Source organism: Homo sapiens, chromosome 13, assembly GCF_000001405.40.
Source record: "Homo sapiens chromosome 13, GRCh38.p14 Primary Assembly".
NCBI classification, from domain to species: domain Eukaryota; kingdom Metazoa; phylum Chordata; class Mammalia; order Primates; family Hominidae; genus Homo; species Homo sapiens.
Genome location: NC_000013.11, coordinates 24,571,527 through 25,088,255, shown reverse-complemented (window position 1 = coordinate 25,088,255; position 516,729 = coordinate 24,571,527). Strand labels below are relative to the sequence as shown.

At 42.4% G+C, this 516,729-nt stretch overlaps 3 protein-coding genes, 3 long non-coding RNA genes and 11 pseudogenes across 38 annotated transcripts, besides 28 other annotated features; 8 read left to right on the top strand and 9 right to left on the bottom strand.

Annotated features, from left to right (window-relative positions):
- Positions 19,984–20,880: an enhancer, noted in NCBI's record as "NANOG-H3K27ac hESC enhancer chr13:25641514-25642410 (GRCh37/hg19 assembly coordinates)". NCBI's record gives its function as "activates a minimal SCP1, AML or CMV promoter by ChIP-STARR-seq in primed H9 embryonic stem cells {active_cell/tissue: H9 hESC(primed)}" and the evidence as "EXISTENCE:reporter gene assay evidence [ECO:0000049][PMID:30033119]".
- LOC105370119 (uncharacterized) lies at positions 40,718–53,754 on the top strand. Of its 2 annotated transcripts, none has more exons than XR_941760.4 (3): positions 40,718–42,570; positions 44,496–44,713; positions 47,783–53,754. It is a non-coding gene; the product is annotated as an uncharacterized LOC105370119 (long non-coding RNA). The 2 variants fall into 2 exon arrangements; XR_001749796.2 differs by having other exon boundaries at positions 40,783–42,570; positions 50,593–53,754.
- Positions 69,673–69,732: a silencer, noted in NCBI's record as "silent region_5182". NCBI's record gives its function as "represses an Ori minimal core promoter by ATAC-STARR-seq in GM12878 lymphoblastoid cells {active_cell/tissue: GM12878}" and the evidence as "EXISTENCE:reporter gene assay evidence [ECO:0000049][PMID:35858748]".
- Positions 69,673–70,203: a biological region, named in NCBI's record as "H3K27ac-H3K4me1 hESC enhancer GRCh37_chr13:25592191-25592702".
- Positions 69,692–70,203: an enhancer, noted in NCBI's record as "H3K27ac-H3K4me1 hESC enhancer chr13:25592191-25592702 (GRCh37/hg19 assembly coordinates)". NCBI's record gives its function as "activates a minimal SCP1, AML or CMV promoter by ChIP-STARR-seq in naive H9 embryonic stem cells {active_cell/tissue: H9 hESC(naive)}" and the evidence as "EXISTENCE:reporter gene assay evidence [ECO:0000049][PMID:30033119]".
- LOC100133284 (striatin, calmodulin binding protein pseudogene) lies at positions 70,482–70,725 on the bottom strand (annotated as a pseudogene).
- Positions 70,718–70,854, bottom strand: LSP1P1 (LSP1 pseudogene 1; annotated as a pseudogene).
- Positions 82,851–83,145: a silencer, noted in NCBI's record as "tiled region #15462; K562 Repressive DNase unmatched - State 13:Ctcf". NCBI's record gives its function as "represses a minimal TATA promoter and a strong SV40 promoter by Sharpr-MPRA in K562 cells {active_cell/tissue: K562}" and the evidence as "EXISTENCE:reporter gene assay evidence [ECO:0000049][PMID:27701403]".
- Positions 99,300–99,723, top strand: RPL34P27 (ribosomal protein L34 pseudogene 27; annotated as a pseudogene).
- Positions 117,754–118,661: an enhancer, noted in NCBI's record as "NANOG-H3K27ac-H3K4me1 hESC enhancer chr13:25543733-25544640 (GRCh37/hg19 assembly coordinates)". NCBI's record gives its function as "activates a minimal SCP1, AML or CMV promoter by ChIP-STARR-seq in naive H9 embryonic stem cells {active_cell/tissue: H9 hESC(naive)}" and the evidence as "EXISTENCE:reporter gene assay evidence [ECO:0000049][PMID:30033119]".
- On the top strand, positions 119,772–159,501 carry TPTE2P1 (TPTE2 pseudogene 1; annotated as a pseudogene). Of its 2 annotated transcripts, NR_178209.1 has the most exons (7): positions 119,772–120,050; positions 136,768–136,859; positions 145,235–145,324; positions 146,148–146,269; positions 147,471–147,779; positions 150,486–150,679; positions 153,593–159,501. The product of NR_178209.1 is annotated as a TPTE2 pseudogene 1, transcript variant 1 (transcript). The 2 variants fall into 2 exon arrangements; NR_026730.2 differs by lacking the exons at positions 147,471–147,779; positions 150,486–150,679.
- Positions 130,620–131,199: an enhancer, noted in NCBI's record as "OCT4-NANOG-H3K27ac-H3K4me1 hESC enhancer chr13:25531195-25531774 (GRCh37/hg19 assembly coordinates)". NCBI's record gives its function as "activates a minimal SCP1, AML or CMV promoter by ChIP-STARR-seq in primed H9 embryonic stem cells {active_cell/tissue: H9 hESC(primed)}" and the evidence as "EXISTENCE:reporter gene assay evidence [ECO:0000049][PMID:30033119]".
- Positions 143,559–144,680, bottom strand: SLC25A15P3 (solute carrier family 25 member 15 pseudogene 3; annotated as a pseudogene).
- CPAP (centrosome assembly and centriole elongation protein) lies at positions 154,256–205,977 on the top strand. 11 transcript variants are annotated; one of them, XM_047430483.1, is made up of 19 exons: positions 154,256–154,761; positions 162,362–162,408; positions 163,381–163,432; positions 175,165–175,674; positions 176,187–176,310; positions 178,170–178,466; positions 180,130–180,238; positions 181,063–181,165; positions 181,296–182,910; positions 184,198–184,330; positions 188,672–188,837; positions 195,389–195,613; positions 198,856–198,940; positions 202,586–202,650; positions 202,870–202,980; positions 203,793–203,933; positions 204,011–204,095; positions 204,173–204,293; positions 204,887–205,977. In XM_047430483.1, the coding sequence occupies exons 4-19, from the start codon at positions 175,231–175,233 to the stop codon at positions 205,077–205,079; spliced, it is 4,017 nt and encodes a 1,338-aa protein (XP_047286439.1). In that variant the 5' UTR covers positions 154,256–154,761; positions 162,362–162,408; positions 163,381–163,432; positions 175,165–175,230; the 3' UTR covers positions 205,080–205,977. The 11 variants fall into 11 exon arrangements, 7 of the variants coding, with proteins under 7 accessions (XP_047286439.1, NP_060921.3, XP_011533451.1 ...); NR_047594.2 differs by lacking the exons at positions 154,256–154,761; positions 162,362–162,408; positions 163,381–163,432 and adding exons at positions 165,395–165,495; positions 201,871–201,987; NM_018451.5 differs by lacking the exons at positions 154,256–154,761; positions 162,362–162,408; positions 163,381–163,432 and adding an exon at positions 165,395–165,495.
- Positions 164,448–165,349: an enhancer, noted in NCBI's record as "NANOG-H3K27ac-H3K4me1 hESC enhancer chr13:25497045-25497946 (GRCh37/hg19 assembly coordinates)". NCBI's record gives its function as "activates a minimal SCP1, AML or CMV promoter by ChIP-STARR-seq in primed H9 embryonic stem cells {active_cell/tissue: H9 hESC(primed)}" and the evidence as "EXISTENCE:reporter gene assay evidence [ECO:0000049][PMID:30033119]".
- Positions 165,350–166,251: an enhancer, noted in NCBI's record as "NANOG-H3K27ac-H3K4me1 hESC enhancer chr13:25496143-25497044 (GRCh37/hg19 assembly coordinates)". NCBI's record gives its function as "activates a minimal SCP1, AML or CMV promoter by ChIP-STARR-seq in naive H9 embryonic stem cells {active_cell/tissue: H9 hESC(naive)}" and the evidence as "EXISTENCE:reporter gene assay evidence [ECO:0000049][PMID:30033119]".
- Positions 176,311–177,510: an enhancer, noted in NCBI's record as "MED14-independent group 3 enhancer chr13:25484884-25486083 (GRCh37/hg19 assembly coordinates)". NCBI's record gives its function as "activates an origin of replication core promoter dependent on BRD2, BRD4, P300/CBP and CDK7 cofactors, and independent of MED14, by STARR-seq in HCT116 cells {active_cell/tissue: HCT116}" and the evidence as "EXISTENCE:reporter gene assay evidence [ECO:0000049][PMID:35650434]".
- Positions 187,666–187,745: an enhancer, noted in NCBI's record as "active region_7480". NCBI's record gives its function as "activates an Ori minimal core promoter by ATAC-STARR-seq in GM12878 lymphoblastoid cells {active_cell/tissue: GM12878}" and the evidence as "EXISTENCE:reporter gene assay evidence [ECO:0000049][PMID:35858748]".
- Positions 193,580–194,498: an enhancer, noted in NCBI's record as "H3K4me1 hESC enhancer chr13:25467896-25468814 (GRCh37/hg19 assembly coordinates)". NCBI's record gives its function as "activates a minimal SCP1, AML or CMV promoter by ChIP-STARR-seq in primed H9 embryonic stem cells {active_cell/tissue: H9 hESC(primed)}" and the evidence as "EXISTENCE:reporter gene assay evidence [ECO:0000049][PMID:30033119]".
- RNF17 (ring finger protein 17) lies at positions 199,675–340,489 on the bottom strand. 17 transcript variants are annotated; one of them, XM_011535156.3, is made up of 41 exons: positions 340,322–340,489; positions 337,042–337,084; positions 335,430–336,693; positions 331,113–331,417; positions 323,952–324,135; positions 320,890–320,984; positions 313,352–313,443; positions 309,850–309,961; positions 308,509–308,589; positions 306,312–306,412; positions 300,097–300,268; positions 298,832–298,908; positions 298,484–298,558; positions 294,910–295,214; positions 291,961–292,119; positions 288,672–288,861; positions 287,722–287,890; positions 285,685–285,875; positions 283,827–283,968; positions 262,484–262,637; positions 262,145–262,291; positions 257,657–257,772; positions 256,278–256,398; positions 246,095–246,215; positions 244,285–244,512; positions 243,454–243,604; positions 243,177–243,295; positions 237,813–237,915; positions 236,685–236,800; positions 234,112–234,401; positions 229,092–229,255; positions 226,869–226,988; positions 225,463–225,543; positions 223,258–223,383; positions 222,053–222,112; positions 219,540–219,656; positions 217,517–217,685; positions 214,007–214,142; positions 211,070–211,259; positions 208,961–209,069; positions 199,675–200,142 (listed from the first exon to the last, which is right to left on the bottom strand). In XM_011535156.3, the coding sequence occupies exons 4-40, from the start codon at positions 331,137–331,139 to the stop codon at positions 208,971–208,973; spliced, it is 5,100 nt and encodes a 1,699-aa protein (XP_011533458.1). In that variant the 5' UTR covers positions 331,140–331,417; positions 335,430–336,693; positions 337,042–337,084; positions 340,322–340,489; the 3' UTR covers positions 199,675–200,142; positions 208,961–208,970. The 17 variants fall into 17 exon arrangements, with proteins under 17 accessions (XP_011533458.1, XP_011533454.1, XP_011533459.1 ...); XM_011535152.3 differs by lacking the exon at positions 199,675–200,142 and adding an exon at positions 208,335–208,519; XM_011535157.3 differs by lacking the exon at positions 199,675–200,142 and adding an exon at positions 208,335–208,519 and having other exon boundaries at positions 237,825–237,915.
- Positions 237,126–237,175: a silencer, noted in NCBI's record as "silent region_5181". NCBI's record gives its function as "represses an Ori minimal core promoter by ATAC-STARR-seq in GM12878 lymphoblastoid cells {active_cell/tissue: GM12878}" and the evidence as "EXISTENCE:reporter gene assay evidence [ECO:0000049][PMID:35858748]".
- Positions 264,651–264,945: an enhancer, noted in NCBI's record as "tiled region #11275; HepG2 Activating DNase matched - State 9:DNaseU". NCBI's record gives its function as "activates a minimal TATA promoter and a strong SV40 promoter by Sharpr-MPRA in HepG2 cells {active_cell/tissue: HepG2}" and the evidence as "EXISTENCE:reporter gene assay evidence [ECO:0000049][PMID:27701403]".
- Positions 264,651–264,945: a silencer, noted in NCBI's record as "tiled region #11275; K562 Repressive non-DNase unmatched - State 24:Quies". NCBI's record gives its function as "represses a minimal TATA promoter and a strong SV40 promoter by Sharpr-MPRA in K562 cells {active_cell/tissue: K562}" and the evidence as "EXISTENCE:reporter gene assay evidence [ECO:0000049][PMID:27701403]".
- ANKRD20A10P (ankyrin repeat domain 20 family member A10, pseudogene) lies at positions 335,923–336,490 on the top strand (annotated as a pseudogene).
- Positions 340,399–340,448: an enhancer, noted in NCBI's record as "active region_7479". NCBI's record gives its function as "activates an Ori minimal core promoter by ATAC-STARR-seq in GM12878 lymphoblastoid cells {active_cell/tissue: GM12878}" and the evidence as "EXISTENCE:reporter gene assay evidence [ECO:0000049][PMID:35858748]".
- Positions 342,137–342,990, bottom strand: IRX1P1 (iroquois homeobox 1 pseudogene 1; annotated as a pseudogene).
- CLUHP9 (clustered mitochondria homolog pseudogene 9) lies at positions 345,030–345,586 on the bottom strand (annotated as a pseudogene).
- Positions 345,990–346,811: an enhancer, noted in NCBI's record as "H3K4me1 hESC enhancer chr13:25315583-25316404 (GRCh37/hg19 assembly coordinates)". NCBI's record gives its function as "activates a minimal SCP1, AML or CMV promoter by ChIP-STARR-seq in naive H9 embryonic stem cells {active_cell/tissue: H9 hESC(naive)}" and the evidence as "EXISTENCE:reporter gene assay evidence [ECO:0000049][PMID:30033119]".
- Positions 349,608–365,140, top strand: LOC105370118 (uncharacterized). The gene is made up of 4 exons (XR_941759.1): positions 349,608–349,799; positions 350,852–351,470; positions 351,754–352,032; positions 364,760–365,140. It is a non-coding gene; the product is annotated as an uncharacterized LOC105370118 (long non-coding RNA).
- Positions 371,710–372,354: an enhancer, noted in NCBI's record as "OCT4-NANOG-H3K4me1 hESC enhancer chr13:25290040-25290684 (GRCh37/hg19 assembly coordinates)". NCBI's record gives its function as "activates a minimal SCP1, AML or CMV promoter by ChIP-STARR-seq in naive H9 embryonic stem cells {active_cell/tissue: H9 hESC(naive)}" and the evidence as "EXISTENCE:reporter gene assay evidence [ECO:0000049][PMID:30033119]".
- On the bottom strand, positions 375,784–407,848 carry ATP12A (ATPase H+/K+ transporting non-gastric alpha2 subunit). Of its 2 annotated transcripts, none has more exons than NM_001185085.2 (23): positions 407,504–407,848; positions 406,536–406,694; positions 402,883–402,942; positions 399,734–399,937; positions 398,881–398,994; positions 397,784–397,918; positions 397,535–397,652; positions 397,006–397,292; positions 395,629–395,827; positions 395,360–395,469; positions 393,678–393,812; positions 389,406–389,598; positions 387,334–387,509; positions 386,185–386,321; positions 381,793–381,943; positions 381,065–381,233; positions 380,823–380,977; positions 378,769–378,892; positions 378,428–378,573; positions 377,663–377,796; positions 377,363–377,464; positions 376,847–376,938; positions 375,784–376,762 (listed from the first exon to the last, which is right to left on the bottom strand). In NM_001185085.2, exons 1-23 carry the CDS (start codon positions 407,510–407,512, stop codon positions 376,734–376,736), a joined length of 3,138 nt encoding a protein of 1,045 aa, NP_001172014.1. In that variant the 5' UTR covers positions 407,513–407,848; the 3' UTR covers positions 375,784–376,733. The 2 variants fall into 2 exon arrangements, with proteins under 2 accessions (NP_001172014.1, NP_001667.4); NM_001676.7 differs by having other exon boundaries at positions 397,006–397,274.
- Positions 376,938–378,137: an enhancer, noted in NCBI's record as "CDK7 strongly-dependent group 2 enhancer chr13:25284257-25285456 (GRCh37/hg19 assembly coordinates)". NCBI's record gives its function as "activates an origin of replication core promoter dependent on BRD2, BRD4, P300/CBP, MED14 and CDK7 cofactors, with strong dependence on CDK7, by STARR-seq in HCT116 cells {active_cell/tissue: HCT116}" and the evidence as "EXISTENCE:reporter gene assay evidence [ECO:0000049][PMID:35650434]".
- Positions 383,468–383,918, top strand: RPL26P34 (ribosomal protein L26 pseudogene 34; annotated as a pseudogene).
- Positions 384,591–384,700, top strand: RNY1P7 (RNY1 pseudogene 7; annotated as a pseudogene).
- Positions 393,264–394,463: an enhancer, noted in NCBI's record as "CDK7 strongly-dependent group 2 enhancer chr13:25267931-25269130 (GRCh37/hg19 assembly coordinates)". NCBI's record gives its function as "activates an origin of replication core promoter dependent on BRD2, BRD4, P300/CBP, MED14 and CDK7 cofactors, with strong dependence on CDK7, by STARR-seq in HCT116 cells {active_cell/tissue: HCT116}" and the evidence as "EXISTENCE:reporter gene assay evidence [ECO:0000049][PMID:35650434]".
- Positions 404,111–404,200: a silencer, noted in NCBI's record as "silent region_5180". NCBI's record gives its function as "represses an Ori minimal core promoter by ATAC-STARR-seq in GM12878 lymphoblastoid cells {active_cell/tissue: GM12878}" and the evidence as "EXISTENCE:reporter gene assay evidence [ECO:0000049][PMID:35858748]".
- Positions 404,616–405,115: an enhancer, noted in NCBI's record as "H3K4me1 hESC enhancer chr13:25257279-25257778 (GRCh37/hg19 assembly coordinates)". NCBI's record gives its function as "activates a minimal SCP1, AML or CMV promoter by ChIP-STARR-seq in primed H9 embryonic stem cells {active_cell/tissue: H9 hESC(primed)}" and the evidence as "EXISTENCE:reporter gene assay evidence [ECO:0000049][PMID:30033119]".
- Positions 405,116–405,617: an enhancer, noted in NCBI's record as "H3K4me1 hESC enhancer chr13:25256777-25257278 (GRCh37/hg19 assembly coordinates)". NCBI's record gives its function as "activates a minimal SCP1, AML or CMV promoter by ChIP-STARR-seq in primed H9 embryonic stem cells {active_cell/tissue: H9 hESC(primed)}" and the evidence as "EXISTENCE:reporter gene assay evidence [ECO:0000049][PMID:30033119]".
- Positions 405,717–406,297: an enhancer, noted in NCBI's record as "H3K27ac-H3K4me1 hESC enhancer chr13:25256097-25256677 (GRCh37/hg19 assembly coordinates)". NCBI's record gives its function as "activates a minimal SCP1, AML or CMV promoter by ChIP-STARR-seq in naive H9 embryonic stem cells {active_cell/tissue: H9 hESC(naive)}" and the evidence as "EXISTENCE:reporter gene assay evidence [ECO:0000049][PMID:30033119]".
- Positions 407,491–407,800: a silencer, noted in NCBI's record as "silent region_5179". NCBI's record gives its function as "represses an Ori minimal core promoter by ATAC-STARR-seq in GM12878 lymphoblastoid cells {active_cell/tissue: GM12878}" and the evidence as "EXISTENCE:reporter gene assay evidence [ECO:0000049][PMID:35858748]".
- Positions 456,706–457,285: an enhancer, noted in NCBI's record as "H3K27ac-H3K4me1 hESC enhancer chr13:25205109-25205688 (GRCh37/hg19 assembly coordinates)". NCBI's record gives its function as "activates a minimal SCP1, AML or CMV promoter by ChIP-STARR-seq in naive H9 embryonic stem cells {active_cell/tissue: H9 hESC(naive)}" and the evidence as "EXISTENCE:reporter gene assay evidence [ECO:0000049][PMID:30033119]".
- Positions 459,796–460,634: an enhancer, noted in NCBI's record as "H3K27ac-H3K4me1 hESC enhancer chr13:25201760-25202598 (GRCh37/hg19 assembly coordinates)". NCBI's record gives its function as "activates a minimal SCP1, AML or CMV promoter by ChIP-STARR-seq in primed H9 embryonic stem cells {active_cell/tissue: H9 hESC(primed)}" and the evidence as "EXISTENCE:reporter gene assay evidence [ECO:0000049][PMID:30033119]".
- Positions 473,811–474,311: an enhancer, noted in NCBI's record as "H3K4me1 hESC enhancer chr13:25188083-25188583 (GRCh37/hg19 assembly coordinates)". NCBI's record gives its function as "activates a minimal SCP1, AML or CMV promoter by ChIP-STARR-seq in primed H9 embryonic stem cells {active_cell/tissue: H9 hESC(primed)}" and the evidence as "EXISTENCE:reporter gene assay evidence [ECO:0000049][PMID:30033119]".
- LOC107984610 (uncharacterized) lies at positions 474,378–478,368 on the bottom strand. Of its 2 annotated transcripts, XR_001749794.1 has the most exons (3): positions 477,264–478,368; positions 476,159–476,293; positions 474,378–474,453 (listed from the first exon to the last, which is right to left on the bottom strand). It is a non-coding gene; the product is annotated as an uncharacterized LOC107984610 (long non-coding RNA). The 2 variants fall into 2 exon arrangements; XR_007063724.1 differs by lacking the exons at positions 474,378–474,453; positions 476,159–476,293 and adding an exon at positions 476,315–476,676.
- Positions 478,369–490,579: 12,211 nt separating this feature from the next.
- On the bottom strand, positions 490,580–508,048 carry TPTE2P6 (TPTE2 pseudogene 6; annotated as a pseudogene). The gene is made up of 9 exons (NR_002815.2): positions 506,534–508,048; positions 504,674–504,754; positions 501,462–501,794; positions 500,930–501,030; positions 498,945–499,000; positions 493,893–493,985; positions 492,397–492,467; positions 490,979–491,154; positions 490,580–490,869 (listed from the first exon to the last, which is right to left on the bottom strand). The product of NR_002815.2 is annotated as a TPTE2 pseudogene 6 (transcript).
- Positions 508,049–516,729: the final 8,681 nt, after the last annotated feature.

Genomic DNA, 516,729 nt, shown 5'->3' with positions numbered 1-516,729 from the left:
GAGGTGGACAGGGGCAGAATGAACAAGCACAATGGGATGGGTGTCCTGGAGAGGGATGGGTGTCCTGGAGAGGGATGGGTGTCCTGGAGAGGGCCAAGGCAGAATGGAATGGGCTGCTAAACAAAGCAGGTAAAGCCTCCTGGGAAAGCCCCACCGTTTGTCTTCCTATTACTCCCAGGCAGGAGCTGACTGAGGCTGGTGGGGTGAAGGACTGATAGTGTTAGTCCTGTATCTCATTCCCACCTTGAAGGATCATTTCATGCAGATGAAGAAGTAAGAACTGCAAAAAGTCCCTATGAGTTCTTGAAGCCCCTTCATTGAGAGCGGTCTCTAAGTGTAGGTGGTGGAGGAGGAGGAGTTGAGAAAGAGATTCCATTTTTCTTTTGCACCCATCTCTTTTCCAGTGGCCTGGCTTCTTACAGAAATGGCCCAGCTCAGGGGGTCTCCACCTAGTGTTACGTCTGGGAGCCTCTACCTGTTGTAATTGGAGGTTAGGAATTTTAGTCATTTTGATCATTAAAGAAATGCAAATCAAAACCACAGTGAGATATCTCACACCAGTCAGAATGGCTATTACTAAAAAGTCAAAAAATAGCAGGTGCTGGCAAGGTTGTGGAGAAAAGGGAATGCTTAGACACTGTTGGTGGGAGTGTAAATTAGTCCAACCATTGTGGAAAGCAGTGTGAAGATTCCTCAAAGAGCTAAAAATAGAACTACCATTCAACCCAGCCATCCCATTACTGGGTATATACCCAAAGGAATATAAGTCGTTCTACCATAAAGACATATGTATGCATATGTTCACTGTAGCACTATTCACAATAGCAAAGACATGGAATCAAGCTAAATGTCCATCAATGGCAGACTGGATAAAGAAACTGCAGCACACATACACCACGAAATATCATGTAACCATAAAAAAGAACAAGATCATATCTTTTGCAGGAACATGGATGGAGCTGGATGCCATCATCCTTAGCAAACTAAAGCAGGAACAGAAAACCAAATACCACATGTTCTCACTTGTAAGTGGGAGATAAATGATAAGAACACATGGACACAAGAGGGGAGCGACAGATACTGGATCCTTCTTGAGGCGGGAGGGTGGCAGAGGGAGAGGATCAGAAAAAATAACTATTGGGTACTAGGCTTAGTACCTGGTGACAAAATAATCTGTACAACCAACCCCTGTGACGTGAGTTTACTATATAACAAACCTGCACATGTACCCTGAACCTAAAATAAAAGTTTTAAAACAAAAGAACTTTAGTGGTTTTATTTTTATTAACGTCCTGAAGTGTGTGGGCAAGCTGATTTGTCAAATTAGCTCTACCAGAAGTGAGCATAGTTTTCTATTTTATGTGGGCTCTTTCCCCTTTTTTTGTGTGTGTGACAGGGTCTCACTCTGTTGCTCAGGCTGGATTACAGTGGCCTGATCACAGCTTACTGGAGCCTCCAACTCCCAGGCTCCAGTGACCCTCCAACTTCAGCCTCCCGAGTAGCTGGGACTACAGGTGTGCACCACCATATCCAGCTAATTTTGAAATTTTTTTTGTAGAGATGGGGTCTCACTATGTTGCCCAGGCTGGTTTCAAATCCTGGTCTTAAGCAATCCTCTCATCTTAGCCTCTCAAAGTGCTGGAATTACAGGCATGAGCCACTGTGCCCAGTCCTACATGGGCTTTTTCAACAAGCTGGGGAAATTCTTGAGAAAAGGCTTTCACAACATAAAATGAAAGACTACTTGAGTAGAATCTACATCTACAGGTAATTCAGAATTTTTAAAAAATGCAACCTGAGGCTGACTATAGTAATTATAAACTGGCTCATTATGATCTTGGGTACAGGCCTGATTTTATTTCAGCCTAAGGTTTTAGGAAAAGCCTCCAGAATAGCCTTGTGAAGGTTCTTTTTTTGCCATGCTTTGGGTTTTTTCACAGTCTTCGGATGTATATTTATCTAAATCCTTCTCAGGGCCATGTCAACGAGCCTAGGCCATCCAGCATTGGGCCTGACCTTCACCAACAGGCATGTGAACCTCTGGCCTAGATGAGAATTCCTGGTTAATCCACTTGAATTACCACGTTGAATTCATCAGCAAGCTGGTCAGGGTCCTCAGAGACTTTGGGAATTCTTTGCAGCGACTTGTAGTTCAGCCTTGCACCAAGGAACATGAGAAACGTGGGGGTTAGAGGAATCATTAGTGAGCTTAACTTTAGAAGGACAGGTTTTAACAGGATCAGGTTCAGGGTAGTAGGAGCTGAGGAATCTAGAGGGAAAGGCATTTCAGCCAAAGGAGGATGGAGACAGGGGACAGAGGAGAGAGAAGGGAGGTCCCCTTCAGGGAGGAAAAAGTCTGGGCCTCCAAGGCTTTGTCATCTTTCCCTAACTGTTTTTCTCAGTTAATTTGGGGACAGTGTCTTGCAGGGAGGCAATGTTAGAATCCTGAATGTGCTTAGAACCTTTTAGGTGCCAGTTGAAGTAGGCCTCCCATTTGGATTGTTTAATTTTAGGACCAGAGTCTTCTAATTTTGTCCTAAGAAAGACAAGTTTGGAGGAACTCAAAAGACCCTTATGATGGTTACTGAAGCTCCAAATTAGTTTTGGTGTACTCTTTCCATTGGGAGGATAATTTTTTGACATATGGCCTGCAGCGTTCTCAGAAGGGGAACCGTTATTGTCTCCTTTGGAATTTTGGGATCCCATTCTGCTTCTTATTAATCTCTTGAGAACAAAAGAAAAATCTGTAAGCCCTGTCAGGGAATTTTAGGGGTTTGTTTTAGTGTGCCTGGCCCAGGGTTTTGTTTGACATGGCTGGAGCCTGTACACTAATCGCCCCACCTGTGACCAAGTTTTCTCTAGATGCATACATCTTTTCTTGAAACTGGCAGGCCCCCTAGTGGTAATCTTCTCTGTCTGTGTCCCGGTTTATCCTGACGCGAGAGACTTCTCTTTGGAGACTGATATCCCTGGCAGAATGGTGGCAAATGCCCTAATGGCTTTTAAAGGGTCAACTGTGCCCACCTTTTTAGAAAGTAAATTTTGTTCTCAAAAGATGTTTGGAAACAGAAGGAAAAAATCAAGCAGCAAACAAAACTGTAAATGTATGCAAATACTCAGAAACCAAAAGTGCATTACCAGAACCAGAAAGACAAACTGTCTTTGTACCAGAAAAGATTTGGCAGAAAAGACAAAAAGTCTTTAATATTCCCAGAAGCAAGAGCCTTTACTAAGGTCCCTTAACCCAGCCAGATCCTGAATAAGGTCAACAGACAACTGCTACCAAGGAAGGGAGCTTGACCTGAGAGAAGTTGTATCTGGATAGGAAAAATAAAAAGGCAATCTGTGGAGGTGGAGTGCACAAAAGGCCCAATTGTGTGTACCTCGCCTTGTCCCAAAGGTCGCTGATCCCTTCCAAAGGTAATTGTTTCATCCCACTTCTGACACCAGATTACGTCAACCCAAAGAAAAGACATTAGAGAAAACTATCCCGAAATATATTGAATTTATTCTGGAATGGAAAAAGGGAATTATAATCTGGGATTCATGGAATGGCAAACCACAAGTGAGAGAAGGGTAAAGGAAAGCTTTTACTGGCAAAAAGAGAGGTTCAACATAAGCTATTTAGAAGCAGAATTCATTGGTTCCAGTGGCTCAAAGTCAGAACTGTCATCAGTTTATTGATGGAGATGCTGTTACTGGGCAAGTGTTCTTTTCAGAGCATCTTATATGGATTGTTGCAGTCCTAAAGAATATCTGGTGATGCATCTTGTCATAGAAATACATGTATACGGGTGAAATGTGCAAGCTTTGCAAGGCAGAAGATGTGCAAAGGATGTGAAAGGATTTCTTGTCAGATTTTTAGAAAGTCCTTTGAAACAGTTCTTATCTCAGACATGCTAGCATGAACCCCCTCCTTTCTGCATTCCCAGCCCTAGTTTGTCAGGGTCTGACAAGAGTGATTTCATCCTGGTATCTGCAATTCTCACAGCTTGTATAGATGTAGTTTTGCAACTGTGCAAATATTTCTGCAGAGTAAATATCTAGGAATAGAAAGCTAGATCAAAAAGTAAACACATTTGAAATTCTAATAAATGTTGTCAACAGCCCTCCTTAGAGCTGGTACTAATTTACACTTCTAAGAGCTGTGTATGATAGAACCTATTTTCCCACAGCCTCGCCAGAAATACTTTATCATATTTTTCAGTTTTCCTACCTGAGAAGTGAGTAGTAATTTCTCAGTGTTGTTTTAATTTGCTTTTCTCTTATTATGAGAAAAGTTGAGCATCTTTTCTTATGCTTAAAGTCTTTTGTATTTCTTTTTCTGCTAATTGTCTGTTCTGGTCATGTTTCTATTGGATTGTTGGTTTTTTTCTTATGGATTTCTGGGAGCACATTATTTTATTCACAGTTCATCTTTTGACGTTATTTATAATGTTATTTTTGTCATATAGGTTTTAAATTTTTTTGTAATAACTTCTGGATTTTGTGTTATGCAGTTGGCTGTCAGTATCTGTGAGTTCTGCACCCAAACCATGGATTGAAAATGTTAAGAAAAAAAGAATAAAAAATAACAATACAATAATAAATATAATACAAATTTTTAAAAATAGGACCACTATTTACATAGTATTTACATTGTATTAGGTGTTATAAGTAATCCTTATAAGCAGAAGGATGATTTAAAGTATACAGGAGAATGTGCATAGGTTATATGCAAATAATACACCATTTTATATAACAGACTTGAGCATTCATGGGCTTTGATATCTGAGGGAGGTCTTGGAATAAATCCCCCAAGTATACAGAAGAACAACTGTAATTAGAAAGGCTTTTACTGCTTGCTATAGTTTGAATGTATCCCTCCAAGTTTATGTGTTGGAAACTTAATCCCCAATGCAATGGTGTTGAGAGGTGGGACCTTTAAGATGTGATTAGGCCATGATGACTCTGCCCTCATGAATGAATTAATGCTGTTTTGGGGATTGAATTCTTGATAAATAGATGAGTTCAGCCTCCTTCTCCTCTTGCTGTCTCATGTGTGCTCTTGGGCCCTTCTGTCCTTCCACCATGGGATGACACAGTAAGAAAGCCCTAGCCAGATGCAGCTCCCTGATCCCAGACTTCTCAGCTTTCAGAAGCATAAGCCAAATACATTTCTGTCTATTATAAATTACTCAGTCTCAGGCATTCTGTTATAACAGCACAAAACAAAGACACCACTCTAAAATTACAAAAAATTATCTGGTGTTTACTTCTAATACTTTTGATTCCATTTTTGACATTTAAATCTTTGATTTGTTTTGACATTTTCCTGTTGAATAAGATACAAATTCAATTGTATTTTTATTTCTAGAATGCTACCTGTTTTCCCTAAACCATTTATTAGTCTATCTTTCCCCCCACTGATTTCAGATGTAATTTTTGTTGAAAATTTTGTGAGTATTTGGATATATTTCCAGGCTTTTTGTTTGATAACATGTCTTTCCTTCAATTCATAATTATTGCAATTTTTTTTAACATTTACTCTTCTTTTTCAGAGTTTTTCTAACTATTCTTGTTTGTTTCATTTTCAACGTGAATGTTAAAACTGGTTTGTTTAATAATGCAAGAACAACAGCAGCAACAAAACAATAAAATATCTGTTGGTATTTGATTTGTGAATGAGCTAAGGAAGAATTGCCATCTTTGGGATGTTGAAACTTCCTGTACAAGTATATGAATGTCTTTGCATTTGTTTATGTCTTTTTATGTTGATTTTGATGTTCTTTATATAGCTCCTGTGATTTCTCACTTATTAATTCCAATGAATTTTTTTGTTGCTGCTATTGTGGTAAGTGGGCTCTGTATCAGTAGGAGTTCCCATAGGAAATAAATGACTCTATTTAAATTGGTTAACTAGAGGAGATACAGGGGATATTAGCATTGTGAACCAAGTACAGAAAAACCAAAGGGACAGAGTGGTACCTTTGGGCTAGTAATAGAGGTCCTAGGTCCCTCATTTTCACACATAGGCATGAAGGGTTTGAAGGAGTAGTTGCTGAAATCCAGAGACAGCACTCTTATTGGAGAGGCCATCTCATGGGAGCTATAACCTTGTCCTAGCTCACTGTAATCCCTCCAGACAGAATAGGAGTAAAAGAGGAAATAAGTATGCTCCCCAACTCTCCTCCATTCCTTAGATATCCTACTAGAAATTCCCAGTGGCCAAAGGCAACCAGAGGCAAGAGGGCAAGAGAGTCCGTTGATAAAACCAACACTGTCAAGCCTTGCTGGGGGGAGAGCAGGAGGGAGTACGGTGAGAGTGAATCTGGAGGCAAACAGAGGACACCGAATGCTGTGTCCTTTCTCCCACTGAAACTTCTACTGGCTGTTATTTTTTATATTTGTAAGGTACTGATTTTTACTTTTTTTTTTTTTTTTTTTGCATTTTTGAGGCACAACTTTCATTCAGTTAAATTCACAGATTTTAAGAGTATAGTACAATTGGCCTGGCACGGTGGCTCACGCTTGTAATCCCAGCACTTTGAAAGCCCGAGGCGGGCAGATCACAAGGTCAGGAGCTCGAGACCATCCTGGCTAACACGGTGAAACCCCGTCTCTACTAAAAATACAAAAAATTAGCCGGGCGTGGTGGCGGGCGCCTGTAGTCCCAGCTACTCGGGTGGCTGAGGCAGGAGAATGGCGTGAACCCGGGAAGCGGAGCTTGCAGTGAGCCGAGACTGCGTCACTGCACTCCAGCCTGGGGGACAGAGCGAGACTCCGTCTCAAAAAAAAAAAAAAAAAAAAAAAGGAAAAGAAAAAGAGTATAGTACAATAAGTTTGGCAAATACATACAAATATGCAAGGTCCTACCAACATCAAAATTCCTCTGTGCTCCCCTATAGCCAATCTTTTCTCTCCAACTCAGGCCTAAGACAACTGATCTTTTTTTCACGATAATTTGCCTTTTCCAGAATTTTGTGTAAATGGAATAATATGTTGTCTTCCGTGTCTGGCTTCTTTCACTTTGTGTGATATTTTAGTTTCATCCATGTTGCAGGTATCAACAGTTCATTCCGTCTTTTTGCTGAGCAGTATTCCGTTGTCCGGATACACAACAACTGGTTCATCTTTTCACTAGTTTATAAATATTTGGGTTATTTCCAGCTTGGAGCCATGAAGAATAATGTTGCTATGAACTTTGGCCCCCAATGTCTTTGCGTGGAAATAGATATATATGTATGTATGTATTCTTGGTTATATAACTAGGAGTGGAATTGCTGAGTCACATGTGGTGTGTGTTTCATGTGATAAGAAACTTGCAACTTCTTTTTCAAAATGGATATGGAAAACAGTGTAACTAACCACTGGCAATTATGAGTGTTCCAATTATTCTACCTTCATGTAGATAACAATCAATGCTTGGTGTTGTCAGGCTTTTCAAATTTCTGCCATCCCAGTGTCTCTCCTTGTATACTGGTCTCTCCTTGTTGTTTTAATTTGCATTTCTTTGGTTTGTTTGACAGTGATGTTGAGCATCTTTTAAATGACTTATTGGCTATTTACATATATTCTTTTGTGAAGTGTCTGTTTAAATCTTTTGTCCATTTTTTGATTGAATTGTTTGTCTTCTTATTAGTAAGTTTTTTTTATATGCAGGACACAAGGCCTTTGTTGGATACGTGTTTTACAAATTTTTTTTTTCCAATTTTGTTTTCTGAAGAGGGTCCTTTGAAGAACAAATATTTTTCATTTTAATGAAATTTAATTTGCTAATATTTTTCTTTTGTCTAACCTAATATCACAAGTCAATCCTTCTATTTTTCTCCTGCTTGAAGTTTTAAGATTTTAGCTCTTAAATGTAGGTCTATGATCCATTTTGAGTTAATTTTGGTATACAATAAAAGAAAAGGGTCCGGACCCTTTCCCCCAACAATATGGAAACTATTCTAGTGCTGTTTATTGAAAACATCATCCTTTCATCACTTAATTAGTTTGGCACTTTGATAAAGATCAGTTGACTATACATATGTCAGTCTACTTCTGGACTGGACTCTGTCCCACCGGTTGGTGTGCCTTTCCTTATCCCCATACCACACTCTCTTGGTTACTGCAGTGTTATAGTCAGTCTTCATATCAGGTAGTTTAAGTCCTTTGACTTTTCTCTTCTTTTATTTATTTATTTATTTATTTTTATTTTTTTTTTTTTTGAGACGGAGTCTCGCTGTGTCACCCAGGTTGGAGTGCAGTGGTGCGAACTCAGCTCACTGCAATCTCCACCTTCCTGGTTCAAGCGATTCTCCCACCTCAGCCTCCCAAGTAGCTGGGACTACAGGTGTGCGCTACTACACCCAGCTATTTTTTTTGTATTATTAGTAGAGACGGGGGTTCACCATATTGGCCAGGCTGGTCTCGAACTCCTGACCTCATGATCCGCCCGCTTCAGCCTCCCAAAGTGCTGGGATTATAGGAGTGAGCCACTGTGCCTGGCCGACTTTTCTCTTCTTTTTAAAATTGTTCAGCTACTTTAGATCCATCTCATCTTTATATCAATTTTATAATACACTTGTCAATTTCTAAAAGAAAATGCTTGCTGTAATTCCGATTAAAATTACATTGAATCTATTGATACAGTAACAATATTGAGTCTTCCAATTCATGAACATTACCTATCTGTCCATTTATTTAGGCTTTTTAAAATTTATTTTAACAGCATTATTTATCAGGGTATAGATCTTCCACACCTTTTGCTAAATTTATTCATAATTTTTTATGTTATTGTGAACATATTTGTATTTTAAATGTCCTTTTTAATTGCTTGCTGTTTATATATAGAAATAAAAGTGATGATTGCATATTGATCTTTTATCCTGTGATCTTGCTTTGATCACTTATTAGTTTCAGTAGACTTTGTATATTCCCTTAGGATTGTTTTATATATGTACTTATATTGACTGCAAATAAAGACAGTTTTATTTCTTCTTTTACAAACTCTATGCCTTTTTTTTTGTCTTATTGAACTATCTTTATAAGAGTGAATATCTTTGTCTTGTTTCTGTTCTAAGGTTGAAAGCACTTGGTTTTTCACAATTTAGTACGATGTTAGCTCTGAGTTTTTTATAGATGTCTTTTTTCAGGTTGCAGAAATTTCATTCTATTCTGAACTTGCTCAAAGTTTTATCATGAATAGGTGTTGAAGTTTGTCACATAGTTTATTCTGCATCTGTCGAGACGATCACGTTTTTTCTCCTCTATTCTATTCATATGGTGAATTACGTTAATTGGTTTTCATACATTAAAGCAATATTGCATTTCTTACATACACACCATTTGATCATGATACATGATTCTTTTATTATATTACTAGATTTCCTAATATTTTCTTAAACATTTTTGCATGTATGTCCATGAGGTATATCGGTCTATGGTTTTCTTGTTATGTCTTTGTCAGGTATTAAATGAGGGTAATGCAGGCCTAATAATATGAATAGAGCAGTATTCCAACTCCTTTTTCCTGACATAGTTTGGGAGAGATTTTAACTTAATGTTAAAACTTAAATGTTTGGGCCAGGCGTGGTGGCTTACGCCTGTAATCCCGGCACTTTGGGAGGCTGAGGCGGGCGGATCACGAGGTCAGGAGTTTGAGACCAGTCTGGCCAATATAGTGAAACCCCGTCTCTACTAAAAGTACAAAAAAAAATTAGCCGGGCATGGTGGTGTGCGCCTGTAATCCCAGCTACTTGGGAGGCTGAGGCAGGAGAATTCCGTGAACCTGGGGGGCGGAGGTTGCAGTGAGCTGAGATCGCGCCACTGCACTCCAGCCTGGGTTGTCACCCAGATGGAATGAGACTCCATCTTAAATTTAAAAAAGAAAAAAAAAACAAAACTTAAATGTTTGATAGAATTCACCATGAAGTCATCTGGGACTGGTGTTATCTCTGTAGGAAGGTTTTTAATTAAAAAATAATTTTTATATGTTATAGGACATTTTAGGTCTTCTGTTTTTCTTGAGTCTGTTTTTGACATCTATTTCATCTAAATCCTCAAATTTTTTGTCATAATGTTGTTCACAATTTTTTTATTATTCTTTTAATGACTACAAGAACCATATTGATAATTCTCTTCCATTTCTGATATTGATAATTTGTGCATTTTTAATTGACCAGTTCAGCTACAGATTTATCAAATTAGTTGATATTTTCAGAGGGCAAGTTTTTTATTTCACTGATTTTCTCTTTAGTTTGTCCATTTTCTAGTTCATTGATTTCCACTGATATCCTTATTATTTCTTTCCTTGTAGTTACTTTCGGTTTGTATTATTATGAAGTTTCCATTTATCTCTAGCACTACTTCTTTCATAAAATCTTTGTGTCTGTGATCATGTAGCTACTCCAGCTTTCTCATGCTTTCTTATGTGTCCATGGTATGTCTTTCTCCATTCTTTTACTTTCAACTCATTTGCATCTTTGCATTTAAACAGCATCTTTTGTAGACAACACATAGGTGGGTCTTGCTCTTGTGTTTCAGCTGCCAATCTCTGTCTTTTGGTTGAAGCGTTTAGTCCATTTATATTAAATTATTGATATGATTTCTGTTAAGTCAGACTTTTTACTCTTCGTTCATTATTTGTCATATCTTAAAAAAAAATCACTCTAGCCAGGTGCAATGGCTCACGCCTGTAATCCCAACACTTTGGGAGGCCGAGGCAGGTGGATCACTTGAGGTCAGGAGTTCGAGACCAGCCTGACCAACATGGTAAAACCCCGTCTCTACTAAAAATACAAAAATTAGCTGGGTGTGGTGGTGCACACCTGCAGTCCCAGCTACTCAGGAGGCTGAAGCAGGAGAATTGCTTGAATCTGGGAGACAGAGGTTGCAGTGAGCCGAGATCACACCACTGCCCTCCAGCCTGGGCAACAGAGCGAGATTCTGTCTCCAAAAAAAAACAAAACACTTTAGTTCTTTTTTCCTGCCTTTCATGTGTTAAACAGATATATTTTAGTGTACTATTTAATTAACGTATTGGCTTTTTAGTTAATTTATTTTCATTAGTTTTTTGGCAGTTGTCCTAGGATTACAATATGCATTTTTAACTGATCAGACTTTACTTAAAGTGAATGTGGAATTACTTCTGTTAATACACAGGAATCTTGCAACAGTGTAGTTCTATTTACTACCATGCCTTTGTGCTACTGTTGTCATACATATTACTCCTGTACAGTTTATTAACCTGACAACACAGTGTTCTAATTTACGTTTTATCTAGTTGCGTGTATGTGTGTAAAGTCTTACCTACACACATTTACCTACATTTTTGGTGCTCTTCATTTCTTCCTATATATCTGAGTTACCACCTGGTATCATTCTCCTTTAGCCTGAGGACTTCCTTTGGAATTTGTAATAGTACAGTTGATCCTTGAACAACACAGCCTTGAACTGTGGAGACCCACTTATATGTAGATTTTCTTCCACCTCTCCGACTCCTGAGACAGCAAGACCAGCCCCTCCTTCTCCTCCTCAGACTATTCGAGGTGAAGACAATGAAGATGGAGACCTTTATGATGATCCATGTCTACTCAGTGAATAGTAAATACATTTTCTCTTCTTTAGGATTTTCTTAATAACATTTTCCCTAGCTTACTTTATTGTAAGAGTACAGTATATAACACATACAATGTATAAAATATGTGTTCATCAATCGTTTATGTTATCAGTAAGGTTTCCAGTCAAAAGTAAGCTATTAGGAGTTAAGTTTCTAGGGAGTCAAAAGTTATACACTTATTTTCAACTGCTGTGGGGCAGGGGTTGGTGTCCCTAACCCCTGTGTTGTTCAATTATCAATTGTACAAGTCTCTTATACCACATTTTCTGTTTTATTTTATCTGAAAATGTCCTTAATTTACCTATATACTTGAAGTATAGTCTTCTAGGATTTAAAATTCTTTTGAGACAGGGTCTCACTCTGTTGCCCAGGCTTGAATGCAGTGGTGTGACCATGGCTCACTACAGCCTCAACCTCCTGGGTTCAAGCAATCCTCTCACCTCAGTCTCTGAAGTAGCTGGGACTGCAGGTGTGCACCACCACACCTGGCTATTTTTTGTATTTTTTGTAGAGACAGGGTTTCACCATGTTGCCTATCCAGGTCTCAAACTCCTGAGCTCCAGTGATCCTTCCACCTTGGCCTCTCAAAATGCTAGGGTTACAGGTGTGAACCACTGTGCCTGGCCTAAAATTCTTTTTTGACATGTTTTTTCTTTCAGCAGTTTGAATATAAACACCGGTGTCTTCTGGCATCCATTGTCTGATGGGAAGTCAGTCGTCATTTCCTTTCTCCATTCCATGTAATTTTTATTTTGTTGCTTTCAACATTTTTTCTTTATTTCTGACTTTTTGTAGCTTAGATATGATGTATCCAAATGTGTTTTTATTGAGTTTTGTTGATTTTTATGAATCAAATTTGAGATCTCTTTTTATTATTATTTCTTCAAATATTCTCTCTCTCTTTCTCTTTCCTCTCTGTGATTCCAGTTTACGGGTATGTTAGACTGCTTGATATTGCTCCTCGGGTCTCTTGGCATTGCTCATTTTTTTCAATATTTTATTCTTTATTTTTCAGTTGAATAATTTCTATAGCTCTATCTTCAAGTTCACTGGCTGATTTTTCTGTCACCTACATTCTGCCATTGAGCTCACATGGTGGTCTTTTATTTCAGTTATTGTAAACCCTTCTCAAGCTTTTGTCTATCTTTGGTCATTTTTCAGGGCTTGCAAATTGTTGCCTTTTAATAACTTTGCTCTGTTTTCGTCATTGTCTGTGGAAAGAATTGTCATCCTCTTCATACCTGCATCACCAAAAATGTCTCCCTGCTTTTTTTTTTTTTTTTTGACAGAGTCTCGCTGTGATGACTAGGCTGGAGTGCAATGGCGCAATCTTGGCTCACTGCAACCTCTGCTTCCCAGGTTCAAGCTATTCTCCTGCCTCAGTCTCCCAAGTAGCTGTGACTACAGGCACCTGCCACCACACCCGGCTAATTTTTGTATTTTTAGTAGAGACAGGGTTTCACCATATTGGCCAGGCTGGTCTCAAACTCCCAATCTTAAGTGATCTGCCTGCTCAGCGTCCCAAAGTGCTGGGATTACAGATGTGAGCCACCGTGCCCAGCCTCCCTCTTTGTATAGTAATTGTTTACATTGTTATTTCCTGAATTTCCTTGTTTCTAATAGCTTAAAAATTGATTCTCTTGGGATATAATTATATCATCTTCCAACTGTGATATTTTTACCATCTGCTATAGTTTGAATGTGTCCCCCACAGTTCATGCGTTGGAAACTTGATCCCTAATGTGGCAGTGTTGGGCAGTGAGGCCTAATGGGAGGTGTTTGGGTCATGGAGCACTGCCCTTATGAATGAATTAATGATGTTGTCACAGGAGTGGGTTCATTACTATAGGTTGGGTTCCTTATAAAAGGATGAGTTCAACCTTTTCTTGCCCTCTCTTTTGCCCTCCTTTGTCCTTTTACCTTTTGCTATGGGATGACACAGCAAGAAGGCCCCCACCAATGCAGGTCTCTTGATCTTGGACTTTCCAGCCTCAAGAACCGTGAAAAATAATTTTTTATTGTTTATACGCTATCTAATCTGTGGTATTCTGTTCTAACAGTACAAAAGGGACTAATACATCATCTTTACAATGTATATATATCTGATTTCTTTCTCTTGTCTAAATGCACTAAGATTTCCAGTAATAACAGTGGTAAGTATGGGCATCCATGATTTATTCTGAAATTGGTTAGGATATCACTAGTGTGTCTCCGGAAATCCTGGTGCTATTGTTTAAGCTAAGATAGAAATATCCTTTATCATATTAAGAAAATATCTATGGCCAGGCGCGGTGGCTCACACCTGTAATCCCAGCACTTTGGGAGGCTGAGGCAGGTGGATCATGAGGTCAGGAGATCGAGACCATCCTGGCTAACATGATGAAACCTCGTCTCTACTAAAAATACAAAAAATTAGCCAGGCGCGGTGGCAGGCGCCTGTAGTCCCAGCGACTTGGGAGGCTGAGGCAGGAGAATGGCGTGAACCCGGGAGGCAGAGCTTGCAGTGAGCACTGCACTCCAGCCTGGGTGACAGAGCAAGACTCCGACTCAAAAAAAAGAAATATCTATTTATGTTTTATTATTTTTAAAATAAGAAATAGTGGTTATTTCAAAATCATTTTCAGAATTCATTAAGGTAAATATATGATAAATTAGTGTATTACATTAAAATATTTCTAACATTCAACCTTCAATGCTGAAATAAAGCCCAACCAGTTGTGTTATGTTACTCTTTTAATGTGGTGCTAGATTTTTCTAGTAGGTTCTTATTTTCAAAATTTAAAGTCAGTATTTATAAGTGAGAAGTGTGTCTGACTTTTCTCTTTTGTGCATTATTTTCAGGTTTTGACATCATGTTTTCTGATTTGTTTATTATTTTCCCCTTTCTTCTTTTATTCCTTCCTCTTTTTGAGGGGGGGTTAGTTAATGGTTTGTCTATTTTGTTGGTTTATTTAAAAGTATCAACTTCTGGCTTTATGTATTATTAGTTTTAGAGTTTTTCTACTTTGAAATTCATTTACTTCTTTATTACTGCCCTAGTCAAAAAAAACACTTTAGTTTCTATTTTTAATCCTTAGGGCTTGTCGCGTTCTGTTTTTTTTCTTTTTTTGGTTGTTGTTATTGTTTTGTTTTGTTTTTTTGTTTGTTTTTGCTTTCCTTTTCTCGCTCTCTCTTAAACATTTGAGTACTTTCTTTCTTTCCCTTGTTTAGATTTATATTATTATTAAAGTTAGAATTTTATTCTGGATTCTGCTTCAGTTCAATCCTGTAGACTCCAATATGTAGCATTCTCATTTTGTTGGTTTCTCAGAATTCTGCAATTATGGATTCTATTTCTTTTTTAATGGAGAATGATTTAAGAGAGTTTTAAAAATGTCTAGTTAAAAGAGTATTTTTAAATGTCTGGTTTTCCTACTCATTACTAGTTTATTGATATTGTGATCAGAAAATCATATTTGTCTTTTTTCCTACATTTTGGGACTTACTGGATTTTTTTGTGGTCTAATAAGTGGTTATTTTTATTGCCATTTCATGAACATTTGAAGAAAGACTTATGTCTTCAGATTACAGAGTTTACAGAAATATTCTGTATACTTACATTTATTTTTTTCTACATGATCTGCCATGGGCTGAAAGAAGTGAATTGAAGTCTGCTATGAGTGGTGTTATTTCTTCCTTACCTTCTTGTAATGCCTGTAATTTCAGCTTTATGAATATTATTGGTACTTAAGTATTCATAACTGTTATATCTAAATTGTGAATTACACTCCTTGGAGTATCATAAATTGCTTTTTTTTGGTTCCTATGTAATACATTTCATTTGAATTTCATCACATCTCATATCGAGTTTGTGACCTTGATTTTTGTTTGTATTTTCCTGGAATATCTATGCTAATTCTCTTATTTTTCAAACTTTCTGAATCACACATTTTAGGTACGTCTTTTATAGATAGCATGGAATTGAGATATGCTTTTTCATCTAATTTAACACTCTTTTAAAAAGTGAGTCAGCCCATTTGCATTGACTGATGTGCCCAATATGTTGCTTCTTAGGCTGATTGTATCATTTTGATTTATTTTCTATTTTTACAGTTTTTTAAAATCTTTCACTAAGTCATTTGTTTTTCTTATTTTGTACTTTCTGTGATGTTCTTATAAAATTCAGAAAGGTTTATATTTCTGGTCTAGAAAATATCTTCATAATTATCACTTTATATAATACCCTATTCCCTGTATTTCTTCATATGGTATATACTAGTTCCCTGCTATGAGAAATTTTTCATTAATAATATTATCTGATCAGGCATAGTAGCTCATGCCTGTAATCCCAGCACTTTGGGAGGTCAAGGTGGGAGGATCACTCGAGGTCAGGAGTTTGAGACCAGCCTGGGCAACATAGCAAGAACCTGTTACTATCAAAAAAAAAAAAAATTTTTTTTGCTGGGTGTGGTGGCATGCACCTGTAGTCCCAGCTACAGCTACAGTGAGCTGTGATTATGCCACTCTACTCCAGCCTGGGCAACACAGCAAGACTCGGTTTCAAAAATAATATTAATGTTATTATTATTATCCACCAATCAAATTTTTAGTTAGTAATATTCTCTCCCTTACTGTTTACTTTTATACTGTTAATTATCTGCTGGAAATGAGACCTGTTTATATGACTTTGCCAACTGTGATTTTTCCAAATGTGTCAATTGCTTCTATAAATTTTCTGAATTTATGGTGTTTAGTCACATTTTTTGTTTGCTCCCTGCAATATTTTATTTTATTTATTTTGAGATGAAGTTTCACTCTTGCTGCCCAGGCTGGAGTGCAATGGCACAATTTTGGCTCACTGCAATCTCTGTCTCCTGGGTTCAAGCGATTCTCCTGGCTCAGCCTCCTGAGTAGTCGGGATTACAGGCATGCAGCACCGTGCCCAGCTAATTTTTGTATTTTCAGTAGAGACGGGTTTCACCATGTTGGTAAGGCTGGTCTCAAACTCCTGACCTCAGGTGATCCACCTGCCATGGCCTCCCAAAATGCTGGGATTACAGGCGTGAACAACCGCACCCAGCCCCTCCATACATTATTTTAATTTAATGGTAAATAATTCACATTTTTCATTTGTTGGTAAGTTCTGGTGCTCTGTTTCACATGATTTAAATAGCTTCTTTGTGTTGAAACTGCGTGTCTTTTCCTTTTTGTTTTCTTAAACCTCACTCATAATTGAATACACTGCATTGTCCTTGGCTAGGCACTTGAAGGACTGGACATATACTAAGTTGTACAGAAATGTTCATATCAGACGCCCAAGATTTTTTTTTTTTTTTTTTTTTTTTTTTGAGACAGAGTCTCGCTCTGTCGCCCAGGCTGGAGTGCAGTGGCGGGATCTCGGCTCACTGCAAGCTCCGCCTCCCGGGTTCACGCCATTCTCCTGCCTCAGCCTCCCAAGTAGCTGGGACTACAGGCGCCCGCCACTACGCCCGGCTAATTTTTTGTATTTTTAGTAGAGACGGGGTTTCACCGTTGTAGCCGGGATGGTCTCGATCTCCTGACCTCGTGATCCGCCCGCCTCGGCCTCCCAAAGTGCTGGGATTACAGGCGTGAGCCACCGCGCCCGGCCGACGCCCAAGATTTTGTAAAGCATCCTGTGAAGGAAACATGCCCACTACAATCCTAGTTACTTGCACTCTCAGTAGCTACACATTTTCAACAAACTCAGTGATTTTTCTCATAATTTCCTCTGAACAATCTTTCTTTTTTGTGAAGGCAACAGAGCACAGAGAGGGTGGCAATATTCGCTTCTACCTACAACTATAAAATGGAGCTAAAACTATGATTTCCACCTCCCTTTGTCATCTCTGGTGACATCCTGGAGCTTCTATGCCCTCCTCCTGGCCACCCAGTCTCCTTAGATTTTACCTTTACTTGGCACTCGCTAGTTGGTGCTGTGGTGGAGCTATCATGTTCCGGGTCACAATGTTCAAATAGCTACACTATTTCCGGAAGACACATTCCTTTCTCTTTTTTTAGGGTAAAATGTTTCAGTTTTTCTCAGGGTGCAGCTGCCTTCATTTGCAATTCATCCACAGAAACACTTCCTTACTTCCACAGTCTGTCAACATCAGCTAAACTTATAGAAGCTTTACCTTGTAATTGGGATTTTGTTTCCCTCTACAATGACAATTTGAAGCAGATGGCCTTAGTTATCAACAATGGGGCGCTGAGCCCATCAATTAGTGTTTAGCGATTCTAGCCTAGAATATTGTCAGTCTATTGATATGTTACTGGAAGAAGATCGTTTATATCTTAATTCTACAGAAGAAATAAGATCACGGTAAACGTGAGAAATGTAAATTTTAAAATATGAATATTCTTTCAATGGAGAAAATATTAATGAATAATGATATGGCAAAGCCTGCTGAAATACATCAATCATCCATTTAAAGATGATTACTACTAGGCAGTGAAATGGAGCAAACTTCCAGTACACTCATAGCATGGATGAATCTCAAAGCATCACACTCAGCGGAAGCCAGACACCAGGGAGTCCCTCCGCAGGGTTCCCTGTGTGTAAAGCGCTGCGGCCACAGCGCTCACCTATGAAACAGGAACCAAAGCCCCCGGTTGCCGGGTGAGGAGGAAGGACTGGAAAGGGGTGGGGGAGAAAACTTTCTGAGCTGAAGGGAATGTTCTCTATGAAGGTAGTTAATTAGCCGGGTCTATACCTTTTTTAAAGCTTATGAAACTATACTTTTAAGATTTGCATGTTTTACTGTATACAATTATATCACAATTTTTTTTTGAAAGAAGATGATTTATTCATTACTTCAGTTCCCTTAAGGCTTTATCAGGGAGTTTCAAGTTAACTAGGAAGTGCTTTGGTAAGAGCACAATTATCCTCTGAGAGACGCTTTTTATCTAATGTGTCTTATCAGTACTAATCCGTGGAGAGGTCACGGAAAATGTTTAAGTGTGGAGGTGCACCAGCCGGTTTCAGCGAGGTGTGTGCACCTGGCCGGCGTCAGTGAACCTCCAGAGCCGTGGTTTTTGCGTACTTGAGCCAAGGAACCCACAAGTCCGGCCGGGCTGCGGTGAGCCCGGAGCTGCTGTTTTGAGCCCTGGGAGTGTGTTAGTTCATCTGGTCCTTAGAACCTGTGATATGGGTGCTGCTATTATTCCCACCTTCCTGATGGGGAATGAGATGCACAAGGCTTGGTAGATTGCTCAAGGCCACAGTGGCGGGCAGGTGGCAGAGGCCACGAGCGCTGCCTAACCACGCCTGCCCACGCAGGTGGCTAGCCCGGGCCGCGGCGGGCACAGCACTGTGCGTTTCTTCACCTCCGGAGGGTGGGCCCTGGGCTGAAGAACCCCGGCCTGCATCCGAATGGACTCTCATGCAGACACGGATGTTCTGTCCGCTCCTGGAGTTGTCTTCGCAGGAAGTAGTGGCCCCTCTTTGTGTGGGGCTCCGCAGAGGGCGAGGAGTGAAGTTTCCTTCTGGAAAGTTTGCAAAACCCCTCGGGGGTCTCCTCACAACCTCCCTGCCCCTGTTTCCACGGCTGCCGGACGGTTCCCTTCAAAGTACAAACGTGTGCCGCTGCCCCCACCCCGAATGCGTCCCCTTCAAAGAGTTCCTGAGCTGAGAGGCGGAACTGGAGCACGCGGACTTCGGGGCCGTGCCTCCGCAGCTCACCCCGCGCGCAACTGCGGGAGCCATGCTTTCAATTCCTGGAAACTGGTGCTTCGACATCTACAAACCGGCCAGTCGCTGTTCCTGGTAAACCGTGGCCCACCCAAAACCATCCGCAGACTTTTTTTTTTTTTTTTTCAGTAGTCAGGGAATCGCTGTTTCGCCCAGTCTGGAGTGTAGTGGCACAATCACAGCTCACTGCAGCCTTGAACTCCTGCTTGTGTGCCTGTGTGTGCGCGTGTCTGTGTGCGTGTGACGTGTGTGTGCGCGTGTGCATGTGTGTGTCCGTGTGCGTGTGTGCCCGTGTGTCCACGTGCATGCATGCATGTCCGTGTGTGTGCGTTCGTGCGTGTGTGCCTGTGTGTGTGTGTCTTCTCACTGCTTATCTAATTAATCCATACTCTGCCATTTTTTTCAATTTGGAGTGAAATTGAGAGGAATCTTATCTAGTGTTAAAATCCGGATCATTTTAGATCCCCAAATAAAAAGATTCAGTGACCTCTTTCCGAGGGTGCACTGACAACAAAATAGTGAGTCAAACTGAAAATTTGGAATGCTCTATTTGAAAGTGGTACTGTCAGGTAAATCTAGAATAGGGGCTACCAAACAAAAGGGCATCTAATGCAGACCATTTTCCATTTTTCCGTCTAAGAATGTCTGCTACTTTTGTTATTTGTACTTATAATGATAACAGTGTTGATAGCAACTGATATGCCTATGGATGGTTATACATGTCAAGCCCTGTTCTGAGCCCTGAGAGTGTGTTAGTTCATCTGGTCCTTAGAACCTGTGAAATGGGTACTGTTATTATTCCCACCTTCTTAATGAGGAATGAGATGCACAGGGCTTGGTAGATTGCTCAAGGCCACAGTGGCGGGCAGGTGGCAGAGGCCACCAGCGCTGCCTACCCATCCGTCCCTCCTGCACTTCCTGCACCTTGGAGGGTCCTCCCTCTGCCCAGCTTCTACCTGCTAAATCCAATCTCGCCTTTCATGGAGTTATTCAAATATTTCTTCCCCAAGGAATTTAGTGGAAATAAATGCTTCATTCTCTGCATTTTCTTAACATTTACCTGTACCTACCTCTTTCTCTTTTCACAGATTCATTCAATACACATCTATTAAGTGCCTCATGTATTCCAGACCTGTGACCCCCGGGTAGTTCCTGCCTTCAAGTAGCTCACAGTCTAGGGAGGTGACAGCTGAGCCAACAGGACATTCTCCATTGGAATTTGTGTGGCGCTGGAGCTCTGCACAAGATGCTGTGGATGCGCAGGAGGTCCCAGGCTGTGGGTGTCTAGAGGTTTCCTGGAGGTGGTGTTGCTTTAGCTGAGTTCCAAGCTTAGCCAAGCCAACCAGTTGGGAGCAAAAGGGTTTTCTTGGCAGAAGGTTTGCAACCCCCAAACAGGGAACTTTGGGAAACTGCAGTGAGTTCAGCCTAGTGAGGTTCAGGGTGAGATTCTAAGCTGGTAATCATTGCACATTCTGGCACCTGTGGCTGGTACTGGGACTGGCTGCCACTTGGCTTCACTGACCTCATGGAGCTTTACTCAGGACAAAAGTCTCCAGAAAGCAGGAAGCCAAGCCACCTGGTCCTCTTCTTGGCTGAGAACCAGACAGGGAGGAGCCTGGGGACAATTTAGGGAAACAGGCTGACCGGATATTTCTGGTCCAGGTGGTGAGGAGGGCCTGTCTGGGTGTCTTTTGTTACTCAGTTCCCTCTGGAGTCTGTGCACTGTAATGTTAATCCATCCCCTCCTACTCTCTGGACTCAGAGTGCCTGAGGCTGACTACATCAAGGAATGCCGTGTTTGCAAAAACCAGCGGCTTAATCTCAGCTTCCCTCTCCACCAGCACCTTTGGTTCCCTCCCAGGTGCAGCTTCTCCCATCTTAGCCAGGGTAGGGTGGGGGGCACCATGAGAGCAATAGCCACTCTGCTTATTCTCCTCCAACACCTGAGCATCAGGGGGCTTCAGAACTGCAGGGCTCAGCGGGGAAATGGCAGCAACGGTGGAGGTGGTGGCAGCAGGGGCCACAGCAACATTCACTCTTGTTTCAGAGCGCTAGGTCAAATCTGAGGGGATTTGATCTGGAAATCCAAATCACAACATTTAAGAGTGTTGACATTTTCTCCAGCTAACATCCTCCCGCTCTCTACAACATTATTGCATTCTGACCATTTTCTCTAAAGATAGGTCACATGTGATGACTTAATAGTGGAATTGGATCTGGCATTAAGCTACACTGATTTTCAACCTGGTTCTGGGACACAGAGCAGTCTCAGCGTGCTTTATGTTCTGAGAACTTTGCGTGTATATTTTAGTTTCTTATTTTTATTTAAACGAGTAACAATAGATAGAAAACAGAAGCGCACATCTCTCACTTGCTCAACCTCTTACTCTGAACACCTTCTAAAATCATGGGGAAACTCACAGACAGATAGTAACTTCCTCATTTCAGATTGATGAATATTAAAAAGCAAGTCCTATATTTTGAATGGCATAATTCATTCAGTAAATATTGTTTGAGCATCTATCAAGTGTTGTAGGAGCTGGGAATATAACAGGGAATAAAATAGACAAAGACCTTGTCTTTGTGGTGCTTACATTCTAGTGGGAGGGAAAAGGCAATGAACAAACAAGTAAATAGACAGTAAGTCAAACGGTGATACATGGGATGGAAAATATAAATATCAACATATAGTGGTGTGTGTGTGTGTGTGTGTGTGTGTGTGTGTTGAGCCTGTGTTGCTATTTTACATTGGTTAATCAGAGTTCCCCCCTACTTGAGTGACAATGGGGAAGTGGCCTGAAGGAAGCAAGAGATGAGCCAGGCAGCTGTGCGGAGAGAGTTCCAGCAGGAGAACCCACAAGTGCACAGGCTGTGAGGCCAGAGATGAGCCGTTGAATGGATTAAAAGCATCAAGATTTCTAGTTAAATAGTATAAATCAATGTATTTGCTATGGACTAAATGTTTGCTTCCTCCCTCAATGTATATGTCGAAACCTAACCCCCAATGTGACAGTATCAGGAGGGAGGGGGTCTTTGGGAGATGATGAGATCATGAAAGTGGAGACCTCATGAATGGGATTAGCGGCCTTATAAGTAGCTAACTAGAGAGGAATTTTTTCTCTTCCACTGTATTAGTCCGTTCTCACACTGCTATAAAGAACTGCCCCAGACTGGGTAATTTATAAAGGAAGGAGCTTTAATTGACTTGCAGTTCCACAGGGCTGAGGAAGCCTCAGGAAACTTACAATCATGGCAGAAGGAGAAGCAAACATGTCCTTCTTCACATCGTGGTCGGAAGGAGAAGTGCCAAGCAAAAGGAGGAAAAACCCTTATAAAACCATCAGATCTCGTGAGAACTCACTATCACGAGAACAGCATGAGGGTAACCACCCCCATGATTAAATTACCTCCCATTGGGTCCCTCCCACAACACGTGGGGATTGTGGGAACTACAATTCAAGATGAGATTTGGATGGAGACGGAGCCAGACCATATCATCCACCATGTGAAGACACAGCTAGAAGGTGCCGTCTTTGAATCAGGAAGTCAGCCCTCACCAGACACCAAATCTGCTGGCACCTTAATCTTGGACTTCCCAGCTTCCAGAACTATGAGAAATAAATTTCTGTTGTTTATAAGCCATTTAGTCTAAGGTATTTTGTTAAAGTAGTGTGAACAAACTAAGATACTACTTAATTTTATTTTTCTATTGCTTTGTGTTTCTTCAGGCCATAAGTGCCTTTTAACTAGTTATGTACCTGTCAAGATGTGAGGGTGAACTTCTCACGTTTGATTTGCCAACTTCCAGAGGGAATCTCATGACACACCCACAGGGAACAGCAGGAAAGCCTCTTCCGTTTTCATGCTTTCTGAGTGAGGGTCTCAGGTGATTGTGAAAGTACTCCAAGGAAAGCTTTTGAGAGCTTCCTCTTGTCACGCTGGCCAAGGAACGTTCAGCATCCATGAACTGGAATTGCAGAGTTTAAAGTGGGTGTTCATTTTTCAAAAGTTGAAGTCAACTAGTTGCTGACACTGGACTGCATGTTTACGGGTGAACCTGGGATTTTTCTCACTGGTGCTGTAGCTGGCATTCTTTATATCCACTCAAATCTCTTATCTGAAAATACTCGTATCCTTTCAGCTGTGTGTAATGTAAAACTACATCCTTGCATTACACATTCTGGACAGGCAGTTTAGTATTTATGGAAGAATTTAAGCAACTTCAGCATCAGCAAATAAAAGAGAAAAACAGACAGACATATGCAGACTCACATACATGATCAGTCCATGAGGAGAACAGGCCTCTTCCAGAGGGGGAGGTTCCCAATGCTTATAGTTAAAGTGAATTTCAAAAGAAACAATGACCAGACCTAGAGTGCATGCTGCTAAATTGTTTACACAATTGACATCTAACAGCAAGGTAGCCTGAGGGCACAATCTTTTTACAATGTTGTGTCCACAATTGAAAGACTATTTTAAGGGCAGGTCAAATGCTAAGAAAGATAGAACAAATCTTAAATTTGAAAAGTCAAGAGTCAAAGGAGGCTTCCATAAAGGACTGGCTAAAAAGGTGATGTTTAATTTCAAAAGGTGATGCTAAAAGGGAGGATTCTGAAGTTCTACAAAATCTATAAAATTCTATAAATTGGAAGTGACAAGCACAATCCTGAAGCATTTCACATTCTTGAGTTGGCTTTTCTCTTTGGTGTTTCTATGGCATCTCCCTTGCTCAGAGACTTTTCCTTGCATTCTAGCTGTAAGATACTTTTCTCAGTCTGTCTCTACCATTACACCATTAATTCCTCCAGCACAGAAAGCACATTGTTTTGTTTCTTCTGTGCCTGAAACAGAGCCTAGCGTATGGTTTAAGCTAAATCAGTGCTTATGGAGCAAATGAATGAACAAAGGGCCATGAGCAAAAGCATGGAATGAGGTTCCGCCCTGTGACGCTAAGGAGAGAGGCCATTTCTCTTACTGTCTCCTGTCTCCAAAGAAAAGGAGGAAGTAAAAACTGAAGAATAACACACTGATCAGTGCCACTGGTCAGGCCTGTAGGGTAAAGATTAACCCCCACCCTAATCGCTTGTGCTATCTATAGATCACAGACAATGATATGGAGAAATACTTGCCTTGCTTACCCCCACCTAGTCATGTACCCCATGCCTGCTCAATCTATCACCACCCTGTCATGTAGACCCCTTAGAGTTGTGAACCCTTAAAAGGGCCAGGAACTCTTTCTTCAGGGAGCTCGGTTCTTGAGACGCAAGTCTGCCAACTCTCCCAGCCAAATAAAGCCATTTCCTTCTTTAACCTGGTGTCTGAGGAGTTTTGTCCATGGCTCGTCCTGCTACAACACCTTAGTATCCTTGCAAGGCAAGCAAAAACCAAAGTACTGTTTATGCAATGATTTTAAATTAGATGCCTCTGATTGTTCATGAGAACGTGCACAGGTTGAAAACAGAAGATGTTCAAAAAGATTGAAATAAGCTGACGGATAATGGTTCCAAATGGATTATTTGAAGGAATCTAGGAATTGAAAAGGTCAGTGATGTCACTGAGATAATGTATATCTAGAAAACTGAACCAAGGTGATGGTGTCAGGCATGTGGACAGTCTTCAACAACAATCTTTCCTCCTTCTTTTGTTATTAAAGAGCAGATAGTTCTGGGTGAATTGGGCTGTTCTTAGCAGTGCAAAGATCTGCTATTTTACACCAGAGAAGGAGCTGCTTTCTCAGAGGCTGCCTCTTTGGAGTGTTTGGCAGCCGGCTGCTGCCTTCATAACACCAGGAGAACTAACTGAGTCAGGTAGATAACAGGGTTGCATGAAGAGCCACACAGAGAAAACTGAGGTGGGCTCAGGGGGCCTCCATGTTCCTCCACATCAATCTCCTGAGGTCACTTGTTTTTTTCTCCTCAAGATTCTTTGAATCTGCCTGAAAACGCTTCCTCTGCTTGACCTCAGCCACTGAGGGGGTTAAAAAAAAAAAGGGCATTAAGGTCCCAATTCCTGGATTACTCACAGTTTTGCTTGTTTTACCACTTTCAGCCACACAGCAGCCAAGATGATAGTCCTCACATGAGCACAGTTTTCACCATGTCACCAGCTTCTTGAGGATGACAGTGGGCGGTAAGCCATCTCATCTTCTCTGCCTTAATTTAGAGACATCCCCTAAACAGGTACTATTACCTCTTCCCACTCTTCTGGGGGTCCCCATTCTCCTTCTTCCCCTCATGCACTCTCTCCTGTTTTCTTGTCCAAGTCTCTCCCCATCTTCAATGCCCTTCTCACCACGTACGCCCTCTAGTGAATTGCAGAAAGAAATCTACCATTCTTCAGCGACCTCTCAACCTTAGAAGCCGTTTTCTTTATATCAAAATTCCAATTTACAAAGTAAGTAAAGGCTGCCTTTTTAAAAAAAAAAAAATTACAATTGGGTTCCTTGCTTTTTAAAAGAATTTGCCACAGTATTCTTAAAGTTGTGTCTTTTGAAACCACAGTTGAACCAAAATTTAATTTCCGGGAATTCGATTAACACATACTTTATCTTTCCCCTATATGTTGATGCCCTCATCGGCAATTCTTTTTTTTTTTTGAGACGGAGTTTCACTCTTGTTACCCAGGCCGGAGTGCAATGGTGCGATCTTGGCTCACTGCAACCTCTGCCTCCAGGGTCCAAGCAATTCTCCTGCCTCAGCCTCCGAGTAGCTGGGATTACAGGCATGTGCCACCATGCCCAGCTAATTTTTGTATTTTTAGTAGAGACGGGGTTTCACCATGTTGGCCAGGATAGTCTCAATCTCTTGACCTCAGGTGATCCACCTGCCTTGGCCTCCCAAAGTGCTGGGATTACAGGCGTGAGTCACTGTGCCTGGACAGCAATTCTTTTTTTTAAATTCCCCAGGAGCCTAGCATCTTGCCTTATACATAGTTACTAGATAAATAGTTGCTGAATGAATGAATGAACAAGAGTCAAAATGAGGAATAACAATTTGTTACCATTTCTTCAATAACAACAGAGCTATATGCACAATTGGCCACAATGAATGCTTTAGGGAAAAATCTAACACTTAAGGGCCTACTAAGGAGTGAATTTACTGGGACACCTCACTTTCAACATCATTTCTCCACTCTCCGCATCTACCTGGTGGATTGAGGATGGGCTTTGTGTGCACCAGCACATCATGATGGGATTCTGTGTTAGGATGACCAGGTTTGGCATTGATGGTTACTAACTGCCAGATATTGTCAGTTTTGTTTACACATCTGTTTCTCTGGGGCCCACAATGAAAATGAGAGGAAGTAACTTTAATTAGGGTCCCAAGGTGAAATGCTTGTTTTTGTGTGTGTGTGTGTGTGTGTGTGTGTGTGTGTTTTTTTTTTTGAGATAGTGTCTCGCTCTGTCGCCCAAGCTGGAGTGCAGTGGCGCGATCTCAGCTCACTGCAACCTCTGCTTTCCGGGTTCACGCCATTCTCCTGCCTCAGCCTCCCGAGTAGCTGGGACTATAGGCGCCTGCCACCATTCCCGGCTGATTTTTTATATTTTTAGTAGAGACGAGGTTTTACCATGTTAGCCAGGATGGTCTCGATCTCCTGACCTCGTGATCCACCCGCCTCAGCCTCCCAAAGTGCTGGGATTACAGGCATGAGAAACGCTTGTTTGATGCTTAGAAGGATTTAGTGCAGTAGATGGGAGTGAATCCTTACTACCCCTCAATTTCCTTTCATTTAATTCAAGGAGGAATAAGGCACTAGAGCAATTCATGGAAACAATATTATATTAGAAAACTTGGAGAGATTTTGAAGTATGTATTTTTGTCTGTACAGCTTAGAATTAAGAATTTCGCACATAATTAGCCTAATATTTTTGGAGTGTATTAGCTTGGGACTCAGGATGGGAACACAATGCATTTCTGTGTATTTCAAAGGCAGAAGAAATTGTTAACCAAATTAGTTGACCATAAATGAACACAGAAGCTGAGAAATGAGTTGGCTAGGGTGATGTTGAGTTAAATCTGATGGATAGCAATATCTAATCAAGTGGAGCATCCACGAGATTCTTGAATATCCAGACCAGTGAACACAGATTTTACTACATGTGCTGCGTGTTGGTACAAGGCACCATCTGTGTTCCGCCAGCCTGTGTGAGCTATTTACTTGAGAAGTAGCTGACACCTTTGCGTGTGACTGAATGCTCAGTCGCCTTTTCTGGAGACCCAGGCACTCCTGATTCGTGGGGCCGCCAGTCTTCCCCACCCTCACCTCTTCTTCCATGTCAGCCTCTTCCTAACTCTGTGTGTGAAGGTCCAGGTCAAATTGAGAAGTGCTACCAAAATGCCATCTCAGGCAAATTTATGGCTAATATCGGAAATGTTTCTCAGTGCACACCCAAAGTGAGTCCTGAGCAGAGATGGGAGAAACAAGGACCCAGGAAACACACAAGAAAGTCACACACAGGAATGGACAGAGGATGCAGAGAGGCTGGCCAACAAGTTGGCCACCAAGCATAGATTGCACTGACAGAGGGTGGAGTGCTGAATGACATGCAACCAGAGGGAATGTAGACACTTGTTTAATTCTACCTCTCAAATAACTTTACTAACTCTTCAGACATGATTAGAGCACTAAGGTTACTGTACCCTGGACCTCAAGGTCTTTGGCTTTTTGCATAAGTAGAGATTACCACCAGGCAAAATGGGAATTTTTCTCAGGCAAGGGTTAGGCTTGTGGCTCAAGCACAGGGGAGTCGTGTACAGGAAACGGACCCTGGTGCTATCTCGCCAAGGGGCTTGGCGCTTGTCATTTTAAGGAAGTTGAGGTGGGCAAAGGGAGTGGTACCCACGCATGTTTAGGCGGGGTTTCCTCTGCAGCTGCATAGTGGGGCGTCATGCCCTAACCTGTGTTCCATGTAGAGAAAATGGCAGATAAGCCTTTCTTTGGGTGGAGATTTTAGTATTACCATGAAATTATAATGAGGCAAAAGTCAGTGAAAGGTCAGCACTGGAGTCCACCTTGTGGCCAGCTGGATCTTGCCAGGTTCTTATTAGGAAGGTCAGAGTCTTGCTTCCACAACCTTGGCAGATATTCCTCAGGGACATAAATGGCAAAGTTCTTCCTTTTACGCTTAGGAATTCAGCCCGATCAGCTGAGTTTCTGCTCTGTGATTTGGGTCAGCTTATTAAAGGAGGCAAGAAGGTACAGGAAGAAAGATACCTGGATGTGTGAGGCCTAGTGGGAGCCTAATCACCGTGTCTCTTGTCTGCCAGGACTGAGTCTCTTCCCTATACTGTCTCACTAAGGGAAAACAGAACCATACACCACCAATATGGGGTTAAAATTTTTTTAACTGGGAGGCCATTAGGCTGGAGCAGCTCTAGCCCTTTAAATTCCTATGGAAGCAACCCCCAGCATAAATGGTACCAACATAAACAGTAAAATGAATGTAGAGGCTTAGCCAATCAGAAGCCACCAACTAACCTCGCATTTCCATTCTAACCAATCAAATACATTTTCTTTGTCTTCTATCTGCATGAGCTACAAAAGTTCACTGCATGTGCTGCTGCAGTGGAGCTGTTAGAACCTCCTCTGGTCTGGAGTGCTGCCTGATTCATGCATCAGGCTTTACTCCAAGTCTGTTAAATTTATTTTCCTTAAAGTTTTTAACAATAGATTGCTTTTTTCTTCAATCATAGTAAACTAAGCATGATAAATGTCTAAAAAGTACACAAACAAATATATACACTATAAAAAATAATTATAATTGTTTGCAGCCCCAGAAACTTCAAGGCCTCCCTGCCTCATCACAACACCATCCTTCTCCCTTAAACACAGTATACTTTTTTTACAAACTATACTATGTCTTTTCATTTTAAATGTGCTAAATATTAATTTTTGCATGATTTGTGTATGTCACTTTCAGAGTTAGTACTAAAAGTTTCTTGATATAAACTGATACATATGAATTTACATAGATGTAAATATAGGAATGCCTGCCAATCTTTTCTATTTTCATTTCCCCTCTGTCTTATTTTCTTCATCTGCCTATTTTCAATTCTCTTCTTTTGCTATTGGATTTTATGTATTTATATATGCCATCTAAAATTCTTTCTGGACCAAACTATGATATAAATAAAACAATAAGCATAAAGATATGCTGACAACTAGCATTAGCATTTCCAAAAATTTCAAGTAAAAATGGATTCCAATATGTGTAGCAGAAGATAACACACTTTAAGCAACATCTCCCCATAAAGAAGGTATGGATCCTTAGAGAAGTGAACCGCAGGTGTGGCATCCAACCTAGAAAAGAAGGCAGCAAGTTAAATTCTTCCCCAATCTAAGGGGAACTTTAAAAAGGCTTGTTTTTAGGTCTGCAGATATTATTTAAGTACATTTTTCACTCTGGGCACTTTCTTCCTCCAAACTCTTCTTTTTCCCTTCTTTTCATTGCCCTACCATTGCATTTTTCCTATTCCCCTATGCATCTTATGTCCAGCTGTTGTTATGCATTTTATAGAGTTTTTTGATATTGAGGGATTGCTCTAATAACTGCCTTTGAAACCTTGTAATATTTTGATGATTGCTTCTTCTAGATTCTTACTCAGAAAGACCTATTTCTAGGCATTGGAACCTGACAATGTCTGGTATAAAGACATCTGCTTGTCTTCCATGTTCTTGCATTTGGAAAGTGGGCAACAGGGTGAGTTACTACGAGGGATGCGGTCTTCAAGGGGTGTCCTGCTGAGAGACTGGCCAGGGCCCTCCAGGAAGCAGTTTGCCAGGGAGGACCTGGGGTAGTCTCTATGCCCTGCTGGCCAGTGGGCAGCCCTGGCTGGGATCCCCAGCCCAGCATAATCAGGAGGCTCCCAGTGGGGAGGAAAGTGGCTCTGTGCAGCTCTTCTCTTCTCTGTCACTCATTGCTGTGGCTCCGGAGTGATTTCGAGACACATTCTTGGAGCTAGAAGACATACATACCTCCCTCTTATTTTTGTATAAGACAAAAATAATGTGCTTACTATTCTGTTATTAAAGAATCAGCGAACAATGAGAATTCATAATGGTTTGTTGCTGTTAAAAATAGCAGATGCCCTGAAGGAGGCCAGGGCTATAAGAAATACCACCGTGTCGCAAAAGAGGCATTTAAATCCTAGTCCCTGTAACACAGTGGTTTATGCCTACAGTCCCAAAACTTTGGGAGGCCAATGTGAGAGGATTGATTGAAGCCAGGAGTTCAAGACCAGCTTGGGCTGCATAGTGAGATTCCATCTCTACAAAAAAATGTTTTTAATTAGCCATGTGCAGTGGTGCATGCCTGTAGTCCCAGCTACCCAAGAGGCTGAGGCTGTAGTGAACCATGATCACGCCACTGCATTTCAGCCTGGATGACAGAATGAAATCTTGTCTCTAAAAAGTCAATAGTAAATAATAATTAAAAAAAAAACAAAACCGTAGTCCCATTGTGCAACATGCTGTATGTTGGTGGCAAGGAAAGAGACCTCCCGGGATCCTCTTTGGATCTGCAGATGCTCTAGTGGTAGGTACGACAGTGAGCTGATGTACATAGAGGGCCAGCAGATGCCTCTGCAGACCTTAGCCTTCCCTTGCACCCTACCTCCCTTTGCAGGGAAAGAATTATGAGCAGGCAGTAAGCGTTAGAAAGCAAAGTTAGTGCTCATAGGCCCAGTGTGGTGGCTCATGCCTATAATCCCAGTAATTTTGGAGGCCGAGGCGGGAGCATTGCTTGAGCTCAGGAGTTTCAGGCTAGCCTGGCCAACATGGTGAAACTCCATCTCTACTAAAATACAAAAAATTAGCTGGGATTGGTGGCGTGTGCCTGTAATCCCTGCTACTCAGGAGGCTGAGGCATGAGAATCACTTGAACCTGGGAGCAGACTCTCTCTCTCAAAAATAAATAAATAGGCCGGGCATGGTGGCTCATGCCTGTAATCCCAGCACTTTGGGAGGCCGAGGTGGGTGGATCACAAGGTCAAGAGATTGAGACCATCCTGGCCAACACAGTGAAACACCGTCTCTACTAACAATACAACAAATTAGCTGGGTGTGGTGGTGTGCGCCTATAGTCCCAGCTACTCCGGAGGTTGAGGCGGGAGAATCGCTTGAACCCAGGAGGCAGAGGATGCAGAGAGCTGAGATCACGCCACTGCACTCCAGCCTGGCGACAAAAGGAGACTCTGTCTCAATAAATAAATAAATAAATAAATAAATAAATAAATAAATAAGAAAGCAAAGTTAGTGCTCATAATCCAGCAACTAACACTTCCAAAGGACACTGCCACAGGGCAGGTCTGCTCTCCAGAATGCCCCAGGACTTGGGTGGGAAATTATTGTAACCGCTAGCCCTGTGCTTTTGAAGTTCTCTCATTTAGCATTCCCAGCAACCTCGGAGGTGGGGATGATCACCCATGCTACAGCTGGGGAGCCCAGAGGCAGAGAAGAAGCACCTTGCCCAGCGAATGCATCTGGAGCCCAGGCTGACATCAGCATCCACACACTGACCATTCGGCCACTGTGTGGGGCCCTCTGAGCCTCCTGTGCACACAACGCATGCTGCAACTTTCCCTGCCTACTCTAAAAACTGCTAAAACCCCACATAACCCAGTTGCTTTGTTTGATGAGGACACTGAAACCTAGAAAAGCACCCATATAGCTAAGGTCACACAGCTGGACTTAAATCCAGTCAGAAAACCTGGACTTAGTCTCAGTTGCTTCCTCAGGGAGGTCAGGGTATCTCTACACCTTCTGGGCTTCAAGAACCTGACTTTCTAAATGGCTGTATTTTTCTTTATAGGGATGATGACTACCTGAATCCTCATTTGTCTGTGCTCTGTCCCACGCTACAAGGCAAGCTCCCCGAGGGCAGGGACCTGGGCTGTTTAGTTGTTGGTTGTCTCCCTGGAACCTGGAAGACAGGGACCAGCAAGGATTTGTGGAATGAGTGGATTTCTAAAGTCTGTGTCTAACTACCTGTAAGTAGTGAGTGGTAATGAGTACAGAGCACGTCTTTTAGGTAACAAGTGTATGTCTTGACAGAGACTTTGAAGAGCAAATCCCACAGGGAAAGCATCGTGGCAGGTTGTTTGCAGAGTACGGGGTAGAAGAATCTTTGCACCACTTCAAATCACCCTTCTCAGATCACCACCTGTGAACTGTTAAGTAGAAGACTGGATCTGAATTCATAATGTAATTTAGGATGATTCTACTGCTGGGAACTTCAGAAAGGAAACAGAAACTTCTGGAGGACCACTTGTTATGACCCAGGAAAACAGCTCAGTGCCAGTGGCGCATGCCTGTAGTCCCAGATACTCAAGAGGCCGAGGGTACAGTGAGCCATGATCACACCAACCGTCCTCCCCGGCAGACTACTCTTGTCCCCTGTGTGGACTTCCTTAGGCCTGTCATTTTTTTTCTTTTTCTTTTTCTTTTTCTTTTTTGTTTTTCCGTAAGTTATTGGGGTACAGGTGGTATTTGGTTACACCAGTAAGCTGTTTAGTGGTGATTTGTGAGATTTTGATGCACCCATCACCCGAGCAGTATATACTGCACCATATTTATAGTCTTTTATCCCTCGTTCTCCTCCCACTCTTCCCCACAAATCCCCAAAGTCCATTGTGTCATTCTTATGCCTTTGCGTCCTCATAGCTTACCTCCCACATATCAGTGAGAATACACGATGTTTGGTTTTCCATTCCTGAGTTACTTCACTTAGAACAATAGTCTGCAATCTCATTCAGGTCACTGAAAATGCGTTAATTCATTCCTTTTTATGCCTGTGTAGTGTAGTATTCCATCGTGTATATATATATACGCCACAGTTTCTTTATCCACTCGTTGATTGGTGGGCATTTGGGTTGGTTCCATGATTTTGCAATTGTGAATTTTGTTGCTATAAACATGCGTGAGTAAGTATCTTTTTCGAATAATGACTTCTTTTCCTCTGGGTAGATACCCAGTAGTGGGATTGCTGGATCAAGTGATAGCCTTACTTTTAGGAATCTCCACACTCTTTTCCATAGCAGCTGTACTAGTTTACTTTCCCACCAACAGTGTAAAAGTGTTCCCTGATCACCGCATCCATGCCAATATCTACTGTTTTTTTATTTTCTGATTATGGCCATTCTTGCAGGAGTGAGGTAGTATCGCATTGTGGTTTTGATTTGCATTTCCCTGATCATTAGTAAGGTTGAGCATTTTTTACATATGTTTGTTGGCCATTTGTATATCTTCTTTTAAGAATTGTCTATTCGTGTCCTTAGCCCACTTTTTGATGAGATTGTTTTGTTTTTTTTTTTTTCTTAATCATCTGTTTGAGTTTGTTGTAGATTCTGGATATTAGTCCTTTGTCAGATGTATAGATTGTGAAGATTTTCTCCCACTCGGTAGGTTGTCTGTTTACTCTGCTGACTATTCCTCTTGCCATGCAAAAGCTCTTTAGTTTAATTAGGTCCCAGCCATTTATCTTTGTTTTTATTGCATTTGCTTTTGGGTTCTTGGTCATGAAATCCTTGCCTATGTCAATGTCTAAAAGGGTTTTTTCAATGGCATCTTCTAGAATTTTTATAATTTCTATAATTTCAGGTCTTAGGTTTAAGTCCTTAATCCATCTTGTGTTGATTATTGTATAAAGTGAAAGATGAGGATCCAGTTTCATTCTCCTACATGTGGCTTGCCAATTATCCCAGCACCATTTGTTGAAAAGGGTGTCCTTTCCCCATTTTGTTTTGTTTGCTTTGCCAAAGATCAGTTGGCTATAAGTATTTGGGCTTATTTCTGGGTTCTCTATTCTGTTCCATTGGTCTACATGCCTATTTTTGTACCAGTATCATGTTGTTTTGCTGACTATGGCCTTACAATATAGTTTGAAATCAGGTAGTGTGATGCCTCAAGGTTTGTTCTTTTTGCTTAGTCTTGCTTTAGCTATGTGGGTTCTTTTTTGGTTCCATATGAATTTTAGAATTTTGTTTTCTAATTCTATGAAGAATGATGGTGGTATTTTGATGGGGATTGCATTGAATTTGTACATTGCTATTGGCAGTATGGTCATTTTCAACAGTATTGATTCTACCCATCCATGAGCATGGGATGTGTTTCCATTTGTTCGTGTCCTCTATGATTTCTTTCAGCAGCGTTTTGTAGTTTTCTTTGCAGAGTTCTTTCAACTTTTTTGTTAGGTATATTCCTAAGTTTTTTGTTTTGTTTTGTTTTGTTTTCAGCTATTGCAAAAGGGGTTGAGTTCTTGATTTGATTCACCACTTGGTCGCTGTTGGTGTATAAAAGAGCTACTTACTTGTGTACATTAATCTTATATCCAGAAACTTTGCTGAATTCTTTTATCAGTTCTAGGGGCTTTCTGGAGGAGTCTTTGGGGTTTTCAAGGTAAACGATCCTATTGCCTGCAAACAGGGACAGTTTGACTTCCTCTTTACAGATTTGGATGTCCTTTATTTCTTTCTCTTGTCTGATTGATCTGGCTAGGACTTCCAGTACTATGTTGAAGAGGAGTGGTAAGAGTGGGCATCCTTGTTTTGTTTCATTTCTCAGAGAGAATGCTTTCAACTTTTCCCCATTCAGTATTATGTTGGCTGTGGGTTTGTCATAGACGGCTTTTATTGCATTAAGGTATGTCCCTTGTATGACGATTTTGCTGAGAGTTTTAAGCATAAAGGGATGCTGCATTTTGTTGAATGCTTTTTCTACATCTATTAAGATGATCATGTATTTTTGGTTTTAATTCTGTTTATGTGATGTATCACATTTATTGACTTGCATATGTTAAACCATCCCTGCATCCCTGGTATGAAACCCACTTGATCATGGTGGATTATCTTTTTGATTGTTGTTGGATTCAGTTAGCTAGTATTTTGTTAAGGATTTTACCATCTATGTTCATCAAGGATATTCATCTGTAGTTTTCTTTTTTGTTTATGTCCTTCCCTGGTTTTGATATTAGGGTAACAGTGGCTTCATAGAATGAATTAGGGAGGGTTCCTTTTTTCTCTGTTTTATGGAATAGTGTCAAAAGAATTGTACCAATTCTTTGAATGGCTGGTAGAATTCTGCTGTGAATCCATCTGGCCCTGGACATTTTTTTTATTGGTAATGTTTAAATTACCATTTAAATCTTGCTGCTTGTTATTGTTTTGTGCAGTGTATCTAATTCTTCCTGATTTAAGGTAGGAGGGTTGTATTTTTCCAGGAATTTATCCATCTCTTCTAGGTTTCTAGTTTATGTGTGTAAAGGTAATCATAGTAGCCTTGAATGATCTTTTGTATCTCAGTGGTGTGAGCTGTAATATCTCCTGTTTTGCTTCTGAGTGAGGTTATTTGGATTTTCTCTCTTCTTTTCTTGGTTGATCTTGCTAATGGTCTATCAATTTTATTTATCTTTTCAAAGAACCAGCTTTTGTTTAATTTATCTTTCATATTTTTTTATTTCAGTTTCCTTTAATTCTGCTCTGATCTTGGTTATCTCCTTTCTTCTACTGGGTTTGGTTTTGGTTTGTTCTTGTTTCTCTAGTTCCTTGAGGTGCGACCTTAAAACGTCAGTTTGTGCTCTTTCAGTCTTTTTGATATAGGTGTTTAGGGCTATGAACTTTCTTCTTAGCACCGCCTTTGCTGTATCCCAGAGGCTTTAGCAGGTTTTGTCATTACTGTCATTCAGTTTGAGGAACTTTTTTTTTTTTTTTTTTTTGATGGAGTCTCGCTCTGTCGCCAGGCTGGTGTGCAGTGGCGCGATCTCGGCTCATTGCAACCTCTGTCTCCTGGGTTCAAGCATTCAAGTGATTCTCCTGCCTCGGCCTTCCGAGTAGCTGGGATTACAGGCATGTGCCACCACACCCAGCTAATTTTTGTATTTTTAGTAGAGATGGGGTTTCACCATGTTGGCCAGGATGATCTCGATCTCTTGACCTCATGATCCACCCGCCTCAGCCTCCCAAAGTGCTGGGATTACAGGAATGAGCCACCATGCCTGGCCAATAATTTTTTAATTTCTATGTTGATTTCATTTTTGACCCAATGTTCATTCAGGAGCAAGTTATTTAATTTCCTTGTATTTGCATGGTTTTGAAGGTTCCTTTTGGAGTTGATTTCCAATTTTATTCTACTGTTGTCTGAGAGAGTGCTTGATATAATTTCAATTTTCTTAAATTTATTGAGGCTTGTTTTATGGCCTATCACATGATCTGTCTTGGAGAAAGTTCCATGCACTATTGAACAGAATGCGTATTCTGTGGTTGTTGGATGAAATGTTCTGTATATAACTGCTAAGTCCATTTGTTCCAAGATATAGTTTAAATCCATTGTTTCCTTGTTGACTTTCTGTCTTGATGATCTGTGTAGTGCTGTCAGTAGTGTCCCCCACTATTATTATGTTGCTGTCTATCTCATTTCTTAGGTCTATTAGTAACTGCTTTATAAATTTGGGAGCTCCAGTGTTAGGTGCATATATGTTTAGGATTGTGATATTTTCCTGTTGGACAAGGCCTTTTAGCCTTATACAATGTCTTTTTTTGTCTCATTTAACTGCTATTGCTTTAAAGTTTGTTTTCTGATATAAGAATAACTACCCCTGCTCACTTTTGGTGTTCATTTGCGTGAAATGCCTTTTCCCACCCCTTTAGTTCAAGTGTATGTGAGTCCTTATGTGTTAGTTTTGTTTGTTGAAGGCAGCAGGTAGTTGGTTGGTGAGTTTGTATCCATTCTAAAGTTCTATATCTTTTAAGTGGAATATTTAGGCCATTTACATTTAATGTTAGTATTGAAATGTGAGGTATTGTTGCATTCATCATGTTCTTTGTTTACTGTGTACTTTGGTTTTCTTGTTTTTGCTTTTTAACTTGTATTTTTGTTTTATAGGTCTGGAGTGATTTATGCTTTAAAGAGGTTCTGTTTGGATGTGTTTCCAGGATTTGTTTCAAGATTTAGAGCTTTGAAATTTTAGTAGTTCTTGTAGTGGTGGCTTGGTAATGGCAAATTCTCTCAGCCTTTGTTTGTCTGAAAAAGACTGTATCTTTCCTTCATAAATGATGTTTATTTTCGCTGGTTAGAAAATTCTTGGCTGATAAATTGTTTTGATTAAGGAAGCTGAAGATAGGGTCCCATTCCCTTCTAGCTTGTAAGGTTTCTGCTGAGAAATTTGCTATTAATCTGATGATAGGTTTTCTTTTATAGATTACCTGGTGCTTTGTCTCACAGCTCTTAAGATTCTGTCCTTTGCCTTAACTTTGGATAACCTGATGACAATGTGCCTAGGTGATGATATTTTGTGATGAATTTCCCTGGTGTTCTTTGGCTTCTTGTGTTTGGATGTCTAGAAGTCTAGCAAGGCTGTGGAAATTTTCCTCGGTTATTCCCCCAAATATGCTTTCGAAGCTTTCAGAATTTTCTTCTTCTTCAGAAACACTGATTATTCTTAGGTTTGCTTGTTTAACATAATCCCAGACTTCTTGGAGGCTTTGTTTATATTTTCTTGTTCTTTTTTTTTTTTTTTTTTTGGTCTTTGTTTGATTGGGTAAATTTGAAGACCTTGTCTTCAAGCTCTGAATTTCTTTCTTCTACTTGTTCAATTCTATTGCTGAGACCTTCCAGAGCATTTCTCATTTCTAAAAGTGTGTCCAAAGTTTCCAGAATTTTTTATTGTTTTTTCTTTAAGGTATCTATTTCCTTGAATATTTCTCCCTTCACTTCTTATATTGTTTTTTAAAATTTCTTTCCATTGGGCTTCACCTTTCTCTGGTAACTCCCTGATTAGCTTAATAACTAACCTCTTGAATTCTTTTTCAGGTAAATCAGGGATTTCTTCTTGGTTTCAATCCATTGCTGGTGAACTAGTGTGATTTCTGACTGCTGTTAAAGAGACTTGTTTTGTCATATTACTAGGGTTGGGTTTCTGGTTCTTTCTCATTTGGATAGGGTCAGAGGGAAGGTCTAGGGCTGAAGGCTGTTTTTCAGATTACTGTCACACAGGGTGTTCTCTTGATGTAGTACTCTCCCCCTTTTCCTGTGGATGTGGCTTTCCGTGAGCTGAACTGCTGTGATTGTTGTCCCTCTTCTGGGTCCAGCAACCCAGCAAGTCTACCAGGCTCCAAGCTGGTACTGGGGGTTGTCTGCACAGAGTCCTGTGATGTGAGCCGTCTATGGGTCTCTCAGCCATGGATACGAGCACCTATTCTGGTGGAGGTGGTGGGGTGGGGGAGGGGGTAGCTGCAGTGGACTCCATGAGGATCCTTAGCTTTGGTGATTTAATGTTCTATTTTTGTGCTGGTTTTGCTGGTTGGCCTCCTGCCAGGAGGTGGCACTTTCCAGAGAGCATCAGTGGTGGTAGTATGGAGCAGAACTGGTGGTGGGCAGAGTCCTAGAACTCCCAAGATTATATGCCCTTTGTCTTCAGCTACCAGGGTGGGTAGGGAAGAACCATCAGATGGGGGCAGAGCTAGGTGTGTCTGAGCTCAGACTCTCCTTGGGTGGGTCTTGCTGTGGCTGTTGTGGGGGATGGATGGGATTCTCAGGTCACTGGAGTTGTGTGCCTAGGAGGATTATGGCTGCCTTTGCTGAATCATGCAGATTGTCAGGGAAGTGGGAGAAAGCCAGCAGACACAGTCCTCACCCAGCTCCCATGCGAACTGAAGGGCTGGTCTCACTTCTACCGTGCACCCCCTTTAACAGCCCCCAGTCTGTTTCCAGGCTGTGTGCAAGAGGGGCTTGAAAACTCGCCCCAGGCTACCTGCCTCCCAGCTGCGAAAGAAAAGGGCTTGGTTCTTCCCCTGCCTGTGGAGTCTGCACACCAGATTTGTGCCCTCCCTGAGTTCTGGCCAGGAGGCTTCTCGCTCCGCTCAAATTGTTGTAAAGTTCAGCTAGAGATTTCCGTCTCCCTGTGGCTTCTTACCCCCTGCTCTTCTGACCGCCCTTCCTATGAATTCCTGTGGTGCCAGGCAGGAATGGGTTGCTTGGGGACCCAGCGAGCCCCCAGGGCCTTTCTGCTGCTTCCTCTACCCCTGTATTTCACCCTGCTCTCTAAATTGACTAAGCTACAGGTAAGGTCGGAAACTTCTGCAAACGGACCTTCAGTTTCTCCAGTGGGGGTGTGTGTTTGGGTGAGGAGGGTCTCCCTTTCCCACTTCTGCTGTTGGGGCACTCACAGTATTTGGTGTGTCTCCCAGGTCCTGCAGTAGCAGTCTGCTTCCTTCAGAGGGTCTTGGGTCCTCTCAGGATTGCTGGTTTGTTCTTGCAGTTGATCTGGAGCTTAAATTCACAATGCGAATATCTGCATGCTTCTCTGTCTGGAGCTATCGGCCTGTCATTTTTCTTACACTGTTTCCTTTTATTTTCTGCAAATGGGGTTCCAGTAGCAACTTGACTATTTATACATCAGAAAGACTGGGTTATTTGGGTTATGATATAATGAAGGGCTGCACTACATTAAAAAGCAAAGGACTAATCAATTATGATAAAATTCAATAAATTAATGCAAAAATCAGTGCAGCTAGCAAAGACTGCATATATATATTTTTAACTGCTTTCTTTATGGATGAGGAGCACATAGTTCAAATCATGGTTAAAAATCCTTGGTTAAAAAAAAATGTCCCCATCTAAGTCTAATACTATAATTAGGACAAAGGGGCTTAGTCAGGACTTCCTCAAAATTTCTTGTGCTCAATTCAGGCATTAAGAAATGGTGTGTGTCGTATGTTCACTGCAGCACTATTCACAATAACAAAAACATAGAACCAACCTAAATGCCCATCGATGGTAGACTGGAGAAAGAAAATGTGGTACATATGCACCTTGGAATACTACGCAGCCATAACAAGGAAGGAGATGATGTCCTTTGCAGGCACATACAGCTGGAGGCCATTATCCTTAGCAAACTAACCGCAGGAAGAGAAAACCAGATACTGCATATTCTCGCTTATAAGTGGGAACTAAATGATGAGAACACATGGACACATAGAGGGGAACAAGACACACTGGGACCTACTGGAGGGTGGAGGGTGGGAGGAGGGAGAGCATCAGGAAAAATAACTCGAGGACTAGGTTTAGTACCTGGGTGATGATATAACGTGTACAACAAACTCCTTAACACGAGTTTACGTATATAACAAACCTGCACATGTACCCCTGAATCTAAAATAAAAGTTAAAGAAAAAATAAATGTGTGTGTGTGTGCGTGTCCTCACGCGCGCTTGCTGCCTGAGAGTTGAGGAAGAAATTGTGAACAGGAACCCTATGTTTGCTTATTTGTCTATATCACCGCTCTTTCTCCCACCCTATTCTCCTCCTAGTGATCCCTCCCAAACCCTGTCTGCCCCAGATCTTTTCCTCTCACCCACAAGCCTGGAAGATTCAAAGGCGATGGGAAGCGACCCCGCCTTCTTATGAATATGCGACAGCAAGGGACTGGGAGAAGCAGGAGAGAAAATCCCTGCAAGGAATCCACCCCAGGTCTGCCTGCCCCGGCTCAGCCCCGGCCCTCCCACCCTCCCACCCTCCCACCCTCCCCACGTCCTTTCAAGAACAGCAAACAATAGACCAGCCCAGCCCTGGAAGCCGCGCTGGCCACGGAGGGTGACGCAGAACTGCTCATCTCCAGGGAAAGGCGACATCCCGAGAGCCCTCCAGAGCAGATCTGAGCTCTGCTGGGCGGGGAAGCGGAGACTGATTCGCCGCGGTCGCGGGCCCAGCGGCTGGGAGGTCCCGCGCTGGCCGAGCAAATGAGGAGGGCGCAGGGCACGGGGGCGGTGCGCGCCCAGGACAGTTTCCCGTCGGCTTCTCCCGGACTGTCCTACCACTTCCATCTCGGAGCGGGATGCTCGGATCCCCGCAAGGCCTCCTGCGGACGTGGGAGAGTTGCTGAGACAGGCAAGCGGGGTTTCGCTACTGGTTGCCACCCCTCCCGCCCTTTTGGGGAAGGTAGAGCTAAGCAGCATTTGGCCGAAATCCTGTGTCCGTGGAACATTTATTATTATTATTATTTTTCCTGAAACGCAGGTGAGAGTTGATGAGGCTCAGCGTCTCCAGATAAAAGAAGGGACAGAGCTGTCGGTGCGGTGAGGTTTGAAAAGTTGCGGCGGCCCCGGCAGCTGCAGGGGGCGAGCGCGGAGCAAAGCCCGGGCCGCACCAGACGGGCCCTGAGTCTCCAGGGCTCCTCGTCCCCATGCGCCAGCGTGTCTGATGCTTCACTGGACCCGGGTCTCTTTCTCAATGTCATCTCACAGCCTCTGTCCCTTGGGTAGGGAATCAGGCTTCTGAGCTATCATCTGCTTAGTACCGTCGTCCTCTGCTTTGGAAAATATTTGAATTGTGGTCTGATAGAAGACATGAAAAAGTTAGAATACTACTAGATTCCAAAGGGAAAAAAAAAGTTTCTTCGTTTACAAGTAGCATCTACTGATGGGAATTTCTTAATTGTTATCATTTAAGAAAATACAGAACCAGGTTTGGATCCATGAAAACGAATTGGTCTTCAGCCTTTCAAACACTGGCCAAAAAAATTTGCAAAAGAAAAACACAGGCATCAGGTAGCAGGCACAGTATTAAAAATTCAGACAGTTTTACTGTCGGATCTTAAAATATATTAGAAGTGTGTGACTTTCATAAAGGACGAGAGAGAATCAACTTCATGCTATTTCGATAGGTATTTTCTAGATATGCCAGATAATTTTGTCTTATTATCTCACAGATTACTTGTTTCAGCCATACACCATGGGGAAAAAAATGGCAAGGGGTTTGAATGATCGTTTCCAGAGCAGTTTTTCGTAGCTACAGTAGTACTTCCATTTTACAAATTCTCTGTGTTAGTCATTCACTCATATATTTCATTCACCAAACATTTATTAAGGCTCTTCTATGTGCTGTGTACAGTGCTAGACTTGGGAGAAGAGGGATAAGTGGTGAGAGGGACATACAAAATTGAATTAGAAAAATTCACAGTTTAGGCAACTGGAAATGCTAGGAAGCAGTTGTAAACCACTATGATACATTCTTGTCGTGAGACGCCACCAGGGCAGCCCCTGCTAATGGCCGGGAGAGGTACACTGACCACAGCTGAGTTTCGGGGTTCATCTGCGTGGTGGCCTTTGCTCTTTCAAGGCAGCCACTATTGGTTCCATTTACAACAGGAGGAGACCAACACTAAAAGTGCAGTGATGAGCCTCATGTCTCACAGTTAGTCAGGCTCCTAATCCAAAAGCCACTGCTATGACCTGCGCTTCCGGACATTCTGCCATTTGATCCCTACAACCTCACTACCTGAAGGACTATATTTTGATCATTCTTAATGGTGAGTGCAAATTTCTAAATAATAATAAGGCAATTTTATTTTTGGTTGAGATGTTTCTAAAGTCACATATTTCTAAAGTTAGATATCAATTGCATTTCTGAAGAATATGTGTTTTTCCTACTGGAATGTTGCTGTTGTCCATAACCTTTTTTTCCCCAGGGTTTCTGAGAAGTTGTTGAGAAAATTAAAATTTTGTTATTTATGATTTTAAGACATTTAGAGGCACTTGTATTTTAAAGTATGCTATAAGTATGCTATAAGTTGCTATATAGTATTAGATTTGTTTGAAGCAAACCCACCAGTTATTATTGAAACTTTTATTAACTTTTTAAATGTTGGTCAGATTTGTTAGTTTCCACTTGTAGTTACATTAGAGAGGTGATAGGAGAAATCTCCATCTAGAAAGTTGTCCTAGAAAGTTCAGGTATGGACCTGGCTGGTCCTGCATGGAGATTTAGGTATGTGTGCCCCAATGCTGAAAACCTCTTCGAACTGATTTTATTAGTGATTTCACTGTTAAAATTTAATTTTTTCAAATAGATTACAGAATCCCTGAAGGCAAGAACCAGGTCTTTTGTGTCTTTAGAATCCTCTTCCTAATACAAAATACAACACTTTTCATAAATGTTAACTGGCAGAAAAAACAAAAATAAGCTTTACCAGGCTGATGAAAACCACAGTAGAAATAATCCTTTAATATATACTATTCGGAGTCACAGAAGTTTTATTTATTGGCTGATTTTTTTTTTCATGACTGCTATACTGTAAAATGCTAGGGAGTATCTATTTTACAGGTAGAAAAACTGAGCTATGGTGATTTATATACAAAGCATTTTCCACTGCATTATCTTAATTGAACCTCACAACAACCATTCAAGAATTCAAATGCAATTTTCTCTTTCTTTTTTTTTTTTGGAGATGGAGTCTCGCTCTTGTTGCCCAGGCTGGAGTGCAGTGGCGCGATCTCGGCTCACTGCAAGCTCCGCCTCCCGGGTTCACGCCATTCTCCTGCCTCAGCCTCCCAAGTAGCTGGGACTACAGGCGCCTGCCACCGCGCCTGGCTAATTTTTTATATTTTTAGTAGAGATGGGGTTTCACCGTGTTAGCCATGATGGTCTCGATCTCCTGACCTTGTGATCCGCCCGCGTGGCCTCCCAAGAGAAACTCTTTTAAAAGACAAAGAAAGAGGCAGAGCAGGTGAAAGGAGGAGCTGGAGAGGGGCTCCACGAAGCAAAAGAAAGTGAGGGTAAGAAAAAAGAGTCAAGTGAAGTGGATCGAAAACCAGTCAGTGTTAAAAAATGGGATTCAGGGGACGAGAGAGAATGTCTCTGCTAGGGCTGCCATCACAAAATACCACAGCCCGGGGGCTTAAGCAACAGACACTGATTGTCTCCTGGTGCTGGGGGCTGGGAGCATGAGACCAGTGAGTCTGCAGGGATGGTTCCTTCTGAGGCCTGGCTCTTTGGCTTGCAGACAGCCACCTGCTCAGTGAGTCCTCACATGGTCGTCCCTCTGTCTGTATTGTCTGTGACCTAATCTCCCCTTATAAGGACACCGGTCATATTGGATTAGTGCTCACCTATATAACCTCATCATACCTTAATTACCTCTATCATGACCCTATCTCCAAATATAGTCTGATTCTGAGGCCCTGGGGTTAGGACTTCACCATGTGAATTTTGAGCCCATAACAGAATAAAAAAGGTGACACTGGTCTATGACTTTGAAGACAAGACCTGTTGACCTGTTTCAATTGCTTCGTTATTCCCATTAGTACTCTCTCCTAGCACAAATAAATGGTTGAGTGAGTTGTGGCCATTTATTTTTACATTAGTATATTCTGTTGGTTGTTTAAAAAAAAAAATCCAGAACTGAATTCTATATTTATCTTGCTTTGTACTTTATTTTCACTCTCACCTCTGCAGGGCCAGCTTCAAACCCCGTCAAGTTTTGAAGAGGGCAGATGAAGCTGATGACAGCTCCAGTTCCAGCTATGGGTGACCTGTCTGTCTGCCTTTTTTGAGCTGTGGAGTGATCAGAGTCATATTCGCTGCCTGTGCAGTACCACAGGCCTGATGAAAATGAAATGGCAACACCACACAGATGGCGAAGCGTAGGTCTCACAAGCGTCCTGGCCACGAAGGTAAGTCAGGGCAACCTTCTACCTGCATGGCATTATACATGCTTATTTCCAACAAGATACCTGTGAGTATCTCAGGCTGTTTGTAAAGGGCAGACAGTAGAATTTGAAGGTTTTCTCTGAGGCATTGAGCAACTAACAAGGTTATAATTGGAATGTGTGGAAAAGACTCAAATTATTAAAATATGTGGTCATAAAATAACAGGGTCCGGAGCGAAGCCTGCAGGTCTTGTAGTCAGTGCCTTGACCTTGGCTGGACTACACAGCACTACTTTGCAATAGGAATCAATACTGTTTCAAGTCGGCCAGAGAAGAAAGTTCTAGTGTCTTCTGCCACAGATGTTTTGGTATTCTTCAATCATCAGAGTTTCAAAGTACTTGGGTTTGTGTCCTTAACTTCCTTCATTACTTCATATTCTGCCTTCAAAGGGAGGGAGAGTAGTTGTCTACTTTATTCATTTAATGTCTTCTCATTTGCTGAAAGAGGCTTATTTGTTCGTTTGTTTGAGAGAGACGGAGTCTCACTCTATTGCCCAGGCTGGTGTGCATGGTGGAGTCTCAGCTCACTATAACCTCTGCCTTCCAGGTTCAAATGATTCTCCTGCCTCAGCCTACTGAGTTGCTGGGATTATATGTGCCTGCTACCACACCTGGCTAATTTTTTGTATTTTTAGTGCAGACGGGATTTCACCATGTTGACCAGGCTGGTCTCAAACTCCTGGCCTCAAGTGATCTGCCTGCCTCAGCCTCCCAAAGTGCTGGGATTACAAGCATGAGCCACCACACCCAGCCTGCTGAAAGAGTTTTAAGAGGTCTCTTCTTGGCCTTTATCTGTAAGTTGAATAGAAACAGTGTGCATTGTTCTAGAAGCCTGTTTCTATCACAGCCCTGCAGCACCTGCCCTTCCCATGGTGAGGGGTGGAGTTGCGGTCTGTGTCCTCCTCTCATTTCTCCCAGTCATTCCCCCTTGAGGACCAACCTCTTTACTTCTAAGTGTGAGGCCCTGGACTAAATTCTGCAGTATCCCTGCTGAAGAGCAGGGCTCCAATACTCCCGGCCGGTGGCGCTTTCCCAAGGAACAGAGAAAGCGTTCAGAATGCACTGCTTGAACAAGATCCAGTAGCTTTCCTTGATAGGTGCTTTCAGAAACAGGTTCTTGTGTGGAACAGCTACTGGTATCCCAGCCAAAAAACGCTGCCTATTTCTCAGAGCTGTGCATACAGGGATCGGTGCCAGCACTTGGAGTTTGAAAAGTCAGCTTTGAAAGTGAGTGCAAGTCCCTGCAAGGTATACCGAATGGTCTGTTTCTCCTTATTTGAGCCAGACATCTGTGTAACTGGCCGGCTGTGCACATCACATGGCACAGAGTCGGGAGGTGAGCTGGTCTCTTCAGTTGGTGCTTTTGCTCACCACAGACACACTCCCCTGAAATTAAGGAACAGAACAAGCAAACACAAATGTATAAAGATGAGGAAAAATGATTGTTCTGGCTGTTGATGACTTCCTCAGGTGTGGCATAGTGAAATGCCCTTTCTTCCCCTCTGCTACTGAAGATGGTAATGACATTGAGTGGCTTGGAAGTTCAAGCCACTCAACAAATATTGATCAGTCACTCCCTGTATACTCAGTGCTGATGGGGGCACAAGATGTGTCACGACCTTTCTTCCTGAGTAGTTTATAATCCGGCTGAGGGTGAGCGGCCATGCACCAGGGAATCACTGGAAAGGTTGTGTTGTGGCACAGCCACCTAGGAATGCCTGTTGCTGGGGCTCAGTGGCCAGAGACCCAGATCCTCCCCTGCTGTGGCTTCTTTCCGTATGCCTGTCTTCTGCACATTCTCATCACCCCAACCCCAATCCAGGCTCTGTCCCACTTTTCAGCCGAGGGTCTTCCTCCAGTCCAATGAGTATGGCTCAAGAAATCCTAGCTCTGGTTGTGTCTACCCCAGTGTGAGTCTGGCTGTGGGGTTTCAAGCCTTATCTTCCTGGAGGAATTTCATCAGGGTCTGAAGGAAATAAAAGGGACTGGGCTGCAGGAGAGGAAGAGAAGGCTGTCTTTCTTCATTATTGATAGTAGTCGTAAATCATTGGAAAGTCCTAAAAGACTGCCTGAGTGTTCATTTCCAGGACAGAAGGATACACAGGCAACATAAGAATATAAGACTGTGTTGAGGGCAACATCAGGGCAGAGGAGAAAAACACTGGTCACAACCCTAGACAGTGACTAAAGAGAGGAAAACAGCCAGCGGTCCATATGCTGAGACGGATGGAAGAAGAGACACCCAGGGACGAGGAAGCCAGCCTGGGGACCAAGTGTCCCTGGATTACCTTCAAGTGCCCTGCTCCTCACCCATGGAGCTCAGCTCCCCTCTTCATGATATCAGCAGTGATATGGAGCTGGAGGGGTCCCCAGAAAGAAGTGCAGCTGTCGCTCATTCCATCCTTCCTGGCATTTCAAGTTGGAATGACAAATTCAGTTCCAGGGTGTCAGGTTTGCAGGTGTTTTTAGCATACCAAGGTCTCACATGTACACATTAGGTGTTTGGGCTGGTTTGGGGACCTAGTCATCATATACCCTGTTTCTAAGGAAAATACATGCCAAATTCCAAACAAGTGAAATATATTTTTGTTGCACAAAGCCTTTGTAACACGAAGATTAGAGCATCTGAGAATTTTATTTGGATGGCGAGGCACAGAATAAAATGGGCCAGAGGAGCATCAGGGGACCTGGGTGCAAGTCTTGCACAAATGCACAAATGCTTATCAAGCCAAATTCCCAAATATTTAGATGTGTTGTCTGCAGGAAGAGGGTTTTGATCAGTTTCTAAGGCCCTCTCTGTTCTTTCTAAAAACCAGCCTAAAATGGAACATGTCTTCTCTAAGAATCCCAAATGCCTCTCAAGTATCAACCCCTTTTATCCATGCATCCTCTCTGTTACTATGAGGCTGCGAGAATAATGGTATTTTCTCCTTTTTATACAAGAGGTAGGGAAGGTCTCACTGAGAAAACTTTTAGAGGGGAGGATTTCTCCACTCTAATTTATTCTCTTTGGTTTGTTCCTTTGTGAAACAGCGTTGTCTTCAGCTTCGATGTCTTAGCCTTGAGAGAGCAGCAGGGCCATTCAGCAGTCATTTAGCCACAGGAATGTCCGTCACTGAAGGCTGTTTCTGCTGTTGTATTCTGTCTCAGACCTAGATGCCTGCAGTTTCCTCGGATTGAAAACATGGAGGGATCTCCTGGTGCAGTGAGTCCAGCATATCCAGAGTGAAGCACAGTCACTGGTCATTTTACACTACATGGAAAATCTCAACAAGTTTCAAATTTTGATATTTTGGGTTTGTATTTTAAATGAAGTAGGGGATTGAAAACTCTGCTGAGCCTCTTAGTAAAATGAAAAACTAATTAATTAATTAATTTTTGAGACAGTCTCACCCTGTTGCCCAGGCTGGAGTACGGTGGCGCGATCTCGGCTCACTGCAACCTCCACCTCCTGGGTTCAAGCAATTCCTTTGCCTCCCCGACCCGAGTAGCTGGGATTACAGGCGCCCACCACCACGCCTGGCTATTTTTTGTATTTTTAGTAGAGACAGGGTTTTGCCATGTTAGCCAAGCTGGTCTCAAACTCCTGACCTAAGGTGATCCGCCCGCCTTGGCCTCCCAAAATGCTGGGATTACAGGCATGAGCCACCGCGCCTGGCCTAATTTATGATGAAAGTAGGTCTGTTAGTTTATAAAATGATAGTCATCTTGGGGTCTTAATTAGCAGACTTCCTTTCAGTGGTTGTGTCTCTAGATAGCAAATGTGGCATTTTAGAAAATACTTCCGTGTCTAGCTATTAGAATATGTCTATTATCAGGAAATGAGTAGCCACACTACTTGCAAAATGTTCATATTTAGAGGGATAAAAGATAGCTTGAATAATATGAAAATCAACACTTCCCCTGATGGTGGAAATATGTTCTTTGGAGAAAAGTTCAAGCATTTTTAAAGTTAAGTATTATGTTTATTACTGTTAGCTCTGGGACTCTGCCCAAACAAATCATTTTTCCAACCATGTTAATTCCACTGAATTAAACTTTATTTTTTTTCTTCTCTAAAAGACCTGATTTGCCCGTAAGAATTTGGTTATGCAATTATATGTTGACCAATTAGAAGGTAAAGCCCTGGATTCTAAAAGTTTTGTGTTTTATTTGCCCGTTTTTTTTTTTTTGAGACAGATTCTCACTCTGTCACCCAAGCTGGAGTGCAGTGGCACGATCTTGGCTCACTGCAGCCTCTGCCTCCCAGATTCAAGCGATTCTCCTGCCTCAACCTCTTTAGTAGCTGGGACTACAGGCGTGCACCACCACGTATGGCTTTTTTTTTTTTTTTTTTTAGTAGAGATGGGGTTTCAGCATGGTGGCCCGGCTGGTCTCGAACTCCTGACCTCAGGTGATCCTCTCGCCTCAGCCTCCCAAAGTGTTGGGATTACAGGTGTGAGCCACTGTGCCTGGCCTTATTTACCATTTTTAAGTGTACACTTCAGTGGCATTCAGCACATTCACATTGTTTTGCAACCTTCACCACCATCTATCTGCAGAACTCTTTTCATCTTGCAAAACTGGAATTTTGTATCCATTAAACAATAACTCCCCACTCGCCCTCCCAGGCTCCTGGCAACTGCCGTTCTACTTCCTGTCTCTGAATTTGCCTACTCTAGGTACCTCTTATATGTGGATTCTACAGTATTGTCCTTTTGTGTCTGGCTTATTTCACATAACTTATTGTCCTTAAGTTCCATCTATGTTGTGGCATATGTCAGAATTTTGTTCCTTTTTAAGGCTGAGTAATATTCCATAATGTGTATGTATTATATTTTGTTTATTCATTCACCTGTTGATGGAAATTTGGGTTGTTGCCACCGTTTTCATTCTTTTCAATGGCTGCATGGTATTCTGTTCTATGGTGATAACATATGACATAAACCAGTTCTCTGTAGATAGGCTTTCAGTTTTTTCCATGCTTCTGTGAATAACTGTAAACTTAAACCATTTCACACATATACAAGCATGTTTGTCAATCAAATGTATTGATATTGATTTGTTGAAAAGGAATGTTTTGGGCATATTAAATATTGGGATGTTGATGAATTGCCTTCTGTGGAGATTATACCAATTTATGTCTCCTGTAGACGGAACCTGTCTCCCAAGCCTTCACCAACACAGCGTGTGAACAAATTCCTTCATCTTTGCTCATCTCATGATGGAAAATGGTGTCTCAGTGTGGTTTTAGTTTACATTTCTCCTATTTTAAGTGATCTCTGAATGTTTCAGGGCCATTGTATTTCTTTTACTGCAACTATCTGTTCATTTCCTTTGTTCACTTTTCAGTTAGGCTCTTGGTTTTTTCCCCTCCTTCTTCTTTATATTGGCTGTTGTTACAAAATGTGCTTTTATTTGTTTGTGCAGCCTGTGGGAGTCTTTGGGGTTCTGCTGTGAAACAGGAGATTGTCTGAGAATTAGTAAAACCTACTTTTCAAAACCGTTGATCGAGTACTGGCTTGGTGACAGTAGGTTTTATTCAGGGGAGAGTCCAGTGCGGTAGGAGGCCTTACTGAAGTGGTTCATATTCAGAAGGAATAATATCCTTGTGAGAATTTTATAACAATCTGTATTCTCATAATTGTTTTAACGTTAAGATTTACTTATCTTTTAAAAGTTGAATATGTAAACTCCAGATAACAAATAACTTAGTAATAGCATATTGTTAAATTTCATTTTGCTAAGCCCATACAGCTAACTGCATACTGGAAAACTCAAACTCAACATGTCCCACTCTGAATTCGTTCCTTTGACCCACAGAGTAACTTCCCAGTCCCTTAATTTTCTGTCTTGCTTTTCAGGTATCTCTCCACTCTCCTCCGCATCCAGTACATCACCGCCATGGGCTGAATGTTTGTGTCCCGGCAAATTTCTGTGTTGAAATCTAAGCCCCAAGATGATGGTATCAGAGATGAGGGCTTTGGCAGGTGGTTAAGCCGTGAAGACAGAGGCCTGATGAAAGGGGTTGGTGCCTTTAGAAAAGAGGCCTCAGATAGCTGTCCCGTCCCTTCTACCATGTGGGAATGAAGAGAGACAGTATCACCTGTGAACCAGAAGGTGGCGCTCACCAGACATTGAATCTGCTGATGCAGTGTTCTCGGATGTGAACCAGAAAATCTGAGACGGGTCTTAGTTAATTTGGAAAGTTTATTTTGCCAAGGTTGAGGACGTGCTTGTGACACAGCCTCAGGAAATCCTGATGACATGTGCCCAAGGTGGTCAGGGCACAGCTTGGTTTTATACATTTAGGGAGACATGAGGCATCAATTAATATATGTAAGAAACACTGGTTCGGTCTGGAAAGGCGGGAAAACTTGAAGCAAAGGCAGGAAGGCTGGAAGCAGGGAGGGAGCTTCCAGGCCACAGATAGGTGATACACAAATGGTTACATCCTTTTGAATTTCTCATTAGCCTTTCCAAAGGTGGCAAATCAGATATGCATCTATCTCAGTGAGTAGAGGAATGGCTTTGAATAGAATGGGAGGCAGGTTTGCCCTAAGCAGTTCCCGGCTTGAGTTTTCCTTAGTGATTTTGGAGTCCCAAGATATTTTCCTTTCACATGGACTTCCCAGCCTTTAGAACTGTCAGAGATAAATGTCTGTTGTTTATAAGCCACCCAGTTTATGGCATTTTGTTATAGCAGCCCAAACCAAATAAGAAGACCGCCAGCCAGTTCTACCTAAACAGTCCCTCCATGTGTCCACCATCCTGAGTCCCCATTACCACGCCTTGTCCAGACCCCAGCATTTCTGTGACTTGATGCAATATAAGTTTACTGCCTAAATAACAGGTACAGGACTTTGTGTGGACAAATGTGCTCTTTTCTCCTGGGGTAATATCTACGTACAAATGACTGGGTCACGTGGTAGGTATTTTTAACTTTTTAAAAAACTACCAAACTGTTTTCCATAGTCTTTGCACCATTTCACTTTCCCACCAGCAATGAATGAGTGTTCCAGTAACTCTGCATTCTCAACAGCACTTGTTATCATCAGCACTTGTTATCATCACCTTAAAGAGTTTCAGCCATTCTAAAGGTGTGTAGTGGTTTTCTCCCCACCTTTTAATTTTCTTAATAGTGCCCTTCAAAAAACAGAAGTTTTTAATTTTGATGAAATCTAGTTTACCAATTGTTTTCTTTTATGGATTGTGCTTTTTGTTGTTACATGTATGAAATCTTTGCCTAACCCGAGAGTGCAATATTTTTTTTCCATGTGTTCTTACAGAAGTCTTATATATCTATGTTTTACATTTAGGTCTACGATCAATTTCAGTTAATTTTCATATAGGGCCTAAGATATGGATTCAGGTTCATTTTCTGGCACATGAACATCCATCTGTTCCAGCACCATTTGGTGAAAAAATGATACTTTTCCATTGAATTACTTTTGCATTTTTATTGAAAATAAGACAAAATTCCAAATACCATAATCCTGAATGCTAAAATCCCAAAAGATCAAAGATCCTAAAGTATAAATCCCTAAAGTCTAAAATTCTGAAAATCACAATCACAGGATAGGGTTTTTTTTCCTTTTCTTCTATTTTTTTCACTATTTTAAATAGCAAAACAATTCACTATGCTATATATTTCATCGTTGCATCATTTCCAAAACTTGACGTATAGGTTGTGCAGAGACGTTTAGAGAGTCCTAATTTGTTTCATGCATTTTTTTGCAAATGTGACTCCATGAAAGTTCATTATCTCAATGTTGATTTTGTGTATAAACATTGTGTATGTACATGAAAACATTGAAACCTCCTCAGTGATGTCCTTTTTGTACACCTGCATTTGTAAAAGACAACATTTTTTGAGATCTCAGCTCTTTGGGTGACTGCATATGTAGTGGTAATCCATTGTGGTTTTTGATCAATCTTGTCAAAAGACTTCGGTTTTTTATCACAGTATTTCAGATGAGCACATATACAAAGCTGGTTGCACACAATTACCAATCATAGTGATATGTGTTTACACATTTTCCTTTTGACCTACTTCTTTAGGAATACAGTTTATCTGCTCATAAATGCTATATCTGTGCCAGGTATAGTCGTATACCTGAGTATTTATTCTTGCAAAAACATGTACGCTAGTATTGCTTCTTTTATTGTGTAAAGCGGCCTATGAAGTGTTCTGTTGTGTTTTTATATGTTTCTCAAATAAATCCCCCCCTCCCTTTTTTTTTGAGATGCAGTCTCATGTTGTTGCCAAGGCTGGAATGTAGTGGTGTGATTTGGGCTCACTGCAAACTCCGCCTCCCGGATTCAAGCGATTATCCTGCCTCAGCCTCCCGAATAGCTGGGATTACAGGCATGCACCACCAGGCCGGGCTAATTTTTGTATTTTTAGTAAAGATGGAGTTTCACCATGTTGGCCAGGCTGGTCTTGAACTCCTGACCTCAGGTGATCCACCTGCCTCAGCCTCCCAAAGTGCTGGGATTACAGGAGTGAGCCACTGTGCCCACACCCACTCCCCTTAAAATGTAAGTAAATATCTTCAGGAATTTTTAAAATTATTTTTTCCAGAATTATATTTTCAGGATTTTGGATTTTAGGGATTTTTGATCTTTCAGAATTTTAAGAGCTGGGATTGTGTCTTTCAAGACTGCTTCTTCAGGGACTATGACGGGCTTCCCTCTAGACAGCATGGGCTAGGAAGCATGTTCTGGAATGTGACATTTAAGCTGAGAACTGAATTGTACAAAAAACCTAGCCACGCCAATTACCCTAAGTGAATTAATGCAAAAATAGAAATCCAAATACCACATGTTTTCACTTATAAGTGGGAGGCAAGCATTGGGTGCACAGGGACATAAAGATGGGAAAATAGACACTGGGGATTCCAAAAGGCAGGAGGAAGGGAGAGGGTTGAAAACTTACCTATTGGGCACTGTGTTCACTATCTGGGTGATGGGATCAGTTGAAGCCCAAACCTCACTGTCATGCAATAAATCCTTGTAACAAACCACTCACGTAGCTCCTGAATCCAAAAGAAAAAAAAAACCAAAAAACAATATTAACTTTTACCCGAAAACCACCTAGCCACAGAAACCAGGGGGCAGTGGTGGAGAGGAGGCCCCAGGAGGATTCTAGGTGAGGTGGCTGGACATGCAGAAGCCCTGCTGGGGAAGGAAGAGGTTTTGTGTTTAGGAAGTGAAAGCCCAGGTAGCTGAGCTGTGGCGAGCCGGGAAGAATGAAGGGATGAGACAGCAGAGACACAGGCTTCGGTTCTGGGGGTCCTGCTGCTGCCCCACCTCCTCAATGGTCCTCCTGGCCCCTCTCTGCTAAGCAGGAAGCAATGGCATCTTTTTTTTTTTTTCTTTTTTTGAGACGGAGTCTGGCTCTGTCGCCCAGGCTGGAATGCAGTGGCGCAATCTCGGCTCACTGCAAGCTCCGCCTCCTGGGTTCACACCATTCTCCTGCCTCAGCCTCCCGAGTAGCTGGGACTACAGGCGCCCGCCACCACGCCCGGCTAATTTTTTGTATTTTTAGTAGAGACGGGGTTTCACCGTGTTGGCCAGGATGGTCTCGATCTCCTGACCTCGTGATCCGCCTGCCTTGGCTTCCCAAAGTGCTGCGATTACAGGCATGAGCCACCGCGCCCGGCCACAATGGCATCTTTTACCCATGAAGTTGTCGGCACAGTTGGGAAATAGCAGGCAGTTCCAGCGGAGTTTCTCAAGGCTTGGATTTGGCTAGGAAGTTAGGCGGTAGTGGGGACAGACTCAGAGGTTTTAGGAATGACCACCCTGTTTCCAGTATGTAGGAAAATGACTTCTTGAGACAGAAAACTCTGAAATTCTTTTTTTTTTTTTTTTTTCAGATGGAGTTTCGCTCTTGTCACCCAGGCTGGAGTGCAATGGTGTGATCTCGGCTCACTGCATCCTCCGTCTGCTGGGTTCAAGCGATTCTCCTGCCTCAGCCTCTCAAGTAGCTGGAATTACAGGTGCCCGCCACCATGCCCAGCTAATTTTTGTATTTTTAGTAGAGACGGGGTTTCGCCACGTTGGCCAGGCTAGTCTCGAACTCCTGGCCTCAGGTGATCCACCCACCTCAGCCTCCCAAAGTGCTGGGATTACAGGCATGAGCCACCACACCCGGCTGAAATTCTTTTTGTTTTATTTTTGTCAAACTTGGTGGCAGAGTGTGCAAAAGAACAGAATGAGGTTTTGGAAATGTTGGATTTGTAGTATTTTTGTGATGTCCGGTTGAAGATGTGAGGCAGCCAGTTACAATTGTGGATCTGCAGCCTGTGGGAGAGCCCTGGGTTATTGGTGTGAATTCAGGACTTGGTGGTGGGTTCCTTTCCTGTGGTTGCTGTAACAAAGGACCACAGCACAGCGGCTTGAGCAACAGATGCCTTCTCCTTCATGGCTCCGGAGGCAGAAAGCCTGCGGGCGAGGTGTCATCAGGCTTCTCCTAGGGCTGTGAGGGGCCTGCTCCAGGCCTCCATCCTCACTTCCGGCAGCCTTGGGCACTCCTGGGCTTCTAGGTGGCCACCTTCTCCCTGGGTCATTATGTCGTCTTCCTCTGTGTGGTTCTGCCTCTGCATCCAAATTTCCCTGCTCTGTAAGGACCCTGGATTATGCCCCACCCCAATCACCTAAAGCTTACCTGCATCCTCTGCAGATACCTTTTTTCTAAATGGGCCACATGGATAGGTACTGCGGGCTAGGACTTCAATGTCTTTTGGGGGACACAATTCTACCTCTAGCAGATGGTGATGCAGCTGTAAGCCTGGGTGACATCACCTGGAGAGAGTTAGGGGTAAGAGCAGAAGAGGCCACGTGCCCAGCCTGGAAGAACTGTGTGAGTTCATAATAACAGTGGCCAAGGAGGGGAGAGAGGAGAGAGGCGAGGGGAGCAGGCAACAGGGAAACACAGAGGCGGCAGCCCAGAGCTCGGAGGAGGAGAGGCTGTGAAGGAGGGTGAGGTATAGTCTCAAATGCTGCTGAAAGGTTAAGTATGTTGCAGTAATTTGAAGGCTAAAACATGCCATTGGATTTCATAGTCAGGCATCACCTGTGCCCTGTGCCTGAACTGCTGTGGTGTAGATGAGCCTGGCTGAGGAAGCAGCCAGCCAGAGGGGAAGGAGTGGAGCCAGGCTCCGGGCCTGCTTAAGGGTTGGAAGAGGGTAGACCAGCTGCCAGAAGGCGCATGGGCTCGGGCAGGGAGAGGCTTTTAAAAACGGGAGGGATCTTAGAAGAAAGAGGATCCAGTGGGTTGGAGAAAGTAAAGGGGTCAGCACGGCAGGTCCGGGAGTTGAAGGAGCAGCGGTGAGGGCTGACTGAGCAAGCGATCTGCGATCTGCTGGGAGAGGCTCCGGCGCTGATCCCATAGATTCGCAGCGATTTCGGAAGATGAGTCCGGGGTGTGGCTGTGGGAAGGATGGTCAGACATATTTTTCCTCTATTGTATTAATGTCTTATGTGAAGATGGAGTAACCTCTTGGCTACCTAATATATATATACATATATATATATATATATATCTATCACATCTTCTCACACATTTAATTGTAAAAATGCTCCTACTTAATCCTAATCCAGCCACCTTCTGTGCAATTCCAAATGTGCTCACCTTCTCCCCAGTGGGTAACAATCCAAAATCACATACAGGTTCTGTACTGTGAAGTGACACAATTTAGCCCCTCTGAGTTCAGGTTTTCTAGGTAGTGTCAATTCCTCCATTAGCTTGGATTTGATCAGGTTTGTGACTTCTCACCATTCTGCAGATTATGGCATAAATGATAAAAGTAGCTTCTCCTGCCTACCCGATACAGTGAAATGGAATAAAAATCAAACCAAAAACGGGGAAAGAAGTGCCTACATTGATAACTGGTACAGATTATATAATAGCATATCTCGCTGAGCAAGCTTAGCAGGATGAATGATAGAAACAATGGGTCTCATGAGCATTCTCTTTGTTGCCTCACTTCTCTGGATGTAGAATAAATTGTTGGAACCACCTTCAGAAAAGGCACCAAGGGAGGATTTCCTACTGGTGCTTGTGGTGGTGATGGCAGGCAGGTGTTTGAGGAGATGCTAGTGAATGGCTTTGATCCTGGCACTTGTGGTGGTGATGGCAGGCAGGTGTTTGAGGAGATGCTAGTGAATGGCTTTGATCCTGGCACTTCAATGTTGGGGCTTGGTTTAGGGTCTACCATAATGCTGGACGGTCACAGGTCTCTGTACAACAGGCTAGGGACTTTTTTTGACAGTACAACTTCCCTAAAACTGTAACTAATTTCTTCACAGTTGTATTTAGGATCTTGTATCCAATGCCAGAAATCTTGTCTTGTTCTCAATTTGCTAAAGGAATAGACATGGTCCACACAACCTTTAGGCCTTTTGTTTGTTTGTTCTTTTTTCGCATTTTGTCAAGAGGATCTTTCTATGACTCTAACTCAGCCACATAGAGTTTGCCTCTGGAATAGTTAGGAGTCTTTCTTTAATCTTCCCTTGAGTGTCACCCTTGTCCTTTCATTGCATTTCAGACCAGCGCATTTAGCAATAGAAAAAGGCACCTTCATTTTTGTTTGTAAGATCCAGCATGGTGGCGTGGACCTGTAGTCCCAGCTACTCGGGAGACTGAGGTGGAGAGGATTGCTTGACCCCAAAGGGTAAAGGCTGTAGTAAGCCATGATCATGCCACTGCACTCCAGAATGGGCAACAGAGCTAGACCCTGTCTCAAAAAAAAAATTATTGCCATAATATTTGTAACATTCTTTCATTACATTTTTAATCTCTACTGTAACTGTTGTTGTGCCCATCTAATTTTGAACCATATTTGTATCTTTCTATTATTTTCTTTAAAAATATTGTTGGATGTTTTTCAAAAAAATGATTCATCTTTGTTGATCTACTTTAGGGTATCTTTGTTTTCCGCTTTATTGCTTTCTGCTCTTATTCATATTAATTCTTAATTAAACTTTCTACATATTTATCCTGTTATTCTTTTCTTAACTTCTTACATTTAATTAAAATGGATTCTCAGCTTATTGATCTTCAGCTCCTTATCTTTTATAATCTAATCATTTGAAGCTATAAAATTTTTCCTAAGTACAGATTGGGTTATATTTCATGTCTTAATATAGATCCTTTTCATAATTATGCACATCTAATTGCTTTCTAATATCCTTACTCATTTATTCTCTGATCCATGAGCTATTAAAAGGTGTATTTTTTCAAAAGTCCAAATGTATGGAGTGATTTTAATTATCTTTTTATTACTAATTTCTAGTGTAGTTGTGTTGTGGTAAGAGAACACATTCTGTGAGGAACTATTTTTTGAAATGTGTCATGACTTACTTCATGGTCTAGGATGTAATCAACATTCACAAATGTTTCATTTGCTTTTGAAAAGAACATGGATTCTCTAGTTGTTATAATATGTGGCCAAATGTGTTGCTCAAATCTTTATTCTGACTGATTTTCTGCCTGCTTGATGTATCAGTTACCAAAAAATATCTAGGAAACAGTCCTTCCCCCCTTGCTGTGGATGCGTCCACCTCCCCTTGTGGTTCTCAGCCCATTCTTGGACCGCGGAATGGAAAGCTGTCGGCCTCCAGGGATCAGTAGCTACATCTGATGGTTTCTGGCCTCCTTTCCTTGAGAGGCTTCCCTACCTGTTACACATAGAAAATGAAAACATACCACCAAAAACAAAATAAACAAAAACCAGAAAGCAACTCTTTAGAAAGACTCCAGTGGCCCTAATGTTGCCGCTACCCGACAGTCAGCACGGATTAGCCGGCCTCATGAGAGATGATAAGGAATGGAGATTTTCTGAGTAAAAGCCTCAGAATTCAGATCAGAGTCAGAATAACAAAAGAGCTTTTCAAAAGACAGCTGCCCAAACCAAACAAGGAATTTTTCACTTGTTTACAAAGTGTGGAGAGAAATATGGGCCTCCCATTGGTCTTTCCACGAGACAGTCACACACACATCACCTTCTCATCATCACCATCATTAGTATAATTTATAAAAATTGAAAAGACCGGAAATAAAATTGATCCTGGAGAAATAACAACCAACAGAATTCACTTTAAATGCAAAGGAGCAACAAAATTTATTGACTGAATTAAACACAACAGTAAAATGGCAGTGTTGTAGTTTCATTTTCAGATGTTTGAATGGAACAAGAAAAGTGCTATTAGCCCAAGCTTCTTACATTCATTAAAAGAGTGACTATCAAAAACAGCAACATGCACAATGGTACATATGCACAAAATGGAATTATATCAACAAATATACAAAATACCCAAAATAAAATATTTACAGGTTTAAAAATATAAACATTGATTCCTCTATCCCATTAAACCATTGGAGTGGAGAAAGGAGGAAAGACCCTATTGCTATTTAGAATCCCTTTTTAAAACAAGTTTTTAAAACATAGAATTAGTTCTAGGAGATAAATTCTGATGTTTTCAGGGGTTTAACATTCTATTATAAAAATAATATCTATAAACCTACTAACAAATTTCCTCCTGTGCACAAAAATAATACTGCCAAAACCTGTCCTCGAAGACATGCCTGACTTTCAGGAAAACTAATTATGGAAATGGAGTTTCTCGTTTGGGTTATCTTTGTTACTATTTTCAAATAACCAGCAACTCCCTATATTACACTGAGATACTTTATATAAATAACGTGGGCGAAACCTGAAGTTCACAATGAGCCTGCTAGGTAGCTGGTGTCAAGTACAAATGATAGGAATTGACTTTGCCAACAACATCAAAAGCATTTTCCCTGATATTCCTGATACACCTACCACTATCAGATCCTCCATGTTCAGTAAAATTCATCCTGGAAGCTATAAAAATATTAAATATTATTTTGCTACAGTTTCTCCTCCTTTATTTAGAAATAAATGTGTAGTGGGGACCAGTGGTTGTAATGTAGATATTTGAGAAGGTTCATTGATTCCTTCAGGCCACCTGGAGCCATTTCAAGGCAAGTGAACAAGCATTTTCTGCATGTCTACTCCATGCCCCTATGCTATTGAACCAGATATTTTTAGTATTTCTGCTTTAGTTTATTAAATGATTCAGGTCTGACGGTATCTGAGAAAGTATAATATGTCTCAAGTAACCAAGACCCTGGGTTGTATCTTATTTAAAACATATCTTCTCACAGAGAGCGGGAAGTTATTCTATTCAATCACTGAAGAATTTCCAAAATTACCCATTTTACCAACACCTACCTTACATGGTTCTTGTGAACAGTAAAGATAACAATGTAAAAAAAGCACACAGCATCCTCTCTGGCACCATAGTAAACATACAGGATATGTTAGTAGAATTCAATATAAAATACTCATCTTCATGGTGGCTGACTTATTGATGGTGTTCAATAGCTATTGGTTGAATGAGTTAATGAATCAGAAAATGTAGGACAGGATTCAGTGGCTGTAGACACAACATACGATGGACAGCTTTTAAAGGAGCCAGGTGCTTATTTCTGAAGTTCAGAATTGCATGGAGGCAAGGGACAACTCATACAGCTGTCATTTAAACAAACACAGATAACAAGTTGGCAAAGATGTGGAGAAATTGGAACCCTTGTGCACCATTGGTAAGTACGTAAACAGATGCAACCACTGTGGAAAGCAGCACAGAAGTTTCTCAAAAAATTAAAAATAATTCTGTGTTTAATTAGAATTACCATATGAATGACCCAGTCATTCCACTTCTGGGTATTTATTGAAAAAAACTGAAATCAGGATCTTAAAGAGATATTTTCACTTTGTTCGTTGTAGCATTACTCATAATAGCCAAGGTGTGGAAATAATCTAAACGTCTGTCAGTGGATGAAAGGGTTTTTAAAAATGCAGCATATACATATAAGGAAATATTATTCAGCCTGAAAAAAGAAGGAAATCCTGCCATAAGCAACAACATGGCTAAACTTGGGGGTCGTTATGCTCAATGAAATAAGCCAGTCACAGAAGGACAAATACTGCGCGTTTCCACTTCTATAAGGGATCTAAAATAGCCAGACTCACAGAAGCAGAGAGTAGAATGATGGCTGCCAGGGGCTGATGGGGGAGGAAATGAGGAGCTGCTGTTCAATGGGCACAGAGTTTCAGTTACGCAGGATGCATAGGTGAGAGAGATTTGCTGTACAACACTGTGGCTATAGTTAACAATACTGTATTGTGTACTTAAAAATTAAATAACGTAGGCCAAGTGTGGTGGCTCATGCCTGTAATCCCAATGCTTTGTAGGTGGCGGTGGGCAGATCACTTGAGGTCAGGAGTTTGAGACCAGCCTGGCCAACATGGTAAAACCCTGTCTCTACTAAAAATACAAAAATTAGCTGGTCTTGGTGGTGCACACCTGTAGTTCCAGCTACTTGAGAGGCTGAGGCAGGAGAATCACTTGAACCCAGGAGGTGGAGGTTGCAGTGAGTCAATACCATGCCAGGGCACTCCAGCCTGGGTGACAGAGTGAGACTCCATCTCAAAAAAAAAAAAAAATCAAAGAGGGTAGATCTCATATTCAATATTCTTACTGCAATTAAAACACACACACACACACACACACACAGCACCCAGAACTCACCTAGACTGGGCTTAAGGTAGGAAAAAAAAACAAATGAAACAAACACGCTTGGAATGGCTGAAATCCTATCAGGGAAGTAGTATCGCCATGACAACAGAAGAGATTTCTGTCTGTACTTCCCACATTAATCCTAAGAGAAGAGGATCCCTCCAAGGGAAGGCCAATGTTTGCCTACTCAGCATAGCACAGTGGCAGGGTTCCCTGTATATGATTGTGAGCACCATCATCTCAGACACAAAACTAATTTTCAGCTGCGTGGACATGGGTTAGCTCTTTCTATTAGAAGTGAGCTGACAATGACACTAAACGGTACTTAGCTCTTCTATTACTGAAAATCACTAAAGAGTTTATATCCCTGTCCTAGAGACTAGGGGAAAAGAGAGAGAGAGAGACAGACAGACAGAGATGGAAAGGGATAGAAACAAAAAGGATGAATTAAAGCTGTCTTACTGGGGAGATAATATTACCTACCCCATATGGCTGTTAAGAGGACTAAGTAATTATTTCTAAATCTCCTAGCAGCGCCTGATACATAGTAAGTATTCAATGAATGTTAACCATTGTTATATTTACTATTTTTTTTAGAGGCATTTGTGTGGCTTAATTCATAGTGCCTTTCTTCAACCTCACACCCCTCTGCTCCACCCCACAAACTATAAGCAACAAATGCAAATACCAAAAAAAGGTGAAATACATTTTTTTCTGTTTTTAATGAATATTAAGAAAATCCAATTACAGCACAGCTTAGGTGTGAGCTCCAAACTGAATGGGTTTTATTAAGTATTTGATACAGTCTATGCCCCATAAATATGTGTTGCATTGAATTAAAGTAAATATCCATCATAAAGGGTGCCCAATTTCAGTTCTGGAGGCTTCATGACTATTTTCATCTTTCCTTTTGCAGTTTGAGAAGGAACTCCTTTCCGTAATCACGAAACTATCATTCTGAATCACCTCTTAAAAACATCATCTGCAGTGACATAATAACATTCCTTAGAAGAGGCTATTGTTGCAACAATCTGTCTCCTTAAACCTTATCACAGTACAAGGCTTTTGAGAAGCAATGCATGACAGCCACCGGGAAATCTTCAGAGTAAGATGAGGTCTCACAATCAATGGCCGCCTGTGAGGAGCCACACTTACACGCTGCACTGACAATGTCACAGCTCGCTTCTGCCTGTGAACGACACCCTTGCCTTTTGCTTCCCCACACAGGCTCTGTAAGACACTCGTCTACCATACTACCCCTTTGGCCCCAAACTGTTTCATAAATATTTTTGTGTGTAATGAATTGAAATTTTCTAAGACTGAGTTTACACAAATAAGAACCATGTTGTTCATTCCTTTTACCAGCCAGGAAAGCTGTATAGTGGCACCTTTTCACCAAGGATTCCATATTCCCCAAAGCATCCTTAAAATTCTAGTTTCCATTTTCTCCCTGCATACACTCCATTTCTCGCACTTAAATATGAGCTCCTGTCCTGGGCTTACCCTGCTAGACACCAGGTGACCATATTCCTGAGCTGCTTCTGTGGTCTAAGAAGAAAGGCAATCCTCTAGTCCATTGAAGATCCCCGATTCTCACCTCTAAACATATGAGTATCTTTTAGGAATACGGCTTCATAATCCATCCAGGTTTTTTTTTTTTTTCGAGATGGAGTCTTGCTGTGTTGCCCAGGCTGGAGTGCAGTAGTGCAATCTCGGCTCACTGCAATCTCCACCTCCCAGGTTCAAGTGATTCTCCTGCCTCATCCTCCCAAGTAACTGATATTACAGGAGTGCACTACCATGCCGGGCTAATTTTTTGTATTTTTAGTAGAGAAGGGGTTTCAGCATGTTGGTCAGGCTGGTCTCGAACTCCTGATCTCAAATGATCCGCCTGCCTCAGCCTCCCAAAGTGCTGGGATTACAGGCGTGAACCAGCACACCTAGCCATAATCCATCCAGATTTAGTAAACATGGTAAAAATGTAAGAACTAAAACAATTTTGAAATGTGAGCACAATAGCCAGGCTGCCAGAGAACAGAATTTATTTGCAATTAAATGCTGATGTCATCTTCCAGCATCTGTTAACTTCTCTCCTAGCGACTCAGAGAAAGCAGAGTTCTTCCAAATTAAGGACTCTCAGAAAAGTACTTACTTTGAGGAACTCTTAGATCTTTTAAAATGGAAAGCAATGTGGCGAAGATATCCTATATGTCATGAAAAAGTAGCCATGTAAAAGGGAATGTAGATTCATTTTCAAATGCGTATCAATTAATTCATTTGATTTATTCTCAAAGACAGTGGATTGTGATGATAATAGAACAGCTAAAGTCAATAGGTGCACTTAAAGCTTTTGCTGCAAATCTGATAATGGGAAAAGTGTGTGGTTTAATGTGGGGGTCTCGGGTGGTTGGCATTTTGTTATCTGAGTATCCTTTTGTGTCTTACTAGTAGCCTACTATCGCTGTAGACTCTCCCACAGCTTTCACGGATACTGCGACTGAACATAATTTGGGAAGATAAATCATATGGAAAGTAACCTTTCAGCCCTGTGTGTATGGAGCAGTCTCGGAATTGATTTAATTGATGCACTGTGCTGACCATTCCCAGGTCTTCTTGGGGCAGGGTCTGTTGCTCACAGCCAGCTCCAGGACACCTGATGGAACTCCCAAGGGAAGGAACACCTTCACGGGGGTGGGAGGTGGGGGGCGGCGCCATCTTCCCTGAGTCCCGTCTGTGCCCCTGTGAGGAGCCCCTCACCCCTGGATGGCCATGGAGCTAAGAAAACCTCTTGATTTTCCTAGAGAACTCCAAAGCCGGAGAACAAATGAATATACTGTGGTCCATCCAACGTAGATGAGAGAAATTTAACAAGAAGGAAACAGTTGCCACGTTAACTGTAAACACTGCTGTAAATGGTATCTGTTCAAAGTGCGCAGATAGGCGTTGGTACAAGAACCGGGATTTCACTGCTGACTCTTTATTGACTGATGACTGCAGAGCAAAATTGTGTATCTGCTTTTTAATTTCATCTTTCTAATAATGCATCTGTCTTTATGAAATTTACAAAATAGGGGTTCATGATACTTTGAAGATTTTTAAAAGCAGTGTTTTACCAAAGACAGAGACGTACTGCCCTAGGGAGGAATCCAGGTCCCTGAAAGACCTTGAGGACAGACGAGAGCCCAGGAGTGCCCACCAGGAACTATGTAACAGACAAAAGTCAACTTCTATATTAAAAATATCATAGTAATAAGTACTATTGGCTGGCGCGGTGGCTCACACCTGTAGTCTCAGCACTTTGGGAGGCCGAGGTGGGCAGATCACCTGAGGGCAGGAGTTCAAGACCAGCCTGGCCAACATGGTGAAACCCCATCTCTACTAAAAATACAAAAATTAGCTGGGCGTGGTGGTGAGCCCCTGTAATCCCAGCTACTCCGGTGACTGAGGCAAGAGAATTGCTTGAACCCAGGAGGTGGAGGTTGCAGTGAGGCGAGATTATGCCACTGCACTCCAGCCTGGGTGACAGAGCGAGACTCCATCTCAAAAATAAATAAATGAATAAATAATAAGTACTGTTTATGTGCATATATATATGTGTATATATATATATATGTATGTGTGTATATATATATATGTATGTGTGTGTGTGTGTATATATATATATATATATATATATATATATATATATATATATATGTACAGCAAGCATACAAAATGATGCCATGGGAAAAAGGGGAGTGTGGCTGAGAAGGGGCTTCTCCTGTACTGGTTTTTGGTTAATGGGTTCTGTATTTGCCAATGTATATTGTGTTTTTTCTAATATGTTTTTGCATGTCTCTAATATTGTGTTAAATTTATAAGTTAAATTAAATACATAACTAAAAAGAAGGTATTACTAAAAATCATTAATGTAATGAATGGATAATGGCTGATATATAATGTAAATATTTTTTCAAATATTTTGCATTAGTAAAAAAATGGACTGAATTTCTGTAGTCATATTAATATTCTGCTTCAATCCCAAATTGTTTGAAATGCATTATATGCAATTCAATCTGTATTAGTTCACTATTAATATAGCATGTAAAGTACTGAATACATGATGAAGATTCTAATCTTATTCTATTATTTTTTTAATCCTAGGTTTTCTCAAAAGCTAGTTGTTATCTTTAAAGCCTCTACATGCTTTCAAAGAAAAATTACACATTACTTGATTTGTGGCACAGTAGTCTCAATTCAGTTTCCTCATGAAGACGCGCACAGTGATGTCTTTTCTGTGTGCATCCCATTCATCATTTGAATTCTCAATCTTTTCACCATCTTCTCTTGTAAACCGCTGTTATCTCATGGCTCAGTAATGAAATTGATACTGGTGTCAGAGAAGCTGTGCTTAGTTTAAGATTTCTGTAACTGAAACAACAAAATGGTGTAATTTAACACTTTCTCTGAGTGATCTGGCCTAGGCACTCTCCTCTCTACCTATGCATGTACATGTAAGCATCCATACATAGAAGCGCACACACATATCTGCATTTATAGACCAGTGTGGAGAAAATGCTACAGACAGAACCATCGAAAACCAGACAGATGGGATTTTGAATAAAAGTGCAAATGCTGTAGTTTGGAAGACTGAGCCAACAGCCACAGGGAACTGTCTACCCATATACTCCTGGCCTGACATAAGGACAATTAACAGAAGAAGAAATGATAGTAATTTTCTCTGTTTACTCCCTACACTTAGAAAAAGAAAAATATTTAGTTGAGCCATTTCTGAGGACATCAGAAACAAAGGTTCCGGTAGGGCCCAATTCCCACCTGGGATGGCCAGTGAGTTTGATTTTACAACACTGTGCAACTGTGTATGGGGAAGATGGGGCTGGATGGGTCCTACATCCGTGCCTGGTGAGTAAGGACTGCAGAGTGGCAGCAGGTAAGAAACCTGTTTCCATCAGAGGGTACGGCCAGTGCCCACGGTGAGGGGTCACAGGAGCACTGGATGCTCTTCCCTCCTCAGGGAGCCGGACGAGGCTTGCAGCCGTCCTCTTCCAAGAAGACTCCGGGAACTGGCGAATTCATGAAGCTCCTGCAGTCTAGTCAGTCCAACCGGGAGGGATGGGGAGACTCAAAGACCAACACACTCACCCCTCTGACCACGCCTCAGGCCACTGAGGCCATTCTCGTGTTTCCCCAAGCCCAGAGTGCTTTCAGACACCACCACCACCAGCTCCTCTACTCTTTCCCCCAGAGTGTGTCACTCTGTCCCCTCTCTATGGAATGCAGAGCTAGTGTGACATTTCTCTTCCACTCGAATTTGTCAATGCTTCTGACTCTGGGTACCCTGAGAAGAGAGACTTTTTCATCTACCCCGTGCCTGCAAGCCCAGCATAGAGTTTGGTAGATACTTGTCATTCAGTATATCCAACAACATGCTTTTTGAAAGCCATTCAATCACAGGCATAGTGTTAGAGTGAGCTATTGAATGGGCGAATGGATACATACATGACCATCATCTTAGACCTCTTCTTGTAAATGACCTCATGTGACAGAGGACAAAAGCTATGACACTGCTTTTTTTGAAGCCCATGCCTCAAACATGCACCTGACCCCACCTTTGCCACTGCACAGTGACCTCTGGTCACTCTGTCTTGGCCACGTAAGACATTGACACACAGCTCAGAATGCACCGTCCACCTCTGCTCACACCTGCCCCCTGGGTGAGTTCAATGTCTACATGAGTGACATTGTGGCCACTCAGTCTCCTCCTCACCTTTCATGTCCCATTTATCTTGGGTGTTTAGATTTGGTATAAATAAGAACTCACTTTATCAAAGCAGCCTTACCAGTCTCCCAGTAAAAACATAAAAAGAAAAAAGAATGATTGTGCTGCTTATTTTAACAGAAGCAGAATGATGGCCTTCACAGCACAGCCTCACAGTGGTCATAATTATCCCAAAATACATTAACTTTTTCAAACCCTCCTGCATTCTATGGCTTCAACCTTATTTTTGTACCTTTTGGATTAGTAAAACATTTTCTTTGGCTCTTGGAAGAAGTCAACCTCTCAGGAAACAATTGAATTAAACTTCATGTTTGTTTAAAGAGTCCTTGAGTAGTACCCCACCTCTGTCTTTCCTCAAAATGTCTCCGATGAAAGAATAAACAGAGAATGTTCTGCATTGCGTAGTATCCAAATGAGCAGGAAAATGTTTATTTAGCAAGTTCCATATTCTGAAAATGTTACCGTCCCAATAACACCTTAAGACTCGTTGAGTATTTCAGACCATTTCGCAGCTTTACAGCATTCAGTACACTTCTGGCTTCATATTGCTAATTCTTATATAACAGTTATCGGGAGAGTCTCCAACTAACTACCTTCATTACCGAATTAGAAGGAAGGGTTTTTTGTTTTTTAATGTTTTTACTTTAGAAAATGTACTTGAACAGATGAAGTTCAATCAGCTAATAGCCACTATTTATTGAGCATCTGGTATGTGCCAGGCATTGTGCTAAATTTTTTTTTTTTTTTTTGAGCAACAAGGCTGTTTATTTCACCTGGGTGCAGGCGGGCCAAGTCCGAAAAGAGAGTCAGCAAAGGGTGATGGGATTATCATTAGTTCTTATAGGTTTTGGGATAGGCGGTGGAGTTAGGAGCAATGTTTTGCGGGCAGGAGGTGGATCTCACAAAGTACATTCTCAAGGGTGGGGAGAATTACAAATTACAAAGAACCTTCTCAAGGGTGAGGGAGATTACAAAGAACTTTCTTAAGGGTGGGTGAGATTACAAAGTACATCAGTTAGGGTGGGGCAGAAATAAATCACAATGGTGGAATGTCATCAGTTAAGGCTATTTTCACTTCTTTTGTGGATCTGGGATGTGAGGAGCGCCTCTGCCCGGCCGCCCCGTCTGGGAAGTGAGGAGCGCCTCTGCCCGGCTGCCCCGTCTGGGATGTGGGGAGCACCTCTGCCCGGCCACCCCGTCTGGGAGGTCTACCACGGGGGCCAGACGCAGTGTTGGGGCTGGACGTGGTGGCTCACGCCTGTAATCCCAGCACTCTCGGAGGCCGAGGCGGGTTGATCACTTGAGGCTAGGGGTTCAAGACCAGCCTGGCCAACATGGTGAAACATATGAAAAATACAACAAACCAACCAACCAACCCAGCAACAACAAAACAGGTCTACCCTGGAGTCATACTCTAATTTTTTCTGTTTTCCTCCCTTTCCCATCCTTTATCCCACTTTCTTTTTCTTCCTCTTCCTTCTCCTTCTTGTCAAAGACATAGAGGATTGAGTTATTATCATTGATCCATACAAAGTCCCTCTCTCATTTATTTTCTTTCATTCTCACCCCCCATTTCTATTCCCCGTCTTCCCATGTGCAATCTTCCTAATATGTTTGATATGCATCTTTTTGTTTGTATGTATTTTTAGAAAATGTTAAATACAAAAAAATTTTTAAAAAGCCCTGCAAAGGCAGGAAAGCTGAACTGGTTGCTGAGCCCCTTCTGGTTGGCCACGCAGTACCCATGCCTGTAGCCCCTGGACTCCTAGTGTGGGCTAAGGTGGAGTGGACCCTCTGGCTTGGTCACTGCGCAATGGGGCACCTGGAAACCATCCAAAAGAGAAGACCTACCAGCCCGTGCCCTAGGTGCAGCTGCCACCTGCACGTCAGGCACCAGCAGCAATGGCCAGACCATCCCTGATTCTCCATGCCCTCCCCATCCCCGCCCCAACAGCAAGGACTCCCTGACAGGACGCTGCGGTAGTGGCTGTCAGGAAGTCGGCTGGGCAGGTGCATAAGGATAAAGATAGACTCTCAGCCCCATCCCGATGGCCACAACGTGCTCATCCCCTGGCGGCTCCTCAGCCCTATCCTAGTGGCCACGGAGTGGCATGCAGGCAGCAGCCTTGGGAACCCCGATTGCCCCTCCTCACATGTGCCCATCACACGACTTGGGCGACGGGGAGGTGAAGTCAGGCTGTGGCCCCAGTGGCGCCACGAGGCCGATAACCGGCGCTCAGCCTCATCCCCGTGGCTGCACAGTGCCAAGCGCCAGGTCCTGCTCTCTGGGCGCGGGTCAGGAGCAGCTGGCAAGGGCAGCGCAGCCTGTGAGGCCCTTGGGCGTGGCCGGCCGCAGCTCCGGTAAGCCACATCAGCCCATGGGCGCTGCAGCTGCAGCCGCCACCAGCACATGGAGCAGGGGTCGCCGAGGATTGGGAATCCCCGACCAGGCGGGCGCCTCCAGCCGCGCGGACCCCTGGGCCAGCCCGGCCGCGGCAAGTCAGGCAGTCTGCGGCAGGAGCGCCGGGCATGGGCTTCGGCCCAGGGTGTAGGAGGCGCGCACCCTCTGGCCGGATGGGCGGCGCACTCTGGGCCCAGGAGGCCATCCCAGGGGAGCCCCGCCAGCCCCCGCCGGAGCCCGAGCTGCAGCTGCCACCTGCAAGCGGTGGGCTGACTGCAGCGGTGGCAACCCCGGATCCCGTCCTTCCGCCTCGCGCCCATCAGCGCGGACCCCGGGGGCGACGCAGTGGCGAAGTCGGGCTGTGGGCCCAGCGGCGGCACCAGGTGGAGAAGCACCACTCAACCCCATCCCTGGGCTGCAGAGGGCCCAGCGCGGGGGTCTCTGAGCATCGGGAGCCGTTGGAAGAGGAGAAGAGGGCGCGGGCCACAGTCAAACAGGCCCTGGGGCAGGGCGCGCCTTGCGGCTCCAGGGAGCCCTGCCAGCCCGCGGCACCTGCGCAGCAACCGCCGCCTGTACTGGGCGCCGCGAGAGCTGCTAAGGCGGTTTCTCTGCCTCGGGCCTGTTGGGCGGGGCCGGCTAAGGTGCGCGTGCTCGCTGGTTCTAACGGTTCTGTTGGGCGTTTCTGCTGAGAGGCGGGAGGCGCTGAGAGTCTGTGCCAAGGTCCACGGACTGACTGAATTGCTTGTTGTTGCCCTTCGGAGGCGGCGATCCCCGAAGGCGAGCTGAAATACGGCTGGAGCGTTCCCAGGCTACAATTTGCAGCCGACGAGTGGTGGCCCACCCTCAGGGAGCACTTGTGATCGGATGGCTTCTCATTTCCCCAGTACCATATTAAATCATCTCATCTGAGGAGGATCCACAGAGCTGTCTTCTGTGGTAATCTGGAGAAACTGAACTACCTTTGTCTGAGTAGTTGTCGACCTTGTTTTCACATTAACTGGCTGTTTTGTTAATGTGGAATCAGAGTCATAGCTTGGAGGCTTCATATCTCCCTGATTCAATTCTCTCCCATATTTCAACTTGTGGTATTTGGCTCTTTTCTGTTTAAGAGCATACTCCAACATTTTGATCTTCCTCACAAGATCCTTCTTCAAATTTTCTTGGTCCTTCCTTTCTCCCTGTAGGAAGGCAATCTGGGCCTTGCAGGACGGAGTCTTGGTCGCAGACTGAGCCTGTACCTCACCCGTCTCCCACCGACTCTTGGTACTGGCCACGGCCATGCTGGGCAGCTCTATGGAGGCCTGGCGGGCTAGCTTGGGGGTCCGGCCAGCGGTCCTTTCACAGCTGGGGAGTGGAGCCTGGGCCTGAGGTCTCCTGTGCGCCTCTCCGCGCCTGCGCCCGCGCCGTGTGCTAAATTTTTTGACATCATTATAGTGTTTCTTCTAATAAGTACATTATTAAGTAAGCTTTAAAAAAAGGCTTCAATTCGTCCAATTTTCTAAAATTTCCTAAGTTAAAAGGAGATTTCCAGCCTATGCAGAATGTTATCCGAGTATTTTAACACAAAATCTTTTCCAGTTTTTATTTTCAATGAACTGTTTTCTAATGCTACATAAATAAGAAGAGACGTGTTATCAGAAAAAAAAGTCCACAAAGCACTGGCATTCTTTTTTTTTTTTTGAGACGCAGTTTCGCTCTTGTTGCCCAGGCTGGAGTGCAATGGCACAATCTCTGTTCACTGCAACCTCCACCTCTCGGGTTCAAGCAAGTCTCCTGCCTCAATCTCCCAAGTAGCTGGAATTATAGGCATGCACTACCATACCCAGCTAATTTTTTTTTTTTTTTGTATTTAGTAGAGACAGGGTTTCACCATGTTGGTCAGGCTGGTCTCGAACTCCTGACCTCAGGTGATCCACCTGTCTCGGCCTCCCAAAGTGCTGGGATTACAGATGTGAGCCACCGCGCCTGGCCGGCATTCTTAATTTCTTTTTCTTTTTTTTTTTTTTTTCTGAGACGGAGTCTCGCTGTCGCCCAGGTTGGAGTGCAGTGGCGGGATCTCGGCTCACTGCAGGCTCTGCCCCCCGGGGTTCCTGCCTCAGCCTCCCGAGTAGTAGCTGGGACTACAGGCACCCGCCACCTCGCCGGGCTAATTTTTTGTATTTTCAGTAGAGACGGGGTTTCACCATGTTAGCCAGCATGGTCTCGATCTCCTGACCTCGTGATCCGCCCGCCTCGGCCTCCCAAAGTGATGGGATTCCAGGCGTGAGCCACCACGCCCAGCCGGCATTCTTAATTTCTATTACTAATTTCCTTTTTGGTGCACAGCGGTTTGGTTTTATTAGGTATATGTATTTTTAGTTACTTTATTCCTTGGAGTGGAATGATTTATTTTGGAGACATGAGGCCCAGAAGAAAATATTAGAAAAATGGAAAGCAGAAAAATGTAGAAAAGTTTAGATTATTATTATTATGCACAAAGAAAGAAAAAGGGAGGTTGCTTTGAAACTATCTTTAACAATATGAAGGAAAATTTTAGGAGGTCCCTGAGTACAGAGAAGACAGACCAGAGGAAGTGGAGTTGACTTACAGAAAAGTAATTTCTTTGGTTTTTTTTTTTTTTTTGAGATGGAGTCTCACTCTGTCGCCCAGGCTGGAGTGCAGTGGCACGATCTTGGCTCACTGCAACCTCCACCTCTCAGGTTCAAGCAATTCTCCAGCCTTAGCATCCCGAGTAGCTGGGATTATAGGCACCTGCCACCACGCCTGGCTAATTTTTGTATTTTTAGTAGAGACAGGGTTTCACCATACTGGTCAGATACACTGGTAACCTATGCAAGTAGATGACCATTGATCTGATGCAAGTTCAGGGGTGTATCTAATCATTATAAGAACCAGTGTATCTAATCATTATAAGAACATCAGTGATACAAATGTGGTGTGATATTTTAATTTGTTGTTAATATTAAAATACAGTATTCACTTTTAAATATAGGTAAACATTCTACCTGAAACTTGAAGTGAAAAACCTCCTTTAAGTGTTTAGAGATTGGAATTCTATCAGTCAGTCAAAGTATGAATTCATACTTCTTATTGCAAGACTGTGGTGAGTACAGAAGTCATTAATCTTATGTAAAAGAAAGCATGTTTTAGGATACATAACCTTTTTTGAGTCCACAAATGTACATGGAAATTTAGATGATAATACATGGCAGAACAAAAAAGATTAGTAGGCCAGGCATGGTAGCTCATGCCTGTAATCCCAGGACTTTGGGAAGCTGAGGCAGGAGGATCGCTTGAGGCCAGGAGTTTGAGACCAGCCTTGGGAAACATAGTAAGACCCCTGTCTCTCCAAAAAAATATTTAATGTACCCAAGTGTGGTGATGTGAGCCTGTAGTCGCAGCTACTTGGAAGGCTGAAGCAGGAGGATCACTGGAGTCCGGGAGGTTGAGGCTACAGTGAGCTGTGATTGTGCCACTGCACTCCAGCCTGTGTGACAACGTGAGATTATGTCTCAAAAAAAAAAAAATTACAAGGAAGAAAAATTCCCAAATCATTCTACAACAAGGCATGTTATACGTCATCTTTGATTCAGATATAATAAAGACTAAAGGGAGACAAAAGGGAGAAACATAGGATATTTATATTAAAATGAGCTAGTCAAACACCTTGCTTCTCTAACAATCGCAGGTGAAAGTGGGCTCTATTTATTTATATGTAAGGTAGGCAGCTAACAGAGGAGAAATCTTACTGACAGTGGAGAAATTATTGTATCTTCCCCGTCATGTCAAACTTAGAACATTTAACTGAAACAACTTTAATGATAAAAACATGTTAATGTGGCAGGTTGAATGCAAGAATGGCTCGAATTCTCTACCCCTGCACATATTCAGGGCCCTTGCAATATGACTTTGGAGCCCCTCCCACCGAGAGGTGGAGTCTATTTCCTCACACTTAGAATCTGGGCAGCGTTGTGATTTACTTTACCTAACAGAATGCAGCAGAAGTGACCGTCCTGAACTCAGTTCTCAAGAGGCCTTGCAAGCTTCCATTCCCACCCTTAGAACCCTCTCATGCCATGACGGCAAGCTCAATTCTCTACTGGAAGTTGACAGACTGCATGAAGCAGAGACAGGTGGTCTAAGCTGATAACAGCCTGTACCAGGCAGCCCTCCACCCATCTGGCAAGTGGCTGCAGCCACAGGAGCTGAGTCAGCCCGGCTGAGACCCTACAGGTCTGGCCCAGGTCAGTAGCACCACCCAACTGACCTACAGAGTGGTGAAGAATAGATGTTTATTGTTAAATACAACTGAAGGTTTATAGTTACTGGTTCCATAGTGTTATTATGACAATAAATAACTGATACAGTTAATTATTACATTTTAATAACAATATCAGGTTTATTTTTTTATTCCAGAAATCCATGTTATGATGGTAATATTTGGCTTTGTCCTCAGTAACTTTTCCACTTTTAGCCATTTAGAATTCAGCCAAAGTATGGATTTGGTGCATCTCTATGAGGTAAGAATTGTTTCTTCTTGGCCGGGCGCGGTGGCTCAGGCCTGTAATCCCAGCACCTCGGGAGGCCGAGGTGGGCGGATCACGAGGTCAGGAGATGGAGACCATCCTGGCTAACACGGTGAAACCCTGTCTTTACTAAAAATACAAAAAATTAGCCGGGTGTGGTGGCGGGCGCCTGTAGTCCCAGCTACTCCGGAGGCTGAGACAGGAGAATGGCATGAACCCGGGAGGCGGAGCTTGCAGTGAGCCGAGATCGCGCCACTGCACTCCAGCCTAGGTGACAGAGCAAGACTCCGTCTCATAAAAGAAAAAAAAGAATTGTTTTTTTCCAACTTAAACATAATTTTTAAAAAGCACACCCAAGTTCTAGTCTATCTCACTCCAGAGCTGTGTTCTTAACCACTAAGCTCTGAGGCAACTCACACCTGTAATCCCAGCACTTTAAGAGACTGAGAAGGGAGGATCACTTGAACCCAGGAGTTCAAGACCAGCCTGAACAACATAGTGAAGCCTTGTCTCTACAAAAAAATTAAAAATTAGCCAGGCATAGTGTTGTATGCCTGTAGTCCCAACTACTCAGGAGGCTGAGGTGGGGCAATTGCTTGAGCCCAGGAGTTCGAGGTTGTAGTAAGCTATGATCACACCACTGCACTTCAGCCTGGGTGACAGAGCAAGATGCTATCTTTAAAAAACAAACAAACAAAACAACCCCAGCTACATCTGAAATGAGCTCCAGCGAGAATGGAGAAGTCACTCTATGGCATGATAGACAATTTATTTCTGAGTAGAAAATGAAGAAAGCTGCTTCCATTTGAAAACTGTTACCTGTGCATAATTTGGGCTGGGCATGGTGGCTTCATGCCTGTAATCCCAGCGCTTTGGGAGGCTGAGGCAGGAGGATCACTTGAGGTCAGAAGTTTGAGACAAGCATGGCCAACATGGTGAAACCCCTGAAAATACAAAAATCAGCTGGGTATGGTGGCTCGCATCTGTAATCTTAGCTACCCGGGAGTGATTCAGTAGAATCACTTGAACCTGGGAGGTGGAAGTTGCAGTGAGTCAGGATTGTGCCACTGCACTTGTGCCGGGGCGACAGAGCAAGACTCCATCTCAAAAAATAATAATTTGATGATTTTCTGGGAAAAGAGTCTGATAGCAGGAAGTATTATAATCCCATCACATACTGACACACAAATACTCAGTAAAAGCTTATTGAATTGAATTAATGAAACATGTATCAGTGAAATATATTTTGCAGCTTAAAGAAAAATCTCTTACTTTTTTATTTTATTTTATTTTTGAGATAGAGTCGCTCTGTCACCCTGAGCAGAGTGCAGTGGCACAATCATGGCTCACTGCAACCTTGAACTCCTAAATTCAAGTAATCTTCCCACCTCAGCCTCCCAAGTAGATGGGACTACAGGTGCAAGCCACCACACCCAGCTGATTTTTATTTTTTGTAGAGACAGAGTCTTGTTATGTTGCCCAGGCTGGTCTGGAACTCCTGGGCTCAAGCGATTCTCCTGCCTTGGCCTTCCAAAGTGCTGGGATTACAGGAGTGAGCCACAACACCCGGCTTCTTAAAATTATGATTTTACAATACGGTCCTTTCTGTTACTCTCCTGATGTAGTTACTCTAAAATTAGGCAAGAGCAATAATGTGACCACATGGGTCTTAGTGTACCATCCTCCTCAGATTCAACTAAACTGCCATTTGAGAAACTGTTAGGGAATGAAGCAGTGTGTGTGTGTGTGTGTGTGTGTGGTTTTTTGTTTGTTTGTTTGTTTGTTTTGTTTTGTTTTTGAGATGGAGTCTCGCTTTGCCGTACAGGTTGGAGTGCAATGGCATGATCTCGGCTCACTGCAAATTCCACCTCCCAGGTTGAAACAATTCTCCTGCCTCAGCCTCTTGAGTAGCTGGGATTACAGGCACACGCCACCACGCCTGGCTAATTTTTGTATTTTTAGTAGAGACGGGGTTTCACCATGTTGGCCAGTCTGGTCTCGAAGTCCTCACCTCGTGATCTGCCCACCTTGGCCTCCCAAAGCGCTGGGATTACAGGTGTAAGCCACCACGCCCGTCTGAAGCAGTGTGTTTGTAAGAAAGGCACAAAGGAAGCCAACTAGCCTGTAAGTAAAGATGCCAGTGATAGAAAGCAAATGGATGGGGTAGATAAGATCAGTGGTTCCCAAGGTCGTTTTAGGACCAGCAACATCAGCATCACCTGGGAACTTGTTAAAGGCAGATTCTCAGGCCTTGCCCTGGCCTGCAGAATCAGAACTTGAGTCAGGCTCAGCTATCTGGGCTCTAACACACAATCTTTTTTTTTTTTTTTTTGAGACATACTCCTGCTCTGTTGCCCAGGTTGGAGTGCAGTGATGTGATCTCAGCTCACTGTAGCCTCCACCTCCTGGGCTCAAGTGATCTTCCCGCCTCAGCCTCCCAAGTAGCTGGGACCTACAGGGGCATGCCTCCATGCCCAGCTAATTTTTGTATTTTTTGGAGAGATGAGGTATTGCCATATTGCCCAAGCTGGTCTTGAACCCCTGAGCTCAACTGATCTGCCCGCCTTTGCCTTTCAAAGTGCTGGGATTATAGGCATGAGCCGCCACGTCCAGCCTCTAACATACCCTCTCTGATACTGATCCTGCTGAAGCCTGAGCACCACCAGGCGAGAGAACAGTGTCATTCCAAAGGAGGGTTTCCTTCTTCCTACGCTTTAACTTTGGGTCTTACTCTCAGTCCAGAAAGGTGGAACCAGGTAGCTTTTACCTTCCTAGTTCTCTGCTCCCAGAGGTTCCTGCAGAAGTTGGAATTTCCTTGTTCTGTGGCTCAGTTTGTTAAAAATGAAAGTGTGTGGGAGAAAAAGGTTAGGAGAAGGTAGCTAGTGATTGCCCGTGGCCTGCCCGTGGCTGTGGCCTCCTGCCACCACCTCACTTTCCTCTGGTTTCCGGGGTGGGTCAGCAGCCTCCCCTCTCCTTCAGCGGAATCCTCTGGGCTGCTCTGAGGTCGAAGCACCTTGTATGTTATGTGAAAAATATTTCCAAGCAAAGTGCTTTGCCTCCAGCTGCGAAATTGATTAGTGGTTTAAAATCCCCAAACAGTGTCTACCATCAGCTGGAGTTGCTATTTTAAACCTGGACAAAAAAGAGTGTGTGAGAGGGGAAGGGATTGTGTATTATGTACAGGAAAAAAAAACAGTTTTAAAATATTCTTTTCCTCCGAATTGGGAAATGGCACACACAGGGGAAGAAATGTATGAGGAAATGCAATATTATTTTACTTCCTATATTAGAATTTTTTGTTCGAATAGCCTAAAATTTAAAATTTAGTTAATTGTAACAAAGCTCCTTCTGAAATTGGAATCAAGAAATTTAGCTTATGGGGATTTAAAGGACTGTGGAATTAGATGAAAAAGAAGATGAAATTCAGCGCCTGCAGACTCTGGGGAAGGTGTGTTCCTTGTTGACCGCTTGCCTGGGTGAACTGTCTGGTTACATTCAGGAACACTCTATGCAATACCACATGGAAATCAAAAGTGATTTTTACAATAGACCTGACAGATTCAAATTATTCCTCACATCTGGATTGTTTTCCCCTCCAAGTTCGTTGTTCTCCATAAAAATGAGTTTCAAACGTCCAGTTAAAACCTGCCAATCACAACCAGCTCCTGAATGACTGCTGGGTAAATAATGAAATGAAGGCAGAAATAAAGATGTTCTTCGAAACCAATGAGAACAAAGACGCAACATACCAGTATCTCTGGGACACATTCAAAGCAGGGTATAGAGGGAAATTTATAGTACTAAATGCACACAAGAGAAAGCAGGAAAGATCTAAAATTGACACCCTAACATCACAATTAATAGAACTAGAGAAGCAAGAGCAAACAAATTCAAAAGCTAGCAGAAGGCAAGAAATAACTAAGATCAGAGCAGAACGGAAAGAGATAGAGACACGAAAAACCCTTCAAAAAATCAATGAATCAAGGAGCTGGTTTTTTGAAAAGATCACAAAATAGACTGTTAGCAAGACAAATAGAGAAGACAAGAGAGAAGAATCAAATAGATACAATAAAAAATGATAAAGGGGATATCAGCACCGATCCCACAGAAATATAAACTACCATCAGAGAATACTATAAACACCTCTATGCAAATAAACTAGAAAATCTAGAAGAAATGGATAAATTCCCGGACACATACACCCTCCCAAGACTAAACCAGGAAGAAGTTGAATCTCTGAATAGACCAATAACAGGTTCTGAAATTGAGGCAATAATTAATGGCCTACCAACCAAAAAAAGTCCAGGACCAGAAGGATTCACAGCCGAATTCTACCAGAGGTACAAAGAGGAGCTGGTACCATTCCTTCTGAAACTATTCCAATCAACAGAAAAAGAGGGAATCCTCCCTAACTCATTTTATGAGGCCAGCATCATCCTGATACCAAAGCCTGGCAGAGACACAAGAAAAAGAGAGAATTTTAGACCAATATCCCTGATGAACATCCATGTGAAAATCCTCAATAAAATACTGGCAAACTGAATCCAGCAGCACATCAAAAAGCTTATAAACCATGATCAAGTTGGCTTCATCCCTAGGATGCAAGGCTGGTTCAACATATGCAAATCAATAAACGTAATCCATCACATAAACAGAACCAACAACAAAAACCACATGATTATCTCAATAGATGCAGAAAAGGCCTTCGACAAAATTCAACAGCCCTTCATGCTAAAAACTCTCAATAAACTAGATATTGATGAAACATATCTCAAAATAATAAGAGGTATTTATGACAAACCCACAGCCAACATCATACGGAATGGGCAAACCTGGAAGCTTTCCCTTTGAAAACCGGAACACGACAAGAATGCCCTCTCTCACCCCTCCTGTTCAACATAGTGTTGGAAGTTCTGGCCAGGGCAATCAGGCAAAAGAAAGAAATAAAGGGTATTCAATTAGGAAAAGAGGAAGTCAAATTGTCCCTGTTTGCAGATGACATGATTGTATATTTAGAAAACTCCATCGTCTCAGCCCGAAATCTCCTTAAGCTGATAAGCAACTTCAGCAAAGTCTCAGGATACAAAATCAATGTGCAAAAATCACAAGCATTCCTATACACCAATAACAGACAGAGAGCCAAATCATGAGTGAACTCCCATTCACAATTGCTACAAAGTGAATAAAATATCTAGGAATCCAGCTTACAAGTGATGTGAAGGACCTCTTCAAGGAGAACTACAAACCACTGCTCAACAAAATAAAAGAGGACACAAACAAATGGAAGAACATTCTATGCTCATGGGTAGGAAGAATCAATATTGTGAAAATGGCCATACTGCCCAAGGTAATTTATAGATTCAATGCCATCCTCATCAAGCTACCAGTGACTTTCTTCACAGAATTGGAAAAAACTACTCTAAAGTTCATATGGAACCAAAAAAGAGACCGCATAGCCAAGACAATCCTAAGCAAAAAGAACAAAGCTGGATGCATCATGCTACCTGACTTCAAACTACACTACAAGGCTACAGTAACTGAAACAGCATGGTACTGGTACCAAAACATATATATAGACCAATGGAACAGAACAGAGGCCTCAGAAATAACACCACACATCTACAGCCATCTGATCTTTGACAAACCTGACAAAAACAAGCAATGGGGAAAGGATTCCCTATTTAATAAATGGTGCTGGGAAAACTGGCTAGCCATATGAGGAAGCTGAAACTGGATCCCTTCCTTAAACCTTATACAAAAATTAACTCAAGATGGATTAAAGACTTAAATGTAAGACCTAAAACCATAAAAACCCTAGAAGAAAACCTAGGCAATGCGATTCAGGACACAGGCATGGGCAAAGACTTCATGACTAAAACACCAAAAGCAATGGCAAGAAAAGCTAAAATAGACAAATGGGATCTAATTAAACTAAAGAGCTTCTGCACAGCAAAAGAAACTATCATCAGAGTGAACAGGCAACCTACAGAATGGGAGAAAAGTTTTGCAATCTACCCATCTGACAAAGGGCTAATATCCAGAATCTACCAATAACTTAAACAAATTTACAAGAAAAAAATCAAATGACCCAATCAAAAAGTGGGCAAAGGATATGAACAGACACCTCTCAAAAGAAGATATTTATGCAGCCAACAGACACATGAAAAAATGCTCATCACTGAAAAAATGATGATGAAAAAATGCTCATCATCAGAGAAATGCAAATGAAAACCACAATGAGATACCATCTCACGCCAGTTAGAATGGTGATCATTAAAAAGTCAGGAAACAACAGATGCTGGAGAGGATGTGAAGAAAGAGGAATGCTTTTACACTGTTGGTGGGAGTGTAAATTAGTTCAACCATTTTGGAAGAAGTGTGGTGATTCCTCAAGGATCTAGAACTAGAAATACCATTTGACCCAGCCATCGCATTACTGGGTATATACTCAAAGGATTATAAATCATGATACTATAAAGACACATGCACATGTATGTTTATTGCGGCACTATTCACAATAGCAAATACTTGGAACCAACCTAAATGTCCATCAGTGATAGACTGGATTAAGAAAATGTGGCAGGTATACACCAAGGAATACTATGCAGCCATAAAAAAGGATGAGTTCATGTCTTTTGCAGGGACATGGATGAAGCTGGAAACCATCATTCTCAGTAAACTATCACAAGGACAGAAAACCAAACACTGTATGTTCTCATTCATAAGTGGGAATTGAACAATGAGAACACAAGGACACAGGGTGGGGAACATCACTCACTACGGCCTGTTGGGAGGTGGAGGGCAGGATAGCATTAGGAGGAATACCTAATGTAAATGATGAGTCGATGGGTGCAGTAAGCCAACATGGCACATGTATACCTGTGTAACAAACCTGCATGTTGTGCACATGTACCCTAGAACTTAAAGTATAATAGTAAAAAAAAAAAATCAGCTTAAGATGTTACAAAAAAAAAAACCTGCCAATCATTCATTGCCTGAGGACACTAAGCCTGCAGAAAAGTTTAGCCATGGATCATTCCATTAATGTTGCCATAAGTTGTATTTTTTATTGATACTTAATATACATATTTATGGGATACATGTGATGTTTTGATACATACATACAATGTGTAGAGCAAATCAGGGCAACTGGGGTATCCATCACCTCGAAACTTTATCATTTCTTTGTTTTTTTTTTCTGTTTTGTTTTTGTTTTTTTGAGACACAGTCTTGCTCTGTCACCCAGGCTGGAGTGCTGTGGTGCGATCTTGGCTCACTGCAACCTCTGCCTCCCGGGTTCAAGCAATTCTCCTGCTTCAGCCTCCTGAGTAGCTGGGACTACAAGTGCATGCCACCAGACCCAGCTCATTTTTGTATTTTTAGTAGAGACGGGGTTTCACTATGTTGGCCTGGCTGATCTCGAACTCCTGACCTCGTGATCTGCCCACCCCAGGCTCCCAAAGTGCTGGGATTACAGGCGTGAGCCACCGCGCCCGGCCTATTTGTCATTTCTTTGTGTTAAGAACATTCCAAATCTTCTCTTCTAGCTATCTTGAAATATGCAATATTGATAAGTACAATCATCCTACTGTACTGACAAACACTAGATCTTATTTCTTCTAACTGTATGTTTGAACCCATTAACCAACCTCGCTTTATCCCTCCTCTCCCCCTACCCTTCCCAGCCCCTGGTAACCATCACTCTAACCTCTTCTCTATGAGATCAACGTCTTTAGCTCCCAAATACAAGTGAGAACATGCAATGTTTGTGTGTGCCTGGTTTATTTCACTTCACACAATGATCTCCCGCTCCATGCATGCTGCTGAAAATCACATGATTTCATTCTTTTCATGGCTGACTAGTATTCCATTGTGAATATATATAACATTTTCTTTATCCATTCATTCATTGATGGATACTTACGTTGATTCCACATGTTGGCTATGGCAAATAGGGCTGTAATAAACATGGGAATGCATATATATCTTTGATATACTTACTAGCTTTTGGGGGGTATATATGCCTAGAAGTGGGATTGCTGGATCAAATTACCCATAACTTTATTTACCCTGCAAACATTTATTGAGCACTTACTTTGTGGTAGACTAACACAGAATATAAAAGTAAAAAGATACTTAGTCTATAGGATGGAGACAAATGTGATAAATGATTAATTAAATAAGATGTAGTGAGTGCTTTGGTGAATCTTGCTCAACCTGGGCATAGAGGAGGGGGCAGTGAAGAAACCCCCCTGAAGAGGAGACTCCCAAGCTAGGTGAAGAAGAGGGAGAGGGGGTTTAAAGCAGGAGGAGGGGACTCTGCAAAGACAGACCAGTCTGAAAACACGAAGGACTGAGAAGTCCTCCTGACTGGCAGGCCACACCTGGAGAGCGGCTGTGGAATGGAGCTGGGAAGAGCATTCAGCTGTTGCTAGCATCGTCTGCCAAGGTCAAACTCTAGAAGATAACTCCATTGGGAGTTTGCAGATGGCCTGGACATGTTGGATGGAGGGCAGACAGACCAGACAGAGAATACAGGAGAAGCAAACTGAATATTTTCATTTGTATCTCAATTAATTACATCATAAACTGTCATCCTCCCAAACCACATCTGACACTTCCCCAACCAAAATAGGCCAGAATTCCTGCAGGATAAAATTCACTGTTATAAGATCAGTGACTATTTGCAGAATGCAACAAACAAATCAACAAAAGACTTCTTTTGAAATTTCCAATATTATTAAAGAAAAAAACAGAAACAATGTTTTTAGTTGTGAGGTATATGTGTTTAAAAAATGTTTAATGCTACCCTAATATTCTGAAACAGAAGGATGCTGCCATCTGGTGCTCAGCCACTGTTTTGGGAGCAAGTTATGAGGAACAGAAAACTACTATTCTTTTGGCCCAGATGTTTTATTTTCAGCTAATGCATAAATTCTTACACAGTGCAGGGGGAAAAAATCAAAGTTCGTGATAGAAAAATACATAAAATTTGAAAAAACAAATACAGATATCATGGGTGGAAAAGCTGCAAGGATCGCATTGGAAGCAAGTGTGCGCTGCCTTCACAAGCTCGGGGACAGGACTGAGAACGGGAGAAATGTCTCTCATGCCCCCTGCTGTCTACTGGCCTGACCTGCAGCATCCAGAGATTTTTCAATCATTTTAGAGAAAATCCTGTCGATTTTTCCTTTAACCCAGAACAATTTACATCACAGTGAATTTTAATTCATCATCCTTATTTACGAAAGCTTCCTCCTCCTTTTTTATTATTATAACAATAAATATTTAAGCGCGGTAGGCAGAGGCCTGGTGCTTGCTGATGGCTGTGTGCATGGAATTCACTCTGGCTGCAATGTGGGGGCTAATTAAGGATGCCAAGAGGAGCTCGAGGACGTGATGAGGTGCCTGCTACCCGTGAATAAACGCGGGAGGTCTTCTGAAATAATTACTGAGAGGACAGGGACCAAGGCTGCGTGTGTATACACTGCAGTAGAGTGTGGGAAAGAGAAGACCAGTGCTGAGCAGAGACCATAGCCAAAGAGGAAAACCGTGAGGACAGGAGGAGAACCAGAGGTGGGCACTTGGCGGGAAGCCCTTGTGTACACTGGACCATGGGAGGAAGAAGAACCTGACTGGACCCGGAATTCAGTGTTGCTCCATCTAGTTTAGATGTAAGACACACAGTAGAGTAAGCATCTCTCAGTAAACAAACGAGAGGCCATTAAGAAAAGAAAAGAAATCCCATTTTAGAGAAGCAATCAAATAATGTGGTCAAACTAGTGAAGAAAATGGTTTACCTATATCTGCTCTTCCAGTTGTACTAGCAGCTTCTAAAATTTGATGTTCAAAATTCTTTTTTTTCTTTTTCTTTTTCTTTTTTTTTTGCGACGGAGTCTCGCTCTGTGGCCCAGGCTGGAGTGCAGTGGCGCGATCTCGGCTCACTGCAAGCTCCGCCTCCCGAGTTCACGCCATTCTCCTGCCTCAGCCTCCTGAGTAGCTGGGACTACAGGCGCCCATCACCACGCCCGGCTATTTTTGTTTTTGTTTTTGTTTTTGTTTTTTGTATTTTTAGTAGAGACGGGGTTTCACCGTGTTAGCAAGGATACTTTCGATCTCCTGACCTCGTGATCCGCCCGCCTCGGCCTCCCAAAGTGCTAGGATTACAGGCATGAGCCACTGTGCCCGGCCTAAGATTCTTTTAGATCTAAGAACACGAAAAAACTTAAAACCCACACCACAGACTTTGAGGAACTATGTTTCCCGCATGTGGTTTTGGTGGGAAGAGGAAATAGAACCACCACAACTCAATGAATCTATTTATTCACCTGTTCCTTGGAAGCCCAATCTCCTCCACCTCCTTAGCCTTGAGACCAAACCCCCAGCACCGTGCCCGCTGCACATGAGATCTCAGTAAATGTTTGTTTATAGGATTTGAAGTGACCAAGGTAAAATGACGCAAGGAGGTCTCACAGACCCAGAACAACGACCACTATTGTATCATGAAATACTCCACAACTCTTTTGTCAGTAGGTTGGATATTTTTGTGAAGCAACTCCTCATGTGCTGATATTTATCCACCCTTCTACCATATTTCCTCAAGAGTACCTTATTGTCAGTCTCCACCCACTCCCTCTTCCCCTCAATGAAAAAGTATTCCTGGGCCGGGCGCAGTGGCCCATGCCTGTAATTCTAGCCCTTTGGGAGGCCGAAGCAGGCAGATCACCTGAGGTCAGGAGTTCGAGAGTAGCCTGGCCAATATAGTAAAACTCCATCTCTACTAAAAATACAAAAATTAGCCAGGTGTGGTGGTGGGCACCTGTAGTCCCAGCTACTCAGGAGGCTGAGGCAGGAGAATTGCTTGAACCTGGGAGGTGGAGGCTGCAGTGAGCTGAGATCATGCCACTGCATTCCAGCTGGGCCACAGAGCAAGACTCCGCCTCAAACAAACAAACAAAAAAAGTATTTCCAGCAGAAAGCCACCTGTTCATTCTTTCCTACACTGAATTATTATAATCACAAAGGCAGTGCTTTTCAGAGCACAATTAGTGTGGCTGCTCAAAAACATCATAAGGCATAACAGCTAACAAAACTTATCTTACTAATAAAAATCACAAGATAATTCAATTGTATTCAAAGGAAGAAGAAACACTATTTTTTTTTTTTTAGGCAGAGTTTTGTTCTTGTTGCCCAGGCTGGAGTGCAATGGCACCATCTCAGCTCACCACAACCTCTGCCTCCCAGGTTCAAGCAATTCTCCTGCCTCAGCCTCCTGAGTAGCTGGGATTACAGGCATATGCCACCATGCTTAGCTAATTTTTTGTATTTTTAGTAGAGATGCATTTTGGTCAGGCTGGTCTCGAACTCCTGACCTCAGGTGATCCATCCACCTCGGCCTCCCAAAGTGCTGGAATTACAGGCTGGAGCCACCGTGCTTGGCCAGAAACACTTTTTATTGACTAACACCCCTGGTTTGACTTAAGTGAAGTGGGAAGAATGGAAGAAGTGGGAAGAATGGAAGCAGGTTTAAGTCCACAGCTTCCCGTGCTTCGTGCTTTCACGGTCCAGGGATAATATTTTCAAAACACAGCGTCTCTGCCCTTTTGAGATGCAGCAGACGAACACGACAGTCACGCCTTACTTTCTCCCAAGAATTAAAAGAATGTGAACTATGCCTGGTAAAACAATCTTCGGCTATACCCACTGAATGAACCCAGGAACACGGTGTGTCATCGGGAGAGGGCAGCACACTCCCCCTGGCTACGTCCAGAAGCTGGTTTTCCTTTGAGTCTGCTGAAGAGCTTCCCGAGGCCTCACTCCACCCTAAAAAGCCCAGAGTTACAAGTGTGGGTGGCCGTGAACTGTAACCGGGTGGCTCCCCAAAAATCAAGGCTGACTCCTCATGCAAATTTCAGGACCACCCTGGATATTAAAACAAACAAACAAACAAAAACCATATAGCGAGTTCTCTTTTCTGGGACCTGGAGTGGTCCTGGCTCCCACCCGCGTAGAAATGATTCCTCAATGTGAAAACTCCAAGAAGCCTTACGGGCAGGTGGCTTTCTTGGTTCTGCAGAAGTAAAATCCTTGAAGCGACTTATTCAGGGGTATCTAAATTTTTGTTTTTATTTTTCTAAGTATTAGATGTGGCTGGTATTTCTGGGCATAGTTCCATAAACGTCATCTTTAGGATAACTTGACAAATCCTGACCTGGCCAGATGCAGTGCACACACCTATAGTCCCGGCTACTCAGTTGGCAAGAGGCTGAGGCAGAATGTCTCTAAAGTCCAGGGTTCGAAACAGCCTGGGCAACATAGTGACGCCTCATCTGAAAAATAGTTCATGAAAAAAAATACTGACATGAGGGGTAAAAAACCACATTCAGGAAAAGCCTGATCTTGCAGTTGGTGTGTAATCGCATATTTCCCAGTGAAGATTGCATTTTATTTTGCCTAAGCTGGGGATCAGCAGTGGAGCATGTGCAGAAGTCAGCAGAGTGGAGGAAACACCCAAAGCCACATGCGGCCGGTGGCTGGCCTGTATTGAGAGGAAAATGACAGACCATGGGTTCCATCTAGTGTCCTATTTCTTGGGAAAACCAAACAAACAGCAAACAGAAAGCCTGAGCAAATAGCCTTGAGAACTGCAGGCTGGCAAGAGATTGCAGACATGTTACCTCCAGAAAGTTCTATCCCAAGAGGGAGCCTTAAAAAATAAAAGTCTTCCTAAGCAGAAAAGACACTTTGGCAGGGAGTTTTGGAGCAGGAAGTTTTCCCAAATGATTTACCTAGGGTGGTCCATAGTTGGGTTAGTTTTTGTGTTAGGAAATCTTTTCTCGAGCCTCCTGGCTGGGGACAGGGAATTTTTCTGGGAATTGACAAGACTCTGTAAAAACAAAGTATGTATCTATTCTCTGACCTGACCGTAAACTATATGAGCTCAGACAACAGACTTTTTTTTTTTTTTTTTTTTTTTGACGGAGTCTCGCTTTGTCACCCAGGCTGGAGTGCAGTGGCGCAATCTTGGCTCATTGCAAGCTCTGCCTCCGGGGTTCACGCCATTCTCCTGCCTCAGCCTCCCAAGTAGTTGGGACTACAGGCGCCCACCACCATGCCAGTTAATTTTTTGTATTTTTAGTGGAGATGGGGTTTCACCTTGTTAGCCAGGATGGTCTCGATCTCCTGACCTCGTGATCTGCCTGCCTCGGCTTCCCAAAGTGCTGGGATTACAGGTGTGAGCCACTACTCCCGGCCAACAGATTTTTGTTTCCTGCTGTCACCCCAGGGTCCAGCAAAATGTGTGGCAGAGTGTCTGCACAGGAAACATTTATTACAATACACATGCAGATTAAAGTATTGACGAATCATATCATACACCTGACAAGACTGAAAATTGCCCAAGTGAGCCACATGTCAGCTGAAGGCACTCTATGTGCTGACATTAAATTCACATTAACTGGCCAGGCACAGTGGCTCACCTCACACCTGTAATCCCAGCCCTTTGGAAAGTTGAGGTGAGTGGATTACTTAAGCTCAGGAGTTCAAGACCACCCTGGCCAACATGATGAAAACCCGTCTCTGCTAAAAGTACAAAAAAATTAGCTAGACATGGTGCGGACCTGTATTCCCAGGAAATCTGGAGGCTGAGGCAGGAAAATTGCTTGAACCCGGAGGTGGAGGTTGCAGTGAGCCGAGATCACATCACTGCACTCCAGCCTGGGCCACAGAGCAAAACTCTATCTAAAAAAAAAAAAAAAAAAATCACATTAACTTAACTCCCTCCCGTTCTCCCACTCCCCACACATCTTGCTGGGAGCTCAGCCCCTTTTAGAGATTTCAGTGAGTTGCTCTTGGTGACCCTGCAGACGTTCCCTTTTCACTCAGAGTCATTCTGTGTGTGCTGAACCCAGAATAGAACCCAGGCATTTTCCCCAGATTTCCCAAACACTATTAAGGTGGCAATGTGTTTTAGACATTAACTGAAGACTTGGGGGTTAATATTGGGGTTGTGTTATCATACAAATAGCAAGTATCCTAAGACCCCTGGAGATTCAGGCCTTGGTTTCCTTCTCTTCTTTCTCTCAACTCTCCTGAGCCAGCTCATGCAGCCTCCTGTAGACCAATGACTGAGAGCTCTGCCTGCAGTCCCTTCTCTGGCTCTCCATTTGTGCGCTCAGCTGCTCCCCTTACATCTCCATGTGGATGTTGCACAAGCTTCTCAGTCTTTCTTACTTGACAAAACCTGAAACAGTAGAAAGGAAGCTCCTGCTGCAACGTGCTCAGACCCCAGGAGGCTGCTGCACTGCATGTTGTTGCGATAAGACAAGGATTTTACTAAGCAGTGATGGGGGCGACTCTCTTTTCAACGTATTCTGTCATTTCTTGGCTTCTGCTTGGTTCACTTCATACACGTCGTTTCACAGCATTTCCCAAGCATATTTCTCTACTGCCAAGCTATTCTTCTCTGAACTTATAGAGGGGTGATAATGTTGGTTAGGTTTCTTGTTGTCTTTGTTAATACGAAAACACAACTCACATACTGGAGGAGTTGCCAATAATGATCATGGCCACCAGTGCATGGGACACCTTCTTAAGCTGCAGATAATTCTTGTGCTGGGTACACTAGCATGGTGGGCCCATGAGGGTTCTGTATTCTCTTCCAGGCTTTTCTTCTCTATTCTTGTCATGCAATTTTATGATGCTCCGGACACATTTCAAGTGCATCTTAGCCACCTTTTGAGAGTATTACCAGCTCCTGCCCCTTTGTCTAAGAGAGGAAACTACTTTGCCACTGACAGCCATTTATCACGTGATCTGGAGTTCTCCAGAAGTGTTTAAACATGTGATGTGAACTAGAGTAACTACGTATTATCCGGTTCATATTACCAATGGCTTATGTGTTCATGTTAGAATTAGGTCTTGGGTAAAAACTAGAAATAAATTGTAAAAACGCACTGATGTTTTTTATAGCGCCAGTGTAGATCAACCTGTGATCTTTCAAAATAAGAACTGACTTAAAGAACTGCCTAACATTGATGGTGAAATTACTTCTCCCTCAAAGTTTAGGTGGTTTTCTGTTTGTATGTTTGCTTTTTGCATGCTCTAATGTTTAAGGTTTATGAGGGCAAAAGTTTTAAAGGTTTGAAAATGATAAATGCCAGTATTTCAAATATGGTAATCTGGTACTATTTTTAAAGTAATTTATGTTAGGTAAATTGGGATGACTTCAGCTGCAATAAACAGAAGCCCCTGACTTAAGTGGCTTAAATAATAAGACAACTTATTATTAAGGGTGGCCCAACTGCTGATTGAGACAGCCGCTCAAAGGTTTCACTGCAGGGACCCAGCTTTTCCCATCGCTCTGTTTCACCGTCCTGAGCGTTGGCCTTGCCTCCACCCAGGCTGGCTCCTCTTGTGCTCACGTGTTGCTACAGCGGTTCCAGGTATCACATCCAGGTACAGAAACATCCAAAAGAAGGAGGCCACCGCTCCTGGTCTCCTTAATAGGAAATCAATCTCTTCTACAGGCTTTTCTGCAGAACTCCCCTCTAATCTCATTGGCCAGAAAGAAGTCACATGCCCACTTCTAAGCTAATCACAGATGCAGAAAGAGAACCGTCATAATTGGCTTAAACCAAAAAAAGGGACATAAAATGATATGGCTCCGATGATTAGAAGAACACCAGGGTCCTTGGTCTCACGCTGATTTAGAGAAAATGACACAGACACACGTGGAGTGGTTTTAAGGAGCAGAGAGCTGGTTAGGCAAGAAAGAAGGAAGGAAGAAGAGAACAGATCACCCATACAGAGACAGGGAGGGGGGAATTCAAACAAAGAGAAACCCCGTGTGCAGCGGAAAAGTGGTTGCTTATATTGGGATGTTGGAGGAGGCGGTGTCCGGTTTGCACAGGGCCCAGGGGATTGGTTTGACCAGGTGCGTCGTTTACGTAGCCCACAAAGAACCTGGCCCTCCCACCTTAGTCCTTTAATATGCAAATGTGGGTCGCCATGATGTTCTGAACACATGGTGTTATCTGGAGTTGGCCATGACACTTGGCACACATCGTGACAAGAGGAAAAAGGTGGGAATCGCCATATTAGGTGGACTGTTTCTAATGGCCTGCATTTGCATATCAAAGCTTGCCAGCTTGGCCCTTCAAGTCGTTTTTCTGTTAGAAAAGAAATGGTTTGGGGGTTGCTTTTATTAAAAGAAAAAGCCTTACCAAGAACTTCGTTTACCATCTCTATCTGCCTAAAAATTATTTCTTAATAACTCCTGTATTATTTCCCCCAAGATAAGCAAACCTAACTACTGTTAGGGGGTGTTGAACGATGATTCTTTTGGCTACTTCCCACTGAAAAGGGGCGTCATGTGGAGGAACAGCAGCTGGGCCTTCTCCTGAGGTTGATCTAATGGTTCTTGGAAGAACGGCGTGTCCATGTTTGGCTCTGCTCGCAGCACCATTTGGAGTTTGATTGCTTCTAGGCGAAAAGAGATACATTTTACAAGAAGATTTAAAATATAGGGTTAGAATATGAGCATTAAGATTACCACCGTTAGTGGGGGTCCTATAGACCTTAACTGACAATAGAGTTTGGTACCTGTTAGTTACACCAATGGATTGCAATACCGATTTGTCTGCACTAGATGTCGCTGTACATTACCAGAAACGTTAATATAAAAGTAACATTTTCCTTGAAAAATACATCCATTTCCCTCTTGACTTGCCATTAGAGAAGAACTTGCCTTAGGCCATTTTTATAACTTTCAATATGATTGGGAGAAATACATTGGGTGGCTAAAATAACTTTAGCATTAATCTTGACAATTCCTTTTCTTTATTAAATTTTTTCATGACTTTCACAGACCCTCTTACAACATACTTAAACTTTATGACTTGTCTTAAACATCCTTCATTTAAACAACCAGCCATTTCCTTCAAGGACAAGTATTTACAAAACAAAATCCTTTCTTATATAAAATTTCTTTCTTTATAACCTTTTTAAAATAACTTACAGTGCATTATATTACCAACCTTTAGTAAAAAGTCCTATTAAACTTAATGATAGCAAAACTTTTATGCTTACTTCTTATCTGTAACTATTACTCCTGCTGTAATCAAAACAACCTTGACTAAATTTCTCCTGCAATTATTAATCCTGTTATAAGGATGATAATCAGCCAAAATATTACAGCAATTAGAATTTTACAACCAGAATTCCACACTGTATAGTCCAATTGCAAATAGTGGCATGACTCTAACAATTTCCACAAGAGTGGGGTAGTAAATAATTTTCGTTTAAAACTTTACTTGCCAAGATATAACATTTCCCTTCGAGGATTTACAAGGTTACAAATGGAATCCCATGTATAATCAAAATTTCCCTGCAAATATGCATTAAAAAGAAGTTCTAATATTTGGGGGCAAATTTTGAGAGGAAAGGGCAGAAATGACAAAAAGCATCTGTTGATGTAAAGGTTGGGCTAAGATGAGGAGCCCTCACTCAGTTACTTACCTTTTATGATTTTTAGTGTAATATCTTCTATTTCTTCCTCTGGGCTGTCAGGGGTTGCTCCCTTGGCTCTTCAGGCTTTGGCTTGAGTGTGATGTATCCAGGAGTTGATTCTTGTAACTTTTACTGCCCAGAGGGTTGAAAGAAGAACAGTGTAGGGCCCTTCCCAGCTTGGCTTAGGGAAGGAAAGAGATGAGAGTTTTCACTAATGCCTAAATTCCTGGATTATATAAAGGTGGTTTTATTTCCTGGAGTTGGGCTTCTCCTAGCTGTGTTAATTCCTGTTGGAAATGAGCTAGAGAGGTTACATTCTTTTTTTTTTTTTTTTTTTTTTTTGAGATGGAGTCTTGCTCTGTCGCCCAGGCTGGAGTGCAGTGGCGCCATCTCGGCTCACTGCAAGCTCCGCCTCCCGGGTTCACGCCATTCTCCTGCCTCAGCCTCCTGAGTAGCTGGGACTGCAGGCGCCCGCCACCATGCCCGGCTAATTTTTTGTATTTTTTAGTAGAGACGGGGTTTCACCGTGTCAGCCAGGATGGTCTCGAGTTCCTGACCTCCTGATCCGCCCACCTCGGCCTCCCAAAGTGCTGGGATTACAGGCGTGAGCCACCGCGCCCGGCCGAGAGGTTACATTCTTAACCAATTTAGAGGTTCTCTGCCTGAAAACAATCTCTGAGCACATTGATAAGTTGTATCCTTTCCCAAGTGAAAAGCTTGGCGAAGGATTTTAAGGACTTTCATTGGCTGGAGGCTGGCAAATAGAGTTTGCCATCCTGACTGTAGGCATCTGAGGGCTGAAAAGTATGCGCTTGAGAAGTGCCCTATTCTATTTCTGCAGCAGAATACTGAGGTTTAATTTCTTTTATGGAGCCCTCCTAGACTAGAAAGGCTTGAAGTGTATTAGTGCCTTGAGGCTTCCTTGCCTTTGACTTAGCTGCCTGATCAGCTAATCTATTTCCTTCAGCTACCTCATCCGTTCCCTTTTGATGTTCCCTACAATACTTACCTGCTATCTCTCATGGTAGAAAAACTGAGGTTAATAATCTGCTAATTTCCTGGTGATATTTTATAAAAAACTCCATTAGTGGTAAGAAAATGCCTTTCCTTTTAAATGGCAGCATGAGCATGGAAAATCAGGAAAGCATACTTGGAGTCAGTATAGATGTTATCTACGTTTCCCTTGCTTAATTTAAGTGCTCTTGTAAGAGCTATTAGCTCAGCTAACTGAGCGCTCGTGTTTGGGGAGAGTGACTATGTACTTCTTTGCTTTACCGGCCGTTTGCTAGCTAAGAGCTCCCCCTAGAGGACAGTGATCTTGCCATATTATGTGGGATGTAAACAGTTATTTCCTAGGCTTAACTTGAAGGCTTTTCTGACTAGTAGAGCTATCATGATAATGGCTTGGAAGCATGTGTAAATAGGTCCTCCTAACTACAACTAAGGTTGAGAAAAATATTGGATTAGAGTTTTTCCTGAGATGCTACTTATGGTCATGCTATAGGAAGAGGGGAGGCCTAGATGAGAGAGGAGAAGAGAGAGAGAGACTGGCTCAAATGTTTAGAAGGAGGTCTACTTTAATTTTCTTCCTCCCTTCCTTTGTGCTGTTAACATATATTTTTACTTCCACATATTATAAACTTCACAAATTTTTGTTAGTTTTGCTTTAAATAGAAATAAGATATTTATTCAAATGAGAAAATAAAATGATTTTATATTTGTACCAGAATTACTATTTCTGGAGTTCTTTATTCCTTTGTGTAGGTCAGACTATCCATCTCTTATACTCCTTCTGCCTCAACAATTTCCTTTACTATTTCTTTTGGTTCAAGTTTGTTAATGATAAAATCTCTATTTTCTCTGAAAATAACCTTCTCTTTCCCCTTCATTTTGGAGGACAGTTTTACTAGCTACAGAATTTAGAATTTCTTTCAGCAAATTGCCTTTGGCTTTTCTGAGAAGTCATGGTCATCCTCTATTTGGTTTCCCTTTGATAACTTTATAACATGTTTTTCACCTTTGGCTGATTTTAATTTTTTTTGTTTTATTCTTGAAATTCAGTAAATTGATTATGATGTATTTTGGGTGTGTGTGTGTTTAGCCTGCTTTGGGTTGGTTGTGCTTCTTGAATCTTGATGTTTGGAAAATGTTCTGCCTTTATTCAACCACTTTTTCTGTTCCTTTCTCTATTCGCAATTCCAAAGCAACTTATAATGCATGTAAGACTGCTTGATATTGCCTCATAGGTAACTGAGGCTCTCTTTATTTTTTTGTTCAGCCTTTTCTTTGTGCTTTAGTTTGGATAGTTTCCATTGCTATGTCTTCAAGTTTTTATTTTTTATTCTGCAGTGTGTAATCTACTGCTAAGCTTATTCAGTGAAGTTTTCATTTTATATATTGTATGATTCAGCTCTACAAGTTTTGTTTCTTTTATTATGGTTTCCATTTCTCTCCCTATCATATTATCTTTAATACCTTAAACATATTTACAATTGCTGTTTTAAAGTTCTTGCATGCTAATTCCATCAATCCCTGTCATTTCTGGGTCTGCTTCCACTGACTTACTTTTATCCTGATTATGGATCATAGTTTCCTGCTTTGAACAGCATTTTTGACTGGATGTTGGACATTGTGATTATTACATTCTTAAGTGTCTGGATTTTATTTTCTTCCATTAAATTTTTTGGTTTTTTTTGAAGGCAGTTAAATTAGTTATGGAGCCCTTTGATGCTTTAGAGGCTTGTTTTTTCTTTAACATTTAAGATAAACTTTGTTAAAATAATATTAAAAGTCTGGAATAGTTCTTGCTTTAGTGCTAGTTTTGTCCTGCTTTCAAGGTATGGCCCTTGCGGGGTCTCTGCGGAATATCTCAAGTATTCATCAAGGTCTTTCCACTCTGATTGGCTATGGATGGCACAGGCTTGGTGGAAGAGAAAACCTGGAGTTTGATTTTGGACATGTGAAGTCTAAAATATCTATTAGATAACAAAATGGGGTTACTGAATGGGTAGTTAGAAGTTTGAATTTGGGATTTGAGAAGGAAGTGTGGGTGGGCTGCACATATACATTTGGGGGTTATCAACATAGAGTTGATATTTAAAACCATGAGACTAGATGAGATTATCAGTGGAGTATAGACAGAGAAAAGAAAAAAAATTTGAACAGATCCGTGGGACATTCAAATATTAAGAGATTGGGGAGAAAAGGAGGAAGTCAGCCAAAATAAAAAAAGAGTGACCTATGAGGTAGCAGGAAACTCAGAGTGTGGTACCCTGGAAACCAGGTAAAGAAATGTCCCAAGGGGAGGAAGCCACCTACAATGCCACCTGCTGCTGGTAGATCAACTGGGATGAGGAACAAGAAGGGACCAGTAGATTTTAGCAACATGAAGGTCGTGGGTGACCAACGTCAATTGAATGGTGAGAGTGAAAGCCTGAATGTAGTGGATTTAAGAGAGGATGGGAGAAGAGGAACTGGAGGCAGTGGGCACAGATGCTTTTATCAAGAACTCCTACTGCAAGGGAATGTAATGACATTAAGTGAAATCTGTGGTCAAGGGAAAGTTCCGCTTTTTAGGACAGCCTGTTGTGTGTGCTGGTGTGAATGATCCTGCAGAGAGTGGAAAATGGATGATGTAGGGAATAGGAGAGAATTGCTGGAGTGGTGTTCTTGAGTAAGCAAGAGTGGGTGTATTCGATGGTGCAAATAAGATGGGCTTTAGACAGGTGTGAACAGTAAAGCTGTGGGAAGGCAGAGCGTGTGGGTGCGTATTGCTGGAAGGAGAGGTGTGGTGAGAGCACAGAAGAGGTCATTTCTTGTTCCAGTTTCTCAGGGAAGTAGAAATCAAGGTCACAGTTGGGAATGAGGATGGGAGAGATGTAACCTAAATCCCTAAGATTCATGCTCTGCCTGATGTGTTCTTGTCCTGGTTCATTTTTCACCTTCTGTTACCGTGCAGCTGTTTCTTCCTAAATGTCTCTAGGGATTTGGGAAAAGTGAAGTAGTGGGTGTAGGGCAGGCTGCAGGAGCAGTGTGCGTATGTGTTTGTGTTTGTGTGCAAGAGAGACATAGTGATCCATCCAAAGAGGCCTAAATCTCAGTAATACCAAAAAAACAACAATAAGATAACTTAGAATGTTAAAATTCTACAACTTTCAGTGAACACCTGTCACAAAAAAGAGCGGGAGCAAGGAAGTCTTATTTCCGACAAATACCAGGTGTTCTTTTATTGTTACTACCTTTTTGTTTGACTTTTCTCTTTCCCAGTACAGCATTCAGCATTCACATGGCCTAACTCAGCTCACATAGGGCTTCTGAGCCTTCTATTGAGGCACTTTTTAGATGTATTGCTTATTAAAGGAGGGGGAATAGGGAAAATGAAATAACCTTAAAGAGTTTTCATACCTAAATGGGTTATATTAACTCTATACCAAAAAAGTGTATGTAAATTTTCTTTTGGTAAAAATTATTTGGAGTCAAACACCACTTTTACCTTTAAAATGTTATATTGGGAATCTGCTAGAGGATGTTGAAACATCAGGATTTTACATTTAAGAATTTTATGATTTAGGAATGAGAGTTCAGGAATGACTTTCCAAATTGCACTTACTTTAGGCCAAGCACAGACATTTGTCAAATCTAATTGAGCTCTCCTTCTCTATGAGAACTACCTTACTTAAATAAAAAAGATAATAATTCAGGTAGTTTTCATTTTTTTATATTTGTGTAAGATATACATAACAACATTTCCCATCTTAACTATTTTTAAATGTACAGTTCAGTGGCATTAAGTACATTCACGTTGTGTGAAACTATCCCCAACATCCGTCTCTGGAGTGTTTTTCATCTTGCAAGACTGATACTTTGTACCCACTAAACACCAACTCTCCATTCCTCTCTCCTCCCAACCCCTGGCAACCACCTATCTACTTTCTGTCTCTGTGAATTTGACTACCATAGCTTTCTCCCATACATGGAATCATGCATATTTGTCCTTTTGTGTCTTGCTTATTTCACATAGTGTGATATCCTCCAGTAGAATGACCTTTTAATTACTGATTCTTCTCATGAGTAGATGGGGTTTCAATGGCATGGGCCACTTTACAGTGCATTACTTACGTGGGACATTTAGATCAAGAGAGCTGTTCATGAGGACATTGTTGGAGGGTGACTTAGGTGATTGGGGAGTTATTCTCTTCACCCTGGGAATAAATCAATCAGCCTGGCTTTAGTTCATTGGAATAGATCTCAGAGGAGTTTATTGGAAAAAATCAAGTTGCAAAGGGAAAGTAAAAAACTGTACTCACGTTTTGGAGACTGTTCATATATTTAAAATAAGATAGGCTGGGCGTGGTGGCTCATGCCTGTAATCCCAGCACTTTGGGAGGCTGAGGCAGGCGGATCACTTGAGGTCAGGAGTTTGAGACCAGCATGACCAACATGGTGAAACCCCGTCTCTACTAAAAATACAAAAATTAGCCGGGCCTGGTGGCACACGCCTGTAATCCCAGCTACTGCGGAGGCTGAGACATGAGAATCACTTGAATCCAGGAGGCGGAGGTTGTAGATTGCACCACTGCACTCCAGCCCAGGCAACAGAGTGAGACTCTATCTCAAAACAAAACAAAACAAAAGGAAATAGAAAATTAAAGCAACAATGAGATCCTATTATATATCTATTAAGATGGCTAAAATCCACTGTCTCCACTATGAACACCAACAGGAACAGCAACAGGAACTCTCATTTCTGGTGGGTATGCAATATGGAACAAGCACTTTCAAAGACAGTCTGGTGGCTTCTTATACAACTGAATATATTCATACCATACAATCCACCAATTATGGTACTTGGTATTTACCCAAAGAATTGGAAACTTATGTCCATACAAAAGTCCATCTGCACACAGATGTTTGGAGCAGCTTCATTCATAATTGCCAAAACTTGGAAGGTGAATAAACTGCGGTATATTCAGATGATGGAATATTAATCAGCACTAAAAGGAAATAAGCTATAATGCCATGAAAAGGAGGCATTGAATAACATTAAATATGTATTATTAAGGGAAAGAAATCAAGAACAAGATCATGTCCTTTGCAGGAACATGGATGGAGCTGGAGGCCATTATCCTAAGCTAACTAACACCGTAACAGAAAACCAGATACCAGATATTCTCACTTGTAAGTGGGAGCTAAATGATGAGAACACATGGATACATAGAGGGGAATAACGCACACTGGGGCCTATCAGAGAGTGGAGGGTAGGAGGAGGGAGAGGATCAGGAAAAATAATGAATGGGCACTAGGCTTAATATACCTGGATGATGAAATAATCTGTACAACAAACCCCCATGATACAAGTTTACCTATGTGACAAACCTGCATTTGTACCCAGGAACTTAAAATAAACATTAAAAAAAGAGGCAATTAGGATACAGACATGTAGAGAGGGAAGTCTGCAAGCCAAGGAGAGAGGCTGCAGGAGAATCCAAACCTGTCACTTTGATCCTGGACTTCCGGGCTCCAGGACTACGCAGCAATAACCTTCTGCTGTTTATGCCCTCAGTGTGTGTAACTTCCTTATAGTAACCCCAGCAAACGCATACATCATCCAGACTAGGTAGGCCATTTTTCTAAAATATTATTAAACTATGTCAAATATTTAAACACTGTTTTGTAAAATACAAGCTGAAGCGTTTGAACAACGTTTCCTCATTTGCACATTTATGCGCCAGTGAATTGCTGGTTGACATATTCACAGGTTTAAGCATATGGCATCTGGTTCATTTCATATATGGTTGGTTTCATCACACTGAATTCTGTTGTCACTTACATTAAGTCCCCAAAAGACCTTTTCATGAAATGTTAAGGAGAGATCATGAAATAATGAAATCAGATAAATAAACAATTGAATCTGGTGAATCCAACCAGAATTAAAAGTTGTCGTATTAGGGTCGAGTTGTACTATTTTGAGTGATAGTAACATATTATAGAATGAGACATAAACAAGATGCATTCCTAATTATATGTGTCTGTGCGCGTGTGTGTGTGTGTGTGTTGATGTACAAAATCTGGACAAAAAAAAAGTTTTCTTAAAGAACTATTTGAAGGCAAATAGTTCTTCAGTTAAATAGTTCTTCAAATAGTTAAGAAACTATTTAATAAATAGTTCTTCTTTAAATAGTTCTTCAAACAGTTAAGAAACTATTTTAAGTTTCTTAAAGAACTATCGGAAAGTGGATAAGAACAGGCAGAAACTGGAAGAGTGTCCATCTGTAAGGGATGAGCGTTTTCAGGTTTTCCGCTGCGGCTGATGTGGAAAGTAGTCTCTCTCACTGCCTTGAGGGCTCAGCGGATGGAGGCGGGATTCCTAAATGGCTGGAAAATGAGCGGGGGGAAAACGCCAGGTTGAAAGGAGCAAGGGTGGGGCGCGGTGGCTCACGCCTGTAATCCCAGCACTTTGCCAGGCCGAGGCCAGGGATCGTGAGGTCAGGAGATCGAGACCATCCTGGCTAACACGGCTAACACGGTGAAAACCCGTCTGTTCTAAAAATACAAAAATAAAATTAGCCGGGCGTGGTGGCCGGCGCCTGTAGTCCCAGCTACTCAGAAGCTGAGACGGGAGAATGGCGTGAACCCGGGAGGCGGAGGTTGCAGCGAGCCGAGACTGCGCCACTGCACTCCAGCCTGGGCGACAGAGAGAGACTCCATCCCCCGCCAAAAAAAAAAAAAAAAACGAGCAAGGGAGCGCTTCCGGGAACGTTGTCTGCAGGCACTCAGAATGGTCCAGCGTTTGACCTACTATCGTAGGCTTTCCTACAATACAGCCTCTAACAAAACTAGGCTGCTCCGAACCCCTGATAACGGAGTTGTGTACTTTTATACCAAGAAGGTTGGGAAAGCACCAAAATCTGCATGTAGCGTGTGCCCAGGCAGACTTTGAGGGGTTCGTGCTGTAAGACCTAAAGTTCTTAGGAGATTGTCCAAAACAAAGAAACATGTCCGCAGGGCCTGTAGTGGTTCCATGCGTACTAAATGTGTTCGTGACGGGATCAAGCGTGCTTTCCTTATCGAGGAGCAGAAAATCGTTGTGAAAGTGTTGAAGGCACAAGCACAGAGACAGAAAGCTAAATTAAAAAAACGAAACTTTTTTGAATGATAAAAATGAAAAGACTTAAAAAAAAAAAAAGAAAGGAGCAAGGGAGGGGAGCCCTAAAACCTGTGTATAAATTCCCCCAGGTCTTCAACTGACCTCTCAGCTGTGCCTGAGTGGGAGAGAGTCCAGGGAAACTTCCAGAAGGAGCCAGCTGGAGTGCTGAGGAGGACAAGGGGGGAACCAGAAAATAAGATGTAGTAAATCTCAAAAGGTTGACATTTCGGGGAGCACGTTTTCTGACCACAGTGAAATTAAACTAGAAATCGACATCTTGAAAATCTCCAAAAAGCTATAGTGGGCATTATTGGGCAATTGATGAGCTTTGATTATGGGCTGAGGATTAAGGTAATAATATTGTATCAGTGTTAAGTCTCCGGATTTTGATAATTACACTGTGGTCATGTACAAGATGGTCTTTGTTTTTGAGCATTCAGAGGTAAAATAGCACAGTCTGTAGGGGGAGGGACAGGGAGAGAGAAGGGAGGAGGAGGAAGAGAGAGGAGTGAAAAAGCAAATGGCATAAAATGTTAAACAATGGTTGAATCTGGATAAACAGTATATAGTACAATATAGGTACTGTATTTGCAACTTCTGTGAAATTTTAAAATTATATCAAAATCTACCCTTTAAAAAAAAAGAAAAAAAGAAAACCTAACTTGCATCCTATTTTGCTTCTATTTACTTCTGGAATTGTCGGTATAGGAGATAAGAGGCAAGACGTTCCATAGCGCCCCACCCTGACACCCAGCTGGGAGGGGCTGTGAATGGTACCGTGGGGATCATGGCCAAACAGCAGACAGGAGACAGGTGCTTTGTCACCTAGCGCAGAGGGCAGACCAGGTCCCCACAGCTCCAGCCCCCTCCTGAGCACCATCTCACCATTACTGGGTTATTAAGTGTACGGCAGCAAGGTCCTTGTGCTAAACTGCAAAGCACATCACAGAGCCCAGAGGCAAGGATTAGTGTCTGCTAGACAAATAACCAGCTGCGATTATCATCTTGTTCAAAGTTTAGAAACATCTAGATAGGAAAGGTGAGAGAGCAATTGTCTCTGAATAATGAGTTTTTGTATGGTGGCAGAAGTTGGGGGCGTTCAGAGGAGGTTGAAGAGGGGAGGGAAAGTTGCCACCCACGAAGAACCCTTTAGAGAGCAATATTGACTTCATGATCTGCCCCTGTCTTAGCATTTCCTGCACATCCCCCATGCACCACACTCCTCAGACAGGTTCTCTTCTGTCTTTGAAGCAGGCATTAACTCTGTGCACGCTGGTGGTCCTGAAGTGCCTCTCTGCCATCTTCCTGTGTTTGGGAGAATTCCCCCTCCTGTGTCTCAGTGGGAGGCAGGGACTGACTCCCACAGCAGAAGATAAAAATGCCAGGGACTTGCTTCCTTAGCCTTCCTTGCAGTGTAAGGTGGGATGTGAGGCAGCCAATCAGAGGCATTTGCCCAGAGTCCCAGGGACCCCCAAGGACCTCTCTCGGGCAGCTGGCACAGTGACAGGCCATGGAGACCCTGGGTCAGCCGTGCAGGTGTAGCGCCCAGCAACTAGGACCCTCAGCGACTGCAGCAGCAGCATCCCCGAGGACCGGTCACGGGCATGGTTCCCACACACCCAGCCACTCTGCGACTTGCCAGACATCACGTGTACAATCCAGTGGCATTAAATACTTTTCCAATGTTGTGCAGTCATCACCACTATCTAGTTCTAGAACTTCATCACCCAAATGGAAACCCCGTACCCAAGAAGCAGCCGCTTTCACTCCCCCCTTCCCCACACGGTCCCTTGCAACCACTAGTGCATTCTGTCTCCATGGATTTGCTTTTTCTGGATGTTTGATATGAATGGAATCATACATTATGTGGTCTGATTTTCTCTTTGAATGTTTTCAAGGCATGTTGTAGCGTGTATCAGAGCTTCAGTCCTTTCTACGGCCAAACAATATCCCATTGCTTGGATATATTATATTTTGTTTACCCATTCATTTGTTGACGGACAGTGGGTTGTGTCCAGGTTTTGGCGATTGTGAATAGAGCTGCTATGAATATTCATGTACTAGTTTTTGTTTGGAGATCTACTTTCCATTCTTTCAAGTATAGACCTAGGAATGGAATTGCTGGGTCATGTAGTGATTCTATGTTTAACTTGAGGAGGAGCTGCCAAGCTATTTTTCCCAGTATCCTTTTAATACATTATTTTCTCCTTCATATAAACAGAGTTTATTTCTGTTGTTTGCAACTAGGAACCCTGACTGATATCTTATTCTCACCTTACTGATGGGAAACCTGAGGCTCAGGATGACTGAGTGGTTTGTCCAAAGCTCCTGGCTGGATCCAGGCTACAAATCCCTTACCAGTTTGCTGCTGAGACTCTAGGACAGTGAGATTCCCTTTGCATCTTAACTCCTGCATAAATAATACGGTGTGGTGGTTCCCAACAGGGGTCCCTGGAGGCCAAGGGCGCCATGAATTATTAACCAGGGTCTGGGAGCTATTTTGAATATTTCACTAAGTGTAATGGAAAACCTCCACTTTCACACAATGAAGCTGTTCAGGCTATCTAAAATGCCAAGTTTCTTTGCTTTTGGCAGAAATTAAATCAACTCATGGTGATAATAAGGGTTATTGCCTGCTGATCAGAGACTCTGGCTGGCAGTTATGTATATCTTTGATTAATTTTAAAAACGGGAAAATGAATATGTTATTACTTGATAAATGCAGTGTTTGGTGAATGAAACTCTTCTTCTTTTTTTTTTTTTTTTTTTTTTTGAGATAGAGTCTCGCTCTGTCGCCCAGGCTGGAGTGCAGTGGCGCAATCTCGGCTCACTGCAAACTCCGCCTCCCAGGTTCACGCCATTCTCCTGCCTCAGCCTCCCGAGTAGCTGGGACTACAGGCGCCCACCACCACGCCTGGCTAATTTTTTTGTATTTTTAGTAGAGATGGGGTTTCACTGTTTAGCCAGGATGGTCTCGATCTCCTGACCTTGTGATCTGCCCGCCTCGGCCTCCCAAAGTGCTGGGATTACAAGTGTGAGCCACCGTGCCCGGCCATCTTTTAAAACATGGGGTCCACAGGGAGATAAATCAGACATGAGTATCTTGGTGATAAGAAAGTCATCAAAGCCTTGAGAACATGTCCTTGTCTGTCTCCTGGGGCTCTGGGTCTGAGAGTCTTGATTCTGCCGCTGACAGCTCAAATCTTGTGCAAGTGACCATGGGTGTCCCCTTCTCTGCCACAGAGGGGCAGACTTACCATTGCTAAGCTTCCTTGCGGCTGTGGTGTCTTGTAATTCTAACCCACCTATGAAGGGAGGCAGCGATGAAGAGGGGAGATAATTCATTTTTTCTAGATGGCTGTGGGGCGGTTTCCCAGGGAAGCCAGAAGCTGAGCTGCCCGCAGGACACAGCAGTGACCAGAGATGGGAGGTCCTGCACACACCCCAGACTCTCTCTCCAGATCCCTTCTCCTGCTGTATCTTCTGGCTTGCAGACGGCCACTTTCCTTCACCCCTGACCTCTGCCCTCACCCATGTCCCACCAGGCCATTGCCAGGCCCTTTCTGTCTCTGGAGTTCTGTCCTCTGGATCAACATCTCTCTGTCCCCAGGCTGTCTCCCACAAGGTCCCCAGCCGGCCTCTGAGCCTCAGGCTGGGCTCCTGAGCATTCACCATATGCTTCCCTGGCCGGCATCACAGAACCCCGATATCTTTGTTTTGTCTTTGCTAACAGTGGTGTGGTCACATCACACCTTACTTGGTGTAAGGTAAGCTAGTAAGGTAAGGTGTCATGAAGCAGCTGTGACACCTGCCCTCCCAGCACACCTCTCACCATCCTTCCTAAAGCCTGTACCAGCAGCAGGGAGCCACATACGGCCTCCCAGATGGCTAGGCTGTTCCCGACCTCCAAGCCTTTGGGTCATCCCTAATTGCTTTCTTGACATTTAGCTTGAAAGAGTGACAAAGTGACATTTTAACTCCTGGTGATACATATTGGTCCTGACGACAAATACAGTCAGCCCCAGTGGGCTTCTGTGTGATTTTGAACCCACCCCTCCACCTCTCTGGGTGCTGAATACGCTCATCACCTAAAAGAACATTTACCGTCTACCTAACCATGAGCTATGGACATAATTAACGTTTGTAAAGAGCCTAATAACGTTCAAAGGAATGGTGCCCAGCAGTGAGTAAACAGCTCCATGAAGTGCCAGCTCTGGAGGGCAGTCTTGCATGTCATGAATACCAATGTCTTTGACTGATGAACCCACAAACAGGCATTCATCAGTCAAAGACAATGGTCTGTGAACTCTTGCAGTTCATGCCTTGTGTGGGCATCAGACCTGAGATTTACTGTTTAATGGGTCTATTTAATATCTATCCAGAGATAGCGTCAGATCCCACAGGGGGAGGGCTCAGTCTCCAAGGGTGCCCCTCAGCCCTCAGACACCAGTCACAGGGCCAGGCCTCCAGAGCTTCTGACCCATTGGCTTCAAGTTGGGATTCCTACAACTCCCACTTTGTGTTTGATTAATTTGCTGGAGCGACTCACAGAACTCAGGGAAACATGTTTACCAGTTTATTTTAAAGAATGTCGCAAAGGATGCAGATAAAGAGATGCACAGGACGAGGTATGGGGGAAGGTGCCGGGAGCTTCAGTGCCCTCCCTGGGTGCGCCACCCTCCAGGAACCTCCATGGGTTCAGGTATCTGGAAGCTCTCAGAGCCTGTCCTCGTGGGTTTTTATGGAGGCTCCAATGCAAGGGCATGCTTGACAACCATGCGGAAATGTGACTGGACAGAAAGCGGATGACCTAAACCCAGCAAGGCCGGCCTGCTCAGACTTTTCTTGGCCTCTCTAAGCAGCATTCCTTCTCCTAGGGTATGGGGACCTTCTGTGGAATGAGGGTTTTTTGATCCACAAATAGATTAGCATCCCACTGTGGGCAGGTGAAAGAAAAACAGAAGTTCAGAGAGAGAGATTCTGTTTCCTGAGTCCTAAAGCACCCCAGCATTCTAACAAGCAATGTAGGCATTGGGAGCCAGGAGCCTGGACAAAATCCAATACGCATATCCTAACACCACAGGCCTTCTGCAATGCGACATTTTTCCAGACACTTCCCAGACCTCACAATCCCTTCCGTCTTCCTTTCATTGTTGACTTCTTGGGCCTGATGCTACCAGTTTTTGCACACACTGTGCCATTTAATTCTTACATCAGCCCAGTGTCCCAACCTGCAGGTGTGGCTCAGGGAGCTTAGCAGGTGCTCGGGACACTGTATTTGAACTTGAACTTCCCGACTCCAAAGTCCAAACTCTTCACTACTTTGCTAGTCTTCTTGTGTTCGTCTTGAAAATGTGCTCGAGGCAACCCTATTAAACAGCGTTTCTCAGGTCTGTTGCCCACACATGGCACAAACTGCCAGAGCTCACAGGCCCTCTCCTGGCCTGGAGTGAGTCCCCAGCAAACCCTAGATAGAGCCTGCTGGGGGTGCAGGCATGGAAAAGGCCAGGCAGCGGGGTGCTCTGTCCCAGGATGGAACAGCACAGCCGAACCACGTTAGAGCCAGTCAGCCCCAAGGCATGAGGCAGGGAGGCTGGGCTTGTTTAACTTTCTCTCTTCCAAGGTTCTGTGGTGCCTGTCTGTAGGGGACAGAGAAGCTCTGTGAGCTCATTGTCCGTGTCCTATTAAAAGATCCTGCAGACGGTGCTGCCTGGGCATGGGGGTGATTAAGGCACAGTGACAGCAGGTTGGCCTGCTGCCCTGGCCAGGGAGCGGTGCTTTGCCAGGCATTGTTTCCTTCATCAAACGGGGCGAACAGGTGGCTGGGCCCAAAGTGCTTCCCTCTGACAGGGGTGCGGCTTCACTCCCATCATCTAGGTCTGAATTAATCCCAGAGCAGCCTTCTCCAGGTGGGCTGGGCAGGAGACAGGTGCATGGGCGGAGGGAGCAGGGGAGGGAAGGAGTGAGAGGAAGGATAAGAGGAAGGAAGGGAAAGAGGCAAAGAGGAAGTGCCCTTGCACTGCCCAAGGCCAGTGCTTTGCAGGGTGGGGAAATGAGAGAGGAAGTCATTGAAGATGTTACTCTTATCCAGGCTTCCCTTGGGACCATCAGGATTTCCTTTGCCTGGGTCCCGATGACCTGTGACTGGCTAAGGGGGAACTGCGAAATCCCTCGCAGAACCACGTGCAGCTGCCTCATCAGAGCAGGGAATGTGGACCTGCTGGGCACAGGCAGCCAACGGTGGCCACTTCCTTGCTCCTCCTCCTCCCCACTGAGTAGCAAATTCTTGGGGAATCCAGAAGACATTTTTACCTGCGAGTGCCAAGTGCCTGGGAGCATTTGAGATCTGCTCTTCCTCTCGTCCCAGCTGTCACTGCCCTTCTGTCCTCCAGTGCCGAGGTCATGGGCTGGCAGAGCATGTGGTCTGGACCCTCTGCACATGGACAGGCCCTCCTCAGCTGACTTAGCCTGAATTGGGAGGCAGCAGGCTGGGACACCCCTCTGAGTCTCGGCCATGGATTATGGGACAGCTCACAGGCTCTCAGCTCAGCTGTCCGACAGTGTGCCTCTCCAGGGGTTGCCGAAACACTCGGGGGCATCCAGGTCACATGAAGGCTGAGCATCTCCTGGGGACACTAAACTTGAAGGCCCCCCCTCAGCCTAAACACACCGTGAGCCCCCAGTTTACTAGCTATGGTCACTGTCACAGGTAGGCACAGGGGGAGTCATCTGGGAGGGGGGCATGGTCCCTCTGTCTTGGGCACTGTATTAGATTCCTAGAGCTGAGCAACAAGAACAAAACTCAATCTAAAAAAATAAAAATAATAAAGTAAAAACCAACATCTCCACAGTCCCCCCAGTCCCCGGTAACCACCATTCTACTCTCTGCTTCTATGAATTTGACTTTTTTAGATTCCACAAATAAGTGAGTCATGCAGTATTTGTCTTTCTATGCCTGGCTTATTTCACTTAGCATAATGTTCTCCAGGTTCATCCATATTATCACGTGACAGGATATCCTCTAAGGCTGAATTGTATGCCTTTATTTATAGATAGCACATATTCTTTATCCATTCATCCACTGATGACATTTAGATTGACTCCATAGCTTGGGTATTATGAATAATGCTGCAGTGAACACGGGAGTGCAGTTTTCATTTCCTTTGGATATATACCCAGAAGTGGACTCTCCAAATCATATGATAGTTCTATTTTTGGTTTTTTGAGGAATCTCAGTGCTGTTTTCCACAATAACTACTAATTTACATTCACACCAACAGTGTACAAGGGGGATCCCTTTTCTCTTCATCCTCACCAACTCTTCTTTTGTCTTTTTGTTAATGACTATCCTAACAGGTGTGAGGATATCTCTTTGTGGTTTTTATTTGCTTTTCCCTGATGATTAATGATGTTTAGCATTTTCTCATATACTTCTTGGCCATTTGTGTGTCTTCCGTTGGGAAATATCTTTTCAGGTTCTTGGCCCATTTTCTAGAGAAGTAACTTGTTCTCTTGCTATTGTGTTGTCTGGGTTCCTTTTTTAAAAAAAAAACTGTTAGCCTATTATCGAATGTATGCTTCGTAGATATTTTCTCCCATTCTGTAGGTTGTCTCTTTACTCCATAAATGTTTCCTTTGCTGTGCAAAAGCATTTTAGTTTGATACAGTATCATTTGTCTACTTTTTCTTTTGTTGCCTATGCTTTTCAGTCATATCCAAAAATATCTTGGCCTAGACCAATGTCAAGAAGATTTTCACCTGTGTTTTCTTCTAGCAGTTTTCCAATTTCAGGTTTCACAGTTAAGCATTTACTTTGAGTTGATTTTTGTATATTGGGTGAGATAGGTTGCAATTTCATTCTTCTGAAAGTGGATATTCAGTTTCCCCAGTATCGTTTATTGAAGAGACTGTCCTTTCCCCATCTTGGATTCTTGGCACCTTTGTCGAACATCAGCTGACTATAAATGCATGGATTTTTTCAGGGCTTTCTATTCTGTTCCATTGGTCTATATGTCTGTTTTTGTTCCGGTAAAATTTAAGGTTGTTCTTAAACTTTGTGAGAACCTTTTAGAGTAAGGGAGCCAACAGAGATGCTATTTCAAAAATTATACTGGAATTTTTATAGTGTAATGATACGAAGAAGTTGACATTGGTGGGGTTAAAATGGGGAAAAAAAGTCATTTGTAAATCCACCCAATTTAAGTTCAATTAGGTTTTCTCTCATTCAGGTTTAGGCTTTAAATAATCATCTTAGCATATTTCACAAATTTTGACAAACATAAATAATTACATTTTTAGTGGGCTCTAAATCAATTTTTATATCAAATTCCAGGAAAACGTAACACTGTAAACTGACTTATATAATTCAGTAAAATCAAGTTTTAGTCTTATTGACTAGTTTCAAGCCCGTTAGTTAATATACAGGTTCTGTGTTTAGCTGTATATTAGTTAATATACAGGTTCTGTGTTTAGCTGTATATTAGTTAATATACAGGTTCTGTGTTTAGCTCTACAGGTTGGAATATTGTGTATAAACTGGCAATTTACAATACCATAGTTAAGAATATAGAGGTTGAATCATTTGAAATTGCCAGCTTTTAACCATCTTTTGCTTTAAAAACAGCCATTTCACATTGCCCAACCTAAAATGTTATTATTAAAGAGTTAGCATCAGTTTTCTATTAACTAAGGCTAATTCCTTGCTTGAAGGAAAACATTCATTTCAAATTTGACTTTTTTCTTTTTTGCTGAGAGGGGGTTTACATTATTCTGTGTTCACATAGTATTTTGTTGATTTTGTTAAAGGTTGTTTAGAGGGCCAATATTCAGCTGGTATGTACCAAAGCAGCCTTTTTTTTATGTGTTCATTCATATTAGTCTTGCTCTCTTCTGGTTGGTTGCTGCCTGCAGGTTACCAGTAGTATCATGATAGTAAAAATGTTTTATATTGATTTACAGGAGTTCTTTAAAGAATCTGAATGCCAATTTTTCTTAGTATTGCAATTATATTCTCCCCACATGTTGCCTTTTAAATTTGATTGTGATTTATTTTGTTATACAAAAGTTTGTAAATTTTTGTTTTGTTTTGAGACATGATCTCGCTCTGTCACTCAGGCTGGAGTGCAGTGCACGATCTGGGCTCATTGCAGCCTGAACCTCCCAGGGCTCAAGCGATCCTCCCATCTCAGCCCCTCTGAGTAAGTGGGACTACAGGTGAGCATCACCATGTCTGGCTAATTTTTGTATTTTTTATAGAGACAGGGTCTCACTGTGTTGCCCAGACTGGTCTCGAACTCCTGGACTCAAGTGATCCACCCACCTCAGCTTCCCAAAGTGCTGGGATTACAGGCATGAGCCATCATGCCCGGAGAGAAGTTTGTAATACTGAATATAGTAAAATTTGTTTATCTATGTGTGTGCATGTATTTCATGCTTTTCTGTCATGTTTATGAAATTCACCACTATACTGATGTAGTAAAGATATTCCACATTTCTTCAAAAATATTCAAGTTCCATTTTTAATATTTGGGTCTTTAATCTAGTTGGAAGTTTGGGGAAGTGTTTTTTTCATATAGATAGCCAATTGTCTTAACACCATCAAATGCATGCTATTTTGTTCTCCATTAATTTGTAATCCCTCTCAGTAATATACCAAGTTTCTATAAATATTCAAAACTGTTCCTAAGTTCTCTCTACCACACTTTTGTAATTATTGTAGCTTTATAATATGCTTTGATAAAGACAGAATTGTCTTGCTCTTCTTGGAACTTAATTATTACATTCAATTTTAAAATCATTTTGTGAAGTGCCATAATAAAACACTTTTAGGATTTTTATTGGAACTACATTGAATTTATAGATTAACTTGAGAGAACTGACAACTTTGCGATATTGAGTTGTACATGTGAATCATCTTGTTCATTCTTTAATAATATTTTACACTTTTTTTCATTATGTCTTTGCACATCTTTTCAAAAATTCATTCCTACACAAATTGTGACTGAAAATGGAATCTCTTTTTTTCTATTACATTTGGGTTGTTTCCAATTTTTATTGTGATAAATTATGTTTTTTGTTTTTTGTTTCGAGATAAGGTCTCACTCTGTCACCCAGGCTGGAGTGCAGTGGCATGATCTCAGTTCATTGCAACCTCCACTTCCTGGGTTCAAGCAATTCTCATGCCTGAGCCTCCAGAGTAGCTGGGATTACAGGCGTCCACCACCACACCCAGCTAATTTTGTATTTTTAATAGCGATGGGATTTTGCCATGATGTCCATGCTGGTCTCAAACTCCTGACCTCAAGTGATGTGCCTGCCTCTGCCTCCCAAAGTGCTGGGATTACAGTCATGAGCCACCGCACCTAGCCCAATAATACTGCTTTTAAAAATACACGTTTCTTGATGCATATATGGCCACATTTTTGTTGAGTTAATACCTCAGACTAAAATTGTTCTTAGGGTAATGAATCTTGAACTTTACTTGATAATGTCACCTGTTTTCTAAAACAGTTGTACCAATTTTTACTGCACTGGTATTGTACACTTCAAGCATTCCATATCTTCCCCAATACTTGCAATTCTGGGTATTTTTATTTTTAGCCTTTGGGTGTTTGTGTGATGGCATCTTATGGTGGTGATCATTTGCATTTCCATAATTACGAATAAGATTGAGGAAGTTTTCTTAAGATTATTAAGTATTTGGATATCCTTTTTTGTAAAGTAACTTTTTAATTTTCTTAACCATTTTTCTCCTGGATTATTCATCTTTTTTCTCCTGATTGTAGGAGTTCTTTATGTATTCTGATTTCAATTCTGTTATTGGTCATAAATGTATTCAAGAAAGCTTTTCTGCTCTGTGATTTGCCGTTTCTCTCTCTCAGGAGTATCTTTTGGTTAACAGAAGTTCTTAGTTGTCTTACCATCATAGGTATCATGCTTTCCCTTTATAAAGTTTGTGTTTTTGTGTCCCGATTAAGACAATTTTCCTTGAGTTTAAAGGACACTTTACTACTGTATTTTCTTCTAGAAGGTCCATTCCTTTTAAAATTGATTTATGTGTGTGGTGTAAGGAAGGCATCAGGTTTCATCTTTTTCCATGTATGGCTATCCAGTTATTCCAGCACACTGGTTCAGAAGATTTTCATTTCTTTACTACCCTGAAGAACATGAATCTGTTTCTGACCTTTCTATTCTGTTCATTGATTTTTCATCTGTGTGCCAATAGCACAACTATCTTACTATAGCTTTCTAATACGTCCTCATCATCTTTTTCTTTTTGTTCACAATTGTTTGGGTATTTTAGGTCATCTATATTTCCATATAAATTTGGGAATCAACTAGTCAAATTACACACACTGGATAGAAATTTGTTTGGAATTGCATTGAATTTATAGACTGGGGAGAATTGAATCTTTACAATATTGACTCATCCAACCCATGAAGAGAGGCATTCTCTCATTTAGTTAGGTCCTCTTCAATTTCTCTTTACAATGCTTTCTCATTTTCTGTATAGAAAGCTTGCATATTTTTGGTGAGATTCATTCTTAGATGTTTTTGTGGTTATTTAAATGATATCCCTTTAAAAATGTTTATTTTCTAAATGTTTTTTATTGTTTTAAATGCAGTTCATTTTATTCATTAATCTTGCAATTAGCAACTTTCATAAACTCACTTTTTTTTTTTTTTGAGGTAGGGTCTCATTCTGTCACCCAGGCTGGAGTGCAGTGGCATGATCACGGCTCAGTACAGCCTCAACCTCCCTGAGCTCAGGTGATCCACCTATATCAGCCTCTTGAGTAGCTAGCACTGCAGGCAGATGCCACCATGCCCAGCTAATTTTTTGATTTTTTTGTAGAGATGGGGTTTTGCTATGTTGCCCAGGTTGCTCTCAAACTCCTGCCTCAAGTGATCTGCCAGCCTCAGCCTCCGCCTCCCAAAGTGCTAGGACTGCAGGCCTGAGCCACCATGCCCAGCCTAAACTCACTTATTAGTTCTACTAATTTATCTATAGATTCTTTTGGATTTTATGGTACATGATTACATCATATGAAAATAATAAATTGTATTTTTTCCATTTCAGTCATTTCTCTCCCCTAGCACTGGCTAGAACCTTCAGTACAGTGTAGAATTAGAAATGGCAATAGCAGCCATCAACATACAGTTCCATTCTCAAAGGAAAAGCATTCAACATCTCTCCAATTGCTTTACGATTCTCTGTGTGTGTGTGTGTGTGTGTGTGTGTGTGTGTGTGTGTGTGTGTATTAGCTACCATTTATTGATTAAGAAATTCCTTGGCTGGGTGCCATGGCTTACACCTGTAATCCCAGCACTTTGGGAGGCCCAGTGGGGGCATATCACTTGAGGCCAGGAGTTTAAGACCAGCCTAGGCAACATAGTGAAACCCTGTCTCTACTAAAAAATACAAAAATTTGCCAGGTGTGGTGGCACATGCCTGTAATGCCAGCTACTCTGGCTGAGGCACGAGAATCACTTGAACCCAGGAGGCAGAGGTTGCAGTGAGCCAAGATCACACCACTGCTCTCCAGCCTGGATGACAGAGTGAGACTCTGTCTCAAAAAACAAAACAAAAAAAAAAAAAAAAAAAGAAAGAAAAAAGAAATTCTTTAGCTTGCTAAGAGTTTTTTTTTTAAAAAATCATGAATGGATGTTGAATTCTTAAAGATTTTTCTGAATTTTGAAATGATAATTTTTCTACTTTATCCTATACATAAATGTGGTTAATTACATTGAGTAAGTGGTAAACCAACATATTTCTGGAATAAACGTAATTTAGTTGTGCTGTATTATTTTGTTAAATACTTATTAAATTATTTTATTATTAAATTGCCAGATTCTGTTTGTTAATATTTTGTTTAGGATTTTCAAATTCATGTCATCTGGGCGATTGGTTATAATTTTCCTTTCTGATAGTTTTTTCAAATCTTGGCTTCGTAAAATGAGTTAGATTTCATTTTCTCTGTTTTTCTTCTCTGGGTAAATTTATGCATGCTGATTTTTTTCCTTCTTAAGTGTAAAGTGAAATTCACCAGTGAAGGCACATTGGCCTAGAGCTTTCTCTGGAGAGAAGTCTTTAAATTATGACTCAATTCTATATATAGAATGTTTTTATAATTTTATTTCTTTTGCCCATTTTGGTAGATTATAGTTTTCCCAGTATTTGTCCATTTAATCTGACTTTGCAAATGTCTTGACATCATATTGTTCACAATATCATTTTACCATTTTAATGTCTACAGAGGTGTTCCCTTTTTTATTCCTGACATTGCTTTCTTGGTGCCTTCTCCCCTTTTTTTCTTTTCATTAGTCTCACCAGGGATTTATCAGTTTTACTAGTCCTTTAAAAGTACCAAATTTTTGGCCTTATTGGTGGTCTCTATTTTTTATTTCATCAATTACTATGATATTTAGTATTTTCTTCTGTACTCCTTGGGTTAATTTGTTCTTTTCCTGACTTCTTGACATGGATAATTCTTAGAGTGTCGACCACTCTTTTCTATTTACCATTTAAGGCTACAAGTTTTCCTCTAAGAATTGCTTTAGCTTCATCCCATAAATTTTTATTTGTAGTGTTTTTATTTTACTTAGTTCAAACTATGTTCCAACTTTGTGCTTGTTTTTTTTTTGACCCATGAGTTATGTAGAGGTATACTTCCTTATTTCCAAACATATGAGAATTTTGTATTTATCTTTAAATTTTTTATTTCTGATTATATTGTGTTGTGGACACAGAACATACTATGTATTTTTTTCTTTTTTAGTTCTTTGAAATTTGTTTAGATTTGCTTTATGGCCCAGAATTTGGTCAATATTGTCAAATGTTTTGTGTACATTTGAAAAGAACATGTATTATGCATTGTTGAGAACAGCGTTCTATGTACATCTATTTTATTTAACTCTTCTATTTTCCTACTGACATTCTGTTTTCGTTCGATTGAATTTTAATAATATAATTCTTTCCTTCTCACCCTCTGTCATTACCTTGGAAGTCATATACTCCTTTTCTATGTTTTTATTAATTACTGTAAAGATTTCAACCTGCATCCTTGATTTAGCTATTAATTTTTGTTTATGTTGAGCCTGCATCTAGAAATCTTCCTAAACTCTCTCATTAGATTAAGGAGTTATTCTATAGATTTACTTACTACACTGACTTTCTACACTGGTTAGGCTCTGCAGTATAGTGTTAAATGGAAGCAGTGAAGAGAGGGCATTTTTGTTTAATGCCAGGCTTTAAAGAAAACGCTGTCAATATTATGTCATTAATATGATGTTCCTGGTAGGTATTTTGGTAGATTCTCTTTGTTGAGTTAAGGAAGTTTCCTAGTTGTTGTTAATTTTTAAAGTCACAGGTGCAGGCTGAATGTTAGTGAATGCTTTTTCCTACATTAATTGAGATAATTGTAAGGTATGTCTTCTTTAATCAATGAATATGATAAATTGCATTAACATAGATTTCTGATATAGGATGATTCTTGTATTTTCTATTATTTGTTTTTTAATGGGCAAAAGACTTTTTTCTTTTTGAGCTTAGATTTTTGGTATAATTTAACTTTTAGATTTGGAAGTACATATGCAGGTTTATTGGTAATATTGTGTGATGCTGAGGTTTGGGGTGTGAGTGATCGCATCACCCAGGTACTGAGCACAGGACCCAATAGTTAGTTTTTCATCCTGTGCCCTTTTCTGCTGTGCCCCCTCTAGAACTCCCCAGGGTCCATTATTGCCACCTTGATGTCCATGAGCACCCATTGTTTAGCTTTCACTTATGAGTGAGAACATATGGTATTTGGTTTTTTGTTCCTGCATTAATTTGCTCAGGATAATGACTTCCAGCTGCATCCATGATGCTGCAAAGGAAATGATTTCTTTTTTTTTTTTTTTTTTTGAGATGGAGTTTCACTCTTCTTGCCCAGGCTGGAGTCCAGTGGTGCAATCTTGGCTCACTGCAACCTCCACCTCCCAGGTTCAAGTGATTCTCCTGCCTCATCCTCCCAAGTAGCTGGGATTACAAGCGCCTGCCACAACGCCCAGCTAATTTTTGTATTTTTAGTAGAGATGGGGTTTCACCAAGTTGGCCAGGCTGCTCTCGAACTCCTGACCTCAGGTGATCTACCCACCTCAGCCTCCTAAAGTGCTGGGATTACAGGAATGAGCCACCGCGCCCAGCCTGTTTTTTTTGTTTGTTTGTTTGTTTGTTTTTTGAGATGGAGTCTTGCTCTGTCACCCACGCTGGAATGCAGTGGTGCAATCTCGGTCACTGCAACCTCCGCCTCCTGGGTTCAAGCAATTCTCCTGCCTCAGCCTTCTGAGTCACTGGGATTACAGGTATGTGCCGCCACGCCTGGCTAATTTTTGTATTTTTAGTAAAGACGGAGTTTCACTATGTTGGCCAGGCTGGTCTTGAACCCCTGACCTCAAGTGATCTGCCTGCCTTGGCCTCCCAAAGTGCTGGGATTACAGATGTGAGCCACTGCACCTGGCCCATGGCTCTATTTTGAAGTATGTTCCTTTGATTCCTCGTTTCTTGAGTGTTTTTTTTTTATCAAGAAAGATGTTGGATTTTATCAAAAGCTTTTTTTTCTGCATCTGTTGAGATGATCATGTGGTTTCTGTTTAATTCTGTTTGTGTGGTGAATCACATTTATTGGTTTGCATATGCTGAACCTTGTATCCTTGGAATGAAGCTTACTTGATCATGAACTTTTTGATGTGCTGTTGGATTTGGTTCGCCAGTATTTTGTTAAGGATTTTTGTGGCTGTCTTCATCATTGAGATTACCTTTTAGTTTTCTTTTTTTTATTGTGTCTTTGCCAGGTTTTGGTTTCAGGGTGATGCAGGATTCATGGAATGAATTAGGGAAGAGTCCCTCCTCAATTTTTTAGAATAGTTTCAGTAGAACTGGTACCAGTTCTTCTTTGTATAGTTGATAGAATTCAGCTGTGAATACATCTGATCTGGGCCTTCTTGGTTCGTAGGTGTTTTTTTTTTCGAGATTGAGTCTTACTCTGTTGTCCAGGCTGGAGTGCAGTGGCATGATCTCGGCTCATTGCAACCTCTGCCTCCTGGGTTCAAGCAATTCTTCTGCCTCAGCCTCCCGAGTAGCTAGGATTACAGGCACCTGCCACCACACCAGGCTAATTTTTGTATTTTTAGTAGCAATGGGTTTTCACCATATTGGCCAGGCTGGTCTCAAACTCCTGACCTCGTGATCCGCCCACCCACCTCAGCTTCCCAAAATGCTGGGAGTTCTTTAGGTTTCTATTAGGTCCAATTGATCAAGTGTTGAATTTAAGTCCAGAATTTCTTTGTTAGTTTTCCGTCTTTATGATCTGTGTAATGTTATCAGTGGGGTGTTGAAGTCCCCTGACTATTGTGTGGCTAAGTCTTTTCATAGGTCTAGAAGTATCTGTTTTATTAACCTGGGTGAGCCAATGTTGGGTGCATATATATTTAGGATAGTTAAGGCTTCTTGTTGAATTGAACTCCGTATCATTATGTAATGCTCTTCTTTGTCCTTTTTTACTATTGTTGGTTTAAAGCTTGTTTTATCTGTTTTAGGAATAGTGACCCCTGCTCTTTTTTGTGTTTTGTTTGTGTGACAGATCTTTCTTCAACCCTTTACTTTGAACCTATTGGTGTTGTTACATGTGAGATGGGTCTCTTGAAGACAGCAGACAGATGGGTTTTGTTTTTTTAATCCAACTTGCCACTCTGTGACTTTATTTATTTATTTATTTATTTATTTATTTATTTATTTCAGAATCTCACTCTGTCATCAGGCTAGAGTGCAGTGGCATGATATTGGCTCACTGCAACCTCTGACTCCCAGGTTCAAGTGATTCTCCTGCCTCAGCCTCCTGAGTAGCTGGGATTATAGGCATGTGCCATCACGCCTGGCTAATTTTTATATTTTTAGTAGAGACAGGGTTTCACCACATTGGCCAGGATGGTCTCGATCTCCTGACCTTGTGATCTGCCTGCTTTGGCCTCCCAAAGTGCTGGGATTACAGGAATAGCCACCGCACCCAGCCCACTCTGTGACTTTTAAGTGGTGTGTTTACATTCAAGGTTACTATTGACATGTGAGCTTTTCACCCTATCATGAAATTGTTAGCTGGTTTTTTTGTACTTTCTATTGTATGGTTGTTTTATAGGGTCTGTGAGCTGTGTACTTAAGTGTGTTTTTATGATAGCAGGTATCATTCTTTCATTTCCATGTTTAGAACTCCCTTAGGCATCTCTTGTAAGACTGGTCTAGTGGTAATGAACTCTCTTGGCATTTGCTTCTCTAGAAAAATGTTTTTATGCTCCCTCTCCCTCTCCCTCTCTTTCCACGGTCTCCCTCTCCCTCTCCCTCTCTTTCCACGGTCTCCCTCTCATGCCGAGCCGAAGCTGGACTGTGCTGCTGCCATCTCGGCTCACTGCAACCTCCCTGCCTGATTCTCCTGCCTCAGCCTGCCCAGTGCCTGCGATTGCAGGCGCGCGCCGCCACGCCTGACGGGTTTTCGTATTTTTTTGGTGGAGACGGGGTTTCGCTGTGTTGGCCGGGCTGGTCTCCAGCTCCTAACCGCGAGTGATCCGCCAGCCTCGGCCTCCCGAGGTGCTGGGATTGCAGATGGAGTCTCGTTAACTCAGTGCTCAATGGTGCCCAGGCTGGAGTGCAGTGGCGTGATCTCGGCTACAACCTCCACCTCCCAGCCGCCTGCCTTGGCCCCCCAAAGTGCCGAGATTGCAGCCTCTGCCCGGCCGCTACCCCGTCTGGGAAGTGAGGTGCGTCTCTGCCTGGCCACCCATTGTCTGGGATGTGAGGAGCCCCTCTGCCTGGCTGCCCAGTCTGGAAAGTGAGGAGCGTCTCTGCCCGGCCGCCATCCCATCTAGGAAGTGAGGAGCGCCTCTTCCCGGCCGCCATCCCATCTAGGAAGTGAGGAGCGTCTCTGCCCGGCCGCCCATCGTCTGAGATGTGGGGAGCGCCTCTGCCCCGCTGCCCCGTCTGAGAAGTGAGGAGACCCTCCGCCCGGCAGCCGCCCCATCTGAGAAGTGAGGAGCCCCTCCGCCCGGCTGCCACCCCGTCTGGGAAGTGAGGAGCGTCTCCGCCCGGCAGCCACCCCGTCCGGAAGGGAGGTGGGGGGGTCAGCCCCCCGCCAGGCGAGACGCCCCGTCCGGGAGGGAGGTGGGGGGGTCAGCCCCCCGCCCGGCCAGCCGCCCCGTCCGGGAGGGAGGTAGGGGGGGGTCAGCCCCCTGCCCGGCCAGCCGCCCCGTCCGGGAGGTGAGGGGCGCCTCTGCCCGGCCACCCCTACTGGAAAGTGAGGAGCCCCTCTGCCCGGCCACCACCCCGTCTGGGAGGTGTACCCAACAGCTCATTGAGAACGGGCCATGATGACAGTGGCGGTTTTGTGGAATAGAAAAGGGGGAAAGGTGGGGAAAAGATTGAGAAATCGGATGGTTGCTGTGTCTGTGTAGAAAGAAGTAGACATGGGAGACTTTTCATTTTGTTCTGTACTAAGAAAAATTCTTCTGCCTTTGGATCCTGTTGATCTGTGACCTTACCCCCAACCCTGTGCTCTCTGAAACATGTGCTGTGTCCACTCAGGGTTAAATGGATTAAGGGCGGTGCAAGATGTGCTTTGTTAAACAGATGCTTGAAGGCAGCATACTCGTTAAGAGTCATCACCATTCCCTAATCTCAAGTACCCAGGGACACACACACTCTGCCTAGGAAAACCAGAGACCTTTGTTCACTTGTTTATCTGCTGACCTTCCCTCCACTATTGTCCTATGACCCTGCCAAATCCCCCTCTGCGAGAAACACCCAAGAATGATCAATAAAAAAAAATAAATAAAAAATAAATTTAAAAAAAAAAAAAAGAAAAATGTTTTTATTTCTCCTTCACTCATGAAGCTTAGTTTGGCAGGATATGAATCTGTTGATTATAATTTATTTTCTTTAACAATTCTGAAAATAGATCCCTCAATCTCTCCTGGCTTCTAAGGTTTCTGCTGAGAAGTCTGCTGTTATCCTGATGGGGCTACCTTTGTATGTGATCTGGCCTTTTTCTCCAGTGCCTTTAGGGCTTTTTCTTTGACAGTGACCTTGGACAGTCTGGTGAGTATATGCCTTGGTAATGTTCATTTTTTATAGTATCTCACAGGTGCTGTCTGGCTTTATTGTACTTAGATGTCTATCTAGCAAGATTCAATAAATTTTCTTGAATTATTCCATCAAATATGTTTTCCAGGCTGTTTTCTTTTTCTGTTTCTCTCTAGGGCATGCCAGTAATTCGTAGGTTTGATCACTTTACATAATCTCATATTTCTGACTTTCTTCACTTTTAAAAAATCTTTTTTCTTTATCTTTGTCTGACTGGATTAGTTCAAAAGACCAGTCTTCAAGCTCTGAAATTATGTTTTCTACTTTGTCCAGTCTATTGATAAAGCTTTCAGTTGTATTTTGAAGTTCCTTAAGTGAGTTTTTTTAATTCTAGAAGTTCTGATTGATTTCTTATTAAGATGTTTATCTCTTCCTTCATTTCCTGGATTGATGTAGAAGTTTCTTTTTGTTGATTTCAACCTTGAATCTCATTGAGCTTCCTTGCAACCCAAGCTTTGAAATGTTTATTGTCATCTCTGAGTTTTCATTTTGGCACGAAGCATTGCCAGAGAGCTAGTGTGATCCTTTGGTAGTGTCACTACATTCAGATTTCTCATGGTGCCAGAATTCTTGCGTGGGTCCCTCTCATCTGGAGATGCTAGCACTTCTAATTTGTGTAATTATTTTTGTTTGGGTAGGATTTTTTCTTTTTCTTTCCTTTTCTATAATATTATTGTTATTTTTTTTCTTCTTTCCCTTTCCCTCCTCTCTAGGGGGTGTGGCTGTAGAGCATGCTGGGTAGGGTCTTTTGGCTTTGCTTCTGTAGCCCTATGCACTTCTGCCAGCAGGTTTTATATTGGGTGTGTGGTTTGACCTACAAGCCAGTAGATGGCGCCATGGGTAAGAGCTGGCTGTTGCCAGTGCTGCTGGCTGTGTACTTGATCCTTGTTTATTGGGAGGAGCTCTCTGCTGCCCCAGGAATGGGCTGATTTCCTGAGTACACATTAATCTGAGCTCCCTCAGCCCTAGGGGTAGGGGGATTGGGGGCACAAGATGGGTGGAGCCAGATAGGGAAGATTCCCCCAGTGTTGTCCTGCTCCCAGTCCAGGTTTGGGACAATGCCGGCAGCGTTTCCCTGTGTCTTTCCCCCACAAAGTCTCCAAGTCTTTCCTCAAATGATCGTCAAGGTTTGGGAGAAACAATCTCTTCCTCTGCCCGGGTTGCGTGGATCTCCAGTGGAAAGGTGAGACAGAGGGATGCTGTCTGCCTCTCTCACATACTGAGGCTTCACTCACTTTTATCAGTCAAATGCTGTCCTGAGGGCTGCTTGCCTGCAATGTCCTCCCCAGGATCTGGGATGTCCTTCATCATTCTGGGGAATTGCCATTTTCTTTCTTGAATTAAAGCTCACAGAGTTGGTCTTTATGTACTTGCTTGCTATTTCCAAATGACTGAGGCATGCTAAAAGCCTGTAATCTGCCATCTTGGAAAAAAATCCTTGCATCCTTAAGAGAAATGGCACTTGGTGTTGATACATGGTGTTTCTACGTTGCTGAATTCACTTTGAAAATATATGTATATTTTAAAATCTACATTTATATGTGAGACTGGTGTAAAAATATCCTACTGTATTTGTGCAATTTTGGAATCAGTTATATTAATGTACTCAATGAGTTGGGAATTTTTCTTTTTTACTATTATCCAAAAAAATTATAAAAGACATAATTGTTGCTTTCTTACAGATTTAGTAAAAACCTCATCGTGTCCTTTTATGGAGAGATGGTGAGAGATATTTTTACTGTAAATGTAATTTGCGTATTTTTCACCTGTGAGGCAGAGGTTGCAATGAGCCAAGATTGTGCCACTGCACTCCAGCCTGCGTGACACAAGACCCTGTCTCAAAAAAAAGAAAAATCAACTTAAAATGCACTCCTTGAATATTTCTGAGTGTATTTTTATACCACGTATGTTCCTTGAAATACTTTTCTTTTCTAGGAAGAACCGGAACTATGGTTTGTGCCTGCCTTATTGCCTCCAAAATATTTTTAACTGCAGAGGTATGAAAGATGTTCTACAAAATTTGTCTTATGATGATTGAGTTTGCTAGTTCTGAAACATCGCTGGTAGGACGTTAAGATGATTATTTGATTCATGGTGCTTAGTAAAACTGTAATTAGAGAAGCAGTTTTTAGAAAGTCTGTTTTTGATACTTTCTTGTTTAATGTGCACTAGTTAGTAGCTGACTGCAGAATCTCTTTGGGCCAGGACTAGAGTGAGGTCAATGAGGTGCAACATTTAAGGGAATGCTAAAAATTGTAATAATTAAAATAAATAATTTTAACGCAATATTTTAATAAAAATTAATGCAAAATATCTATGCTGTATACAATATCAACATTTTAAATAAAGACAAGACCTGATGGGGCAGGATTAAGGTGAGGGGAGTAAAGCCATGTTACACAGAAAAAAAATTCAGTAATCAAGATACTTCCCTCACTTCACCTGGCTCTGCTCTTACTCCTGCCAGTACCATGACTTCTTCCTTCCTCGTGAGAATAGTATCAAGCTTAATTAGATAAATTCTCCAAAGAGCCTTGCCCATCCTCACAACTCTTAGGTAGATAAAAAGCAACATTTCACAACTCAAAACAAAGCCTCTCCTGAATGTAAATATCTTTGCTTAGTCAATACATGTGGAGTCTGTGACCTCTAGAAATTTCTGATAAGACAAGGTGGGCTGTTTCCACTTAAAGCAGAGTTCTCAATCATTTTTCTTTCTGCCATTTTCTTGCTGAGATGCTACCATTTCCAGCAGCTCTGCTCGAGTTGTTTGGCCTGCAGTCTAGGGAAGAGGTGGTGGTTGTGCACAATGCCCAGCACTCCCATTCCACCACCTTTGCTTTCTCTAATTTGAGATACAAAGATTTTGAAAATGGGTGTTCTAGGATGGTGTTTTTCAAGCTATGGATCATGATTTATCAGTGAGTTGTAAAATAAAGTTACTGGGTTGTAACTGACATCTTTTAAAAATAAAATGGAATAGAGCAGAATAGAAAATATCAAAAGGTTTAAATATTGGGGGGTGTGTGTGTGTGTGTGTGTGTGTGTGTGTGTGTGTGTGTGTGTGTGTCTCCTAGGTTTATTAATGTGGATTGCAGCTTAAAAAACAAAAGGTTTGAAAGTCATTGACAGCCATTGATCCGGAGCCCTAGACTGAGATCCAGGGACCTGTATTCCAGACCTGTGCTGCTTCTAACTGGCTGCAGCATCTCCTTGGCAGGTTGCTTGGTTTTCTTTTGGTTTCAGTGTTGTCATTTGTAATATGGAAAGAAGGGTTGGACCAGATGCTTTCTAAGGTCTTTCCAGCTCTAAAATTTTATGAATGTATGAATCCTTGAATGAGAGAAGTCCTAATTTTGTTATTTTCGGTAGCTTCTGCCCAAAGATCACTCGGCCGGGCACGGGTGGCTCACGCCTGTAATCCCAGCACTTTGGGAGGCTGAGGCAGGTGGATCTCTTGACGTCAGGAGTTTGAGAGCAGCCTGGCCAACATGGTGAAACCCCTATCTCTACTAAAAATACAAAAAATTAGCTGGGCATGGTGGTACACACCTGTAGTCTCAGCTACTCAGAAGGCTGAGGCAGTAGAATCACTTGAACCCAGGAGGCAGAGGTTGCAGTGAGCTTAGATCCTGCCACTGTACTCCAGTCTGGGTTACAGAGCAAGACTCTACCAAAAAACAAACAAACAAACAAACAAAATCACTGACTTTAGGAAAGAAGGTAGGCGTAGAAACCCTAAGGGTACCTAATATAGGAAAGGAAAGAGTGCAGATGAACCATGGTTGGATTGTACCCTTTTTTGCAGGAAAGCCTGTATTATTTTGGAGAAAGGCAAACAGATAAAACCCACAGCAGTAAATTTCAGGGACTAGAAACTCCTTCTCAGGTAAGTTTTCTTTTTAAAAATGGGAGTTTTTTTTTTAGGGGAGTGGGTTAAGATTGCCACCTGTTATTTGGTTTCACTTTAGACTCTTCTCCTTTGGTGATCAGGCAGCAGCAGTTGGGTGCCCTGCAACAGGCCTTGGTCCCTCCCTGAGTCTGAGGGTCACGCTTTAGGTGCTGCCCACATGCTGGGGACTCTGGCTTCTCCTCAGAGAATCCTGCTTTCTATTCTATACTGGTTATTGTTTATGGAGCTCAGGAGTTGATTATTTTCCCAAAGTAGGAAGGTCCAGTACCCAAGGCTCCAGGACCCTGAAGTGTATCTAAAATCACCAGCCTTTGATTTCAATGTAAAAAAGATCCAAGTCTTTCACAAACCCTTACTAGGGCAATTCAACCCTTGCAGAACATTACAAAGACTGTTTTTGGATGACTCCTGGTGTGTGTGTGTGTGTGTGTGTGTGTGTGTGTGTGTGTGTCTTTTCTGTGTGTTGTGGGGGAGGTGTATTTTAAAAGAGAAAATAAAAGGAGAAATAAACTTTTCAAAACCCCTTCTGTATCCCAGACAGTATTGCACTTTTACATATATCATTTAATACCCATAACACCTATATGAAATATACACTGTTACTCTGTTTTTTCTTTTAGAAACATTTTGTTATAGAGAATTTTAATCATATACAAAAGTCCAGAGAATCATACAATATATCCACATATAGTCGTCACATTGCTGCAACAGTCATTTCAGCCGGCAGCCAGCCACATTTCATCCGTTCTTTCCCACTCCACTCACACCCCTCAACCCCACTCTCCACTCTTGCTTTCCCTAAATCTGAGTTATTTTAAAGGAAATTTCAGTCATCAGATCATTTTATCCCACAGCATTTTATGACATTTAAGTACTCTTAAAACAACAACAAAAAACCTTAACACTTTTTATCATATCTAAAAATATTATACCTTAAAAATCCTTCATATCAAATTTGTACTCCATGTTTGTTTCCAAAATTGTCTTAAAATCTTTGAAAATTTAGTTTGTTTAATCAGAATTCAAACAAAGTCCACACATTTCATTTGGTTGCTGTGTCTCCTAAGTCTCTTTTAAGAATCTGAGTTTATAGATTTCTCACCATTTTTTATTACTTGTAATTTGTTTATTGCAGAAACCAGGATGTTTATCCTATAGCATTTACAACATTCTAGACTTTGCTGAACTATTCTAAGAGTTCTATATTCACTATCTCATTTAATATTCTCAGTAACTCTATGAGTAGGCACTACTATGATTCTCATCTTATAAATTAGAAAATTGAGGTTCATAGAAAGTAACTTTTGAACCAAGGACTGAAATCTAGATGTCAGTCTCTGAAGCCCTTTTTGTGCACAGCTTCTCATTTATATTGCCTTTTCTATATTGCCCCTGAAACTGAAGTGAGAGTGGGTTGGGAATTCCGAAATGGATTTGGATGTGGCTGTAAATGAGTTTTTCTTTAAGTGGTGGGAGCTGAGTAAGTACTCTTGGCCCCGTTAGAAGAACACTCTAACTACTGGCCCTAAACCTTTAGTTTGGGCCAGAAGAACTCAGCCTTATCCACTGATACTTTTCTCCCACACCCAAGCCCAAAACAAAACAAAACAAAACAAAGATATTCATAGACCCTAAGCTAAAAGTGATAAGTGAATTTACTGAAGTGCAGCCCTAATCATGCCATTTCCATGCTCAAAATCCATACTATGTCCCCACTGCCAATGGCAATAAACTAAACGTTTCAACCTGGCACTCAAGAGCCACAGTTTGACTTTTCCAACCTTCTCTTCCACTATGTGCATGCACACATCCCATACTCCAACACATTTAGACTGTGTGCTCTTTCCCAGCCTATGGACACTTGATACCCTCATGCCGTTGCTCATGCCCCTTTTCCTAGAGTCCCTTTCCCTTCTCAGCCTGAAGTAGTCTCTTGCTTTTTCAATTCTTAGAGCCCTTTGTGTTTCTTTTAGGGACTATGTCACTTTGCATCATTCTCTAGTTATTTGAAGTGGTGACTTCTGTATCCCCTTTAAAGGCAAAGCCCATGGCTTACCCATCTTTCCACCCTTTTCTCATAATATCTTGTTGTTTGTAGTGAGTGCCTCCTATGTGTTGGTTGTATTAATTTCTACTACAAGTCCATGTTGTTTTAAGTTGTAGGAGAAGGAAGCGTGGGAGCACAAGCAGCTTGAGGGCCCTGGTGGTTTACAGCCCTTAGGGAAAGGTGGAGAATCTAGTGGCAGAAGCTAAGGGGATGCTAGGTGGAGCTCCTTCAACAACTCTCCCCCACACATCTCCTCATCCCCATTTCTTCTGCAGTCGTGCATAGTTTCCCTAACTTTAGTCCAGAACTAGCACACCAAAGCTGCAACTGAATCTCTTCTGATTCACTAAAAAAGCAACAAAGGGATTCAGCTGCACGTTTGAGAGCTGTGTTGGCAAGACCTCAGGACAGAGTGCCCTCTGTGTCTGGTGGTGATTCTCAGACACCATCACATTCTGATCCTGCATTGTGGGCCATTCTACTGACTACATCTACTCCTAAGTGGAGGACTTTCATGAGCCTATCTCATGACTGGCCCTTTCTAAAGGGAAGTATGGCAGTTAGTTACTTTAATGAGCATTTCCCAATGGGTAAGGAACAGTCTGTGAACCTATGAGTTTTGTTTTGTTTTGTTTTGTTTTGTTTTTAATTTTTGAGACAGAGTCTCGCTCTGTCGCCCAGACTAGAATGCAGTGGTGCAATCTCAGCTCACTGCAACCTCGACCTCTTGGGTTCAAGTGATTCTCCTGCCTCAGCCTCCCAAGTGGCTGGGATTATAGGTGCCCATCACCACGCATGGCCTATTTTTGTACTTTTAGTAGAGACAAGGTTTCACCCTGTTGGCAAGGCTGGTCTCAAACTCCTGACGCCAGGTGATCTGCCCACCTCGGCCTCCCGAAGTGCTGGGATTACAGGCGGGAGCCACCATGATGGCCAACTTTTGAATTCTGAACCAGTTGATTGAGTACCAGAGCTCTTCAATACCTTGAAGAAAGATTCAGGGGAGAACCGTTGTGAACAGCTTGCCCCAGGGAAAGGACAAGGCTGAGAGAATTCCAGGGCTTCCTTGAGAAAACAGAATTGAGGAAATGCAAAGTGAAGAATTCTAGCATCAGGAACAAGAGAAGAATGATGGGAAACCTGCTACTGAGGTATGGAGGTATTCCTCTGGAGTTTTCACTTATACCATTCTCTCATGCCCAGGAAGCTGCTCTTCACCAAACCACAAGCCTTCCTCTAACTCAGTCACAACTAAGCTTCTATCCGGACACTGATGATGCTGTAACTGTTTTGTTGTGCTTCTGATTAGTTGCCCTCTCAACCATAAGCAGCCTATAAACAGGGCCTGGCTCCATCCTTGTTACTTCCCCATTGCACTGAATTCAGTATTTTTCCCTCAAGGTAGATAGTTGTGGGGCAGCATCCCTAAAAATGTCCAGTTATATAATGGCATCCAGTAAATGTTTTCTTAATTACTTACCTCCATTAACAAGCTTTATGCAAAAAAAAAAAAAAAAGGAATGCTGACTTTAGACTTCATCTCCACTTAAAGGAAGATTTCTGTTGCTTTTCACAATAGATATGTTGGATATTTTGCACAAGTGAAACATCTGTACAACTGGAATCTCCCTCCAAGACGGATACTCTTTATAAAAAGATTCATTATTTATTCAATTCGTGGTTAAGTGCTTTATGTGTAATTGAAGAATTGGGCAGGAGGGCCAATGTCCCCACTCTGGGAGAGTTTTGCTCATAGTTATATATACAGATGAGCCTAACTCATACCTGTCTTTTTACATATTGTCACACAGGAACTCCTCCTTATTTATGCCGCTCCTCCTGCAATTGCCCATTGATTGCCAGCCCTTAGATGTTCTTCACTTTTTCTTTTCCATCACCAACTTGGGGGACTTCATCCCCTTCCCATCTCTCCTGTTCTCATTGCTCCTCCGGTCTCAACCCAGGTGGACTTTTCCGGGCAGAGGGAGCCTCTGATGAGGGAGGAGGAGGACCCATGTGCCCTCAAGCCTGCTTATTTCTCAGAACCACCTCTAGTTCAGAGTTTGCCTTGGTGGAGGTGTCTCCGTATCGTATCATTTTCTCACCTTCTTTTAGAGGCATATTTTTTTCTCATCACCCTGGGCTCTCCCTTTCCCCTCTCTCCTCCATCTGTAACCCTCTCACTCCCAGCTTACACTCAGGGGAGGCGGGAAAGCAGGATGTGTCTGTGTGGAAGGAATGGGGCCTCACCACTCCCACTGCCAGAGAGGTAGCAGGGAGGTGATGCTTCGGAACCCCTAAAGCAAACCTCTTCTAGCAGCCAGCTTGTGGACCTGAGATGGTGCCAGTGCTGGGTGCTATAGGTGCCATGGGGCCAGGATGCTGGTGTCCACACAGACAGCCTAGTATTTTTAGCCTTCTGAGTTTAGTTCTACATTTCACTGATTTCTGGTAGACATCAATAGAAAGAAGTTCTGCACCTGGAATGGGAAAGAGGGAACTGAGGCAAGAAACTGTGATTTCTAATGACAAATGAATATCATGGTGTTAGTGAAAACAAAACTAAATGAAAAGAAAACAAACAGCATATGAGATGAGCAATCAAAGATAATTAATACACTAGTTTATTAAAATATTTGTTTTAATTTTCTACCTTTAGCTTTGTACATATTTGAATTAAAATTAATGTAGAGTTGAGAGGAAAGCAATAAAACAATTAATTGGCTGAGAAACCAAGTCTTTGAGGAAATGCTGAGGGAAGTGGGTCATTTGAATTGAAAAAAAGGAACAAAAGAGCCTTTGTCTATAAATATATACTGAACACCACGGGAATTTTTGGATAAAACTATCCTATATTTTTATAGAGATTGCATCAGGAACTGGCCTTAAAGTAGGGCCAAAGTAGTTAAACTCCAGTATTTATTATTAAGAATCATTATGATTAGAAGTCTGAAGAAAGCAACATATTAGCAAGAAAGGTTGCAAGTCACCTTCCCAGAATTGTCTTTTTCTTTCTTTTTTTTTTTTTTTTTTTTTGGAGACAGAGTCTTGTTCTGTCACCCAGGCTGGAGTGCAGTAGTGTGATCTCGGCTCACTGCAACTTCCACCTCCCGGGTTCAAGCAATTCTCCTGTCTCAGCCTCCTGAGTAGCTAGGATTACAAGCATGTGCCACCACGTCTGGCTGATTTTTGTATTTTTAGTAGAGATGTGGTTTCACCATCTTGGCCAGGCTGGTTTAGGATTCCTGACCTCAAGTAATCCTCCACCCACCTCAGCCTCCCAAAGTGCTAGGCGTGAGCCACCATGCCCGGCCTACCTTCCCTAAATATTTTTTCTGGAAAGATAAAGTGATGGGATTCTAAGTCTTTGAAGCCGAACTATATATATATATTTTTTCTCTTCTCTAGTCTTATAAAATCTGCTTTAAGAGACAGAACTAGGCTTGAAGCCTTGTCTTTCAAAGACAAAATCCATGCAAGACCAAATAAGTAACTATTGATACATTGTTAGCTTGGATAATTTTTTCTCTTTTTAATCCATGATGTTAATTGGTGAGACATATTGATGTTCACGCTAACCAACCTAACTTTTTAATTTCATTTAGGTGTTGGAACAGGCGATGTATGTGATCTAAAATTCCAAATAGTAATGGAGAAAAAGGTTGTCTTTTCCAGTACTTCATTAGGAAATTGTTCAGTAAGAGAAAACATGTGAACTGAAAAACTCTGATGTTCTTTTTAAGGTTGAATGTCAAACCAGCAATGTTCACCTCCCTAAACTATCACTCACCTAAAGAGATTCCATAACGCTTTCTGGTTACCATCCAACTTGGTGTCACTGGGTTTGGATGCAAACCAGAGATAAATTAACCTGTTTGTTCAAAACAGTTTCTTCAGGGTGCTTTCCAGAATTTATTTCTGGTCAGTGTTGCTTTGCCTTTCACACTTCCACAAACACTGAGCATGTTCCCAGGAATGTATTAAGGATTTTAATTTACATATCTGGTCATTTTTAAACATATTCTCTTCTTCTCAGTCATTTGATCTTTTATTATATAACACTGATTCTAAAAGTTTAGTGTGCATGAAAACCACTGAGGAGCTTGTAAAGATTTACATTCCTAGGTTGTACCCCCAAAGTATGATTCGGGAAATCTGGATTGGGGCCCAGGAATCTATAGACTTAGCAATGTCCCAAGTGATTCTAAGTCAGACGTTCTGTGGGATGACCCTGTGAGAAACAATGCAAGGGTGAATGAACTGGGGAGGAACCTCTTTATCCAAAGCAAAAGGGACCTGGTAGTCAATGTTTTGCTACAATGAAGAAATGCCTAAAACTATATACCTTTTCTGAAACAGTAAGAAAGCATCCTTCATGGTCTAATAACCATAAACTTTTAGAATTCCTACCCAGGCCTTTGTCTCAAATTCTCCTATTACTAACCCTATTCCCTGCCACCCCCTCCCCACTCTGCCCCCGGCTTTTTTGGCCTCTCCCAACTGAGGACATTCACCCAGGCCTGACCCTTGGCTTTCTGTTCTTAGCAAATGCTTTATTCTTAAAGGATGACCCATTCCCCTTACTTCAACCATTATTTGTTCATTTACTGAACAGCTATTTATGAGCACCCACTGAGTTTTAGATGCAGGAGCTACAACATGAACAGTTTCCACTCCAACTCAAATGCATTCGCCAGTCTGAATTATCAAGGAGCTTTCTCTCTGCTTCTGCAAATGGCACCAGCATTCTTCCACTCACGCCTTGGGCTCTGATTCTCTTTGCCTCGGCCCCCTAAATCCAGTTAGTCATCCATCTCTGTTGATTATGCCTTTGACAGTTTTCTACGTTCTCCTTCCTTTCTGTTCTCACTGCCACTAATTGTCCAGAATCTCCTTTGCTCAGCGTAGATTTCTGCAGTGGTCTCCTTACCCTTTCTTTCTCCTTCTATAATGCAATGTATAGAATCCTGAAATATGCATCCTGAAATATTCCTCTCATTGTGAAAAATTGTAGCTAGAGCAGAAGACACACTGTGTGCCCGTGGTCAGAGCCAGTTAACACCTTTGGCTCAACATCTTTATCTGTAAAATAAATATCACATCCAAGTGTAATGGGAATTCAATTAGATAATATATATAAAGTTTCTTTGTGAACTATAAATCACTAAATAAGTGTTATATGTGATAATTATCAGGCCTCTTTTTCACATAGGAAATGCCCCACCATATTTTTCAACAACTTCTTTCTTATTTCTTTGGCTCGAGCTCTGAAGATATAATAGCCCTAATGTAATACCTGAGCTTTTTTCCATCAGTAGCTTGACCAGCAGACTTCATTCCAAATAAACTGGGTCATCCCTTTTGGCTCTTGGAACACAACTCTAATTTAGTTATTTGGTTATAACTAACCAAATAACTTATTTCTTTCTTTCCTTCCTTTCTTCCTTTACTTTTTTTTTTTTTTTCTTGAGCCAGGGTCTTATTCTGTCACCCAGGCTGTAGCGCAGTGGCATGATCATGGCTCACTGTAGCCTCAACCTCTTGAGCTCAAGCAATCCCCCAATTTTTTTTTATGTTTTGAAGAGGCTGGGACTTGCTATGTTGCCCAGGCTGGTCTCAGACTCCTGGGCTCAAGCAACCTGTCCACCTCAGCCTCGCAATGTGCTGGGATTATAAACATGAGCCACACTGCCTGATATTGTTTGTTGTTGTTTTTCCAATTTTTTTTCTTTTCTTTTTGTTTTTTGAGACAGAGTTTTGCTCTTGTTGCCCAGGCTGGAGTGCATTGGCACAATCTCGGCTCACCACAACCTCTGCCTCCTGGGTGCAAGCGATTCTCCTGCCTCAGCCTCCCAAGTAGCTGGGATTACAGGCATACACTACCACGCCTGGCTAATTTTGTATTTTTAGTGGAGATGGGGTTTCTCCGTGTTGGTCAGGCTTGTGGGCAAAAGAAAGAGAGATCAGACTGTTACTGTTTCTACATAGAAAGAAGTAGACATAAGAGACTCCATTTTGTTCTGTACTAAGAAAAATTCTTCTGCCTTGAGATGCTGTGCTGGCAGAAACATGTGCTGTGTTGACTCAAGGTTTAATGGATTTAGGGCTATGCAGGATGTGCTTTGTTAAACAAATGCTTGAAGGCAGCATACTTGTTAAAAGTCATCACCACTCCCTAATCTCAAGTACCCAGGGACACAAAACACTGAGGAAGGCTGCAGGAACCTCTGCCTAGGAAAGCCAGGTATTGTCCAAGGTTTCTCCCCAGGTGATAGTCTGAAATATGGCTTCCTGGGAAGGGAAAGATCTGATCGTCCTGCAGCCCGACACCCATAAATGGTCTGTGCTGAGGAGGATTAGTGAAAGAGGAAGGCCTCTTTGCAGTTGAGATAAGAGGAAGGCATCTGTCTCCTGCTCCTCCCTGGGCAATGGAATGTCTCAGTGTAAAACCCGATCGTATATTCCATCTACTGAGATAGGAGAAAACTGCCTTAGGGCTGGAGGTGAGACATGCTGGTGGCAATACTGCTCTTTAATGCACCAAGATGTTTGTGTATGTGCACATCAAAGCACAACACCTTTTTCTTAACCTTGTTTATGATACAGAGACATTTGTTCACATGTTTTCCTGCTGACCCTCTCCCCACTATTACCCTATTGTCCTGCCACATCCCCCTCTCTGAGATGGTAGAGATAATGATCAATAAATACTGAGGGAACTCAGAAACTGGTGCCAGCGTGAGTCCTCCCTTTGCTGAGCGCTGGTCCCCTGGGCCCACTTTTCTTTCTCTATACTTTGTCTCTATGTCTCTTTCTTTTCTCAGTCTCTCATCCCACCCAAGGAGAAACACCCACAGGTGTGGAGGGGCAGGCCACCCCTTCAAGGCTGGTCTCAAACTCCCGACCTCAGGTGATCTGCCCACCTCAGCCTCACAAAGTGCTAGGATTACAGGCATGAGCCACCATTCCTGGCCCATTTTTCTAATTTCTACTTTGCATTATTGCTGGTCTTTTTCCCTCCGTTTGGACTAGAGTCTATTTTCAGAGCTCTTCTTCGTTTATCTAAACTGCTTCATGCCCAATTCAATTTCTACCTCCTTAATGAAATTTTTGCATTCTGTACCTTCTGTTAACTAGCCCCTAATAGTGCATAACAGCACACCCAGTCTTTATCATACAGATTAAGTTATGTACCATTCTACTATTGTTTCTTATGTGTACAGCTCCCAAAAGGGGCCAACTGAGTCTGCACCTCCTTTTGTGTTTTCCACAGGGCCTAGCATAGACCTTTCTTACTGTGGGTGCCTTTATTTATATGAGAGTGAGTCAAAGAAATAGTATCTTGAGCTATCTTTGGTCACTCCATCCAGCAGCCTGCATTGGTCAAGTTCAAAGATCCCATTGACAAACACAAGAGTTCTGATAAAACATGATGAGCAGGGGGACCCCACCCTCCCTCTCCCTTGGGAGGGGCATGCAGGCCCAACCCCCAAGTGTTACAGACCCCCGTTGTTATTTTTAAATTTAGAAAATAAAAAACCATGATGAGTTACGCATTGCTTTTTGAATGTCAATGCTAGCTTTAAAATTGAGCTTCTTAATATATTCTCAAAAAAGGCCCTAACACATGAAAATCAAATGACACACATTAAATGATAATATTTAATTGATTAAAGTCTAATAGAAAATTCAATACTTTTGAAAAGTGCCTCATGACCAGGCACAGTGGCTCATGCCTGTAATCCCAGCACTTTGGGAGGCCGAGGCAGGTGGATCACGAGGTCAAGAGATCGAGACCATCCTGGCCAACATGGTGAAACCCTGTCTCTACTAAAAATACAAAAATTAGTTGGGTGTGGTGGCACATGCCTGTAGTCCCAGCTACTTGGGAGGCGGAGGCTGGAGAATCAATTGAACCCAGGAGGCGGAAGTTGTAGTGAGCCGAGATCATGCCACTGCACTCCAGCCTGGTGACAGAGTGAGACTCTGTCTCAAAAAAAAAAAAAAAAAAAGAAAAGTGGTTCATGATAACACTCAAACATGTTGGCCTTTAAAAGACATAAACAACAGGCCGGGTGCAGTGGCTCATGCCTGTAATCCAGCACTTTGGGAGGCCCAGGCAGGCAGATCACTTGAAGCCAGGAGTTTGAGACCAGCCTGGCTAATATAGTGAAACCCCATCTCTACTAAAAATTCAAAAATTAGCTGGGTATGATGGCATGTGCCTATAGTCCCAGCTACTCGGGAGGCTGAGGCACAAGAATCACTTGAACCTGGGAGACAGAGGTTGCCGTGAGCCGAGATCACGCCACTGCACTCCAGCCTGGGTGACAGTGAGACTCTGTCTCAAAAAACAAAAAACAAACGAAAACACACACACACACACACACACAATAGTATTGCAACTAGAAAAGATTATTAATAATTATTTATGCATGTAGTGATTGGGCTGTGAGACCAAAAGTACTTGATAAATATAGGAAGTCATGATAAGTGAAAAGGACCTTTTGTTATCGTTATCTAGGTTTGTAGTTCTCAATTCCATGTGTTCATTCACAGATACTGCATGACATTGAAACAGCCGGTGTATTAACTAATGTATATGACAGTCCACCTCTGTATGATGATGTGAAAGTGCAATTTTTCTCTTCAGTGAGTAATCACAAAATAGCCTCTGCCATTGTTCTTGTCTGGTCTAATGATTTTATTTAAGATTTGCTTTACTACAATTCCAAACAAGGGAGGGGGAGGGGGAAGAAAACAATAAATTAGATCTATAACAAATTTTTTGAAAGAAAATATGTAATTTGAATAATTTTTGTTCATTTGTTTTTTTCTAAATTGTAAATTTTCTAAATTTTTCTAAATTTACATGTATTCTCAAATACAAAAAATACAAAATAAACACAAAAAAAGTAAAAGCCAAGATGCTAAAAAAAAAAAAACCCAAAGGTACGTTTTACTGCATAGCAATGATTACATTTTGTTTTGCATCTTTTTTAAAAAATTAAGAAGTTGAGACAGGGTCTCACTCTGTCACCCAGGCTGGAGTGCAGTGGCATGATCATAGCTAACTGTAGCTTCAACCTCCTGGGCTCAAGCAATCCTCCCACCTCAGCCTCCTTAGTAGCTGGGAGCACTGACTGGAAAGAGAGTTAGGTTTGGGCGACTCAGTTGGGTGAAACACAGAGAAGGCAGCACAATACAACACAAGAAATAACCAAAGCAGTTTTTTATTAATTCCAGAGAGAAGAGGGCAGCACACTTCGCAGGGGCAACTGGAAGAGGGAGCCATCCAGGAGACCTGTGCTTGACTGATGGGTGGGAGCAATAGCGAGAGACAGGGAGGGACCTGAGAGTGGAAGCCTTTATTGGGATGTAAGGTGCGACCTGAGTAGGTTTCCTGCAGGGAGGTCTAATTTGGTTTAACGCAAGCAGCCATGAGTCTCTGCTGTGGCTGAGAGGTGGTCACTAATATATCCACGTGGTCCCTGCAGAGTATGGGGGTCTGTTGGGTGAGTCAAGTAGGTTATATCTAGCTGTCCCATAATGAAGGGGTCACCAGGAGAAGATTGTATAAGGCAGATATCAGGATCAGTCACATGGAGAAACTGGGAGGAGGTGAACTGGAAACTGCTGAGGGTGACTGAACCCCGCTTCTGATATCAGAAAAGTCCTGACATCAGAAAGTCCAGTTTATATTTAAAAGGGATGCTGAGGCAACAAAAAAATTATAAGAATTCACTACAATCTAGTTGGGTATATATAGGCATAGGTCCTTAGTAGAGTCTGTTTGGCACTATCTAAACCAGATTCAAATAGCAGCATTTAAATTAAATACCTATCATGGAAAAAATACTATTCCTTGAAAATTTTGATAGAAACAGTAAGAGAATGCAATAGCATTTTCTTAAAGCTTCCTCCTTTGTGTCTTGAGTGTATTGTTATAGATTGCAGAGTGCTACATATTTAATGGTTATAATTGTTTGATAAATATAAAAAGGAATAAAGGAAGGAACTTTAATTTCTTTGGAATGATTAGTTCTTGGTATCAGTTTTACTTTGAAATTTTTTTTAGAACCTTCCTAAGTACTGTGACAATTGTTCATTTTTCTTCTGGTTCAACACATCTTTTATTCAAAATAACAGGTATGAATATAATATAAACCCATAGAAACAGCCTAATCTTCAATGTCTATATACAAGGCATAATGGCAAGTCTTTTGCTGGTTGTCATAAACTTAATTTATAGAAAGCAAAAAATCCTTGAGCCACCATTGTTCATTGCCTTACTCCTCTTACTCTGGTTATTTTAAAAATACCTTTGTTCTTGAGACCCACTGTTGCAGTATCCTCAAGGTCCATGCCATAGAACTGTGTTATGAGTTCAAAAGTATTACAATCAGATCTTAAGTGTGGTAGTAAATTCCTCTTGGAGAAGTTCAATATGAGTCTGCTCAGCACCTTCAGTATGTCAGGTCCCTGTCAGTAGGTGCTGATTTACCAATGACGAACCACCACCAAATTTTGTGCTAAAGTAAGGCAGGACCTAGGGAGGCTTCAGCTAGATGAAAAGCTGACTGACACACTTATATCTAGGAGAAGTTACAAGACACAGTATTAAGGAATACAGCTAAAAAATATCATTAAGTAATAGTCTATTTAAATAGCCATTCAAATGTGGCTTTCTAATAACTGAATTGGGAAACCTTTCTGAAAAATTATTAATTGGGTTTGGAGATTATTGTTCCAAAAAAACCTTCTACCATATTTGGAAACTCATTTCTCAGTCTAGAAGTTCTCCACTATAAGTAGCATTTGTTTTGTGATGGTGAAAAATTGGGATTTTTTTTTGGTATCAACCATACTCTTCAATACAAAAGGACAAAATATTTTTTAAATGATTTAGGTCAGAATTGAAGAAGTGGCTATGATTATATGTGGCATGAATTGATAGTTATTGTTACATCCAGTCCTAATCTTTTCTTCAAATGTGAACTGGATCGAATAACTCCTTAAGTCCAGCAAGGCAACAGGAAATTAAACCTCTGGTCTACACACTTGCAATGCAAAACATTTAATGGATTTTGATAGAGTGAACTTTGGATTTGACGGAAATTTTTACAAGTTTTTTTTTTTTTGGATGCATACAAACAATAAGCTTTTTCTTCTAACATGAGCAAAGTCCCTCAAAAAGTGAGACCTGGATGTAACTTCACTTGATGCTGCTCCTCGAAAGTGGTTCTTGCTAAAGGATACAGTCTTTTTCCTTTAAAACACTATGTTCATTTTGGAGAAGTGATAAGCTAGATCACTTTTATTCTTACTTTTATATAAATTTCTAAAGATTTCTGTAACATTTACATTTACATACAACTTGGTAAAGCTGTTTTTGTTAGTTATAAGATTGTTGTTTAGCCAAAAATGCTAACTTGTATCATTTAGAACACTAGGCATAAATGGGTTAACCAATTTATGCCTAGTGTTCCATTATTGGAACGCTCAGCATGTGGGAGTTATGTCCTACTGCTCAAGGTCATTTCCAAGGTCTGATTGTAAAAATTCAAAAAATTGCAACTTCACACATAAATTGAAAGAGATATAGTATTTTATTCCTGGGTTTTCATTCATGTCTATCCTGACTGATTTCTGTCACAGAGAGAAATTTAGATATTTTATTAAACTTGGAAGTCATTAATGCCATATAAAGCAATGCTAAGAGAGTCAGCATGTGTTACTGATGTGTTGCTGAAGATTAAAGTATTTTTAAGTCTCACCAAAAAGGTGGAAGGAGCCAACCGAGACACAAAAAAGGAGCTGGGGTTCTATTCATGGTGAGTTTCTTTTTTTTGTTTCTTCCAGCTCTAACGTGGGTACCCAACTGCGTGGCTTTTCGGTGAGCCCCAATATAAAATGTAATAATTTTTTTTCTATTCTTAGGCTTTATCTACCAAGAAATGAATTGGATAATCCACATAAACAAAAAGCTTGGAAAATTTATCCACCAGAATTTGCCGTGGAGATACTTTTTGGTAAGAAATGACTTCCAGTGATGTTGTAGCTGGATCCGATTAAGTACAGCTCCCCCTTCCCCTTCTGGGAAAGAATTATGTTCTTTCCAACCTTGCCACATATTCATATATCCTAAATCTTCCTTGATGATATATTTATATATGTTTATATATGTTCTTCATAAGTCTACTAAATATATATAGATAAAATGTCAGTGTTTTTTTTTTCTTTTTTGAAGGCACATACTTCACAATTTCCATCTTGTATTTACATAAATTTGGAACACAGTATGCAGGAACATCAGACATCATTTTGAAGAACTTTGAAATAGAACTTTCATAGCAAAAACTTGAGATATTTAAAAATTGTAATTCCCCAACCCCCACTTACTTACATATTTTTGGTCAAGTATTTATTCCCTGCTTTGGTTCACATTTGTAATTTCAGATTTATTAGAAAGCTAATTTATATTTTTTCTTCCACTTCATTTACAAACTGTCTGTTAACAGACTGGCAACAAAGACTAAGTTTTAAATCCAGAAGAGAGAAGTGTTTCACACAAGCAGTCCCCCAACTCCCAACACACAGTCTCTCATTCTGAGCACTAACTAGGTAGCTTACTTGACAAGCTTCCTTTAATCACACACAGACATGGGGGTTGGGGTAAGAAGATTGTGGTAAATATGAAGATAAGTAATCTTTGGTAACTTCTGCTTTTGTTTAAAATTGTAAGTGAAGTCAAAAGAAATATTTGTTCTTAGAGTAATCTAGGTGTATTATTTTGAAATTCACTACTCCTGCTCACAATTCACCTAAGCTTGGGAGGACTCTGAAGGGAGGTTATCTTTTCATTATAAACACTGGTTAGCCTTATGTCTACAGGAAATCATTATTTCCTCTTTGGTGCTGGGTGCTACTTTTTTTTTAACAAATTTTTTATTTGTATTTTTTATTTCTTGAGACAGCATCTCACTCTGGTTGTCAAGACTGGAGTGCAGTGGTGTGATCTTGGTTCACTGCAGCCTCAACCTCCCAGGCTCAGTTGATTCTCCCACCTCAGCCTCCCGAGTAGCTGGGACTATAGGCGCATGCCAGCACACCCGGCTAATTTTTTGTATTTTTAGTAGAGACAAGGTTTTGCCGTTGTTGCCCAGGCTGAGCTCAAATTCCTGAACTCAAGCAATCTGCCTGCCTCAGTCTCCCAAAGTGCTGGTATTAAGGCATGAGCCACCACGCCCAGTCCGTGGGTGTTACTTTATTCAAAATACCTTTATTGCCACTGTATCTTCAGGCCATGATTGTCCTTGAAAACATTCTATCTTGGCCTTATTGAAATTATTCTTATTTGAATGATTTTCCTTTTATTGTCAAGGCCCTCAACAATCTAGACCAAGATGAGTTCATCAGGAAACGAAAGGTAGCAACTAATAAGACAAGTGTCACTGCTAAAACACGGTATACTCATTCCTGAAAAACCTGGCACTCTACAGAAAGGACTAAAAAAAGAAGCGGTCCATGAAAATACAGTTTGAGAGTCCAGGGCAATCCTGTCCGGCATAGCAACTTTCTAACCAACACACTAACCGCTCGGGCCACCCACATCAGCAGCTCGATGTCGGGAGTTTGCCATAGAGCTTTTTAATTTTTGAGTGGAAATAGAAAAATACTTGCTCTAAGGGCTGTGGGTACCAGAATGGCACAGATGAGAGTAGAGCCCTGAGCCATGGTGGGCACGGAAGGCAGCAACCTGCCAGGAGCCAAGAGCCCCACTAGGCTGGTGAGCCACCTCGCTGCAGGTGATTTTTTCTCCTCTAAATATTCCAAAAACGTTCCGACTGCCCATGCAGCAGCCCAGCTAAGGCCTTTCTCCTTTACTCCCCCTGACCTGGCTCCCGCTTTGAGGAAAAGATCATAGATCGTGCTTTCAAATTCCTTTCATGTTAATATTACGCCCTGCCATTCATATGACAGAAATGTGTAGGCACAACATAGGTTACACTGTTTCCTTTAAAATTCACACAGCAATAATCTACAGAGGGCAGATTATGTCCTGGCTTTAGGTGAATAGGGAGGAAAATACTTAGCTGGCTTAGTGAAGATTAAGATCTGTCTTTTTCAGTACTAGAAATACAGGAAGGAAGGAAACCCCCTTTTTTATTTTAAGAATGTCCCTTTTTGAAATAAGGAGATTACCATGAAGGTTTCTCTTCCCCAGACCTCCAAGACCCACCAAAATTTCTGGAAATTATGAGTTGTCACACTATTCTGCTTTCGCTTATTCAAAGAAAACTCATTTACGGCCTCTTTGGGTGTTGCTTTCTTAGAATGCAAAATGAATGATTCTTTGAATAACTCAAGAAACTTAGATCAGAGTGATACTCATGTCTTAAAATTTTAGCTTTAATTTTAAATATAGGGGGTATGTGTGCAAGTTTGTTACATCAGTATATTGCACCCCGGTAGTGAGCATAGTACCCAATAGGTAGTTTTTCAACCTGCACCCCTCTCCCTCCATCCCCCTCTAGTAGTCCACAGTTGTCTATTGTTCCCATCCTTATGTCCAAGGGTACCTGTTTTTTAGCTCTCATAAGTGAGAATATGTGGTATTTGGTTTTCTGTTCCTGCATTAATTTGCTTAGGATAATGACCTCCAGCTCCATCTATGTTGCTGCAAAAGACATGATTTCATTCATTTTTATGGCTGTGTAGAATTCCATCGTGTATATGTACCACATTTTCTTTATCCAATCCACCACTGATGGGCACCTAGGTTGATTCCATATCTTTACTATTGTGAATAGCACAGCAATGAACATATCAGTGTGTGTGTCTTTTGGTAGAATGGTCTTTTTTCCATTGGGTATATATCCAATAATGGGGTTGCTGGGTCAGATGGTAGCTCGTTTTAAGTTCTTTGAGAAATCTCCAGACTGCTTTCCACAGTGACTGAACTAATTTACACTCCCACCAACGATGTATAAACGTTCCCTTTTCTCTGCAGCCTTGCCAGCATCTGTTGTTTTTGACTTTTTATTAATAGCCATTCTGACTAGTGTGAGAGGGTATCTCATTATGGTTTTGATTTGCACTTCTCTGACAATTCGTGAAGTGAAGCATTTTTCCAGATGCTCATTGGTCACTTGTATGTCTTCTTTTGAGAAGTATGTGTCATGTTCTTTCCACATTTTTAATGGGGCTATTTGGTTTCTGCATGTGGATTTGTGTAAGTTCCTTATAGATTCTGGATATTAGACCTTTGTTGAATGCATAGTTTGCAAATGTTTCCTCCTGTTCTGTGGGTTATCTGTTTGCTCTGTCGATCATTTCTCTTGCTGTGCCAAAGCACTTTAGCTTTATTAGGTCCCACTTGTCAATCTTTGTTGTTATTGCAATTGCTTTTGGGGACTTAGTTAAAAATTCTTTCCCAAGGCCAATGTCAAGAAGGGTATTTCTGAGGTTTTCTTCTAGGATTTTTATCACTTGAGGTCTTACATTTAAATCTTTAATCTATCTCCAGTTAATTATTGTATATGATGAAAGGTATGAGTCGAGTATCATTATTCTGCATATTGCTAACCAGTACCGCAACACCATTTATTGAATAGGGAGTCCTTCCCCTATTGCTTGTTTTTGTCAGCCTTGCAATATCAGATGACTGTAAGTGTAAGGCTTTATTCTGGGTTTTCTATTCTGTTCCATGGGCCTATATGTCTGCTTTTGTGCCAGTACCATGCTGTTTTGGATACTATAGCCTTATAGTTTGAAGCCTCTGGCTTTGCCCTTTTGCTTAGATTTGCTTAGGCTATTGAGGCCCTCTTTTGGTTTCATATGAATTTTAGAATACTTTTTTCTAATTCTGTGAAGAATGACATTGGTAGTTTGATAGAAATAGCACTGAATCTGTCAATTGTTTTGGGCAGTATGGTCATTTGAATGATACTGATTCTTCCAATCCATGAGCATGGAATGCTTTTCCATTTAATTGTGTTATCTCTGATTTCCTTCTGCAGTGTTTTGTAGTTCTTGTAGGGATCTTTCACATCCTTTGTTAGCTGTATTCCTAGTTATTTCATTTTCTTTGTCGCTACCATAAATGGGATTCTGTTCTTGATTTAACTCTCAGCCTGGACATTATTGGTGTATAGAAATGATGTTGATTTTTATACATTGGTTTCTTATCCTGAAACTTTGCTAAAGTTGTTTATCAGTTCTAGTAGCCTTTTGGCAGAGTCTTTGGTTTTCTGGGTATAGAATCATATCATCAGCAAAGAGAGGTAGTTTGACTCCTTCTTTTCCTATTTGGATGCCTATTCTTCCTTTCTCCTGTCTGAGTTCTCTAGGTAGGACTTCCAGTGCTATGTTGAATAGGAGTGGTGAGAGTGGGCATCATTGTCTTCCTCCATTTCTCATGGGAATTGTTTCCAACTTTTGCCCATTCAGTAGGTTGGTGGCTGTGAATTTGTCATAGATGGCTCTTATTATTTTGAGGTATGTTCCCTTGATGCCTAGTCTGTTGAGGTTTTTAATGTGAAGGGATGTTGGATTTTATCAAAATCTGTTTCTGCATCTATTGAGATGATGATATGGTTTTTGCTTTTAGTTCTGTTTATGTGGTGAATCACATTTATTGATTTGCATATGTTGAACCAGCCTTGCATCCCTGGACTGAAGCCTTCTTGATTGTGGTGTATTAACTTACTGATGTGCTGCTGGATTCTGTTTCCTAGTATTTGGTTAAGAATTTCTGTGTCTATGTTAATCAGAGTAATTGGCCTGAAGTTTTCTTTTTGTGTGTTTCTATGCCAGATTTTGGTATTAGGCTGATGCTGGCTTCATAGACTGAGTTAGGGAGGAGCCCCTCATCCTCAGTTCTTTGGAATAGTTTCAATAGAACTAGTACCAGTTCTTTGTACATCTGGTAGAATTCAGCTGTTGCTTCATCTGGTCCAGGGCTTTTCCTTGTTGGTAGATTTTATATTAATGATTTGATTTTGGAACTCGGTATTTGTCTATTTAAGGTTTCAATCTCTTTCTAATTCAATCTTGGGAGATTATATGTTTCCAAGAATTTATCCATTTCCTCTAGATTATCTAATTTGTGTGCCTAGAGTTGTTTGTAGTATTCTCTGAGGATCTTTTGTATTTCTGTGGGATTGTTTGTAATGTCATCTTTGTCATTTATGATTGTACTTATTTGCTTCTTCTCTTTTTTTCTTTGTTCAGCTGTCAGTCTATCCATCTTGTTTATTTTTTGAAAAACTAATTATTGGTTTCATTGATCTTTTGTGTGGATTTTTGCATCTAGTCTAAAAAAAAACAGCACTTCAAAAAGCACTTCATTCAGTGCTTCTTTAATTTTAGTTATTTCTCTTCTGCCAGCTTTGGAGTTAGTTTATTCTTTTTTCTAGTTCTCTTAAGTGCAAAGTAGGAATGTTAATTTGAGATATTTCTAACTTCTTGATGAAGGCATTTAGTGCTATAAACTTTCCTCTTAACACTGCTTTAGCTTCATCCCAGAGATTCTGGTATGTTGTGTCCCCATTTTCATTAATTGCAAAGAATTTTTTTATTTCTGCCTTAATTTAGATTTTCACCCAGGAGTTATTCAGGAGCAAATTATGTAATTTCCATGTACTTATGTAGTTTTGAGAGATCTTCTTGATACTGATTTCTATTTTTGTCTCACTGTGGTCAGAGTGTGTGCTTGGTATGATTTCAAACTTTTTGAATTTATTGAGGTTTGCTTTCTGGCCAATCACGTGGTTGATCTTAGAATATGTTCTCTGTGCACATGAGAATGTATCTTCTGTGTTTGTTGGACAAAGTGTTCTGTAGATGTCTATCAGGTCCAATTGGTCAACTGTCAAGTGCAAGTACGGAGTTTGTTAGTTTTCTGCCTCAATGATCTGTCTATTGCTGTCAGTGGGTTGTTGAAGTCTCCTGCTGTTATTGTGCGTCTAAATCTTTTTGTAGGCCAAGAAAAACTTGTTTTATGAATTTGGGTGCTCCAGTGTTGGGTGTGTACATATTTAGGCTAAGTCTTCTGGTTGAATTGTGCCCTTTATCATTCTATAAGGAATGCCCTTCTTTGTCCTTAGTTTTTATTAGTTAAAAATATGTTTTATTTGGCCAGGTGCAGTGGCTCATGCCTGTAATCCCAGCACTTTGGGAGGCTGAGGCGGGTGGATCATGAGGTCAGGAGTTCGAGGCCAGCCTGACCAACATGGTGAAATGCTGTCTGTACTAAAAATACAAAAATTAGCCAGGTGTGGTAGTGCAACCCTGTAATCCCACTTACTTGGGAGGCTGAGGCAGGAGAATTTCTTGAACCCGGGAGGCAGAGGTTGCAGTGAGCCAAGACTGCGCCACTGCACTCCAGACTGGACAAGAGAGTGAGACTCCATATTAAAAAAAAAAAAATCAACCACTTAGAATAGTACACATATTAAGTAGATCCTACATCTAGAATGGGTTAAGCAACCATTTATAAGCATCTTTATGAGAAATGATCACCTCTGGGTTTTTCTGGTAATATTTGAAATAAACATGGAACCAAACTGTATTTCCCTCAACACATAACTGTCCAAATTGAATGTGCAAGTAGAGGTTTATGTAAAAGCCCTGACAGAACTGTACTCAGTCTTTTGAATTAGGTGCATAAGGCTACTGACCACTCTCTATTTTACCAAGGGAAAGAGCAGTGACTTCTCTATTTCAGTACAATTATGGGCAGAAATGACATGATGTAAAATAGAGGTTCTTCCAAACAAGTTAAGATATAGGGTATAAGAGAAGACAGAAAGGCAAAATTCCCAAGAAATCAGAATGACTTCACGCTGGTCTTGTACTACAAGAAACCCTGAAATGAACTGTAGTCCTCAAACACCTGTGCTTGGCTCAGGCCCTCCAAGACACTTCAGTATGCTTCCAACTGGCTCATCATCAAATTCCTGCTATATTCGTAGGCCAAAAAGAGTGCTCCATTGTCAGGGAATGCTCGAATCATAGTAGGTTTCAGTCCAGAATATAAGGCCATTATTCCTAGAAGACAAAAGGGCAATCAAAGACTGTAACAATCCCTCCTTTGGGGACACCCACGCAGCTGCATAGCACAGGTATATTTACACATGCAAATCCAGGCAAGAGTGCTAAAAACCAACAAGTCATGGATGGATGCGTTCCCAGCTTTCCCTAAATAGACCAACAGAAACAAGAACAAGTATCAGGTCTCCTGGTGAAACTGACTGATGCTCAGGTAACATACCCCAATTCCATGCTTGGTTAACTCTTAGTATATGGATGGGGCAGAGTTGAGGCCTGAGACAGCCAGACAGAGGCAACCATGGAGACAGAGGTGGCCACAGCTTTGCAGCTTCACCTGGGCAGTGGCAAGAGCACCAACCTTGAGGTTGGAGACTGGTTTATAGTATTAGTACTGCCCAGGGTGGTCATGAAGATTGAATTAGATAAGGGAGGTATAAGTACTTTGTAAAACTTCACGTTATACAAATTTAAGGGAGGATTACTATGAGTAATAGACAAGGTATCTGTGCTCTATTTGGGACACAAAGTTTCTGTGTTACTGTTCTCTTTCTTTTTACAATCAAAACAGAGAAGTTCATATCTCAGATTTTAAGATGTATACTAGATGCTGGAAAAACAGGTGTTTACTCACCTTCATTTTTCACAACATTTATAAAGGTTCTGATAAATCCTGCCTGTTTTCCAGACATGGAAAGAACTTGAATTCTTTATTTGATACAATCCACTGGATATACCGCAAGCCAGAGGCAAATCCCGCCAACTCCCTCCACCACTTAACATCAAAGGGACAGGGCCTAGAGAAAAAAAAATAGCAAATGGTATTTTATCTCAAGAACAGCTGACGTGACATTCCCAGAGTTCAATGTAGTAATGGCTGCAGGTAGGTGAAAATAAAAATGCTAATGCTGCGGAAGAGTTCTTTGTGGAAACTGTCAAAGCTGTTGTTCCCAGGCTCTAAGAACACAAGGTTTTGTTTGGTAGCCCAGGTCTACCCCTGGGTCTTGCCAAGTACAAGAAGCTCTAGTGAGGGTTGTATTTCATTTGGTCACTGAGGTGTGGAGGGCTGGCCCACACGAACCAGCAGGCCTCCAGCTGAGTGGCAACCCTTTACGGTGGGGGGAAGACAGGCCAAACGCAATCTACATCTTTTTTCAACTTTCTCACTCTTAAGTATTTTAATAGCCCCGATTCTTCCTTTACCATTAAAAGCCAAAATTGTTTTTATTAAACATAGCAGATAAGTCTGGGAGCTTGTCTAACCCCAGAATAGATTCAACATGCTGAGGGAGATGGTAAGAATAGGTAAATGCATTTGCATTAAGTGGAGTGTGATGGTGTTTGCTCCCTGCAGGTATGGTTTCTGTGGATTCTCTGCTCTTTGTGCTCTCCTCCCCACATTGGTGGCTCCATCTGGCACAGGGAAGCTTCTGGATGTCAGAAGGTAACATGTTGGCAGGCAGTTGATAGCACCCCACCCTCCAGGCTTGATAATTTCCTTAGGACAGGGACTGAAGCAGTACATCCCAAACTTTCTTACTGGAATAAAGTTTGCTAATTTTTCTGTCTTCTTGGGCAATCGTATCCAGTCCCAAGCCTTTTAAAAAAACAAGCTATACCCATCCTGGTGGAATTCCTGCCTATAAAAGGGGACACCTTCAGACCTCCAGGCACCTCCAGAAAACACTGCTGTGCGCAAGGAACAAAATTCAGTTGTGTGGGACATGCAGCTGCAATCGGGTTTCAAACTCCCATTGCTGATGATCAAGTTAAAATACGAATGTGCTGGATTAAATGCTTTATTCAGCTTATCTGCATCTAGGTTATCTAAACTACGCAGCCACTTAAACCATTCTGTCACCTCTTCTCTTGGAATACTTAATTATTTTAATGTAATTCAGATCTCATTTTATCCTAGCCCAGCAGCACCTGGGAGAGAATGACCCTGAATTAATCATAGTAAAATCATATTAAATTATATTCCACTGATTCAGAATTGGAGATAATTTGGCAATTAAAGGGAGAAGTGTGTCATTCCTCTCCTGGAAGAAATGAACAGTAATGATGGGATCACAGAGATCGTACATACAAGGGCCCAATACACACACGCCCACCAGCAAACGGCTTACATACCAGGCTCCCAACCATACTGTTTCAATTTCTATCTTTCAAACTAACTGTAAATTACAAACGTGGTACCCAAATACCTGTATGCGCATAAATAGGAAAAGGTAAACTCTTTTTTTTTTTTTTTTTTTTTTTTTTAGGTGGATTCTCACTCTGTCACCCAGGCTGGAGTGTAGTGGCACAATCTTTGCTCACTTCAACCTCTGCCTTCTGCGTTCGAGCAATTCTCCTGCCTCAGCCTCCCGAGTAACTGGGATTACAGGCATGTACCACCACATCTGGCTAATTTTTGTATTTTTAGTAGAGACGAGGTTTCACCATATTGGCCAGGCTGGTCTTGAACTCCTGACCTCAAGTGGTCCACCTGCCTCGGCCTTCCAAAGTGCTGAGATTACAGGCTTGAGCAACCTTGCCCAGCCAAAAGTAAACTTTTTAATTCTATCACAATATGTTCTAGATCTTTGACAGACTGAAAGACATAAAATGTCAAATGGTGAGACTCTGTCACGTGGATAAACACCCTCCTACTGCAGATACAGAACTGAGCCCAAGAGCATTCACGTGCTGGTGAGAGGTGGCCAGGGGCAGGCAGATGGTTGCACCATTCTCAGGGTCAGCATCTTCCCCAGTGTGGCACGGGGGAGGGGAGGGGGCCCGGGGCCTGGGAGGCTGTAGCCTAAAGGCATGCGGTGGGCGAGAGACTACTGGGCAGGCCCCTGCCAGCCTTCAGTTCCCTGAGCATCTGGTGCCAGGACGCTCCTTGTGGGCTCTGCCCTGGGAGAAGTGCCCTTGCCCAGTGCTCCTTATCAGTGTCTGTGATGCGCTGTCTCCAGTCCTCCTCATTAGCATACCTTGGCCGACCTTTGGCTCATGGAAAAACACTTTGCTCTTCTCTGAACAATTTCTTTTTCACAGCTGAGCAAATGACTGATGAGGTGACCACACTCATGACCATACCCACCCGTTGGTGGTGGGTGGGGGTGGACTGGATGAGGACAGCATTGGGCAACACTCCTTCTGGCCTCCCCACTGCAGGGAGCCGCAAGTACTATGAGAGTCCTGTGGGACGCCAGGGTAGTCCAGGGTTTCCCTTTGGGCAATCAGCCTTCCAACCTCTCCTCCTACTTCTGGCCTCTGGAGAACTAAATTACTACCATGAACTTCCCATTCTACCTGTGCCTCAGCCCAAGGGTCCTGCTCTTCCTGCATGTTCAAGCTGATCTTTCTAGGGAGTAGCCTGCACTGTGCCAGCACTACCCCCTTGTCACAGGCAGCACCTCCCTGTGCCGGGGGAGCCTCAGTCTGCCCTTGGGCTCAGGCCCCTAGGCTCAAGTTAGCTGACATTCCCAGGAAATCCTACAACTTCTCCTTTCCTTTCATGGCTCTGAGACACAGTCCATTATCAGTCTCATTGTAAAAGACACTTCTAAAGAGTGTCCTCCTTTCTTTCCCAACACTGGCAGGGACAGTAAGTGGTGTTTCCTGGGAGATGCTACGGTGTTATTTTTGCACTACAAGGGCTCTGAAGACTGCCAGGCTTGAAGTGAAGAACCACGTCACCTGCCTATCCCAGCCAGGTGACAGTGGACAAGGGGCTTCACCTCTGAGCTGTTTTCCAGCTGTACTGGGCACATTCCTCCTCTCACCCTGACTCACAAGGTGTTAGCAATAATGGACACTCCTCTATCTTCTGCCACACTCTGAACAATACTTCACTTCCATCAAATGGATTCATCCCAAAGGTAATGCCCATCGCTTCTGGAGGGAGAAAGGTAATGTTTTCATACCACTTTCATTTGATCTCATTTAGAAGGTACTTGAGTAATAGAGAAGACTGGGTTTTCTCTGGGATTATACGTAGGCATTTCTTAATGACTGGGACATGTTCTGAAAAATGTGTCATTACACAATTTCATCACTGTGCTATCATAGAACACACACACCCGACCCTAGATGGCATAGCCTACTCCACACCTAGGCTGTACGGTATGGCCTGTTGCTGAAGTCTACACACCTGTACAGCATGTTACTGTACTGGATACTGTAGGCAACTGTAACACAGTGGTATTTGTGTATCTAAATGTATATAAACACAGAAAAGGTATAGTAAAAGATGGTATAATCTCATGGGACCACTATCAGATAAACCATCCATCACCAACAGAAGCATGGTTATGAGACACAGGACTGTACCTGCAGCCGCCACCATGAGGTCAATGGCAGCCTGGATAGTGGAACCCACTCTTCTGCTGGTCTCATGGAAGGCAGCTCTCTGGAGCTTATGACAGGCACCACATATCCCTGGGGGGAGGCAAGAGTTCACCATTAGTCCAAGTCTGCAGCCTCCCATTGTCTAGGCCTGCAGCCAAATTACTGAACCTAAACTTCTGGGAGCCATGAACTGGGCTCTACGTTGTTCCAAAGGAAATGGGCTCAAGGTATCAGTGCGGCTTAGCAATTGTCCCCTAAAAAGCTCACAGATCAAAAACCTCCACTGTGTATCAATGCTACAGCCACCAGCAGCACTTCAAGTGACCTTTCTGAAAACTGAAAAAATGAACACCAAATAAGTAAGCCAACCACAGATGTACTAACCCACATCAGGCTTGCTTTTTTAGAGGCCTGTGCTGAGCCATCAACTGAACAGGCTCAGTTCTAAATTGAGACAGCAGCCTGTGCTGGGTGCCTAAGGGGATGTCTTTGAGATACAGTTGGTCTGGAAAGAAGCATCCAGGCAGCCAAGGGTGGGAGCTGTACCCCGGGATCACAAACACCTTGGGGAATGCCTGCTCTACCTGCAGTTTGGCCCCTTTGCCTCTACAGCTGGGAGTCTTCATCTGTACAAGGTGAATAATAAAAATATTATAAAACAAAGGCAGTCACAAATAGCCCCAACACCATGCCATGGGGGCTACAAAGTCCGGCAGAGTCAAAGGAATGAGACAAGACAATAGTACATAAAGTGGGTCCAGGGCACTCAGGGCTGTGAAGGCCCTGAGCTCTGGGAGCCCACACTATTTATTGGTGATAAAACAAAGAAGCAGGGGGTGAGGATGTGCTGGTCAAAAGGAAGTGGTCGCATCAAGTGTTTAATTTATAGCTGTGTCGGTTTAGCATTTCCTTTGAAGCATATGGAACATGTTCTGCTACTCGAGATAATGTTGAATATGTCCTTATAACTCAAGATACAATCAATTTATGATCCTGGGAGAGCAAGAAGCAAGGAGCCAGCAAGTCTGGGCACATTCCAGAGGCCACGAGGGGTTTTATGTCCTGAGTCGTGGATTCCATCCAAGCCATGAGGGGTTTTATGCCCTGGGCTTAGGTTGTAGTGCAGCGGGGCAGCCTTCCACCCTTAAGCACAGAGGCTGGTGTTGCACAGGCCACAAGAGGTTTTAAACTCTGGACCCAGGACATGTTCCAAGACTCTTTATATTATGTCAGATAGCAAGTGTTGCCTCAGCTTTTCTCCCAACAATTGGACTGATGGGATGCTCCACTGTGCACAAGCATCATGGGTTCTTAGAACAAGGCCCTGCACAAGCACCAAATATGTTCCTGTCACCACAGTCCACTAGCCCTTCAACTATAATCGTGCACAGGAGTCGCCTGGGGGCCTTGCTAAATAAAAATGCAGCTTCTGATTCAATAGTCTCAAACAGGACCAGAGATTCTGCCTGTCTTGATGAGTTCTCGAGTGAGGCAGACAATGCCAGTTCACAGACTCACACTTTGAGATACAGCACCTGGGCCATTGTATTCTAATGTGCTTGATAACCTGGAGCACCTATTAAATATCCAAGTTGTCAGGACTTTCTTCTGGAAATCTTGATTCAGTATGTTTTGTTTGGAGCCTTAGATGTTTGGGAAAACTAGAATTTCTTTCTTTCCCTTTAGACAAAAGTCAACTACTGCTGAGGCATGGGCTTAATAAATGTTGACTAAAATATCCAACTCAACAACCAATCCTGTATAATTTTCAAACTGTGTCAGTAACTTGCCAGGTCCAACCTGCAGACCCTGGCCACATGACGGGTGAAGAAATGCACTCAGACACAGGTATCCCATGAAACAGCAGGCTAGGGGACCGGCAGCTCCCAGACACCAAGGAGGGTGCTGTAAAGAGTCAGCAGCCACAGCCCTGACAGGCTGGGGCTCCAGGCATTTATTCAGTACAGATTTAATGACAAAGGTCTCAAGTAAATACGACTAGAGGGTAATTAACATCGCTGACCTCCGGAGTAGAGAGCAGTCATGCACCTGCAAATGATCAAAGGTCTTAGGACCACATGAGTAAACAAGCTATTTAGATAAAATCCTCTACATTCCTATGTATCTATGCCCTAAGCTTTTAAGAGAGTTCAGCTGTCTTCAGCCAAAACTTTTACTGAAGCTACGCAAACCTCCCAGCCTTCCAAGAAGTTTTGTGTCTATTTCCTACATCTTAATTTTTATAATTTCTCCCACAACCCTGACAGATCCCCTACAAAAGACCATGTTTCTTCTCAGCTTGCTCAGTCCAGCTGAGCCAGCTTTCCACTGGACTCCTGAATGTGAGAAGGACACAGGCTCCCAGGACTATCCAGAAGCATGCCTCATCACCATAAAGCTCTGAAACACCGGCTGGGTGCAGAGGCTCACACCCGTAATCCCAACACATTCAGAGGCTGAGGTGAGAGGATCACTTGAGGCCAGGAACTCAAGACCAGCCTAGGCAGCATAGCAAGACCCCATCTCTACAAAAAGTATACCCCAAAATTAGCTGGGTGTGGTGGCACATGCCTGTAGTCTCAATTAATTGGGAGGCTGAGGCGGGACTATCCCTTGAGCCCAGGAGTTTGAGGCTGCAGTGAGGTATGATCGCACCACCACACTCCAGCCTGGGAGACAGATTGAGACCATCTCTAAAACAACAACAACAGGCCAGGTGCAGTGGTTCATGCCTGTAATCCCAGCAATTTGGGAGGCTGAGGCGGGTGGATCACCTGAGGTCAGGAGTTCAAGAACAGCCTGGGCAACCTGGTAAAATCCCATCTCTACTAAAAATACAAAAAAATTAGCAGGGCATGGTGGCAGGCGCCTGTAATCCCAGCTACTCGGGAGGCTGAGGGAGGAGAATTGCTTGCACCCAGGAGGCGGAGATTGCAGTGAGGTGAGATCATGTCATTGCACTCCAGTCTGGGCAACAAGAGCAAAAGTTTGTCTCAAAATATAAAAAATATAAAAAATACAACAAAAAAATGAGACACAGAAAACAAATATTTTGTTTCATTTTATTATTGCTTGTTAGTTGATTAAAGTAATTCTGCTTCCACTTACTTTATTTTTGAAGACACTAATTGCTACACTGAATAAAACCTTAATGAAGTTTCATTATAAGTATCTATTATCATTTGATTATTTTCTACATAGAAGCATGCAAAAAGTTTAAAATTCAGTTTCATTTGACTTAGCCTTGACTGTAATGGAGGACTCTATGAAGAGGGGACACAGTGCTTATGGGCTGGAGTCCCAGCAACTGCTTGGTGGCAGAGTCCCAGTCGTTCCCCAGTTCAAGCCGTGGGCAGATAGATGGGTACTGTCCTTCAGTTCTTCTTACCCATTCACTTGCTTGCTTTATTGCCTCAAAAGCCCAGGGAATATTCCTAGATTAAAAAAAAAAAGTTTCAGATTTCAGAATATAACATGTGAAATGTAATGTGGTACTAAACCCATCACATTATATCAGACAAAATGATTCTGCCAAAAATTAAGATATTTAATAAAAGCAGTTTTCCTTGGCATCTTACGGAAGTTCTTCTGCCCGTCTCACCTCGAGCTTATGCACTGCATTGTCAAGTGCCCTGTGCCCGCCACCTCCTGGCTTCCACGTGCCTCCAGGCATCCCTGCTGCCTGCAGCACAGCTCACGTTCCAGCCTCTCTACAGTTGTTTATGGTTGTCCCCTTTCCACGCTTCTCAGTCTAAATCCTATCCATTCTTCACGCACAAACTCAAGTACTATTTCACAAATGAGGCTTCTGTTTCTCTCTCCTTCCCACTATACTGACTTGATTAGGTACCTTCAGAATATCTGAGAGTCCCCCATGAAACTGGCATACATTCAGTTGTGTCACGTAAACCAGGAACAACTTGGTAGAATAAGCATATCGAGTCAAGTCTGTGTCCACTAAATGGTGTCAAATATTTGAGACTGTTGAATATTCAAGTCTATTCAACACTCAGAAAAATTCTGAGGTTGTTCATTAATATTAATTAGCTACTTCCTCATTGTTCTGTCATCTGCTAGAACTTGTTAGTGAACAAGTGGCAACATACACCAAAGTTCTTCAGAAAATTCTATGGGGAAACTTAATATTTTGAAAATTCTCTCCCTGTTCCTGATTTTTCCCTGTGAACTGGGAAAGGGCCGTCAGTATAGCGTGGTGGTTAAGAGCTGGGTTTGAGTCCTGACTCTGCAATCACATGATATTGGCCATGTGATACTGTGTGGCTTTCATTCAACACTGGGAATCTCAGTTTCCTCAATTATGAGAATAACGAGGTCCTATGGGTTTGTGGTGGAAATTAACAAAGCTTACAAACTTAACATGCTTACTAGTCCCTAGTGCACAGTAGGCACTCAATAAATGTTCACTGAATGTCATGATAGAATGAACATACTAAATAAGAAGCATGCCCAAAGTGGTTAAAAGACCAATGTTTCCTAGTAAATATTCATCTACTGATAGTTACTAACTGCTGAAAACAACAAAACTGGCTTTGAATATTTTCACTGATTGAGCCGGCCTCCTTTAGCCCAGTGGCCTCTACACTTTTTGGTTCACATTCCACTAGCAAGAAAATCTTGTGCCTACACCCCCATATAATGTGCTCTCGCATCAATGTTACGTACATCCTGAAATAGAAAATATAGAACAAAGTTTCAAATATGCAATAAACAGGAAATGAAAAATATTTAATTACATGTGTGCACTAAGGAAAAAAAGTCAATCCATTATGCCTCAGGAAAAACAACATTTAAATAAGTTATTTGTATCTATAATTTTCATCCTTAAAAAGTCTTAAGGTAGTTTGTGATAATCTTTCTCAAATTTCTAAGACTTCTATAAATAACAGTTTCTAGTTACATAAACATTTAAAAAATCAACTGTTTTTAAAGGATATGGCTACGAATGCACTATAATTGATTAACCCTAGAGGTTATTTCTAAATTTTCATTATTATAAACAACGCTGTGATGACTATCCTCATGTACACATCCTTGTGCACTTGTTCAATTATTTTCTTAGTAGTGGAAAGGGAGGTTCAAAGGTTATTCATTATTTATTTTAATTCATAATTTTTAAAAATTTTGGGGTTTTTTTGTAGATATGGGTTCTTGCTATGTTGACCAGGCTGGTCTTGAACTCCTGGCCTCAAGTGAGTCTTCCACCTCAGCCTCCCAAAGTGCTGGTTTACAGGCATGAGCCACTATCCCCAGCTTACAATTTTATTTAGTTTTTAATAAATAGTAAATTCACATTGTAGAATATCTAAAAAATAAAATAATGACATGTTAACTTCTTCCCCACTGTTGTCCCCAGTTCCTTTCTGCAGAGGCACCTGCTGTCACTTGCTCCTCACGAATTCTGCTAGAGCTACACTATGTGTAGACATATGGCAGCGTGCTCCTCAGCCTCTTCCGTGCTGGTTTGTCCACTGAATTTATCTTGGCGATTTTTCCTCGTGATTACATGTAGAGCTGCCTCATTATCTACAGTAGCTGGGATGCACATTTCACATGTTTATGTACACTGACTTCCAAAAGGTTGCACTTACAGTATGTGAGTTTCTAAAAAGGAGAGACCATGTTGGCAGTTCTCCACACAGAAGACAAACTGAGAAGGGAGAGCGGGCACGAATTACTCATCTGTCCACAGAGATGGTGAGACAGCTCAGTGTGGGAAGCTGTATAAGGGAAGTATATACAATTCTACCTGAATTGGAAGTAAACAGGGACATTGCATTTCTGGTATTCAGCTGGAGTTGAACACGCTTCACAGATGAGGCTCACTATGGCCAAGTCCCAGGGCTGAGGTCCAGGGAGGGGCAGGCTGAGTCAGCCCATCAATTCATCAACAGAGGGAACAGGAGAGGACAGGGGCAGGCCAGCCTGGAACCTAGAGCCTTTGGATTTCTATTTTTACTTCTTACAACGAGGTGGTTTAAAAAAAGAGGAGGGGGCCAGGCACGGTGGTTCATGCCTGTATTCCCGGCCCTTTGGGAGGCCGAGACAGGCGGATGACATGAGGTCAGGAGTTTAAGACCAGCCTGGCCAACATGGCAAAAATCCTGTCTCTACTAAAAGTACAAAAATTAGCCAGGCGTGGTGGCAGGCACCTATAATCCCAGCCACTCAGGAGGCTGAGGCAGGAGAATTGCTTGAACTCAGGAGGCGGAAGTTGCAGTGAGCTGAGATCGCACCACTGCACTCCAGCCTGGGCAACAGAGTGAGACTCCATCTAAAAAAAAAAAAAGAAGAAGAGGTTAGACTTAACTGTTTCCAAGATTTCATCCAGTTGTGAAATCCTGTTATCTGAACTGCCAGGCCTACAAGTTCAATTCAAAAGATGGAATGTAGCTTCCTGCAGTCTTTAAATGAACAAAACAAACAGCACAAGCTACACTGCGAAGATGAGTCTGCACTACATATCTTTCTTTTTGCCCCCAGGAACCTGGCTTACCAGTATATCACCCCAGCGTTGACACACTGGTGAGTGACGACAGTGCGCTTTTTGCAAATCCTGTGCACTATGACTTTTTTCCTTCAAGAATAGATTTGACTGGTCTGAAATTCTATTTTCATATTTGGCTGTGCTCTAGTAATATCCTGCCTCACTGGACATGTGGAATTGTCCTGCGGTTCAGGGAACAGGGAGAGAACAGGGCTGGTCCTCCTCTGCCTCTGGGGGCCCAGCCTCCCAACCGGCCAAGTCACAGTCTCTCCTGATGAGCTTCCAGTAGCTCACTCTCTCCTGCTGCTAATCTCTGTTTCCTCTTCTAACCATGACCCTGTTGTTCCCTGAATGCGCGATGTTTTATCACACTGTAGTTTATGACATTTGGAAATACCTGAGGATTTAATGAAAAGGAAAACTTTCCGCCATTTTCCTTAATGTCAGTTTGTAGCTTTTTCTTCTGCTGCCGAGGTAAGTACTTCACTTTCAAACAGAAGATACAATTTGCAAAGATTCCCATCACCATCCTGTAGGAAACAAAGTTTTTAAGGACCCTCTCTTAAGTCAATATGACAGTGAATTTAGAATTGTTATACATACAAACTGGAAAAATTAGGCATTACCTTAAGAAACATTGTAATCATGTTGTAAATTGAACACATTGTAAAAATTGAATATCATAGCTTGCAACATGTGTGTTGGTTTAAGAATGATTTCTAGCTTTTGTGGCTGATATTACAACACCCAAAATCCCTTTGTACAGGCTTATAATATACATCTTAATAAAAACATGACAGATTTTAGTTACAGATTGTGTGACTCAAGAACATAGAAGCATTTATTTCTAAATTAAAAATTAACATTATGTGATAGTGAAACATGGGTTTTTGTATATAATTCTATGCATTCAAAAAGACTCATTATGTGGGTTTCTGTTAAGACATTCTGGAGAAAAACCGAACAATTGGTAATAAAAATATACAACTATGTTTAAATGGAATATGTATATGTGTATATACACATATATATTCTGCATTTGGGTGTTTTTGGGAGGGAGATGGAGTCTCACTCTGACACCCAGGCTGGAGTACAGTGGTGTGATCTCAGCTGGTTGCAACCTCCGCCTCCCGGTTCAAGTGATTCTCCTGCCTCAGCCTCCAGCGTAGCTGGGATTACAGGCGCCCACCACCATGCCTGGCTAATTTTTTTCTATTTTTACTAGAAATGGGTTTTTGTCATGTTGCCCAGGCTGGTATTTGTCCATTTTTAGAAACAAGGAGTCACGTCTAACAGCCTCCCTCAAAGAAAGCTGCCCTTTGGAGATAGCGGTTCCCGAGTCCCGTGTCGGTTTGGGGGTCGCTGTTCCGGGTCCCTTGTCAGTTTGGGGATCGCGGGTCCGGGTTCAGTGTTAGTTTGGGGATTGCGGTTCTGCGTGCTTTATCAGTTTGGCGAAAACTCGCACTCGGAGAGCGCAGCGTCCCTAGCAGGGACCGTCGCCAGAAGGCGCCCAGAATTGGGTCCCTCCAGGTGGGGAGCGGGACCCGGCCTCAGGCGGGGTTTGTCTTTTCAGCCTGAGGGGGTTCAGGGCTTTGTTTCAGTTTCATGTTTCAGGAGGGATTTAGCCAATGAGGATAAATCCAAAGCTCGGCTTTGGGAGAGGTGGGTGGATGGTGCTGTCCTTTAACTGAGAAATGCAAGGGATTCGCAAGGGCGGGAAAGAAGAAAATTTCGGGAAAGTTCGTGGAAACAGGAGAGTGAGATAATAAATTTACTTTAAGACTTCCTGAGTTTGAAATTCGTGATAGTGTTTGTAACTAGTTAGAAATATATTTTTGTAACTAGTTAGAAATACATTTATCTGCCACTCAAGAGAGGCGAGGGCTGGAGATACAGATCTGAGATTCACTGAAATGGGAATAAAGCAATGGGGAAGATCCAGATTTTTAGGGTACTGAATAAAATGAGAATAGAAAGGATAGAGTAGAGAATACAGTGGAAAAGGTATGGCTTTGAATCCTGACTCCACAATTTATTACCAAGGGGATTGGGGACACCGTAATTTACCAAGTTTCATAATTACAACCTACTCTATAGTGTTGTCTAAGAAACAACAAGAGATTTTGGGGGAGGAGAGAGACTCTGGTTTCCAGAGTTACCACATTATAATGCTCAAAATGTCCAATCTTCAACAAAAAATTATGAGGCATGCAAAAAAAAAAAAAAGAAACATGAAAAAATGGCCAAATCAAAGGAAAAAGTAAATGAACAGAAACTGTCCCTGAGCCGAGGAAGTGCAGATACAGGAATTATAAGAGAAATACTTTAAATGACCTGTCTTAAACATGAACAAAAAGTGAAAAGAAACATAGAAAAAGATCGGAAAGAAACAACCAGGAGAACAAGGTCTCAAAAACAAATAGGGAATATGCAAAAGAATAATCAAATGGTCAACAAACATGAAAAAAGCTCAACATCACTAATCATCAGAGAAGTGCAAATCAAAACTGCAATGAGATACCATCAGAACAGTTATTATTAAAAAGTCAAGGAACAACATATGCTGGCAAGGGTGCAGAGAAAAGGAAATGCTTATACACTGTTGGTGGGGATGTAAATTAGCTCAACCACTGTGGAAAGCAGTTTGGAGATTTCTCAAAGAGCTGAAAACAGAACTGCCATTCGACCCAGCTATCCCATTACTGGGTACACATCCAAAAGAAAAGAACTCATTCTACCAAAAAGACACATGCACTAGTATGTTCATCACAGCACTATTCACAATAGCAAAGACATGGAATCAACTCAGGTGCCCATCAACAATGGATTGGATAAAGAAAATGTGGTACATATGCACCATGGGATACTATGAAGCCATAAAAAGAATGAAATCATGTCCTTTGCAGCAACATGGATGCAACTGGAGGCCATTGTTCTAAGCGAATTAATAAAGGAACAGAAAAACCAAATACTGCATGTTCAAATTTGTAAATGGGAGCTAAACTCTGGGTACTCATGGACCATAAAGATGGCAACAATAGACACTGGGGACTACTAGACAGGGAGGGAGGGAAAAGGGCAAGGGTTGAAAAAACTATTGGTACAATGCTCAGTATCTGGGTGAGGGGATCAGTCATACCCCAAACCTCAGCAACACAAATTATACCTAGGTAACAAACCTGCACATGTACCCTCTGAATCTAAAATAAAATTTGAAATTATTTAAAAAAATAAAGATTATTAATAGATAGAAATTATAAAAGGAACCAAACAGAAATTATGGAACTGAAAAGAACCAAAAAAATTGTATAGTTAAAAAGTACAATAGCATGAAGCATGATGGCTCATGCCTGTAAACCTACCATCTTGGGAGGCCAAGGCGGGAGGATCACTTGAGGCTAAGAGTTTGCCTTGGCAACATAGCGAGACCCCATCTTTACAAAAAAATTAAAAAATTAACTGGGCATGGTGGTGCATGTCTGTGGCTGTAGCTACTCAGGAGGCTAAGGCAGGAGGATCACTTGAGCCCAGGAGTTCACAGCTGTAGTGAGCTATGATTGCACTCCTGCACTCTAGCCTGGGTAACAGAGCAACACCTTGTCTCATTAAAAAAAAAAAAAAAAAAAAAAAATTCACAAGTGACGCTCAACAGATTTGAGCAGGTTAAAGAAGGAATGAGCAAACTTGAAAACAATTGAAATTATTAAGTCTAAGGAGCAGAAAGTAAAAGAATGAAGAACAAAGTCCAAAAGATTTGTGGACACCATCAAGTGTACCAGCATATGCATGATGGGAGTCCCAGAAAGAAATAAGAGGGTAAAAAGGGCAGGAAGAGTGACTGAAGAAACAGTGGCCCCAAAGTCCCAATTTGATAAAAGACATAATGTAACACTTCTAATAAGCTCAATGAACTTCAAGTATGATAAACTCAAAGAGTTCACAATAGCATTATATTATAATCAAACTGTTGAAAGCCAAAGACAGAGAAGCTTAAAAGCAGCTTGAGAGAAATTATCAGTACATACAAAGGACCTTCCATAAGATTAACAGCCAATTTATTACCATGGAGGCCAGAAGGCAGTGGGATGATATAAAGTGCTGAAAGAAAACAAACAAACTGGCAACCATGAATTCTGTATCTGTCAAAACTATCCTGTAGAAATGATGGAGATGACAGGCGCAGTAACTCATTCCTGTAATCCCAACACTTTGGGAAGCTGAGGCAGGTGGATTGCTTGAGCTCAGGAGTTCAAGAACAGCCTAGGCAACATGGCAAAACCCCATCTCTACAAAAAACAAAAATTAGCTGGATGTGGTGGCACATGCCTGTGGTCCCAGCTTCCTGGGAGGCTGAGGCAGGAGGAACACTTGAGCCCTGGAGGTTGAGGCTACAGTGAGTTGTGATTATGCCACTGCCCTCCAGCCCAGGTGATAGAGTCACCCCATCTAAAAAAAATGTGTAATAAAAACCTACAGAATGCTTGAAAAACCATCAAACTACTATGTAATTGTTGTTATTTTTAAAGAAAGCAAAAATACAGGTGTGAAAACTATTATGGTATTGCTCTGCAGTTATCACATCAAAGATTCAAGCTAGAAATCCTTTACAGTCTATTCAACATCATTGGTCAGGCATTCTAGAATATAGTGGATGTGATCATCCCTTTGTTGTACAGACCCATTAGGTTTCCAGGATCTTTTGTTGTAAGTCCAATACACCAGCAATAGATTTAACTATATCAAAATGCCAAGATTAAAAAAAGTCTCTTTGCACCCAACATTGTTGTTAGAATCTTCTTTACTGGCCAGGTGTGGTGGCTCACGCATGTAATCCCAGCACTTTGGGAGGCCGAGGTGGGCAGATCACCTGAGGTCAGGAATTCGAGACCAGCCTGACCAACATGGAGAAATCCTATCTCTACTAAAAATACAAAATTAGCCAGGCATAGTGGTGTGTGCCTGTAGTCCTAGCTACTCAGGAGGCTGAGGCAGGAGAATCACTTGAACTCGGGAGGTGGAGGCTGCAGTGAGCCAAGATCACGCCACTGGACACCAGCCTGGGCAACAAGAGTGAAACTCCGTCTCAAAAATAAGAAACTTCTTTACTGAAGTAATTCTAGAAATCTGTTTCAGGCCTTGGTGAAGAACTCCTTCACTCTTCCTGCAGGTAAAGGAGGGTGTGGTTTTTCTTGGGTTTGTCTAGAGGCCAGACACATGCATCTCCCCAACCTGCTGGAGTTCCCCTTTCTAGCCCGGATCACCTGGGCTTGGGGATCTGCCAGGTCTGTCCTGCAGACTCTGGCTGAGCAACAGATGAAAGGAGTACTCAGACACAGGTATGCAGTGTTTAAGAGCAGCTAGAGGACTGCTGGGCACTAGTGGCTGAAGAGTGAGTAGTCTTGAACAGCTGGAGCTGCCTGTTTTTATTCAGTACAGACATAATGCTGAAAGCCTGGAGAAAACACAATCTGCAGGTAATTAACATTATTGTTCCCCCTTCAGGGAAGGGGTCACGTGTGTGAATGATCAACGGTCAGCTCCTGGTCAACATAAGTAAACAAGCCTGTTGTTAGTATTCGATTTAACCTTCTGAGGTCTTACTGACTGGGATGTTAGTATATATCCAAGATATTTCCAAGGAGAGGACATCTGTACCTTTTCAGGTGCTATGATTAAGCCTGTTAACTGTGTATTCTTTTTGACAGAGGCATATAAATTCAAAAGTATTGGCTCCGTTGGGGCTGCCAGTAAGATGTCATCCATATAATGGATTATCTTGCAATTAGGAAATTCTTTTCTACTGGGGAGCAAAGCCTTATTTACACGATACTGACACATGGTAGGACTGTTCAGCATTCCTTGGGGAAGTACTTTCCAGTGAAATCAGGGAGCTGGGCCTTCATTATTGATAGCTGGTATTGTAAACGTAAATTTTTCTCTGTCCTGTTTTGCAAGGAGAATAGTATGAAAGCAGTCTTTTAAGTCAATAATGACTCAAAACTCGAGGAATCACTGCGGGGGGAAGGGAGCCCCTGTGGAAGGGGCCCCATAGGTTGCAAATTAGCATTGATAGCCTGTAAGTCATGCAGAACTCTCCATTTACCAGACTTTATGGGAATGACAAAAAATGGGTGAATTCCAAGGGCTGTCTGCTGGTTCTATATGGCTGGCTTTTAATTGTTCCTCAATTAATTCATGGGTTTGTTGTAATTTCTCTCCCTTTAAAGGTCACCGTTCTACCCAAATTGGATCTTGAGACAGCCATGTCAGGGGTAGGGGAGGACTTACAACAGTGGCCACTATTAGAAAGGGCTCTGCATAGTGACCCCCCCATTGGGCTAATAAGGTCCCATTCCCAAAGATGAACAGGGATGGGCATGATTAGAGGTTGTATAGTTGCTTTTCTTCCCTCCAAATCGTGACTTTAGAGGGCGTGCACTCTGCTTGGCTGTGTGCACTTCTCCAGTGCCGACAATTTTCTGTTTCTGAGTGACCCATATGTTTTACCCAGCCAATTGATTCTGGTTGGTTTGTCATTCACACAACTCATCATATTCTGCCATCCAGAGGAGGTATTGACTGGCCTCTAAAGTTGTTTGAGCTAGCACTGACCTGTCCCATGGGATCATAAGGAAGTTGTCTGCTATGGCCTCAATTAATCCTTTTGTAGATGGGCTAGCAGCTCTGTTTTCTCTAATGCTTTTTCTTATCTCTTTATAGGTGTTGAAAGTGATGGGCTCATATACCTGATTGCCGTGTTGATCTTGCATCACAGGGCAGGCCAAGAGCTCCCCTTCTAATGCCACTTGCCTAAGACAGGGTCCCGTAACTGTAGTGTATCCCTTGTCTTTTTTTCCAATTTATTGGAGGAGGGGGCTCAGGGAAACTCTGTCTCCTCTGTGGCACCTTTACCTAGTAACAGTGGGGCTGAGGGAGGAGGAGGCGGTCAGGTAGGTGGATGGTTCCTCTTCCCTTTCCTTTTTAGGCTCTTTTGTGTAGAGTGGGGCCAAAGCAGCCCTGATTAAGGCCCATAACGTTAAAGATGTTACTGGGACCCGTTTCCCTTGTGCATGATGTTATTTAAGATTTCCCCTCACTTGCTCCCAGAGTTCTTGGTCTAACGTGCCTTCTTCTGGGAACCATGGGTTATTGAAAACAACAGTTTGCATTAGGCCCCTTAACTGAGCCTCCGAGACCCAGGCTCTGCTAGCTTTAAGCAGCTGTTTCAATACTTACATATAGTGTTGCTGTTGAGCTGATAACTGTTGTCCCATGATGAAACCCTAGGTTGAAAATTCCCTCAAACTTGGAAATCCTGAGTGGGCACCAATTACTTACTTCCCGCACAGTCTCTTCACCTCATTTTTGGGGGTTCCATCGTGATCTGTTGCAGCATTCCTCACACAGGGCACCAGTTGCTGGGTCTGTCCCACAGACCCTGGCTGGACGATGGATGAAACGAGTACTCAGACGCAGATATGCAGTGTAAGAGCAGCTAGGGGACTGCTTGGCACTAGCGGCCAAAGAGTGAGCAGGCAAACAGCTGGAGCTGCTTGCTTTTATTCAGTATAGACATAATGCTGAAAGCCTGGAGCAAAAACAATCTGTGGGTAATTAACATTATTGTTCCCCTTTCAGGGAACGGGTCACGCATGTGGATGATCAAAGGTCAGCTCCTGGTCAATGTAAGTAAACAAGCCTATTTACGATAAATTCCCCTATGCTTCCTGGTACCTACTCCTTGCCCTCTGCCTCAGGGTCAGAAAACAGCTGCCTTCAGCTTATTCTCCCTGGAGGCTATGCAGAGGCTTCCGACTTTTCAGAAGGTCTGCTCCTTTCCCTATAGTTTCTCCCACCACTCTGACTGATCTATAGGAATCATTCCTTGGCCAGGCTAGCCCTGATGTCCTCCCCCACTTTTTTTCTTTTTAAGAGTTGGCGGTTTCACTCTGTTGCCCTGGCTGTAGTCTCGTGGTGTGATCATAACCTTCAACTCCTGGGCTGAAGTGATCCTCCTGCCTCAGCCTCCCAAGTATGTAGGGCTACAGGTGCACACCATCATACCTGGCTAACGTTCAAACGTCTAGGCTCAAATTATCCGCTTCAGTCTCCCAAAGTGCTGGGATTACAGGTGTGAGCCACTGCACCTGACATGTCCTCTCTGGATAGAGTGGACACTTGCTACCATCAGACCAGCAATGAAAAGCTGTCAACTCTTTGTCACTCAGATCAACTTTGATTAAAAGAATTATTACCAGCCAAGCACAGTGGCTCATGCCTGTAATTCCAGCACTTTCAGAGGCCAAGGTGAGAGGACTGCTTGAGCCTACGAGTTAGAGACCAGCCTGGGCAACAGAGTGAGACCCCTGTCTCCAAAAAAATAAATAATGAAAAAGAATTATTTCCAAATAATTTGGGAATACAATAAGTATTATTCTGTGTCTGGCACAGCATTTGACAAGACCCACAGAGCTAGGCTTTGGTAGACAAGAGTTCACCAACAGTTAAATTCTTTATAAAGATGAAAACACCTCCTGTTCATTGACTTTTTACTATGTGGAGGTTTTTTGCTACTTTTTCATACATAGTCTTTCTTTTAATGTAATCTTCTTGACAGTCCTATGAAGGTCTCATTATTATCCACCCCTGTTTTGCAGATGAGAAGACTGGTTTCAGAAAAGTTGAGTGCTGAAGACTACAAAGCTGTTTGTAAGTTATCAAGCTAGGATTTGATCCCAGGTCTGCCTGATAAATCCTGGACTCTTAACCATGACATAGGAGTGCCCTCTTGACTCCTATGATGGCATAAAGAATTGTATCAGAACGGGTAATCTGGCATTAAAACCCCTGTGCCACAACCGTTAGTCTAATTTTTCTCTACAGCACCATCTGAAGATGCAACAAGGATAGGAACCACTGATAAGGTAGAACATTTTATTGTCTGGCAGAGTAGAAGATGGAAGTTCCTCCCCACTAGCCTTTCCACCTTGTAATGGATTTGAACCCTTGAAGCTTAGTGGGCAGTTTTGAGAATTACATGGGCTACAGGTGAAAACTTACACATTATAACCTTAATTTAACAGCCAGTTAAGACTTGAGTGTGGTAAAAGATTCATTTATTTATTCAATCAACAAACAATGTGGCACTACATACTATATTAAAATAAAAACATACGAATAAAATATAGGCACAAAAATAGAGGATATTGCGACTATCCTTAAAGATACACATTTTAGGAAGAATGATGAGACTTTTGGGCATGCTTTCAAGCCAAAGGGCTATCATAAATGAAAAGGAAGATTGTTTGGGTCCTTGTCTGGCATCTTAAGTAGCTGTGTGATCTCGGAAGTCTCGGGCTTTAGCTTCCTCACCCACAGTGAAAATTAAAAAGAAAAATTGGGCCGGGCGCGGTGGCTCACGCCTGTAATTCCAGCACTTTGGGAGGCCGAGGCGGGCGGATCACGAGGTCAGAAGATCAAGACCATCCTGGCTAACACGGTGAAACCCCTTCTCTACTAAAAATAAAAATAAAAAAATTAGCCAGGCGTGGTGGCGGGCGCCTGTAATCCCAGCTACTCGGGAGGCTGAGGCAGGAGAATGGCGTGAACCCGGCAGGCAGAGCTTGCAGTGAGCGGAGATCGCGCCATTGTACTCCAGCCTGGGCAACAGAGCGAGACTCCATCTCAAAAAATAAAAATTAAAAAAAGAAAAGAAAAATTGAAAAAAGAAGCAAAACCGAAATCTTGATTTAGAGAAGTAGACTCTTTTTGAAGTAGAAAGCAAAACAAATTTTGGAGGACCAAATTTCTGTGAAATAGTTTTGTCTTTAGCAGTCGTTTGTTTCAGTTATAACGGTTATAAATGGCACTTCATTTGATTTCTTTAAACATTTTACTTGGCCTGCTGTTTAATCAGACATGGAAGCCAGGTATGTAGTACTGTGGTAACTCACGGTGCTGTAACTTCCTAGATTAAAGGGCCGTGGCAGTTAAAACGAAACAAAACAAAAAAATTTCTTGAATTCTGCACTGTCAGTATTCAAACTAGTTTCAGAATCTAATGGACACACTCTGCCAAACCACCGATTAGCCATTTGAGGAGAGATGAAAGATGCCTATTTTTGGAGTGAATTCTCATAGGGTTATTTTCGTCTTACGAAATGGTGTAGCGGACTGCCCTTTTTCTCCTTTACTAAGTCACCTCAGCCAAAGCGGAAAACAAAGAAAAAAACCAAACCAAACCAAAAAAACGACAAAATAGACCGTACGCAAATAGAAAAAAAAAAAACAAAACCCAAAACACCTCCTTTAAGCGTCGGTTGGGCTCTATGTTAGCTTTGACTCTCCGTGCTCCCTGCTTTGCTGGGAACACGGAGATCCATCGCTCCGTTAGGCGTTCCCTTTAGTTTTCTAAGTGTGGGAGCCTGGGGCGACGTCCACCACGGAAGGTCTCTCCCGGAAACGGTTTTCCGCCCCGCCACGCCGCCCGCCTACGTCGACCACTGGCCCGCTGCTGGTCGGAAGGCGGCGCGCAGTCCATCCCCCGCCGGGCAACGCCCGTCGCTGTGGCGTCACTGGGAGTTGTAGTTTCACTGGGCTCAGCGGTGCCTGCGCTTTAGCGCAGACGCGCGGGTGAGATCCTCACTTCCCACAGGACCTCGGGACGGGGGCGGGGCTCCGACAGAGGCGGCGATTGTGGCGGCCCATTTGTAAATGCTGCGGAGATTGAGGTGTCGGTTCGTGCTGCTGAGCTGCCCAGGCTTCACGGAGCGGTAATTTGTGGGCGAAAAGAGCGGAGGAGCTCTTTGTCCGCCGCCCTGCGCCGGAGATGGACGGCGGTGGGCGGGCAGGACTCTGCTCGGACCTCGGGGTTGGCTCGGCGGGGCGAGGAGGGAGCGGGGCGCCGGGACGCGCTCAGGCCCACGGGCGCGCTGAGGCCCACGGCAGTTCAGTGGCTTCGTTCATTCGCGCTGCTTTGTTCTTCGCAGAGCTGGGGAAGCCGGCCTCTCTGGGGTGTCTGTCTCTCTGACCTGGCTGTGGCGGAACTTGAGTTCCTGTGGGCAGCGCGGCAGCCGCAGTCCGCTGGAGCAGGGTGGTGAAGTAGCGTTGCTGGCTGTCCTAAGGGCCGGTCTTGCCCCAGCTTTGTCAAGGGCTTCTCTCTTGAAGCTTCGTGTGGATTCATGGCTTTCAAGAACGTGTTGTATTTTAGGGGACTGCTAAATCACTTCCCAGACCAACTAGTTACTTCTCACGGTCTAAGAGTGGCTTTGAATTTGCTGTTTGTATCCACTCTCCTCCCTCACCGTGCAGAGAATTTATCTTTTTTTCAATACTGCTTTAAAGAATGTTTACATAGCACTTTCTGGAGATTTCAAGGCTGTCAGTTTGTTACATTTTTTAAAAGTTTTATTGAGGTATAATTGCTATACAATAAAAATGGCACATGTTTAAATGCATTCCATTTGATGAGTTTGACATACACGTGCACCCGTGTCCTTCAGATTTTGATATCTGTAAAGTCTGAGTCCACATACTAATCCTATCTCGGCATATATATTATCAATGCTCCCTTTACCAAGACCTCAGTATCAATAATAAGTAGCAGGTTCTGGTGACGCTTTTTTTATACTTCATGCTGACATTAAATATATTTTTAGAATCGCGGTCATGAAATTGAAGGTATAGAAGGTGTGTTTGGTGGGGAGTTGGAGGAGGAGATGCAAAAGTCTGGCTGCTGCATCCCAAGACTGCTTGCACTTGTCAGTCTAGTAGGGAATTTTTCTAGTTTTCCATATTATGAAATGACCTTGTAGTTTGTCTCCCTTCTGAATTTGGATTTCGAAAGATTTTCTGCTAAGGTCATTGAAATTAAGCAAAGTTACGTGGTTGATTTTGAAAAAAAAAAAGTCATTACTTTTTTAGATTGGTTTCCTACTGAAAAACAATTTGCTTAGAAAAAGTTTTTACAAATTATTCAGGAATAACAGATATCCAGTAAAGTGCGCTAATCTTAAGTGTACAGCCTAAGTGTATCCACCCCCTGTATTAACCTTCCCAGTTGTTGAAGTCAAAAATTTGGAGATGAATCTCTTAAGTTTAACGTTTTATTTGGGAAGAAAGAATGGCGGTTCCAGGCGTACAGACCAGGTGGTCTTCAGTATGTCCAAAGAACAAAGAGAAAGCTGGAGGTTTTATAAAAAAGAGAATTGTTATATCTGTCGCTCTTCGAGAAAGTTCATTGGTTCTCCTAAGGTTCTGGGGAGGCAGCAGGTCCTACCGAGTGGGCCATGGTGGAGGGCAAAATTAGTCCTACAATTGCAGCAAGTTACCTCAGCATCTATAGATCAAATTGGTCTCGGGTTACAACCGGCAGTTTCAGCATACTGACTTATAGAGAATTCCATTCTTGGAGCAAAGTTGTGTGTCCTGAGTGCCTTTCCCTCTTGACTTCTTGATTGTTTAGTTGGCTATAAGAATGACTCAATTTGTATGATCAACTTTCACACAGACAGGACAACTCCCATTTTCCTGGATAACGACCAATATGCCATTTATAACTATGGGTTTATTTTGCCTGTTCTTCAGCTTCATATACATGGAAACATGGGCCAGGTGCGGTGGCTCATGCCTGTAATCCCAGCATTTTGGGAGGCTAAGCCAGGTGGATCACTTGAGGTCAGGAGTTTGAGAACAACCTGACTAACATAGTGAAACCCCGTCTCTACTAAAAATACAAAAAAAAAAAAAAGCCAGGTATGGTGGTGCATGCTTGTAGTCCCAGCTACTCTGGAGGCTGAGGTGGGTGAATCGCTTGAACCCGGGAGGCTGAGGTTGCAGTGAGCCAAGATCACACCACTGCACTCTAGCCTGGGCAACAGAGTGAGACTCCATCTCAAAAAAAAAAAAAAAAAAAGGAATCATATTTGTCTGATGTTCACACATCATTATTTATTTTTGTTACTGCCTGTGGCAGCAATTTTTGTTTTTTTAAATGCCTGAATAGCTGTGGTTCTCAAAGTGTGATACAGTGAGAAAATGTACATCACATTGGCATTTTTGTTTTTGGTTATTAAATGGTTGGCAGGCAATCATCTTGTTCCAAGAAAATCTTCAGTTGCAATTAATGGTACAGTAAGCCTTTATACAACTCTTCTACAACTCAACCAGGGAGCGATGGCAAAAACACAGTATCATTATGTTCACTGTCTTCTATGTCTTTTAACAGTTCTATAAACTGGCAGTTGATAGCATTTGTACATACTGAACAATTGTAACAACTATATTCATGATACTATTCGTGGATTATGCTTCAGAAAACCAAACACAAGAATTTTCAATGTGTATTATACAGGGGAATGAATCAGCGAGGGAAACAGCAGTCTCTTGTTGTAAAATCCCATTAAATTCAGATTTTTTGCCTTATAGAATGACACCATCTGTCATGATAGAAACTGATTTTTAGGCTGGGCGCAGTGACTCACACCTGTAATACCAGCACTTTGGGAGGCCGAAGCAGGAGGATGGCTTGAGCCTAGGAGTTCAAGATCAGCCTGGGCAACATAGGGACACCCTGTTTCTACAAAAAAATTAAAAAATAAAAAATAAGCTGGGCATGGTGACACATACCTGTAGGCCCAGCTACTCTGGAGGCTGAGATGGGAGGATCACCTAAGCACTGGAGGTTGAAGCTGCCGTGAGCCGTGATTGTGCCAATGCACTTCAGCCTGGGTGACATTGTGAGACCCTGTCTCAGAAAAAAAGAAAAAAAGTAATGTTTTCATATCTAGCTAAAATTCTTCTGTCAGACATAAAATACTGGGCGCAGGGGCTCACGCCTGTAATCCCAGCACTTTGGGAAGCCAAGGTGGGAGAATGGCTTGAGCCCAGGAGTTTGAGACCAGCATGGGCAACACAGGGGGACCACTCTTTACAAAAAATTAAAAGATGAGCTGGGTGTTGTGGTATATGCCTATGGTCCTGGCTACTCCGGAGGCTTGAGGTGGGAGGATCACTGGGGCCTGGGTGGTAGAGGCTCCACTGAGCCGTGATCATGCCACTGCACTCCAGCCTGGGTGACAGTGAGACCCTGTCTCAAGGAAAAAAAAAAAGATTAAAAAATATCCATGTCACAGGTTCAGTATCAGGCTTTGAATTGATATCATCTCTTTGTAAATTTAGATAATCTGTGAGATAAAACACACCTAAATTGGTGATTGGTCAGTCTCTCATTGCATTACTCAGATAAAGCTAAAGACAAGTGCTTGTAATTTTTTATGGCTTTGAACCTGGATGGTAATAGAAGGGTCTATGGACAATTGTTTGGTCACTTCGTTGAAAATTTTTCACTTTTTAGAAAATATCTTTAACCTTTTAATTAAAATATCTTTTTAAATCTCACAGTGTTCTAACAAAATTTCCTCAACTCAGATAACCTATTTACCTCCTCTTCATCTGAAAATAATTTTCTTTTTTCTTTTCATTTCTATCTCTTTCTCTCCCCTCACCCTCCTTCTTTCCAGGCTTTTTTATAACTGGCCAAAGTTAAAAGGTCAGATTCTGTTCAAAATCATAAAACTTTTTTTTTGTTGGCTATTTAGTTCTGACACAGGTGACTAATTACAGTTGACTCTCGAACAACATGAGTTTCAACTTTGTGGGTTCGCTTATGCTTGGATTTTCTTCCACTTCTGTCACCCTCGAGACAGCAAAACCAACCCTTTCTCTTCCTAAGCCTAGTCCAATGTGAGGACTAGTGACACAAAGACCTTTACTATCCATTAAGTGGAAGTGGATCATCATAAAGGTCTCCCTGCATATCTTTCATATGTTTATGTTTTTTAGACACAAAACATAAATGAAGTCTGAATACCTTTATGATGATTCATTTCCACTTAACCAATAGTAAATATGTATATTTTTTATTATTTTCTTAACTTTTCTTCTCTAGCTTACACTATTGTAAAAATACCATATATAATACACATAACATACAAAATATGTGTTAACTGTTATTGATAAGGCCTCCAGTCAACAGTAGGCTATTAGCAGTTAAGTTTTGGAGAAGTCAAAGTTACACTTAGATTTTCGGTTGCATGGGGAGTTGGTCCCCCTAACCCTTACTGTGTTGTTCAAGGGTCAACTGCATATCAATTTGTTTTTTTATTATTGAGAATAAACTTATAAAAAATTGCTGTGTTTTTGCTGAAAATGTCTCAATATTAGTTATCTTAAAATTTTTTAAAACTTTTTCTGTTCGCTTTGCCACAGCAAATTGTGGTTGCCATTTGATGTGAAACTTGTGAGGTGCCTCCTTCCAGTCTTTTTTCCTTCACTGTTCTGGTCATAGTACTAGCTTCTGCATCTCCACTTGAGTCTTCCATAGTGTAGCTTTGTTTTAAATTTTAAAAATTGTTCATACATCTTTTTCAAACTAGAAAAATATGCCATAATTAAAATACTAAACATTTCAACTTAATTCCTGCTATGGCTTGACTGTCCGCTCCAAAACTCCTGTTGGAAACTTAATTCCCAATGCAACAGTGTTGAGCGGTGAGAAATTTAAGAGGTGATTAGGTCATGAGGGCTCCACCCTAATGAATGGATTAATGCTGTTATCTCAGAAGTGGGTTACTGATTTCAGGGGTGGCTTTGTTATAAAAGAGAGCCTCTCTCTCACAGGCTGTTTTGCCTTTCTACTCTTCCCCCATGGGACAACACTTGCCAGTTGCCAATGCCATGCTCTTGTTTTTCCCAGCTCCAGAACTGTGAGAAATAAATTTCTTTATAAATTACCTAGTCTCTTCTCTGGTATTCTTTATAGCAGCAGAAAATGGACCAAGATAATTACCAATTACAATTTAAATAGATCACTGTAACTTGTACTGTTTTCATAAACTATTCAGATAGACACATAACAGTGTTATATCCATGTGTTGAAAAAAATTATTCAAACAGAATCAGTCCATTGACACTGATGAGATTGCAGACATGTTTCTTTGCAATCTGGGGGGTGATGCACACTGACATGGGCTTCAGTACAGCAGCATCTTATGCCATGCAGTGGTTAAAGTGAAATGCAGTCCTACCGAGAGAATAAAAGTGTTTAAGAGAAAAATATTTTGTACTTATTCACTTTTTAAATTTAATTAACTTTAATTAAAGTGGAAAATTCAGTTCTTCAGTCACATTAGCCACATTTCAAGTGCTCAGTAGCCATGTGACTATATGGTTGCCATACTAAATGCATAGGTCCATGTAATTGTAATTTATTTATTTATTTTTGAGACAGAGTGGCTCTGTCCCCCAGGCAGGAGTGCAGTGGCGCGATCTCGGCTCACTGCAAGATCTGCTGCCTCCCAGGTTCACGCCATCCTTCTGCCTCAGCCTCCCCGAGTAGCTGGGACTACAGGTGCCCGCCACCACCCCCGGCTAATTTTTTGTATTTTTAGTAGAGACGGGGTTTCACTGTGTTAGCCAGGATGGTCTCGATCTCCTGACCTCGTGATCCTCCCGTCTTGGTCTCCCAAAGTGCTGGGATTATAGGCGTGAGCTACCGCACCGGGCCGTAAATGTATTTTTTTGTCTTTATTTCTGATAATACACACTACTGTGCACTTGGTCTTTGTAACTAGCAACATATCTTGGATATATTCACTACTTCCATATCAGTAAAGAGCTTACTTGTTCTTTTTAACAGTTGCATAATATGATTACCATGATTAGCTGATCTCCTGTTAATGGACATTTACTTTCAGTTTATTGCAAATGTGAGTTTATGCCAGTATAACTGTGGGACAAAATGCCTAGATGTGAAATTGTTGAGTCAAAGTTCCTCTGCATTTACAGTTGGCTGAATGTTGTCATATTGTCCTTCAAAATGTTGTACCAGTTTATTTGCTCAGTAAGTACTTCACAAAAGAGTTTCTTCAAGTTGAATGGTGAAAAACAAACAAAAGCAAAAAAGAGTTTCTGTTTTTCCTACTGGGTATTACTAGTTTTTAGTTTTTGCCAACCCAGGGTGGGAAAAAAATGGTAATGTTACTGTTTTCATTTCCATCTCTTCAGTGGAGTGAGAATGCGCATGTTTTAATGTTTTGGCATCTGTATTTCTTTTTCTGTTTATATTTTTTATATGTTTATGTTTTTTAGACACCGAGTATGAAATGACATACGTGTTTGCCTCCACATTGCCCTTTTTCATTTTCCTTTGATTATATATATATTTTGCTGTATTATATTGATAAAGTCTAGAATTGTGTCTGGAAAGTAGTGTGAGATGTTATTCCACTTCAGTACTAGACTCTTCCCATCTCCTCAAGAACATGACTGTAGCAATTCTCCCCTTTCTCCATCCTCATCAGCCTGCACAAACATGCTTTTATTTCTCCTATTGTAAAAAATACTCCTCTTCACCTTGCTTTTCTATGTAATTCCTTCCCTTTATAACAGAACTCCTGGTGTTAGCTGTGCCTACTGCCTTCAATTTCTTATTCTGTCATGCATCCTCTCCACTCAAGGTTTTGCTGTCCCTGCCCTCAGCTACTCTCATTGAAGTTCTCATGACCTTTGCTTTGCCAAATTCAGAGGTCAGTTCTCAGTTCTCCTTACCCTTCATCTGTTTCACAGCATTTAACATAGCTCTTTCCTCCTCGAAACACTTTCATCACTTAGCCTCAAGGACGCTACACTTTTTGCCTCTTATCTGTTTTTGTTGTTGTTGTTGTTGTTGTTTTCGAGATGGAGTCTTGCACTTGTTGCCCAGGCTGGAGTGCAATAACGCTATCTCGGCTCACTGCAACCCCCGCCTCCTGGGTTCAAGCAATTCTCCTGTCTCCTGAGTAGCTGGGATTACAGGCTCCCGCCACCACACCTAGCTAATTTTTTGTATTTTTAGTAGAGATGGGGTTTCACCATGTTGGCCAGACTGGTCTCGAACTCCTGACCTTAGGTGATCCACCCGCCTCGGCCTCCCAAAGTGCTGGGATTACAGGCGTGAGCCACTGCGCCCAGCCGCCTCCTCTCTTTTTGACTACCCTCAATCCCTCATTGATCTCATCCAGTGTCAAGGCTTTAAATACCATCTTTATGCTGAGGATGTCCAAATTTATGCTTCACAGCCTTGGCCTCTTCGGTGAGTTCCATTCTAGTGCACCCAGCTGCTGACCCAGTGTCTCTATGTGCATATTTCATAGGCATCTTAAAATGTCCTGAATTCAACTCTTGGTCTCTGATTCCCCAAAACCTGTTTCAATCCTCCATCTTCCGCATTTCAGTGAATGGCAAATCTGTTCTTCCAGGTGCTCAGCCAGGAAATTTTAAGAAATGAGGGAGAAGATCCTATTGATCTCTGGAGGTTGGTAGACAATAAAGGAGGGGCAGTAGATTGTATAGTTTGGTCATATGAGAGTCAGAATTGCTTTTTATTAATTTATTATTAATTAATTAATTAATTATTTTTTGAGAGAGAGTCTCACTCAGTTGCCTAGGCTGGAGTGCAGTGGTGTGATCTTGGCTCACTGCAGCCTTTGCCTCCCAGGTTCAGGCGATTCTCCCGCCTCAGCCTCCTGAGTAGCTGGGATTACAGGCGTGCACCCTGACGCCTGGCTAATTTTTTTATATTTTTATTAGAAACGGGGTTTCACCATCTTGGCCAGGCTGGTCTCGAACTCCTAACTTCAAGTGATCTGGCTGCCTTGGCCTCCCAAAATGCTGGGATTATGGCGTGAGTTACCACACCCGACTTATTTATTTATTTTTTGAGACAGGGTTTTGTTCTGTTGCCCAGGCTGGAGTTCAGTGACACAATCACGGCTTACAGCAGCCTCGACCTCCTGGGCTCAAGCAATCCTGCCACCTCAGAACTCCCAAGTAAAATTGCTTTTTATGGTCTAGAAAAGGAGTGTGTAGTCTGGAAGGAGCAAAAGAATAAGAATATATGTTTTGTCTCCAGGCTCAGTGATACTGGAGTATGGGCTCCATACAAACAGATGTTCTCAGGAAGGTGAGGGAGTCCTCAGAGAAGAGGTTGAGGATAATGGGGATTTTGCTGATGATGGACTGTTAGTGTTTTGGGGCTCGGATGTTTGGGAGATGGAACAGAATAAGGTGTAGGGATTACTGTGTAAGAAGTGAAGCCTGGCTCTGGATCTCAGGGCTTCCTGTGGTGAGTGATATAATAGGTTTAAATAGGTAGGTAATGGTGATGGGGTTTGAGAACTGGGGGTTTCTGGAGGAATGGGATGTCAGTGGGAGTGTCTTGCAGATGAAGGTTAGGAAGGCTGGGTGGCTGGGTCTTTACTTACCCTGCCCCTGATAGCTGCACAACTTGTACCTTCTCCATCCCTTGGTCCTTAATTTTACCTTCTAAATGAGGATGCTGTCCACCTTGTCTAAAGTTACAACCTCCTTTTCCCACGTGGCTTTTATTTTTCCCCTTTGCACTTATTGCTATTTAACATACTGTATAATGTGTGTGTGCGTGTGTGTGTGTGTCTTCCCCACTAGACTGTGATTTATGAACTGCTATGTACCCAGGGGCAAAAACAATATCTGGCACAGAGTAAGAACCCAATAAATGTTAGTTGAGTAAAATCAGACACAGACAGAGGCAAGGCTTATCTTCTCTGTTATGTCCTGTTTAAGTATATCTATCACACAGTGCAAAGTTACAGTAGGAATTTGGTTAATTTTAAAGTCTGATAATTCATACAGAGTTATGGCATGAGCCAATGTAATTTTCATTGGCTTATGCCATAAGAATTACATTTCTCCTACCTGCCAGACATGGTGCTTGGCAGTAGTGAATATATAGATATCTTCAAGGAACTTCACGGATTAGTAATGAACATGAAAGCAAAATGCCACTAATAATGAGATGAGTGCTAGAAGAGTGATGTCACTATTTTACCTCTAGGAATACAGATGAGGGGCTATCTGGTGGGTGAGGTGTTAGTAGGGAGACGAGAGAGGAAGGGACAGGTGAAACTGCCAGGTAAAGCCAGGAGTGCTGGTGTTGACTTTTGTGCTAGAACTAGGGAGAAAACAGGTTCACCAACTGGGCAAAGAAGCAATGTTAAACTAGGGCCAGAAGCAAGAAAGTGCTTAGTGTGGGTAATATCTGATAGTGGCTTTTTTTTTTTAAGTGAATAACTTAAAAGGTATTTTATCTTCCATTGTTTAGTTCAGCTAATCTAGCACTTGTATAAAATCATTAGTAATTGAATGGTTAAGTCAAGAAGGATCTTACGTTTTTGATCTACTCAATTTGGTTATTTTTAAGACTTAGAAAAATGTAGCTCAATGCCCAATTGCTTTGCTAGTTAAGGTCTTTTGTATATGAAATATTGAGGACATTTTTATGCTGGGTTGAGGTTTGGGCTCATTTTTGGTAGGACATCTAATGGCTTTACCTAATACATTTTGTTGGCTATTTTTGTCTACAGGTGTTGGAAATCAATAGCTCTTCTAGCCTTTGCATTGTTTAAATATAATAGTGTCATTGGACTAAGATGTTCCTGATGCCAACCTCTTCAGAGTTAAACAGTGGGCAGAACTTCCTAACCCAGTGGATGACCAATCCTTCTCGGGCTGGGGTCATATTAAATCGTGGATTTCCTATTTTGGAAGCAGACAAAGAGAAGCGAGCAGCTGTGGACATTTCTACCAGCTTTCCTATTAAAGGCACACATTTTTCTGATAGCTTCAGCTTTATAAATGAAGAAGATTCACTTCTTGAAGAACAGAAGTTGGAGTCAAACAACCCTTACAAACCACAGTCAGATAAATCTGAAACCCATACAGCCTTTCCTTGCATTAAAAAGGGACCACAGGTAGCGGCATGTCACAGTGCTCCTGGACACCAGGAAGAAAACAAAAATGACTTCATCCCAGATCTTGCGAGTGAATTCAAAGAAGGGGCTTATAAAGACCCACTTTTTAAAAAACTTGAACAGGTACAATAGGATTTGGCCTACTGTGAATTTATGTCATTGCAGGTTTCTGTTTATGTAATAAAGTCATTTGTTCTAGGTCTTCTTGTTTTTTCCCCTTCACTCTGAAATCCTCAGAATACCAGATTTTGCCCTTTGTCTAATGTGAAACATTTAAGTGTGTTTAATTAGCACTTATAATAACTTTAAGTTGTTACCTCATTTGGCGAAAAGTAAGAAATGGTTGATCAAGTATTAGGGGAAAAAATTGGATGATGTACTGATGCCCATCCTATTTTAACAATCAAAGGATTTATATGACTGTTTCGGTTTCTTAGTTGAGATAGTTGATAAGATTTCCTTCGTAAGGATATGAGTTTTAGATTTTCGGTGGCTGATTTAGTTACCTAGGGGTCCCTGTCTAAAACTTCTTACCAGGAAAGATAGGAGGAGGGAGATGGGAGGAATTAAGGGAACGAGGTGTCCATGAAGAATTGTAAAGTTGATTTAATAAAGTTAATTTTGTATTTAAAAAGCTGAAAGAAGTACAACAGAAGAAGCAGGAACAATTGAAGAGGCAACAGTTGGAGCAACTACAGAGACTCATGGAAGAACAAGAGAAGCTGCTCACCATGGTGTCTGGGCAGTGCACACTTCCAGGTATGCTTTGCCTACACAGGGCCTCAGTATAATGCACATTTCTTACCTGTAGTTGTTTGACACGTTATTTCTATCGTTCCTGTATCATGTGTTGTGAACTCCAGTTTCTTTAAAGGCTAGCCCGATAAATGTGAAATGGTAGAGTTGTAATACAACTGGAACAAGAAGGAGCTGCCGCATTCTGGTGTGCGCATGCCCTGCTTTAAGGCATTGATGTTTATTCATTAAAAAAAAAAAAAAAATGAGCTGGGTGTGGTGGTCCATGCCTGCAGTCCTAGCTACTCTGGAGACTGAGGTGGGAGGATTGCTTGAGCCCAGGAATTTGAGGCTGCAGCAGTGAGCTATAATGGCACCACTGCATTCCAGCCGGGCAACAGAGTGAGACCCTGTCCCCCCAAAAAAGGTCCAATAGAAGAAAAGTCAGATTTGGCCTAGAGCTGCTGCTGGTATCCAACCCCTGCCTGATGAATGAAAACTGTTGGGTGTCATGAAGGTAAATACATGTAGGAGCCACTCTGTTCAGCTGAAGAACCATACCAAAGATATTTTCTGTGGTAGGAGATGACAGTATTCTGTTGTGTGACCCATCAGTTAACGGAAAGCGTCACGTGCCAATCAGGAAAGAAAACTGGAAATGTGACCTGGAGCAGTGGTTTGAAAGTTTCTTGACCACACTCTGTAGTAGTAAAAATGTTTAAAATCGTGACTCATAATGACAAAGCAATTTCATGTCATCAGTCCTTATTGGTGTTCCTGGCATGTAGTGAGGACATTTTCTGTCTTGTTTATTCTAGTTCTATATCATTTTAAAAAATGCTACATCCGATAATAAAATTATTATAGATTGTGTCCCATAGTTTGAAAAAAACTGAGGTTGGAGCCATGTGTTTGCTTCTTTTAAGAAATATACTTTACTGACCCAGGAAAGCACCTGTTCTGCTCAGAGATTATGCTGGGCATTGAGAATACAAGGAAAAAAAGACTTGGCAAGTGAGTGAGGCTGGGTGCAGGGGTCAGGTGGGGTGTGGTCATGAGAAATTGTAGCACATAAACAATGGTTTAGGGAATTTGGATGTTTATCTTAGAGAATATAGAAAACATTTGTGTGCCTTAAAATAGTTGAATGGCTTAGGGTTTCTTTATGGAATACATACAAAGAATAATCAAGATCACTTAAATAACAGCTGTGATACTTTTAAAGGTAGAACCGCACTATGACAGAATGACAGGGAAGCTGATTTCAAAGTTATTTACATAAGAACTAGCCTCATGCAGTCATGGAGCAGTTTGCTTTGGAGCAGTAGTTTTCAAATATTTTGGTCTCAGGATCCCTTAGGATTCTTAAATATTTGAGAGCCCCAAAGAACTTTTGTTATATGGGCTGTATTTACCAATAACTTACTGCATTAGAAATTTAAACAGGCTAGACATAGTGGCTCACACCTGTAATCCCAGTACTTTGGGAGGCCAAGGCCGGCAGATCACCTGAGGTCCGGAGTTCAAGACCAGCCTGGCCAACATGGTGAAACCCTATCTGTTCTAAAAATATAAAAAATTAGCTGGGCGTGGTGGCACACGCCTGTAATCCCAGCTACTCAGGAGGCTGAGGCACGAGAATCACTTGAACCCAAGAGGTGGAGGTTGCAGTGAGCTGAGATCGCACCACTGCACTTCAGCCTTGGCGACAGAGCGAGACTGTCTCAAACAATCAATGGTTTTGTTAAACACCATTTCCTAATAAAGGGAAAAAATACTGTTGTCACTGTGGAGAAGTCTTTGTGGGGTGGGGGTCACTACTGGGGATAAAAGAGAAAATGTTGAAGGAAGTCATCAGCTTTGTTGCATTTCTTAATTGTAAGGTTTGAGTTTACTGCCTGATGATCAGAGCCAGAAGCACAGGTCTCCAGGAAATACCACCACTGGAGAGAGAGCCACATGCTGCTTCCCATCATATGTCTACCCGGACCCAACCCAGGAAGAAACATACCCGTCCAACATTTTATCCCATGAGCAAAGCAACTTCTGTAGAACTGCTCATGGAGATTTTGTCTTAACTTCAAAACGTGCGTCTCCTAATTTATTTTCTGAGGCACAGTATCAAGAAGCACCTGTGGAAAAAAATAATTTAAAAGAAGAAAACCGTAACCATCCTACAGGTGAGCTACTTATGTTTCTCTCTTCTGTGCTTATAGTGTTACTAAGTTGTCCTAAGATGAAGCCTTTCCATGTTTTTTCTTTAAAAATTATTTTTTCAGAGATGGAGTGTTGCCGTGTTGCTCAGGCTGGACTCAATCTCCTGGGCACAAGTAATCTTCCCCCATCAGCCTCTCAGGTAGCTGGGACTATAGGCACGTGCTACCCTGCCAGCTCTTTCTGTATGGTTATTTTTTTTTGTCCCCTGTGGCGTGTTTTTTTTTTTTGAGACAGTCTCGCTCTGTCACCCAGGCTGGAGAGCAGTGGCACAATCTCAGCTCACTGCAACCTCTGCCTCTCGGGTTCAAGTGATTCTTGTGTCTCAGCCTCCCAAGTAGCTGGGATTACAGGTATGTGCCACCATGCCCAGATAATTTTGTGTATTTTTAGTAGAGATGGGGTTTCAACATGTTGGCCAGGCTAGTCTCAAACTCCTGGCCTCAAGTGATCTGCCTGCCTTGGCCTCCCAAAGTACTGGGATTGCAGATCTGAGCTACTGCACCCAACCATAATGCCTTGTTCCTAATTTAGAGTTAATTCATCGGTGTGGAAAGCTCAAATATGTTTTTCTTCTTTTTTATACAACATGTTTCCATAGCCTTTTATTTTGGAAAATTTCAAACATCTAGAAAAGTTGAAAGACCACTGCAGTTATTACTGATATACCCACCACCTAGATTGAGCAGTTAATATTTTGCTGTATTTACTTTGTCAGTGTATGTATGTGTATATATATCTTTTACATGTATATCCTTATCTTTACTTCTATATGTGTATAATTTGCTGAACCATTTCACTGAAAATAATATGCAGGTATCTTGTTACTTCATTCCAAATATTTCAGTATGCATCAAGCAAAAATTAGGACATTCATCTGTATAACCACAGTGCTATTATTGTATCTAAAGAAATTAATGATAATTCCTTAATATTCAAGTCCATTTTGGGATTCCCCCAGTTATCCCAAAATATCTTTTAAAGGTGCTTTTTTTTTAAAGGATCCAATCAAATTAATGCATATCCAGTCAAGTTCATGTATTACGTTTGATTCTTACAACTCTTTAGCCTTTTTAATCTCTAGAAAACCCCACACTTTTTTCCTCATGACATTAACCTTTTGAAGAATGTCAAGTGTCTTTATTTTATTTTATTTTATTTTTGAGACAGGGTCTTCCTCTGTCACTTAGGTTGGAGTCCAGTGGCACCATCTTGGCTTACTGCAACCTCTGCTTGCTCTCAGCCTCCCAGGTAGCTGGGATTACAGGCATGTGCCACCACGCCTGGCTAATTTTTTTTTTTTTTTTTTTTTTTTTTTTTGTAGAGACGGGGTTTCGCCACGTTGGCCAGGCTGGGCTCGAATTCCTGGCCTCAAGTGATTCTCCCGCCTTGGCCTCCCAAAGTGCTGGGATTACAGGTGTGAGCCACCACACCCGGCCTCAAGTGTCTTAATTGGAGTTTTGTAGTTTCTCTTAATTATATTAAAGAATTCCTTGAGTGTTGTAAAATCTGTGATATACATTACTTTTAATTAAAAAAATGTTTTAGCATAGTAACTTGTAGAATTCTCATGTTTTAAGACATTAATATGCTTTTCTTGAGCTAAATTGTTCTTAATTTTTATCTCAGGAGAAAGTATCTTATGTTGGGAGAAAGTGACAGAACAGATTCAGGAAGCAAATGATAAGAACTTACAAAAACATGATGATTCCTCAGAAGTGGCTAATATTGAAGAAAGGTATTGTTCGTGTTGAAAGTGAGAAATGTGACTATTTAGTACAATAGCTAGCCTTTATTATTGAACACTTTCTTTGTTTGAAAGATCTATATTTTTCTGGTTTTTGCTTGACTATGCTTTTAAGGTTAAAGATACAACCTATTATGTACTGTCAACAACAAAAGAGGTTGAGGAGATATGTCAAGCTGCCTTGACATTGTATTCTCGAAGCTTTTTCACTTAAGAGAAACATCTGGATAAAATCAATTTTCTCTCAAATAGTTAAATCCTATTTTTGGAGAAGGGAAAAATTAAGTATTGACATCTCCCATTTGGTGTCACTTATCAATTATAATTGCATTATCAGTTTAGTTACAGAATTTTAAAATATGGCAAAGATTAAGTATTTTATATTTTAAGTAAGTTGATTATTTTAAAAATTTATTTCAAAATTTTTAATATAATATGGACAAAATGACTTTTCTGATTATTGTTCTCACATTAAGGGCCTTTCTTAATTAAAAAAATGCATATTTAGTGATCTATTTTTGAAATACATTTTAAAGTTATTTGATGAATATGTTACTCCATGTGTTAATCTGTGGTCGATAGATGGACTTCAGAAGGGTTCTTAGGACTCCAAAGTCATGTGAAGAGTGTTGTATGTTTCTTTATTTTAAGGTGTGGAGAGGGATTGTGGCTTTTGTTAGGTTCTCAAAGGGAGGCACTGATTTTGGGAAAAGTTAGTTCTCCATGTTGTCAAGGGTTTCTATACCAGGCACACTAAGTGTAAAATATTCACACATTATGATTTGCATGTTAAATAACTTTCTGTTTCTAATTAGGCCCATTAAAGCTGCTATTGGAGAAAGGAAACAGACCTTTGAAGATTACTTAGAAGAACAAATTCAGTTGGAAGAGCAAGAACTGAAGCAAAAACAGCTGAAGGTCAGCAATTGTGCTCTTCTGATTAAATCATTCTAAGGCTTTAGAGATTTATCTATAATTTGCCTTAAAAATAACTTTGAGATCACTTGGATATACCAAAATTAATTCAAATATTATTCTTTTATTTTAGGAAGCAGAAGGACCATTGCCAATCAAAGCAAAACCAAAACAACCATTTTTAAAACGAGGAGAAGGTTTAGCTAGATTTACTAATGCCAAATCTAAGTTTCAAAAAGGCAAAGAAAGTAAACTAGTGACTAACCAGAGCACTTCCGAGGACCAGCCGCTGTTTAAAATGGATAGACAGCAACTCCAGCGGAAAACCGCTCTTAAAAATAAAGAGCTGTGTGCAGACAACCCTATCCTTAAAAAGGACAGTAAAGCTAGAACCAAGAGTGGTTCTGTCACCCTCAGTCAGAAGCCGAAAATGCTGAAGTGTAGTAACAGGAAAAGTCTTTCTCCGTCAGGATTGAAAATACAGACGGGGAAGAAATGTGATGGGCAGTTTAGAGACCAGATCAAATTTGAAAACAAAGTCACATCTAATAATAAAGAAAATGTAACTGAGTGTCCAAAACCTTGCGATACTGGCTGCACAGGGTGGAATAAGACACAAGGTAAAGACAGACTTCCTCTTTCAACAGGGCCGGCCAGCCGGCTGGCTGCTAAGAGCCCCATAAGGGAGACCATGAAAGAGTCTGAATCTTCTCTTGACGTTTCTCTTCAGAAAAAGTTAGAGACTTGGGAACGAGAAAAGGAAAAGGAAAATTTGGAATTAGATGAATTTTTGTTTTTAGAACAAGCTGCTGATGAAATATCATTTTCTAGTAATTCCTCATTTGTACTGAAAATCTTAGAAAGGGATCAACAGATCTGCAAAGGTCACCGGATGTCTTCCACCCCTGTCAAAGCTGTGCCACAGAAGACAAATCCGGCAGATCCCATTAGTCATTGTAACCGCAGTGAGGATTTGGACCACACTGCACGTGAGAAGGAGAGTGAGTGTGAAGTCGCACCCAAACAACTTCATTCATTGTCCTCAGCTGATGAATTGAGGGAACAGCCTTGTAAAATCAGGAAAGCCGTCCAAAAGAGCACTTCTGAAAATCAGACTGAATGGAATGCACGTGACGATGAAGGTGTTCCAAATAGTGACAGTAGCACTGACTCTGAGGAACAGCTTGATGTTACCATAAAACCATCGACTGAGGATAGAGAGAGGGGCATCAGCAGCAGAGAGGATAGCCCACAAGTCTGTGATGATAAGGGGCCTTTTAAGGACACCAGGACCCAAGAAGATAAAAGGAGAGATGTTGATCTGGATTTGTCTGATAAAGATTACAGTAGCGATGAGTCTATCATGGAAAGCATAAAACATAAAGTGTCTGAGCCCTCGAGATCCTCATCCCTAAGTCTGAGTAAAATGGACTTTGATGATGAAAGAACTTGGACTGACCTTGAAGAGAATTTGTGTAACCATGATGTTGTTCTTGGGAATGAATCCACTTATGGGACGCCGCAGACATGCTACCCTAATAATGAAATAGGTATCCTGGACAAAACAATAAAAAGGAAGATTGCACCAGTCAAGAGGGGAGAAGACTTGAGCAAGTCCAGGAGGAGCAGAAGTCCTCCTACATCGGAGCTGATGATGAAATTCTTTCCTTCTTTGAAACCAAAACCAAAGTCAGATTCACACTTGGGAAATGAACTCAAGTTAAACATAAGTCAAGACCAACCACCTGGTGAGTCAGAGCATTATAAAATATGTATCAGAATGTTAGAAATTTAACATTAATCAGTATGCTGTCAGAATGCTTAAAATCCTAACTTTCCTTATTGCTCAATAGAATTAAGTCAAATTAATGGGTGATTTGTAAAAATTTGATTTATTTTATGGGTCTATATGAGGCTTTAAAATTAATTAGTTTTTAATAAAGTGAGATAACATCAAAGCTTCTACGTTTCCTTTCTTCCCCAGACCTGGTTCAAGTACCCCTTCCTAGAGGTACCAGTATTACCATTTCGTTTGTGTATTCTAAAGAGTCCGTGCATATAAAAGCATATGTGTCAGTTTGTATATAATTACCTTTCTATACAAATGAAAAGACTCTTTTTGTATACTGTCCTGCACCTTGCTTATGATAAATTTTGAAGATTGTTCTAACGCATGTACACACCTACCTCATTCCATTTAACGGATGTGTAGTATTTCTGTTGATGTAACGGACTTTTTAAACTCACCCTGAAAGATTCCTTTCCATTATATTATATTATAAACTAGCAGAGCATAGGTGCTTTAAAATAGAAATTAAAATAGAAATTATAACGTTAATTTTCAAAAATTCTGATTTTAAAAGTAATTTTTTTGTACAAAGTTTGGAAGCTTAAAAAGCATAGAAGCAAAAATATTTACAACTTAACTACCCAAAAGTAACTGCTATGCCATTTTGGGATATTTCATTCCAGTCATTTTTTCTATGTAGTTTTAATATGACAGAGTTGTATAACTTAGCTCATTTCTTTAGCCTTGTGGATCACATTTAGTTTCTAAAAAAGTACTAATTGATAAAAATGCTTGAAGGACAGAAGCACTGGCTATTTTACATTTTAAATAGCAAATTTGATAAAGGGAAAACAATTTGCATTTATTTGATTAATAGTAGGGGTAAACTTTGATTTTGGTGTTGATTAGCTCTTCAGATCTCTTGTGGATTACTTATTCTTAAGCTATTTATATATATTCGTCTTTGAAAAATTGATTTGAATGATTTCTTTTTATGTATCATGTTGATTCCTTGTCAGGTCGATACTCTTTTGAGGTAGATTAATTCTTCCATAAATTCCCACTGATTTCCTCAGGAAAGTTAGGTTTAATTTTTTTTCCTTTTCATGTTTGAAGCATTGTTTCTAATGCATTTTAATAGCACAGATGTTTGCCATATTCTTGGCTCTTAGTGTTACTAGCTAGCTAGTGTTTTTGCTGCAGTAATGCCTTTTTTGAAGTTCAGTATTTATGGCCTATTTCATAGGTGACAATGCTCGATCCCAGGTTTTGAGAGAGAAAATTATTGAATTGGAAACAGAAATAGAAAAGTTTAAAGCTGAGAACGCATCTTTAGCTAAACTTCGCATTGAACGAGAAAGTGCCTTGGAAAAACTCAGGTACGTTTGGGTCTGTAAGTTGGGAAAAAATATGCAGTGACTCAGTTATACCTTTAAGACCATCTATAAACAGTCTGAAACAATTTAAATCAGTCAAACAAATATAATTGAAAAGGAGGTGAAATCTGTATCATATAAGTTTTTTTTACTGAATAAAATGACCCAGGGTAGTCAATGATGTGTACAAAGGGGAATTTTTCTTAGTGGAGAGATCATAAATTAAAATTTGAAAAACAGTTTGGAGCTATGGTACCTTCAAGTGGTACTTTGGCTAGTTAGTGTATTGGTTTCTCTGGGCTGCTGTAACAAAGTACCAGCAACTGGGTGGCTTTAAACAATAGAAATGTATTTTCTTGTGATTCTGGAGGCTGTAAGTCCAAAGTCCGGGCATCAGCAAGGCGGGCCATGCTGGCTCCTCCAGCTTCTGGTGGTTTCAGGCACACGTTGGTATTTCTTGGATTGCAGCTACATCACTCCAGTCTCTGCCTCTGTGGTCACATGGCCATCTTCCCTCTGTGTGTGTCTTCACATGGCATTCTCCTCTGTGTGTGTTTGTCTTGGTGCCTCTTTTAAGGATAGGGTCATATTGGTTTAAGGGCCCACCCTACTCCAGTATAACGTCATCTTAACTGGCATCTTAATTGTATCTGCAAAGGCACTATTCACAGGGATTGGGACTTCAACATATTGTTTTAGAGGACACAACTCCACCTACAGCAGTCGATAGTATGACATATCGTCTCCTACCCTAGGTCATGATCTTACCTGACTTTATTGGTTAGCAAAACTTGAACTGAACTTACATGAGGCTATTTATATATGTTATATTTATTATTTCTCTCTATATAAATTTTACGTAGACATATTTTTTAATTGTACTTGTGAATAGTACTAAGTTCTGTTGCAGGAACATACTAGTACTTTTTATTCCAGGTGTTGCTCTGGGTCTTGTTGGGGATATTATATGTCACATACACACCGTATTTCTTTGTTTTTTGGTATTTGTTATTTTAATGTTTGAGGAGAAATTCATACAACTGTAGTTCCCATGGCTGCCTGCTGCGGGATGGGATCTAGGGGATGGTAGCTGCTATGCAAATGCTGAAATTCACCCAAATTTCCCAGCCTCTTTGTTCTTTAGCACTCCCCAGGATGCTGCAAGTCTTTCGTTAGTGTCCAGAGTTCCGAAGTGGTTGATTCTGACAGGTGCTGCTAGTTCAATAGCTGCTTTGGTGGAGGGACTGATTGTTGGAGCTTCCTACTCCACCATCTTCCTTAACATCTCTTCCGTATTTCTTTTCTAAAACCTGAAAAATATGAATTCTAAAGCACATCTGGCCCCTAAGTTCCAGATAAAGGTTTATAGACAGCTATTAATCCACTTAAAAAGGAAATTCGGTTACTATACTATAATCTGCAGTATGCTTAAAAATCAAATTCTGAAAATTTGTTACTTTTTAATGGAAACATCTTTGTTTTTCAGCTGATACATACTGTAAATGTATGCTTATCATAGTAGTTATGGGTAAAATGTGGAACTTATTCCAATCCGTTCTCCACCCAAGATCACTTTTAAAACGTCTCTGCTTCATTATTTCAAAACGGACATCTTTTTCTTTTAAAGAACATTTAAGTCATAAGATAATGGCTGGGTTTTTGTTTTTTTGTTGTTGTTTTTTGTTTTTTTTTAGCATTTTCCCTATTTCGGTTTTGCTTTGTTCTAAGCAAAATTCAGTCCTCGAATTTAGACATTGTGTTATCCTTCCCAATTGACAGATGAGGAAACTGATGCACTGAGAAGCAAGTTTTTTAAGTTTACCTCCTTAGTCAGTGACAGAGAGCCTCAGTGCCAGCCTAGGCAGTGTGGTTCAGTAGAGCCCTGGGCTCTACTGTATGGGCTCTTTAATCTGCTTTTTATTTTATTTTTATTTTTTTGAGACAGGGTCTGGCTTTATCACCCAGACTGGAGTACAATGGTACAATCTTGGCTCACTGCAACCTCTGCCTCCTGGGCTCAAACCATCCTCCACCTCAGCCTCCTGCGTAGCGGGGACTACAGGCACGCACCACCACGCCCAGCTAATTTTTGTATTTTTGGTAGATACGGGGTTTTGCCATGTTCCCCAGGCTGGTCTTGAACTCCTGGGCTCAAGTGATCCCCCTGCCTTGGCCTCCCAAAGTTCTGGGCTTACAGGCATGAGCTACGATGTCCAGCCTTGCTTTTCATTTCAACAACATAATAGACATCTTACCTATTAGCACGCCCTAGTCTTCTGTATCCTTGAAATGACTGTATTATATGAATGCCACTGTGACTAATCAGTTAATGGAAATTTAGCTTGTTTAGAATTTTCCACATTAGAAATTATTCTGCAGGGAATATCGTCATATGTATAAGACACTTTTTATTTAAAAATCTACTTCCTTGTGATAAATTTTAAGAATGTCCATTGCCCCAGTCAGCATCTGAGGCTTCTTCTCACCCCTTTCCCCATCACTGGAGTTGAGCGTTAGCAGTCTTTCAAATCTTGCCAACCTGATAATTATGCCATCTTTCACCTGCTAAAGTTTGTATTTATTTAATTATTGATAAAGTTGAGCATGCTTTTATATTTAGTGGTCATTTGTGTTTATTTTGTAACTTTCTTTGTGATCTTTGCTCATTTATCAGGATATTTAACTTTCTCAAATGTGCCACAAGTATTCCTCCCCCAGTGTTTGCTTTGACTATATGATTGTGTGCACACGGTCGACATTTTGAATAGTCAGTAAGAATGTCTTTTACCTTTTCTGTCTGCTCTCCCTCCAGTGAGGCAGGGAGAGACTTGTCCGGTCTCAAGGCTTTAAATGCTGTTACGCCCCAGATCCAGTTCTCTCGCCCACATCTCCTATCCCACTGCCTCGTTGTTCTCTCTACCTGGAGAGCTGATGAGTGTTTAAATTGATCATTTAGAAAAAGTGAGCTCCTGACGTTCCCTCCTGAACTTACTCTTCTCTTCTTCTTCCCTGTCTCAGCACATGAGTCTGCTCTTCCATTTGCCCAGTGGAAAATCTTGGAGTCATGCTTGAGTCTTCTCTTGCTCTCTCAGTCCATTTCTAACCCGACTGCTTCACTGCCTCAGAGCTGCCACTCTCCACCAGGACCCCATTGGCTTTCTCTGGTTATTAAATTCACTTCCTAGCAGGTCTCTCTGCTGCCCGCGTCTGTGCTCTTCACACACATCCAGAGCCAGCCTGCGTTTGGACGGTTCATCTGATCAAGGCCTCCTTCCTCTTTTTTTTTGAGATGGAGTTTCACTCTTGTTGCCCAGGCTGGTGTGCAATGGTGCGATCTCGGCTCACTGCAACCTCTACCTCCCAGGTGATTCTCTTGCCTCAGCCTCCCGAGTAGCTGGGATTACAGGCATTCGCCACCATGCCTGGCTAATTTTGTATTTTCAGTAAAGACGGGATTTCTCCATGTTGGTCAGGCTGGTCTCAAACTCCTGACCTCAGGTCCAGCTCCTGGCCTGATCTGCCCGCCTCGGCCTCCCAAAGTGCTGGAATTACAGGAGTGAGCCACCGTGCCTGGCCTGTCTCCTCCTTTTTTGACACCTTCTCCTGCTACCCATCCTTTGCTCACTGTGTTTTAGTCACACTGGCCTCCTGGCTGTTCTTTGAACACCTCAGGCACATTCTTGCCTCAGGGCCTTGGCACTTGCTGCTCCTTCTGCCTGTACTGCTGTGTGTGGACACCCTTGTGACTGGCTCTCTCATTTTCTTCAGGTTTCCTTCATGTTATCTCAGCAAGATAAGCCCTCACATACAACACAGTTTCACCCTCCCACTCTGATATTTTCTAAACTTCTTCCTTGCTTTATTTCTCTTTAATGCTTCTAATATTCCATGTACTTATTTATCTTTATTATCGTCTGTCTTCCAATAGAATGTAAGAAGCTGCATGGGAATACATTTTTTTTTTTTTGAGACAGAGTCTGTCTGTGTCGCCCAGGCTGAAATACAGTGGTGCGATCACAGCTCATTATAACCTTGAATTCCTGGGCTCAAGCCTGCCTCAGCCTCCCAGTGTTGGGATTATAGACTTGAGCCACTGTGCCCAGCTAGAATGTTTGTTTTTTTCACTGTGGTTTCCCCACTACTTCGTCGAATGCCTGATTCATCGTAGGCACCCAATGAATGCTTATTGGATGAATGCTTTAGTGAGTGGATTGGCTGTTATTTCAGGCCTATGGATTGAAGATGAATTCACTAGGACTAGCAGTTACTAGCCTGTCAGCAGGTTCTGCACATCACTGCACTGAGATGGTCTCCTTAGGTGATAACATAGTTTGGTCATTTTAGGAAAGAAATTGCAGACTTCGAACAACAGAAAGCAAAAGAATTAGCTCGAATAGAAGAGTTTAAAAAGGAGGAGATGAGGAAGCTACAAAAGGAACGTAAAGTTTTTGAAAAGTATACTACAGCTGCAAGAACTTTTCCAGATAAAAAGGAACGTGAAGAAATACAGGTATGCTAGTTCTTTATGTTATATTCATGTAAGTTAGTAAAGGTGACAATCTTGTAAGCATCTCAGAGTTATTTCTTATGTCAAAGCAAAACTGTGTATCAATCCATTATTCATTCATTCAGCAAATAATCTGTCTGAGACAGTGTATCAGGAATATCTTTGGTAGTCTGACTTTTAAAGAGTAGAAGATTTCAGTTCTTTTCTTACTAGTAAAGTCTTCCTAGAAAAGACCACGATAATGTCATGGATGAATTAACAAGCCTGGAGTTGGAAATTCACCAGCATTATGTTGTGTTAATCTTTTTGACCTACCACCCACCAAATATTGTTAGTTCTGTTCATTTATCATAATTTATGGCTGTAAATAACCAGGTGTTTAATTCTAAAACTTATAAACTGATAGGCCAGATTATCAGTCTTGTTCATTTCATAGTTAGAAGTGGACATGCTAAAACTATAAACCTTCTAGAAAAAAATAGGTGAATTTATTTACGACATTGGCATATACGAAGATTACTAAGAGAAGACACAACTAACTATAAAAGAAAAAATGGATATATTGGACTTCATCAAAGTTGAGACTTATCAAAAGAGAAATTTAAAATGGCTATCCATTGCTTCTAGTATAAAATGCACCTTCCACTGTCTGTATTTTAATTACTAGCATTTTTGAGTTCCATCCTTTGCTTTCTTCCTGTCTCATGCAGCCATCCTTGAGCAATCTCACCTGCACACGTACAGCTTGAGTTATTGAATAGCATGGTGTTCAGGGTCTTTAATTCTCCTTCTTTATTTTTGTGGGAAGAAACGTACCATTATGTTTTGGTTAATGCTTAGTTTATTAAATCTAATATGTTAGATGTTGACAATATTAAAACTTTTATTTCAAAAGGTAATATAAATATATTATCATTCAAAAGTTACAAAAAGATGGGTGGTGAAATTCCTCCCCAACCCTTGCTCCGGCCACCTATTCAGTTGTTTTTTGAAAATAATTTTTTATTATAGAAAGTTTCAAAAATACATAAAAGTAGCAAGAACAGAATGAATTCCCATATTTTACCAGTGATCATTTTGTCTAATTTCATCTCTCTCCCCGCTGTACTCTTTTTTTGCTTTTTAATCTGGAATTTAAAAAGTGAAATCCCAGACATCTCCTCATTTCACCTATACATAGTCAGTATGTTTCTCTGAGAAAGACACCTTTAAAAAATAAGACTATTGGCTGGGGGTGGTGGCTCACTCATGTAATCCCAACACTTTGGGAAGCCAAGGCAGGCAGATGGCTTGAGGTCAGGAGTTCGAGACCAGCCTGGCCAACATGGCAAATCTCCATCTCTACGAAAAATACAAAAAAATTAGCCGGGTGTCGTGGTGTGCCTGTAGTCCCAGGTACATGGGAGGCTGAGGCAGGAGAACCACTTGAACCCGGGAGGAGGAGGTTGCAGTAAGCCAAGATCATGCTACTGCACTCCAGCCTGGGTGACAGAGTGAGACTCCGTCCACGGGGCGGGGGACAATTATCATACCTTTGTCACACCTAACAAAATTTACAGTAATTCCTTAGTATCAAATAATACTTAGTCCATATTCAGATTTTCCAGTCGTTTGGTATCTTTTTACAGTTGATTTGTTTGCATTCTAATTCACCTCTCGAGGCAGCCAGTGTTATCAATCTCATATTTTCCCAGAGAAATTCTTAGAAAGTACATATATACATTCATGATGTTTTTTTAAACATTAATGATAGTTTACTGAAATCATTATGTATCTTAACAGAACATCTTTGTTCTTTGTTTTATTATTGTATAGAATTGTAATATGTGCCATAATTTACTCACCTAAGCACTATGTATTTCTGTTCTTTTTCTGTTTACAAGAATCCAAGAAGGGCTGTACTGAATAACTGCGCATATGTGACCTCTCACAATCATTCTCCCACTTATTCATTCAGCACATGGCTACTGAGTACCTGCTGTGTAGCAGGCATATACTGGCAATGCAGCAGTGAACAAAACAAATCAATCCCTGTCCTCATGTAGCTTATGTCCTGGAGTATATCTCTAGGATGGATTCCTACAAGTGAATTTTGAGGTTAAAGGTATGTACATTGATACAAATTGCCAGATTATCCCTCCATAAACATCATGCCAAATTTTAGTTCAGTTTTTTATTTTTATTTTTTGACACACTCTGTGGCCCAGACTGGAGTGCAGGGGCTCAATTTCAGCTCACTGCAACCTCCGTCTCCCAGATTCAAGCGATTCTCCTGCCTCAGCTCCCCAAGTAGCTGGGATTATAGGTGCCCACCACCATGGCTGGCTAATTAATTTTTAGTTCTACTAGCAATTCTTAGAGTGTTTTTTGTTCTCTACCTGATAGGTAAGAGGTTTAAAATTGATTTTAAACTTAATTGAATTTCTTTTAAACAATCTGAGTTATAGTTACAAATTTAGTATGGCTGTTTTTAGTGAACAAGACATATACTTGAACCAGTAGTTATAACAAATTCTGCTATCAGAAAACTTCACTAAATTAAAAACCATAGCCTAAAATACATGATGGGTTTGTCATTTCATTTTTCTTTCTGGATCTCCTAGGATTAGAGATAACCTTGCTGTGTTATGAAAATCTTACCAGATCCAAAGGGAAAAAATAAATAACCTCCTTAGACCACACAAGGTTGTGAGATTGATTGCTTTTTTTCCTTCTCTTTCTCATAGCTCTGATCCTGACTACTTCTTCCAAGGATTCAAACCAGAGCAAACACACTTCTTTTTGTTGTTGTACTTTGTTAGATGAATAACGTGGGTTTTCTTTTCTTGCAACTTGATGCCTTTCCCTCACAAGATGTGTCCTCTGATTCTCAGGCTCTGCAGTCCAGGCTGCTAGCTCTTATCCCTGTGTGGCTATTTCCATTTAAATTAATTAGAGGTAAATTGAAAATTCAGTTTCTCATTCCCATTAGCTACATTTCCAGGACTTAGTAGTAGCCACCTGTGGCTGGCTGGTGGCTGCCACACTGCACCATGCAGGACTGGGCACATCCTCACTGCTGGCAGCTCTGGGCTGTGCCCATTCAAGGGGCTTGTTGGGTGGCAAGGGGCTGGGCTGGTGAGTTGCCGTCCCTCTTCAGGAACTCATTCTTGAACTCTCGCCTTTGTTCGTTTATATGACTTCTGGTGTTGATTGAAGTTTGGACCCTGTTCGTACTTGGTTATCATGTGTAACCCTGGGTATTCATTATTTCTTGCTGGTTTTGGTGCAGTTCCTTTTCTTCCTTACACCATTTGGCTTATTCATAGTTCCCCGTATTTACCTTTCTTTTTACTTCTGTGCAAAAATATACTTTAAAAACAGATATATACTTAATAGAAAACAAACCTATGTTTATTGATACTCTATTAAATCATCAAAAAATTAAGGAGAGGGCATATTTAACCTTCCTTTACATTACAGTTATGTTGAAAAATATTAACTATTTTATTTTGGGTATTCATTCAGCAAATTTATTGAGAACCCCTTATGTACTAGACACTTGTAATCATTGAGGAATTGATGAGTTAGCAATTTCTGCCCTCCTGGAATTTATATTAATCATTACTGAGTCATAGCTTTTCACACACTCAGGTTACTCTAATTAATTATAAAATTTCCATTTTGATATTTAAGTGGTCCCAACTTGACCAGTGGGGGAGCCCCTTTAAGTCCATGGCTCCCTTGCCATTTAGTGCTGCCCTTGGCGTTTTGAGAGCACTGCTTTCTGGAACAACGGGTTATTTAAGACTGTTTGGTTTTGGCTTTCTTTCTTTATTTCCTTTCTTTCCTTCCTTTTTTTCTTTTCTTTTCTTTCTTTTCTTTCTTGACGGAGTCTCACGCTGTCACCCAGGCTGGAGTGCAGTGGCCGGCCCCTCCCGGCTTCACGCCATTCTCCTGCCTCAGCCTCCCCAGTAGCTGGGACTACAGGCACCCGCCACCACGCCCGGCTAATTTTTTTTTGTATTTTTAGTAGAGACGGGGTTTCACCGTGTTAGCCAGGATGGTCTTGATCTCCTGACCTTGTGATCCGCCCGTCTCAGCCTCCCAAAGTGCTGGGATTACAGGCGTGAGCCACCACACCCGGCCTTGGCTTTCTTTTTTAAACCTGCTCGGGGTCTGGCATCTACTGCGCTGCAAGGAGCCGGGCTCCTCCGGGGCTGCTCTGAGCGTAGAGCCTGTGGAGGTTGACAGAGCCGGCTGCGCCTTCCGCAGGTGCGGAGTCCCCTCGGCCTTCCCTGCCCTGGCTTCTGCGCTTTCTTCCCGTTTTCACGGCGCTGGCTCTCAGCCGTGCTCACCGGGACCTGGCAGCCGCCTCTGCCTGAGCCTTGCCCGCGGGACGTGGAGGCCTTGCCTCTGAGCTTTCGCGCTGCGCTGGAAGTCTGCGCCCCAGCCGCGGATCCCACCCGCCAGCCAGGCCTGCTGGCTTCACCCCGCAGGTCGTTTCCTCCTGCCAGTTTCCCCTCCCGGCTCCTCTCCCGTCTGTCTGGGTCTGGACCCTCACCAGTCCCCCAGCCTAGGGGCTCCCCTCTCTTCCTCTCCCCCATCCCCAGGGTCTCTGCTGGCTGGCTGCGGCCTCTCCCTCCCTTTGCACCCCGAGGGCGTGTCATCCTCCACCCACTCCATCCCCGTGTCCCGCCCACGGAGCCCACCCTCCGCCTCCGCCTTCTGTCTCCTCCGCGCGTTCTGCCCCCAGCCTTCCCATCCTTACCGCTGGCTGGCATTTCTTTAAACAAAACTCACTCAACCCCACAGCCCTATCTGTTTTTTCCTTTGCAGCAAAACTCCTTAAAAGCCTTGCCCATATTCACTGTGCCTGGATCTCCAAATCTCACCAGCTGTTTTCGCCACACGCCCTGCAGCGCGGCCTCCGGTCATTCTATGGCACTGACACGGCCCCTGTGGAGCCACTGTGAACCCCCAGGCCTCATCGCGGCCGTCTGCCAGTGTCCATCCTGGTGCCGTCTTCCCCTGTGCTTGGGCCAGAGGCCTCGAATCATTCTCGAGGCTTCTCTTGCTCTTCCATTCCTTGCTGTTCTGACAGAAAGTCCACTCAGATTCCAGTTGCCACCTCTGGGTTAATGACTTGCTGGCGGCTTGGCCTCCGCTCTTACCCCGTCCCTGTGGCGTCGCTCCACGTGACAACGGATCCCCTTCGCTCAGACACCTCCATATGCCTCTGCTTTCCTTCCTCCAAGAACCTCAGTCCCTATGTGACTGGGCCTTTTTTCCCCTTCCTGTCCCTGGCCAGTCCTCCTGCCATTTACTTGTCATCTGCGCTGGTCCCTTGTAGTGCTGGCACTGTGCCAGGCACCCTCCTGTTGCTTCCCACACGCGCTGCCTCCCCCAGCTCTGTTCAGTGACACCCAGCACGTGTCATCCTGCCTCCCCACACAGCCCCGCCACCTTACCTGCCCTGGCCACTCTCCCGTCACCCCCTCACCTGCCCCAGCCACTCTCCCATCACCCTCCCACTGTCCCCGGCAGAGTGAGCCTCATGAGATGGAGCTTTGTTCTTAGTATAATAAGGGCCTGTGACAGTGCCTGATAACAGATATTTTGTAAATATTAATTGCTCTTGAATTCTGAACCCATTTAGACTTGTATTTTACCATTTTCATATTAAATCCATATTCCTGCATGATAAAAGTGCTTACCAGAAATTTTTCTTTTATTGGTCATAATCCGTCTCACAAATGGGAAACCTGATATTCATGGAGGTTGTGGATCTTACCTTGTTTTAAGCATTCAAGTCAGAAAACTCGGATGTGAACCTTGATGTCACCCAATCCAAAGTCCACACCCTCTGTGGTGGGGCCCAGATGTCCTCTCCATCCTCACCAGGCTGCCGTGTGGCTGCCGCAGGGATTACTGAGGTGCAGGGGCATGGGCCGGGCCGCACCTGCTGCCTCACCACTGATGGGCTTCGGTGCCCTGCTCCTTCCTCGACTCTAGGTCAGTCGCTATCACTTGCAGCTGCACGTGATCTCGAATTGCTTCTAGACATTTCCAGCATATTCTTCCCTTATTTTAGTCTTTCTAAAACAACTCATTTTTCTGGAAATTTATTTCTTCTCATGAATTTCAGATAGTTTTCAGGGCAGGTAGTTTTGACTTTGGAATCTTTTATTCTTTAGCTCTAGTCTTCCTTCAGTTATTCATGAGTTCCTATTGCATTTCTTCTTTTTGGGATCTCCCCCCTGGATCCCTTTCAGTTAATAGCTCAGGTGAGGTCTTTCCTACCTCTTGGCAGTTTTCTGCTGTCAGCTCCCATGTGCTGTCTGCCTTCCTTTCTCCTGGCTTCTGGAATTAGTTTTGCTGATGGTCTGCGGTGAGACTCTGATCCCCTCCTCCCGCCGCTGAAAACCACGACATTCGTCTTAAATGTCGTCTGTTGACTAAGCCTTCCCTTTCTTGCTGGCTATTCTGTTTCATTGCTGGGTCTCTATTCTTCTATTGTTTTAATTCTGGTAATGTAGTAATGGTTTTTTCTTTTTGTTTTTTTTTTTTGAGAGACTTTAAAACAGCAAATAGCAGATTTACGGGAAGATTTGAAAAGAAAGGAAACCAAATGGTCAAGTACACACAGCCGTCTCAGAAGCCAGATACAAATGTTAGTCAGAGAGAACACAGACCTCCGGGAAGAAATAAAAGTGATGGAAAGATTCCGACTGGATGCCTGGAAGAGAGCAGAAGCCATAGAGAGCAGCCTCGAGGTGGAGAAGAAGGACAAGCTTGCGGTAGGCAGGGAGGCGGGTGGGTTGTGTCAGGCCAGGGGGAGCTTCAATATCTGAGCATTCAAATTCATAGAGTCAGAAAGTAGAATGGGAGCTGCCAGGGGCTGGGGGGGCAGTGGGGAGTGACTGTGAATGTGGACAGTTTCCATCTTGTAAGATGAAAAGTGTCCTGGAGCTGGATGGAGGGCGATGGTTGCACTACACCGCAGATATCCTTAATGCCACTGAAGTGTGCACCTAAACATGCTGAAGACGGTGAATTTTATGTGATATCTATTTTACCACAACTAAAATGATTTTTCAAGCATTGCTGTAAACGGGTACTTTGCAGACTCATTTCTCTAATTCCTATGGAGGAGGTTTGCCACAGTAGGCAGATCATCTCTGTTAAAACAGACCAGGGAGATTTTGGCCAAGAGTGGCACGCATATGACACTTTTTAATCAAGTAATTGGTCTTTCATTCATCTCTGTGAACAACCAGGGTGTGCCAGGCACTGCATTAGGTGCTTGGGGTACAGCAATAAACAGACAAAATTCCTTGCCCTTATGAAGCTTACATTCCAGTGGTGGAAGAAAGACTGTAATAAGCCAAATAATAAAACGTGTGGTGTGTGAGATGGTGACGAGACCTTCGGAGAAGCAGGGCTGTGGAGTGGCGTCGCCGTCTGGGTGGGACGGTCTGGGAAGCGCATGTAAGGAGTGGCCTGGGTGGCCGCCTGAGCCTGCAGAGGAGCCCCAGGCTGCAGCAGCACCTGAGTGGGCCTGAGACGGGGCAATCGGATTAGTGGGCGAGGAGCGGTGGGCCAGCCCTCGGGGTGGGCTGGGACAGTGGGTGGTGGATGGGATTCCTAACAGATGGCAGCATGCACATGGGCATTTTTTGAGTGAGTGGGAGTCTGGAGGGCTCTGAATGAAGGGTGGCCGGGCCTCTTATTTTAGCTCCGACTGCTGTAGACCGGGAACAGGTGGAAGGGAGCATGGGCAACACCAGGAATGCAGTAGGGCTTGGGGGGACTGGGTGGCAGTGGCGGGTGGAGAGAAGCAGACTGTGTTTGTTGTTGAGCTGTGTGTGTGATTGGTGGTGACAGCAAGGAAGGAGTCAGGAATGGCCTCAACTGTGCTTAGTTTTGTGTTTTGGTCTCATGAAGGTCCCACTGACTAGGAGCAACCGCAAGAAGGGAGCACATGGCCACCAGGAACTCAGGCTTGGACAGGGGAAGTTGAAATGCCTACGAGACACACAGGAGATCCGACTAGGCAGCTGCACACGACAGCACAGGCTCCAGTTGGGGACACACACCTGGGATCGTCTCAATGTGTGATACAGCACTGGGCAGGGAGAGGCCAGCAGGGCTGTGAGTAGGCAGGGAGGAGCAGATGAGCAGCTAGAGAGCAGGAGGCCAGGAGTCCGTGTGGTGTCCTGAGAGCAAGTGAAGAAAAGGCTGCAAGGAGGAGAGTGACCACCTGTGTCAGGTGTGGCAGTGACTCAGAGGAGGACTGAAATCGGCCATGGAGTTTACCAGGGAGAAGGAACTGTGGGCCTTGAGAAGGACTGTTTCTCTGGAGTGTTGAAGAGGAAAGCCTGATCGGCTGGGAGCGGATAACAGCTTTGTTTAATAGTTTTGCAGTAAATTAAGGACATGAGGGTAGTGGCCATAGGGGAATTTTTTTTTTAAGACGGTAAAATTAACAGGTGTTTGTATATTGGTTGGACTGACTCAGTGGAGAGGAAAATATTGACGCAGGAGGAAGTGGAAGAATTGCAGAAGCACCATACTTGGTGAAGTGAGAGGAGCTGGGTCCAGGCAGCGAATGGAGGGCAGGCTGTGGCCAGGCGATGGCCTTTGTGCCCAGAGGCGGGAGGTGCAGGCATAGCCCAGGCTCCTGTGAGGGCAGAGGCAGCAGGAGGGGAGGAGATGCAGAAAGCCAGAGGTCATCTCTGTGAACAAAAGCAGAGGCTGGGGGAATAGAGTGATTCGTGGCTGTACCTGGGCCAACCTGGGTCAGAGACTGAAAATTTAAAATAAGAATTGCACATATTTTTTTCTTATTCAGCTTGTGGTCATCCAAGTGAATGCCACCAAGTGAGCAGAGGGAGGGAAGCTGACAGTGTGTGTGACAAGAGTGCCTGCTGCATAGCATATTTTAGCTGCATGAGGACAGCGTGGGCCCAGAGGCTTTCAGGACATGGCAAGCACTGGGGGTCGAGGACCCGTAGGGCCATGTCAGCTGTGAGCGTGGTCAGGGGTGGGGAATTAACAGAATAAGCTGCAAAGACAGGAGCGTAATGAGAAAGTAGCATTCTTCTCCCCGCCGCTCCCAACCTTTTTAGTATGAAAGCTTCCCAAAATAGAGAATAGGTGAAAGAATAGTACAATTAACACCTGGATATCCACTTGGATTCAACCACTAGGAACATTTTGCCATAGTTATGTCTATGTTTCACTGAACCATTTGAAGGTACTTGTAGGAATCATGGCAATTCACCCCTAAATGCTTTAGCATTTTATTAAATTGCATTAACTTTTGAAGAGACCAGGCTGATTGCTTTGTAGAATGCCCTACCTTCTGGATCTTTGTAAGTAGAATGCTTTGAAATTAATAATTTTGTGGTTATTGATAATTGCAGATGTTGATAGTATTGATAATGACAAGTTCTAGGGTTGACCATTGGGGTGTGGAGCTGAGGTAGGACACCAAGAAGGATGGCACTGGAAGCATCACCTCCTGGCAGGGACGGACATGGCGGGGGCTGGGGCAAGTAGTATTGGGGCTTGATTTGGCCAGAAATGGAGGTGGGGTGCAGAGAGGACTCACCCCACCTCATCCTCATGGGGAGTGCTCAGTGGTGGTCTCGGAGAACTGGGCTCAGCTGGACTGTCCCAGTGGGAGTGGGAGTGGGGAGCACCCAGGAGAGGCTTTGTTCTCGAACACCATGAGCTGAAGGGCCTGTGTGCTCCTCCTCTGCTCTGTAATGGTCAGAGGAGATGGTTCAGGTAACCTTGCCTACTGTGTCCTAACTTGAATGAATGTTTGTCAAAAGGGGCGCGCGTGCGTGTGTGTGCACACGCGCAGTGATTCCTAGATAACAGCTTGTTTGCTTTGGCCTGTTGTATAAATGAAAACAATATGAATAAACAAAACCCACAGCATTCTTAGCACTAGCTGAGTTTTATTAGTTTCACTTAGTGTATTAATAGACTAACACTCATTTTAAATAAAAAATTATCTCTTATACTATAGAACACATCTGTTCGATTTCAAAACAGTCAGATTTCTTCAGGAACCCAGGTAGAAAAATACAAGAAAAATTATCTTCCAATGCAAGGTAAGAGGCTGCATGATCTTTTTATAAAACATTTCAGAATGTAAGGAATAAACAATTTATACCCAACTTAATAAAACATTTCTTAATAAATGTTTTTGAACATTTGAATGAATTTGAATTAATAAATGTAATTGAAGCTCCTGTGCATCATCTTATTCCGCCAGTTAATTTCTACCCTGATAATGGTCCATGCTTCGGTTTTAAATTATTTTACCTTGTTGCGTTCATAAATTGTTATACTGGTCGAGCATCCCAAATCTGAAACTTTTTGAGGGCAAGCATGATGCTCAAAGGAAACATTCATTGGAGCATTTTGAATGTGGATTAAGGATGCTCAACCAATAAGTATTTGCAAATATTCCAAAACTTGAAAAAAAAATGGAGATCTGCAATACTGCTCCCAAGCATTTCTGATAAGGGACACTCACCCTGTAGTATTGTTTCATATTCTGTGTGTCCTTCTGCAATTTTTTTCTTTCAATACTGTATGACTTACCAATCTTAACACATAAAACCTCCAGTTGATTGATTTTAATAGCTATGTAGATTGCATTGTATACTTCCACAGTTCAGCATTCCTGGTGATGGGCAATTAGGTTTGCATGATAATGAATAGGGCTGCAGAGCGTGTCTTGATCCTGTGGCTTCTCTAGGATATATATGAAGAGTAAGATGCCAGGCCATGTCAGCTGGAGGTTTTCCCTTTGCTCTGCAACATGGTTGTACCAGTTTTTTTTACTGTCAGCAGAGTATGCTCTTCATACTTGCAAACACTTGATCTGGCCAGACTTTAACATTTTGGCCAGTTGATGTAAAATGGTGGTTGATTCCGTGAGCTGGTAAGGCCCTGTGAGCATGTTTTCTTACATTTAGTCAGCATTTGAGGTTCCCCTTTTGTGAACTGCCTGTTCATTTCCTTTGTCCATTTAAAATTTTGGATGTGTGTGTGTGTGTTTCTCCTTATAAAATATTCCGCATAGTAATCCTTTGTCAGTTACAAGCACTGCTAATATTTTCTCCCAATCTGGGTTTGGCTTTTCAGTTTGTGTTTTTTTTAATGTATGTTTTTCCTTGTAATGTTGAATTTACTAGTCTTTTAAAATAGTTTTTGGTTTTCATGACTTTAATTCTTCTCAATCCTCAGGCCACAAGTACACCATTTTCTTCTATGCGCTTTTGCATTCACATCTTGAGTTTTTAATCTGGAATTTTAAAAAATTATTTTTGTGAAATAAATTTAGTAAAGATATATGCAGTTTGACAATTAGAAAGCAAATACTCGGGTTACCACCACCTACGTAAAGACATAGATGAGTGGCAGCCCGGAACTGCCCTCTGTGGAGCCCGTGGCTTTTCTTGATGGCACTCTCATTTTCTCATGCTCTGCTTTACTGCGCCTCACACAAACTGTGGTTTTTGGAGACAGAAGACTTGCAGCAACTCTGCACTGAGCAAGTCTGTTGGTGCCATTTTTCCAACAGCATGTGCTCACTTTGGTAGTATACCTTAGCAGTCCCCAACCTTTTTGGCATCAGGGACCAATTTTGTGGAAGACAATTTTTCCATGGACTGGGGTAAGGGGCATGGCTTTGGGATGATTCAGCACCACATTAAATTTATTGTGCACTTTAATTCTAATATTATTACATTGTAATGTATAATGAAATAATTATACAACTCACCATAATGTAGAATCAGGGGGAGCCCTGAGCTTGTTTTCCTGCAATTAGATGGTCCCATCTGGGGGTGATGGGAGACAGTGACAGATCATCAGGCATTAGATACTCTAAGGAGCGTGCAACCTGGATCCCTCGCATATGCAGTTCACAATAGGGTTCTTGCTCCTATGAGAATCTAATGCCACTGCTGATCTGACAGGAGGTGGAGCTCAGGTGGTAATGCGAGTGATGGGGAGCTGCTGTAAATACAGATGAAGCTTCGCTGGCTCGCCCACCCGCTGCTCATCTCCTGCTGTGTGGCCCAGTTCCTACAGGCCACAGACCAGTATACCGTGGGGTTTGGGGCCCCCTGGTATAAGTGGTATACTTATAATCTACATAAATTGCAAATCAGTATCTTCTCCTAGTTCATGGCTTGTCTTTTTGCTCTTTATAGTATCTTTTGATGAACCTAAATTCTTAAAGTAGTTCAATTTCAGTTTTTCCCTTTGGGCAGTGCTTCTTAATTCTTTCCCTATCTTGGGGTCATAAACATCCCTCCCCTAGTATCTACCCAGCTATTCCAGCACTGTGTATTCCCTAGCTTCCACTGTCCCCAGTTTTCCTGTTGTAGGTATTTTTAAGGTGGGTTCACACAGTCCTCTAGACAGTGTGCTTGCACCTGGAGCCTGTCTATGCCCACGGTCACCTCTCGTTATCCTGCCCAGTTGGTAGATACTTTGGGGGTTCAAGTTAATGTTAGTTCATAATCAGCCTGGGAAGAATTAAACTTGATATATAGTGGGTTTGAATCCTGGTTCTGCCTTTTATTAGTTGACAACCTTAGTAGGTTATTTAACCACTTAGCCTTGGTTTTCTTGCCATAAAATGGGAATAATATTCTAGTCTTTTCTCTAAAGGTGGTTATGAGAAATGATGTCACACAGCTTTAGTTATAGTTTAGTTTGCACACATAACCTGTGGGGGTGAAGCATGACATTCTTGTGTCATCCCAAACAGAGCACTCCTGCTATCCCCAGAGCCTTGTCTGCCATCTGCCCCTTTGCTCAAGCCTAAACCCCTGTGTACTCCCAGTACTTTTTCTGTTATCCTTCACCATCCACTCCCAGTAGTCCCTAGACTGATCCCTCTGATGTTATTTTCTGGATCTATTAGTTACATTGAATCATATGAAATTGCTGATGTGTGGCAGTTTGGGACCTATAAATCAGTGATTTCCCATGGTGTAATGGAACCATTCCTGTCTCACAGGCACAGCACAGCCGCCTCACACGCCCAGCAGCTTGTTGGCTGACCACCTGCCTCCGCTCTCCTCCTTCAGGCCATTCTCCCGTAACATCCAGCTCTGTTACACTTTTTAACATGGAGGTCAGATTCTGGCACTTGCTCGAGACCCTTCCAAGTTGAGTGTTTACAATATGATCCATTGGCACATAGGATGAAAATACTGGCACTTCAGTGTATTTTTAGAGAGAGATTCACCTCACTTTGTTGTTGGTGGGGGCGTGTTTATTTTGTAATGTATATGTTGCTGGTACAGTATGTGATTGGTGTGCTGGACATATTACAAAAAGTTTATACCATAGCCACAAGGGCATTTATGTTTTAACTAAATACCCAGTTATTTGGTGAAGCCAAATTCCACAGGTCTTAGATGCCTCTTTTATCTGCACCTTACACCTTGTGATTGTCTCTGAAATACATTTGGGTCTGTCAGGCTGTTTCATCACCTGTCTCTTCCCCAGGATTGTAAACTCTGAGACAAGATACTGTCTTTCTTGGACATCTAGGACTTAAGTACCTGTGTCGGAGAACTACAAATTAGTAAAGAAAAATATTAAGACATCCTTAACTAATGGATAAAGGACAGCAGTTCACAGGATATGAACTAAGGAAATGTGTGATCATACTAATAAAATTTTCAATTAAATATTAAATCTAACTCTTGACAATTTTATTCTAATAGGCAATCCACCTCGAAGATCCAAGTCTGCACCTCCTCGTGATTTAGGCAATTTGGATAAGGGACAAGTAAATCTCTGTTTTTATATATTCTTCAAACATACATTACTTAGGCTTGAAATCAATTTGTTAATAGACTTAACGTTTCTAAACCACGTGTAAAAAAGAGTTTTTACTTAACATTATAAATGTTATATTTTGTAAACACTAGTCCTAGAACCCTATATCAGAATCTGGCTTTGGAAGTAAGAGTAGGTTTTAGCTGCTTGAAATGTGTTGTGCTTACAGGCTGCCTCTCCCAGGGAGCCACTTGAACCACTGAACTTCCCAGATCCTGAATATAAAGAGGAGGAGGAAGACCAAGACATACAGGGAGAAATCAGTCATCCTGATGGAAAGGTTAAAAAATGTTTTTGAAATAATGAATTCTATAAAAAATAAACATGGGTTAAAATAGTTGAAACACATAGAATCTAAAATAAGGGCTCTTTGGACAAGATGCCTTTAGTTGCCATTTCTCGTTCAGAGATTCAGCAAAAGGCGGCATACAATCTCTGTATGATCTTTGTTCTTACTCCAAAGCCTTTGTAATCCTTGGCACTTCTTAAAAGCTTCTGTTCATTCTAGGTCTTCCTTTCTTGCAGCCTTTCTTATACTGATCCTGAGTCAGGGACCTCTCTCCTCATCTCCAGCTAGCACAGTTTTATTCTTATGCTTAGGAAAGTTTCTTAGTGGGAAAACTGCCTGGGGGTTCCAGCTAAAGGGAATGAGGAAGAAAGGGATATATACAGGTTAGAGGTGATGAGGGAATTTTTTCCTCAGGTTTATGGAAAATTTACTTTTCGAATACCTAATCTGGTCCATTTCTATTGAAATTATAGGGTTGGAGTGCTATCCTTGAGGAATGAGAGAAGGACAAAGAACAACAGGCAAAGCAGTAGTTAGACTTTCCTGTACAAAGTCTACTTTAGGGTAACAAATTGTTGATAAGGGAAGGTTTTCTTTTTTAGGTAAATTCCAGCTAATACATGGAAAAGGAATGAGAAAATTAGAAAATCACGAGTTTGCTACTCCTCACGAAATAAAGGATCTTTTGAGGGAATGTTTTACATTTTATTACAAAAAATTTCAAAGTAGGCAGTTGGGAGGAGAATTAGCCATACTTTCGTCAGGAGAAAATCTTAGGTGATAATCTTGTGTTGGTTTTTTAGGTGGAAAAGGTTTATAAGAATGGGTGCCGTGTTATACTGTTTCCCAATGGAACTCGAAAGGAAGTGAGTGCAGATGGGAAGACCATCACTGTCACTTTCTTTAATGGTGACGTGAAGCAGGTCATGCCAGACCAAAGAGTGGTATGTTTCCAGAGGTGTTCTCCTCCATAGTTTAACCATCTCTGGAGAAAAGGCAGACTGACTGTGTGTCTTTACAGATCTACTACTATGCAGCTGCCCAGACCACTCACACGACATACCCGGAGGGACTGGAAGTCTTACATTTCTCAAGTGGACAAATAGGTACAAACTTGCTCCACCCTCTCATTAAATTCTTCCCTTCCTTCAAAAAATATTTACTGTAACAACTTTTTAAACAGAAAAACATTACCCAGATGGAAGAAAAGAAATCACGTTTCCTGACCAGACTGTTAAAAACTTATTTCCTGATGGACAAGAAGAAAGCATTTTCCCAGATGGTACAATTGTCAGAGTACAACGGTATGGCAACATTATGTTCACAGAAAAACCACTCAGTGTGACACCTGTTCATCTGTGCTCAGAAGGTGCCCCAGCCTTGCGTTTCTGATGATATGTGACACCCATATTAGGGGGTTCAGTTTGAATGAATGTCCCACAGGCATGTCAGTCAACTTGATGTGAATTATTTTTCACATTCTCCTTTTTTGTTCCATTCTTTCAAAACAGATTTTTAAGTCTGATCATGCCCCTTCCCAGGAATAACTAACTCTCTTCCCCACCTGATACAGAGCAAACAAACACTCAGATGGTTTTTAAATTAGTGAAAGAAGGGTCCCTTTTAATATAACAACCAAAAGGAAGAACACAAGTTGAAAAAAGTTACTAAGCATTTTGTGATGAAAATATGAATGATTAAAACAATGCTAATCTGATAATTGGAACTATCACCATGAAGCAGAAACACTGTAGAAAGTTACAATTGTATAGGGATAACCAAGGGATGTCTCCAGAAGTAGCTGCCAGACTCAAAAGGCTACTTTTCAGTAGTTTTTCTGTTGTTTATTTTCTATTATTTTTTTTTTAAGAAATCATATTTTTTTTAAATTTTACAGTGATGGCAACAAACTCATAGAGTTTAATAATGGCCAAAGAGAACTACATACTGCCCAGTTCAAGAGACGGGAATACCCAGATGGCACTGTTAAAACCGTATATGCAAACGGTCATCAAGAAACGAAGTACAGATCCGGTCGGATAAGAGTTAAGGACAAGGAGGGTAATGTGCTAATGGACACGGAGCTGTGACGATCCTCATGTGATCATGAAGTAACAGTAACTGACTTTTTATGTTAAAAAATGTACATTTACTGTGGATTCTGTTTAATTTATTGTGTATGTGTGGGGAAAAGATTAGATTCTAAAATAAAAGTTTACCCTGTGGCATCTTCATTTTTATATTCTTTGAAATGCAATGATAGCTCTCATTTATAATTCACTACCCTGTCTTTCAATAGACTAAGGAAAGCATTTTGACTGTTTAGAAATTGTGTACAGGTTTTTACAGTAAGTGGGTGTGTTTATTGGTTAGAAATGGCTATAAAAAAAAACCAAGAAGTACAGGAAGTACATCACCTAGATGTCCCACAGACACATCAGCCGTAGAGCACTGGACTTGTACAGAAGGTGTACTCAAGGAGTAAACACGTGTCTCTGTAGCCAAAATATTACTATGTTCAGTTAGTACCAAAATTAGACCATTTGATCTTCTACAGAGGATCATTAATTATTATAACAGAATGGGAAGTTACAACAGTGGATGAATATAAATAGGTCACACACAACAGGTAGTAATCATGGTGAAGAGAAAGCAGTTATAACAAGGCTGACTTTGTAATGTAATGTCTCAAAATGGGATACTTGAGAGTGGAGGGGGGCATGAACGATGACTAGCCAGTGTTAACCCATGGACCACAGCTACCCTGATGTTACCACAGTGAGATTACTGTAGCCTCATGGAAGCAAGATGTCCCTGAAGGATGGGCAAGTCACTTACTTACTTACTTGTAAATTTATATAATAAATAATTACAGATTGGTCTAGATAGACCTTACCTGTCACATATACTATGAATCAGGTTTTGTTAATGAAATCTATCAATTCCAGGTGACTTAACTGAATATGAAAAATAAAACTTTTTGAAGAATATAAGTACAGATGTATCTATATATAGATGTATCTATATATCTATCTATATAGATGTATCTATATCTATCTATATAGATGTATCTATATATCTATATAGATGTATCTATCTATATAGATGTATCTATCTATATAGATGTATCTATCTATATAGATGTATCTATATATCTATATAGATGTATCTATATATATAGATGTATCTATATATCTATATAGATGTATCTATATATCTATATAGATGTATCTATATATCTATATAGATGTATCTATATATCTATATAGATGTATCTATATATCTAGATGTATCTATATATCTAGATGTATCTATATATCTATATAGATGTATCTATATATCTATATAGATGTATCTATATATCTATATAGATGTATCTATATATCTATATAGATGTATCTATATATCTATATAGATGTATCTATATATCTATATAGATGTATCTATATAGATAGATATCTAGATATATAGAGACGGGGTTTCACCATGTTGGCCAGGCTGGTCTCAAACTCCTGACCTCAAGTGATCTAGATAATCTAGATAGATATATCTGTATACCTAGATAATCTATATAGATATCTATAATCTAGATAGATATATATAGGTTATCTAGATATATCTATCTAGATATATCTCTAGATTATAGATAGCTATGTAATCTAGATAGATATATCTATATATCCTTACCTCTCCTGAGATATCTCTAGAATATACCTATATATAGATATCTACAGATACATAGATGATATATTCTAGAGATATCTCAGGAGAGGTAAGGATTTTTAAATGAGACAAAAAACACAAACCTTAAAGGAAAAGGTTGATAGGCCAGGCATGGTGGCTCACACCTGTAATCCCAGCACTTTGGGAGGCCAAAGTTGGCAGATCACTTGAGGTCAGGAGTTCGAGACCAGCCTGGCCAACATGATGAAACCCCGTCTCTACTAAAAATACAAAAGTTAGCCAGGTGTGGTGGTGCATGCCTGTAATCCCAGCTACTTGGGAGGTAGGACAATCGCTTGAACTCAGGAGGCAGAGGTTGCAGTGAGCTGAGACCATGCCACTGCACTCCAGCCTGAGTGGGACTCTGTCTCAAAGGAAAAAAAAAAAAATGTTGATAAATGAACGAACATTTCTGTCAAATGATGATATTACAAAACAGGGGAAAGGCAAGCCCCAAATTAGAAGACAAACAACTGATCAAGGATGACTAGAATACATTGTTTCTACAAATCAGTAAGAAAATTGCAAATAACTCAATAGAAAAATGGACAAACTATTTGAACAAGCAATAAACAAGTGACGGAATGGTCACTAGCTAATAAACCAGTGAATGCATATTCAATGAGATATGCACTGATGAGATACCTTTTCTTACTAATATCACAGTCTGGCAAAAGTCTGGCGACACCAAGTGCTGGCAAGGAACTCAGACAACTGGTGGTGGGATAAATTGGTAGAATTACTGTTTAGAAAGCAAAAAAGTAGTTGTGAAATAATTGTAAAAGTCAAAAAGCAACCCCATGGCCCAGCAAATTCCATCACTATGTATATGTACTAGAAAGCCGCTCATGTATACAAGGCTCCTAAAGAGGAACATTTATGAGAAAAAAACTGGTAATGGAATATCAGGATAAATTATGTACACAGATATAGCAGTAAAAGTGAATAGAGTTATACATACCAACATGGATTAAAGAGCAAATAAAATAGAAAATAAAAATTGTGTGACAGCAGATACATTAAAAAATACCATGTCATTTATGGATGCATTCATATGTAGTAAAACTATAAAGACATTTATATGAATGATAAACACCAAATCATAACAGTAGTGTTCACCTCTTAATATGCTTTGGCTGTGTTCCCACCCAAAATCTCGAATTGTAATCCCAATGTGTTGGAGGAGGGACCTCGTGGGAGGTGATCAGATCACGGGGGTGGTTTCCCCAGGCTGTTCTCATGCTAGTGAGTTCTCACAAGATCTGATGGTTTTATAAGGGGCGTTTCCCCCCTTTGCATTTCTCCCTCCTGCCACCTTGTGAAGAAGGTGACTTGCTTCCCCTTCCCCCATGTTTGTAGGTTTCCTGAGGCCTCCCCAGCCATGTGGAACTGAGTCAATTAAACCTCTTTCCTTTCTAAATTAACCAGTCGCAGGCAGTTCTTTATAGCAGTATAAGAAGAGACTAATACACTTCTACAGAAGGCAGGGGGAATGTGTTTGGGAGAAGCCTTTTTGTACTAATGTCTTAAGTTGAATCATTAGGTATAAAATGAACTAAATTTTTTTTCATGTGTCTTAGCTATTTCATTTTGAAATTGTGGTAAAATGAAACAAGCAAATGTTTGGAAGCGAACATTTATTTACTTTTTTTCCCCACACAATTCCTAACAGTTCAATTAAAAATGAGAGGTAAAGCACTAGTGCTGAACAAGTTAGGAAAATTAAGCCTGAAATAGTCTAAAGATAAGACATAGTCTAAACATAACAGAATTCTTCTAGGCTTCTATAGATGCTCTCACTGTATACCTGAAAAATAAAATGTGTTATTTTAAACCTTTGCTTAATGTAAATGTTCAATCTAGCTGAATCATTTCTTATGGACAAGATAAAAAGTTAGCTGGCTACCCATGTAAGTACGTGGTATGAGGATGGTGACTGCTCAGTAGTTCTATGTGCTTAGCAGATATTTATGTGCTTAAAATTATTTACAGTGGCCACTCTCTCCTGCTCTCCCTATGTACCCTGGTACTGTCAGAGTCATGACAGCCCATCCAGGCATCCTTACAGATAGGGGACCTCTTTGATACTAGTGCTGAATAGGTGAGAAGGGCCTATGAAGAAATCTGGTGGAGCGTTGCTGTCATTCCTTTGAGAAATCAAGGAAAATCCACGGGTGCTTTTCTGATCAATCTAGCATTCATCTCCACTAGTCCCATGCCTTATGCTATGAAGAGAATGAGAACTTACACTTAGGCACTTATTCATCTTTATCTGCAAGCCCCATTTCTACCAACGGCATATGAACTGGATGCTGTTCATCGTCATATAATGTCACTATCTGTTCTGGTGCTGGAGCCTAAAATTAAAAGATACAGTTGTCAAGAAAACAGTAATGTCTTTGCTGCCTTTTCCCTCTCATATCTGGCCATTCACACGGGTGTGAAAAGGTGTTCTCAGGGGCCTATTGATAATTTATGCTCTATGCTTCCAAAAGGCATCTGTAGTGGTTTCCTGCAAAATCCCATTCTTTCCATTCTTCTGCTCTCTTTAAATTCCTTCTCACAAGGTCTTCCTAAATGAAGCCAGTGGGCTTTGTCACCACCATCCCTTGTTACAGTTCATTTGCATTCCACACAAAGCATTATACCTTTATGCATAAACTGACTGTGATGGTTAATATTAGTTGTTAACTTGGCTGGATTGAGGGATGCCTCAATGGCTGGTGAAGCATTTCTAGGTGTGTCTGTGAGGGTGTTTTCAGAGGAGACTGATGCTAAATCAGTGGACAGAGAGGAAGACCCACTCTCTATGTGGGCAGGGGACATCCAGCTGGCTGGGAGACAGGCAGAAAGGGGGTTCTCTGCTCTCCTTTCCTTCCTAAGTGGGGGACACCTTTTCTCCTCTTGCCCTCAGACATCAGCCTCCAGATTCTTTGGTTTTTGGACTGTAGAACTTGCACCAGTGACCTCCCAGGGGCTCTTTGGCCTTGGACTAGCAGCTGCATTGTCAGCTTCCCTAGTTCTGAGGCCTCCAGACTGAGCCACGCTACCAGCTTCTCTGGTTCTCCAGCTTGCAGACAGCTATCATAGGACTTCACCTTTGACTGTGTGAGCCAATTCCCGTAATAAATCCTCTCATATATCCTATGGTTCTGCTTATCCTTATATACTGACAAAATTCTGAATATTAGAGAAGTGAAAAAATACCTATCTATAAGAAATACTTGCCCTTTTTTCACTGGGTTGAGAGAAACCCTGTATGAGCTATTCATACCACTCTGCACATGCAATAGCATATATACACAGGTTTTCAAAAAGCACTTTCCAGGAACCATGCTGACTGATTATGAGCTCATTTTTGTCATAGCCAGTGTGTCAGGAATCCCCAAATCATGGCACCAGGCAGGAATCACAAAGGAGGGAAGCAGGCTGAGCTGCACACCAGCAGTGAGGACTAGGTGAACTGAACATCACATGTTCCTATCTAAGGGGCTGTGGCTACACTTTCAGCTGACTGCCATTTCAGAGGGATGGGGAGACCCAGGATTCCTAGTTTTTAGAATATCTAATCAGGGCCAGAAATACAGACTTTTTGGGTAAAATTTCCAACTTTAAAACACTGTGTGCTAAATAAAACAAGGTACAGGCCAGATTCTGCCTGTGGGCTACTGTGACATGCTGAGCCTAAGAAGAAAACATTTACATTAAATGCAGTCTGGAGTTTTTTAGTTGACCTTTTGACACAGGTTCTACTACATCAAATAAGTAGTACAATTATGAGATTAGTACAATTAGCATAATTCAAGCCTTTCTATAATGAGCAGAACTACCATTCTTTCTTTCCCACTCTTCTTTTAGGATGCAGGTGAAATGCCACATTCCTGTTTTACTTATTCAATTAAATACTTGAGTGGCTTCTAAGTAGCAGCTCAAACACCCTTTCCTGTCCTCTCCAGATGCAAATAATCATTTCTTCTTACGCTTCCCCCACCCACAAAGTTAGCTATAGCTCTGTTATAGTACTTATTTCATTCAACCTCATACTTGTTTGCATATTTGTTTCCCCATTATAAGTTAATTATGGGATACTCATCTTGAGCATTTTATTAATTACATAAATGATATTTTATATCACCACAGGGGTAAGCAGTTTGTTAAATATAAACTAAGACATTTTAACAAGCCTCAAAATTAAGCTTTATATGTATATATAAAGCTATACATATAAACTATATCCTATATAGCTGTATATGCTTTAGTATACTCTCGCATGTAGACGCTGCATAGAAACAAACACTTTACAAAGTATCGACACAGAAATAGCTTTACAATAATTTTGGCTACTTGAGACACTTACCATGGACACAGCATAGAGTTGTTTTCCTTGAAGACAGTCTATCATAGCCCACAGTGCCTCCATGCTCCATTTGGGACAATATGGTATTCTTGTCTCCCCTAGATCCCTTAAGGGAGGTTTAAACCCTGCCAAGAGAACCTTTATGGCTCGAGCTGGATACCGCATAAGATGAGAAGGAATTTGGCACAGTCTGTCACAAAAGAAATTCTTACATTAAAATTCTCTTCCGGCTGAAACTATCCAATTCTTAGAAGAAAACATAGGGGAAACGCTTCATAACATTGGATTTTGCAGTGATTTTTTTGGATACGACACCAAAAGCATGAGAAAAATCAGATAAAATGAGAAAAATCAGATAAAATGGACTTCCTAAAAAAATTAACTTCTGTGTATCAAAGGACACAACGGAACAAAAAGGCAACCTACAGAATGGGAGAAAATACACATAAACACGGACATTACTCTAAAGATCTACAAATGACCAACAAGCACATGACAGGATGTTCCACGTCACTAATCATTAGGGAAATGCAAGTCAAATCCAAAGTGAGACTCCACCTCACACCTACTAGAATGGCTATTATAACACAACAAAATTACAAGTGCTGGTGAGGATATGCAGGAATTGGAACCTTTGCGCACTCTTAGTGAGAATGTAAAATGGCGCAGCCACTATGGGAAACAGCATGGAGGTTCCTCAAAAATTAAGCATAGACCATATGATCCAGCAGTTCCATTTCTGGGTATATACCCAAAATAATTGAAAGAAGGTACTCAAAGAGATAAATGTATACCCGTGTTCGCAGAAGCATTATTCACAAGACCCAAAAGCGGGGAGCAACCCAAGTTCCACCTTCCAGGGAAGGGATAAATAAGATGTAGTATATACTGTATGAGGGGGCTTCAAAAAGTTCATGGAAAAATGAAATTAAGATGAAAATAAAAAATGTAAACTTTATTTCTCAACATAAGTTCCATCAAGATCATGACACATTTGTAAGCTATGGTAACAACCCTTTATTCCATCCCTTAAGAACTGAGGGTCCTGGGAATATAACCATGTCAATGTGATCTTTCTTACATTATTAACTGGACAAAAATGGGCGCCCTTTAAATACTTTGTAAGATTAGGAAACAAAAAACAAGTTAGAAAGGGCCAAATCAGAACTGTAAAGTGGATGCCTAATGATTTAGGTAAAACTCTTGCAAAATTGCTCTTGTTTGATGAGAGGAATGAGCAGGAGCACTGTGGTGGTGAAGGACTCTCTGGTGAAGCTTTCCCAGGCGTTTTCCTGCTAAAGCTTCCGCTAACTTTCTCAAACACTCAAAAGAAGAAGATGTTGTCATTCTTTGGCTTTCCAGAAAGCCGGCAAGCAAAATGCCTTGAGCATCGTAAAAAAATTGTTGCCGTGACCTTTGCTCTTGGCTGGTCCACTTTTGACTGGACCACTTCCGCCTCTTGCTTTCACTATGCTCTGCCTTTAGGATCACACTGGGAAAGTCATGCTTCCTCTGCAATTACAGTTCTTTGAAGAAATGCTTCAGGGTCTTGATCTTGCTTGTCTACAGTTTCCATTGAAAGCTGTGCTCCTATCTGCAGCTGATCTGGGTCCAACAGGTTTGGCACCCATTGAGTGGAGAGTTTGCTCAGCTCTTTCAGTCAGCATTGTATAAGCTGAACCAACTGAAATGTCTTTGGTGGTGGCTATTATTTCTGCTGTTGTCAGTCCTCTTCAATTAGGGCATGAACAAGATTAATTTTTTTTTCCTCACAAATTGATGGGGAAGGACTACTGCTATGGGCTTCATCTTCAACATCATCTTATCCCTTCATAAAACAAGCTATCCATTTGTAAACTGCTTTCTTTGGGGCATTATTTCCATAAACATTTTATAAAGCAAAAATGATATCACCATTCCTCCACCCAAGCTTCACCATAAATTTAATGTTTGTTGTTGTTTCAATTTGAGCAGAATTCACGTTGCACTTATCCTTTTTAGTGCCTCAAACTAGATCCTGTTCAGACATGTTAGAACAAGTTAGTACAAATTTATTTTGGTGAAAAAATTTTGAAATCCATGCAGTTTTTTTCATAGTATGCATTTTCCATGAACTTTTTGAAGACCCCTCATATATATAAGGAATATTATTCAGCCTTAAGAGCAAATTCTGACACATGCTACAACATGAATGAATCTTTAAAAATTATGCTATTGAAATAAGCCAGACACAAAAGGACAAATACTGTATGAATTTACTTATATGAGGTACCCAGAACAGGCAAGTTCAGAGACAGTAGACTATGGGTTACTAGGGACTGGGTGAGAATGGACTGTGATCCTATTACTTAACAGGTGCAGGGTTTCTGTTTGGAATAACAAAATTGTTCTGCAAATGCAAAGTGGTGATAGTTGTATAACCTTGTGAATGTATTTAATGCCAATTAGTTACTATACCTAAAAATAACTAAAATGGGCCAGGTGTGGTGGCTGACACCTGTAATCCCAGCACTTTGGGAGGCTGAGGCGGGGGGATCACCTGAGGTCAGGAGTTTGAGACTAGCCTGGCCAACATGGCGAAACCCCATCTCTACTAAAAATACAAAAAAAATTAGCCGGGATGGTGGCGGGCACCTGTAATTCCAACTACTAGGGAGGCTGAGGCAGGAGAATCACTTGAACCTGGGAGGCGGAGGTTGCAGTGAGCCAAGATTGCGCCACTGCACTCCAGCCTGGGCAACAGAGCAAGACTCATCTAAAAAAAAAAAAAAAGCTACAATGGTAAATTTTATGTATACTTTAACACGAAAAAAATTCCTAATTTATAAACAGCCTTAGAATAACCCTTTTCTTTTAAAAGAGGCAAAAATATTCTCAATAAGAAAACTATTTAAAAAAAAAGAAATCTAATTCAACACCCCGACATTTATTTTTAACCTGTTTAATGTCAGCTTTGCAGTTGATCCATAATCAACAAATTGTACTAAGATAGATAAAGGATTAAATTCTTTAATGGCAACAATCTTCGCTCTATACCATAAGCCATCATCATATTCTGCAAGGCAAGGCATTTCTGGAAAGACAGAAAAAGGGAAAAAATCATATTGTCTTTCATTAAATTTTTTTAATCCAAAGGAAATCAGCATATCAAAGGGCTACTTGTACCCCATGTTTGTTGCAGCACTATTCACAATAGCCAAGATACGGAATCAACCCAGGTGTCCATCAACAGATGAATGGATAAAGAAAATGTGGTGATTATATACACAATGGAATACTATTTGGCCATAAAAAAGAATGGAATCCTGTTATTTGCAGCAACATGGATGGATCATTATATTAACTAAGATAAGACAAGCACAGAAAGACAAATATCGCATGTTCTCACTCATATGAGAGCTAAAGAAGTGGATCTCATGAAGATAACAAGGAGATTAATGGTTCAGTTACATGAGGCCATGAAAGGCAAATATACATGTGTTTGGGGTGGGGGGATGAAGAGAGGTTGGTTGATAGGTACAAACATATAGTTGGAAGGAATAAGTTCTAATATTTGAGAGCAGAGTAGGGTGCCTAGTTAACAACAATGGATTGTATATTTCAGATTAACTAGAAGTCTTGAAATGTTTCCAACACATAGAAATAACTGCTCGAGGTGATGAATACCCTAAATACTGTCTTGATAATTACACATTCTATGCAGGTAATATCACATGTACCCCATAAACATACACAATTATGTATCAAAAAATGTTTAATACAGAAAAGTACAAAGAAGAAAATGTAACAAATATAGGCTCACAATCCAGAATTAAATATTGAACAGTTGGTCTTATGTTGGCTTCTCTTTTTCTGTTCATATTTTATAAGCCTTTGTTCACTAATTCCTAAGGATTAAGCTTCAAAGAAAGGCATTTCTCCCATTCCCAGAGTTGCTAGTTCTTGTATTCCTAAGACTTATTAGCTCATATTGCCACTGCCCCAACTTCTGATACTCCCCTAGTCTCTTCTAGCGTGGGCCATCATCTTTGGCAAAGGATGTAAATATTTGCTGTTCCTGCCTTCCATTCTGTCCTTTCATTTGCTATGGGACTACCAGAATTGAATTTTTAAAAATTCAATTACATTGCTCTTATTTAAAATTCTTTAATGGTACACCTTAACTGCCTGTAATATCAAGTCCTTATTACAATGTACAGGCTTCTTCAGTTGTCTGTTCTCCCAAACAACTTCTACCACATTTCCTCAATGAGTCACCTAAACAGGATTACTTAAAACTTTGATCCCTCTATTTAGTTCATGGCTGTCCCCCTTCATCTAAAGTTTTCCTGAGCCCTTCTTTTTATGATGTTTATCATAAACATCGGGAACACATTCTGACAGTTTTTAGGGTATTCATCACCTTGAGCAGTTATCATTCTTCTTTCAAAGCCCAGCTCCAACATGACCAACAAAGCCCTAGTAACTGATCACTGTTTTCCCTGTGATCCTACGGCATTACACACACTCCTTTAAGAAGAGCTATTCTTTTCATACTCTACTTGGTTTACATGTCTCTTCTCTGCTTAGAGCACCTGTTCTTGAGTGCAGAACTGATGTTTGTATTCCTAACACGGTACCTGATACAAGCAAATACTCAGTAAAAAAAAAGTGTACCAATGAGTGCTAGGCTTGAGTTAAACGGTGGAAAAATTAGTACGGTATATACTTCCCTTCGTACATCCTTAGATTTCAGAGTGATGGCATGCGCCTCAGTTTCCCATCTTGTTCTACTTCCTTATGTCATATGCTTTCTGTGTAATTTCACAGAGAATTCTACTTGTGGGCAAGTGGCATTAAAATACTTGACTAATGAATAAAGATTTTTATTTCAAGCGATTTTAATTAAAGAGTTATAGACAATTTCTTGCATATATAAACTCATCAGGGCTAGGCACGGAGGCTCACGTCTGTAATCCCAGCACTTTGGGAGGCCGAGGTGGGCAGATCATCTGAGGTCAGGAGTTCGAGACCAGCCCGACCAACATGGAGAAATCCCGTCTCTACTAAAAATACAAAATTAGACAGGCGAGGTGATGCATGCCTGTCTACTTGGGAGGCTGAGGCAGAAGAATCGTTTGAACCCGGGAGGCAAAGGTTGCAGTGAGCCAAGATTGCACCATTGCACTCCAGCCTGGGCAACAAGAGTGAAACTCCGTCTTCAAAAAAAAAAAAAAAAAAAAAAAAAAGTCATCAATAAAACAAGAATCTCATCTGGGCCGGGCACGGTGGCTCACGCCTGTAATCCCAGCACTTCAGGAGGCCAAGGCGGGTGGATCACGAGGTCAGGAATTCGAGACCAGACCGGCCAAGATAGTGAAACCCTGTCTCTACTAAAAATACAAAAATTAGCTGGGCGTGGTGGCGCGTGCCTATAATCACAGCTATTCGGGATGCTGAGGCAAGAGAACTGCTTGAACCCAGGGGACAGAGGTTGCAGTGAGACGAGATTGCACCACTGCACTCCAGCCTGGGCAACAGAGCAAGACTCATCTCCAAAAAAAAAAAAAAAAAGGCTGGGCAAGTTGGCTCATGCCTATAAGCCCAGCATTTTGGTCAAGGTGGGCGGTTCACTTGAGGTCAGGAGCTTGACACCAGCCTGGCTAACATGGGGAAACCCCATCTCTACTAAAAATACAAAAATTGGCTGGGTGTGGTGGCACGCACCTGTAATCCCAACTACTTGGGAGGCTGAGGCAGGAGAATCGCTTAAACCTGGGAGCAGGAGGTTGCAGTGAGCCGAGATCACGTCACTGCACTCCAGCTTGGGCGACAAAACGAGACTCTGTCTCAAAAAACAAACAAACAAAACACTGACTACAGGTAAGACATTAAGCTGATGTGTGTTTTTCCTTTGCTAAAATATCAAGAATAAATACATCTCTATGCATTACATACCGCAATAACTAGATACATTTTCCTCAGAGGAGAATCACACATATTTAATAAAGATGGGAAGAATGGACTGAAAAGATAAAAGAGTAGAAATCTGACCTGTCTTGACAGAACAGGTCATACTTTGAGCCTCCACCTCAAGATTATAATTGTAGGTGGCTTGTAATTTAAATGATGACCATTAAGGTCTGAATGACAACTCTTGCAATTTCAGCTACTGATAACCTCAAACTTAGAAAATAATCTTTATGCAATTTTCCAACGCTGTCTTATTTGTGGAACGTGAAAGTGTTCTCCAAGGGAGTTTACTTAGCGTCTCTTAGTTCACCTTCCTTATCTAGAAAATGAGAAAGAAGTCATCTTCTGGGTATCTTGAGGATTACAGGAAATCATGCATGTAAAGTGAATATGAGGAAAATATCAGCATTAGAGATAGCCCAAGGTCATCAGCCCATTGAAACAAAATCCAAGTTTTATTAAGTATCCTGTTTCATTCAAATATAGTAAGTATACCTGTTCTAAAATCCGTCAGAGGAGGAAGCGCCTCTACCTTCTTATTAACCCTCTGCAGTGCTTCATCAAGGCTCTCGGATTCTGATTCCCCGCTGACTCCACTATCATCTGTGTCACTATGCTGGTTAGACTGGTTAGAAGTTTCTATAGAATCAAGGCAAATATACACCTAAGTGGGGAGAATGAAAGGAAAACTTTCAGATTCTGGAATGTCAAGAATTCACGTATGTGGACAAAATTACTGTAGCAGACAGCCTCCAGCGATGCTCCCAGAGACCCCTACACCTCCTGATATTCACCTCCTATTCCTTCCCACATCCTACCACACTTATCTTGTGATCAAGAGAACATGATTAGGCTGGGCATGGAGGCTCATGCCTATAATCCCAGCACTTTGGAAGGCTGAGGTGGGAGGATCGCTTGAGTTCATGAGTTCAAGACCAGCCTGAGCAACACAGTTAGACCTCATCTCTACTAAAAATCAAAAAAATTAGGCCGGGCGCGGTGGCTCACACCTGTAATCCCAGCACTTTTGGAGGCCGCGGCAGGGTGACTCACAAGGTCAGGAGATCGAGACCATCCTGGCTAACACGGTGAAACCTCGTCTCTAGTAAAAATACAAAAACAAAAATTAGCCGCGTGTGGTGGCAGCCGCCTGTAGTCCCAGCTACTCTGGAGGCTGAGGTGGGAGAATGGTGTGAACCCGGGAAGTGGAGCTTGCAGTGAGCTGAGATTGCACCACTGCACTCCAGCCTGGGCGACAGAGCGAGACTCCGTCTCAAAAAAAAAAAAAAAAAAAAAAAAATTAGCTGGGCATGGTAGTACATGCCTGTGGGCCCAGCTGCTCGGGAGCCTGAGGCAGGAGGAATGGTTGAGCCTGGGAAGTTAAGGCTTCAGTGAGCTATGTTTATGTCACTGCACTCTCCAGCCTGGATGACAAAACGTGACCCCTATCTCAAAAAACAAACAAACAAAAAACCACAACTGCAGTGACAGTGTGTGACTCCTGAGACTGGCTTACAAGGACATGTAGCTTCTGTCTTGGTAGAACTCTGCCAGGGATTTCATGCGCCAGGAAGCCATAGCCATGCTGCAAGCAGACAACTGGAGAGGCCACGGGCAGGAAACACAGCCTTCCAGGTGGTGCCATGTGAGTGAGTCTTTTCGAAAGTGGTTTCTGCAGCCCCTGCCAACATCATGATTGCAACCTCCTGAGAGCCTGAGCTAGAGTGCTTAACTCAGCAGCTCCCAGATTCCTGACCCTCATGTGTGTTTGTATTAAGCTGCTAAGTTTAGGGGTAAATTGTGATACAGCAATAAATAAGCAAAATTACCAAAACCAGCAATAGTTGTTTAGCAACTATATAGAGCATAACATGCTACTTACTCTGCTCTCTGATGAAATTAGAAAGCAAATCCTTCCCCTGCCTGTGAGAGAATGGCTTACTGTGTAAAAGGCTGAAGGAGCTGCTGAAGCTACTTATTTCTTCCTCTCTTTGTTAGCCAAGGACATGTAATTGAACTTTTAGTGCCTTTATTCACACATTCAATCAATATTCACCGGGTGCCTAGTATTTAACAGGCACTATTCTAGGTTCTGGGGATACCTCAATGAACAACATGGAGCTATACCCTAAGGGGAGGCAGACAAACATAGTAAGTGGAACACGGTGTCAGCCAGGTGGTTAAGTGGAAGAGTTCAGTGCAGGAAGAGGAAGGGAAGCGAGATGTTTAAGATTTCATAGGTAGAAACGGTTCCACCTTAAAAATCTAAATATCAGATGTAAGCATAACATTGAATAAAGCAGCACAACACCAGGAACCCAGTAGGTCCTTAAAAAACACTTGCCTTAAACATTGACAAATATCTGAAGAGGATATTATAGGGTGGGGCAAACTAGAGTTCACGAATTTGCAACATTTGAAATCAGGAAAATAGAGAAGTGAAGAGTCACTTATAGTGTTTAAGACCAAGACAGCTTGTTACATTTTTAATCACCAACTAATCATTTAGATCACATACTTCATTAGGTGAGACAACGTGCTTAACTTGAACAGCATAGAGTTCTCCTGGGGAAGGCAGAGATGAAGACAAATATGGTGGTAAAAGAGGAGTGTCTGTTTCAGCCGAAAGCAATTCCTAAAACACCACAGAAAAATTCAAATTTCAGAATAAGGACAAAAATCTATTACATTATAAAAATTCATGATGGTGCCAATTTACCTTTCAATTAGCAGAAAGCAAGTTTTTTTTTTTTTTTTTTTTTTTTGAGACGGAGTCTCGCTCTGTCGCCCAGGCTGGAGTGCAGTGGCGGGATCTCGGCTCACTGCAAGCTCCGCCTCCCGGGTTCACGCCATTCTCCTGCCTCAGCCTCCCAAGTAGCTGGGACTACAGGCGCCCGCCACTACGCCCGGCTAATTTTTTGTATTTTTAGTAGAGACGGGGTTTCACCGTTTTAGCCGGGATGGTCTCGATCTCCTGACCTCGTGATCCGCCCGCCTCGGCCTCCCAAAGTGCTGGGATTAGAGGCGTGAGCCACCGCGCCCGGCCCCAGCAAGCTCTCTTAAATACTGAATACCATAAAATGATTTTGTTACAGTAGGACCAAAATGTGATGATAATCAAAGATCTTTAGTATTCTTTTGTCCTCTAATTTCAAAAAGTATTTTGTGCAAAAAAATGCATGAATGTTTATTGATGTGCATATTATCTACACATATACATACAATTCTAGAAGAATAGTCAATAGTAACTGCCACTAATGAGGGCTGGGGTGTTTGAGGTGCAGAATGAGGAACAGATCCTTTTTCCTTTTATACATTTTTGCTGTATTTAAGAATAAGTACTTCTAATAAAAACTAAAATAATGCATGAAATGCTAAAAGAAAATTTAAGTTAAAATCATCAAAAAGGTGTGCTTTCTCTTAAGCCATATGAAAGCAAAGGAATACTACAGTTACATGATTCCCAGGAAGATCACGGCACCCAGCAATTGTTAAAAGCAAATGTGTATAAAAATGTGGTGCATGTTTTTCTGCAAATACAAGCAATATCTTTATAAAAAGTTCTTATTCTTCAAGAATATGGTAATTATCTTAAGTAAAACCATCATATTCAAATTTGTAGGTTAATTTATTACTATTTAACATTTCAAACTGGTAGACAAAAAAAAAGTTTGAACCTAGGAAAATTCAGCAAAAAGTGATCAGCCACTGTTGAAATTTGTTGAACTTAAGTAACAGGCAATTTACAATAAGGTTATGTTATTTTCATAAATTACAAAGGTTTATGTACTAAAACTCTTCCTACACCAAAAAGTCCAAGTGACAAAAGAAAAAAAACAGATAAATTGGACTTCATCAAAATTAAAAACTTTGGTACTTAAAAGGACACTATCAAAAAAGTGAAAAGAAAGCTGGATGTGGTGGTCCATGCCTTTAGTTCCAGCTACTCTGCAAAAAGGCAAGAGGGCTGCTTGAGCCCCGGAGTTCAAGACCAGCCTGGGCAATATAGCGAGACACTCTCAAATCCATTAATGTGAAAAGACAACCCACAGAATAAAAGAAAATATTTGCAATCATATATTTGATAAGGTACTTGCATGCATAAAGAACTGTTATAGCTCAACAATAAAAAGATAAATAACTCAAATAGATTTGAAGGGATTTCTCAAAATATATATATATATCCAATAGGCACATGAAAAGATGCTCAACAATACTAATCACCAGGACAAGCATATCAAGTCTACAGTGATATGCCACTTCATGCCTATCCTAAAATGGCTAGAAAAACAGAATACAAGTAGTAATCTGGTGAGGAGATGGAAAAAATGGGGTCCTTGCACACACACTACTGACATACATGTAAAATGATGCTGCCACTTTGGGAAACAGTCTTGGAGATCTTTAGAATGTTAAACATAGTTACCACAGACTCAGTAATTCCACTACTAGGTGTATACCCTAAAGAAGGGAAAACATGTCTACATAAAAACTTGTACCTGATCAGACAGCAGCATTACTCGCAACCACCATAAGGTGGAAACAACCCATGTGTCTATCAACAGATGAATGGGTAAACAAAATACATCCATACAATGGAATTTTATTCAGCAACAAAAAGAAGTGAAGCACTGATATATATACAACATGTATGAACCTTGAAAATGTTATGCTAAGTGAAAAGCCAGCGACAAAGGACCACATAGTGTATGATTCCATTTATATGACATGCACAGGATAAGCAAATCCATAGGGACAGAAGTGGCTGTCATGAAGCTAGGGAAGGAAGAATGCAGAATGACTGCTGCTGGTACAGGGCTTCTTTTGGGGGTGATGAAATGTTCTGGAAATAGTGGTGATGGTTACAAAACAGTGAACGATATTAAACAACACTGAACTGTATATTCAATAGGTAAATTCTATGATATATAAATAATAAAACTGTTATAAAAGAGAGCTTTCTGTCCTGTATCAGATCCTTTTTATTAATGAAGTGTCCAAAGTTTCCAAAATACTTGGATTGTTACTTACCTCAAACCTTATTTCCCATTGTTCCTCTTCATACTTTTTATCATGATCTGATCTTGGTTTCTGAAATAATATGGTATTGAGTAAAATCACCTTTAGCTATATTGTTTTAAGGTACTTTCCATATTTCATCCCCACAAAAACTGGGTGCATTTCCTTGTTGGTATTCATTTATTTATTTCAGATCAATTACAGGAAAATCTAATGTTCTGAATAATCTCACCATAAGTTTTCAACAATAAGAAACCTCAAATACATGTTAACACATGTCAAAGCTAATTCATTTATTATAAGAGTGGGAGTTCTTACCTTTCCCTTTAAAATGTTCACAGTGAATAGTACAACTAGAACAGAAAGACTAAGTAATCTTTATAAAACGTGTTTAATAACAGACGTAACTTCTTTTACACACACACACACCCCCACTCACCCACAACAACCACACCTCTGCTTTAAAGAAAAAGCTGGCAGTGAGGATTACAGGAACAAAGTTATAGCACGATTTCTATTTGAGAGAAGAAAGTAGTTTTCTTTATCCATAGAACAATGTTTGGTTGTGTACTACCACCAAAATGAATATTAAAGAGTCTAACAAGTAGACTGCAACTCTAGAAATAAAAATATCTTGTGATATAAAATATAATGATGCATAATCTACTCCTATAAAAGATTTATAGCAGCTTGAAATGTGAAACCATATCTTGTAACAGGCTATATTTTTTAAAGTACTAAACCACAGAAGCACCAGGCAAGGAATGAGCCACTTATGGAAGCTAAGCTCAAAATGTGACTCTGGGTTTCCTGTGAGAAGGCAAATGAGAGAAATTTTGTAATACACGGCTTTTGTGTCAAGTAAAAGGAAAAAATATTTTATCTGGAGCAAGAGCCCTCTGCTGGTACTGAATTCTATAAAGATTTTAGAATGTGCATCTCTAATTCAAACAACACTGAATAGCATGGGCATCGCACTAGGTTTGAAGGTACAGAAACATTAATTGAATCTTAATGTAATTAAAGTCTTTTACAGGACATTTATAATGCATGACACAGCCTATTCATCTTTCTCAGCAAAAATGTGTAAGTCCTCTAGACTCTCTTAATAGATCAGATATGTAGAATCATATTTAAGACACAGTGTAAGACAAAATGTGACATTTTAACTAGACTTTTCTACACTTTAGATTTTTATAGAAAAATAGTGCACTTACTTCTTTCAACATCTCCTCAGTATGTTCAGAAGTACAGTATTTATAGTATGCCATAAAATAAGAAAGTGACATTCCATCAAAATAGAGGTGAATAGACAATTTCTCCCATGGATTTTTAGGTAACTCCTATTTAAAGTTCAATAAAGATAATCATAAAAATAAACTCCACTTGATGACATTTTTATAGTCAGCAAATATCAAATTTAGCTTCTGACAATCATAGTATTAACTAGACAGTTTGGCTAGTGACTCATTTCATAGAATTTTCTTCCTGGTATTTTGACGCGCTATAAGGGAGTAATTCTACTACTTTGGTTTATGTAATATACACTTTCAAGTTCATAGAGTTTTCTAGTTATTTACCACAAAATAACTAGTTATATATAATTCCAATTCCCAAATACATCACCTTTAGATGATACTAATAAATTACACTACGTACAAAGAGAAAGAAAAGGTTACGTTCAGAGGTGAAGAAATAAAGTTTCATTTAAAAATCCAAAATTGGTGGGACTCGAAACAGTCTAAAAGCAGGAATCATGGTAACTTTAAAACTCTGAATAAAGTTCACTTACAGTTATTGGGTGCTGAATGTGTCCCTAACTGATAAGCTGACCTACAGCAATTCTCTTCATTTCCACTGATCCCACCTTTGTCCAAACTCACTGCTCCTCACTGTTTTACTGCTCCTCACTGAATTACTGTTGCTGCCTCCCAGCAGATCTTGTCCTATCTCTTCTTACCATTCCCTCTTCTGCCAATGCAGTCCCCTCCCTCCTAGCCCTGCTCCTGCCTCAGCACTCATCTCCCTGCACCCGTGTGGTCTGTCCTCTAACCATTTTAAGGTGTTGACTCAAATGTTACCTTTGCAGCGACGTCTTCCCAGATGCATGTTTAAAGTGGAACCTCCTCCCTGGCCATGCCATTCCTATCAGCCTCTCTCTTATCTAATCTAATACTCCTCATAGTTTATTTTCTCTTTCCCACCACTGAAATGGAAGCTCTAGAAAGGCAGGGATTTCCTACTGCTCAGCCCCCAGCTGTGTGTCCAGGCCTAGAGCAGAGGCTAGCACCTAAGAGGCCCTCTGTCAGCATCTCCCTTTGCGTACAAGGGAGAGGAGTGAGTCTGGGCAAGGCCTGCTGTCGGCTGGGTTGTGTGGCATGCACATTCGTGGTCTCTGAGACACCTGGCAGCCTTTGCTATACCACAAGCTATTCTTCTGTGTCAATTAAGCGAAGAAGCAGTGAAAGCTGTCTAGACAAACTAAAAATTTCAATCTCTACCATATTTCAGTGACTTGCCATGGAGACTAAGTAACTAGGGAGGGACTCTTAGTACTAACAAAAGCCACTTTCTTATGTAAGTGAGTGTGTGCCTCCTTTAGGTTTTTATCACTCTATCATCATCCTTTAATACAGAAATACTTTCCTTACCATATATCTTCCCATTCAGGCCCTGCAAACATAGCAGCTGCAGGTTGATCTTATTACCTCACTGCTCAGAAACCTCCACTGAGGCTCTCCCTACCAACCCCACCAACCGGCCCCTACCTCTCCTGAATGCTATTCACTACCACTACTCTTCACCAAACCTCCACTGTTCAAGTCAAACAGTTACACCATTTCCCTAAAATGTCTCTCTGTACCTTTGTGCATTTCATTTCCCCAGTCAGGAGAACATTACAAGGGCTACCTCAATTCTCACCATCTCTAAATTCCTATTACATTTACTCTTTTTACCAGTCACTTAGCTCTTGGCATGTTACTTTGTAGTGCAAATGTTTTAGGTTTTTGCCTTGTTTCACTAACCAGATAAGGGCTTTGAGGACACAGATCATGATAGACTCCCAGAATTACCTGGACCCGAGACAGTGCTGAGTGTTCAGCACCATCTTGGAAACTGCTACATATAATTATAAACATGTCCAACAATTTAATACTGCTCCCTGTAACAAAACAAGCTGTTAATAAAGAATCTTTCAAATTAGTGACTTTAATGGTTATGAAAGTTCTCAGGAACTTGTTCAAAAGCAGGCTTATTTAAAGCAGGCGCAGGAACCAAACTGGTAGTTTCTTTTATGCTAACAAGCAATTCACATAAGAAGGTATATACCATTGCTTATCATCAAAAATATCCCTCAAATTATGTTAATTATAATATTTTATGGCAAGTAATTTATAACAACTATATATACTTTAAATTACCATAATGTGAATGTCCACCTGTCTCTTTGAAAGCAGTTGTTGAAGAACTTCTATTGCATCTGGTTGCCAGACATTCCCAACCTATTTGAGATTAATAAACTCAGATTCTTTTATGCTTTCATAAAATCAGAGCAGGAAGCAAATTAAGATACACAAAAGTAGCCATAAACAAATAATATCAGATAGTAGTACAAAATACACAAGCAGTTCTCAGAGAATATCATAGGTACATGATAAAAATAATCTTTAAAAATGAATAATTTGAGTACTCATTTTATGCTTTAAAAATATAAACCTGTTCAGCCAGAGGTGAGAAAACACACACACACACACACCCTACATTTAAAAACAAAACATTACATTTAAGACTTTTTAAAAAAGACCAATATGCCAATGCAGTGCTTGTACAAGGCCTACAATATGTATTCATTAAGGAATAGCGGTTGTTGCGTCTTTATGCGTTGAGAGGTTCACATGGTGAGAAGTGAGGCTTCCTGCCAAAGCAATGTGAGTCAGCCATCTGAAGTGGACCCTCTGTCCCCAGTTGATCCTTCAGGTGACTACACTTATGGTGGACATCTTGACGGCAGTATCACAAGGGACCATGATATGGTTTGGCTGTGTCCCCACCCAAATCTTATCTTGAATTGTAATCCCCATGTGTCGAGAGAGGAACCTGGTGGGAGGTGACTGGATCATGGGGCAGTTTCCCCCATGCTGATTGTGAGTTCTCACAAGAACTGATGGTTTTGAAAGTGGCCGTTTCCCCTTCAATCTCTTTTTCTCCTGCAACCTTGTGAAGAAGGTATGTGCTTCTCTTTCGCCGTCCACCACAACTGTAAGTTTCCTAATGCCTCTTCAACCATGGAGAACTGTGAGTCAATTAACCCTCTTTTCTTCATAAATTACCCAGTCTTAGGTAGTATCTTTATAGCAGTGTGAAAATGGACTAATACAGACCCCTTGTCAAAACAAACCAGCTAAGCCACTCCTAATCCCTGAACCATAGAAACTGCATGAGATAATGAAAGTTTATTGTTGTTTTAGACCACTAAGTCTCAGCTTAATTTGTTATGCAGCAATACAGAATAAGACACTCTTTTATCTGATCTCCAGCTTCAAGTTTGTTGTAATTTCATTTGATAAAGAAATAAAACTTTTGCAATCTTATACCTTCCTACTTATGAACATGTCTCTTCATTTATTCAGATGTTTTACAGCCTTGAGTATAATTTTGTAACTGTCTTCATAAAGGCTGTTTAGCTGTCTTAGTAACTTATTTGTTGGTGTTTTATTACTTTTTTGTTGCAACTGAAATTTCATTTTACATTCTAAATATTTCTAAAAAATTATTAATAAAAACTAATATTTAAAATTAATCATTCCACAAATTATTATGTACTCACAGGTGTGGTATTATGGAGCTGACAAGGAATACAAAACTGGGGTATATCAGGATACAGCAAAATAGGGTAAAGATGGCACTGCGGAATCTTTTCAGTGAATCCATGATCTAAATATTGTACCTGAAACACGACAAATACAATTTATAGTTAAAATTTATTATTAAAAGCTAGGGGACAAAAGGAATTTCCTGTTATTAGAAAAAAAGACAGGCCGGGCTTGATGGCTCATGCCTATAATCCCAGCACTCTGGGAGGCAGAGGTGGGTGGATTGTTTGAGCCCAGGAGTTTGAGACCAGCCTTGGGAACACGGCAAGACCCCATCTCTAACAAAAATAAAAAAAATTAGCTGTCTGTGGTGGTATGCGCCTGTAGTCCCGGCTACTCAGGATGCTGAGGTGGGAGGACTGCCTAAGCCCGGGAGGTCAAGGCTGCAATGAGCTGTGACTGTGCCACTGCACTCCAAGCCTGGTGACAGAGGAAGAACTTGTTTCAAAAAAAAAAAAAAGACATCTGAAAAGTTTAAAATCTGGATTTCAAAAATTTCCAGGAAAAAAAGTAATACTGTATTTATTCCCTCATCCAATAGTGTATCAAACCTCATTGTAAAAAGGTTTTCTTACACTTAACCCATCAGACTTTTTTTTGAAAAAAAACTGGGTTTTATTGGATTTACAAATTCCTCAAGAGCAATCCCTTTTTGAAATGCTTTAATTTTGATAATTCAATTTCTAAATTGTCTTAAGGATAAGGAATGCCAATAAATTATTTCTTCTGTCCCAACATAATGAAATGAACATATCACTGTTTAATTGGATTTGCTTGGCAATTACCATTAAAAAATAAAATAGAATTAAACAAAAAATGTCTGAATACCTCACAGATAATTAGGATATGGTTTCACGAGACATTTATTTCTTAATGTGAATCACAGGATAAACTTTGAAAGATATCAGATTAAGAAATGAAAAATCCATTGTGTATACTAAAAATGTAAAGTGACCACATGAAAAAAATAAAAGGTGATGATTAAACTATCAAAGTTCTTTTAAGTAAGTTAAAATAAACAGATATTTGGACAGCATGAGAATTTTTATAAAAGTTCACCATCTTATTTATTTTGATTCTACAAATGTAAAGTTCATGAAGTATGATAACTTGATGAACACTGAATTTCATTTTACCTTTGTAAAGAAAAAAAGGTCAGGGGTTATCTGAGCAACTCGAATGTATGTCACTTTGCACATACATTCAAGTTGCTCAGATAACCCCTATAACTATCCAGATGTTTAAGTACTCACCCCAAATTTGAAACTATTTTACTTCTATGAAAACCATTAAAAATTTGTAGTTCAATAGAAAAAGTGTAAGACTTAGAATCAGAAGTTTAGGAATCAGATGCTTGGATATTAACTCTAGCATTACTACCCAGTGACCCTGGCAGGTCACTGAACCTAAATTTCAATTTTCTTATTAGTAAAATGGGAATAATAATCTATGTCTAGGATAACTGTAAACAAACTATAAAATATAAATGCATATATGTGAAGGAAGCTAAAAAACCTGAAGTGCTATGTAATCATTAGTTATCATCATCAAACAGAAAATAAACTCCTGTCCAGGTGGAAAAAAGACTTTTTCACTTAAGTTTTTCTCCCCTCACCCCTAATTAAAGTTTTCAAGTGCTGAATATATGATGAAGTACTTCATCAATTTCATTCCTTTACTTAGTAAATACAATGTATTAGAGGTATTTTCATCTATATTTTATATATATATATATTTCAAAGGATGTAGCTATTTTTGAAGATTTTGACTGAAACCTGAGTGTTAGTTACCTCATTATTCTGGAAAGGTAAATTAGTCGTTATCCTGAAAAACTAACAGGGCCATAAACAAATTTGCTAGCGAGATATTTAACATACTGGAAAACATATTGTTTTACTTAACACTATGTGTGGAAACAGGGCTACCAATTACAACTAAGAGGTCTATCCATTAACCAATGATCAAATCCCTCCCTATTTTTTGCTTATTCAGGTTACTAAATATATTTGCAAATAAAACGAAAAATTATTACAAATAAAAGTACAATATAACTGATCTTCCTACACAATTTTCATCAAAAGATGTTTTAATCCAACTTTCTCGTGTTCAAATGCACAAGACTATTTAATGCTATAGCATTTAGCTTTAGAATTGTCACAAAAGAATATCAGACTCACTCTGACAGCGCCACCTACAACCTCCATCACCTTGCCACGATACCACAGAGTATCGGATCCTCTTACTGCACATGCTTCTCCTTTTTTCCAGAAATAAGGCTCCAAAAGACCAAGGCATTTTAAATTACTTTGAATTTCATTTGTCATTTTTATTAGCTCAAATTCTGAAAAAAAGTATTAAAGATAGAAAGCATTAAGGAAAATTCCCTATCATTTGTCAATTTAATAACTTCATTTCTTCAGTAGTATAATTAAAAACCAGTCCCCCAAACAGAACTTTTGTAAAAATCTGTGTGTGTTTTAAAACATACTAGTAATAGCATATAAACAATATTATGATCTTTGATTATATTTTGAGAGTACAAACATCATAAGGAGCTCTAAACACATACCAGCTAGCTTAATATGAAAGTACTACCAATTCAAAATAGGGTCAGTTTGACAGCCCTAAGTAAAATAGGACACAGGTTATATACTACTTGTTGCTTAGATACAGTATGATGATGGCAATATAAATTAAAATTTCAATTTTGCTTTTATTGCTAATTGGCCCATTAGTTCCACAGTAAACATATATATATATATATATCCATAACTGATACCATAGAAGGTAAGCTCTGGAGTCAGTTACCATTCCCATCTTACTGCTTTAGTTGTGTGATCTTGGGTAGTTCCCTTACCTCCAATAAGCCTCAGTTTATCCTTCCATAATACCACCACCTATTCTGGGTGAAACAGCATCTTCTGGGAATAACAGTACCTGTCAGTATCATCAAGTGCTGCAGGAGGATTAAATGTAAAGCATCCAGCACACTGCCTGGCAGATAACAGGCTACTAGTTTGAACAATGACTATTTATACATGTCAAGCAAAGTTTCTGGGTTAAGTATTATTACTACAGGTCTCAAACGTTATTTTTTCTAGAACGGCCAATTGTACCGATTTTATTGTCTTTCAAATTAAAAAATATATTTAGGAGATCAACAAATGAGAGAAAAATTTCAGTAAATTCATAGCTACCATACCCTTATCCATAGGTACTAATTAGGAGCCAATGACACTAAGCCCTATGAGTGCTAGAGTTATCGACTATTCTGATGGGCCCAGGTTACAGTCAGGAAGCATTTGCAGCATTTGCACATAAGCCTAAAGATCTCATGAGGGACCTGAATATTCTCAAAAGTTCCTAAAGCTCCAGTTATTTGTTGTGATTTCTTTTCTCATTCTCAAGAAATATAAACTTCTGTATTTATTTTAGTTTTAGAAAATGAGACAGGGTCTTACTCTGTTGCCCAGGCTGGAGCAGTGGCATGAACGCAGCTCACTACAGCCTTGACCTCCTGGGCTCAAGCAATCCTCCTGCCTCAGTTTCCTGAGTAGCTGAGACCCAGGCATGCACCACCATGGCCAACTAATCTTTGCATGTTTTGTAGCGATGGGGTCTCACCATGTTGCCCAGCCTGGTCGCAAACTCCTGGGCTTAAGCAATCTTCCTGCCTTGACCTGAAGTGCTGAGATTACAGGCGTAAGCCACCGCACCCAGCCTGTATTCTTTTTTCATAGAGAGCCTCCAAACTTGTGTAAGTGACAGGTCTTACAAACTTGGAAACGCTCCACCCACACCCCCAGCATCTTAGTGCCAAGGTGAGGAAAATAAGGGAGACACAGTGGTGGAAAGCAGGTTAATTTATGCTAGTCCTGATCTAAGAGTCATTTTAGCAGCCTATAGAAACCGGGTTCATATTGCTTCTCTTCCATGCTGGGAGAGTACTGAGGATGTCTACATAATCACTGGTGGCCTAAGTTCTAAATTCTGCCAACCACGTGTCATTGTCACTCTTAGGTGTACAAAAAAAATGGGACTCCAGGATTTTTATATTCTCAAGGATCCCAAGGTTTACAGATGCACAAAAATATTGAAATCATGGAGGAAAGAGTAAAATCCTGAGTGGCAGCCCTCATATATCATGATGCTAAAAACCCAACTACTTCATCATATACCTAATTTCCCTTATTCTTACCAAACTTCATTACTTCTATTCTTCCAGCCAGGCTGAACCCCTTTGTCTGATCTATGTCTACCTCCCTAAAGTTCCTAACTCTAAAAAGGTCTACCAGTATTTTCTCCCTGTCCATATCTATCTATATTTCCAAAGCCATGGGGTTTGGAGCGTTTCTCAAAAAAGTCACCTTTCCTCATCTCTAGCCTAACTTTGCCTTTGCTTTGTGACCTTGCAACACTTTGAACACAGTGTCTCCCACAGAAACAATAGGGTACAGTGAATAAAACACACAATTTAAGAAGCCAAGATACACCTAAAGAAAAACAAGAAATCCAATGGATTTCAAGCGTTATAGGATACACAACAAAGTAACTTGTATACACACTAAAAGTAGTATAGGCTATCTTCAGGAAAAAAACTGGTATTGGTGTAGGGATAAATAGCACTAACACAGAACAGAAAGTTCAGAAACAACTCGTGCATATATGGAACCTTAATCTTTGACAAAGTTAGCATTGCAGATCAGTGGGGAATGTGTGGAGTATAAGCCGATGAGCTAGGACTACTAACTAAACCTATAAAAAAAATTGGATCTCTTCTTCTTACCTACTGAAAAATCAATTCTGGGATAGCTTAAAGACTTTATGTAAAAAACAAAACTATAAACATTTTTTTACAAGATCATATAATGAAATAGCTTTCTGACATCAGAGTAAGAAAGGATTTTTTTTTTTTTTTTTTTGAGACGGATTCTTGCTCTGTCACCCAGGCTGGAGTGCAGTGGCGCAATCTTGGCTCACGGCAACCTCTGCCTCCCAGGTTCAAACGATTCTTCTGCCTCAGCCTCCTGAGTAGCTGGGATTACAGATGCCTGCCACCACGCCCAGCTAATTTTTGTATTTTTAGTAGAGATGGGGTTTCACCACATTGGCCAGGCTGGTCTGAAACTCCTGACTTTGTGATCCACCCACCTAGGCCTCTCAAAAGTGCTGGGATTACAGGCATGAGCCACTGCGCCTGGCCCAAGAAAGGATTTAAAACGAGATACAAAACCAAAAAACAAAGAAGATTGATAAAATTACATTAAGACCTTCTGTTCATCCAGAAACTCCCAAAAGACACTGAAAAGACAAGTAAGAAACTAAGAGAAGATACCTGGAACACATAAAACCAAGAAGGGATAAGTGTTCAGGATATATTAAGAACTATGAATCAGAAAGCAATGACTTAATGGAAAGTGAGCGAAGACATGGATAGGCATTCCAAAAACACAGAAATACAAACGACTCAAATAGAAGAAATGATGTTTACGCCATAAGAAGTCAAGGAAATGCTAACTAAAGCCATAGTGAGAGACAATTTCACATCCACTAGGATAGGTAGAACTTAATCTGACCTTATTAAGTGTTAGCAAGGATGTGGGGTAACAAGACTCTTCATGCACTGGTAGTGATGAGTGTAAACTGTTATAAACAACTTTGAAAAACAATTTGACATTACCTAGAAATTATCCACCAATTTTTTTTTTTTTTAATGGAGTCTCACTCACTCTATTGTCCAGGCTGGAAAGCAGTGGCACGATCTGGGCTCACTGCAACCTCTGCCTCCCGGGTTCAAATGATTCTCCTGCCTCAGCCTCCTGAGTAGCTGGGATTACAGGTTCGTGCCACCATGTCCAGCTAATTTTTGTATTTTTAGTAGAGATGGGGTTTCACCATGTTGGCCAGGCTGGTCTCAAACTCCTGACCTTGTGATCCACCCACCTCGGTCTCCCAAAGTGCTGGGATGACAGGCATGAGCCACCGTGCCTGGCCAATGATTACCAATTCTGTTCACTAGATTATGTGCCCTAGAAAAATTCTGCTTGTGTAACAAGAGACAGGTACAAGAATGTTCATAGTAGGATTTTTTGTAATCACAGAAAATCTAGAAACACATGTGTCTATCAATAGAACAGATACCGAGACATAATCATTCATGGAAATGCTATTAATTCATTTAAAAAATGAATGAAATATAGTGAAATGCGCCAAGGTGGACAAATCTCGAACAGTTTGATGAAAAGTCACAAAAGAATATGTACATTATGGTTCTGGTTACATAAAGTTTGAAAGATGGAAAACCTAAAAAATTTGTTTAGTGACGCACACAGGAAATGATAATTAGCTAATTCAGAAAAGTGGCTGTATCTGGGGTGGCAAAACAGGAGACGTGATCAAGTGGGGCAACACAAGTCTGCTTAGGTTCTGGCGATGCTGCTTCTTATCATGGGCAATGTGTATGTGGCTACTCATCTTAATGTTGTTATTTAAATAATACATTTTATACTCTTTCACATAAATAACATTTTATAGTAACTTCAAAAAATTCATTTGAACTCTACTTTTAGTGATTTTTAATGTGATCAGCACATTGACCCATTGTGGGAGTCATCCTTTGGGATCCCATCTTCACATGAGGAATTCCTATTAGATTTCCCACTTTGAGTAAAGGGGCCTGGACCTTTATTTCCTTTTTCTTTAACTTCATGTAGTTATCACAGTTGCTCAAGGTTCTATAGTTATGAAGCAACTCTAGAGTGATTGCCTTCTTTGGCACATGCTTACCTCCCAGTGTGTGATTTCAGTTTGTTTTGGAGCTTGGTATGTTCTTTACTTTAATGCCAACTCAGTAAGTGTTCATTAAAAAAAAAAATTGGCATCTGATCTGACTTATTTGGGAGGGTTGTTCATCTGCCATAGTAGTGGAAATGGAAATTCCAAATTCCTTTCTTCTTATACTGAGAATAGCACTCACATAATATAATTATATAACACTGCTATGTTAGAATAATGAAAAACTGCATTAAATGATTTTTATGTTAGGCATTATTAAAAGCACTTTGCATGCATTGTGTGAAATCATTTAATCCTCCTAACAACCTTGTGAAAATAACGTTCAAAGAGGTTGCCCAAAGTATTTCAATCCCTGTCGTTCGTACTAGAGAACTAGAGCCTACATAACATAGAAGGTCTCACCTGATAGTTTAGGTACTACAAATATAGTTCCATCATCACCAACACAGCTGACTGTTGCCTCAAATACGTTCATGTTAGGAATAGCTGGTGGCTTATACCCTCTAGTGGTTCTTGGTTCTAGAATTTTCTCCTGAAATTCAGACACTTTCTGTTCACTGATTATGTCAGCAGTTTTCTTGTCAGGGTCAAAGTTAGTTTTAATACAGTTAGTAACTACTGAATCTTCCTGTTCCAGGGGGACTTCCAGAGACTTCTCAGATAATGAATGGCTGTTATCTAAGTTATTAATTCTGTAACATCCAAAAAAGAACACATCTAAACATAAGCAAATATAAAATTCTGGGTAAAACAACATAAAAAGAATCATTCAGATATACATGAAATTGAAAGAAAATATTTGCTCTAATTTGTTACATAAAAATTAGCATCAGTTAAAATTAAAACTACTTTAAATTATGAGACTGATGAGAAAAAGCAATAAAAATTTAAGTAAATGTTTTAAATTTCTATATTTACAGACTATGCTCTCTTAAAATTTCATATGTATATCTCAAGCATTGTACAATGAATTCAATGTTACTAGAAGATACAACACCTTTAAGATGATTTCAATTTAGTCCACACATAGAACAGACATCTGGCAAGCTATTAGCATCCAAAAATACAAAGAAAACATGAGTCTCTTAAAAAACAATAAGGTACTATCCGTATATATGAATATACCATATTCATATATTACCTAAGTGGTAATATGCTATATTTACTCAGTTTTTCTACTTTATATTATTCCCTTCCAATTAAAAAAAATAGGTATCCCTACTGTATAAAAAAATAAAATCTTAGGAGGAAATATTAATATTGATTGTGTTTTAGCGGAATTATAGCAAGTTTCTTTTTCTTCTCATCTCCTGTACTTTTAAAAGGAAATAAGGGCCGGGCATGGTGGCTCACGCCTATAATCCCAGCACTTTGGGAGACTGAGGCAGGAAGATCACCTGAGGTCAGGAGTTCGAGATCAGCCTGGCCAACATGATGAAACCCTGTCTCTACTACAAATAGAAAAATTAGCCAGGCATGGTGGCGCATGCCTATAATCCCAGCTACTTGGGAGGCTGAGGTGCGAGAATCGCTTGAACCCAGGAGCCAGAGATTGCAGTGAGCTGAGATCACAGCACTGCACTCAAGCCTGGGCAACAGAATGAGACTCTGTCTCAATCAATCAATCAATCAATCAATGGAAATAAAGCATTTATGAAAAAGCCACATAATTCCTCAAATACCCTGCTAGTCCCCCAACCCACCGCCGCCTTAAGATAGCTAGTAGTTTTAGTCTGTAAAAGCAGTAAAGAACATTACAACTGGTAGCAGACAATGTCAGTAGTATTAACTTGCCTAGCATTTTCCATTCTAACATTTCTTCTATCAAGGAATTGCCTTAGCCTAAAGGCAAAGCAATTAGCTGTATGCCAAAGCCCGGGCAATCCAGGCCACATCTCCCATATCTAGCCTCATGTCCCACTTTCTTTCTGACTTCTAATTCTCTTTCCATTTCATCAGGACTGGGATCCCTGTTCTAAAGAAGGTAAGATATAAGTTAAGGCAAACACATCTACGGAGATCTGGCCATATATGGTACAAAGTGGCTAATTGGGACTTGTGTCTCCAATTCCAACATACCTCTAAATCTCTAGAAAGAGAGAGAAAAGAGGCCGAGCGTGGTGGCTCACACCTGTAATCCCAGCACTTTGGGAGGCCAAGGCGGGCAGATCACGAGGTCAGGAGATCGAGGCCATCCTGGCTAACACGGTGAAACCCCGTCTCTACTAAAAATACAAAAAATTAGCCAGGCGAGGTGGCGGCCACCTGTAGTCCCAGCTACTCAGGAGGCTGAGGCAGGAGAATGGCGTGAACCTGGGAGGTGGAGCTTGCAGTGAGCCGAGATTGCGCCACTGCACTCCAGCCTGGGTGACAGAGCCAGACTCCGTCTCAGAAAAAAAAAAAAAAAAAAGAGAGAGAGAGAAAAGATTAAGCTAGAGCCACAACCATATCCTGATCCTGTCCCTGGACCAAAGGTGCTTAAACTCCAAACATAGAACCCGAAAGGATCTTTAAACGTAAATACTGTTCAATTATTTATTTGCTACTCATCCTGTTTCATATAAATACATTTACATTTCATATAAATACATCTAGTAGGTATATACCTACCAGAATTTCTAAAATAAAGCCTAAACATTTATGTCTAAGTAAAGGATACCAAAGGGCTCAGATCTGGTATCCACTACATTGTTCTCTTTTTCTTTGGTTTACAGTGTAAATGTCAAAGGAGAGGGGAAATTACAAAAGCAAGTATGTCAGTAAACAGGCTTAAGTGTGCAAGAACTGACATGCCTGAAAAATGAAATGAGCAATTCTGAAGGAATCTATTTCTGAGCTGGCTCCTCAGGGTCAGCTTATAAATCTTTAAGAGCAAACAAGATGCAATTCAGACTTGAAAGCACACATAAGATTTGCACACGCAACTGAGGCATCCATCACAAACTGATGTCAAAATTTTTTAAAAAAGTCTATACCTCCTTTCTCTCAAAGCCAAACCCTTTTTAATCAAATATTTAGAAACATCAACACGCTCTCCTTTTTCATCTCTGCAGAAAATTTTCACAGGTAATGGCCATGTTGTGTTGTTTTCCTGTAGTGATTTAAGAGCAGAGTAAATATGAAACACCAAAATGAAATCTTCATATAAACAATGTGCATTTCACAGGCAGTTCTTCTACATTTCTCTAAGCAAGAAATATTCCCAGCTGAGTCAAGTTATTTTGATATCTAAACACATCCAAAAATAGCACTGGGCCGAGTGCAGTGGCTCACGCCTGTAATCCCAGCACTTTGAGAGGCAGAAGTGGGCGGATCACTTGAGGTCGGGAGTTTGAGACCAGCCTGACCAACATGGGGAAACCCCGTCTTTACTGAAAATACAAAATTAGCCAGGCGTGGTGGCGCATGCCTGTAGTCCCAGCTACTCGGGAGGCTGAGACAGGAGAAGCTCTTGAACCTGGGAGTCGGAGATTGCGGTGAGCCGAGATCGCGCCACTGCACTCCAGCCTGGGCCACAAGAGCAAAACTCCATCTTAAAAAAAGCAAACAGCATGGAAGAGAGTGGAACAGAGAGTTATTTTGTGAAATGCATCAGGAAAACCTCAATGTCAAGGTGAAATTAAAGAAAAAAAATCAAACTGGAAACTTTTTTTCCAGTCACAGAATGGGGAGTTGGGAAGTGAGGAATACAACATCAGTTAACAAGTTTCTTTATTCTTTTGCATTCTCGTAAATTAGAGAATCAAAATATATTTTCCAAGGTGTGCCTTTTTTCTCCTACAAAAAGCAAAAGAACTACAAAACATATATTCTGCTTCATATGGAAAAAGGTATAAAACTGGAGAAAGCACATAAATAGTAATAAAATGAATTACAAAATTCTACTCAATGTAATAAAACATTTAAATTAGAAAAAAGAAAGCAAAGAATATTTTTGAAGTGGTCTGAAAAGATATATGCCTCTTATACTTTGAAATAAAACCGACAAAATTTGTAACAAAATCCAAATAGTTGGCTGCTATTTTCTCTACAAGAAAGAAAATAAATGGAATCGATGGAAACATTAATGAGATCATCAGCACATATCTCTTGTAACTTGTTACCTCACTATCCACCTGTAAGATTATAGTTGCTACAGCTCCAGTCAGGTACAATGAAAGACAGTCACAAGCTGTTGCTGTCCACTTGTCACTCCCACCAGCTGGTCTACAACAGAAAACAGTGGCAACTTGTTTTATAAAAATAGCATACAATATTGAAATATACAAAAAACACTATATTTACACACAGATACACTCATAGTTTGAACCAACTATATGTAGTAAAAAAAACAATTTAAACATGGATTCGTATTATTTTTACAATTTTTTCCCTCATTTTCCTATCTTTTTTTCATCCCTCTATTTTACTGAGGGCCCATATTACATATTAACTTATTTATGTGTATCTTTTCTGCAGCTACATTGAGGAGCTGTAAAAAACAGGTATATTTTAAATACTTTTTAAGTCATTATATACATTTCATGTATGTCAACTAGACTGTAAACTCCAAGAGAACAGGAATGATGATGTGTTATGTGCATCATCATATTCCCTGATGACTAGTATAGTGCCCTGTCACATAGAAGCCATTCCAGAAATATTTAATAGAAAGAAAAAAAGTCTCTTTGTAATGATGATTCCACTGCCCATCTTTGGAAGTTCTTTGGATTTCAAATCTAACTTGAATTGCTACCCATAAATAATAGAAATACCAGAAATTTTAATTACTGATTCAACAAAATTTTTTACATTATCTGATAGATGTGGTAATACAGTTTTAAATGACTAAAATTTAGCAGTACCATAGCCTAAGCTTTCAGCAAATACTGTCAGACAGTAATGCATAGTTTGAAAAAATGCTCAATAAATATCTGACAGATAAATGAAATGCAGAGTATCCAATTTCATCATCCATTTTAGTTTGCAGAGTTGAAACTGAGTGACTGCAGAGGTGTCCAATCTTTTGGCTTCCCTGGGCCACACTGGAAGAATTATTTTGGGCCACACATAAAATACACTAATGTAGCTGATGAGCTAAAAACAAAACAAAACAAAAAACTCAAAAAAATTTCATAATGTTTAAGAAAGTTTACAAATTTGTGTTGGGTTGCATTCAAAGCCATCCTGGGCTGCATGTGGCCTGTGGGCTGTGGGTTGGACAAGCTTGCCTTAGATGTCTCTAATCAGCAAATCTATCTCCAAGAATAAAGAATTGGTAACACAGAAGAGATTACAGATAACATAATGCAGGCTCTATAGGCTCTCTAAATATGGTTTCTAGTTCCAGAGTTTCATTGAGCTAGCCCATTAACTGAGTAAACAATTAATTCTGGTCAATTTTTTTAAGAGACAGGGCCTCATTATGTTGCCCAGGCTGGACTTGAACTCATGGGCTCAACGGATCCTCCCATCTTGGTCTCCTGAGTAGCTGGTGCTAAAGGTGTATGCCACCACACTCAGCTTCGCCTGGTCAATCTTTTCACAGTAACATGGCTTATATGGGTGAACTAACCAAATCAACTGGGCACATAACTTGGCCAAACAGGATTTCGTAAATGTGCTATACTACTTATTGTAAAGCCCAGAGAGAGTTCTTATGTGCTAAGAAGCTTAAATTGTTAGGAACTCTTGGAACCAGTTATGGTTTATTTATTACGATGGTATATAAATATAAGTCAATGTAACATCAAGGTTATCCATTGATTTATTATGGATATAAATATTAATTTAACATTTAAAAAATGTATGAATATAGAATTTCAGTTAGGGAAGATGAAAAAGTTCTTGAGATGAAATGGTGGTAAATGCTATACAACAATGTGATTTTTTTATTTATTTTTTTGAGACAGAGTCTCACTGTGTCACCCAGGCTGGAGTGCAGTGGCGCAATCTTGGCTCACTGCAACTTCTGCCTCCTAGGTTCAAGCAATTCTCCCTACCTCAGCCTCCCAAGTAGCTGGGATGACAGGTGCCTGCCACCACACCTGGCTAATTTTTGTATTTTTAGTAGAGACGAAGTTTCACCATGTTGGCCAGGCTGGTCTTAAACTCCTGACCTCAAGTGATCTGCCTGCCTCAGCCTCCCAAAGTGCTGGGTTTACAGGCGTGGGCCACCGCGTCCGGCCATGAATGTTCTTAATGTCATAGAACTGTACACTTAAGAATGGTAAAAGGGTAAACTGAGTGTAATATATATTTAATCAACCTAAGAACAATCTATTAAAAGGGATTTCTTAAAATGACAGTAAAACAGAGTGGTTAGAGTCCCGGTTCTGGGTTCAGACTGTGTTTATAATCCTAACTCAACAGTCAGCAGATATTTTATCCAGATAATAAAATACTTAACCTCTTAAATATTCAATTTCCTTACCTATAAATAGTATTTATATCTTTAAGGTTTGTTGTTAGGATTAAGTGAAATAGTGTCTTTAAGACAATTAATGCAGGTTCCAGAAGTTCTTAAAGGTTAGCTATTATTAGGCTTTTAAAATGATAATGGTATTCCATTCCAGTCCATAAGATACCATTTAAAGTATGTACACAAACACATTCTCTGTACTGTTAGGTACAATTAAGGGACTGATATAATTCTGTTCAATTATTCTGATTGAACTATTTAATGTCAAAGTGAAAACTAACATAGGATTTATATAGTATGTGAGCTGAGACTTCCATTCCAGGGCACTGAAAAGATTTAGTGTCCCATTGTCACCATCAGTGATCACAGACAATAGGAAGAGGTGCCTGTAAGATTAGAGAAATGGGTCATTAAGAAGAAGGTATCCTATCAGAACAAGGATCTTTAGGGAATAAAACAAATTTTAAAAAAAGAAGCTATCCTATTATAATATCAATTTTTAGGCCAGGCGTGGTGACTCACGCCATAATCCCAGCACCTTGGGAGGCCGAGGCAGACACATCACTTGAGGTCAGGAATTTGAGACCAGCCTAGCCAACATGGTGAAACCTCATCTCTACTAAAAATACAAAACTTAGCCGGGCATGGTGGTGCACGCCTGTAATTCCAGCTACTCGGGAGGCTGAGGTGGGAGAATCGCTTGAATCTGGGAGGCAAAGGTTGCGGTGAGCTGAGATGACGCCACTGCACTCCAGCCTGGGCAACAGAGGGAGACTCTGTCTCAAAAAAAAAAAAAATAAATAAATAAATAAAAAGATCAGGTTCCCAAAACAGATAAATCAAACCAATGTTAGATTTATATAGATAACTTTGGGTAAGGTACTTAATTTCTCATCATGAAGTTTCTTCAATTGTAATATGAAGATAATAATAGTTCCATGTCGGTATTATTGTGAGAACTAAACTAACACACGTAAAGCACATCATACAATGCCTGTCCTAGTAGACAATAAATGTTAAGGTATATTGTATAGTGTATCTGGAGTTCTCTCATGAGATCCTTGCAGATGAGATACAAATAAGCTAGATAAACCAGTATGGTTTATTTCTTAAAAAAAAAAATCACACACAGGTTCATTAAAGTTTTTATAATAATGCTGAAAGGGTCTTTCGAATCTTTTAGCTTTATTGGTAAACATATTTCTAATATTCCTATTTATAATCCATGTCTGAAAAGCCTACACATATATGTATACCTAAGTGTGTGCATGTGTATATGTCTTTTAGCCAAATAACATGCAATTGGCTTCAAGTCAGTGATCAAATTTGAGACAATCTAAAACAAGCTTATCCAACCTGCACACGGCCCAGGACAGCTTTGAATGTAGCCCAACACAAATTCATAAACTTTCTTAGAACATTATGAGATTTTTTTCAATTTTTTTTAGCTCATCAGCTATTATTACTGTCAGTGTATTTTATGTGTGGCCCAAGACAATAATTCTTCTTCCAATGTGGCCCAGAGAAACCAAAAGTTTGGATACCCTGGTCTAGAACTACAAGCTACCCCAAGTGATTTGGATAACTGTGGTAGCATATCAAAGCAATAACAAACGATCTGCCAGTAGACTTAATGATAGAGCTGTTTCCTATATGTACAATTTTATCTGGTATTCTATGGTGAATAGCAGCTAGGGTTTATTTAACAAAAGTTAACAACTGTTCTGAACCTCTGGGGGAGGGCCAGTTATTTTTGGCTTAGAGGCTAGATATCCAATTTTTGCCAATAAAAGAAACTCAAATTTTTATGTGGAATTTACTAGTTTTTTAAAGAGTTAATATGCCATAGTTCAAAAAACATTCTGCAGGCCAAGTGCATATTAGTTCGATTTAGCTCATAAACTGTAGACTACAACTCTGACAGAGGTATGCTTTCAAGTCTACAGATAATACAGCATTAGATGGGGCAGCCTAGACATGGAATAACAAAATCAAATATCTGAGTTTCAAAACCAATTAGAACAAATTTGGCAGGAAAAACTGCAAAATTCTGTATTTAGGTTAAAAAATCACTGTGTCAGGCTGGAGTGCAGTAGCACAATCATAGCTCACTGCAGGCTTGAACTCCTGGCCTCAAGTGATGTTCCTGCCTTAGTGTCCCAAAGTGCTGGGATTACAGGTGTGAGCCACCTCACCTGGCCCTTTCCCCTCCTTTCATCTGGATCTTTTCTTTCCTTTGCTCCACTGCCTGTCTTGCTCAAATTGAAGTCTATTCCCAGCAATTTCTTCTCAGTGTGGGGTTATGGAAAGGAGTTTCAGTTTACTTTCAAGAGGTTATACGGCTAAAAACGCTCCAGTATTGTGGGAGTTTGGCACATTTACAGATCTCTTTCTTGCATTCATATAAGAACTGCATCCTGCCTTATCCCTTAGTTTTGGCTGCTATTCTCAGATTAGCCTGCATGCGCCAGTGAAATACCGTTGCCGATTCCTATTCTCAAAGCTGTTGGAATCCTAGTCTGCCTTCCCTCCAAATCCTGCCACACAAATGTTGATACTGTAAAGGTCCTGGTTCATGGTGTACCCCACCTGCTAATATTTGAGGGCTCACAGAAGTAACTTGTCATCTGATTTTGTTGTAGATATTGGCTGTGTAGTCTTTAGTTTTACTATCCAAGTTGCTGTTTTTATAGTGGGATTCCAGTAGACTAAAACTGTTCTGTCATTTTCCCAGAATCCTCCACAAATTCACTTTTTGGTAATTTACATATTTTTAGCTTTCTATGCAATTCTAAACTTACACAATTTATTTCTGTGTTTGTTGTTCCTCAAAGTAAAATTTTTAATATTCAACGGTTTGAATTCTATCTAGGCACTTTCATACTCACCTATCTCTATTTCTTAATGCCACTAAATTTACGTGCTCCAAACTTCTCTCTTTCCCTCTTGAAGTCCAAAATTAACTAGATTTTAGGAAAATTTCAGAATATCTTAGCAAAATTAAAACTGACGAGAACGCATTTAAAAATATTTAAAATAATGAGAAAATTACTCAGCTAAAAACTACCTTATGTCAACCAGAGAACATTCCAAAGAGAGTCTTCCCATTGTCTTTAGATTTTCTTCAAGTTTTCTTAAACAGTCAACATTCACTACTAGTTCAACACCCACATCATACAGCAAGACCTAAGAAAATAATAACTTTAAGTCTACAGACAAACAACATTTCGAAATATTTTTTTGGCAAACTGAAAAACTCAATGAAAACTGTTTTAACTCCAGGGAAAAAAATACAAAATGCATTCATTCACCTTCACAATTACACTTTTAACTCTGTAATTTACCTCTACCAATGTGTCTGTAACCATTCTGATGATCTGGCCTCTTCGCCACTGATTTTTATCTTGGATCTTAACAGCACAGTGCATATCATTTTCCCATTTAACAGGTTCCCATTTTGAGTTTTCATAAGCAGCTATCATCTTTTCTTCTAAACTATAGAGATAAAAAATATTTAACTTTCCAAACCTTTTCTTATATAATTCTCTGGCTACATGTTTCCTACAATCTCCGCTTGCTCATTCCGCTCCAGCCAAGCTGGGCACCTTGTTCTTCCTTGAATGTACAAGTGTATTTCTTCCTCAGGTTTTTGAACTAGCTCTTCCTTCTGCCTGAGATAAACTTCCCTCAGACACTTATATGGCTTACCTCCCTCCTTCCTTCTTTGGGGCCTGTTTCAAAAGTCACTGTCTCTGAGGTCTTCTTTGACCATCCTAAAAGTGCCTTCCTCCCTAAATGCTTTAGTTTTTTCTATTTCCCTTATCACCATCTACCACACTAAAAATTTTATATGTTCACTCTCTCTCCCTCTACTAGAGTTTAAGCTACATGGTAACAAAGATTTGTCTATGTTTTATACCAGGGTATCCCTAACACTTATAATACTGGTTATCATATAGTAGGTGCTCAATAGGTATTTGTAGAATGAATAAATTCTAATGCAGTGAAAACAGCCAACAGATTTCCTATTTTCATACTTCTAACTAGCTGAGACTACTTAGTTAAAATAATTTTGCTAGTAAAATCTACATTTATGACTTCTAGATCTTTGAAACAGAATAAAGGATAAAATCATATGCAATATTTTCCTTATATATTATATATATATATTATACCTATTAAGTAAGTTTTCAGTTAACAACCACTGAACATAAATCTTCTCAGGAGATATTACATTACAGATATGCACAGGCAATTCCTTATTATAAAGTGACTGAAAATTCTCATTAGGTAGAGATTTTGCAGACACAGGATTTAAGTTGTGTACTTCATTTGAAATAATTTCTTCTGGAGAAGGATCCCAAACTTCAATATGCTTTTGAGAATTATCTTTGAGGATGTATCTGAAAAACAACAAAAGTTAATGAAAAGAACTGTATGCAAAATATTTGTTTGCATTTGCTCAGGTCTGTATCTTGACTGTGATGATACTTATATGACTATTTTGTCAAAATTCATTTAACTGTGGACCTAAAACAGGTGACTTTTTACTGTATATAAGTTATACTTCAATAACCCTCACTTTAAAAAGAAAGGAGAAGATTCAATCCAAAAAAAATTTTTTTTTTTTAAATGGAGTCTCGCTCTGTCACCCAGGCTGAAGTGCAGTGATGTGATCTTGGCTCACTGCAGCTTGCGCCTCCCAGGTTCAAGCAATTCTCCTGCCTCAGCCTCCCAAGTAGCTGGGATTATAGGCACCTGCCACCATGCCCCACTAATTTTTTGTATTTTTAGTAGAGATGGGGTTTCACCTTGTTGGCCAGGATGGTCTCAAACTCCTGACCTCATGATCCGCCTGCCTGAGCCTCCCAAAGTGCTGGGATTACAGGCGTGAGCCACTGTGCCCGGCCCAGTTCAACATTAATTTGAATGTTTATTCTCATTTCTTTTCCGCTCTCATTTGAGACCTATAGTGGAAAAGCTCCTGATTCTAGCTCCTCCAGCATGGGAGTGAGCAGGAAAGCATGTCCACAGATCATTAATACTAGTATGAGTCACTGCAGGCCTCTATGGGGTGTCACTACTTCTTTGGCTTATGCTGACAGGCATCACATGTGGGTGCTATCTGAATACTGGCTTTCTTTTTTCTTTTTTTTTTTTTAGACAGAGTCTTGCTCTGTCAGACACTCTGGAGTGCAGTGACACAATCTCAGCTCACTGCAACCTCCGCCTCCTGGGTTCAAGTGATTCTTCTGCCTCAGCCTCCCGAGTAGCTGGGACTATAGGCACGCACGCCACCACGCCCAGCTAATTTTTTTATTTTTAGTAGAGATGGGGTTACAACATATTGGACAGGCTGGTCTCAAACTCCTCTCAAGTGATCCGCCCATCTCAGCCTCCTCCAGGGCCACTCCCACTGCACAAGTCCCTGTTGTGCAAGAATTCTTTGTCTTGACCTCAAAACCCTCCCACCTGTCCTTGCCACCACTCTATTCTTCTGCTTCTGGGGTCACCCTAACCACTAGCCTGTCCTGGGTGAGTATTAGCACAATGGCTCAAGCCTGGTTATCATTCAAAGTATCCACTTGAATCCAGGAAAATCAACATTTCTACAAATGGAAATGTAAGCTACTCTACCACTATGCTTATTCTCCATCCTGCCATTTCTCTTCCCAATTCCTTTCTCAATCAGGCACAAGGGGCTTCCTAAGCAGAAATAAGACGGCAGTCTCCTTTCCTTAGAAGCACTCTCAAGGAGCCTTTCTCTTGGTTTCTGGGTTCCTTAGTAATGGAGGGAAAAGTCACTCTAGTCCTCATTAATGACTCCAGTTATTTTCTATTTTTTCTGGTCCAGGACAGGGAAAATTCTCAGGTCTACAGTCTAAGCTCATCTCCAATGGGGAATGATATGCCAGTTTCCCTTCTTGTGATTACAATGTTACATAAGAACATGAACTAACAATGAAAGTTTACATATCTACTTACCCTATTTCATAAGATGCTAGGCCCTCTTTAACTAGCTGGTCATTAATACTAGTAGTAGTCATTTCAGGAGCACCAAGAGAATCGAAAAGCTCAACTAAGAGCACATTATCTTCCAGAATTTCTGTAAAACCATTAAGAAAGTTTGGGGAAAGAAATATGTCACAAAATATAGTAAATGAGGCAATTTTTTTTTTTGGAGACAGAGTCTCACTCTGTCGCCCAGGCTGGAGTGCAGTGGCACGATCTCAGCTCACTGCAACCTCTGCCTCCTGGGTTCAAGTGATTCTCCTGCCTGAGCCTCCCGAGTAGCTGGGACTACAGACACTGTCGCGCCACCACGCCCGGCTAATTTTTTTTGTATTTTTAGTAGAGACGGGGTTTCACCATGTTGGCCAGGCTGGTCTTGAACTCCTGACCTCAAATGATCTGCCCACCTTGGCCTTCCAAAGTGCTGGGATTACAGGCCTGAGCCACCGCACCCAGCCTAAATGAGGCAATTTTTTTAAAAATTGGAAACTTAATTTCTTTCATTTGCACACATGACATTTCTTGTAGAATAATGTCATAGTTGCTAGGAGTTAGAGTAGCATTTTGCAGATATAAATGGTCAGTGTTGTCTGTAACATATACAAATTAGTGAACATTTTATTTTAGGTTACTGTGTGCCATTATATAAAGAAATCAGCTCAAAGCTTTTAGATTCAGAAAAATACATTCATTGAAGAAGTGTTTTGTTGTATTCTTAATTGTTTTATGGAACTCAACCAAGTTCCAGGAGGACCAAGGTGAATGAAAGTTAACTCAGGCCAGTGATCATCTGCAAAGGTTTAAGCTTTTATAAAAATGGCACAAAGTTTAAAACAACAAAAACTCAATCTAGAACCCTCAATTAACTAGAACTTTTTTCTGTCCCCATGTTTTTTAGGACAAACCATCTAACTTTTAATTCTGTTTATCAGATCTATTTCTTAAACTAGACTGGGAGTTAACTGAGTGTAAGTAAGGCTTGTGTCTCATGTGTCTATTTACTTATTTATGGTACTTTGCACAGGGAAATTGGTCAATAAGTATCTGAAATATGGTAGACAAATTTCTTTAGAAAACATCTCTAAAAAATGCACTGAGATCTGTATATGCCTACACCTTTCCAGCCGGTAGCTGCTAGTCAGAATGATTCTAAATAAAAAGCTAACCATTACCAACAGCAACATTCTATATTAACCAAGTTATAAGAGTTATAACAGTATACATTTAAAAGTTTTTAAAAAATTTTTTTCCATTAAGTTATAGGGGTACACGTGGTATTTGGTTAAACGAGTAAGTTCTTTAGCGGTGACTTGTGAGATTTTGGTGCACCCATCACCCAAACAGTATATACTGCACCGTATTTGTAGTCTTTTATCCTTCGCCCCCCTCCTACTTTACCCCCAAGTTCCTAAAGTCCATTCCTTTGCGTCCTCATAGCTTAGCTCCCACATATCAGTGAGAACATACGATGATTGGTTTTCCATTCCTGAGTTATTTCACTCAGAATAATAGTCTCCAATCTCATCCAAGTCACTGCAAATGCTGTTAATTCATTCCTTTTATGGCTGTGTAGTAGTCCATCATTCATATTCACACACACACACATATATATATGTATAAATCACAGTTTCTTTATCCACTCATTGATTGATGGGCATTTGGGTTGGTTCCACGATTTTGCAATTGTGAATTGTGCTGCTATAAACATGCGTGTGCAAGTGTCTTTTTCGAATAATGACTTCTTTTCCTCTGGGTAGATATCTAGCAGTGGGAAGGCTGGATCAAATGGTAGTTCTACTTTTAGTTCTTTAAGGAATCTCCACACTGTTTTCCATAGTAACTGTACTAGTTTACAATCCTGCCAGCAGTGTAGAAGTGTTCCCTGTTCACCCCACGCATGCATCTATTGTTTTTTGATTTTTTGACTATGGCCATTTCTGCAGGAGTGAGGAGGTGGCATCGCATTGTAGTTTTGATTTGCATTTCCCTGATGATTAGTGATGTTGAGCATTTTTTCATACCTTTGTTGGCCATTTGTATATCTTTTTTTGAGAACTGTCTATCCATGTCCTTAGCCCACTTTTTGGTATTTTTTTTTCTTACTGATTTGTTTGAGGTCATTGTAGATTCTGGGTATTAGTCCTTTGTCAGATGTACAGATTGTGAAGATTTTCTCCCACTCTGTGGGTTGTCTGTTTACTCTGCTGACTGTTCCTTTTGCCATGCAAAAGCTCTTTAGTTCAATTAGGTCCCAGCTATTTATGTTTGTTTTTACTGCATTTGCTTTTGGGTTCTTGGTCATGAAATCCTTGCCTAAGCCAATGTCTAGAAAGGTTTTTCCAACGGTATCTTCTAGAATTTTTATAGTTTACACTGTTAGATTTCAGTCTTTAATCAGTCTTGAGTTGATTTTTGTATAAGGTAAGAGATGCGGATCCAGTTTCATTCTCTTACCTGTGGCTAACCAATTATCCCAGCACCATTTGTTGAAAAGGGTGTCCTTTCCCCACTTTATGTTTTTGTTTGCCTTGTCAAAGATCAGTGGCTGTAAGTATTTGGGTTTATTTCTGGGTTCTCTATTCTGTTTCATTAGTCTATGTGCCTATTTTTGTACCAGTACCACACTGTTTTGGTGACTGGCCTTATAGTATAGTTTGAAATCAGGTATTGTAATGCCTCCAAATTTGTTCTTTTTGCTTAGTCTTGCTTTGGCTATGTGGCCTCTTTTTTGGTTCTATATGAATTTTAGAATTGTTTTTTCTAATTCTCTGAAGAATGATGGTGGTATTTTGATGGGGATTGCACTTAATTTGTAGATTGCTTTTGGCAGTATGGTCATTTTCACAATATTCATTCTACCCATCAATATGGGTACCATTGCAATATGATAGAATCAGATGGATTCTACCCATCCAATATTGATTCTACACATCCATGGGATGTGTTTCCATTTGTTCATGTCCTCTATGATTTCTTTCAGCAGTGTTTTGTAGTTTTCCTTCTAGAGGTCTTTTGACTTCTTGGTTAGTTATATTCCTAAGTATTTTATTTTTTTGCAGCTATTGTAAAAGGGGTTGAGTTCTTGATTTGATTCTCCACTTGGTCGCTGTTGGTGTACAGAAGAGCTACTGATTTGTGTACATTAATCTTGTATCCGGAAACTTCGCTGAATTATTTTATCAGTTCTAGGAGCCTTCTGGAGGAGTCCTTAGGGTTTTCAAGTTAAACAATCATATCATCAGCAAACAGTGACAGTTTAACTTTTTCTTTACTGATTTGGATGCCCTTTCTTTCCTTCTCTTGCTTGACTGCTCTGGCTAGGACTTCCACTACTATGTTGAAGAAGAGTGGTTAAGAGTGGGCATCCTTGTCTTGTTCCACTTCTCAGAGGGAATGCTTTCAACTTTTCCCCATTCAGAATTACGTTGGCTGTGGGTTTGTCATAGATGGCTTTTATTACATTAAGGTATGTCCCTTGTATGCCAAATTCCTGGGAGTTTTAAGCATAAAGGGATGCTGGATTTTGTTGAATGCTTTTTCTGCATCTATTGAGATCATGTGATTTTTTATTCTGTTTATGTGGTGTATCACATTTATTGACTTGCATATATTACATCCATCCCTGCATCCCTGGTATGAAACTCACTTGATCATGGATTACTTTTTTGATATGTTGTTGGATTCGGTTAGCTAGTATTTTGTTAAGGATTTTAACATCTATGTTCATGAAGGATATCAGTCTATAGTTTTCTTTTTTGGTTGTGTCTTTCCTGGCTTTGGTATTAGGGTGATGCTGGCTTCATAGAATGAATTAGGGAGGGTTCCTTCTTTCTCTACCTTGTGGAATAGTGTCAAAAGGATTAGTACCAATTCTTCGATTGTCTGGCAGAATTCTGCTGTGAATCCGTCTGGTCCTTTTTTTTGTTGGTAATTTTTAAATTACCATTTCAATTTTGCTGCTTGTTATTGGTCTGTTCAGGATATCTAATTCTTCCTGATTTAAGCTAGGAGGGTTGTATTTTTCCAGAATTTATCCAATCTCTTCTAGGTTTTCTAGTTTATGTGCATAGAAGTGTTCATAGCAGCCTTGAATGATCTTTTGTACTTCAGTGGTGTCAGCTGTAATATCTCCTGTTTCATTTCTTAGCGAGGTTATTTGGATTTTCTCTCATTTTCTTGGTTAATCGTGCTAAATCGTGCTAATGGCCTATCAATTTTATTTACCTTTTCAAAGAACCAGCTTTTTCTTTCATTTATCTTTTGTATTTTTTGTTTGTTTCAATTTCATTTAGTTCTGCTCTCATCTTGGTTATTTCACCAGGTTTGGGTTTGGCTTGTTCTTGTTTCTCTAGTCCTTGAGATGTGACCTTAGAGTGTCAGTTTATGCTGTTTCAGTCTTTTTGATGTGGGCATGTAGGGCTAGGAACTTTTCTTAGCACCCGCCTTTGCAGTGTGCCAGAGGTTTTGATAGGTTGTGTCATTATGTCGTTCAGTTTGAAGAAATTTTTAATTTCCATCTTGATTTTGTTTTTGACCCAATGCTCATTCAGGAGCAGGTTAATTTCCATGTATTTGCATGGTTTTGAAGGTTCCTTTTGAAGTTGATTTCCAGTTTTATTTCACTGTGGTCTGAGAGAGTGCTTGATATAATTTCAATTTTCTTAAATTTATTGAGGTCATATGGTCTTAGAAATTTCCATACGCTGTTGAATAGAATGGGTATTCTACGGTTGTTGGATGAAATGTTCTGTATATATCTGTTAAGTCCATTTGTTCCAAGGTATAGTTTAAATCCAGTTTCTTTGTTGACTGTCTTGATGACCTGTCTAGTAATGTCAGTGGAATATTGAAGTCCCCTACTATTATTGTGTTGCTGTCTATCTTATTTCTCAGGTCTATTAGTAATTGTTTTATAAATTTGGGAGCTCTAGTGTTAGGTGCACATATGTTTAAGACTGTGATACTTTCCTGTTGGACAAGGCCGTCTACCGTTATATAACGTTCCTCTCTCTCTCTTTTAACTGCTGTTGCTTTAAGTTTGTTTTGTCTGATATAAGAATAACTACCCTTGCTCGTTTTTGGTGTCCATCTGCATGAAATGCCTTTTTCCACCCCTTTAGTTCAAGTTTATGTGAGTCCTTATGTGTTATGTGAGTCTCCTGAAGGCAGGAGATGGTTGGTTGGTGAGTTCTTACCCATTCTGAGGTTCTGTATCTTTTAAGTGAGCATTTAGGCAATTTACATTCAATGTTAATATTGAAACGTGAGGTACCATTGCATTCATGGTGCTCTTTGTTGCCTGTGCACTTTGGTTTTGTTTTTGCTTTTTAACTTGTATTTTTGTTTTACAGGTCTGGTGTGATTTATGCTCTGAAGAGATTCTGTTTTGATGTATTTCCAGGATTTGTTTCAAGATTTAGAGCTCCAAAATTTTAGTAGTTCTTGTAGTGGTGGCTTGGTAATGGCGAATTCTCTCAGCCTTTGTTTGTCTGAAAAAGACTGTATCTTTCCTTCATATATGATGCTTAGTTTCACTGGACAGAAAATTCTTGGTTGATAAATTGTTTTGTTTGAGGAGGCTGAAGATAGGCCCCCAATCCCTTCCAGCTTGTAGGGTTTCTGCTGATAAATCTGCTGGTAATCTGATAGGTTTTCCTTTATAGGTTACCTGGTGCTTCTGTCTCACAGCTCTTAAGATCCTTTCGTCTTAACTTTGATAACCTGATGACAATGTGTCTGGGCAAAGATCTTTTTGCGATGAATTTCCCAGGTCTTCTTTGTGCTTCCTGTATTTGGATATCTAGGTCTCTAGCAAGGCCTGGGGAGTTTTCCTTGATTATTCCCCCAAATACATTTTCCAAGCTTTGTGCTTCTTGTATTTGGATGTCCAGGTCTCTAGCAAGGCTGGGGAAGTTTTCCTCAATTATTTCCCCAAATATGTTTTCCTGAGGAAGAAGAGAAGTCTATGGTTTGGTCGTTTAACGTAATCCCAGACTTCTTGGAGGCTTTGTTCATATTTTCTTTTTTCCTTGTCTTTGTTGGATTAGGTTAATTCGAAGACCTTGTTTTCGAGCTCTGAATTTCTTTCTTCTACTTGTTCAATTCCATTGCTGAGGCTTTCCAGAACATTTCGCATTTCTAAAAGTGTGTCCAAAGTTTCCTCAATTTTTGATTGTTTTAAGCTATTTCCTTGAATATTTCTCCCTTCACTTCTTATATTGTTTTTTGGATTTCCTTGCATTGGGCTTCGCCTTTCTCCCTGATTAGCTTAATAACTAATCTTCTGAATTATTTTTCAGGTAAATCCAGGACTACTTCTTGGTTTGGATCCACTGCTGGTGAACTAGTGTGATTTTGGGGGGGTATTGAAGAGCCTTGTTTTGTCGTATTACCAGGGTTGGTTTTCTGGTTATTTCTCATTTGGATAGGCTCTGTCAGAGGGAAGGTCTAGGGCTGAAGACTGTCGTTCAGATTTTTTTGTCTCATGGGGTGTTCCCCTGATGCAGTACTCTTCCCCTTTTCCTATGGATGTGGCTTCCTGTGAGCTGAACTACAGTGATTGTTGTCTCTTTCTGGGTCTAGCCACCCAGAGAGTCTACCTGGTTCTGCGCTGGTACTGGGGGTTGTCTGCACAGAGTCCTGTGATGTGAACCACCTATGGGTCTCTCAGCAGTGGATAGCAGTGCCTGTTCCCATCGAGGTGGCGATGGGGTGAAATGGGCTGTGAAGGTTCTTAGCTTTGGTGGTTTAATGCTCTATTTTTGTGCCAGTTGGCCTCCTGCCAGAGGTGGTAATTTCCAGAGAGCATCAGCTGTGGTAGTACGAGGAGGAACCGGCGATGGGCGGGGCCGTAGAACTCACAAGATAATATGCCCTTTCTCTTCAGCTACCAGGGGGGGTAGGGAAGGACCATCAGGTGGGGGCAGGGTTAGGTGTGTTTAAGCTCAGACTCTCCTTGGGTGGGTCTTGCTGAGGCTGCTGTGGGGGATGGGGGTGATATTCCCAGATCACTGGAGTTGTGTGCCTAGGAGAATTATGGCTGCCTCTGCTGAGTCATGCAGGTTGTCAGGGAAGTGGGGGAATGATGGCAGTCACAGGCCTCACCCAGCGCCCACGCAAACCAAAGGGCCAGTCTCATTCCCACTGTGTTCCCCCCATCAGCCCCAAGTCTGTGTCCAGGTGGAGAGCAATATGGATTTGAAAACCTGCCCCAGGCTATCTGCCTCCCAGCTGGGAAAGAAAAGGGCTTGGTTCTTCCCCTGCCTGTGGAGTCTGCACACCAGATTTGTACCCTCCCCTGAGTTCTGGCCAGGAGGCTTCTCACCCTGTTCAAATTGTTACCAAGTTCAGCTAGAGATTTCCTTCTCCCTGTGGAGTTTTACATCCTGCTCCTCTCCCACTGAATCCCTGTGGCACCAGGCAGGAATGGGCTGCTTGGGGGCCCAGTGAGCTCCCAGGGCCTTTCTGCTGCTTCTTCTACCCCTATATTTCGCTGGGATCTCTAAATTGACTCAGCTCCAGGTAAAGTTGGAAACTTCTCCCACAAACAGACCTTCAGCTTCTCCAGTGGAAGTGTGTTTTCAGGAGAGGAGGGTCTCCCTTTCCCACTTCTGCAGTTGGGGTACTCAGTTTTGGGGGCTCTCCCGGGTCCTCCAGGAGCAGTCCGCTTCCTGCAGAGGGTTTGTTGCTTTTTTGTTGTTCTTGTTGTTGTTGTTAATTTGAGATGAAGTCTCGCTCTCTCACCCAGGCTGGAGTGCAGTGGCACAATCTCGGCTCACTGCAACTTCTGCCTCCAAGGTTCAAGTGATTCTCCTGCCTCAGCCTCCAAGTAGCTGGGAGTAACAGGTGCGTGCCACCATACCCAGATAATATATATATTTTTTTATTTTTAGTAGAGATGGGGTTTCACCATGTTGGCCAGGCTGGTCTCAAACTCCTGACCTCAGGTGATCCACCCGCCTCTGACCTCCCAAAATACTGGGATTACAGGCATCAGCCACCACACCTGGCCTAAAAAGCTTTTTTACCAGGAGTTGAAAAAAAAAATTCCTGGCTACTTTTCAATGTTCCAGATAAATTATCTAGACACAAAAGGCTAAGCAACACTGAGCCTCAATAAACTTTGATCTCCCCTGCTTTTCCATCTCTTGTGTTAACTTTAGTTCTTTGGTTTTACACTTCTTATGCAAAAAGTTCTTTATTCCAATAGGGTCAACTTTCTCTGTGTTCTGTACCTTTATCATCTTCCCTGCTCTCCTCTTAATCAAATATAAATGTTCCTTGCTTTCTAAGGTAACACAGCACGTATTAATGGCAGGTTCCTGTTCTCAGCTGTGGTAGTTCACTTTATTATAAAGGTCTTGAACTCACAATTTTACTGCTGTGCAGGTGAATGGGAAAAGACAGTTTTGGTTGGGCAAGGCCTTCTGGCACTCTTTAAATAAAATAATCTAAGTTAATAACTATGCCACAGCTAGTGTTTAGATGTCACTGGTATTAAATAATTATGTGAGAAAGAAAGAAGAGGAATCAAGAAAGAAACCCAAGAAATCTTGATTGACTGTCCATGGGAAATTATTCTAGGAGGGGGCAAAAACCCCACGAAACATGATTCCTAAAGGAAGGCTGGAAAACAGTTATACAGGTTAAAGTTGGCTCAAAATCAGTGGAGACTGTTCAAGGACCAAGAGGTCTTTAATTCATTTGTTCATTTCAGAGAAGCTAGATAGAAAACTTCTATAGCCTAAGGATACAGTCTGTATAATCACATTCCTCTTAAATGACACTATTTCTTTAGAACAATTTCTTGTTCTGAAGTAAATAAATTATCAGAGATATACTATCATTTCTAGCTTATGACTTTGAGCAATTCATTTCTAGGCTCCAGTTTCCTCACAGTGAATAGTCCAATAGTCTTACGATAAAGGAAAGGCATGGACACAGTAAAAACTACCCCTGAAAGTCCTATACATCTATGCTAAGTAAACATGGTCTCATGTATCCTGCACTACTATTCATTAAGCCCAGCCCAGCCAGTATGTGTTACAACTTTGGAACTGATCAAAATATCAGATGAAAAACAGATTCCCAGTCAGGCAAAGTGGCTCACACCTGTAATCCCAGAACTTTGGGAGGCCGAGGAGGGAGGATCGCTTGAGCCCAAGAGTTCGAGACTGGCCTGAGCAACAAAGTAAGATCCCATCTCTACAAAAAAAATTTAAAAATTAGCTGGCCATGGTGGCATATGCCTGTGGTCCAAGCTACATGGTAGGCTAAGGCAGGAAGATCACTTGAGCCCTGGAGGTTGAGGCTGCAGTGAGCCATTGTTCACACCATTGTACTCCAGCTTGGGTGACAGAATGAAACCCTGTCTCAAAAAACAAAAAAACCAAACCAGATTCCCAATCCCCCTATCTAAAACCCTTGGGGCCAGGCATGTTTCAGAATTCAAAATTCGTCTAATTGAGAAAAGCTACTCAGCACCTATCGTGTATATGTATCTAATACCCCAGCAGAGTCTGGGGCAGCAGCCCACAAACATTATCTTGAAGTAAAATATGAATATTCACTATAAACGAGATAAAAACTATATACAGCCTCATGCCAATTCAGAACCAATTTTGCTGCTGAACTTTTGATTTTCAGAACTTGTTATGTTACAAAATCGTGGGCTAGTGGTCAGACTCTATTTTGGTCCCAATTGCTCTAAAAAAGGAATAACTTTTTTCAAATTATGCTGAGAACCCACAGTTGAATTTGTTTAAGCCAGTGAGACAAAAAACAGCAAGGAAAAGCTGTTTACCAATCATGTCCCACCTCCCCTCACTTTCCTGGAAATTAAACGTTAGCATCCACTATGTTAAGGACAAGGACAGAGCCCTAGCAAAAATGCAAACAAATAAAAGAAGCTAATTCCTGGCTTTAGGGCTTTCAAGGGGCCATGTCAAGGGTGACTTGATCTTTTATGGTGATTTTTGTCCTGATGACTTTAGAGTCCATAAAAGATATAATTCCATTGTACCTAATTCTCAACAAATCTTATCTCTCACCACCACTACTGATGGCACACTGAATTTATTCTAAAATTTGACAAATGTTATTCATATTATTATTTAAAATTATATGTGATTACATAACAAGTAAAAATGGAACTTACTGATAACTGAACATGTCATAAATTTATCTTGAGCCTTTTCTTCAAATTTTTCTTTAGCTTCTTTGGACCACTGCATTGTCCTTTTATATGGTTCAATATAGGCCAACTTACATTTAATTGCCTGTGTCAGACAAAATTCCACCATTAAGAAAAAAATTTAATTTCTACCTACTTTAGAATTCAAGTTTTATTAAGTGTGTACAAAACTAATCTTTATGTTTGAATTTCATACATATTAGAAATAATCAAATAATGTGTGAAGGTGTCTGTAAAAGTACTTTATAAACACAAATCATTGAAATCAGCACAGTATTTGGCTGAATGAACTGTTGTACATTCACATACTGGAATAACAAGCATTCATTACAGACACTTATGATACATTAATTACTTGTAAAAAGCAGGTTACAGGATGATTTATAGTCTGATTCTATAACTGCTGAAAGCACAGAAGATGTATCTGGAAGTACAGATATCAAAAATATTGAACAATGATTCTGAGTGATTCTCCCTTTTGCTCATTTGTTTTTTTTCTTTGAGACCGAGTCTTGCCCTGTCACCCAGGCTAGAGGGCAATGGCATGATCTTGGTTCACCGCAACCTCCGCCTCCCGGGTTCAAGCAATTCTCCTGCCTCAGCCTCCTGAGTAACTGGGATTACAGGCACACACCACCACGCCCAGCTAATTTTTTGTATCTTTTTAGTAGAGATGGGGTTTCATCATGTTAGCCAGGCTGGTCTCAAACTCCTGACCTCATGATCCCCCCGCCTCGGCCTCCCAAAGTTCTGGGATTACAGGCATGAGCCACTGCGCCCAACCTGCTCATTTGTATTTTAAAATTTTTTTCTATAATACTACACACTTCCTAAAATGAAAAACATGGCTTAAAAACAACTCAAACAACAGTATATAAATTAGAAAACAAGGCTCCTTCTTACCCTTCTTTCAGAATACTACTCCTCCCCAGAGATAAACAAGGTTCAGTTTTTTACATATTCTCCCAGGTTTCTCTATTGTACACACATATATACTTAAGTATAAATATGATCACAGTAGAAGTACTTCTGAGATAAGCATTTTTAACTTGATATATCATGAACGTGACTCTTACCACAATATATGATCTCAAAATGATATATTAAAAGCTGCCAACAAGTACTTAAGACACAACTATACCTGATTAATGTTTAATACGCTTATTTGCCATGATATACATATTATTTCCTCAATAGTAACCACAGCAACATTTATCTATAGTCCCTGTATCAGCAACTAGACAAAAAGGGACACTAACATTTCTATGATGACAATAGCTTCTAAAAATACTTCCATATTTGTGCTGATATTCTAGCCCTAGAATTCATAATAAATAAATTACCTTCTCTGGGGCATTCAGAAACTCATCCTTTATTTTACGCACGTCTTTGATTGTTATTTTTGCAGTATTACCAAAGTCCACATATTTAACTTCAACTTCCTGATGTCCAGGCAATCCTTGAAAAATTATGAAATTAGAAATTACAAACTTGGAAACAGAATTATCTAGAAAAATTTAGATTGGTTTATGGCCAACTAGATTAGAATACTTTTAGCTTCAATATACAAACTTAATACTTTTTAAAATGTAAAAAATATTTCAAATATGTGAACCCCGAAATCATCCATAGTGCAGACTTATAAGAATGAAAAACTAGTATGCTTTAAATATTCAAAGGATAGCCAAAATCAGGATAACAAAATTATATGGCAGGTGGTATGACTTAAAAGTTAAGAATCAGGCTTTGAGTCAGACTGACCAGTTTTGAACACTAGCTCCGTCACTAAAATTCTATGTGACCTAAAGCAAGCTAATTAATATCTCTAAGATATTACCCTGAGCAAGTTACTTTTTCTCTCTAAGCCTCATTACTTCATCTGTAAAACGGGTATACCAATATAATCTAACTTCATGAGATGTTTTTGGAGGATTCGCCTATTTAAAAAGCACAAGGTACAAAGTAAGCACTTAATACATGTTTACTGTGAGTCAACATAGGTGATAAAACAAGGCAAAAGATTCAACAAAGATTCATTCATATAACAGTATCTGTGAAATTTTGAAAAAATATTGTACTTGGGGCATATTGCAAAAAAACAAGTAGAGAGAGACCTCTGTACCAGTCTATTCTCTATACTTTAAAGAAATCTCTGGAAGTTTCAAACACAGAGAAGTTTTTAAAAAAGACGTATCACACACTAACCTTTTTGAAAATACTCAAAATACATAGTTTTCAAACTTAAAGACTAATACAGTATCTGTCATTTCAATATGCAAAAAAATCCAGTATTCTCTGCTCCTTGGGAGAAGTAGAAGCAAGTGGCACAGCACTAGCACTCATTCAAGATGACACTTCAAACATAGGCCCTATGGTAGGAGATATCCATGATAATTGAGAAGATAAGTGTTATTATAAAGCCAAAAGATGGGGGAACCTCTCCCAACTTCCACTGGAATCCCCTTGCTAGAAGGATGTTCTCAATTCTGCCAATGCCATTAGATTCTTACTCTTCCTAAAGTCTCTGAATGGAAATGTAGTTTTAAACAAATAGATGGATATGGAAAGTAATTTAAAGAATGTTATTGTTTTATCTAAATTATCACATGAGAACAGAGTCAGACATGGAAGGTCTCAAATTTCCCCATTTATGTTCTCTGGAGAAACTATGGGAAGATGGCTCCATGCGAAAAAGGGAATTAAACTCAAGAGGTAAACATGGCATCCAGAAAACAAGGGATCCAATACTGGAGGACAATGAAGTGTATAGCCAACTGAAATACATTTCCAGAATAAAAAATGTGTAGTAAGGCCTAGGGGGTAAGCAGCCCAATTGGAGAAGATAAAGGATGTTTTTGGCCACATGTGATGGCTCACACCTGTAATCTCAGTGCTTTGGGAGGCAGAGGCAGGAGGATCACTTGAGCCCAGGAGTTTGACCCCACCTCTACAAAAAAAATATATAAATTAGCCAGGCGTGGTGGCAAGTGCCTATAGCCCCGGCTAATCTGGGGGCTGAGGTGGGAGGACTGCTTAAGCCCAGGAAGCAGAGGTCGCAGTGAACCATGATCATGTTCCACTGCACTCCAGCCTGGATAACAGAGTAAGACCATCTCAAAAAGGATGTTTTCATGCTTAAAAAAAAAAAAAATCAAACTAACATTTATCATATGGAAAATGGTTTTGAACTATTAAAAATACACTCACAAATTAAAAGAAAATAAAGTGAAAAGTGAACATAATTATGAACTCACAATAGAATTTTAAAAAGTATACTTTATGGCTTTATTTACACAGAGTATGAATTTAATGAAAAATTGTGATACAACTATAGAAAAGAGAAAAAGGAGGACAAAAGGGCTATGGAGATCCAAAATTTGTCTGACAGAATAACAGGTAATATCTAAAACTGAAGTGTCAACTGAAGTATTACATATTAGAAGAAGGAACACAAGTAAACAACGAAACAGCTGAAAGAATGAAAAGTAATTGCCTTCAAGGAGGGAAGTGGAGTGTGTCTTTTAGCATTAACTTTTAAATTAGGCAGATAAAAAACAAAAGAGCTACTATTCACCAAACCAAGTATCATCTTCAAGAGGGAGTTCAACAGGACCACAGAAGATACAGGAAAATGGGCCAGACAAATCACACATACATTTCTATTAGCACCCCAAAAGTGGTGCTAATAGAAATGAAGAAGTAGAATGAGCACCATGCACACTCCATCTTCCCCAAATGTTACTACTCAAAGATTTCAGAGGCCTTATTGTTCACCAAATAGATAACATTTTCAAGCCAATAATCCTAATTTGAAAAGCAATTGCAAAGTCCTTAGTGTCATGAAAATGCTTTTGTTTGCTCCAAAGATATTTACGAAACTATACAGTGGTATCTTCATTGCAATCACTGGAATGTTTTTGTCTCAAAATTCATGTTGAAACTTAATCCCTAATGCAGCAGTACTTGGGAGGTGATTGAGTCATGAGGGTTCTGCCCTCATAAATGTGATTAGGTGCCCTTATAAAAGGGCTTGGTGAAGGGAGTTTGCCTTCCTTTTTCATACTTCTGGCATCAGAGGATACAGTGTCTCTCCCCTCTGGAGGATGCAGCAACAAGGCACCATCTTGGAAACAGAGACTAAGCCCTCAATAAGACAGTGCCTTGATCTTGGACTTTTTTAGACTCTAGAACCGAGAAGTAAATTTCTATTGTTTTTTTTTTTTTGTTTTTTTTTTTTTTTTGAGACGGAGTCTCGCTCTGTCGCCCAGGCTGGAGTGCAGTGGCGGGATCTCGGCTCACTGCAAGCTCCGCCTCCCGGGTTCACGCCATTCTCCTGCCTCAGCCTCCCAAGTAGCTGGGACTACAGGCGCCCGCCACTACGCCCGGCTAATTTTTTGTATTTTTAGTAGAGACGGGGTTTCACTCTATTGTTTATAAACTACCCAGTCTATAGTATTTTATTACAGCAGCACAAAACAGACTAAGACATTCATAAGAACCACATTTGAAAATCTGTAGTTAGTTCAAGTCACTAACCATTAACAAAATTAAAATCAGTGGTGACAAATGAAGGATAGAAAACTCAGGTTGCAAGAATAGTTTTGATACAAACAGAACTGATTATATATTAGGAATAATTTGTAAAGATCTTAGATTACCTTAATAATGGAAAAAACATTTTAAACAGTATCAAACTAAAGTAAAAAAAATTGCCCGGCACAGTGGCTCATGCCTGTAATCCCAACATCTTTGGAAGGCTGAGGCAGGCAGATCACTCGAGGTCAGGAGTCTGAGACCAGCCTGACCAACATGGCGAAATCCCATCTCTACTAAAAATACAAAAAAATTAGCCGGGCGTGGTGACTTCTCTTTTTTTTTTCTTGAAACAGAGTTTTGCTCTTGTTGCCCAGGCTGGAGTACAATGGCACAATCTCAGCTCACCGCAACCTCCGCCTCCCAGGTTCAAGTGATTCTCCTGCCTCAGCCTCCTGAGTAACTAGGACTACAGGCATGCACCACCATGCCCAGCTAATTTTTTATTTTTAGTAGAGACAGCGTTTCTCCATGTTGGTCAGGCTGGTCTCGAACTCCCGACCTCAGGTGATCTGCCTGCCTTGGCCTCCCAAAGTGCTGGGATTACAGGCGTGAGCCACCGCACCCGGCCTTTTTTTTCAGACAGTCTTGCTCTGTCGCCCAGGCTGGAGTGCAGTGGCGCAATCCCAGCTCACTGCAACCTCCACCTCCCAGGACCAAGTGATTCTCGTGCCTCAGCCTCCTGAATAGCTGGGCTTACAGGCACACACCACCATGCCTTGCTAACTTTTTATTTTTAGTAGAGACAGGGTTTTGTCATGTTGGCCAGGCTGGTCTCGAACTCTTGGCCTCAAGCGATCCACCCACCTCAGCCTCCCAAAGTACTGGGATTTACAGGCATGAGCCACCACACTGGCTTTTTACTCTTTCAATTAAAAAAGGACATATCTACAAACTAGAAAGCATATAAAAGAAACAACACAATGGGTTAAACTGCCTATGGTATATCTAATTTCATAACCCACAAAAGCTTAGTCTGTAATGTTCTGTCTTAGTCAATGCTGGGGAATAATAAACTTTATTATTTTTGTTGCTAATACCTCCATTTTCATAAATCTTCTGTCTTCAATCCCACTTTTTATTCTTCCCATTATTTCATAAGTTGAATCAATTACTTAAGGAGGATGTAGAAAAAGTAGAAAAAATATATCGAGAAAACTAGCAGTTCAGTCAATAATTCCCAGGAAAGAAGAATATATTAAAATTGAAGGGAAGCAGAGAGGACACAAAGGACTCACCTTTAATTTGTACCTTGACAATCAAAATAGCATGGGACAGACAAACAGTCAACATCAAACTAGAGTTCACCGGTTTTTGAATAATTAATTTCTGTTGCTTTGTTCTATCTATACAACTTTTCCAGCAAGATTCCCAATGGTTAAGTTCTAGTCAAGTCAAACAAAATATCAGAAGATAGATTCACCTTTCAACATTATCACTAGCTTTTCTAAAGACAGATGGCAGAGCAAATGATAAGATCAAATAACATTACTTCCAAGATTGAATTGGTACCAACTCAAATGATATTAGTTTTGAAGTATGACATCTCCCTGTAGAAACAGCATGCATTCTCCTACCGATAACTTTTGCTCGGTACCAAATTCCATCTTCAAATTTAGCTACACAGGCTTGATCTTGAACTGGACAGAGGATTTCCAGATTTTCTCCATCTTCACTTTTATAGAATTCCTCGATTGTCTTTAATAGAAATAAAATATCCAGGCCCTCTATCTAGTAAATAAAGGGATAAAGCACTGTCATTTCACAGAAACTTAAAATGTAAGTGTTGAATGAATTACAAGCACTGTCATTGAAATTATGAAACATTAAAACTTGAATTGAATGTAAATCTATCAATTGTGTTACGTAATTTATTTTACAAAATTTTATTGCAGAACCAGTATAGAAAATTAGTATAGACATAAAAATAAAGTCACATTCTGCTAGACAACTTAGTGTATATATTCTTCAAGATATTTTTCCATACATACACACACTCACTGTATATGTTTTTACCAAAACTAGACTTTACCACACATACAATCACTTACATTTTTCTATCATTTCTCACTTGTTCTATTTCAGTAACTGTTCCTACTAGTATTTCTAGCTCACATTTAGTTTTCCTTAACTGATCCAAACCCATTACAAACCAAGATTATATACTGCTTCTGATTGTTATCTCCATAACACTTTTATAATCTAGTACAGTCCTCTGCTTTTAATGAACATGTCTTGTTGAAGACAGCCAGCTTATTTTTCTGCAGAATGCCCCATACCTTATGGATTTATGTGGTTATATCCTCATGCTGCTATTTAGCTTATTCTTCCATAGAGTAAGGTCTATCTGCTGAATTTTCCAAAGGCTGAAAGTTACTCCTAAGGGTTTGATGGATCCAAGGCAAATCTTTTTGGCTAGACTGTGTCATAGGTGGCTTTTTCATACTCAAGTTGCAACACATCAAGGCCTAATACTTAATGACTACTAATATGCTAAGATTCATTTATCGATTGCAGTGATGATCCTGACCCCTCTCAATGTGTATAGTTCTGTTTATGCCCTTGTAATAACGAAGTCTTAAGAATTTATGTGGTGCTACTTTGGCATTATATGAATATCCAGTATCTTATCAACCATCCATCTTAATGTGAATTGATAATTCTTCCTTAAATCAATGATTCAGTAAGGTTTGTGGAATGATTGCATTCTTTAGTAATACAGACTTTTCTCTTATTAAATGGTGCTATCTATTATAATCAAAAAAGTTTCTAAAGTTTCCTATACTACCAAAAAAATCAAGGATTATAAGTTTATTTCTCCAAATACCAATTCTTAATGTTAAAAAATATTTTGAAATCTATTTCAATGGAAAAAATGAATTTTTTTCTTGTGAGTATAATGATGCAAGTGAAAATTTTCTGAATCCTTATCTTGTTATTTCATTTAAATTACTTTAAAACTACTTTTAACTTACCTTTCTAAGTAGATATTATGCAAATTCTTCCATTAACAGGTAAGCCAGAGTGAACATTTAAAAATTCAGCAGAGGAATGACGCCAACAAAATAGATTAGGAAGCTTTAAGTTCTTCTTCCAATACAGAAACATTGAAAAAATGAGAAAGTGTCTCAACCAACTTTATTAGATCAGATCTCTACAAAGCAATCCAAAGTTTACAGTAACCAAGAAGCCTAATGAAGTAAAAGCAATTTTCTAAATGGTAGGAAAGTTTTGTGGTATTTTTACTTGCCTCACCCTACCCTCTTCCCAGAATGACAATGGTCTTGGTCTTAAGCAGTGGCAGTCCAGTTCTCAGTTCCCTCCCCTGAACCAGAGGGAACAGACCAGAACTTATATGCAAATTACTGTGTATATGTATCCTAAGTCCGGGAGATACCTGCAAGACTGATGCAAAGAGCTAGTTTTTGTTTCATATAACTTGGAACACAGGCAGGAAGAACTGCAGGGACCACTTGTAAACGTGGCAAAGGGGAGTACCAAGCACAGATGCTTGGAAGGAAGAGTTTATGAGTAGAAACATACAATAGACCATCTAAGGCCAGGAGGAGAATCTGGGGTGAGAATCTTTACGAAATTAGGACATTCAAAAGCAGTCATATATATGGTAGAGTTTACAAAGCCACATGTCTGCCCTGACAAGATGCATGCCCAGAAAAGAAATAAAAAGACTTTAACTATGACCTCAGGCTGATTCCTAGGCTCAGCCTCTCTAAATGGTGAAGAAGTGCCCACCAAAGAGCTAGTCCACAAAGTCTAGGAAAGATGGCGCCTTCCTCTTTCTCTGTCTCTTCTTTGTTTCAGCTCCTGACATTCAAGGAACTCTGTCAATCATTAGCTGAGTACAAGCCAAAGAAACAACAGACTTCAGTGATCATACATGACAAGGAATGGTCTTTGAAACAGTTTGGAAAAGTACCAAAACAAATGAACTACTACAGCTTTTAAAACAACTCTCTTGGCCGGGCGTGGTGGCTCACACCTGTAATCCCAGCACTTTGGGAAGCTGAGGCGGGCAGATCATGAGGTCAGGAGTTCAAGACCAGCCTGGCCAACATGGTGAGACTCTGTCTTTACTAAAAATACAAAAATTACTCAGGTGTGGTGGCAGGCGCCTGTAATCCCAGCTATTCAGGAGGCTGAGGCAGGAGAATTGCTTGAACCTGGGAGGTGGAGGTTGCAGGGAGCTGACATCATGCCATTGCACTCCAGTGTGGGTGACAGAGCCAGACTCCGTTTTTTTTTCTTTTAAAAAAAGAACACAACTCTCTTAATCCCAAACAAGAGCTATGGGAGTTCATCACCACTATACCTGCCTTACAAGAAATTCTATGAGTTCTTAAAGTTGAAATGAAAGGACATTAACATGAAAACATACGAAAGTATGAAACTAACTGTAAAGATATGACACAAAGTGTCAAGAATTCCTGACCTCACTGAAAACCAGAAGTAAGCAGTAATCCTGAAAAGGGACTGAATAGGGCTTGCAGGTACTGACTGATATCAGAAGTTTCTGTGTCACAGCATCAGGGACCTCTGTCATTTCATTTTATATTCACGACCCTTTAGGTTTCGTTTCATATTGACACAGGAGTTAAAAAGAAATTACTGAGACTGGGTGCAGTGGCTGATGCCTAAAATCCCAGCACTTTGGGAGGCCAAGCGGGTGGATCACCTGAGGTCAGAAGTTCGAGACCAGCCAGGCCAACATGGCGAAACCCCATCTCTACTAAAAATACAACATTAGTCAGGTGTGGTGGTGCATGCAAGTAATCCCAGCTACTTGGGAGGCTGAGCCAGAAGAATTGCTTGAACCTGGGAGGTGCACGTTGCAGTCAGCCAAGATCATGCCACTGCACTCTAGCCAGGGGCACACAGTGAGACTCCATCTCAAAAAAAAAACAAAAACAAAAAAAAGAAATTACTTAGGCAGAGAGTGAGAATACAGGAAGGAGTCCTCGGCAAGGTTTTCCTTTTCAGTGAAAAGCAGCCCCCAAATCATTTTCTAACAAAGAGTAGCCTATAAAATTGAGCTGCAGACACAGATGCCGGCAGTTGCGCCAATCCTGTTCAAAATGGCGGCTCCATCCTCCCTTCTCGCCTTGCCAGCCACATGTACAGTAAGAAGCACACAGGATGGTGCCAGTCAAGTAGAAAGCCCATTTGCATAATAAGATTAGGGTGGGGTGGCCAGCCTTTCTGGCGTGCTATGTAAACATCAAACCTGACTGAACCAATCTGTGGGCCCTATGTAATCAGACACCACCTCCTTAAACCTGCCTACAAAATCCGGCACATCCACCTCCAGCCAGTCTTTCCCTTTCAGAAGCCCCTTTCTCTCACTAGAGACAGAGCTGTTCTCCTTTCTCTTTCTTCTGCATATTAAACCGCCACTCCTAAACTCCTCATGTGTGTCCGTGTCCTTAACTTTCTTCGTGCGAGATGACAAAGAAACGGCTTCATTATTTTCTGAAATTATTTTAATAATTATGCAGACATGTGCAACCAGAAAAAAAATGCAAATCAAAAATACTCAACTGTCTTAAATATGTTAAAAGGGTTAAGGGAAAACAAAGAACTAAAGAAAATTCGGAAAATGATGTATGAATAAAATGGGAATATCAGCAAGTGATACAAATTATAAAAAGGAAATTCTGGAGCTCAAAAGTATAATAACTAAGGAGAAAAAATTCAATAGAGGGGTTCAAAAGCAGCATTGAGTGGAAAGAAGAAAAATAATCAGTGAACTTGAAGATAGGAAAATTTAAATATCGAGTCTGAGAAGCAGAAAGAAAAAAGAATGGAGAGAAGTAAACAGAGCCTAAGGGGCTCAAGTGAACCAACAGAGACATTATGAAAGTCATAGAAGGAAGAGAGAGACAAAGAGGCAAAAAATTATTTTTAAAAATGGTAGAAGTCCCCAATTTAAAGAAAGACATGAACCTACAAATCCAAGAAGTCTAATGTTAGGAGTTGATTTGTATCTTCCCCCAAAGATATGTTGGAGAGCTATAATCTCCAGTATCTCAAATATGACCTAATTTCGATACAGGTTCTTTATAATCATGTTAAAATGAGGTCATTAGGATGGGCCCTAATTCAGTATGATCAATGTCTTTATAAAAACGGCAAAATTTGGGTACAGACAAATATACAAGGAGAACTCCATGTGAAGATGAAGGGAGAGATCAGGGTGATGCAGCAAAGGCAAAGGTGCACAAAAGATTGCCAGCAAGCCACCAAAATCTAAAGCAGAGAGGTGAAATGGATTTTCCCTCAAACCCCTCAGAAGAAATCAACTCTTCTGACAAACTGATCTCATACTTCTAGACTCCAAAACTGTTGACAATAAATTCTGTTGTTTAAGCTGCCCAATTAACAGTAATTTGTTACACCAGCTCCAGGGAACTAAGACACTATTAGACTCCAAATAGGATAAACCCAAAGAATCATACACCAAGACACATAATCAAACTCTAAAAAGGCAAAGCCAAAGAGAAAATCTGGGAAGCAGCAAAAGAGATGCAACATGTCATATACAAAGAGACTCAAGAAGATTATAAGTCAGTTTCTCATATTAGAAATCTTGGAGGCCAGGCTGGGCGTGGTGGCCTACGACTGTAATCCCAGCACTTTGGGGAGGCCAAGGGGGGTGATCACTTGAGGTCAGGAGCTTGAGATCAGCCTGGCCAACATAGCCAAAAGCTATCTCTACTAAAAATACAAAAATTAGCCGGGCGTGGTGGTGGGCACCTGTAGTCCCAGCTACTCAAGAGGCTGACGCAGAAGAATTGCTTGAACCCGGGAGGCAGAGGTTGCCGTGAGCCAAGATCGCACCACTGTACTCCAACCTGGGTGACAGAGCAAAACTCCATCTCAAAAATAAAAACAAAACAAAACAAAACAAAAAGGCCAGGTGCGGTGGCTCATGCCTGTAATCCCAGCACTTTGGGAGGCCAAGGCAGGCAGATCATCTGAGGTCAGGAGTTCTAGACCAGCCTGGCCAACATGGTGAAACCCCATCTCTACTAAAAATATAAAAATTAGCCAGGCATCGTGGTGCACACCTGAAATCCCAGCTACTAGGGAGGCTGGGGCAGGACAATCGCTTGAACCCAGGAGGCAGAGACTGCAGTGAGCAGAGATCGTGCCACTGCCTCCAGCCTGGGCAAGAGAGCAAGACTCTTGTCTCAAAAAAAAAAAAAAAAAAGAAAAAAGAAAAAAGAGACAAGAAAGAAATTTTGGAAGCCAGAAGGAAATGGGAAGACAGAGATATATATGATGTACTAAAGAAAAACACAACCTGTCAACTGAAAATTATACATTTGGCAAAACTAACCTTCAAAAACGTGAGAAAAATTAAGACAGTCCTAGGTAAACAAGGGCTGAGGGACTCTATTACCACTAGATCTGCCCTGTAAGAAATGCTAATGGAAGTCCTTCAGGTTGCAATGAGAGGACACTAGACAGTACCTCAAAGTCACATGAGGATATTAAGATCTCTGGTGAAGGTAAATACATGGGTAAATGGGAAAGTCAGTATTATTGCAATTTTGGTTTATAATTCTACTTTTTTATTTTCTACAGGATTTAAAAGACAAATGCATAAATAATTACAAATCTATGTTATTGAGCACACAGTATAGAGATTAATTTGTGACATCAAAAATACTGGAAAAAGAGAGCTGCAGAGAAGTAGTTTTTTGTGAAGTTAAAATTATGTTGGTATTAACTCATATTGGATTGTTATAACTTTAGGATGTTATATGTAATCTCCATGGTAATGATAAAAAATAATCTACAAGATAAACACAAAAAGGAAACAAGAAGGGAAGCAAAACCTGATACTATAATATTTGCATTTCCATGTTCATTACAGCAGACAATCCAAATGTCCACTGACAAATGAAGGGATTTTTAAAATGCAGTATATACATACAAAGAAGTATTATTCAGCCTTAAAATAGGAAATCCTATCAATGCTTACAACATGGATGAATCTTTAGGACATTATTATAAGTAAAATAAGCCAGTCACAGAAAGACAAATTCTGTCTGAGACCACTTATACAAGGTATCTAACATAGTAAAATTCATAAAAATGCAGAAGTAATATTGTGCTGGCCAGAGGTTGGAAGCAGGGAGAAATGTGCTGTTGTTTAACGAGTATAGTTTCAGTTTGCAAGATGAAAATGTTCTAGAAATCTATTGCATGGTAATACGAATATGGTTAACACTACTGAAGTTACACTAAAAAATGGTTAAGATAATAAATTCTGTGTGTTTTTTAACACAATTACAAAAGAGATTTTAAAAAATACATCATACTAAAAAGAAAAAAGCAACTAAACACAAAAGAGGGCTCTAATGGAGGAAAGAAGGAATAAAAGTGTGATAAGATACAGAAAACAGCAAATGGCAGAAGTCTTTCCTTATCAGTAATTACTTTAAATGTAAATGTATTAAACTCTCCAATTAAAAGACAAAGATTGGCAGAATTAATTAAAAAAAAACATGATCCAACTATATGCTGTCCACAAGAGATACACTTTATACCTTATGCTATACACAGGTTGAAAGTCAAAGGATGGAAGAAAATACTCCATGCAAATAGTAATCAAGAGAGATCTGAGATGGCTTTACTGGTGGTATCAGGCAAAACAGACTTTAAATAAAAAATTCTTACAAGAGAGAAAGGACATTATAAATTGATAAAAAGGCCAATTCACCAGTAAGATATAACAATTATAAGCAATTATGCAGTACACATCAAAGACCCAAATATATGAAGCAAACATTGACAGAATTGAAGGAAAAAATAGACAGTTCAATAATAAAAATAGAAGGCTTTAATATTCCACTTTCAATAGTGCATAAAACATCCAGACAGAGTATCAATAAGGAAACAGAAGACTTGAATAACACTGTAAACCAACAGGTCCTAACAGACATACACAAAACACTCTAGCCAATAGTAAAATATACCTTTTCTTTTTTTTTCCTACAAGGCCACTTAGAACATTCTCAGAATAGACCATATGTTAGGCTGCAAAATGTCTTAATACATTTCAAAAAATTGAAATCATAAAATGTATTTGTCTCTATGACAATGAAAGGAAACTGGAAATCAAAAACGAGAAAAACTGCAAAATTCAAATATGTAGAAACTAAACACCACAAACTACCAACAGGTCAAAGAAGAAATCCTAAGAGAAATTAGAAAATGCTTCAAGACAAAGGAATATGAAAACAAAACATACCAAACTCATGAGATGCAATAAAACAGTGCTAAGAGGGAAATTTATAGCTATATACACAATTTTAAAATATTGCAAATTAAGAACCTAACTATATACCATAAGACAACAGAAAAAGAGAAAATTACCCAAAAGTAGCAGAAGAAATAATAAAGATTAGAGCAAAAATAAATGAGACAGGATAAAGAAACAGAACATCAATAAAGCCAAAAGTTGATTATTTGAAAAGATCAGCAAAATTGACAAATCTTTAGCTAGAATAACTAGAAAAGAAAGAGAAGTCTGAAGTTAATAAAATCAGAAATAAAAGTGCAGACAATACTACCAATTTTAAGAAAAAAAAAATTTTTTTTTTTTTTGAGATGAAGTCTTGCTGTCACCCAGGCTGGAATGCAGTGGCACACTCTCAGCTCACTGCAACTTCTGCCTCCTGGGTTCAAGCAATTCTCCTGCCTCAGCCTCCCGAGTAGCTGGGACTACAGGTGCCCACCACCACAGCTGGCTAATTTTTGTATTTTTAGTACAGATGGGGTTTTGACATGTTGGCCAGGCTGGTCTCAAACTCCTGACCTCAAGTGATCCACCTGGCTCGGCCTTCCAAAGTACTGAGATAACAGGTGTGAGCCACCATGCCCGGCCAAGAAGTAAAAAATTGTAAGAGATTATTGAAGACAATTGTATGCCAACAAACTGGATAACCTACATGAAATGGACAAATTCCTAGAAACACACAACCTTCCAAGACTGACTCATGAATCAGAAAATCCGAGTAGACTTATAACTAGTAAAGAGGTTCAAACAGGATTCAAAAACCTCCTACACATGAAAAGCCCTGGACCAGATAGATTCACTGCTGAATTCTACCAAACATTTAAAGAAGAATTAACACCATTCCATCTCAAATTCTTCCAAAAAACAAAAAGATGGAGGAATACTAACTCTAAGAGGCTGCATTACCCTGATAACAAAGCTATATGAAGACACTATAAGAAAATTACAGATCAATATCCCTTGCAATACTGATGCAAATATCCTCAATGAAATACTAATAAACCAAATTCAGCATATTAAAAGATTTTGTTTTCTTCTAACTTGGTCTTCGGGTCTCTCTCTGGAGAGTGGCCAGGAACTCTAGCTCTGCCCCGACAAGGCTCTAGAGGAGGTGGTCACTGATGTTTACAGTAAATCAAAAGAGGATACTTCTTTATCTTGGTGAATGGGACAATGCCTTCTTGCCTGACCTGTGGCCAAGTGTATGTCTCACAGGAAACTTGTTTATACTAGCAGATGCCCTCGTGGTTCTTGTCCGACCTGTGTCCAGTTTATTCCTGCCAAGATAGCCACTCTCCAGGAGTGCTGACTGGGAGGAAAGTTAGGTATGTGTATGTCAGTCAGGTGAGACACAGAGGCAGCAAAACAAAACACATGAAATAAAAGCAGCATTTTGTTAATCACAGATAAGAGTGAATCTGTGGAACTCTGCCTTTATTAAGGTCCACAGGCATTACCTCTTAAGGCTTTCCAGCAGGGGTTGTGAACTGGCTAATTTAAAGAAAATATGTGTAAAGGGGGGAAATTATTTGCATGACTCTGGTGTTGATTCTGGTTTTATTGTGGTAAGCAGCTATGGGATATGTTGGGTCAGTGAGATGTAGAACAAGTGACCCACACTGCAAACAGCCACATGGGGAGGGAAAGTTTTAACTAGGCCAAAGATGAGGTGGTATAACTCAGTTTTAAACAACTTATGTTAGGCCTAAAAATGGATGCCAAGGCAACAATGATGTTAAACAAATTTATGATAAAAAGATTATACACCTTTATCTAGTGGGATTTATTTTTAAAATGCAAGGATAATGACATATGAAAATCAATGCAGCAGGCGCAGTGGCCCACGGCTGTACTCCCAGCACTTTGGGAGGGTAAGGTGAAAGGATCACTTCAGCTCAGGAGTTTGAGACCAGCCTGTGTAACATAGTGAGACCTCATTTCTAAAATAAAAAAATTGTAAAAATTAGCCTGGTGTGGTGGTGTGCACCTTTGGTCCCAGCAACTCAGAAGGCTGAGGCGGGAGGACTGCTTGAGTCTGGGAGGCAAATGTTGCCGTGAGCTGAGATCATGCTACTGCATTCCAGCCTGGGCAACTGAGGGAGACCCTGTCTCCAAACAAACCAACAAGGAAACAAAACAAAATCCAAAATCAATGTAATACACCACATTGACAGGATGAAGGAGAAAAGACCAAAACATGATCATCTCAATTGTTGCAAAAAAGAATTTGAAAAATTGAACACCCTTTCTTGACAAAAACACTCAATAAACAAGAGACAGAAGGAAACTTACTCAACATGGTAAAGGTCATTTGGGAAAAACTCACAGATAATATCATACTCAATGGTCAAAGACAAACGCTTTTCCCTTAAGACAGGAATAAGACAAGGAAGCCTGCTTCTTCATCTTGTATTCAACATGATATTGGAAATCCTAGCCAGAGGCATTAGGTAAAAAGACAAAAGGCATCCAAATCAGAAAGGAAAAAGTATAAATATCTCTGTTCATGGATGACATGATCTTCTATGTAAGAAAATCCCCCCAAATTATACACACACACACACACACACACACACACACACACACACACACACACCCCGTTAGGGCTACCAAATTAATTCAGCAAAGTTGCTAGACACAAAATTCACATGTAAAAATCAGTTGTGTTTTAATACATTAGTAAATGAGCAAATTGAAGAGGAAATTTAAAAAAGCAATTCCGTTTACAACAACATCTAAAAGAATTAAGAATAAACTTGAGCAAATGGGCCAAAAATTGTTATGCTGAAAACCACACAAAACTGTTGAAAGATATTAAATAAGATCTAACTAAATGAAAAAAATCCGGTGTTCATGGATAAGATGACTTAAAATTGTTAAGATGTCAATGCTATCCAAAGTGATTTACAATTCAATGTAATCCCTGTTAAAATCCCAATGACATTTCTCTGTTCATAGATGACATGATCTTATACATGAGAAAATGCCCCCAAATTACATACACACACCTTCTCTCTCTCTCACTTGTTAAAACAAATTAATTCAGCAAAGCTGCTAGACACAAAATTCACATGTAAAAATCAGTTGAGTTTCAATACATTAGCAAATGATAATATCATACTCAATATCATACTATATTTCTTGGGGAAACAGAAAAACCCATCCTAAAAGTCACATGGAATCTTAAGAGACACTGAATAACCAAAACAATCTTGAAAAAGAACAAAGTTGGAAGACTCACACGTTTTGATTTCAAAAGTTACAACACAACTACAGTAATCAAAACAGTGTGGTACTGACATAAGGACAGATACACAGACAAATGGAACAAAATAGAAAGTCCAGAAATAAACTTTCACTTTTAACAAGGGTGCCAAGACCATTCAATGGGGGAAAAGACAGTGTTTTCAACAAATAGTGCTGGAAAAACTGAATATCCAATTCAAAATAATGAAGCTGGGCCCTTACCTTATACTTTGTACAAAATTAACTCAAAATGAATCAAAGATCTAAACCTATAAAACTCTTAGAAGAAAGCATAGGGAAGAAGCATCATGATGTCAGATTTGATAATGTTATCTTGGATATGACACCAAAAGCACAAGCAACAAAAGAAACAATAATTAAATTGGCCTTCATAAAATTAAAAACTTTTGTGGAACAAAGGACACTATCAAGAAAGTGAAAAGACAACCCACAAAATGGGAGAAAATACAGCCAGCCTTGGAACACGCCTTTGAACTACGCAGTTCCAATTATGTGCAAATTTTTTTCCACCTCTGCCAGACCTGAGACAGCAAGACCAACTTCTGCTCTTCCTCAGCCTATTCAACATGAAGGTGATGGGCATGAAGACTTGTATAATGATCCACGTTCAGTTAATGAATAGTAAATATATTTTCTCTTTATGATTTTTAATAACACTTTTTCTCTAGCTTACTTTAAGAATGCAGTATTGAATACATATACAAAATATATGTTAGCTGTTTATATATTATTAAGGCTTCTAATCAACAGTAGGCTATTAGTAGTTAAGTTTTGTGGAAATCAAAAGATAAACGCAGACTGAGTGTCGAGGCTCATGCCTGTAATTTCAGCACTTTGGGAGGCTGAGGCAGGAGGACTGTTTGGGACCAGGAGTTCAAAACCAACCTGGGCAACACAGCAAGAACCTGTCTCTAAAAAAAAAAAAAAAAAAAAAAAAAAAAAAAAAAAAAAAAAAAAAAAAAAATTAGCGAGCTGTGCTGCATGCCTGCAGTTCTAGCTACTTGGGAGGCTGAGACAGGAAACCACTTCAGTCCAGGAGTTCCAGGCTGCAGTAAGCTATGATCTTGCCACTGCACTCCAGCCTAAGCAACAGTGCTGGACCTTGTCTCAAGAAAAGAAAAAAAAAAGTAGTTACACGCAAATATTTGACTACACGGGGGTTGGTATCCACCACTACCACTTGTTCAACGATCAACTGCATTTGTAAGTCATATATCTCATAAGAATTTAGTATCTAGAATACATGAAAACTCCTACAATCCAACAACAAAATAAACAACCCAATTACAAAAATGGACAAAGGTTTGGGCATGGTGAATCATGCTTGTAATACCAGCACTTTGGGAGGCCAAGGTGGGAGGATCACTCTAGCCCAGGAGTTCAAGGCCAGCCTGGATTACCTAGCAAGACCCTGTGTCTACAAAATAATAATTAGACAGGTGTGGTGGTATGTGCCTGTAGTACTAGCAATATGGGAGGCTGAGGCTAGAGGATCCCTTGAGCCTAGGAGATTGAGGCTGCAGTGAGCTTACAATCATGCCACTGCATTCTAGCCTGGGCAACAGAGTGAAGCCCTGTGTTTAAAAAATAAAAAACAAATAAAAAGTTTTAAACATTTAAAAAAATAAATGGATGACTGGAATGGCTATTTCTTCAAAGATATACAAATGGCCAATAAATAAGGACATGTAAAGATGTTCAGTATCACTGGCCATTAGGGAAATGCAGATCAAAATCACAAAGTGATACCATTTCACACTTATTAAGAATGCTATTGGCCGGGCGCGGTGGCTCACGCCTGTAATCCCAGCACTTAGGGAGGTCGAGGCGGGTGGATCACAAAGTCAGGAGATCAAGACCATCCTGGCTAACACAGTGAAACCCTGTCCCTGCTAAAAAATACAAAAAATTAGCCAGGCGTGGTGGCAGGCACCCGTAGTCCCAGCTACTTGGGAGGCTGAGGCATGAGAATGGCGTGAACCCAGGAGGCAGAGCTTGCAGTGAGCCAAGATCCTGCCACTACACTCCAGCCTGGGCGACAGAGCGAGACTGCGTCTCAAAAAAAAAAAAAAAGGGGGTGGGGCGGGGAGGGGAGGAGCCAAGATGGCTGAATAGGAACAGCTCCGGTCTACAGCTCCCAGTGTCAACAACGCAGAAGACAGGTGATTTCTGCATTTCCATCTGAGGTACCGGGTTCATCTCACTAGGGAGTGCCAGACAGTGGGCGCAGGTCAGTGGGTGCATGCACCATGCGTGAGCCGAAGCAGGGCGAGGCATTGCCTCACTCGGGAAGCGCAAGGGGTCAGGGAGTTCCCTTTCCTAGTCAAAGAAAGGGGTGACAGACGGCACCTGGAAAATTGGGTCACTCCCACCCGAATACTGCACTTTTCCGACCGGCTTAAAAAATGGCGCGCCAGGAGATTATATCCCGCACATGGCTCAGAGTGTCCTACGCCCACGGAGTCTCGCTGACTGCTAGCACAGCAGTCTGAGATCAAACTGCAAGGCGGCAGCGAGGCTGGGGGAGGGGCGCCCGCCATTGCCCAGGCTTGCTTAGGTAAACAAAGCAGCCAGGAAGCTCGAACTGGGTGGAGCCCACCACAGCTCAAGGAGACGTGCCTGCCTCTATAGGCTCCACCTCTGGGGGCAGGGCACAGACAAACAAAAAGACAGCAGTAACCTCTGCAGACTTAAACGTCCCTGTCTGACAGCTTTGAAGAGAGCAGTGGTTCTCCCAGCACGCAGCTGGAGATCTGAGAATGGGCAGACTGCCTCCTCAAGTGGGTCCCTGACCCCTGACCCCCGAGCAGCCTAACTGGGAGGCACCCCCCAGCAGGGGTAGACTGACACCTCACACGGCCGGGTACTCCAACAGACCTGCAGCTGAGGGTCCTGTCTGTATGAAGGAAAACTAACAAACAGAAAGGACATCCACACCAAAAACCCATCTGTACATCACCATCATCAAAGACCAAAAGTAGATAAAACCACAAAGATGGGGAAAAAACAGAGCAGAAAAACTGGAAACTCTAAAAAGCAGAGCGCCTCTCCTCCTCCAAAGGAGTAGAGTTCCTCACCAGCAACAGAACAAAGCGGGACGGAGAATGACTTTGACGACCTGAGAGAAGAAGGCTTCAGACGATCAAATTACTCCGAGCTACGGGAGGACATTCAAACCAAAGGCAAAGAAGTTGAAAACTTTGAAAAAAATTTAGAAGAATGTATAACTAGAATAACCAATACAGAGAAGTGCTTAAAGGAGCTGATGGAGCTGAAAACCAAGGCTCAAGAACTACGTGAAGAATACAGAAGCCTCAGCAGCCGATGCGATCAACTGGAAGAAAGGGTATCAGCGATGGAAGATGAAATGAATGAAATGAAGCGAGAAGGGAAGTTTAGAGAAAAAAGAATAAAAAGAAATGAACAAAGCCTCCAAGAAATATGGGACTATGTGAAAAGACCAAATCTATGTCTGATTGGTGTACCTGAAAGTGACGGGGAGAATGGAACCAAGTTGGAAAACACTCTGCAGGATATTATCCAGGAGAACTTCCCCAATCTAGCAAGGCAGGCCAACATTCAGATTCAGGAAATACAGAGAACGCCACAAAGATACTCCTCGAGAAGAGCAACTCCAAGACACATAATTGTCAGATTCACCAAAGTGGAAATGAAGGAAAAAATGTTAAGAGCAGCCAGAGAGAAAGGTCGGGTTACCCTCAAAGGGAAGCCCCTCAGACTAACAGTGGATCTCTCGGCAGAAACTCTACAAGCCAGAAGAGAGTGGGGGCCAATATTCAACATTCTTAAAGAAAAGAATTTTCAACCCAGAATTTCATATCCAGCCAAACTAAGCTTCATAAGTGAAGGAGAAATAAAATACTTTCCAGACAAGCAAATGCTGAGAGATTTTGTCACCACCAGGCCTGCCCTAAAAGAGCTCCTGAAGGAAGCGCTAAACATGGAAAGGAACAACCGGTACCAGCTGCTGCAAAATCATGCCAAAATGTAAAGACCATCGAGACTAGGAAGAAACTGCATCAACTAACGAGCAAAATAACCAGCTAACATCATAATGACAGGATCAAATTCACACATAACAATATTAACTTTAAATGTAAATGGACTAAGTGCTCCAATTAAAAGACACAGACTGGCAAACTGGATAAAGAGTCAAGACCCATCAGTGTGCTGTATTCAGGAAACTCATCTCATGTGCAGAGACACACATAGGCTCAAAATAAAAGGATGGAGGAAGATCTACCAAGCAAATGGAAAACAAAAAAAGGCAGGGGTTGCAATCCTAGTCTCTGATAAAACAGACTTTAAACCAACAAAGATCAAAAGAGACAAAGAAGGCCATTACATAATGGTAAAGGGATCAATTCAACAAGAGGAGCTAACTATCCTAAATATATATGCACCCAATACAGGAGCACCCAGATTCATAAAGCAAGTCCTGAGTGACCTACAAAGAGACTTAGACTCCCACACATTAATAGTGGGAGACTTTAACACCCCACTGTCAACATTAGACAGATCAACGAGACAGAAAGTCAACAAGGATACCCAGGAATTGAACTCAGCTCTGCACCAAGCGGATCTAATAGACATCTACAGAACTCTCCACCCCAAATCAACAGAATATACATTTTTTTCAGCACCACACCACACCTATTCCAAAATTGACCACATACTTGGAAGTAAAGCTCTCCTCAGCAAATGTAAAAGAACAGAAATTATAACAAACTATCTCTCAGATGACAGTGCAATCAAACTAGAACTCAGGATTAAGAATCTCACTCAAAACCGCTCAACTACATGGAAACTGAACAACCTGCTCCTGAATGACTACTGGGTACATAACGAAATGAAGGCAGAAATAAATATGTTCTTTGAAACCAACGAGAACAAAGACACAACATACCAGAATCTCTGGGACACATTCAAAGCAGTGTGTAGAGGGAAATTTATAGCACTAAATGCCCACAAGAGATAGCAGGAAAGATCCAAAATTGACACCCTAACATCACAATTTAAACAACTAGAAAAGCAAGAGCAAACACATTCGAAAGCTAGCAGAAGGCAAGAAATAACTAAAATCAGAGCAGAACTGAAGGAAATAGAGACACAAAAAACCCTTCAAAAAATTAATGAATCCAGGAGCTGGTTTTTTGAAAGGATCAACAAAATTGATAGACCGCTAGCAAGACTAACAAAGAAAAAAAGAGAGAAGAATCAAATAGACGCAATAAAAATGATAAAGGGGATATCACCACCGATCCCACAGAAATACAAACTACCATCAGAGAATACTACAAACACCTCTATGCAAATAAACTAGAAAATCTAGAAGAAATGGATAAATTCCTCGACACACTCTCCCAAGACTAAACCAGGAAGAAGTTGAATCTCTGAATAGACCAATAACAGGAGCTGAAATTGTGGCAATAATCAATAGCTTACCAACCAAAAAGAGTCCAGGACCAGATGGATTCACAGCCGAATTCTACCAGAGGTACAAGGAGGAACTGGTACCATTCCTTCTGAAACTATTCCAATCAATAGAAAAAGAGGGAATCCTCCCTAACTCATTTTATGAGGCCAGCATCATCCTGATACCAAAGCCGGGCAGAGACACAACCAAAAAAGAGAATTTTAGACCGATATCCTTGATGAACATTGATGCAAAAATCCTCAATAAAATACTGGCAAACCGAATCCAGCAGCACATCAAAAAGCTTACCCACCATGATTAAGTGGGCTTCATCCCTGGGATGCAAGGCTGGTTCAATATATGCAAATCAATAAATGTAATCCAGCATATAAACAGAACCAAAGACAAAAACCACATGATTATCTCAATAGATGCAGAAAAGGCCTTTGACAAAATTCAACAACCCTTCATGCTAAAAACTCTCAATAAATTAGGTATTGATGGGACGTATCTCAAAATAATAAGAGCTATCTATGACAAACCCACAGCCAATATCATACTGAATGGGCAAAAACTGGAAGCATTCCCTTTGAAAACTGGCACAAGACAGGGATGCCCTCTCTCACCACTCCTATTCAACATAGTGTTGGAAGTTCTGGCCAGGGCAATTAGGCAGGAGAAGGAAATAAAGGGTATTCAATTAGGAAAAGAGGAAGTCAAATTGTCCCTGTTTGCAGACGACATGATTGTATATCTAGAAAATCCCATTGTCTCAGCCCAAAATCTCCTTAAGCTGATATGCAACTTCAGCAAAGTCTCAGGATACAAAATCAATGTACAAAAATCACAAGCATTCTTATACACCAACAACAGACAAACAGAGAGCCAAATCATGAGTGAACTCCCATTCACAATTGCTTCAAAGAGAATAAAATACCTAGGAATCCAACTTACAAGGGATGTGAAGGACCTCTAAGGAGAACTACAAACCACTGCTCAAGGAAATAAAAGAGGATACAAACAAATGGAAGAACATTCCATGCTCATGGGCAGGAAGAATCAATATCCTGAAAATGGCCACACTGCCCAAGGTAATTTACAGATTCAATGCCATCCCCATCAAGCTACCAATGACTTTCTTCACAGAATTGGAAAAAACTACTTTAAAGTTCATATGGAACCAAAAAAGAGCCTGCATTGCCAAGTCAATCCTAAGCCAAAAGAACAAAGCTGGAGGCATCACACTACCTGACTTCAAACTATACTACAAGGCTACAGTAACCAAAACAGCATGGTACTGGTACCAAAACAGAGATATAGATCAATGGAACAGAACAGAGCCCTCAGAAATAACGCCGCATATCTACAAATATCTGATCTTTGACAAACCTGAGAAAAACAAGCAATGGGGAAAGGATTCCCTATTTAATAAATGGTGCTGGGAAAACTGGCTAGCCATATGTAGAAAGCTGAAACTGGATCCCTTCCTTACACCTTACACAAAAATCAATTCAAGATGGATTAAAGACTTAAACGTTAGACCTAAAACCATAAAAACCCTAGAAGAAAACCTAGGCATTAACATTCAGGACATAGGCATGGGCAAGGACTTCATGTCTAAAACACCAAAAGCAATGGCAACAAAAGACAAAATTGACAAATGGGATCTAATTAAACTAAAGAGCTTCTGCACAGCAAAAGAAACTACCATCAGAATGAACAGACAACCTACAAAATGGGAGAAAATTTTCGCAACCTACTCATCTGACAAAGGGCTAGTATCCAAAAACTACAATGAACTCAAACAAATTTACAAGAAAAAAACAACCCCATCAAAAAGTGGGCGAAGGCTATGAACAGACACTTCTCAAAAGAAGACATTTATGCAGCCAAAAGACACATGAAAAAATGCTCACCATCACTGGCCATCAGAGAAATGCAAATCAAAACCACAATGAGATACCATCTCACACCAGTTAGAATGGCAATCATTAAAAAGTCAGGAAACAACAGGTGCTGGAGAGGATGTGGAGAAATAGGAACACTTTTACACTGTTGGTGGGACTGTAAACTAGTTCAACCATTATGGAAGTCAGTGTGGCGATTCCTCAGGGATCTAGAACTAGAAATACCATTTGACCCAGCCATCCCATTACTGGATATATACCCAAAGGACTATAAATCATGCTGCTATAAAGACACATGCACACGTATGTTTATTGTGGCATTATTCATGATAGCAAAGACTTGGAACCAAGCCAAATGTCCAACAATGATAGACTGGATTAAGAAAATGTGGCACACATACACCATGGAATACTATGCAGCCATAAAAAATGATGAGTTCATGTCCTTTGTAGGGACATGGATGAAACTGGAAATCATCATTCTCAGTAAACTATCGCAAGAACAAAAAACCAAACACCGCATATTCTTACTCATAGGTGGGAATTGAACAATGAGAACACATGGACACAGGAAGGGGAACATCACACTCTGGGGACTGTTTTGGGGTGGGGGGAGGGGGGAGGGATAGCATTGGGAGATATACCTAATGCTAGATGACGAGTTAGTGGGTGCAGCGCACCAGCATGGCACATGTATACATATGTAACTAACCTGCACATTGTGCACATGTACCCTAAAACTTAAAGTATAATAATAATAAAAAAAGAACGCTATTATTCAAAAGAAGACATTGCTGTGACCAACAAACATATGAAAAACATGCTCATCATCACTGGTCATTAGAGAAATGCAAATCAAAACCACAATGAGATACCATCTCACACCAGTCAGAAAGGCGATCAGATGCTGGAGAGGATGTGGAGAAATAGGAATGCTTTTACATTGTTGGTGGGAGTGTAAATTAGTTCAACCGGTGTGGCAATTCCTCAAGGATCTAGAACCAGAAATCCATTTGACCCAGCAATCCCATTACTGGGTATATACCCAAAGGATTAGAAATCATTCTACTATAAAGACACTTACACACGTATGTTTATTGCAGCACTATTCACAATAGCAAAGAGTTGGAACCAACCCAAATGCCCATCAATGATAGACTGGATAAAGAAAATATGGCACATATACACCATGGAATACTATGCAGACATAAAAAAGAATGAGTCACATCCTTTGCAGGGACATTCTCAGCAAACTAACACAGGAACAGAAAACCAAACACTGCATGTTCTCAGTCATAAGTGGGAGTTAAACAATGAGAACACACAGACACAGGGAGGGGAATATCACACACTGGGGCCTGTTGTGGGGTGGGGACAAGAGGAGGGATAGCATTAGGAGAAATACCTAATGTAGATGATGGGGATGGGTGCAGCAAACCACCATGGCACATGTATACCTATGTAACAAACCTGCATGTTCTGCACATGTATCCCAGAACTTAAAGTATAATAATAAAAAAAAGAATGTTATTTAAAAAAGAAAAAAAAAACCAAGTGTTCATGAGGGTGTGGAGAAATTGGAACCTTGTGGATTGCTGGTAAGAATGTAAAACTGCAGCTGCTGTAGAAAACAGTTCGGCAGTTCCCCCAAAAAGTTAAACATAAAATTACCATATAATCCAGCAATCATTCCTAGGTATTATACATACCAGAGGAACTGAAAGCAGAGACCCAAATGGATACTTTCATGCCAGTGTCCATAGCAGCATTATTCACATAGGCCAAAAGGTGGAAACAATCCAAATGGCCATCAATAGATGAATGGATAAACAAAATGTAGTATATCCATACATGGAATATTATTCAGCCATATAAAGGAATGAAATTCTGATACATCCTACATAATAGGAACCTTGAAAACATTAAGTTGAAGTGAAAGAAGCCAGATACAAAAGGAAACATTGTATATGATTTCACTTAAGAGGTACCTAGAATAGGCAATTTCATAGAGACAGAAAGTAGAACAGAAGTTTATCAGGGACTAGGGGAGAAGAAATGGTATGTGATTGTTTAATAGGTACAGGGCTTTTGTTTGAGATAAATAAAAAGCTCTGGAAATGGATGCACAACACTTAATGGCCTTAATGGCACTGAATGGTACACTGAACAATTATTAAAAACTATAAAATTATATTATGTATATTTTACCATAAAAGACGCTGTAAAAAATCAACAAAAGAAATAAACGCAAATCCTAACTTAGATAAGGAGCTTCCACAACTCATTTGAGGAGCCACTACAGTGTGATGCAGTGCTTGAGACGACAAGTTCTGAAGCTTGGTCAATCCTGGTTCTACCCTTTCAGAGCTGTGTGATCTTGGGCAAGATGCTTCATCTCTGTGGTTAGGGTCTCCACATTCAAATGGAGACAACAGTGTCTTTCTCACAGGATTGTTGCAAAGATTAATGAGTTAATTCCCTTAAAGTCTTAAGGGCCTTATGATGAGTTAAATCATATAAAGCACCCAGAAATCAATAAGGATGAACTATTATTGTTACTATCTAAACACATCAGTCACACATCCAAAGTTCAATACGAAATGCCTTTAATCTGTGTCTATTTTGGTGTTCAAATTCAGAAAACACCTAATAATAATCGGTAAATTTTCAGAGGTACAGGTTAGAAAAAAATTTATTTTATCATTATATTTCTATTTGCTAACTCTATATGCTTTCCTAGTCTCCAGATTTCAGAAGGTAGCAAGAAACATTTATACATTAATTATCCTTCATTGTTCTTTCAATTTGTGATAAATCATATAAACTTGTTTGAAGTTGCAACTACTAAGAAATTTAAACGTATAGAAGGTTAACAGTGGTACGTTTGCTCTGACTAAAATTGACGGTAGATACTCATTCTTGTTATACATGTCTAATTAAAATTTTTTTAAAAACTTCATTTCAAAAACACATTATATACTTACCAACTGAAGATAGAAATCTCCAGGACTATTTATATGACAAACCGTTACTGAAACATCTGTCATTTCTTTAGGCAAAATAGGTGGATGATAGTGTAAAGTAGTATTTTTTTCAAAGTGACTTCTTAGTGATTGTGACTTAAACCTAATTAAAAGCATAATGAAAAGCGTAAGCAGGGTCTCACCCTGTCACCCAGGCTGGAGTGCAGTGGTGCTATCATGGCTCACTGCAGCCTCTACCCTTCTGGGCTCAAGCAATCCTCCCACCTCAGCCTCCCAAGTAGCTGGGACCACAGGGGCATGCCATCACACCTGGCTAATTTTTGTAGAGACAGGGTCTCCCTACATTGCCCAGGTTGACCCTGAACTCCTGGGCTCAGGCGACCCTACTGCCTTGGCCTCCCAAAGTGCTGGGATACAAGTGTAAGCCACCATACCTGGCCAAGCCATTTTCTTAGTCTCTTTTCTCTCAGTGACTTGATCTAAAGGAAGGACTTGTACATGTACTGACTTATTTACCAAAAGCGCTCATCTTCCAATTTCTTTCTTCTAACATTTCTTGGTATTGTCTTCAATTATCAAACCAGGTTAAATAAGATATCAAGTCTCAAAACTTTAGAGCTAGGCTTTCATGTCGTACTTAGATTCAAAGCTGCTTCTATTTTTTGTGTTACATTGATATCTGTGGTCTGTGTCAGCTGAAGGGTCTCTGTGGCTCCTTCCAGATCCAAGACTACTTGTATTTTTCTAGAATGGAACCTGCTTGGGTTCCATTCCCAATCACCCAAGGTAAAAATTAGAATCTTTGACTACCTCTATGGTTACTTAAGTCATCAGAAATGATGGACAGCCTAGGCACTGTGGCTCACGCCTGTAATCCCAGCACTTTGGAAGGCCAAGGTGGGCAGGAGTTCAAGACCAGCCTGGCCAACAAGGTGAAACCCTGTCTCTGCTAAAAATACAAAAATTAGCCGGGAGTGGTGGCGTGTGCCTGCAATTCCAGCTACTGGGAAGGCTGAGACATGAGAATCACCAGAACCTGGGGAGGCAGAGGTTTCAATGAGCTGAGGCTGTGCTACTGCACTCTAGCCTGGGTGATGGGATGAAGACTCTGTCTCAAACAAACAAAAAAGAAATGATGGACAAAGAAACTTTAAACATCTATTCTAGATTCATACATTGAATATAGGGTAGTGATCATGAACTCATTCCAAAGGCTACAAAATTGAGGAAAATTTAGGAACAGTTAAACTATAATTATTGAAATCCTCATACAGCTGCTAATAGTTATCAAGAGTCCAAAAGATGTTAGGTATTTATACATACTTTATATTTTGAGCTACCTTAATTTCTCTAATTTTTCTAATTTTCGTTTTTCTTTACAGACAGGGTGTCTCACTCTGTCACCCAACCTGGAGTACAGTGGCAAGAGCATAGCTCGAACTCCTGGGCTCAAGCAAACCTCCCACCTCAGCTCCTGACCTGAGAAGCTGGAACTACAGATGCATGCCACCACGCCTGGTTAATTTCTTTTTGTATTTCGTTGTAGAGACGAGGTCTAGCTATGTTGCCCAGCCTGGTCTCAAACTCATGACCCCAAGGAATCCTCCCTCCTCGGCCTCCCACAGTGCTAGAATTACAGTTGTGAGACGCCCTGCCCAGCCTATTTTCTTAAATCCAATTATCTGAATCCAGTTTTCACAGACAACAACTGTACTCAGAAAAGTCTAAGAGCAATATTTTTCACTTCTTCAGGTATGTTAAGGTTTACTTTACAGACATGGTTTTTAAAGGCAAAATCTGCTACTCTCATTTATAGCTATAATCTCAAAGAATATTTAAGTTTTAATAAGTTACTTACTTTGCTAGTTCCATAAAAACTAGCGCATCTCTAAGAGACACAGGCATATCACTGCTTATTTTATTCGGTGGTGGTTTTTGCAGATCTACAATAAGCACACCATCTTCTTCTCTAAAAACTTTCATTGAAACAGCCTTGTTATTTACCATTTTCAAAAATTCCACTTTAGCTTCCTCTTCCCAGCCTTCATTCTGTGCAAGAAAGTAAAATTCCATAGTAATTAATTGTAAGTATCGCTAATGTTACAATGTTCTGGATTTAGGTTTGTACCAACCACAGACGCAACTGCGAACAAACTGAACCAACCGCAGACATTAGGAAACAGCCAGGGCAGCCGGGCGTGGTGACTCACAAGGTCAGGAGTTCAAGACCAGCCTGGCCAAGATGGTGAAACCCTGTCTCTACAAAAAATACAAAAATTAGCGGGGCGTGGTGGCAGGTGCCTTTAATCCCAGCTACTCGGGAGGCTGAGGCAGGGGACTGCTTGAACCCGGGAGGCAGAGGTTGCAGTGAGCCGAGATCATGCCACTGCACTCCAGCCTGGGCGACAGAACAAGACTCCATCTCAAAAAAAAGAAGAAAGAAAAGAAAGAAAAATAGAAACAGCCAGGGCCACAAACTTAGGGGCAGTCTTTATGAATGTACAACGTGCATATACCTTCACTTTATAAATATATTCTCAAGGTTTTACTTTAGAATTTAGTTTCACTTTTGAATATTAATATGAAGGTTATAAAGAAAGATCTCAAAATGAAAGAAATAAGTATTCAATTTTCCACTTAGATGAAAATTCAAAAGGTAATTCTGAAAGTATAGGTATGCCTAAAATAAAATCTAAAAATTTACAATCATCAGTTAATCTAGCTTCCATTACTAGCAATGCATAAGATTTATGCTACTTAAGTGATTTAAAAAAAAATCCACCCACTGGGCAAACAATTTTTTCTTTTGAGACAGGGTCTTACTCTGTCACCCAGACTGGTGTGCAGTGGCATAATCTCAGCTCATGCAATCTCCGCCTCCCAAGCTCAAGAGATCCTTCCACCTCAGCCTTCATGGTGCACTACCACACCTGGCTAATTTTTGTATTTTTGGTAGACAGGGTCTCACCATGTTGCCCAGGCTGGTCTCAAACTCCTGAGCCGAAGCGGTCCTCCCATCTCGGCCTCCCAAAGTGCTGGAATTACAGCCTTGGGCCACCAAAACCAGCCAAAAAACTTTTTATGTTGATCTTTGAACATTTACGTAACATATTGAAAGTAAATTTCAGGATCAAAACCAGAAATTCCTTAAAAACAAAAAAAGAGAATAGCTTTCTGAAGTTTTTATGATTATAAATGTAAAATCTACTCAGTGTAAAAATGTGAAAAGTTAAAAAAGAGAAAATTAAAAACAAAACACTCATCATTTTAAAGAAAACACCAGTGCTGCTATTTTTGTGTTTCCTTTTTTTTAAATTAACTTATTTGTTATTTCAAGTATGTGTTGAATGCCTTCTATGTGGCATGTGATCTGCTAAATGCTGGGAATACAACGATGAGCAAAGACAGACTCCTCTGCTCTCATAGACCTTGTAAGAATACAACTGCTTAACATGTATTGTTACAATTTCTGTCTCTTAAGAGTTTACAATCTTGCTGGAGAATAGATTTTCATAAATAATACAAAACGCAGAATGCAATATGGCCATTAAATAGAATAATAAAGGGCAATGGAAATAAGAAAATACTGTAGAGAAACACACACATCATAAACTTATTTCTCTGTATAGTTGACTCCAAAATTACTGCTTTACTCAGATACTTAACCAATCATTATGTTAATATATGCTTATTCAACTCCATTTCCCATTAAAAATGTTTTCAATTGTGGAAGCCGAAGTTCATTTCCTTTTCTATTAGAACTAACAGTTTAATATGCACTATGTATTTATCAAGATTACTGGTTCCCTGAGCCTATACTTAGCAATCTAACTGGCAATACATAGCTAAAATTGTAATAACCTCTGAAGGAAAAAATAATTAAAGTCTCACTTACTGAATTCTGTGGAACAATGTCTTTCAATGAGCATGGTTGTGCTAATGGCTGGATGTCTTTTAGCAGCCCTTCAGTATATGGTTCAGATTTCCTTAGAACCAGACATAAATCATTTAGTGCAATATGTTGCTTAGCAGAGTGTTCTGGTCTCACATGGGTATCAACAACTCTAGGAGAAATTCAAGTAATATTTATTGAAAATAATGCTTCAAACTTAAATTTGTTTTCCCCCACAGAAGGTATGCATTTCTAAGTATAATTTTTCTTAAGTTACACCTTTTAGAAAGTTATAGTCCAAATTAATACTTTCTTACTATATAGACTTAGTTTAGCTTTTATAAGCAGAGACAGTTTTCCTCCACAGAAAGAAATCTCAGCTACATTTGCACTTTCACATACTCATGCAGTTTGAACTTAAAGGAGATAATGACACTTCCCCCCATATAAATCTACTTATTCATAAAGCTATAACCATTAAGTGATCATGCTATGGTTAATACTGGTCCTTACTACAGAAACATATCAGTTTGTATTATTTTCCTAGAAGACAGAGAAAACCATTTAAAATACCTACAGTGAGTTAGACAGTATGACACTTTGAAAAACATTAATGAAATTACAGAAGTCTGATTAAAAATTTAACTCAATCATCTGTTGCTAACTGTAACATTTAAAAGAATTAGTTTGTGTATTATTCCCTGCTTTAAAGTGACATAAGAAGAGTACTTAAGTTTGGAGTTCCTTTTCTAAGCTCTCCATCTAGTAATACTGGTAAATGATAAAGTTTTACTTATCAAGACAACAGTAGAGCAAAATAATAAAACGTATGTCTTGGAAGTTAAGAATGACAAATTACTCCTCTCTACCTCTAATTTCCTTTATTCTTTAACTCCACCTCCCTCCAAAATGTTTCTAAGCAGGCCAAGGATACATATTATAAAATATCATACCCAGTGACAATCAGGACTTCAGAATTTCCAAAATCTACCATGAATATTTGTATTAGTGCAACTTCATGGACAAATAATCTGGTTGGACTACAAGGTTTTCTGGTATTTCTACCCTCTATTGGAATTAATTCTGTGATAGTTCCTCGACACCACATTCCATTTTTAATACTGCTGACAAATATTCTTGCACCTAAATAATGAGGGAAACAAATCGTTATAAACATTTATCAATAAAAGCCACTTCATAAGTTTACAGACACGTTAGTTCTACCACGAAAAAGTCTTAATTCGTTTATTTAATGATGATATAGCACTGTGTTCAAGTGCTATAAGAAAGATATAATACAGCATATTATGATAGTTTGTTATACAGAAACAAGCTAAATAGGGAGATAAACACCTAAAGAATACTAAGTTAGCAGTCACTTAATGACAACCAGCTTATGAGCAATAAGAACAAAGATGAATGAGACTGTCTTGCCATCAAGAAGCTCAAGAAAGGAAGAGAGACAGGCAAATTAATTACCATAATTACACTGTACTTACAAGCAAGACCATCTGTCTTTGTGATGTACACATGTACACTGACATACACATATTAAAGTTTGTAATGAGAGAAGAAACAATTATCTTCTCTTTGTAAAGGGGAGTGAGAGTAAAACAATGAAAGGTAGCCTGTGAAATGCCAAAATTATTGGCACCCAGTGGTTTTCAGAGAAGAGGGAAGATGAACTAAAGACTTAGCTGTAGAGGAAGACCTTTGTAGGGACCAGTTGGATTACAAATTAACAACCAGGAAAAAAGAAGATCAAACAAACAAAAAAAAAGGCCCACAGGTGAATGCTTACTATGAGCTCAGAAATGTTCTGTGTTTTGTTTGAATTCACTTACTCCCCACAACAACCCTACGAAGGTACTGTTCCTATCATAGGTGAGGAAAACTAGGTAGAAAACCTAATCTAGCCCAACTCACATGGCTACTTAGAAGAAGTAGCAGGAGAACTCAGGTAGTCTTAGAGCCCATTTAAACTACATATTTTGGAAATGAATCTGGTAAATTCTGATCACTGATTATATACAGAGAGATGCTGTGTAATCTCCTCTGTATATGCTAATAACAACAGGATAGTTGAAAAGCACATTATAGGCAGCCTTTTAAGTCCTACCAAAACGTTTGATCTTCAGTTTGTCAGTGACCCTTCTCTTATTTTGCTACACTACTGTACCAACATTCTTAGTTTTAAAATATAGTAAATCCCCACTTAATGTCATTGATACATTCTTAGAAACTGTGACTTTAAGCAAAATGGCGTAACAAAACCAATCTTACCACATAGGCTAATTGATATAAACAAGAGTTAAGTTTCTACGTGTATTTCTGGTCACAAAAACATCATCAAACTTATAAAGACCCCAAACACTTCTAATATTAAATACTGAAACAAGTGTGAGCTAAATGTACATTTAAGAAAGATGAACAAGTAAGATATTTACTCAATTTTTGGTGAATCAGTGAGTGACGGCAGTCATAGTGGTAGTGGGTTAACTCAAAGAATTACAGCTTGCAAAGTGAGAATTGTAAGGAGTACCTCCTGGCACCACAGTTCAAAAACAATCATAAATAAGGTGGATTCACAGAGCGCTTTTGTACTGCATCATTTATTGTCATGTATTTGTATAGTTATCAAATACTTTATGAATTTTATGATAATATATATTTATTTATTCATTCTCCAACCCGCTTATTCTAGAGTCGAGGGTGGCTGAAGCCCATCCAGGCAGCTCAGGGCACAAGGCAGGAAACAATCCTGGTCAGAACACCATTCCATTGCAGGGTAAACACACACACACACACACACACACACACACACACACACACTCTTTGTCTCTCTCTCTCTCTCTCTCCCTGCCACTCAGACTGGGACAATGTAGACACACCAATTAACCTAACGTGTGCATCTTTAGGATGTGCGAGGAAACCAGAGTACCTGAAAAAACCCACACAGACACGGGGAGAATGTGCAAACTCAACACAGACATTTGCCCAAACCAGGAATTGATTTTTTTCTCATCAAAATTATAATGAGATAATGTTATTTGAAGACCTGCTGTATATATTCTATAAAACTATTCTTTCTTTCAATGGATAAAAGTCTGCTGAAGCCATTTACTGTTCTTCATGATGAAGTACAGAGGCAGGAAAAGGGAACAAGAGGATACTCTCCTCTGCTAAATCAACAATTCACATGTCTTCCCTTATCACTAATTTCTCAAAATATAAATGAGTGTTTTAATCAGCTGTATTTACTTTGCCAACATAATTATCATTAACAACTTAAAGCACAACTTTCTGGCTGTCTTAGAACATTTTCTGAAAATAAGCTATTTTTGGAATGTATTACATTTTAGACACATTATTTGCAACCACAAAAACTGAATTCAGTACTACACTTCCCTCCTCTTAGATACTAACAACCTAATGTTCCCAGCTCACATAGCATAAATGTTATTTTTTAAGTTTTAGAATTACTATTCATTTTTGTCAAAGTATATGATGATCCTACTCTTCTGATATTCTGAAAAGTTACACAGATGAGCTGAGAGTTAATCATACTTTTAAATGACAATCAAGACTAGACAGATAAACACTTTCTGTATTAGTTATATATAGGTATTGATTGCTACTAACATAATGAGAAAAATACTCTATTAATACAAATGAATCATAGCTTCCTCATATTACAAGGTACAATCAAATTCAGTCAACGTTATAAGAAAAATACTCGTAACAAAAGCCCGAAGCATGGCAAATTCACATATCCTCACAATTAAAAGACTGACTGAATTTACAATTATCCTCTGTAGGGCGCTGGGAATGGGTGCCACAGGCCTCCTGAATCTCAGGTGCTCAATGCTAGCCCCAACACTCACACATGGCGAGCAAGAGACTGGAGTTACACAAGAATCATCTTACAGGCACAGTTCTTCATGGAGACAAGGGGACAGGCTATATAATCTGTCATGGGTCTTGTAGTTTTAAAAGAAATTCGCCCTACTACATAATGGAGTTTCTGTACATATCTCACTCTAAAAAATGTGCCAACATTCCATCTTAATCCTTAGCTAATTTGCCTAAATAATTTATGTTAAATAATCCTAAAACTTTTATGCTTACTACAAATGAACTTAGAGCAAAAATCTATATTATAACAAGTCTTATGTGGGTTGGCCAAGTTATTATATTATTTAAATAAATTTGATATTTTAACTTGGACTAATATTTCATTACCTAGTTCCAAAATGTCTGAAGGATCAAGGTGTGAACTCCTATTGCAAAATTCATTCACCTTCTTCTCCAGTACTTTGGCGTCTTTTATTTGTGAATACTTCCGAATGTAGAAATGGCAAGGATCTATTACATGGCTTACAAAAACTAGCTCTGCAGAACCTGGATAAAAATGTTTAAGTCACATTAATAAACCATGAGTTAGAAAATAATTCATGAAAGCTGAACAACCATAATAGCCTCTAAAAGAGTGTCTTATGGCATTGTGAACTCTGGGAATATCGCACGTCGGCCCCAGGAAGTAGTGCAAGCCCTAAATGATTGATAAAACAAATGGATCACTTTCAACAATGAATTCTTTAGTAACCTGAACTGCAAATACTTCATAATACTTGCAAAATACGCTAAATAAATGAAATCATAGTCTATGTGATAGTTAAGATTCTAAAGTCAACGTATATGCTGTAACTCTACTGTATTACAAAAGTTCAGTTTCTTTATGAACATATTTGGAACTCAGAACCCCTACTGATAATGATTAGGTTTCTAGGATAACCTACAAAAGCCAGTTCCATCTATACTCTACCTATAGAACCAATACAGCTCATAGCCACTCTGACTCCCAAGTCTTATAAATCAGGTTAGTCTTATAAATCAGATGTGAAAAAATGTCTAGGCAAAGCCAAAGTACTGAGCAGCATTTAGGGGAATGCGTGTGCTTTTTGGTGGGGTGAGTAGAGGTAAAGACAGTCAGAAAATTTTCTTAAGCCAAGTGTCTTCACTAATATGAAAAGATCTCCAAAGTACAATGTTAAGGAAGGAATGCAAAAACAAAACAGTGGTATGCTACGTTTTGTGTAAAAAAAAAAAAAAAGACACCCCCGCCACACACACATAGAGAGAGAGAGGGAGAGAGAAGTTTGGAAAAATAATTTGTGTGTGTTTATTTATAAATGCATAAAGAAAATGTGGAAGAGATGGAGACACTGAATAGAATGGGAATAGGATGGGGGGAAGTTTCACATAATATTTTAATATATATTTAATTTCTGAATGAGGTAAATGTTTACATGGTAAAATTGTTTAAAAAACAAAGACTAGGAGGAGTGGAAATGAATATAGTCAAGTATAGATAGATGACAGAAACTGAACAAATGGGTCATTTTAACTATCCAATAGAAAATATAAAGAATAATGCCCATATTTAGGGTGGGGTAAAAAGATAAACACATACAACTGGGGTGACATCTGAGAGAAGTATAAATTTTGGAAATATTCCTGGCTGCGCACGATGGCTCACGCCTATAATCCCGGCACTTTGGGAGGCCAAGGAGGGAGGATCGCTTGAGGACAGGAGTTTTGAGATCAGCCTAGCTGACATGGTGAAACCTCATCTCTACTAAAAATACAAAAATTAGCTGAGGATTGTGGCATGTGCCTATAATCCCAGCTACTCCGGAGGCTGAGGCACAAGAATCATTTGAGCCTGAGGAGGTTGCAGTGAGCCAGGATCGCGCCACTGCATTCCAGCCTGGGCAACACAGTAAGACTCTGTCTCAAAAAATATTTTTTTTATTGGGGGGAATATTTCTGCCAGAGTCAAAACACTCATTCATTCATTTATTTGAGATGAGGTCTCACTGTTACCCAGGGTGGAGTGCAGTGGTGGGATCTCAGCTCATTGCTACCTCCGCCTCCCAGGCTCAAGTGATCCTCCCACCTCAGCCTCCTGAATAGCTGAGACCACAGTTGTGCACCACCACACTCACTTATGTTTTTGTACTTTTTGTAGAGACAGGGTTTCACCATGTTGCCCAGGCTGGTTTCGAACTCCTGAGCTCAAATCATCCATGTGCCTCGGCCTCACAAAGTGCTGGGATTACAGGTGTGAGCCATGGTGTCTGGCCCCGGAATTAAAACTTTTAACATTAGAAAGTAATATGTTTTAGTTATCAGTGAAATTCACTTTACTTACTACCTCACACTAGGTAAGAGCTACTTACTACACATACAGTAAACTCCACTACATCAAGCTCAGACAGTTGTTACAGTATCTGCTTTTGATCCAAAAGGAACAGATGAGTTTTTCTGAAGAGGCTTTTTTGGATATCTAGGTGTCTCCCCAAGATCATCTGTGCCGCATGCTTCATCAAAATAAGAAATAAAGACAACTTGTACTAACTATGTTAACAATGACATGCTAGTTTTTAAAAAGCTGTACTGAAATTGGCAAAACACTGGAATGGCAACATCCCTTGTATCAATGAATAAAGTTATTACAGGTATCTTAAGTAATTGAGACATCAATGATAATACAGTGGAAAGAAGTGTGTCCTTTTCTAAAATGCAATTCTGGAGAGTCAACCAATAAAATAGACAACGGGTAGGGGAAAATAAAAGCTGATCTTGAAAAATGGTCTTAAAGGAGACTATTAGTATAAAACTACATAGTGTAGTATCTCACTCCATGTTAATGGAAAGAATACTGACATTGAAAATCTAATCAAATACAACTGTGATACATTTAAATGTCATAAAATAGATAACATTGTAATCATGATAGTTTATATTAAATCTCACAACAAAGATTGAAGAGATGTTCTTAATTCAAAGAAAGTAATAAAACTATGTCCACAAATCACATCTCTCTATTTATATCTTTTATACAAGGCTTATATGTGAGAACACTAAAAAATCTCAAAATACCCTAATTAAACCAGATATTAATTTATACCTCAGAGGTTAGCTATATTACTGCATTAAAAATAAAAATTATCCTAACTCTGGAAAATGTGAGAGTAGGGGCATGGAATGAACAGGTTTTAACTCATAATGAGGAATAAGATTATAACAGCAATTATATTTCTGTTAAATGCATGGACGAAAAAGGTACCAACTGTGTCTAATTACAGATACAAGATCTTTCCCCTCTGCTTTTACATTTTAACTTACTTTCCACGTTGTCTTCAATAATTTCTTCAATTATCACATCAGGGCTAGATCCCATCTGAGGTAACACAGCAATGGTTTTAGGGGATGCTGTTGCAACGTCTTTCTGTGGCTGGAAGTTTTTTGCTTCTAAATGTACATCATTTGTCTCAGGTTGCAAAGGAGGTGGTGGTGCTTCACTGGTTAGGACAGACATGTCAACCTTTTTCTTTTCTAGCGGTGGGTATGTATCGTAACAAGAAAGTTCCTTTTTGTTATTATATTTCTTTTGAACATTCTGTCTAATTTCATTTTCTTGGGGATAACATCTGTTTAAAAATACAGAGATATAAGCTATGAATACAGAGGTATATGGTACAACCATGAATAAGTCACTAGAAACTCCCACCATGGACATTAATCTGAATCTTTTGGGCATGATTATTCAATAGCCACTGACCCACTGCCAGTTATTTATCCATTCTACTCCATATTTTTCTATTTTCTCCACATATCCAGACAGTTTTTAGGCTATCAAATCTACAAGTATAGAAATTTTACAATGAGATAAGATTGGGTTTCATGAAGTTTATATTTTAGTTATTCCATGATGGATTTAGCTTCTTCACAGATCAGTGTTTAAGAAGCCACTGTGGAAATAACGATCAACAAAGCCAACTGGATTTAGCAATGATGCATGTTTATCTGCCTCTTCCAACAGAGGACATACATTTAACTAAGTAAAATTGATATATGTTGAAGTCCAAACAACTGAGAGTCATATATATGTACACGACCTTGCAATCTAAATGTCTCTTTTCATAACAATTCTTATTAGACCTGAGACATGCAACATTATTAATCAGCTCCGGTGTCATAAACCTCTGCTTTGACTTATACAACACCACTTCTGTTCTCCTTCAACTTCTGTCTGCTCCTTCTCAAGTTTTTTTTTTACAGATTACCCTTTCTCTGCTTTAAATTTTAGTATCCTTCCAGGGTATTGTCCTTGACCTGTTTGAATACCTGCTCTTACTGTGCAAACCCATGGTTTAACTACCATTTGTAATCAGTACATGCAGGTTATACTAATACTTTCCCTAAAAACTAGGAAAAAATTTAAAAGGCAGCTCTCAGAGTTAAATTTAAAGTAGAAGATCAGTACAGATGCTTAAAGAGGCAGAATAGTTTTTAGTGTCTTAGAAATGCGGATAGTAACCATATTCAAGTTGTGAAAATGTCAAAAAGAACATATTGATTGCAAAGGTTGTTGATTATCCATGTAAGCATAAAGTCAAGTCACAGCAGTAAATATGGGGCAGGGCTCTCCCAAGCATGGAGAAAGATGACTGAGCCGAAGGACTGGTATTCCACTTCCTCTGGCAAGGTCTTCCCTCTGATGGAGAGGAATCTAATCAGCTATCTTAGCCTAATTCTGTTAACCTATCTGATTAATTTTATTCCCTTTATTCAAAAAAGATTACCAAAAAAGTAACTTCTGACAAGTTAGCTCCTCAGTTCTAGTCCCTGTTCACAATTATATTTATCCATTAAGTTAACAAACTGGCATTTTGACTACACATCAGTTTTGTGACCTTGGTTTATATGAATTTACCTGGCTTAGAGTATACATCATCCTATGTGCTTCTGAAATGGTAATACTGTGAGCCAGACTAATTTGTTCCCTAAGGTAACAAATGCGTTGCTTTTCTCAGGGGACCATTTCCATTGGAGACAATCCACCTACAATGAAAGAACTTATTTCTCTTTTGGTGGTTTCTACATCTATATTCTGATTACTCCTAAACCCAGAATCAAGACCAAGATCTCTTAAGTTTCAGCATTCATATCCAATTAAGCTGTACACATTTCTCTCCAGAAAGCTGGTAAACAGTAAGTACTCAACATACTATCTTCCCCCTCCCAACTTACTTTGCTTCCTGTATTCCTAATCTTGATGAATACCACAATCCATCGACTTAGTCACCAAAGCGTAACAAACCATTGATGATGCTTCCCTTTTCCTCATGCCTCACGTTCAAGCATTACTGAGTTTTATTAATTTTCCCTATTTTGCATTTGTCATATCTATTCTCAGTCCCTATCCAGTGCTATTAGTTAAGTTTTAGTTCTCATGAGTTGCTGAGTCTACTGATATGATGGCCTAAGTGATCCTTCAGCCTTCACTGTCATCCTCTTACGCCAAATAATCCCCCAAATGGCCATCAAAATTATCCCTAAAAAATGTAATCTAATAATTTTTACTTTCATGCTTAAAACCTTTTAGTGGCTTTCTACTCCCTAGAACTATACTGTACAACAGAACTTTTGGTGATAATAGAAATATGCCACATTGTCTAATATAGCAGTGCTTTGGTCTAAATGTTTCAAAATTCATGTTGAAACTTAATTCCCATTGTGGTGACATTAAGAGGTGGGGCCTTTGGGGAAATTAATGATCAAGCAATGAGGGCTCTGCCCTCATGAATGGATTTGTGCCTTACAACAAGTCTGGAGGGAACTAGCTTATGCCCTTTTTTGCTCTTCTGCTCTTCCACCTTGTGAAGATAGTTATTTGTCCCTTTTATGCTCTTCCATGCTTTCTGCCATGTGAGGACACAGCATTCAAAGTGCTATCTTAAAGCAGAGATCAGGGCCCTCACCAGAAACCAAATCTGCCAGCATTATGATCTTGGGCTTCTCAGCCGCCAGAACTGCAAGCAAATAAACACCTGTTCTTTATGAGTTACAGAAGAATAAACAACATCTGTTCTTTTTAAACTTTGTTATAGCAGCACAAATAGAATAAGACAGGTAGTCACTAACGACATGTGGCTACTGAGAACTTGAAATGTGGGCTAATGGAACTGAGGAACTGGATTTTAATTCTATTTAGTTTTAATTAATTTATGTTTAAATTTAAATAGCTACATGTGATTAGTGGCTACTATACTGGACAGCATGGATCATAAGGTTCAAACATCATCAGACAGCATACAAAGTCTTTAAGACTTAGCATCTATGTATCCTTGGGGACATAGAGAATGGAATTATATACACCATTCCCTGAACCTAGCATGCTATTTCACTGCCCATATATTCACTGCCTATAAGATGCATACTTCCTTTTTCTCCTCCTTTCTACTTGCTACTTAATTTTAATAGATAAGGGAAAAGAAAATATCTTTCCAAGTCCTGTTACCCCAGTAAGAACTGATCATTCCCTTGCTTGGCACCTCAAGTAAATTCTGCATACATTACCCTAGCAATTATGCATTTTATTGTTTGCATGTCCTTCTTCCTCTACTTATTGTAATTTCTCGGACATTTATCTCAATATCTAGGGTGTTAGTGCCTAGCAGTGTTCAATGCTTGCTGACTGAATCAATCTCAAAGATAACTTCGACATGTATATTGCTGAATACTGATCCCTTCTAGGCCTTTTAAAAAACATTATATGTAGAATTTAACTATAGAAACTATTTTGCCCTTTATTTTTCAGCTTTTGAATTACACTAAACATCAATTCTTCTGTCTCTTAGATAATGTAAGTACTGTCAGACACTAATGGCATGTTACCATGCTTATAAATACTTACTTTGTTGAGTCCCTAAATTCAATCTTTCCCATATTGTTGAACATACAGATGATCTCACTGCAATTCACACTCAACCTATAATAAAACATTAACATATACATAAATGTTCTAATACAAATGTATCATGTTCTCTAGACAAAAATCAATTGCTGACATTAATGAATTGAAAAGGAAACATTTAAATAACTTTCTAAGTTAGCACAAATTACACTTATCTTAATTTGGTTACTAACTTAGTAAACATTTGTGACCCAAAATTTCAATTTATTATTACTTGCTATTTTAATACATTTAAGTTCCAGCACATCTTTATACTTGTTATGGTCTCCTGAACTATGACTTACTTACCTGGGAGGGTTCCTTAGTTGTGGAGAACTAACTTGTGCTAATTCACTATCTGAAGTTAACTGCAAAGTCCGGATAATCTAGAATTTAAAAAAAAAATCATTCATGTGTGAATCTTGTCACAAATATTGCTGAACAGTAAGATTTTAGAAAGAAAACTGTATCTTTTAGGTATTTCATTAATTATTGCATTCAGGCTCAATTTGGGGCACTCAAAGGGATACAAATAAGTGTTTATGACTTTTGGAGATATGTATAAAAGGTAACAATAGACACTAAGAAATAGGATAGAGCTACATGATCAGAGAAAACTCGATCAGATTCATTTTGCAACTGTGCTGCTATCTTCAAGAGTTTTCTCCCTTTCTGCCCTATTTTCTTAGCTAGATTAACTAGGATAAAGACCAAATTTTATCATTTTTTTCATCACCTAGTGTTGCACGTGTAATACACAGGAAACAACTATTATTGTTTTAGAACTAAAGCCTGGGACACCTAGCCAAGTAGGGTCATGGCAAATTGTCCTTTCATTTAACGTTAGAGACTTTGGAGGCAGGTAAACTAATGGCTTCTCTTCTATACACCTGATTATCCACGGGAAGTGAGATCCTGAAGATTCAAAGATGACTAAAGCAAAACCTATACCCTTAGGGAGTGAGGCAGAAGTCAGCAAAGATCTGTGATTAATCTTGTCCTGTCAAAGTATAAGAAACTTTTGTTTTTTTGCCCAATTCTACCCCTCAGGCACATGATTAGATGATAGGAGATGGCTGAAGCTGTCTCTTGACTTGCACAATTTGGAATGGAATTGGAAGAGAAAAACTTGACTAGGATTTTGAATTAAATTTTAACGTTAAGAGTTGACAGCCACACCTAAATTGTTTATGTGAACAAAATAGAGTCCTATTCAGTTTGCTACCCTTATTTGTCCTCATTTTTTTAATCGGGTGTCCTAGAAACCTAAACTTTCACCTCAATGTCACCTTACTTGCTCTCAGATCAAGTGTTACAAAGACTTAATTGCACCATTTCCCTAACTGGTCAAAAAAAACAAAAGGTCATATAAATTTTACAATGTTTGTCTTAGATTTCATACATTATTTTATTATAACTTAGACTATCCTAACCTATATTGTCATCAATTTAGAATTCTAAATAATAATATAGGTTAGGATAATCTGAAAAACAAATTCTTGTCTTAAATATATTCCAAAGCATGTAAAATAAGCTACCACAGAAATAACTCACATTGTGAACTATTAAATTACCTGATTCAGGTCACAGTATGTTCTTAGAGAAGGCGATAATTGTAATGCTCTTGCTATGTTCATAGCTGCATTCAAATTATTTTTTTTCTCTTCAATGTAGCTTTTAGCCTTTATTAAATTTGATAGATAATCATCAGTAGTTCTTGCAAATTCTTCACACAGGTTCTTTTTCCTTCATTTAAGATTCCAAAGTTATTTTGCAGTATTTCATAAATATTTATAGAAAAAGTCGATCTATAGTATCTTGAAGAGTAAGTTCAGTAGTTGATGAATTTTACATAATATGGTTAAATGAGGCAAACAGTAACTGAACTGTATCTGAAAGGGTACTTTCACTTGTTGATAAAATTAACATATAACATGGTAAATGAGGCATTAAATTGAACTGAAATGTATTATAGTTAAAAGCTATGTATACATAATTAGAGAAAAGCAAATTTTGTGGAAGGCAGGAGATTATAAGTAGAGACATACAATAGACCATCTAAGGCCTGGAGGAGAATCTGAGCTCAGACTCTTTAGGACATTAAGGCATATAAAAGCAGTTATATATACAGGGGAATTGAAAAAGCCACACTGAGGCCCAGGCAAGATGCATGCTCAGAAAACATCTGAGAAGATCTTAAGCCTGACCTCAGGCTGATCTCAAGGCTCAGGGCACACACAACCACTCAGTGAAGGACTGTTACATCAAGAGCCAGTCTGCAAAGACAAGGGAAGGCAGCTATTTTCTCAAATGCCCAATTTCAACAAAAATACCACAAGGCACACCAAGGAACAGAAAAACATGACCCATTCAAAGGAAGAAAACAGAATGGTAAAAACAGTTCTCAAAGAAGCACAGGCGTTGGACTCAATAGGCTTAAAACAACTGTCTTAAATATGCTTAAACAGCTCAAGAAAAATATGGACAAAGAACTAGAGAATAATCAGAAAAATGATCTAGGGGACAAAATGATAATATCAACATAGAGAAATTATATAAAATAACCAAACAGAAATTCCATAGATTGTATTGAAAAATACAGTAATTGTAATTTTAAAAAATCCACCAAAGGTTCTACTGCAGATTTGGACAGGCAGAAGGAAAGAACGAGCCAACTTGAATATAGGACAATTAAAATAATGAAGCCTGAAAAAAATAAAAACAACAATGAAGAGAAGTAAACAGAGTCTAAGGTACTTGTGAGTCACTATCAAGCAGACTAATGTATGCATTATAGGAATCACAGGAGAAGAGAGAGACAAAGAGACAGAAATTATTTGAAGAAATAATGGCAAAAAACCTTCCAAAATTTGATGAGACATGAATCTATAAATCTAAGAGCTCAAGGAACTCCAACTGCTGAAGGACACAGAGAATCCTGAAAGCTGCAAGAAAAATGCAATTTGTCAAGTACAAGGGATCCTCAATAATATTATCTGCAAATTTCTCAGCAGAAACCTTGGAGGCCCGAAGACAATGTATATTTACAGCACCAAAAGAAAAAAAGCTGTCAAAGTATTCTTCAAAAGTGAAGGAGAAATTAAAATATCCCCAGATAAACAAAAGCTGAGGGAGTTCATTACCAGTAGACTTTCCCTATAAGAAATGCTAATGAAAGTGCTTCACGTTAATGTGAAAGAAGGCTATGCAGTAACTCAAAGCCATACAATGATAAAAATATCTCTGGTAAAGGTAAATACATGGGCAAACATAAAAACCAATATTAGTGTAATTTTAATTTATAATTCTACTTTTTATTTTCTACAGAATTTAAAGGACAAATACGTAAAATATCAATCTATCTTAACAGGTATACAATATAGAGGAATGTAATTTGTGACATCGAAAAAATAAAGGGGGGCAGATTTGTAAAGCAGTAGAGGTTTTATATGCAACTAAAGTTAAGCTGTCTACTACTCAAAACAGATTGTTATAACTTCAGGATGTTATATGTAATCCTTATGGGTAACCATAAAAACTATTTACAGACTATGCACAAAAAGAAATGAGAAAGGAATCAAAATTTGTGACTACAAAAGAAAAAAATCAAGTAAACACAAAGAAAGGCAGTAATGGAGGAAATAAGCAACAACAAATAAGCCATAAAACATACAGAAAACAAACCAAATGGCAAAAATACTTCCTTATCAGTATTTTAAGTGTAAATAAATTAAACTCTCTAATCCAAAGGCACAAATCTGAAGAATGGATAAAAAATATGACCCAACTATATGCTGCCACAAAAATTTCACTTTAGGTCTAAAGACATATAGAGGTTGAAAATGAAAGGATGGAAAAAGATAATACATGCCGATAATTTAAAAAGCTGGGGTGGCTCCACAAATTTTAGGCAAAATAGACTTTAATGTAACAATTATAAGCATATATGCACCAATATTAGAACCCCAAAACATATAAAGCAAACATTTGCAGAATTAAAGGGAAAAATAGACATGTCTACAATAATCATTAGAGACTTCAATATCTCCCTTCCAATAATGGATAAAACAACCAGTGTAGAATCAATAAAGCAATAAATTACTTGGACAACACTATAGACTGATTGGACCCAACAGACATATTTAGAACACTATACCCAACAACATGAGGATAAACATTTTTCTCAAGTGTGCATGTAACATTTTGAGACAGAACATATGTTAAGACCATGCTGACTAATGTTTAATGTTCATTAACATTTATTAGTAAGTCTTAATAAACTTAAAGATTGAAATCCTACAAGGTATCTTTTCTGACTACAATGGAATGACCTAGAAATAACAGGAAAAAAACCCCGGAAGATTCATAAACATGTAAAAATAAAACAATATGCTCCTAAATCCCAATGGGTCAAAGAATAAATCACAAGGGAAATTAGGAAATTATCTGGGGCAAATGAAGCAAGAACACAAAATTTATGGGATGCAATGAAAGCAATGCTGAGGGAAATTTATAGCTGTAAATACTCACATTTAAAAAGGAGCTCGCAAATGAACAACCTAACGATATACCATAAGTAACTAGAAAAAGACCAAACTAAACTCAAAGCAGAAGGAAGGAAATAAAGGAGAAGAGAAGAGATAAATACACAACAAAGAAAAATGAAAGCAAAAGTTTGACTTCAAGATTAGAATTAAACCTATAGTCACACTAAGAAAAGAGAATCAGGCCAGGCGTGATGGCTCACACCTGTAATCCCAGCACTTTGGGAGGCCGAGGCAGATGGATCACAAGGTCAGGAGATCGAGACCATCCTGGCTAACACAGTGAAACCCCATCTCTACTAAAAATACAAAAAAAATTAGCTGGGCGGGTGGCAGGTGCCTGTAGTCCCAGCTACTCAGGAGGCTGAGGCAGGAGAATCACTTGAACCCGGGATACAGAGGTTCTGGTGAGCCGAGGTCGCGCCACTGCACTCCAGCCTGGGTGACAGAGCGAGAATCCATCAAAAAAAAGGAAAAAGAATCAAATTACTATAATCAGAAATAAACTGGGTACATTACTATCAATTTTACACAAATAAAAAGGATTAAAAGGCTATTATGAACAACTGTACACAAATTATATAACTAGGTGAAACAGACAAATTTCCAGGAACACATAACCTATCACAACTGACTCATAAAAGTATTAAAAAATCTGTACAGACATGACTAAGGAGATAGAATGAGTAATCAAAAAACCTCCCAACAAAGTTTAGCCTTAGACCAGACAGCTTTACTGGTAAATTGAACCAAACATGTAATAATCAACACCAATCCTCCTCAAACTCTTCCAAAATACTTGAAGGGCAGAAACGTTCCCTAACTCACTCTATGAGGCCAAAACTACCCAAAACCACATAAAGAAAACTGTAGAGCAGTATCATTTATAACTATTGATAGAAAGTCCTCAGACAAACTAGCAAACCAAATTCAACAGCATAGTAAGAGAATTATACACCATGACCAAGTGGGATTTATTCCTGGAAAGCAAGGATAGTTCAACATACAAACATTAACATGTGATTGATGTAACATACCACATTAAAAGAAAAAAGCAAAAAGCCCAAGTGGTTTCTCAATTGATGCAGAAAAAGGACCTGACATAATTCAACACAATTTCATGATAAAACCACTCAAACTAGAAGATGACTACCTCACTATAATAAAGACCCTATATGGAAAAACCCATAGTGAACATGATATTCAATGGTGAAGACTGAAAGCTTTTCTTATAACATTAGGCACAAGACGTACCTGCTTTTGCTACTTCTGTGCAACACAGTAATGAAAGTTCTAGCCAAAGCAATTAGACAAGAAATAAGGTTTTCGAATTGGAAAGGAAGAAGTAAAATCATCTTTTTGTAGGAAGTAAAATATTTTATTTGCAGATGACATGATCATACATGCAGAAAACCCTAAAGATGCCATAAAATAATACTAAAGCTAATAAATGCATTCAGCAAAAAAGTAGGACACAAAAATCAATATAAAAATAAGGTGTGTTTCTACACAGTAACAATGAATAATCCCAAAAGAAAATTAAGGAAATAATCCCTTTTACAATAGCATCAAAAGAAAGAAAATACTTAAGAATAAACAAAGGAGGTGAAAGACTTGTATATGAAATTGCTGAAAGAAATTAAGACACAAATAAATGAGAAGACATCCCATGTGCATAGATTGGAACACTTAATATCATTAATATGTCAATACTGCACAAAGTGATCTACAATTCAATGCAATCCCTAACAAAATCTCAATGACATTGTTTTGTGAAAATTGAAAAGTCCATCTTAAAAGTCCTATGAAATCTTAAGAGACCCTGAGAAACAATCTTGAAAAGGAACAAAGTTGTAGGACTCACACATTCTGATTTTAAAACTTACTACAAAACAACAGTAGTCAAAACAGCATGGTACTAGCATAAGGAAAGACATACAGAACAACGGAATAAAACAGAAATCCCAGAAATAATCCTTCACATATATGGTGAGCTCATTTTTGACAAGGGTGCCAAGAACATTCAGTGGGGGAAAGGACAATCTTTTCAACAAATAGTGCTGGGAAAACTGGATATCCAACTCAAAAGGATGAAGTTGGATCCTTACCTTATGCCATACACAAAAATTAACTAAAGATGGATCAAAGATCTAAATGTGAGAACTATAAAACTCTTAAAAGAAAACACAGGGAAAAGGCATCATGATGTTAGATTTGGCAGTGATATCTTGAATATGACACCAAAAGCACAAGAAACAAAAGAAACAATAAACTGGACTTCATAAAATTAAAAACTTTTGTGGATCAAAGGACATTATCGAGAGAGTGAAAAGACAACTTACAAATGGGAGAAAATATTGTAAGTCATATAGACAAAAATTTCATATTCAAAATATACAAAGAATTGCTATAACCCAATAGCAACAATTGGGCTCAAGCAATCCTCCCACCTCAGCTTCCCATGCAGCTGGGACTACAGAAATGCACACAATGCCTGGTTGATTTTTTTTTGTTTTGTACAGATGGAGTCTCGCTGTGTTGCCCAGACTGGTCTCAAACTCCTGAGCTCAAAGATCCCCCCCCCATCTCAGCCTCCCAAAGTGAGCTTAGACAGGATGATCACCATGTAATCCTACAGGTGTAAGCCACCACACCTGGCTCAAGCTTGTTTACTTTAACAGTTAACAGCTTCAGCTGGGCACCGTTATGTACACCTGTAATCCCAGCACTTTAGGAGGCTGAGGCAGGATGATTTCTTGAGGCCAGGAGTTTGGGAAAAGCATGGACAATGTAGTGAGACCCTTGTCTCGGAAAACAAAACAACAACAACAAAAAAAAAACACAAAATTAGCTGGATGTAGTGGTGTGGGCTTGTAGTTCCAGCTACTTTGAAGGCTGAGGTGGCAGGATCACTTAAGCCCAGGAGTTTGAGGCTGCAGTGAGCTATTATCACACCATTGCACCCCAGCCTGGGCAACAGAGCAAGACCCTGTCTCAAACAAACCACCATTAGCTTCAGCACCAGAAGGTAAATAGGCAAAATTTTTAAAAGCTTACACATTATTTTTCATTTTGCAGTTCTAAAGATCAGTCTGTAGGGACTACCAACTTCCAAACTTGTTTGAAAGTTACCCATTACAAACTTGTTTAAAAGTTACCCATTACCATTCTAAACAAAGGAATACAATGACAAGTTAGTGTTAGAAACTTCAGTTTCATTGAGTCCATATTTTTAAGTTACTAACCTGGAATCAAAAAAAGCCAAAAGTTGGTCAAACTGTTTCTCCACAACTTCTATAACTCTTTCTCTTTCCTCTATCGTTTGCTTCTGCATGTGTTCAAGTGCCTGGAAAAAAAAAAAACAAGACAAAAACTTAATTTGGGAATTTTTATTTTGTAGAAGTTGTAGAATTTTGAAAGTAAAAGGTACTTTCTAGACTCTTCAAAATAACACAAGAGGTAAAGAGATAATAATATAAATAGAATAAGTCACAAGGTTCAACATTAAGTTTTACTATTTGTGAGCAAGACCATATCTTTTTGTTTGTTTTACTGAGACCAGGTCTCACTTGGTTACCCAGGCTGGAGTGCAGTAGGCTGAGCATAGCTCACTGTAACCTTGAACTCCTGGGCTCAAGGGATCCTCCTGCCTTGGCCTCCTGAGTAGCAATGACCACAGGCACGTAGCCCCATGTCCAACTAATTTTTTTTTTGGTGGTGGGGAGGAACAAAGTCTCATTATGTTGCCCCGGCTGGTCTCAAACTCCTAGCCTCAAGTGATCCTCCTGCCTTGGCCTCCCAAAGCACTGGGATTACAGGTGTGAGCCACCACACCTGGCCTTACTGGCATTTTCTACTGATAATGTGGCAACAAGACCTAAAAAAAATCCACTGATGAGTGTACTAAATTTTTTTCTTTTCATCATTACAGGAAACAAGTCATTTTAAGTAGCTGAATTTCTCTTTGATAGGACCCCGTGGATTAAAAAAAAAACCGTAGAAACCATACTTGAATTAAAATGTTAAGTATTACACAATCTTAGTATTTTTGAAGTTTTAAGTATTGTTGCTTAGATCCATGACCCCTTCTTTCCTTCTGATTCTTCCAATTTAGAATGGGAATGTGGAATGTCTATCTTATTCCTGTTTCACCAATGTATTTTAGAAGCAACTAAGTTCTTGTCTCGTTTCACAGGCTCATAGTGGAAATGAATTTTGCCCTAGGATGAATCGTATATCGAGTCTTCACCCATACCTAACTTAGAAGGTGAGATTTTAATTTTTATTAATTTTTAATTTTTTTTTTTGGAAACGGAGTTTTACTCCATCAACCAGGCTGAAGTACAGTGGCACGATCTTGGCTCACTGCAACCTCCGTCTCCCGGGTTCAAGCGATTCTCATGCCTCAGCCTCCCCAGCAACTGGAACTACAGGTGGGTGCCACCATGCCCGGCTAACTTTTGAATTTTTAATAGAGATGGGGTTTAGCCATGTTGACAAGGCTGGTTTTGAACTCCTGACCTCAAGTGATCCACCTGCCCTGGCCTCCCAAAGTGCTGGGATCACAGGCATGACCAAGTGAGCCTGCCCAGAAGGTGAGATTTTTATATTTACAATTGATGCTGGAATGGGTTAAACTTTTGGGGGTGTCAGGATGGGGTGAATGTATCTTGCATGGAGAAGGACATGAATACTGAGGGCTAGAGAACACTCTGTTTTTAGTTGGATTGTGTCCCCACTATCCCAAATTCAGATACTGAAGTCCTAACCTCCAGTTAATTTACCACTGATTTGCTCTTCTCCACTATATCTGGTACTAAGTATTGCTTATCACAGGTGACATTATTTTTTCCCCTTTTCTCTCAATGTTGTTTTTTTCTCTCATAACTCTTCTATTACTTTTATCGTATTTCTCATTCCTCTTGAGAAATGACTTTTGATAGTGACCCTTAGCCAATCAAAAATGTCATGTCCTTCTATGCAAAAAAGCAGCCACAACATAATCAGCTATAACCTTTTGAACTCCTTAATTGTAAATTTTGTTGCTAGGTGCTGAAGAACTTGTTTTGTGTCACCAAATGAGAGAGTCTCTTTTGGAAGGTGGAGTAGGAAGAGAGAAAGAGACTCACTAAGGGGGATACAGCCAAACAATCAGCAAATGTTGAAAAGATAATCTGCAATGCTTCTGAGACAAAATTCAGCTCATAGCAAGGAGAAGTCATGGTTCCTTATTAAAGCTGGAATTTTATTAAGTTCCTAGCACAACAATGTTACAAGACCAATCTTGGCAGGCTATGGGAAAAGTTTTCCATTCTTTTTTAGATTATCATGCTTAATAACTCAGTGCTAAGCTCTAACCTCAGTGGTAACATCTCCAAATGTACACACTTAAAGAGGACATGCTTCACTTCATGATAGAATTTAATCCTGCAAAGTGCTTACTTTTCCAGCAATGCTTAACTGTTCGAAACTATGGTGTGCTGTATTCAATGCTTCATCAATTTCTTCTGCAGTATTAGTGTCCTAAGAAGGGAGGGAAATCACATACAAATATAAAACTAAAAAACAGATGCCTAGACATATATATATTATAGTTGCAAAAAATTCAGGCTACCGTTTTGGTTACAAAAGCAACATAGACTCACTACAGAAAAGTGAAAACAAGCAACAAAAATAACATTCAATCCTGCTAACCTGGAGATAAAAACCATTCATATTTTAGAGCTTTAGTTAGACCATTCCAGATTTTTTTCATAAAGATATTTTTTTAAATGGGATAATGCCCTGTAATTACCTTTTCAACTTAAAACTACCTTGAACAATTTATCATGGCAATACATGTATACATATAAAAATTATAAACAGTTCTTAAGGAAAAAAAGATTATAATTTGACTCCATTAAGATTTACACTTGAAGGAAAAGTCAGCAAGATTAAGTGCTTTCTCCCCTTCCCCAGCCCATTAATGATTTTTTTTTCTTTTTATTTTTTTTTTGAGACAGAGTCTCACTGTTGCACAGGCTGGAGTGCAGTGATGCTATCTCTGCTCACTGCAACTTCTGCCTCCCAGGTTTAAGAGATTCTCATGCCTCAGCCTTGCGAGTAACTGGAATTACAGGTGTGCACGACCACAGCACCACACCCAGCTAATTTTTGTACTTTTAGTAGAGATGGGGTTTCGCCATGTTGGCCAGGCTGGTCTTGAATTCCTGGCCTCAAGTGATCTACCCATCTTGGTCTCCCAAAGTGCTGGGATTATAGGCAGGAGCCACTGCACGTGGCCTCCATTAATGATCTTAACACAAAAACTTAATATCATTTTGGAGTTTGTTCTATTTCTAATCTTAATACATTATTTAAAGTTATCAGGAGTAGATAAAAGGTAAAACTCTATCTTCAGCAATAACATTAACAACAACAAACATAATTAGGCCTTTTGGTTGCCATTAAAATAAGTGAAAAATCACATTTAAAATTTAAAAACTCATGCTTTACATGTTTCACAGAACCTGGATTCAATAACTAGTTTCAAAGGGAAGAAGCTACACACAGGTAAATATCAAGAACTTTGAAACAGAGTCAGTCAAAGGTAGAACAGGCTGCCTTGGAAGAAAAGAGAACTGTCTAAGCATAGAACAAAAGAGATTCAAGTAAGAGGGTGGGTTAACTTGTTACGTATAAACTTCCAAAAGAATCTATAATTATAGGAGAAGAAAGTTGAGCTACTAGAGACAAAGTCAAACGTTTGCCTTCATCGTACTTCATGACCAATATGTTTCATACCAACATTACAGCTGATGAGTTCAAAAGAGTCTTGTCTGTGGAGGCTGAACGTTCTAAACCAGTAGTTAGCTGATCAGCAGTCTTCTTAAAGTCCTGAGAACAATTCTTTATCCTGAAAAGTATCAAGTATATTATTTTATTTTTTGTGACAGGATCTTTCTCTGTCACCCAGGCCAGAGTGCAGTGGCACCATCATGGCTCATGGCAGCCTCGACTTCCCAGGCTCCAGCGATCATCCCACCTCAGTCTCCCAAGTAGCTGGGACCATAGGCATGTGCCACCACACTCGGCTAATTTTTGTATTTTTTGTAGAGATGAGATTTCAAAATGCTGTCCAGGCTGGTCTCAAAATCCTAAGCTCAAGTGATCTACCCACCTCGGCCCCCCAAAGTGCTGGGATTATAGGTGTGAGCCACTGTGCCTGGCCCACGTACATTATTTTAAATACCAATATTACCTCATCAATCAATGTAATGGTTTTAATCTTCTATTCAGATTTTACCATAAAAAATAATTCATATAATGACTTATAAGAACATGTACAGTGAATTACCAATTAACCATAAGTGGGAAGAGAGAAACCATGAGGAAATATGCTTTCATACAAATTTTAATTTTAAAAAATTCCAAAAATAATGGCTTATATATTGTGTTTTAATTTCTTAATTACTGGTCCTTACGTGGTATTTTTTGGTACAGATGTTGATAATCAATGAAATGTGATAAGCTCACCAATTAAGTAAGTGTTTATATATACAAATGCCAGCTATTAAAAAGAAGGTACTTAACAAGTCTGGAGAATTAAAAAAAGGTAATGAATTTAACTAAGCAAGTTAATTGCAAAGAAAAAGTTAGTTGCATTCTCTAGTCTATAGAAGCCAGAGTTTTATTTATTATCTGTTTTAGAGATGGGGTCTCACTGTGTTGCCCAGGCTGGTCTCGAACTCCTGGACTCAAGTGATCCTCCCACCTCAGCCACCCAAAGTGCTGGAATTAAAGGCATGAGCCATCATGCCCAGCTATTTTTATCTTTGTATCACCATATTGGCTAGCACACAGTAACTAGTGTTTGCTGAGTTAATCATCAGCTTACAGCTTATGGGGAAAATATGATGTTTAAATGTTACAGAGAAAAAATACTACACCAAATAATTTTTAAACATTCTATTCTTTGAAAAGTGAATATTCATGTTCTTAAAAACATGAGTGCATTAGCCCTGAGGATTCCATTACTGAATTCCTGTTTCAAAATATTAAAGACAAATCAGTAAATGAGTCAAGGATTACTATAATTTAAAAATATACAACCATTTTAAAACCAAACTGTACCTTAGAGAATAGCAGTTTCTAAAATAGATATAATTGACATAAATTTAATTTTTAAAATGGTTATTTGGAACAAATTTGGGTACTTTCTGGTTAGGATGGATTCATATACCTCTGAAAGTAAAATTTCACTTTGCAACTCTAACAGACATTATACATATATAGATAAGAGTACATCCTGGTTTGACTGGCATCATGTGTCAGAAAATTTCACACACAAGTACAGATCTCGAGTTTGTCTTGAGAAAAAAAAGATGTGGCAACATTGGGTTTGTCTTAATACATACTAATAACTGGCTACAGCTGAGTAGGAACTGCCTCCTTCAGAGGGGGTGAGCCCTCGTCATCTACCGCAAACCTCACCACTCATTGTTTAAACTCAGTCGACCTCACCCAGTAAGTTAACTGCTTAATTCGTGTAGGTGTTCAAATTTGGGAGCCCTAAATTTGATAAAAATGGCTACTCCATGGGGACTCACGATGAGCCAGAATGATTCTAAAAGATCTATCCTAATAACTCTACACATATCTCATGGAGGAAGTGACCAGTGGTATAGGAGTTGGGAGCAGTACTGGTATTCAATAAACCTAGGTTTACATTCTGGTTCTGTGAATAACCAGCTGTCAGACTTTAGCTAAGTGGTTTTACTACCCAAGCAAATGGCTAAAACCATTCTTTTGTTTTTTTATAAGTACTCATTTAGGTCTGCAAAGAGAAGCTACGGTGGTAATGTGAAGTGCCAGGAATTCTACACTGAATAATTTTGAGTTTTAATTGAATACTTAATGAACAACTATAGCATTAAGGAAGAGTCTGACAAGGAGCTACACAAAATAACATGAGAATTAAATAAGGCAGTAGAAATGAAGATAGGTTATGGACATAGGAGATACTATAGAAGTCAGAATCTGCAGGAGGTAAAATGAATGTAATAGAAGGAACTAGAGTGATTTATAAATACTTGGTGCCATTAACAAAATTGGAAAGTTCCACATGAGATTTTTCCTTGAAAGAATCCTATTTTTTATTTCTTGCATAGTCTACTTACCATATTAAATATGCTTAGAAAGTTTAGTTATATACAAATTACCATCTGAGTACAGTTCCAGGAAATTGATCAGAAGATCCTTTAACACTTAAAAAGCTGCAAAAATCAAACATGTACTGTAATAAACATTACATGTTTACTCTGTGTCCCAAACCAGAGATATAAAGGGGAATAAAATGTGGTCCATTCCCTTAAAGGGGCTTACAGACTAGCAGGAAAAGACATACAGAAGCATTAGTAATTAAGTGAAATAGTCAGTAACATAGATACTCATCTCTGGCTGGGTGTATTTAAAAAGATATTACTAATTCAAAAAGAGAATCTATTAATGCATACATGTATAAAGTCTTATACAACAATGGAAAAATGAATAAAAGAACCCCAAAGGTATTATTTTTCCTTTTATAAATCACTTCTCAAACCAACTCTTCACAAAGTCTTCCATTGTACTATACTTGCACTACTTTTAAGAATCAAGAGAAGCTGGGTGCAGTGGCTCACGGCTGTAATTCCAGCACTTTGAGAGGCTGAGGCAGAAGGATCACTTAAAGCCAGGAGTTTGAGACCAGCTTGGGCAACACAATGAGACTCCATGCCTACAAAAAAATTTAAAAATTAGCTGTGCATGGTGGTGCATGCCTGTAGTCCTAGATACTCCAAAGGCTGAGGTGAGAGGCTAGCTTGAGACCAGGAGTCTGAGGCGGCAGTGAGCCATGATCAAAACCACTGCACTCAAGCCTGGGTGACAGAGTGAGACCCTGTCTTTAAAAAAACTTAGAATTTTAAAAATTTTTAAAAAGAATCAAGAGAGAACTAAGTTACTTTTTTTCTCTATAACTTCCTTCCATCCAGCACGAGTAACTTTAGCCAGTGTACTCTCAGCCTTTCTTGATGTGGTAATCCTTAACATTTTTTCTTTCTTTAAATAAGGACAAACAAACGCTGCTTCTTTAAAGAGCTGAAGTCTCCATTCCACTGACAGCTAAGATGAAGTATGAACTTAAAGAGCATTCCATAAACAGTAGGTTAGAAATGCAGACTTAAGGATGACATTTTATCAATAATTCTAAAACTATTTCAGTAACACATTGACTTTAAATACTCAAATAAGTACACATGGAACATACGTCTTAGGCTGCAGTTTTTCCATTATGGAGTCTTCCTTAATATATCCAGCCATTGGGTAGTAGCGTTGTCTAGTATTTACAGCTGTAGCAACCTTAGGACAAAATAAGGTTTAAAAAAACAAAGTCACCCAATAAATTATGCCTATCCAGAACCTAAACAACTATTTAAGTGTGCTATTCATAAAGTTAATGATAACCTTAAAGATCCTGAAATCCCCTGTAAATCAAGGAGAAAACCGTGCTTATATGAGTTTTTGACCCACTTTAATTTTTGGAAGCAATCACGAATTTGGCAACTATTAATTAATTTTTAGTTAATTAACCAAAACACTTCATTCTACCATAACTGTAAAGGAAATACTAGCAATACTTTCAATTTTACTTTAAAAATGTTAGGCCAGGAATGAGGGCTCACGCCCGTAATCCTAGCACTTTGGGAGGCCAAGGCGAGTGGATCACCTGAGGTCAGGAGTTCAACACCAGCCTGGCCAACATGGCAAAACCCCATCTCTACTAAAAATACAAAAATTAGCCAGGCATGGTGGCAGGCGCCTGTAATCCCAGCTACTAGGGAGGCTGAGGCAGGAGAATTGCTTGAACCTGGCGAGGCAGAGCGTGGAGGTTGCAGTGAGCCAAGATTGCATCACTGCACTCCAGCCTGGGTGAAAGAGCCAGACTCTATTTCAAAAAAAGTGAAAAAAAAAATAGTAACATATGTTCAAAACTCTAAAATATTTAATTTAAAACTTTTTAAAATCATGTGGTTCAATAGAATTCCTAAAGTCCACTGTGGCCCACAGACACTAGATGAAGAAAAATCCCTGCTCGAGACAGTGTTCAAGTAAAATGCAGTTAGAAATAGAAGAAAGTTGGATAGTTGATGGTTGACTTTTTTCTGAGAACAGTTTTCTTATGTTCATTTATTTGAGGCCCTGCGGTCTCTGATTTTTTTCCACATATTTTAAAAGCCACTCAGATCATGAACTGATACCTGAAAGAAAAATGAAGAAGGCAGAAGGAAATGCAACATCATTCTCTGGGTGCCTAGGTCCTACAAACTTGGCAAACTATCTCATTGAAACCTCACAATACAATACAAAAAAGAAAGAAAAGGAAACTGAAGTAAAGCTGAAGTATGTCCTCTAACTTCACTCAGTCAATTAAAGGATAAGCCAGGATGTGAAACTGAAATTATCTTTTTCTTTAAAATTTTAGATTCAAGGGGTACGTGTACAGGTTTGTGGCAAGGGTGTAGGGCATGATGCTGAGGTCTGGGCTTCTGTTGATCCCATGACCCAAACAGTGAGCACAGAACCCAACAGAAAGTTCTTCTGCCCTTGCCTCCCCTCCTCTCTCTAGCAGTCCCCAGTGTCTACTGTTTCCACGTTTATGTCCACGTGTGGCCAATGTTTAGCTCCCACTTGAAGTGAAAATGTGGTACTTGGTTTTCTGTTTCTGCATTAATTTGCTTAGGATAATGGCCTTCAGCTGCATCCATGTTGCTGCAAACAACATTATTTCATTCTTTTTAATGGCTGCATAGTATTCTGTGGTGTATACGTACAACATTTTCTTTATTCAACCCACCAATGATGGGACGCATAGGTTGATTCCATGTATTTGCTATTGTGAATGATACTGTGATAACCATATGAGTACAGGTATCTTTTTGGCAGAATAATTTATTTTCCTTTGGGTATATACCCAGTAATGGAAGTGCTGAGTCAAATGGTTGTTCTATTATTAGTTCTTTCAGAAATCGCCAAACTGCTTTCCACAGGGCCTAATTTGCATTTCCACCAACAGTCTATAAGCATTCTCTTTTCTCCACAACCTTGACAACATCTGTTAGTTTTTGACTTTTTAATAATAGACATTCTGATGTGAGATGGTATCTCATTGTGGGTTTTGATTTGCATTTCTCTGGTAAGTGATGTGAGCATTTTTTCATGTTTATTGGCTGGTTGTATGTCTTTTAAGAAGTGTCTGTTCACGACCAGGGGCGGTGGCTCACGCCTGTAATCCCAGCACTTTTGGGAGGCTGAGGCGGGCGGATCATGAGGTCAGGAGATCAAGACCATCCTGCCTAACATGGTGAAACCCCGTCTCTACTAAAAATACAAAAAATTAGCTGGGCGTGGTGGTGGACGCCTGTAGTCCCAGCTGCTCGAGAGGCTGAGGCAGGAGAATGGCGTGAACCTGGGAGGAGGAGCTTGCAGTGAGCTGAGATGGCGCCACTGCACTCTAGCCTGGGTGACAGAGCGAAACTCTTGTCTCAAAAGAAAAAAAAAAAAAGAAGTGTCTGTTCATGTCCTTTGCCCACTTTTTAATGGAGTTATCTGTTTCTTTTCCTGCTGATTGAAGTTATTTAGGAAAATTTAACAAGAAAACTATAAGCTGTAAGTAAAGAAAACTTTTTAAAAAATCGCACCTGGCTAGAGGTCATAAAACAAGAACAAAAAAAAAAAAAAAAAAAAATGGAGACTCAAACCAGGTTCCTGGAGAGAAAGACTGAATGTCCTAACATCATCTAATATGAAATTAATACAATTCTAAAATACGTATGGAAAAATATATTGTATAAGAACTGCAAAAACTTTAACATCGAATTCAGCATAAATTTATTCCACCAATTAATAAGACTATTATAACACTACTGTAATAATTAAAACACTATGTGCTAGCATAATAAATCAGTAGAACAAAGCCTTGAAACAGACCCAACTCTCTATGAGAACTTAATATAGAATACAAGTGGGATTTCAATTAAATGGAAGGATTACTCAATAAAAGGTATGACAAAATCAGCCAATCATTCTTAAGAATAAAGGTATACCTGCACCTTACATCACATAACACATAAAATAATTAAACATATACCGCCCCCACTTTTTTGTCTTCAGATGGAGTTTCGCTCTTGTTGCCCAGGCTGGAGTGCAATAGTGCGATCTCGGCTCACTGCAACCTCCGCCTCCTGGGTTCAAGTGATTCTTCTGCCTCAGCCTCCCGAGTATCTGGGATTACAGGCATGCGCCACCATGCCTGGCTAATTTGGTATTTTTAGTAGAGATTGGGTTTCTCCATGTTGGTCAGACTGGTCTCGACTCCCGACCTCATGTGATCCACCCACCTCAGCCTCCCAAAGTGCTGGGATTACAGGCGTGAGCTCAGCCAACATATACTTCTTTAAAAAAACGTAAGTATTGAAGATATATATATATAACTTTGAGTTAGGAAGGTCTGCCTAGTCAGAAAAAAAAAAAAAAGCCCTACCTAGAATTCATGAAGCAGGGGTAAAAATGACTAGTTAAGAAACACTTCTGAATGGCTAAATGCAATAAAATCAAAAGTGAGAGGCTGGGAGAAAACAGTTACACAGGATGAAATGTTAATATTGCTATCACATAAAGTACTCTTACAACTTAGGAAAAAAGACAGGCTGGATACAGTGGCTAACACCTGTAATCTCAGCACTTTGGAAGGCTAAGGCGTGACCAGCCTGGGCAACATAGCAAGGACCTAGCCTAGCCACATAGCAAGGATTCACCTCTTCCAAAAAAAAAAAAAAAAAAAAAAAAAAAGATTATCTGTGTGCAGTGGTACTCCCCTTTAGTCCCAGCTACTACTGGACTGGATGAGGTAGGAGGATTGCTTCAGCTGGAGAGGCTGAGGTTGCAGTGAGCTGTGATCACATCACTGCACTCCAGTCTGGGGGAACAGAGCAAGACCCTGTCTCCAGAAAAAGCAAACAACAACAAACAACAAGTTAGGAAAAAGACAATTCAAAAGGAAAAGATCCAAAGGATCTGAAAAGAGCTGTTAAAGATCCACACAGAAGAGGCACTGATAAGTCAAACATATGAAAAGTTGCTCAACTTCACTGATCATGAGGGAATTACAATTTACAACAAGGAAACAGCCATTTTTTACATCAAATTGCCAAAACACTAAAACAAATATAACAAGCTCAAAATATGAATTTCTTTTGGAGTTAGAAATTACAGAACCTACTGATGGAGGTGAGGTTGAGGAATTGTACACAATTATAGTGAAAAAAATTTTAAAACTAAATGTTTATCAATAAAGAAATTAGTTAAGAAAATTATAGTGCTTATTTTCATGAGAATAGATGAAGGTTGCTAAAAGAAACAAAGCAGATTACTAATTGTTATAGTCTCCCATTTTTGTGAAATATACATCTTTGGTGGGGAAGAGAATGTTCTTTCAAGGTTTCAAGTATTATGTACTTAAAACCATGTACTTGTAGCCATGTATTATTAGTTTAGTTAGGTTACTTTTAACAAATCTCACTGAGCTGAATGGTATTTTAAGTCCCTTTTCCCCAAAATTGGGGTTTAAAAACTTTATTTCTATATACCTCCTAGTTCATCACACTTTGGCTTAGCATTTCATAAGAGGTTAATGCTATTATCAGCAGATTTGATGCAGGACATTTCTTCCAGATAGTTTAAGAAAGTATTAAATACAACTAATTTAAAAGATTTTAAGTAAAAACTGCAGAAAGACTCTTAACTTGTAACATATATAATAAAGGTTTTCTTTTACCCCCTATAGCTTGTCATTTAAATTTTATTTATGATGGTGTTTTGCCTGCTTTTGTTGCTTGTAAATGAAAAACTGTGGTCAAATTTAACAAGCATTTATTCTGTAGTTTCTGATTTCTATTTGATATGCTTATCAATGCTTTCCTATCCAAGATTATACAATTATCTGTATTTCTGTCTAGTTTACATTTCTAATTTTTATATATTAATATTTCCAATCATGGGATTTTAGTATATATGAATTATCTATTGATTGGATGATTTATCCTTTCTTCATGGCCCAATGTATTTTAGACTCAGGTCCAAAAGTTAATAAAATGCCAGTATTTCTAATATAGCACCTAGGTATAATCCTATCGTTGAATAAAATCTGTCATTTTGCTGTGCAAAATTACAGAAAGATTAACCATTAACATCAATCAATAGCAGAGCAGGGATGTTATCAAAAACCATTCAACTATCAAAAATAAAGACTGTCAAATAAATGCACATTCACCCAAACTCAGAAATAAGAACAAAAGGATACCTATTAATCTTGAATGGATTTTAGGCTTACATTTGAAGTAAACAGCATTACCTAGGCCTCTGAAGTTAAAGATAAATTATAAGTCTAACGTGAATACAGGAATCTAAATCTTACTTTTTAGAGTAGATACCTTGTTGAAATGTAATAAACTACATTCCTCAAATATTCCATAAATTCAGACTTCACTAAATTTAAACTAGATTCTTCCATTCTCTGTATATCTTATTCCAAATAAATATTAGGTAATAATACAAATCTAAAGTTTAAAAAGAGTGATAACAATTTCAGGAAGGTTTCTTGAATGACTTCCTTTAATAGGGCCCAGCTCACCAGTGCGTCTGAAGAATGTGAATATAGTCACTTGTCAATTACCTCGGCTAACAGTAGGTGGGTGTGGGGATGGGGGAATAGGAACGGAGGATGGGACAGGTCACTTATCTCTAAAAGTTAGAGCAAAACTAGTCAATGATACAAAATAGATTTATCACAACCTTAAAATCAAAATTAGTATTTGTAAACACATTATAAACACTCCTACACATTATCCAAAATCCCAAAAATAGTACAAGTATAATGATTTAAGAACATTAAATGTGAAATCATTTGCCAAGTCTTTTTTTTTTTTAATATTAGAACAGGACGGATATGGACACAGACAGTTCCAGCTGCCTGCTCCTTTCCTTTCCCTTCACTTAATCTTCACCCACAAGACTGAATCCATCAGGGATCTACTACCACAACCACATGAGGAGGGCTCACTTCGTCTTACCCACATAGCCAGCCACGTCTAAGGAGCTCCATGTCAAAAAAAAAAAAAAAAAAGGGAAGAGGTTAGGAATTTCCCACAAAATAGGCAGCTACTAATATGTAATTTTTTGTTATAATTTAAACTTTCATTAATTACAATATATGGTTTGGGTTTTTTTTAACCATATTTAACTTGCAAGGCAGTTCATTCAAACCTAAATAATGAAGGGTTATTTTAGTAGTCTGGAAGCTTACGGAGAACTGTTACATAATTCAGATTTGATTCTTAGCAATCCTAGGAGATAAGACAAAGCAGGTATTATATCCATCTCACAAATGAGGAAACCCAGGCTAGACTGACAGAATGAGAACTGCATTCTAGATCTCATGCCTCCATAGGGTTTGCCACACTTCCACAGAAAACAAATGATACAAAGCCTTATCATCTGATTTATCCAGTAAAACATCAAGAATTTACAGCTTGGCCAGGCGCGGTGGCTCATGCCTGTAATCCCAGCACTTTGGGAGGCCGAGGTGGGCGGATCACGAGGTGAGGAGATCGAGACCATCCTGGCTAATATGGTGAAACCCCCTCTCTATTAAAAATACAAAAAATTAGTCGGGCGTGGTGGCACAGACCTACAGTCCCAGCTACTTGGGAGGCTGAGGCAGGAAAATCACTTGGACCTGGGAGGCGGAGGTTGCAGTGAGCTGAGATTGAGTCACTGCACTCCAGCCTGGGGGACACAGTGAGACTCCGTCTCAAAAAAAAAAAAAAAGGAATTTACAGCTTGAGTCAACTTTCCAGGAACAATATTATATAAGCTGAACTACACTTATATTTGTATTAAATGAATAGGATATCAAGTAAATTTTATTTTACATCCTTAATTTGTTCTCATTCTTATGGAAAGATTTCAGTCTTAATGGCTTCTGAAGTAAAAATTTTAGGCAGTAGTTTTGCTTCTCTACCTTGTTGTAGAATGGCATCTCCCAAATGTACATTTGATGACACACAAAGGTTGAGGGGCAGGGGGGGAGTTCAAAATGTGGTTGCATGGATTGGTGGGTAAAACAGGGGCTAGGGTTTTTAAAGGAATATACACCATTAAAATAAACAAAAGACATAATTTTCCACAGAAGTCACCAAAGAATCAAAATATGTAGGCCGATAAGTGTATGACTTTAGCGCCTTTTATTTTTCCTGATCACTTTACACAATTATAAAATGGATAGAAAAAGTTTTATCTTTTGTTAGGTTTCTTTGCTTAAAGATTCAGCAGCAAAAATGCAAGATTTTAGGGTTTTTTTTTTTTTTTTGAGATGGAGTCTTGCTCTGTCGCCAGACTGGAGTGCAGTGGTGCAATCTTGGCTCACTGCAGCCTCCACCTCCCAGGTTCAAGCGATTCTCCTGCTTCAGGCTACCGAGCAGCTGGGACTACAGGTGTGCACCACTAGGTCCAGCAAATTTTTGTATTTTTAGTAGAGACGGGGTTTCCCCATGTTGGCCAAGGTGGTCTTGATCTCTTGATCTCGTGATCTGCCCGCCTCAGCCTCCAAAAGTGCTGGGATTACAGGCGTCAGCCACCACGCCCGGCCAACTTTTTAGTTTCTAACTAGAAGTACGTTTTACTACTGTAGTATTTTTACCATTAACATTAGGTTGTGATATGTTTCATCTGAAAAATTATAACACTTACCTCACAATCAGGGCATATAATTGTGGTGCATTCTTCAGTCATTAACAAGCATAGTTCACAAAAAGCATGTCCACATTGAAGTTCACAATGGTGACCTATTGATGAAATTCTTAATTATTATTTTGATGATGATGATGATTATTGAGACAGGGTCTTGCTCTGTTGCCCAAGCTGGAGTGTAGTGGCACCAGCTCACTGCAGCCTCCACCTCTTGGGCTCAAGTGATCCTCCTACCTCAGCCTCCCAAGTAGCTGGGACTATAGGTGTGTCCCAACACACCCGGCTAATTTTACTGAAGAAATTCTATTGTGATTAAACTGCCCACAGTGTGTTAATGTTGAATGGGCAATACTGATACAAGGGAAATTCAAAGAGGATCCTACTGTACAGGAAAAGATACCTACTACAGTTTGAAATGGTTGACTTATTGAATATAAATCAGGAGTAACCAACTATTCAGGTCAGGAGGGAGAAAAATCAAGAAGAAAAACCAAGAAGAGCTATGTAATAGCATTTGCATTAATTCAGATGGCTATTTTGTACCTAGAATACTTTGAATCTGCCATATCTTACACAAAGTGCTCTGACACATTTTATTTGTTATTTGTAAATATCACAGTTAAGTGGGCTGGAGATGAAATAGCATTTTGGAGATTTGGTTAACTAAATGGTATAATCCAGACTCCTATCTAGCTCTGTTTCCAAGTCTAACATTCTTTCTGATTGATCATACTGCCCTCTACTACTTTATATTTCCCATCCTGTGAAGAGGTCAGGAAGGGCCAAAATGAGACACTGGCAAGACCGTGCTGTTAGAATTATTTAAGACACTGGCAAGGCCAGAAGCCAGATGCTACTATTATCACATATCTACAACTCACATTTTCACAAACTTAGCATTTATGAAAGGAAATATCGTAACTTGATTGAAAACCTAACATCATGATTAAATGCTCTAAGAATTTGAAGTTTATAATAAATAACATTTGTTTTAGCTATATAATTTCAAAAGGTTGTCATTTTTAAAGTTTTGCAAGAAAACTGAAAAGGGAAAAAAACTAGATAAAAATCAGTCATCTTTTACTAGCAAAATAATTATAGAGTTCTTGCTGAATTATAATCGCATTAATTTTATTTATTTATTTATTCATCCATTCATTCACTCATTCTGAGACGGACCACGATCTCGGTTCACTGCCAACTCTGCCTCCTGAGTTCATGCTATTCTCCTGCCTCGGCCTCCGGAGTAGCTGAGATTACAGGTGTGCGTCAGCACGCCTAGCTAATTTTTTTGTATTTTTAGTAGAGATGGGATTTCACCATGTTGCCTAGGCTGGTCTTGATCTCCCGACCTCAAGTGATCCGCCCACCTCGGCCTCCCAAAGTGCTGGGACTATAGGCGTGAGCCACTGTGCCCGGCCTTGCATTAATTGTATTTTTTAAAAACTTTACAAGTTTCCTATCCAACTGAAATACCTGAAACTTGCTTACAACCATGCTAAATTTTAAAACCCTATTTAACTTCCAGGGATAATATTGCCAAAGAAATAAAAACACTTAACTATTATAAAATTTCTGATACTGAATAACTCAAAATAACTTGTGGTGAATTACAGCTTAAAAAGCACTTTCAGGATTCTATATACATAACCACTACTTCTCCAGTTTAGTTTTTCTAAGCATTATAATACTAATGTATGGAAGAAGTACTCATTTTAAAAGGTTGTGTTCTAGAACTTTATTCCGTAATTTTAATTTCATTCAAAAATGGAAATTTTCTACGTAACGGTAGCAGTGATCTAAACCCCAAGTAGGAGAAACTTGGTTCTCCACTGAAATCACAACTTTTTCTGCAGAGGCTCACATCTCACAGAGTCCATCTTGCCAAGACTGAGAAAACTGATCGAATGACCTTAACTTTGAAAGTATAAACATTAAACAGTTACGCCAGGTAATACGAATTTTCAGTAGCTCCAGGAATTGAGATTCAACAACTCAGCTGTATTAAGAGCACACTAAGGTATTTTAAGTTACATTAAAATAACTTGAACCGGCCGGGCGCGGTGGCTCACGCCTGTAATCCCAGCACTTTGGGAGGCCAAGACGGGCGGATCACGAGGTCAGGAGATCGAGACCATCCTGGCTAACACGGTGAAACCCTGTCTCTACTAAATATACAAAAAATTAGCCGGGCGTGGTGGCGGGCGCCTGTAGTCCCAGCTACTCCAGAGGCTGAGACAGGAGAATGGCGTGAACCTGGGAGGCGGAGCTTGCAGTGAGCCGAGATCGCGCCACTGCACTCCAGCCTGGGCTACAGAGCGAGACTCCAACTCAAAGAAAAAAATAATAATAAATAACTTGAACCTGTGATCACTTGAGTAGATTGTAGGTGAACAGACCAATAATAGTGCAGTGTATTTTTCCCCTCACGTATAAAGACCAACACACACACACACACACACACACACACACACACACCCCACAAGGTGCACAAAAGAAACTATCATTTTCCAAACAGTGTTTTAGGCCAGTGTGAGCCATAATGTAAAAAACAAACAAAAAAACCCCCACAGAAACAACAAAATGCTAACAACAACAACAAAATCCAAAACCATTTCACAATGGTCTACTTGTTACTCCTACAACAAAAACTACAGGAGAAAATCAAGTTTCGTTCCTTCTTGATGACAAAACAATGGGCTACATTTTATGTCTACTTTTGCATGCACCCGCTAACCTGCCTTGTGAGGAGTAGATTAAAGCCACCCGGGCCCCCATCCTCCCGGCTGGAGGGTCGGTGAGGCCTGGATGGGTAATTGGAGAAAGCCGTGACAGGCGCAGGTGCTGCCCTTAACCAACCCAAGCACTGCCCTCTTAGAGGTCGGGTGCAGCTCGCGGGAGGCCTGTGACGCAGTTTCTGGTGACACCAGGATTGGATGCAGCTGACCAAGCCTCACGCGCCCACCAGCTCACCTGGCCCCCAGCGCTCCCTCCAGGCTGCCTCCCCGCTAGGTGGGCCCTTGGGCTCCTCACCGGATGATCTGGATACCCTCCTTCCACACCTGGTGCACTGGATTTCAGCGGCACCCCAGGGCTGACTCTTCCTCCCCATTCGCTGGTAGGAAGACCTAGAAGGCCCAGTCTTCGAAGCCTCTGCCGCCATCGCTGTCTCTTTCTTCTGGAACAACCGCCGAGTGCGAGTCCCGGCGGCCCTCGCGGCAGCGACCAATCATTGGAGGCCAGCCCCTGCAGATAGCCAAACAGTGGGCCGGGAGATTAAAGCCCGCCCCCAAGCTCGCTCCTGATGGGGCTGGGGCTGTTTTCCGTTATCCTGGGAGGTACCACTCCTAGAAGGGGCGCCTTGTGGCCGTTGAGGACCGTTCGTTTTTACGTTCTACCCAAAGAGTCACCACTTTAGTGCTTTTAGTCATCACAAATTAAAATTTCGCATATTATTACTTACATTGTGAGTGACTTTATAGATAATCATTTGGATTGAAACAATCCCCTTTCCCTATTACGTGTCAGGGCCAGAAGCCCTAAACCTGTGTGCTTCGGGCATCCAGGGCTTGGCCAATAGCAGCTGGAGTGGAGAAGCTAATGAGAAGCTATCGTTGGGGTAGATTCAGTGAACGCTTTCGAATTAAGGAGTGTTCATCATTACTAACTGCTGTTGAGCCTAATAATATACAAGGCAGCGTGCCAAGAGTGGTTGGGGATGCTAAGAATTTATGAACTAGCAGGTTTCTGCTTGAGAGATACATAACTCCTTAAAAAAACCCAGTAACTTCCGCCAAAATAAGTGTTATGTACCGGACCTGTGTTAGAGACAGTAAGAATTAGCCTTCTGGGCCCGGCGCGGTGGCTCACGCCTGTAATGCCAGCACTTTGGGAGGCCAGGGCGGGCAGATCACGAGGTCAGGAGATCGAGACCATCCTGGCTAACATGGTGAAACCCTGTCTCTACTAAAAATACAAAAAAAAAAAAAAAAAAAAATTAGCCGGACGTGGCGGTGGGCGCCTGTAGTTCCAGCTACTTGGGAGGCTGAGGCAGGAGAATGGCGTGAACCTGGGAGGCGGAGCTTGCAGTGAGCCGAGATCATACCACTGCACTCCAGTCTGGGCGACAGAGCGAGACTGCGTCTCAAAAAAAAAAAAAAAAGAGTTGAAGCAACTTGTCCAAGCATAGTTCACAAAAAGCAATGAAGAAATGAAGTCAATATGGTCTACGGTGGTATGAAAACTCTTCGTAGAGGATATAGGGTTTGCACTAGACCTTACAACCTAGGTAGTACTTACAGGAGTAAACAAGAACTAAGGGATTCCAAGAATAAAGAACACATCAGCGAGGGAAGGTAGATGTGAGGGAAGGTAGATGGAAGACACAGTGACTTCTTGAGAATTTAAAGACCATTTAGCCAGAGTATGAGTTTCCTTAAAGTAAGCTTCTTTGGAGAGGTGTGTCAGGGAAGAATTTCGGAGAATCTCGAGTGTAAGGCTGAGGAGTTTGGACTTTACTCTTTAAGCAGTAGAGTGCATGAGACGTTTTGTGAGCAAGGAATGAAGTAATCTAGTAGAAAGGTGGCAGGTGTATTTCAAACAAAACACCTGGAGGTGGCACGGTTGCCTTTTGCTGCTAAGAATAAAGCCTGCCCATATTCCTCATTTTCTTTTCTCTCTACACTGTGTGTGGGTAACTAGAAACTGTGAAGTAAGTATTCTCTTGAAAGGCTCACTTCGGCTCAAAAATCTTTGTAATTTGTTGTCTTCGAGAGAAAAGTACTGCTTCCCTAAATTACCCTCATTCTACTACTCATCCAATAGTTTCCACTACTAATCCATGATGGAACTGAGTACTAATCAAGCCAATATTCTCATGTAACATGTTGACTCTTCTACAGTTTTGTGAGTATTATTCCCTATTCCCCTCATCTGGAATACCTACTGTTCACTCTTCATCAATTCATATTCTCTTTTTTTTTTTTTTTTTTTTTTTTAGAAATGGAGTCTTGCTCTGTCGCCCAGGCTGGAGTGCAATGGCGAGATCTCAGCTCACTGCAACCTTGGTCTCCGGGTTCAAGCAATTCTCCTGTCTCAGCCTCCCCAGTAACTGGGACTACAGGCGCATGCCACCACGCCCAGCTGATTTTTTGTATTTTAGTATTGACTGGGTTTCACTGTGTTGCACAGGCTGCTCTCAAACTCCTGAGCTCAGGCAGTCTGCCCGCCTTAGGCCTCCCAAAGTGCTAGGATTACAGGCGTGAGCCACCGCGTCCGGCCCATATTCTCCTTATCCTTCCTGGATCAGCTTTAGAAGCACTTTCTCCTTTAAACCTTCACATTTCTCTCCACACTTAATGCTATTCTAGCATGTAGCAAGCCTCTTTTTCCTCTAGGATAGCTGTACTGTAATTTGAATAATGACAATCTCATTGCATAGGTGTTCATCGTGGGCCATAATGTGGATATTTAATGTGGGTCTTGAGTTTCATCAGAGATGCCTTTGGTAATCCCAGAAATTGAATTAATCTTGGATAAATCAGGGCCAGTGAGAAATACACTGATAGATGATTATACCACATTTGTTCATTTCTTAGCACTTACCAAGAACCCTCAAATAGAGCAGCCAGAAATGTCTTCTTAACATTCAATTTAGGTTGTTTAAATCCTTTGTTTGGAACCCTTTAATGGCTTCCTATGAATTACAACAAAACCTTAATGGCCTTGGAGGTTTGCCCTCTGCCTGCCTCTCTACCAGTGCCTTTCTAGTGCTCTAAAATCATCTCCTAAACAGCTGAGAAATGAGATAAACAGGGCTCCCTTCTTGAATACACAATTTTTATAAATTGCATCTGACCCACAGTGAATGTCTTTTAGAAAGTTTCACCAAAACTAAAGAGAAATTCAGAGATCAAATAGCAGCAGCAGATCAGAGAAAGAATGTAGAACTATGCAGTCACAGAGCTAACCTGCAGGCTGCCCTTAGCCCTGTGCACCTGAAATCAAATCCATGGTCAAAGTTAGGTTTCTTTGTTGTTGTTAAGCATATAACATATTTATTCCCAACATAAGAGTGGGATTAATAGAATAACACCAAGCCAAAATATTAATATTCTAAAACCAAATTATTGAATAGAAACATATAACATATTTATTCCCACCATAAGAGTGGGATTAATAGAATAACACCAAGCCAGAATTTTAATATTCTAAAACCAAATTAATCTATTGAATAGACGTATTTCAACATTTAACTAAGTTAACCCATTCAGTTACCTTCTCGAAAATATACACAACAAATAATTTATACTGTTTCCCATAATGGCTGTACTAATTTACATTCCCACTAACTGTATAAGGGTTCCCTTTTCTCCATATCCTTGCCAACAGTTGTTATCTTTTGTCTTTTTTTTTAAATAATCTCCATTCTAATACCGTCTGTAATTTCTCATTGTGGTTTTAATTTGCATTTCCCTGATGATTAGTGACATTGAGCATGCTTTCATATACCTATTAGCCATTTGTATGTCATCTTTTGAGAAATGTCTATTTAGGTCCTTTGCTCACTTTCTGTTTGAGTTGTTTTCTTCCTACTGAGTTGTTTATGTTCCTTATGTATTTTGGATATTAACCCCTTACCAGATGTATAGTTTGCAAATATTTTCTCCCATTCCATAGGCTCTTTACTTTGCTGACTGTTTCCTTTGCTATGCAGAGTTTTCTGTTAATAGTTCGATGTAATCCTGTTTGTCTATTTTTGCTTTTGTTGCCTGTGCTTTTGTTGTCATATCCAAAAAAATCATTCTCCAGACCAGTGACGTAGAGCTTTCCCACTATTTTCTTCTAGCAGTTTTACAGTTTCAGGTCTTTTAAATCTCTAATCTATTTTGAGTTGATTTTTGCATATAATGTGAGATAATGATCTAATTTCATTCTTCTGCATGTGGATATCTAGTTTTCCCAGCATTGGAATGACTTTTAAAAGGTATTCATTCTCTGTTAACATTTCTTTCTGGAAAACTTGTATTACTTGTATTTATATTCACATTCTTTCAAGTTTATTTTCCCCGTTGGATAATGTGACTAGGCCCTTTTTATCATAATCATTTTTCTCAGATATCCAGTTAACATACATTTTGTTTTACTCTTTAAGAGTCTCAATCACTACATCTTGTGTATATGTGTATGCATCTCTGTGTAAAACTAAGACTATATATATATTTTTTGAGATGGAGTCTTGCTCTGTCACCCAGGCTGGCGTGCAGTGGCGTGATCTCAGCTCGCTGCAACCTCTGCCTCCCGGGTTCAAGCAATTCTCCTGCCTCAGCCTCCCAAATAGCTGGGATTACAGGCGCGCTCCCCACGCCTGGCTAATTTTTTGTATTTTTAGTAGAGAAGGGGTTTCACCATGTTGGCCAGGCTGGTCTCGAACTCCTGACCTCAGGTTATCCACCCGCCTCATCCTCCCAAAGTGCTGGGATTACAGGCGTGAGCCACCGTGCCTGGCTGCGACTACATTTATTCTTATAGAAACCAATCTTGGGTCTGAGACACAATGACTTTACAGTCTCCTAAAGTTTTGTTATTGTTTTCTTTTTAACTTGGTGGTAGGAAATTCTTATCTCTCCCTCTCTCATTCCTTCACTCCCTTCCTTTTTTTCTTTCTTTGCTTAAATTACCTTTTTGGTAGGCTTCTGAGATTTCTGCCCATTCTGCAACCATTTTTGACTAGAGATAGTCCTATGATACATCTTTCTGAGAAAGTTTACCCTGCTGTTTAAATTTCTAGAGATGACAACTACAACATCTTGTGATAGCTTTAGAAACTCTTGCTTCCCTCACCCTTATTTTGACCATTTCTTGATTCCTCTGTTTAACTAATTTAGAATGTGCATGCTGGAGGCATAATACCTTGAGGGTTCTGAAAATAAATTATGTATGTGGTTAGCAATTTATTTTGGTCCAGAAGGAACTACTACAGTTATTACATCTTGGTTCCATATGCTACATTAACATATTTTATGTCCCAAAGGAATTTTTAAATTGTGTTTGTGGGTTATGCTACCAACAATGTAATATTAGCTTTTCTCCCAGCTTACTTTTCCCCATGAGAAGTATTCACTCAGAAGTTACAGTCTTGACCTCTTCTGTCTCCATAACTCCAGAGGTGTATGTCATGTGTCCTCACATTCATGGGCAATCCAGATCTCTTTTATTCCAGAGCTACTCAGCCACTCAATTCTAATTTAGAATGTAAGTGTTGTTTTTTTTTTTTTTTTTTTTTTTTGGAGACACAGTCTTGCTCTGTCGCCAGGCTGGAGTGCAGTGGCACGATCTCAGTTCACTGCAACTTCTGCTGCCCAGGTTCAAGTGATTCCCCTGGCTCAGCCTCCCGAGTAAGTAGCTGGGACTACAGGCACACACCACCACGCCCGGCTAATTTTTTGTATTTTAATAGAGACGGGGTTTCACGATGTTGGCCAGGATGGTCTTGGATCTCCTGACCTTGTGATCCGCCCACCTTGGCCTCCCGAAGTGCTAGGATTACAAGCGTGAGCCACCGCGCCCAGCCGAAGGTAAGTTGTTTTTGATAGTGGACATCTATCAACTCTGACTTCTATTTCTTTTTTATTTTGCCTAGTCATGGTAAAGATGCTTGCTCCAAAAATCAACCTTTTCTTCTTTGGCTCACAGAACTCAGAGATACAATATACAAATACCATATGCAATGGTACTAAAATTTAGTGGTTAATCCCTGGTAGCTCACTTTAAAAGGGCTATCACGTCTTCAGCCTTTGTGCTTTGTATTGGGTGAGATTCAGGTTATTAAGTGCTCTGAGACAAGCTGATCTCCTTCTGTATCAGCTTCCAATTAGAACCTTCTTCTTATACCAGTCATAGATGTCATATCTATGGTGTATCTATTTTTTAAATATATGTTTTTCAGATATCCTCATCACTATTACAGAAGTTATTAGTCATGATGTCTATCATCATAAAAAGGGTTTATATTTAGCATGATAACGCATGGAACAATTGATTATAAAATAAATAAGGTAAAAATTTGAGGTGGGTGGTCAGAGACCAGGGGAATCAATAAAGAATAAAGGGCAGATGGAAAGGGACAAAGAATGGGGAATGAAATGATCTTCCTGGAAAGTTTTATTAATCCATTCTCACACTGCTATAAAGAAATACCTGAAACTGGGTAATTTACAAATAAAAGAGGTTTAATTGGCTCATGGTTCTGCAGGCTTTACAGAAAGCATAGTGGATTCTTCCAGGGAGGCCTCAGGCAACTTACAATCATGGTGGAAAGTGAGGGGAAGCTGGCGTGTCTTACATGGTGGGAGCAGGAGGAAGATCTCATGAGAACACTATCAGGAGACAGCACCAAAGAGGCGGTGCTAAACCATTCATGAAGGATCCACCCCCATGATCCAATCACCTGCACCAGACCCCACCTCCAACATTGGGGATTACAATTTGACATGAGATTTGGGTGGGGACACCAATCAAAACCATATAAAAAGTGAAACATCAGAGCAGGAGGGGATGTTTTGTGTTCACAGAACTGCCCAAGTGGAGAAGAGGAAATACAGAAAGCATTATGTCATTCAAAATTTTGTATATTTTGAAAACATTTATAGAAATACTGAATATATAACAAAATATCCCCTAAAATATTTCTGCTCATAGATTTTTCCAACTATTATATGTTCTTTATACTTAAGAATATTGTCGGCCAGGCACAGTGGCTCATGCCTGTAATCTCAGCACTTTGGGAGGCTGAGGCCGGCAGATTGCCTGAGGTCAGGAATTCGAGACCAGCCTGGCTAACATGGTGAAACCCCGTCTCTATTAAAAATACAAAAATTAGCCAGGCATGGTGGCACACACCTGTAGTCCCACCTACTCAGGAGGCTGAGGCAGGAGACTCACTTCAACCCAGGAGGCGGAGGTTGCAGTGAGCCAAGAACACGCCACTGTACTCCAGCCTGGGTGACAGAGTGAAACTCCACCTCAAGGAAAAAAAAAAAAAAAAGAATATTGTCCTGGCAGAGCCCTGAATATGATTGTATGCTTATCAAGTACAGTAGAATTTCAGCATGGGATTTGTAGTTAGGAAGAATAAAGTGCAGATGGGGAGGGATGAAAGGACTGTTCTGTATCTCTTTTACTTCCTTTTTTCCTAGAATCTAACACAGAAGATATAAATTCACCTTTTCATTGTGAAACGAGGCTTTCATTCTTGTTCTGGAACATGGCAGCAATCATTCTCCAGTTAGACCTAAATGATTGAATTGCAAGGTGAACTGTCTTGGTGGCTAATTCATCTTCCCTCACCTCCAGCACCCTCTTTTCCCAAGATGAAGCCATGTTCTTTTGTAAGGAACTGTATCTACTATCAAGTGGCCTGGAAATTAAGAGGTCCAATGTGTCTTCCAAGTCCTTGTTTCTATTTGGTATCATGATGTCTTTCACTGCTACCTCGCTGATCTGTTTTCCAAGGCTATACAAAGGAGGACTGCAAAAATGAAGGGAATGGCAGAACAGTGTTACATATGGGGGAAGGCTTCGGTCGATTTTAAGTTATCAGGAAATAGTTTTCTAGCTAATGGGTTGTCAAATTATTTGCATCAGAACCTTTTATCTGGTTGATAAAAGGTAAGCTCTGTACTGACTAGCAATGGAAAGGGAACGGATGCCACAAGGACCTGCTTTAAAACCAACATCAACCTCCAGAAGTGGATCTGAGTGGTTTGATTTATGCCCATGACATACCCAAGTCTGGAGAAAGTAAGTTCAAAGGAGGACAAAAATGTATGTAAACTAAGTAATAAAGAAAAAAAAAACCCAACAGAATTCAAGCTATACATTTTCGGGATTCGCTATGACTTCCACAGACACAGAAAACAAAACGAGGAAGAATTATGATCAATTTATTTGATCAGCTCAAGAAACTATATTTTTTCATGTAGTCAAATTTTAATATTTATTTTAGCAGACAATATGTGAGTAATTTCTTCTACTAATCATTTCTGCTATTTATAAAGTTTATGCTAAATATTTGATGTTTTATATATTCATATATTACTTTTTGGCACTTACTGAAAATGTCATCAGTTAGCTAATAATGTCTGCCAGAAAATCTTCCATATTTTTATGACATTATTTTATAAAAAGTAAAAAAGATATTTACATGTGACTTTACCAATCAAAAGTATGATATCAAATGGGTACATTCAGGAAATGAGTTAAGCTACTAAAGAGAGAAGATACTTATTTAATGCCAGTAATTAATTCAATATACAGAAAATGACTAAATTCCACAACTATTTACAACATTAAAATAATGTAAATTGTTACTTGTAAGTAATAGCAAAACATGTCGAATACTGGTGATTTCAAATGTGTTTGCTTTACATACTATTTTAACTAGGAATGACTTTACCTATAACTAAAATATGACTACTGAAGGTGAAACAACATAATTATCTAAACCTATATAGCAATACTATAAAGCAATATTAGATCCATGAATAAAGTAATTTGGCTCCTTGTGGGCAATTTTTTTATGACCTGTAGGAACACCTTATAAAGTAACCTAGAAAGAAAAATGTGATTCAATTCAATTGTATTTGACAATTAATAGAACACCTTGTCCAAAGTCTAGGCAGATAATTTCAGAGACGAAACTTTTCATAAAACCAAACCTAATCCTTTGCAAAAACTTTCAGAAATAAAAAGCAAGTATTTTCCAAAACTCTATCCGGGTGAATTTAACATAAAAGAGCTTAACTAGGTTTCAAGATGCAGAGCCAGAAGGATCATCGATGTAATCCAGTATGGAATTTATTACATACTTATATGTTCTTGATTAATCTATATAAGGGTTTTCCCATATACATATTATAAAATATTGAACAATTCATATGTTCCAATCAGTGTGAATAAGCTACCAATTTTGAAAAATTTGTAATCATGGTGAGACAAACTCTTAACTACTGCTAGTGGCAATACCTCTTGGTGTAATCCTTTTGGAGAGTAAGCTGACAAAACATTTAAAAAGACAGCCATGTTTGTTCCCACTAATTCAGTAATTTCAGCTTTGAGAATACTTCCACAGGAAATGATCAAAAACCAAACAAACAAAAATGAAAACTATATCATAACAGTGTTTATTGTTAATAAAACAGAAAATAGGAAGTAATTTAAATCCATACCAATCTGTAACTGGCTTAGATCACAGTATATCAATTTAAGAAACACAGCAGTCAAATGGAAAAGGACAAATATAGATATTATATACCTATATAGGAAAATATATGTGATATATAAGTGAAAACAGCATACTACTAAATTATATGTAGTTCTCGGCATGTGCAAAAACTAGAATGTAATTATGTAACTATATAAATTATATATGGGAAAAAAGATTGAATAATGCAATCTTTTTTTTTTTTTTTTAAGACAGGGTCTTACTCTGTCACCCAGTTTGGAGTGCAGTGCCACCATCATGGCTTACTGTTGCCTGGACTTCCAGGGCTCAAGCTATTCTCCTGCCTCAGCCTCCCAAGTAGCTGAGGCTATAGGCACAGGCCACTACACCTGGCTAATTTTATTTTATTTTATTTCTGCAGAGATGGTGGCTCACCATGTTGTCCAGGCTAGTCTCAAACCCTGGTCTCAAGCGATCTGCCCAGCCTCAGCCTCCCAAAGTGCGGGACTACAGGTATGAGCCACCATGCCTGGCAGCAATCTTTATTGAATAATACATTCGTGGGTAGGAACAGGGAGGACTGTTTTTACTCCAAGCATCATATAATGTTGTGGTGGGAGATGCATACTTGTCTCCTCAGACGTCTTCTGATTGCATACCACCTTTGTGCAAAGCAGAAGGTCCTGAAAGAAAATGAAACAGAAGCACAGAGAGATGCAGAGGCAAGAAACAGAGAGGTGCTGCTTGCCTTTCTAAAGGTGTTCTGATGCTTTACATGTGAGACCTGGCCTGTATGTCTACTCCTGGAGTCTGTGAAAAAGACAAAAGCAAAAACAAAACTCTTGTGTCCTTATTATAAATTCCTTTAGTTTGACTTAGACCAGTTTGAACTGGATTAAACCAAGAATCAAAACTAAGACAGTTTTAATAATTTCTTTTTCCTTTTTTTCTATTTATTTTATTTTATTTTTTTTTTAATTTTATTTTTGAGACAGTCTGGCTCTGTCGCCCAGGCTGGAGTGCAATGGTGCGATCTCGGCTCACTGCAACTTCCGCCTCCCGGGTTCAAGTGATTCTCCTGCCTCAGCCTCCCAAGTAGCTGGGATTACAGGCACCCATCACGACACCTGGCTAACTTTTGTATTTTTAGTAGAGTCGGGGGTTTTACCATGTTGGCCAGGCTGGTCTTGAACTCCTGACCTCAGGTGAGCCCCCTGCCTCGGGCTCCCAAAGAGCTGGGATTACAGGCATGAGCCACCACGCCCGGCCAGTTTTCATATTTCTATCACAATCTTTAACTTGTATTTTTTAAAAGAATCTGTACTCCACTGTACTCCAGCATGTGCAACAGAGCAAGACTGTCTCAAAAAAACAAAACAAAACAAAACATTTTTAATGGGGGACAAGATCCTCTATATTGATTTCACTATCTGCTAAGAGCCACAGTGGCCTAAGAAATTCCATGTACAACACAATCCACAACCTTTTGCTCCACAAATGACCCTTCTACTCTAGCTTAATTGGTCTTATTACCCACAGATATTCTCAGACCCATCTCAGGCCTAGAATTGCCTCCATCTCCTCTCTCTTCCTCAACTCCTTGCCTTTCTTCCAGGTAAGCACAGTTCATGGACTGAGTCAGTCCCAACGTCCCTGGCCATCAGGTAAGGTTCCCCCTCTGCCTCCCCAAGCACTAACTGGCTCTCCTGCCCTTTGAGCACCAAACTATTCAGCACTGAAGTGTCTCTTTTAATACAGGTCATGTGTGATGCTAGATTGTTTATTAAGTATCAGGAGGCCACGTGTTTCCAGAGCCAAACAGCATCCCACACTTAGGTTATCAATACATAGAAGAACTTTTAGTTCATTTCTTCAGTTACATCCCCTATTCTTCTTCACATGAAAATTTAAAAAGGGATCACAAATATTAGTCATCTGATTTATGATGCTTCAGAAGTTCTATTTTGCCAGAACCTTCTTTTTTAGCATCAACATTGTAATTATCTTTTCAGTTAGATTAGAAAGTCTGATTGGAGGGCCCCTTATATCATCAGCCACATCCCCCATCCCTGACACTCATTAAAGAAAGAAATGTCCCTTTCAGATTTGACCTGCATGCACAGAACTTCTTGCCCAAGGAGAAGAATATATCTGGGCAGTGGCCTGGGCGAGGGGGAGTAGCATGAGATGATGGGGGCTAACGAGGGAGGGTGGGAGGACAGAAGCCAGATCAAGTAGGGCCACGCAGGCCACGCCGAAGATTCTGGTAATGGGAAATGGCTAAAGGTCTAAGCAGGGAACAAACAATCCAACTTACATTTAAGACTACTCTGGCTGTCATCTGGAGCAGGGCTCCCCCACCCCTGGACCAGTATCATCCCTGGCCTGTTAAGAACCTGGCAGCACAGCAAGAGCGAGCATTACCACCTGAGCTCCACTTCCTGTCAGATCAGCGGCTTCCATCCACAGTGCAGGATGAGGCAGCCGCAGCCTCGGCGGGCCATCTATGTTCCTCCAAATGACATCCTTTAATTATCTTGATGGCCAAAGAACATTCCTTTGTGTATATATATCAGAGTTTCTTGATCCCTTCATCTGTGGATGGGCAGGAGATAAAGCTTTTTGGAGTCCACATGCCTGAGGTCACGCAGTGTGGGACTTGCTCCACCAGGCTCATTTTCTTGGACCTAATGTCCTCTGGGTTTCTCCATGTGGCTGCGAATGACAGGATTTCCCAAAGCTTTATGGCTGAAGCATACTCTGTGTGTATCTGTATGGCAGTTTCTCTATCCCTTCAGCTGTGGATGGACAGGGCTGCTGTACGTTTGGCCTGTGCCAATGGCCATGTGGAAGTGGGGACTCTCCTGGTGAACTGAAAATGCCACATTGACATTGGTGATAAACAAAATGGGATGCCTTTGAGGAGGCTGTACATTGCCAGGAAGAGATTTGTGGCATCGTTCTGCTGGAACGTGGATGTCTACAGCAACACTGCTCTCCACTATGCTGTCCTATAATGAGAGTACATTCCTGGTAGAAAAACTATTTTCCCATGATACGGATATTGAAGTGCTGAACAATGATGGAAACACACCACTTTTACTTGCTGCAGTTTGCAAAAGACAGCAAATGCTGGAATTTTTAGTGAAGAAACAAGCAAATGCACATGCTGTTGATAGGTTGAGAGGAACAGCCTTCACGCCTGCTGTACATTATGGCTCGTTAGGTATAGTTGGCATTCTTCAACAAAATATTACTGTCTTTATTCAAGATATGTATGGACAGACAGCAAACAATTATGCTATTTGTGGTGTTTTGACTAGCATTCAACAACAAATTTTGCAACATAAAAAAAAAGATACTTGAAAATGGTCTTCAAAATGACAATCCAGAAGCATCAAAGAATGCAAGTTTGAGAGAAGGAGGAGCAAGTGCAGAAGATTCAGGGAGTTCTGACAAATCTGCATTCAGCATTTTCAAACAACTGTGTGTTGATTCATGCCGTAAACTAGATGATGAAGACTTGACTTTTACTACCAAGCAGTATATCCCTGAGACTGCTTCAGAGTCTTTACTTGAACCTTCATATAAAAAAGAAAAAAAATATGGTAAAAGTAGAAGTGTCTCCTGTAAAACATCTTTCCTTGAAGCCTACCACCGAAATGGAAGAGTCTGTTGTGAAGAATGCAGTAAAAAGAAAGGACGTATAAACATCCAGAGCAGAACAAGACTTAGAAGTGACTTCAAAGGAAGAACAAGAAAGGCCTGAGAAAAGTGAAAATAAATAACCACAGGTTGAAGGAGGAAGAAGCACAAAAGTAAAAAAAAATATATATATATATATACAAGTATCAGAAAACCTATATAATAGTACATCTGCTGACGATGATGATGGATCAATGCAACAAAATCAAGGTGCGAAAACTTACCATCAGCAATTTCCCAGGAAAGAGAAAGACGAGTATGACAGGCCTGCGAAGAAAGCGTCAAAAGAAAAAGGTCAAAAAGCGAACACATTTAAGGATGGCCTTGATGACTTAATTTGGCCATCTGAACAATACAAAATTCTCTGAGAGAACTTCTTGTCTCATGGAGTTTACTTTTTAGGGTATTGAATTTAATTCCAGCTTTAGAAAGTTGTTCAGTAACTTATTGTTATCTTTTGCCTCAAAAAAAAGTGTGCCAAAGGACCTAAGCCAAACACAGCATCAGATAAAGGAAAGCAAGACTATGTAGACGAGTGGATATCTCAACTACAACATGAAAATCTGTAGCTTGAACAGCAACTAGATGGTGCTCATAAGAAAGGGGATAATGAACAAATAGTAATTAATATCCAAGGCTGCTGTTTCGAGAGTGAAAAAGAAGGTCTGCTAGAAGAGAAAAATAAAGAATTAATCAATGAATGCCATCATTTAAAAGACTGTTTCAGTATAAAAAACAGAAATCAGAAGGCGAAGTAAGTATCAAGAAAAATAAATATTTTCAAGCTCCTGGAGAGAAAATTTAAATATTTGGTTATGGTTACATGTTAAACCTAGTTGAATATAAAAATAAGTAGATGAAAAAGATGTTTACCATACTGTATAATTCCATTTACATGAAACATCTGGAACAGACAAATGTATAGAGACAGAAAGTAGATCAATGTTTGCATAGGGCTGGGGTGGAAATGTGTAGTGACTGCTAATGGGCATGAGGCATCTTCTTGGAGTGATGAAAATGTTCTAAAGTTGGACTGTAGTGATGGTTGCATGACTCAGTAAATTTACTAATAATCTTTGAACTGTATGTTAAAACAGATAAATTCTATAGTGTATAAATCATGTTTCAGTAAAGCTGTTTTAATAAAAAACCAAAAGCCAAAACCAAACAAACAAAAAGGAATGTTAAAGAAATCTCTGACAGGCCACAGTGTGCCATCAAAATTTTGTGACATGAATTATAAATTATGTAGTTTTTATTTTTTCTGAAGTAGCGATAATCTGAAGAAAAAAATTTAATGAGAATTTTCACACCAGAGCAAACCCAGAAATGATAAGTCAATGAAAATGAGCTTAAGGCAGAGTCCCTTGTGAAAAACAGAGCAATTGGCCATGCATGGTGACTCACGCCTGTAATCCCAGCACTTCGGGAGGCCAAGGTAGGTGGATCACTTGAGGTAAGGAGTTTGAGATCAGCCTGACCAACACGGCGAAACTCCGTCTCTACTAAAAATACAAAAAAATTAGCTGGGTGTGGTGTCGCATGCCTGTAGTCCTAGCTACTTGGGAGCCTGAGGCACAAGAATCGTTTGAACCTGGACAGCAGAGGTTGCAGTGAGCCGACATTGCACCACTGCACTGCAGCCTGGGCGAAAGAGACAGACTCCATCTCAATAAAAAACGAAACAAAACAAAACAAAAAAGAGCAATTAATAACAAACTGGAGGTCCAGCATTTCTTCTCATCCTTTTGTCTGGCCATTAGCTTTTGGGTTCTCAATAATGGAAGTTTTCTCTGAGTTCAGTTTCTCTGGGTCCAACTCAATGATCTCATATTCCTTTTGAAATGAGGCATATAGTCAAAAGCTCATTGCATGGGTTAGACATTGTTTTTTAACTGCAGAGAGAAAAAGAATAAGGGAAATTGATTCTAAAATCTTAAGCAATTGTTTTACTCAGAAAGTTCTAGGCCAGCTGGATGTGGTGTTGCACACCAGTGGTCCCAGCTACTTGGGAGGCTGAGGAAGGAGAATTGCTTGAACCCGGGAGGGGAGGTTGCAGTGAGCTGAGATAGCACCACAGCACTCCAGCCTGGACAACAGAGTGAGACTCTGTCTCAAAAAAAAAAAAAAAGAAAGAAAGAAAGAAAAAAGAAAGTTCTAATGTTTGAACTGTGCTGCTGCACTCTTCATCTTTCTGCAAGTCAGCTGGAATCCTGTATATTGCTGAGAATATCAAATCAAAATTGAGTAACAATAGGTTCAGTAATTTTTAAAAATTCCCTCAAATCAAATGTTGTGCAAAAATAGATGAACTTAAGGGAAATAATTTTAAGGTGAGCAAGGTACACTTCTCTTCCAGTACATTTTAATTTTAAAAGGAATCTTGGCTGGGCGCAGTGACTCACGCCTGTAATCCCAGCACTTTGGGAGGCCAAGGTGGGTGGATCATTTGAGGTCAGGAGTTCACCACCAGGCTGGCCAACATGGTGAAACCCTGTTTCTACTAAAAAAGTACAAAAAAATTAGCCGGGCATGGTGGCACATGCCTGTAATCCCAGCTACTCAGGAGGCTGAGGCAGGAGAATCGCTTGGACCCGGGAGGCGGAGGTTGCAGTGAGCCAAGATCACGCCGTTCGTTGCACTCCAGCCTGGGTGACAGAGTGAGACCCTGTCTCAAAAAAAAAACAAAAAACAAAAAAAACCACCACCAACAACAAAAACCTTTTAGTTCTTATTACACTTATGAGGAATAAACCCTTGGCACAGCTTGTTGCAAAACACTTATCCCTGGATATGTTTTATCCTGTATCTCCACATAGACATTTCAGTCTCACTGCAAGTCACCTTACCATTTTACTCGTTGGTTAAAACAAAATGAAAACACAAAAGGATGCAGATTAAATCTGCAAAATAAGAGATTACCAAAATAAATTACGTGTGAAAAGGTTACACTAAATCCTTTTTGTTGTTTTTGTCTTGAACATTCACTATTGAACTTGAACAAGCTTCTGCCACCACCGGCAGTTACAGCTAACATACTTTTGTAGATTTTCTATTCAAACCCATTTCTAAGTCACAGGCTATCTGGGCTATGAGCCGCATGTGCCCCAGGTGTAAATCAAATGAAGGCTTAATTACTGCCACTTTTGATGTGTATCTAATTCGACCTTCTACCCTCATTAGCAGAGGGCTGTGGCTCCACTTGGTTGTGGAGAGGTTTCCCAAAGCCACAGGGTGTCACGATAACTCAATTAGGGGTGAATAATTCAAGGACAGAGTGCTTTCTTCCAGGACCCTGACCCTCGCTTCCTGCCTGGAGTCCGGAGCTGCGTGGTTCGCGGGCTGGAAAGAAAATGTTAAAGCTCGGATCAGTGCGGATGCGAGAGACAGATGTCAGGTCCAGCCCGGAGCGGGAGGGAAGTCCAGCAGCCCCGCCCCGGCAGCAGGGCCAGGCCCGACTGTGGTTCCGACGCCGGTACCGGGCCGAGGCTTGCCTCCTCTCACCTGAACCAGGCTGGGTAGGGCCCGAGCACGGGGGCCTTGGTGTCCGTACCAGGAACCGCTTTAGCCAACCTGGGGCTGCCTTTAGAGCCCCTGCGGCTTCCACCTTCTCTCCCGAGGTTTGTGCGCCCTGGCTGGAAATGCTGCGTTGGGCGGCCAGGCCGGCCGTTTGCGCGCAAACCGAAACTCAGCTAAGGGCTGTTCCATGGCGCGCGCCTCGCACCTGCTTGCCCAGAAGGGAGCGCGCCCGTTTGCAGCAGGGCCCGTGCCCCGCCGTGCCCCGCCGTGCGCCTGTGTGGCTAAGACCCCTGCTGCGCGTGCGCGCGGGTGTGACCCGCGTCCGCGGAGTTTGTGACGTCCGGGAGACTGCATGTACCTTCAGCCGTCCTCCCTTCAAACGCACGTCGACACAGTGTCACCTCCTCAAGCCATAGGGTGCCGAGTCTAAAGCACAGGGCCGCCCCATGCCCCTCTCCCAAGGGCCGCTCTGTCTTGCTCCATCTCACTTCAGGGCCCCAGTCCCCACTGATCCAGGCCTGCCTGCGGGAGCTCTGTTATTGGCACCAGTGAAGAGCAGCACCGTGAGAGGATGGTTCCAGGGCATGGGAGAGGCCCCTGATCCCTAGGATGTTCTGGCGTCAAAAGGAAGACAGGACGCGAAGATAACAGATTGTCTAAGCAGCTGTGTTCTCTGGAAACAGGATCAGAATTGGGCAAACCACACCCCAGCTGGCATACCGAAAATTATTTCAAAACCCTATTAGATAAGCTGTGCGTTCCTTCAATGCGTTTACCGCAGCATAAACGCGCACTGCGAGCTGGCCATACCCAGCGAGAGGCGCAGAGTGCGCTGAAGGGGGGCGGGAGCGGCGCCGCGGGCGCGGTCCAGCAGTAGAGCCTTGGGAAGAGGTCGCCGGCCTGCGCGGCTCCCTCCTGGGGAAAAACTCCGGTCTCCTCAGCTCGCCCAGAGCCCAGGCCTGGCGGATGGAGCACTCTCCATAACCATCGCACGACCCCCACAGCTTCCCCGCCGCGCTCCGCCGCCGCCAGTGCCCCCAAGCCCGTTCCCTCCCCGGGGCGAAAGCCAACAGCACCCACTGGTCGCCTGCGGGCTGCGAGGGCGGCTTTCACCGCTGCGCGGCGCATCCAGCCTTGGGACGAGGCCCCTCTCGGCAAGGAATCTGAAGAGGTCCAGTGTTGGGACGGGGGACACGTGGTAGGGGCGCCCAGGGGCTCAGGTCTCCTGTCCCCGCCTCCCCGCTCTCCCCACGCGCAGGCAGGCCCGCGGGTGGAGCGCAGCTCTCTGGGAGAGCACGAGGGCCTTCGCCTGGCTTTGCAAATTCAGGAAGGAGAAGACCCAGGGCTCGAGGCCACTGCCGCGCGCCCTTCCCTGCCCATGATGATCCTCACGACAGTCCCCACCACCTTCGCCAACGCCCGCCGGCCCCTCAAGGAGAACGCGGTGACGTGGGGAGCGCACAGCAAGGACCAGGAGGACGGAGGCCTTTTCAGCAGCGACACTGAGGGCGACCCCGAGAAGGCAGAGATTGACCCGGAGGAGCATCCATCTCCACAAGACCAACACGCACCATGGCGACCACAGCCCATTCTCCCTGCGCACCCCCACACCTCGCCAGGCCTCTCTAATCTCAGCCGGGGTCCAAGTGAACTTGGCATCAGGAGCTGCGCCTGGGAACGCGCGGAGCTGCGGGCCGGGGCCTGGTCTCGGTCTCCGCGGAGCGCCCCTGACCACCGCGACGGGCGGCTGCGGTGGTGGTGGCGCAGGAAGGGGAGGCCTCGGGAAGCCACACAGTGGGACAGGGATCCCGGAGCGAGGAAGGCCCCCTCCGTCCAGCTGGAGCCCTTGCCGGCGTGGCGGCAGTGCAGTCCGTGGCTGCGCGGGAAAGCCGGCTGTGGCGGAGGCGCGGGCTGGGGACCCTGCGCGCCGGGGTGGCCCACGGGCAGCGGCGTAAGCAAAGCGGTGGGCGGGCCCTGCGGGCGCGAGGCTGCCCTAGGCAGCCACCAGATCTTGGACTTCCCCGCGTGGCTCACCCTGCAGGCCGCCCGCTGCAGCGCTGGGGCTAACCGGCGCCTGCAGCCAGGCTCTGGGACCTCCTTGGCCAGACCCAAGAGCGAGCCTTGGGGTTGAGCACGTTGGCGCTGCCAGCCGGGAGCCCTGGTTCCGGGTGAGGGCGGCAGGGGCGCATGTTCCTCAGTCCTGTCTTCGTCGCCCTCGTTGTTCTGGTCGCCATCGTGGGTGTTGGTCTTATGGAGATGCATGCTCTCCAGGTCAATCTCTGCCTTCTCGGGGTCGCCCTCAGTGTCGCTGTCGAAGAGGCCTCCGTGCTCCTGGTCCTTGCTGTGCGCGCCCCACTTCACCGTGCTCTACTTGAGGTGCCGGTGGGCGTTGGTGAAGCTGGTGGGGACTGGCGTGAGGGTCATCTTGGTGATGGTGGCCAGCATTCTCTCCTCGCCTTTGGTGGGGAAGGGGTTCTTGCGGTGCCCCTTGAGCCAGACCTTGAGAGTGCTTGTGCTCTCGCACGCGGCTTTCTCGGGTCACCTGGAGATCCCCTTACTCGAACTGGCCATAGGGACAATGAGCCGGTACAGTGTGGGCCGAGAAGGTGGCAGGGTGCACCCCAGGGTTGCCCTTGAGTTTATCCTGCGAGCCCTTCAGCCACAGGGCAGAGCCAGAGAGGAGAGAGAGGAGGGAGGTGGAGAGAGAGAAAAAGAGAGAGTAAGATATGAGTCCCCGAAGCCGAAGCTGGGAAAGTCAGGAGCACCCGCCTGTGGACTAGAGGGGGCCTCCCTGGCGCTTTGCAGGGGAGAGGGCCCTGTTCTGCTTCCTAGAGCAGGAAGCCCTCTCAGCCCACCCACCCGAGTCCACTGCTGTGGGAAAAGGGGAATCAGAACCACTAGCTGACTCCAAGAACTGCCCTTTCACTGACCATGGAGATCTTATTTTTTCCCCCCACTCTAGAAAAGTTCCAAAAACCACACCTCTCCAGAAGAGCATGCAGGAGTTCTGCTCCCTACGTGCTCCCTAGGCCACCCTTGGTCCCCATTAACAACATCTCAAGAGACCCATCTTTCCAAGTTTTTATCTTACACTAGGAGATGAAAAAAAGTTTTCAACTAGGGTGATAAAACTTGCAAGCCCCCACGCACCCCATGACCCCTCCCTCACCAAGCCAGAGGTTTGGCAGGAGAGCAAAAAGGCAGCCACATCTTTCAGCAGCTGTTCCTGGTTCCAAAACGTCATCTTGGCAGGACTCAGGGAAGTGAACCCCTGCCTGGAAGAGGAGCAGAGAAGCTTGAATGAGGCAGAAGGGAGGCAGGGGGTGGTAAGACAGATGCTGTCTGGGGCTGGCAGGCGCCACACTCACATGGCTGGACAGGCACACCAGCACCGAGGGCCAAAGATGCTCCCCCAAAGAGGCTCTGTCTCACCCCACCGGGCTCCAGTGCCAACCAGCCCCCACCAGTTGCCTGATAAGATGTCCAGGTTGGAGGGCCTTCTGTGGAAGGCCAGGCTGCTGATGGAGCTGACTCCCTTGCACACGTTGAGGATCACTTCCTGGTGTCGAGGGTCTACTGTGGGGACAGGGCACATTGGGAGGTGGCCCACCTCCACCATTGGAGGAGTGGCTGCGTGAATCTCACCCCACAGCTCCCTGTGGAGGCATCTCCCTGCCTCTCTCAGAGGCTGGGTCATGAGCGATGACTGACAGTGACCAGCTGCCAGGACAGGCTGGGTGCTCTCCCCTGGCATCCAGAGCAACCCCACCTGTGCTGTCCTCTGCAGCAATGCTCTCAGCCAGCCCCTTCCCCTTGGCCCGGCTGCTAGCACTTCTGCCCTTCTCAATTCCTGCCTTGTGTCCCAGAGGGTCTTCAAGCTAAGACTCCAAGGAAGGAAGAGTGCTATTTTCCAGGGAGGTAGGGTGCTCCAGCCTGCTGGCTTTCTGCTGCATCAGGCTGCAGGGCAGCAGCTTCATGAAGAGGAGGCACTTGGAGTACACCAGACAGGGTGGAGCAGGAGATGGTAGAGGGGGATTCGGAAGCTTTGCTGGCCTGGCAGCGTCCTGGCCTGCTGTGGCTGAGGAATGTGGGGCTGCACAACCTGCAGGCATGGGGACATATCCTGCCCAGTGTGCACTTGCATGGGCGTGCACACACCCAACAGCATCAGGTCACAGCAAAACCCAACATCTACCCAGCCAGGAAGAAGACAGCTATAGTATGAAGGGGGCAGAGAGGGGCTCCCCATTCAGGCTGGGGCTCTCAACAGTGACAGGAATGCCACTGGCATTTGAGAAAGAGTTATTTCTGGCTTGGGACATTTGACATGGCCAACTCCTAAGCATGAAACACCAGTGGCACCAACACCCAGTGTCCCACCTGCCCACCCTTGACATGGTGATATTCACAGCCACCCAGTAGATTTCCACGTGCTCCTTAAGGGAACAGTACTGCCTCAGCTGGGTCACTGGTTTGGCTGCTCTCTAGTTTGCAACCAACGTAGATCTCTGCATTTGGGAGACTGACCACAGGGTGGGTGGGAGATGGGAAGGGGGCTCTAGTGAGTGTGGCTTCTTCGCTTTCCAAAGCTTCTCTCTTCAAGGATCCAGCCCCAGGACAACCCAGTGTGGCCATGCTCTCTGGCAGGATGTAGCCTGCTCTAGCTATAGCCTCCCAGGGCTGCTCCTCACCAGTGCTCTACCAAGCCACTCACTTGCTCCTGGTGCAGGCAGCAGAGCCCCTGCCGGTGGGCATGGGGGAAGCTGGCACAGCATCTGCGTACTGGGCACGGGCAGGAAGCTGTGGTCAGGGGAAGATGCACAGCAGGAGGAGGGTATACTGGTGCCTGTTTTGCCAGTGACACCCACCAAGAAGCAGAGCTCTACCTCCTCATCTCAATAATTGAATACACAGTGCCTCAGAATCTTGAGGTCTAACTTGAGTGACCCAGCAGCTCCAGGTACTGTGGCTGTGACGCCACCCTCTTGCCAAAGTCAGTGGAACCATAGATGAAGCTCTGCTTCTGGTTCCACTCCAAGATGCCGGGAAGATGATGGACTGGGCCATGACCTGGTAGCCACAGTTATTCACCATCACTGTGCCCAGCGTGCACAGCCCCTCCAGATGCACCACCTTGTATGTGTGCGTGCCATTCAGGTGGGTGGTGGGTGCTATGGAGGCCACCACATCCCTGCCAAAATCCTTACAGTAGTACTAGATGTCAAAGCCCAAGCTGGAGAAAATGTCATGGCAACCCCAATCCCCTAGCAAGTGACAAGCCCCATCACGTTGTGAAAACCTGCCTGACTCTTACAACAGAGCAGACAGGAGCAGGAGGGGCAGAAGTGGATCAGCTTTCAAGAAGCAGCAAGAGGGAGGGCGGGTGGGAGGAACCTCCCCCACTGGGTCCCTGAGAAAAGCTATGCTGGCTGCCAAGACCGGAGTGAGGGGAGAAGCAGGAAGGGCTTCCGCCCAATGTGCAGCAGCAGTTTTGAGCTGAGATCCCAGAAGCCGGGAGCCAGAGATCTGGACCTAGATGGGCAGCCTGTCCTTGGCATGTCTGGGATGGGAGGCATGGGGGAGGGGAGGGAAGACAAGGAAAGGTAGCCCCCGTTCTTCCTCCCCAGCCCAGGGAACCCTCCACCCCCATGGGTAAGATTTCAAAGTAATATGGCTGGTCCCCCAGGGACCTCCTATCACCGAGACATCCTGTCCTGCCCCTCCTTCTTCCTCCAAAGAACCCTGAACGTCTTCCTATCTCTGGATGAAAGCCAAGTGACCTCCCCAGCAAGAGGGTAGCCAACTGGTTCACGAGGCTCCCACTGCCCACCTGGCGCCACCCTCTCCTGGACTCTGGAGTCTCAGGATGGCCATGGTAGCGAAGTAGCCAGCTTTCTGGCCCAGGCCTGGCACTGCCTGTGTCCATCATTCCAGTCTCTGCCACTACCCTTGCCCTAATGCAGTCGTTGGTCCCCGGGCTGGAGCTCGAGCTGACTTTGTGTTTCAGTGGGACCAGGCCTGCTGGGGTGGCCCCAGGAAGGGTGCACTCCCCGTGACTTGCATCTAACTCTAGGTTGGCCCAAAGGACAGCTGTGGGCCAGGAGGCCTCAGTGGCTCCAGGATACCAGGGGGACCTGCTCCCTGCACTCAGGCCCACCTGCCTATAGCCTCAGAAAGGGGGCTGCTGCTGGTAAGGATGCTGGAAGGTAGGAGAGCCCAGCATTTGGGGTACATGGACCTGCAAAGATCGAGGGCCTAGGAGATTGGCTGACAGGGGCAGGCCCAGCAAGGGGGTCCTCTCCTCAGCTCCCACCCCAGGGGGACGGGCAGCTGCTTTGGCCAGCTGCTGGCAACAGCTGGTGCAGACCCAGTCCAAGGCCACGAGGCGCTACCCCAGTCCACCAGTCTCAGACACTGAGTGCCTTGTCTGCTTCCTGGGCTAAATGGCTGGCTGGGGCCTCTGGCTCCTGCTGCCCCCTGTAGGTGGCCCAGCAGGCACCTCCTTCCCGTGAGTCACTCATTCTGGTGGGAGGGAGGGAGATAGACACCCCCACCCCGTCTCCCAGAGGACAACTGCCCCCGTGCCCCAGTCCTCTGAACTCCACTAAGAAGCTGGCAGGCTCTACCTTTCCATCCTCACAGCCCCTGCCCTGCCAGGATGGAATCAAGTCTCTCCAGGGGGAACAGAGCTGGCAGCAAGAGGCTGAGGGCTGTGTGGCTGGGGGGAAGGAGCATGCCCAGCTCGCCAGGGTGTCTCCCCAGGGCCTCTGCCATGTGGTCAGGGCCCAGTCAGGACGGCTCCGCTTCCACCCTCACCAGGGTGAGAGGAGCCAGGCTCTCCCTCCGTCCCCGCCCCTTCAGGCCCAGGGACCCAGGCAGAACCTGTGTTTCTACATAGCTCCATGCAGGGTTCTGGACCTCACACAACGATCATAGGGAAGAAGGGCCAGGCCTAGGCAGAACCCCTCTCCCAACCCCTCCCCAAACACACCCTCACCTTACAGAGAGAGAAGCGGCACAGGACGGCCAGACAGTGACCCAGAAGAGTATTGACAACCGCCCCCATTCTGGTTACCCTACAGTCAATATCACACTAGGCCCAGCCCATAGCTGGTCCCTAAATCGGCTCGACCACCCCATCTCACCCAAGGAAATGGGCTCCACAGGGCAGGGAAGCAGCTGCCCAAGGTCACAGAGGCGAGGGGCAGCCAAGCCAGGTCAAGAAACATTCAGATATGTCCGATGGCCAAGCCCATGCCTTTGAGTGCCACCCCCACTGAGCACAGGCCAGGCGGTCCTGCTCCCTGGGACCAGGCTGCAGCACCCAAATGTCAGCAGAACCCCCTTCCTCCTCCAGGCCTCAGGACCTGCCCAGGGGCAGATCTAGCCCAGTCATAGGACCTGCAGAAACCTCTACGCCTTGGGCCAGTACCCCCTCCTCTCATGTTCCAGGGCCACCTCTGAGGATCTGAGCTTTAAGGAAAGGGAAAAAGGAGATCCTCTCTGGAGAACAGGCCAGGGCTGCCCTCGTAGCACTCTGCACACATGCAGCTTGAACACGTGCCTCCCCAGCCTTAATGAAAGAAATTAGGGTGAAGAGATGAAGCACACCCTTGTCCTGGCCTGGGAGCACAGAAAGCCCACACAACAGACAGGAGCGAGAAAAGACACTTACGCCACCCCAGGTGGCCTGTGTGCCTCCCCAGCTTGGCATGGACCCACTTGGGAGACTATGCCAGGGCCAGGCCGCACCCCAGCCCAGGCCTCAGCAGGTGAAGCCCCAGCAGGAAGTAGGGCCCCAAAAGGCACATCACTCCATCCCATCACAGCAACCCAGAGCTTCAAGAAAAGAGGATGAGGCAAGCAGGCAGCCTGTGGAAGCCCCAAAAGAGGTGGGCACCTCTGTTTGCCTCCTCCCTGTCCCACCCAGGCCAGAGGCAGGTCTTCAGGGCCAGAGGATCACCTAGAGCTCCTCTAGTTACTCTCCCCAGATCTCATCCCAGAGAGCTTCAGCATCCTGTTGGGGAGCTCCCTGAAGCCCCCCACATCTGCCAGCCCCCTTCTCTTCCCCTCTGGGCCTCAGCTCTAGGGAGCCTTCCCCTAGGCAGAAGGAACTGGACACTCCCCTGTGAACTCAGAAATGCTTGCCTGTTCTCTTAACCCCTACCAGCTGCTTTATTCCTAAGAAGGTAACTGACCCTTGCCCCACCCCCAGTGGCTTTCATCGTCTCATCCTTGAGCGGACTGAAGAGTTTTATAGAGCCGGGTCCTGGGATCAGGAGCCTCACTTTAGGTGCTCAGGCGGGATCATGCTGAGGATCTTAATTAGGGCTTCCTTCAATAGATCCAGGACTGCTGTAATGGAAGCCCCAGCCATCTACACCAGCTTCCCAGGGACATGAGGCTGATGTCCTACCCACTAGTATGCTCCCAGTTTCCCCCAAATGAACAGCTGTGCCTTCCCCTGACCCAGTTCACCCCAGATAGAGGCCCTCAGTTGAGAAGGAGCTTCACTGATGCTGTCCCAGAAATTCTCCAACAGACTCTGCACAGCCCCTCATTCTCAGCATGAGATTCAGAACAACACACCAGTCCCCGTTTCCTCCGGGCCAGACCAGGCAGCTTTGGCTTGCCGGCCATGAGGTGGAAATCCAAGTGCTCCCCTAAGCAACTTGGTCATGGTGTGACCTTGGGCAAGTTGCTTCAACTCTTTTTTTTTTTTTGAGACAGAGTCTCACTCTGTCGCCCAGGCTGGAGTGCAGTGGTGCCATCTCGGCTCACTGCAAGCTCTGCCTTCCAGGTTCACACCATTCTCCTGCCTCAGCCTGCCAAGTAGCTGGGACTATAGGTGCCCGCCACCACGCCCGGCTAATTTTTTGTATTTTTAGTAGAGACGGGGTTTCACCGTGTTAGCCAGGATGGTCTCGATCTCCTGACCTCGTGATCCGCCCGCCTTGGCCTCCCAAAGTGCTGGGATTACAGGCTTGAGCCACCGCGCACGGCCTACTTCAACTCTTTCCCCCAATCTTTGCTAGGGGGAAGTCAGCCAGCCCCAATCTCCTCCTATCTAACCTGCCCCACTGACTCAGAAGCACAGCAGCACAAAGCCTGGTAGGTGGAGGCTGCCAACATTTGTTGCTCTGCCCAAACCTTGGCCTTGGTTAGGTCATCAGCAGAGCTGCCCTAGTACCTGTCTGTCACAACAAGTTAACTCCTCTGTGATGCGGACGTGGTCAGAGAGCCCCCCTAACACTGTCGCCATCCTGATTCCCAAGGCAGCCCTGGCCTGCTCACTGAAGCTGGGGAGAGAGGATGATGACAAGCTAAGACCACAAATCTCTCCTGAGGGAGTCAGGGGAGCAGGAGATGTGGGTGGTGCTGAGCTCCCACTGCCTCCCAGGGCAGAGAGGACCGCAGTCCAGTCCTCAACCTGTGCGAAAGGTTTGGGGAAATGACAACTGAGGTAGGTCTAGGAAGGGGCTTCTAGTCCCAAGGCCAGAGTCTGAGACATGATGGAGGGAACAGGGAGAACAGAAGGGGCCTGGGAGAAATGGAGAGAAGGCCCCACACATGCAAGCCATGGTGAGACCGAAGACAGGAGATGCCATCAGATACTGGGTTGGATGAAGCAAGAACCACAGGCCCCTGGCAGCAGGTTTTTCAGACAGGGCTTTCTCCCAGCACTGGGCCTGGCCCTGCCCTGGGGACATTTACATTTAACCTTGTGTATAAGATTATATTCATTTATAAGTTATATATATATATTTTATATATATACATTTTATATGTATATATTTTATATATATACATTATATATATATTTTATATAGATACATTATATATATTTTTATATAGATATATTATATATATATTTTATATAGATACATTATATATATATATTTTATATAGATATATTTTATATATATTATATATATTATATATATTTTATATATATATTTTATATATATTATATATATATTTTATAAATATATTTTATATATATATTATATATATTTATATATATTTTATAAATATTTTATATATATACTATATATATAATATATATATTATATATTATATATATATTATATATATTATATATATATTATATATAATATATATATTATATATAATATATATATTTTATATATAATATATATATTTTATATATAATATATATATTTTATATATATATAAAATTCACAAGTAGAAACAACATAATGACAATTATTTTAGAATTTTGGATTTTTATGATCTTCCTGGCCCCTGGTCCTTTGAGCAGGCAGCCTGAGATTTCAAAAAGGAGACAGTCTTCTAAGAAATAAAATGTGAACCATATGTGTATTTTAAATTTTCTAATAGCCACATATTAAAGAAACAGGTGAAATTGATTGTAATAATTTATTTGACCCAATATAGCCAAAATATGATCATTTTAATATGAGACCAGTATATAATTGTTAATAAAGTGTATAAGTTTTGGTACTAATTTTGGCAACTCTCTGGATTTTTAAGTTTCCAGCACACGTCAGTGCAAAGCAGCTTATTCCAGGTGCCCAGCAGCCCCACGTGGCCAGTGGCCACCACACTGAAGCGCAGCTCGGAGGACTCTGACTGCCCTGAGCTGAGGGAGGTGACGGGTCTGAAACACTCTTTTCTGCCAGAAGTTAGGGGACACCTCCTCCCTCCCAACAGCTCTCTTCAGGCCCAAGAGTGAGAGATGGTGCCTCTAGAGGGCAGGGGCTACAAGAACAAAGTGTCCACAGGTTTCCCTGCTGCCCACCTGCTGCCCATCGTCTTTCCAGAGATCAGAAAATGAACAAAGGATGATGGGGCCCCCAAAAGGAGGAAACCCAGTGTCTTCAGATCTGTCCACAGCCTTGACCTACGAAGTTTAGATATGGAGGGAATAGATTAAAGGCACACTTACTTTGCTATTTGGCCTTGACCCTAACGGTCAGGCTGTGTACATTTGTTTCCTCACATGCTGTGGAGGACTGCGTAGTTTAAGCACCAATTACATGCAGACATGTCTACATGCATTTCTGTGTAACTCGATGCCATCAAGCAAGAGGCCCAACTTTAAATAAGAGGAAAAGAAAATCAGCAACTGTAGGGTGTCTTCTGTTTGCAGGTAACTTGTAATCAACCTGTCCTTGAATCCTAGCATCCTATCTGCACTGGGTGCATGTATTATTTAGCTATTGCTGCATAACAAATCACCCAAAACTTATTCACTCATGATTGAGCTGTTCAGCCATTTGGGCTGGGCTCAGCTGGGCCATTCTTCTGGACCCAGCTGGGCCCCTTTGGACATGTGTGCTTAACTTTTGGTTGACTAGGCATCTCTGCTTCTGGGGGTGAGTTGGCTGTCAACTGTGGCACTTTGCTTCTCATGGTTTCTCGTCCTCCAACAGGCTAGCACAGACTTGCTCTTATGGAAATGGTAGAATTCTGAAAGAAAAACAAAGCATTCAAGAACTTTTGAGCCTAAGCCCCAAGCTGGCACACTGTTATGTTTGCAGTCTTCTATTGGCCACAGCAAATAAGGCCAGCTGAGATCCAAGGTTTGGGAAACAGAGTCTGCTTCTTAATGAGAACATCTGTACAAGCACACTGCAAAGGGTCTGGATACAGGGAAGGATGATGAATTGATGCCATTTTTGCAATCAGTATCACTATGCATTTTCTTGCAGGTGAGGTTTATATAAGTGTTTCAAGTCAGGGAACTTGTCCAAAGCCCCACAGCAACTAAGAGGCTGGACAGGGACTCAGGACCAAGTCGGCCTGACGTCGACGCCCATGACTTCCATAGCCCACACTACTCATGCAGCTTCCGTAAATTTTTGAAGTCCTGGAGGGTGACTCTTCTGCAGTTTAAGCAAGAATCCCATGGGATTCTCATCCATCTAGTACTCTTCACCATTTGCAATATTTCCCTCCAGAGAATGTTTCTGAAGTGTCTTGGGAAAAGTTGGAATAATTTGGGGAAATGGCGGAGGGCCATTTAGGAAATCAAGGCCCAATATTATATTTTTCATTCCTCATCATAGGAGAAATTTGAAAGCATGATAATGCACTCCACATGTGTGCAAATCCTTTTTTTTTTTTTGAGATGGAGTCTCACTCTGTTGCCCAGGCTGGAGGGCAGTGGCGCGATCTCAGCTCACTGCAACCTCCGCCTCCCAGGTTCATGCCATTCTCCTGCCTCAGCCTCCTGAGTAGCTATGAGTAGCTGGGACTACAGGTGCCCACCACCACGCCTGGCTAATTTTTTTGTATTTTTAGTAGAGATGGGGTTTCACCATGTTAGCCAGGGTGGTCTCGATCTCCTGACCTCATGATCAGCCCGTCTTGGCCTCCCAAAGTGCTGGGATCACAGGCATGAGCCATCGCAGCCGGCCAAAGTATTATGTGCAAATTCTTTTGATCTCTTTTTGGTATTTGTAGACTATTTATGATTGTCTTTTCTTTTTTTTTTTCTGAGACAGAGTCTTGCTCTGTTGCCCAGGCTGGAGTGTAGTGGCTCAATCTTGGATCACTGCAACCTCTACCTCCCAGGTTCAAGCAATTCTCCTGCCTCAGCCTCCTGAGTAGCTGGCATTATAGGCACATGCCACCACACCCAGCTAATTTTTGTATTCTTAGTAGAGATGGGGTTTCACCAGGTTGGCCAGGCTGGTCTCGAACTCTTGACCTCGTGATCCACCCACCTCAGCACGCCTGTTTATGATTTTCATCATAAACTACTGTGCCAGAGACAACCTCTTACTCAGAACGCAAGTGACATAAAGATAGATCTGCTGGGAGACACTTCCTCCTGCTGCCACTGAACCACACAGTTGAGTACATCTTGAAGTTGTTCTCTAATTTTTAACACAGCAAAGCTTTTTTCCAAAAATCCAAATGCAGCAATGGCCATGGGGCAAATTGCTACAGCACACATGGAAATGAGGCACAGCTAATGCACCTCTCACCATGAACCAGTAGTTCTCACCTCTGGCTGCACATTAGGATCACATGGGGGCTTTTAAAAATCCCCCTAAACCCAAGTTGCAACAGACCAATGAACCCAGAATTCCTGGAGTGAAACCAGGACATCAGTATTGTTAAAAGCTCCCCAGGAATGGAGAGGGGTGGTGGTTCACACCTCTAATTTCAGCACTTTTGGTGGCTGAGGTGGAGGATACTTTGAGCCCAGGAGTTGGAGGATGTAGTGAGCTATGATTACGACACTGCACTCCAGCCTGGGTGATGGTGACAGAGCCAGATTTCATCTTAAAAATAAATAAATAAATAAACAACAGCTTTCCATAGTGTGCAGCCAGTCCTCAAAACTGCTGCTTTAAACCAACATTTTTTGGTAAACTCTTTGCAAGTGTTTCTCAAATGAATGTAAAAACATTTGCTGCTGAGTTGCGGCCTTTCAATCTTCCTTGCATTACCTATTTACTTCTCTTGGAAGGAACTGACCTCTACTTCCTGTTTTGTCCCAAATCTAACCCAGATTTACAAGTTTCCCAGGGCACTGTGCTAGGTGCCAGGGCCTTGGTGAGCAGCACGGTTGGGGGAGGACTTTGCTGAAAAAAAGTGCATCATGAAAAATAAAAACCATGCCACTTACCAAGGGTTAGGACATGAATAAATATCTCAAAATATTAAAAGTCATCTGATAATGCCATGAGTGAACATATCCTGTTTTAAAACAAACAACAGTGCTGCCATTGTTCTGAGATGCTGTTAGGATTTTTGTGTTTAAATGTAATATTTAAAATTGTTATTGATATTGTAACATGCATACAGAAATGCATGCACAAAGCATTCATGTAAAGCTCAGTGCGTTATTACAAAGTGGATAAACTTGTGTGACCAAGGAATAGAATCAGCCTCTATCATGCCTGAAAATCACTTTTTCTTGCCCTCCCCTGAAAAGATAACCAAAATTTTAAGAACATTGTAGATAACTTGTCTTTTTAGACCAGTGTTTTATTATAGAAAATTTTAAACACAAAGTAGACAAAATAGTATAATAGACCCGTCACCCAGCCTCAAAAACTACTATTCATGTGCCTTTTTTATTTCATCTATACTTCAACCCATTTTCCATCCCATCATTTCTTTTAGTTCTTTTTTTTAAAAAATGAGCTCAAATGTACACATATTCATAGGCACAAAAATTAACTGTATATTTTTGACAATTAAATACACCCATATAACCTTCACCCATTTTAAGAATAGAATAATTAGGCAGGGCACGGTGGCTCATGCCTGTAACCTCAGCACTTTGGGAGGCCAAAGTGGGTGGATCACCTGAAGTCCGGAGTTCGAGACCAGCCTGACCAACATGGCAAAATTCCGTCTCTACTAAAAATACAAAAATTGGCCACTTGTAGTGGCGGGTGCCTATAATCTCAGCTACTCAGGAGGCTGAGGCAGGAGAATTGCTTGAACCCAGGAGACAGAGGTTGCAGTGAGCTGAAATTTTGCCATTGCACTAAGAATAGAATAATTTTGGCTGGGCGCGGGGGCTCACGCCTGTAATCCTAGCACTTTGGGAGGCCAAGGTGGGTGGATCATGAGGTCAGGAGATCGAGACCATCCTGGCTAACATGATGAAACAACGTCTCTACTAAAAATACGAAAAATTAGCTGGGCGTGGGGGCGGGCGCCTGTAATCCCAGCTACTCGGGAGGCTGAGGCAGGAGAATGGCGTGAACCCGGGAGGCAGAGCTTGCAGTGAGCCGAGATCATGCCACTGTACTCCAGCCCGGGCTACAGAGCGAGACTCCATCTCAAAAAAAGAATAGAATAATTCCATTATCCCCAGGAATTTTCTCATATTCCTTCCCAGGCAAATTTTTCTTTCCCCAGGGGTTATTTTTATTCTGACTTTTTTCACCATAGGTTCATTTTGCCTGAAATCACACAATATGTATTATTTGGTGTCCAGCTTGTCTCATGTAGCAAGTTTAGGAGATTCGTCTATGGTGTGTTCTTCAGTAGTTTGTTCCTTTCTGTGGTTGAAGAGTCTTCTGTTGCATGAATGCTCTACAGTTTGTTCATCTGTTTTCCTAGTGATGAACATTTTGTTTGTTTGTTTGTTTTACTTTTATTTTAAGTTCAGGGGTACATGTGCAGGTTTGTTACGTAGGTAAATGTATGTCATGGGGGTCTGTTATACAAAATACATATAATATTTTGCCTAACCCTCTCCCTCAATGCACCTCCACCCTCCACTAGGTCCGAGTGTATGTTGTTCCCCTCTATGTGTCCATGTGTTCTCATCATTTAGCTCCCACTTATAAGTAAGAACATGCGGTATTTGGTTTTCTGTTCCTATGTTAGTTTGCTAAGGATAATGGCTTCCAGCTCCATCCATGTCCCTGGAAAGGACACGATCTCATTCTTTTTTTATGGCTGCATAGTATTCCATGGTGTATATATACTGCATTTTCTTTATCCACTCTATCATTGATGGGCATTTAGGTTGATTCTATGTCTTTGCTATTGTGAATAGTACTAGATTGAACATACATGTGCATGTGTGCTCATAATAGAATGATTTATATTCCTTTGGGTAGATACCCAATGGGATTGCTGGGTTGAATGGTATTTCTGTCTTTGGGTCTTTGAGGAATTGCCACACTGTCTTCCATAATGTGTTGCAGGAAGTCATGGACCCCAAACGGCAGGACCGGCTGGAGCCACAGCAGAGGATCATAAATTGTGAAGATTTCATGGACATTTATCAGTTCCCAAATAATACTTTCATAATTTCTTATGCCTGTCTTTATTTTAATCTCTTAATCCTGTTATCTTTGTAAACTAAGGTTGTACATCACCTCAGGACCACTGTGATAATTTTGTTAACTGTACAAATTGATTGTAAAACATGTGTGTTTGAACAATAGGAAATCAGTGCACCTTGAGAAAGAACAGAATAACAGTGATTTTTAGGGAACAAGGAAAGACAACCATAAGGTCTGACTGCCTGCGGGGTCAGGTAAAAAGAGCCATATTTTTCTTATTGCAGAGAGCCTATAAACTGACGTGCAAATAGGAGAGATATTGCTAAATTCTTTTCCTAGCAAGGAATATTAATATTAACACCCTGGGAAAGGAATGCATTCCTCGCGGGAGGTCTATAAATGGCTGCTCTGGGAATGTCTGTCTTATGCAGTTGAGATAAGGACTGAGATATGCCCTGGTCTCCTGCAGTACCCTCAGGCTTACTAGGGTGGGGAAAAACTCTGCCCTGGTAAATTTGTGGTCACACTGTTTCTCTGCTCTCGAACCCTGTTTTCTGTTATTTAAGATGTTTATCAAGACAATATGTGCACTGCTGAACATAGACCCTTATCAGTAGTTCTGCTTTTGCCCTTTGTCCTGTTCCCTCAGAAGCATGTGATCTTTGTTAGACCCTTACTAGCAGTTCTGCTTTTTGCCTTTTGAAGCATGTGATCTTTGTACCTACTCCCTGTTCTTACACCCCCTCCCCTTTTGAAACCCTTAATAAAAACTTGCTGGTCTGAGACTCAGGCAGGCATCATGGTCCTACTGATAGGTGATGTCACCCCTGGTGGCCCAGCTGTAAAATTCCTCTCTTTGTACTGTCTCTCTTTATTTCTCAGCCGGCCGACACTTACGGAAAATAGAAAGAACCTACGTTGAAATATTGGGGGCAGCTTCCCCCAATAATAGTAGTTGAACTAATTTACATTCCCACAAGTGTTCCCTTTTTTCCCAGAACCTCAACAGCATCTGCAATTTTTTGACTATTTAATAATAGTCATTCTGTCTGGAGTGAGATGGTGTCTCATTGTGGTTTTGATTTGCATTTCTCTAATGGTTAGTGATGTTGAGCATTTTTTCATATACTTGTTAGCCACATGCATGTCTTCTTTTGGAAAGTGTCTATTCATGTCTCTTGCCTACTCCCTTCCACCCTCATTTTGTACCACTTCTCTTTACCCTGTTCCAGATATGCTAGCTCTCTTTCAGTTGTATAAGTAGGTCAAGCTCTTTCTAGCCTCAGAATCTTCTGCCTAGAACTCTTTTCCCTGTGCTACTTAAAAAAATACTATCAAATATTTTAGCCACACAAAAAAGAATAAAGAAGTATCTGTGCCCATGTACCTTCCAACCAATTTAATAAATAACCTAGTTTTATTAATAAATCTAGATTTATTCACGTGTTGGCCGATTCTTTATTCTTCCTTGTGTTTCATATCTTCTTTCTACAGTAATTTTTGTTCTTCAAGGACATTCTGAAGAAGTGCCTTTAGCTGAGGGTATGCTATTGGTGAATGATGTCAGTTTTTAATTGGATAAAAATGTATTTTTATCTCACCCTCATTCTCGAGTAATTGTTTAGTAATATAAAAGTCTAGGCTGACAGGTTTTTTTTTGTTTTTCTAAATTTGAAAATATAATTTTATTGATTTCTGACTTCTATTACTGCTATCGAGAAATTTTCTTACAGTCAAATTGTCTTTCCATATAGGTAAGTTATTATTTTTCTTTGGTATTATATACATTCATTATAATATTAAGGTGTAGATATTCATTTACCCTGCTTGGGATTGATTATAATTCTTGGATTTGAGCATTCTTGTCTTATTGGTCTGGGAAATTGTTAGTCATTTGTCTCTTTAAATTTTACCTCTTCCTTGTCATTTTCTTCTAGAACTGCTATTAGGCAGTAAATTGGACCTTCTCACTCTACACTTTGTTTCTGTTAACCTCTGTTTTATATTTTCCATTTCTTTCTCTCTCTGTGCTGCATTCTGAATAATTTTTTCAAATATATATTTCAGTTAATTAATTTTCTCTTTAATGTATTTTGTAATTTTAGATTATAAACTCATGTTTGAAAGGGTTGACTTGTGGGAATACTGTGAGGCCTGTATTAAGGGTACATTTCTCCAGATTTTGTTTTTGTTTTGTTAAGGTGCTCCAAGGCACTGTGAGTCTAGGGCTACTATAATTTCTTGGCTTGTATTTTCCTGGACTACTTGAAGATCATTATATTGAATCCTAAGCCCACCCGAGGGCAGGTGTGCTTAGATTATCAGGGGAGTTTTCTGGGTTTTTTCTGCACTCAAATGTATACAAGATAGAAAACTTTTTTGCTTTTTAGCCTCCCTGTTCACTCCCACCTGCAGTATATGAATCTTTTATGAAAATACTTAGAAAAACACTTGACAGCTGTTTTTTTGTTTTTTTTTTTTTGTCTTATTTTTGCTAACTCATTGAAGGCACTATGAGAGCTCCTTGTGGCTTTAGTTTGCATTTCTCTAATGACTAAGGAACCTAACATCTTTTTCATGTTTATTGGTAATTTAGGCTTTTGTATTATTACTTGCCTTTTGGGTTGTCTCTTACAGTTTTGTAGCTATTATTTATTTATTTTAGATCCCATTGCAAATATACTCTTCCAGGCTATGACTTGCTTTTTAACTTTGTTTATATCTCTTATTGTCGAAAGATGTTTTATTTTTCTATGGTATTTTCATTAAGATTTACGATTTTCAAGTATGGTTTGAGAAATCCTTTCTGATTCATTGTATTTATTTTCCATAATTTGTTTTGTATTCCATTCCATGTTTATTCCATAAATATCTTCCATATTTGTTCTCTTCCATAAGCTTTGTTGCCTTCTTTTCCTGTTTAAAATTCAGCTTTGTTGTTGTTAGTATTTTTGCAGGAGTGGGGTGCTGTTGGGTGCAATAGAAAACTCAAGAGCCCACTAATTGATACAGACAGGGTCATGAACCTTGATTTACCTTTTACACATTGCTGTAGTGCCATCTCAAAACATGGAGGGAGAGAGAGAGACAGACAGACAGACAAGCATAGATATTCTATGATGGCATTTTATTGGGTTGTTTTTTTTTTTTTTTTTTTTTGAGATGGAGTCTCGCTCTGTCACCCAGGCTGGAGTGCAGTGGCGCAATCTCGGCTCACTGCCACCTCTGCCTCCCAGGTTCACGCCATTCTCCTGCCTCAGCCTCCAGAGTAGCTGGGACTACAGGCGCCCGCCACCATGCCTGGCTAATTTTTTTGTATTTTTAATAGAGACGGGGTTTCACCATGTTAGCCAGGATGGTCTCGATCTCCTGATCTTGTGATCCGTCCACCTCGGCCTCCCAAAGTGCTGGGATTATAGGCGTGAGCCACCGCGCCTGGCCATTTTATTGTGGTTTTTAATAAAGGCTCAAGTATATTTTAACTTTGAGCCTGTTTTTGTTTTAATAAAACCTTGCATTTACCATTTTTCTTCTAGATTTACTGAAAGTATCAGGTGGTAATTAAAATAATTTATAGTCTGGGTGTGGTGGCTCATGCCTGTGATCACAGCATTTGGGAGGCCGAGGCGAGTGGATCACCTGAGGTCTAGAGTTTGAGACAAACCTGGCCAACATGGTGAAACACCATCTATACTAAAAAAAAAATATACAAAAAATTAGTCGGGTGTGGTGGCGGGCACCTGTAATCCCAGCCACTCGGGAGGCTGAGAAGGGATAATCGCTTGAACCCGGGAGGTGGAGGTTGCAGTGAGCCAAGATCGTGCCATTGCACTCCAGCCTGGGCAACAAGAACGAAACTCCGTCTCAAAATAATAACAATAATAATAATAATTTATAATACAGCACTCTCAGCATATACAGCATGTGCTCACATGTCAGACCACAGATGGCAGCAGGGAGAACTTAGCACCAGCCAGCATGACACAGTCTCAAAACACACCAGAGGGCGCCAGACCCACACCAAACCATTTTTTTTTTTTTTTTTTTTTTGAGACAAAGTCTCTGTTGCCAGGCTGGAGTGCAGTGGCGCGATCTTGGCTCACGGCAAACTCCACCTCCCAGGTTCAAGCAGTTCTCCTGTCTCAGCCTCCTGAGTATCCGGGACTACAGGTGCACTCTGCCAAGCCCAGCTAATTTTTTGTATTTTATTAGAGACGAGGTTTCACCGTGTTGCACAGGCTGGTTTCAAACTCCTGAGCTCAGGCAATTCGCCCGCCTCGGCCTCCCACAGTGGTGGGATTGCAGGCGTGAGCCACCGCGCCCAGCCACCAAACGATATTAGTAGTTTGGTTTTTGCAGTTAGTTTTTGAAGGTAGTTTTCAAGTCCTTTGCCACTTTGCCTCTGACCTTTCTATCCTTAGTCACTAAAAGCAGAGGTGAGCAGTGAAAAGGTTCAAGCTGTTCTCCATACATGTTTCAGAGGAGGTGGAATACCCAACTCTATGACGAAGTGGCTGGCTTTTTTCTTAGAAATTATAGGGCAGTGGAGTAGGAATGACTTTTAGAAATTCCAGAATCCCACCTCCTCGTTTAGGATGGGACAGCTGAAGCTAAGAACCACTCTAACCTTCTTGGGATTGAGCAAGAGCCCTGGGGGTCCTGATTTTCAGACATGCTCCTGCACTTAAAAACTCTTGCTTTGGGAATTACAACAGAGAAGGACTACACAAACATGAATTTTTGGATAAATGGAGAGATACTATTGCTGCTTCAGGCCAGATTTGAGGACCTTTTGTAGATCAGCAAACTTCAAACTTGCTGCTATGAGGAGTTAGGGGACAAGACAGGGGCTACTATTTTTTCTTGAGAAATAGCCCCATATTAAGCTCTGGGACATTATAACTAAAAGTTGGGTAGGTGACCTGCAGAGCCTGAGGACATGTGCCCTGTGAGCCTCCCTACGTGGGGGGCAGAGCATTAGGACCCACCCACTGTCCTCTCCCTCACTCCTTCAGGACTCCAACACTAGCCCTCACTGACCCTTCCTCCATCCATTCATCAGAGGCCTTCTCCATCTGCCTGTCAGGGTGGAGGACTGCTCTCCTGACCAAGCAGGATGTGGGCGACAGGTAGAGAGCTCAGACACCTCCAGCTTAAAAATCTCTTTCTTGGAGAGGCTGCAGATGTTCCAGCCCTGGAGGTTCTGATTCAGGAGGTTGGAGATGGAGCCCAGGCCAGTGTCCTTTTACAGCTGTCCTGGTGCTGGATGTGCCTGGACTGCATCCTGCATTGAGAGAGAGCTTGCCTTGCCTTACAGAGTTGAGGCTGCATCTTCTGACTCCTCGGTGTTTCACGTGCATTTCTCTAGTTCCTTCCATTCCCTGGCATACATTCACTGCTGCGAGCATCAGGGTTTCTCCTTCCAAAAACATGAAGCTGTAGACACTGTGAAACAATATCTATGTTTCCAGGGATTGCGTTTGTTTGCACTGAGGCAAGTTATTATGCTTAGGAAACCTCAGAAGGGCACCAGTCCTAGCCCATGCCCTGCGTCTACTCTATTGTGAGGCTGGCCAAGGGAAGCAAGTTTGGGATCGACTTTTCTTTCTTTTTTTCTTTTTTTTTTGAGTCTAAATCTCCCTATGTTGCCCAGGCTGGCCTCCAGCTCCTGGGTTCAAGTGATCCTCCTGCTTCAGCCTCCCCAGTAGCTGGGAGGGGCTGACTTTTAAGAGCAAAATGCAGCCTGTTGTTTTAGATGGCCACAGAATGGATCCATGTTAGTCACTGATGGTGCCCGCCACTGGCTGCTGGGTGCCGGCCCCAGGGCGTTTCCTGGGAGCTACCACAGGCACCTGGCTGGGGTGGAGTTGTGGGGGTCCACACACCTGCAGCTGCTCCTCCTGCATGGCCAAACTCTGATCTGGCCTCCTCTGTGGTGGGAAGACTCTCCATCCCTCCTTCCAGCGTCATAATAGAATAAGAAGTTGAATAGATCCCGAAGCAAAGTCCCGTCTCAGCTCTCATGGGCTCATCACAGCAGTTTTTGGCTACCACTTTCTGTCCTGCATGCCTTCCTACTCTCTCATTCTCTAGTTGGATGTGCATTCCATGCAGTTCACCAACCCTGGTTACGATTCCAATGCAGATGGATCCATTTCAACAATGGCTTCAGAGAGAAGATGAAGAAACAAATGAGGGCCTGTTGAAGCCTAATGGGGTAAGGGGAATTTGAGATTGTGGAAGAATGGCAGCCAGATCATGAGGTCAAGAGATCGAGATCATCCTGGCTGACATGGTGAAACCCCGTCTCTACTAAAAATATTTTTAAAATTAGCCGAGTGTGGTGGCACGTGCCTGTAATCCCAGCTACTGGGGAGGCTGAGGCAGGAGAATTGCTTCAACCCAGGAGGTGGAGGTTTCAGTGAGCCGAGATCGTGCCACTGTACTTCAGCCTGGCGACAGAGACTCCATCTCAAAAAAAAAGAAAAGGAAAAAGAAGAAAAGAATGGCAGCCCAGTGGAGTGGGCACCCTGAGACACAGCACGCTCACAAGGGGAATGCAATTCTGAGCCTTCTTTCCCCTCTCAGAGCTTCTCTTCTTATTTCTCCCCACTTCCTCTTCTTTCATCATACAGGCAAGTAAAACTCCCATCTGAATTGACAAGTATTTCTGAAAATACTTATTCCACATACATGAGCCTACCTGTTTTAGTGAAACAGTACTTTAATTGTCGAAGTTCACCACTGTACTGACACCTTAAGCTGCTTCCAAATCCCCAGTGCCTCCTTCAGACTTCCCCACTCACCAGCACCACCTGCTCTTCAGATCCCTGTCCTTATCAGCACCCTCCATCCTGGCACACAATTATGCATGCTCTTTTACTGGTCTTTAACTGTTTCACCTGGGTTAGTCTTGTTTTTGAGGCTAATTGCATGTTCCTAAAGACGGCCACCATCCGATGTCACCCTATGTGCTCCCCTTTAATGTAATATTGACCCTCTTCCAGTTGGTGGTGGGTCTGGAAGCTGGTGGATAAGGAAGAGAGTGATACCCAGTGATGCTGGGAAGGTGGGCAAAGGCAGGGCTGGCAGAGCGTGGCAGGTGTGATGAAACATTGTCCTTTATCACACAGGGGAATGATGTAATCCAACTGCTTTTTCTGTCTTTCATGCTATAAGAAGCAGTTGGTAGCAACGAATACAAGAGCTGCAGTTTTGTTTTTTTAGCTCCAGGATAAGGATGTTATAAAAATTATGAGGTCATTATTTTGGACTAAGATCCTGCACTGGGCTCCAGCTCACCAGACCAGAAGCCAAGATGGAGTCACTCATACTAAAGTTCCATGTCACCAAACCAAATCATCTGACTCTTGGAGAAATCAGGAGATAGAGATAATATCCCCAAATAGGCCAGTTTCAGTCAACATGATAATAAAGTTCCCTCTGCCTTTAATCTGCACAACAAAAAGTAACCTGAAATAGGCCAGGCATAGTGGCTCACGCCTGTAATCCCAGCCTTTTGGGAGGCCGAGGTGGGTGGATCACCTGAGGTCAGGAGTTCAAGACCAGCCTGGCCAACATGGTGAAACCCCGTCTCTACTAAAAATACAAAAATTAGCTGGCATGGTGGCGGGCATCTGTAGTCCCAGCCACTCGGGAGGCTGAGGCAGGAGAATTGCTTGAACCCAGGAGGTGGAGGCTGCTGTGAAGCCGAGATTGTGCCACTGCACTCCAGCCTGGGCAACAGAGCAAGACTCTGTCTCAATAAAAAAAAAGAAAAAAGTAACCTGAAATAACTTGATGTTAACTAATCAGTTACCTTTCTATTGTTCTGTTTTCCTGTTTCCACCTTACAAGGAAAGTAACTTTGAAAGGATCAATACTCCTTTTCTTGTTTGTTTCTGCTTTCTTCTACCCTTTTTTGTCTATAAAACCAACTCCTTCTGCTCAGTTTATTGGAACACTTATCCTATTTTACAGAATGGAGCGTTGCCTGATTCTAGAATCACAAAGCCAATTAAGATCTTCAAATTCATTCAAATTCTGTCTTTTGACAAAGAGCTATTATAGCTGGGAGACTCTCCTACCCAGGATCTTGTTCAGGAGGAGGAGAAGAAGGGAAATGGGCCTCCACCACAGGGCGGGGCAGTGTAGTAGGAAGGCTCAGGTCCAGCAAACTGGACTATATGGACACCTATGAGCTATGTGACCTTGGGGCAAGTTGTGTCCTCTCTGAGCCTCTGTTTCCTCATCTGCAAAATGGGGATGATAATGGTGCCCACCTGGACAACCTGCCCAGGATGGGGATGATAATGGTGCCCACCAGCACCTGCCCCACGGAGGGATCTGGTGAACACAGGAACAAGAACAGGAGCTCCTGATTCCCAGCTTGCTCAGCCTCTGGTTTAGTCTCTCCACCTTTAAAGACTTTAAGTGAGGTGTGCACTGGAGTCATGAAGGGAGGCAGGTAGGCGTGAGTCAGTCACTGACTATCTGAGCGACTTTAGGCAAATTGTTCTCTCAGGAACTCATTCTCTTCCCCTGTGAACTGCCCAGATCATTTCTAAGGTTGGTTATGAGGATCAACTTGAAAGGGCTTTGCAAACATCTGTTGCGAACGAGTGTGAAGTATGCGTGTTGCTCTTAATTGACATTTGACCTCCCATGTTCCCAGAGCTACTAATGTGTGGACAGAGTCTGCGGCCGTGGCAGGTGGCACACACTGGCAATGATGACCAGAGCCACGGTGACAGTGGCAGCCTGCTCCCTGGACTCTGCGTCCCGAAGCACGTGCCAGGCTGCAGCAGCATCCACAGTGGACAGGGAGCCACGGGAAGCGGGCTGCCATCAAGCCACAATTTCACCAGCTCTGCTCTTGGGTGGAACCACTACTTCCCGCCAGAGCTTGCAGATGAAGCAAAGAGGGGCCATGGAGGGATCCAGGGCTGACTGCTTGGAGCCTTGGTTTTCCTGCATTTTACAAATGGAGTTGTAGTCATAAACCTGCCACCTCATTTAATTTCCAGTGATGCTGTAAAACTAAACGAAATTTTGAAAATTGTGTAAGACCATTCAAATGCTTTTGAGGTTTTATTTTTTATGTTAATATATAGCTGTATTAATATAATACAATATAATAATGCAATACTTTCACTATGGAAAGTATTCTTGGGGAATGCGAGCTCTTCAAGTAGAAGAGACTCAACTAAATATTTTTGGATTTCCCAGGCATTAGTTAAGCTGCTGTTTATGAGAAATGGTGTCACACAATGACTAAAAGCACAGACTTTGGAGTCAGGCTGATCAGGCTTGATTCCTGACTTTGCTGCTTAAAGCTAATTTTGCATGCCTGGGCAACTTAGCCTCTCTGCATTGCAGTTTTCTAATCTGCAAGACAGGTTGATAATATAGTTGTCCCTCAGTATTCGTGGGGAATTGGTTCTAGTATTCCCCTTGGATACCAAAATCCACTGATGCTTAAGTCTCTGATGTAAAATGGTGTATTTGTATATAACCTACACACATCCTCCCATATATGTTAAATAACCTCTAGATTACTCATAACTCATACAATGTAAATGCTATGTAAATTGTTGTTGTACTGTATTGTTTAAGCAATAATGACAAGGAAAAATAGTCTATATATTCAGTACAGAAGCAAACCATCCTTTTTTTTTTTCCTGAGATGGAGTCTCACTCTGTCGCAGGCTGGAGTGCAGCGGCATTATCTCGGCTCACCATAGCCTCCGCCTCCTGAGTTCAAGTGATTCTCCTGCCTCAGCCTCCCAAGTAGCTGGCATTATAGGTGCCTGCCAGCATGCCCAGCTAATTTTTGAGTTTTAGTAGAGACAGGGTTTCACCATGTTGGCTAGGCTGGTCTCAAACTCCTGACCTCAAGTGATCCGCCCGTCTGGGCATCCCAAAGTGCTGGGATTACAGGCATGAGCCACTGCCACCGGCCATCCATATTTTTTTCCAAATACTTTCAATCCCCAGTTGGTTTAATGCATGGATTCGGAGGGCTGACTGTATAGTACCCACCTCTTAAGGTTATTATGAGAATTCAATGAGTTAACCTGTATCAAAGTGCTTTGAAGAGTGTCTGGCAAATAATAAGCACCATGGAAGGCCCTGCAGTGAGTGCCTAGCATGATTCTGGGCATGCCACAGGGGCTCTGTAACCTGTACCATAGTTTCTTTACACTTGTTCTCTTCTCCCACTGAGCAGACTGAATTCAGACATGCCCTGTGTAATAGAGTCTGACCCAATTTTTTTTTTTTCTTTTTTTAGACAGAGTCCGACTCCATTGCCTAGGCTGGAGTGCAGTGGCGTGATCTCGGCTTACTGCAACTTCCGCCTCTCAAGTTCAAGCAATTCTTGTGCCTTAGCCACCTGAGTAGCTGGGATTACACACGCATGCCACTAGGCCGGGCTAATTTTTTGCTATTTTTATTAGAGATGGGGTTTCACTATGTTGTCCAGGCTGGTCTCGAACTCCTGGCCTCCAGTGATCTACCTGCCTCAGCCTCCCAAAGTGCTAGGATTACAGGTGAGAGCCACCATGCCCAGCCTGACTCCATTTTTTTGATGTCTGCTGCTAATAGCTTTTAAGCATCACTCCTTTCTTTCCCTTTCTGAGATTCATTCTCCTCACCTGTGAATTGCCCCACATCTTGGCAAGCTGATCAGAAGGCCTGGATGTTCTCTCTTTCAGACACCTCTTTAAAAACTGCATGCCAGTCTTCTCTCCCTGCTCTCTCAAGCCATTTTTTTAGATGGAGTCTTGCTCTGTCACCCAGGCTGGAGTGCAGTGGCAAGATCTTGGCTCACTGCAAGCTCCACCTCCCGGGTTCACACCATTCTCCTGCCTCAGCCTCCCGGGTAGCTGGGACTACAGGCACCCACCACCACACCTGGCTAATTTTTTTGTATTTTTTTAGTAGAGACAGGGTTTCACTGTGTTAGCCAGGATGGTCTCAATCTCCTGACCTCGTGATCCACCCACCTCAGCCTCCCAAAGTGCTGGGATTACAGGCGTGAGCCACCGCGCTTGGCCAAGCCATTTTTGGAGTTGCTTGGGAACCACCTTGGGAGAAAGTTTCATTATGTGAGTAGTAAACCTTTTAACACCTTCTTGGTGTGTGTGTGTGGCATCAACAGTCTTGGCATCTGAACCAAATTTTGGGTGGAGTCTATTCTGTTTCTACAGAGTGGCTACAATGGTTTCTCTCTAATAATGCAATATGTGAAAAGGCCAATTACTGCTTATGAAGGAGCTAGATGAACTAATGTATAATATAAATGGAATGACTGCTAGCTTCTGGAGACTCTAGTCTAATCACAAGGGAAAGATGACACAAATTTGTCCTGTTGCCCTAAATCTTCCATTTTTGGTGGTAAAATACAGCTTTTTAGAGACAAACAGGACACATACTGGGATGCAGCCATCCTTAAGATAGCCCCAGCATTGGGTTTTAGTGTCTGAAGATTAAAGCAATTTGCTAGACCTGCCTTTGTAGAAGCAGGTTCAATGGGTGGTGGTTAGAGGAGGCAAGTTTCCCCTGAGAAAACATGACAGCTCTGTCCTCCTTCGCCCGACCCCCAAGTTTGCCCTCACTTCCCAATGGCACCCAATCCATCCCTGGCTCTTGCTTCCTGAGACCCTCCTCAGGATCTCCCAGCACAAACCAAATCCTATCATACGTCCCTCACAATGCCATCTTACCCAGAACCCCATGGTTTTCTTGGTGCACTCTCTCCATTGAAGCACAAGTTAATTAAACCTAACTCTGACCACAGGTGTGTTCCTGGTAGTCTTGGTTGGTGGCTCTGACAAAACCCAAGTGGTCTCACTCCAGGGCTAGCTTTTCCTGATGCTACTCTGACTTCCAGTGAAGTGTCACAGGTGTTTGGCAATGTCATATCAACATGGCCCACTCTCTGCCTACCCAGTGAGGGTGCAGAACCTGGGAAACCATAGAGAGAGGAATTTCTAGGACATGGCGTAAAATGCTGCTGAGAGGCCAAGCACCACGAGGACTGAAGAAGGGCCGCTGGACCTAGTGAGAGTAGCCACAGTGAAGAAAGAAGTCAGATCCCAAGGACAGGGGAGCAGGTGCAGCTGGGGACCCTACTTTGCCAATGAAGTTTGAGAATGCAGGGGACAGAGATCACTTCTCTCTGAGCTCAAACTACAAACTATAATGGCCATTAGTGACCTTTTACTAATGTACCCGTTGGACATAACCCGCCCCCAGCCTGAGCTCAGCTTGCTTGCTAATTTGTTTTTTGGATGAGTATTGAGAGCTTTTTATTTGTCTAAAACTAGACTCAGTTCCATGAAGAATATAAAAGAACTAGAGGACACTATCCCTAAGTCTAGCAGTTGAATACATCTGTTTTCTTTCTTTCTTTCTTTCTTTCTTTCTTTCTTTCTTTCTTTCTTTCTTTCTTTCTTTCTTCTTTCTTTCTTTTTCTTTTCCTCCTCCTCCTCCCCCTCCTCCTCCTTCTGCTTCTTCTTCCTCTTTTCTTATTTTGTAGACAGAGTCTTGCTCTGTCACTCAGGCTGGAGTACAGTGGCACAATCATAGCTCACTGCCTCCTTGAACTCCTGGGCTCAAGCAATCCCTCTGCCTCAGTCTCCCAGGTAGCTGGGAGTACAGGCGTGGGCCACCACACTCAGCTAATTTTTAAATTTTTTGTAGAGATGGAATCTCGCGATGTTGCCAGAGTCCATCTCAAACTCCTGAGCTCATGCAATCCTCCCGCCTTGGCCTCCCAAATTGCTGGGATTACAGGCACGGGCCATCACCCCGGGGCTCCTCCTGCCTTCTGAGTGCAGGTCTTTCCACGGTTCTAAGCCTCTTTTCTTGACTCGTTCCCTTGTTGACAATCTGTTCCACTCCCCCAGGATCCTTCATCAAACATTCACTGAGCGATCCTGAGTGCCAGGCACTCCTGTGGCTCCAGTGGGGACTCCAGGAGGCGAGGTCCCATCCTCCTGGAGCTAGCGTCCAGGGCTTGTAGGTCGGGAGGTGGCAATAAGAAAGCCGTGAAAATATGGGGTGTCAGAGGCTGAGAAAATTGTGCTGAAAAGCGAAGGTGGAGGGGGCAGGGAGTGTGGGGGGAGGGTACCGGGGTGTTAGTAGGGTGGGCAGGTCTGGGAAGGTGGGGGAAGAACTGAGGACGTTGGCAGAAGCATTCCCAGCAAGCAAGCAGCATGCGGAGGCCGTTGCAGAGGCTGCTGAGGTCCTAGGGGCAGGCTCCAAGCCCGCGTGCAGGGTCAGAGGCGCGCGATGCGGCGGGGAGCGCCAATGTGAGGACGCTGCGAACACCTTCCGAGCCTCTTGGGGGGCCCCGGGACTCTTCCAAGGCACTCAACGCGTCCACGCTTGTTCAATCCTCACAAGCCCCCCAGGAGCTGGCGCTTTGTGTCCTCCGCTGCCCGGGAACGTGGTCCTGACTCACCCCCTGCGCCCTCGTGCCCTCACAGCCGCGCTGCAGGCCCGCACCAGCCCTGCCTTCCCATGCCGGGGTCTGCCGGGGCCGTGGCCTCCGGGGCGTTGATGGCTCACAGAGGCTGATTCCACCACGACTAGGTGCATTCATACAGTCTCGGTGACATTGCCCAGGGCTAGGGGTCTTCACATCCCCCAGCCGGCCTCTTCCCCGGGTTGGGTCACAAGTCAGAAGGTTGGCAGGCCAGTGCGGAGTTAAGAGTCAGCAGATGTGGCTTTGCGTCCTGACACCCGGTTCCCAAATTAAGCCCAGGCCTGCCTGGGATGCCATCCTCATGCCTCAGCCTGACCAGGCCCCTCCCGTGCCAAGGGTTTGGGGACACACCAACGGGCCTCAGGGCCTGACCCTTTTCTTGGTCTCTGCTACAGATGGGCCCTTTTCTTCTTTTTTTAAATTTATTTTTTATTTTTATTTTAGGTTCAGATGTGCAGGTTTGTTACTTGGATCTATTTTGTGGTGCTGAAGTTTGGGTTTCTAATGATCCTGTCCCCCAAGGGGTAAACATACTGCTCAGTAGGTAGTTGTTCAATACCTGCCTCCCTTCCTCCCTCCCTCCACCCCCCTTTTGGAGTCTCCAGTGTCTGTTGCTCTCATCTTTGTGTTCGTGGGTACCCAGTGTTTAGCTGCTACTTGTGAGAGCATGCAGTATTTGATTTTCTGTTTTTGCATTAATTTGCTTAAGGTAATAGTTTCACCTGCATCCGTGTTGCTGGGAAGGACATCTTTTTCTATGGCTACATAAGCCCCTTTCTGATGGACAGCCTTTAGCATCCTGGCTCCTGTGTAAGGTGGCTTTCTGCAGATCTCTAATGTAGCCCTTGCTGGGCTGATTAGAGTTCTTCTCCCACAGGCAATCTTATTTCTGTCTGTAGGGATTTGGTCAATGGATACTGCAGCCCCCCTAGGAATACCAAGTGGAATGCTAGACCCAGGTCATGGGGTCTCTGCACCACATTGACTTTGTCCTGGAGGGAGCTGGCTCACAGGGACATGGCTGTGACCAACCTGGGCACATCTTTGGCCCCTGCCCTTTCCTCTGCTTCACCTCTGCAATTGGAACCCTACTCCTCAAGGCTGAGTTGGATGCCTTGCCTCCTGGCACCCTCCACTGTTGCCCACCAAAGATGGTCTCCCTGGAAACCCACAGCACTGTATACCTCTCAAGGCCTCGGCCAAATCCTGCCCCGATTGACAGTTTATTTGCAAACATGCCTGGTCTTCCCTATTGCGTCATTTTGTCCTCTCAGACCAGCACAGCATTGTTCTGCACTGTGCTGTGTACCTAGCAGGTGCTAAATTTGAAACAACGAAAGTGGTTGGGTGTGGTGGTTCACACCTGTAGTCCCAGCACTTTGGGAGGCCAAGGTGGGTGGATCACTTGAGCCCAGGGGTTCAAGACCAGCCTGGGCAGTATAGCCAAACCCCCTTTTTTACAAAAAATACAAAAATTAGCTGGGCGTGATGGAGTGCACCTGTAGTCCCAGCTACTCAAGAGGCTGAGGCTTGAGCCCGGGAGGCAGAGGTTGCAGCTGAGATCACACCATTGCACTCACTCTAGCACCCCAGCCTGGATGACTGAGTGAGACCCTGTCTCAAAAAAAAAAAAAAAGAAAAGAAAAGAAAAGAAAAAAGATTGAAAGCAGAGGCGGCGGGTGCGGGTGGAGTGGAAGAAATCCCTTTGTGTAAATAGAAAATGTAAAAAAAAAAAAAAAAATTAGAAAAAAAGAAATCCCCCAAACTACAAATAAACTCTTGCATTGAAGTGCTTCACTCCACCGAATCTCTATCTACCTGCACAGCAAGTCTGAGGAGGGCAGCTTCTATCCCTTTAAAATTAATCAGGCTTTTACCTTAAATTTCCAGTTAACTTTATCTTAGAACCTCTGGACCAAGAAGATAAAATCCCCCAAGCTTGGTTCTGGTATGTCAGAGGGGAGGGTGGGAAAGTAGGAATGGGGACGGGGAAGAAGGAGCTTGCTGAGAGAACTGGTCTGAAGCAGAAAAAAACGGCATCCCTGCCCAATAGCAGAATGGCCCTGGAGCGTGCGGGGGTTCAGGATCTCGGACGGGCTGGGTGCCTAGCTCCACGGAGGGGCTGAGAAGGACCCTAAATGAGGAGGGAATTGTGTTCTTCTTCCTCTGTTCATGGTGTAAGGATAATTTTTTCATACAGATATAACAGTGAACACATATTAAAGATTTTTTTTTAAAGCTCACCACTTAAATAGGAAACTAGGCAGTTGTTAAAATCTACTGAGAGGAGCAAAGAGGCACGCTTTTATCTGGAATCAGGAATGTTGGCTGATTGTGCAAAGGGAGCAAAACTGGCTTTTCCAAGGAGGAAAGATCTTCACCCACTGGGTAGGATTCATTTGCATATCTATAGAAATACTTTCTGTTGCTCTCAGTTATCAGTAACCTGCAGAGCTGTAAGACAGAACTCAACACCTGCAGGCTATGCTCTAGAGGCATCTATATTCCATCGAAGGGCAAACTCTCCCTAAACCACTTGCCAGATTCTACAGTGGAGCCTCTTAGTGGTCAGGAGAGGTCACAGTGCCAGGAAGTCACTGGGCCTCTAGGCTTAACTTCCTGAGTGTAAAGCACGGCTGATGCCACAGCTGACGGGGCCGTTGTGAGCGTTAATAAGATCATGCTGTTAGGAACCCAGAACATAATAGATACTTAACAAATATCAGTGATTGCCGCTGTCTTTTTTTTTTTTTTTTTTTTTTTTCAGATGGAGTCTTGCTCTTTCACCCAGGCTGGAGTGCAGTGGCGTGATCTCGGCTCACTGCAACCTCCGCCTCCTGGGTTCATGCCATTCTCCTGCCTCAGCCTCCTGAGTAGCTGGGACTACAGGTGTCCGCCACCGCGCCCGGCTAATTTTTTGTATTTTTAGTAGTTACAGGGTATCATTGTGTTAGCTGGGATGGTCTCGATCTCCTGACCTTGTGATCCGACCGCCTCGGCCTCCCAGTGTTGGGATTACAGGCGTGAGTCACCACGCCCAGCCAGCCACTGTCTTTTTAAGAGACATTAGATGCCACCAGTGGAATGATGATAGCAGAATGAACAAATGTGGAGAACTCATGATCTTTGTAGAGTCAGATGCACCTGTCCAGGCTCTTAAGGAGTGCAGCCGTGTACATTGAGACATATATCTTGTTCTAGACTCCTGGCGAGATGACACCTGCTTGAGCATCTCCTGTCTCTATCTTGATTGTGATGTGGGCAGTCAGGGTGGTTGTGAGCCTTTCTAGGAGCCTGAGTTGAACATTTATGTCTCGAGTCACCTAGAGGCAACCCCCCTTAAGAAACTCCTCCATTGAGTCTGTGTATTCCATTGAAGGTACACACACCAGTTACCACAGCCTGGTCTGCCTCCCATCCTCTACACAGAAGCCAAAGTGATCTGAACATGTCAACTGGATCAGGTCACCTCTTTTATTAATTGTCTTCAATAGCTTGTTTATTCGTTTTTGTAGAGATGGGGTCTCCCTACGTTGCCCAGGCTGGTCTCAAACTCCTGGTCTCAAGTGATTCTCCTGCCTCAGCCTCCCAAAGTGCTGAGATTAAAGGTGTGAGCCACTGCACTGGGCCTAATAGCTTGTTTTGAAATTAAATGCAACCTCCTTCATTTGGTCTCTGAACCCCTCTAGGGTGAGATTCTTGCCTGTCCCTCCAGTTCCCCGTTCCAAGGTCTTCCCTGGCTGTGTGTTCCTGCTAGGCCCCTCTGACCTCTCAGAGCTTTTGCTCATGCTGTTCCCTCTTCCTGTCATTCTGTCTGCTTCTTTGCATTCATCTCCTCAAAAAGGACTTTGCTAGGCCGGGCATGGTGGCTCACGCCTATAATCTCAGCACTTTGAGAGGCCGAGGTAGATGGATCACCTGAGGTCAGGAGTTCAAGAGCAGCCTGGCTAACATGGTGAAACCCCATCTCTACTAAAAATACAAAAATTAGCCCAGCGTGGTGGTGGGTGCCTGTAGTCCCAGCTACTGGGGAGGCCGAGGCTGGAGAATCACTTGAATCCAGGAGGCGGAGGTTGCAGTGAGCTGAGATTGTGCCACTGCACTCCAGCCTGGGCGAGAGTGTGAGACTTCGTCTCAACAACAACAACAAAAAGGACTTTTCTGACTACCCTATTTAAAAGGACTTAGCTGACTGCCCTCAATCCTGCCACCTGATTATCTAAGCCCCATTATGCCTTTTCAAGACCTTATCACAATTTGTATTTTCCTTTCACCCCTCTACTGGTGTACTGGCTCCATGCTCTATCTTGTTCTGGGCTGTGTTCTCAAGCCATGCAGGAGCACTTCCTACATCTTTGTCGAATTATGGAAAGCTCTTTGGTTGACTGAGCATTCACATCTTAATGATAGGCAAGATAAATATTCTTTTTCTATTGCTGGTGGGGGTGTAAACTGATACAGCTTATCTAAAGATAAATTAGGCAATGTGTGGCCAGAGCCTTAGGAATGCTCTGAATGCCTTGATTCCAATTTGAGGAATCTTCTATAAAATGGAGATGTGTGGTACAATATTGAGGATAAGATGCAGCCTTTTTGAGAAAGATGCCTAGTAGGAAATTAATGAGCTATCTCACCGTGCAGATATAGTTAGCGAAAGCACTCTCAATCTACAATACTGTGCAGTCATTAACACCATGTTTTTGATGTTAAATAAAAAAGGCAGAATTGAAAACTTTATTTAATTTTACCTAAAAATAAATATATGTGTGGAAAAACTCCAAAGAAATGATTACTCTTTCATTTAGGTATATGACTACATAGTGAGATTCAGGGTGATTTTAATTTACTTTTTAATCTCATTTATTCTAAATTTTCTATTTAAGAAAATAGCTCATTTAGAGCTGCAATTTTATAATCAGAATAAATTAGATTGTTTTAAAAAGCAAAGACTCTAGGAATTCAGCCTCATGTTTATGTCTCTGAGATACTCTACCACATCAATTAGATTTAAATTGACATTTTTTTTTCCTATAATAAAAGACATCTAGGCTTCAGAGGGTCAATTAAATAGTCCCTCCAAAAACACCCTCTGAAATGGATTTTATTGCCTTTTTCTGTCTACAACTTAATAAAGCTACTCAATAATGCTAGTGTCTTTTCTGGGATTTCTTAAGTTAGTTATTTGTTAATTTTATAAATATTTGAGTGTCAACTTTTTGCAAGAGTAAATAAGCACAAATAGGAACGTTATTTCATACATAGTTCCTGCTATGAAGAGGCTTCTAATTCCAAGTTAACTCCTTTCAACCCTAATCCAACCCCAAGTTAAACCTTGCAGCTTTGTGCTAAATTGATGGCCTTGTCCTGCTGGCATTGGCAGGACCAAGAGCTGCCAAGCATTGCAGCCATGAGCACTCAGGCAGCCTGTCAAGAAAGATTAAGTAAGGTCAAGTTATTCTTAGCTGAAGTCTAGAAAGCATTAGCTGCCTTGTCGAGACTGGAACGAGAAAGCCATGACCACACTGCCCAAACCACTCTGGGAAGTGTTTGCAGTTCACTGGAACTACTGATAGATTAGTCCAATGATAATTGTGGCTGAACACAGATTACAAATCTCCTGAGGACAGCAACATTATTTTAGCTTACATGGCTGCACACAATATGCACTGGAATCTATATACATAAAGTTACAAGGATAGTCTCCTTCCCTCTTTCCTGCTCCTACATGTGACCCCAAGAGCATGGTGACTCTAAGGCTGCCTTTTCCTGTCCAGGAGATGCCAACCTAGAGCCATCAGCCCCAGATGCCCCCGAGTGAGACTGTAATGGAGAGAGGTGACGGGGCAGGCCACTAGATGAGGAAAGCTTAACCAAACATAATTCTCACGTTCTGTCAAATGAGTTAGTGCGAGGTGTGCAGTTGATGGAAAGGCTGTAGAACCCTTCTCTCGAGTGCTGCTGCAGAAAGACGGGCCCTCCCACAGGCGTCCGACCAAGAATCGAGGGCACATCAGAGGCCCTGGCTGGAGCCCTGGGGTCATGAGGAAGAGTTTGAAAGAAAAATCCTACATTTCCAGATCTTCCACAGATAAGTAAAATGACCAGAAGGAGCAACGAAAAGAAAATAGGAAATCATATCTTATTTTTTTGTCCCATGCTCTTCATTCTAGAAAAATGTGAACCAATTAGAACACCACAATTAAACCTGGGTTTATAAAACATCTTTTAGTTAAAAATGAGGCCTTTCCGGGCCTGTCAACATGGAAGTGTCACACATGAATACACCTAAGTTAAAACATGAAACATGACTGACAAAACGTTATTGCTGGAGAGCACCTGGCAACTGTTTTACAAGAAATAAATATGACTATTGAAACCATAACAGCTCTCTACTAGGGTTGAATCCTGGTAAAGAAAGTCCCCTTGGATTAGCTGAGCATTTTGAGTTAGGATATGCAAAATGAACTGGGAGCTCAGTTTTGGAGGAGCTGATGTAGGGGTGGAGGGCGACGGGGCATAAAGGGCTGGGGAGATGACCAGAGGTGGGATGGGGTGGCGTGGCCAGGGAAACTGTGGCAAGGGCCTTCAAGAAGGACGTCTCAGAGTTAAACGAGTCAAAGCTGAGGTCATGCGTGCTGCTGTGATGTAAACCTGCCGCCACTTCCATCTCCTGCAGACCCTCGGGTGAGTTGGCCTTTTTCGAGCAAGGAGACCATGAAAACATACCTTCTCAGGGGATCTGCAGAAATCTTAGGGAGGTCATGGGGCCTTTAATAGGGTGTGGAAAGGAGTTCTGAGCAATCCTAGCTAGAGCTTAAGGCAGGCCCCAGTAGATGCCTGGGTTACACAAGACTATTAACATCAAGGAGTTTCAAATACACATAAACACATTCTTCCCTATACCATTACCTCGAAATGTACGTATTTTTTAATGAGGAGATGGAGATAGAAAAGAAAATCCTATATAAAGAGTTGAATTTCAGTTTTAAAGTGCAAAACATCAGTGAGCATCCTGCATACAGCTTTCTGCATGAAAATTTCCTCTTGTCTGAATTTTGACGATGTCTGCACTGCAGGGGAATAGCCCAGCAAACGGTCAGAAGATGAACAAGTGTGCCCCAACGTGCTGCTGAGAGACATAGGAAGGGAGGTGGTCTTAATAATACATGTTCTTATCCCACCAGCCTGTAGAGGTAGAAAAAAGTACATCAGAAATGGAGAGTCTGTTGAAGTGGGTAAACAGAGCCTCTAAAATCATAGGCTACTCACTTCCAGGGTAGAGCCTGATGAAGAGCTTCCGCACCTCATCATACACCCAGATCAGGATGGCGTGCGGCACAGCCACAAACCAGTACTGAGCCCTGGAAGCAAAGGGATGGAAAGTGAACCCTGACTCATCCACAGGGATAGCCCAACCCTGCCCAATGGGAATGGGGCTTCTCGTTCATTTGTCTTGCTTTACTGCAAAGAACGACAAATCCACGAGGTCCCACAAAATAAAGGTGGAAAGCTCCTTGTTTAACCTGCACTGTGACTGCTAGAAGCAATGTCTGCCTTTGAAGCAACCTGTTGGATGAGGATGAAGGCCGGTTGGTGAGGTCTAGAAAACCCATTTCCACTTCTGGAAAATGCAGATCAAAGCTTTGGGCTCACAGAGCATGGGATCAGTTTGACGTCTTTTGAAAGACTTGGGGAAGAACCCTGGGAATCCTCAGGTTTATTTAGGCTGCGACAGCTCAAAGCAGAGGCTGGCTCTTTCCTCCATGCTGTTGAGGGTGAACTCACCTAAGCATGGTGAAACTCAAGGCTGTGACACTTCCGAGGCCATAGGAGAGGATCAGACCAATGATGATCTGTGAGGTGATCCCCACCCAGATGACTTTATTTCTGCAAGACACACAAAAGCAGACAGACTTGGGATTCTTGTGGCTTCATGATCATACACCCAGCAGACCATGCCACCAGAAAAATCAATGCCTCTGGGGTTACAAGTGTGGCCAGAACTCTGTCTTGTGAAAAACAAATCATCATCATCCTTGCACGGCAGGCCCAGGGCTGCCCCAGGAGGCCGGGCACAGGCAGTACCTGAAGAGACCCTGCTGGAAGATGGAATTCCTCCGGGTTTTCCTGATGATCAGATCTGCTATTTGCTGGACTAGGATGCCAACAAAGAAAGCCGTGTAGCCCGTCCATTCTAGGTATTCCCTCTGGTACCTTGTCTGTTAATGGGCAGAGAAGGAAGAGACCTTGAGGCCTAAAGGAAAACTTCTAGGAAATTCCAATGCAGTTCTCTAAAGCTTCATGTTCTTTCCACACCTCACCCGGACTGAGAATGGACCACCTTCTAGTGTTTGGAAAGAAACATTTTTCTTTCTTGAACCAGCTGAGTAGAGAAAAATGTTAATTTTTTAAAAAATTATCATTACTATTATTTCTAACACAGGCAGGGTCTCACTGTGTTGGCCAGGCTGGTCTCAAACTCCTGGGCTCAAGTGATTCTCCCTCCTCAGCCTCCCAAAGTGCTGGGATTATAGGCATTAGCCACTGCACCCGGCCTGAAAGATGTAAATTTATTTGGCCGCACTGTGGGTGTGGCTGGGCTGGTCACTCTTCTATACCAATGGCAAAGCTAAGGTAAAAAAAGGGACCTCTTGTCATCTAGCCCAAGACAGGAGGCTGTGCCATGAGACCTGGCAAAGGCCAAACACGTGTCAGCAAGGGGGCCCTGAGCCCTATTAATTGAAGCTTTCCCAGGCTGTTCAGGGACATGGAGGTTCTATGTAATTCTGCGCAGGGCAATGAGCATGGAGAGAATCAGGTGGACTCTGCAGCAGGGCTCCCGCCACTCACCCATTCCTGCCCATAGCTGTCTTTCAAGTCATTCACGTAGTCCTTCTCCCATTCTACCCGCAGGTTAATGAGAGTGCGGGGCAGAAAGCCCTCTTGTGCATAGACGGTGAAATACACAAGGAAAGCTCCCAGGGCTTGCATGAGGCCTGAAAGAACAAGAGAGATAGGACACAGGTTCTATGATGGCCTCAGGAAACTGCCTCATCCTGTCTACTCTCGGTTCCCCCTCCCTCCCCAACCCAGGCCCCACAGGAAAACCACACTTTCTGGCTGTGCCCCCCACTCCAGTGAATTCTCGGGGCAGGCCCTCGTGTGATGGGGAAGACGCGCCCTCATCGTACCAATGTGCAGGTATGAGTACACAGCGAGCGGCTGGTTCACCAGCCTGTCCTTATTCTTGTGGCGAGGCTTCCTGTTCATGATGTCACTTTCAGCTTTCTCGTACGCCAAGGCAATGGAGGGGATCTAGAGGGGAAGAGGCTGGTGAGGTCTAACCCCAGGATGTTCTGCTCTACCCACAGTAGGGGAGGGGGGCTGGGGTGGGTGGGGCACTGGCTGGATGGGGTGGGGGGCATGGAGCTGGCCCATCCAGGCTATAGGCAGTAGAGGGCGTGTTGTCTGTATGGAAATTTAAGAATAGTGCCTTTAGAAATCAGCTGCTTTTTATCACCCTGTGCTGGCAGTTCTGAAGGATGCTGGTTATAAAACACTCTTCCCCTACAGGGAGAATTTCTTGTGCCGTCCTCTCCCTCCAGGTGGGAGGACCTGCTAAGAGACAGATCATTGCGCCCCACCTCCAGACTTCCCAATTCAGGAGGACTGGGCTGGGGCCAGAGAATTTGCATTCATTTCTCTTTCTCTTTCCTTCTTTCTTTCTTTCTTTCTTTCTTTCTTTCTTTCTTTCTTTCTTTCTTTCTTTCTTTCTTTCCTTTCTTTCTTTCTCTTTCTCTCTCTTTCTCTTTCTCTCTTTCCCTCTCTCTCTTTCTCTCTTTCTTTCTCTCTTTCTCTTTCTTTCTTTCTCTTTTTTAAAAGACAATGGGTGTACAACCTATTTCCATTCCTAGCCCAGTTATCTGGAATAAGATTTTTATTTTATTTGTTCTTAATTTTTATTTTTTAAGAGACTAGGTCTCTCTGTGTTGACCAGGCTGGACTCAAACTCCTGAGCTGAAGTAATCCTCCTGCATTGGCCTCCTGAGTAGCTAGGCTACAGGTGTCCACCAGTGCCCAGAGTGTGCATGTCTAACAAGTTCCCAGGTGATGCCCGCACCAGGCCTGGAGAAGCACTGCAGCAGAGCAAAGCAGGCAAATGTGAAGGGCTTGGAAAATGATCCATCAACTTTGGGGACCTCAATACCCCTCAAAGGGAAAGACATCTCCAGTCTCTCTAGGAATTAGGGATTACCTGGGTGTTGTAGAAAACAAGAGAGGGGAAGGGGGCAATTTGAAGGGGAAGGGGGCACTTCGAAGGGCCAGTTTCCTGCTAAGAATTCAGCTTGCTGTCTGTTGCTTTCCCTGCTTGCCCACGTAAGCCACAGCCACATGGGCAGCTTAGACGGGGCTTTCTTTAAATGGATACTGGAAAAGGGGAAGGTTTAGGTGACATTACTGTAGGGCAAGGCTTTATAAAGTCTTCATAACTGCTACTTCTTACTGTGTTTAGGTAAAGGTCTTCCATGTCAGACTCTCTTACTTAACAAGAGGTGGCTGTGAGATTATCACTTTAGTCACTGGGCCCCCAGTGGTTATTTGGGTGATTAATCTGAGTGACAGCTTCATCTTCCCAAAAGAAAAGGGAAGCCCATAGGCTGAAACTGACCAATGGCATTTCTTTTTTTTTTTTGAGGATGAAGACTCATGTCTTGAAAAGCTTGCTATAGCTCAGGTGCAGTGACTCATGCCTGTAATCCCAGCACTTTGGGAGGCCGAGGCAGGTGGATCACTTGAGGCCAGGAAACCCCATCTCTACTAAAAATACAAAAATTAGCCAGGTGTGGTGGCACAAGCCTGTAGTCCCAACTACTTGGGAGGCTGAGGTGGAAGAATCACTTGAGCCTGGGAGGCGGAGGTTGCAGTGAGGCAAGATAGCACCACTGCACTCTAGCCTAGGTGATGGGAGTGAAACTCTGTCTCAAGAAAAAAAAGCTCACTATAGAGTGTTTTTAATTTCCAAACATTTGGCAGATGCCTCTGGTCCCTTGCTTTGAGGTGTGGCATGTGGACTGGTAGAATGGGCACCACCTGAGAACCTGTGAGAAATGCAGAGCTACAGGCCCCATCACATGGAAGCTGAGAAGCCTTGAGTTAGTCCATCCCCGGCCCTTGAAGGTAGCGACCCTGAACTTGACCTCCCCTGGGGCAGGCATCACAGCCTGTTCCCTTCAGTGTCACTTACAATGTCTGTCCCCAAGTCAATGAACAGAATGGTGATGGTGCCAATGGGCAGGGGGAGCCCGACAATGATGTAGATCAGAAAGGGGCACAGCTCGGCAATGTTCTTGGTCAGGGAATAAGCAATAGTCTTCTTGAGGTTGTCAAAGATCAGGCGACCTAGGCAGAGAGGTTTCTCCTTCAGAACTTACTTCTAGTCCCCCAGACCACCCTGGCCCTTGGGAAGACCCCCTGAGACTCACTCACCTTCCTCCACCCCTGTGACGATGGATGCGAAGTTGTCGTCCAGCAAGACCATGTCGGCTGCATTTTTGGCTGCATCAGAACCTGCTATCCCCATGGCAATCCCAATGTCTGCCTTCTTTAGAGCCGGAGAGTCATTAACTCCATCCCCGGTCACAGCAACAACAGCATCCTATGGCGGGGGACCCAGGGAGAAAGTGGGAGTGAGCAGGCCCAGTGGGTTGCAGGCCTGGCAAGAGCAACAAGACTTCCCTTTCTCTTGAGGTTGCGAGGATGATTATAGCTGAACGGAAAGGCCCATTTAGGGGAAAAGATAAAGATGAGAAATCTTAGAAGCAGGAACAAGGGTCTCCAAACAAGATACGTGCAAATGAGGAAAACCTAATGCGCAGGTGTCTTGTATCTTATGTCTTCACATTTTTTGTTTTAAATCTTTGCATTTTAAATCTCTCTTTACTCACAACTACCACAGTGGCAAATGCTTCACCGGGCTCTCATGACAAAATGCAGAGAGCTGGGGTGAGCCTTTCGGGGAACATGTGGTGGGGGTCTCAAAGGAGGACAGGGGCCAGCCCACCTGAGAGGTTGGAGAGGTCAGGTGATGGGGATGAGCCAAGAACTCTCTCTTGAAGTTTCAAAGGCACCACAGCCTGATGTGAGATCCAGACCTCTGCACTTGCCCATGGACAGTGATGGGCCTGTCAGTCCTCTGGACACTGCTGTCCACCCACCTGCCTCTGACAGCCCTCCACAATGATCAGCTTCTGCTGGGGGGATGTCCGGGCAAAGACAATCTCCTGGTAGTTGGCTAAGATCTCATCCAGCTGTTCTGAGCTCATGTCCTTCAGCTCCATGCCAGTCACCACAGCGGCCTTGGCATCCCTAGAAGGGCCAGAAGAAACTGGGTGAGGCCCAAGGGCAGATCTTAGGTTGAAACACTGTTCCAGGCAGGATGCTGGCTGAAGCCTCTCTGACTTGACCTGGAACCCAGTGTCCTTGATACCTAATGCTCTAGTGAGGTAACAGGAGTCCTGGGAACACTTTAGTCTCCATTTCAAGAGGGCAAACTGAGGCTAAAATATAACACCATTTCTTGGTACCATATAACAATAGGAATAAAAAACCAGGTAGCCTTATCCCTACTAGAACAGGTGAGAGTGGTACTTCCTAGAGCAACGCTTTACTTCAGAAGTAAAAGGAAGTTAAAAAACTGCCCATTCATGGCCAAACGCAGTGGCTCATGCCTGTAATCCCAGCACTGTGGGAGGCTGAGTAGGAGGATCACTTGAGGCCAAGAGTTCAAGACCAGCCTGGGCAACATAGTGAGAGCCCCTGTCTCTACAAAAAATTTTAAAAAATTAGCCAGGTATGGTGGCATGTGCCTGTGGTCCCAGCTACTCAGCAGGCTGAGGCAGGAGGATTGCTTGAGCCTGGGGGGTTGAGGCTGCAGTGAGCCATGATCATGCCACTACACTCAAGCCTGGGTGACAAAGTGAGACCCTGTCTCAAAAACAAAAATAAAAATAAAACCCCCAAACTGCCTGTTCATATGTTTTGGGTCCTAGAATTCTTTTATGGCCAAACAAGGGGTAATAATTACTTGCCGTTGGGTATTTCAGATTTACAGAGTGTCATCTTTGTGCAATGTGCTACGTAGGCAGAAGTTTACTGAAGTCTTTGAGCAGCGCTATTGCCTGCTGACTATAAAAGTAAGGTTCTAGGGCCTATTGATTATGCAGAGCTGCCTGAGCCAGTCCCCTGCTAAAACTCTTCAGGGGCTTTCCACCGTGCTTGGAGCAGACCCCGGAATCCCTAACTTTAGCCAGCGAGCCCAGGTGGGGCCTGCGTTGTCAAGCTTCGCCTCACCTTGGGCTCTCCCTCCTGCCCGCTGGATGCTCTCAGTTCTGACATCCTCCATCCCCTGTACCCTAAGGCCTTCACGGGTCTCGCTCCCTGACCAGGAATGGGCATCTCTCACCTCAGCTTCTCGTGGCTAACACTACATTTCAGCCTTCAAATCTCAGCTTAAACAATGTAGGTACAAACTGCTGCAGGTCTTTTTCTTTACAATTTGCAAGTTTTGAGCTTTCTAGGTCTGTTTTACCTCTTGGTGCTAAATACTGGAATTCTAGCACTTGACTCAAACTACAGGTCTCCTTAACCGCTGGCAAAAAAACAAAACAAAACAAAACAAAAGAAAGTAAGAGAAGAAAGAAGGGGTGTTTCCTTTCCCCTTACACCTGCTAAGATGCAATTTTTATATGGTCATGAAACTAGAGCTGATGAAGTGAATAACTGAAAACATTCACAAAAGCATCCACTTCACTCAGTGTGGTGATTTGTATACAAATGTGTAATCCACTCTTCCCTTTTGTGGCCATGAGCAGAGTGGCAGTGACCAAGAGGAAGTGCAGTCCCTTTGTGACTTTTGACTGAGGCAAGAATCATAAAAGTCATTTCAATGCACCTTCCCACATTCGTAGGAAGATTATGTCTTTCTCTCGTTCCAAAGAGCTGAGACAGAAGCACATTCTGGAGTCTGCTACAAGCACAGTTCCATCCATGCCCATCTGAAAGGATGAGGAAGTTGAGGTTGCACAAAGACACTATACGGGCCAGCAAATTGGCAAAGCAGTCCAGGTTTATAGGAAGAAATGTGCCACCTATACTGAACAGGAGCACAGGAGGAGGCTAAGGGCAGGACCGTCGTGTGCACGTCACCAGCACATGGCCATCACCAGGCTAAAACTAGACAAAGACCACAAAAGATCCTTGAATGGAAGGCCAAACAAATCTTCCTAAGTAGGGAAGGAAGGGCAAATATAAAAAAGAAGCAATTGAGAAGATGCAGGAATAAGGTATCTTATATACAACTTTCATTAAAAATTGCTAAAATGGGCCAGGCGCAGTGGCTTACGCCTGTAATCTCTACACTCTGGGAAGCCAAGGCGAGCAGAACCCTTGCAGTCAGGAGTTAAAGACCAGCCTGGCCAACATCGTGAAACCCCGTCTCTACTAAAAGTACAAAAACTAGCCGGGTGTGGTGGCACATGCCTGTAACCCCAGCTACTCAGGAGGCTGAGGCAGGAGAATTGCTTGAACCCAGGAGGTGGAGGCTGCAATGAGATTTCACCACTGCACTCCACACTCCAGCCTAGGCAACAGAGAAAGACTCCATCTCAAAAAAAAAAAAATCTGCTAAAATTTTAAATTAAAGTCCCAGCTACTTGGGAGGCTGAGAGGGGAGGATCCCTTGAACCCAGGAGGTGGAGGCTGCAATGAGATTTCACCACTGCACTCCACACTCCAGCCTAGGCAACAGAGAAAGACTCCATCTCAAAAAAAAAAAAATCTGCTAAAATGAAGCTGGGTGCAGTGACACAAGCCTGTAGTCCCAGCTACTTGGGAGGCTGAGAGGGGAGGATCCCTTGAACCCAGGAGGTCGAGGCTGCAGTGAGCTATGATCACACCATTGCACTCCAGCCTGGGTGATCTGACAGGACACCTTGTATCTAAAAAAAGAAGACTCGGCTGGTCTGAAGGTAGTAGTGAATTAGCTCAACTGATTGTTCACAGTCAGTTACAGATCAAACTTCTACTCTTTCCCCTCTTCTCACTACTGCACTTGACTACTCTTAAAAAAATTTCTTTTAGTCCAGGTGTGGTGGCTCACGCCTGTAAGCCCAGCACTTTGGGAGGCTAAGGTGGGTGGATCACTTGAGGTCAGGAGTTTGAGACCAGCCTGGCCAACATGGCAAAGCCCCGTCTCTACTAAAAATACAAAATTAGCCAGGCATGGTGGCGGGCGCCTGTAATCCCAGCTATTCAGGAGGCTGAGGCAGGAGAATCGCTTGAACCCAGGAGGTGGAGATTGCAGTGAGCTGAGATCACACCACTGCATTACAGCGTGGGTGACAGAGAGAGACTCTGTCTAAATAAACAAACAAACAAACAAACAAAATTTGTTTAAAATTCTAAAGTGAAAAAAAGTATAATCCGATTATCTTACAAAACCAAACAAATAAACAAGCCCCAAAGTTGTTTTCATAGAGGGATGTTATGTATACTAAAGGGCACTGCAAGACTCTTAGACTTCAGGTACTGCTGCTGTGCCCAGAGGCGGGAACCCTGGTTGGTTGTCTAACGTGGTAATTTGTTATGACCTGACAGCTGTGTGTCCCTAAAAGACCTAAGTGCTTGGGGAAACTGAAGAGGTGCATTGGTCTTTCCCTCATCTCCCGCATGCGTGAAAACATAACCCAGCTAATGAACATTACTTCTCAACCTGAGAATTCGGAGTCTTTGACTCATGGAGACCAGGCACAGTCCAGGCCACTCTCCTGCATGCCCAGCTCCCTAGCCTTGTGTGGCTCCCTCATTACACTGGCCACATCATTGTTAGCTTTGTTTGTGTCTCCTTGGCTCGATGGAAAGATTCCCCAACGGTGTGGATAGTATTGTTCAGTTTGCTACTGTAGTTCCAGGTCTTGCCTGGTATATAGTTGGCACGCAGTAAATACTTGTTGAAAGAACAAATACATGAGTGAATGTACAGTTGGATGAACATGATTAAAAGAATAAGGATAAACATGATTAAAAGAATTAGGAGAAACAAGGAAAAAAACTTTCCTTAGGAAGCTTCCATTCTATCTATTACCAAATAAAAAAGAAGGGTGTGTTTACATAGCTACACGTTATGAAACCGGGTGGATAAATACCCAAGATGCTTACCAAGGAGGGTGCATGAAACAACCCACAGGGTTCTTACGATTCCAAATTATGCAACTGCATCTATGGCAAGTAATTTCACATAAACCCTTTGTTTCAGTTTTTCTTATTCTAAATTGGGCACATAGGTTTTGTGCCCAGGGCACACTGGATTTTGAAATTTCAAACAAGGAACACATAAAGGGTCATTTCATGGTATCAATACTGTGCCTGGCACATATTAGCTGCTCAGTGAAATTAGAGTGAATACATGGATATGCAAATAATAGCTCAAACAAGCCTAGCATAACTCTGAGAGCAAAAAGCTGATTTGTTCCAAGTAGTGCAGCTCTTTAGAGCCAGTGGGGCCCCATGGGTATAAACTGGAATTTTTACTATGCTGCTCCTGTGCTTACCGTTTGTTAACTTGCTCCACAGCAATGTTGAGGCGATGTGCAATGTCTTCCACTGTTTCACTGTTGGCTGAAATGATCCCCACACTCTTGGCAATAGCTTTGGCTGTGATGGGATGATCACCAGTAACCATAATAACCTAGAGCAAAGACAACGAGAAGGCCCACGGGTAATGAAGAACTCGGTTGGCCAAAGTGGGGATGGTTCAGTAATACCTACTCTGTAGTGCCCTGGGAGAACGTGGTTGGTGATTACAGTGGCAGCTCTGGATCTACGAGACAACTGTCTTTGGAGGAAACACTAATCCCATTGGGTCTACCCTTGCTCCTAAGCTTCATACGCTTCCTCCTCTGACATGAAAGGAAGCCCTTCCCCTTTGATGCCACTTTATTTGTGAAAGGGCTGGTGAGTGTCTACTTGGGGGTAGCCCCATGTTACTTCAACAGTCTTAATATTAACCTAGTAATGATGAACATGGATTATGGGGGCTGAGCCTCAAGACTGAGTAATAAAGCCTTTTTTCTTTCTTTTTTTCTTTTCTTTTCTTTCTTTCTTTTTTTTTTTTTTTTTTTGAGACAGAGTTTCACTCTTGTTGCCCAAGCTGGAGTGCAATGGTGTGATCTCGGCTCACTGCAACCTCTGCCTCCTGGATTCAAGAGATTCTCCTGCCTCAGCCTCCCGAGTAGCTGGGATTACAGGTGTGTGCCACCACATCTGGCTAATTTTTTTGTATTTTTAGTAGAAACGGGGTTTCACCATGTTGGCCATGGCTGGTCTGGAACTCCTGACCTCAGATGATCCGCCTGCCTCAGCTTCCCAAAGTGCTGGGATTTCAGGCATGAGCCACTGCGCCCAGCCAATAAAGCCTTTTAGTATCTACCATGGACTAGGGCGAGATATGGTCACTTCAAGGCACTAGGAGATTCTTCTCATTGCATTTACTGTTTATGTGGTTCATTCCACATAGACACAATCATTTTCTTTTTGTGGGACAGTTTCAGTAACCTTAGCACAGTGAAACTAGAAATAAAATAGGAATTATGATATTTACTTGAAGACACCTAAATACTGACCATCTGCTATGAAAACCATTATTAGAAAGGAACACGACATAAAGAAAGAACTTCTTGAGTCAGGAAAATAACTCCCACCTTGATCCCTGCACTCCGGCATTTGGTGACTGCATCTGGCACGGTGGACCGAGGGGGATCGATCATTGACAAGAGTCCCACAAAACAGAGGTTGGAGGTCGGAAAGTTCATAGCGTCTATGTCAAATGAGTAGGTTTCTGGAAACTCGTCTGCTGGCAGGTAGAGATGACAGAAACCTGTAATACAGATGAATTAGTGAGTCAGTGAAACTAGAATAGGAAACGAAAAAAAATAAGAGGAGAACATGCTCATACACCTTGGTCCTCTGCTGTTTTACCAATACATTAGAATAAGCCAGAATTGTTTAATTTCTTCAACTCCATAATGCATTTTTTTAGGAAAGACATATTTCATCCAAATATAATTCACTGTGAGCTCATTAGGCTCTGTGTTCTAGAAATATATCTTGCTATATTGCCAAGTTCTAGGGCAATACACAGTCTCGACTTCTGAAGTTTAGCGGGGCACAGAGTTAAAGGGATCAAGCATAGGGTACATCTCAGGGCAGAGACACATTTCAGCTGCCTGGAGGATTAGGAGAGACTTCCCCAAGGAGGTCACATGTGAGGTGAAGCTTGAGAGGGGCAAAGATGATTTCTAGGGAAAAAAGGGAGGGTGGAGGTGGGAAGGCCATTTTCAGCAGAGAAAACAGCATGTGAAGGAACAAGGGGGTTCAGCGGAGGGGCACAAAGTTCAGTGCTAGATCAAGATAAGCCCAAGAGAAAGGCCAGCAGGAATGGGGCCGAGCCATCCTTTTCTCAGAAGGCATCAGCCTCTCATAGGCTGAGGTGGAAGGGACTCTTGTGTCTGGTGGGACCTCCAAGATTGTGTGATCAGCTTTCACATCCAATTTATTTTCAGCCTGGCCCACTGCTTTGCAAATGTCAATGGAGCAGGCTTTGAGAAATCAAACGCAAGTGGGCATCGATCCCGTGTAGAATACCCGGTACTGTGGGTTATTGGATGCCTAAAGCATCACCATCTCATTTATATGCTTTATCTGATTTGCCAACTCCAATAGCCTTTAGAAACACACATTCCACAGACTGCATCTGTATTGGTGAGGACTTCCATGGTGTTTAATGAGCCGGATCGTCAACCATACACTTCTGTTTCCTTGAATTTGTCATTCTGTGGTCCTGATGGGGCACCATTCCGCCAGCCCTGGTGCTGACAACAGGACACACTGTCCCCTTTGACAACACCGCAGGCACCCCCATTGGGTCCTCCTCCTGTTGCATTTCTAAGGTTCCTTCCTTCCTGACACTTTGTCTGCATCACTGGCATCACTCTCTTCCTAGTCGTTAAATGGGAAGCTTAATCATTTTTAAACATTATCCTTCTCTGATAGGTTCTAAATCTTACCAAACTCTACCTCTATGAAGTCTCTTGCCCTGATCTCTCCTTCCCATTCCCATCACCCTGAAAAAATTCCCATCCCTTTTGCCTGAGCAAGGGCAGCTGCTTCCTATGGAGATGTGCATCTCTCCTCTCCCTGCTGCCGCCAAAGACATTTAAAGAAGTTAAAGAAATTTAACTCCTTCCATAAAGTCTTCCCCAGCCCTGCGACTGCCCAGCTCACTCTAGTGGCACAGCCCTCAGTGCTCTCTACTGACTGCAGGATGAAACCTGGCTCCTCACCCAGATGTTCAAGACCTCCATCTCATGACCTCCAGTCCAGCCCTTGAACCCTGTTTCTGTGACAGTGCCATCTCACCTGCTGGCAGCACCCAATGTGCCCCACGCCGTTCTGCCTCTGTGATTGGCCTGTGCTGTTCCCTGGGCCCTGGATACTTTCCCCTATCTCCCCTCAAATGCAGTCACTTAAGGCCCAGTTTGAAATTTAACTCCTTCCATAAAGTCTTCCCTGAGCTTGCCTCTCTGGAGGCCATCCCACCCTGCTTGGTGCTGTCACACAGCATCCTCTCCTTGTTCCCATCCTGCTTATCATGTTCTCCTTTACATGCTTCACGTGGATGCCATGGCCACTGGGCTAGGTCACAGGTCCTCAAGGCGCCTGCCTCATCTCTGTGCCCACCAGGTGATGGGCAGGGCCCTGCCGCCGCACTCACCCAGCACACGCTCGCCCAACCCGCCCAGCTCCATGTAGGCTGTGTGGAAGGTCTTGGCAGTGCTCTTGTCCAGTGGGTGCTCCTCGCCGTTGATCATGATGGTGCTGCATTTCTCTAGGATGCGCTCAGGGGCCCCCTTCATCACCATGAGGAAGCGCTTGCCGTGGGGGTCATCCATCTCGTGGATGGAGAGCTGGGAAGGAATGAACTGAGCGTGTTACTTACAGAAAGGTGAAACGCATTCCTTCTTCTCTACTGGTCCATTAAATGTAAAGGAGGAAGAGGCACAATGGCATCCTCAGCATGTTCCGCCCTTTTTCTTTCTGTGGCCAAGTAAGACGAAGAGCTCTAGACTTGGCCCCAGCCCAGAGTGGGGCACCCACTCTGGATAAGTGGAGCTCATCTTTCAAGCAAAACTGGCTGCTTTAGGCAGGCTAGTTGTGGCCGTCAGCGTGTGAAATCTTGTGCCTTGAACAAGATCTCCCAGGGTGCCCGTGAGAGTTAGGGGGCTGCGAGCCTCTGCATCTCACCTCCTCTACCTCCCTGTGGGGAGCAGCCGTCTTTCAGACCCAAACTATTCTGAGCTCAGGAGGGGAGGAGGCGACAGGAATTTCTGCACCTCCTCACCTCATTGTCCACCCAGTTTTCCTGCTTGGATGTCATAGAAAATGGCGGGGTGTGAGGAAGTGGACACTTCCACGTATAATGTTTCAGGAAGACAGCCGAGTCACAGGAGTCTCCATTTTAATAGGAATGCTCTTGACCCAGCAATTCTACTTCTAGATCCATCCTAATAAGATATGCAAAAAAAATCGATATACAAGAATAAAAGGACTAACTCTTATCTAGCCCTTCTGATAAGCCAGGTACTCTTCTAAGCACTCAAGAGGAATCTCAGGAAGCTGGAGTGTTTGGGAGAAAATAAGTTGCAAAGAAAAGTGCTACAATTTTGGGTAAAACAGTTCTTTACAAATCAGTATTTCTTAGACTTCTGGGTATCAAAGATGAGTACAAAAAGAAGTATAGGGCAAATAGGGTTACCAGCTGCTGCTGCTGCTTTTTTTAATGATCAAGTAAAGACATTGAGAAAACCAACCAACCAACAAAAACCAAACCAAACAGAAAACCTCCCAGCTCTATCACTTTCTAAAATATAGGCCTTTTCTTTTTCTTTCTCTCTTTCTCTCTTAAATTTTTTTTTTTTTTTTTTTGAGACGGGGTCCCACTCTGTGCCCCAGGCTGGAGTGCAGTGGCACGATCACAGCTCACTGCAGCCTCGACCTCCCAGGCTCAAGCAATCCTCCCACCTCAGCCTCCCAAGTAGCTGGGACTACAGGTATGTGCCACCATGCCCAGCTAATTTCGTTTTTTGTTTTTTTTGTAGAGATAAGGTCTTGGTATATTGCCCAGGCTGGTCTTGAACTCCTGGGCTCAAGCAATCTGCCTTCTTCGATCTCCCAAAGTGCTGTGATTACAGGTGTGAGCCACTGTACCTGGCCAAGATAAGGCTTTTTACATTTAAAACATAGGGATAATATGAAACACTTTTATGGTATGTACCACGTGCCAGGCACTGTTCTAAGTGCTGTCCACATCGACTTATTTATTCTCAAAACAACTTTAAGGCCATGGGTACTATTATTATTCCCTTTTACAAAGGAGGAAACTGAGGCACAGAGGTTCAATGCTTCACTCAGGGTCACTGAGCAATAGGTGGCTATCTGGTGGCTGAGCTGGGATTTGAGCCCAGGCTAGCAGGCTCCAGAGTCCCTGCCCTTAATCATGGTGGCTACAAAGGATAATCTTTTAAATTAAATACATTCATCTTTATATAAAACTTTATAAAACATTTTCCAATTTGCCGTAAACTGTTTCAAATGTCTTAACAGACCAGTGTGTTTGGGGCATCACCATTCTAATCAATAAGACACAGGCTTTCCATTTTATTTCCTTCCCGCAGAGACGTCTCCTTCCAAGGCCATGACATCTAAAGCCCTGGTGAGGCTGAGCACCGCTCATGTGTAGATATAAAATGACCCTAACAGCATCCAGACAGCACCTCCGACCTCTTCAGCAGGAACTCACACAGCCCCTCTCCCCTTTCTTTTTTTTTTTTTTTTTTTTTTTTTTTTGAGACGGAGTCTCGCTCTGTCGCCCAGGCCGGACTGCGGACTGCAGTGGCGCAATCTCGGCTCACTGCAAGCTCCGCTTCCCGGGTTCACGCCATTCTCCTGCCTCAGCCTCCCGAGTAGCTGGGACTACAGGCGCCCGCCACCGCGCCCGGCTAATTTTTTGTATTTTTTTTTTTAGTAGAGACGGGGTTTCACCTTGTTAGCCAGGATGGTCTCGATCTCCTGACCTCATGATCCACCCGCCTCGGCCTCCCAAAGTGCTGGGATTACAGGCGTGAGCCACCGCGCCCGGCCCCCCTCTCCCCTTTCTAGTCCCACTCTGTGTAGCCACTTTCTCCTCCAACTTGTACATGAGGCCTCATGGAACCTGCTTTTTCTCCCTTTTGCAACTGGGCATGCCTTTACCTTGGGAGATGGAGCTTCAGCAGGGCTCCAAGTCCTGCTGCTGATGGAGGCATCATCTAACCCCATCTTCACACTGTGCACTGATGCGCGGCACCTCAACCTCCTCATCCTCTAGCCACCCCACAGTGTTGTCGTGCGAATGAATAATTTAATACTTGTGGAAATTAGCACAGAATAGCTCCTATTATCACTAGTATTATTAGTATAATAATACTCATCCTAAAACAGTCTTTTAGGACTGTTGCGCACTCTATTTTCACTTTGGTTTTACGTAAGAGATGTGGTTTCTTGGCTTGAGTATTTTACATCATATGTTTCTGGTTAGTTGTCTATTTAGCTAACTGTGATTCTCTGTTGGCTCACTATCCACAAAGAAGACATTTGCAACACAAGAGTTCTTCTCTAGGCTGGGCTTGGTGGCTCACGCCTGTAATCCCAGCACTTTGGGAGGCCAAGGCGGATAGATCACCGGAGGTCAGGAGTTCGAGGCCAGCCCAGCCAACAAGGTGAAACCCTGTCTCTACTAAAAATACAAAAAAATTAGCTGGGCAGGGGGTGCATTCCTGTAGTCCCAGCTACTCAGGAGGCTGAGGCAAGAGAATTGCTTATACCTGGGAGGCGGAGGTTGCAGTGAGCCGAGATCGTGCCACTGCATTCCAGCCTGGGTGACAAGAGTGAAACTCCTTCTCAAAAAAAAAAAAAAAAAAAAAAAAGAGTTCTTCCCTAACCCTAAATTCCATCCGAACTAAGACAGGTGGATAATCACCAGAAATCTCCACACGTACAGTTGTGGTTATTCCATTTCTATACTTTACTGTTGTGCAAAGCCCAAGTCCAGATCCAGTGTGGGCTCTGTGGAAAATCCCATCTGCATGGGGACCTGGGGCTCCCAACTGTCATTTGTCTTAACATGGGGAGGCTGTGATGGCTGACTGTCGGCCAGCCCTGCTTGCTGAGATAACCAGGCAAGGAAGGCCGTCTTCTACCTGAGCAGGGGATGGAAAGGAGACCCCCACCCACAGCACAGGGGCTGGCCCCAGAAAACGACGGGGCTGTCACCCCAGGGGCTGCTCACCGGTCTCCCCAAAGGGCAGGGCTTGCTCCCATGGCCTGAACTGTGCCGCACTCCCTCTGTGTGATGGTGGAAGAATCGTGGACCTGGTGTCAGGCTTGGGAACACTGGGTGCTGTGTGACTCTGGTCTCTCAACACTTTCTAAGGGCCTGCTTCCTCCTCTGAGTCAGGATTCGTCAGTCCTACCTCACAGGCCGGATGCGAACATGGAACAAGGCCACGTAGGTCGAGGGCCTGATGCACTAGAGGTGAGAGGAGCAGGTGTTCGGCCTCCCTGCTGCCCACCTGGCATTTATGCTTTGGAGTATGGCTGCTGCTCCTCACGGCAGAAGGTACCTGATAGTGGTGGTGTGAGTGTGTGTGTGTGTGTGTGTGTGTGAGAGAGAGAGAGTGTGTGCCTGTGACAGAGATGGCTCATTCATAGGAGCAGCCAGGCCCTGATGAAGTCCTTGCCTTTCTTTCTTTCTCTGCCCTGCTTCAGGGTTAGGAAGGAGGCCAGCAAGGGAGCTTGACCTAGGGGACCAGATGCCTGGGTGCTGTATCCCTGACGACTGTCTTTGAAGCCAGGTATCCTTCAAAATATGAGGTAAGCAAAGGATGCATGCAAGTAGAAAGGTCATGCTGCCGATGACAGAGATTACCGGTTGTGAGGAAAAACTCACCTGAAATTTATTAGTAGAGTTAAAAGGGATTTCAGCTACTTTGCGGTTTCTTTTTCTAATTTCCATCACATCACCCAAAATGACCTCTGAGAATTTTAAAAGAGCAGTTTCTGAGGCATCTCCAATCACAGCTTTCTGGGAATCAAAGAAGAAAAATATTTGCAGCACATATTTAATGAACCAACATGCCCTCAGCATAGGACCCAAAACACACCCTCCTGATCCCATTACCACCTAGCTGGAGAGACATTATCACGTGATCAGGGAGGGCCGCAAGACCGTGGTAAGCGTGTAAACAACAGTGCCACCTACTGGCATTAGGGATGTTTGGAGAAGCTGGACCTCTGCGAGGACTGAAGATTTCGTGGAAAAAAGCAGCTACGAACTAGATCTTGATAGATAGGTGGGTTACCGATACACAGAGAAGAAAGCCTTCCAGAAACCAGGATGCGGGTGCAGGGGCATGAGGGGCAGGCTCGTCCGTGAGTGTTCAAGGTACAAGCGGATGTGGAGGGTGTGGCAAGACCTGGAGGGCCCTGAAAGGTAGCCTGAGGTCTAGACTTGAGAAGCAGAAAACAGGGAAGTACGGAGAGATTTTGAGCAAAGTTAAGTGACTATAAAAGCACCATTAAGGGAAATTAGTGGCATTCGAGAAAGACCCCAGGAGGGATAAACCGGAATCAAAGAGGTTTAATTCCAATCAGCCGGTAATCGGCTATTTAGATGCAAGGTACTGCTGACAAATACTAAAGTTATGTATATTTTGAAGCAAGAATGATAGAACTTGGTGGCTTACTGGATATAAGGAAAGGATAAAGTCAAAGATGACTTCCAAATATTCTGTTCCAATGACAAATAGAATGGTTATATCATAGACAATTAGAAAATTGCGGCAAGGCACTGATGTGCAGCCAGGCTGGGTACGGGTGGAAGTTAACAAGCATGATTTGTGCAACTTCCTAGCGGAAGCACACAGCCAGCCAGAGATTCGGGTTGGAGTTGAGGTAAGAAATTAGAGCTGGACATAAAGATTTGGAAGATATCGACAAAGAAGCAATTGGCCAAAAAGAGCATTCATGAGCTGTCTGACGGAGAGAAAAGCAAACAAACAAACAAAAAAATAAGAAAGAAAAAGAGTCAGGGAAGGAAACAGATGGCAAATAGAAAAGCCAGGAGAACAGGGATTCAGTGACTCATTGAGATGGAGAGGAAAAGGGAGGAAGGGAAGGAGGAGAGGGAGGGAGGGGGAGAGTTTATTGTATGTTCCGATATTCCAGGACCCCTTAGAGCTTTGTCTGCAGCCATATTCTAGTTAACAGGAGTCCTTTTATTTTTATTCAATCACACTTTAAATTTCCATGAATGGTGTGTATATTAAAAGGAACTTTGATTATATCCACTTAGCTGGCAGAAAAGTCAGGAAAGTAACTTAGAAGTGCATTCATTTCCAGAATTTTCTGAAGACGCTAAAGCAATATTCTGAAACCTTTTAAGCATCTTTGTATTCTCAAAGCTAGTGTGCATAAAGAAAAATTTCTGGATGTCTTGTGAGTCTGACTTGCTCTTGCAAGCACTGAACAAACTTTAAGCAACTGGAGAGATGAAATCAAGCACCCAATCAGACCTCAGCAAGTGACTACAAACTGGCTGTGATTTAAGACCAAGTGCTGCAGAAGCATTACCTTCATGATGGGGACATTTTCCTGTCCTGGCTTGAACTCTGCTCGGTTACACAATGTTATTATCTTGGATAAGGAGGCCCAAGTCCTAGAGCTTTGGTCAAAGACTTGGTCTGGAAGACAGAGAAAGAACAGTGGCTGCTGTGGGTTGGGCTGGCCGTCCATGAGTCACTGTCCAGCAATCCTCTGGCTGCAGACCCTGCTGTGTGCTCAGCTCAGCCCCAGGATGGAGTCCACAGCTTTGGCCAGACCGAGCTCTCCATAAGACTTACTTGAATGGTCCTCACTGGTGTCAGCCACAAAGATCTGATTGTCGAACCACAGATGGGCCACTGTCATCCTGTTCTGGGTCAGTGTCCCAGTCTTGTCCGAGCAGATGATGGAGGTGGAGCCGAGGGTCTCCACAGCCTCCAGGTTCTTCACCAGGCAGTTCTTCTTGGCCATCCGTTTTGCTGTCAGCGACAGGGTCACCTAGCAGGAGAGGGAAGGACGCTTTGGGAAAAATCCTCATTTGAACTCAGGTCCAATAATACAGAAATAGCCAATGTGAGCTGTGATTGAATTTTAGGAGAGAGCTGGACTAGTTTTAGGGGAGAGGTGTGGTTGTCAGCGCAGCTAAGCTGACCTGGTGGCTTATACGCCGCCAAGAGCCCTCTATGCCACAATCCTTTTTTAAAGATTAAATATGAGATGCTTTTCTTGTTCCTTCATGACTTGAAGAAAACAAGGGACCCACGGGCAGCAAACACGGACACGCTGCTGTGGCTCGTGTTCACGTACAATCACGACGCCTCCTGTGATCCCTAAGCAGGAGTGTGTAAGAGAGACTGACCAGTGCATGCCAAAGAGTTGTCCCAAAGGACACACTTGTTGCTTTGGGGAATTCAGCAGCCTTTATGTTGTTTCATTTTAAAAGCTCCATATTTTAAAGATTCTTTTAAACCCCTAGATCTCAAAGGGTTCTTTTGGCTCCAATTTCCCCAAATTACTATCTCCTGGAGTCAGAGGAGACCTGGACTTCAAAAACTTCTTCTCTTTTCTTTGGTCAGGACAATAGCAGGCCAATGATCATGTAGTCACAAAACTGGAAACATAAACCCCCTCCTCTCCTACCCCTTGAGACCCCCACAGGAGAGACTGAGGAGGAGGGGGCTCTTCTCTAGGGACTGAATGACATGGGCCCATACAAACAGCTGGGTCTGGGGTTGGCCAGGAAAGGGCTGGAGTCCTCGGCAGGAAAAATGGGAGGAATTTTTTTTTTTCGTAAGAGAGGTAAGTGGAGTGTGGCAATGTGCCTAAATGCCTAAGTTGTAGAAACTGCCAAAGAAATGTGCGGAAGGCATCAAGCTTCTAGAAAACCTGTGAATGGTGGAGTCTGTCTTATCTAGATCTTATGGGGCAGAGTAAGCTGTGTGAATTGCAGATTGAAAGCATAACGTTTTCAAGGAAAACGCAGTCAAATATTGAAAATATGACAAATTTTTTGTCTCTGTAAGGAACAGTCTATGCAGAATGTTCCAGGGTTGTCGCTGGCGGGGAGGGCGTGGTGCTCTGGACTTGGGGGAGATTGCAGTTTGTGTGGGCGCCTCCCCAGCACCAGTGCTGTGTCCACAGGGCCAGGTGCAGGCTGTCTAACAGCATGGACTCACAGTGACAGTGGCCAGGAGGCCCTCGGGCACATTGGCCACAATGATGCCAATGAGGAAGATGATGGAGTCCAGGACTTGATACTTCAGGGACACAGCGATGATGAAGAAAAGGATGCCGATGGAGACAGCCACTCCTGCCACAATGTGAACAAAGTGCTCGATCTCAATGGCAATGGGCGTCTTCTCATTTCCAACTCCTGAGGCCAATGAGGCAATATGGCCAATGATGGTGCGGTCACCCGTGTTGATAACCATGCCGGTGACAGTGCCTACAGGGGAAGTAGATGCTTTATTCCAGGGGTCCTCAGCCAGGAGGGGTGTGCAGCCAGCTTGCAGCCCTCTCTGGGGGCTGGCACAATCGATAGGCACACCACATTCCCAAGGCCAAGCATCGTCCTCTAGGCCCTTCAGTTCCATGCTTCCTCTGGGATGAGCTTTGTAACGGGGTGTGGCAAAGGACAGACCTGAGAGCCCAGGAGGGAGAAAGGACACAGGTGGACATGTGGGCTGAGAGCCAGAGGCCTTTTACCTTCCAGACACGTTGTGGAATAGAAGCAGATGTTCTTTGTTTCCAGGGGGTTTTCATGGGTAAACTCAGAGGAGCGGGGCTGGGGCTCAGACTCCCCCGTGAGAGATGAGTTATCCACCTAGAAGAAATGTTGAAGGTGGTTCACAGCTGGGTACCTCATTCCCTGCCTCTTATACTGATGCTGGGAAAGACCCCAGAGCCAGCAGGTTTGGAACATGGTCCTTGGGGTGGATACCCCTTGCCGCTTACCCGACACCCCTGAGAAGACAGCACCCTGATGTCTGCAGGGATCTGGTCTCCTCCTTTGACCTCCACAATGTCCCCCACCACCAGCTGCTCTGAAGGGATGGTCTTCTTCTCGGAATCTCGGATGACGAGAGCTTGCTGCAGAAAAAAACCATGACAGATGCCTCAGACCCTGGAAGGACACCGGCCCTCCCCCAAGTCTGTGCCGCACCGAACCCCAGGACAGAGGCCTTGGAACTTCCTGATCACTCTCACTGTTGAGTCCATGCTGTTATGCAGCCTGCACCTGGCCCTGTGGACACAGCATTGCTGCTGGAGCATGAGGCTGTCAGAACAGCAAGAATGAAACAGAAGACTGCTTCACCCGAGGCCTGAAGACTCTAAGAACTACTTTTTCTTGAGCTTATGGAGAGTTCTTGGAACAGAAGAGTCGCTGTTGGCCAGATCTGGCCAAGCCAGAGCCCTGGGCCTCCTAGAAAAGGAGACCACTAAGGGTGAGCAATCCTGGCTGGGCGTCTGGGCAGAACACTGAAGGTGGGGCTGGGGAGGCTGATAATCTTGCGAGTGTCAGGGAAATTTTAACGAGGTGATCTCCTGCTTCAAGCTTGGCAGGAGGCGTCTTTTCCACCCAGAATCTCTCCAGCCCACAGTTCTCTGGGCCAGAGACAGTGTGGACACCTGACAGGGGTTTTTGGGGAAGAAGGGAGCACTGGGCTTCCCCACCAAATGCATTCTGGGGCTCAGGAGCAAAAATGGTCACAGATAAACAATTGCAGGCTGGTCTCCTTGGCTGCCAGTGAAAGAACACTCCCTGACCTTCCACAGGTCCCTTCCAGAACCCAGAAGGACTATCCACAAACACTGAGGAGCAGGAACAGAAGATGCCTTGGGCTAACCAGCACTGCCCTGGGTGGTGCCTCATTTGACCATCAAAATCCTGTGAGGAACTGGGGTTCTGACAGATGGGTTAATTCGCCCACGATTGCTCCGACAGGGAAGGAAGTGGAAACCCGTAGCCCTCAGGGCCCTGTGCCCCTCCCAGCTGAGGCTTCCTCACCTGGGAGTCACCAGAGGCCAGAGGATAGGTGGCTGCCACTCACCTGAGGGATCATCTTATTGAAGCTGGACATGATGTTGGTGCTTTTTGCCTCTTGGTAATAAGCAAAGATCCCCGTTAAAATGACCACCAGACCAAGCACACAGCCCAAGTACACCTGGGTGAGAAGGAGGGCGTCAGTCAGAGAAACCAGCAGTGGGAAGCAGCCGGGCCCTGGGGCTAGAGCTCTCCACGGGAGGATGCAATGCTGGCAGTTACGCCCTGGTATAATTTACAGGCCATGGAATTCGCCCATGTTAAGTGCGCAACTTATTGATTTTTTTTTTTAAGTTTACAGAGCCATGACACCACCCTCCACCGCAGCCTCAGAGCATCTCCATCCTGCCTGGAGATCCCTCCGGCCCCTCTGCCGTCACTCCCTGCTCCTGTCCCATGCCCTGGCATCACCGATCTGGTTCCTGCTTCCAAGGATGTGCCTGTTCTGCACATTTCATGTCAATCCAATCCTATGACATGTAGCTTGTTGCCTCTGGCTTCTGTCTCTTGGCATCACGTTGGCCAATTCAGTTTTGTGGATTTGGTACTCATGTCTCGGCAGGCACAGCTGCTCTCCGTGTTAAAGGAAGAGGTTAGCTTGGGGGAGACAGAACCCCAAACTACTTCACATGGATGCAGATTTTCTCCCCCTTAAAAATTCAAGGTGTTTTGTGTATCCCTCTTCATGCCCACACTGCCTCTAGAAGATCAGAAAGCCAGATAGAATTTCTGTTTTACAGCTGGGAAAATGCCTGACTTTCCCACACCTAGGCAGTGGCATTCAGCCCCCAGCTGTGCCCCCAAGGCCTCACTGGATGGCTCTGCCAGCAAAACCAGGAGGGGACACCCCAGAGCCTTACGTTGTTCAGGGATGCAGACTTGTCGCTGGAGTACTGAATCCCATATGCAATCCAACAGAGAAAGGCGCCCACCCACAGGAGGATAGAGAACCCCCCCACCATCTGCTTGAGGAACTTGACGATCTCAGGCGTCTGCTTGGGAGGGGTGAGGGAGTTGGGCCCATCCCGGGCCAGGAGCTCGGCAGCTCTGGTGCTGGAGAGACCCTGGGAAAGCCAAACAAAGCACATGCACAACCAAAACAAATACGAATTAGACATTCCTCCTCCCTCAGGGGTTGGGCTGCATATTTTTGCAGCTTGGGGTGAGGCATTAACGTGGCCAAAGAAGGTCCCGAGAAAAGCAGACCGTGCCTCACTTCTCCAGCTGCCCAGCTTTTTTGAAAGACTATGTAATGCTTAATACCAGCCAGGCACTGTGCTCTGTATATTCACTCATTTAGTCTTTAAAATAACCCTTGAGGCAGGGGCCATTATTCCTCCCTCTCGTCATTCGCAGAGGTGGAATTTGAGGCACAGAGAAATTACGTAACCTGTCGAAGGGACCTGGCCTGTCAATGGTAGCGACCAGGTTCAACGTGGTGACTGGGTCCAGAGCCACTGCACTCTGCTCTGCTAAGGGGTTTTAGTTTCTTAGAGGTTTATCCGGTGAGAGGACTAATTTGATGAAGGAGGACTTGGAATGAAGAAGCTGCTCACCAGGGCTAAGGGCAATGCAGTAACTCCCCAGGAAATAGGGAAGCTTCTGGAATCCTGCACAGAGAGCATGTGGCTTTAGTTTCCATCCTTACGCCTGCTCCTTTTCCACCTTTCTACACATCCAGCCTAAGTTCTCATTCATCTTGACAGGCATAAATCCTACCCAAGCCCTGAGCCCATGTGAGCAGCCCCTGCCCTGGGGGGCCTGCCATCCGTGAGGCACCCTCACCTTTGAAACCCTACATGTTCACAGGAATTTCCCCCACAGACGATCTTTGGTGGACAAGTCTGTAGATACCTCTTCTCCCTAATTATGTTGTAAGCTACTTAAAGGGCAGGACTCTGTCTTGGTCTTTTTTTTTTGAGACAGAGTCTCGCTCTGTTGCCCAAGCTGGAGTGCACTGGTGCGATCTCGTCTCACTGCAACCTCCTCCTCCTGGGTTCAAGCGATTCTCCTGCCTCAGCCTCCCAAATAGCTGGGATTACAGGCAGCGGCCACCACACTTGGCTAATTTTTAAAATATTTTTAGTAGAGACAGGGTTTCACCACGTTGGCCAGGCTGGTTTCGAACTCCTGACCTCAAGTGATCTGCCCACCTTGGCCTCCCAAAGTGCTATGATTACAGACCTAAGCCACCATGACAGGCCAGTCTTGGTCATTTTTGTGTTCTCTCCCGGGTCTCATGCTTTTTCTGTGGTAGTGATTCAAATATCTGTTGAATGGCTAGATTCAGGCTCACCACCTCGATCCCATCTCCCTCCACTCCAATTCCTTTTCCAGAACCCCAGACTCATCTTTCTGAATAACTGTGGAACATTTCCTCAGGGGTGTTCCGGAGAGACTTCTCCTGGTATAACTCACAATAAGTTCATCATCGCCTCCACCCTCCTGCCTTCCCTGCTCTCACCTCCCTGCCCCCACCCCAGCCCATCACCCGACCGGCTCTCCTCCTCCTGCTGCTGTGACATGACTAGCGAGATGAGGGGCTCAATAAAAATCCCCGCAAGTCCTGCTGGTTGTGTCTCTCTGCAATTTCTTTCTTTCTTTCCTTCCTTCCTTCCTTCTTTCTTTCTTTCCTTCTTTTCTTTCGACAGAGTCTCGCTCTGTCGCCCAGGCTGGAGGGCAGTGGCGCGATCTCCGCTCACTGCAAGCTCCGCCTCCCAGGTTCACGCCATTCTCCTGCCTCAGCCTCCCGAGTAGCTGGGACTACAGGCGCCCGCCACCGTGCCCGACTAATTTTTGTATTTTTAGTAGAGACGGGGTTTCACCGTGTTAGCCAGGATGGTCTCGATCTCCTGACCTCGTGATCCGCCCGTCTTGGCCTCCTAAAGTGCTGGGATTACAGGCGTGAGCCACCACGCCCGGCCCTTTTTTTTTTTTTTTTTGAGATGGAGTTTTGCTCTTGTTGCCCAGGCTGGAGTGCAATGGCATGATCTTGGCTCACCGCAACCTCTGCCTCCTGGGTTTCAGAGATTCTCCTGCCTCAGCCTCCTGAGTAGCTGAGATTACAGGCATGTGCCACCACGCCCTGCCAATTGTTTGTATTTTTAGTAGAAACGGGGTTTCACTATGTTGGTCAGGCTGGTCTCAAACTCCCGACCTCAGGTGATCTGCCCACCTCAGTCTCCCAAAGTGCTGGGATTACAGGCCTGAGCCACCACGTCTGGCCCCTGTAATGTCTTTCGACATTATTTCAGATCCTCATTTCACAGTCCTGGGCTGTTGTTCCATTCTTCTAGACCCTTCCATTTCTCACTTTAAAAAAAGAATCTTCTATGAGAACTGCCTTTTGAAAACCAATGAAAGCACCTCCATGTGTGGAAACCATGTCCCTTCTGCCTCTAAGACAGCTCCTACTCATTAGTTTAATGTGAATACTTTGACAGCTTCACCCAGATGACCTTCCTGGCTTCATTCCTGCTGCACCTGTCCCCTCTCCACACATACTAGCTTCCGGCAAGCCCAGATTCTCTCCAAGCAGGCTCTGTGCTTACTGGCCCTGGGGTCCCCCACCAGCTTAAATCCGAAGCATTTTGAGTCCCAGCGCAAACATGGCAGCAGCCCGAGAGCTGGCTCTGGCCCCTTCCATCAGAATCCACCTTTGTCCCAGCATAGCGTTTCTACTTCTTGTAGCCATCCCAGGGGGATAGAGTGAATCTCAGGACACTTCCATACACATTTGCCTCCCCTACCCGGCCACTTTCTCCTTGAGGCCAGGGGTCATCTGTCCCTCTTGGTCCCTCTCACTGCCAGGCCAGTGTGAGCCCCACAGTAGGTTTTTCTGTTGACTTGAACTGTGTCCAGATGCAAATAACTGCAGTCTCAAAGGCGCTGCAGGGGCCCCTCCTCCTAAAGGTGCCGCTACTCTTCCACACAGCCCCCCGCCACACACAGCCTTCCCTCTGTAGAGTTGGGAGGCTTCTCTTCCAAATCCCTGGTTCCCACGACTCACCATAATGATGTCTGTGCCATATTTCTCTTCCAATTCCCTATTGCTGAGTTTGTGGTCATCCTGAAGTCCATGAAAGGAAGAACAGAGTGAATTAGATAATTCCAAAAGACTCAAGCCCCAAGCTTTGACCAGCCATGGAAGCTGGGAGTAGCAGCCCTGAGGATGGGAGGGGATCGAGGAGTGTGGGGGACAGGAGAGAAAGAACCCCTGTGCCAGGCAGCTGCCCAGCGAAGGATGGCACTGCCTCAGGAGTGACTGTCCCTGAGTCGGCACAATCCTGCACTTGCTGTTACTACCCAGAAGCTGCCTGCAGCTTTTCTGAACAAAGCCATGCACCTCGCTTCAATCTGAACTCCAGGGCATACAGGTTCTGGCACCCTCATCTTCCAGGTGCCAGTGAGCTGGAGGCTTCCCTCAGGCCTGAACCCTGGGATTGGCTGGGGCTGATGGCAAAACCACACTAGAACCGCTTCCTGGGCTGGCACAACTCCTCCTCCTTCGCTGTGTGGGCTCTGGCAGGGAAAAGCAGCTTCCCTCACTCAAGCTGTGACGCTCAGGGAGCTCACTGGGCAGAGAAACCCTGCAGGGAAAAGTTCTGCTGAATAAACCCACAGCATTGTGGCTGCCACTTGTGAATTCTGCTACAGAATCATTAGACTACAGCAGGGTTTCTCACCCGTGGCCCTGCTGCCATTCTGGGAGAATAATTCTTTGTTGTGGGCTCCACCCACTAACATCCTCCCCTCAGTTGTGGTAACCAAAAATGTTTCCATTTTTCCCCTGGGAGAGGGGTGGGGGAATCCTCTTCTCCTCTCCCTTTGAGAACCACTGGGCTAAAGGACAAGAAGTCTCTTCCTGTAGCAGAAAACCTAGGGTAAGTCTTCCTCACTCCCCCTAGAAAGTCCAGCACTCAGGATTTTTTAAACCCTGATTGTCTGAAACAAAGATTGATACTGTTGACTGGTGCTCACATCATCTCTTTTCTTAAGTATATGCAAAAAATAGTTCCATGTTGCAGTAAGAGACTAGGCCTTCCAATAAAGCAGAATTCATTATTATCATTATTATCTTGCTTCTAGCCCTCTTCTCAGCCAGATTCTGTTTTGCTCCTTCATCCCTTCTACTAATACTGATTGAGTGTGATATTGCTGGGGATTCAGAAGATTAAGGCTGTGTTCTGCACAGAGCACAGCACAACCCACTAAGTTTTGGGCAGATACAAGTAGTGGATGATCCGAGCCATTGTTTGCATGCATGGGACCTCAGACTTCCTGGGCTGGGGGATGAGAGCATGGGGGAGGGGTGGGACGAGGTGGTGGTGGTTATCTGGGGTGCCCTCTGCTGGCCAGCACTGGACTAGCACAGGGCAGCACCCCACCCACCCCTCGGGTCACTGCCTGGCCCTTTCATTCAAAGGCCGGGATACTTCAGTTGTCATTAGGCACTAATTTGCCAAGAAAGGTTGGGAGGCAAAAGCATTCAATATGCTGCTGAAAATTACAGGACCCTTGTAATGTCAAGGGAAAAACAGATATGTCTTCAATCTTAAATGCTAGAGATAATGGGAAATAATAAGAACGATCTATCGTCTGGTGCTGTGCTGTCTTTTCCCTGTTTTATCTCATTTAATCTTCCTAGTAACCCTTAAGAGGTAGAAAAAAAAATCTTATGTTTTTCAAAATAGGAAACTGAACTTCAGTTACACTGGGATTTGAATTGAGGTCAGTCCAGTTTCAGGGAAGCGTTCTTAAATGTCTCTCATGATAGATACGGACAAATGCCCAGTGGTATACTGTTAAATGTTTAACAAACTCTCCAGGAACGATCAATACAAAGCTCGGATTTGTAGAGTTTGCTGATTTCTCACTAGAACCAAGTTTGAAGCTGCTAACAGGATGTCAGTCAGCCTGCCAAGTTTCTGAATACTTAACAAATGGCTCTCTAGCACAAAAGAGACTCCCCTCAGGAGTCACAGAGCTTTAAGATCTGCCAAGGACGGTGGGGACAATCCAGCCCATCTCAAGCTCCGTGTAGAAGTTTCCCCTTCGGTGTTCCCAAGATAAAATCTGTCACATTTCAGACCCAAGGCAGTTTTATTATTAAAGTGGCCAGTTTGGGCTGGACACAGTGGCTCACGCCTGTAATCCCAGCACTTTGGGAAGCTGAGGCGGGTGGATCATCTGAGGTCAGGAGTTCGAGAGCAGCCTGGCCAACATGGGGAAACCCCGTCTCTACTAAAAACAACAAAAATTAGCTGGGTGTGATGGCGGGCGCCTGTAATCCCAGTGACTCGGGAGGCCGAGGCAAGAGAATCGCTTGAACCCAGGAGGTGGAGGTTGCAGTGAGCCTAGATAGCGCCATTGCACTCCAGCCTGGGCAACAAGAGCGAAACTCTGTCTCAAAAAAAAAAAAAAGGCTAGTTTTAATAACTCCAGAGCTCTTCCTTAATAATAATAATATTGTACTCCCCTAAAGCACGTGAATTACAAAATCCTCATCTCATTTTTTCCCCTCATAGACCCCAGCAAATTATTTATTTCCCATTTTACATAAAGGAAATGGACCTTCAGTGAGGGTCAGTCATTTGTTGCCAGTTTCAGCTCAGTGGAGAAGTGGGACTCTGATGGGGCCCGAGGTCCTCCCAATCCAAGCTCCACATTTTTACCACTGAAACTGCTTTTCCATGAGGTTTCACACCTGCAATCTAGCATGGCCTAGGGGCTTTGGTTTTCCTCCTCAGAAGTTCCAGCTCAAATAGTTTTACTAATCAATTGAAAACTGGCAAGTGGTTACTTAACTCTCACTGAAGCAGCTGCGGGGAGAGAGGTCTGGCCATGCCTGTGGGGCCTGGAATCAGAGGCTCTTCCTTCTGAGTTCTACAGGGACTGCCTCCAACCAGAATGCAGGAATCCTGCAGAGGCCCTGACCTCTGGGTGGATACTATCACACCATTCAAAACACACACACACACATACACACACCACACACCACACACACACCACACACCACACATATACACCACACACTACACACACACCACACGCTACACACACACCACACATACCATGCACATACACACACCACACATACACACCACACACTACACACACACCACACGCTACACACACACCACACATACCATGCACATACACACACCACACACACCACACACATATATACCACACACATACACACACCACACACATACACACACCACACACACACCACACACATATACACACCACACACACACACCACACACACATCACACACACATCACACACACCACACATACACACACCATACACACACACCATACACACACACCACACACATACACACACCACACACTACACACACCATATACACACACCACACACCATACACACACACCACACACCATACACCACACACCACACATACACACACACACCACACACTACACAGACACACCACACATACACACACACCACACATACACCACACACACACACCACACAGACACACCACGCAGACACCACACACCACACACAATCTCAAGGGGATTTCAAATCCCTCAGACTGAATGTCTGTGGTAAGAGGTGGGTTCTAGGGGCAAGCTCTTGCGGGGAAGGGCCATAGCCGGCAGGACCCCGTGGCTTAAGGCTACTGACCAGATGGAGTTCTTTCTGAAACTCCTCTTTGTGATTTTTCTTTTTGAGTTCCAGGCAGTTGTTCTTCAGACCCCTATACTTCTCCTTGCCATCCCCCTTGTCTGTTTTCACGATGTCCTTAGTTCCGCTGAGCTCCACGGAGTAAATTTCTGGGGTTTTCTGAAAGAGAAGCCCAGGTGCAATATTGGCCCCAAATGGGGTTTCCGAAGAGGTGCTGAGCGCCCCTCTGCGGGGTCAGGACCTGCAGGAGTCAGGAGCCCCTTCTCCCTTTCCTTCCCTCCTCTGGGGAGGCCGGAGGGAGTCGGACAGTGGAGTCTCTCCCCCACCTCCCGCCGACCTTGGCTTCCTCTCCGTCCGTGTAGAGGGGAGGCGGGGTGGGCACAGGCCAGCCAGCAGCTCCTCAGGGTGACCCTTCTCTGGGTGGAGCAGGTGGGAAGTTACCCCCCCAACTCCTGACTGATGCCTCCAAGGAGCTGTGAGGTTTCCTTAGAACCTCGAGGTTCCTTAGGCACCTCGAGGTTTCCTCTGAGGTGTCCTTCCCAGGGGACACAACAGCTGTGCGTCCTGTTTCTTGGGGAGGAGGCACCCACTAAGCTTACGACCCTCAGTCCTGATCAGGGGGCCCTAACCGGAAGTCTTTTCAGACCGCAACGAATCCATGTCACCCCATCCTCCGAGTCGGAGCCCGCAGGTGCCATGGAGCTGGCCTAGGACCCCTTGGCCCCTTCTCGCTCCTCTGGACTGGCTTCTTTCCCCAGCCAGCCCCGGCGGCCGCACGGAGCCGTGGCGGGGAGTCAGAGAAGCGGTGCCCAGGCCGGGGGGCGCTCAGAGGAAAGGCGGCCTCCCCTTGCCCCGGGACGGGGCGTTTCTCCTCTTCGCCTTTTCCTCGCTTCCCGTCAGCCTGCTCCGGTCCCCGGGGCCTTGGCCCAGCGTCTCGCATCCTCGGCCGGCGCGGGGGCTGCACGCACCTGGTGCATGCTGGGCTGGTGGCGCCGCGGGCTGCGGGCGTGGAGCGCGGATCCGGGACCGCAGCGGCGGAGCGCACGGTGGGGGGCCTCGTGTGGCTGTGGCAGTGGCAGTGGCTGAGGTGTTGGCGGTGGAGATACCGGCGGCGGCGCGGGCCCTGCACGCACCTCCGCGGCCGATCGCCAGCCGCTGCACCGGGGAGGTGGCACCAGCCTTAAATGCCGCCCGCCCCGCCCACGTCCCCGCCAGGGCGCAGGCCAGCGGACGCCTCGGAGGGTAGGAAACCCGCCGGCGCGCGCGCAGGGAGGGGGACCGACAGCTAGGGGTCGGGAGAGTCCAGGATTGAGGACCCCCTGGGAATCCCCTTCCCTTTAGTAGCCGAACGCCAGGGGGCGGGGTCTCTAGGGGGCGGGTCCGGCATCCAGGTGAGTACAGCCCTGGTTCCGCTGGGCGCCCAGAGCCGGACCAGCTGCTCCGGCGAGCTCCCGGCACGCCCACGTCCTGTCCAGGCTTCCCTGAAAACCCACACATGCCTTTTTTTAAAAATGTAATTTGCCTACCAATAAATCAATTTATAAAAATGTGTATGCAGAGAAGGGGAAATTGCAGTTTCTAACAGCAACTACTGTTGGAGATGTCCCGGCTAGAAAAGGCCAATGTGTTTTTGAGAATGGATTTAGATAGGTAAATTCAAGCTTCCGAGAGAATTTGGGAATAACTGAGAGACTCTGAAGAGTAGCTGAATTAATTTGCCGGATCCAGATAAGAATTTGGAATTCTGAAACAATTTGGAGAGGGAATGGGGAGGAGAGATGAGAGGATTAGGGTCGGTGAGACCACAGGAACCTGGGGCCCCAGGCTGCGGGTGCGCAGGAGCGGAGGCTGTTGGCTGGACTGGGCTGGAGAGGTCTGTCTCCACCTATTTATGTCACTCCCAGCTGAGACTCTATACATGAAGGAGAAAAGAATTTCTGACCCTGAAAGTTGATGTGCATACTAAAGCAGTGGTTGTTTTATACTGCTAAGTTTGGGTTGGTTTGTTATGCAGCAATAGATAACTGGGACATGCTCCATGCTCTTAGTGCCCAGCATGAGTTTTTGCACAGGATAGAAAAGGTATTTTCCCCCTGACACTTGAAACATAATTACTCCAGATGAGAAAGATAGCCTGAAAACAATATATCAGAGAGATATTTAGCAGTTAACAGTGGAGGAAATCAAACACGTTCTTTTAAAAGAATGAATCGTGAAGTCTTAAAGTCAGTGAAGAATATTAATTAATGGAGAGGAACATAAAAAATAAAACCCACGAATAGAGTTTAGTAATCAGCACCTATTTAGAAGAACAATAAGAAATTGACATGATTGAAATATATGAAAGGGAGTAGAGATAAGTTTCAAAAGAGGGGGCACTTTATTGGGCCCTTGATGCTCTGCTAATAAGTTTCCATTTAGATAAGGACTAATAGGAGGGTGCTAAGTTTTATTCTTTTTGAAAGTTATATATCAAATATGGTAAGAAAGATTGTCATTTTGACCATATTTAAAATGACTAAGAGTGAGGAGTCCAGAGAAGCAGCAAAAGTAACAATCCCATCATGCAGTGACTAGAACATCTGGCAGAAAACATGAAGAGCATTGGGTACATTTAGAAAAGGTAGAAGAAAAACAATAAGCTTGTGCCCGGCCGGGCGCGGTGGCTCACGCCTGTAATCCCAACGCTTTGGGAGGCCGAGGCGGGCGGATCACGAAGTCAGGAGATCGAGACCATCCTGGCTAACACGGTGAAACCCCATCTCTACTAAAAATACAAAACAATTAGCCGGGCATGGTGGTGGGCGCCTGTAGTCCCAGCTGCTCGGGAGGCTGAGGCAGGAGAATGGCATGAACCCGGGAGACGGTGGAGCTTTCAGTGAGTGGAGATCGCGCCACTGCACTCCAGCCTGGGCGACAGAGCGAGACTCTGTCACAATAAAAAAATTAAAAAAAAAATAAGAAAAAAAAGCTTGTGCCCAATTCTAATTAGGAATTAATTATAACTTCCTGTTCCTTTCAGATGCTAAATTTCCATAATAATTTCAGAGCATGACTATAGTTGGTGGTGAGGGACAATTGGGAAAAGAAGCTTATTTTGAGGGAATTTGAAGTGTTAGCAGTTAGAGACGTGGTTTTGTAAAGTAGCAGTAGAGACAAAGATACTTTCTCATGGCATATTTGTGATCTTAGATTTTCCACACCTCTCTGTTCATCATGGCTTTCAAATGAGACTAAGGGAATGTGTTGTACCCGACATAGTGAACTGTCTCCATAGTGCTGCACACATAGGTCTTTCCCCGCTCTCCCTCCTTCTTCCGTTCCAAAAGGGCAGAATCTGAAGCCTGGGTTCCTCCCTCTGTGAAGCAAGGATGACAGCAATGAGTCACTTCTTAACTAAAATGATAAGGGACAGGAAGACTCCTAGTGGCATCTGGTGTAAAGATACACATCATGGATTCTCTAGAGTTGGAGGGAACATTAAATTCTAGTCCAAACCCAAGCAACAGTGTGCTTCTGGGGAGCTCTGGGTTCCATTCTTGGAATACTCTTCAAAGGAAAGGTTTGCAGATGGGGTGAGAAATACAAAATGTGTACGAAACTGATGTTCCACTGTCTGCTGATAATCCAAGCTAAGGGTTTTTTGGGAACAGGTGGCTGCTGCTCACCTTAAGCTGTTCCAGCCCCTGCTCCAACTATTGGGACAGATGTAGAATAGAGAAGCAGGGTCCGCAGAGAGATGTCTCTGAGCTCAAGGCCAGTTCAAGCTCCAAAAGCAAACTCAGATCCTAGGGACTTGACTGAGGGATGGGGAGCGGGGAGGGGAAGTGGGCTAAAAAGAGATGGTGACACAGCTTTAGAAAGTACTAACTGATGGCACCCTCCCTTGATCCTTGGAGAAGATTGCCGCTTTTTTTTTTTTCTTAAGACGGTCTTGCTCTGTTGCCCAGGATGGAGTGCAGTGTGATTACAGCTCACTGCAACTTCCGCCTCCTGGGCTCAAGCCATTCTCCCACCTCAGCCTCCTGAGTAGCTGGGACTACAGGCACAGCTAATTTTTGTGGTTTTTTTTGGTACAGAAGGGATTTCACCATGTTGCCCAGGCGGGCCTCCAACTCCTGGGCTCAAGCGATCCGCTCACCTCTGCCCCAGAAATACTGGGATTACAGGTGTGAGCCATTGAGCCCAAGATTGCTGCTTATTCCTTTTGGTATCAAGGGTGGAAGACGGTTTATTACTACAAGCAGGACAAAAACATTTCCATGGTCAGGTTCTCTGGCACCTCTCTGATCCTGCAGAGTTCTTGGCTTCTGCCAGGGACTAGTCTCAGCTGTCACTGCTATGGCCCTTGTGGCAGCCTCTGGTGCCATTCAGGTGTCCTGGAGTGTTGACTTCTACCAAAGAAGGAAAATGGGGCCATTCCCCAACCCTAACTCCAGAATCGTGTCCTTTGCTGCCTCTAGTCATCTGGATACCCGACTCTGCCTTGAGGTGGGTAGGCCCTGGGTAACTGTGATGCAGGCATCTGGAGGCACTTACCTGTAGAATCAGGAATTGGATTTCTCCTGAGACACGTTCGGTCCCAGGGCCATCACCCACAATGTTCTGAGCAATGTACCCTGATCCCACCCAGTGCAAATGGCTCCTAGAGGGTTGGCCATAGAGGCCAGGCTGCAGCCGGGAGACTTCCTCAGCCCACATGTGCTAGTAGCAGCTTCTGCTTGAGGTTTTGCTGCTTTTCAAAACAAGCCTATCCACGCCAAGGTTCTCTATTATACCTGCTCATATTGACGAACATTATATATTTGGGATAGGATGTCATGATATATGTATTTTCAGCCTGTTTTAATTAAATTATATACTTCATGTATTTAAGCTGTACTAGATATAGGGGTGGTGGGGAGATATGGTACTAAAATCATGCCATCCTCTGCCCTCTAGGAAGTTGGACTTGAGTTGGAGAGACCAAATTAGTGAAGAACCAATAGTAAACGGGCCAAAAGGGAAAATAATTTAGCACTAACTGGTATGGGCTCTAAGTGCCTTCAGAGTTTAGAGGAAAGAGGTTTCTCTGGGGGAAATGGCATAACTTGTACTACTTAGGATTAGTTATTCAGATTTTTTTCCATCCCTTTGCACCCGCCAAGAAAGTGGGGAGAGAGTCTGGGAGAGCAGCTGAGTTGGGGCCTTGTGTGTGTGGCTTCCCTTGGGGACCCCAGGAGGTCCCTCCTGTGCGCAGGCTGGCCACCAGCTGGCTCAAAGAGGTGTGACTGTGAGGATCCCCACACGGAGCGGGAGGATCCAGATGACAATGGGAAGAGGAAGCTCCACTTCCTGCTTTGCGTCCGACTGGCCTGTCCCTCTGCTGCCCACTCGGCCTCTCCCTGTCCCTGGATTCCTCTCCTACACATGGGACAGTCCCCACCTGGAGCCCTCCCTACGCACCTGTATCCAGTCAGCACGACTGGCTGTGACTCGGCCAGTGTTCCTCTCCCGACGAGAGGAGGGCCGCCTGGGGTTGGAGCCAGGATGAAAAAACAAAACAAAGCTTCAGGCAAGCACGCTTCCACACTGTGTCCTCATTTCTTCATGCACAGGAAATCCTGAGATTGGCATATGAACATCCTCCAGAAAAGAAATACTGGCTTTTCAGAAATTAGCAAGTCAGCTCCAGTGATGATCCTGCCTGGAGCTGTAAACACCATGACTGATGGGAATCAGCAGTGGCGTTTCCAGAAGCAGGTGCGGGCCTGTGAGGGGCTCAGACAGGCACACCTTCTCCTTCTGTGGGTACAGCTCCCCCGAAATGTCACAATGGCTGGGGTACTTTAGGTTCCCACAGTTTTCATTCCCTGTGACTTATGTTGTGTAATAAGATGCTTTTTATTATATTTAAAGTGTACAACATGATATTTTGATATACTTATGCACAGTGAGATAGTTATGATTATCAAGCAAATTCTCATATCCATCCCCTCCCACAGTTACCCTCTGTGTGTGGGGTGGCGGGGAGAGGGCCTGTGTGATAGGAGCATGGAAAATCTACTCTGTGCACATTTCCTGGATCTAATACAATGTTGCCACTATAGGGCTCATGCTGGGCCTCGGATCTCTAGACTTCTCACCCCACATATCTGCGGCTTTGGGTCCTTTGCCCTACATCTCTCCATTCCCCCAAGTCCCCCATAATGAGATGCTTTTTCAGAAAATTACCATTTTCCATTTAATAGGTGATTGAAAAACAAACTTCATTCTGAGTTTTTTGATTTTTGTTTTTCAATCTTAGAATGAAAACAGGTTCACCCCATGTGAATCATCTCCACTTTTATCATAGAAAGTTGTAACACATATAAGCCCGGGCGAGGTGGCTCACGCTTGTAATCCCAGCACTTTGGGAGGCCGAGGCAGGTGGATCATGAGGACAAGAGATGGAGACCATCCTGGCCAACATTGTGAAACCCCGTCTCTACTAAAATTACAAAAATTAGCCGGGCGTGGTGGCGGACACCTGTAGTCCCAGCTATTCAGGAGGCTGAGGCAGGAGAATCACTTGAACCCAGGAGGCAGAGGTTGCAGTGAGCCAAGATCGTGCCACTGCACTCCAGCATGGGGACAGAGCGAAACTCCATCTCAAAAAAAAAAAAAAAAGTTATAACACATATAACACATACACAACACATATATGTATGTAAACTGTATATAACAAAAAAAACATTATTCACACAAATATGCTCGTTAACTCGGGAGGAATGTGGCTCTTTGATAAGTGAGAGGCTGCCCTCTTGGTCATTGGCTCCCACGCTTTCCAGAGCTGGGGGGACAAACACAGACACACAAACATTTATTTATTCCTGAACTATTGATTGGAGGCTTGTGACATGTGTGCAGCATCATACCAGGCCTATCCCCTGAAAGAGCTTTCAACCTGTCTAGGGAGATAAGACATCACCCTTAGATGAGAATATTGACGTAAGAGGAGTCCGAAGCCAGCCCAAGGCCAGTGCTGGCTCAACAGGTCAGACCTTTTGTTCAGAGCAGCAAGCAAGGGATGAGCTCTAGGCAAGGAAAGAGGAGCGATTCCGGAAGGGGCTCAAGTTCAAGTGGATTCTGAAGGCTGGGTAAGCTGAGGAGGAGGGCAGTGTGTAATGTGGGAGAAAAGGAGGCAGGAGGAGACTGGCTCCTGCAGAGTCCAGGGTAGGTGCATGGTGGCCCAGCAGACAGTCCCATCAGAGCACAGCAGGAGTCTGGCTGTCAAGCCAGGTGGGCTTTGCAGACACTGGGCTTTATCCTTGTGCTTTGAGGCCCTTGAGAATGAGAGCAGCATGATGGAAACAACATTTAGGAGAAGATGAGAGGTTCTGTCACAAAAAACAAGAGCCCTCCTGACTTTGTGAAGTTGCTTGGCCTGCAACTGTTCCAGCCTGAGACTCCGGCCTGGGTTCCCCTGTGCTGGCTCCCACCAGGAGCAGATCTGTACCAGCAGGCTCCTGCTTCTAGCAGATGCAGTTGAGCCCCCCACCCTGCCAATTTCCCTGAGACCATTTCAGACACTATTTATTTGCCCTATCAAGAGTCTTTGAGATGAAACCAGGAAAAGGGCAAATGCCAGTCACCCAATCTAAGTTAGAGAAATTTCTATGTCTCCTCCCCTCTCCATGCCCCTGATACATGGATATTTATCCATGTTTCCAGGGTGAACCAAGCTGCTCTAAGAGTTGCGTAGGGAAGCGGGAGCTAGGGAATGAGAGAATGTCACAAAGGACCTGGCTGCCTTGGTCATAAAGATTAGCTTCAATCTAATAATGATGGGGCTGTCATTCTTAAACGATGATCTAAATTAATTTTTTAAAAAGTAGGATTTGAGATCATCGCTTTTTTTTTTTTTTTTTTTTTTGAGACGGAGTTTTTTCGCTCTTGTTGCCCAGGCTGGAGTGCAGTGGTGCAATCTCAGCTCACTGCAACCTCCACCTCCCTGGTTCAAGTGATTCTCCTACCTCAGCCTCCCAAGTAGCTGGGATTACAGGCACCTGCCACTATGCCCAGCTAAGTTTTGGTATTTAGTATAGATGGGGTTTCACCCCATGTTGGTCAGGCTGGTCTCGAACTTGTGACTTCAGGTGATCCACCCGCCTTGGCCTCCCAAAGTCCTGGGATTACAGGTGTGAGCTGCTGCGCCCGGCATGGTTCTTTTTCTAGTTAATAGAGCTGTGTTCATCCCCCCACATTTTCATGCCAGATCTGTCCCTTGTGAGATGCCAGGCTGGGTTTTGGGGTGCATTAGAATGACCTTGTCCTTTTGGGGCCAGTGTCCCTCCAGGGCAGGCGCAGATGATAATGATTACTTCATTATCTTGGCCGCCTTTCTTTCTCTCTGAGGTGCTTTAAATAACTGTCTATGGTAACCCAACATCTAAGTCAGCATGAAACAAGCTGGTCTAGCTCTGTGAACACATCGATCTTGGGATCAGCTCTTCACAAAGACAGGACATTTACTCTTGGGAGAAGTGGGAAAAAAAGAGAAGGAGCACAGCCCACATCCCAGTCTCACACACGCCAGGCCCTGACTTAGTCCTTGCTAACCCAGAAAGGCACACAGAGTGGGCTGTCCACTGCCAGTGAAGGGTTTAAAAACACACCTAGGGATTTTAGGCAAGAAAAAAACAAGTAAAGAGAATGAAAAAACAACTGTGCTGTCATGGGATGACCAGGAGAAAACTGGTAGCTGCTTGGCTGCAGGTTCTCTTGGAAAGTCTGCCTGAGATGTGGCGGTGGCTGAGGCCCTGAGGTCTCATCCACCACTCACGTACGTTGGGTGGTGCCAGGCCAGCTCCTAAAGTGGACTTGGGTGCAGGGAGATGGAAGTGGGAAAGGCCCAGCTTAAACTCAGTACACCCTCTCCTGGTTCATGTGAGGGGAAAAAAGGTAAATTTATGGGTGATCTTTTTGTGCCTGTGAAATGTCCCCTTAGGAAATAAAGCCACTGGCTGCTGAAGCACAGTATGTGTTAATATGCAACCAGCATGAGTATAGCCTGGGAAACAGGCGAAGTCACACAAGCAGGACCAGTGGCATTTGATTAATCAGTTGATAAATGGAGGAGCAGGGCCTGGCTGGAGGAGGTAAAACTGCAGGGAAGAGCTCCATAACACTGGGATTGAAACCAAGACTTTGAAGATGATAAGACCAAAGTATTTTACTAAGGTTCTTTAAAGTGTCTCGTAATAAATAGGTCGTGTAAAAAAGACAAGGTGGTGGGATTTAAATCAGCCCTGCAGAGATGGCAGAGAACAGATTCTTCCCAGTCTGAGCTCTTGCAATAGCACCCCACACAGAAGACTTATGCCGGGGTCTCCGTGGGGCAGTCTATCATCTCTGGTCTAGTGGCTCAGCTGTCACCAGCTTCCAGGCACCAGCACGTTTGAGCAGTTGGCATCCAAGAGCCTTTTAAGCCTCTAGACTGAGCTTTCTCCTCCTCCTAGTTCCTCTTTCCTCACCTTTAGGGTTGCCTGATAAAACACAGGGAGCCTTGTGAGATTTATTACTATGTCTCAAGTATTAAATGGGACATACTTATACTTTACACACTGTTTGTTGTTTAACTGAAATGCACTTTTTTTTTTTTTTGAGACAGTCTTGCTCTGCAGCCCAGGCTGGAGTGTGGTGGTGCAATCATCAAATTCCTGGGCTCACGCGATCCTCCCGCCTCATCCTCATGAGTAACCAGGACTACACTGAAATGCATATTTAACTGGCCCTCTGGTGTTTTTATTTGCTGACTCCGGTGGCCCTCGTCCTCCTAGATACCTTAGGTGTGAGTCCTTTACAGCTTGTCCGTGGGCACATCTGAGGACATTGCCCGAGCTGCCCTGCTCTGCTCGTTGCTGGGCCAACTATGAAAATAAACACATTCTGATTTTCTCTTTTCACCATAGCATTCTCTTCCAAGGGCCCATGTGAGCCGGATTTGTCTAAGGTGGTCAACCTGAATGAGTCTAGGAGTCAGGTTGTTGTTGTTTTAAACAAAAAATCGCTTTAGCCAGAAAATTCTAATCACTCTGCAGAGGTCAGATTCTTGGATCTGAGGAGAGAGCACTGTGGGAATTCAAATCCGTTTCAAAACCAAGTTTTCGTTTTTAGAGGGAACCAGCAGAGGGAGCACATTCTACAATGCTCGGGGCTCCAGACACAGGGATGAGATCCTCATTCATGCAGGACACCTGGAATCACTCAAGCACCAGGAATTTATAGAACAGCCCCAGGCTTCGCAACCATGTGTCAAATACTTCATTTCTGACTGAGCAAAGGATTGCTTGGGTGAAAGACAACCCCAAGCAAACTAACAAAAATCAAAAGAAACAACAAAACACTCCAACAATGACAGCACCAAGGAACAAGGAACTAGAAAATCTAAAAGAAAAATCAAACGGTGACTGTTTCCCTTCTTCTAGGGTTGGATGGGGCTTGGAGCCGTATTCTGCCTTTCAGGCTTGTTTTGCTAAAGGAGCATTGTCTGAGCAACGCTCTGCCCACTCTCCCAAGGGCTGAGGCATCATCGTGTTTGCCCTGCCACCCTCTGGGGGCTCCATATCATTTGTTTGTCTTCCTGGGAAGGAGGTGTGCCCCTGGAGGCCACGTCTTGTACTTCCTTCAGGTCTTTCAAAGGCACCGCCACAGTGACAGGCATGTCAAAGTGGCTTCTGCATCTCAATTCTCTTGGAGAAGTGAAAGAATGTTTTACAAATATCATTTTACAAGGAGCCCTCCCACGTCACCCTTGATTCCAGTAATTGACTTTTGCAGTTAGGAAGGTCTTCCTTATAAGCAACTGAAAACACTCAATTTGGGGCTGGAGTTTATTTCTAGATGAGGGGGTGTTCCTTGATGAAGTAGAAACAACATGTTTTAGTTTTTTGTGACCACTAGCATATGTTTCTTCCTAGCTTGAGAGAGAGATATAATAATTTTTCATAAATGATGCTGAACTGCGAGTTCTGTAGACCTGAATTCTAGTCCTGCTTTCTTGTTTGCTCACTGAATTTGCTGGGAACGGAATGAACATTTTGCCTTTCTGTGGCCTCAGACAGTGTTGGAGCTGAGAAGATCAATGGGTCCCAAACCTGAAACAATCTCCTGGGGAGCTTTAAAAATACAGATTTCCAGACCCCACGTCCAAGTAATTCTGAGACAAGCCCTCGAGGTTTATCTTTATAAAGCTCCCCAGGTGCTTCTTATGAACCAGTGGGCTTGAGAACCCCCGGACCACATCACGTCACTGGTCCTCAGCCTGCCTGTATGGAGGCTGGGGCAGCCCCGAGAATCTAACTGCAGTGGTTAGAGGGAGCTGAGGCCGCTCCCTGGAGTTGTGTTCTAAGGTCAAGGGCCCTGGATTAGATGCCGTTTAAGATCTCTGTTGACTCTAGCACTTGCTGGTCTGGACACTGTCACTTTGCCTTGCCTTTATGTACTTATGTGGTAGTTCTATTGCATTTAATTAAAATGGGGTGCTGTGCTCTTATAGCTCCTACCTGTGGACTAAGGGGCAAACATCTCATAGCCACCCCCTGAGAAAGGATTTCACTTGTTAAAGAAAAAGGGGGGTGTGGGAGTGTGGGTGAGCCTGCACAGCCAGTTACACCAGCAGCGGCAGCCCGAGATGAGGTGCACGGCTCACCAAGGGCAAGTTCAAGCATCCTAGCAAGTGCTGGCTTCTGGTTCTTGTGTATTGTTGGCATCCACAGAAAACTTTTCATAAATAAAGATGTAGATTTCATTCTATAAGCAATATATTGAATTAGGATGACCCCACAGTCATCACAGTTCCAATTATTTCTACATTCTTTTTTTTTTTTTTTGAGAAGGAGTCTTGCCCTGTCACCCAGGCTAGAATGCAGTGACACCATCTTGGCTCACTGCAACCTCCACCTCCCGGATTCAAGCGATTCTTCTGCCTCAGCCTCCCTAGTAGCTGGGACTGCAGGCTCGCGCCACCACACCCGGCTAATTTTTGTATTTTTAGTAGAGACAGCGTTTCACCACATTGGCCAGGCTGGTCTCGAACTCCTGACCTCATAATCCGCCCACCTCGGCCTCCCGGAGTGCTGGGATTACAGGTGTGAGCCACCATGCCTGGCCATTTCTACATTCTTAAATGTAACTAGCATGTGTGTGTTTTGCACAAGGGCAGAGGAACACGTTATCAGCATGGCAGGGTTTCCAGCTTGAGCCTCACTGTGTCCAGCACCGGGATTAAGTGCTTTCCAGGCATGTCTGGTTAACTACCAGAGTGAACCAAAAGGAAAGCAGCCGGTGGAGGTGCCCCCTCACAGAGAAGAAGGTGCCAGGCACACAAAGGTTGGTCCAGGCCAAATCCTTAGTCCCTGGGAGGACAGGAGAGTGTGTTGTAATGTGTATGGTCTCACAGCCTAGCTCATGAACATGTCCCTGGCCCGGGGATGCTGACAGGAAAGCTTCAATGCCTGTTTCACAGACCTCTGTCACTGCTGAGGTTTTGGCACCTGCAAGCTCTGGGTGGTGCCTGGAAGAGTGAGCTGTTCAGCAGGAACCTGCAGGGAGTGGCCGCAAACCCTTGTGTCTGGTGATGTGGAGTGAACTGTGGGGTGTGGCCAGGGCTGGATCCCAGGAGAGGAAAGAGAAAGACTCCACCTCTCCTGGTGTCTGGAGGCTGCTGGGGGCCTTGTAGGCATCAGGATTCTGAATTAGCAGAGGACAATGAGGCCAGCAGGACACAGTTTACATCCACTTTGTCAGTTTCCAATTCCATAGACCCCCATCTCGGGTCTGGGCACCTGTCATCTCTATGAAAGATTTTCCAGTTCAGTTCACTGAATCCTGGGCTTTGTCCATTGCTCTCTACCCTCTGTGGCAGGTTGTTTGGCCTGAGGCTGTCATCAACATGTGGGAGGGCTGCTCTGCTCAGCTGCAGGGCCAGCGTTGGTCCCAGTCTAGACAATCGCAGTTGCTCAGATCTCCAAGATCACACACATTTTCTCACAAAATGCCTGTGAAGCTTACCAGCACTTGAGTGGCAACATAGGGGCATCTTTCTTCTCCTTTACCTGCCTCCATGCCTAGGAAAGACTAGTGTGGGTAGGGTGTAGGCTAGTCAGGAGGAGTCAGGCTGGGGGCTATGCCCTGAGCCTTCCCCTTCCGAGGGACTGGATACTGGCTCCTCTGCCGAGAGCATCATCCCCTCAGCCTCAGCAAGCAGTGAAAAAGGCATGCCCTGCAGAAGTGAACACACTTGTCTCGGCTCAGCCACTCCACTCACTTTTGATGCAACCTTTCCCTTCTCTGGGAATTCTACATGAATCTTTGGGAAGATTTATTTTACGTGTCAATGTGGCTAATTCACGGTACCCAGTTGTCCAAACACCAATCTGGAAGTCTCTGTGAAGGTGTTTTTCAGATGTGATTAGCAGTTGGATCAGTAGATGTGAGTAAAGCAGAGTCTGCTCCATAATGGGGGTGGGCTTTACCCAATGAGTTAAAGAAGTTAAAACATTTGGGTCCCCCAAGGAGGAGGGAATTCTGCCTTCAGACTGCCCTTGGCCTTTAGCTACATCAACTGTGCCTGGGCCTCCAGCCTCTCCTGTAGACTGGATTTGCCAGTCTCACAATCATGTGAGCCAATTCCTTCAAATCTTTCTCTCTTTTTTCTCTCTCTCTCTCGACATCCTATTTGTTTTGTCTCTGGAGAACCCTAATACAATCTCCTTAGGCTCATTAGCCCAACAAACCACATAGAGAACTTCTAGTGTATAGAGAATAAATCAAATCAAATGGCAGTTTTCAGCCATTTGTGGGCATCCAGTAGGAGACCTGTAGGATCCATTTCTTTTTAGAGTGGGGTTTACCTGAAGAAGCTAGTGATGAACGGCCAGATGTTATCAGGAGACTGCTCCATTTTCATAAACCAGATTTCCTTGTGGTTTGCTCTGAAGCCGGCTTCCTCACGTTGGAGTGACTGGGAGCAGTGGACCAGCAGACAGTGACAGTGAGTTCCAGGCGAGAGAAGCACGGAGTAGGGGCTCTGCTTTCGACTCACTTGAGAGGCTGCAAGGAAGTGATTTGAATTCTGAGTTTTCCCACAAATTCCATGAGGTCAAGTTACTTCCGCTAAATTTCATATTGGTTATGAACTCTGTTTTCAAATGCAGCATGTAAACTCCTTCTGTAAAATAAAAGGAAGTAGGATATTCAGCAATTCTTTACTGGATGTGATCAGCAAAGACAAGACATCTGCAGCTGATGGGATCACCTAGATTTGGAGGTTGGGGAACAGGGAAGATCTAAACACCCTTGTTTTCTTGGCCTCTTTGGTCTCAGCCACATGGAATCAGATTATTTGACTAGGACTATTAATGCATAAGAAGGGAGAAACACAAAAAGGTGATTTCTTGAGGTTTCAGCTTACCTTGTCAATGATTCTGCAACTGTGTGCCATGAATTCTTAGTCCTGCAACATGGTCATAAAGACAGAAACATTCCACAAAGTTGTATATGATGGTCTTCTCCTCCTACTTGGAGAGTTCCCTGCTATTGTTAGCCCTTCTAGGGCCCCCTACTCTCCCTCAAAAGAGCATTTTCTCAAACAGAAGTGCCCACTCTAGAAGACCACTTTGTTTTTGATTTGGAAAATCAAGCTTGGCTTTGGTAAGTTCATGTTAAATCTGAAAGAAGATGTTGATTAGTCCAGCTATAATTAATAACAGTAAGTATATCATTAGCATGTACAGAATCTAACCAATAAATTATGGAAACGTTTTCTGTCTTTTCAAGCCTGAAGGTTCTTTCATAGATGGCCTGCTTTGGGAACTCGGTGGAGACCCAGTATTACACACACGCCAGGAAGCCCGGGAGGACCTTCATCTCACCCTTGCCACGTGCCCCTCAGGCAGGTATGCAGTTGGCCCTTGAACAACATCAGTTTGAACTGCCTGGGTCCATTTATACAGAATTTCTTTCCAATAAATATATTGGAAAATTTTTTTGAGATTTGTGACAATTAGAAAAAGCTCACTAATGAATTGCATAGCCTAGAAATATCAAAAAAATTAAGAAAAAGTTAGATATGTCATTGATGCATAAAATATATGTAGATACTAGTTTATTTTATCTTTTACTCCCATACAATATATAGAAATCTATAATAAAAAGTTAAAATTTATCAAGACTTATAACAGAATATACGGGACCATTTGCAGTCAGGAGAATGTAAACAAACATAAAGATGCAGTTAAATCATAACTGCATAAAATCAGCTGCAGTGCTTACTGTAATGCTGTAATCATTTCATTGCTAGCGGTGAGCTCAAGTGTGAGCTCAAGTGTGTATCTGCTTAAAACGCTGTGTGGGGCCAGTCGCGGTGGCTCATGCCTGTAATCCCAGCACTTTGGGAGGCAGAGGTGGGCAGATCACTAGGTCAGGAGATCGAGACCATCCTGGCTAACACGGTGAAACCCCGTCTCTACTAAAAATACAAAAAATTAGCCGGGCGTAGTGGCGGGCGCCTGTAGTCCCAGCTGCTGGGGAGGCTGAGGCAGGAGAATGGCGTGAACCTGGGAGGCGGAGCTTGCAGTGAACTGAGATCAGCCACTGCACTCCAGCCTGGGCGACAGAGCGAGACTCCATCTCAAAAAAAAAAAACGCTGTGTGACGCTCATCGTCTCCACATGAGCAGTTCATCTCTCTAGTAAATTGCAAATTACCATTGGTAAAAGGTGATCTCTCAGGATTCCTGTGTATTTTTCATCGTGTTGAGTGCAATACCTTGGTTAACACCATAGGACCCATACAAAGTGTGACTAGTGATGCTGGAAGTACTCCTGGAAAGCAGAGAAAAATAATGACATTACAAGAAACAGTTGAATTGCTTGCTATGTACCATAGACTGAGGTCTGCAGCTGCAGTTGCCATCATTTCAGACAACTCATCTTGTAAACAGACCATGCAAATTCACAATATTGATAAATACAGTATAGTACTATAAATGTATTTTCTCTTCCTTATAATTTTTCTTAATAACATTTTCTTTTCTCTAGCTTGCTATATTGTAAGAGAATATAGCAGATAATACGTATAACATACACAATATGTGTGAATGGACTGTTTATGTTATCAGTAAGGCTTCCAGTCAACCGTAGGCTATTAGCAGTTAAGTTTTAGAAGAGTCAAAAGTTATACATAGGTTTTTAACTGTGCAGGGGATCGGCACCCCGATCCCTGTGTTCTTCAAGGGTCCACTGTAATTGCAGTGCCTGCAAAGGCCTTGATACTTTGGAGGCTCTGAAGGAGTGGTAAGAATGGCTTTTATTCTCAAGTAGCTTCTGATCTAGCTGAAGAGATGCTAGTTAGGAGGCAGCGTATAGTGAGTGCGGGACATGCTGTGGGGGTTTACACAGGAGGAAACCAGGACAGAACATCACTGCAGTCATGCCTTACTTAAGGGTGGGGATACAGTCTGAGAAATGCATCGTTGGGCAATTTTGTCATCCTGCGAATACCATAGCATGTACTCACACAAACCCAGGTGCTATAGCCTACTACATACCAGGCTGTATTGTATAGCCTGTTGCTCCTAGGCTACAAACCTGTACCACATGTTACTGTACTAAATATTGTAGGTAATCACTACACAATGATAAGTATTTCTGTATCTAAACATATCTAAAGGTAGAAAAGGTAGAGTAAAAATAGAGGGTAAAAGATAAAAAGTGGCATGCCTGCATAGCACACTTACTATGAATGCACACTTGCAAGACTGGAAGTTGCTTTGGGTGAGTCAGTGAGTAAGTGGTGGGTGGATGTGAAGGCCTAGGACATTACTATACACTCCTGTAGACTCAATAAAGCTGTACACTTCGGCTACACTAAATTGATACAAAATATTTTTCTTTCTTCAATAAATTAACCTCAGCTATATTTTTTAAGAGATAAAGTCTCCCTGTGTTGCCTGGGCTGGTCTTGAATTCCTCATCTCAGGCAATCCCCCAGCCTCAGCCTCCCCAGTAGCTGGAATTGCAGTCATAAGCCCACCATGCCAGGCTCTTTTTAAAACTTTTTGATTCTTTTGCAATAACACTTAAAACACACACTGTACAGCAGTACAAAAATATTTTCTTTCTTTATATCCATAATCTATAAGATTTTTCTTATTTTAAAATTTTATTTATTTTGCTTTTTAAATGACTGGCAGCAAAGTAGGTTTATTCACAATAGCATCACCACAAACATACGAGTGATTTTTTTTTTTTTTTTTGAGATGGAGTCTCGCTCTGTCGCCCAGGCTGGAGTGCAGTGGCGCAATCTCTGCTCACTGCAAGCTTCACCTCCCAGGTTCACGCCATTCTCCTGCCTTAGCCTCCTGAGTAGCTGGGACTACAGGTGCCCGCCACCGCGCCTGGCTAATTTTTTGTATTTTTAGTAGAGACGGGGTTTCACCATGTTAGCCAGGATGGTCTCGATCTCCTGACCTTGTGATCGCCTGCCTTGGCCTCCCAAAGTGCTGGGATTACAGGCGTGAGCCACCGCGCCCGACACGAGCGATGTGTTTTAATGCTGTGGTGTTATGAGAGCGACCTCACTAGATGATAGGAATTTTTCAGCTCCATTAAAATCTCATGGGACCACCGTCATTGACTGAAACATTATGTGGCACATGACTGTATTTGGGAAAAGATGCTTTCTGATGGTTAAGGGGCTGCATCTTTTAAGATCAACATGTGCTTTTTGAAATTAAATAAATTTTAGGAAAAGAACCATTGAAATGATAGCAGAGCTTTAGGATAACAAATGTTCTTATACATTTTTAGATGCGTTATGAATCAGTCCTGTCCTTCTGTAAAGCAATCCAGCTGTACATAATGGTGGCTACAAGCTTCTTTACATCTTTTGGCCCAGTAATTCTACATTTGGAACCAATTATACTTTAGTGAAATGACTCAAAAGTTAAACACTGATTTGTGTAAATATGTTCACAATAGTGCTTTTTAAATTGCAGACATTTAGAACTGTTCAAATGGCCAAAAAAGGGGCTAGTGCTTAAAACTATAGTACATTAACATGAATAAATGCTATAAAATAATTGGGAAAAGTGACCTCAATATGTAGAAAATATCAATGCCAGGACATGCTTACACCAAATAAAGTTAAAGGAAAAGAGCAGAAAGTTATGTTGCTGTGTACACTGATTACAACTATGTGGAATTATATGTATGTATGCTAACTAATATGGGAGCATTGAATGTTCACAGTTTAGAAATTAATATTCTTAGGTTCTTTTCATCAATTTCTGAAGCTTCTAAAAGAGCACGTTTAAAACCTCCGAAGTATTACTTCCCATTATTCGGGGTTGGCAGGAACAAACATTGCTGTGAGGGTCACCTTGATGCATCCACCTGGTGAGGCTACAGTCCCAGGTTATTCAACCAAACAGTCATAGAGGTTGCTGTGAGGTATTTTGAAAATGTGACTAATGTCCATAATCAGTTGACCTTAGGCAAAGGAGATTGTCCTGGCTGACGTGGGTGGGCCTGATCCAAACAGGTGAAAACCTGTAAGAGCAGAGCTGAGGCTTCCTGAAGAAGATGGCACAACTGCCACTGTTATGGCAGCCTGGGCTCACGCCCTGAGCTCCAGCCTGCCCCTGGTAGCCCCCATAACTGTATCAGCCAGTTCCTTGCAGTCAGTCCCTAACTGTATACCTCCCTTGGTTCTGTTTCCCTGGTTGCACTCTGAGAGATACAATTGGCTCTAAGTGCTCTACAGATGGGAAAATGGAAATTCAGTGGGGTGGAGTGGCTTTCACAATATCTCAGAGCAAGTGAGTGGCAACACAAGGACCAATTCCAGGCCTGCAACCTGGAGTTCAGTCTGCTCCATAGCCTGACTCTGGGCAAAAGGGAAGGGAGGATTTGTTCAATATTCTTTATAAAGTTCCATGAAAAATTTTATGAGAACTAATAGAAGCAAGAAGCCTTTGTTTGAGATCCTAAAGAACTATTTGCCCAGCCTCTCCCTTCTCCACACTCCAAGAATAGCACAGGCCCTTTAAAATCATTATAGGAGATGAATTCATTTTATTGCTGCTCACAGATAAAGTGCTGGTGTTGGTGACCTGGAGCTGAAGATAGATGGCAAGTAGCCCCACTGAGGGCTCAGGGATGGGAAACTTGGCTGGCAGTGCCCCAAGAACAGGAGAGAGAAAGGGTTTCCCAGGAAGTGGCAATTATAGCTGAGTGAACGTAATTCCCATCTCCTAGTTAGGGGGAAATTTCAGTCCCACAGTCCAAGTGTATGACTGGGCTGGAGATAACAAAGCAGACAAAGTGAAGGTAGATGGTAGAACACTTTCAGACAGGTGTTATGCAACATGCTTTTCTTGGAAGCCTGGAAAACTCAGTTAATCAACTCTGGAGATAGGGAGATGAATTAGAAGGTCTTGGAAAGCTCCTTCCAGGAAAAATGAGTTAGTAAGTAATGAAGTACAAAATTCATCATTCTAAAAAGTAGACAAATGGGATCACATCAAGCTAAAAAGTTTCTGCACAGCAGAGGAAACAGTCGGCAGAGTGAGAGACAACCTACAGAACAGAAGAAATCATTCACGAACGATTCATCCAACAAGCAGTTAATAACCAGAACTCAAACAACTCAACAGCAAATGAACCTAAATAATCTGAGTTAAAAATGGCAAATGATCTGAATAGATATTTCTCAAGAGAAGACATACAAATGGCCAACAGGTGTATGAAAAAATGCTCAACATCAATCATCATCGGGGAAATGCAAATCAAAACCACAATGAGATATCTCACCCCAGGCTGCTTTCAAAAAGACAAAAAGTAACATATGCTGGCAAGATTGCAGAGAAAAAGGAACTCTCATACACTGTTGGTGGGAATACAAAGTAGTACAGCCATTATGGAAAACACTAGGAATGTTTCTCAAAAAACGAAAAATAGAACTACCATATGACCCAGCAATCCCGTGACTGAGTATGTATCCAAAAGAAAGGAAGCTAGTATATTGAGGAAGTCTCTGCACTTCCATGTTTATCCCAGCACTATTCACAATAGCCAAGGTATGGAATCAACCTAAGTGCCCATCAAGGGATGAATGGATAAAGAAAATGTGATATATGGCCGGGCGCGGTGGCTCACGCCTGTAATCCCAGCACTTTGGGAGGCCAAGGTGGGCGGATCACGAGGTCAGGAGATCGAGACCATCCTGGCTAACACGGTGAAACCCCGTCTCTACTAAAAAAATTCAAAAAATTAGCCGGGTGTGGTGGCGGGCGCCTGTAGTCCCAGCTACTCCGGAGGCTGAGGCAGGAGAATGGCGTGAACTCGGGAGGCGGAGCTTGCAGTGAGCCGAGATCGGGCCACCGCACTCCAGCCTGGGCGACAGAGCGAGACTCCGTCTCAAAAAAAAAAAAAAGAAAATATGATATATATATATATATGTATATATATGTGTGTGTGTGTGTATATATGTGTGTTATATATATATGTGTGTGTGTATACGTGTGTTTTATATATATATATAATATATATACACAAAGGAATATTATTCAGCCATAAAAAAGAATGAAATCCTGTCATTTGTGGCAATGTGGATGAGCTTAGAGGACAGTATGTTAAGTAAAATAAGCCAGGCACAGAAAGACAAATCTCACATATTCTGACTCATATGTGGAAGCTAAAAAATTTCACCTCATGGAGGTAGAGAGTAGATTAGTGGTAACTAGGGGCTGGGAAGGGTGTAGAGGATGGAGAGAGGTTGATTAATTGGTACAAACAGACAGACAGAAAGAGTAAGTTCCAGTGTTTGGTAGCATAGTAGGGTGACTATAGTTATCCACAGTTTATTGTATATTTTTAAATAGCTGCAAGAGAAGATTTGAAATATTTCTAACACAAAGAAATAAAAGCTTGTGGTGATAGGGAGACCCTAATTACTTTGATTTGATCATTACACATTGTATGCACGTATCAAAATATCACATACATCCCATAAGTATGTATGAGTATTCTGTATCAATTTAAACAACCTGTCTAGGTCAGAGGCATGGCTCCTCCCAAACCAGATAAAACTCCTGGGTATAAGGAGGAAGAGAAAGTTTCTCAGAAATATATCCACTGAGATTTGAACTTTGTATTTTCTTTATGAGTTTACCATATCCTTAAAATAGATTTTTATTTGTCTTCTCATAAAGTCTGCATAAATATGGATTCTAATATAGGTTGTAAATTTTTACATCTTCAAGACCAGATGTGTAAAGTGTGTGTGTTGCACACAAGATTTGGTTTCCTTATGTGATCTTTTCATCTGGGGGCAAAAGCCAGGGATGATAAGAGTTTTTTTTTTCTAATAAAAATTTAAATTACAAAAGCAATCTAGTACTGTATAATGTAAACATGAAAGTTTCTACCTCCCCTCCTACCATCCTTGTTCTGAGAAACCGTCAGCTTGCTGGGGAGGGTTATCACTTATGGAGATCGTCCAGGCTGTGGAGCCCGGGGCTTAAGTTAAGGGTCATGAATCCTGAATGTTTATAGTGTTCAAGTAGCAAGGATGAGACTCAGACCACAAGCTTGGGTGTGTGAGAAGTAGAACTTTCTTTATTTTCTGAATAACTATGTTTAATTTCTGTTTCAAAATCCATTTGCCAGATGATAGAAAGTCAGTATTGGTTGGTATATTGGGTGTCACCCCAGCTTTCCCTAGTATTGGGACTGGGTGGTACAGAGGGAATTATGGGGTTCAAGGTGTCTTGGGAGAGACCTGTTTCCAGAATTTTCTGTCCCCTAGAGGGACAAAGCTGCTGTGGGTGTGATGTGGGGGAAGGAAGCCCTAACTATAGGACATGGGGCATTGGGGGTTTGGGGGAGGTGTTTGGGGAATGCAGAGCTGACGGGCACAACTGCACAGCTGGATTGTTTGGTACTGTATGTCATGAAGTTTGGTTTGGGTTCTGAATGACACAAACCTTTTAGTTCTTTTCTCCAAACTGCAGAGCCAGTGCATCCTAAGGAACTTGCAGAAGGACCTGCCGAATTCTCCACTTCCCTTCTCCTCTACAGTGGAGAAGCAAACGGAGGATCCCCTTAGTAGAAAGGAGAAGGAAAAGCAATAGAAGGAGATGGCTTGAGAAACTGTAAAGAAGGACCTGAGCCACAGCCTCTGTTCTTTTGAGGCCAGAGGCAGGCAGTGGAGTTGCAGTCCATAGCTACTCTGTGGGTTTGCTTTGATTTAGTTGGTAAACAAGCGTGTCATTTGTAAATAATGACTTTTCCCCACTTGTCTCCAATCCTAACATATTTTGCTTCTTTATCTTATTGCACTGAGTTAACCTTCAGTATAATGTTGAATCAGGTGATGAGAGCAGGCACCCGTGTCTTGCTGCTGACTTTAAATGGAATACTTCTAATGTTTCACAATTAAGTTTGATGGTTTTGGTAGATATCCTTTATCAGGTTAGGGAAATTCTTTTTAATTCCACATTTGCTAAGAGCTTTTATTATTTATTTTATTTTATTTATTTATTTATTTATTTATTTATTTTTATTTTTATTTGTTTTTTTTTGAGTTGGAGTCTCGTTCTGTCGCCGAGGCTGGAGTGCAGTGGTGCAATCTCGGCTGACTGCAAGCTCTGCCTCCTGGGTTCATGCCATTCTCCTGCCTCAGCCTCCCAAGTAGCTGGGACTACAGGTGCTCACCACCACACCCAGCTAATTTTTTGTATTTTTTAGTAGAGACGGGGTTTCACCGTGTTAGCCAGGATGGTCTCAATCTCCTGACCTCATGATGCCCCTGCCTCAGCCTCCCAAAGTGCTGGGATTACAGGCGTGAGCCACCGCGCCCGGCCTATTTATTTATTTTTTAAGACAGGGTCTCACTCTGTCACCCAGGCTGGGGTGCAGTGGTGTGATCTCAGCTCACTGCAGCCTTGACCTCCTGGGCTCCAGTGATCCTCCGGCCTCAGCCTACACAGCAGCTGCGACTACAGTCACGCACCACCACACCTGGCCAATTTTTGTATTTTTTTGTAGAGGTGGGGTTTTACTCTCTTGCCCAGGCTGGTCTTGAACTCCTGGGCTCAAGCAACCCTTCTGCCTTGGCCTTCCAAAGTGCTGGGATTACAGGCATGAGCCACTGTGCTTGGCCTGCCAAGAGCTTTTTTAAAATAATTAATGTATTTATTCAATAATAAAGTCAATCAATAGAACCTACTATTTTACAAATAATGAACAATTGCTGGATTTTAATTAGTTTTTGCATCTGTATGAAGCAATCACGGCTTTTTAGTTACTAGAATATTTTTTAGAAGTTTTAGATTTACAGAGAAAGTGAGCAGATAGAGAATACAGAGCATTTCCATCTTCTTCTCCCCCCAACATACACTTTCCCCTATTATTAACACTTTATATTAGCATGGGTACATTTGTTACAATTAATGAATGAGTATTGAGACATTATTATTCACTAAAGTCCATACTTTATTGAATTTACTTTGTTTTTCCCTAATGCCCTTTTTCTGTCCCAGAGTGTTCTACAAAATGCCACATCACCTTTAATTGTCACGTCCCCTTTGGCTCCTCTTGGCTGTGACAGCTTGTCCGACTTTGTTTTTGATGACCTCTGCAGTTGTGAGGAGTACTGATCAGGTATTTTGCAGAACGCCCCTCAATTGGGATTGGTATTTTCTTCTCTCATTAGACTAGGTTTATGGGTTTTGGGGAAGAAGGCCACAGAGGTGAGGTGCTGTTCTCATCACACTATATCAGGGCAGGTAGTATCCATATGACTTATCACCATCAATACTGGCCTTGAGCATCTGGCTGCGGTAGTGTTTGTCGGTTTCTCCACTGTGAGGTGGCTCTCCTCCTCACACCCCTAATCAGTACTGCACTCTTTGAAAAAAAGCCACATCTATGGAGTGGGACGTTATGCTTCATTTTCCTGAGGGCAAAGTGCCTACATAAATTATCTGGAATTTTTGCATGGGAGATTCATGTATTTTCCTAATTTATTTGTTATTCCCTGATTTTTTTTTAAGGTGGGATATTTGTGAGTGCGGAATCCATTTCTTTCTATTATTCTACTCTTTCTATTCATTCGTTGACCAAATTTGGCAAGTTATATTTTACTAGGAATTTTTCTATTTCATTAAAGATTCCAAATTTATTGACATAAAACTTGTTTGTAGCATTCCCTTACCAATCTAAAAATCTCTACTGAGTATGTAAACATGCCTCCTTCTCATTCTAAATTTGCTTGTTTGCTTATTTGTAACTTGTTTTTCTCTTTTGCTGCTCAATCTTGCAGGAGGGTGGGATGGGGTTAGTCTATTTTATTTTATTGTTTATTTATTTATTTATGACAGAATCTTACCCTGTCGCCCAGGCTGGAGTGCAGTGGTGCGATCTCAGCTCACTGCAACCTCAGTCTCCTGGGTTCAAGCGGTTCTCCTGCCTCAGCCTCCAGAGTAGCTAGGACTACAGGTGCCCGCCACCACTCCTGGCTAATTTTTTAATTTTTGGTAGAGACAGGGTTTCGCCATGTTGGCCATGCTACCCTGGAACTCCTGACCTCAGGTGATCTGCCTGCCTCAGCTTCCCACAGTGCTGGGATTATAGGCATGAGCCACTACAGCCAGCCTGATTAGCCTATTTTAATAGTTCCTGTGAAGAACTAGCTTTGGTTTGGTTGATTGTCTCTATTGTTTGTTTATTCATTACTGTTTGCTCTAATCTGTCTAATTTTATTCCTCCTACTTTCTTTGGGGTTTGTTCTGTTGTGTTGTCCTCTTCCTAATTTATAGGGTTTACTTGTACTCTTTCATATTTTTACATAAATTCCATAAAGTATAAATTCCCTCTATATCCCATTAGTATTTTCCACAGGTTTTAAAAAATGCAGTTTTTCATGAACTCAGCCCATTCCATGGTGTAAGTGTACCACATTTTCTTTATCAAACCCACCATCCTTTACCACACCGGATAAGGAAAATGTGGTACATATACACCATGGAATACTATGCAGCCATAAAAAGAATGAAACTATGTCCTTTGGAGCAACACGGATGCAGTTGGAGGCCATTATCCTAAGTGAACTAATGCAGAAACAGAAAACCAAATACTGCATGTTTTCATTTACAAGTGGTAGCTAAACTTTGGGTACTGTTGGCCATAAAGATGGGAACCACAGAGACTAGGGACTACTAGAGGGGAGAGAGAGGAAGGAGGGCAAGGGCTGAAAACTACTACTGGGTACCATGCTTATTTCGGGGGTGATGAGCAAGCATAAGCCAAGCCTCAGCATCACACAACGCACCTTTGTAACAAACCCTTGATTCTAAAAGCTGAAAAAGAAAAAAGATGCAGTTTTTGTTGTTAAGTTAGAAATATTTCAAAACTTTCATTGTATGTCTCTGTTGAGTCAATAATATTTAGCAGTATGAGTTTACGTTTCTAGATATACGTGTTTCAAAAACAGATCTTTATTATTGATTTCTAATTTTAAAATATTATGATCAGATGTCATGGTTTGTATTTTTTTTTTTTTGAAGTAGGTGAGGACTTTGTGACCTTATTAGGCATCAAATATTCTAAAATTTTCTTTTTCTTTTTCTTTCTTTTTTTTTTTTTTTTTGAGATGGAGTCTGGCTCTGTCGCCCACGTTGGAGTGCAGTGGCGCAGTCTCGGCTCTGCCTCCCGGGTTCACGCCATTCTCCTGCCTCAGCCTCCCGAGTAGCTGGGACTACAGGCGCCCACCACCACACCCAGCTAATTTTTTGTATTTTTAGTAGAGATGGGGTTTCACTGTGTTAGCCAAGATGGTCTCGATCTCCTGACCTCGTGATCTGCCTGCCTCAGCCTCCCAAAGTGCTGGGATTACAGGCGTGAGCCACCGCGCCCGGCCTTTTCTAAAATTTTCTAAAAAGTTTCCTGTATGCTTGAAAATAATGTATATTTCCAATTTTGTTTTTTCTTTTTTTATTTTTTGAGCCAGGGTCTAACTCTGTCACCCAGGCTGGAGTGCAGTGGCGTGGTCATGGCTCACTGCAGCCTCGACCTCCTGGGCTCAAGCAATCCTCCCACTTCAGCCCCCTCCTTCCCAAGTAGCTGGGTCTATAGGTGCACCATCATGCCTGGCCAGTTTTCGTGTGTGTGTTTGGTTTTTTTATTTTTATTTTTTTTAATTCTTGGTAGAGGCAAGGTCTTGCTATGTTGCCCAGGCTGTTCTCAAACTCCTGGGCTGAAGCAATCCCCTGCTCTTGGCCTCCCAAAGTGCTAGGTATTTTCAGTTTTGGAGCGTATGTTTCTATATACATTATTCGATTAGGCCAGATATTCCCAAACTTTCTCTGCTCACGTCACCCTTAGTGACTCAGTAATTATTTGTGTGGTACCCCTAGACCAAAAGAAATACCTAATGGTTTTGTTTATTAAGTAGTTAGATCCAAGTGACTTCATTAGTATTTGCATCCTAACAACTTGTAGCTGTTTGAAAAAATAATACATGTACAGTAATTGAAAGAAAAAATATTTTTAGCTTCTTACATAACTACAATTGCCTCTTCATGAGATGTATGTGTGTGTTGGGTACTGTACCACTTCTCAACTCTTGGAAGCAGATTGGAGGCTCCTGCCACGCTCGTTTCTTGTTCCATCGTGATTTTCCCAGGCTACTTACTGTTTATCACAGCAATGGCTGAAAATCCAGCTTCACAAAAATATGAAATTATGAAAAGAATGTAGTGTGATCTGATGTTGAAACTATGAGCTCTCAAACTCAAAGCTTGCGTGGTTCCTGACCAGATGTTTTGTGCAGCTCTTTCCCTGGAAACTTAAAGTCTTCTGCAGCTGAAGTCTCCGGCAGCTTCCCATGACTCCAGCTCGGCACTCTGGGGTGCCTCAGTGTGGAGTCTGGGAACCTTCGGATTGGCTCTGAATGCCATTGTTCCATCATTCTATAATTTAATTAATTATACATTTGATCTTTTAGTTTCTCATTTATGGCGTCTTAAAATCTCCCGTTATAGTTGAGGATTTGTGAATTTCTTCTTGTAATTTATGTTAGCTTTTGCTTTATGATTTCAAGGCTCTATAATTTGATATATTATGTCATTAGGTAACCCTGATGAGTTTCTTCTGTTATTATTAGGTAGTGTCCCTCTAACTCTCTTAATAATTTTTTTTGTCCTATCTTCTATTTTTCTGGTATTGGTATAGTGACACATACTTTCTTTTGATTCGTATGTGATAGACAGCTTTCCATTAATTTATTTTCAATCTTTCCATGGTGGTTTCTTTTAAGGTTTGCCTTTTGTAAGTAATGTACAGGTGGATTTGAAAAACAACACAAACCGAAGGGTTTTTGTTGTTGTTGCTGTTTTGAGAGAGTCTCTGTCATCCAGGCTAGATTGCAGTAGTGTGATCATAGCTCACTGCAGCCTCCAACTCCTGGGCTCAAGCCATCCTTCCAAGTAACTGGGACTACAGGAGTGTGCCACCACTCGCAGCTAATTTTTTTTTTTTTTTTTTGAGATGGGGTCTTGCTATGCTGCCTAGGCTTGTCTCAAACTCTTGGCTTCAAATGATCCTCTCTCCTCGGCCTCCCAAAGCACTGGGATTACAGGTGTTTCAGTGTTTTAATAGGTGGATTTAGTCCATTTATAATGATCTGTGTTTTGTCCAACTTCTTATTTTGGTGGTGCACCTCATCCTGTATCGTCTGAGACCCAGACTCCTGGGATCCGTGCTCATGGAGACCCATTTCACCCAAGAAATAGGCAATGAGAAGGACAATGTAGGATGGTGACTTCCTCCAATGGCCTTGGTGTCAGTGGTTGAAAGGGGACTGAGGAATATCTCTCTCTCTCTCTCAGTAGGCATCTTTATACTGCTCAGTCAGGAAAATAGTTGCCTGGAATCAGGCATGCTTGCCCAAGGGGTGGTCCAGCATAAGGAAAAGAACTCTGGATAAAGAACCGGAAAGCTGCCAAATGGCAGCTGTGAGTCCCGCCAGGTTTCCTCATGGAGCCAGGCCCCCTCGCCTGGTTGGTGGGCAGGCTGTGGGGAGAGGCGCTCCATCCAGGGGTTTGCCTGTGGTGGCTTCCTGGTCATTAGGGCTGACCTGCCAGCACACAGACCATCCAGCCCTTGTTTCCCTCCTGGTTTTCCTCCTTGATTCCTGCTGTTTCTTTTGATAGGGTCTCCTGCAGAATGTGGAAGGGGCCAGAAGGTGGAGGGCAACACAGATCTGTTGGCTTTGCTAGGCTGGCATAATGCTGGGAATGGGCTAAGCAGGCGAAGGAGGAAGTGGAAGCCTTTCATAAAAATCACTTGGGTTGTCCGGGCTCGCTGGCTCATACCTGTAATTCCAGCACTTTGGGAGGCTGAGGCAGGCGGATCACTTGAAGCCAGGAGTTCAAGACCAGCCTGGAGAACATAGCAAGATCTTGTCTACAAAAAAAATTGTTAAAAATCACCTGGGTTTTCTTCAAATTTGGTTTCTTTATGGTTGCATTAGCAGCTTTTTGCGTGGAGTGTCCAGGTCAGCTGTCAGGCTTGGACTGATGCGGGCTGCAGGAGCAGATAGAGTTAACGGTTTGCACTTCCAGGGTGATGCACCACAACTACTTCCACAGCTGGACTGTCAAGACTTTCCAGACCCAGGAAAGTGTGTCAGCTTTGAAGACTCATGTCCTTGGGCACAAAAAGTCTAAAACATGTACTAAGTTGTTCATACAACTTAGTTTGGGAAGGATCTAGCAGGTACCTGTCTGTATGTCTTCAATATCTTTCAGAGGCCTGAAATCCTATTATTCTTGTTTCCTCCTTATAGATTTTTGATTTCTAAGGGACTCATTTAGGACATACACATCCTCAGCCTGCAGCAGCTGGTCATTTTAGAGGGATGCCAGTGGCCGAAGGCAGGGCCATGATGGGAATGGAAGGCTGGATGATGGAGACACAGAAGTGGGAGAGTGGGCGAGGTAAACTGTGCCTACCTCACAGTTTTGTTGAAGGCTGGTCCTGGTGTTATTTTACATCATGTAGGGTACTTCCCACTATGTCAACACAAAGCAGTTCTGAGACACATAGCCGGGGGAGTAAGTGCAGGAGCCAGCCTGATGGGGGCTGGCAGATTCTTGGTGGCCTGGCAGGCATGAGACTTACCAGGAAGGGGCCCTGCCCTGCCCTGAAGTGTGCTTTGCAGGGCAAGACTCTGGGACAGCACAGCATTGCCCAAGTAGACGCTGATCATGCCCAGGGAGGGGTGTCTTCTACAGTGAACAGTAGCTCTCCTCCAAGATGTGCAGGGTGATGGGCTTGATTCTAGACCCTTCTCACAGCCCTGTCTGGTCCTACTGTTTGCTTTGACATTGACAGAACCCTGTGGTTCTAGGAAACTGGTGTGCAGTGGTGAGGGCTTAGGACCTGTCCCAAACCAGCTCCTGCCTCTCATATTAATATGGTTGATGGGATCCCACCTGGTCTCACACCGCCCCTGTCAGGGCCTGACTTGCAGCGGGAGGGCTGGGGCCTCAGGCCATAAGTCCCCTTGGCAGGCAACCCTCGATCTGTTGGTCCATTTGGTGGCGGAAGGTGCAGTTTCAGGGTGTATTTGAATGACCCTAGCAATGATCCTAACATGCTTCCGTTTCCTTTCATCTTGGTCCTGCATCACTGTGCCTTGAGCAAGCTGTTAGACTGGTTTGAAGAGGCAGTTCCAGAATAGTTAGCATAATCCCAGGCCCAGGTATGTTCACTGATGAGAAAGTGGGTGAAAGGTCCCAGGAGGCTCATTACCTCCAGTAACTGTGGAGAATCCAGCCTTGCCCGGCCCTCCCAGCCAGTGGCGATGGGAAGGCTGCAAAACCTTTGAGTTTCTACCTGGATCTTCAGCTTTCCTTTCATGTTTTTGGTCTCATCTTTTTACTGTTGCCTTAATATATATGTGTTTCTGATTTTTTTCTTTTTCTTTCTAACAATGGAGATCAAAGTCAATGTTTCTGTTTTTTTTTTTTTTTCCTAATGGTGGAAACATTTTCTTTCTTGTATTGTCTCACTCTTCATTCTCAATCCTCTAGGTTCACTTTCCTGCTGTTCTTTTTTTTGTGGAGCATTTGCTTTTGCGCATGTTCCAAGCCCCCTGTCCGCATGCTTGGAACTAGTGTGTGCTGTAGACAGGGATGTTGTGTCTCAATCAACCCATCAATGTCTGCTTGTGGCACCGAAACTTCTGCTAGAAGATACTGGTTAGGATTTAGATATGCTGATGGGACATTTCCCCAGAGGCTCTGGAATTGTGAAAGAAGTATTAAACTCCTTTTCTGTTAGACCTCACTGTGTTTTTGAAACGTTTATGGTCTTGTTCTTAGCGGAGGAAAGGAGGAAAGGGAAAACTCCAGAAGCCATCAAAGGCTTCCCAGTGAGGCTGGCATTAGGGCTGTTGGACAGCAAGGCCTCTGCTCTAGCACTGACGCTTCTGCAGCTGTCAAAGGGAAAGGATCCTACAGGAATCATTTCACTGTGAAAAACTGAGTTTGCTGAGGGCTTGCTGTGCATGCTAGGCCTGCAGTAGACAGTGTGCAGTTTAGGAGAGAAATTGAGGTAGTCCTTAGCCATGTTGGCAGGACAGGGTAATGTAGAAAGGAGCAGACCCCAAACGCAGGACAACTGTCATGCGGGAGAAGAGCACTTTTCTTTGCTTTTCTTTTTTTTTCTTTTTTTTTTTTTTTGAGATGGAGCCTCGCTCTGTCACCAGGCTGGAGTACAGTGGCACGATCTCCACTCACTGCAACCTCCACCTCTCTGGTTCAAGTGATTCCCCTGCTTCACCCTCCTGAGTAGCTGGGACTACAGATGCACACCACCACGGCCAGTTATTTTATTTATTTATTTTTAGTAGAGGTGGGGTTTCACCATGTTGGTCAGGCTGGTCTTGAACTCCTGGCCTCAAGTGATCCACCTGCCTCGGCCTCCCAAAGTGCTGGGATTACAGGCATGAGCCACCATGCCCAGCCAGAAGAGCATTTTCTTACTCCGCACTAAGGGTGGATGAGGCTCAGCACGGGGCCTCCTCCACAGACCTATGGCAGGACCCAGGCTGAAGGGCACTTCCATCTTCAATATCTGGCTTCCAAGGTTGCCTCAGAGAGCACCTTCCACCCAGCTGGCTGGAGGAGAAGGGCCTGTGAAGGGCAGGCATGGAGGCTCTCCTCAGGCCAGGCCTAGAAGGGGCCTGTACAAGCACTATTCAAATTCACTGGCTAGGAGGTAGTCCTTAGCTGGATCTGATGGCAATAGATGCTGGAAATCAGTTCCAGCTGTGGACCCAGGGAGCTGAAAACATGAATTTCGTCTGGTAACTGGCAGTGTGCCCTGTCCCAGTTAAGGAATGAGTTGTGGTTCTAAAGTGAAACTATGGATGATTTATATTGGTTTCTGTATATTTACCCGTATTTTTCAAAGTCCATTATTACATGTATTATTTTTATAATCGGAAAAAAGAAAATAGGCTTTATTTAAAAAAACATAATCCTGGACTTTGGAACTTAGAACATTATTATTTTGTTCCACAGAAAGAGTTGAAGTTGCTGTTTGAATCCCCAGGCAGAGTTAGAAAAGCCTATATAATCCACAAAGTAGTTGAAATGTGCCAATCGAATTAATTTTTAACTCTGCCATGTTTCTCTTGGGATTTACAGCTAAATATGAAGCCAACCTGAAACCTGTGCTCCAGCAGCAGGGCGATAAGGCAGGGGCAAGGAGGTGAGGGAGAAGGGAGGAGGTAGGGAGGAAGGGTGGAGGAGAGGAGGGGGAAGAGAGGAGGAGGGAGAAGGGGGGAGGAGGGGAGAAGGGTTTACTCCTCTCCAGGGCTGGCTGAGGATGCCCTATGCAGAGGGGCTTCCTGCTCCTCCCAAGTTGCTGCTGTCCACTTTATGTCACCTGAAGTGCCCTCAGAGTGGCTGTACCTTGCCCAGGCATGCCCACTTTCTACAGTTATCCATCCTCCAAGACTCCTGCTTATTTTCTCCAAACAAAGTGCCTCTTCTTTCACTGACTTCACCTAGAGGTTGTGGGGAAAACCCTCTTTAAATTATTCGGAGAGAGAGAGAGAGGAGGCCACTTAGACTTCTCAGAAGACCTGCGATTTTCAAAAAGAAAAATTAGTAAGCCAGATGCCTCTGTCATTGGTAGAACTGGAGGCAGGGTGACCGAGTCAGCATTCTCAGAGGGTACTGGGGCAGATGTTTTTGGTTGAGGCCCCATACCTGGATCAATACCTCCAGGCACTCCCTGCCTTTCCTAGCTTCCTGCTGCCTCCATTTCTTAGAGCCCCCAGTTGATCCCGGCAGCTCCGGGGCACAGACAGGAGTGCTCTTCAGGTGTTCCGTGTGCCCTGCGCTTCCCAGTCTCTCTTCCAGTTATGCGAAGCCTTGGGACAAGTAGAGGCTGTAGGCGGTGAGCGGAAGTGCGGTGCTGGCCTGGCTGGAGGCTGTCAAGAGGAAGTGTGAGTCCTGGGCACAAGCTTCCTTCCAGCTGTGTGGCTACAAGTGAAGATTGGGGGTGGCAGGGCTGCTGGAGGAGCAGGAGCTGCCAAGGAGGCCGTTCTGACCCACGGCCAGGTGTGAGGTGAGTGAGGAAGACCCGAATTTGGGTTGCTCTTCTTCTTCTTTTTTTTTTTTTTTAGAGATGGAGTCTCGCTCTGTCACCTGGGCTGGAGTGCAGAGGCACGATCTCGGCTCACTGCGACCTCTGCCTCCCGGGTTCAAGCAATTCTCCTGCCTCAGCCTCCTGATGAGATTACAGGCGTGTGCCACCACTCCCGGCTACTTCTTGTATTTTTTCTAGTAGAGACAGGGTTTCACCATGTTGGCCAGGCTGGTCTCAAACTCCTGACCTCAAATGTTCCACCCGCCTTGGCCTCCCAAAGTGCTGGGATGACAGGTGTGAGCCACCGCGCCCAGCCTGGGTTGCACTTCTAACACTTTGGGATTTACCTGTGACCATGTAGTCTAGCTTCTCCCAACTAACAGGCTCATGGAATGGGGAGGGGCCCTGACTGGAGTGGAGGAATGGAAAAGAGAGGGCTTTTGTAGGCCTAAGGCAGGAGTCACCTTTGAAGATGCTCTCCTTGTTGTGATACTTAACCTGAGGAAGGCTGGTGATGCCACTCATGAGGGAGCTGTTGAGGATGACATCATCATCATCATCATCATCATCATATTGGTTTGTGAGCAGAGAAATAATGTGGACAGACTTATTCAGCTTTGGGGCAAGGTATGCTTAGAGAGAAGAAAGAAAATAGAGCTGAGACTTTAGCTAAAAGGCAAGAAAATTTATCTTACTTCAATAAATTAGCTTCTAGGTGAAGACATGAGGATTGTTAATATAATGAAATATTAAAATACAAAAAAATGTACAAATATTGAGTGAGCCATACAGAATACAATAGACATTTGGTGAAAGAAAGACTACCATAGGCTGGGAGCCCAGAGAAGAGGAAAGTTTTCACAGAAGAGTGGGAATAGGAGACAGCCTTCTAAGACAGGCCAAATTTAGAAAGAGGAAAAGAAGAGAAGTGGGCCTTCTGGGTGGAAGGATTGACCTGTGCAGATTTTGAGCTAGAAAATCGTGTTAGACTAGTTTGACTGGAGTGTACTCTTTGGGAAAAGGCATGTTACCTGAAGGTAAGACTTCAGAACACTACAGAGAGCCTCAAATGCCACTGAATTACCTTTCAACTTTATCTTGCAAGATTCCTATGTCAATGGAATAGTGGATAAGTGGCAACAACCTAGATGCCCATCAGTCAGGGACTGGCTAAATATGTTGTGGTGCTTGCATACCATGACACACCATGCAGCAGTTATGAAGACCAAGTTGGACCTACATGCACTCACATGGAAAGCTCTCCAAGACATTGTCAAGGGAAAACACATCAGGATAGGTCACATCACTGTGAGGAGCAGGTGCACACTCCCAGCTGCGATGCTCCATATTCCTGAATGTACGTCTGTAGAAACACACACAGATGTGTCTGAATGCATCCTCCTTCGAAAAGAAAACACATAAACTCATGACAGTTGTTAATGTGTGGGCAAAGGCATGTGCTTGACCACAGTCCTGCCTGCTCGGAAGGGTGGGAGCCTTGTCCTTGGAGAATTCTGAAGGGAATGAAGCTGAACCAGGTTCCTCCCTGGTCACCTGAGCCTGCTGCTGTCCCCAGGCCCAGCTTGAACTGGATTTCAGCCTTAGTTATCAAGTAGGTGGACCTACATTGGACTTTCTCTCTTCCCTATCAATTAAAATGCATTTAAGGCAGTAAATGCCCTTGCAAAGATAAAGAGATCTCCCTATGGCCTAAAATTATTTCTCACTGAGTAATATTTCCAGCCAAGACATAGACATCCCTTTGAGAGAGATATTTTAACATTTCCCTGTATGAGAATATCTTTAAAACCTTCATTGGATTAAACAATCAAGAAAAATCTGAAGTGGCCAGTAACATTAAAATACATTTATTAAAACTACAGGATATTGCAGGATCTGGCCAGCAGCCCACAGTGCAACGGGGCTTTTTCTTTGTTCCCAGGCGGATCGGCAGGTTGAGAAATAAAAGACACACACAAGATAGTGAAAGCTGGGTCCAGGGGGGTCACCGCCTTCTGGTCCTGCAATGCCGCCAATGCACTGGATATACCAGCATTTATTACTAAGTTTAGTGAGGGTGGGGGTCAGTTAGTGAGGGATTTAGGGTCGTTTGATTATGAGGTGAAATGGTCAAATGGGGATGAAGCAATTCTTTAACATAACATTGGTATGCAGAAGTACAGTATGCAGAGATGAGAATTTACAATATAGTGTGTGCGTCAGCAATTTCTAACAGAGCCTTAAAACAGAAACACAGTCTATCCATAACCTATGATTAGCCAATATTAATCAGCAGTAACAGTTGCAGCAAAAGCTGGTTGCAAACAATCCATAGAAACAGGACGTGAAGCTAGACAACCAGTTAGACCAAAAATTCTCAGAAGGGAGTATGCCTTAACCCTAAAGAGACCTGGAAGAGCTGTGGCAAGATGAGGGCATTTATAACCCTATCTTATCCATATGAACCGGTGCCCCTCATGTGTCTGTTTATAGGCTCTCCACAAGGGTTGCATTCCATTCCCAGAGCTATGAACATCTGCTTTTCTGGGATAGGAATCTTGGTGATGTGAAACCTCCCTGACTGCACGTCCATTCATAGGCTCTCTAGGGGGGAAGCACATCACGCTGTTGGCTCGTTCTGGCAGCCCAAACTGGCATTGTCTTTACACAATCCTGCAGGCAATTTTGTATTTACGATAATCAGGGGCATTTTATCTTTTATTCCGTAGCAATAGTTTCAGGGGGTCTCCCTACAACAGGACAATGAAAATATTGAAAAAAAAAAAAAAAAAAGACCATGCTGGGTGCAGTGGTTCATGCCTGTAATCCCAGCACTTTGGAAGGCTGAGATGGGAGGATGGCTTGAGCCCAGGAGTTCAAGACCAGCCTGGGCAACATGGAAAAACCCCATCCCTACAAAAAAAAAAAATTAGCTGGGCATGGTGGTGCATGCCTGTCCCAGTTACTGAGCTGGACCTGAGTCCCAGCTACTCAGGAGGCTGAGGTGGGAGGATCACTTGAGCCCAGGAGGCAGAGGTTTCAGTGAGCCGAGATCATGCCACTGCACTCCAGTCTGGGTGACAGAATGAGACTTTGTCTCAAAAAATAAAAATTAAATAACAATAATAAAAGAAAGATCAAAAATTATTTAGAACATACTGTATGGGAAACATGAATCATTCAATAAACGGTATAAGAAAAAATAGCTGTAGAATAAGCTAATTTTGATTCTCACCTCACTTCTGCTCAAACATATTTCAGATATGTTAAAATCACTATCAAAATACAACATAGCAAGCAAAATAAATCCAGAATTTTATTCAAAATAAAAAGAGCAATAGAGTTTATCTGAGGAGTGCAAAAAAAATCTTCAATGTAATCCATCACACTGGCAAATTAAAAGAAAAAATCATATTGTTATATCAGTAGATTTAGAAAATTCACTCAAATATCCCAACTCTGCTTATGATAAATAATCTTTAATTTATTAAAAGTGTATTGCCTCAAAACCTATAGCAAACTTCACACTGAATAGTGAAATCTTAAAAGAGGCTCATTAAAATCAGACACAAACATCCCTGTTATCACCTCCACAGTTTAATATTACACTGGGGATTCTGGCCGATGTAAAATTTATACTGTCAGATGAAATATCTATAAGGAAAATCCAAGAGAATCTCATTATGAACTGTAACTACTATTAAGTGAGCTCAACAGTTTGTTGGATAGATCCTTTACAAATTCAACAATAAAAGATATTTGGAAAATCCCCAAATGTTTTAAAATTAAGTAACACATTTCTTATATAACCATGGGTAAAAGAAGACATCACAAGAGAAATTAGAAAGTATTTTGTACCAATAAAAATGAAAATAAAAACATATCATTTGTCACAAAAATGTACATGAAATGTATATGCTGTATTATAGCAAATAATACAGCATATTAAAATCAGAATCAGTGACTCCATAGCACTTGGGTTTGAGGTCGAGTTGGGAACCATGTGCGGTGATGGAGACATTCTGTATTGTGACTGAGGTGCTGGGCCATATGGGTGTATATATTTGTCAAAACTCACCTGGCTCAGTGTGGTGGCTCATGCCTGAAATCCCAACACTTTGGGAGTCCAAGGCAGGAGGACTGTTTGAGTCCAGGAGTTTGAGACCAGCCTGGGCAACATAGTGACACCTTGTCTCTACAAAAAATAGAAAAAATTAGCTTAGCTGGGCATGGTGGCATGCACCTGTAGTCCCAGCCACTCGGGAGGCTGAGGCAGGAGGATTGCTTAAGCCTGGGAGGTTGAGGCTACAGTGAGCTGTGTTTGCAGCACTATACTCCAGAAAGGGTTCTTGAATCTCATGCAAGAAAGAATTCAGAGCGAGCCCATAGAGTAAAGCGAAAGCAACTTATTGGAAAAGTAAAGGAATAAAGAATGGCTACTCCATAAGGCAGAGCAGCCCCGAGGGCTGCTGGTTACCCATTTTTACAGTTATTTCTTGGTTATATGCTAAATAAGGGGTAGATTATTCATGCCTTCCCCTTTTAGACCATATGGTGTAACTTCATGACATTGCCATGGCATTTGTAAACTGTCATGGCGCTGGGGGGAGTGTAGCAGTGAGGATGGCCAGAGGTCACTCTCATGGCCATCTTGGTGTTGATGGGTTTTAGCTGGCTTCTTTACTGCAAACTGTTTTATCAGCAGGGTCTTTATAACCTGTATCTTGTACTGATCTCCTATTTCATCCTGTGACTTAGAATGCCTTAACTGTCTGGGAATCCAGCCAAGTAGGTCTTGGCCTCATTTTACCCAGCCCTTATTCAAGATAGAGTTGCTCTGGTTCACATGCCTCTGACAGTTGTGTAATTCAGTTGGTTATAATGAAGAGGAAATTATAATAGTCTTTGTAGAGATGGGTCTTTGATACTTAAAAGTACACTAATACAAAACTAAATAGTCAAATCAATATTTTATTACAAATATTTGACTTTTAATGCATGAAGTTTTTAAACTTTAACATTCTATCATCTGTCTTTAACATTCTTCAGATTGATAGCTCAGAAGTTCAACTCTTTCTCTTGTGAAAAGGCAAGGCCTTGAATGGTAGCTTTCTTCTTTACCTTTTGTTGTCTGCTGTTACTTTTATTAACTGTCTAAAATAAGTGAGATAATTTTCTTGAAAATTGGCAAATAAAATATCTTTTGAAACTGCCTTTTTATTCTGCATGCTTTTTATATCTCTATCTTTATTTGTGTCATGGGGAAGTGATATTTTACTACCAAACTACATGAAAGAGCTCTAATCAAGTAACTTAAAAAATGTTAAGTGCTTATCAGATTGGTAGAAGCTAGCTCAGATGCCTTTTAATTCACATGACTTGGTAATCTTCGGTAAAATAAACTTGGTAAATTTAATCTTAAAACTCTCCCCAGTAATTTAAAATTTTAAAGTCATGTTAAAAACCTGTTTTTTTCCCCCACTGGAAATTTGGGTTACTAAAATTTAAAATAGTTGGAGCGTAAAATATGCTTTTGGCAAAATTTTATAAAACACAAGGATGTCAATTTTCAAAAAAATGTAAGTTTTTTGGTTAAGAAACTAAGAGTAGCTTTATAATGAAAGAGAATTATACAGATAAAACTAAATGGATTAAAAAAGAAAGCAAGCCAGGGCAACAAAAGTTAAATCTGAACCCTGTGGTAAAGCCAAGTAATCATTAAAAACCAGAGGGCATAATGTAAATTGTTCCATTTTGTAGACTGGTATCATTCGGCTTCTTTAAAAAATCTTTAGTGGATTGTAAAAGCCACCACTTTTAAGGACAAAATTATTCATTTTAAATGCTACAGAATTTAAGAGCGTGTTTGGATTAATACAGGACCCACAGCTCACTACTGAACAATCACTGATGAGTATATGTGATCCAAATGAACAGAAGGTTATTCCTGAGAAAAGAATCAGCCTAGTGGACTGGATAAATCCAGTAAGGTCTGTTTGCCCTGAGAAGGGGACTGCCCAACTCTCTCTATAAAATACCAAGTGAAGCACCCCAGGTGAAGCATTAACATGCTTCATATGCAAGCCATGTTGGACTGGCTTTATGATAACTGAGGTATCTTCCCACCAAATATGCCTACTACTCAAGGTCATGGTAAATTTGGGGGTTAAGGGGCCCCCTTTTACATGAGTGCCCCTTGCACAGAATCATAGGACTGTTTAAGAAGCCTTATCCAATTTGCTGTCCCTCACAGGTCTTACAGACACAACTCCCTGCTGGGAACCCAAACTCTTTTCACCAGAAAAGGTAAAATAGACTGGGGGTGTAAAAGGGTTCCTGGGACCCGAACATAAAAACATAGAGTTTAATAGAATTATACAATTTATGATGTTTAAACAAGCTTTATGTAAGGTAGTTGTAACCCCTTTTACCTAAATGTCTTATGAAAATGGGTACTATGTCTAACTGGGGGACGTTTTCCTTTTCCTAGTACTGTAAAACTGAGGGCATGTAAATCTGCTCTTCTAGGAAATGTTATTTGAACACACTAAATAGGAACTAGTAAAATCGTCTAAGCCCACAAAGTATAGGGTAGGAGCTGGAGTGCTAATCGGGACAAATCCTCCACTGCGTAGCCCTTTGAGTGGAACATTTATCGGGGCCGATGACAAAGATCATGAGTACTTTTCAATGACAATGACTGAATTAGAGAATTTCCACTTGTTGGGGCATTTATTGCCTTGCCATGAAATATTAACTGAAGCTACCCCTATGCTAATAGAAATAATATTTCCCCAAAGAGTTCTGTGATAAAATAAAAATGGTTTACATAAAATCTTGCTACCTAATAAGAAGAGAGCCTCTTTCCTAGAACTAATTGTGAGGAGCTACTAAATGCTACAGTGCCTGATAGACAGCTCTCATGAGCTGTTTTGTTTGTAATTGGCATTTCCAAGGTAAACAAGCATCTGGTTTTAAAGCTGCTGCTCTGGTTAAAGAAAGGTTAAGAAAATCTTTCTTTTTCTTTTAAGCTATTTGGCTAAAGTATGTTTATTTTTTATTTTGTCTTTTTTGGGGGAGGAGTAAATTGTGTTTTTGTAAGCAAACTTACCTTTTGGGTTCACCAAAATTCAGATTGTAATTTTGTGACGATATAGTTGTCCGCATAAGTTCAATAAGAGTTTAAAAAAAAAAAAAATTGGAGGCACCGGTTATTTTTCCAAGACTTAAACTAAAATAGCGTATTGTTAGGTATAGTTCCAGCAAAGCCAACTCAAAAGGAGTATATATGGCCAATGAATTCTTGCTGCATTTTATGCAAATAACCATGCAAGCATAATAAACCTAAAACTTGCCTGGCACACAAATTGGTGTTGCTATAATTTCTCTTTAATTAAAAAAAAAAAGCAGCTAGAGAAGCTTGTTTCAAGGGAAAAGTGTAACACTTAATACTAGATTTCAGCCCTAACTTTTTTTGAATGCAGATTAAGTCATTTCTTGGCTACAATAATCCTATAGAGAGTACCAGATTATAATTTTTCTTCATATCTTTAGTTGGTACCCTAATAGAAGAGGTTTCTTTTTCTGTTCTGACATACAAATACTTTTTTTTTTTTTTTAAGATGGAGTCTCGCTCTGTCACCCAGGCTGAAGTGCAATGGTGTGATCTCAGCTCACCGCAACCTTTGCCTCCTGGCTTCAAGCGAGTCTCCTACCTCAGCCTCCTGAGTAGCTGGGACTACAGTCACTCGCCATCATGCTCACCTAATTTTTGTATTTTTGTAGAGACAGAATTTCACCATGTTGGCCAAGCTGGTCTTGAACTCCTGACCTCAGGTGATCCACCCGCCTCAGCCTCCCAAAGTGTTGGGATTACAGGCGTGAGCCACTGCATCCGGCCACAAATTACTCTTATAATTGTCAAACTAGAAGTGTTATTTATCTCTCCTTGTTTTACTTCCACAGAGACCAAAATCATGGTATTCTGAAGACCAGAGATATGAATCTCCCTCATGTGGCACCCCACTGGGCCGGAATCTGTTTCACTGCTGATACTCTGCTGCTAAGACTATAGACAAGCAGCCTCCCTTTTTAGGCCCAGGTACTATCGTGGAGGAGATGGGTGCATTAGACTGTAAGGGCTGGTTTTGAGGGATAAAATTAGGTCAAGGTCAAACCCTCCAAACCAAGAAGGGGTACAAAAATGCCTAAACAGCTGGTAAAACAAGTTTAGTTGCCTCCCAAAGTATGATGTGCTACTGTTGCATCCACCCCTACCATAAAAATTTTCTGCTTACGATAGAATTAAAGAAAAATATTTACTAACAGGATAAAAATACCTCGGAACAAAGCCTACTGGGTATAATACTTCAAATTATGAGTTGTAAAGATAAATATATCTATATCTATATATATACATATTTTCAATTATTTTTCAGAACAAGGCTTAGGTTTTGTATAGCTGATTGCTATAAGTCTGTAACAAAAACCAAGCTTACAGTAACTCAACACATAGAAGTTAAAAATAAGTCAGTCTTGTAACTTTGCCTTTTGGTTTTGTTTGTCAGCTTTTTTTTTAACTTAAAATAATAATTTTTAGACGTAATGAATGCCTGTCCACATCCACTCCTATCTGGCCTAGAACAATTAATTGGCTATAAGTCTTTTGACTCTTAGGCCCTCAGTCACAGAGAGTCCCGCTGAGGGACAAGAAAATGACACCATAGAATTATGTGACTTCTGTGACAAAATTTCCTTTTCTTTCCCAAATACCATCAGTAGATGGTGCAATACAAAAGCGGTGGGAAAAATAGATTTGTCTACTGTTAACAGGTCCTATGTTCTTTTTTTTTTTTTTCCTCTTTTTTTTGAGACGGAGTCTCGCTCTGTCGCCCAGGCTGGAGTGCAGTGGTGTGATCTCGGCTCACTGCAAGCTCCGCCTCCTGGGTTCACGCCATTCTCCTACCTCAGCCTCCCGAGTAGCTGGGACTACAGGCACCCACCACCACGCCCAGTAATTTTTTTTTTGTATTTTTAGTAGAGACAGGGTTTCACCGTGTTAGCCAGGATGGTCTCGATCTCCTGACTTCGTGATCCACCTGCCTCAGCCTCCCAAAGTGTTGGGATTACAGGCGTGAGCCACTGCGCCCAGCCAACAGGTCCTATGTTCTATGACAATTTAGACACAGAGGCCCAGGCGTTTCTTGCATTTGATTTATACCCTCCTCAGGATGTCATACCTATTGAGACAGCCAAGTAAAAAGGGCTCCCCGGAGAACCTCTAAATGGCCTACACACTGGGAGGAGGGCGCACGGGGCTGGAGCCTCGGGAAGTTTGCAAGTTTGCAGTGGGGAGGACCCTGGCCTCTTCTGTTCCTGGGTGGTGTCCTGGGATTCAATCTGTGAGGTGGGAACCCTGCTAGCAGGACTCTCCCTTTGCTGAGAGTCCCTGTTTCCATTTTTTCCCTTTTTACCCAATGAATTCCATTTTTCTCATCCTTCTATGTGTCTGCAACCCTAATCTTTCCTGGTTGTGTGACAAGAACCCTAAGGAGAAAGTCCTAAAACATTATGGAGATAAATTAGCCAGAAGAGGGATTAAATTTATGGGACTCTGATTTAATGTCGGCCTTACATTCCTCAAATAAGGTTTATCATAAAGTTCAAATAACCCTTGATAAGAAGGGTAAATGCACTGTAAGTCTACTAAAAAAGTATGATGATGCATGCAGGGTTTTGTTTTTTTTTTCTTTTTTGCTGGTTGAGTTTACTGCCCTCTGATTCTACCTATAACCTTCTTGGATGCTTAATCTTTACTGTCTTTTTGATATTTTTTACTACATCACTTGTAAATGTTATGCCAGACACAGCAAAGGAAAAAGGCACAACTGAAGACCTGGACCATGATAGCTCGCAAAATAGACCTGACCTGGGATTTTTTAAAGACTAAACTCTAGGCCTGACTCCGTCTCACTTCTTAAACTATTGGCTATTATATCAGGTCAGACCATGTCCTCCCGCCATGATCCAAATCGCTAATATTTAAAACTATTACCATCAAGTCAGACAGTTCTAGGAATGAGCCTTTTTAGCTCAGTGGGACCTGCTGGGGCACATACATTCTATGGAATGCTTTTGGCCAAGAGAGGGGAATGAGGACTAAGCTCTGATTTTTTTTTTTATCATGCCTAAATTCCTCATTTCTGGACCAAACCAATGTATTTCTCAACTGTATTTGATTAATGGCTCATGCCTCCCTAAAATGTATAAAAACAAGCTGCACCCGGACCACCTTGGGCACATGTCTCAGGATCTCCTGAGGGCTGTGTCACCGGCCATAGTCACTCACATTTGGCTCAGAATAAATCTCTTAAATATTTTACAGAGTTTGTCCCTTTTCATTGACAATTGTTTGGGAAAGTTGCATCAGAATCAGCCCCTGTCCCCTCCGCAGAGTTGGGGGAACACTGAAGGACACATGGGAGTTTTTGAAAAGCAGGCACCTTGTGCGTCCTGATGGTCTGGGGAGGGTGGGGAGGGGGTGTCCGCAGCTGTCCTGGGTGCGTGCAGCCCTGGGCGTGTGGCTGAGGGAAGTCCGCTCTGTGTGCCCCCCGCGCCCCCGAAGGATACCAGCGAGCTGAGGGGCTCCCTGGCTGTCGCAGGCCCAGTGGCTTTCCAGGGGCGCAGGCAGATGGCGCTCGGGAAGGAGGCTCACGCCAGGTGGTCAGGGCTGCACTGTGCAGAGAGAAAGGCGAGGCTGGCGGGCTGGGGACAGCGCTCGCTAAGGCGGGGTCTCCTGTCAGTTGGGGATGGCGCTGGGGGCCACCCTCCCCTCTCTGGACGGTGGATCCTATCCAATGTCTATATGGAAAATATGCACTAGTGTAGGGGCGCTCCCTCGTCAGGAGGGCAGGGCCCAGCGCACTCTGCCAGGGAGCACTCCCTTGGGGACAGCCCGGGGGCTTCTCCTTTCACCCTCCTCTTTCCTCCCGCTGGGGGCCAGAGGCGAACGATTGCAAAGAGGACTGGAGCCTGCTGGATCTACCTGTTAAGTTAATAAAAGCCGCTTTTACAGGAACTCACTGGTTTAGAGAGAGTCCACTCCACAGACACGGTGGAGCTGCGCCTCCAGAGCCAGTGTCTGGCACACCTGCCAGCCCCAGGCACGCGCGAACCTAAGCTGCAGGGGTCTTTGTGGATTCCCCCTCGTCCCTCAGCCCTCACCTCAGCTGACACACGGTGCTTCCCGCGCTCTACCCCACTTCCGGGCTTGGGAGATGAAATATTTGCGTAGTGGTCAAGAAGGACTATTTACCGACACCGGTTTTCCTCCCCAGTTCTCATCCGTTAAATTCACAGAATTAAATACTCTTGTGCATTGCTCTACTCTCAGTGTTTTTGTTTGTTTGTTTGTTTTTGTTGTTTGTTTGTTTTGTTTTTTTGAGACGGAGTCTCGATGTCGCCCAGGTTGGAGGGCAGTGGCGCGATCTCGGCTCACTGCAGACTCCGCCCCCCGGGGTTCACGCCATTCTCCTGCCTCAGCCTCCCGAGTAGCTGGGACTACAGGCGCCCGCCTAATTTTTTGTATTTTTAGTAGAGACGGGTTTTCACCGTGTTAGCCAGGATGGCCTCGATCTCCTGACCTCGTGATCCGCCCGCCTCGGCCTCCCAAAGTGCTGGGATTACAGGCATGAGCCACCGCGCCCGGCCTACTCTCAGCTTTTACAAAAATAACTTTGACCCTACGAATGGTCAGTGCATAGAAGGCTAATGTGTGGTTCAGCCTCGGGATATCAGAATTGGCCCCGATTGTCATGCAATACCCCTGCAGGGGAGGGGAGGATGTGGAAACCCTGACCTGGGCTACTGGGCCTTCTAGTGGGTTGGGGACTGCGTAATGAGTTTCCGTGGGTGAAAAGACTCCAGGGTGGGCTTTCCCACGGTGCCTCAGTGACTTCGTCCTCATTTGTCTGGAGCTTTGCTGGAGCAACATTGACCTCCCATTCAGCATCCTCTTCCCTCAGCTGCCATGCAGGCGCTCTGCCAGGCTCCAGGGTGCCCCTTCAGCTCAGCTCTCCAGACCTTGACTTACCGTATGCATGTGACCCTCATCTCAGTCAAATCCTCCAGCTGCGGTGAGGTGGGGAAGAGTCTTCAGTACTCTTCTGGATTCTGTGCATTTTATCCTATAAAAATTCTTTCTGGCCCCAAATGATTCAGATGCAGAAATTGGACCGCTATTGGCTCAGCTCCATGAAGAGGCAGCATGGAGTGAGGGTTCCCAGCCCTTTCACAGCCTTAATTTCCTCACCTGGAGGGTGGGGGACAACAGATTCACCTGGGAGGAAGCTCTCAACACGGGGGCTGGGAGACGCTGAACACTCAGGCAATGTAGCTATTCTTATGTCGTTTATGGAATAGATGCCTCTATTGAACATACCTTAATATATGCTGCAGGAGAGGCATTGATGAAAATATGTACATCTCCAAAGGGGTGTGTCAAGAGGGTAGCAATTACTTTATATAAGAAAGTGATGTCAGTTTATGAACTGATTTCAGAAAGAAATGCTTTCTCTTACTGAAACCCTGTGTATAAATGGAAAACATTTATGTGTAGTCATTGAAAAATAATTTAAGAATTCTAGAACCCAGTGTGGCGGATGCCTGTAATCCCAGCACTTTGGTAGGCCAAGGTGGGAGGATCGCTTGAGCCCAGGAGTTGGAGAACAGCCTGGACGACATAGTGAGCCCTCATCTAAAAAAAAAAAAAACAACAAAATCTATTCAGGCCATTTTTGGGACGAGGGTGATTATATATTTACACCCTTTTTTTTAAAATAGCAAGACAAAAGCTAGATGTGTTTAAAATATATGCTTAGGCCGGGCTTAATGGCACATGCCTGTAATCCTAGCATTTTGGGAGGCCAAGGCAGGTGGATCTCTTGTGCCCAGGAGTTTGAGACCAGCCTGGGTGGCATACTGAAACCCCATCTCTACAAAAAAATACAAACATTTGCTGGGTGTGGTGGCATGTGTCTGTAGTCCTAGCTACTTGGGAAGCTGAGGCAGGAAGATTGCTTGAGCCTGGGAGGCTGAGTTTGCAGGAGGCAGTAATTTTGCCACTGCACTCCAGTCTGGGTGACAGAGAGAGACCCTGTCTCAAAACAAACAAACAAAAAAGAAATATATGCTTATTACTTTTAAGTAAGCAAAAGTCAATAGAACACATGAAGTCAGTGAGAAAAATATTTCTTTGATTCATTGTATTGAAAAGATGAAAAAAAATTTGCAAGGGAATGTGAGGATAATTTTGAATGTGAGAACTGCCCTGTGTTCATAGCCCAAACAGGAGTAGTGGCAGAATGATGACAAATAGTTGTGCCCATATACCCATTCTGTGGGAAGTTGTACTTGTGAATTTTGCTAAAGCTTGAGTGAAGAAAACACACTTTCTTCTATATGAAATGGTGGTGTAAAGGGTGGATGGGGCAATGTTTCCAGCCTCTCCCTGCAGACACGTAGGCATTAAAGGCCTTTAGTGATCATAACAGGGATGCAGGAAGTATTGTCAAAGAGGAAAATCACCTTCCTAGTAATAAAGATTTGGTAAATGCTAATGCAACATGCAATTTTTTTGTCCCCAGTTAAACTATGCTACTTTGCCGTATCTTCCCCTTGCACCCAGTTTCAGCAGCAAATTCAGAGAAAGCCGCTCCTTCTGTTCATAAAGCCTCGCACTTCTTCTAATTCCTTCCCCTCAGTAAGGCCTCCCTTTTCCCACCTTCTTTTCTCTCCCTCTTTTTCTATCCCCATCTGCCTTTACAAAGCTTCCCTTTACATTCTGTACTCCTTGCCATATTCACTATTTTATTTTTTCTAGAGACAAGTTCTCTTTATGTTGCCCAGGCTGGTCTCATACTCCTGGCCTCAAGCAATCCTCCTGCCCTGGTCACCCAAAGTGCTGGGATTACAGGCTTGAGCCACTGAACTCTGCTCCTGATCAGTTCCACTACTATTTTTTCCTTCTTTTTTTTTTTTTTTTTTTTTTAGACAGAGTCTGTCTCAGGCTGGAGTGCAATGGCACAATCTTGGCTCACTGCAACTTCCGCCTCTCAGGTTCAAGTGGTTCTCCTTACTCAGCCTCTCAAGTAGCTGGGATTACAGGTGCCCGACACCACACCTGGTTAATTTTTGTATTTTTAGTAGAGATAGGGTGTCGCCATGTTGGCCAGGCTGCCCTCAAACTCCTGACCTCAAGTGATCCACCTGATTCAGCCTCCCAAAGTGCTGGGATTACAGCTGTGAGCCACCGCCTTTTTAAGAGTCTCACTATTTCTTAATTGTGTGCTGCTGATGACGAAAAGGGAATTCATCCCTAGTGCATGGAAACAGAGACACATCTTTGCAACAATAAAATTGACTGCAATTTAAGATGTCCCCTCCACTTTTCTTCACTTTTCAGTCTTTTAAAAAATCTGGGCCGGGCGTGGTGGCTCATGCCTGTAATCCCAGCACTTTGGGAGGCCAAGGCCGGCAGATCACGAGGTCAGGAGATCGAGGCCATCCTGGCTAACACGGTGAAACCCTGTCTCTACTAAAAATACAAAAAAAAAAAAAAAAATTAGCCAGGCATGGTGGTGGGCGCCTGTAGTCCCAGCTACTCAGGAGGCTGAGGCAGGAGAATGGCGTGAACCTGGGAGGCAGAGCTTGCAGTGAATCAAGATCGCACCACTGCACTCCAGCCTGGGCGACAGAGCAAGACTCTAGTCTCAAAAAACAAAAAACAAAACAAAACAAAAAAACTTAGATTTCTATTTGTTTATACTGTTTGGAACTTAAACATCTTGAATCTGAAGGTTTTTGAAAATTCTTAGCCAGTAACTCTTTGACTATTGCCCCTCACCCATCTCTTTCAGAAACATCTCTTAGTGTGAGAGACTTTCTTATTCTAGTTTGTGTGTCTAACTTCTCTTGCATATTTTAACTGATTTAACATACCTCTGTTATCGCAAATGTTTGAGGCTGTAATTTTGCTGTTGACTGTGTTTGCTGACTTCCACTCATTGTTGACAGTCTCCTTTAGGTTTTGTCATTTTTTATTATGAGCTCGTGTTTAGTTGGGCTTGCTTCCTCCTCAAGGATCTCTTGTGGCTTCCTTGTGAAAGTCCTTTCACATCAGTTTTGCAGTCAATTTTATGATATGTTGGCTTGGGGGCTGGGCATGGTGGCTCACGTCTATAATCCCAGCCTTCTGGGAGGCTGAAGTGGGAGGACTGCTTGAGTTTAGGAGATTGAGACCAAGCTGAGAAACATAGCAAGACCCTGTCTCTACAAAAACAAAAATTTAAAAAAAAAATTTTTTTTGGCTTGGGGATAGTCGGGTAATGGAAATTCAACCTCCATCCCTGCTTGAAGAGCAGGCCTGGGGTTCTGAATTGTCACCCAGTGCCTAGAGCAGGTAAACTTCCTTTCAGCAGCTTGTTCCAGTGGGGAAGTTCTTCCTAGTACATTCTCTCACATGAGGAGGGGTTTTGGAACTAAGTATGTTTTCAGTTCCAATCGTCCTCCCCATGAAGCTTCATCTTATCTTCTGTGCAAGCTCCCAGGGGACGAGGGCAGCCACAGCATCAGCTCACACACATATGGCACCATTTTCACCTCCCTCCTAGTTTTTGACACCTGAGAATTACTGCTCCCGTCCTCCCTTCTCTTTAAAGATCAGCCTTGCATAAAAAAGATATTCTATTTTAACAATTCTAGGGACTTCAGGCCATGTTAATCAGCCATATTGCCAGAAAGAGAAATCATCACTAATAAAAGAGGATAAACTGACTATGGTCCTTCTTTGGTTGTTTCTTCTTATCAGTGTTGACTGAATAACAAGCAGAGGCTGCTGGTGTTTTAACAACACGTTTTGCAGCACTCTATGCTACGTAGACTGTATATGTGCACCGTGTAGTCAGGTCTAGATGCCAATCCATAGCAAGCTCTTTGGAAGTGTGAGGGTGACCTCCCTTCAGCCTCTGCTGTTCCCATAGAAGGTAACAGTATATTCTAGCCATTCAGAGCCCGAGCTTTGGCCTCATCTGCATCTGGACTTCTGTCCCAGTTCTGTCACTGACTAGTAGTGAGATCATGGGCCAGTTATTTTATGAACTTTGGAATTCCCAGATATAAAGTTGAGACAATAATGCCTGCCTTGATTGATTAGAGTGAGAATTAAATGAGATACTGCATATAAAGTGTTTAGTGTATATACAGTGCCTGGCACTGAGTAACAGCTTCCAATAAATGGCAAGTGTTTCTGTCATTATTCCATCACCTCCCTTGAGACTAAGAAGAGTGAGGAAGCATTTCTAAGCTCAGCAACCCAACTCCTTGGTTCTAGAACCCAACTTCCTGACTCTCCTCTTGCTCCCTGTGGTGTGAGTCATACGGGAGGATGAGGTGGCCCAGGTTTTTGGTGCAGAGCCCTGGGTCCAGATCAGCTGTGTCCTGCTGGCTGTGGGCATGTGACAGCCTCTCTGAGACACATTTTCCTCTGCTGTGAGATGGGATACCCCCTACACATGGGGCAATTGTGAAGGATAAATGAAAGCGTGGCACACAGCAACCACTTGATTTTCAGGAAGTCTGAATCAAAGCACAGAAGGACAGGGAGCCCTCTGCAAGCAGGGCCTGTGCATCCTTCAGGCACTCGCGGTGCCTGCTCAGCAAAGGCTTGTGGAACAAATGAAATGCCCGTGGAACAGTGACTGTTTACTGGCAGCTGTTACTCTGTGCCAGGGACTGTATATACACTAAACACTGTATATGAAATATCTCATTTAATCCTCACTCTGATCAGGCAAAGCAGGTATTACTGTCCCAACTTTATATCTGGGAGGACTGAGGTTCATAGAATAATTGGCCTATGATCTCACCACTAGATTAGTTACAGAGCTGGGACGAAAGCCCAGATGTAGACGAAGGAGGAATGAGACTTGAATATAGTAGGGTAGGTAACAGTGGCCCAGCCTGAAGGACATGACTCCATGTTGTTACAGGAAAGAGGCCCTGATCCAGACCCGAAGGGAGGGTCCTTGGATTTCGTGCAAGAAAGAATTCAGGGTGCATCCATAGAGTAAAGTGAAAGCAAGTTTATTAGGAAAGTAAAGGAATAAAGGATGGCTACTCCATAGACAGAGCAGCCCCGAGGGCTGCTGGTGCCGATTTTTATGGTTATTTCTTGATGATATGCTAAACAAGGGAACGCCTCCCCACCACCATTTTTTTTTTTTTTTTTTGAGATGGAGTCTTGCTTTGTTGCCCAGGCTGCAGTGCAGTGGCGCCATCTTGGCTCACTGCAACCTCCACCTCCCAGGTTCAAGTGATTCTCCTGCCTCAGCCTCCCAAGTAGTTGCAATTACAGGCACGTGCCACCATGCCTGGCTAATTTTTGTATTTTTAGTAGAGACGGGGATTCACCATGTTGGTCAGGCTGGTCTTGAATTCCTAACCTTGTGATCTGCCTGTCTCAGCCTTCCAAAGTGCTGGGATTACAGGCGTGAGCCATTGCCCCCGGCTGCTTCCCCTTTTTAGACCATATAGGGTAACTTCCTGACGTTACTATAGCATTTGGAAACTCTTATGGCACTGGTGGGAGTGTAGCAGTGACGATGACCAGAGATCACTCTTGTGGCCATCTTGGTTTTGGTGGGTTTGGGCCGGATTCTTGACTGCAGCTTGTTTTATCAGCAAGGTTTTTATGGCCTGTATCTTGTGCTGAACTCCTATCTCATTCTGTGTCTTAGAATGCTTTAATCATTTGGGAATGCAGCCCAGTACGTCTTGTCCTCATTTTACCCATCTCCTATTCAAGATGGAGTTGTTCTGGTTCACACGCCTCTAACAATGTGGCAACAGGAAGTGAGAACTTGAGTGTTTACGTTTTAGTGGTCATGGTTTTGCTGTGTGTTTGTGTGTCTCAGAATAGGGACATTGTCTTCAACTTCTTTGTATTTCCAAAGTGTGCAAAGCAGGCCCTGGACAAAGGACCTGTCACTGATGCTGAATTCCTGACTCAAGGACCGCCCAGAGGTGGGTGGAAAGGTTCAGAGGCAAGCTGAGTCACTGCTGGGCTGATAGGGGAAAGACTCCTGGGCTGTGTTTCGGGTGAAGGGCGTGGAGCTCTTGAAAGAACTGACTTGATTCTCTTCCTACCTTGCATAAGAATTTTGAACTTGACATTTCCATTTCAATAGGAGGGGAAAATACAGTATAATGAGAGGTAAAGCAGTTCTTCCTCCTCAAGTGGCTCAAGTTTCACTTGGACAGTGGACAAAACTGTTCACATAAAGCCAGGACAAACTCACTTGGACATTGATCGAAGGCGTATAAACAGTGGGCAAGGTCTTTCGGTCGGTCAGTTTCTCTTGCTTTGTCCATCAGCCACCCATTCAGCATTTCCTCTCTACTTCTAACAGCCCTGTGCACCTGCGCTGTGCTGAAAGCCCCCTCTTACCCCCAGCTTCTCTGCACCAGAGGCACTACTGTGCCCATTTTTATAAATGGAAAGCTGAGGTCGGAGAAACTAAGGGGTTTGCCCAAGGAGGAGGAGGAGACATCGACACATGGGGGTGATTGGTGTGAAGCTCTGTCCATCATCTCCTGCGTGTGGGTTCCTATTCACCGCGTGCTGCTCAGGCAGAGCCCACTCAGGAGATCTGTGCTCCAGGCTCTCTTCCATCTCTCACTAACAAACTGTAGGGGCTCAGGAAGTCAGTTCCTCCCTTGGGGCTTGGCTTCTTCCTCTATTAAGCTGGGGGAGTTAATCAGATTTGCTTTGAGACCCAAGCTTCTATGATGCTCCGGGACTTAAGGGAATACAGATCTCTGAGGGCCCATCTTCCATGTCTCATCACCTCACATGCCTCTCCTGAAAGTCTCAGGAAAAGGAGCAGATGGAAAGATGACATAGGGACCTTATATTTATTAAAACCTAATTTGCCCCAGCTGGGAGCTGTTCATCAGCGTTCCTGATCTTCATTAGGCCTGATAACTAATTTGCTTTGAATTCTTGGTATTTATAAACCCTTCTTTATTCTAGGATTACTATCTGTCCACTCCTTATGTCTAGAATGCTTTTCTTTCCCCCCGGAGAACTAGAGTAAGAATGACTTACCTTCGGTGGCCCCCACAGGAATGCCCTACTGTGCTGAGTTTTTGTTAAGAAGCTGCAGAGAAGAAGGCAGGGTAGGAAGGTCAGCTTAAAAAGAATGACCTTGGATGATTTTCTCTCAAAAGGTTTGGAGATTGTTTCTGACTGTTTATTAATTTGGACCATTTTGGGGACCTCCAGCGCTGTGAAACCTTAGCTCTTTTTTCTGGACAGGGATAAAAACATCTTTCCTGCTACTTTCTGTGACTTTACAGGAAACTTTTGGCTGTGCAGGACTGTCCTGCTCAACAATCACTTTTAATGCTTAATTCAGGGTCAGAGCTCTATGGATGACTCATTGTCTCTAGAAGAATGTCAGGTCCAGAAGGATGCCCTTGGCCTGTAAATGCTTTAAAGCACCACTGGCAATTCAAAACCTTGCCCCCTTGATTTTACTGGCTTAAATCTTGTTTTGAAGTCTTAGATACTAGACTTTAAGAAAATTATGGGGCCGGGCATGGTGGCTCACTCCTGTAATTCCAGCACTTTGGGAGGCCTAGGAAGGTGGATCACCTAAGGTCAGGAGTTTGAGACCAGACTAGCCAACATGGTGAAACCCTGTCTCTACTAAAAATAGAAAAAATTAGCCAGGTGTGGTGGCAGGCACCTGTAATCCCAGCTACTTGGGAGGCTGAGGCAGGAGAATCGTTTGAACCCAGGGGGCAGAGGTTGCAGTTAGCAGAGATCGCGCCACTGCACTCCAGCCTGGGCAGCAAGAGCTAAACTCAGTCTCAAAAAAAAAAAAGAAAAGAAAAAAAAGAAAATTACAAGAAATTGTTTGAAGAGGCCCAAACCACCCAGTCTTGGCAATCCCCATGGCAGCAGTGGGGACCCTGGAACCTTCCAAGTTCACACTTTATGGAAATGCAGAGACTGAAGAGTTCTTAGTGTCATGCACGTCCGTGTGAAGAGACCACCAAACAGGCTTTGTGTGAGCAACAAGGCTGTATTTCACCTGGGTGTACGCAGGCTGAGTCCGAAAAGAGAGTCAGCCAAGGGTGGTGGGATTATCATTAGTTCTTATAGGTTTTGGGATAGGCAGTGGAGTTAGGAGCAATGTTTTGTGGGCAGCGGGTGGATCTCACAAAGTACATTCTCAAGGGTGAGGAGAACTACAAAGAACCTTCTTAAGGGTGGGGGAGATTACAAAGTACATTGATTGTTAGGGTGGGGCAGAAACAAATCACAATGGTGGAACATCATCAGTTAAGGCTATTTTCACTTCTTTTGTGGATCTTCAGTTGCCTCAAGCCATCTGGATGTATACATGCAGGTCACAGGGGATATGATGGCTTAACTTGGGCCCGGAGGCCTGACACGCAGGACTGGCGCTCCAGCCTCTTCCTCCAGCTAAACCTAAAATCGTATAAAACTCCCAGGCCTAAGGAGTTCAGTTAAATTCACATCAATTCAACAGATGTATAGCAAAACCTTGCATTATGGCAGGTAAAACTGGTTACTATATTTGCTAATGTCCTTAATGTCAGTGGCTCAACACAATGGAAGTTGCTTTCTCATGTGAGGTCCAGGGGAGGCGCAGTAGAGTGGGAGAGGAGGGGTTTCCTCACAGCTGTTCCGGAATAGGGCCCAGGGGAGGCTCTGCCATGTGGCCTCGCCCTGTGTGTCAACACCCAGCCTGGGGAAGGAGGAGGGAGAGAGAGTGGGAGCTATCTTTTAGGAGAGAGCCACGGGGCAGTCATGGTGCCTGCTGTTGCTGGTGCAGACTCACTCACATGGTTCTGGCTAGCTCAATGTGTGAGGAAATGGGGAAGCAGAGCCTCCGGGCAGATGCTTTCCTGCAATAGCCCTGCATTCTACGGGCGAGCAGGCTCTTCGGTGGCTATGTCTAGCTGTCTCTGCCACACACCTACTATGCGCATGGCATCAGCTCCCAGAGAGCTAACAGTGTAGCCAGTGAGGACGTGCGCTTTGCTAAAAGGAAATCTGTTTTGCTTCTCTCCCCTAAACCAGTCTGGCAGCCTAAAGGCTATTGGTTCAGGCTTCGGCCTGTTTTCCTCAAACGCTGTTTTCATCAGTCCCTGCCTTGCTGGGAACTCCTGGGGACTCCTTGCTACACCACGGACACCCTCTTTTGCCTTTTGCTTAATACCAAGGGTAATGTGGCCCCTACTCCTGGGCCGAGCTTATCTCTCATGTCCCTTTGCTCCCCCACAGGGAATCGATCCTGCCCTAGTGGGGTGTCTGCACCACCATGATCTACCCAACCTCTGGACCTCACATTTTTGAAGCCGGTCCAGCTCCACCTGCAAGGGTGAGGCCTCCCGGGCTTGGGCCAACTAGAACTTCTTTTGGCTGGCGCCGTCCTGCTCCCCAGTTGTTGGATGCCTGATTCGGTGTCTTTCCTTGAACTACCCGCTCTTTAGAGAACCAGGCTGACACAGAGTGCTCCTGCTTATTCCCTGCTCCGCGCCCTGCTCCCGCGGCTGGCCTGTAACCGACAACTTTGCCTCTGAAACCTTTGCCGGCCTCCTCCCCTCTTCCAGGAGCCCAGCGCCCTGTGCGGTGTCCCTTGCCACGGCGCCGTCTGGCGGTGGAGCCGGGCACCTGCAGGCTGGAGCCCACGTTGCCTGAGAACAGTCCCAGGGGAAGGGGAGGAGGGTCAGGGCTCCCCTTTTCTGATGGGATGCTGGCTCCATTGCAGCCACAGCTGGGGGTTCATCCCTCCTTTGTACGCACCCCTTTTCCCCGGAGTGCCTAGCGATGGATACAGACTTGCAGGTTACTTATTTAAAATCAAAACCAGCTGCGGCCAAAGTGTAGTGAGTACTCATCACTGGCTGGGCGTTTTATGGCCTGTGAGTTTCCATTATCCCAGTTAAATCTTCAACAGCCCGGTGCCCTAGGAATTATCATCCCCACTTTGCTAAGGAGAACCTGGGCTCCTCAGATGTTAGGAGGTGAAAATGACAGGCCAGTAGGTGTCAGAAGCAGGGCTCTGGACTCCAGCCTTCCGACTTCAAACCCTATGCTTTTAAAAATCATTCCATTTGCTTCACTAATTTTCTGTGAAAAATCACTGGTTTCCATAGTGGAAACTCACAAGTGGCAGCTAAGTGATTGGAGAACAATCATTAGTAGACCCAGGTTTAAATTCAGAATCTGTAATGGACTTCCTGGAAGACATTAACCTGCTAGGGTGTCAGTTTCCTGTCCCCACCCCGCACTGGGCAAACCAGATCAAATGTGCAAGGGCGCTGTGGAAGAAAGGTTTCTCTCCTCTGTAGTAATATCTTTTGCTAGAAAGGTTTTTTTAAATAAATGTATTCTAAGGGCAAGGAGAAACCAAATTTGAAATCCATTTGTCTGCAGTGCACTTGACCCAAGTTTTTTCTGGAATTTTGCTGTCTTTTCTGATGTCATAAACTCTAAACTAGCTGGGAAATTCAGATGACAAACACAGACTCTGCCTGGGCTCCAGGAGTGTGTCATGGGCAGCAGCAGTAGCAGCCGGACGTGCCATAGACCATGTCATCCTTGTGGCTTCACTCCTCTCCCTGATGTTGCAATGGACGCCCAAAAAGCCACCTGGTCCTGTCTTTTTCTGACTCCTGGGAGGGCCCACAAAGTAGAGACTACCAGTATTTGCATAGTTCTCTGCAGTGTACACAGCCCTTCTTAATCACAGCTACACGTTCAGCCTCTGCAATAACCCGGTGAGGTGGGTGTTGTCACACCCATTTTACATTTGAGGAGTTGGAAGTTCAGATGTTCAGTAACTTGACAAAGGTTTCATTCTAGTAAGTGGCAACACTCATTCTCAAACCCAGCTCTTTGGATACAGGCCTTGTCTTTCTTGCTACACCAACACGTACCCCACAAAATCTGCTCAGTGCTTGCACTGGCACTGTGGGGGCACCTGCCTCTGAAGGTGCAGAGAAGTCACCCTCCTTCCTCCATGAGGCCTCTCTCTCTTCCTCGCTCCCTCTCTCTTTCTCTATCTCTTGCTCTCCCTCTTTTCACATGTTTATTGAGTGCTTATTACATTTGTCAAAAGACAAAAATTACAACAAATGCAGTTTAAAGATCCTAATTGGCCTTTATTTGTGATTCTAGAATTGAGCAACACTCCATTCCATAAAATAGGAGTGTTTTGATAAGGCCAGCAGAGGGGGTTGACTTTTTAAACAGAAAAAGGCTGAGGAAAACAGAAACAGGAAGCAGAAGGCGGGTTGGTTATTAGAAAGTAGTTTTTCTCGTAAAGGTTAAAGAAGAGGGGACTTCTTCCTGCTTGTTAAAACCGACCTGTTTGGGGATTTGGCTATTATCTCTCTCTCCTGATCTCTTGGAAGGTCAAATAAACAACTTAGTTTCAGTTTGGTGTCATGAAAGTTTGGCAGGAGTAACTCCATTTTGGTTTGCTCTGTTGGGTCTATTGCAGGAGCTCAGCCCAAACCAATGGCTTCCTATAAGTTCATTTAACAAATCTCAGACTTTGTCCTAGGTGCTGGAGATATAACAGTGAACAAAGCTTACATAAATCTTGGAACTTATTTTCTAGAGGAAGAAGATAGAAAATAAATTATTTGGCTGTTGGTGGTAAGTGCTAGGAAATTAAATATGCTGTCATCTTCTCTCACACAAGCTGGTTCATTTAAGAAGGAAAGAACCAAGTGAGATGTGGAAAGCCTGTGCAATCTTTGTTTATGTGAAGCCAGAGGGATCTTTTCAGAAGCTTGGATCTGATCCTGTCTGTTCTCCCCACCAAACACAAGCTCTCTTCCCCGCTTCCTGTGGCTCTGGAGAGCCTCCCCACCCCCGTCACCCCTCCTGGGCTGAACAGCTTCCAGGCTCCTCAGCCTCTCCAGCCTTCCTCACTCTCAGGCCCCCTGAGGTCCCGCTCACTGACCTGACCTGGTCCAACCTGGACCCCACTCCTTCCCCAAGGACTTACTTGCCACTCCCTGGCTGGGCCAGGCCTGGTGCTCTGCCCCCAACGCAGGGCTTCCCTCCACCCGTTCAGCTGCTCAGCTGTGGGAGCTCGGCTCAACGCCCTTCCTTGGGAGATGGCAGCCAGCCCTCCCCACTGCCCCACTGCCCCGATTTCAGACCCCATGTTCCTTTTTCTTTCACAGCCCTGATCACAGTGGCAAATTCACCCTCCTTGGTGTGGTTGGTTAATGATTCTCTCTCTGGATGCTGGCCCCCAGGGTGGGACCTGATGGGATCTATTCATCCAGCCCCAGTCCAGGGCCTGAACCCTGGTGGAATCCCCCCAGAGGCCACTGTGTGTCCGGAATTGGTGGGTTCTTGGTCTCACTGACTTCAAGAATGAAGCCGCCGACCCTCGCGGTGAGTGTTATAGTTCTTAAAGACGGTGTGACCAGAGTTTGTTCCTTCTGATGTTCGGACGTGTTCAGAGTTCCTTCCATTCTGGTGGGTTCGTGGTCTCGCTAGCTCAGGAGTGAAGACACAGACTTTCACGGTAAGTGTTATAGCTCTTAAGGCAGCGCATCTGGAGTTGTTCATTCCTCCCGGTGGGTTCATGGTCTTGCTGGCCTCAGGAGTGAAGCTGCAGACCTTCGCAGTGAGTGTTTACAGCTCATAAAGGCAGTGCAGATGCAAAGAGTGAGCAGCAGCAACATTTATTGCAAAGAGCAAAATAACAAACCTTCCACACTGTGGAAGAGGACCCGAGTGGGTTGCCACTGCTGGCTCAGGCAGCCTGCTTTTATTCCCTTATCTGACCCCACCTACATCCTGCTGATTGGTCCATTTTACAGAGAGCTGATTGGTCCATTTTGACAGGGTGCTGATTGGTGCATTTACAAACCTTGAGCTAGACACAGAATGCTGATTGGTGCATTTACAATCCTCTAGCCAGACATAAAAGTTCTCCAAGTCCCCACCAGATTAGCTAGACACAGAGCACTGATTTGTACGTTTACAAACCTTTAGCTAGACACAGAGTGCTGACTGGTGTATTTACAATCCTTTAGCTAGACATAAAAGTTTTCCAAGTCCCCACCAGATTAGCTAGATACAGATGCTGATTGGTGCATCCACGAACCTGGAGCTAGACACAGAGTGCTGATTGGTGCATATACAATCCTCCAGCTAGACATAAAAGTTCTGCAAGTCCCTACCTGACTCAGGAGCCCAGCTGGCTTCGCCTAATGGATCCTGTGCTGGGGCCATCCCATGCTGCGCAGGAGCCCACCACAGGGGAGGGGGTGTGGGGGCCTCAGGCATGGTGGGCTGCAGGTCCTGAGCCCTGCCCCACGGGGAGGCAGCTGAAGCCCAGCAAGAATTTGAGCATGACATGGGCGGGCCAGCAGTGCTGGGGGACCAGGTGCCCCCTCCACAGCTGCTGGCCCGGGTGCTAAGCCCATCACTGCCTGGCGTCGGCTGCGCCAGCAGGCCGCTCTGAGTGTGGGCGCGTTGAGCCCGTGCCCACCCGGTACTCACAATGGCCCCAGAGTGCCACATGCAGCCCCGGTTCCCGCCCGCGCCTCTCCCTCCACATCTCCCCGCAAGCAGAGGGAGCCAGCTCCAGCCTAGGCCAGGCCAGAGAGGGGATCCCACAGTGCAGCAGTGAGTTGAAGGGCTCCTCAAGCATGGCCAGAGCAGACTCCAAGGCCAGAGCATGCTGCGGCCCTGGCTACAGATCCACTAGGCAAAACCAGCTGTGCTCCTGAGTCGGGTGGGGACTTGGAGAACTTTTATGTCTAGCTGGAGGATTGTAAATGCACCAATCAGCACTCTGTGTCTAGCTCAAGGTTTGTAAACACACCAATCAGCACCCTGTGTCCAGCTCAAGGTTTGTAAACACACCAATCAGTGCTCTGTGTCTAGCTAATCTAGTGGGGACTTGGAGAAGTTTTGTATCTAGCTAAAGGATTGTAAATGGACCAATCATCTCTCTGTAAAACGGACCAATCAGCTCTCTGTAAAATGGACCAATCAGCTCTCTGTAAAATGGACCAATCAGCAGGATGTGGGTGGGGTCAGATAAGGGAATAAAAGCAGGCTGCCCCGAGGCAGCAGTGGCAACCCACTGGGGTCTCCTATCCACACTGTGGAAGCTTTGTTCTTTCACAGTAAATCATGCTGCTGCTCACTTTTGGGGTTGGTGCCACCTTTATGAGCTGTAACACTCCCTGTGAAGGTCTGCTGTTTCACTCCTGAGGCCAGTGAGACCACGAACCCACCAGGAGGGATGAGAACAACTCCGGATGGGAGGAATGAACAACTCCGGGTGGGCCACCTTTATGAGCTGTAACATTCACCTCGAAGGTCTGCAGCTTCACTTCTGTGGCCAGCGAGAACACAAACCCACCGGAAGGAATGAACAACTTCAGATGCACTGCCTTTAAGAACTCTAACACTCACTGTGAGGGTGTGTGGCTTAATTCTTAAAGTCAGTGAGACCAAGAACCCACCAATTCCAGACACAGGACCACAAGCACATGCCACTTCACCCAGCTTATTTACATTTTTTAAAAGGGAATTTATCTGAGAATCATATAAAGACATGACAGAACATGTCATAGGCCACTTTACACAATAAAATAGGCAATAATATGCATATTTTTGCGAGTATCAGGCATAGTAATGACAGTCTTACAGGTGTAACAGTTGTTAACAGATGAACTGTGTTCATAAAGAAATAGGTCAGGCCGGGCGCAGTGGCTCGCGCCTGTAATCCGTGCACTTTGGAAGGCCGAGGCAGGTGGATCACGAGGTCAGGAGATCGAGTCCATCCTGGCTAACATGGTGAAACCCCGTCTCTACTAAAAAATACAAAAAATTGGCTGGGCGTCGTGGCGGGCCCCTGTAGTCCCAGCTACTCGGGAGGCTGAGGCAGGAGAATGGCGTGAACCCAGGAGGCGGAGCTTCCAGTGAGCCAAGATCGTGCCACTGCACTCCAGCCTGGGGGACAGAGCGAGACTGCATCTCAAAAAAAAAAAAAAAAAAAACGTCAAAAAGGGAAATTTACAAACATTTATCACTATGGTTGCTAACTGTGTGCACCCAGGTTTGTAAGTGAAATACTGTGACAGGCCAGGAACGGTGGCTCATGCCTGTAATCCCAGCACTTTTGGAGGCCGAGGCGGGTGGATAACCTGAGGTCAGGAGTTGACCAGCCTGGCCAACATGATGAAATCCCATCTCTACTAAAAATACAAAAAATCAGCCGGGTCTGGTGGTGGGCACCCATAATCCCAGCAACTCGGGAGGCTGAGGCAGGAGAATTGCTTGAACCCAGAAGGTGAAGGTTGCAGTGAGCCGAGATCACACCATTGCACTCCAGCCTGTGCGACAAGAGCGCAACTCTGTCTCAAAAAACAACAAACAAACAACTGTGACGGACAATCTAAGCCTTGATGAGTTTAATCAAGAACCACAATAGGTCACTGCCACAGTCCTGCACAGAGTTGAAATCTTGAGAAATTTTATGATGAAATCAATTAAAAATATAATAGGTCACCACTGCAGTCCCCCAAAGAGCTGAGATCTTGAGAAATTTCACCTTTTCCCAAATGCAGATGTACAAAAACAAAATCTCTTCATTTGTTGAGGAAGTTTCAAAGTTTTTGTGTACATATGCAATACAGAGTCAACCTGGGGTGCTGGTAGCCTGGCTCAGGCTGAAAGCCTCAGGACCCAAGGGGTGGCTAGTGTTTGAGTCTTGAAGTCCAAAGGCTGGCAAGCCTGGAGTTCCAGTGTCCCAGGCAATAGAAGAAAATCCTTTCCCAGCTCTCAGGGTGAGACCAATTCTCCTTCCGAATTTGTTCTCTCTGGGCCCCAACTGACGGGATAGTGCCCGCCAACATTGAGAGTGGATCTTTCCTACCTAGTCCACTCATGCTCACACCCTAATCCCCTCTGGAAACACTGTCACAGATGCACCCAAAATAATGCTTTACCAGGTTTCTAGATATTCCTTAATTCAGTCACATTGATGCCTAAAATGGTCGCCCCTTGTCAATTTGGCGCTCATACACGCCTCCTGCACAGCCTGCACAAGGCACTGTGGTGCGGCTATCCCGTGATTAGAATTTTAGATGTTAGGGATTTTAGACTTTAGGGACTTAGAAGTTAAGGGTTTTGATCTTTAGGAATTTTGGTCCTTCCAGATTTTAAAATTCTGGATTATGGCATTTGGGATTTTTGTGTCTTTTGGATTATGATCCAAATTCCTTCAATTATTTGCCTCCTGCCTGCTTCCTGGAATGATCAAAATTCTCTCCCTGAGATATCTGCATCCCCATGTTCATTGCAGCACTATTCGCAATAGGCAAGACATGGAATCAACCTCGGTGTTCATCAATGGATGAATTAATAAAGAGAATTTGGTACATATATGCAATGCAATAACTATTCAGCCAGAAGAAAGAAAGAGATCCTGTCATTTGCAGCCACATGGATGGAACTGGAGGTCATTATCTCAGGTGAAACAAGCCAGGCACAGAAAGACAAATATCACACATTCTCACTCATTTGTGGGAACTAAAAAGTTCATCTCATAGAGGGTGAGAGTAGATTGGTGGTTACTAGAGCCTGGGAAAGGGTAGCAAAGTAGGGAGATGAAGAGAGGTCGGTAAATGGGTATAAGAATATAGATATATAGGCCGGGCATGGTTGCCCACGCCTGTAATCCCAGCACTTTGGGAGGTTGAGGCGGGCGGATCATGCGGTCAGGAGATGGAGACCATTCTGGCTAACACGGTGAAACCCCATCTCTACTAAAAAATATAAAAAATTAACCAGGCATGGTGGTGGGTGCCTGTAGTCCCAGCTACTTGGGAGGCTGAGGCCCTCTCAGCTGTGTGTGGCCTTGGGGTGGGGAACCCAATCTAGGCTCCAGGGTTAGACACATCTGGCATGATAATTTTGGAAAGCAACCTGAAAATATAACCAAAACCCACAATTCACTCAAACCCTATAACATAATAACACCGCCTATAAAAAAATATTACAATGAAATAACTGACAAGAAAAAAACATTTCCCTGTAATCCAATAATATATAGTTAAAAAGTCCAAGTAAAAACTAATATTCTCCTGTTTAGATATGGGGAAAGTTATTATAAGGAAAAAATGTAAAAACAAAACAAAACAGAACAGGCCGGGTATGGTGGTTCACGCCTGTAATCCCAGAACTTAGGGAGACCAAGGCAGGGGGATTGCTGGAGGCCAGGAGCTCGAGAACTAGGCAACATTGCGAGAACTCGTTTCTCAAAAAAAAAAAAAAAAAAAAAAGGAAGAAAAAGAAAACAGTTAGCTAGGTGTGGTGGCACCTGCCTGTAGTCTCAGTTACTCCTGAAGCTGAGGCAGAAGGATTGCTTGAGTGCAGGGGATAGAGGCTGTAGTAAGCTATGATTGTGCAACTTCACTTCAGCCTGAGCAACGGAGTGAGACTTTGTCTCAAAAAGTAAAGAAAAAAAAAAAAAAAGAAGAACAGAACATCAGAACACAAGATATGCTCATGCTGACCACGGGATTTAGTATTTACCTTTGGTCGCTAAAGAGAAACGAAAGAACATACTAAGATATGAATGGTGGGCATTTTGAAGTTATGAAACTTTAATGCTGTGTAAAGAAGTTTAGGTAGAGAATACTATACAGTAAAATTTGAACATAATTTTAAAGTTAAAAACACATGCTACTTAACAAAATAGGCAATCCACACATAGATAATGAAGGGTTGATGCATTCCGGCATGTTTTTGGCTGTGAACATGTTTGTTATTGATTCAAAATTGTGCACAAGTGTTGCTATCGACAAAAACAAGTGCTTTTGCCCAGTGCCTCTTTTCATTTTTAGCTCCCAGGAGAACGGAGGTGGCCTTGTTCTAGTCCTCCTGCTCTCTGGCGGAACAGCTCACATGTGTGGAGCTGGGGTGTGGGGCCAGGCCTGTGTCTGGATGAGGCTTCCTCAGGCCCCAGATAAACTACAGACACCCCCAGGCCTCTGCGCACGCCTGGCGAGAAAAGGGGACTTCACAGAGGACTCAGGTGTCACCTCAGCGGCGTTCTGCAGCTGCTGCTGCTGGCTGTATTGTCCACACCTTTCATATTAAGGGTGGGATCCCTCACTGTCTGTGACCTCAGAACTACCTCAAAATGCAAATAATCAACTAACAAGCCTGTTACTTCCGGGATCCCAGCCACACAGCAGAGCTTCCTGTGTGGGATTTCTTATTCTAACTGCAGCCCTCCAAGCACGTGCATGAATCACGCTTGTTGTACTAACACGGAAACTGAGGTGCAGAGACTTCAAAGACTTGGTCAGGGCCCCTCAGCCAGGAAGTGGCAGAGCCAGTGGTGAGCCCTCTGTGCTTCTCAGGCTGTCTTTGTCATGAAAGAGGCAGCCGGGACCCCACAGAGCTTCTCCTTGGCGGGGAGTTTTCATTAGGCCCTGGCCTTCCCTGTGTGTGTAATGGAAACACCTCGTGTATTTCACCACTGTCCGGGTTGGGGCATAAGTGTCCTTCAAAGCACAGTCCCATTACGTCCCTTTCTATGGCAGGTTGAAGCCCTCTGCAGGAGTGATATGAGTGTATGACTCTTTCCTAGGTGAGAAGGCCCAGCAATCATCAAAACCATGGTGGAGACATCTTTGCATCTATTGTCTCATCTTCCTCCTGCATCATATGTGCTTGGGAAGTTCTAGAGGCTTGGGTGGTGGGTGTGTGGTGGTGAAGGGTGTCCTGTGGGGGCTGGGCCATCCTTGGTGTTGGGTGTGTGGTGGTGGAGGGTTTCCTTATGGAGCCTGGGCCGTCCTTGGTTGTCAGTGTGTGATAGGGGAGGGTGTTCACAGAGGTTGCACTGTTCTTGGCAAGTGGGTGCTGCTGTCCTGGTTGACTGTCAGGGAACTAAAATGCGGTGTGTGTCAAGAGACTGGAAGGAAGGAATGTCGGTGGGGCAATGGCCCGAGGCTCTACTGAATTCCGCTGTCTGTCCTATTCTTCCATGCTGGGGAAGAATAGGAAGGATCAGGGTAGGGAGGGCCCCAAACACGGAAATGCTGAGGCATTTGTCCCAGAGCCGCTGCCCACACAAGGTGGGTCATAGGCCCACAGATATGTGGAGGCCAGGGCTTCCCTGTGAGGAGCAGGCAGGGCCCTGCCCCCTACTCTTCAGGCACAGAGGCTCCCAGAGGTTCTTGTCAGTAGGGAAATATTAGTGCCAGCATGATCCTTTTAGAAGTGTGTGAAACAGGCAATAAGCCACCTTTTAACCTATAATGTAGGAGTCAGTGGGAGCAGCAGGCTCCTCTGGGAAATACTAACATGTGAAATGGAAGCCAGGCAGCCTCCCAGACGCAGGTGCATCTGCATCCCGAGGCGCTTTGTTACTTGGCAGTACGTGATTGACAGAAATCCAGATTCCTATAGATCAACTGCCAGAAATTTAAAAATGCCAGAAATTTAAAAATGTCTTGATTTCCTGCCTCGGGATATTTTAAACTTAACGAGGACAGATTTATTTTTAAGTCTAAGTAAGAACACATTAACTTAACAACCAAAGTTAAATTTTCAGTTATCTCCAGTGTATTTATATGTTGGCTGCTGCTATGTCTTCAAATGTGTTTTCTTTTCTTTCTTTCTTTCTTTTTTTTTTTTTTTTTTTTGAGATGAAGTCTCACTCTGTTGCCCAGGCTGGAGTACGGTGGTGCGATTTTGATTCACTGCAAGTTCCACCTCCCGAGTTCCAGGAATTCTCCTGCCTCAGCCTCCCAAGTAGCTGGGATTACAGGTGCCCGCCACCACGCCTGGCTAATTTTTGTATTTTTCGTAGAGATGTGGTTTCACCCTGTTGGCCAGGCTGGTCTTGAACTCCTGACCTCAGGTGATCTGCCCGCCTCGGTCTCCCAAAATGCTGGGATTACAGGCTCAAAAATGCATTTAATATCACAATAAGCCCACTGTAAAGCCAAAAGAAAGTAAGTCCAGGAACATCTGTACTAAGAAGGAGTGGGAGCAACTGGCAGCTGTGTGGACTGACACTGTCCCCGAGGCTGGCACTGGGTACATTCGGAGACGAAGGGCTCCCTGTAGGCTCTCTCCTGTCTACCTCCTACATCACCCTGAGCTCTGGGTTCATTGATACAGCTGCCCACCTTTCACCAGATTTGGGTGTCTAGTAGGAGGCTCAAGCTCAGGAACAAACAGAATCTGTGACCTTCCCCCGGCTCCCCCAAACTGGTGTACCCCCAGACCAAATTATTCTCTTGGTGAAACCCTCCAATCACTATTCATTAACCTTAAAATGAAATCCACCTTTCTTACCAAGGCCTATGACCTGGGCATCAAAGTGAGGTCCACAGTCTGAGCACCCCCTGGGCTTGGTGGAGCAGATGCTCAGGCCCCCAGGATCAAGGCTGCATTTGAACAAGATGCTGGCTGTTCTGCACAAGGAGTTTGAGACTCGACAACCCTCTTCCAGCTCTAAACTTCTCAGGGTCACTGTACCCCTGGGGCAAGGGCCTCAGTCTTGGAGCCCTCGAGCTTCCCCCGGGAGCCTTTGCACCTGGAAGCCTTGCTGTCATGTCACCAGCCATGAGCCAGGAGGCGTGGGGTCCAGTGGGGGCTTGGCAGTGAGTAGTTATGGAGCCTGGACCAGCTGCTTCCCATCCTTGGTCCCTTTCTGGGACATGCACAGTGGTCTCTGGGTTTGCCAGGTGTGACTGGGCAGATAGTGGATTTGGGAACCATGAGAGACAGCCCTGGGCTCAGGCCTGGGTGGGCGTGTCTCCTACTCCAGCGAGTAAGCCCCATGTTGGCCCTTTCCAGAATGACCCCACAGACCTACAGGCCTAGGCCCCCAGTAAAGGCATAACTACCAGGGGTCCCGGGGGCCCCAAGGCCTCTCATCCCCAGCCCTGCATGAGAAGCTGCCCCGGGAACCAGGGCCTCCTCCCCTCACACCTCCCTTCTGGGCCTTGGCCCACCCTGCGCTGTGTGTCCATCAGTGAGTGAGGACAGATGGATACATATTGGGCTGTGTTTTGGCATCTGTTGGTGGTGGGGATGGGACTTCTAGACACTCAGGGTCAGCAGCGTCAACCCAGAGGCCACAGAGCAGCAGTGTGAATGCACAGATTGCTGCCTGGAGACCCCAGGCAGCAGGAACTGCATACTCAGGCTTTTTTTTTTTTTTTTTTTTAAGTAGGATGTGACTTCCTTCTATCTTGGCCCAGAGACTTGCTGCTACTAAAAGGGACTGGGTCACTGACCTCTGTCTAGTGAGGAACATTTCTGAAAAGGTTTTAGCAGGCTGAAGAGCAGAAGCCACCTTGAGGTTAGCAGAGCTGCTGGGACTCCTGCGGTGTTTTTGTCTCTCAGACAAACCCCTGGAGCAGCAGGTAATGCCCAGGACACCCTCTCCACTCCACTTCCACCCATGGGTTCCTCTTCCTAAACTGATGCCTCTCAAATTCCGCGTGGCCAATACTTTGCATGTTGTTCTCTGGCCTTGCTCGCGTGGCCAATACTTTGCATGTTGTTCTCTGGCCTTGTTCTCATTCTAAACACCTGAAAAACTCCCTCTTCCTGCCTCTCTCCCGCATCCACATTCCACACCCCAAGGGCTAGGTCAGTCCCAGCCCCGCCTTGAAGGTATCCCTAAGGGCTCTGGCCTGAGCACCATCTCACTGGCCTGGGGGTCCTCCCTCTGTTCTAGTTTGTCCGGAGTGTTTGGCACTCGGTTCTGCACTGTCTTCTATGCAGCTTCCCGTGTGCTGATGTGGCCTCCCCACATGCCTGTGTGATCTCTGGGTTAGAGGCCATGTCTCTATAGTCAATTACATGCACAAAGCATTTATGGGTCATCTAATACCTGTGTCTGCAAAGCGCTGTGCTTGGGAGTGTGTGTGTGAAGCAAAACGTGTGCATCTAATACCTGTAAATGCAAAGCATGTGCATCTGTGTGTGTGAGACACATCGAGGTTAACAACCCACACATCCTGCTCTGAGGAGCTCAGTCTAGAAGGGAGGGTAAACCGTGGCACAAATGACTAAGATGGGAGGCAAAGGAGGAAGACAACAGAGAAGGGCTGGGAAAGACCTTCGAGGAGTGAGTGGCCTCTGGAGTGGGTCTGAGAAGTGAAGTGAGTTCCACTTGGGGCCTCAGCAGAAAGAAGGAGGATTGAGAGAGGTCCCTTCCCTTCCGAGGAGGGAGTGCAGGTGTGTGTCGGGGGGGCGGGTGTGGAGAGCTCCAATTTGACTGGGGGCTGGCTCTGGCCATGCTCAGGGAGTCCTCTCAGGTGTTGGGGGTCCTCAGTGTGGCTCGGAGGCCTGGCCCACAGACACCACCTGCCTCTCTCTGTCCAGGAGGTCAGGTGGAGCCACGTCGGGGCCTTGGAGACTCGGCTGAGAGGTGTGATGGAAGATGGGGCGTGATGGAAGATGGGACATGAAAGTGCTGCGGCTGCACTGACATTCTTATGGCCCTCACTCCAAGCACTTCTCACCACTCAAACCAGCGGCCCCAAGTAAAGCTTTTGGGGGCACTGAGAGTCCATGCCTGAGTGAGGTACTGAAGGACAGACTCAGTGATGGGAGAGCACATTGATTTTCTCAATGCCTATGGCTCTATTTTCTCCCACTCCAAAGAACCAAGGCAAAATTCAGCATAAGTCAAGGTCCAGGCTTTGAAAGAAATCCAGGTGTTTGTTCTCCTGTAAAAGGAGCACGTCATAAACCCAGCACACACCCCAGGCCTGAGACGCCCACTCCTTCCTACCAGGGGAACCTGGCCATGTTCTTCGTGGAGAAGGCACCTCCAGCAGGTGGCCACCACAGCAGCATCCGGTGTGACTCAGTGGCCCCTGAGCTGGCATGTCTGCTGGGCCTGCTCCCTCCCACACTCGAGCTGCCTTCAGCCAGGGACAGCTCCCACTCCAGGTCCTCGATCCTCTGGGCCGGTGGACTCTCGTCACCACCAGCTCCAGTGCGTGGGGTCTCTTCAGGACCCAGGTTCCCGTTTCTCTCTGGCTGGGTCGCCTGCCTCCCGTGGGTTAGGTCTGTCTTCCTGCTACTCACAAGGGAAGACACTGGGAGCCACCTGGAAAAGACAGATGTGGAACAAGGAGAGGTGACCCCTGAGAGTTCTCACTTCACCCTGGCGTGGGTCATGACCTGTGTCACTCTGGCACTCTCAAGGCATCAACACCTACCCCACACTTGGGAAGAGTCAAACGAGCTGCCCCCAGGCCTGACCTCATGAAGACTAATGAAACTAATGAAGACAAAGTTTCCTGGAGTTTATGTGGCCACACAAAAGCACATCCACAGCCAATTATGTCATTATGCAATAGTCATGTTTAATAATTGGAACCATTATTGAATAATTAAACTTCACCACATGTTACAGCCCTTCACCTCATCTTGTTTTTTCCTTCCTTCCTTAGTACCAGGGATAAGAGAGGAACTGGCCCCATAGCTGAGCACGAACTCTTTGGAAGGAGTCTGTACAAAGCTCAGGGTGAGAATGATGAGTGTGTTGAGAACATGGCGGGAGGCTGGCATCTGCCTTTGGAGAGTCCACCTCTGGGGGCCTCTGTAGGGCCATGGAATGTGTGCTTCTGGCATCCCTGCTGGGAAGGCATCTGTGCATTTTATGGGCATTACTGGGGTCCCACACTGCCTTGCCGGCTCAGAGGCTATGTTTTCCCTTAGCTGTTTGAGACCACAGTGCCCTTTCTTGTCACTTTTGTCTCAAAAGAGAGTCCAGTCTGATGAAGAAAACTTGATATTCCAGACCTCCCGACATCAAGGCCCAAGCCAATGCGATGTTCTCATGGAATCCTTCATATTCAGGGCATATCCTGGCTCTCCCTGATGTGTGTACAATGAGAAGGACACACCCTGTTGCCCCTCCTTGGCCCGCTCTTTTGGTCATTGTGGCAGGGGGTCTGCTCGAGCTGGACACAAAGGATTCCATGGCGTCTCAGGGTATCCCAGTCCAGATACCTACTCTGAGAAGGCTAGTGTTGACCCACACCCTTCCACCACCCAGGGTGTCACCCATTTTTAGCAACTCAGGGACTAGGATGGGGCGAGGGAGGCCCTGGACTTGCGTGCAAAAGTCCGGGGGGGCTTACAGACTAGAAGGGAAGGTTAAACATGACACGATGACCAAAGTGGAAACCAGACACTCTGGAGAAAACGTGATGTGAGGGGAACTTCAAGTCAAGACAAATTGTATTTTATGCCATGTTAATCACACTGGCAACCTAAGGCCCACAGGCCAGCTGCAAGCTTTAGTAAATAAAGGTGTCTTGAGCTCAGTGGAGACACAGCTGTGTGATCACCTCTATCTCTTGTCTTTCTCCCTTCCAGCCTCCTCTGTATCTGCACAGCTGGGGACTGGAGCTAGGATGGAGGGCAGTGGGCTGGAGATGCAGCTCATGAAAAGCTCCTGCTTCCAGAGGCATGCCCTGTCCATCAAGCTACATCACTAACAGCTATTTTCATTATTCCCTTTCCATGCCCTTCCTCAATCTTTCCAGGCTGTGGATTTACTTAGAGAGCTGCAGCCCCAAGCTGATGATGTGGGCTTCCCTGTGTCCAGCCCCAGGTCTAAGGCTTCCTGGTGTAGTCTTCCACTTGCCAAACCAAACGTGCAGAACCTGACTTGGGTGGATAGTCTGTTCTGAGCTGGCTGTTCTGATCCCAACCCCCTCGCTGTGGAAGGGGCTGTGACCCTGTGGGCCCCACCTCTGTGAACACCTTAGGAGCTGAGACCTAAGCACATTTGCTGGGCTTACAGCAAATGTGCAGCCTTCATCAGGGGCCTGTGGGTCTGTCTTGTCTTTCTCTTTCTGGAGCTCCAGGGCCTGAGCAGTCGATGAGAACTCCTCACTCAGTTCATCCACAGTGTCTTCTATCTGCCATGTCATTCTCTGTAAATGAGGCACAGATGGTCTTCATTAATTTTACTTTTATTCAAATTTCATGAAACATTTCTTGTGCTCCCACTCCATGACAGGCAGTGGGGCCAGTGCTAGATACACAGAGTCAAAGCTGGGGGCTGCTCTCAGGGGCCTCAGAGCCTGCAGGCAAATTGAGCCAGACAGTCCCGCACAGGAAAACAGGAAAACTTATTGTGGAGAGAGACACGTGGCGCAACATCAGCAAACAGCAGGACACCTAGGACACCTTGCCCACATACAGTCATCAGGGAGAGCTTTCTGGAAGAGGGCACATCTCAGCTGAATCTTGAAGGATGCCCAGGAGTCAGCTGAGTGGTGAATGGAAGAAGCATGTTCCAGGCAAAGGGAACATCCTGTGGGAAAACAGAGATATGAGAGCATAGGGAACGTTCATTCATCTATCTGTCTATCCATCCATTCATTCACCTGTCCATCCATCCATCCATATACCCAACTGTCCACCCATCTCTTCACCCATCCATCCATAATTAAAGAAAGACTTATTAGGCACCCAGCAGGTGTCAAGCCAGTGATCATTTCTGAGACTCCAACTTCCATGGAGTTTACAGTCTGTCAAGAAAGGTAGATCAGACATAAAAGAATATTGTTGAGGAGGTGAATTCTGGAAAACCTCTTTAAAAAGGGAACCTGATTAAGTTCCCAGTTTACCTTCCTGCCTTTCAAGCAGCTGTCTTGTAACAAGTGACTGTGAAGATGGAAGAAGGTGTGTGCCAGGGTTTGTGAAACAGAAAGAAGGACCGTGGGTGCTGATGGCTTTTCTTTTGAATATGTTAACTTTTGGCTATCTGTGGAGCCTCCCATAAGCTAATGATTGCACAGTGAGGTCAGCCGCCATGAAAAGCCCACTTCTTGCTCCAAATATGAAATGGCAGAGAAAACAAAAATACAAACACACAGCCATGTTTGAAGGAGAACTCACCTGATGCCACAGCTGAAGAGATGAGCCGGGTGGAGGAGGAGGTGAAGGCATGTCGGTCTTCCTCCCTCAGAGGCTGAGTTGTGAATTCCCACCCTGGACAGGTGTTGAGGCCATGAGCAACCTTTATATGGGGGAACTGAACTCAGGCTGCCTGAGAAAAACCCAGACCCAGGAAGTGGCTGCCTCTCTGAACTCGGATGAAAAGCCTCCATCCAGCCTGTGGACATGGCTCTGTAGCTGAGTAGGCTTCTTTCTCAAGGCTGTGGTTGGAACAGTATCAGTGTGAGGAACTGGTAGCACTTGGCAGTACATCACGGGAGGCCAGGACCTACAAACAGGACTGTGCTATGGGGACAGCCAACCCCACGGAGTGTGAGTAGAGACAAACACCGTGGCAAGACAGGGAGGTCTGCACAGAGAACAATCCCACTGAAGCCAAGCTCAGAGCTGAAATACAAAACCTGCAAGGAAACCCAGTGATGTGAGAGTCAGCAGCAGACACATTGAAAATACACCCAAGAAACCAACGACAGTGACATCTGAGCATGACTGTCATATAAGCATGTAAGTAAATAATTTAATGATGATAGAGCACTGAAATTTCTTTAGACACGGTATTTTTAAGTTATATTTTTTCCTGGAGTACAAATATGAAATAGCACAAACTGTACCATGAATTAAGCAAACAGAATGAAAAAAAAAATTCTCCCAATCTAGTCCTCCATTTCTCACTCCCACTTGTCTCAGACTTCTATTGAAGATATCTAGTTAAACCTCTAATGGAACGGCTATGGGAACACTTACTGCCAACAGGGATGACTGACTAGTTTCCGGGCACTGAGCAGGGGACTGTGGGCTCTGGAGCAGTTTACTTCCTGTGGAAAGCCAGTCCCATTTCTATTTTGCTTCAACCCAGGCCTGTTCAGATAAAGCACCACTCAGTAGCTACTGACCATTTAAGTATGGAGAGAAAAGCGAAGTAGAAAAATGATTTTCTCTTAAAGAAAGAAATAGCAAATGGAAGACCAGCCATAATAGCTCTGTGGCACAAGAGACATGACAGGGATCTCCTCCCCAGATGTCCCCAGCTATTTGTCAGCCTCTCATATCCCTGACCCTCTGGCTTCTGGCTCTGTGACTACAGTTGCCACAGAGGATTCATGGACAGCAAAAAGCTTAAGGAGCCTGGAGGTTTTGCATAACATATACATTCTGCTGACAGAAGCACATACATGGTATGGACTATTATTAAAATTGTCAGCCTGCTTGCACTCAGTTTACAGGAGAGGCCCTGTTGGTCTTGGGGCAGCACAAAATGATGAGGCTAACTTTAGTAGTGACAAGAATGACCCTCTTATACCATATGGCCAAAGAATACCTGCCCATCCCCAAGTCTATGGGGGATCGGATGAAGTGTGGGGTTTGGTTGGTTAGTCAGTGAAGTTTTGATCGGTGAATACGTACATATGGCATAGTTAAGTACAATTATGTTCCATTAAGACTTACTGACTGCCAGTACCAAATGTAGAAGCCTCCAACACAGTAAAAGCATGGCAAGATTGGTGTCAGGATGGGTCAGCCCTGACATTACTCACTGTGAGTACAAGCACTGAGTTCTTTCTAGTTCTTTCTGAGAAAGGATTTCACCCACTGTCACTCAATCACCAAATAGGGAACAAGGCTTTTCTTGGCTTTGGCTCTCACTGTCCCTTGGAAGGGTTTCTAATTGGTGGAGGCAGAGGAGACAGTGAGTAGTTCAAAGTGGACTGATGGCCCCAGATGAGCCAACAGAACGCCCAGGAATTCCACCCACGCCAGGACCCAGAGACAAAAGGTAAGAGCTGTTGCCAGCCACAGGGGCCTTTATCAAAGCACAGCGGCACCGCCTACTACTCTGCCCCATTCCTCAATCTAAAGTCCAAGAGGGGAAGTTCTTTGGGAGAGAAGGGAAGCTGGTAAAGGCCGTGCCATTTCCCAAAGGCCTGACCCTCTAGGCCACCCCTAGCAATATAGTCAGTGTGGAATATGATCCTACCTAGAAAATGAATGGCACTATTTTAAGAGTAGGGCATCGGCCGGGCACGGTGGCTCACACCTGTAATCCCAGCACTTTGGGAGGCCAAGGCGGGTGGATCATGAGGTCAGGAGTTCGAGACCAGCCTGACCAATGTGGCGAAACCCCGTCTCTACTAAAAATACAAAAATTAGCCAGGTGTGGTAGCACGTGCCTGTAATCCCGGTTACTCAGGAGGCTGAGGAAGGATAATCGCTTGAACCCGGGAGGTGGAGGTTGCACTGAGCTGAGATTGTGCCACTGCACTCCAGCCTGGGCAACAGAGCGAGACTCCGTCTAAAAAAAAAAAAAGAAAGAAAAAGAAAAATAAGAGTAGAGTATCTTGGGGAAATCTAGGAGGCCTACTCTGAAGCTTTTACTCAAGTGTGGAAGCCACACCAGTATGCAGGTATACTGTCTTACAAATCTAGATGGATATTCTAGTTTTCAAGCACCCCATTAATACTTTTTAAAAAATTCAACCACTGGCCAGCCATGGTGCGTTCACACCGGTAATCCCAGCACTTTGGGAGGCCAAGGCAGGCGGATCATTTGAGGTCGGGAGTTTGATACCAGCCTGACTAACATGGTAATATTTGAGTCTGATGAATTTTGTTGAAGTTCTTTACATCCATGCTGGGAAGCAACTGTCAGAAATGTTAAAGAGTTATGTATAGTAGTGTTTCAAGGCAGTGGTTTTATTGCAACAAGCATTGTTTTCCATCAGCAAGACACGTGATGTATAATAATCTCACTGTAGGTAAGGTGACAAAAATATTTCTTTTTTTATTTTTATTTTTTGAGATGGTGTCTCGCTTTGTCACCCAGGCTGGAGTGCAGTGGCACGATCTCGGCTCACTGCAAGCTCCACCTCCTGGGTTCACTCATGCCATTCTCCTGCCTCAGCCTCCCAAGTAGCTGGGACTACAAGTGCCTGCCACCACGCCCGGCTATTTTTTTTGCATTTTTAGTACAGACAGGGTTTCACCGTGTTGGCCTGGATGGTCTCGATCTCCTGACCTCATGATCTGCCCACCTCAGCCTCCCAAAGTGCTGTGATCACAGGTGTGAGCCACCGCGCCTGGTGACAAAAACATTTCTATGCACTGCAGTTATGGAACTCGGCCCACTAGAATTACTTTCTCCCTCCATCTCTTTCTATCCTTCTGTTTTTAAAAATAGTTAAACTCTCTGCTCTTAAGTTTTGGATGATTCTATTCCAAGTTAGTAAATTCTACTTAAGAAAACTAGTATCTGAAGCGCCAAGATGGCTGACTAGAAGCAGCTAGTGTGTGCAGCTCTCACAAGAGGAGATGAGAGTGGTGAGTGAACATGAGCTCTTCAGGTTGATCGTCCAGCAGGCTGTGTTGGGATTCATCAAGGAAGCAGTGGTGACTAACTGAGAGCAGAGGGGAGTAAGGCAGGACAGTTGCCCACCTGGGTGCAGAGCAAGGGGAAGCTCCCTACAGCAGGGAAAGGATGAGTGAGTGAAAGCTCCTGGGGACCCATACTTCTGCCATGGACGTTTGTAATTCCCAGGCGCAGGAGACCCTCCATGACTCCACCCGCCCCACACACACACCCTGGGGCTCTAGACTGACATGAAGAGCTGCTTGGAGTCTGGGCAGAGCCACTGCTCAAGCCAATGTGGATCTCTGAGCACCCCAGCACCAGCTGCCACAGCCCGGCCAACAAGGTAGGCCAGGCTCTGTCATGTGCCCCTAGGATAGGGGCCATATCCATGATGCTGGGGAGCAGACAGACTGCAGGCCTTGCCTCCACTGCACCTTGCCAGGCAAGGCCCACTGGCCTGGGCCTCCATCGCAGCCATCCACCCCCGACCTGAGCACTCCGGCTGGTCACAGCCCTCATTGCTCTGGGATGGAGCTCCCAGAGGTAACCAACAGGCCCTCTGCACTGCTGCAGCCTGTGCCCCTACTGCCCTCAGGCTGGAGAGGGAGTAAAAAGCCCCGACAGCTGTCATGGGCCTCCAGCATGCCACAGCTGCCATATGGAAAGGCAGCCAGACAGTTTTCCACATGGGTCCCTGGCCCTGCTGCTCCTCACTGCGCAGGGTGCCTCCTGGCTTGGGCCCCCAGCACTACTCCTGCCTGATCACTTCAGTTGGTGATGGCTCTGTGTTTCTCTGGGATGGAGCTCCCAAAGACAACTGACAGGCCTCTGCCATTGCTGCCACCACAGTACCCGCCCTTGCTTCCCCCAGGCTAGGGAGGGAACAAAGAGCCTGATTACTTTCTCACAGCATCCTACAGAGAGGAGGCCAGGCTATCTTCAGGGTTGGGTTGCCTGACCTTCCTGCTCTTCAGGCAGGGCCCCCAGCTTGGGCCCAGCAGCACAGCTGCCCCAACCCTGGCTGATCACCCCAATTGGCTGTGGTTTTGCATTTGTCTGGGATAGAGTCCCCAGAGGCAACTGATAGGCCCCCTGTCATTACCACTGCCGGGGTCCCTATCCCTGCTGTCCCTAAGCTGAGGAGGGAACAAAAAGCCTGAGCTTTCCCTGGGGCTGCAGTGTTGAAGCCTGGGAGTGCCAAGGCGAGATCTGTAGCACACATTAGAGCAGGAGAGGAGCCCACACTCTCAGCGTACTGAGAGGGCTGAGTTACATGAACCTGTGGGCTACCACAGCAGTGGGCATGTCTCCCTCTGCAGGGCCAGCTGACTGGGAAAGGGGTGGCCTATCTCCCTACCACAGCCTCTGTGTGAGAGAGCGCACCTGCCAAAAGAAACATGGGCACAGTGCCATTGGTTGGAAGGGGCTTCCCCAGTGCCCAGGAGCGGACCTGACGAGGTGGTCACCTCTCTTCCCACTGTACTGCAGAGCACAGCCGGAAACACCAGGAAATACAAAGGAGCCATGTGGCTAAGCTCTATCTACCAACCATTACTCTTATGTGCCATCTACTGGAAGTCAACCTAAATTACAAAAATAGTTTGCTAATATACCTTCCTATAAAACCAAGGTGAGAATTCAGCCACAAATAAAGACCGTGCACAGAACCTTGGCCCTCAGAAAAATGCAGCCAACTGACTATACTCAACTTACGCCACAGTTAAAGGAATACCAACTCTCTCAGATGAGAAAGAATTGGCACAATAACTCTGGCAATTCAAAGAGCCAGTGTCCCCTTACCTCCAAATGAGTCCACTAGCTCCCTAGCAATGGTTCTTAACCAGTTGGAAATGACTGAAATGACAGACGTAGAATACAGAATCTGGGTGGCAAGGAAGCTCATCAAGATTCAGAAGAAAATTGAAAACTAATCCAAAGATTAGTGGTCCTAGATAAAGATAAAGGGATCCAAGAGCGGAAAGAAGAAATAGCCATTTTAAGAAAGAACCAAGCTGAACTTCTATAGCTGAAAAATTCACTATAAGAATTATATAATACAATTGAAAGTATTAACTACAGAACAGACCAAGCTGAAGAAAGAATCTCAGAGCTTTTCTAACCAACTCAGACAAAAATAAAGAATTTTTAAAAATGAGCAAAACTTGATGGAAATATGGGATTATGTAAAGAGACCAAAGCTATGACTCATTGGCATTCCTGAGAGAAAAAGAGAGAGAATAAACAATTTGGAAAATATATTTGAAAATACTATTCATGTAACTTTCCCTAATTTTGCTAGAAAGGTTGACATGCAAATCCAAGAAATAAAGAGAACCCAGGCTAGATACTATATAAGATGATCATCCTCAAGGCACATAGTCAGCAGATTCACCAAGGTCAATGCAAAAGGAAAAAATCTTGAAGGAAAAAGAAGAGAAGGGCCAGGTTATGCACATGGGGAAGCCCATCAGGCTAGCAGCAGAACTTTCAGCAGAAACCTTACAAGCCAGAAGAGATTGGGGATCTGTTTTCAGTGCCCTTAAAGAAAATAAATTCCAATTAAGAATTTTATATCTCACCAAAAAGCTTCATAAGTGATGGAGAAATAAAATCCTCAGAGAAACAAACACTGAGGGAATTCATTTCAACTAGACCAGCCTTGTAAGAGATCCTTTAAAAAGTGTTAAACATGGAATTGAAAGAACCTGCTACCACAAAAACACATTTAAGCACATAGCCCATAGGCAAAACAGAGCAACCACACAAACAAGTCTATACAACAACCAGCTAACAACATGATGACAGGATGAAAATCTCACATATCAATACTAACCCTGAATGTAAATGGGCTAAACACCCCACTTAAAATGCAAAAAATGACAGGCTGGATTAAAAGACAAGACTCAACCATCTGCTGTCTTCAAGAAACCCATCTGACTCCTAATGACATCCACAGGCTGAAAGTAAAGGGATAAAGAAAGATCTGTCATGCAAATAGAGAACAAAAAAGACAAGGAGTCGCTATTCTTATGTTAAATAAAACATAACTTTATATATATATATTTTTTTTTCATTAATTAATTAATTTTTTTTGAGACGGAGTCTCGCTCTGTCACCCAGGCTGGAGTTCAGTGGCGCGATCTTGGCTTACTGCAAGCTCTGCCTCCTGGGTTCATGCCATTCTCCTGCCTCAGCCTCCTGAGTAGCTGGGACTACAGGTGCTCATCACCATGCCCAGCTAATTTTTTTGTATTTTTAGTAGAGACGGGGTTTCACCATGTTAGCCAGGATGGTCTCGATCTCCTGACCTCGTGATCTGCCCACCTCAGCCTACTAAAATGCTGGCAGTAGAGGTGTGAGCCACCACTCCTGGACAAATAAAACATATTTTTCACCAATAAAAATTAAGGACAAAGAAGGGCATTCCTTATAGAATGATAAAGGGCACAATCCAACCAGAAGACTTAGCCTAAATATGTACACACCCAACATTGGAGCACCCAAATTCATAAAACAAGTTTTTCTTGGCCTACAAAAAGATTTAGACACACAATAACAGCAGGAGACTTCAACAACCCACTGACAGCAATAGACAGATCACTGAGGCAGAAAACTAACAAACTCCGTACTTGCACTTGACAGTTGACCAATTGGACCTGATAGACATCTACAGAACACTTTGTCCAACAAACACAGAAGATACATTCTCATGTGCACACAGAACATATTCTAAGATCAGCCACATGCTTGGCCACAAAGCAAGCCTCAATAAATTCAAAAAGTTTGAAATCATACCAAGCACACACTCTGACCACAGTGAGACAAAAATAGAAATCAGTATCAAGAAGATCTCTCAAAACTACATAAATACATGGAAATTACATAATTTGCTCCTGAATAACTCCTGGGTGAAAATCTTAATTAAGGCAGAAATTAAAAAAATCTTTGCAATTAATGAAAATAGGGACACAACATACCAGAATCTCTGGGATGCAGCTAAAGCAGTGTTAAGAGGAAAGTTTATAGCACTAAATGCCTTCATCAAGAAGTTAGAAATATCTCAAATTAACATTCCTACTTTGCACTTAAGGGAACTAGAAAAAAAGAATAAACTGATCCCAAAGCTGGCAGAAGAGAAATAACTAAAATTAGAAAAGCACTAAATGAAGTGCTTTTTGAAGTGCTGTTTTTTTTTGAGACTAGATGCAAAAATCCACACAAAAGATCAATGAAACCAATAATTAGTTTTTCAAAAAATATGCAAGATGGATAGTGTGATAGCTAAACAAAGAAAAAAAGAGAAGGGCCAAATAAGTACAATCATAAATGACAAAGATGACATTACAACCAATCCCACAGAAATACAAAAGATCCTCAGAGAATACTATAAACAACTCTATGCACACAAATTAGATAATCTAGAGGAAATGGATAAATTCCTGGAAACATACAATCTCCCAAGATTGAACTAGAAAGAGACTGAAACCTTAAATAGACAAATATCAAGTTCAGAAATCAAATCATCAATAAAAAATCTACCAACAAGGAAAAGCCCTGGACCAGATGAAGCCACAGCTGAATTCGACCAGATGTACAAAGAACTGAGGCTGGGCGCGGTGGCTCACCCCTGTAATCCCAGCACTTTGGGAGGCCATGGCATGCAGATCACAAGGTCAGGAGATAGAGACCATCCTGGCCAACATGGTGAAACCCCGTCTCTACTAAAAATACAAAAACTAAAAATTAGCCAGGCGTGGTGGTGAGCACCTGTTGTTCCAGCTACTCGGGAGGCTGAAGCGAGAGAATGGCGTGAACCTGGGAGGCAGAGCTTGCAGTGAGCCAAGATCTCACCACTGCACTCTAGCCTGGGTGACACAGTGAGACTCTGTCTAAAAAAAAAAAAAAAAAGAACTGGTACTAGTTCTATTGAAACTATTCCGAAGAACTAAGGATGAGGGGCTCCTCCCTAACTCAGTCTATGAAGCCAGCATCAGCCTAATACCAAAATCTGGCAGAGAAACACACAAAAAGAAAACTTCAGGCCAATTACTCTGATCAACATAGACACAAAAATTCTTAACCAAATACTAGGAAACAGAATCCAGCAGCACATCAGTAAGTTAATACACCACAATCAAGAAGGCTTCAGTCCAGGGATGCAAGGCTGATTCAACATATGCAAATCAATAAATGTGATTCACCACATAAACAGAACTAAAAGCAAAAACCATATCATCATCTCAATAGATGCAGAAACGGCTTTTGATAAAATCCAACATCCCTTCACATTAAAAACCTCAACAGACTAGGCATCAAGGGAACATACCTCAAAATAATAAGAGCCATCTATGACAAACTCACAGCCACCAACCTACTGAATGGGCAAAAGCTGGAACCAATCCCCATGAGAAAAGGAACAAGACAATGATGCCCAGTGTCACCACTCCTATTCAACATAGCACTGGAAGTCCTACCTAGAGAACTCAGGCAGGAGAAAGAAAGAATAGGCATCCAAAAAGGAAAAGAAGTCAAACTATCTCTCTTTGCTGATGATATGATTCTATACCCAGAAAACCAAAGACTCTGCCAAAAGGCTACTAGAACTGATAAACAACTTTAGCAAAGTTTCAGGATAAAAAAATCACTGTATAAAAATCAACATCATTTCTATACACCAATAATGTCCAGGCTGAGAGTTAAATCAAGAACAGAATCCCATTTACAGTAGCCACAAAGAAAATGAAATACCTAGGAATACAGCTACCAAAGGATGTGAAAGATCTCTACAAGAACTATAAAACACTGCGGAAAGAAATCGGAGATAACACAATTAAATGGAAAAACTTTCCATGCTCATGGATTGGAAGAATCAGTATCATTCAAATGACCATACTGCCCAAAGCAATTGACAGGTTCAGTGCTATTTCTATCAAACTACCAATGTCATTCTTCACAGAATTAGAAAAAAAGTATTCTAAAATTCATATGAAACCAAAAGCCTCAATAGCCAAAGCAAATCTAAGCAAATGGGCAAAGCCAGAGGCTTCAAACTATAAGGCTATAGTACCCAAAACAGCATGGTACTGGTACAAAGGCAGACATATAGACCAATGGAACAGAATAGAAAACCCAGAATAAAGCCTTACACTTATAACCACCTGATACTGCAAGGCTGACAAAAACAAGCAATAGGGGAAGGACTCCCTATTCAATAAATGGTGTTGGGGTAACTGGCTAGCAATATGCAGAATAATGATACTGGACCCATACCTTTCATCATATATAAAAATTAACTGGAGATAGATTAAAAATTTAAATGTAAGACCTCAAGTGATAAAAATCCTAGAAGAAAACCTCAGAAATGCCCTTCTTGACATTGGCCTTGGGAAAGATTTTTTTTTTTTTTTTTTGAGATGGAGTCTCGCTCTGTCTCCCAGGCTGGAGTGTACTGGGGTGATCTCAGCTCACTGCAAGCTCCACCTCCTGGATTCACACCATTCTCCTGCCTCAGCCTCCTGAGTAGCTGGGACTACAGGCGCCGCCACCACGCCCGGCTAATTTTTTGTATTTTTAGTAGAGACAGGGTTTCGCCCTGTTAGCCAGGATGGTCTCGATCTCCTGACCTCGTGATCCACCCGCCTCAGCCTCCCAAAGTGCTGGGATTACAAGTGTGAGCCACCGCGCCTGGTTGGGAAAGAATTTTTAACTAAGTCCCCAAAAGCAATTGCAATAACAACAAAGATTGACAAGTCAGACCTAATAAAACTAAAGCGCTTTGGCACAGCAAGAGAAATGATCGACAGAGCAAACAGATAACCCACAGAACAGGAGGAAACATTTGCAAACTATGCATCCAACAAAGGTCCAATATCCAGAATCTATAAGGAACTTACACAAATCCACACACAGAAACCAAATAGCCACATTAAAAATGTGGAAAGAACATGACACATACTTCTCAAAAGAAGACATACAAGTGACCAATGAGCATCTGAAAAAATGTTTCACGTCACGGATTGTCAGAGAAGTGCAAATCAAAACCACAGTGAGATACCCTCTCACACTAGTCAGAATGGAGATTAATAAAAACTCAAAAACAACAGATGCTGGCAAGGCTGCAGAGAAAAGGGAACGTTTATACATTGTTGGTGGGAGTGTAAATTAGTTCAGCCACTGTGGAAAGCAGTCTGGAGATTTCTCAAAGAACTTAAAACGAGCTACCATTTGACCCAGCAACCCCATTATTGGATATATACCCAATGGAAAAAAGACCATTCTACCAAAAGACACACACACTGATATGTTCATTGCTGTGCTATTCACAATAGTAAAGATATGGAATCAACCTAGGTGCCCATCAGTGGTGGATTGGATAGAGAAAATGTGGTACATATACACGATGGAATTCTACACAGCCATAAAAATGAGTGAAATCATGTCTTTTGCAGCAACATAGATGGAGCTGGAGGCCATTATCCTAAGCAAATTAATGCAGGAACAGAAAACCAAATACCACATATTCTCACTTATGAGAGCTAAACAACAGGTACCCTTGGACATACGGATGGGAACAATAGACACTGTGGACTACTAGAGGGGGATGGAGGGAGAAGGGTGCGGGTTGAAAAACTACCTATTGGGTACTATGCTCACTACCGGGGTGCAATATACTGATGTAACAAACTTGCACACATTCCCCCTGTATTTAAAATTAAAGTTAAAATTTTAAGACATGAGTATCATTCTGATCTAAGTTTCTTGAGTTGTTCAAAGAATCATTCATTTTGCATTCTAAGAAAGCAATACCCAAAGAGGCCTTAAATGAGTTTTCTTTGAATAAGCGAAAGCAGAATAGTGTGACAACTCATAATTTCCAGAAATTTTGGTGGGTCTTGGAGGTCTGGGGAAGAGAAACCTTAATGGTAATCTCCTTATTTCAAAAAGGGAAATTCTTAAAATAAAAAAGGGGGTTTCCTTCCTTCCTGTATTTCTGGTACTGAAAAAGACAGATCTTAATCTTCACTGAGCCAGCTAAGTATTTTCCTCCCTATTCACCTAAACCCAGGACATAATATGCCCTCTGTAGATTGTGGCTGTGTGAATTTTAAAGGAAATAGTGTAACCTATGTTGTGCCTACATGTTTCTGTCATATGAATGGCAGGGCATAATATTAACATGAAAGGAATTTGAAAGCACGTTCTATGATCTTTTCCTCAAAGCAGGAGCCAGGTCAGGGGGAGTAAAGGAAAAAGGCCTTAGCTGGGCTGCTGCATGGGCAGTCGGAACGTTTTTGGAATATTTAGAGGAGAAAAAATCACCTGCAGCGAGGTGGCTCACCAGTCTAGTGGGGCTCTTGGCTCCTGGCAGGTTGCTGCCTTCCGTGCCCACCATGGCTCAGGGCTCTACTCTCATCTGTGCCATTCTGGTACCCACAGCCCTTAGAGCAAGTATTTTTCTATTTCCACTCAAAAATTAAAAAGCTCTATGGCAAACTCCCGACACTGAGCTGCTGATTTGGGTGGCCCGAGCGGTTAGTGTGTTGGTTAGAAAGTTGCTATGCCGGACAGGATTGCCCTGGACTCTCAAACTGTATTTTCATGGACCGCTTCTTTTTTTAGTCCTTTCTGTAGAGTGCCAGGTTTTTCAGGAATGAGTATACCGTGTTTTAGCAGTGACACTTGTCTTATTAGTTGTTACCTTTCATTTCCTGATGAACTCATCTTGGTCTAGATTGTTGAGGGCCTTGACAATAAAAGGAAAATCATTCAAATAAGAATAATTTCAATAAGGCCAAGATAGAATGTTTTCAAGGACAATCATGGCCTGAAGATACAGTGGCAATAAAGGTGTTTTGAATAAAGTAACACCCACAGACTGGGCGTGGTGGCTCATGCCTCAATACCAGCAATTTGGGAGGCTGAGGCAGGCAGATTGCTTGAGTTCAGGAATTTGAGCTCAGCCTAGGCAACAACGGCAAAACCTCGTGTCTACTAAAAACACAAAAAATTAGCTGGGTGTGCTGGCATGCGCCTATAGTCCCAGCTACTTGGGAGGCTGAGGTGGGAGAATCACCTGAGCCTGGGAGGTTGAGGCTGCAGTGAACCAAGATCACACCACTGCATTCCAGTCTCAACAACCAGAGTGAGATGCTGTCTCAAGAAATAAAAAATACAAATAAAAAAATTTGTTAAAAAAAAAAAGTAGCACCCAGCACCAAAGAGGAAATAATAATGATTTCCTGTAGACATAAGGCTAACCAGTGTTTATAATGAAAAGATAACCTCCCTTCAGAGTCCTCCCAAGCTTAGGTGAATTGTGAGCAGGTGTAGTGAATTTCAAAATAATACACCTAGATTACTCTAAGAACAAATATTTCTTTTGATTTCACTTACAGTTTTAAACAAAAGCAGAAGTTACCAGAGATTACTTATCTTCATATTTACCACAATCTTCTTACCCCAACCCCCATGTCTGTGTGTGATTAAAGGAAGCTTGTCAAGTAAGCTACCTATTTAGTGCTCAGAATGAGAGACTGTGTGTGTGTTGGGAGTTGGGGGACTGCTTGTGTGAAACACTTCTCTCTTCTGGATTTAAAACTTAGTCTTTGTTGCCAATCTGTTAACAGACAGTTTGTAAATGAAGTGGAAGAAAAAATATAAATTAGCTTTCTAATAAATCTGAAATTACAAATGTGAACCAAAGCAGGGAATAAATACTTGACCAAAAATATGTAAGTGGGTGTTGGGGAATCACAATTTTTAAATATCTCAAGTTTTTGCTATGAAAGTTCTATTTCAAAGTTCTTCAAAATGATGCCTGATGTTCCTGCATACTGTGTTCCCAATTTATGTAAATACAAGATGGAAACTGTGAAGTATGTGCCTTCAAAAAAGAAGAAAAACACTGACATTTTATCTATATATATTTAATAGATTTATGAAGAACATATATAAACATATATAAATATAGATACATCATCAAGGAAGACTTAGGACATATGAACATGCACATGGCAGGGGTTGGAAAGAACATTAATTCTTTCCCAGAAGGGGAAGGGGAAACTATACTTAATCGGATCCAGCTACGTCATTGGAAGTCATTTCTCGCCAAAAAGTATCTCCACGGCAAATTCTGGTGGATAAATTTTCCATGCTTTTTGTTGATGTGGATTATCCAATTCATTTCTTGGTAGATAAAGCCTAAGAATAGAAAAAAAATTATTACATTTTATATTGGGGCTCACCGAAAAGCCACGCAGTTGGATACCCACGTTAGTTAGAGCTGGAAGAAACAAAAAAAGAAACTCACCGTGAATAGAACCTCAGCCCCTTTTTTGTGTCTCAGTTGGCTCCTTCCACCTTTTTGGTGAGACTTAAAAATACTTTAATCTTCAGCAACACATCAGTAACACATGCTGACTCTCTTAGCATTGCTTTATATGGCATTAATGACTTCCAAGTTTAATAAAATATCTAAATTTCTCTCTGTGACAGAAATCAGTCAGGATAGACATGAATGAAAACCCAGTAATAAAATACTATATCTCTTTTAATTTATGTGTGAGGTTGCAATTTTTTGAATTTTTACAATCAGACCTTGGAAATGACCTTGAGCAGTAGGATATAACTCCCACATGCTGAGCATTCCAATAATGGAACACTAGGCATAAATTGGTTAACCCACTTATGCCTAGTGTTCTAAATGATAGAAGTTAGCATTTTTGGCTAAACAACAATCTCATAACTAACAAAAACAGCTTTACCAAGTAATATGTAAATTTAAATGTTAAAGAAATCTTTAGAAATTTATATAAAAGTAAGAATAAAAGTGATCTAGCTTATCACTTCTCCAAAATGAACATAGTGTTTTAAAGGAAAAAGACTGTATCCTTTAGCAAGAACCACTTTCGAGGAGCAGCATCAAATGAAGCTACATCCAGGTCTCACTTTTTGAGGGACTTTGCTCATGTTAGAAGAAAAAGTTTAATGTTTGTATGCATCCAAAAAAAAAACTTGTAAAAATTTCCGTCAAATCCAAAGTTCACTCTATCAAAATCCATTAAATGTTTTGCATTGCAAGTATGTAGACCAGAGGTTTAATTTCCTGTTGCCTTGCTGGACTTAAGGAGTTATTCGATCCAGTTCACATTTGAAGAAAAGATTAGGACTGGATGTAACAATAACTATCAATTCATGCCACATATAATCATAGCCACTTCTTCAATTCTGACCTAAATCATTTAAAAAATATTTTGTCCTTTTGTATTGAAGAGTATGGTTGATACAAAAAAAAAATCCCAATTTTTCACCATCACAAAACAAATGCTACTTATAGTGGAGAACTTCTAGACTGAGAAATGCATTTCCAAATATGGTAGGTTTTTTTGGAACAATAATCTCCAAACCCAATTAATAATTTTTCAGAAAGATTTCCCAATTCAGTTATTAGAAAGCCACATTTAAATGGCTATTTAAATAGACCATTACTTAATGATATTTCTTAGCTGTATTCCTTAATACTGTGTCTTGTAACTTCTCCTAGATTTAAGTGTGTCTGTCAGCTTTTCATCTAGCTGAAGCCTCCCTAGGTCCTGCCTTACTTTAGCACAAAATTTGGTGGTGGTTCGTCACTGGTAAATCAGCACCTACCGACAGAGACCTGATATATTGAAGGTGCTGAGCAGACAGCCTAATGGCTGTTTCTATGGGTTTATATTATATTCATACCTGTTATTTTGAATAAAAGATGTGTTGAACCAGAAGAAAAATGAACAATTGTCATAGTATTTAGGAAGATTCTAAAAAGAAAAAAAATTTCAAAGTAAAACTGATACCAAGAACTAATCATTCCAAAGAAATTAAAGTTCCTTCCTTTATTCCTTTTTATATTTATCAAACAATTATAACCATTAAATATGTGGCACTCTGCAATCTATAATACACTCAAGACACAAAGGAGGAGGCTTTAAGAAAATGCTATTGCATTCTCTTGCTGTTTCTATCAAAATTTTCAAGGAATAGTATTTTTTCCATGATAGGTATTTAATTTAAATGCTGCTATTTGAATCTGGTTTAGATAGTGCCAAACAGACTCTACTAAGGACCTATGCCTATATATACCCAACTAGATTGTAGTGAATTCTTATAATTTTTTTGTTGCCTCAGCATCCCTTTTAAATATAAATTGGACTTTCTGATATCAGAAGCAGGGTTCAGTCACCCTCAGCAGTTTCCAGTTCATCTCCCAGTTTCTCCATGTGACTGATCCCGATATCTGCCTTATACAACCTTCCCCTGGTGACCACTTTATTATGGGACAGCTAGATATAACCTACTTGACTCCCCCCATAGGCCCCCATACTCTGCAGGGACCACGTGGATATATCAGTGACCACCTCTCAGTCACAGTAGAGACTCATGGCTGCTTGTGTTAAACCAAATTAGACCTCCCCACAGGAAACCTGCTCAGGTACCACCTTACATCCCAATAAAGGCTTCCACTCTCAGGTCCCTCCCTGTCTCTCGCTATTGCTCCCACCCATCAGTCGAGCACAGGTCTCCTGGATGGCTCCCCCTTCCAGTTGGCCCTGCGAAGTGTGCTGCCCTCTTCTCTCTGGAATTAATAAAAAACTGTTTTGGTTATTTCATGTGTTGTATTGTGCTACCTCCTCTGTGTTTCACCTAGCTGAGTCACCCAAACCTAACTCTCTTTCCAGTCAGTGCTCCCAGCTACTCGGGAGGCTGAGGTGGGAGGATTGCTTGAGCCCAGGAGGTTGAAGCTACAGTTAGCTATGATCATGCCACTGCACTCCAGCCTGGGTGACAGAGTGAGACTCTGTCTCAACTTCTTAATTTTTTAAAAAAGATGCAAAACAAAATGTAATCATTGCTATGCAGTAAAACATACCTTTGGGTTTTTTTTTTTTTTTTTTTAGCATCTTGGCTTTTACTTTTTTTGTGTTTATTTTGTATTTTTGTGTTTACATGTATTTGAGAATACATGTAAATTTAGAAAAATTTAGAAAATTTACAATTTAGAAAAAAACAAATGAACAAAAATTATTCAAATTACATATGTTCTTTTAAAAAAATTTGTTATAGATCTGATTTATTGTTTTCCTCCCCCTCCCCCTCCCTTGTTGGGAATTGTAGTAAAGCAAATCTTAAATAAAATCATTAGACCAGACAAGAACAATGGCAGAGGCTATTTTGTGATTACTCACCGAAGAGAAAAACTGCACTTTCACATCATCGTACAGAGATGGACTGTCATATACATTAGTTAATACACCAGCTGTTTCAATGTCATGCAGTATCTGTGAATGAACACATGGAATTGAGAACTACAAACCTAGATAACGATAACAAAAGGTCCTTTTCACTTATCATGACTTCCTATATTTATCAAGTACTTTTGGTCTCACAGCCCAATCACTACATGCATAAATAATTATTAATAATCTTTTCTAGTTGCAATACTGTTGTCTGTGTGTGTGTGTGTGTGTGTGTGTGTGTGTGTGTGTGTGTGTTTTCGTTTGTTTTTTGTTTTTTGAGACAGAGTCTCACTGTCACCCAGGCTGGAGTGCAGTGGCGTGATCTCGGCTCACGGCAACCTCTGTCTCCCAGGTTCAAGTGATTGTTGTGCCTCAGCCTCCCGAGTAGCTGGGACTATAGGCACATGCCATCATACCCAGCTAATTTTTGAATTTTTAGTAGAGATGGGGTTTCACTATATTAGCCAGGCTGGTCTCAAACTCCTGGCTTCAAGTGATCTGCCTGCCTGGGCCTCCCAAAGTGCTGGATCACAGGCATGAGCCACTGCACCCGGCCTGTTGTTTATGTCTTTTAAAGGCCAACATGTTTGAGGGTTATCATGAACCACTTTTCTTTTTTTTTTTTTTTGAGACAGAGTCTCATTCTGTCAGCAGGCTGGAGTGCAGTGGCATGATCTCGGCTCGCTACAACTTCCACCTCCCGGGTTCAATTGATTCTCCAGCCTCAACCTCCCAAGTAGCTGGGACTACAGGCACGTGCCACCACGCCCAACTAATTCTTGTATTTTTAGTAGAGACGGGCTTTCACCATGTTGGCCAGGATGGTCTCAATCTCTTGACCTCGTGATCCACCCACCCTGGCCTCCCAAAGTGCTGGGATTACAGGCATGAGCCACTGTGCCTGGCCATGAGGCACTTTTCAAAAGTGCCACACTTTTAAAAAGTATTGAATTTTCTATTAGACTTTAATCAATTAAATATTATCATTTAATGTGTGTCATTTGATTTTCATGTGTTAGGGCCTTTTTTGAGAATATATTAAGAAGCTCAATTTTAAAGCTAGCATTGACATTCAAAAAGCAATGTGTAACTCATCATGGTTTTATATTTCCTAAATTTAAAAAATAAGAACGGGGGTCTGCAATACTTGGGGGTTGGGCCCGCATGCCCCTCCCAAGGGAGAGGGAGAGTGGGGTCCCCCTGCTCATCATGTTTTATCAGAACTCTTGTGTTTGTCAATGGGATCTTTGAACTTGACCAATGCAGGCTGCTGGATGGAGTAACCAAAGATAGCTCAAGTTATGGTATGAATGACTTTGAGGCTATACTATTTCTTTGACTCACTCTCATATAAATAAAGGCACCCACAATAAGAAAGGTCTATGCTAGGCCCTGTAGAAAACACAAAAGGAGGTGCAGACTCAGTTGGCCCCTTTTGGGAGCTGTACACATAAGAAACAATAGTAGAATGGGACATAACATAATCTGTATGATAAAGACTGGGCGTGCTGTTATGCACTATTGGGGGCTAGTTAACAGAAGGTACAGAATGCAAAAATTTCATTAAGGAGGTAGAAATTGAATTGGGCATGAAGCAGTTTAGATAAAGGAAGAAGAGCTCTGAAAATAGACTCTAGTCCAAACGGAGGGAAAAAGACCAGCAATAATGCAAAGTAGAAATTAGAAAAATGGGCCAGGCATGGTGGCTCATGCCTGTAATCCTAGCACTTTGTGAGGCTGAGGTGGGCAGATCACCTGAGGTCGGGAGTTTGAGACCAGCCTTGAAGGGGTGGCCTGCCCCTCCACACCTGTGGGTGTTTCTCCTTTGGTGGGATGAGAGACTGAGAAAACAAAGAGACACAGAGACAAAGTATAGAGAAAGAAAAGTGGGCCCAGGGGACCAGCGCTCAGCAAAGGGAGGACCCACGCTGGCACCAGTTTCTGAGTCCCCTCAGTATTGATCATTATCTCTACCATCTCAGAGAGGGGGATGTGGCAGGACAATAGGGTAATAGTGGGGAGAGAGAGGGTCAGCAGGAAAACATGTGAACAAATGTCTCTGTATCATAAACAAGGTTAAGAAAAAGGTGTTGTGCTTTGATATGCACATACATAAACATCTCGGTGCATTAAAGAGCAGTATTGCTGCCAGCATGTCTCACCTCCAGCCCTAAGGCAGTTTTCTCCTATCTCAGTAGATGGAATATACGATCAGGTTTTACACCAAGACATTCCATTGCCCAGGGAGGGGCAGGAGACAGACGCCTTCCTCTTATCTCAACTGCAAAGAGGTCTTCCTCTTTCACTAATCCTCCTCAGCACAGACCATTTATGGGTGTCGGGCTGGGGACGGTCAGAACTTTCCCTTCCCACGAGGCCATATTTCAGACTATCACCTGGGGAGAAACCTTGGGCAATACATGGCTTTCCTAGGCAGAGGTTCCTGCCGCCTTCCACAGTGTTTTGTGTCCCTGGGTACTTGAGATTAGGGAGTGGTGATGACTTTTAACAAGCATGCTGCCTTCAAGCATTTGTTTAACAAAGCACATCATGCATAGCCCTAAATCCATTAAACCTTGAGTCAACACAGCACGTTTCTGCCAGCACAGCATCTCAAGGCAGAAGAATTTTTCTTAGTACAGAACAAAATGGAATCTCTTATGTCTACTTCTTTCTACGTAGACACAGTAACAGTCTGATGTCTCTTTCTTTTCCCCACAAGCCTGACCAACACGGAGAAACCCCATCTCTACTAAAAATACAAAATTAGCCAGGCGTGGTAGTGCATGCCTGTAATCCCAGCTACTTGGGAGGCTGAGGCAGGAGAATCGCTTGAACCCAGGAGGCAGAGGTTGTGGTGAGCCGAGATTGTGCCAATGCACTCCAGCCTGGGCAACAAGAGCAAAACTCTGTCTCAAAAACAAAAAGAAAAGAAAAAAAATTGGAAAAACAACAACAAACAATATCAGGCAGTGTGGCTCATGTTTATAATCCCAGCACATTGCGAGGCTGAGGTGGACGCGTTGCTTGAGCCCAGGAGTCTGAGACCAGCCTGGGCAACATAGCAAGTCCCAGCCTCTTCAAAACATAAAAAAACATTGGGGGATTGCTTGAGCTCGAGGTTGAGGCTACAGTAGGCCATGATCATGCCACTGCGCTACAGCCTGGGTGACAGAAAAAGACCCTGGCTCAAGAAAAAAAAAAAAAAAAGTAAAAGAAGAAAGGAAGGAAAGAAAGAAATAAGTTATTTCTTTAACTTATTTATAACCAAATAACTTATTTATAACCAAATAACTAAATTAGAGTTGTGTTCCAAGAGCAAAAAGGGATGACCCAGTTTATTTGGAATGAAGTCTGCTGGTCAAGCTACTGATGGAAAAAAGCTCAGGTATTACGTTAGGGCTATTATATCTTAAGAGCTCAACAGCCAAGGAAAAAAGAGAGAAGTTGTTGAAAAATATGGTGGGGCATTTCCTATGTGACAAAGAGGCCTGATAATTATCACATATGACACTTATTTAGTGACTTATAGTTCACAAAGAAACTTTATATATATTATCTAATTGAATTCCCATTACACTTGGATGTGTTATTTATTTTACAGATAAGGATGTTGAGCCAAAGGTGTTAACTGGCTCTGACCATGGGCACACAGTGTGTCTTCTGCTCTACCTACAATTTTTCACAATGAGAGGAATATTTCAGGATGCATATTTCAGGATTCTATACATTGCATTATAGAAGGAGAAAGAAAGGGTAAGGAGACCACTGCAGAAATCTACGCTGAGCAAAGGAGATTCTGGACAATTAGTGGCAGTGAGAACAGAAAGGAAGGAGAACATAGAAAACTGTCAAAGCCATAATCAACAGAGATGGATGACTAGCTGGATTTAGGGGGCTGAGGCAAAGAGAATCAAAGCCCAAGGCGTGAGTGGAAGAATGCTGGTGCCATTTGCAGAGGCAGAGAGAAAGCTCCTTGATAATTCAGACTGGCTAATGCATTTGAGTTGGAGTGGAAACTGTTCATGTTGTAGCTCCTGCATCAGCTGTTCAGTAAATGAACAAATAATAGTTGAAGTAAGGGGAATGGGTCACCCTTTAAGAATAAAGCATTTGCTAAGAACAGAAAACCAAGGGTCAGGCCTGGGTGAATGCCCTCAGTCGGGAGAGGCCAAAAAAGCCGGGGGCGGAGTGAGGAGGGGGTGGCAGGGAATAGGGTTAGTAATAGGAGAATTTGAGACAAAGGCCTGGGTAGGAATTCTAAAAGTTTATGGTTATTAGACCATGAAGGATGCTTTCTTACTGTTTCAGAAAAGGTATATAGTTTTAGGCATTTCTTCATTGTAGCAAAACATTGACTACCAGGTCCCTTTTGCTTTGGATAAAGAGGTTCCTCCCCAGTTCATTCATCCTTGCATTGTTTCTCACAGGGTCATCCCACAGAACGTCTGACTTAGAATCACTTGGGACATTGCTAAGTCTATAGATTCCTGGGCCCCATTCCAGATTTCCCGAATCATACTTTGGGGGTACAACCTAGGAATGTAAATCTTTACAAGCTCCTCAGTGGTTTTCATGCACACTGAAGTTTTAGAATCAGTGCTATATAATAAAAGATCAAATGACTGAGAAGAAGAGAATATGGTTAAAAATGACCAGATATGTAAATTAAAATCCTTAATACATTCCTGGGAACATGCTCAGCATTTGTGGAAGTGTGAAAGGCAAAGCAACACTGACCAGAAATAAATTCTGGAAAGCACCCTGAAAAAACTGTTTTGAACAAACAGGTTAATTTATCTCTGGTTTGCATCCAAACCCAGTGACACCAAGTTGGATGGTAACCAGAAAGCGTTACGGAATCTCTTTATGGTGAGTGATAGTTTAGGGAGGTGAACATTGCTGGTTTGACATTCAGCCTTAAAACAAACATCAGAGTTTTTCAATTCACATGTTTTCTCTTACTGAACAATTTCCTAATGAAGTACTGGAAAAGACAACCTTTTTCTCCATTACTATTTGGAATTTTAGATCACATACATCGCCTGTTCCAACACCTAAATGAAATAAAAAAGTTAGGTTGGTTAGCGTGAACATCAATATGTCTCACCAATTAACATCATGGATTAAAAAGAGAAAAAATTATCCAAGCTAACAATGTTATCAATAGTTACTTATTTGGTCTTGCATGGATTTTGTCTTTGAAAGACAAGTCTTCAAGCCTAGTTCTGTCTCCTAAAGCAGATTTTATAAGACTAGAGAAGAGAAAAAACATATACATAGTTCAGCTTCAAAGACTTAGAATCCCATCACTTTATCTTTCCAGAAAAAATATTTAGGGAAGGTAGGCCGGGCATGGTGGCTCATGCCTAGCACTTTGGGAGGCTGAGGTGGGTGGAGGATTACTTGAGGTCAGGAATTCTAAACCAGCCTGGCCAAGACGGTGAAACCACATCTCTACTAAAAATACAAAAATCAGCCAGACGTGGTGGCACATGCTTGTAATCCTAGCTACTCAGGAGGCTGAGACAGGAGAATTGCTTGAACCCGGGAGGTGGAAGTTGCAGTGAGCCGAGATCACACTACTGCATTCCAGCCTGGATGACAGAACAAGACTCTGTCTCCAAAAAAAAAAAAAAGAAAAGAAAAGAAAAGAAAAGAAAAAGACAATTCTGGGAAGGTGACTTGCAACCTTTCTTGCTAATATGTTGCTTTCCTCAGACTTCTAATCATAATGATTCTTAATAATAAATACTGGAGTTTAACTACTTTGGCCCTACTTTAAGGCCAGTTCCTGAGGCAATCTCTATAAAAATATAGGATTTTTATATCCAAAAATTCCCGTGGTGTTCAGTATATATTTATAGACAAAGGCTCTTTTGTTCCTTTTTTTTCAATTCAAATGACCCACTTCCCTCAGCATTTCCTCAAAGACTTGGTTTCTCAGCCAATTAATTTTTTTATTGCTTTTCTCTCAACTCTACGTTAATTTTAATTCAAATATGTACAAAACTAAAGGTAGAAAATTAAAACAAATATTTTAATAAACAAGTGTATTATCTTTGATTGCTCATCTCATATGCTGTTTGTTTTCTTTTCATTTAATTTTGTTTTCACTAACACCATGATATTCATTTGTCATTAGAAATCACAGTTTCTTGCCTCAGTTCCCTCTTTCCCATTCCAGGTGCAGAACTTCCTTCTATTGATGTCTACCAGAAATCAGTGAAATGTAGAACTAAACTCAGAAGGCTAAAAATACTACGCTGTCTGTGTGGACACCAGCATCCTGGCCCCATGGCACCTATAGCACCCAGCACTGGCACCATCTCAGGTCCACAAGCTGGCTGCTAGAAGAGGTTTGCTTTAGGGGTTCCGAAGCATCACCTCCCTGCTACCTCTCTGGCAGTGGGAGTGGTGAGTCCCCATTCCTTCCACACAGACACATCCTGCTTTCCCGCCTCCCCTGAGTGTAAGCTGGGAGTGAGAGGGTTACAGATGGAGGAGAGAGGGGAAAGGGAGAGCCCAGGGTGATGAGAAAAAAAAATGCCTCTAAAAGAAGGTGAGAAAATGATACGATACGGAGACACCTCCACCAAGGCAAACTCTGAACTAGAGGTGGTTCTGAGAAATAAGCAGGCTTGAGGGCACATGGGTCCTCCTCCTCCCTCATCAGAGGCTCCCTCTGCCCGGAAAAGTCCACCTGGGTTGAGACCGGAGGAGCAATGAGAACAGGAGAGATGGGAAGGGGATGAAGTCCCCCAAGTTGGTGATGGAAAAGAAAAAGTGAAGAACATCTCAGGGCTGGCAATCAATGGGCAATTGCAGGAGGAGGGGCATAAATAAGGAGGAGTTCCTGTGTGACAATATGTAAAAAGACAGGTATGAGTTAGGCTCATCTGTATATATAACTATGAGCAAAACTCTCCCAGAGTGGGGACATTGGCCCTCCTGCCCAATTCTTCAATTACACATAAAGCACTTACCACGAATCGAATAAATAATGAATCTTATTATAAAGAGTATCCGTCTTGGAGGGAGATTCCAGTTGTAGAGATGTTTCACTTGTGCAAAATATCCAACATATCTATTGTGAAAAGCAACAGAAATCTTCCTTTAAGTGGAGATGAAGTCTAAAGTCAGCATTCCTTTTTTTTTTTTTTTTTTTGCATAAAGCTTGTTAATGGAGGTAAGTAATTAAGAAAACATTTACTGGATGCCATTATATAACTGGACATTTTTAGGGATGCTGCCCCACAACTATCTACCTTGAGGGAAAAATACTGAATTCAGTGCAATGGGGAAGTAACAAGGATGGAGCCAGGCCCTGTTTATAGGCTGCTTATGGTTGAGAGGGCAACTAATCAGAAGCACAACAAAACAGTTACAGCATCATCAGTGTCCAGATAGAAGCTTAGTTGTGACTGAGTTAGAGGAAGGCTTGTGGTTTGGTGAAGAGCAGCTTCCTGGGCATGAGAGAATGGTATAAGTGAAAACTCCAGAGGAATACCTCCATACCTCAGTAGCAGGTTTTCCATCATTCTTCTCTTGTTCCTGATGCTAGAATTCTTCACTTTGCATTTCCTCAATTCTGTTTTCTCAAGGAAGCCCTGGAATTCTCTCAGCCTTGTCCTTTCCCTGGGGCAAGCTGTTCACAACGGCTCTCCCCTGAATCTTTCTTCAAGGTATTGAAGAGCTCTGGTACTCAATCAACTGGTTCAGAATTCAAAAGTTGGCCATCATGGTGGCTCCCGCCTGTAATCCCAGCACTTTGGGAGGCCGAGGTGGGCAGATCACTGGGCGTCAGGAGTTTGAGACCAGCCTCGCCAACAGGGTGAAACCTTGTCTCTACTAAAAATACAAAAATAGGCCATGCGTGGTGATGGGCACCTATAATCCCAGCCACTTGGGAGGCTGAGGCAGGAGAATCGCTTGAACCCAAGACGTCGAGGTTGCAGTGAGCTGAGATTGCACCACTGCACTCTAGTCTGGGCGACAGAGCGAGACTCTGTCTCAAAAATTAAAAACAAAACAAAACAAAACAAAACTCATAGGTTCACAGACTGTTCCTTACCCATTGGGAAATGCTCATTAAAGTAACTAGCTGCCATACTTCCCTTCAGAAAGGGCCAGTCATGAGATAGGCTCAAGAAAGTCCTTAACTTAGGAGTAGATGTAGTCAGTAGAATGGCTAACAATGCAGGATCAGAATGTGATGGTGTCTGAGAATCACCACCAGACACAGAGGGCACTCTGTCCTGAGGTCTTGCCAACAGCTCTCAAACGTGCAGCTGAATCCCTTTGTTGCTTTTTCAGTGAATCAGAAGAGATTCAGTTGCAGCTTTGATGTGCTAGTTCTGGACTAAAGTTAGGGAAACTATGCATGACTGCAGAAGAAATGGGGATGAGGAGATGTGTGGGGAGAGTTGTTGAAGGAGCTCCACCTAGCATCCCCTTAGCTTCTGCCACTAGATTCTCCACCTTTCCCTAAGGGCTGTAAAACACCAGGGCCCTCAAGCTGCTTGTGCTCCCACGCTTCCTTCTCCTACAACTTAAAACAACATGGACTTGTAGTAGAAATTAATACAACCAACACATAGGAGGCACTCACTACAAACAACAAGATATTACGAGAAAAGGGTGGAAAGATGGGTAAGCCATGGGCTTTGCCTTTAAAGGGGATACAGAAGTCACCACTTCAAATAACTAGAGAATGATGCAAAGTGATGTAGTCTCTAAAAGAAACACAAAGGGCTCTAAGAATTGAAAAAGCAAGAGACTACTTCAGGCTGAGAAGGGAAAGGGACTCTAGGAAAAGGGGGCATGAGCAACGGCATGAGGGTATCAAGTGTCCATAGGCTGGGAAAGAGCACACAGTCTAAATGTGTTGGAGTATGGGATGTGTGCATGCACATAGTGGAAGAGAAGGTTGGAAAAGTCAAAGTGTGGCTCTTGAGTGCCAGGTTGAAACGTTTAGTTTATTGCCATTGGCAGTGGGGACATAGTATGGATTTTGAGCATGGAAATGGCATGATTAGGGCTGCACTTCAGTAAATTCACCTATCACTTTTAGCTTAGGGTCTATGAATATCTTTGTTTTGTTTTGTTTTGTTTTGGGCTTGGGTGTGGGAGAAAAGTATCAGTGGATAAGGCTGAGTTCTTCTGGCCCAAACTAAAGGTTTAGGGCCGGTAGTTAGAGTGTTCTTCTAACGGGGCCAAGAGTACTTACTCAGCTCCCACCACTTAAAGAAAAACTCATTTACAGCCACATCCAAATCCATTTCGGAATTCCCAACCCACTCTCACTTCAGTTTCAGGGGCAATATAGAAAAGGCAATATAAATGAGAAGCTGTGCACAAAAAGGGCTTCAGAGACTGACATCTAGATTTCAGTCCTTGGTTCAAAAGTTACTTTCTCTGAACCTCAATTTTCTAATTTATAAGATGAGAATGACAGTAGTGCCTACTCATAGAGTTATTGAGAATATTAAATGAGATAGTGAATATTAGAATAGTTCAGCAAAGTCTAGAATGTTGTAAATGCTATAGGATAAACATCCTGGTTTCTGCAATAAACAAATTACAAGTAATAAAAAATGGTGAGAAATCTATGAACTTAGATTCTTAAAAGAGACTTAGGAGACACAGCAACCAAATGAAATGTGTGGACTTTGTTTGAATTCTGATTAAACAAACTAAATTTTCAAAGATTTTAAGACAATTCTGGAAACAAACATGGACTACAAATTTGATATGAAGGATTTTTAAGGTATAATATTTTTAGATATGATAAAAAGTGTTAAGGTTTTTTGTTGTTGTTTTAAGAGTACTTAAATGTCATACTAAAATGCTATGGGATAAAATGATCTGACGACTGAAATTTCCTTTAAAATAACTCAGATTTAGGGAAAGCAAGAGTGGAGAGTGGGGTTGAGGGGTGTGAGTGGAGTGGGAAAGAACGGATGAAATGTGGCTGGCTGCCGGCTGAAATGACTGTTGCAGCAATGTGACGACTATATGTGGATATATTGTATGATGCTCTGGACTTTTGTATATGATTAAAATTTTCCATAACAAAATGTTTCTAAAAGAAAAAACAGAGTAACAGTGTATATTTCATATAGGTGTTATGGGTATTAAATGAGATACGTAAAAGTGCAATACTGTCTGGTATACAGAAGGGGTTTTGAAAAGTTTATTTCTCCTTTTATTTTCTCTTTTAAAATACACCTCCCCCACAACACACAGAAAATACACACACACACACACACACACACACACACACACACACACAACCATGAGTCATCCAAAAACAGTTCTTTGTGATGTTTTGCAAGGGTTGAATTGCCCAAGTAAGGGTTTGTGAAAGACTTGGATCTTTTTTACATTGAAATCAAAGGCTGGTGATTTTAGACACACTTCAGAGTCCTGGAGCCTTGGGTACTGGACCTTCCTACTTTGGGAAAATAATCAACTCCTGAGCTCCATAAACAATAACCAGTATAGAATAGAAAGCAGGATTCTCTGAGGAGAAGCCAGAGTCCCCAGCATGTGGGCAGCACCTAAAGCGTGACCCTCAGACTCAGGGAGGGACCAAGGCCTGTTGCAGGGCACCCAACTGCTGCTGCCTGATCACCAAAGGAGAAGAGTCTAAAATGAAACCAAATAACAGCTGGCAATCTTAACCCACTCCCCTAAAAAAACCTCCCATTTTTAAAAAGAAAACTTACCTGAGAAGGAGTTTCTAGTCCCTGAAATTTACTGCTGTGCGTTTTATCTGTTCGCCTTTCTCCAAAATAATACAGGCTTTCCTGCAAAAAAGGGTACAATCCAACCATGGTTCATCTGCACTCTTTCCTTTCCTATATTAGGTACCCTTAGGGTTTCTACACCCACCTTCTTTCCTAAAGTCAGTGATTTTGTTTGTTTGTTTGTTTGTTTTTTGGTAGAGTCTTGCTCTGTAACCCAGACTGGAGTACAGTAGCAGGATCTAAGCTCACTGCAACCTCTGCCTCCTGGGTTCAAGTGATTCTACTGTCTCAGCCTTCTGAGTAGCTGGGACTACAGGTGTGTACCACCATGCCCAGCTAATTTTTTGGATTTTTAGTAGAGATAGGGGTTTCACCATGTTGGCCAGGCTGCTCTCAAACTCCTGACCTCAAGAGATCCACCTGCCTCAGCCTCCCAAAGTGCTGGGATTACAGGTGTGAGCCACCTGTGCCCGGCCGAGTGATCTTTGGGCAGAGGTTAGTGAAAATAACAAAATTAGGACTTCTCTCATTCAAGGATTCATACATTCATAAAATTTTAGAGCTGGAAAGACCTTAGAAAGCATCTGGTCCAACCCTTCTTTCCATATTACAAATGACAACACTGAGACCAAAAGAAAACCAAGCAACCTGCCAAGGAGATGCTGCAGCCAGTTAGAAGCAGCAGCACAGCAGATACAGGTCCCTGGATCTCAGTCTAGGGCTCTGGATCAATGGCTGTCAATGACTTTCAAACCTTTTGTTTTTTAAGCTGCAATCCACATTAATAAACCTAGGAGACACACACACACACACACCCCAATATTTAAACCTTTTGATATTTTCTATTCTGCTCTATTCCATTTTATTTTTAAAAGATGTCAGTTACAACCCAGTAACTTTATTTTACAACTCACTGATAAATCATGATCCATAGCTTGAAAAACACCATCCTAGAACACCCATTTTCAAAATCTGTGTATCTCAAATCAGAGAAAGCAAAGGTGGTGGAATGGGAGTGCTGGGCATTGTGCACAACCACCACCTCTTCCCTAGACTGCAGGCCAAACAACTCGAGCAGAGCTGCTGGAAATGGTAGCATCTCAGCAAGAAAATGGCAGAAAGAAAAATGACTGAGAACTCTGCTTTAAGTGGAAACAGCCCACCTTGTCTTATCAGAAATTTCTAGAGGTCACAGACTCCACATGTATTGACTAAGCAAAGATACTTACATTCAGGAGAGGCTTTGTTTTGAGTTGTGAAATGTTGCTTTTTATCTACCTAAGAGTTGTGAGGATGGGCAAGGCTCTTTGGAGAATTTATCTAATTAAGCTTGATACTATTCTCACGAGGAAGGAAGAAGACATGGTACTGGCAGGAGTAAGAGCAGAGCCAGGTGAAGTGAGGGAAGCATCTTGATTACTGAATGTTTTTTTCTGTGTAACATGGCTTTACACCCCGCACCTTAATCCTGCCCCATCAGGTCTTGTCTTTATTTAAAATGTTGATATTGTATACATCATAGATTTTTTTACGTTAATTTTTATTAAAATATTGTGTTAAAATTATTTATTTTAATTATTACAATTTTTAGCATTCCCTTAAATGTTGCACCTCATTGACCTCACTCTAGTCCTTGCCCAAAGAGATTCTGAGGTCAGCTACTAACTAGTGCACGTTAAACAAGAAAGTATCAAAAACAGACTTTCTAAAAACTGCTTCTCTAATTACAATTTTACTAAGCACCATGACTCAAATAACACCTTAACGTCCTACCAGTGATGTTTCAGAACTAGCAAACTCAATCATCATAAGACAAAGTTTGTAGAACATCTTTCATACCTCTGCAGTTAAAAATATTTCGGAGGCAATAAGGAAGGCACAAATCATAGTTCCGGTTCTTCCTAGAAAAGAAAAGAAGTTAGTTCAAGGAACATACGTGGTATAAAAATACACTCAGAAATATTCAAGGAGTGCATTTTAAGTTGATTTTCTTTCTTTTTTTTGAGACAGGGTCTTGCTGTGTCACGCAGGCTGGAGTGCAGTGGCACAATCTTGGCTCATTGCAACCTCTGCCTCACAGGTGAAAAATACGCAAGTTACATTTACAGTAAAAATATCTCTCACCATCGCTCCACAAAAGGACACGATGAGGTTTTTACTAAATCTATAAGAAAGCAACAATTATGTCTTTTATAATTTTTTTGGATAATAGTAAAAAAGAAAAATTGCCAACTCATTTAGTATATTAATATAACTGATTCCAAAATTGCACAAATACAGTAGAATAAAAGATATTTTTACACCAGTCTCACATATAAATGTAGATTTTAAAATATACATATATTTTCAAAGTGAATTCAGCAATGTAGAAACACCATGTATCAACACCAAGTGCCATTTCTCTTAAGGATGCAAGGATGTTTTTTCCAAGATGGCAGATTACAGGCTTTTAGCATGCCTCAGTCATTTGGAAATAGCAAGCAAGTACATAAAGACCAACTCTGTGAGCTTTAATTCAAGAAAGGAAATGGCAATTCCCCGGAATTATGAAGGACATCCCAGATCTTGCGGAGGACATTGCAGGCAAGCAGCCCTCAGGACAGCATTCGACTGATAGAAGTGAGTGAAGCCTCAGTAAGTGAGAGAGGCAGACAGCATCCCTCTGTCTCACCTTTCCACTGGAGATCCACGCAACCCGGGCAGAGGAAGAGATTGTTTCTCCCAAGCCTTGGAGCTCATTTGAGGAGAGACTTGGAGACTTTGTGGGGGAAAGACACAGGGAAACGCTGCCGGCATTGTCCCAAACCTGGACTGGGAGCAGGACAACACTGGGGGAATCTTCCCTATCTGGCTCCACCCATCTTGTGCCCCCAATCCCCCTACCCCTAGGGCTGAGGGAGCTCAGATTAATGTGTACTCAGGAAATCAGCCCTTTGCCTGGGGCAGGAGAGAGCTCCTCCCAATAAACAAGGATCAAGTACACAGCCAGCAGCACTGGCAACAGCCAGCTCTTACCCATGGCGCCATCTACTGGCTTGTAGGTCAAACCACACACCCAATATAAAACCTGCTGGCAGAAGTGCATTAGGGCTACAGAAGCAAAGCCAAAAGACCCTACCCAGCATGCTCTACAGCCACACCCCTAGGGAGGAGGGAAAGGGAAAGAAGAAAAAAATAACAATAATATTATAGAAAAGGAAAGAAAAAGAAAAAATCCTACCCAAACAAAAATAATTACACAAATTAGAAGTGCTAGCATCTCCAGATGAGAAGGACCCACACAAGAATTCTAGCACCATGAGAAATCTGAATGTAGTGACACTACCAAAGGATCACACTAGCTCTCTGGCAATGCTTCGTACCAAAATGAAAACTCAGAGATAACAATAAACATTTCAAAACTTGGGTTGCAAGGAAGCTCAATGAGATTCAAGGTTGAAATCAACAAAAAGAAACTTCTACATCAATCCGGGAAATGAAGGAAGAGATAAACATCTTAATAAGAAATCAATCAGAACTTCTAGAATTAAAAAAACTCACTTAAGGAATTTCAAAATACAACTGAAAGCTTTATCAATAGACTGGACAAAGTAGAAAACATAATTTCAGAGCTTGAAGACTGGTCTTTTGAACTAATCCAGTCAGACAAAGATAAAGAAAAAAGATTTTTTAAAAGTGAAGAAAGTCAGAAATATGAGATTATGTAAAGTGATCAAACCTACGAATTACTGGCATGCCCTAGAGAGAAAGAGAAAAAGAAAACAGCCTGGAAAACATATTTGATGGAATAATTCAAGAAAATTTCTTGAATCTTGCTAGATAGACATCTAAGTACAGTAAAGCCAGACAGCACCTGTGAGATACTATAAAAAATGAACATTACCAAGGCATATACTCACCAGACTGTCCAAGGTCACTGTCAAAGAAAAAGCCCTAAAGGCACTGGAGAAAAAGGCCAGATCACATACAAAGGTAGCCCCATCAGGATAACAGCAGACTTCTCAGCAGAAACCTTACAAGCCAGCAGAGATTGAGGTATCTATTTTCAGAATTCTTGAAGAAAATAAATTATAATCAAAAGATTCATATCCTGCCGAACTAAGCTTCATGAGTGAAGGAGAAATAAAAACATTTTTCTAGAGAAGCAAATGCCAAGAGAGTTCATTACCACTAGACCAGTCTTACAAAAGATGCCTAAGGGAGTTCTAAACATGGAAATGAAAGAATGATACCTGCTATCATAAAAACACACTTAAGTACATAGCTCACAGACCCTATAAAACAACCACACAATAGAAATTACAAAAAAACCAGCTAACAATTTCATGATAGGGTGAAAAGCTCACATGTCAATAGTAACCTTGAATGTAAACACACCACTTAAAAGTCACAGAGTGGGCTGGGTGCGGTGGCTATTCCTGTAATCCCAGCATTTTGGGAGGCCAAGGTGGGTAGATCACGAGGTCAGGAGATCGAGACCATCCTGGCCAATGTAGAGAAACCCTGTCTCTACTAAAAATATAAAAATTAGCCAAGCATGATGGCACATGCCTATAATCCCAGCTACTCAGGAGGCTGAGGCAGGAGAAGCACTTGAACTCAGGAGTCAGAGGTTGCTGTGAGCCAATATCATGCCACTGCACTCTAGCCTGATGACAGAGAGAGATTCTGAAAAAAAAAAGAAAGAAAGAAAGAAAGAAAGAAAGAAAGAAAGAAAGAAAGAAAGAAAGAAAGAAAGGTCACAGAGTGGAAATTGGATTAAAAAAACAAAACCCATCTGTCTGCTGTCTTCAAGAGACCCATCTCACATGTAACAACACCAATAGGTTCAAAGTAAAGGGTTGAAGAAAGATCTATCGCACAAACAAAACACAAAAAAGAGCAGGGGTCACTATTCCTAAAACAGATAAAACAGGCTTTAAACCAACAATAGTAAAAAAAGACAAAGAAGAGCATTACATAATGATACGGAGTTCAATTCAACAAGAAGCCTTAACTATCCTAAATATATATGCACCCAACATTGGCTCACCCAGGTTAATAAAACAGATACCTCTAGACCTATGAAAAGACTTAGCCACACAACAATAGTCAGGGGACTTCAACACCCCACTGATAACATCACACAGATCATAAAGACGGAAAACTAACACAGAAATTCTGGACTTAAATTCAACACTTGACCAATTGGACCTAATAGAAACCTAAAGAACTCCCAGCATTTTGGGAAGCTGAGGCGGGTGGGTGGATCACGAGGTCAGGAGTTTGAGACCAGTCTGGCCAATATGGTGAAAACCCATTGCTACTAAAAATACAAAAATTAGCCAGGTGTGGTGGCAGGTGCCTGTAATCTTAGCTACTCAGGAGGCTGAGGCAGGAGAATTGCTTGAACCCAGGAGGTGGAGTCTGACAAAGGTCTAATATCCAGAATCTATAAGGAACTTAAAGAAATTTACAAGCAAAAAACGTCATTAAAAAAAAAAGGGCAAAGGACATGAACAGACACTTCTCAAAAGAAGACATACACACAGCTAACAAACATGAAAAAGCGCTCAACATCACTGATCCTAGAGAAATGCAAATCAAAACTACAATGTGATACCATCTCATACCAGTCAGAATGGCTATTATTAAAAAGCCAAAAAATAGATGCTGGCAAAGTTGCAGAGGAAAGGGAATGCTTATACACTACTGGTGGATATGTAAATTAGTTCAGCCATTATGGAAAGCAGTTTGGTGATTTCTCAAAGAACTTGAGAATTACCCTGTGACCCAGCAATCCTATTACTGAGTATATACCCACAGGAATATAAATATCATTCTACCATGAAGACACATGCATGCATATGTTCATCGCAGCACTATTCACAATAGCAAACACACAGAATTGACCTAGGTGCCCATCAATGGTGAACTGAATTAAAAAAATGTGGCACACATATACCATGGAATACTATGCAGCCCTAAAATAAAAACAAGATCATGCACTTTGCAGTAATATGAATGGAGCTGGAGGCCATCCAGATCCAGCTTAAAAATTATTCTAAGCAAACTAACACAGGAACAGGAAACCAAATACCACATGTTCTCACTTATAAGTGGGAGTTAAACATTGAGTACACATGAACACAAATATGGGAACAACAGACATTGGGTCCTACTTGAGGGTTGGAGGCTGGAGGATGGTGAGTATCAAAAAGCTACCTATCAGGTACTATGCTTATCACCTGAGTGACAAAACAATCCGTACATCAAACCCCTATGACACAAAATTTACATATATAACAAACCTGCACATGTACCCTTGAACCTAAAAGTTAAAAATTAAATAAATGTGTATACAAAAAAATAAACGGGATTTAGGCATGTCTATTTATATATAAAAATGGAGCTACTAGCATAGTCATGAACCAACTGAATTATATCTCAGTATGTCAAAATGGTTAATATTTATGTAAAGATAATGAGAAGAGAAAATATTTCAGGTCAGATTTGGGATTTTACATGAAATTATTACTGCTGGGAAACCAACAGATTACATATCAGATGGATCCCAGGAGACATGTGAGGACTGACACAATGTGGAATAAACATTAAAAAAAGGCCAGGCATGGTGTCTCATGCCTGTAATCTCAGCACTTTGGGAGGCTTAGGCAGGCAGATTGTCTGAGATCAGGAGTTCGAAACTAGCCTGGCCAACATGGCAAAACCCCATCTCTACAAAAACAGAAAAATTAGCTGGGTATGGTAGTGTGTGCCTATAATCCCAGCCAATCAGGACGCTGAGGGATAAGAATTGCTTGAACCCAGGAGGCAGAGGTTGCAGTGAGCCAAGATGGCACCACTGCACTCCAGCCTGGGCAACAGAGACAGACTCTGTCTCAAAAAAAAAAAAAAAAAAAAAAATTCAACAACAGACTAGGTCAAGCAGTATAACAAATTTCAGAACTTGAAGACAGATCTTTTAAAATAACCCCATCATACAAAAATTAAAAAAAAAGAAAAAAGCAATGAACAAAGCCTACATGACACATGGGACACCACAAAGCAACCAAACATTTGAATTTTCAGTGTCTCAGAAGGCAAAGAACAAACCAAGGGGATAGAAAAGCTATTTAACAAAGTAACAAAACTTTCCAAGTGTAGCAAGAGATTTAGACATGCAGATACAGGAAGCGCACAGATCCCCAAACAGATATAATTCAAAAAGATCTTCTCCATGGCCCATTATCATCAAATTGTCAAAAATTGAAGACAGAGAAAAATTCTAAAAACAGCAGGAGAAAATAAGGGAACTCCTATCAGACTAACAGTTGATTTCTCAGCATAAGCCTTACAGGCCAAGAAAGAATGGCATGATATATTCTAAGTTCAGAAAGAAAAAAACCATCAGCCAAGGAAACTACATCCAGAAAAGTTATCTTTCATAAATGAAGGTGAAATAATGTCTTGCCCAGACAAGCAAAAGCTGAGGGAATTCATCACCACTAGACCAGCTATATAAGAAATATGTAAGGGAGTCTTATACCCAGAAGCAAAAGGATGGTATCTACCATCATGGAAACACAGGAAAGTATAAAACCCACTGGTAGAGCAAGCACACAAATAAGAAAAACAATTCAAAGGTTTTCACTAAAGAAAACCACCAATCCACAGTGATAAACAATAAGAGAGAAAGAAAGAGACAAAGGACAAATAAAGCAACAGAAATCAATTAATAAAATGACAGGAATAACCCTCACATATCAAAAATAGTCTTCAATGTAAATGGATTAAACTTTCCACTGAAAAGATATAGACAGGCTGAATGGATTTTAAAAATAAAAATGACCCAAATATATGCTGCCTACAAGAAACTCACCTCACCTGTGGAGACATATAGACTGAAAGGAAAGGAGTGGAAAAAGATATTCTGTGCAAAGGGAAACCAAAAGTGATCAGGAGTAGCTATACTTATATCAGATAAAACAGACTTTAAGTCAAAAACAGTAAAAAGAGGCTGGGCACAGTGGCTCACGCCTGTAATTCCAGCACTTCGGGAGGCCGTGGCGGGCAGATCACAAGGTTAGGAGCTCGAGACCAGTCTGGCTAATATGGTGAAACCCCATTTCTACTAAAAATACAAACAATTAGCTGGGTGTGGTGGCAGGTACCTATAATCCCAGCTACTCGGGAGGCTGAGGCAGGAAAATCACTTGAACCCAGGAGGTGGAGGTTGCAGTGAGCCGAGACCATGCCACTGCACTCCAGCCTGAGCAAAAGAGCAAAACCCTGACTCCAAAACATACATACATACATACACACATCATACATAAATATTGGGCAAAGGACATAAACAGATATTTCTCCAAAGAAGACATACAGGTATATAAAAAATGCTCAATCTCACTAATCATAAAGGAAATGCAAATTAAAACCACAATGAGCTATCATTTTCACCCAGTGAGAATGGCTATGATTAAAAAGACAAAATAATAATGGATGTGGGTGAGGATGTGGAGAAAGGGGAACTCTTTTACACTGCTGAGTAAGAATGTAAATTAGTATAATCACTGTGGAAAACAGTATGGAGATTTCTCAGGAAACTGAAAATAGAACTACCACACAATCCAGCAATGCCACTACTGGGTGTTTATACAAACGAAACAAAACCAGTACATCAAAGAGATGATACCTGTACTTCCATGTTTACTGCAGCACCATTCACAATAGCAAAAATATAGAATCAACCTAAGTGTCCATCAACAAACAAATGAATAAAGAAAATGTGGGCTGGGCACGGTGGCTCAGGCCTGTAATCCCAGCACTTTGGGAGGCCAAGGCAGGTGGATCACGAGGTCAGGAGTTCAAGAGCAGCCTGCCCAAGATGGTGAAACCCTGTCTCTACTAAAAATACAAAAATTAGCCAGGCATGGTGGCGGATGCCTGTAATCCCAGCTACTCGGGATTACTCAGGAGGCTGAGGCAGAGAATTGCTTGCACCCGGGAGGTGGAGGTTGCAGTGAGCCAAGATTGCACCACTGCACTCCAGCCTGGCCAACAGGGCAAGACTCTGTCTCAAAAAAGAAAAAAAGGAAAGAAAGAAAGAAAGACAGACAGACAAAGAGAAAGAAAGAAAGAAAGAAGGAAAGAAAATGTGATATATATATATATATATATTTTTTTTTTTTTCAAGTACTATTCAGCCATAAAAAAGAATAAAATCATGTCGTGTGCAGCAACATGGATGGAACTGGAAGTCATTGTTATGTGAAGTAAGCCAGGCACAGAGAGACAAATATTGCATGTTATCACATATGTAGGAGCTAAGAAAGTTGATGGTGGATAGATAAGATACCAGAGGCTGGGAAGCATGTGAGGGTTGGCAGGGAAAAGTGGTGGTTGGTTAATACAGTTAGACAGAAGGAATAAGTTTGAATGTTCTATAGCAGAGTAGGGTGACTACAGTTAGCAACAATGTATTGTGTGTTTCAAAATAGCTATAAGAGAGGACTTGAAATGTTCCTAACATATAGAAATGGCAAATACTCAAAGTGACAGATACCTTTAACACCCTGATTGATCATCACACATTCTATGCATGTAACAACATATCTGTTCCCCATAAATATGTACAAATATTTATTGTGTACCAATGAAAAATAAACAAAATTTTAAAAATAAAAATACAGTATGTCTACACAATGAAATATTATTCAGCATTAATACACTGCAAGTTGGATAAACCTTGAAAACATGCTACATGAAAGAAACAATGCATAAAAGATCACAAATTGGGCTGCACGTGGTGGCTCACGCCTGTAATCCCAGCACTTTGGGAAACCGAGGCAGGTGCATCACTTGAGCTCAGGAGTTCCAGACCAGCCTGGGCAACATGACGAAACCCGTCTCTACAAAAAAAATTAAGCAGGCTTGTTGGCACGCGCCTGTGGTCCCAGTTACTGACTACTCACAAGGCTGATACAGGATAAAGATATCAGGGCAGTTTCATGGCTGGGATCAACTCTTCTGGAAGCAGGTCCTAGCAGGACTGGGTGTCCACATCCAGGATATGGGCCCTGCAGAGAGCTTAGAATACTTACCTCTCAATCTGTGTGGAGAAGTAGGGGCTGGTGCCTTGAGGACTTACTGTCCTTCTGACCAGTCCTGATGTTTCCAAGGCACTGGGATTTCAGGTCTGGATAAGACTCTTCTAAGGCCACAGTGTGGAAACTGCAGTGCGGCAACTGCAATAAGTCGCAGGCCAAATCCTCAACTCTGGCACCATCTAAAGTGTCTTCCTTGGCCAGGTGCGGTGGCTCATGCCTGTAATCCCAGCACTTTGGGAGGCCAAGGCGGGTGGATTACCTGAGGTCAGGAGTTTGAAATTAGCCTAGCCTACTTGGTGAAACCCCTTCTCTACTAAAAAAAAGAAAATACAAAAAATTAGCTGGGCGTGGTGGTGGACACCTGTAATCCCAGCTACTGAGGAGGCTGAGGCAAGAGAATCGCTTGAACCCAGGAGGTGGAGGTTGCAGTGTGGCGAGATTGTGTCACTGCATTCCAGCCTGGGCAACAAGAGCAAAACTCCGTCTCAACAAAAAAGGCCAATTTATGTACTTATTTACTTCTAAAATTTGGCTTTTTGGAATATCACTCTTAGGATTTGCATAACAAATTGTGTATAAATTTACTAATTTTTATTTTATTTATAAGAACAACTCACTCTTAGCAGATAGGGCCATGAACACATCCTTATAACATAACAGGTACAGACAAGACTGTTTAAATCATGACCACTTTACTCCTATAGCAAGTAGGTAGAGCAGGAATTCCTACAGAGGGAAATTATTCCTCCAGTTCTTGCTAGCTCAGACTTCCTCCCATGCCAAATCATTGCTATGGCTCCTCCTTAAGTCTGCATGATTATCTGTCCATCTCAGTCCCCAATAGAAAGAACAGACTTTGAATCTCAGAGACAATTGGTGGCCACAAGTCCCTGAACTGCTACTTGGCTTTCTCAACAAAAACTCAGACTTGGCCAGGCATGGAGGCTCACACCTGTAACCACAGCACTTTGGGAGGCCGAGGTGGGTGGAGCACCTGAGGTCAGGAATTCAAGACCAGCCTGGCCAACATGGCGAAACCCCGTCTCTACTAAAAATAAAAAAAATTAGCCTGGTGTGGTGGCATGTGCGTATAGTCCCAGCTACTCGGGAAGCTGAGGCAGGAGAATTGCTTGAACCAGGGAGGCAGAGGTTGCAGTGAGCCGAGATCGTGCCACTGTACTCCAGCCCCTGGGCGACACAGCAAGAGTCTGTCTCAAAATAATTAATTAATTAATTAATTAAAACTTGTTCTTGTAACCCAAGGCAACCGATAGGCTCATTTATGCTTTGGCCTCCAGTGACAATGAGTTCTAGATGACAAGTCTCAAAGAGAAGAGCCCCTCTAATTGTCTGGGCCCCTGCCCTAAGCCTGCAGACTTAGGTTTGGTTCTCACTGATAATCACTGCCATTCACCATTGGTGATTAATTCAGTCATCACTCTGGAGATTCCAAGGACTTCAGGAACTGTGTGTCAGGAACTAAGGACAAGGACCAAATATTTATTTTTTATTATATCATAATATTAATAGCCAAAAATTTCATCACCCTTTATTGAATACTCTCATCTTTTACCACTGAGTTCTGATGCCATGTCTGTCATTTATATTTCCATATATTATTTGTGCACTTTCTAGGCTCTCTTTCATTTCATTAGCTTATACATCTATCTCTGCACCAATACCACACTGTTTAACTTAACTTTTTAATAATTATTTAAATCTGGTAGAATAAGTTTACCACTTCGATGCTTTGTTTTTAAACATATGCTCTTCCTCATGAATTGTAAGATTAGCTTGTTCAGTATTGTAAAAAATCCTCTTGAATTTTTATTGGAATTGCATCAAGTTTATGGATTAATTTTGGGAGAACTGACATCTTTATGATTCCATAGCAATTATGTCCTGGGACTAGATAGCTGTAGTACCAGCTACCCAGGAGGCTGGGGC

Coding starts and splice junctions, on each gene's coding strand:
- RNF17 (XM_011535156.3), bottom strand. CDS start 331,139: ATGAAAGCCTCGTTTCACAATGAAAAG. Junction 308,590..309,849: donor ACTCATCAGCTGTAATGTTG/GTATGAAACATA, acceptor CTCCCTTCTTAG/GACACTAATACTGCAGAAGA. Junction 298,559..298,831: donor CAACTAAGGAACCCTCCCAG/GTAAGTAAGTCA, acceptor GTTTTATTATAG/GTTGAGTGTGAATTGCAGTG.
- ATP12A (NM_001185085.2), bottom strand. Junction 381,944..386,184: donor GTGGAGCAAGTTAACAAACG/GTAAGCACAGGA, acceptor TGGCCCTTCTAG/GGATGCCAAGGCCGCTGTGG. Junction 377,797..378,427: donor ACAGCTATGGGCAGGAATGG/GTGAGTGGCGGG, acceptor GCCCATTAACAG/ACAAGGTACCAGAGGGAATA.
- CPAP (XM_047430483.1), top strand. CDS start 175,231: ATGTTCCTGATGCCAACCTCTTCAGAGTTAAACAGTGGGCAGAACTTC. Junction 176,311..178,169: donor TGGGCAGTGCACACTTCCAG/GTATGCTTTGCC, acceptor CTTAATTGTAAG/GTTTGAGTTTACTGCCTGAT. Junction 184,331..188,671: donor AGTGCCTTGGAAAAACTCAG/GTACGTTTGGGT, acceptor TGGTCATTTTAG/GAAAGAAATTGCAGACTTCG.